Below are 576,716 nucleotides of genomic sequence, written 5' to 3' on the forward strand. Positions count from 1 at the left end.
GACCTTTGGAGGTATCTGTGTTTGCTGAGGGTGTCTGCATTCTTAGAAGAGGTGCAGGTGACTGGTGGTCTCCATGCTCATTACTCCACATTGGTTTTTGGGAATCTTGGGTGTGTTTAGAAGAGTCTCAGCTGCTGTTGCTGGCACTGTGTGCGGTCCTCCCCTTTGCTCAGTGTATGCCACTTTTCCTGCTCAATCTAATGCGTGATTCTCTCCAACCAACCAAGCCACTCTTCCGTCTCCACTGTGGCAGTTTGAATGAAAATGTCCCTCATAGGCTCAAGTATTTGAGCACTCAGCCTTCAGCTGGTAGAACTGTTTGGGGGAGGTTGTGGAACCTTTAGGGAAGGGCAACCTTGTTGGAGAAAGTATGTCACTGGGGGAAACGCTTTGAGAGGTTAAAGGCCTGTCCGTCTGCTAGTTCACTCTCTCTGCTTTGTGACTGGGGATGTGATCTCTGAGCTTTCTGCTCCCGTCACCTGCTGCCATCCTTCCCTGACATGACTCTTCTTCTGGAACATCACCCAAAATAACCTCTTCTTCCATAAGTCAGTTTTGTTCACCATGTTTATCACAGCCACCAACAGGGACTAATGCCTAGACTCACAGGCTGTGGCGATTTCTGTATGGAGACAGTGTAGCCCTTTCTGCCGATCTGAAAAGGCTCCCGTTTGTCAAGTCCAGCCCCAGTTCCATGTCTTCTTTGGAATTTTTATCAAGCCCCAAAGCTATGAGCCACAGCTCTGCCTCTGATGATGTCCTACATGTCTCTGGCTCACTACCCAGCAAGTGCGACACCTGCTATGTAACAAACAGCTTACAGATGTGTGGCCTTCTGCAAGGCAGGGTATCCTTGCATTGCTTGGGGTTTCCTGGAAAAGCACTCGAGTGTTCCAATTTTGTGCTTGAATGAAACTCCCTTTAGAGAAGAGGCTGAGGGACCAACCCAGCCTGGGGCAGGCCTCATGGCATACCACCCATGGTACTGTCTGACATGTTACCCATGAAGTTGTCTGCCAACCTATGAATTAATTGATATCTTACTATCAATATTAGGGTCAGGATTGGAGGTTGTAATTTTATTCCATTAAAATTTTTGTTTTTATTTAACAGTTGTTCAAAAACGTGCTATATATACCTGCACATATGCACATCAGGAAACAACCATTTAGCATCTTTAAGTAGACTCAGTGACTGTAAGTACATTCACACTGTTGTGCAGCTCTTCGGACCAACCATCTCCAGAACTGTTCTCACCTTTCCTAATGGAAACTCTTTTTTTTTTCCTTTCCACTTTCTTTCTTTATAGATCTTAATATTTTGAGAACTTGTCTGAGCAGGATTATGTAGTAATTTTCTTTCTTGTGACTGGTTTATTCTGCTTAACTTAATGTCTTCAAAGTTTGTTCAGTGTTGCAGTCCTAGTCCAAATTTCTTTACTCTTTAAGACTAAATGATTTTCCAGTGTGTGTGTGTGTGTGTGTGTGTGTGTGTGTGTGTGTGTGACATTTAGTTCATTGAGTTACTGAAATTTGGGTGTTCCTGCTCCTTGGCCACCATGAATAACACTGCTATGAGCATAGGTGCACAAGTATCCTTCTCAAGTCCAGCTCTTTTCTTCTGGAGAAATTGCTGGATCACATGCTAATTTATGTGTAATTTGATAATTCCAACATTGTTCATTAATCTGAGTCCAAAGTTCTCTGGGAGTCAGGCAAATTCCTAGCTGAGAGGATATAAAATATTACACACACACACACACACACACACACACACACACACACACACACACAGAGCAATGTGCACTTATACACACTTGCACATGCACAGTGTGGATGCATTCTTACTGTTTTCCACAATGTCTGCACTGTTTTACATTTCTGGTAAGAACATAAGGACTCTGATTCCTCCAGATCTTTGCAAAGTTGCTGATTTTCTTTTTCTTCTTTAGTGTCTGTCCTGATAGGTGTGAACTGGGATCTTTGGTTTGGGGAGGTGTTTCCCTGATTGTACATGGTGCTGAGCCCCCTCCACGGGGTCACAGGTCACAGTTTGTCCAGGGAGTCATCCTTCAGGTGCCACAGGTGCTTTTCCCCGACTCACTTCACTTCCCCCCAGCCACAGTCTGTAACACGGGCTTTAACTATGTTTTCATTATGTGTGGGATGTAAATGGAGCTCTCCGGGGTCAGGTGACTTGTCCAGATTCAAGCACCTAGTCAGTAACCAAGGACACTGTGGTTGGATTTTTCTTTGGGCCACCAGCTGACAAATAATGACATGGAGACTTATTATTAATTATGAAAGCTCAGCCTTAGCTTAGGTTGTCCCACCAGCTCTTATAACATAAATTAACCCGTTGATATTAATCTACATTCTGTTGTTAGACTCATTACCTCTTCTCTCCACACTGCCCACGCTGCTTCCTCTGCATTTGTCTGGCAACTCTGCTTTCTTCTTCCCAGAGTTCTCTCTCTGTCCGGAAGTCCCACCTATACCTCCTGTCTAGTTATTGGCCATTCAGCTTTTTATTACACCAATCACAGCAATACATTTTCACACAGTATACAAATATCCCACAACAAGGCACTAACCTGAGTGTGTCTGGTTCAAAGGCCACACACTTAATCCTCCCCTAGGATATGTATTTCAGCACTGTTTGGCTTCAGGAAATTCAGCAAAAGCTTCATTTTGTGGTTTAAACACCCAGGGATGGCTTTCATTACTTAATAAGTCACCTGAAGGCATTAGCTGCTGTTAGCTGCTTACTGGCTCAATAGCATTAGGGTTAGCATCCTCAGTTCTCAGAAATTTTTGTTAATGCCTTTGCCCTGGCTTCTTGTCTGCAAGATGGTTGTCCTAGCTCCAGACATAACGTGTCTGGTTAAGATAGGGAGGAAGAATAAGGGTCAAGCCCTGTAGGTTTTCTCTTCTTAAAGTTGAAGTAAAGGCTCTCATGGAAGTCTCAGAGAGGTTCCCTACAGATGTCCCAGTGGTTGGAAGTGGATTGAATTATGACTCAACTTGGTTTCTGACTTCTCGAGCTCTGGAGTGAGAGGCTTCAGGGAGAGTGGACTTGCAAAGGCTTGAGGGTGGCCACACAGGAGTCTGCCATGGCGTGTGTTTCTAGAGGAATCCATGATATGTACTTCTCGTCTACATTCTAACCAAAACGGGGCAAAACAAGATCTTTCTCTAATTCTAACCAGGTGCCACTTTTATGTGACACCCTTCTTAGACCTGGGGAGGTGTAGACAGTAATAATTAAGATAGCCTAAAAATATGCTTAAAGAGTCTAGAGAAAATCACTTGCTAGATTGCAAAGGGCTGTACAGCTGTAGTTTGACTGACTGGAAGCCTCCTGGGGCACATGCTGTCTGATCATTGCTGAAATCATACAATCCAGCACTGGGCCTGAAATGTCACAGACAAGATGGTAAGTGATTACAGAATTGGCTGAAGCATTATTTTAATATTCCAGTGGGGGAAATGGTTCTAGAATATCCGGCCTTCTTGGATCAGGCAGGAATAAATTTCCTGTGAATTGATAGGATATGGGTTGGAGTGATGGATTGATTATCTTTTTGCCCACATGTGAATGGAGCCTTTGGTATGTTCAATAATAATTCTAAAGGTACATTTAAATCAAATTTTAATCCCAGTAAATACACTGCTGGCAGAAATCAGTTAGCCGGCAATGCATCTCTTTAAGATGGATCACCTGCCACTTGGCTCTGTGTGCTGGGGTGTTGGACACAGCTCTGTGTGGTAAGACGAGTATCATGTGTTTATTATCCTTATCAAACACTGTCTTCTGGAAGCCTGGTGGACTTCCCACTATGAAAGGCTTTCTCGCCTTCCTAACGACTTGGCTACTCTAGTGTGGTTGGAAGAAGACGCACAGACATTAAACAGAGATGAAGGGCCCAGAGGAGTGGAGAGAGGAAGTGAGGAATGAACAACTCAGGGAAGTTAGGGCCCTGCTGTGTTTCAGGAGTGAAACAGACCGATCTGGGGGAACTGAACGAGAGAAAAGCAGAGTGTGACAGAAAGGTCAGGCCTTGCCATTACAGCACTGTAAAAACCATGGGGCTGTGTGGGAAGGGGGTACAGAGGGGAGGGGAAAGGATGTAATAACACTGTAATAAAAACTATGGAGACTGGAGCAGTGATCCTGAGACCAAAGGAAGGCCACTCACAGTAGGCTGGAGTCCCCTGCCTAGATGTGGAGTTGTAGAAAAGATACAGTAAGGAAGACGCTTCAGGAGACATCAAGGGAAGGCTGTCTGGGAAAGGCTGTGTAAGGACCCATGTGATGACTGGTGTGGAGGATGGAGGCAGCTGTGGACATGAGGATGGGGAGAAGTGGAAGGGCTTGGCAGAGATTCTGGAGGGAGGGTTGGTAAGATATGGTGGGAATCAGGCAGAGGAACCACTAGTGGAAACTCATCATTTTTGTTTTTGTCTTTGGGAGTTGGTATGCCAGAGGCCAGTGAGGAGATTACCAAGGGGATCCGAGTTTGGCAGCAGAGCATCGGCATATGGCCTTAATATCCATGTTAATTACTTCTGTAAGGCTTTGGCCGCTTACAGGGAGGAGCTGCTTTTGTGCTTGTCTTTGGAGGGTTCAGTCTTGGCTCTGAGGGTTAGGCTCATGGTGAGGCAGAGCATCATGCAGTGGACATGTGTAGGGGGGGAAGCTGTTCACCTCATGGTCAACAGAGAGCAGAGAGGAAGACAGGAACTGGGGTAGCTGTAACCCTAGTCTACTTCCTCCAGCTATGTGCTACCTCCTGAAGGTTCCACGACCTCCCAAGACATGCTACTAGCCAAGTGTTTGCCACACAAACCTGTGAGACACGTTTTATATTCAGGCTGTAATGCTTGGCACCTGGTCTCCAAAGGCTCATGGCCACCTCATAATGTAAAATTCATTTAGTTCAGCTTCAAGAGTACTCAGAATCTTAACAGTTCCCACATTGTTCAATAATCCAAGTTCCAAGTCCTCTGAGAGTCAAAGAAAACTTCTAGCTGTGAGTCCCTTAAAATCCTACACATACAAATTCAGCTGGGCGGTGGTGGCGCACGCCTTTAATCCCAGCACTCGGGAGGCAGAGGCAGGTGGATCTCTGTGAGTTCAAGGCCAGCCTGGGCTACCAAGGGAGTTCCAGGAAAGGCGCAAAGCGACACAGAGAAACCCTGTCTCAAAAAACCAAAAAAAAAAAAAAAAAAATCCTACACATGCAAATTCATGTGCACCCCTGCATACACACATGCACTCATGTTCATACATGCATGTGCACACACACAAGCACACATACACATGTGTACACACAAATAGATAGGCATGCTCTTCCAATATACAATTTACAGAGGTATCATTAACATTTTAAAAGGAAATAATAGAAAACTAACAAGGAAGCATCAGATAGAAGCAGGGTAGAAATCCAGGAAGGTAAATATTAAACCCTAGAGGTCTAGTCTTTGACTCTGAGGAATGTCCTGTCTTGATGTGAGTTCTGGTGGGTTCAGGCATCCCTGACCTTATTGCTATGCCATCCGCAGCCCGCACTGTCTCTCTCTCAGGCTGCCATCTGCAGCCCACACCATCTCTCTCTCTCAGGCTGACTCCACTTGTCACTGCAGCTTTTCTTGGTAGAATCTCCAACATCCTTGGCTCTCTACTGCATCTTAGGATTCACTCTCGTAGATGCATACCTTGCTCTCTTAGAGGTGACTTGTAGTGATCCTTACTCTACACACATTGTCTTACCTGGTCTGCTGGGCTCTCCTTTAAAATCTAGATGGATATTGCCATGAAACTGTGACTCTGTCATTCTGCATGTCAGCAAAACCAGCATCATGGGGATGGCTCCCAGGTCTGCCAAGAGCTTGAACCATGGATGGCTTCAGCAGCCTCAGAATGCTCAGTTCCCTAGGCATCTGTGTGGATGCATGTGGTACCCTGGAGCCCTCTTCTCAAAGAAAGGACTTCCACATGAATTAAAAACCTTTACACCGCTGGGTGATATCAGTACATGTCTTTAATTCCCAGCACTCAGGAGGCAGAGACAGGCAGATCTCTGTGAGCTTGAGGCCAGCCTGGTCTACAGAGTTCCAGGACAGCCAGGACTGTTTCACAGAGAAATTCTGTCTCGAAAAACCAAAAACCAAACAAACAAAAACAAAAACTTTTACACCCTTGATTCTGAGATAGGCATGGGGCCAGCCAAATTCTGATCCTCTCAGAGTATTGTTCCTGTTGCCCTGGTGGAGAGTCATTGCCTTCTGTTTAGCAGAGCTAATACTGAAACAGCCATCTACTCCTTGTCTGCAACTTTAAAGGGGCTTCATTTCACGTTCACGGCCAAACTGTTCATGTTCAACTCTCAGCGTTTTGTTCCTAATCCTCACTGCCAGCCTGCTAAAAGCACCCAGCAACACTGATGTCATACCTCCAACACTTGGCTGTCCTTGGTTTTCTTTCACAGAATTAATTAGCACATTGCTTTAAAACTCAGTCCCATGCAACATCTCAGGGCAGGGACAGAATGAAGGGAAAGGCTTTGTCAGAGTTGAACATGAACAGTTCTTAGTCCAGCCCCCTCTCCCGAGTTCTCGACTCTAACTGAAATCTGTGCACTCTAGCTATTCTTCTGATGTCTATCAGCATTAAGGTCTTCTGGGAGTTCACCAGGATCACCATGAAACTGTTTGCAGCATATCAAGATTTTTCTTCACTCTTCATACTTTTCATATTCCTCCTACAAACCCCTTTCAAAGACTCAATGGCCACATTGTCATGTAGTCACAGAGTGACTATTTTTTTTTTTTTTACTAATTTTCTCTGTTAGTCACTTCTGTGCTGCTGTGACAAATACCAGAGGAAACCATTAGAGGAGAGGAATTATTTACATTAGCTCATGGCTCATGGTTTCAGAGGGTCTAACCCTGGGTCTAGCTTCCTGGGCTCCAGCTGTCAAGCTGTGCAGTCTGGCAGAACATCCTGATATGGAAATGTGTGGGAGAGGTGGCTGCTTACGTCATGGAGGAGGAAAGTAGGAAGGCAGACAAGGATGGAAGGCTAGATGTAACCTTCCAAGGCACAGCCCCAGTGACTGGACTACCTCCAGCCAAGTCCCACCTACCAACCTTTAGACAACCATCAATCACTTAGCACATAAACACATTTCCTATTCAAACCCTAACACTTTAATTGGGCAGAGAGAGTCCTTAGTAAAAATCATTTGAGGGAGAATACAAAAATTCTGTCCAGTTAATAGGTAGAGCCTACGGATTTTTGTAGGAAAGACGTAGGATGGAGAAGAGGGATTCGAACAGTAGAGGGAATTTATGTTCTGTGGAACCCTGAACTCCATTAGTAAATCTAGGAAGCAATGAGGGAGCAACTCATTGAAGGCCAGGTGGGGCTGATTCTCTTGGGCCATCTCTGAGGATTCCTCTGCTGGGAGGGTCTCCTGCTGGGCTCCTTGTGGTTCAGTGTCCCCTACAGGACTCTGCCAGTGATGCTTCAGTGTACCAAGCAGCCCAAGCTGCCCTGTAGTCATTCTTCTGTTGCCAACACTCTTGAGGCTTTTCCTTCATGTAAACTCACATATCGGTAAGCTGAGCCCTGAAGATTGATACATACACACTGTAGTTTAATTGTGAAATGTCCCCATAAGTTCAGCTGTTTGAACACTTGGTCCCCATATGGTGGTGTCATTTGAGAAGCTTCTGGAGGTGAAAACTCACTGGAAGAAGTAGGTCACTGGAGGCAGGCCTTGGAGTCTTATAACCAGGTCCCCCTTCCTGTTAGCTCTCTGCTTCCTGACTGCAGATACAGTGTCTTTAGCACCCTCTCCTGATGCCATGCCTTTACCTCCATGATAGACTGTGTCACCTGGAGCTGTAAGTCAAAATATGCTCTTCCCTGAGTTGCTTCCATCACAGTAATGAGAGAATTAACCAATATAATATCTAAGCAGACTTCTGTGTTAGTAGATATCCCTGGGGTGGCTTGTGCTAAATGTCTTGGCTTATCTCTTGCTCAGAAGTGGACACTAATGGAAAATTTCTAGACCCTACTGTGCAGATATAGATAAGGTGGGTCTGATTCTGAGACAGCAGGCATGGACATCGTGGAGCCTGGATAGATTGCCTTATCTGAGGGCTGAGTTATTTCTGGGTTATGACAGAAGAGGTTGGAATCATGTGGGAGCCCATTTTCGGGTTCCTCGTGCCTTTACCCAGCATGTCCGCATAGAGGATGATTAGGACCATGGGCCTGAGTGCAGGTGTCTGAGATGGTCTGCACTTGGCTGTGCTGGGGGGAGGTCTTTTGCTCCACCCCTTGGTGTCTCTATGAATACCCTGGGGTAGAGACAGTTGGGGCCTGTTAGAATAGGTTCCAGGCCCTCTTGAGGCTATCCTTTACTTTCTATCTGTTTATCTCCACAAGATTCTCCGCAATAAATCCTTCTATCTAATATTTCCTGCTGCTCACACTCAAGAAAACTCTGGGGAGCTGTGGGGTTGGTGGGTAAATGCCCTACAGAATCAGATCACATCTGCCATCCTTTCTGTTGGCAGGAATCATTCTGAGGGATTTCATGACCACCAGGTTCTGAATACACTTTTGTGATGAAACACACCCTCACCTGGATCCTTGGCTTCTTACTAATTGTGGCAAGACTTAACTGTACCGCCCCCCATAACCCCAAGAAACTCAGTCTTGCTTCTGTGGGACATTGGGGATATATGTGTGCATAGCCCACACTGCCTTGGGACCCAAATATCAAAGCATCAGATGGTGTTGGACTAGGACCGACCATCTCTAACGTGCATCCCTGGCAGATTGCGAAGAGATAGCATGGAGAAGACACATCCACTGCTTGCCCATTTGATCTGAAAGTGACACACATTTTTCTTAATCACTCTGCTAGTGAGAATGAGTCCCACTTACATGCAAAGGGGGCTAGAAACGAAGGTCTGGGCTGGATGGCTGCTTCTCAGCAGCCCTCGTGCACCGTGTACAGGGAACCTGAGTCTTTGATGAGCCATTCGCTCTTTTCTGCACACAGCAGCATTGTAGCTGCCTTCTGGGAGCTCTGTGGAGACTGTACCCTTGGCAAAGATGTCAGCATGCTCCTGGTGTTGCCTGGGCAGAATATAGCTGTCAAGGGTCGTCATACTTGGAGGATTTTTTGTCAGCTCATGCATTTCCTTTCCAGGGACTTCTAGAAGTATCAGAAAGAGATTTCTGGAAGCAGGAGGTTGTACATAAACTTAGGCTCCATTTAGTAAGCATTTCTCAGTGTTTTTAGTGTGTGTGTGTGTGTGTGTGTGTGTGTGTGTGTGTGTGTAAAACAATTCTTCCAAATTCTTCTAATACAAGGAGCCTTGAAATATGCCTGAGAGCAGCTCACCAGGTTGCCATGGTTAGTTAGAAGTGTCTTTGGGGAACATGACTTGACTCTTGTTTTGGACTCGTAGACACACCTCCGAGCCCAGACAAAGATGCTTGGCTTGAGTGACTTCTGGCTCTTGCTCATAGCTTCTCCCTTTGTATATCAAGAAGGAGAGGCCTTCTGGATTATACACGGGTCTTGTATTTGTTTGATAGGAATGAGTTTGCTCTTCAGCCCACCCTCATTGCAAAGCTGAACAGCTTGCTTCAGGTTACTTTTGAAGCTCAGCCACAAAGAACTCTTATTTATTTCATGCATGTCAGTTGACAGCCAACAAGTTTAGTATGTTGAAGAGTTCCAGAGAAACTGCGTTTGCTTTGGGTTTCCAGAGTCCTCAGTGCTTGCCTTAACGTTTGAGAACTGGCAGTCAATCTGATGGCTGAATGGATGGAAATTGGTGTCCTTAAAGCTCAAGGAACAGTTCCCATAGACTAGAAACAGTCAGGGGCAGTGACAACATCATGTTTGGGCAGTCTTTGGGTAGCATGTGCTTTATAACCCAACAACTGTTGGCATCTCTGTTCTGTGGATGCAGAAGGTTCTTCCAGCTTCTGAGGTGCTGCAGAAATATGGCTAAGACATATTTGGAGTGCTGGGCCAGATATGTTGGTGGGAGGCTAGGAATATGCCCTAGTGGATGTTTTAGCCTTATCAGTTCAGGGGATTTTGTCTAACTTTGGTTCAACTCAGCCCTCTTCTCTTCTTCACCTGTCCCCTCTCTCCCCTTCCCCTCCCATCCTCTTCCCTCCCCTCCTTGGAATAACCCTTAAATGATATGCAGAGGGAACATTTATCCCAAAGTTTGAGGGCATTTTAGGGTCTTAAAAGTGAAGCATCTGTTGAAGGTAGGAGCTGTCCACAGTACCTTTTAAAATGTTAACAGATTCTGTGAGTTTTGCTTTCTAGTCTGTGACACAGAAATGCTAGATCATAGAACCCTCTCTTCCTTTCTAATTTTCCATGTAAGACTCATGCTCCAGAGAGACATGGCAGTGCTTTGTGATTGGCTCTGCTCTTGGATACAGAGTCAGGGTGCTCTTGGAGGAGAGCAGATGCGGGTTTGTTGCTCCAGAGGATTTAGGTGTGTCCCAGTATCCCCCAAAACAGGATGGCAATGCGGTGTGAGTGTGCCTCGGCTCTCCCTGGGGCCGCACGGGTTTGTTCTGTGCTGGCATTGCTGGAGTTGCTCAACAATTACTCACATACATTCTTTTGTTGGAGGTGAATTTGGCGGCAGCATTGCAGGCCATGCTCATTTGGAGGGAGGTTGAGGACATGGTGGCACAGATGGAAAGATCCACGAGTGAGCAGGGGCATGTGCCAGGTGGAACTGGTTTCACAGTCTGCTGTTGCTAGCTCCATAGGCTTTTATCACACCAGTGACCTGATGGGAGTCAAGAAAACAACCAGCCAGGAGAGACAGATCAATAAGCACGTTAGTAACAAATGTGCACACAAGGTACCCCATCCATTGCATTAGACCCAATCTGAAGTGCTAGTTTAAAATATTAGCTTTGTGAAAACATTTTAGAAATAGTCAATAGAGACAAGGAGCAGTGTGACATTTTTATGTACAAAATGTGTTTTCTCATACTTATGAATGTGGACAGAACTTCTGGTAGATTTTTAAAATAACAAGACCTAACTGAAAACAGGGAACATTTATTTTTTTAACCCAGTTTCATTGAGAAATAATTTATATGCAATAAAACCCACCCATTTAAAGTGTACAGTTTGAGATTCAGCAAATGTATGCAGCTTGTAACTCCCACAATCAAGACTTGAGAACATCTCCTTCACCATCAAGCTCCCTCGTGTCCCTTTGCAATCAGTCCCTCAGCCCCGGGAGACCCTCCGCTCATCACCTCTTTGACAGAGCAAGTTATACATATAAATAAGAGCATATGTGTATGATCGTCAGTGTCTGGCTTCTTTTTTTTCTCATGATCATTTTTAGATTTGTCTGTTTTTCTGTGTCTACATTTTTTAAAAAATATTGACTGCTTTCAACAAAATCTGTTTTCTATTCATCTTTTGATGGACATTTGGGTTGGTTCTAGCTTGAGACCACTAGAAGTAGGATTGCCATCAGTGTCCAGTTGCAAAGCATTTCTATTGGGCAAATAACTAGGAATGGAATTCCTGGATCACATCTGTAGATCCATTGAACAAAGGGGAGTTTCTAAAGAGTTCCATACATTTGTGATCAGTCAAATTCTTTTTAACAAAGATGTCAATATAACTCCTTAGGGAAAGGTTGCTCTTCCACAGTCAGTACTATAGCAACCATGTATATCTGTCCAAGTATGATATACTGGTATATATTGATATATTGACAAATATCAATATACATATGCTGTATGTGGGTATATGTGCATGCATAGATATAATAAAGAAACATTATATGAAGAAATATGTATATGAAGAAATAATGTAACTTACATTAAGATGATTAAATAAGGAAATGAACAAGATATTTGAACAAACACATGGCAAAAGAAAATGGATGACTCCTCAACTCATGTAATGATATTCGAAATCATTAGTCTTCAGGGAAATGTGAATTTCAACTATTATGAGATACTGTTACACCTCTCTGAAAGTGTGCAACATTAAAAAAAACCTGACAGTGTGGGTGCAAATATGGATCGCTTGAAACTCTGGTTGATATACCCACAGCAAAGAAGTCGTGGGCAGGATTTTTTTCCCAGCACTGGAGACAAAACTCAAGGCAATGCACGTGTTAGGCAAGCACTCTTCCCCTAAGCTATGCCCTAGTCGTGTGCTTTCTTAATCATAGTAATTCTGATGGGCTTCTGATTTTTTCTGTGATAAAACACCACAACCAAAGCAACTGACCAAGGAAGGCTTGTTTGGGCTTATGGTTCCTGAGGGATGAGGGTCCTTTACCACCACAGTTGCCATGCCTGATAGGCAGTTGGAACCAGAAGTTGAGAGCTCATATCCCATAAGCACAAGGCAGAGAGAACATTCTGGAAATGGTGTGGTGTCTCAAAGCTTGCTACCAGTTGTGATTCTTACAACAAGGATACACCTCCCAACTCTCCTCCAAACAGCACCACCAACTGGGGACTAAATGTTCAAGCATCTGTGTCTATGGGGGAACATTCTCATTCAAGCTACCACAGTGAGGACCTTTTTGATTTCTCTAGTGTATCTTTTATTTTCCCCAATGTTAAACCTCTTTAGGAAGAGTAACATTTTCTCAGGTTCTGTTATCTTTGAGCAGATTAGATAAAACTATCACTTATCTCTGTTTTTAATTCAGATAATATTAAAGAAAACTATAAGTATAATTTGACAAGACAATTAGTATGAGGAAATCTGTCTACATATCTATTTATCTGTCTGTCCTATCTATCTATCTATCTATCTATCTATCTATCTATCTATCTATCTATCTATCTATCTATCATCTATCTATCTATCTATCTATCTATCTATCTATCTATCTATCTATCTATCTATCATCTATTTATCTATAACTGATGTTGACTCTGAGAGCCTGTGTAGCTAACTCCTTTCCAGAGCTTTCCATATCTTTGTAAGATCCAAGTCTGCCTGACACATTTCTTTTGTCTGAAGGTTTAACTCTTCTAATTCATGTCTGCTCATGGTCACTTACGTTTCTGTAAGCCTGAGAAGGTCTTCCTACAAACTTCATTTTCAGAAGACATTTTTGCTAGGTATAAAATTTTAGGTCAACATCTTCTTTTTCATACTTTAAAGATGTTGCTCTTCCATCTTCTTGTTTGTATTGTTCTGCCAAAAAAGCTGTTCTTTCTGTTTTGGTTCTCTCCCTGTCTGTGACAAGTCCATGTTTCCTACAGCTGCTGTTCAGAGTTTTCTATTTACCACTGGCTTTAGCAATTTGATTGTGATATGCCCAGTTTTGTTCATGTTTCTTATACTTGAGGTTCATTGCAATTCTTGGATCTGTGGGTTTCAAGTTTTTGTGTTTAGACTTCCGAGAATTAGGAAGGTAGCATGAGATTTGGGGATATTTAGGCTTATGTGAGAATGCTAGCTGATGTATTCTTGTGTAGTTGAGGTACTGGGGTAGAAGTGAATGTTGTTTAGCAAGGGCTTTTCTCTTCCAGAAGCTGTAAGTGGTTTGCTGCAAGACTCTAGATTAGGAACATGAAGCCTTCCACGTTAATTTTGATTAATCTGGGCAATTGACTGGTTTGCGGTTTATCAGTGGTCTTTCTCAGTGTCCACTAGGGCTAAGTTTCTGCTGTGGGTGAAGGAATAGTTTGGAACAAGGAATCCAAAGAATCTGGTCTGTTGATACATTATGAGATCAGGGCAGCTTCCATCATTGTTTATATCAGCAGTTCCGTGGGCTTCAACCCCTTGGGGGGATCAAATATCCCTTTCACAAGGCTTACCTAGGACAACTGGAAAACACAGATACTTACATTATGACTCATAACAGTGGCAAAATTACAGTTATGAAGTATCAACAAAATAATTTTATGGTTGGGGGCCACCACAACATGAAGAACTCTGTATCAAAGGGTTACAGCAATAGGAAGATTGAGAATTACTGGTTTACATGAAGGGAGGAGGTAGGTAGGTCCTGGATTTCATCTTGAACCTACATGTGTCCTTCACAGATGCCCCTTAGCTAAGGACTTAGACAGCTTTGAAGTGCTTGGTTTGGATTTATCCTCCATCTACTTAAAGGTCCTACTTAAAGGTCAGTCAGGAGGACTAGAGGTAGAATTGGTTCCACTCTGCCTTCTTGTGGGAGGTAGTGGACTGTTCCTACAACAAGGGCCTTCTCTACCCCACTTCCTTCCTCCCTAGTCCAGTAAGTATTGGCAAATCTCTATTTACATTTTATCCCAAAATAATACATTCTTTTCTCATGTACTCAATGACTTATATCCACTAAGCAGGACTCAGCTGTCTTCTGTCTTCCATCCTGATTTGCTTATAATTGCTCAAGTCTGCAGAATTTGAATGCTTCCCTGGTTCTAAGTGAGTTCTCATTTGTTGATTCAGGCCGAATTCAGAATCAAGGTCATCTGTGATTGCTGTCTTTGGTAAGCTGGGGGAGAGCACGTTAAGACCAGCACGAGCTCTCCTTGCTAGTGTGGAAAAGCGAGGGTGCATTGAGGATTGCCGACAGTCCACTTAACACCAGAAAACACAGCATTTTCAACTGAGCATTATGGGTGAACTAGCAGGTGTTGGGAAATGTATTTTTAATACTCATGAACACAGAACATGCAGGAAATACTGAAAATGTAAATCTCTGGTGTTTTCTTTTTGCAGTGATGTAATTGATAGGTGGACACATGGTCACATTCCAATTTGATACAACTTCTTTGGTAATAAATTGTAGCTAGAAGGAAGTTTCAATGTTTTGCCACCCGTTAGCGAATGTCTTCCACTTAATCTAGGGAAATGTAAGTAGAGTGAGTGCTCCCTTTTCTTCAGGCTTTAAAACCTTTAATAAAGATGTCTGTACTCTCAGAGGGAAGGGGGGCGAGCAGTCACAGCTTTATTATTCTACTGAATAAGTGAATTTATCCAGCATATAAATTAGCAAACACACTTTCTCCCTGCAGCACATGTTGACATTTTCCTGCAGATGGCTTGGCAGGAGGGGAAGCTCGGAAAGGTGGTTAAGTGACAAAGGACAGCCATGTCTGGTCACTGTCTCCCACAACCCAGAGACACTGCCTGCTGGTCCCTGTCACTCAGGCACGGCTTTGTGAATGCAGGTGCTGCTGCGGAGGACCTGGGGTTATGGGATGGAGGTTACACCTGCCCAACCCCTTAGAATCAAGGCTTGTCCTTCGAATTCACTCGTGTTCTGTCCCTCTGAGTTGGACAAGCATTTCTTGTGTTTTCTTTTCCAGTTATAATTAACAATCATTTATAAATTTGTAATTCATATTCTTTTCCTGGTCACTTTATCTACTGGTGCTCTCTCTTGAGTGGTTAGCTGTTCCACCAGCAAGTTCTAAAAGTTTGATTTTATTCAAGTAGGAGTCAGGATTTTAGAGAACAGAAGTGGATGGTGGCTGGAGTGGCTAGTCCTCTCTAAACTCAGTCAGCTTCTGTGGCCACAGACTCCTTGCTGAGGAAGCAGGCTGAGGCTTGGTGTGAGCTGTTGGATATTTCAGAATGGTGAAGAGGAAAAGACTTAACTAGACATTTGGTCTGGATGTCTATGCGCAGGCGAGGTTGGTGCTTAGATTATGTCATCAGGGAATAGGCACCTCCCAGACGAGGTCCTGGCTCCAGAGAAGCCTGGAGTGTAACTCTGGTGGGAGGGCAGTGCCTTGTGCTTGGGTGGGTGGAGCTCATTCCAGACCCCTCAAAGGAGTGAGTGCAGCAAAGAAACTCCATCTTAGGCAGGACTGGATCTAGACCCTTTCCAGGTGGGTGAATGGACACCCCCTCATCTACCCCTCCTTACCACCTTGTGAAAACCATCCCACATCAAGGACAACTTTGAAACAGAAGTGGGTGAAGTTGTAGATTATGGCATATGATTATTTAGTGTTTGCTTGCAATTCCTTTCCTTGTCACCAGCAAAGGTGTCAAGGTTCAGCTGTATATTTTAATATTTCCTTGGTTTTATATTTGGCACGCAGTGTAGTTTTCCAGAATAAGCTAATGGTGTTTGTACTGGGCTGTGAGGAGCTGAGTACAGTCACTCATTTAGCAAAGCTCAAGGAGAGACATTTGAGTTAACAGCTTCATTTGTAAAATGAGTTAAAGTTAGTGTATGTTCCACAAGATACAGATGAGATGGAGACTGTCCCTTCTCTGCATCCCATTTCTAACATTTACTAGAATTTTTATAAAGGTAGAATCAGACTCTACACATTGTTTACAAAAGTACACTCCTGCTTAACTCTAGGTTCTGGACAACGTTTAAGGTTAGAGCATGTTCATAGAGTCGGATTATAAAGATATTCTTGAACTCTAATTTATTTTCCAGATCTTCAGTTGAAGGGAATTTAGCCCCCCCCTCCGCTCTTGTATTTCATCATGTTGTGGAGAGCACCCATGCATATTTGTCTTGCTATGCCTCAAGAAATACAGCACCTTTACTGTGCATGCTTGACACCCACAAAGGGCCGTGTACATTGCCTGCCTGGATCATACATCTGGTTTGAGACTCTGTTGGAGTTTCTGGGCCTCCTCTGCTCTGGGGAATTAGACTCCACACTTCTCTCTTTCTGTCCCAAGGACTGTTCTTTCTCAGCTTCACAAATTGTAAGTCAACATTATTCCTTTCAGTGCCTAAGGATGGTTTCCAGACAAGCACCTTGTCCTTCCCAGGTCTTCCCTAAAACAAAGTAGATATAACCTGCCAATGTTTTCTCTCTCCTTCATGCTAATGTGGATTTGACTTGGGAAAAATCTATCTATCTTCAGCTGTCCTCCAGGCTCATTCTTTTCAGATGTGAGCTCAGCTATACAATGGAAGTCTAGCTAATTCTTTTAATCTTCTGTAGAGGTGTCATGCATTCAGTTTGACCCAAGGCACCCTTTCCTAACAGAACTGGTGATAGTATCAGCTCTACATGGCCCCTGGGCAGTGAGGTTCTGTATCAGGGAGGGCCTTCAGGATGTAGACCTGGTCACTGAAGATAGATGTCTTGCCTGTGTTGCGGGAGGCCCCAGAGCACAGTGGTCTGGAGAGCCAGGAGGTCAGCAAGGCCACTGTCTCACGGCTCACATGCTCCATGTTCACCTCGTGTGTAGTGGGATGGACTATTCAACTTGGGGTTCCAGAGGATCCAAGGCTCCACAGCAGAGTTCTGGGGTAACTCTCTCCTGTCCTCCATCTTTCTTCATGGCTGCTGTGGTAGCTACTCAGGTCTTTTCTTTCTTGTAGAGGTGAGGGCTGGAGAGGATAATGGGAAAAGTATGTTCAATCTTGTCTTTAGGGCCAAATAGAATTTTCTTTTCTGGAATAAGTTAAATCCATAGGAAAAAAGTGAAATTTGGGTGTTGTGGAGAGTTGTCATGATTGTAACTTGTGTGTGGACATGTGTATGAAGGCAGAGGAGAATCTTGGGTGCTGTTTTTCCTCTGGTATTGACCCACCCCACTACCCTGGGACTTGCTGACTCAGGATCTGCCTGTCTCCACCTCCCCAGCACTAGGCTTACAAGTGGACTGCCATTTCTGGCTTCTGAATGTGACTTCCCAGGGTTAAACTCAAGTTTTCATGCTTGTGAGGCAGGCACTGTGTGGACTGAGCCATTTTTTCATTCCCAAGTTGTCATTACTGCATTTATTTATTTTGTGAAACTTTGTGGCATTTCCATTTTCATGATTAGAGATGTATAATGTCCTGGTTAGATCAATAGTGTCTAGACTATATTGCCCCATATTACATATGATTAAGTGGCACTCTTCATGGGAAGTCATCTATCTAAATACATGTAGTTAGGACATGATGGAGTGGAGGAAACCCCGCTTCTCTTAGCTTTGAGTCCAGAGTACATTCTAGAATACCATGTTGGTTACTCCTAAGACTCCTCTTTAAATACCAGCCATGTCTTCCTTGTCTTTTCAGTCTTCTGTGGCTCCTGTTGCCTTCAGTATAATACAATCTAACTCTGATCTTTCACCCTCGTCTCCTCAGCCTTTTCCCTATTCTCTAGAACATGTCCAACCTTTCCTCCACTCTGAATAAGTGTCTATTCTATTTCTGCCCTTCACAACCACTCTCAAGCCTGGCTCTGGGTTCTCTTGGTCTGGACCATCTTGGCTTAGTCCTAATCCAAGTTAGATGGTTGCTCCAGTGGCTCTCATAGTGCCCTCTTCTCTGTGTTCTGACACAGGTCTGTGAGTAGCTCTGGGTGATGAGGCTAGGGACTTCATCTGTCCTGTCTCTGCTGTCTTCAGTAGGACCCAGTGCTCACCCAACTTATATAAAGTTGCTGGGATTGAGGATCTGGTGGGGACCCATGCTGCCACTGGCACCAAAGGAGTTGTGACTAGGATCAGGACTTTATCAAAAAAGAGATGTGAGGAAGCGTTCTTTCTGCAGTTCCCAAACTTCTGCTCTTCTGTGAGACATGCCCGTCTGAGGCTGGGGATCTCTGCCTCTTTGAAGGTATGTACTCTACTTTCTCTCACTCCAGTACTGCCTCCCTCTCCATTTTCATCTGAGTGGAAAACAAACAAACAAACAAACAAACCAGGTTTTTTTTTGACACAAGACATCTCTGTCTGTGTCTCTGGTGGTGCCTTTCACGGGGTTGTGGGGTCCATTCTTCTCTTCACTGGATCAGGTGCTTGGAAGTGTGAGCTCCAGTACCCATGTCCACCTTGCTTGCCTGTTCTTTGTGATGAGCCCTAGGCAGAGATGCCCAGATGTGGGTAAGGTCTCCATTTAATACTTGTTGACTCCATTAAAATGCAAAGATGTCTTCTGGGCCAATTATCTTTGGTCACAAAATAGAGCTCATTTGGAATAATGAAACTAACAACAGAATCTGATGGCGATGATCCGTGCAGCCGCCGCGATGGTTATCGCAAGACAGCCCTTCCCAGGCTGCTCAGAACATCTTTTAAAAAGCCCTGTTGTCATGCTATACCCACATGCTCATCAATTTCCAGAGGCCGCTCCCCCTCTAACATCTTGATCAGTTCTTAAAATTAATTACCTTCGGCAACAAGTGAAATGATACCTGGGAAAGGTTTTAAACACTGGCTGTGGTGGAGTTCCCAGATAAGGGGAAATACATCAGCTGGAAGATTCTGTATAAACCAGCAGAGAACTGTGATTAAGTGCCTGTGAATGCCGAGTTCTGGGAGCATGATAATGAAGGTGGAAATGGGAAGACTTGGGAAGGTAATAATATCTGTGATGATTTGGGATGTGGGGGGGAGTCAAGGGAGGAAATGAAGCTTTCAAGGCTCCAGGACCAGTGCCAGCCATGTGGTGGTACTGTGGGTACTTGCTGGGGTGTGCTGGCCATCCTTTCCTCTCACTCCAGTCCTTAGCCTTTGCCTGAACCCAGTAAATGCCAAACTGAGCTAGACTGAATTTCCACTGGACCATAAACTCCCAGAGGGGTTGATGTCTCTTTTGCTCAGCATTTAGACTGAGCCAAGCACTTAAGAGACGTCCAGTGACTGAATGAACAGTTTCTTTACAGGTATCCTAACCATAGAGGAACAAGGAATGCAAAAAGCAAGGCAAAACTGACCTCCCCAGGCAATAGGTGGGAAAGACAGGTGCAGTGATGGGCTGGTGACTCTGTGCCTCTAACTTATGCAGCGTCCACTGTGGGCTAAATACTATGGATTAAGTGTGTGTTTACATGCTGCTAATGTCAATGTCATCTAACACAAATGGACAAGCCTATAAGGTGTGTATAATCTTGCCATTTTACAGAACAAAAAAAAGGCATAGGCAGCTAGCTGGAGCTGGTTTGGATGTAAGCTGTCAGGTCGAGTATCTGCTCCAGGTTTCCTGTGGTCCAGCACTCCTTATCCGTCTGATAGGAGCCTGATGCCAGTGTGCTTGCCGCAGCCTCTTTTTCCTGCCAACTGGTTTTTCCCAAGCTATGGCTTTCATTCAAACTACCTGCTGAGGGTCATGAGGGACATAACACATAGGGCCCATATAAGTGCTTCCAACAGCACTACCTCTTTCTGACATTTAAAAGAAAGAGAATATCCACACCGCGGATGCCAGAACTCATGCCTGGCATTTCCTGCAGAGCTGAGAATAGGTTAGAGATTATGTGGGGCGTAGCTTCCCTCAGACTCACGAGTCCTTTCTCGGCGATCTGGAGGGCTGTATTCTAAGGTGTGGAGCAGAGAATGGAAGGAGATGAGAGGCGTGAACTGTGCAGCAGGCACAGTGGGTCTAGGCCGTCTTCCCACTCACTCAATGAGGAGGATGGGATTATTCAACTGTGTTTTTCAGCCAAAGAAACCAAGGGTTAGAGAGCCCAAGAAACAACGTCAGGACACGGTCAAGGCCACATCAATAGTGAGTAGCAGAGCTGTGATGCCCGAAGTCTATGTCAGCAGAGTCCATGCCCTTCCCTACATTTTTTTGTGGCTCTCCAGGGAAATCTGATTTTGGTAGAACATGCTGTATTTTGTTGTGGCACAATATTTGAAATATTTGAACTATGAGGGACCTTACAAGTTACAGAGAATACAAAATAAACCAAGCGGAGACCAGAGCTGGTGACTAGTTTATTTTCCCATTGGCCATATCCAGGAACTTAGGGCGTTTCCCCTCCCCCTTACTTTTTCTAAGGACAAGCTGTGACTAAAGCTGAAGACAAGCACTCACTCCCTCAGCAGGAAGGTGAGGAGGGTCAGGTTTCCAGGTTAAGGTTTCGGTTTCGAATTCTAGGGCCTCATGAGGTTGTGATGGTCACAGCAAAGGTGTGTGGTCTGTCTTCATCATCCACCAGCTGAGGATCTACTGTGTGTCTGTCCCCCTCCCCATCCTCATTGTCACCGCCTGGCATCTGACTTCAGTCAGTGACCCATCATTCATGACAGAGCTGGAAACCTCCGAAGTTTGCTGTGATTGCTGTGACACAGTTGGAGCCATTGTCCTGGGAGGGGGGGCACAGGATTATGAGTGCAAATCATAAAAGCAAAAATCTCTAAACAACCCAGCAAGCCTGAAAACAAAGAATGTATATTCAGACGGGAAATACTCCGCAGGATGGCAACCACAGTATAGTCAAATAACAGATCAGTGAGATGAACTATACCTGCAAAGGCTCCTGGGTGGTGCAAAGCTCAGCCTGTCACAGGAAGTCCTGCTCTGAGGAGGTCCCTGTGGCTGGCACCCAACAAGGTGGGGAGGAGCTAAGTGGACACAGACCCTGCAGGCCCTGTGGCTTTGCAGAAGGATTTTTTATTTCCTCCTGTTGGTGGGGACATATTTTGGAGGCAGGGTGATGGGACCTGATGGCGGTTTCCAGATTTTCTCACATTCCCATGTCCTCTGGTCTGGAAGGGGCACAATGGCTTGTGTTTTTGCAGAGTACTAAGATTTCTGACTTAATTTTGTGTTGGGGGAGATTGAGGTCTTTTTCATGGAGCTTTGGAAGTTGACTCTGAGGTCCAGCATTATCACTGGCATTTCCTGTTGGGGAATGGACTCAAAAAAGTTGTATTTCCCTCCAGGGCCCAGGGCCTCTCCCAGAAGATACAAAAACCCAGGGATAGGCAGGGGTGCTGTGAGGAGCCTTCTGTGCCGTGATATTACACTCATGGACCCACAGCAGCTATGGTTACTGGCACATGACCTGTATAAGGTTGAGCCAGGCAACGTTCCACTGTGGATAGAGAACAGGCTCATGAAGCTTCATCCCTAGCTGAAGAGCTATTAGTGGTTAATGGTTGTTGGGTACAGAGGGAATCATATTCCTCAGTTTTGTAGTGTGGTAAGTTGTCCTTGCTCAAGTGAATAAGTGAATAAGGAACCCATGCTTATACCAGAGAACCCTGGTTCAATGCAGTGGGTCACAAACAACCAAAAATAGACATTAAAGTAGGGGAGAGTCTTAATGAGAAGAAGAAAGGGTTTGGTGGGATAGGGAAGGAGCTAGGGTAATGGAAGGAATATAATCAGAGAGTACGTCATCTCTCCCTTCCTCTTTCCCTCCCTCCCTCCCTCCCTCCCTCCCTCCCTCCCTCCCTCCGTATCTATCTAGGAATGAGGTTGTGAAAGAATACATAAAATTAGAAACACAAACATAGTTGAATGTTTCTCTGATTATATGTGTCTTAGGGACCTTGAGTAAGGATATAGGTCCAGGAAAAATTTAGATCCCTATTTGTGCTGCCACTGTGCCAGGCACACTCTGCTAAGAGTCCCAGGGTCCTGAGTCCCAAGGCAGTGTGATCTTTTTGTGACACCCTGCCCTTTGGGTTAATCCTCGGTGCTGCCCTTTTTCTATCCCTTGTCTCTTCCCAAGTTTCTCTCCACTTGTGAAGTATAGCTCTAAGTTCTAAAAAAGGTAGTGTTTTTGCTTTCCCTAGAGGAGAAAAAGATCAATTACTCCCAAGTTGCTCATCTCCGTGGACACCAGCTGGATAAAAGTGACAGCTATGGAGTTGAAGATCTTACGTCTGTTTTTCCAGACGATAAAATTACACCCTACTTCAGTATGTATTTCACTGGTATAATTAAGCTGTTAATTCTCTCCAAATTTATTTCTACCATATTTCAGCACCATTGCAGGACGCTGTTAACGTCTCACAGTGGCCGAGGGTGAGACCCAGCTCTGCCACTTACTAGCTTTTTGGCTTTAGGCAAATTTCTTTTTTCTACAAGTGTCAAGGCCCTCCATAAAAAATTGATAAAATAGCAGACATTAATGGAAGTGAGCATTCACACTTAGAAGCGAATGGAAGTGAGCATTCATACCTAGGCTGATGGTGTGCTTGAATTACTCAATCTTCTTAGCAATCCTATGTGGCAGGCGCTTACTTCTTCCACCCTACAGATGTGAACACCAAGGCACAGTTCACATCTGCCCAAGGTTACTTACTCAGAAAGCAGAAGAGCTGGCACCTGGAGCCATGGATGTGCTCTCAGCTGCCAACTAAGCCTGTTTCTGAGGTTGGTGTGCGATTGAAGTGGACATTGTGTGCCCAGCAAGCACAAAGAGTTCTCCCTCATCAGTCTGCCATGAATTCTGAGAGTTGACCCCTAGAAGCCCTCAGGTACAAGGGCAGAAGCTTTGGGTCCAAATGCTGATGGTGACAGTCCTTGGCATCCAGTGCTGCAGGCAGCCTGCATGTGAAATGTGGGAGGCATTGATAAGCCAGACTGCTGCAGAAGGGGTGCCTGCTCTGACCCTAGGTGGTCATTGTCAAGGGTATGTGTCTGCTCTTACCAAGTCCCAGTGCTCTCGCCAAAGTCTGTGTTGTCGCCCCAGCCCCAGCATTATATACTCCTTCAGGTGACTGGGCTTCTATACAGTTTGATTCCAGGAGTGGCACTGCTTTTATGTGCCCCTAGGTGTGACTGTCTTGGTGGCAGGCTGCCTTTGTCAGGGTGGCTGGCCTTGGGTTGCCTGTGGTGAGCCTATAGCGAGCATTCTGGGCTCCTTGAGTGAGCAGGGACCACAAGGCTTCCCATTTTATCTCTTCAGAACTGAGGACATCCTCTCAGCTGGACTGTGACGGGACCTGGATGATGACAATTTCCCTGGGACAGCAGATTGTAGGGTGATGGAAGCAGGCAGTGCCTGGCCACAGACTTTTCTGTTTTCTCTTTTCACTTACACAGATGGGCCAGAGGGGCCTTGGCTACTGTGAGAAGTCCATCGTAAGCTTGGGTCTCTGGGTTCTTAGATAGGAAACGGGGTTGTACATACAACCCACAGCATGGCATTGGCTCCTTGCCTCTTTTTCTAACTACAACAAAGATATGTCCTCTCCTGATATGGCTTTCAATATTTTTCTCCAAGGAAGAGGTTTTCCAGGCTCCTCTCTTACCCTTGTTCTCTGCAGTTTAGATTTTGTTCAGATGTTTGGACATGTCTGTCCAGATCTTCATGGGGCCTGGTGGGTATCAGGGTTGCTCCAAGGCTTGTTCGTTGCTGGACAGGTGGATCTGGAGACAGTGGCTGTGCCTAGCCCTGAGACCCAGGCTGTTCCCAGAGGATCCATACTGACTGGAGGAGGACACAGGAAAAACAGCCACTGTCCTCGCCTCCAGCCGCTAGCCCTTGTCCCAGGAGGCCCACCTCAAGCTCCCTGCCTCAGCCCATGACTTAGTAACTGGCAGTTCAGCTGATTTATGGGGCTAAGATAAGCTCATTATGTGAGTTGTCAGTAATTATATAAATTGATGAGAGGATTTCCCTGTTCCTTGCTTGGGATGCTTGCAAAATCATTTCAGGTTGACTTTACTTTCTTGACCTAAACAGTGATGAATTTAGACATTAGCCTTTTCCAGTTCAGGATGACTTTTAATCTCCAAATCTGTTGCTTTATAGAAACTTGTCTTGAGTAGTATTTCCAAGGAAAAATTCTAGCCTGTGGGTAACCAGGGCTCCCTGCATCTTTGAAACAATTGCATTGTCTTTATTTCTTAATTATTAAACATTAAAACCATCTTTTGAAGGTGATTAGCCCTTGACTTGCAGCTAAACTCAAAGTGAATGTTGGAGTGTTTGTGAAGGTTCCTGAGGACACCCAGAAGCAGTGCTGATGTGGTGTAAGTCTGTGTTGGGGTTACTCTTGCCTACCTGTATCCAGACAGCTGACAGAAACAACCAGAAGAGGAAAGGATTGGCTCATGCGTTGAGTCGTGGTTTCAGAGGATCTGGTTCGTGGTTGCTCAGCTAAATGGGCTTAGGCAGAGCCCCGTGGTGGCAGAAGCATTGAAGAAAACGCTCTTCACATTGTTGTGGATGGGGAGGGCCCAGAAAGGGCCAGGAGCCTCAGTCCCCAAAGGAGGCTGGCAAGATGGCAGTTCTGAGGATCTGAGTTCAGCTCCAGAACCCACAGGAAAGCTGGCACTGTGCACCTGTGGTCCCGGCAGTGGTGACGTGGGCAGCAAAGATGGTACATCCCTGGAAATATACTGGCCGACTCGCCTAGCCTTGTTGGTGAAGCTCTAGCACCTGAGGTTGTTCTTTGACTGCCACATGGGTACTGTGAGCATACACAACTGTATCCACATGTGTACTATGAGCATACACAACTGTATCCACATGGGCACCATGAGCATACACAACTGTATCCACATGGGTACTGTGAGCATGCACAACTGTATCCACATGGGTACTGTGAGCACGCACAACTGTATCCACATGGGCACCATGAGCATACACAACTGTATCCACATGGGTACTGTGAGCACGCACAACTGTATCCACATGGGTACTGTGAGCACGCACAACTGTATCCACATGGGCACCATGAGCATACACAACTGTATCCACATGGGTACTGTGAGCATACACAACTGTATCCACATGGGCACCATGAGCATACACAACTGTATCCACATGGGCACCATGAGCATACACAACTGTATCCACATGGGTACTGTGAGCACGCACAACTGTATCCATATGGGCACCATGAGCATACACAACTGTATCCACATGGGTACTGTGAGCATACACAACTGTATCCACATGGGTACTGTGAGCATACACAACTGTATCCACATGGGTACTGTGAGCATACACAACTGTATCCACATGGGTACTGTGAGCACACACAACTGTATCCACATGGGCACCATGAGCATACACAACTGTATCCACATGTGTACTGTGAGCACGCACAACTGTATCCACATGGGTACTGTGAGCACGCACAACTGTATCCATATGGGCACCATGAGCATACACAACTGTATCCACATGGGTACTGTGAGCACGCACAACTGTATCCACATGGGCACCATGAGCATACACAACTGTATCCACATGGGTACTGTGAGCACGCACAACTGTATCCACATGGGCACCATGAGCATACACAACTGTATCCACATGGGTACTGTAAGCACGCACAACTGTATCCACATGGGCACCATGAGCATACACAACTGTATCCACATGGGTACTGTGAGCACGCACAACTGTATCCACATGGGCACCATGAGCATACACAACTGTATCCACATGGGTACTGTGAGCACGCACAACTGTATCCACATGGGCACCATGAGCATACACAACTGTATCCACATGGGTACTGTGAGCATGCACAACTGTATCCACATGGGCACCATGAGCATACACAACTGTATCCACATGGGTACTGTGAGCACGCACAACTGTATCCATATGGGCAACATGAGCATACACAACTGTATCCACATGGGTACTGTGAGCATGCACAACTGTATCCACATGGGCACCATGAGCGTGTGCAACTGTATCCACATGTGTACTATGAGCATGTGCAACTGTATCCACATGGGTACTGTAAGCACGCACAACTGTATCCACATGGGCACCATGAGCATGTGCAACTGTATCCACATGGGTACTGTGAGCATGCACAACTGTATCCACATGGGTACTGTGAGCATGCACAACTGTATCCACATGGGCACCATGAGCGTGTGCAACTGTATCCACATGGGCACCATGAACATGCACAACTGTATCCACATGTGTACCATGAGCATGCACAACTGTATGTATCCACATGGGCACCATGAGCATGCACAACTGTATGTATCCACATGGGCACCATGAGCATGCACAACTGTATCCACATGGGCACCATGAGCATGCACAACTGTATCCACATGTGTACTATGAGTGTACACAACTGTATCCACATGTGTACCATGAGCATGCACAACTGTATCCACATGTGCACCATGAGCATGCACAACTGTATCTACATGTGTACCCAACAAGAACACACACGCTCATACACACGTGCACACATATACACAGAGGTCTTCTTTCCTAAGGTTTCCAGAACCCTCCAAAACTATGCCAGCAGGTGGGCAGCAAGTGTTTAATACATGAGCTTTCACAGAAGACACTTCATGACCCAGTCAGAACCCTTAACAAATGAGCAGGTCTGGCTTTCAGTGGCTAAGCAGACTGTTAGTTAAGGAACACCAAAGGTAACATGCAGGGGCTGAAACTGTCTTGTAGGTTTTTTTCATGTGGATGTAAAAAATATTTCAACTCTCTTGTTAACATTAATAAATTAGAAAACCCCTCTAATAATTTATACATGTGAATTTCCTGCTTATCTGAGAAAATCCTCAGACACAGACACCTTGGCCACAGTTTCTCACAGATGGCTGTCACCAAGGAGCAGCTGCCCCTCCACAGTCTACCTTTCTGGTGTGCCTACTCTACTTTGCATTTTCAACTTATCAGCTAGGCTTCATGTGGCATTTGATTTTGCCATTCCAGTACCAAGCTAGTGAGTGTGGCATGCTTCTGACTCTGAAGCTCACCTACTCGGTCCCACCCACTCTGGTCTCAGCAGACCTCTCATCTGGAGCAATGCAGACACCCTCTGACACCTTTGTACACTTCTACTTGCATCCTGTGCCCCCAACTCCAGTCTTTGCTCAGCACAGAAGCCAGACTGGAGTCTGTGAACCATGTGGAATCCTGTCCCTCCTCTGCTTATATATGGCTGTGCAGCCAGAGTGCTCACACTGCCTGTAGGCAGGTGTGATGGTGCCTCCTGTTACCTCTCTGGCTCGCCTCCTTCACTTCTCTGGCCTTGGGGTCCCTTGCTTTGCTTTGAGCATGCTAGACTTCAGGGTCTTTTCCTATTCTGAACAAAATGTTCCCCCAGAAACCATTTGTCTCCTGTCTCCTTCAGATGTTACCTCCCGTCTTCCCATCTTACTTATTGCTGTACCCTACCCAGCTCCATTTCCTGTGTTTCTCATCTCAACAGAAAGCTGTACGCTTGCTTTCGTATTTCTATAGCATTTATTCACTTCTAGCACACTGGATACTTTTTTTTTTTTTAAAAAAAAACCATCACACTTGTCTCCTCCATGCTAGAATGTGAACTTGACAATGCCAGTGGACTTTGTTGTACTCACCCTCTCACCCCAGCACACTGAGCAGTGCCTGGCACACAGTAGTCATTCAGAAAGTCTGGCAGTGAATACTATTGAAATAACTGAGTGCTTTCTGAGAGCTTCATGGAAATTAATACTTGTGGAAATTAATAGTTGGTGTGATGGGAATCAGGAGATGTCCCTCCGTCTTAGTGTGCTGCCTAGCAGAGAATCCTAGGAGGGGAGGCTGAGGACCCAAGATGGGAGGACCAGAGTCCCAGCGGTTTCCCTCCAGCTTCTTTCCCATGTGGCCTCCTTGGTCCACCGCCTCTTTCTCTGTGAGGATGCAGGTGGCAGTCTGCATGTCTGAAGAGCTAAGATGGGACAGAGAAAACAGTGGGAGTGTGGTGGTTCCACCGCTGGACTCATCTTGACACTCCTACTGCCCACTCTGTTGCCGGGATGAAGCACCAAAAGCAGTGTAGAGAAGGAACCGTTTATTGGGCTATGGTTCCAGAGGGTTTCATCATGGCTCTGTCTGTATGATGTATTTCCTCCAACAAGCTCCACCTCCCCAGAGTTCCACAACTCTCTCCTCCAAACAGTACCAATAAGAGGACCAAGTGTTCAGTACTTGATCCTGGGCCCTGTAATGCTGTCGTCAGGGGTTCTACGGTCCGGATCCACATGGGCTGGATTTCTCAGGGACCCCAGGACAGTCATCTGCACCTCTCACCTGTACTGTGCAGTTTATAGCTGGTTCCTGAATCTGAATCAATGGTCTTGAAAATGTGTCCTGTTTTTACGTCTCAGGGTTCTGGTAGAAATGGCTTTTTGGGGTTGGATATTTACCTCCACTCCGTGAAATATAACACGGTTTGAAGTTTTCACATTGCAGCCTTTGCCATGGCTGGAGGAGATGGACAGGCTGAGGTTGTTCCCAGCAGCTGCTTTGGGAGACAGCACTCACACTGAGCTCTCTACCGTGGTACAGTTCCCACCTCCATTCTACTTACTAATGGAGAAGTAACTGCAGTCAACTATGAAATAATATAGGCCAAGTAGTGCCTCAGCCAAGTGGCATAACACACCTCATTCCCACTCCAGATGGTTGTCAATAAAAAGGGGCATTTAAAAATGCTGACTGAATTCAGGCCTGCAAATGCTTCCTTCCATGATTTACATTCATTTGGGGGAGATGTAAGTATGTTTTGTTTTAATGCATCTGAGCATATCAATCTCACCTGAACTAGAGTATCTACGATGGTTGTACATTTTCACAAAAGCTTTCCTGAAGGGACCTACCAGCTTCTGAAACAAATGAAAACCCTCTGGCCTAGGGAAATGGAAATAAATGGGCCAGTTTCCTCCAGCACATGCGGCTTAGAGCTGGTAGCCCACCTTCCCTGGCTTTTTGGTGCTGGCCGCAAGGTGAAATCTTGATGAACAGATGGGGTTTCTCATGGCTTCTTTGGAAGCAGATAGAAATGTCTCTGAGATAACACTAATAAATGTGCTCTTTCCTCTCTCAGAAACCCGAGGCTCCAATCTTTAGATCTCACATGGAACAGAAGCTATTCCTGAGATACTTACCTTTACTCTTCAAAAAGGAAGTTCTGAGCCTGGAGGGGGGCGAGGGAGTGGTGGATAGGGAGTCTGCATGCATAAGTATAGACATGTTACCACAGACTCTTCTTGGTGCCAGCTCTGTGACTCAGAGAACCCATATAACCTCCCCGAACCTTTATTTCCCAACTTCAGGAAGAGGATGTACTTAAGGAAGGTACTGCTTCCTTAAGGATCATTCTGAAGACCAGACAGGGTGATTTATCAAAAGCTGACACTTGCTAAACACTAGCTTCTGTTCGCTTTCATTTGCTGCCTTCCCTGCACCCTGGTACCTCTTGTTTGTTGTTGGCACGATGAAAGACAGATAGCTGCTTCCCACTGCCATCACTTCCTTCAGCTGCTGTGTTTGACCAGTGGGAACCTGGGTACCAGAGGGTACCGCCTCCTCACTCCCCAGCCTGTCCACCAGTGGGACCTGGTACCATCTCTCCTCACTCCCCAGCCTGTCCACCAGTGGGACCTGGTACCATCTCTCCTCACTCCCCAGCCTGTCCACCAGTGGGACCTGGTACCATCTCTCCTCACTCCCCAGCCTGTCCACCAGTGGGACCTGGTACCATCTCTCCTCACTCCCCAGCCTGTCCACCAGTGGGACCTGGTACCGTCTCTCCTCACTCCCCAGGCTGTCATCGCCCCACCTGGTAGGTGCAGCAGGAAGGGCCCTGGGTTGTAGGTTGGCTTTAGGAAGTGGGTGTGTAGGGCCCACAGGGGCTCCCTAGTAAGGCCTTACTCAAGGTCAGAGAATCTGAGCTTGCTTTACCCAGCAGGGCTGCAAATAGGATGATTTGTCCAGGGCCATGGTTACCAGGTGTTTTGAAGGGTCTACACTTGGCTGTATGTTGTAGTTTGATCTTGAAAGAAGGAATTCTTTCCCCTCTCCCCTTGGTAGTGTATAAAAAGCCCATTAGAATAAAACTCTGGGTGACCCAGGGCTCTCCTGAAGCTATCCTGTGTCTCTGTCTTTCTTATCATCTCTGTCTATATTTCTATCTAATACTTCCTCATTTCTCTCTCCTGCCCCCTGAACCTTTCAACAGGTCAGAGCTGGACTCTGACAGGGATGCTTTCTAGCCCCTGTTGGGAGACTAGCCTTCCCTTTGTACTGACCCAATTCATCCGCTGCCTTTGCTCCCAGCAAAGACTTGACTTAAGGGACATCTAGTAGGTGCTGTGTGGATGAATCTAGAGGTGTCTAGGGAGGGGCCTTCCTGTTAGCAGAGGAAGCCACCACCCTCGACCTCTGTGGGGATGTGACTTTCTGTCCCTCTGCAACATACTTGGCTCCCTCCCTGGCAGACTATTTTGAAACACGTGTTTGGTTGTTAACCCATGAACATTTGCTGAGTTCTGAGAGTAGTCTAGCCTCCATGGACAGGGTGTGGGGTGTGTGTGTGTCATTTTTAATGATGAAACCAAGGTCTCAAATCTTTTTTTGTTGTTGCTAATACTTGGAGATAATGTTTTAGCAGTGGTGATGGTCCCACAAGTATATTCTTCCCCCTGAGCTCATCAAGTCAAATGTATTAAATGGCTATCATTTTTGTCTGTCCATTCTTCTTTATTGTGATTGAAAGAACAAAGAGGGAAAATAGCCCAGTAGTTAGAGCTGGTTCCCCATAGTCCAGGCTGGGCTAGGAGTAGCATTAAACGGGTTCCTGCTTAGGTGAGCCTGCTGCATGTCACAGCTGGTCCTCAGTATGAGTCATCATTCATGGTTACATTCCAGCCTTTTCTTGGTGTCTCCACTCTGTATGTGTTTCAAACCTTTTCTTACATTACTTTCAGTGCCTCATATTGGCTGCTGTGATTCAGAAAGGTACAACTTTCAAGGGAAAAAAGGGTTTAAGAAAATAGAAATGCAAAGTAGGTATGTCTTAGGTAGCACACATCGTCTCTGCCTTCCATTGTGTATACTTTAGCATAGTGTTATTTGCATGCAGATGGTCCTTCCTCATCTTGTTCATTTGGCAAAGAAATTCTTGCCCTATCCAGCCCTCCCTAGCTGCTTGCATTGAGAGGTTTTTGGAAAACCCCAATGACTTGGTGCATTCTGTACCTATATGGCTGGTCTCTCTACCCCATCTGTGCACTGCAGGTCATTGCTGGCTGGTCCATGAAGTATTTCCTATGCTACTTGTTCATTTGTAGAAGTAAACAAGTGCTATAGTATTAGATTTTTATTGATCACTTAACTAGGGGAGAAATCATGGAAATATTATCCATAAACCCTTGTTAATATGCCATACTTTCAAATTAGAAAATCAATTGAATTTGTTGAGTATTTGTTTAGTGTGGTCTCATACTTCACCCTAAGATTTGTTTCTGTCTTCCTGAGAGAAGAATGTGCTCTGCATACCCTATCAGATGCAGCTTGAAGGGCTGGAGGAAGGGAGATAAATTAGGCAAATACTTCAGATTTGTTACTGTATATTTGTGAGCCATATAAGTTAATGATCCAAGGCCAGATACATTGCTTAATGCCAGAAACAATCACATTACATTCTGCTGTTCCTGGGGGACCAGGGGATGGATTACATTCAGGTTTCTCTGGCTTGTCTCCTGGGGTGATGGGAACCTCAAGCAGCTTTATTTTGGACCAAACACTTTATTTCCAGGCACCAATTATTTCCAAAGTGTGAGTTACTGTCATGGTGCTGTCTTGTTGTAACCCATCAGCTAATGAGGCTGCCTTGCTAAGGTTTGCACATGCCCAGAACTGGCATCAGGCAGGCAGGTACTCAGGTAGGCACTCCAGCAGACAGGCACTCAGGCAGGCTGGCTAGATGGCTGGCCAGCTGGCCAGCCTCACCAAAAGTCTTTGAAGCCTGAAGAATGCACAAGGTCATTGGTGTTTCAGGCTGCCACATGTATGATGTGAGCTGATGATGAAGGTTCTAGCAGTTTCTCCAGGATATGGAAGAATGATTCTACAATTGCTACTCTAGCAGTTTACCTGTTTTAGGATCTTACGGTTCTCTTTTGTTTGAAAAGCCATCATTCCATATTCATTTGGTATGTAAATATTGAGCATCCTCTGACTTCTGGGAGTAGGCTAGACTCTGTGGGCAGGGAGTGTGTAGAGCCAAGAAGTCTCCTGGAGCAAGTGAGCTCAGAGCTGAGTCTTCAAAGATGAAGAAGGCCGGATGAAAGGGGTCATAGTGACCACATGAGCCTCACAGAGCCTGGGGTAATGGGCATTAGTGTTGTTATCACTGAATTGAGGAAAAACAGACTCTCAGAGAGGGTAGCTGATGTACCCAAGGTCGGGAGCTAGTGGTGACCTTAGGGAATTTCTCTCCAGAGACATATGCTCAACTGCTGAATCTTAACAGTGAGCAGAGGTGAGGATCCACAGTCTGCCCCAATGTTGGCATGCTCAAGGGAGACATGAGGTGTGGAGGGACAGAGAACAAAGCTCCTCTCCTTCAGCTCTGGCCCTGTGACAGGAGTGGAGCTTGGAGTGGACAGAAACTGGATCATTGTCCTTAGAGAGTGAACTGCGCCATCGCAGAGCAAGGCTGGGAGAGCTTGAATGTAGCTGCCGGCAACACACAGCCATGGCTGCAGGTGCAGCCTGGGCTGCAGGTGCAGCCTGGGCTGCAGGTGCAGCCTGGACAGCGGTCCCCAGGCAAGCACAGTGAGCGGTCCATAACCGCCCCTGCTGACACACACTCCGTGTCGAGGGCTGGTCCTCACACCTGCTAGAGGGGTGGACATGGCTCCTTCAACTCTTGTAGCTTTGGGTAGAACACCACTGCTGATCTATAGAGTCGTAGGCATTTCCCACCTTAGTACCCCCTTCCAAGGGACTCCTTGGAAAAGCCGTGGCTCTTTACCTCAGAATAATCACAGAGCAGGGCTTTGAGCTTTGGGGACCAAAAATCTGGGAATCTCAGTTCTGATATTTCTTTTGTTCATTTACCTGGGTGACTTGGGCCAATTTGCTTAACTTTTCAGGGCTGTTTTCTTCTTTTTTCACATGATATTGGTGAATTGAATGTTTTGAAAGCCTAGAAGTCCAAAGCACTTTGTAATGCTGTGGTACTTTCTCAACCTGTTAGCAGAAGCAGGAACATAGCCACTGAGAAGTTCTTTTTGGGGGGAGGTGAATTGCTCTAGCTAATTCAAGGCCAAATTAGCCAGTTCATACACAGGACTCAAAATCATGGTAATTTGGTAAATGTTTTTCTATTTACCGTATTTTTTCCTGTCTGTGACATGAGAGACTGAGTTGCCTCTTGCAGGGCTGCAGTGAGAATCGAATGGGAATCCAGGTAAAAGCCCCTGTCCCAGGGTGGATGTCCAGAGCTCACCTGCTCTCCTGTTCCTCACGTCTAACCCGCTCTGCCCTGCATATATCACTGCTCTGACTCTTACCCCATGATCATCCATTTGGAGTTACTAAAAATGTTTTTTAATAAAATCAGCTCTCTTCTTTCCAGCTTAAGCTGTCATGAATATGAGCTCACAGGTGCAGTACGCATTATCATGCATAATTTAAATAAAGCATATATGTGTACTTCCTAAAATCCTCAGCAGCATAGGTATCACCTGTTGGGAATGCCTTGATAACCAAATCCCGGTGAGATACTTTCATGTTCACAGATGTGTTTTCTTTGTTACTTCTCATGAAGAAGTAGTCCAGGCATTTGGAAGGAGCAGGGCTGTGGAGAGCATGCTTTATGGCTGTGGGAAGTCAAATAGAGCAGGTTGGATCATGGTGAGAAATCCCAAATCCACTATGGCATCTGCATCCTAAATTTTGAAAACTTTGTCTCAAATTGCAGCCTGGAGAGAAGGGGTAGGTATGAAGTCCCACTCCTAGCTAAGGAGTTATTGGTCACTAATGACTTCTGGGAGTGGGAGAGTCAGATTTTTCAAGGGTGTGGCTCCTAGCAGGTTGACCATGCTTCAGCAGAAGGCCACACATCTAAGAATATATGGGCAGCTCAAACTGTACTTGATGGGTTAAAAAAAGAAAGAGGATATAAAGTTGGGTGGGTTAGGAAGAAAAAGGTAAATACAATCAAAATACATAGTAGAAAAATTTCCAAAGACTAATGAAAATGAGAAAAGTAAACAAAAGTGTTGTCTCCTCCCTCTAGGTGATGGAGTCCCAAAGTCTCAGCTGACATAGTCCTTGACTAAGCTGCCAAGATTAAGGATTCTGGTGGCTGCATGCTTATGCCAGGGAGACACAAAGAGCTTTGATGGGATGCCACTAACTTCCCATTAGTGTTGGGCAGTTGGGATCCTTCAGTGAGGAAATTTAGTGAATGACCTTGGCTGTGTATTCTACGCAGCTTTCTGAAGGAACATATGTTCACTCAAGATAGAGTCCCACCCAGGACAACAGTATGCTCAGGACTCACCCTGAGTCGATTTCCTCACTGCCAGGAATACAATTCCGGGCCCCAGAGAACCTGACTTAGATCTCTTTCTTGAATGCATTGCAGGACCATCATTTCTGCTCCACCAGCTGCTTCCCCTCCCCCATCACTGTGTGACCTGTGCACAGTGTAGCAGTCACCTGCAGCTTGGCAGGTAGATGAGTGATTGCTTTGGTTATCGAGCATAGTTATTTGAGACTGAGTCCCAGGTCTAAGTGCCAGGGTTAGGTTGCTGAGCTGTGAGGAAGATACGTGTGCCTCGGGATGTCCTCCTTGCTGATGGAGACCTCCTCACCCCAGACCGGAAAAAACGCGTCCTGCTTGTCAGGCCTCCAGCTTCACTCTCTTTGGATGAGAAATGTGCTTTTAATTCTGCAGATCAGATGAGATGACTGGTGTTCATGTGGCTGATACATCATTTTAAAGAAAATTACTTTGGCAGCCTTGACATTTTATAGATAGCTGATGAATTAAAGGAAGGGATCCAGATCACGTCAGAAATATTTCACCACCACAGAACACTGTGGTCTGCGGAAAACAAAATTCAGTAGAGCAGTAAAGCTGTCTGCCCACCCTTCCGAGCTGCAGGAACGTAGTGTTCTAGGACCATGCGGTTGGCATAAACAAAGGGAGAGAAGACTCCAGGACAGGAGCAAGGAGGTTTGGGTTCAGCCCCAGCTCCACCCATTCAGTACCATTCGCCATTGTGCCGAATCATTCATCTTGCTTGGCTTCAAGCTTTGTTTGGCTTCAGTGTTGCTGGGCCATTCATCCTACTAGTGTCTGATTAAAGCTTTTCTCTCTCCCTAGAGAGCATGTACACATCCCAAGAGCATTTTTCACGTAGGTGGACCACTCAAAGCCCATCCTCAGGCCTCAGGACTTCCAGGCCCAATGACCTTTAGCTTCTCTTTTCATTGAGACCATTTCAAGGTCACACTTTATAATACTCCTCTGTAGTAGGAAGGACAAGGACAACTGGCCTCAGAACTGTTTCCTGTTTCCTGGTTAAGTTCAATGACTATCTATTGATCACCACTGCATGTCAGTCACCTCTGGCTGGAAATGCAAAAGTGACTGAGACCCATATCCAGCTTTGGAGGGTCTGACTGGGAGGCTGTTCATCAGCATCAACATTAGAGAAGACACAGAGGTGGTCTAACACCATCAGAGAATGAATGGAGATTTGAAGTTAGATTCTAACTTTGCATTGCTACGATTCTGTTCTTTAGGATCTTAGATACTTCACTGAACCTTAACTACTGTAAATGTATAATAAAGTTACTGATCCTAGAACTTAAGGCCCTAGCAGATTGTGGGAACTGGGTTTTCTCATCTCTGAATTAAAAGGAAATTATTCTGATGGGGCAGTGAAGTGTATACAGAGGATAAAGGCAAAACTCTTGTTCCTAAGAGTGTCCCATCTATGAGTGGGGGCATGGTCTTTGCCAATTCAAAGTAAATAAAGCAGCAAACATGATTGAGCACATGAGTGTTTGGGGAAGGAAGGCCTTTCTCAGGGTTTGTCTGGTGGAGGGATTCTGCCCAAATCTAGGGTCCCCACCTTGACAGATGTAGTCTCAGCCATTGCATTATTACACAAGGAATCTTCAATAGTTGTAGAAAGGCAGGAAATGCTGGTTTTAAGACAGATCTGGAACATAGGCCACCTACAATTTAAGCATCCAGAGATAGCCATTTTTGATCATTTGACGTGCAACTTCTGGGTTTCTGGATGCATGCAGGAATGTCTCCCACTTACTCACTTGTATTTATCTAGAATGTATAAGGCTGCTGCCCTCAGCTTAGGCATGCAAGTCTGTGATGGTATAGGAAGCAGGTGTGTCTCGGATACCTACCAAGACTGGGAGACAGGCATTAGATGGATATTATTAGAATCTGTACTCATAACTAGGTCACCTATGTACAGATGCTCATACATGCGGCTGGAACCATGTTCTGTGTCACTGTGCTGTGTCATTGTCTGTTATTGTACATGGAATTTCCTCTCTATCTCCTACTGTGTTTACCAGCTATGAATGTAGAACCCACTGACACAGTGGGTTTTTGGGTCTGTAGTCAGCTGGGGCTGACTCATCAGGCTGGTCCTGACCCGTCTTGGCACCCATTGGCTCTCACTTGGTCTAAGATGCCAATAGCCAACTTGAGAGGGTTCTCATGGTGACGGCTAATGCCCAAGGGTAGAAACTGAGCTACTCAGATGCTCTCTCAAGACTTGTGGTGTGTTGTGTCTGTTAGCAAGTCACATGGCTGTGCCTAGGTGGGAGGTGACCATACCACTACAGTGTGTCATGGTCAAAGAAGTTCGTGTGGGAAGGGCGAAGATGCAGTTGGTTTGCTGCGGTATTATTTCTGGTCTGTGCCTGCAGACTTGAGACAAGGTAGTGTTGGCAAAGGTGTGGAGTGATACCGGGTATTGTCATGGGTCTGTCCAACTGCCAGAAACAGGCTGATGAGTGGAAGGCACTGTGTGTGAGGAGAAGGAGGCCAGGCTTGGTCCTGTCAGATATAAGTGAGGATGTGGGCCTTAAAAATGAAAACCTCATACAGTACTTGGGGTGCATTTAGGTAAAAGAGGCCAAAGAGAGAGAAGTAAGTCTCTGCTAGAGGGGCCCCCTGTGAGGCTGGCTGTGGAGGGGTAGAAGGGAAGGGGTGACTGAGACTGTGAGGTCTATTAGTGTAGCTTTCATGAATAGGCTTAAAATCGGATGCTGGACACTCTGCCAAATGCTTTGCATTATCGTATCCTCAGAGAATCTCAGAGCAGGAAACAGAGGCGTGGCTTTTCCAAGGGCACATGACTCCCAGGAGCAGGGCTGAGTTGTCAGCACGCACAGTCTGCACAGTCTGTCTCCAGAGACTGTTTCCCGGGACTCCAGGAGTCAGCCACGAAACAGAAGGTGTCGTTGAAGGAGTCTTCTGTGATTTTATTACAACTATGGAAGACAAGAGGGAAAGAGAAGATTTCAGACATGGCTGAACCTACTAGTCACAGGGGCGGTACTGTTACAGGGGTGGGCGCATCAGGAACATCATATTGTGGGGGCAGGTTCAAGAAGCCAAGCTCGAGATGAGTGGGATGCATGTTGGACACTTCGGTGTCTGTGGACTGACTGAAAAGAAAGACTAACATAGAATTTACCACACTAAAGAAGATAAAGATGGAGGAGGAATGGGAAAAACCATTAGAAAGATAGCCTAGGAGATACAGAACCAGCAATGGAGGACAAACTAACCATGCATGGACAGCGGTGGGGGTCAGGCAGGAAGGCTGTGCAGACCACAGGTGACTGGGAGGCCAGGACAGGAGAAAGGTCAGAGCCCTTCAGACCCAGGAGGGGAGCTGCGAAGGCCTTTAGAGACTAAACTCACTGCAGCCCCTACAAGGTAGACTGTTCTCCTCTAAGGAGGCTGCCGTCATGGCCAGTGCCTTCTGGTTCTGAAGCCTCATCCAGCTTTGTCATCCTGACTAACCTCAGCTCTGTCCATTCGGCCTGCAGAATTTGTCCTATATCCTGCACCTGCCAGATCTTTTCTGCTACCTGGCTTGCATTCAGAGCATTAAAAATCTGGCTTCTCTCCTCTGGAAAGTGCCATGGTCTCTACTGAATCCTACCCTGGTGCCATGCTGGGCACACAGTAGGGGCTCAGCACAGGGTTTGAGCACTGTCATGTGCTGGGGGGAGCCCTGCTGCTGTAGAAATTTCCAGCATGTATGTGTGCGTGCATCTCTGGAAGCTCCCTCTGCTCCTCTGTGGTGCTTCCCAGGACGACTGCTGTGTTTTCAAGCCTGGCCACCTGTCCTCTGCTCCACTGTCTCTCTTTCCCTATTTAAAAATGGAAATAGAGCAGGCAGAGCGGACCTCACAAGGACCTCTCCCTTAGACAAATAGCCAGTCTTTCTATTAAAATGGTAATTTCCTTTGTTTAAAAAAGGCAGATGTGGTCAAATTAAGCTAATCTAATTTGCAGTTTTTCATTAAAAATATATACGAGTTAGTCTGGGAGGCTGTTCTGGTCCCAGGGGCCATTCCCAGTATTCACAGGCACAGGAACAAATGTCCTTTATCTCCTTATAGATACATATGCTCTCTAGGCAGGATCACTTCCTCACACTGACTTCTTCTTGACCTTGTTTTCAACCACAGGGGACTTTTATCTGCTGACTTGTCTTGTATTATGCCCCCTTTATTAAATAGAAAAATCCCCAAGTACCTCTGAGTTTCCAAATCCCACACAGAGAGGAGAAGAGAAAGGGTCTCCTTTAATGGGGAATACAGCACAAAGACATGGGAATTTTATATGAGATCAAGGACAGTGTAAGACCTGCCCATAGCTAGGTCATGTAGAGGCCCCTCCTCCATACATGGGCTGGGTGGACAGTACGAATAGGACACTAGTGGCAGTATGGAAAGGGGCTGTAGGGTTTCTCAGTGTTGAGGGGGCTTCCTGAATAGTCTCATATCCCATCATTTGATAGCCTTGGTATCAGGTGAAACCTGTAAGTCCCCACTCAAACTTACACAAAAATTCGCATACCCTTGGCAATTCAGGCATCTGAACTAAGCTGTGGGGCACTAGAGATTATGTGGTCAACAGGCTCTCCTTCTGTGTGCCACCCACAAGGGACTTGATTCACACACTCTTCCTTAGAAGTTCGACATCTCAGAGACCTGGATTTGGGCATTGTTTTCTACCTTTTACAACGTTGTGGCTCTGAGCCTATGAATGGGTATGATGCTCTGCCGAGCATGGGTGGACCAAAGTTTGGTGCATAGCATGAGTCAGAAAATAGATGGCTTTTACCATCACCACTAGCATTTGGACTGGTGGTCACATGTTGGGAGCACATAATTCACATTTTGTTTTGGGGTCATCTCAGCAGTGGTATCTGAAACCTTTGGAAAAATGTGTTATTCACTGTGGTGTCAGATGAAGCCAGGGCAGTGTTGATAGTGGATTTAAATGTATGGGGCCCACAAAGGCAAGGAGTGCCCATTGGACAGGACACAGAAGCTATGAAGAACACACAGGACCCAGTCAAAGTATCCTTGAAATTATAGAAAGATTGGGCCCTTCTTGTAGTCATCTGTGATTGTAGACCTCATGGGATGAATTGGAGACACTCCCCACCCTCTTGAAGTGTGCTTGTTTGGATTGTCACTCAGCAGCCTGCAGTCCGCATCTCTCAGGAAGTGTGGGCACTATTCTGTGTTTGTGCTTGTCACATCCTGTCTGGTTGGATGTTGGAACAGACTCTAGATGCTTTACGGTGCTGTCCTATTTTCTTGCGTACCTAAATCATGCCAATTTCTGCTAAGTACTGCGTAAGATGACAAGTGGGTAGTCTGTGCTGAGTTCTCTTCCTCGGCCCTTTCCTCATCAGTCAAAGCAGTGAGCGTTGGCAAGTCTTCCGGATGGAGTTTCTTTATCTTTGAAATGTTTGTCTAAATTTAATTCTGACTGTTTTGAAAAGGCTGAGAGTAGAGGGAGTCTTTAAAGAGCAGAGTCTGCAGCCTCGGCAAGGTGTTGAAAGCTTCCAGTTCAGAGCGATGAATGCGAGTGCTGAACCCAGATGGAAACTGGAGTCACATCTCTGTAGCGCTGCAGCAGGAGAGTCGCCGTCTATTCTGGTGAGCAGAGCTTGCCGGGGGCTGTAAATGCCAACACACACTTCACAGACAGGGGACGGCATAGGTGCCGATAGATTCACACACCCTGGGCATTTGGCTGCACATCAGAGAAATCTTGGTTTTTATTGAAGGGTGTTGTGACCTTGATGTTGTTATACAACAGACACCTTGTGAAGTCAACAGCAGTTTGCTCCATGTCCTTTACCTCCAGAGATAGCATCAACAAGTACAGGGAGAATTTGGCTCTCCATCAGAAAGATCATTGGTGTTTGATAGTTTCTCATGTACCATGTGGTTGTGTTGTTTGTGTGCTTTCAGTTGGCATCTGATAGGGTGTTGTCACCAGAAGGGGATTCTCATCCCCCTAGGCTGTGGGCTCCATGAGGGACTGAGGCCTTTGTCCCTCCTATTACATTCTTACTGTCTGACAGAGGCCCAGAGTCCATTAGGAGCTTTATACGCACCTGATGCATGTGTAAACAGACCCTTGCTGTTGTTGGGTTTAATAGTGTAAATATTTCTGGGTCCTTCTGACAAATGCTTTTGGTGCATCAACTCTTAAGTGCACTTTTTTTCTGGTGCTGAGTAGACAGAATGGGATATAGCAGGACATGGTTCAGCCACCTGCTGTGTAAGTGCCAGGCCTGGATTCTAGTCTCAGCAGTATCTCTTCCTCTCTATGTGAGTGTTGACATCATTGGGAGAATGGGAGTCCCATTTAGGTCTCATCCTCAAAATTAGGGGCTACAAACTATTGATAGGCCACCCTCTCTCTCTCTACCCCTCTCCTATCATCTCTCCATCTATCCATCCATCTGTCTGTCCATCCATCCATCCATCCAACCATCCATCCATCTGTCCGTCCGTCCATCCATCCATCCATCCATCCATCCTTCTATCCATCCACCTTTATATCTATCTAACCACCCATCTGTCTATCTAAATGGGGGCGGGTCTCATCATATAGCTCAGGCTGGTTTTGAACTCCTGGACTCAAGAGTTCTCCTACCCTCAGCCTTCTGTGTAGGTGTTCTATAGGTGGTACCAACCTACCCAACTTAGACTATTTTTAAAATCAGTTTCAAGTTCATAGCAAAATTGAGAAGTTACAGAGATGTTTCTAGATACTAGATACTATGTATGCTCAACTTCTCTATTACCAACATTCCCTACCAGAGTGCTATATTTGTTAGGTCAAGGATCCTACACTCAAATATTTCATTATCACCCAAGGCCCATAGTTTATAATTTCTTGGGTGTTCACTTTGTGAGTCTGGGTAAATGATGATATATCTAGCCTCACATCACTGTGGCAAGTAGCTTTATTTACCCTAAAATTTTCTATACTGTGTGTGCTCATCCCTCTCTGCTTCCTAACATCTGACAGTCACTGAGCATCTTTCTGTTTCCATGGTTATTACTCCCAGAACATTAGAGACTAGAATCACACAGTGTGGTCTTTCCAGATTGGCTTCTTCCACATACTAGTATGGACTTGTGTTTTCTTTGGATCTTTTCTTTTCTAAAAAAGCTGATTTCTTTTTAGTAATAAATAACACTCCATTGCCTGGACGTTGCTTCCTCACTTTATATACATGAAAGATGTCCTGATTGCTTTCAAGTTCTGAGAATCATGAGTAATGTTATTAGTATCTGTGAGCAGTTTTACTGTGTCTCGAAGCTTTCCACCCCTTCAGAAGATCCAAGGAGGGAGGATGCTAGAAGGTATGGCAAGAGCCTACTGAGTTTTGGAGGAACTGCTGAGCTGTCTACAAAAGTGGCTTCATATGCTCTTCCACCAGTAATGGACAAGAGGAGCTATTTCCTCACCAGCGTTTGGTGACATCACTGTTCGGGACTTTGGCCATCCTTGTGCATGGGCAACACTATCTTGTTAGAGTTTTTATCCACCTACTAGCTGGTTTGGGGCATCTGATGTCTTATCAATGGGCTGTTTGCTTCAGTGTGTCTTCCTTAATATTTGTTCAGAGTCTTGGTCTATTTATTTTAACTGGGTTATTTCTTATTGTTAAGTTTTAAGAATTCTTCATGTATTTCAAATAATATTACCTTATTATATAAGACTTCTATAGATATTTTTCCTCCATTCAGTGGCTCATGTTTTCATTTTATTAGTATTGTCTTTTACAGAGAAGAAAATTTTAATTAAGTCCAGTTTCTCAGCTCTTTCCTTCATGGGCTCTACCTTTGGTGTTTTATCCGAAAAAGTTACCAGTAAAGCCAGCCCATCCATTTCCTCTTGTGGTACTGTACGAGGGTTTTACTGTTTTAGTTTCTGCCTAGTTCTGTGATCAGTTTTGAGTTAATTTATGCCAAGGATACAATGTCTTCATTTGGATTTTCCTCCTCCCTTTCTCCTTTCCTCCCATACTCTCTCTCTTCCTCTCTCCTCTCTCATTTCTGGAAAGGGCTGCATTTTCTTCCTCTGTTTCTTTTTAAATACATTTGACTCTAGTCATGTGAGTGTTTCTGGGATCCCTGTTCTCTGTTGTGTTGATGAGCATAGTTTCACAGTTGGTCTATTGCTGTGAAGAGACACCATGACCACTCTTATAAAGGAAAACAATTTAATTGGGGTGGCTTACAGGTTCAGAGGTTTAATCCATTGTCATCATGGTGGGAAGCATGGCAGCGTGCAGGCAGACATTGTCCTGGAGAAGAAGCCAAGAACTCTACATCTGGATTGGCAGGCAGCAGGAGGAGAAAGACACTGGGCCTGGCTTGAGCATCTGAAACCTTAAAGCCCACCCCCAGTGACACACTTCATCTAACAAGGCCACACTTCCTAATAGTGCTGTTCCCTGTGAGTCTATGGGGGGCATTTTCTTTTAAATCACCACAGTCTTGTAACTGGTTAGTGTCTGTCTTCTACTTTGTTTCTTCTCTTGTAATATTGTTTAAATATTAGCTCTCATGTGTATCCCCCAGTGTGAACTTTAGATGTCAATGTATATGAAAATATGCTGTGATTTTGACTGGGATTACATTGAGACTGTAGCTCAAGCCAGGACTAGCCAATCTCTTCACAGCATTTACTTCCTATCCATGAACATGGAATGTCTCTTGGTTTGCCAATTTTTATTTAAACTTTTCATCAAGGCTGTATAGTTTTCTTCCTACAAATCTTGCATATATATTTTGATTTTTGTACCTGGTATATAATTTTTAGATGCTGATATAAATACTTTTGTGTTTATAATTTCAATTTCTATATGTCCTTTGCTGGTCTATATGATTACAATTGAGTTTTATATGTTATTATCCTTATATTTTGCAACTTTTTGTAACTCCTTGTTAACTACCACCTGTTTTTCCAAATAAGGTTGTATTGGAACACAGCCACGCTCACTTGTGTTGACATGTTTTCTACGGTGGCTCTAACACTGTGACTGAAGAAATGAGTAATTTCAGCAGAGAACATATGGTTCAGAAAGCCTAAAACAGTTGTTATCTAGCCCTCGATAGAAACGTTTGCTGACCCCCATTCATGGGCATGTAGGCGGCTTAGCACATAGTAGATACCTGGCAGAATATGTATTGTGTGAATGAATGCCTGACAAATGGATGTCGGAAGTGGCTTATCAGTCTGCACACGGCATGTTCCTTTTTGTGGATTTTGGAGGAGGTGAGATGGTAAACTCGAATGCAGCCATGCCTCTGAGGGATGGAGAAGGCTCAGTGTGACCCACTCCCTCCATTGGTTTAGGAGGAGCAGTGGCTGGAGGTGCTGTTGGATTTAGTCATGAGACATTTAATGAGCAAACAGTCACTGAGTAGCACCCAGAGTCATAATTCTCTTTAGAGAGCACATGACATTTTCTCTTTGGTGCTGGATATTAATTACCTGAACTGCCCATAATATTCCATCAGAGATGGTCACAATTCTGTTCCTCACAGGCGGTGTTGAGGTCTGGGTACAGATCTGTATGCCTGAGACCCATTGTTAGAGAGTGGGAGCGCCCAACCACATGTGGCCAGATGCATATATCTGTGATCTTGCCATGGAGACTCCATTTTTCTTCAGCCTAAGCATGGTCTTTGCTGAGTATCATAAACTGATCACAATATGGAGAAATCCTGAGTTATAGAAAGTTCCTTTAGGGATGAGGTGTTCTGAAGGTCTCCTGGAGGAAGAGGAAATGGAGGAAGAGGAGGAGCAAACGTTCATGATTTGGGTAATAGAATCATATCACGTGCATTACAGCTTGTTTTTCTTTCACTCCATGTGATCCCGCACTAGGCACTGCTGGCTGGATTGTGTTCTCTATCCCGTAGACGTTACATTCAAGGCCTAACTCCCAGTAACTGTAAATGCAATCCTATACAGAAAGAGTCTTCAGATATCATTAACACTTTTGAAATGAGGTCATTCTGGGCTTAGGGTGACTGGTTTCCTTGTGGGAAAGGGAAGCAGTTTATGATACAGTGACACAGAATGGGTGGTTTATGGAGGCAGAGGTCAAGATAGGAATTATGCTGCTGTAACCGAGGAACTCCAGGTGCTCTCAGAAGCTAGCAGAATTAAGTATTAATTCTTCTCTAAGGTTTAGAGGGAGGGTGGCTCTGCTGGATACCTTGAGTTTGGACTTCTGGCCTCCAGAAAGGTTATAAAAATGAAGTGAAGCATCCTGCCTGCTGGTAATTTAGTGTATCAGCCACAAGAAGCCGACGTAGGTACAACTGTTATCCTAGTGTGGGTTGAGCCAGGACGGCACTATTGTCAGTTCTAGTGAATGTTTATGCCCCCAGAGGCATATCCTTAGCCACAAGGAGTCTCTTGTAGGTGGAACTCCTCACAGGGAGCTTGTTGGGCACATGTCCCTGCTGGGCCCCTACCCCTGTTCATTACCTCTGTGCCCCAAATGGAGCCCGTTTGGCTTATGTTAGCTGAAACCTCAGAGACTGGTCCAAGACAATGGGTGTGCTAATGCACAGTGCTGCAGAGAGAGCCTGGTCTTGGCCTCCATGGGCTTCAGTTGGCTGTGGCTTAGATTCCCATCCAGTCAGGGGCCACGCCCATTGTGTCAAGCTTGTGCTGTTACCTTCTTCATTCTTAGACTATTGTGTGCCTTCTCGGGGAGACATGGGCAAGCATCTCTTCATCCCAGGTAGGGTACCGCTGACAGCCCACAGAGATGACTCCATCTAGGCTCCGCTTAGTGAGCCAGCAGGTTCTTTGGGGGTTCCTTATAGGAGCATGGGTGACTCAGGCAGCTGCATCACTGAGAGCCTCCCCAACACGGGTGAAGACTCAGGAAAGCTGCCTCCCTCAGGTCTAGCAGAACTTGCGAGTTAGGCCATTCCATAGGTTGAGTGTCTTCTCACTGCTGCTATAACCTTGGAGGGGGTTGGGGGAGGTAGCGAGTTGGGGCAGGGGGACTCCCAGATCTTACAAGTTTCAGAAACTTCTTAAGCCTTGTAAGTTTCCTTCACTTCCCAGACTTTTGAGGAAGGCTCCCTCCTGAAGACTGTTCCGATTTAGAGGACATTGCTACAGAATAACTGTCCTGTGCCATTTAGGCTCTAGGGGCTGAGTCTTAAGGAGCCCTGGGAAAGGGGGAACCCTCCTTAACTGGGCTGGACTGCAGAACCTGCCCTTTGTCTTCATCAATGAACGTGTGCCTGCATGTGTGGGGTGAGGTGTGCTTCCAGAGAGCTATGCCAGACTGCTGTGGAGCCCGAATCCAGCCTTTCTGATGGATGAAGGATGGCTGATGGTTGATGAAGGTCAGGTTGGCTGGAAGAAAGAGGGCAGGTGGTCCAGAGAGCCTGCTCTGGAGATGATGGAAGCTGCCTCTTGTGGAGTTCTGTCATGTGCCAGGCACTGAAGGAAGATTTTTGCCTGTTTTTATTAAACATCACAATAGTTCTTCGAGATAAGTTACTGTGCCTCCACTTTACAGATGGGAAAAAGGAGTTAGGCTTATGTCAGATCCGAGGACTCACAGCAAGTAGGCAGTACTGGGATTAGAACCCAGGAACTTTCAGATTAAAACAGGATTTATTTTATGTGTGTGCGTGTTTGCCTTACTGCATGTATGTGAACCACATACATGCAGGTGCCCACAGAGCCCAGAAGAGGACTTCAGATCCCCCTGGAACTAGAGCTGTGGTGGTTATGAGCTGCCCAATGTGGGTTTTGAGGACCGAACCCAGATCCTTTGCAAGGCAGCAATTGCTCTTGACTACTAAGCCTTCTCTCCAGCTTCCCTTTCTGATATGTTGAATTGCTGCCCGGCAGAGCTGAATGCAACAAGACTGTATCTTGGTGAGTGCAAAGCCAAACCAAGGCCACGTAAGACAAAAAAGAGTGGAGGAAGCTGTTACCTCTGCAGGTAAGGAGAGCACAGGACTCCTGTCCAAAGCCGTGTTCTTCCACACAAAGGCAGCATGGGGGTTTTCCTCCAGGGCCTGTACCTGTTCATGTAAGGGTGATTCCTGAGCATGCTCCATTTAAGGTGACAATTGATTAAAAACGAAAGTAGACACATTTTTTGTAGGGGTGTGTGGGGGGGTGGGTTTAGCTCAAAGTTTCAGAGCAGTGTGGAAGAGTGAAGCGAAGGGCAGAAATGCCTTAGGGCAGCTGGGAACAAAGGAAAGGGTGTTTCGAAGGTTTCTTAAGCAGGAGGCTGCCCTGGAGGTGCCTGTTGCCAGTCACTATTAAGTCAACAGCATCTGGCATTGGCTCAGCCTACCAGACTTGAGAACCTTGCCACCTCCTGCTCTTTCCTAAGTGACTCAGGCTGCTTTCTCCCCTGGGCAGTCTGCCTGCCCATCCTTTCCAGGCTGTCTTCTCTGATGCCTTGTTTAGAAGCTCATGTAAACACATAGTAACATATTAAACACCCCCCAAGATCATTCAGTCCCCTAGTGTCTTTACGTTGGATAGAAGATGAACCTAGCTCCCATCAGTTGAGGGCATCTGTCAGGGAAGCAGCTCAGGAATGCCCAGTGATTGAGTTACAACCATTCTTATCTTTGGGTATCTCGCCCCCTCCCCAAATCTTCCCTGCCTCTGCTGTGAGTGAGTGCCTGTGGGCACAGTGTTCTTACCTGGAGCCTGAATAACTCTGTGTCATTTGCTCTGCCTGGCTATTGGTCCAGTGAGTTTATTTGGTGTGGGTCTAAGGTGTGTATTGAGAATATCTTAGAGGGAGAAAATGGGAATGATGAATGCTTGTAAAGCTCTTCCCTGACGTGCTAATCCTCCCCACTAAGTGGTAAAGTGGCAATATTTGTTCTGATGATTCAGTCTGTGGCGGGGAATTGGTGTTGGTACCATCACCACTGGTGCTTGTGAATTGATCCACCACTGATCTCTACATTACCCCAAAGACTATTTTATTAGGACTTTAGAAAAAGAAGACAATCCTAACTGTACTGACCCCATAGCTCCTGCTGTCATCTCAGTCCTGGCTAGTGACAGAAGCACCAGCATGGCTAAGCATGGCGTGGTCCTCAGGAGAAACTGCATATGCAAATGAGATGCTGATCTAATATATAACTTAAGGCCATTAAGCTGAAGAAATTAGTGACGTTTAAAAATCACTGGTGTGGCTCATTTGATTCCCCCCACCCCCATACACACCCCAGACAGGGCTTCTCTCAGTAGACCAGGCTGTCCCAGAACTCACAGAGATCCAACTGCCTCTTCCTCCTGAATGCTGGGATTAAAGGCATGTGCGGCATCTGCCTGGAGGCTCATTTGATTTTAAGTAACACTCAAATCCTCCTGGTGGGCAGGGATGCTCCTGAGAAGCAGGTGTGCTGAGGTTTTAGGGATGGTGGTGGGGTGGTGGTGGGGTATGAAGAGACCCTCTCACCGAATCAGTGGCTGTTCAACATGCAACTCCCTTTTTGTTAGTGCCACAAGATGCTTCAGGTGCATATCTGCATGTTACACAGGATATTGTTTTCGGCAGTAAAGATAAATGTGTATGTGTTTGATCTCTCTTGTGTTTGAAGGAGATTAAAATAGATTAGTTATGATGAAACTGTTCAAACACTGAATCTGTCTGCCTTGATGGAAAGCCAGAAGGAACCTCCATTCTAGTGCTTTCAAAACATCATCCTGACACTATCAGTCCTGAGGCAGGGATGAAATGAATGCTCCTGCTACCCACCACCCACACAGCATCTTTCCAGCCCTGCTTCCATGCCTCTGAGGTTGGTGCTGATGCTGGGGTCTCTTTTAGGCTCTTAGGGGCAGAGGCTTGCTTGAGCTCCTGCAGAAAATCAGTATGTACTGCAGGCCTGTGGGGGAGGAAGAGGCTTAGAAAACAGTCCCAGCTGTAGGAAGGCCATGCCTTGCCACTGGCCTAGCCAGCCTGACGAGCAGCTGTGATCATTCTGAGGCATGGCTCCATGGGCATCTCAGAGGGCAGCAGGGCTGTGGCTCCATGGGCATCTCAGAGGGCAGCAGGGCCGTGGCTCCATGGGCATCTCAGAGGGCAGCAGTTTGGCTCCCTGGTGCTTTTCTGTCTCTCTGGTACTTCTCTCTCCTTTCTCACCAACTGCTGAGTCACTCTCCTGCTCCTTTACTATCTGCTCAGTTACCACCAGGGCTCAAGTTGCTGTCTAGACTGTTGAGGACAGCTTTCACCTCAGGCCTTGAGTCCTGGCCTGGCATTATGTCTAAGAGGGACCGCCCGACACAGACATCCTGACCCGGGGTCCTGAACCCCATCAAGGTGACTTGCCCACAAGGGGCTGTCAGCATGGCTGCTTGTACCTTCAGAGGCTCCCCTTTGGCTCAGGCAGGGACTCTGACTTCAGTTTTCCTGAGGGGCTTTTGTGTTGCTGAGTGATTCCATCTCAGAGACGGAAGGTGCCATCTGCACGTGGGACAGATTGTTGCCCCTAACTCACCCTCTGAGCTCGACTCTGACTGCCACTTGTCCCCTGGGGATTTCATGGAGCTGGTGGTTTTCCAGTCCCATCTGTAGACACGGTCTATTAGGCCGTTTTCTCTGTCCTCCTTCAGCTACAAGGGCCCTGTGTGTGGCCATCACGGGCTGTGCCTCCCTCAGGCAGCCATGTTCTTATGGAGCACAAGGGTGGGGTCGTTGTGCCCCTTCCTACCCTCTCTGTTTCCCGATTCCTTATTTCTTTTCAACCCTGACTGGCTTCTTTTTAAGACTCAAACCCACTTTCTGTTCTGATTTTTGACTAAGATATTGATGTTGGAATCTGTCCACGGTGAGATGTCAGGGGTTTTGTCTGAAGACATTGTAGGAGAATCCTGAATTCTGCTCCAGCTGGTGGTCATGCAGAAGCATAAGAAGTAACCCTCCTCCCACGGCTAATCTGTCAGCTTATTTAATTGCTTATGTCTTGTCTTGTTCCAAAAACTTAATTTATTATTCCACAAGTAATACACGTTCCTTGTAGAAAATTTAGAAAAAATGTAGCAGGAACAAATTGTTCCTTGATACTTGGAAAGTAAGACATCACACATTAAAATGTTTTCCCTAAAGTCACATCAACTTTAGACATAAAGTTGGCATAGACAAGAAGCCCAGATTCGGCTATTCTTCAGGGTCCATGCTGTGGGGAGGGCCTGAAAGACTCGGGAGGACGAAGGTTCAGAGCTCCACAGGAACCAGGTCCCCTTGAGGGGCCACAGCTCACCCTTCACAACCCCGTACAAATGTGAGTGTGGCCATTTCCTGACTGCCTGTGGTCGGGATGCTTCACCTCTCCCTTTACAGGGCTGCTGCGGTTACATTTTCTTATTGGACTAAGGAATTGGAGTCGGGCTTACCCATTGTCAGCCATTTCCTCTCATTCTGCACTCCGCAAAGATGTATATTTAGACTTTCGTGGTGCAAAGAGAACCTCATCCCTAAGAAGCTCAAAGCTGGTTCCTGACCCCGACCCGTAGGAGGAGGGCAGTGGCACATTACTGTGAGTAGTCAGCGAGGCAAAAGAAAGCCGAGATAGGCTCCAGGAAGACCTCACGGCCCTCTCCGCTGCAGTTCACAGAAAGAAAGCGCAGCCTCACCACATGCTTAACTGCGGCTCTCATCCTGTTGCATCTGTACTGAGGGTGCACCAGATAGGTGGGGCAGCTCAAGGCGATTCAGGGTGCTGCAGGAGGGAGAGGAGCATCTGACACCGGTGGAGGGAGAGGGGCCTCAAGATGGGGTGGGTCTAGAATTACATCGCCTGAAGTTTTTATTTTTCTTTCCTCAGCTCTTGAAGAGAGTTTGGGAATAAGGACTCTTTCAAAAGGCATAGGAGAGTGAAACCTGTTTGCATGGTGGGTCCAATTTCCTCTTTAAAAGCCCACCTTCCAGACCCCAGGGAGCTCTTACTGGGCTGAGGACTTTGTAATTGCTCAACCAACTTTCAAACCAGAGTGTGATTTTGATCAAGCCAAGTACTCATTGCTCCTGTGCCTCGTGTATCAAAACCCTCCCAGTGGCAGTGAGCAAAGCTAAGTCCTGCCTGTGAGGCCTGGGAGGCAAGATTCACTTTTGTTAAGTGGGAAGTGCAGATGGGAGAGGCCGCCAGTGCTGGCTGCCAGGCAGGGTGACAGTGGCCCAGGGTCACATATGTTGCATTTTGTGGGACTTCTGGTTGCTCCAGGGCAGTACCTGGGTGGATCCCTGGACTGTTCTTTTTTTTTTTTTTTTCCTAAGTACAGTTTGCTTCCAAGCTTGGAAGTGGTTAGAGGCCAGGGCACACACGATGGTACACAGTGTGGTGAGAGACTGGTGAGCTGTTGGTTTCTTGTCACTTACGCCCATTTTACTTCATGCACCTGGTCGTTGAGATAGCTGACAGTATTATCTCACTCTATGCCTTTGAGATTGCTTTTTTGAGTTTCTTGTGGCATCGTCTTAAAAGGCTCAATGCTCCTAGGTGTAGAGGAAGGGGATGTTCTTCTAAGGCACTCTGAAGTGGCAGGGGTGGCCTTGCTTTGTTCTCTGTGGACATGTTTTTCTGTGAATCTCCCCAGCAGGGTGGGCTGGGCTGGCTGGAGGTCGTGTGTGGCTTATGCAGCTGATTCCATTGCTTGCATGTTGTACTGTAGTTCCTGAGTTTTCTGGTTAGATGTTTTAATAGCTACTGCCCTTTCTTTGTTAAGTACACAAATTATTTGGCAAAGAAATAAGTTTTCAATCATGAAAAATTCTTCTTATTTATATTTTTTAATATTTTATCTCTATATACAGATATAAAATATCTCTGTATAGAACACTGCTTTCTTTATTAATTGATTCTGCGGGGCCTGGAGAGATGGCTGAGTGGTTAAGAGCGCTTATTGATCCATCATGAAGACCTGAGTTCATACACCAGCAGCCATGTTGAGTGGCTCCCAAACACCTATCAACTCAGCTCCTGGGGATCCGATATCCTATTCTGGCCTCCATGGGAACCCACACTCACCTTAGGCATACAGTCCACATAGATCACACACATGGACACATGCACATGTACACTTAAGTAAAGTGAGACATATTAAGAAACCAAATCAGAATCTGGGCTTTCTTACCTAAAAGTAGGGTCCTGGATCAAATAATATATAGGGGTACTTGTTTTTAAATATTATTTTTCATTCATATTGAGGAATAATATTCATGTAGATCTTTCATGTACAGCTCAGTGAATGTTGACTTCTACATCATCCTCTGTAACCTCAGCCAGATCAACATCTCCCAGCTCCCAAGGCCACTCCCCACCCCACCCCACAGTAGTTCCTTCTTGCCAAGAACCAGTCTCCTCCTTTTTAGTATTAAGTGTTGCTAAAAAGGAACTGCCTGGACCTCTTGTATCCTTTTAGGTGGATTGATTGCCACAGTTCCTCAGTTGTACTGTTGAGAGGTATTTTGCTTCATTGTGACATTTTATTTTAAAGCTTGGCATATGAGCTGTCTTTTGCTATTGGTCATCATCCAATGATTTTTGAAAGGTTAATGGGAAATTTCATATGGAATCCATTCATGGAAATTAGATCAATTAGGAACTGCTACAGCTTAGCAAGGTTCAGGTCACATGGAGGCCCATCTCCTCCCCAGTTCTTTGCTTACCTTTCCCCAAGGGCGGACCTTGGTGAGGTGCTTCAGCTTGTGGGTTCAAGCCTGGACTCCTGGAGCTGGGATCTGCCTAGTTTCTTCTTGACGTGCATTCTTGGTCAAATTCTTTACCCTCACTTTCCTTGTCTATAAAACAGCACAGAAGAGCTTCTATTCCACTTAGGGCTGTAGGAACATGGAGGTGGGCAAGCGCTGTCTCTAGTGTTCATGTTCAGCAGATACATGGTGAACGGTGTGGCAAGTACTCAGAGCTGGGAGCACTCCTATCTCTAGAGACCTGGTACCCCTGGAGTAACACCACTGGAGGGCACTAATTCATGCTGGTGACAGGACTGCCTCCCTGCTGTTTCTCCAGTTCCTGTGAAGATGTGAGAGGACACAGTCTGTTGGGATGTCCTCAGCTTCTCCTTGCTGGCACATGAGCTCTGAAGGCAGGTAGACTACTTGGCACAGCCTGAAAACAAGCTGGCACTCCCCCAGCTGGGAGAACTGTATCGCCAGAGCTCTCTGTCCCCAGAGCTCTCTGTCCCAGGTCTACCTTTCACTGAGATCCTGGGCTAAGTGGACTGCTGAGTTTGCCAAATGAAGCCTATCTAGGGTCCATCCATATGTAGGATGCTTATGTGGCATGAATCCAGAAAATCTAGAAAGACATTAGGATATGAAGAATGGTGACCCCTTTGGGCTCTTTTTCTACCCTGGCTTCCAGCCAAATTAGACTTTTGGAACTAGGCCCAGGCTCTTGTGTAGCTGGATAGATTAGACATCAACATTGCTACTACTCCTAACAACAGCAGATAACATTGATTTAGTGCATTCTGTCCCCACTGGATGTGCCGTTTAATCTCCAGGACAGCTTTGTGGAGAGGGCACGGTTGTTATATTTGCTTGTATGTGATAACCTGTGTGCTGGCATGTCCTCCTTCCTGGCGGAACAAATCTGTTTGTTTTTCTGTTAGTGTAAGTAGCTAGATAACTATGGGCACAGTAACTACGTGTAACATGATTGGAAGACTCTAGGAAGAAAAAAATAGAGTTTCAAGTGGTTAAATGACCCATCAAGGCCATACTATGTTTGACAAGAAGAGCCAGGTCTAGTGGGTACTGAGGTCAATGTCCCACTTTACAAGAATTGGGAAATGTCCCCTTAGCTCATAATTTGCATGTACCTGCAGTAATGAGACTGGCATGTTGCAGGGAGTATACAGGACGGGTCACCTGCTACCCGGGTGAGCTCAGGTCTGAGCTCAGGTCTCAGCTGTCCTCAGGTGGCCTGCTAGCACAGAAGATGTGCCACGTCTCTTGGTTTGGACTTCCTCACAGGTCTGTTGGAACCGGGTACAGACTTCTTCCCTGGACTCTGACAAGGATGCTGCAAGGTTGTTAGCTGGGTAGGAGGAGACCCTTCCTGGTGCACAGAGCATTGGATTAATCCTGCATGGAGACCAAGGACTGCCCGTGCTCCGGGACTTTGTATTCTTTATAGTTAAACTCTAGCTGGTTTATTCCCACAGGAAACTGTGGATTGTGTTAATCTCATGACGGCTTTCCAAGCTGTCTTGATTCTTGGGTGTTCCTTTACATGTGGTGAAATTGGCAACGAGAAATCACCACCATCTCTCATGAGGCAACTATGGGTGCGACGAATCCATCCCGATCACTTTATTGCCTTTGAAGAGACAATGCAAGATGATGAAGTGAGAGCTGGGCCATTATGAGGCTGCTCCCCCCAGACCTCTGTGCTTAGTGCTTCCCAACTCATTGCTCGGTCTCTGAATGAATATGCATTTACCTGCTCCCATTAAAGAACATGTTACCCATTTCTCCCAGGGCTTCGCTTTCCATTTTCTGTATTTTATGATGGGACCCTTCTCCAATAATAACTAACTTGTGAAGCATTCACCCTCTTTCTGAAATTTTTGACGGAATTGGACTTTTGTGTGTGTGACAGTTTTGAAACTATGTTCTGACATCAGCAGGGTGCTGTTGAAAAACCACCCATTTTCTCCTCTTACCTGTTGTCACCCCGGGGTCCCTTTCAGCAGGTTTTTAGTGATGGTGTTTTGTCAGGATCGTATTTTTAAAGTTAAATAGCAGATATATCTTTGTGCCTTCTTAGTGTGTAGGATGGGGTGTGCATCCAGTTCCTGTAATGAGGGAGATGCTCCCATTGCTTGCAGAAGATGGTGGCCTGCAGGGTGTGGGGGTTAATGAACACAACAAACCAGACAGCGGAAAGGGTCGTAGAAAGGACCTTGGCTCTGCACACAGAGCCTGCTGAATCTGTGTGGGGCTAAGCCATTTTTCTTTCTTTAAATCTCAGAATCTGATTCAACAATATCCGGCCATGTATGGCTGCTAAGCCCTTGAAACGAGGCTGGTTAGGATGTGCCAAGAGCCAAATACTCCCAATTTTGAAGTCTCAATATGAATGATCATTATATTTAAAAATATTAATGGCGTGGTGAAATATACTTTGTGAGTATGCTGGGTTAAATAAAACGTTGAAATTCCCATTTGTTTTTACTTTTTAGTGTGATGGGTAGAGAATTTAGTTACATATTATAGAGCACATCATTGGTCATGATACCAATATATGAGTCATGATACAGCGACTTACATTTCTGTTGAATAGTGCTGGCTTCTGCAGAGGTTAGCAAGAGCTCCTTTAGGTTATTGTGAGGGTTCAGACACTCTCTAGGATATCATACATTGTGAAATACTTGTGTTGCATGCAGCAAATGGGTGAATGGTGTCTAATTTGGCCTTGGAAGGTTGAAGGTGGCTTTAGCTCATCCTCCTCATATTCCTGTTGAAGGTGGTAACATAAGCTAAGAGGAAGGAAACTGGAGTGGTTGTGGTTGAGTTGTAGCTTGATGGGGAGTGATGTCCTTCCTCTGAGAAGATGAATATGATTGTGTGTGTGCCGGGGTGGGAGAGGGGGAGTTCTGGTGTCACAAGTAATCCTGTCTATGTTTATAATGGGAAGTTGTCGGCATAGTTTAGGGTAGATGCTCTTGCCCAAAGGGACATTTGCTTCCAACTGCTCTGTACACTCTCCGACACTTCATCTAGTCAGCTGTTTTAACTATTGTAATGGAGTAAAAGTTCAGTTTCTTTATGAGCCAGTTATAAACAGGCTAAGTTTGTCACATTTGCCAATACACCATGCTGAGCACTTTCTATGTGTTATTTCCTGTTCATGATATCCCTCCAAGGCGGTAAGCACTGGCTTCCACAGTCCACACTGGAGTGGAACAAACGTTTGCACATGGCATGTGCCCAGTATATGAGGAAGCCTGGTCCTGCCTCCAGGGCTGTCTAATCCTGTAGTTACTACACTATTTACTGTGCTTCATTAGAACCCAAACCAAGTCTCTTATTTAGGAAACTCACGCAATACAAAGTGGGTATTTTTCAATGTATGGTGCCCTGGAGAGGGCAATGTCTGAAGGTACAAGGAACCCAGAAAGTGGCTAAGAATCCTCAGGTCCAGGCTGAGCTTTTTCTGGGCCTAGAGTGAAGAACATGGAGGGCATGTTACATGACTAGCTATGGAATGGACTAGGGTTGGTCCTAGGGTCCTCTTGGCCTCAGCCAGCAAGACCAGATAGAATTGTCCTCTTGGACCTAAGGTCTTGCCACTAGAAGGGTGTTCTACAACCCTGGTGATGTCAAGACACTTGGTAAATGCATGAACTTACCCAATGCAGCTTCTAGGAGGCATCTGAGACCAGATTTCTAAAGGCCTGGCATTTACCTGGAAACATCTCACAGCAACCAAACTAATGACAACGTGGTCGGTAAAGGACATTCTCTTCCATTCAGGCCTGATGCAAATTTGCTTGTGACTTCACCACGTTAGCTGAATGCCAGGAAAGATATACGTCACAAAGCTGGGTGTTTCTGTTGCTGCAGGACACCGCACAGCACATTCTTTAATGGGTGAGTGTCACTGATTGGAGCGGGTGCCTTTCAGGGATGCTGATGCTATTGAATAACAGATCTCTATTTAGTGTCCCAGTTATTTCCTCTTTGGCCTCCTTCAGTCAAAACATGCAAGGTGTATTCCTCACCCCTGACCTCTGGGGGCTGTCAGAGCCTTGTTACTGTTTGTTCTCACCGTGTTCGCTGCATTTCAAGTCTGGCAGGGATGTGCTTAGGAGGTGGGAAATCAACGGACTTGGTCAGCATCGGACTGCCGGATCATGGCATGATGACCAGCTCAGCATTTAATCACTTTGCTTGTGCTTTCATTTCCCTTTCATAGCCCTGGAGGGAAAAGGTTCAATCCTGAGTCACACTCCTGCTGTGCAGGGGGAGGTGGGGGAGGCCGTGAAGAGGAAGAATAGAATATTATGTCTGTTCTGAGAGGCAAGTTGGGTTCTGGGAGGCAAATTCTACCTGCCAGTTTATACCCGAGGCACCCACAAGAGTCAGCAGGATGGCAAGACATTTACATAACAAGGTACAGGACTTAGCAGTGTACCCGAGGGTGACACATGATTGCTACCTTAGTCCTAGAGATTGATGGTTGATAGGTGGCAGATTATGTCTCCGCCCTTAAATGCCTATGTAGAATTCCTAACCCACAGTGTGAGGGTATTTGGATGGGCTTTTGGGAGGTGGTTCCTGTTGGGTGAGGTGATCAGGGTGGGTCCCTCTTGATGGGATTGCTGTCCTTATAAAAAGAGATATCCAAGAGTTTGCCCCCTCTCTTTCCTGTCCATGGGATGGCATAGCAGGAAGAAGTTAGCCATATTCAGGTCATCAAGAGAGCCATCCGAATTGTCCAGCACCATGACAGCAGACTTGCAGTCTCAAGCTGTGAGGCATGCATTCCTGCTGCCTCAGCCATCTGTAACAATCTAGAATACTTTTGTTATTCTTTTATATTTGATTATTTTGTTATGATATATTCTGTTATTATCCCCAGAGTTGTCCACATCAATGGTCTACAGTTTTGAGAAGCTGACTCGTTAGAAGGTGGCCTGCCTAGCCTGTCTGGGAATGCCCATTGCTTTGTTCTCCCCGGCTCCTTCCCCAGGTGGCCTTTGCCTGCGGGTTTCTGCTTGCCTGTGTTCTCCATAGAACACTTGCCACTTGTCTATGGGTTCCTCACAAAGACATGTTTAAAGTAGACAGCAAATGGATGCTTTAGGCTGAGGGTGACAGTCTGGGATAGAAGGTAAGGACAGAGGAGGATGGCAGAGGCCACGTTTGTCCCCTATCATAGACCTTGTGACTGAGTTTGCATAAACAGGGAGTCCCAGAGAAATCTCTGCTGCAGCTGGCCATTCTGAAGGCACCCACCCACACAGGGGCATGGCTCTCATCTCATCTGGAACAGCCCACAGCAGGGAGGGGTTGTATTGTGCCGTCCCCGCCCACATGTGCCTGGGCAGCCCTTGTCTGCTACCTGGGAGCCAGGCAGGGAGAAAGAGTTAAAGCTTGGAGTGCCAGTCTTTTGTAGAGAGCAGCATCTAGGTCATTCCTCCAGCACAAAGAAACGAGGTACAGCTTGACCCACTGCCGCTTGTGCTGCTCAGACCCCTCTGCTCTGTGCAGAAGAACAGCGGGCAGGCAGCAGGCTATTTTAATAAGACACAGCAAGATGAATCAGGAAGCCGACCACACAGCCCTCTGGACCACTCAGTCCTGGGCTTGGTGGTGATGGCAACAGAAGAGACATCGGGGTCAAGGAGAAGTGGCAGGGGCAGGGCTTCGAGGGGAGGCAAGCCCAGGGAACTTGCTGGGGTGGGGGAAGAGCAGCATTATGGCAGGATCCCCAGGTCCAGGGCTTCCGAGAGTTCTTTGCAGGTATCTTGACTTTGTGTGCTGTGCAGTGTGTACTGCTTCATAGCCTAGCTGGCTCGGCTTGTGGTCATGTGGAGACTCCGTACATTCTCTTCTACCTCTCGCTTCTGTGTCGTTAGCTCCTTTCTTCCTTCAGGTCTCTTGAAATCTTCCACGACCCCCAGATGAGATAATATATGCCCATTGTTCCTTCTGAGGCCCCTCTGTGCTAATTGCTATTTGAAATTTTAGCATAAATTCATAAATTGTAGTGTGACCGCCCCCTCTCCCACCCCACTTCTTTTGCTCACCTGGATTATTCTAAACTCATTCTTACCAGACTACTACCTCTGTGACTGTTAGGTATGGGTAGGTTGCTTTCTGTTTTTAGATTTATTTATTTATATTTTTATGTGTATGGGTGTTTCGCCTGCATGTATGTCTGTGTACCATGTGCATGCAGTATCTGCCAAAGCCAGAAGAGGGCATCAATTCCCTGGAACTGGAGCTAACAGATGATTGTGCATCACATGTGGGTGCTGAGAATCAAACAAGGAGCCTCTACAAAAGCAGCCAGTGTTCATAATCTCTGAGTCATCTTTCCAGCCCTGGTTGGATGTCTGAGCAGGAATTTGGGTTATTTCCTTTAGAGCCAGGTGTTGCTCTCGATTAGAGTGTGTGTTCAGGGGAGGTCATGTGACAGTGTATCTGACTTTTAGTTAGGGAATGTTTGATAGGGTAGTAGTCTGGGCTGGCAGACCCAGAGCCAGTGTTCCCACAGCAGGGTCCTAATGAGAGGGCTTGGCATGATTGCTGGTGGTTTGTGGAGGCAGTACTGATGGTGGGAAAGAGTGTAGACTGAGAAGCCCTATTGGGATAAACCATGTGTCTGCATGAAGAACTGTTGACCTAGAATCGGAAGCAGGGAGTCAGCTGGGATGGGCCTGGTGGTGTTCCACACAGGGCTGGCACCCCACTGTGTGCTGCCAGCTCTGTGGCTTCCTGGGGCATGTGTCTCCTGTATGGTCATTTATTCTTTTCCAATTAAGCTGTAAGCCTTTTATATGAGACTGTGTCACCCATTTGTCTCATCTTGGGTCACTGTCCTCTAGGGGCTGGCTGCCCTAGAAATACCTAAAATTCCCAGTGATGCAATTTCTCCAAATTATTTTCTTCCATGCTCTTCTTGCTGACTGAGGCAGCTTCCTCTTTCTGAATGTTGACTGTTTAGGATGCTCTGGCTTTAGCGAGTTTGAGAGGCCAGGGCTCTCCATGTGGCTCATGTATCATTTTGCACCAGTTGACACCTGGTGACTGGCAGTGTTTCACTATGTGTAGCTAGGGAGGTAGAGAGCTCACTCAGTGGACAGCTGTCTGTGGTGGCTAAGCACAGATGGGACAATGGGGGTGTAATTCAGGTAATTCTAGCTCCCCTGCTTGAACTCATGTGGACAGGTGTCCAGAGAGAGACAGATGGAAGCATAGGCAGCATTGGACCCAGAGACTATGTATGCTCTCATGCTTTCCTGGATCTCTGTCTCTGCCTCTGCCCCTTCCTCCTTATGCACGGCCACCCTCCCCTTGTTCACTGAGATGAGCAGATCCTGGGTCTCTGTCTCTCTCTGTCTCTCTCCCCCTACCTCCTTATGCACCGCCACCCCTCTTTCGTGCTCAGTGAGGAAGCCAGAGTGAGGCCTGGTGTTTGACACTTGCAGCCATACTCATTAGCTAGTCGTTTGCCTGGTCTGATGTTCTCTGGTTTGGCTGACAGTTGTCACCTGCCTGGCCACAGCACCTGTCCCCTTCTCTCTCATCTTCCTTCACAGCTATGCTCTCTTCCCTCTGATTCCACTCTCACAGCAGCATCTGGGATGGACTTCCCTGCCCAACTGTTTCGAACTAATCATTTGTTTCACAGCACTCCACAGCACTCCGTTCAGAGGAGCTAAACTCCTTTGGTGAGCAATGGGTTGGCGTCTAATGGCATTAACCCCCTTTTTACCAGAACTGAATGAGACTCAGAACAAGGAATGGCAGATGGGGAGCAACTCAAGCTCTGACCTCCTAGGACAGCTGAGGGAAGGATTTCGGGTACAGGTATTGGCTATAGCAGGTCCTGCTTCCACTGGACTCTGCCCTGGTCATGGACAAGCTTTTTTGCCTTTCTATCTTACCAGACAGGAAGATGGTAGCATCTTCCTCAGGAGTATGTTGAAGATGGAATAAGACTTAAGTCTCCAGTGCTTAGCATATTGCCAGGTGGTGTGAGCGCAAGGGTTGGAGCCATCCAAGGCATTATTTTCTAGCTTACAGATTTTAAGGTTTTATTTGAAAATGTCTAATTGCCTCGTTTTCCCTGTGATACCCTGGGCATTCATAAGATTGAAAAATACTCCTTGTCCCTAGAGCCTGGAAAAGAATTCCTGAGGGGGCTTCTGGGAGGTTCCTGAGTGGTGTTCAGAGTACCCATATCTCCAGCTCTGCATGCCTGCTCACTCACTTCAGCTCAGCAGTCTTGTGAGAACCTGTCCCTGGCCTCCTGTGGCATTGGTTGGCCCAAAGCCTCATCTGTTCCCTCAGGACCAATCCCTGAGTCTGTGCCTCTTCCAATCTACCAGAAGTCTGGGGTTGTGCTTTTGTATGCCAACATGTGTAAAAGATGCTACAGAATATTTAATAAGGTCAGCTATAATACATGTTTGAAAACTGTATAAATTGAGTTAGGAAAACAGCTTTGATTGCATGAGTAATATTTAAAGTGGCTGCTTAAAATGCAGTAACTTTTCTGTCAATAATAGAAAACCTTCTGAGCTCTGGAGAGAGTCTTAAAGCCAGATACAGTGGCTCTTGCCGGTCGTGGTGAAAGTTTTCATTAAACAGATGATTCATACTACGCGAGCGGAATGTTAACATGAATCATGGGAAAGACTCTCAGACTTGGTCTGATTTATGAATGGATTAGGAGGTAGGTTTCTTAGCAATCAGTTTCCTTCATGGGAGGATTTTGATTTACTGAGACTCTCAAATGGCCACCCCCTCCTTGGTTGTTTACTCTAAGGTGACATCTCTGGGATCTTTTATTTAAGGAGGGAACTCCCTGAGAAGAGGGCCACTCACTTGTGTCAATTACTGAGTGCGTTGTAGACTTCTTCCTAAGCCTGTCTCCCTTCGAAAGGTCCATGGGATTAGAACTTTCCTTGTGTAGGTGGATATGCGGGTGTGCCTGAGACTCCTGGGCCTCAGCAAAGGGCTAGATGACACCAAAATTAACTCAAGAGGCCCAAAGCCTCCGACATGACAAAGGAGATGGCTTAACCAGCTCATCTGTCTGCTCAGCTGCATCACACTGTCCTCCGGAGGGTCCTCACAGACGCAGCCTGAGATGAGAGGGCTGCTGAGCAAAAGGAAGCTGCAAGCTGCATGAACCAGGTGCTCTCTCCATGCTTCCCTCAAGCTGCATCAACCAGGTGCTCTCTCCATGCTTCCCTCAAGCTTGGGTTGGTGTCGTCAGAGACATAGTGACATGACATCCTGCGTAGGCAGTCTTCTTCCAGTGTGGAGCATCCAGGCTGACAGGCGGTGGAGGACAGGGTTCCTGCAGCACCAGAGAGCCGTTTACATGCATCTAGCCCCCTCATCTGAACAGTTCCTTGTACCAGCCCTGTTACAGACAAAGAGACTCGAGGCTGCACAAGCAGCAGTGGGTGCTGGAGCCATGCATTGGAGCCATGCATCAGGGCCATGCACTGGGGCCATGCTTTGCCCTTTAACTTCTGTCTGCCAATAGGTGTGAAAAGGTGGCTAATGTCTTGCGCTCTAGTGTGTGCATACTAGGTATTGGACACGGCTGAATAGCAGAAGCATTGGGGAGGTTTCACATTATGTCCTGTATAATCAACTCTGTGGCCTTAGTAGAAAGAGTGGGTGGTTCACTCATTGTCTTTAGGGGTGTCACTGGGCCTGTAAGACCTGCGTGAGTGCCTGCATTTTCCTTTGGCTTTGTGAGGGCTCCTTCCAGCAGGTCAGTTGGGCAGCAAATGGCAGGTCGCCAAGATGTTACCATTAGAGTGGGATGGGCAGGGTTTGGTGAGAAGGCATCTCTCTCTCTGTCTGTCTCCATCTCCATCTCCATCTCCATCTATCTCTATCATAGGGCAGGGCAATGCTATGAGGGGAGGAGTGAGTGGTGGTTTGTAATCTTGCTCTGTGAGTTTTAATATGAGTGGTAAATTCTCCGTGTGTGAGTGTGTGTGTGTGTGTGTGTGTGTGTGTGTGTGTGTGAGAGAGAGAGAGAGAGAGAGAGAGAGAGAGAGAGAGAGAGAGAGATTGAGGCATGTGATGGATTCTGGGACTATTGGTGTTTACATGTCCTGAAATATCCAGGGAACATGGGTGGTTATTTATTTGTTCTCATTCATTCATTTATTCTTTCATTCATTCATTTTCATTCTATAGACAAAAATAGGTATCTATTTCATATCAAATCTTGTGGAAAGTACTAGGGATTGACTCATGTATAAAAGTTGTTCCTGATTTCAGGGAAGTCGTTGTCTTATCTACAGAACATCTTTGAGCTAAAGTCCTGCTTGAAAATGTAGATGGAGACACCTACCTCTCAGAATTGGCGTGAAGACAAAAGTTGTATAATTCACTGTAGCCCACGATGCCAATGCTGTAGGTGCCGGTATGGCATTTCTTTTCTCTACACCATTGTGTTAGCTTTGGAGGCACTGAAGCAGCCACCGGTGTGCAGGTGGTAGTTGGACCTTAGGGAAAACTGCCTGCAAATCCTGTTGTTTAATGACTATGTTCCTCCAATTAGCTATCTATGCCCCTGAAAGGCCTGGGGAGGGGAACAGGTGGAAGGGCGGGCTGGGTACTCATTCCTCTGCCAGAGTAAATATGATCAGAGTTTATTTACAGTCAGAAGTTGAAGGGAAGCTGCTTGGGGAAATAAATGAGCCTCTGGGGCTTGCCGCTCAAGGCTAGAGGTGGGGTTGCAGGAGCCCAGGCATCCTAGGTTGTCTGTGCTGAGAACCCCACACCTCCCCAGCTTTCTGTACGCCATCAATTCCCGCCTCTCTCAGAACAAGGCCCTCCTCTCTCTACAGACTTGTGTCTGTTCCTCTCAGCTCCCTTCTGTGCTGGCTCTACCCAGCCTGCCTCTGTCAGACAGCTATGCTGGACTTCCAGCAATTGCTGGTTGTAGTATAAGTCCCATTTTTCTGCTGTCTTGGGTAATTTCAGAACGTCTCCATCTGTGGTTACCTCTCTGCTTGTTTCTTGGTGCTCAGGCTGTCGGCTGCTTTAGATATGACAGTGAGCATAACAAATACATTCCCTGCTCTGCCCACACTGTTGTCTACCAGCTCTGGGGAAACAGTTCTTCATAACCTTAGTATAGGCATGGGTAGAGCTTGGAGAAAGTTGGTCATTTACTCAGGGCCTGGCAGAGCTGGGATTTCACCCCAGGTGTCCCTAAACTGGGACTTAGAACACCACATTTCTAGTAGGGGCTTTTCATGCCACAGTTTATCCCTTGGCTTCTGTACTCAGGACTGAGAATGTGTAAATCAATATTTACAGAGGCTTTGAATAAGCTCACTTCCCAGCAATATCCTTCTGTAGAGCACTCAATCCCTTGGTAAAGAAATCTTTGCACTTGATGTGTGTCTGGGCTGTATGCGGGCTTCCACTGAGGAGAGGTTGTTGGCTACCTTGGAGTAGATGCCTCTGTGACACTGTGAGCTCCAGAGGGCAAGGCCTGGTTGCTTTTCACTGCAGTCTGTCCTCAGCCTGATGCTGGTGCATGGACATGCTCAGTGTGTGTTCACTGGTGGAGAAGGAGTCGCTTGTCCTGTGGGGCCCCCAAAGCCAAATAAACTTATGATATAATGAGGCTGCTTTGGAGTCAAACTGACCTAGACTTGAACCTTGCAACTTTCAGACAAATGGTCCTGGGCATGTGACTGGCTTCCTGAGTCTCCATAACCAGATCAAAGAGAGATTCTGCAGATCACTGCTCATGTTAAGCTAGAGGCTGGCAAATTGTGGCAGCTGGGCCAAATCTAACCTGCCGGCTGCTTTTATATATATAGTAGTCCTTGACTACGACACGCTCACGCTTTCCTGTTGTTAGTGGTTGTGTTTGTACTCTAATGGCACACTTTAGTTATGACAGCGACCATATAGCTCACAAAGCCAAGAATATTCACTTCCTGTCCTTTTACAGCAAAAGGTTGCCACCTGCTGTGTTAAGCTCTGAACAAATAGCAAGTATAGCTGTCATCACAATTATTGTCGTTACCTATAACTTCCACCCTCCGACTTCATGAATAAGTCAGCTCCAGAGCTACGGCCTTCTGTGCTTGGAGCCCTGGGAGGGACTTTCCAAGCGTCTGGTATATGAGTTACTCTCATTGCCTTGACCAAATGCTTGAGGGAAGAAAGGCTTATTTGGGCGTCATTTCAGGCCACCATGGAAACCTTGGAGGTGGGAGTGATTTATTTAATAGCAGAGGGAGCAGGAGGTGGATGTCACATGGCAGATGGACCCGGAAGCAGATGGTACAGAAGCAAGTGTAGCCTTGAAGACCCTCCTCTAGTGACCCACTTCTGCCAGCCAGACCTCACCTCCTGAAGGCTCCACAACCTTTAAAATTGTGCCAGGAGCCAGAACTGAGTGTTTCCAACACAAACCAGGTTGGGGATGTTTCAACCATAGCACCTGCTGACCACTCCTGGGGTTCCTGGTCTTCATGGGCCTAAAGCTCTGGGTGGAATTTCTTCTTAGCCTTTTGCTTCTGATCTGATGGTGCCTCCAGGTTTGAGCTCTGCCTTTTAAGATGGGACCTGCCTCTCTTCCACATCTGAGAAGCCAGGCTGAGAGGGCCACTTGCTTTAATGTCATCTAGCTAAGGAGCAAACCCTGTGAATTTTCTTCCTGTTGTGGGGAGTGTGAGGCAGGAGCTTCTGAGTTCAGGGACTATGGGCCCCTCATAGTCCTGGCTGCTTCCTTGATTCTTTCAGCCCCGCTTTGGAAGGTTTAAAAAGGCATATTTTTCCTTACTAATTTTCTTTACAGAAAATCCTATTTTTGAATTATAAATGCAATACATGCAATTTGTGGAAACATGGAAAAGGAAGAAAACTTCAACAATTAGTCCAAATCTCAGCACCTGAGACCATCCCTGTTAGCATTCCCAGCTTCCTTCCTTCCAGATTCCTAAGCATGTGCAAATGTTTACATAATTGGGATCACATTGTTTATGTAATTTTATTCCCCACATTATTACTTATTACATCATAACCATTCCCTCCAGCATTGAATGTTCTTCAAAACCTTTGCCTGTGCCTATACACATTCACCCACCCACACATCCTCCAACCCACACATGTTTTTAGTGATTCTTGCATCCTCAACCCTGTGCTGGGTGCCAGGCATTGAGTTGTGAGCACATTGATGTCATCTGTTCCTTCACAGAGTCCACAGCCTGGCAGGGCTCTGGGGAGATGACATCATCTGTCCCGTCACAGAGTCCACAGCCTGGCAGGGCTCTGGGGAGATTGTGGGGCATTTACCCACCAACCCCACACCTCCCCAGAGTTTTCTTGAGTGCAAGCAGAAGGAAATATTAGATAGAAGGATTTGTTGCAGAGAATCTTGCAGAGATAAACAGATAGAAAATAAAGGATAGCCTCGAGAGGGCCTGGAACCTTTTCCAACGGGCCCCGACTGTCTCTGCCCCAGGGTTTTTATAGAGACGCCAAGGGGTGGAGCAAATGACCTCCTCCCCCAGCACAGCCAAGTGCAGACCATCTCAGACACCTGCACTTAGGCCCGTGGTCCTAATCATCCTCTCCATGCAGACCTGCTGGGTAAAGCCACGAGGAACCTGAAAACGGGCTCCCACAGGAGATGACATCATCTGTCCCATCACAGAGTCCACAGTCTGGCAGGGCTCCAGGGAGATGACATCATCTGTCCCGTCACAGAGTCCACAGTCTGGCAGGGCTCTAGGGGAGATCACATCATCTGTCCTGTCTCAGAGTCCACAGCTTGGCAGGGCTCCGGGGAGATGACCAGGACAACACAGTCTTCCTTGGCTCAGACTTTAATGAAGTGCCACAGACTTGGCAGCTTACACAGCAGACATTTCTGTCCTTCAGTTTAAGAAGGCAGGGAGTCAAGGTACTGGAAGATTCAGCTCTCCAGTGAGGCCCTCTTCCTGACCCACAGATGGCCACAGTCTGGCTGTATCTACAGACTAGAGAGAAGACACTGATATTTCTTCCTCTTCTTCTTTCTAAAAAATTAGTAAATACAACAGGCTCTATTCTCACGATCTCATAAGTCTGGCTGTATCCACAGACTAGAGAGAAGACACTGATATTTCTTCCTCTTCCTCTTCTAAAAAATTAGTAAATACAACAGGTTCTATTCTCACGATCTCATCTAAACCTGGTTACCTTCCAAAGAGTTTTCTTCCAAATCCCATCACACTGAGGGCCAGGTTTCTTCCACACAAGGATCTGAGGAGGAAGGGACATGGATGTTCAGTCCATAACAAGCATCATGTATACTCGCTTGAGTGTGGGGGAAAGAGGAGCCTGTGGCTGGGGCCTCATCACTGCTCCTGAAGTGGTGACACTAGGTTGGCTTTCCAGAGGCAGGTAGCTTCTCTCTGAGGTCCCCTCTTAGGAGGAAGTTTGAGGAACCCTGACTGGTTAACTCTTTTTGGAATGGCAGAACATCTCCTGAGCCATACACATGAATAAAAGATAGAATAAAAGTGTATACTTACTTTTTCGTTGCTGTGATAAAATCCCGTGACCAAAAGCAACTTTCATTTATTTTCGGTCACTGTTCCAGAGATGAGTCCATAATGGTGGGACAGGCATAGTACGCTGGCAGGAGGAGGGAGCTAGTGGTCATATTTGTTTGCACACAGGAATCAGAGAGAAAGAGAACAGGAAGTGGGGAGCATTTATAAACCTTTAAAGCACACCCCAATGACATACTCCCTCTAGCAATCTTCTAAAATTTCTGTAACCTCCCAAACAGTGCCACCTACTGGAGAGACCAAGTATTAAAACACATGTGCCTGTGGGGAACACTTCCCATTCAACCCACCACAGGAAGAGAATCAGCAGCTACAGTGGTGATGGAACCACAGACACTGTTGTGCAGTGCCATTATCACTCTTGTCTTCCCAGTATCATCACCTCTGTCCTCCTAGCATGAGGCTCCTCAGGAATAAAGCTGCAGGGATGAAAGTGGGCAGACTCGTTGGGCAATGGTGAGTGTATTTTTGAAACAGGAGGCAATTGTCTCCATGGAGAGCTCCCTCCCTAGACAAAGACTCGTCTGAGGAGAGGTGTGGCTGAGACACTCTTTTGTTCTGGAAGTTCAGCAGTGTGTTGTGAAAGCATGGCTCCTGTCTGCCTCCTGAACACTTTCCCAATGTTTTCCAGCCATGTGTAGGACAGATGTGGGAAGTGTTACACACTTGTGAGGTGGGGCAACAGGACATGTAGTGAGCGTGAACTCTCAACACCCCCCTCCCGTCTCCCAGCGTTTGAGCACACAGATGCCGCTGCCATTCTCTGTTCACCATCACCTGGCTTCTTTGATGTATCTTTCCAAGAAACAGTGTTCTGGGAGGCAGAATGTCCAACAGAGTGATCACACATTGAGTCTTGCACATTTATAGTTGACAGCAATGTGTGACTGCAGAATTCTGTGTCCAATTAACTCAGTATGTCAGTGACTGGGTTGGAAGTAGGTCCCTTTTGCTTGTTGAATGCCCACTAGACAGAATTTTGTAGGGACAGACTTGTGGGGACTCAGGAATACATGTGTCTGTGAAATTGCTGTGGGATGAATTTGTGAGTCACAGCCTCCCCCCAGCAGGGGACAGACAGCTGCAAAATTATGTGACGTAGAGAAACCCCAGTGCTATATCGTGTACACAACAGAGAAAAATATCTGATTTAGAAAATGTATGCATCTATGTGTTTCTTCTTGAATTTTTATCTTTATCTAAGTTGGGTAAGCATATAAAAGCACCATCTGCATTTGCTCCTTAGTATGGACCACAGTGCTTTATTTAAAAAAGGCAAAAATGGCTTTTCATTAGCAGAAGCCTTGTAAGCAAGGCAGCAACTAGTAAGGTTTGCATCTCCTCACCTTCGTCTGTGAGATGTGGGCATTATCACTAGCCTGTAGGGTCTGCTTTAGGATTAAATTAGAGAGCACATGTCCTTAACCTACTGCCTGCTATGTAGTAGGCACTCAATAAATGGAAGCTATTATTTTTATTGATATAATAGCTAATTTTGATTCAGGGTTCAAAGTGCTTTGCATGTATTAACTCTCTTAATTGATTTTACATGCTCTGTACTTTGGTAGTTTGGTCTTTAATCAGTGGTGGAGCTGTTGATGAGAATGCATGTTTGTGCCTTGTTCATTACCTGGGGGCGGCTGTTGTCTCCATGGTGAAGAGTGGGATGAGGGTATCATCCAAACGCAGCCTCCATTCTAATCCCTAGAGGGGCATTGCTGTACAGTGACTTAAAGTTTTATTCTTCAGAGGGTCCTTTGCCCCAGTTAGAGGGAGAGTTCTTATTTCATGTAGACACAATGCTCAAAAGATTGCGACCAATGTAGGTCTTACACCAGAGGCTCCCTAGTGGGCATGGTTTATTTAGACATCCTTTGAGGCTAACTGGCTGTGATAGACAATTTTTAGCCTTCATCCCAGAAATGATGCCTTAAGAACCCGTCCTCTGTTCCATACCGAAACCTTTGTAATGGGTTTATACTTTCTAAACTATCCAAAAGCAGCTATTAGAGTTCAGGGTACAGGATTTTTTTTATTTGATCTTGTAAGTCTTGAAAGTTTGTCCAGGAGGCATAGAAAAATGCTTCAAAGTTTCTAGTGTTTAATCTGTTTGAACAGGAGTCTCAGAAAAGGTTTAGCCAAGGAATATAAGACTCTGAGATAAACAGTTCATCAGAAAACCAACAGAGGATGTTTCTTAAACACACAACCACCCACAGCATCCATGGTTTGCAAGAAGCAGCTGAATATCCCCTGGATGGTCTCACTTCTGGTCATGGTGGGTGGAACATTAGTGTTCTCTGGGAGGGGATTATTGCGGAGAAGCCTGTCTGTCTGTCTGTCTGCCTCTGTTTGTGGCATGAAAGTGATGAGTTAAATCCGCTGTGCAGAGGAGCATGCTGCCGTGTGCCAGCTCTGTGCCACTGTCCTTCAGGTGGCAGGTGGGGAGACAATGAAGAGTTGGTTTGGGCCGTGGGAAAGGACTGGCCTTACTCAACCGTTGACCAGTGAGCTCTCTCACAAACACACAGCACACAGCTGTGCAGTTTCTGTCTCTTCCTTAACACGAGAACCCAGCTGGGTCACCTTCTGGTGTGTGTCATCTGGAGTGATCTTCCGAGAGTCTGAGGTGAAGGGTACAGTCTTTGGGAAGGAGAGAGGGTTTTGGGTGTCCTAATCAGAGGCCATTATTCTTTTCTTTTTTCAAAATTCATGTTTGCACCTCCATGTGAAGTGAATCCAGCAATAATTTCCTGGTTCCCAAGAAGATCCACAAGATTTAAATGAAGTGGTACCTCAGGGTAATGATACTATATTCTATTGGAAGGTGGATTATTAACAGAGAAAGGAGAGGATGCTGTAAGGGTTCCAATTATCCTATTATGAGAGAATAAGAAAAATTCATTTCCTCCTAGCGTCACCAAGAGTGTGTGACCTACATTAGTCACCGGTGAAGTAGAGCCACACTGACCTCCTTAAAGGGAACAGTGTGTGATCAGCCTGTCCTGTGTGTGTGTTTCACATGACTCTTGCGTGTATGTTTTACATGGCTCCTGTGTACATGTTTTATATGGTTCCAGTGTGCATGTTTTACATGGCTCCTGTGTGCATGTTTTATATGGTTCCAGTGTGCATGTTTTATGTGACTAGGCCTATGGATGTCTTTGTTCTCTTCACCCTCTTTCTCCTCAGCAGATCTTAGTCTTCCTCCATGGCTCTTGGAGCACCATTTCTCTGTGCAGCCTGTTTTGAGTTTCTTATCACACAAGTAGAGATGATTGTATTACTGCTTTCTATTGCTGTGATAAACACCATTATCAGAAGTAACTTGGAGAGGAAAGGGTTTATTTCATCTCACAGTTTAACAGTCCATCACTAAGGGAAGTCAGGTCAGGAACTCAAGAAAGGAAGCTGGAGGCAGGAGCTGAAGGAGAAGCCATGGAGGAATGCTGCCTACTTTTGCTTTTCATGGCTTGATCAGCTTGCTTTCTTATATAACCCAGGCCCTGCCCATGAGTGGCACTGCCCACAGTGGGCTGGGCCCTCCCACATCAATTATCAGTAAAGGAAAAAATGCTTTATAGACTTGCCTACAGGCCAATCTGATGGAGGCATTTTCTCAGTTGAAATTCCCTCTTTCCAGATGATCCTTCCCAATGTTGAGTTGACAAAACCAAAACCCAAACCAAAACAAAACAGTTGATCCCTTGTCAACCTGACATGTAAGGTTGTCACTATGAATAACTGTGGATTCCTTTGCATCCCCATTGGCCTAGACACAAACTGGCTCTGGTTCTTATCCCCCAAGGGGCCCTGCCCTTAACAGGGATCAGGCATCAGGGATAATTCATTCAGTAGTAGCTTGTTATGGGAGCATATTTCTGTGTCCTCAGCAAGCCAACAGGTTGATAATATAGATGTTTGGTTTTGATAAACTGAATGGATAAGTTTATCACAGCAACCTCAGGATATATTTTCTTTGGGTGCCAGAGGCAGTGAACAGTACCCTTGTTCCCACAGTGAGTTTATCCTCTGTTCAGGGGAGCTTCTGTCTGGGTGATTGAACTGGGTAAGTAGAGATCAGTTCTTTGTGTGGACTTCAGTGAAGGGAGACAGAGATAGAGAGATGATGGATGGATGGATGGATGGATGGATGGATGGATGGATGGGTAGGTAGGCAGATAGGTAGATAGATAGATGGATGGATGGATGGGTGGGTGGGTAGATAAATAGATCAGTAGATAGATAGATAGATAGATAGATAGATAGATAGATAGATAGATAGACAGACAGACAGACAGATAGATAGATAGGTAGGTAGGTAGGTAGGTAGGTAGGTAGGTAGATAGAGCGAGAACTTGGAGAAAGGGGTCTCTGCTAGTTACCAGGTAGGTCAGCGGTAGGTGAAGCCTTGTGGTCTTGGTAGACATTCTGAGCTACTGTGGTGAGTGTGTAGTATGGCTGCTGTAAAGGTGTAAATTGGCCCCAGGTAGGATCTGGAGCAGAGACAGGCAATGGGAAGATGGGTCCCCACACAACTCTAAAGTGTTTTCAGTTGAAGGTGCATGAAATCCATCTGCCGGGATTCATAGCCAAAAAGATGGCAGCAACAACAGAAGCAATGCTCTTTGCCACTGATGAGACCCTGGGCAGACATCCATCCATTCCCTTTTAAATTTCCCACCAAGTTCCATAAATGTCCAGATGGCAATTTGTGAGTGAATAATTTATCACGACATCTTATGCATTATGCAGTAGAGATTTAAATTATAAATTGACCTCACTTGGCACTTTACCTTAGTTAATAAGTGGCCTTTGTGGTGTTTGCCTTGATCTGCTAAATTGGTGTTGAGTTGGGGTTCATCAAAGAGAAATAGAATGGCTGGCCTGATGCCATCTATGGTGGAGATAGTACACATGAATTCCCAAAGCTTGGGGTGACTTGAAACCATTTTCTGAAGGTGATCCCAGGACAGGGCCAGTGCAGACACCCTGGGCACTCTCTGAGGTCCTGAGGAAGGGACAAGCGAGGTTAGGACTTCAGTAGGTCTGAGTTTTCTCTCCTGTCTGTGACTCCCACTCACAACTGGATGTGTCCTAGGTAAGTAAGTCCCTAAGACTTATGGTCCATTGTGTTCAGCAGCTACTGTCTTGGATTTCAGGGACCAGTATTGACTCAACAAGGGAAGTGGGCAGGACCCTCCTGTGTAGGCTCTGACCTGAGACAGGGAAGAAAAGGGGTGGGGGTGCTGAGGGCAGTAGAAGCTGTCAGATGAAAGTTTTGTGGGCTCTGGGGACAGCCTCCAGTGCTGATAGGTACAATGAACAGCTGGTCTTTAAAGCATTCTGGGGATGAAATAGACGAGTGTGCAGTGGGCAGTTCTAGCACTGCTCCAGAAATTGGTGCCATGTCCAGCTCCATGGAAGGCCCTCCTCCTCACTGGCTCTACATAATAGCCATTACAGGTGGTTTTGTTCTGTTCTCCCATTTTACCAAACATCTAACTAAAATTTGAGAGTAAGCTACCCACCAGAGATGATGTGTATCAACTAAGACTTAAAAGAAGGCTATTTAGTTGATATAGTATTGATTGAATGCCGTATAGAGGTCGGACGCTCTCCTAGATGCTAAGATTCAGCAGGGAGCAAGAAGACTGTCTTTTGGAATATTACATTCTTGTGGGAAAAATAAAATCAATCCCTTCACAGAAAAGAATCTCACATCTGCGCCGAAACTGAGGTATTCTCACTTAAACCTTGTGCTGTATGGATCAGCTAGATGGTCAGTTTAGCAGACACTGCTTGACCAGCCTACATATCTTAGACTGCACACAGAACCAGATAGAAATGCGCTACAATTGTAACTTCATGGAGCTTAGAGTCAGGGTTGGGGGAAGGATGTCGAGTGCAGAGTGACATGGAGCAAGATTTGGCTTCAGTAGGACCCGATGACCGATTTAGAGGGTCAGAGGAAAAGCATTCATTTCCTCCAGGGGAACAATGAAGAAACCTTAGTGGGAAGTCAGACTTGAGGTATCCTTGAGTAGTGGAGGAGTATGCCAAAAGGCCAGAAATCATTACTGGATGTTCTGGAAGGCTTAGATTGGCAAGAGTGAAAAGTGTAAGTAGAGTTAAGAAGAAGCCTAGGAGGGCAGAGATCAGGATTGGGGATTTGGACCTAGGACAGTGAGGGGCAAGGAACTAGCTATTGGTTTGACTACCATAATGGGAATTCCATGCACCTTAGAGTGATTAGGCTTACAGTGATTAGGGATGCTACTGGGCAGGGGTGGTGCTGGCTCAGAGAGCACTGTCTGAAGGGCGCTGGCAGATGAAGATGCTGGGAGGAAGGCAAGGGTAGTGAGCTTCCCTCAGGCAGCAACTCTGAGGAAGTTTTAGAGAACAATGGCAGTTTGGGGGTGCTCAGCAGCCATGTTGAGGTCAAGCTGGTGATGATGATGATCTGGGGTTGCTCAGCAGCCATGTTGAGGTCAAGCTGGTGATGGTGATGATCTGGGGTTGCTCAGCAGCCATGGGGAGGTCAAGCTGGTGATGGTGATGATCTGGGGTTGCTCAGCAGCCATGTTGAGGTCAAGCTGGTGATGGTCTGGGGGAAATACATTGTATTAGGATTGGCTCTCAGGAGGTCAGCAGGTATCTACAGAGGAAGGATGTGGGCAGGAAATGGAAGCATGGAAGGAGATGAGCCTGCTAGGCAGAGTGAAGATGACGATATTTCTACTTGGGTCTGCTGTGCTTGTACCTAGGAATTTTTGGTTGAGATTTGCACTAGCTGAGTATTCTGGAGACTCTGTTGGTCAGATTGTGAAGTTAGTTCCAGGAAGGATCTGAAAGTGGGGTTTGAAGAACTAGAAAGTCTGTCCTTGTTAAAGGGGAACTCGCTGTTACCTGATCAGAGACATAAGCTGGCTTTTAACTAGAAGGCAGCCCCTCTGCTGAGGTGTAGGGTGTCAGGTCCAGGTCCAGCACAAGGCCATCAGGTATCTGCCTGGTTTATTGGCTTCACTTCTCATGTGAGTTCTTTACATTTGTTTCTGCCAATCCCTTTTCTCTGACTTGACTTGGTAAATCCAGAACATCATAGACGTTTACTGTATAAATTCCAAAAAACTCTCAGAAAAACTTGGTACTTTTTTATTTGCAAATGCAGAAAATAACTTTGTGTAAAGAGCAAAAAGAATATGAAGGGGGTCACTGCAGTCCACACCCCCTCCAATCCCCCATACCTACCGTTTCCTGTGCATGTCTTGACATGATCTCACTAACATTTGCAAGAAGCGGCACACTTTGCTTGACGTCCAAGGGTTTCAGTGTGTGGCTCTGGCTGCCTGCCTTTTCATTTTGAGTAACTTCTGACCTTTCTCCTCTTCCTTTCCTCCCCTCTTGCTCGCTTTCTCTTCCATCTCTCTCTCTGCTATTGCCTCATGGTGAGTTCACACGTCAGCTCTGCCAGGCCCCTTAGCTCTGTAACAGAAGTGGGCTTGTCATTCCAGGCGAGAACTGCCCTGCACATAAGAACCCAATAACAACTTGGTGAGGAATTTAGGAAATTCCTGATGCACCTTAAGTCCAAGAATAGAGCACCGGAGGCAGTTACTTACATTACGACTATCTTCAGCTCATTTTTCTATCTACAAAATAGTTGGCTACATTAGGTGCTTATGAAATATTTGAATGATTAACTGACTTTTAATGATGAAATTTAGCTTTGTACCTTTGAGGATGTTTTCTGGTATAATAACAAGAGTAGCTGTTTTTGGTTGGGCCCTGTGGTGTACCAGCTAGCATTCTAGATGTTTCTCCTAAATTCTCTTGAGACATCTTGACAGCCTGCATTAGTGGATTTTACTCTTAAGGACAAGAGACAGCAGAGAGAAGTGGGGAGGCTTGCTCCAAGCCACACAGACAGAGTCACAGAAGATTCGCATCCTATCCTGTCTGACTGCAGACACCTGTCCATGTGGCCTCCATCTTTTCCTGGGCTTCAGACCAGGAAGCTTCTCATTCAGGTTCATGGCTTTGCCTTCCAGAGAAGGCTAGTTAGAGGTGTGTTATGAGGGCCTTACCTAGGCCTCTCTTTAATTGTGGTGCGCCGTTCAAAGATGAATTGGAAAGGAGAGAGCCAGCAAAGAGAGGCCACTGAGGCTGATTCCCACCTCCTACCAAGTCAGACGGGCCCCAGAGCAAGAGCTTAGAAGTGTGCCAGGCAGTGCCCTCAGCCACTCGCTCTATGCTAATAAAATGAAAGCACACCACAGCGCTGGGCAGACAACATCCTCTGTGGGAAATACTGTCATATTGTCGATTCTCATGGCTGCCTAGAAAACCTCAAGCCTTCTCAGTCGATCTCGTGATGAAGGCGGGCAGTGCCCAGTGTTGCTGCTATGAAAGAAACTTCTGCATTGCACCCCCAAGCCCTTGCCAGTTGAATTTCTTGTCTGGTGAGCTGCCTTACCAAATGGCCTGAGTTTCTGGCTCAGCAAACCTATTGCCATAATAGTTTCACATTTTGACCACACAGGGCACACATATTGCACAACAAAGGGGTAATTAGATACCTGCCCAACACTCAATAGGGGGCCATGGCATCAGGGTCCTTTAAAACACTGTATGACTTCCTTTTCTGCTGCTGTGACAAAACACCATGATCAAATGGCAACTTACAGAAGAGTTTATTTGAGTTTAGGATTCTTGAGGCTAGAGTCCACGTGGTTGGGACAGCTTGGCAGCAAGCATCACCTGCACTCAAGTGTGTCAGGGTGGAATTATGAATGAATATGCCCTCCATGTTTCATAAACTGGAAGCTCATGTCCCTTGAAAAATAACCACATTTTTGGAAATTGGTGCATGGAGACAGGCAATGACCTTAGTATAGTGGTACTTTTATACCCACTTTTATGAAGGGTATGTGTATGTATTTGTTGTACTTTAAATTTTATTTAGTATTTTATTATTACTAATTTTTAAAATTTTTTCTTTTTTCTTTTTATTAACAAATTTTCTGTTCATTTTACATACCAACCACAGATCTCCCTCTCCTCCCTCCTCCTGCTCCCCCAGCCTTCCCCCTCATTCCACCCCCCATTCCCACCTCCTCCAAGGCAAGGTCTTCCATGGGAAGTCACTGATTTATTTTTATGTGTGGGGATTTTGCCTGTGTATATGTCTATGTACCATGTAGCTTCGTCTGGAGGCCTAAGGAGGGCATTAGCTCCCCTAGGACTGGAGTTACAGACAGTTCTGAGCCACCATGTGGGTGCTGGGAATTGAACCCGGGTTCTGTGGAAGAGCAGCCAGTGCTCTTACAGCTGAGCCATCTCTCCAGACCCTTGTTGCAGGTTTCATGATGAGTGTTCCTGCTATTCTGATGAAAAATCTCACAGGTCTGTGTTGTACTGAGCTTCACAAATTCATTTTACAACTGAAAGTTGCTTCAGAAGGTCAATGGGGACTTGCAGGCCAGAGTGGGCTAGCCCTCAGCCTTGAGCCTGATGGGTCTTCCGTGTGGAGAAGCTGTCTTAGGCATTAGGTTAGACAGTTGCAGCTGAGTCCAGCCCCTAGTAATTTCTCTTGAACTCACCCAGAAGGCCAACAGGTGAGTAAAACAGGAATGGCCTTTCTATAGCAGCCCATCCTCAGGAGAGACCAGTGGGTGATCTCAGGTGCCGCCACACTGGTACAGGAACAGTGTACAGTCATGCCTGTGTCTTCCTGATACACAGAACTATGATAGGGGGACAGTTTAAAGACAATGAAGTGTGACATGGCATTGTGTATCTGGGATGCCATCACTGAAGCAGTAGTCCTTTTCTTCACGCCACACTCACCCATTGACCTTAGCCTGGGTTTGCTCCTAACCCTTCTGGCAGCTGCTCCTCTCTGTCCCTGGAGTACCAAGGTTCTGAGCTGTTTCTTTCCTGATTTCCTTTGCTCCAAAGCTCTGTGACATCTCTTGGAACAGTGTCCGCTGTGTCTGTGTCTTCACATAGGTACTCAGGGCCCTGCCCTCAGACAGTCCGTGCTGTGTAAACTGGTAAATGAAGGTACATCTCAACTCTTTGTCTCTTGCCATGTTTCCCTTCCGATCTCAGGACTCAAGAATGAACGGGTAGCTGACCTTCACCTTGCTCAGCGCCTTGCTTGGCAAAGCCTCCTCTCTTACCTCCTTGTCTGTATCTCACTAAAGCCCTGTGCTGAAAACCTAATCCCCGTATGTCACAATAAGGCCCTTTGTGAAACAAGATTCTTAGAACAATACAGTCAAGCTGAGATAATTAAGGTAGGCCTTGTAACCTAGTATTATTAGTTTGTTTTTCATGTAGAGCAATATTTGGGCTCAGAGATAGACAGGCACTGGTGGAAGACTATAAAGAGATGCAGCCAGCTGAAGATGAAGTCAGAGATGGGGTCATGTACCTGTAAGCCATGGGGTATGAAGTATTGTCAGTTGCCATGAAGAGTCTAATGCAGGGGCATGGCATGGATTCTGCCTCACGGCTCTCAGAAGAGCCCTCCTACCAGCCTTGAAGTTAGACTTGGAGCATCAGGAACTTAAAGACGATACAATTCTGTCAGCTAAGACACCCATCTTATGGCTGCTTTGATACAACAGAAACGAATATGCCCCCCTCTGCCATCTATGTTGCGAACTTCATCTGTCTCCACAGTCCTGCTCCCAGCAAGCCACTCGGCGATCTCTCCCATTGCACAAGCCTGAAGCCTGGAGAACTGGGCTGGCTTGACGTTAGGCGTGCATAACAGTGACGGTTTAATCGAGGCTCCCAGGTATTGAGGGCCTTTTGGCCATTATAGGTATTTCTTTGAGGAGGTGCAGAGCTGGAATTAAAAAGAGATGCAGACCCAGACATCTTTTATATCCATCCCATCCCTCTGTACTTGAGGCTTCCCGAGGGGCACTATTGATTTCTTCTCTCAGCCATGGGGCAGGCATATATTGAGAGTCACATGTATGTAAATAAGGACTCCGCAGCCTGCCTGCTTTTCTATTCTTCTGAGAACTATTGATTCTGACTTGGGAGCGTTACCTGCAAGTTCTCTCTTCACCGGTTTCTTCTTATTGTGAGTGAGCCGCACCAGTGTGTTGAGGTGCACAATGTAGGCTTTGTAAAGCATCTTGCAAGTTTGGCGGAACTCTTTGGAAGGCTGAAGGCGAGGAAGGCTGTTTTAGAGTTGTATTGATCTGTAGCAAGTTATTGAAGTTGTTGCAAATGCTTGCCTCCATTTTCCCATTCACTGATCACTGGTCTGCAGAATTAAGAGTCAGGTTCCAAAGGGCTGTTGGGCTGTCTTCTCTTGATGGAGATTTAAGCATGCCCCTGCACCCCATCCTTTACCCTTGTATTACCCTTGGCAACAGAGGAGCAACATCATTGTTGAAATTTTGTCTTGTATTGAAACGACTTTAACACATTTCCTATGCTTGGTCTATTCAAAATGTTTTTAAAAATAGTTTGGGGGCAGGCAAAGGAATTGTTGTTTGTAGAAATCCTAGGCAGGGTACAAAGACATCAAAGTCTGCTATACTCAGAAAAAGCACATGCAAATCTTTCACATTAATAATTCACAGTTGAGTGCTGGCACTGTGGCCCCCTGTCACAAGTGACAATTTGTTTAACTTTGGTAAAGGGCACAGAATTGCTAAGCTCACAGGTTCTGTTTTGGTCTTACACTTGCTTTACAGACTTGATTTAGGCAAATACCCGGTTTTATAAATGAGTAATTATGTATGTCAGGAAGGCTCGATTTTTAAGGGACAAAGTTGGTTCTATGGATGTTGTTATTACACACTATGGTCCTGATGAGACCTATCCGAACCTCCAGTTTCCTAGTGTTTATCTTTATCCCTTCTCCATTTCTCATTTATTCATTCTATACTGGCTGGGGACCACCATCTTCTAGGTTTAAACTTGGCTACAGACCAGAAAAGCACAGCCTTGGCTCACCAAGCTCCAATCTGTGTGCGCAGGATGTGGTCCACAGCCCAGCAGCTTCAGCTCAACCTGAGAGCTGGTTAGAGATGGAGCATCATGGTCCCCTCTGCAGATCTACCAAACCACCTGGAGTTTATCAGGTGATTCCCGCTCCTAGGCAGGAGGAAATGTATGCAGTGGGTAATCACAATATGACATGAAAATGTTCAAGTGTGGCCCCTGAGTGGAAAAGAGCAGCTCATGTCCACATACGCATGGGAAGGACTCAGAGAAGGTCTGGCAAGGTTGGGACTCTTCCAGCTGAGACCAAAAGTGTAAACAGGAGGAAGAAGGCCGACACTGGGTGGCCCCATGAAGTATGAGGTCCCAGGCAGGGATGTGTACTTCAACTCAGAGATGACAGACTATTGGAGGAACTTTAGATTGTGAGTTGAGCCCATGCTGGGCAGTAACATGGGAGTCTGAGTGATGTTTCAGGGTCATACACAGGAAGCTTGGACTTTCCCCAGAAGGTCACAGGAGCTGTTGAGGCCTTCAAACAGAATTTGGTTTGAGAACATAACTGGACTATAAACAATCCCCTGGGCTGATATGTGAGGAGGGTTAGTGCAGGGGAGAGGGGTGGGGGGCGTGTTTAGGCTTCAGTGACAGGTCTGGGTGAAGGTGGTGATACTAGGAAGGTCAGCAGTGGTATCTGAGAAGGACCTGGGAGCAGAGGATGGAAGGCCCACAGGAAGGGTCTTTGGTGGATGCCCAGCAGAGTCCTGCAATCATCTCTGACTCTTACTTCCTGGAGACTGTCCCAGCAGCCCTAGTCTGGGAAGCTTGGAAGTTTCTCAGTTCACCTCTGCACCTGATCACCTTCTTAAGGACAGATCTGTGGTTGTGTACAGAGCCAAGCAGGCAGCTGGGCACACTGTGCTAGCTGGAACCCTCCTTCTGAGCTGTGACCCCTTTTCAGGTGATGTTGACTTTCTTTGGCTGAAGAAGGTGAGCCTGGCAGAATTTGCTGGAAAATCCACGTTTCCCTGTTTCATTCTCTTTGAGTGCTAATTCTTGTTTGTGTGGCACTTTGCAGTTCGGGCAGACTTTTCATACCCAGCATCTCATTTGCACTCCTTCCAGCAGCCGAGTGTGCCACTTCAGAAAAGGCCCTGCATCCCTGGCTCAGTGTTAATCAAAGGCTGATTATCTGCGTCCTTCTCTCCTCCCACTCTTGCTTCCTGCCTTTGACTGGGACTTGGAGTTGGAAGCAGGCCAGGAGTCAGGTGATGCAGATAAGTCAAAGGCACCCTATCCCTTGGGGCGTGCCCCTCACGAGCCAGGAAGGTTCTAGTGGAAGGGGTGGGCACGCTTCCGATGGCATTGGGGCTCTGACTCTGTGTAACTGGCTCCCTAAGCTGGGAGGAGTCCGCATAGTAGCATACTTCCAGCCTCCAGGGCTCATTCTTCCCAGTCACTCCACTGTGCTCCAGGAGAGAAAGCTTAAGCATGTGGGGAGGTTGGCTCCCTTGAAATTGTCTGAGAGGTGGCCTGCAGAAAGAGAACTGGGATGTGTGAGGCATGGATGAGGGTGTGAATGCTGACTCCAATACCTCCATGTCTATATCATGAAGAGCCCAAGGGCCAGATGGTGCAGACGGAAGCTGCTTGTGAGGTGCACCCCGCCCCCCACCTAGGAGGGCCTCTGTGACAGCAGTGCAGGAGAGGCTGTGTCTGTCCCACAGCGGTCCACAGCCAGCTTGTCAGAGGTCAGGCTCCATCTGGGAGGCTGTGGCACTGTGTGGAATTTGCTCACAGAGAGCTTCTTAGCTGTCATGTGTAGCAGCTGTAACCGGGAATTTGTTTACTATTTCTGGGTTCAGCTCCCCTGCCCCAGATTTGGACTGGTCTGTAATGAGGACGAGTTGATTCTTTCAGGGTCTATCTACATTCTGAGATAGTTGGGTACAGCTAGAGTTAAAGAGCTTGGGAGTATGGGAGATTCATTATCTGTCCTAGGTGGATTATTGTAGGGACTTTCCAGACTCTGGGCCTGTATTTAAATTTTATTTTGAGAATTTATTTATTTTTTTATTTTATGTATGTAGTTGTTTTGCCGGTATGTATGTCTGTGCAACACATATATGCAGTGTCTGCAGAAGCCAGAAGAGGGTGTCAGATCCCCTGGGACTGGAGTTACAGACAGTTGTGAGCTTCCACGAAGGTATGGGAATCAAACCCTGGTCCTCTGGAAGAATAGCCAGTGCTCTTAACTGCTGAGCCATCTCTCTAGACACAGGGCCTGTGTTTTTGCCAAGCCCAGATGATCCTTGGGATAAAACAAGTTGGGTGTACTAGGCTGTAGAATCTAGGCCATGTCCCTCTCTGTGTGAGTCATGGGTACCAAGACAGGCATCAGGGACCATATACAAAGGTAGTTGCACATTCTGCCTTCAACTACAAGAGCTAGTCACAGAGGAGACTGGGAGTGGACACAGCTGTGTCCCTGGACGGTCACTTCCTTTGTTGAACTGAGGCCGTGAGACATGTGACTTTCATTCTCAGCTCTGAAGGCACTTAGCTGTAGAATATCCAGTATGAATTCAAGGAGGTGGAGGGGACTTTTTGTGAGTTAGCAATCCCCAGTGTCTGGCATTTGCATTCCTGTTAAATATTGTTTGATCCTGTGTTTATTCTGATTTTGTACTGAAACAAACCCTGTATTCATTGAATTTGTTTTTGTAGGAAAGGAAAGCATGTGTGGTTCTTCCAGACTTTGCCTGAGAACTTTCTAGAGAGCTTTTGTTACTCAAGTCAACAGTACCACTGTTGACAGCTTTTGGAATTGCAAACCAATGTTGTTTGAGGAAATAACAAACATTTTCTTTGAAGTGGCCTGAGGGAAGGGAAAAAGGGTGTGTGTGTGTGTGTGTGTGTGTGTGTGTGTGTGTGTGTGTGTGTGTGTTTCAAGGAAGCTCTAAATGCCTGGGAAACTGAAACAGAACCTCTCTGGGTAGGATGTATAACTTGTATTTTAAAGCTTTTATGCCAACCAGTGTTGTGTGAAGCCACTACCTTGAGGCAGATCCTCAGCCTTGGCGCGGTGGATGTTCTGGATCATCCCTGTGTGGGCAGCCGTCCTGTGTGGTGGCATCTGTTTAGTCACATCCCTGACCTCCCACACTGATGTCAGCACACTTCTGTCTCCTCATTTGTGACAATCAGAATACCTCCAGACATTGCCAACATCCCCTGGAAGGCAAAATCGTCCCCTTTAGAACTGCTGTGCTAGAGTGCATTGTGAACCTCCAGCCCTCTTCAGTGACAGACAGCATGTGACATAAGGTCACTGAGAGCTAAGATGTGACAACTGTCTTCACAGGTTATTTAGGGCAGCAGTGGAATGACTTCTGACTTGGAAGTAGACTAAGACATTCAGGCTTTATAAACGTTTTGATTTTTCAAAAGTCTAGAGGAAGCTGTAATGGATGGACAGCTCCACACTTGGGCTGAACATCTACACAGGAGGCACCATGGACCTTCCTCAGGTAGACAAGACAGCTGTAGACTGCTGGACTGCACAAGCCTCTGAGCGTGGGTGTATGTGTGAGGGCTGAGGGGGTGTGTAATGTCTTTTCTCTTAGAAACTCTGCAGAATGGCAAATCCTATTAGTTTTTGTAGTTTGGGGAAAGGGCTGTTAATTGTGTGACATATGTTTCCATATAGAAAGTACATGTTCCAGAAAGGTTGGGATGAGATTTGCTGTGGAAGAAAGGTCTCTGGGCAGTCTTGTGTGTTTTCCAGCCTGGCTGCATGAGTATTGCTGAGCCTGTTGTGGAAAGCAGAAGAGAAATCCCCTGTGTGGCACAGGGTCAGCCACTCCCGTGGTCCCTGCCATTATCCTGCCTCATCCCCAAATCTGCTTCCCCCAGGTGCAGTTAGCTCCAGTCACCCATGGCTGGCAGACATTAAATGAAAAAAAACTTTTTAAAAAGTTTATAGTTTTTAATTGTGTGCTTTTTGAGTAGTGGTATAAAATATCTCATTGTTGTGCTTGGGATGGGAGTCATCTCTTTGTCCAGTGTTTCCATGTGTGGCCATTATATTGTCCCACATGACCACATGTGACTAGTGAAGGGTGAGTATGGTCCAGTAAGGTGCTCTCAGAGAGCTATGGAAGGAGAAAAGGAAGCAAAACAGACAGCCCACATTCCTGTGACTTTCATTGCAGTACATGGCCATAATTACTCTGCTGTACTATTAATTACACTAACAATCTCCTACTGTACATAATCTGGCAATTAAACTTTATTGTAGGTATGTATGTACAGAAAAAAAGAAATAATTAGACAGTTCATGATTTCTGCTATCTCCTGGGGGCCTTGGAGTATGTCTGGTGAGGACAAGGAACATCCTGTACTCATATTTGACTCTTCTACTAAAGGGCAATTAACTAGTTTGACCAATCAGCATTCCCCTAGCACTGTCGTGTGGTGTCTGCTTTCTAATCTTATGCTGGGACAAAGGTTCTCACTGGAAGACCCAGGAGCTGGAGAACCAGACTGAGGGTAAATGGATATTGTATCAGAGAATTGTAGCTGAAGTTTCTCAGTTTCTGCCTGGGCCCTGCAACCCTGCAGTCCCACAGCCACTCAGACCCAAGTAAACACACAGAGGCTTATATTAATTAAAACTACTTGGCCATTTAGCTCAGACCTACCACTGACTAGCTCTTACACTTAAACTCAGCCCATTTCCGTTAATGTATGTGTTGCCACGTGTTCTGTGGCTTTACCTGTAGGCCGTTACATGCTGTTCTCTAGATGGCAGACTGGCATCTCCTGTCTCAGCCTTCCACTTCCCAGAATTCTCCTCTTTGCTTATCCCACCTATACTATACTTCCTGCCTGGCTACTGGCCAATCAGCATTTTATTTATCTATCAATCAGAGCAACACATTCACAGCATACGGAAAGACATCCCCAGCAGGGAATCATTCTTTTTTAAGGTTTATTTTATTTTTCATCATATGTATGTGTTTGTGTCCATGTGTGGGTGTGTGATGTGAGTGTGGATGCCTTCAGAGGCTAGAGGTGTTGGATCTTCTGGGAGCTGGACTTACAGGAGATATGGACCACTGGACTTGGGTTCTTGGGAACTGAACTTGGGTCCTCTGCAAAGGCAGTATGTGCTCTTAACTGCTGAGCTAACTAAGTCCCCAGCTCCCCAGGGAATGACTCCTGCTTTGTAAAGTAGGAGGCTGGGGCCAACCCCAACAAAATCCTGTTTTTAGTGCATCCTGTCTGATGTGGGAGTTTACAACAATCATTGGGTGAGTTTTCTACCTCTGCTGTGGGTGAAACTTGGGCAAGGGATTGCAGAGCAGACAGACAGAGGAAATGCTTCATAATTTTGGAGCAGTTCATTCTTCCTTTTCACCAATACCTGCAGCTGAGTCATCATGGACAATAGTCAGAGTATAGACAGTCCTGTCCCCTCAGTGACCAGTTTCCCTGAAACTTCCCATGATATCCACAGGGTTGGGCAGGCATCAGGCATTAGGGTATCCTTGCATTGGTTGGAGACCTGCTCAAAGCCATCCACCAGCCTTTTGCAGAGTTCAGCTCATTTCCTGAAATTCAATTTTACCCACCCATTTAGCTATCTATCCATATATCTATATCTATATCTGTATCTGTGTCTGTGTCTGTATCTGTATCTGTATCTGTATCTGTATCTGTATCTCTATCTCTATCTCTATCTCTATATCTGTATCTATATCTATATCCTGAGAGAGGCAGGTAGGAACAAAGAGCAAAACAAAGTGTCAACAGGAGCAAAGGACACAGGACTTGGAGACTGGAGTTTATGAAATAGTCCAGTCCTACAAAGTGCCCCGTTCCCTGGCTGCCTCTTTCCAAAGCCATGGGTCACTTTCTGTGCATTACCAGCGTTTTCCACCCCCAAACTGCTCTCCTATTGGAGCCTGGAACTCTAATCACATTTCTTCACTTAAGTACTTGGTGAAGACCCTATTCCCTTCCAGAAGGCTACTGCCTCTCATTCCTATTGACCAGTGCTTCTGTCTGCCGATACTCTATTGGAAATCTACCTTATTTGGTCCTGAATGGATAAGGAGGAGGTCAGGAAATCCCCCCTTGGGGTTACAGTTACTACTTCCTTCATTGGACAGGCTAGAGATTGGCTGGGCTAACAAATGAATTTTTTATTTGTATTTTGAATTATTCATGGTGATCAATTCCACAGAGTGAGCTGAAAGAAGTGCCCAGACAAGACATGTATTTTAGTGATGTAGGTATAAAATGCCTCTTAGATTTCTTCATTTTATTTTTCCCACGCAGAGAAATACTTGTTATAAAACTATTCATTATCACACTGGGAAGAGGGCATTCCTAGGCGGAGGGGATACTGGACTGCTCTGCCTGTAGTAGGCTTACTTCGGACATTATCTCAGACTGAAGTGTTTTTGCCAAGCACTTTCTGTGGAGCCTTGCCTCTCACAGTGCCCTGTAGTTAAGTCTGCTTGGCGATGTGCATTATCACAGGGGCAGCCCCGTGTGCCTCATCCATGGGCCAGTCACTTAGGATGCTTCACAAGGCAAAGAATCAGAGAATCTTCTAGTGAAAAGTCTGGGGCACTGGTTTTAAGACCACCCACTCCCCACTAGCTTGATAAGCATTTTGTCTTCTTTCCATGGCACATCTGTGGAACTATTTGTCTCCTGGGATTGGCTGTTATTTTGTCACGGTGAACAGGGAATTTTTGCAAACTTCTGTGGGCCCTGGCAGTGGATATAGAGAGGTGGAGTCTCTGCTCTCACCAGGAGGGCCCAGACTGTGTCATTTGGCACCTTTGGGATACAGTTTCCTGTCTATTACCCTGTCTGGCTCCTAGGAGCTCAGTATAAACCAATGGCACAAGAGGGTAAGAGCAGGTGAGTTCTGTGTTTCTGATAGTTCTCTATGGTCCTTAGCATACACGTTCTCTTTGTTAGTAGGTACAACCTCAAAAGAGTTGAGACATTTCATTTTTTTCCTTTTTAAATCACATTCCCCCCTCCCAGACTTTTGACATGGTCTACCCTCCTGACACCTGGGCCATCTCCCCCAGCAGCACCTTGATACCCTCTGTTTGGGGTACACCTGCTCCCCTTCTGGATGTTCTCCATCCTTAGGATGAGTAAAAGCCCTGGAAACAGGTCTCACTGACTAGAGAAGACCCTGAATGCAGCTCCATCTATGCGTGTCTGCCAGGCACCGTGAGCAGGCATACACATTACAAGGTAGAATGTGCATCTTGTTTCTGAGACCTACCTTGCATATGTATAGAACTTAGCTTGATATTGTTCCCCCTGAAGGAGACTGTAGCCTGGGTAGTACAGGAAACATGAGCAGAGCCAGTTAAGAGCTCATGGGTGTGGTGTTGCATGTTAACTGGCAGAACTATGGAGTGTCTGATGACCAGGCATGAGTTGAGGGAAGGGTCTTCATGAGATCTGAATCTCCATCATCAGTCCAGGGATCTGGAGGGTCACAAAGCCACTGTGTACTTCTGCTCTGCAGTCTCCTCTACCTGTGAGAGCACAGTGAAGGTCTGCTGTCTGCCCAGTGGCTTTGTTTTGTGAGGGCAGTAGCTCCTGAGCATGTCTCAGGGGTGCGGGCCTTAAAGCTCACAGAAGTAAAGTGATTTGCTTTAGGATGGTCTCAGGAAGAGGCAAAGTCAGAGGTCCAGCCTGATTGTGCTGAACGGACAGGTTTTAACACAGATCACTACCCTACACAGCCTCATGGTGAAGACCTGCTTGGGTGAGCTGTGGACAAAGGCCAGGGGCACTGGGCAGATGGCAAATGCCAGGTAATGCTGACCTGAGCCTGTGCAGAGGAGAAGGGCAGTTCACCTTTCTTGTTAAAATCCAAGATCAAGATCTCTTCAGGGACCATAGCTGGAGACCCAAGGTCCCTTTACTGTCTGCCTTCTGTGTGTGTTTTAACCAAGTATTTTTTTTTCTTTAAAGAGGTCAATAAAGTAGAATTTACGAGCAGCTTCACACTGTGCCCCAGTGAATGCCCCTTGTAAATGTCATGGTCCAGCCCACCTGGAAGGATGAGACAAATAGGAAGTCAGGAGCTGTCACACACAGGGGCACACTGCGCATCAGGCCTGGGCTGGTCTCCCAGGGCAGGCCTGTGCTCTCAGGCTTGGAGTGTGGCATCTTCATATTAGGAACACACCTCCCAGGGGTTCAGGTTTACCATCTGTCAGCCAAGCCACTTCTTCAGGGCATCAGCTCCACAGACCAGTACGACGAGGCTGTGGCTTCAGATCAGAATTAGGGCTCATTCCCAGCTCAATATGAGCAAGCTTCTCTGTCACACTACCCCCTCCAACCAACCCCAAACACCTCAATCCACAGACCAGGTGAGAACTTTCCAGGACTAGGAACAAAGTAATTTTCTCAAAAGAAAGCCGGGGATGGGAGATTTTAAAATGCAACTGAGAATTCAATGTTAGCTCAGTACAGGGGGCACAGATACCATCAGGACCAGATTCTAAGCGCTGGCCTTTAACCTCAGTTTGGACCTATTTGGGGGCATGCTGTGTTCTCAGAGCTGTGCCACCCACAGCAGCTTAGTAGAAAATGTCTTTTAGTTACGGAAACATTTTAAAGTTTTCTCTTGGTTTTAATTGGATTATGTAAACCACAGTAGCCAGAACATACAGTGCTTTGGTTGGCATAGGTGTGAATCAGTGCTCTACCCTGGAGCTGGGGTGGAGTCTAGCACAAAGCCAGGGCTAAATGCAGTAGGGAATGAGACATGGATGCTGATGGCCATGTTGTAGGTCATATTGGCTTTCTCAACATGATCTGCTTTGGGCCTTGGTTGATGGAGAGTCCATATGCACGTTCATCTTTGTATTCCTGAAGCAGATAGAGATTTGTGCCCTGGCCTTGTACGTGCACTGGCATGACAGCATATACTTATTAAAGGCAATACTTATGGCTACAGCCATCATTTCAGTTTCTGCTACATGGTATTCACTGTTTGACACTTTGATGTATATTCTCAGACTTGCCTTTGAATGCCACCACCAGAGGCTGGCACTAGTCCAATTTAAAGATGGAGCAACACTCTGGAGGGGAGAGGATGCCTTGAAAAGTCACGTTCTTAGTGGAGAGGCTACATTGCTAAGAAGTCTGGTCTCCTGGCTAATACCAAATCACTACCCCCATCCTGTGGACATTTATTAATATTTCTTGACTAGAAGAAAGAATAAAGCTTATTCATATAGGAACATCATGACATAATGCTGTTACACACTGAACTGTGTGTGTGCATGCACATGTGTGCTTGTGTGTGTATATGTTGTGTAGTTTGTAGACATCCCATTCTAAGAGCATGAGACTGAAATCTCTGGTCATACCATGAATTGCTATTCAATTTTGGCCTTAGTTGGATGGTTGCCGGAGCCAGCGTTGCATGGATACTTATGATGAGACTGTACACAAGTGGAGGGTACTGCGGAATCTAATGCCAGGGGCCAAGACTTAGTGCTTCATGGTACATGGTATAAAAAGTATGATGCAAAATCTTGGTCATTAGGGAGATGCAGATGATGAGTTTACAGTTCTATAAAACTGCAGTGGCTGTGCGTTCTTGAATACAGATAAGTCAGGTATGTGACGGCCTGAGCTGCAGACAAGGCTGACTCACTAGCCCAGTCAAGGCTTGCTTTCCTGTAGTCCCATCCCACAGTTCTGCAAACAGGCATGGCTTGTCCATCAAACGGGGCTGCTTTCTGTTCCTCAGGCAGACGCTCTTCCTTTTGACCTCTACTATTGTATATTTAACAACCCAACCCTGTGCTTGGAATTAATATTTGTAAAAAGTTGATTCTCAGTGAGTACCGTCCAAGCCATCACTGAAGTCAGGCTTTGTGTGTTTAGTGCTGTTGCAGTGAGACACAGAGGTTAGCAAGGCAGGTGTCATCCCTTGCCCTGTCCTTAGGGAGCATTCCCCTGACCTGTCACCCTGGAGGCTTCACTGGCCCTTGCCTGAATGCTGTTACTCAGGTACCTGTTGTATGTGCAGCCTCTTGGCCTCTAGTCCTGCGAGGAACAGTTTTCATTATTCTGAATGTCCTTTTGTTAATGTCTCTAGGCAGAGAGCCCAGGGAAGAATTTCCTATATTCAGAATGGGAGTTTTGTAGGTTCCTTATCCAAGGGTACTCTGGATATGAATTACAAAAAATCATTCATGCTAAAAGGATAGAGAATCAGAAGACTAAAGGGGTAGTTTCTATATCCTAGGAAGTACCCTCATAGGGACTGTTGCTCAGATCCAGAGACATATTGGGGGGCCAAGACAACCACCCCAGTCTCTTTTGTGTGTGTTCTCTGCTTAGCCTGACCCCTCTCCTTAGTGTGCTTTTACAGGTGCATTGGTGGGAACTGACTATGGCGTGCTCAGGACTGTACAGATCCACATTTTAAATGACCGGTGGCGAGCTGGTCTATTATTCCACAGTCTAGTTCTGGACACTGCAGGAGAGAATAGGTAGAGCAGTGGCGTGCCCACAGCCCCGCAACAGTGGGCTGAAGGGATGGGTTTAATGGCATCAGCCAGGCCATAGGACCCATCACTCTGCTAGGCAGAGCTATGCTGCCAGGCTCAGGATACCGCCTTCTAGGTCTCCAGCTGGGAATTAGCAAGGAACATACCTTTGCCCAAGTTTAGGATGCTTTATACTAGCGAACTGTAGGACTGACCTTAGCAGACTGACCTTTGTTCTCAGGCTTAATACACCTAAGGCAGAGAAACTTCATGCTAGTATGATACAAAGTAGCTATAGTTTTAGACAATCCTTTGTCACTGTGCTACCTAAAAGACAGTGTGCCACATTAATCTCATCATTAGTTGGTGTCAATACATCCTCTCATATGCAATTATGTGTATTTCTAGAAAAGAACTTTTTTTTCACGAGTAGAAAGCATTTGTATGAATACATATGCCTCTCTGAACTGGGAATGGGCCCTCCAGACTCTTAACAATGTGGTTCTTGTAAGTCTTGTCGATGTTGAATAAACACATAGATGTATCTGTTTCAGGAGCTGGTATACGTATGTATGCAATGTGGAGCTTATCATTTGCTTTCCCTATTCTAGGCACAGCCCTCTTCTAGGAATGCATTCATCACTGAGCAGAGGGTGTGCTCACTGGAGAGAGGCCTTTACTCCTTTCTGGGCCCTGAACTGCAGGAATAGGAAGGGTGCTGGGTAGCCTGCTTGTGGCAGTGGCTGGGAGTGTTGCCTCCTGAAGCAGTTAGGTTTTCCTGTCCTGCTGTCTGTATCCATTGCTCTGCAGCGTCCTTTGCCAGTTGGTGTCAGTTCTTGGTTGTGAAAGTCCATATCCATGGAGAGGTTTGGACTGTACAGAGAGGTGAAGAAGAAATACAGACGGGTAGTCTCGCCATTAGCAAAGGCATCACAGGCCTTTTGGTGTGCTTAATTCCTGTTTCTCCTGTGCTGTGTGTGCTTTAAATGTAGACTTTAAACAGTTAGGAGCAAATGATGTGATGCTTTATGTTCTGTGTTGTTTCATAACTTGCTTCCCCCATATCATTAGCTACTCAATGAATGCATTTCTTTTACAGTTTTATGGAGGCCTAATTTAATATTACAACATTAGCCTGTTTAAAGTGTGCAATTCAGTAAGTTTCAGTCAAATTTCCAGGTTGTACAACCATCACACATCTAATTGGGGAACATTTTCATCGATCCCCAGAATTCCAAGTCCCTATTTCTCCCCTAGACAACTGCTGTGCTGTGCTGGGCCTCTCTAAATATGGCCCAGGAGACTGTATGCATGTGTCAGCCCCGGCACTGATGGGGGTTCCCTGGGGACAACACTGACATGTTGGCTTCATAGAAGTGGCTGGTTCAAATGTTACTGGAGATGCACCTCTGCAGGGCATCTGGCACTGTGTGCAGATCTCCAAGGAAAGGCAGGACAACACAAGTGTCTATGGGCAGGATCTGATCTGACCTGAGTGTTAAGACGGGAGAGATTGCAAATGTCAACACGGCTGATGGGAAAATGAGATGTCTTGTATGGGCATCTCATTGACCTCTGCAGGGACCACTTCTCAGAGTCTGGGATACTGCTTCATTCAGAACCAAAGACTATCTTCTAATGATCGATTTTTTTTATGAAGGTTATCTTTGAAACCAGAGGACCAGGAAAAACATTGTCTGATCTGCAAAGATTGTAGAACAACAGGACAAGAAGCATGGGGCCTGATTCCACGACATCCTCTCACTCTCCTTTATACCTGGCTAATTAAACTTTTCTCAAACCATTTAAATGTGTACTGGATGCTTAGAGGACCCTGCTCCCCGCCCCCCCCCCCCAAAAAAAAAAAAACAACCCTCAAACAAACTTTCCTGCATCATTCACAACTTGGCTGCCTGGGGACAGGTGGGGATGCTGCTGCTCCTGTTGGCTGGCAGGAGCATTGCTCAGACGTTTCAAAGGACACTTTGTAGAAAGTCTCCTATTTATCTCAGCAGAAAAGATCCTTGTCTGCCTGCTTCCACACTCTCTTGTTTTGAGTCCACGTTCTGGAGCTACACTGTTTTAAGGCAAGCTTGTCTCCCAGAATCCGTTCTTGGGAAGACGGTGAATTCTATGGAACTCACACCATACATGTCACATGAACAACAGAGGGAGGGGTGGACGACTCCTCTGGTGGGGACCCCAGGGAAGGGGCTGCACTGGCCCCTAGTGAGGTATCATTTAAATTCCCCTATTCAATGTGCTTAATTTTAAGAATGGTGCTTTGGACATGATGCTTCTACATCTTTGAGATTTCTCTTTCTTTTCTTTCATTGAGAAGCAGAGGCTGTTTGGATCTATCTCCCCATGTACAGACACACAGTGTTCACTGAAGGGCTTGTGTATTTGAAGATGCACTATGTGCATGCCTGTTGTTTTCAGAAGAGCTGCGTCTCAGCTCTGACCAGATCTGAGTGCCTGCCTTTGTGTTTCTAGGGGCTGGAGCATCTGATGTGTTGCATACATTACTGCCAAGTACCTTCAGAAGCATTTGCTCTGGCCTGCCTGAGAAATCCAGGCCTGGGGAGGCTGACAAAAGGAACACAGAGGGGCTCAAGGCACAAGGGAGAAATCCCTTATTCATGGCCGAGAGAGATCCATCGGAGCTCAAGTGCTCAGGCCTAGGTAGTTGGCAGGGATGCATGCATAAGTCAGACATTCCGGCCTCTGGAAACAAAGACACAGTGGCTGTAATCTGGTGCTGAGAACCTGCTTTTCTGCAGAAACCTGGTGTGTCCCTGTTACATTATGGCATTGTCAAATATCTGTATCTAGTTCTTAAATCTGACATTCCAATGTGCTGTTAGCCTCGACGTTAGCATCCAAGTTCAAATGTCTGCCTTCCCTCTTTATTCCACGCTCCCTTGTCCTCAGGCATAGCTGTGTGCACTCAGCCCCTTTGGTGGGTTTCATAGGCATCATTGGCTAGACCATGCGGTGACAGTGCAGCCTCCCCAGTCACATGCTGTCCATCAGGGTGTTGCTTAGTAAGGTGCACTCACTAGCTATTGCCACCTGCAGACCCATGCCACTTCTTAGGCCTGGCTGAAGTCCCTCTTCCTCAGCAGCAGGCCTCACTCCCTCAGGTGCTCTGCCACCTGAGTTTTGTAACATGGTTTCTGTGGAAGCCAAGGAGGACCCCTGTGCTGGAGGCAATGTTTGGGGTATGCAGTGAGTGCTACTTTCTTGATCTTGTGCCTGACATTGTATCAGGTGCTGGGAAGCAGTGGACAAACAGAGAGAAACAATAAGCCCAGATAGAAAAGTTGCCACTTTTGATACTGTTATGGGGCACAAAGTGGAGATGAACTAATGAATAAAGTGTGGGGAGAGAAGAAGGAGCAGACTCATCAAAGGAAGGGGACAGACTTGAGAGGAAGGACATGGCATATCACAGACAGGGAAGGGCTGAAGCTTAGGAGGGAAAGACTATGTGGAACTGATGAGGTTGCAGTAGTGAGCTGAAGTATGGTGTGTTACTTTAACATAGAAAAGTGATGTAATCTGAGTTACAGAGAATGCTAATCCATGCACAGATGAAGTAGGGGAGGAACAGGAGGCAGGATGAGTGCCTGTCTGGGATGTGCAGAGGCAGGGCTACTGGAGCCAGCCTGTATCTTGTGAGGCTGTCAGGGTCTGGTTGTGGTGTCTTATGCCTAGGGAATGGGCTAGGACTTGCACCAGGCAGGCCCTCCACCTGCAGAGATTCGGAAGACTCTACAGTTTTAATGTGTCTTAGGGATGCAGTTTTCAGCCTGTCCATCCTGCAGACAGCAGGGCACTCAGAGCAGGAAGTAATGGCCTTGGGTCTGCAGTCACAGGCTCTCTAGTCACCTCATTGTCCCTTTTGCTCAGTCTTTTGGACTCAGTTAAGTAGTCCGAAGGTTATTTAACAACCAAGTGAAAAGCAGGCCTCCTGGGAGCCACTGGGAATCATAGCAGATGCTGGGAGCGATTGGAGCTTTGCCATTGGACACCGGGGACTCTCAGTCCTAGCCCACTGCCATTTGATGATTATAAGACTTTGGGCAAGTCCTTGGATCTTTCTAGCTCTCATTTGTAAAATAACCCTATGAGTACCTCCCTATCTTGTGATGTCAGGGGTCTTAAATGGTATGGTAGACATAGTATCTGTCATAGAGCTGGATCAAGAAGTGGAACTCACCATAGTTAAGTGACACTTGGCATGTGACTCCTTAGATAAAAGTAATACTTACCAAGTGAATGTAGGGCTGGGTAGAGTCACATAGCTTTCCTTGACAAACTAAACTGCAGAGGCTTTGAGGGCTCCTGAAGAATAGTGAGCCCTTGTGGGCATGGCCTCATCTCTCCACTGCCTCTGACTGCTGCTCCATAGCTCCTTAGCATGTACGTATTGAAGGGTTGCATGGGGGTGGGGTGGGGTGGGAGTGTGCTTACTGATGGGACTAAAAACAGGTTCCATACCTGAGCCTTAACATGTGCCTTCCCTTGTGATTTCTGCTGTCCGTAAGATGTCAGGCTTAGATCATTGTCATGTCTTAAGATCAGAGAGAGATATGGCTTTAAAATAAACGTTGATGGGTTGAAGGGTCGAGCTGAACTGGCGTCTGGCACTAGAGATTGGTGGCTGTTTACACTGTGGCTGAAATGGTTGTAAGGAGAAGAAAGAAGATTCCAGGGCCAGGGCCCTCCCCTTAAGCTGCCATCCATTGAATGGCTTCCCCCCACAGTGTCTGGGGTTCTCTGACTTAGCCACAGGTGCTGAGCAGAGAAAGAAGGTGGGGACATGGCAGAGACATAAATAATACAAATTGGGCCCACAGGTCATCTCTTAGTTCCTATGCTGTGGGCATTTCATCATGATGAAAGAGCTAGTTTTCAGAAGCCATGCCTGGTGAAAGGTCTGGTAGAGCAGAGCTGAGGCCCTAGCTCAGCTGCCCACGCAGCATGCCATAGAGGCCGGACATGCTCTAACCACATGGTGAGGACTCTCCACTGGGTCCAGTGTGATAGCCAGGAGGATCTGTCTTGTAAATGGTGAAGGATGGGGATTGACACAGTGCACCAAATTGAGATGGACTCTAGAGCAGTGGCTTTCCCTTCAGTACTTGTTCAGGCTCTGCTGGACCTTTATTTAGGCTGGCTGAAGACGGCGCACCATGCAGATTGCTCTTTAAGACTGCAGTAGTGGTTAGCACTTGCGTGCAAAGGTTGGGGTGTGTTGGTTGGATGTCTGTGGTGATTGGCATCTGTATTCATCAGTTTTCTCCAGAGAAACAAAACTAGTCAGAGATAGGTAGATAGATTAGATAGATAGGCAGTTAGATAGGTAGGTAGGTAGATAGACTAGACCAACAGAAAACTCTGATGAGTACAGTCATGTCTCAGAATTTGCTCCCCACTCATTAGCGAAGAGCCATTCAGCAATCAGTTGGGTGTTGGGAGCAGCAAAGGCTGTGATGGGTTGTTGCTCCTTAAATGGGGTCACAGCTGGCTGTGGATAATGGATGGTTAATTCCAATGCATGACTATAAGCATCCATGAGAACAATACAGTTATGTTCTTTTTTTATTCTTGGTGAGACTTTTCCCTGTTGATCCTGTGGCTTGAGAGTCCACACGATTTTGCACATGATGAAAACCCACTATAGAAAAGGCAGCTGGAGGTGCCTTCCCTGCGCTCATTCGGGGAAGTACTCACTGTGTGTGCAGACTTGTCTACCATGTGGATTCATTTTCTTCACAGCAATGCTGCAACCTGTCTGTCTGTTATTGCCCACCTTACAGAGGAGGAAATCAAAGCCTGGCTGGCTACTTGCTTTGCCTATGTAGCTTGTGTATAAAAACTAAGACTTGTATTTAAACAGTGTACCAACTTATTGGGATAGGAAATATCCGTGAGGTGTGATTTAAATAATTGTGACAGGCTGGGAATATCTTCAGTTTCTTTTCTGGGGGTGGAGAGCAAGTGTCTTAACCAATGGTGTCCCCTTTTCCCTGACTGAGAGGGATATAGCTGTGGTGGCTTCTACCATTGTCACTGATGTGTAACACTCGTCATGTACTTTATACTAGCTGTTCATTCTCCTTTTAATCTCACTTGTTGTTTATAAGATTATGAAAGTACATCTCTGTTGTTTCCTACCATCAAATTAAAGCATCATGATGAGCTTCTATGCTATTGATAATGTCAGTTCAATGACTGGGATACAGCAAACAAAATGAATCATTACGGATTGTACTTGGTGTGGGGCTGGCAGCCCTGGAACCCTGTGAGACTGTTCTGCTTCAGTGTGGAGCTAAGGTGAAAAGCTGGTGTTTTTCTGGAGTGTGCTCAGCCATGGTGCTTGTCCCTCCCATCCACCAGACAGCACAACACTTGGGTATTAGAAAGTTCCATTTAAGTCAATGATGAATGCAAATTACTATTTTTTAGGATTTAAGTGAAGTGTATTCAGAGCGAGGCTCTTTTGGACACCATCTCATCAGAGATAATGAGTTTTAATGCAACATGTATTAAAATGCACCCCATTTGAGGACATCCCAAGAGAAATTACATGGTAGATTTTTACAATGAGCATAAACACAATGGAAGGATAGTTGAGCAAAGTCAGGTAATCTTTGGATTAAAATTCTGAGCAGAGAAATGGCATCTTTCATGAAAGGTTGAATTTCCTGATAAGCTTCAAATTGTATTCCCACCTTATTTAAGAATATGTGTTGGCAGGTTTAACAAGATCTTGGCACATTCTAATTTGAGATTTATTACAAGATGTGTGCATGTTTAATAGGGGCTTAATTATTCATATCCACATCTTCCCGACAGTAACTTACTTCAGCTTTAGATAAATTCCTGGCACATCAGGAGATATAGGCTTCTGCTGTTAAAAGATCCAGTGGAAGGAAATCAAATGCATATGCCAGACATTACCCAGGGCCACATCTCTGTTCAGGCTAGGGCCCTCGGGCATGTGATCATCCCCACAATTTTTCCACAACTCAGGATGAAGATGCAGCTTGGCCCTGCGAAGGCGCTTTGACCCTTAATTCAGGTTTCTCTGAGGTCAGCTACAGTTCTCTCTTAAGAGCTGAGGGCTCCTGTTCTGATTTCTTACTGTCTCTTGGCTTCATGGATTTTTTTTTTCCTGGCTAATGCTTCCATCAGAGTGTTGATGAAGATGAATTGGGACATCTGTCAAATGGTGTGGGGGGGGGGTGGGGAGGGGATGGTACATAGTGCATGTACATGGGAAGTGCTGAATGGGAACTGCCTGCCTTCTGTTTCCTCTCTTGCTGTCCTCATTTCCATGAAGAGGAGTTACCACCCTTGAGTGGTGATTTTTAAACAGAAAATAAAGGAAGCATGGATAATTGAGGTGGAATGGAATACGTTGAGAAACAAGCATTCCAGCTGTGGCTGGTTCAGTGTGAATTGGCACAACCCCTTTAGAGGTCAACTTGTTGAGAATCATTTAAACTGAAAGGCTGTGACCTTTGTATATACACTTTCTCCACCCCTCCTTTACCGCCCATGGGTCCATGTGATCTCCCATGCTAGGCTGGAAAGCACTTTACCATTGAGCTGTGTACTCCCAGTGTTCTCATTATTTTTAACCTTTGCCTCTAAAGTAATTTTCTCAAAGAGGCCATAGCAAATTTTCTGCATACAACATCACCATCCATCACTCTATGGTCCATTGATCTGGCTTTGTTTTCTCCACAACTTTGGTACTCTCTGGCATAGTTAAACATGGATAGATGAGTCTGTGTGCCCATGTACACTGTGAATGTGAGTTGTAAAGGGAAGGGACTTTTCCTAAACCCCTTGCTATACCCACAGCAGAGCTCTGTCTTGCATTGAAGGGTGTGGACGTAATTGCTAGATACTACATTACAAGCTGCTTGAAGTACTTCTAGTTTGGTGGACCACTCTGGAGAACTGGATTCTTGGGAACCACATATGCAGACATTACTCTGAGCATGAGCATGAGTGCTGAGAGAAATGTCTGTGTACAGACCTGGCTTCCTTGACCAGGAGTGGACAAGACATCTTACCCTGGTCTCACTGCACAAAGAACTGAGAGCACAGGGCAGGATCCATGTTCTCATCACAGAAAGATGACATCTCTCTGGTTTGAAGGGGTGTCATGGAAAGGAGGGCTTAATCCCAGCACTGGAGAGGCAGAGGCAGGTGGATCTCTGTGAGTTTGAGGCCAGTCTGGTCTACAGAGCAAGTTTCAGGACAACCAGGGCTACACAGAGAAACCCTGTCTCCCTATCTTGAAAAAAAACATACTGAGAAATAGTATCATAGTGAGTAAGTAGGGTTTTATTTAACCATTAAATGTCACCCTCTTTACTTCAAATTCCACCATTAACTCAACACATTTTTCTTTTAAAATCTTTTATCAATCAAAATACTAAATTATTTTGACAAAATCTCCCAGGAGCTGTGCTCTGTCCCCCTCATCTCTTGATCTTTTCTCCCCACAATAAGATAGTTCTGTCAGTTTGTTGTTTGTATTTACAGATATGCTGTGTTTACATACATATGTATACCAAAGTCTGACACTGGACCGATGTGCACACTCCTCATCTTGTTTTGGGAGTCAGGCTCTCAGACTTGCTTACACAGCTTAATGCTGCTGGCATTGTCCCTTTGGAAGTCAAGTTTGGGATGGAGAAACATGGCTGTGAAACAGGCTGTGCTCACATTCTTCTGAGACTCTCTGTGTATGCAGGGAGTGTAGCAGTTGTCTGCACTGAGCTGGTGAGTGTACTGTGTGGCACTGTGAGCTACGAGCATCTTCATGTGGCTGGTACTTAGGACTTTTCATCTTACATGACTAAAACTCTAATCCTCTGAATAGCAACTCCCATTCTATCCTATCCGGGCACTGGACAAATTCTCACTGGTATCATGATCTCCATTATTTCACACAAATTCTTTGTGGAAGGACCACTTGATCACACGATAGTTTGAATTGATGTTTCTAAGGATCCTGTATATGGCTTCCCATAGTGGCTGCTCTGTTTTACATTCTCACCCACAATGTACTTCTGCTCTCTCTCTACACCTTGCAAACAATGTTGTTTCAACTGACCACCCTAACCAGTGGGAGGCCATGTTTTGATTGTCTTCTCTTGGTGATTAGAGATGTTAAACACCTTTCACGTCCCTGTGTGCTGTTAGCATGTCTTCTTTGCAGAATGTCTGTTCAGTTCCTCTGTACATTTTGCATGTAGGTTGTTTGTTATTATTGCATTATAGACATTTCTACTGTGTTTCAGATAGTAGCCTTGCAAACGGTGGCTTGCAAACACATCTTTATTGACTGTACTTTTGCATGACTGTACATGTTGACTTGTTTCCTCTGTGGCTGGGAAGCCTGCAAGTTTGATGGAGACCCATGTGTCTGTCTTTGCTATTGCTGTCTGTGCCAAAGCCACTGTTGTATCATTTGCTCCCATCGTTTCTTCCAGGAAATTTTTGAGCTTGATTTCTGCACATGTCACATGATAAAGGTCCAGTTTTATCCTGTTGCCCATGAATTCTCTTTTTCCATCACCATCAGTCAAAGAGACTGTGGTTTCTACATTGTATAGTCTTGATGCCCTGGCTGAAGATCTTCATTTCTGAGCTTTGCATCCTGCTCCATTAGCACACATGTCTGTTCTACCATCCTTCCATATTGTTTTATGTACAGTTCCTTTGCAGTATGTTTTGAAGTCAGAAAACAAGATGTCTCCAGTCTTGCCCTTTCTCAAGATGATTTGGCTGTCCAGGTGGTTCTGTTTAAATGTTAGAGTTTTATTTTCTTATTTCTGTAAAAGATAACACTGTGATATTACTGTTGAGTTTAGAACTTGCACTGGATTTCTGTATTGGGGGGGCAATGTAGATGTTTTAAGTTTTAAGTCTTTTTGTCTATGACTGATTGATATCATCTCCCAATTTATTTCTGTCTTGCTTCTTTCAGCAACATCAGTGCACACATCCTTCCTCCCTTAGTTAAGCTCACGCTAAAGTATTGTTTTTGATGCTGTGCTGAACGAGATTTTCTTCCAACTGTTCATTGTAGGTGTATTCAGTACAGCCGACTTGTCCTATTGCTTTGCTTTAAATAAAGTTTTATTTTTTGTCAAGCAGTCTAGGCTAGAACAGTTTCTTGCCCAAATGGCTATTTTTGCCAAGAAGAAGATAAACTCCGTATGGAGTGTCTTCGATGCCCATCTTTCTCTCTGAAGTAAATTGGTGCTGCCAGGAGCAGACATGTCTCATTGTCCAGAAAGTCTAAGTTTTTAAAATATCTTAAATGCCATATTCTGCAGGTCTTTGAAGTATTTGAAGATTACCTACCTAATTGAATTATATCTATGTATGTCTAGAAAACTTAACATGACTGTAAGTTTGACTATCATAGAAGACTACTTATTAATCTATATTTCTTAATTATCCATTACAATTTAAATGAGCTGCACAAACATAATACCTTAAACAAGAGTATAAATATACATACAGTCTAACAAAATTAACTTCAAATTTGTATCAATAAACTAAAATCTATACCAATGTAAAACATTTGAAACAAGTTAGCTCTTTAAAAGTAGGTTCAACAATCCACCATTTTATCCTACCATATCTATATCCTATATTTCTATATCAGAGGGGAAACTGTGGTCAGGATGTATTGTATGAGAGAAGAATTTATGTCCATTAAAACATTTTGTAGGTTTTTTTACTTCCACTTTGGAGCTCACACCAGAACTAACAGTTGTTTTCCAGCAGTGTTACAGAGTTCTGGATCCGGCTGCACGTTTATTTTTACTGTGTTCTTTTATGCACTTTGTGCTGTTGGCAAGGGCCGTGTCTTTTCAACTCGAAGGATGCCCCGTTACTTCTCTTGCAGTGACCTTGCTCTCGGCTTCCGTTTATTGAGGGAAGTCTTTTTTTTTTCTCTCATTTTTGCAGTATATTTCTTGCTGGCTGTTTTCTTTCAGTTCTCAGAATCTACGGCCTTCTGGTCCACCAGGTTTGGGCTGAGAAACATGCCAATAGCCTCCCTTATATACAATGAGTCTCTCTTGCTTTTATCCTTTGACATTCCTCTCTGATTTTGATAGTTTAATTAAGTCACAATTGAAATTTTCATGAGTTTTGTAGGTTTGTGCTAGTTGAGGTTATATTGGGATTCTTCAAGCTAGAGGTAATGATTTCTTGTTTTTCTTGTCTTGGATGGCTTTGGCCATTCATTAGAATCTATTCTCTTCTTTTATAATTTTCATAAGACACACCAGGCACACTCCCTACATCCCTTATGTTTTCTTTATTCTTTTAAATGAGTTTTTCCTCCTATGACTGTAGAATAGCAGATGAGCTGTCTTTGGACATGCTTGCTGATTCTCTTGTCTAATTCAGCCATTGAACCAGCTTCAGTGACATCCACAACTCCTCTAGCATCTTCCAGAATGCTGAAGCTTTTATTCATTTAGAATTTCCGGGTTATTATTATTGTTCTTGTCTTGTTTTTCTGACCTTATTTACTATCTTCATAATGGCCCTTTAAACTCATTTCCAGGAAATTCATGTACTTCTTCCCTTTCAGGAGCAGTTCCTGAGGTTTAGTTTCTGGGTTTTTTTGTGAACCCTGTAGCTTCGGTTTTGTTCCTACACGTTTGAAAAATAGCCTTCTCTTTGGTCTCTGTGCACCTCCTCCGTGAGACCTTCTCCTGTGCCAGCCAGCTATTCTGGGGGCTGCTTAACTCTTTTTCTGGGGAGATATTTTCTATAGGTATATACTTGGCTTTCCAAAAGAGTGGGGTCTGCTGAATTAGTCTTTGAATTAGCTTGCTGTCTGAGTTCTCTGTTGTTCTCTTGCTGAATGTGTCCGTAGGGCCCTTTGCTCAGGGGGCCTCTGAGAGACTGGATGTTGTATTCATATTCCACCCTTCTCTTCCCACCCCAGCATGGGAGCCGTGTGTCCAGTGCATTTTTCCAGCTTCAGCAAACTTTGCTGGCTTCACACTGTGGTATTCCAAGCAGGCTGAAGAAGCCACAGAGAGCAAGCCTGTAAGCAGCACTCCTCCACGGCTTCTGCTTCAGCACCTGCCCTGGGTTCCTGCCCTGGCTTCCCTCAATGATGGACTGTACCCTGTAAGCCACATGGACCCTTTCATCTCCCAGGTTGCCTCTGGTCCATGTTTTATCACAGAAACAGAAAGCAAACAGGAGCATCTGATAACTCCACATCCAAGGTGTGCTAGTTTCTCTTCAGTGCCCTGAGTCGGGCAGGACAGAAGTCAGTCCCACGGTGTTAGAGAGAAGTCACTGTTGCGGTTTGCCCTCTCTCAAGGTGCTCCTGTCAGATATTTTCTCACAGCAATGAGATGTAACTAGGAGAGTTCACTCACGTTTTTCTCCTGAGGGGGGATCCACAACTTGGACTCTTCCTCTGGGTCATATGCTGCTCTGGCTTTGGGAGAGAAACTCACATGACAGAAGGGGATGCTCTTGCTACTCGTTGGGGTGAACTTGTTCTTGGTGTGGAGTTGTCTGGGCTACTGTGAATTTGTAGCTGACTCCTCGTAAAGGTGTTGTAGACCCTGTGCTTTTGCCAAGTCAGCATTTCTGTGGGTGAAGCTATGCAGGGCTTCCTACCCCAGCCTCTCAGGGCTGCCACTTAAACCTCATGATCTTTCACAGTGTTTATCCCAGCACCCCCCTGCACTCTCTCTGCTAGCTCATTATTGATATTTTTGGTGTATTAGAAGGACTAAGGAATTAATGGGAGCTTCATTCACAAGTAGAGGTGGAATGTTACTCCCCAATCAGTTAGAGGGCAAAAGAATCTCTGTCATTTGAGTTCTCTGCGTTTTTTCAATAGATATTTTCTTCCAAAACACTTTTCCTCGATTCTGTGAACTTTTTCTCCCAGGAGAGGCAGCTTAAAATTCAGCTGGGGAGTTTTGTGATGTCTCACACAGGCTCCATAACCTTCATGATATACAGGCTCGGGATGTGTCTGTGTGTGCCTCCTCCCTTTTGTGAGGCAGGAATTGGACACATTTCTGTGAGAGGGAGGAAATGGATTGTTACAGGTTTTAGCTCATAGCTGCATCAGTTGGCGAATCTTGGGGGCTAACGTGTGAGGTGTGTGCCTGGGCTAAAACGACATCCTGAAAACATTCTCTGCCACTGGGCAAGCCTGTGAATGAATGAGGTTCTATTCCACACAGAGAAGCAGGAGAATTGATCAGCAAGTCTCCATCACAGGGTACTGTTGCCCTCGGCAGCATGCTTAAGGGTTAAGAAAAAAATTTTATCAACCAGGTGAAATGTGGAAGGCCGGCCTCTGCTGTGTTCTGTCGTGCATGCTGTGGGCTTGGAGTCCTAACATTCCTTATGAATCCCCTGCTCATTAAAGAAGAGCAATTAAACAATGAGCAATGACGGACTGGACCTCAATTCCCATTTCACCAAGTGGCGAGTTCCTGCAAACCCTGGGATCTGTATGCATTTCTGCTTCAGATACAACTGGGCAGCTAAAATTTTATGTACTTCATCTTTCACCAGATACCTGCAGCAGGGAGAAGAACCTTGACATTCCTACCTTCTCTCAGACAACCGAGGCAGGTTCCTGGGGGAGCAAGCTGAGAAGACAGACCAAGCCCCTCATCATGGTCAGGTGGTCCTTCGGGCCTGCTGCCTGGAAATAAGAATTCTGCTTGCCATTCTAGACAATGGAGCCACACTTTTTTTTATTATTATTTAAAGACAGCCTTTTCTTTCCTCTCAGGTAGTCGACAGCTAGCAATTTAAATGAGCCAGGTTTATGGATGGCTGCAGAAATCCTCTCCACTCGAAACCAGTATCTATCCATCAGCCTCCGTGCACCACTTTATTGCGGAGACAGCAGGGACACAGCTCATCAGAATCGCCCCAGTGGAATGTTGTGATAGGAAAAGAGGAATAGATTACATATTTATGTAGTCTTTGAAAATGCAGTGGGACAGCAAGATGGCTTGTAACATATGCAACTACATCAAATGATTATTAACTTTCACTGGTTTGCAAATGTCTGGCGCATATATTGGTGCCCACATGTGATGTATGTTTGAAACATTAATGAGACTTTTAAAATAATCAAATTAAAAGTACTTTTTAGTCTACGTTTTGGTGAGCTTCAAAATTCGCTTCCAAATATAGAAAGAAAAGTATAAACAGAGAGGGGAATAATAGCTATACCAATTTTCAGCTGATGAAGTAAAGAGACAGTATGGCCCTGGTGACCTGGTTCCCTTGTAGGTTGTAGTTGGCAAATGACTTTTTTTTTTGGTCACAGATGTATCCATTGAGGGATGGAGGCAGCTGTGCAGTGATGTGTGATTTTCCAGATCCACTGACATGGGCTGCCTGGAGAGGTGGGCCTTTGATTCTTGAACAATAATCTTTGTGAGAAGTTTTGATGACAAGGACAGTTTGACTCTGTTTAGTTGTGTTCACATATCAAACTTGGGTTTGTCTTTGTCCAGCTTTGTCCCTCACCTTCACCAAGTCACCCTCCATCTGTTCTTGAAACACACCCATGGCTGGTCTACTAACGCCGGTGTCCCCAGTGTCTTGCACTGAACTCAAGCAGCAGGAATATAAATCAAGGACACATCTCCTAGAGGCCCTGAAGGGGGGACCGCCAGTTCTCTCTACTCTCATACTGTGGCCATGCATGAAGAGAGACAGGAGACAGGAGGTCCCAGCAACGTCACGGCTGGCAGAAGCTGGGAGCAAAGGAACTTCGTGCTTCGTGAGTCCACATGCTCTTCAAAGTCCTGGGCGTTTGTCTAGCTGCAGTTGAATGAGGGAAAGAGCCCAGAGCTGAGCTGTGCCTGTGAGCAAGGGCTTGCTTCTAGGAGACCCCTGTGAGAAATGTAGCCCTCCACAGGCCCGTTTTCTGGACCTCCCCTTTCCTTTTGTGCTGATCAGCCAAGAGTGGTAGATTATGAAACTGAACTCCCAAAATAGGATGATAAACAATTATCACTTGCATCAGGGGTAAAATCCAGAGGCCATCTTGGCTGAGTGTACTTTCTAGCCTGATTTGGGTACTGGCACATGCATTTGAAAAAATAAATTGCCTTGCAAAGTTGCTTTCACTTTGCTCTTGTATTCTTTTGAATAACAACGAGATTATTCTTTTCCCAGTACTTGCAAACAGTTCTGCCAGCAGTAAACGGAGGAGCTTTGGTGTGCCCAGAGCCCATGGAGAGATGGGCACTTTGATTTCTGTCCATGTTGCCATGTAAGGATCTTATCGGTGGGGAAAATAGTCTGAGCCTCAGAATGCCGTGTGTCGTCACCCCTTTTACAAGACATGAACCCAAATCTATAAAGCAGGTGGATTTGCTCTTCACTGGGCCCCTGGAGCCCACATTGAACTCAGAAATGGTGTTATTTTAATTGTTAAGTGAGAAAAACGACAGGTTGTAAATTAGGCTAATTGAGCTGCAGAATTCTGGTTTCCTGCAATTTAAGACTCTATCCTGGGCATAAATGAAATATTCAGAAAGCAGAGGAGCTAGAAATGAAACCTGCAGGGGAAAGTTTAGTTTAGAATAAGGTTTTAAAATTCCAGGGATTTAAAAGTACAGGCTTCTGCCCAGGCCTTGGCTGCCGGGACCAGGTTGTTAGTGTCGAGCTGTGTAAGCTGTGAGTCTGGCAGCCAGCCTGGAATGCAGCATAGAGCACTTAATCTGGAAAGTTCTTCAGGCCTAGCTCTTTGGGATGGAGGCTTTGCTCTAGATCCCCTCACTCAGATGTTATCTAGCTCCTTGTGGCAGTTATCACAGCTGAAAGAGTGACATTAGCTTACCCAGGAATGAAAGCTGCGTGTTCCTTTCCGAGGAGCAGAGGACTAGCTGCAGCCAGCCAGCCTCAGCTTGAGCCTGCTCCTAAGAGTCAATGCCTCCACATTTTCTGGAGTCTAGGGCTACTGGGAGCGTTAGAAGTGTTGGCTGCCAGGCTCCTTTTACACCAGCTAGTAACATTCTGCATTCCTGCATTCCTGCATTCCAGCAGCTGTCTGGGGATGATTCATATGTATAAGGAAGCCTGAGATGCAAAGAGGGCCAGCTAAATGGCCTGGGTAATTTCAGTAAATCTTCATGGCAGCCTGGATAGTGTTGCTTGCTCTGCAGCTGGGGTCCCACTGTCTCTGATCCCAGGGGGCAGGGTGTGAATAGACACAGAACCTAATGACACAGGCTTTGGGAGGTTGTCAGCAATCTTGTTTATTAAACAGAGGACTGAGGTATTTATGTGTGTACTTTTTGGCAGGTTCTGCTTCCAGCTACCGTGGTATTTTCTGGTTGGCTCTGGGTCATATGTCAGCAGCAGTCATCTTGAGGGTCCAGTTTCAGGGTCCTCTGGGTCAGGATACCACTGCGTATGTCAGAGCTCTTTGTTAGCTTAAGGCATAGCCCAGTACTTTAGGCCTTATCCGCCTCAGGATAGAGTATGTTTGTGTGGAGAGACAGACTCTATGCCTACTCTGGGGGAGTTCACTGTCTAGGGAAAAGATATTCATATAATCACAAATGGAGAGGGGCTCCAGCCACCAGGACACTAGTGAGCAGGAGCTAAGCAGTTTGCTTTGGGGTGCACGTCCCCCTTCTATCATCAGCAGAGCGGAGAGAAGTTGAGACTCTCAGCCTCTCCCAGCTGTGGTTTCCTCAAGAGAGAAGGCATTGGGGAGAAGGCCATCTTCCCAGGGCTGGTAGCCTGTTTGCTAAAAGCATACTGAACCCATTCTCTATACTCACCGTCACCCCTGCTGCAGAGATACAGTCAGGTCCCTGAGCTCACAGCCTCCTGGGATAAGAGAGATAAGAGGGGGAGGGAGTTACAGCCCAGTAGAATATGAATTGCAGAGTACAGCGGCTCATCTTTGATTCTGTGCGGGCTGACTCTTAGATGGCTTCTGAGTGGAAGGAGGTGGATTTTAGCTGAGATAATACATACAGCTCTTACTAGCAAAGTGCCAGCTCTAGCTGTCCGTTCCTCATTCCTGTCTGAGCAGCAGAGGCCAAAGATCAACATATGCAGCAGAGAATGGGGCTCCAGGGGTTTGGTGGGATATGCAGGGGAAGGCTTTGGTCTGAAGGATGCTATAAGATTGTGGAAGTAGTTACATCTGGTACATACAATAGTTTCAAATGTTCCCAAAGACAGCTAATCTCTGCTGGGTATTAAGACTCAGGCACTCATGGTGGTGGACAGAGAGCTTTTAAATGCTGCTGATCTCACTAGAGCCAATTAAAGGTGTAGCGCTGGCTGAGACTGCCCTGGGAGCTTAATTTATGGAGCAACTGTTTGGTGCTGAGCGCAGGGTGAGGTGCACAGGGGAGTAAAGAAACAATGGAGAATGTGGCCAGGCAGAGACCCTTCAATATGGCAGGATCTTATTTGTCCTTTTCAGCAGAGCCGGACTGTAAATCAGCCACTAGAGATTCTAGGCTGGGATAAACAATAGACCTGTGACCAGTAATACTAACTACCTTTCCTAGAGAACAGAGTGTGTTTCCGACCCCGTGCTGACTGTTTTATCTGTGACATTTCTAATTAATTTTTAAAAAAAGTCCCCAAAGCAGATTCTATTATCTGTTTTGTACAGGTGAGGAAAAGAGCCTCTGAAAGCTGGTCCCTGGCCGAGCTGGTACTCCAGTGCAGCCTGTCTTTTTTGACTGAAGCAGGTGCTACATTGAAAGCCAGGCCTGGGGAAGCTGGTCAGGCTACTCTAGAACCAAAATGTTTGCAACTTCGGAGTTTGGAGGTCTTAGCATTACCCTGGCGTTGAAGAGAAGCCACTAATACTCTGTGCTCACCCACTGATGGGCAGCAGGGAGACTAGTGATGAGCACTGGAGACTAGTGATGAGCACTAGAGACTAGGGAATGAGCACTGGAGACTAGTGATGAGCACTGGAGACTAGTGATGAGCACTGGAGACTAGTGATGAGCACTGGAGACTAGTGATGAGCACTGGAGACTAGTGATGAGCACTAGAGACTAGGAAATGAGCACTGGAGACTAGTGATGAGCACTGGAGACTAGTGATGAGCACTGGAGACTAGTGATGAGCACTAGAGACTAGGGAATGAGCACTGGAGACTAGTGATGAGCACTGGAGACTAGTGATGAGCACTGGAGACTAGTGAAGGAGCACTGGAGACTAGTGGAGGAGCATTGAAGACTAGTGATGAGCACTGGAGACTAGTGATGAGCACTGGAGACTAGTGATGAGCACTGGAGACTAGTGATGAGCACTGGAGACTCACTACCTTAAGTGAAGCAAGCCCAGCAGAGGGAATGAAGAGACACTGCTCTCTCAGGCTGTTCAGCTTTGAATAAAGTGTAAGCCCTCACAGAGAAGCCTTGGGGGATGTGCCCAGAGCTTGAATCCAGGTTTTATTGAGTTGTTTTTGAGACAAGGAACTCAGAGAGGGAAAAGGAGAAAAGGAAAAGTAAGCCTGTGTTCAAGTAAAAGCAAGTAGTTATTGGGTTCAAGATTCACCTGGGAGGACAGAGCTGCACCAGTGGGAGGCTCTACATCTCTACATTGCCCTGTGGGGAGGTGCTGTCCACTCCACCTCTGTCTTTACCGGAAGCATCTGTGGAGGCTTCTTGACTCCCCAGTATGTTGAGCTTGCAGGACACACAGTAAATAATCAGAACATCCTGGAAAACAACTCTCTTTTGTTCTGCCCCACACAAACCCACCCTATTGTACAAGCCCTGGTCCATGGAACCAAGGGAGACTTGCAGGACACGTTCACCAGGGAAGGTGGGCTCTTGGCCAAGTGGTGGATAGGGTTGAACCACTTCTCCCAGCCCCGGTGCATCCTCATTTGTACAGAGCAGCAAGGGGGTCTGGAAGATTAGAAGAATGAGGTCAGGTCATTTTAAGGGAGCTGCATGAATAAGGCAGAGACTGGGGCTCTCTTATGGGTCCCCTCTGAGGCTGTTGGGATGCATTATTGTGGGTGGTAGTCTCAAGTGTCATGCTTCCTGATAGTTTTTCAGGAAAGCACCGTCAGCAGCAGGATAGCGGACTCTGGTCTTTGTGCCCTGTACTCCCACCAAAGCCTGACTCTTTCGCATGCACATACCTCATCCCGGATGCTAAGCAGGTGGTTGGTGCACCTCACCTGCTAGTTGTATTACACTAGGGGCTAGTTTGAGTGTTGCTGTAAAGTGTAGTACTCTATACTTATGAAGACACCCTTCCTGCTGAATTCTGAGGAGAGACTTGTCATGGGAATTTCAGGAACCATTGAAAACTCTTGATAGCATAACACTTTGGTCCAGGGCATATACAGCACTCTCTGTTGTCCCCTAAAGGTAAGAGTGCCCTGCTGCACTCAGCATTCAGATGCTGTTGATCCAGGAGGCTGCAAGGCCATGACAGGGTCTTGGGCTTCTTTTGGTTAGGTTGAATGGGTTGCTACTGGGAGGAGAATAGGCCTGCCCATTCTGTTCTTCTCTGGAGGTAGCATGGAGCTGCTGGAGCTGCACAGAAGTGGACACTGCTTCCCCAGAGGTGTTTTCTCCTTAGGGAAAACCTTACATGGCAGTGTCTCCTCTTGGTGAGACATTCACTGGCTAGAAATGGTGCAAGAGATGGGGAGGAATTGGGTACAGAAAAAGCATTTATTCTCAGAATTAGAAGCCTTCAGGCCTCATTGGGCTCCTGAGCTGACCACATAAATCACTCATGGCATGCCCTAAAGATGGATAGTGGTTTTGTAAAGAACTGGGAGTCCCAAATTACCCATCATGTTTTGGGACAGTCTAGATTTTAACTCGTTTCTGAACTTAGATTAAGACAAAAGGAGACAAACTTGAAAACTCAAATCTTGCTGCTTAGTTGCAGGTAGGGTAATGAAGGCTTTGCACAAATGTGTGTGTGTGTGTGTGTGTGTGTGTGTGTGTGTGTGTGTGTGTGTGGTTTTTCTGAGGGTTTGGGGACAAGACCTCCTGAAGTGCCATGCTTAGTCACAGACTCTAGGCTCTGCATGGTGGCACCTGGATCCCGTGGGGTTTCACAACTCCAGGGCTGATTCTACTGCTAAAGATATGAGGGAGCTAAGTTTGCATATTGAGCCAGCTTGTGGGGTATTTTTGGGTGTGTTTTGAAATGGCAGGTGTCTAGGACCATTCTGTGAAGAAGTGCCCTAAAGAACTGACATTTTTGGGCAGCTATTCAGTACCTGACTGCCTGACTGTTGAAGTTTGGGGATAGAAAGAGAAGACTTTGTCAGACAGTGAAGCCTAAGTAATTCAGACAAGCTAAGTAAGTGAGGGCAGAAGACTACTAGACAGCCACTAAAATGATGCTGTGGAATATTTAATGACACGGAGAAGAGTTCATGCTTTCTTAACTATAAAAAGCAGGTTACAAAGAAGTGGGTGCAGAATTACTGTATTTGCTTATGATTTAAAGGCAAATACAGACCAAGGCTGACAAGGCAGATATGACATTTTTAACAATGGCTTCCTGGAAATTCAGCTAGTGGGTGATTTCTTTTTTTCTTCTTTTTGTATGTTCATGCTAACTTTACGCAAAAGCTATAGTTCTCAGATCAAAGGAGAAAAGTCAGTGTGTGTGTGTGTGTGTGTGTGTGTGTGTGTGTGTGTGTGTGTGTGTACACGTGCGCGCGCATGTTCATGTGAAGATCAGATTCAAGAAAAACAGGAGAAAATACTTTGGAATTGTTTAGAATTATGCCAAACAGTTTCAAGCAAAGAAACTGGGCTGAGACCAGCTTTACCTGTTTCTCAGGAGTATATGAAACAGGATCTTCTGTAAAGACTCTAAGATAGCAATATTTTTAATATATATCCAGTTCCAAACTAACCATTATACAACAAACATATACACCATGGGAACAGACATGAATCTGGAATTACCTGCTTCTCACCCCCAAATTAATGGTAGTGGCTCACACATAGTAGGTGCTCAGAAAATAGTTAGCCACCCCCCACCCTACAATACACTGTGCACACGAAGCAGCGTGCTAAGTCTCCTTACAGTAAAACCACAACCCTCCAAGGCAAACAGCAAAGAAGCCACTCTGAATTCATCCCTCTTGGATTAGCTGTGTTTGTTAAACCAACACTGGTAGCTCTGGGCTCGTGGCCTGAGAGATTAGTACCCACATTGAAGATGCTTTCAAGATGAAAACAACATAGATTTCTACACTGGCTTGGGTGACCTTTGCTCTTGAAGGAGAGGAGAGTTTCCAGAGGCAGATGGGGGTACCAGTGTTTGGGAGCAGAGTGACCCTTCCTGCTATATTGTAATAGCCGTCAAATGGATTTGAAAGCATGTCTCGCCTGCTTCTGGGGGAGGTAGTTTATTTCTCATGTTCAGCATCACAGCCTCTCATTTCCTGGGTTACTTTTGCAGTATTTCATGGACATTATTCCATAGAAAACAGCCACTAAATATTCCCTAAGTTATTAATTCATTAATAAGCCCATTAAGCTCTGGCTGCTTTGCAGTGACTAATGGCTAGGATCCCTCCTCTACCCAACTGCCATTCTCAGCTGGAAAATGCCATGAGCTGCGGGCTGAAGGGACTATAGATTTTTGTGTGCATTCTCCTTTGTTACAGAAGAAAGCTTTGCGGAAGCCAGCACATCAGATGCATGTTGTGTTGGTGATTAATGACTCTAGCGTACTGGTCTACCCTGCTTTCTTCAGAACAATTATTTTAACTGTACTCTCCCTCAGGGAATTGCTCCTTATGGTTAATAAATCATCAAATGATGTAGAATTCTTAAATGAAGATGATGGGAGTATGGTTCCACCTGGATGCCATTATGCTGTGATAGTAAAGATTACAGCGAAGCATGCCTTTTTTTTCTTTTTCCCAAAGACTTGGTCACACACAAGCCCTGAATGGAGGCAGATATTTGCAGCATCCTCTTGTCCCAGGAGCTGTGTTAAGCACTTTATGCTTTTCCCACTTAGTCCTTCTAAGAATCTCTTCAGGAAGGCCGTGTCATTTTTGTTTTACAGGACTGCCTAAGAGAGGTCTAGTAACTTGTTTGAGACAGGTAGCTAATAAATGGCACAGCCAATCTCACATAGGATCCTGGCTCCCAAATGTATGCTGTTTTTAGTTTCGTTTTGTTTGGGGGCTTATGACATAGAGAAGTGGGCATCACGTGAGAGCTTCTTGATGACTAGAGTTTTGCAACATGTGTGGGGCAGGGGCAGTCCGCGCATATCTGTTGTATGTCCTTTGGGGATGCAGGACCTGCGCATTGTGGGAAGGCCCAGTGTCTGAGGACCTTGGTGGGCATGCCACTAGATGTGTAACATCACTTTCCTAGCTTAATCTTTGTCATGTGATGTCTGTAGTCTGAACTTACCACTAGGTAAAGATAAGTCATGTGCTCAAGATCACTCGGATCTGGGGTGGCAAAACCAGGGTTTCCACTCATTTTTGAGCTTATTATAAATGAATACTAACAAGGAGTGAGAGTCAAGCCACAGCATGCTCAGCCCTGGATCAGTGTGTCTGAAGACCACTCGGCTTGCTCAAGGGGAGATGAGTGAGCACACAGGCAAGAAAGCAGTGGCCGAGGGGAAGCTCTGAGAGGTCTCCTGATTTAGGTATCAAAGTCTCCAAGGACCTGATGCTGTCGGTGTGGTCCCCAGCTGGTGGCAGCTCTGGAAAGTGATTGGCTCATGAAGGATCCACCTTCATTAGTGATGGATTGTGGGATTGATGAGTCTAGAGCTGAACTGGCTTTTGGGAGGTAGGGCCCGGTTGGAGGAGCAGGTCTGAGGGCTATGAAGGGGTGGGACTCTAGAGGGCCTGGGTGAAAGTGACAGGAATTTGCCGCCTTTCCTGCTGGACCATGGCAGGAAGTAATGTCTGAGGTCAGGTGCAGGGGCTTTTTAGCGGGGAACTAGACCCTCAGCAGGACTTCCTAGTCAGGGTTAGGAGTAAGGAGTGAGGAGTGAGGCAATGGGAAGGGCATGCTTACTGTTGAGATGCCACTCAAAACAGGCACGTGGGGCCACACCAGCTTCCCCTTCGGCTCTCTCCTTGCTTCCTCCTGGAAAAAAGAACTGCCTTGAGATAGCAAAAGTCAGAGGAGTCTGGGCATTGTCTTACTCTGACACAGAGGAAGAACAGGGCTTTGCCCTGACATCTCACATGGAATGACTGGCATGGATAGGAGCAGGCAGATAAGCAATGAGGTTTTTATATGTCTGGAACAACCTGGAAGGACACATGGAAGGGTGTGATTTCAGTATGCCTTGTGGTGCCTTGTGCTGGATTAAGTCCAGCTGGGAGTGCCTGCTGGACACGTCCTGCACTCTGTGGCAGTTCAGCAGGTATATTATTCCGACAGCCACTGTCCATCAAGCATCTACTAACTGCCAAACCTATGCTCTGCGCTTTGTGTATATCAGCATTTTAGGCTCCATGGTTCACAGCACCATCTCATCTCCCATTTCTTTGTAGCCATGGCCCTTTCTTCATTATATAAATGCAGTTCTCATTCCATGCAGCCAGTGTTCCTGGAGATGAACGTGCTTGCTGACTCAGCCCTCTGCAGGCATGACACTTGGGCCTTCACCTTCAGTCACTGGCTGCCATCTTTCCAGCACATTCCTCGAGGCTATGTGAGGCATCTATCTGTGCTTCTCCCACTCCTCATTGGTGACAGTTGTGTGTGTCTCTGCTTTTGATGCAGGGACTATTGTGGGGCCCTCCCTAAGACACTGTGCTGTCACTGTTCCCTAAAGGTGGCCTGGCCTTTGTTTCCTGTGTCCTAAAGGTTTTCTTCTGGAAAATGAACACTTCAGCCTCATTTTTTCTTTGCTGTACATGCCCCATAATCCACGGTGGGGGCACCTCAGTGGGTAAAATGTAGTGAGCAGGAGCGAACCAAATATCGAGAGAATAGGCTGTTGCTGACATTGCAGAACAGAGCCTATCAAGGGAAAGCCACAGAGCCCTGTCCCATCATAGTGGGTTCCTGATCGTGCTGGATGGGATGTGCATATACCTGGGAAGACAGGTGAATGTTTAAATTGTGAAGTTATGGTTCATTTAGTACATTCTTGGTTGCTAGGTAAAGATTTTGGCATTTCAAGCAGGTGGTCTCTCATGACCTCAGGCCTCCTTCCCCTTCTGACTTCAGGGACCCTGAGAACAGGGGCTGAGTCTTTACATCTCCTCATAACTCTCTGTAGCTCTTAGCATAGTGCTTAGAAGTGTAGTGATTCTTATTTAGGACAAGATACATGGTCATATTTCTTTTTTCATGGTTGCTGAGGATGAAGTTCCGGGGTCTCAAGTGAGCTACCGGTAGTGATCACCACAGATTTCCATATCTGACTGGGAGGGGACATAAAAATCAGCCCCGTTTTATTGCCTGGGAAACTGAGGCTCAAAGAGGCTGCATAAGCAACTGTGGAGTGATGCGGGAGAAGGGTGGGTCTGTCTGAGGATTCTCTGTGTGTACAGTGCCTCAGGAAACTACCTGCTTTTCCAAAGAGGAGAGTGAGCTCCGAGATTCATGGTCACTCACACCTTCATAGATCCTGGTTAGTGGGGCCTGAAGCTTAAGCCTCATGGAGACATTCTTCACAGAAGTTCTTCATGGCTATTTATACACTGATGTGTAAAATTATTTGTTATTTGGGCTGAGAAAATAATCACAAAATTACACCTTTGCAAAAGCACACACACATTAAAAACATGATATATTTTAGAAATTAACTGCCCAACACACCTCTGCAATAAATTTTGCCCTGTGCATTTTTGCAGCATGCTCTTTGATCGTCTTTTTATGTGACATCAATTTTGTAATATTCTCTACAGAGAGATTAGAAAGATAATTCAGCCTTCCTCTAGTGGCTGAACAAATTTGTTTTTATATTTGATAATTGGATGCACAAAGCATACAACTTCCAACGCAGATGTGCTCTGCTTGTTTGCGGTGTTCCACCCCTCAAGCACAGGGATTTGAGTTATTTCTGTGTCATGTGACGCAGAAATACAGGCTGCAGTCTGAGCATTCTCAATGGCATTTGCTGCATTATCAGGCCGCTTGCTGGCAGAGAGCTCTCCTCTTGGGCAGCTCCACATCTTCACTTCCATTTTGTTTGTTCTATTGCTGGAAGATCCCAGACATCTAGACCCTCAGTCTAGATTCTGGTGTGGCATGCTTTCAAACTTGTTTCTTTTCCATGCCGATGTACTCCCAATGCTGGGCATGTTCCTCTTGTCACGTGACTTCTAGTGATGTTCTTAGGTGTCACCATGACACCAGATGAAAAAAAGCATTTCTGAAAGACATTTCCTAACTATCATGGCCAGCAGTAACTTCAGCTAGCATGGAAACGATTGTTGACTGAGTACTCCCCATGGCTCAGTTCTGGTTATAGGCTCCCTCCATGCCTCTTTTCTGGGTTCCAGCATTTGGGGGAACAAGGTAGAATGATGCAGAGTAAATGTGGTGTGGAAGGAGACATACGCCTTAAATAACTGTGATTAAGATAAAGTCTTACCTCGAGCGGTTTGTATGAATGTGCATGTGATATCTGAGCATATTAGTAGGGCCTGTTCTGGGTCCTGGGGGAGCATGTGCAAGGCAGGGTCTTAAGCTTCTATGAAGTTCACGGACGCTTTGGATACCCCAGACTGCCTCAGCTGAAGAGGTTCTGAAGGAGACACAAATGGGGGACTTCCTTTGAGCCAGCTATGAGGATGGTGACACTGGGGTCAGGTGAACATGCTGGAGGATGTGTTTAGTGGTCAGGGGGTGGGATCCAGTAAATGGTGATAGTGGTTATGCCAAACTTGTCAGTGTTACAATGATCATAGCCCATGCTAACTGGGCACTTTCTTGTGGTGGGGTGCTGCACCGAGTATCTTTCTGATTTAGTGAGTCTCCTTGCTGGGTAATGAACATGACATCTGTGACCCCCAGAAAGACCTTTTGAAATTGTAACCCTGATATTTATGGATGGGACCTTTGTATTAGCAAGTAACCAGTCAAGATAATGCCATTAGGGGGCTGGAGAGATGGCTCAGTAGTTAGGAGCAACTACTGCTCTTATAGAGGACCTGGGTCGCATTCTCAGCACTCACATAGTGGCTCTGTAACTCTTGTTTCAAGGGATTTGATGCCCTCTTCTAGCTTCTGTGGACACTGGACATACATTGTGCACAAATCACACAACACACACAAATGCATAAAAATAAATAAATGAATAAAGCCGTAGGGTGGCCCCTGAGCTAACATGTATTAATATGAGGAAAAGAGAGAAATGCCAGCAACAAACCTGTTGATGGCCAAAATGAAATGTTGCTTTCTCTCTGAGGATCATCTGAGGCAAGGAAGGTTTCTTGCCTGCAGATTCCACAGGGAGCCTGGCCCAGCCAACACCTAGATTTTAGACCACGAGGCCGTATATATTCCTGTTGTTTGAAAGCTCCTGCTTCTGGTTCCTTGTGGTGGTGGTTTTAGTAAACCAGTTTGTTCCTTGGACAATGACATGCAGTAGATAAAGCCACAGTCCCCACTGGCTTTAAGTGGTTTGCCAAGGTCACCTAGCCATGCATGGTGGATCCTTCATACCTGAGAGAGAGAGAGAGAGAGAGAGAGAGAGAGAGAGAGAGAGAGAGAGAGAGAGAGAGAGAGAGAGAATGCTCACAGTAAAGGGATGCCGACTCCTCAGATGCCCAATTCACTGTCCTTACTCCCTGTCAGTGTGGGAGCTGCTTCCTTTACCATGCCAGCTGGTGCTGATCTCATCATGGTGCCTTATCTGGGGGTTCTTCCTACAAATGTCCTACTCCTGTTCTTCTCGGTCAGCATGTGTGTCCCCAGTCCTGTGCACCATACGTCACATCTCACAGGGCTGGGCATAGCCTTCCATCTCAGGGCTTTCTGGAAGACCCATGGAGGCCAGAGTGTGGGAGACCAGCGACGACAGGCAGCAGGCAGGGTTTGTGGGGGCCGGGCTGTGAGCAGGGCCTAGTGTGAGTCAGTCTTCTGGGCATCAAGGCTCACGTGGTGCTTGGGACTCTAGAGCTCAGCAGTCACCCCCTGCCCTGCCTTCAGTGCTCCAGACACGTTCAAGCCTCTGACCACTGAATTCTGCTTTCTCGTGGATGTAAAATCTTGGCATTTTATTTAAAATCTTTTAGGAATGTGTTGTTTTCAGTGTTTACCTTCTTCGATGTCCTTCTTTGGCTTCCTGCCCTGTTACCTGGTTTAATAATGACACAGGCCAAGCCCCTCATTTCATGCTTTAAAATCTGAAACTTTCTAGCCAACATGATGTTATAAAGGGAGAAAAATCTCCATTTAACCTCACATGACAGGTTGCAGTCAAAATGCAGGTGCCCTAAAAGTATAAAATTACTTTTAGGCTATAAGATGTATATGTATAAGATGTATATGAAATATAAATGGGTTTTACCTTAGACTGTCCCATCTCATGATATCTCATCTCATGTCCATATAACTATCCAAACTCCACAAAGAGAAAGAGGAGGGAGAACTGGAGGAGGAGGAGATGGAGGAAGAGGAAAAAGAGATGGAGCAATAGGAAAGAGAATTGCTTTTTTGGTTGATGGGAATCCAGTTGAATCAGCCTTTTATTGGAATCTGAAACTGATTTCAAGGAGCCTCAAGATTAAGTCTCTGCATGAAGGAGCCTTCTGCAGGGTAGTTTATATCTGCTAAAACTAAAAATCTAACTCGATTTTCTCTTTGCCTTTACATTTTATTTCAAAATTCCCTGTTTCTATAACTCCATAGCCCAAAATTTCCAAAAGGGTGTCTCTAGGTCCTGTGATATGCACAATAGTGAATTCAGTTGTGACAATGTTTCCTGGGAAGCTTGTTCATTTATGATGGGTGGGAAGCATATTTTTGGGTCCGGGCCTTCTGGAGTGGGCTCCTGGGTGTCTGTCTCCTTATATCTTACCATATCCAGCATTAAAATCACTCATTCAATACTGAGATGCTATCCCTTTAGGGAAACCTTGTGAATCTGTCAGCATAGAGCACTGAACTCAGCCTGGTTTCCTTTATCACTAGATCGTCTCTGCTTAGGTACCGGAAGCTGTATGAGCTGCCTAAAACTACGGGCAGAATTTGTGGGTTTGTTTGCTGGTTTATGAATGAGATAAGATATTGCTTGGTATTTGCTGAATGTTCCAGAGCAGAGCAAGGAGAACTTCTGGTTGGGCAGAAGGTTCACATGTTTTGGCAGGAGCTCTCAGCTGATGCTTCCAGAGACCTGATCCTGCTTCCCTAGCACCTGTGTGGCTACCCCAGCCCCTCTCAGTTGCTAAGTGGCTTTAAGTCACATTACCACTGGGTCAGGATCAGCCATGGGCAATGATAGGAATCTGCTTTTTGGTCGGGTTCTAAGAGAAGATCCAAGGATGTGTAGGGGGATCCCCCTTTGTTAGAGGACTGCAGCTGTCCTGGGATCCCCGGTAGGCATTCCTTAATGCAAGATGGCATGTGAATAAGACGATAAGAGGCAAAAGGCCTGAGGACCCATAGGTATGTCTCTGTTTCTTCCCTGTTTTGTTGAGGATGGTTCCTTAAATCTCACTGGGCTAGACTTTCAAGGCAGCCTCTTCTCTCTGAGGACCAAAGCCATGGTTTAGGCTTGCCACCAGAAATTGGAAGGGAATTGACCATTGAAAAGCAATCACACTCGGTACATTTGTGTTTGTGGCCTTTAGCCTGAGGGGACTCTCCACTTGGGCACAGGGAGACTAGAAGTCAAGCAGAGAGAGGTGTTGTTACTGCATTGAGGAGCTTCGAGCTCAGAGCACCGTGGAAAGGGGGGATGATAGCTATTATAAATCCTGCCCAAATCATTGGCTGTCTCCCAAACTCAGATGAGTGGGGCATGCTCCGAGCTTCTTAGCCACAAGCAGCTCTGAAAGTCTGAAGATCTGAGATATTTCAGCTGCTATTCATTGCAAGCAAAACACTTTGGAAAGAACCTAGCGACTCCAGAATGCTTGTGAACAATTTCCACTATGCAGTAAACTACCAGACACGAAGAAACAGGAGTGTGAGTCATGACCATAAACCAATCCGACCAGCTCGATCCTGACATGATACTGGTGTTGAATTAGGAGATAAGTCTTTGGAACACTCATAAATGTGTACAAGGGAAAGGGGGTGGTAATAAACAGACTGAGAAATGTGAACAGAGAAGCAAAAACTGTTTACAATGCCAATTTTAACACAGAAAATACAGCACCTGAAATGAAGTGACCGTGAACCAGGACTTGTAGCAAAATGGAACTGGAGAAGTTGCTGAATCTAGAGTTTAGATCAATGAAATTATTCAGTCTGAAACACACAACATTGAATCAGTAGAGTACATGGTCATGTGGGACATGTGACTAGCTACACATGTGATAGTGTCTTAGTTATGGTTTCTATCACTGTGATAAAATATCATGACTAAAGCAATTCCAGGAAAAAAGGGTTTATTTAGCTTATACTTCTTGGTCTTAGTCAGTCATCTAAGGAAATGAGGAACTCAAGGCAGGAACTTAAAAGCAGGAACTAAAGCTGAGGCCATTGAGGACTGTTGCTTACTGGCTTGCACAGCCCAATTTATTATATATACCAGGACTGCCTGCCCAGGGTTGGCACTCGCCGCTGTCAGTGGACTTGGCCCTCCTACATCATTATTAAGAAAATGCCCCCACAGACTTGCCTATAGGCCTCTGATGGAGGCATTTTTTTCAATTGAGGTTGTCTTCTCAGATAACTCTAGCTTGTCATGTGGACAAATAAATGCCAACCAGGACAAGGTGTTCTAGAAGGAGAGGGGGGGAAATTTGACAGAAAATTTTTGGAAAAAAAAAATCCAAAACCAAAACATTTCCTGAAACTCTTGGAAAAAGACACAGAAACACAATGCTCCAAAGCAAGCTTTATGCAAAAATAGCTCTTCCAACATACAGTGTAGTTAAAGTGCTAAAAAACAAAGAGAAATTCTGAAAGCAGATGGGGCAATGCACTACACAGTATTTATAGTGAAAATGATGATACTTTAAATCCCAACTCTTTAAGGAATAATGCAACCACACAAGAATGGAATGGCGTGTTTTAAATAGTGAAAGAACATTACGAATCTGTCAACTCCTAAATCTGTATCAAACAAAACATCCATTAAGCATGAAGATGAACTAAGTATTTCTCAGATAAGTCAATATAGTTTGTTGCCAGCAAACTATGCAGCAGTGTATGATAGAGGAAGCTTTTCAGACCCATAACTTTATATCTAAGATATAGGATGGGGCTTGGAGAGATGCGCAGCGGTTTGGAGGGCTTGCTATTCTTGCAGAGGAACTTACTTCAGTTCCTGGCCCCCATGTTGGGCCACTCACAACTACTTGTGACTCCAGCTCTAGGGGATCTGATGCTCCCTTCTGGCTTCCCCAGGCACTGTACACATCTGTACATACCCACACACACACACATTCATACACATAATTTAAAACAAGATAAAAAGATATGTGTACATTTACATATAAAGTATGTATATATCTGTATATCTATAAATTTACATGTAAGTTATGCACAAATTTCTGTATAACATGTATAAATTTTCTTTCAATTTGATTTACTTAAAAATGACTTTGGGGGCAAGAAAATTGGAAGAAGGGGATGTAAGGTTAGATATGATCATTGTATAAATGTATGAAATTACCAAAGAATACATAAAAAAGAAAAGGAAGCATACACAAAAATAATAAAAGCACTATTGGGTTTACTATATATGTAGATTATATGATGTAATGCATGCATGTTTATTCTTATATATGAACAGTGACTGGCCCAGAGGAAGAGGGTAGCAGAAGTCAGTAGAATAATTTTGCTTTTTACATTAAATGGTACAATATAAACTGAGTGGGCTGTTGTAAGTTAAGGTCACATATCCCTGTATCAATCACTCAGCAAAAATGATAGAGCAAAGATGTAGGTAGCTCAAACAGAAAATAGAAAGATGTAAAAGACATGCTGAAATTTTAGTTAACCCAGAAAATGGGAGAGAAAGAAAATTAGAGTAGAGAGCAGCTGAAACACACAGTGCTAGGTGTGATGGCACACACCTATACTTCTAGTTACTTGGAGGGCTGAGGCAGGGGCGTTGCTTGAACTAGGGAGTTTGAAGTCAGTCTGGATGACATAGAGACCCCCATCTTAAAAACAATAAATATGAACATGTTAGATTCAAATCAATTGTATCCATGGTTATATTGAACATGAATAAATCAAATGTTAAAGGAGAGACTGTCAGCTGTTGAAATAGATGACCCTGAATGTTGTCTATAGAAGGCCCACGAAATACAGAGCAGTGAAGGTTGGCAGAGAGATTCTATGCAAGACAGCAGAATAAACAAACTGGGGTATAACGGTATTAATGTTAGACAACAGACCCCAAGTCCAGGAGTGTTAACTGGGAGCCGGGGGCATTTCACAAAGATACGAATTCATCCATAAGACCATGCTAGGTATTTGGCCAACAACAGAAATACAACACAATTGATGTAAAGAAAAGGCTGGTCAAAGGAAGACACCTTCCTGGCTGTGCCTGGAGAGTCAGTACTCTTGGCTCAGCAATTGATGGTACTGTTAGGAAAATAAAGCCGACGTGACAAAGGTTTGGAATCTTACAGACTTGTCTTGGTCCACACTTGTATTTAATTAGAAATCATTATCAGTATGATAGAAACAAAAGTACAAATAACTGGAAATTAAATCACAGTGTGTTCAGAGACCCATGGGAGCTCTGGAACAGCCTCATTCTGGTGTCCAGAGCAGGTGTGTGCTTAGGGTGGTGAATGGCTGAGGATGGAAGATGCTGAGATACCCTCCCCATATACACGGTACCACTTACAGGTGCCTGGGACTCAGTGGGTCATGTAATACCCAGTTGTCTCCGTTTGGGAGCAGAGTCTGTTGAGGCTAGGCAAGCCAACATACTTGGCCCAGAGTTTCCCACCTTGGTGCAGAGATGAGGTGGGGTCAGGTCTTTTTGAGACCAGATACAAGACCTTCTCAGGACACATAAGTCACATACCTCTAATCATATTTGCATAAATGGCATTTCCTTTCTTGAAGGGATGCTGTAGCTATATCATACCCTTGATTTTATCCATTCTCTTTTCTGGTCATGCCTTTTCTATTTAGTAAAATAGTTCTATTTCTATTAAAATTAAGCATTCATAAAGTTCTTTGCTTACACCTCTACTGAAGACATCCACAGACCCACCGGAGCAGGCGGGGTGAGGTGACACCAGACCTGGCCAGCCCTGCCTGAACTGGTCTAGACCCCCAGAACCTTGTCTCCTGCCCCCTTCCTTCTCTGTGCCCTGTTCCTAAGGGCTCGAGTGCCCACTGTGTGCCACACACTCCCCATCCAGAGGGAGAGCGCCTCTCCTTTATCAACACAGTCCTTACAGAAGGAAATGGCTCTCAGCTCTGAGGTTCTTTGTTTGTTTTAAATTTGTCCCTCTGTTTTCTAATATACATCATAAATGGTCTGTTTCTTCTAACTTATAATTTCATAAAGCTTTCTCATTATCTGAGTCTCTTTTGAAGCACTTTTTAAATGGGTGTGTGATGTACCATGGAATGAACAGATCATTTTCCTCAGTTATTACAAAGGACAGAGGTTCTCAGGGATCAACCTCCATTAAAGGGGTGAGAATAGACACACATGTCTAGTCCCTCTTGTCCCCTACCCCATCCTTTTCCTCTTCTTATGTGATCTCTCTTTCTCTTCCCTGCCTTTGGAAACAATCTAGATTCCATATATGAGAGAAAATGGGATATTTGTCTGAATGGTTTGAATGAGAAATGTCCCTCATAGGCTCAGGTATCTAAACACTTGGTCTGCAGTTGGTAGTGCTATTTGGAGAGGTTAAGAATCCTTTAGGAGTTGCAGCCTTGCTGGAGGAAGTATGTCACTGGGGGTGGCCTTTGGGACACAGTCTCAGGCCACTTCCTGTTCACTCTCTGCCTTGTGCTTGAAGGTGTGCTCTCTCAGCTCCCTGCTCCGTTGCCTGCCACAGTGCCTCTCCTGCCACCGTGGACTCTCTCTGGAACCACAAGCCCAAATAAATTCTCTTTTCCATAAGTTGAGTTTGGTTCTGGTGTCTCATCACAGCAACAGAAAGTGTCTTTCTGAGTCTGGCTTATGATTAATGTGATTTCCCACTTGACTTTCCTGCAAATGACATGTTTTTTTTTTTTTAATATGGCTGAGTAATACTCAATTATGTATAGTTTCCCATTGTCTTTATCCATTCCCATGTTGATGGGCACCTTGACAGTTTTTGTAACTTGGCTATTGTGCAGAGTACCACTGTTCAACATGCATGTGTGGGCATCTCTGCATGTACTGATTCTGTTTCAGGTATGTACCAGGGAGTGGTGTATAGCTGGGTCATGTGATAGTTCCGTTTTAGTTCCTTGAGTTACCCTCATCCCGACTTCACGGTGGCTGGATTATCACACATCTCCCAACAGTGTATGAAGATTCTCCACATTCAGACAGTTGTCTTTTGTCCAAAGGCAGTTCTCTATATACCAGTTATACCATGCCCCTTCTGCTGCTGGAGAGCTTGGCTGTGCTTGCTCCAGGAAACCTGCTGTGGAGGTCTCTGTTCTTCAGTGCATGTGTTGCTTCAGATCCAGCCTCATCACAGGTGCGAGCCTGCTTCTGGAGACAGCATAATGTTTGCATGCATTTCAGCTTGTCTTCTTTGGATGATGAATTATACTGCTGGGGAGTTTTGCCACCTCCACTGACCCTTCCAGGGGACAGCTCTAAACTGATTTATCTGGGCTTGTCACAGGTGTGGGTATTTACTTGTGAGGCCTGCTCTCACAGTAGGTCAGTGGGGAGCCCTCCCCATCACTAGGAAATCTTTGTCAGCTCATAGCACCAACAGGCAGGGCCGGCAGCACCGCTCACAGCACTGTGGGTTCACTGCTCTTGGGCATGCTCTGTGGGGCCCGTTCTGGCTTTTCTCCCACTGGGTACCTTTCCTTGGGAGTTTGCTCAGCTCTACTAACTGGGTATTGGGTCTTTCAACACAGAACAGGTATAGGTTTGGAACCTGGGCTCCATCCCTGTGCTGTGTGATTTGAGGTACATGGGGAGTCATGTTGTCTCTCTATGCTTCTCAGTTTTGACTGTTATTCCCAGACTGCCATAAAACCAATGACTTATAAAGAGCAGAGGTGTATTCTCACAGCTCTGGTGGCCAAAAGCTCCAAACACAGGCCCTAGTAGATTCTGTGTCTGGCGAGGGCCGGCTTCCTCACCAATAGAGTTTCTTTTTGTGTCTATGTGTGACCACAGGCTTGGACAGTTCCCTTGGACCTCTTGTGTAAGGGACTCTGTCTGTATACACCCATATGCTGAGAACTAGGATTTGACATATGGATTGAGGTGGGGGTAGGGTGCACACACAAACAGGTCACACAGCCTATTTTTTTAAAGACATTTGTGTACCTGCTTGTCTGTATATATACCACGTGTACAAGTGCCTGTGGGGCCCAGGAGATGGTGACAGAGCCCTTGGAGCTGGAGTTACAGGCAATTGTGGGTGCTGGGAATCAAACCTGCGATCTCTGCAGGAACAGTGAGTGCTATTAACCACCGAGCACCTCTCCTGCCCCTCCACAGCAGCTTCTCAATGATAAGAAAGATGGGTCTTCCTTATTGGGTCATTTTGGAGTCAGTGAGGTGGCAGAGGAGGGACAGCGCTTTGAAGAGTGGTGACAAGCTAGACCTCACGCATCTGTGTTGACCTGTGCTCTGATTCCACTGGTTGCAGATGGCCAGGGCTCAGAGAACACACATTTGTTTTTTCACTAAATAGCACTGCTTTCCCATGCCTGCTCACCTTAGAGACCTCTCCCCTGGTTCTGCTTCCTCACCTGAGGGACTTTTGGAGGAGGCCTTGCAAAGAGCAATAGAGACTCAAACTATGCTGTCCTGCCTGTATGTACTGACAGGAGTACTGCTAACCTTGTCATGATGGAAAGAAATAGTTTAATCTAGTCTGTGAACTTCTCGTTTCTTTTTCTCCAGTGCTTCTGGCCATATCTAGCTGTATGGTTCCACAGAGAAGCCTAAATGCATAAAGCCATTTAAATAAAGTGAGTGGCAATTAAATAAAAACTAGACGCTGGATTCCTAAGTCAACTGCACAGCAGCCACATGTGGCTATGTGTGTTACTCACCTTCTTGACTGTGACAAAATGCTGGAAGGAAGCGCCTTGGGGAGGAGGGGTCAATCTGTGCTTGCCTAGCTCTACATGTACAAGCCCACATTGAGTAGACCATCATGGGAGCAGGTGTATGTGGCAGAAGATGTCGACATTGTGGCATCTGGAAAAGCAGAGAAAGGAGGGCACAGAAAGAGCCAGAGTGAGATGTAGCCCAAGGACGTTCCTCCAATGATGTACTTCCACTACTTCCCAACACACCCATTTTACCACCTGTTAGAAATGTCATCATGTTCAAATCCACCCAGAGATGAACCCATTCTTCCTCTCAAAGCCTTCAAGGCCAATTGTCTCTGGCGATGTCTTCAGAGATGCTCCCTAGAGGCATGCTGGGGTATCCACTTTCTTAGGCAGTCACATTGACATTGAAGAGAAACCAGCGCAGTGCTCTGTTGGGCAGGGAAGGAGGTAGGACATTTTGGTCACCAAGCCATGTTCCTTTGGGACATGATGTCGTTGAGCTAGTAACACACTTAATTTGTTCTAAACTCTGGTCCATGCTAGAAGAGAGTGCAACACCTTTGTTAATAATGGCATTTCATAGTATTGTCTCATCAGTAATAGGATGTCAGAGCCTGTGACACATTTCCTGATTCAGAATCTCTAGTATGAGGCTTAGGGGCCTGCCTCCCTTAACTGTTTCCTCTGGGGCTGTGGTGCAGGCTAATGTTAGAGATTTGGAGCTCCAAGGGACAATGGCAGACTACTAGGACATGTGGCTTTTTCTATGATGTTCAGCTGCTGTAGATACAAACTTGCAGGCTGCTTTGGCAGGTCGTTTCGTGACAGTCCATTCGAGATTAAACTAATTTGCTGGGCTCAGCCAACTCCCCCGCAGAGAACATTTGTGTGCTCCACTGAAAACTGCTAATGTGTTGTGTGTACCTTTAAAACAGTCTTAAAATAAATGGTATCTGTATTGGGTTATTAGGTTTAAGTGAATAAACTCAACACCCATTGGCGTACAGTAGATAATGAAAAAGAGTCAACGGACCAACCACAAGATTGGATTAAATACAGTGGCCACGGTTTTCTTGAGAGTGTGCCAGATGGGCTCTGGCCACAGGGGGGTTACTAGACCAAGAAGATAAACAAGATTAAAACAGAATTATTTCTCATTTCAAATCAGGATTTTCCGCTGTGTTTGCAGCAGGGACTCTTGGGGAAATGCGACCTGAATAGAGTTTACTGTTGCAGAGCTGTGCCTGTGTGTTCAGTGATAAATCAAAGGATTTATGTATTTAATTTCCTCTTATTGCTGACTCTTTTCCCATCTCAAAGACAGGAATTTAAAAGTTAGGGTGTGTACCTACAGGTAGTAAAGTGCCATTCTGTTCCTTCTCACCGGCTGAATCCTCTGTGGAATCAAAACAGCAGGAAAAGCTTGTTAAAGATGAGTCAATTCATTATGCAGTGAAGATTCATGTGGTGAAGATGGGTCTGACTGCAGTTAGCTGTGCTGTGGGAAGGGATTCCTCCCAACATCTGTGTGCTGGGGGACTTATGCACGATTGCCAGGTCACATTTCCATCCAGAGCAGCGCCCCTGGCATTGGGGGTCAGCCCGCCACCTCTTGTTTTGTTTGTTCATTTGTTTTGTTTTGTTTTATTTGCTACATGTTGAACATGACTGTCCTCCAAGCCAAATAACCACCATAGGACTGTTGACATCTAATCATAGAAAGAGGGTCACCTGAGTACGTAGTCACGCCATGCCACTTGTTTAAGGCAATTCTGTCCTAACTGTAAGCCGCCCCCCCCCCCCCAAAGAGAGACTAGAGTAAAAGCCTGGAGAAGCCTAGAGGAGTGGGCTCCATCGATGCAGTGGTGGAAAACCTAACATCTCTGCTCATAAAAACTTGCCAGTGCAGCATTTTGTGGAAGCATCCACGCCCCTGTAAGTAACTGCTCATCCATGCTCTGTAAGAAAGCCTAGTAATCAACTGTCTCACCCATTCAGAGGGCCTGATCCAGTTGGTGACCCCTCAGCCATTGGTTCATAGTTCATGTGTTTCCATTCGTTTGGCTATTTGTCCCTGTGCTTTATCCAACCTTGGTCTCAACAATTCTCGCTCATATAAACCCTCCTCATTCTCGCTAATTGGAGGGGCCTAGCCATGGATCTCTGCATCCAGATCCCTCAGTAGTTGGATGAGGTTTGAGACAGTTGATTGGCTTGATCTGTTTGGGAGGCATCCAGGCAGTGGGACCGGGTCCTGTGCTCATTGCATGAGTCGGCTGTTTGAAACCTGGGGCCTATGCAGGATCGCTTGGCTCAGCCTGGGAGGAGGGGACTGGACCTACCTGGACTGAGTCTACCAGGTTGATCTCAGTCCTCGGGAGAGGCTTTGCCCTGGAGGAGGTGGGAATGGGGGGGTGGGCTGGGGGGAAGGCGAGGGGGGCGGGAGGGGGAAGAACAAGGGAATCTGTGGCTGATATGTAGAACTGAATTGTATTACAAAATTAAAATTAAAATTAAAAAAAAAAGAAAGCCTAGTAAACTCACGGGTTCCCCAGAGTGAGTGTGTTTATCATTGGGACCTTAGGGGAAGTGTAGATGCTGGGATTTCAGCAACATTGTCCCAGTGAGTGGGGACAGCATGGTTTCTATGCTCTCCTGCCTAGAAGCCCAGTGAGGTTTCAGAGGCTTGCTTAATGTAGTTTCCTTTCAGAACCTTTCTTGCAGTGGTTGGGACTGTTCTACCCCATCCATCCAGCAGTCACTTATGTAGATAAATGTCCCTACGTCATCCCTTGCTCAGAGACCTCCACCATATCAGGACTAACAGCTGCAGGTTATTGACATTGAATTTTGACCATAGCTTTGACACAAAGTCACATTGATTCTCCCAGTAGCATGAAAGCGTTGCATTGGACTTCAGGCATGGCTGCACTCAGGCCTGTGGCCACTGTTCCCTTACATCTTGTCTGCAGCTGTCTGCCTCACTGGCTTAGGCTTTATTCTTAAACATGTATCTCTCCAGCGGCAGGGAGGTCTCTGGCAGTTCCACTTTAGCCCTCCCTGTTAGGGTCTATGGAGAGAAAGTAGCTTCTTCCTGTGGCGTCTGTAGACCCAGTGTGCCCCTCATTACTGTGAGGTTCCCTAGGCATTCCTGGATGAATCCTGGTACTAAGGAAGGTGAACTCCCACTGGCAAAGTCTGAGTGGCTTGTGTTGGCGGGGTTGGGGTTAATCCGCCCGACTGAACTCTAGGCAAAGATTCCCCTTAGAAAAGGGAGGGAACCTGTGGAACAGATAGGCTTTGTGTCTGTGCCACAGCAGGGGGGCGTTATCCCTAGACACCCCTCTTTTGTGTAGAGGTCTTCAGAGCTCAGGAGCTGGGCTCCTCCATGCTTGGAAGTGCTCTGTGTGTTTGCATGCTGGCTTTGGTGTGAAGAGAGCACACAGATGGGGACTCCTCTCCACACCATACACATGTGATTACAGCTTCCCTGCAGCTTCCATGGAGATTTAATCCTGTCAGAATCCAACTGTGGCTTGTGGGACCTGGGAGATACCACTGACATTTCTGGTGAAGTGGTCTGGACTTGGTCCCGCCTGGCCCCATCCATCGATGGCTGTGTGACATCCCCACAGTTCTCTACCTTATTCCTCCACCGCTAGGAATAAGAGTGGGAGTAAGTCCAGGTCTGTAAAAACCTATAAAGCCTTCATGGAGAGTAGTCCCACTGGGTGCACAGTGAGCTCATTCACAGGCCCTTCTCCTTAAGGCCTCTGCCCCAGCTTCCACTGCTGACTAGGTGCCTCTGTTAGCCTGAGGGGATGATTTCCTCAGAGAGTTCAAAGGTAGGAATGGGGCTTGTGGCTATTAATGTGACTTCTGGAGCAAGACCACAGAGGCTGTATCAAGGCTCCACCTCTTTTTAGTGTGTGACCTCATCAGTGCCTGGTCATCTGCTGGAGCAGGGAGAAGGGACTTAAATGGATCACATTATGCCAGCCTATACCAGCACTTAGGAAGCCATTGTGCCTCAGTCACAGTGTGTGGCAGTACTGGGTTTCCCATTTGCCTTTCTGGTTTCACAGCCTTCCATGCTGACATTAGGCAATGGCTCTGTCCCTAGCTGGCTCTGGGTGTGCCTCTCCAGGGATTCACCTGGCACTGGGCAAGTGTGTCCATTTTACTATGTGACAATTTCCCTGGCTCAGTGTCATCCTTTATTTCCCAGTAAGCAATGGCCGAGCTTGATCACATAGATCAAAGGAAACACTATTTCTCATATTCACCCCTTTCTGCATTTTACACACACACACACACACACACACACACACACACGTCAGTGCCCCCATTTTATTCCTCTGCTTCTTTCTGGAGGTTCCTACTGTTGTACCATTGTCAGACCTTTCAGTGGAACACCAGGGTTTATACTGACGCTCTTTTGTATCTAGCCTTCCCCCAGTGCTCTGGGAGTGATGTTACCCACTGCGATGTGTGGCTGCTGTTCATTTCTTCATGTTGTCTGTTCCTTTCACGCTGAGGACCTCTGGACTGTTTCAAGTGAGGGCTATGTGAGCATTTCTGTAGCTGGTCCTTCCTGAGTCCTTTTGTATTCCTGTCTCATTTCTGAAAGGTGTCATCATGCTGGTCTGCAGTTGTGCTCTTGGGTGTGAGTGTCTTTGCATTGTCACAAATACAAGTGGTGACAAGCTTCCAGAAGATCAGTTTTTCTTCTGTTTGTTAGGGTCAGGGTTCAGATTTCAGCCATTCTGGTATAGTATAGCTTGTGAGCATCTACTTTGTGAAATACAACTATTCATACCTTCTTTCCCATTCTTTTAAAACATTCTTATTTTAATTATGTATATGTGCATGTGAATGCAGTGCCTTCAGAAGCCAGAAGAGGGTACCAGATGCCCTGGAGCTAGTTATAGACAGTTGTGAGTCACCTAATGTGGGAGCTGGGAACAGCACTTGGCTCCTCTGGAAGAGCAGCAAGAGCCCTTAACTGCTGAGCCATGTCTCTACCTCCCATGTGCCTCATTCTTAACTGAATTGTCTGTCTTTATCCTATGAGTTTGTGTATCTGATACCTTCCATCTGTAAGCCACCTCTGTGTTGGTTTTAACTGATGAAAAGTGTCTTCTCACAGTGCTCTTCCACAAGGGAGAGGATGCTTGCTTTGTCCTTTACCTGTTTTAACAAGCATCTGGGAGAGTGAGGTATTACTCCTTTGTTGAGTATGGTCAACAGCTCTTTCTGGCTTCAGCCGGTGACACATTTCCTGTGGGGAAACTTGTGGTCTTCTGCCCTAAATTTCTGCTTCTTTGTGAAAGAGCCTTTCTTCACCTTTGCTCCTGGCTTGTTTAGGGTTGTCTCTTTTTAAGAGAAGCTTATTTGGGCCCAGACCATGCTTCAGACCACAGAGAGTATGGTCTGTGTTTTGAAGGAAAGGGACAGGTCAGCCAAACATCCCCTTCATCCTTTCTCCTCTGAAGTGGTAATGAAATGGGAGGGTCTTGTTAAGGAGAAAAGTGACAGGTCAAAACGGACATGGACAAGAGCCAGCTACTAAATAGCATTCCCACTTGAGACTGGTTACTCTCTTTGTTAGCACCTGGCATGGATTAAATCTGGTGGACTTTGCAGACTCTAGGCAGCTGAGTTGGAAAGGGATGGTCTCTTACACTCTGGATCACACAGTCAAGAAACTGTAGAGCCCAGACTTTAGGGAGTTTTGTTGGATGCTCCCGGTTAGAACTCTGTAGCCCTTCTGTTCCGGGGAAGATGAGCCCCTATGCTTTCCAGTGTGGCTCCAGCTGGTCAAACCACACTTTGAGCCTCAGTGCTCTGAGACACTGGGAAGTTTCTTGTTCTTCAGTTCTCCATCACAGAAGTATGTCAGTGACATTGACTATGTCCCTGGCCCTTTTAATGTTGTCTTGTTGTCCAGAAAGGCATTCCATCTTATCTTCCTGGGGTAGAGGAGGAGCTGGAAGTTTTGGTAAAACATGGTTGACTTCAACAGTTAGTAACAAGCTGGACTAGAATTGTACATGTAAGGTCATCACATATCCCGTTTATTTTGAAAGACTGCTTGGTGTCTGGGCTTGGCAGCAAATGGCTGAGGTCTCTGGAATGTTAGAGAAGCCAGTAGTTAGTGTCTGTGGCTTCCAGGCTCTTTCTCAGGGAAGAAGCAACTGAGTAGAAACTAGACTCTGCTGGCTTACGTTGTGGGCTATTTGTTATCAAGCTTCAAGGGCAGAGTCGGGATTATTTCTTTCCAAGGTTTCTGAGTCCTGTGGCTTCTTGGCTTGTGGCTGTAAGGGAGTGACAGGTGCCTGCTCTTCAAGTTAGTTCAGCGTTGTGCTGGTTAGCTTTGTCAGCCTGACACAAACGAGAGTCTCTCAAGAAGAGCAAACCTCCATTGAGAAATTGGCCTGTGGGTATCAGCCTTGGACATTTTCTTGATTAGTGATCCATGTGGGAAGTCTCAGTCCACTGTGAGCAGTGCCACCCTACACAGGTGGTCCTGCATTGCATAAAAAAGCTGAGCAAGCCAGGAGGTAGCCTCACTCCATGTTCTGCTTCAGTTCCTGCCTCCAGCTTCCTGTTTCTGTCCTGACTTCCTTCAGTGATGGACTGTTGGCTAGAAGTGTAACCCAAATAAACGCTTTTCTCTCCAACTTGGTTTTGGTCATTGTTTTATCACAGCAACAGTGAAGCAGACTAGTGAGGTACCGTGTGGTGAGCCACACCTTACCTGAGTTCATCTGGGTGGAGTTATGACCATGGGAGCAGAGAATCAGGAGGAGCTGCGGGGGTTACCGCGAGTCCCTCTTGGACTGTTACAGTTCAGTTCTTGTCATTTGTTGGTGACTTGTTGGGAGCTGTCTTTCTTTCTGTCGCCAGGGTGTTCTATCTTTCCATGCTCCATTCTGAGTATTGATTACCTTTTCAATGAGATGTCACTTCTCTTTTAGCTTGAAAACAGTATTTTCTCAATTTTATGCCTTGTGGCTTCCACCCACCTACTGCTTTTTTCCCTGTGTAGGTACCGCCTAAAGCATAAACAGCTGTTTTTTGGGTAATTTTCCGCACTGCTGTTTGAGCATTTTGCAGTAGTGAAGGGCTCTGGGAATGATTGCCCCGCCTGAACCAGCCATCCGTAGACAGACACAGTGGCAGTGTGAAGATGCTGTCTGAGAGTTCAGAGCGTAGTAATTGCAGAGTGCAATTTGCTCTCTCCTCACTAGTGTCTGTCTGGGGACAATCACAGGAACTTTCAGGGGCTTCTGAGAAAAAAAATCTCATCTCATCTTTGGAGTTGGAGATGAGAACAAGAAAATGAATATCGTTTCTTTCGTTTGTGAGCTAAGTCCTGACAGTTTAACTCAGTCGTCCCTGCCGTGGTCTGTGGAGCTGATGTTCTCTGGCGGATGGGAGAAGGACAGCCTCCTTGAGGCCTCAGGCCTTTCCCTGGCACTGTCACAGAACTGAGGCCCGCTATGACAGTTGCCTCAGTTTATCTTTTATAGGTTAAGAACAGAAAATCCGAGCTACAGAGAGGTCTAGAGACATGGAATCCATCAGCAGATTATTCTGCCTGGAAGCTTTGGGGGCAGAAACTATTTATGTGTGGGAGAGTTCAGACTGTAGAGGAGCCCACAAGAAACCCACTGTCACACTGGGGCTCCTTCCTGGTTCAAGGACAGCACCCATAGAATAGAATTCAGGATATTGGAGGGATATTTCTTACCTCTTGGCTGCCTTTTATGGTCAGGGCTTAGTCAGCCGACCAGAGTGGAATGTGTATAACAATACTTGGCAGTGTCTGCTCCCTCTCTTCACGTCAAGGTTTAACAATGTCTGTTTGTTCACATCTATGTGAGGCAGCCTGCAGTCTGTATGCTCAAGGCAAACTTCTGCTCCATGACAGACTGAAGCTGGACTCCTGTCTCTGGTTCCTGCCCACCCTCCCATTCTGTCATTACATACATTTGGACTCTGTCCCGGCTCCCATCAGAGCACTAGGCTCCTGGTGAGGCTGCTTCCTCTTGCCCTGCTTTCCTGGGAGGTCCCCTGCTACCGCCACCATGGGTCCTTAGTGAGAAACAAAAGGAGGAACCATCCAGGAAGATGAAGGCTTGTTCCTTATCTTGTGAGAGCAGATGATACTCCAGTCCTCACTATTTTCCTAGCCTGGATCTTTTAGACAGTGAACAGTCTGCCTAACTCCATGGAGGACCCAAGGCCCAAAGTGCAAAGTCTATGACCAAGGCAATATATGATCTTTAGCCTGAGTCTGCCGTACAGCCCATATATCATAATCTAAATGTGCTTTTAGTTGAATGCCATGTTTAGAATGCTCAGGTATGTTTTGTAGGCCAAATCCAGCTGAGACTGTGGGTTAAATGTTTTCATGTTATTAAGGTGGATGGGTGGGGGAAGTTAAAAGAAGAGTGTGAGACAGGTGGTACACAACACACAAACTTAAAACAGGTGCTCCCTGGCCCTCACAGAGAAATTTTAACATCCCCACCTAGCAAGGGCAGAACCTGATTTCTGTGGTGATCAGCTGGACATGGGGCACTGATACCTGACATATAACTTTGCCCGGGATCTTATTTGCCTGGCCATCTGTGGCAAGGGCTTCTATCACTGAGATCAGCCACCAAGACCCGTGTGAGCCTAACATAGGGATCAGTCCCCAGTCCCAAAGGGAAATCCATGGAAGGCCCTGGATCTCGTGCCATTTTCCACTTCTCAGTACAAAGCTCACAGAGGGCCACTTGAGCTTAAACCATGTTCCCCATCCCACAGGTGTGAGTGCCTCTTGATATCCCTAATAAATAATCACGTTTATGTAGAGTACTGGTGGAACATTTTTCTGAAGGTCTTTAAACTGGCTATTTATTTTCTTGGAGAAATATAACCCAAAATGGCTTGGTAATGAATTGCCGCTGTTGTCATGGGACTGGTTCACATGGTAAGGAAGATTTATGCTTCCAGGTAGATGGTAGAGAGTTAAAGAAAGGCAACCCTGATGAGCGCAGAAGGTCTGCACGGCTGTGGTCCTGTGTGCTGTTCATTGCTCACTTACTATGTTATCTAGTTGTGGCATCCAGGCACGATTGTTATATGAGAATATGGGGACATCCACAAGGCAAGCCACACTACATTTATATATGCCCTGACATTGGTGCATCCCCGGGCCTTTAATAGCATGTGTTCATTCATGTTACCAGTGGCCTGATTGGGTGTTGACCAGGGCAGAGCTGGGGAAGCTGCTGGGGGAGGCACACTCTCAGGACAAGGGAAGATCAGGCTGCAGACTGATGCACCTTCATCAGACACCCTTCACATGCTGGCCCTCTATGGGGCCTATCTGATCAGGGATGCTCCTCTGTGCCCCTGTCCCTCCGTGTCGCTCTGCTCTAGGGCCACACAGAAGTCTTGTGTGACAATGAGACGCGGTAAGTCCATGTTCTCAGCCATTGGCTCCCTCCCTTCCCAAGTCACAGAGTTGGCTGCATCTTTGAATCTGCACCCCTTCCCCACAGAGAAGACGGTGTTCATTGTCCTAGTCAGATGCCATACTGCATGCATGTGGAGCCCTGAGGACACGTGTCCCCTGAAGCACTCCTCAGCAAACAGCCTCAAAATTGCTAACAGCATGCATGTTTTCTCCCTTCTGAGGGCACCATCCCGAGGGCTTCCCTTGTGCTGGCTTCTCCCGATGTCACTCTGGTGCAGAGCCAACTCCAGTATCCTGTTTCCTTCCTTCCTTCCCAGATGTCGTCTCAGACAGTTTTCCACTCACACTCTCTGCTCCCCTACCTCAGTCCTGAAGGCTCAGATACCCTGCTTTGTAGAAGTTCTCTCTTTCCTTCCACACTGCTGCTCCCTCTGCAACACGACCAACTGGGATTCCACCAATAGCTGTTCTGAGTCGCTGCTGCCTGCTTGAGTCAGAGTTGGATCCAGAACAATTCGCCCATCAGAAGTTGACAGTCTAGAGTTTGGGGAGGCTCCAAGGACCTTGATCTGTTACCCAGAACTTAGCCCTTAAGTCGGTGGTTCTCAACCTTCCTATTGCTGCGACCCTTTGACATAATTCCTCACGTTGTGATGACCCTCAGCTATGAAGTTATTTCGTTGCTCCTTCATAACTGTAATTTTGCTACTGTTGTGAATTGTAGATATCTGACATGCAGGATATCTGATATGTGAGCCCCCCCCCCCCTCCACGGGTCACAACTCACAGGTTGAGAACCACTGCCTTAAGTCCTTCCTTGGAGTTTTCTAGCCTCTTTTAAATACACACACATCTGCAGACTGTAGGTAGGTTCTGGAACCTTCTAGAAGGCCCACAGCTATCCAAGCACAAATATACAGAAATATACAAGTGACTCTGGTCAAATGGAGCTCCTGGGATCAGGGATCCTTCTTAGAAGGAGCCAGGTTTGAGTGTGGTTATGCTTGCTTTGTTCCTTTGGTCTTGATCTAGTGGTCCATACTGCTAAGCCAAAGCAGGCAGTACCTTGACATCCAAGTGGAATGCTCTATCCCTTCTGTGCAGGAGCAAGAGAAGACTGAGCTTGCAGCCTACACTGTTCTGCGAGCCCCTGAAGACTGAGAAAGGCCCTATAATGAATACTTAGAACCTGGCAGCTCTTCCCCAAGCAAAGTATGCTGTTTGTATTATCTCCTTATTACAAAGGCATTGCCTCCTTCCTCCTGAGACTGGCCCCGATAGGAGGAGCTCAGGGCCATCAGGAGCTAAGCTAATGTAGATATTCCCAGCCGGAATGCCTGGAGACAGTTGAATGGACTGCAGTGGCAGCCAACAGATAATCCACAATCCGTCATCCGCACGTGCAGCTCTGATCACACACGTTAAGCTGAGTAATGTGATTACTAAAGTGGCACCTTATTTACACTTTCTCACAGAGCATCGGCAGCTGCTTTTCTGAAGCAGCCATCACCCGGATTTGATTTCTCAAAAATCTCCATAACCTCATGAAAGCATCCATCCAAAGGAAGTCTGCAGTATGTTTATAAAACTCCATTATCAGCGCGGAGCAGAGGATAAGCAGGGATCAATTAAACATGCCCACCTCTATGCTGGGCACCTGGCAATAGCCATCTCTGGTCATGCTTCCAGGCACCCTGGATGGTGTCGGCACCACTGCCCTCATTACTCGGATGAGGAAGCTGAGCATGGACAGGTGAAGTCACTCACACCGCGGGCGGCGGTGGAAATGACAGAAGACGTTGCCACTTTAAAAGCTGCCCGTGGTACTTATGTATTTCAGGTTTCTGGCTGGGAAGCAGAACCATTGATTTCAACCCCAAACTGGGGTAGGAGCTGAGTTTTGTAAAAAGAGAGGCATGGGAAACGGCCTTCTGAGGCTTTGCTGGGCAGTAGGAAGTTATGCTGTGTATTGCCGCCATATAATTCCAGCAGGCAACCCTGCTGAGGCGCCTCTGCTTCTGACTGAGACTGGTGTGTCCTACTGCTAGACTGCATGAGGTGTCAGGCCTCGACTGCTTTGTTAACCAGAACCACAATCCAGGTTTGCTGTGGATTTATCACCATGTCCTAAGCAAATGTGTGATTTCTGATGCAAGCTCTGAACCTTTCTCTCGTGTTTTTGGAAGGGGTCATGGGATCTGTGCTGGTAGGAGAGCTGAGGGTCAAGCCCTGATTCTTCCATACCCTTCATTTCTTAATGAGGTGGCAGAAATATCTGGTAAAAAAGATTAAGTGGATGGATGGAACTTTTTGCCACCCTGGAAAAAAGCTCATAAGAAAAGGCCAATGGCTTCCTGGGTTGCCTTTGAATGTTTCTGGGCTTTTCTTTGGCTTGGTCCAGGGGCCCTCCTCTTTCTTGCTCCCAAGGCATGGTGCATGGTGTGCTTGTTACAGTCTCAGCTATGAGTCTACAGGGGTCTTAGATGCAGCTTTGAGTGAAATGTGGATTTTGGCAAAAATAACTTCACTCTCTGAGTCTAGAAGTTCCTTTGAGTGTAATGTGAGGGATGTGCTGCTTCTCCTCTGTTCATCCCAAACACTTTAAATTAGTGAAATGAGCAGATAACACCTATCTTGTTTGTTTGCATGTTTGTTTGGTTGTTTTTTGTTGTTGTTGTTTTCTGAGACAGGGTTTCTCTGTGTAATAGTCCTGGCTGTCCTAGAACTTGCTTTTGTAGCCCCAGCTGGCCTTGAACTCACAGAGATCCGCCTGCTTCTGCCTCCTAAGTGCTGGGATTAAAGGCATGAGCCACCATCACCCAGCTAGATAACAACCATCTTAATTTTGTAAAAATTTAAAAAATTATCTTTAAAAGCATAATCAGGAAGGAAACTCAGCTCTCCCAAACACTGGTAGTCACTGTCGCCATTTTGAGTTTTCCTTGTGTGTATTTACTTTTCTTCTCACATGGCCTGTGGACATATCTTCAGAATGGTTGAGAGCCTAGAGCTTGTAAGTGTGAACCTGACTGAACAAGACTGTGATCCATAGGTTCTGGCATGATCTAGCAGAGCCATGTTGTCCTGGTGTAAGACGAATTGCTAAATGGTCTTATTAATAAAAAACCCAGAGCCAGATATTGGGGTGAAAACCAAAAGATCAGAGGAACAGGACAAGCCACAGCCAACCGCACCTTACTGACTCCTCAGCCTCCAAAGCGAGCTACTTCCTGTCTACCCACACCTATATGCTTTTCTGTTCTGTTCTCTCATTTGCTCTCTCAGCCCAGCTACATCACTTCCTCTTCCTGCCCAGCTTTGTCATTTCCTGTCTGTCTGTACAGACCTCCAGACCTCTATGGTTAGTGCTGGGACTAAAGGTGTGTATCACCACGCCTGGCTCTGTTCCCAGTGTGGCCTTGAACTCACAGAGATCCAGACAGATCCCTGCCTCCCAAGTGATAGGGTTAAAGATGTGTACTACCATTGCCTGACTTCTATGTTTACTTATAGTGACTGGCTTTTTCCTCTGATCCTCAGATAGATTTTATTGGGGGACACAATACATCACCACAATAGTAGCTGGCTTTTCCCGCTGATCCTCAGATAAGCTTTATTGGGGTGCATGAATAAAACATCACCACACCCTGGCCTCCAGCATGTTAGTGGACCTGGCTGCCCTGTCCCTTTGCATGCTGAGGGCTGTGAGCACTGGGGATGGGGAGTACATTTAAGGTGGAGAGGAAGTAGTTGGCTACTGTTACAGCCTTGGCTCTCTCTCTTGAGTCTTAGTTTCGGCCTCTTTTCTCCATTGTTCTACTTGCAGGAGAGGGCAGCGTGGTGAGTGATTTGCTCTTGGGAGTTTGTCTGTAGTTTGTGTCTTCATAGTTCTGGCCATCAGGGACAAAGCAGCTGAGTTAGTTCTTAAGGTTCATGAGTTATTTATTAAGAAAGGGACTTGAGGGATCCCAGATACAGTAAGTCCTTGTATTCACACTAGTGCCTTAAAATGTGGGTGCAAAAGTAAAGATCCAAGCATGAACAGCTATTGCTCTGGTTCAGCGTAAGTTCTTACGCATACTGCAGCCCTTGGCAGGCTGTGAAGAAATGCTCCCATTTTATGCACACAGAGCTTTGGGGCATATTTGGTTTCTTATTTGACAAATTTAGACCCTGAGACAGCAGAGACTTGGATTGTCAGTTTTCCAATAATAAATAAATAAAAAAGCGTGAAATCATCCCATGGCTTTGATGGCTGAGTGCCCCTCCACAAGAAACCATGTCCTTACTGGTGTGTCTGTGTTAGCACATAAATGTTCTCACTGGAGGGTTTGAATTGAAAAGATGGGGGTCTCAGAAGCCAGGCTGTACACCCTTCCTTTGCTCTGTCCTCTGCAGGCACAGTCTGAGTGACGACACCAGGCCATTCATTGCTGTTCTGGTCTGAGGCTTGGAGGCAGGACCCCCAGGGTTTTGATTCCAGAGCATGGTCATATGGTATGTCACTCACTCTTGGGGCGCTGCCCTTTGGAGGGGTAGATGCTTCTTTACTTAATGCAGAGAAGGTGCAGCTGGCTGGCAGTGTGCCTCTTGAGGGGAGCAGTGGCATATAGTTGGCTCCTATCATGGCTCATAATGACTCACATGTGTTCTTAACAGGTGGCATGGGGACTCTTGCTATTGGACCAGAAAGGTTGAGGATTGGCTAGCTCGCCCTGGGGTGGCAGGTGGTGGGTCTGTGTGCTTCCTAGGCACCAAGTCTGTGGTCTGCCTTGCCACTGAAGCCCTGATGGTAGTGTTCATCCTGTGTATTGTTCCTCCCCGGTGTCTGCAGCCGCTGCAGAGCTTCCTGGTCCTTTGGCAGGAGCAGGATGCAGGTGCAGAGGACACTGAGTAGACCTGGCCAGTGCTTCTGCTGTCACTGCCTCCAGGTTCTGGAGCCATTGGCTTTTTCCTGATTCTCCTGAGCTGAGGACATCCACAGCAAAGACTATGCACATAGACTTGGGCTAGCTCCACACTATGTGCAAGCCCCGCCCCCATACTCTGCATCCAGAATCTTCCTTAACCTTCAAGATCCAGTGGTTGCATCTTTCTCAGTAGAAGCTGCCTTGCTTCTCTGGGGTGTGCATGTGTGTACATGTGCATGTGCATGTGTGGATGTGCATGTGTGATAATAATCAGTGGCCTCATCTTCGTAGTTGTTATAGCTATTTTTCTTTAATGGCTACATTTGTCAGGTACATTACATTTGTAAGGCATCCTTACATTTCTGGCTCTCTCTCCTCTTGGTGCACCACAGGCTTCATAAAGCTATGGGTTAGCTGTTCCTCACATCTATTTTCTGGCCCAGTGTCAGGGCAGACAAACAGCATGATACTTGTGCATTTAGAATAAACTTTTTCACTGGCCCCTGGGCTCTCATTGGGCTCCCTAGACTCCATAACACACAGAGCTGAGCGTGTTTGGGAGACAGCAGTTGCTTGGGCTGCTGCCCTGGTGGCTCTTCAGTGCTGTCTGCTAAATCCAGCATGGCCAGCATAGCAGTCCGGCTGGGGAAAATGGGATTGCTAGACAGTGATGGACTAGCCTAGTATGTAGATACTGGGGCTGCGTTCCTACCAGGGAACTCGTGTGCATTGTTTTATGGTATGAGAAAGATTCTCTTGTCCTCATGACAGAAATCCTTCTGCTCTCTGTAGTGGGCCAGATGAGAATATTCTCAGCTGTGGCGTCTGGGTGATATGCCTCTGATCATGTCCCTAAGCTTTCTGAGTCTATCAGCATCTTTTCTCTGGAAGTTCTGCTGCACCCCTGGTGGGCAGTACTGATGCTTTTGGGTGACAGGTTTTTGTGACTCAGGTTTTCTTGGCAGTTCTGTGGATTCTGAAAACAATGTTTAATCATCCTCAGCAGATTCTTACCCTCACTTGGTGAACCCTGGTTTAGTGGTGGGTGTATTCTCTCCCTCATGGAAACTTGTTGGTAGTTGTGGAGGTAAATTTTGGCTTAGGAATGTGAGGCCATTTTTTGGCAGGCTTGTTTACCCTGACCACCTCATGATAGAAATCATATCACTGCAGACATTGCATATTTCACAGAGGAAATGGCTGATCCTGGCTACGACACTGACTTGGAATGGACAAAAGACTTTGATGGGATCTATTTGGGGGCTTTGTTGACTTTACTGCTCCAGTGCTCCTCAGGACAGTGTCATTGGCAGGTGACATAGAAAGTGGACACTTTAGGGACCCGCTGAAGAGCATCTTTAATGCTACCACTCCTAGACTATCTGTGGAAGAGACAAGGCCAGCAGAGGGCTGGAGGGAGCTGTAGCCGAATGAGCTGGGTGGCAGGTAGACATTTCAGAGACACTGTGGCTGTGGCTTTCCAGAGGGGAGAGTTGAGTCAAAGTGCCACAGCTTTTGGTCAGCATTTCGATGTCTGGGCTGCACCATTTTGATTGGGGCTCCTGGGAAGGCTGATGGCAGGCAGGTGTCAGTGGCAGTACAGGGCTCGCAGGTACAGGACACTTCTGTGACCTCATCCTTGCTGGCTCTTGTAGCTGCTCTTCTTGGACCCAGAGGCCATCATTGTGCCCAGGAAGGCTAAACTTGGGTAGGTAAGGTTCAGGAAGGTGGGCTTGCTGCCCACCTTACTGGGGCTGGATTAACAGGTTGTGTTGCTGTCTGGTTCCTCAAAGACCTAGTGAGGCATAGATTTCTGTTTTCCCACTTTACTGGCAGGAAGCTTCTGGTCTGTGTGCTCATCTTCCATCCCTTCCTGTCTCCTGTCTTCACAGAGCATGCATGCCCATGGTCCTCTCCAGGGTCTCCAGTCCCTACATTCCTTACATGGTGCCACTGAAGGAGGCTGTATTGTGGTGAGAACATGGTCAAGTCAAGTGAACACTGAGTTCAAGTCATATTTCTCCGTCTCACTAGCTATGTGACCTTAGATAGTAATAGCTCCTTCCAAACTGCCATGTCTGTACCTGAGATACAGGCCTGTTTAATGTACCTGCCTCAGACAGTTATTGTAAGGGCCAGATAAAACAGCATCTGGCCAGGTCATCACTGGACCACTCACACATGGTGGCCATTGCTGGTGTCATCATTATCACTATTAGCTTCTGTTTTAAATTTTTATTTAAACTTTTTGATGTACACTTCATTTTGGTCCAAGTCTTGACTCTAAAACCACTCATTAGATCTTTCTGTTGCTATGATAAAAATAACCACAACCAAAGCAATGTAAAGAAAAAGGATTTGTTTATTTTGGCTTATGGTTCCACAAGGATAGAATCCATCCTGGTGGGGAAGCTCAATAACAACATTTCATCCACTCGCAGGGGAGATAGTGAGAGATAGTTAGTTAGTTAGTTAGTTAGATGGATAAATAGAAAGACGGATGGATGGATAGATAGATAGACAGACAGACAGATAGATAGATAGATAGACAGATAGATAGAATAAAGAGAGATGATGAGATAGAAATAGAGAAATGATAGAGACAAGATACAGAGATAGAATAAAGAGAGATAGAGATAGATGATAGAGATGATGTAGAGATGATAGAGATAGAGATAGAGATATATAGAGCTAGAGAAAGCTAGAGCTAGAGATGATAGAGATAAAGAGATATAAAGGTAGATATAAAGAGGTAGAAAGAAACAGGAGGTGGGAAGTGGGCCCAGTCTGTAAACACTCAAACTCCCATACCGGCCACCCCAGTGACATACTTCCTCTATCAAGTCTCCAGTCCCTAAAAGTCCCATGCTCTTCCTGAGTGGAACCATCAACTTAAGATCAAGTGTTCAAATATATGGGGAACGTGTCTCATTCGACATACACCAGATTTCAGCTTACACAGGTTGTAAAGTCTGCTTGTTCTGAGATGATATGGGGATACTAGCTGTGAGGTAAGGATGCTACTGAGCACCCCAGTGCTGCACACCTTGACCCATCCTCCCAAGCTCCCCTTGTGTCATTGTTCTGCTTCCCGGGTCCCCATGTCTGCCCCAGCTGGTGTCACCAAAGGGAGATGCCCATTTCATTTTTCTCTACTCCAGTCCTTCATCTCATGGCCTTGAATCCAAGCAGAAAAGTATGTGTGTGTGGGGGGGAAGGGGGATGTTGCAGCATCCAGGAAATCAGGCAGAGGTGGGATCATCGTCTACTCATTCTGGCTCTGCTGATCCATATGTGTGTTAAACACAAGCGCCATGTTGGCACTAAGGTCCCACGGTGAAGCCACCCAGCCCACCCCCGGGGACTAACTTCTGTGGCAGAACTACAGAAGAGAAGCCAGCTGCTGCAGTGTGGCCTGCAAACCAGTCAGGTACCACAGGGCTAGGAAGAGCATGGGCTCCCAGGACAAGCAGCATGCAGGCCAATATGATGGAGTGAGGGCCTGGTAGCCTAAGGAGGATGGGGAAGTGTATTTCAAGTATTGAGTGGATAGCATGGGCAGCATTTCAGAAGTCAAGCAGATTTTGTACTGTTTCAATAAAGGATAAAACCAAAATCATTCATTCCTGGCTGGAAGGGGGCTGGAGTGTGACTGGAGTGAGCTAGTGAAAGCGTGCAGGGGCCGGGCCCTAGGAGCCCGGTTAGTGGACTAGCCACTCTGGACGTGATCTTTAGAAGGCCACTGTTGGAGCAGTGTGGAGAAGAGCTGGCAGCGCTTGTGGGAGGCAGGGAGGCTGGGAGGGGCATGTGGTGATGCAGGGAAAACTGTCCTGGATGGAGGAAGTGGTGGTGTGGATGCAGAGAACTGATGCAGAAGACGGAGTCTGAAGCATGGGATTGCTACCACCAAGGAAAGGCAGTGAAGCCAGATAACACGGGTTTTTTCTTCTCAGTATTGGGCTTTAACCCATGGCCTCATACATCCTAGGCAAGCGCTCTTCCACCGAAGCCCCTCAGCTTCAGCTGGATTCTTGCCTGAGTGAGTGGGTGGTCAGAGGTTCTGTATACCCAGCTGAGAGTACCCCAGGGACCATGCTGTGCATGTGGGAGGCCCTAGAGCTGGACAGAGGACCTCTAGTGTTCTGTGACTGGTATGCATGCTATATAGAGTGGCTCTGACATTCCCTCGGTCATCTGTCGCTTGGTCTGAGTTAGTGTATGATCTACTTCTTTTGCCCCATTGAAGGCTAAATTACAGTCACCTAGGATGCTCTTTAAAAATCCCATGCTGGATGCCATCATGATGAACACCACCACGCTCCAAGCCCCTTAGTCAGCATCTCCAGAGTAGGATAGGAATCAGTGATTAGAGAGTCCTTTGGCTGCTCCAGTACTTAGCCAGGGACAGCGACTTTCTCCTGGAATCAATATAATCCAGAGAAGACTAGTGGGGAGGAGGAAATATGTGATGGCGTAAAGATAGTACCCCTTTCCTTTTTTTAATTTATTTTTATTTTATATGTGTGAGCATTGGCCTGAACGAATGTGTATGCATCATGTGCATGTAGTATTAGCGGTGGCCAGAAGAGGGCTGCACCTGGAGTTGCAGACTAAGACCTGTCATGTGGGAGCTGGGAAACAATTCTGCAAAGACAACAAGTGCTCCTCCGAAGTGCCAAGCCGTCCTTCAGTGCACGGTGTCCTGTTGTTAAACGGAAGCATGCTCATGGAGGCCTAGTAGTCAGGTGTGGGGGGACTATCAGAAACAGAGTGGGACATAATTAATTTGGAATCTATAATACCTGGACAAACCTGGGTCTCAGGCCAGTTATCATTTGTGCTTTCTGGGGAATGACATTTTAATATTTTGAGACAGCAAGGGCTTTGTTTGGTGTGCCAGCAGCACAGACACGTTCAGGGATCCCTCATCTGCTTTCTTTATGCAAATGACTGATTACATAGAAATTTTGCCTATTGAAGCCCAGTCTCTGTGTTAGGATACAGTTAGTCATAATTGAAACATTTACGTGTGGATTCAGGGACTCACCTTAGCGTTTGTATACTGTGAAGCAGGGAGCAGTCCAGTGTCATAAGATTGCCTCCTTCTGCTAGACAGGCTGTGTTGTCTGGATGAGGGTCACTGAACCGCAGAGTAGGCGTGTGGTCTTTAGAAGCAGACCTGCAACGCAAATTTCCAAGTCACATTGAATTTGTTTCTTCATACCAGAGACTAGTAAAATAGCCAAGATTGAAAATATTTTGTAATTGTTTCCTGTTACAGCTGGGTCACCTTTCATGTGTGTCTCATTGGTAAAACTCAAATGTACAGAAATCACATCATAGAAATTTTAAATATACCACTTCCACAGAGCCTATTGATCCCCTCTGTGTTCCTGGGGAACCTCACTGATGTAAAGCTCTAGAAATGGGCACAAGAGCACTTGCCTGTCACTTATTTCTGAAAGCCAGCCATGCTGGGCATTGGGATCATTGTCAGGCTCTAAGAGCATCTTTAAGGTAGGTACCAGTGGATAAGGAACATGGCTCAGAGAAGCCAGTGTGTTCTACAAGGCCACTCAGCTAAGAAGCAGGATCTCAAACCCACACCCACTTCAAAGCCTGCCCTAGCTCCTGCTGCCTTTGAGTCCATGGTACTGATTTCTCTCCTTCCTAGATATTGATAAGACTGCCTTTCATTAGCTCAGACAAGCTGGCGGCTTTGCTGGTGAGGACAAGGGCATGGGTGGCGTTGGTCTTGCCCCACGGTTCAGTATGAATGTATACGTAGTGTCCTTTCATCATTTGTGTCAGCAGAAGAATACAAGAACAGATACAGAACACATTTCAGAGAAGGAACCACAGACTTTCCTTTTCTGTTTGGGTCAATAACACCTTACCACCCCAATTTGGATGGCTCAATAGAGACAGTAAGTCCCAGGGAAAGGAGAGCTCATCACAGCAGTTACAACTCTAACTGGCAGGGAAGCAGGGGTGGGGAGAGAGTGGGGGGGGGAGGAAGATGAGTCAGTCCTACTCATCTTACATATTTCCATGGCTGTCCAATGTTTGAAGTTCCCGCCAGCTATTTTGGAGCTTCAGGGCAAATGATGCTTTTGCAGAAATACAGAAGCTCTATTATTCTTGGCCTTTGTTGTTGTCTTGGAACATTTATTGATTGGGCTGATGTTGCGATGAGTCATTTGACATTCTTGCAGATGGGAACAGTGGATGAGTGTCTGAGTTTCATCAGAGTTTTGCTAGCTCTCCTGCAGCATGCACAGATAGCTAAGACATGCCCCCCTTCAGTCATTACCTTTTTACCTAAGTCCTTTCTTGTGGGCTCTGTGGGTGATGGACCTTAGCAAAGGAATGATGGTAGGTGGCTCAAAATAACTATGACCTTTATAATGTTTTGAAATTTTGATGCATTTATCAAAAATGTGTACATTCCTTCTTGTTTGATGTGATTCTTTTATTTTTTCCCATTCATTATGCTTTCGGACTCAGGAAGTTGAGGTAGGTTTTGCTTTCAAACCCTATGTAGACATAGTATCAAAATAGTTGCAAAATAAAATGTAAATTGTATCTCAGATCTTTAATCTCCATGGTAAATATTTGTTTGCATTCAGCCGACCAGGAATATACATGCTTGTTTCTCATGGGTATATGTGAGGGATGTAATTTATCAAATGTATATAAGCAGTCCATTGACTGTGTTATTTTTTCTCATTAGTTACACTACAAGTACGATTGTCAGTTATTATCTGTATTTTACTGGTGGGTTATTTATTGAAAGAGCGGAGAAACCCACATTGTTATTTTCTAAATCATTCTGTCTAAAGCCTGCAGGACTTTGCACCAAATGTCAGACCAATTTATCAAAGAATAGCTCTATTCAGGGTGAAAGTGATTTAGAGTGTGTGTACAAACATCCACCCACCTGTGCTTACACACACCGGTAATAGTTATGGGGATTTCTCAGGGGCTGCTGTGCTCTTAAAGCTAGATCAGCTCTCTCATATTTGAAGCAATTCATCAAGAATTTATCATGCACTGTGGAGTGATACCTAAGGGAATATGCAGCTCAAACATCACCTAGGCTCAGGCATGTGTGTATTTGTGTGTGTGTGTGTGTGTGTGTGTGTGTGTGTGTGTGTGCAGGGGGGGGAGGACAGGATCATACATACACATTGAAATGCACTACAGCACACAGCTCCTGTCCCTGGTCAACCAAAGTCCCATGAGTGATGTTTAGGGGCTTCAAATCACTGCCCAGTCTGGACTTGGTGGTCAGTTGGACCATTTTATTCAGAGTTCCTCACCAGGGCTATTCCTTGGTGATGGATGGGGCAGGCTTGACAGAACAGATTCACAGAGAGAGAGAGCATGTTACTAGTTTAGAGATGTGAAGGGACACAGCTCAGGGGTGAGGTGGCTGGATAGGAGGCCATGTCATTTCGCAACAGATGAACTGCTTTGCATCACATAGTAGGTTGACTAGCAAGCATTTCCACTGTTTAAGAATTGAAGTCACAGGAAAATGTCCTATTGTACAGGAGATGGCCTTACGAGAGCCTGGTCTGGAACTTCTATTAGCCAGTTTAGGGAAACTTCCTACCCAGCAATCTACCTCCCTACTACTCCACCCTGGAAAATGTCATGAAAGGGAGGTGAACTAGTGTGTGTTGAGTCACCTTCAGAAAGTTTGACTCCTGTCTTCAATGGGTCTTTTCACGGGTTTGTGCTTGGCGGAGTTAGCCTCCATCTGGGATGCTACTGATACAGAAACACTGCTTCCCTACAACAGAGAGACACACTTCTCTCTGTTGATTGACAGTGGCCCCACAGATGACCTCACAGTGACTGTTGTGACCTCTCTGTAGCTTGCTTCCTCTTCTCACGGCTTTCTTGTTCACCCCTGGTCAGGATAAATGAGGCTCTCATTTATTTTCCAGGCTGGCAATTTGTATTGTCTCAGGTAATCTTCAGATGGATCTGCACGGTTCAAACAGTTTAGCTAAAATATGTATGAGGGAGAAATTATCTGTTTCATGTGCACTCAGTGTCTTTGATCTGTGGCATCTGAAGCTGTTGTATGTAATAAATTACCCCTCATCTTCATATTCAGAGCTACAGCACTTGGGTGCCTTTGCTTGGCTCTGCCCCCAGCTTTTCCCTGGAGTTGGCTTAAACAGTCTCTGTAGCTGAAGTAGGAGCCTCCTGAAAGGGAAACCCCTGGAGAATATTGGGGCTAAATTGTGTCAGCCGTTTGGGGGCTGTGGTACAAGGGAAGAGAGATCATGTTCGATTGTGCTATAGGACAAGCCTGTCCACGGTGAGGGGACTTGATCACCCAGAGTCCGCAGAGGTTTGGCCTCATTTCGTGTTAGGCAGACTCCAAGCTTCCTTTAGCAGACTGCAGTAGAATACGATGATCTTGTCACATGTAGTCACTTGTGCAGGACCTGCTTCAGGACCCCAAGAACCCAAATGTTCACATCTCTGAAATCAATTGCACAGTGTTTGCATAGAACCTGCTCATGTCCTCCATGTAGTTTACATCACCCCTGGATCACACATGATAATTAATATTAATATAGTGTAAATGCTATGCAATCATTAGACCACATGGTTTGGCGAATCATTATAAGGAAATCCAGGTGTTTTTCAAAGGCTTCTGATACCAGTTGAATCTGTACAAGTGGCATGTAAGGTATGGAGAGATGACTGTGTTTATGTGTCTCATCATACACAAAATGACTTGTGAGAATACACACATTTGTTACTATATGCTATAATATGTACCATGTGATATAAAAATACACACATGCATGTGTTTACAACTTTACATATATTTGTGTGTGTGTGTGTATATGTGTGTATGCATATGTATGTATGCACATGGGTGTGTGTGTATGCATATGTACAGATTTTCTTTTCACAGGTGCTGATCAGAACAGAATATCTCTAATACAGTTAAAAATAATTCCTTTGGACCAGCTATCAGCAGCTATTCATTTTATAGTGTCCAGTGCTGTGTTTCTGGGGATATTAAGCAAATGAGATGAATGTTGAGATATGCTCAGTTGACATGATAACATGGTGCTACAGTGCTAGCCAGTCTCTGGTTCTTTGCTTGAGCACCAGCCATTCTTCCCTTCCTCTGTCTTAGACATACAACCATCCTTTCTGACTGTCAAGCTGACTCTTTAGAGTACTTACTGTCCTGAAATGCTTCGTGATTTCAGTTACCAGCCCGTAAACTCATGCTTGAGCCTCTGTTTAGACTGGTAGAGTCTTGGAGAGTCTCATCTAAGGAGAGTTGGGCAGGTCACTTACGGACTAGCATAGTAAAATAGAATTTGCCTTTCTTCCTAAGAATTGGCTGGACTCCAGAGCAAGGCTGTGTGCCTCCCTGTCCAGAAGCTGACACTCTTAGGCCCTGCAGGGTAGACCATTAAATGCAGATAGGGAGCGACTCTACCATCCATGCTGTTCAGTCTGGGCAATACATTAATGAGAGTTATTGAATTTAATAAATGACTATATTTAGATGTTTACTCTTCCAGTTAGGTTATGTCTGAAAATTAACTGTTTTTGGGTCCTTGCAAGTCTTTTTTAAAGAATTCCATCATTAGATGACCACATTTCTCGTCAAGAGGCCAAACCAGACAGACTCACCCAGCAAGCTCCCATCTATCCAATAGCCTCCAACCCTATCTGAATTTGAATAGGTATCAACTTACTTGGGCTAGGAAAATGGTCAGAGGTAAGGGCTCTCAGGTCCAGGTCTCTGCTGCCCTTGCAGCTGGCCTCTGAGGTCCTGCCAGCAGGAATGCATTGTTACACACCTCAGCATTGAGCTGGTGTTGGACCAGGCACCCTGCTGCTGGATGAGAACACTACAAAGGACAGCAGCACCTGTGTTTTCATTTAGACAGAAAATAAAAGCCTTGCTTCTACAAGCTGTGTCTTGAGCCTTAGAGAAGAGAGCAGCCCTGGTATTGGTGGAGTGACAGTTTGAGCCCATAGATAGCTGTCCTTAAATCTCTCTTAAGGACATCATCTTAAGGATGCCAGTGGTTAGTTAGGTGGGACTTGAGGAGGAGCAGATTCGCAGATGAAGTCTCTAGATGGCGTTCTTCATCCCTGGCTTTTTGTGCCTTGCTGATTCTACCTTATCAAAATCTCTCCAAGACTGAATCAGCTGAAGCAGCTGAGTGGGTGTGGGCTTCTCTGGGGCCACTTGTACATGTTAGAATAGTGATCCCTCATGCCCTGATGCCTCATACTCTGACCCTGGCAGTAGATGTGACAGCTAGAAATCCTCTCCCTGCTGCCCCTTGCCCATTTCCCAAATGACCTCTGTTGCATCGAATACTTCCCAGTGCTCACGATCTTGGCCTCTGGTGGAGGGTTTTCCACTAGCTACAGTAAAATTCATAATACTCAAAGCTTTGTGAGCTGCCAGCACCTTGGCCTGTGTTTTGGTGATCTACTTTCCTCTAGTGGGAGAGAAAACGATCAGATGCAGGGCATGATTCCTCATCCCACTCAGCCTCCCTGGGCAAGGGGCTGTTTGAAGGACTTACTTTGCATAATGAGTTTTCGTTCGAGGTGTGCTTTCACATTTGCAGTAATTAGGAAGTATTATTACATTTACAGTGGGTTTTAAATATTCTAAGGCAGATATCAGCTTTTAGAGGCTTTATATTTAAAACCGTGCTTTCCTCCCAAAAGAAAAATGTAAAAATAGCAATTAGAGTTAACCTGCAAAGAGACAAGGTCCGGAAGAATGCTTCAAATTCCATCCAGGTTCTCAAGTGTTCTGAATCATTAGGGAATATGCTGTTCTTGGGACCTGTTCAAACCTTTCTTGGATATCAAAGAGAATGTAACATGTGAAATTAAAGTAGAGGAACTTATCTTAGGCTCCGGCCCTTCCCTCGGACGCACATCCTCACCTTCTAGAGCTCCCCTGGACTAGAACAGCATGTTCAAGTGAGAAGATTTCAGAAGCTCCACACTGCCCTTGGACTTGCTGCCATCCACTTTGCATGAGAAGAGTGCATTGGTTGGCAGCCTGAAAAGTTTGTTATCTTTGTCCTATGGTGATGAGACCAACCCCTTGGGGTTATCTCTTGCCTTGCTCTCATGAACAATAGACTCTTCTGGTAACAGGATTGTCTAAGGCTAAGAGGATATTGAGCATCAGACAAAAACATTGAGTGCTAAATATTCCACCAACTCCCACCCTTTACTTAAGACCACTTAGCACTGGCTATCAGTTTTTAGTTAGCACAGTGCCCCAAATTTGGATTGTATTTAAAATATTAAGTGAAAGGGGGGATGTTGCAGATAGATTATTCTAGACTTTCTTAGTGATGGCTCATGGGATAGATCTCAATGCAATTCAGGTGAGCATAACAGTTGTGCCATAAAATTAAAGCTGGAGCAAAGCAGACCAGTTCCTTGGAGTTAAAAATAGCTTAGTGCTGAGTCTTTGGGATCCAGGGGAGGCTGTTCATGTTTATTCACACTCTGCAAAATGGAATCACTGGCCATGAAGTAATATGTTCTGATTTAACTCTAAATCCAGTTTCCTAAGATCTATCTGAGGGCTTGGGTGACCTCAACAAGAGTCTAATAAAGTCAGGTGATTGAACGAGGGGGAGGCTGATGAAATCCACAGGAGAATGTGTGGGAGATAAACTGCAGCATGGGACAGTGGGGATGGTAATTTAGACTAATTGTATACTTTGATGTAAATTAACTTCTCCAGAAGGGAAATCGGGGGCTTGTTTCAGACAGCCTTTTGAAGGTGTCTGTGATGTGTGGAGTACCTGCCCCAAATCACAAAGCTAACAAACTGGCCATCGGCTGAAAAGGGCCAAATGCCCCAGAGGTGGTGTGGTATGATGCAGAACAGTACAGTCTTTCCTGCTGGCAAGCTGTGGGTATTCTGGGGAGGGTGAGGCCAGTGATGTTTGTTTAGAAGGGAGAGGGTTGCTAGCAGTAAGGAGAGGTTAATAGAACCCTGAAGAACTGAGTAATGAAGGACCCACCTTGGCACATGCTTGGTACAGACTACATGCAAGAATCACATGGCTGTGATGGGAGCAGAAAAGACTTGGCTTCCCATCCCCCTCCATCCCTAAAACAAAAGACATTAAGCTAAACATACAGCCCAGGGGTGTTCTACCGTTTGAATGGCCCTCTGGTTTTAGGCTCCTCAAGTGTTGGGAAACTGCAAATGTGCACCACAAGATCTATGTCTCCATGTAAAAGAAATGCTGACAGTTAAATTATCAGCTGTTACAAACACAGGGGCTTAATCATAAGTGAGAGCGCCCAGGCATCACCTGCAGTATAATTGATAGCAGATACACCTCACACTTAGGAGACGACTGGGCTTACATGTCAAACTAAGATGAGCAGAGCTGTTTCCATATCAGGCTGAGATGTTTTTATAACTCCCAGTGTTTAGTACATACAATTTGAAAGGCAAGGATTGCAGAAGTAAATTGAGGGTTTTTTTTTTTTGTTGTTGTTGTTGTTGTTTTTATTGCATTCTAATGCTTGTTTGGGGGAAGATTTGTAAGCTGTGAGGGTTCTCCTTTGTGTTTTGGGAAACGGGACAAAGCAGCTTTTATGCAGGGAGAGGCCTCTGACATCTGACCTTTGTTTCTACTTTTCTTTCCTAGGATGACTATTTCAGAAACTGGAATCCCAACAAGCCCTTCGACCAAGGTAAAAGGATACATCATTTCTAGCCGTACACACCATGGGAAATGCCCACTCACTTTACCTTCCTTGCACGCAGTTGATTCTCTCTCTCTCTCTCTCTCTCTCTCTCTCTCTCTCTCTCTCTCTCTCTCTCTCAAGCTACCTAGCATTCTTATTTTATTGACTTTGGGCCCTCAACTGAGCGGGGTGGTAGAAATTATTTTATCAAATTGGGTATTTTTCTGAGGTTATTTCTAGACAGATTTAAACAATTTTTAAAACTCGAATCAGCTGGTGAAATTATTGATTACTTTTGTTTTTAAAAAAAGTAAAATGATTATCAAGCTTGTGAATTGTGGGGCTGGTTGTACCCTGAAGTTTTATTCATAGAATATAATATGCTGAAAGAAGTCCTTCCATTCAATGAGGAAAAAAAGAATAATTTTGGGAGATTTTCAAGGATACTTGAAATCATTTGTTAAATGTATCCCTTTATAATTTTTATTTTAAAGAACAATTTTCTTATTTTGTGTGTGTGTGTTCCTGTGTATGCACATATATACATGTGTGAAGGTCAGGGACAGTCTTCAGGAGTTGGATCCTTCCTTCCCCCATGTGGGATTCAGTATCACACTCAGTGGGAAGTGAATTAGCCCCTGAGCCATCTGGCCAAACACTGGTTTCTAAGCAGAAGCTGTTGCAGTGTCCACTCATGGATTGGTGGTTGTCCCCTCGAGTCCTTCCCACTGGTCCTGGGAGACACGGAACTGTTACTATGGGGCAGATGTAAGTCATTATGTCCTTGTGTGAGTTACTAGCACACAGTGAGGGCCTAATTTGAATTACTGTCCTGTTCCTGCTGTCCCATGAGTGGCAGCTCTTGACACAGACATCACTGCTGTAATGACACTAAATTACGTTGTGGATATGCGTGTGCTGTTAAGCCTGAAACTCAGAGGAGACACCATCTACCATACATGTTTTCCATGGCTCGCAATTCTGACTATTGGCTTCAGTTCAATCTCTTCCTCTGGACTCTTCCTCATCAGGAAAACTGATGTTCAAATTTTCACGTGTGTTTATCCCAAACCTTAAAGTAGTACATCTTCTTTGTTCATTCCCACATGCCTTTATCCATCCATCCATTCATCTACTTACCTTGAAAATTTACTGAGCTCTCACTGTTTGCACAAACACCAAGCCGGAAAGAAACCTATTAGAGAGCAAATGGACCATGGTTAGTGTCCACTGGAGTCGCTCAGAGTGAGGATCGAGGAGAAGGAGTGGCCATGACTTCAGTGGGCTATGTCAATGGCCACAGCGCAGGTGTGTGCAGCGTAGGGTGTGTAGCTGTGTAGAGGACTGTGGCAAGGGGTTTGTGGGTCTGTGTGTACCAAGGAAGGAGGAAGGGTGTATGCAGAAAGCTTTCCTTTGGAGGCTTTTCCTGGGATGCGCATATGTTAGCCTGCCAGGGCCTTGTTCCTTTACAATTCTCACAATCATCAAATCACCCCAGCATGCCGGGCGGTGGTGGCGCACGCCTTTAATCCCAGCACTCGGAAGGCAGAGGCAGGCGGATCTCTGTGAGTTCAAGGCCAGCCTGGTCTACAGAGCGAGATCCAGGAAAGGCGCAAAGCTACACAGAGAAACCCTGTCTCGAAAAAAAAAAAAAATCACCCCAGCAGTTGACAGCAGCGTATATGAAGGTGTTAGTCATGTATGTTAAGCATTTCCTTAACCAAGTGTTCTTAGAAGGCTAAACCTTCATTTATGAAGGATACTCATGATACAGAGTGATACATCCCCTGTTTGTGTGTGATGGGCGAGTTTGTCTGAAGACATCTGCTTCAGGCTCTCAATTGTGATACCAGCCTGCTGTGAGGTACCCTGAGCTGCTGCTTTGGGCTAAGATGCATACACAGACTCTTGTCCTCCAAGGAGCTAGATTTGCTCCCTCCCAGGGCGTTCAGACAAATGAAAGTTCCATGAGGGGAAGACACATTTGCTTTTATTAATGCACATGAGAGAAGAGAATGTATGAAGGCAAGTACTGTTTGCCATCTGGATAGATAAATAATTACTCCTCTTGTTTGGATGGTCACACAGGGATTTTGAGTCCCAAGGGAAACATGGCATTTAAACCTACTTAGGAAAAGACTCTTGAGGAGCATTTTACCACTGTTCTGCGTGGGGAGCTCTGGCCTGCTCTGTGTGCTTGAAAAATTAGGTCTGCTGAAATGAACCCTCTACCCAAACCTCATGATGCTTAAGGGTACAGCTGAGTGTCCTACTTGGTACCTCTGTGTGGCTGCTGTGGTCATTTATATACACAGCCATGGGAGAGCGGTAAGTAGAGAACAGCCTTCACTTACAATATTAGCTCCAGCAGATGCCATCAATTACACTGTACACTGCTTAATAGAAATGGATAGTCACTGATGGTACTGACACCACATGGTGAAATAAAAGGCACAGGCACAGTTGACATCGGGCATCCTTTGGAACACAGGGAATTACTGAACTCCACAGAAATGGTCAGAAACATGGAGCCCTTTCTATTCTGTCCTGCTGCCTTTCTATTGCTGTAATAAACACCGTGACCAAAAGCAGCATGGGGAGGAAAGGATTTATTTGGCTTACACTTCCACATCGCAGTCCATCATCGAAGGATGCCAGGACAGGAGCTCAAGCAGGAACCTGGAGGCAGGAACTGAAACAGAGACCATGGAGGAGTTCTGCTTACTGGCTGGATGCCCCTGGCTTGCTCAGTCTGCTTTTTATACAGCCCGGGACCACCAGTCCAGTAACAGTACCACCCACAGTGGGCAGGGCCTCCCATGGGAATCATTAATCAAGAAAATGCCCCACAGACATGCCCAAAGGCCAATCTGATGGAGGCAATTCCTCAGTGAGAATTCATCTTCCCAGGCAACTTTAGTTTGTGCTGAATTGATAAAATTAACCAGACACTTTCCTGATCTAAGGAATGATCAAATACAAGGCTGGGGAGGTGGTCTAGTGGGTATAGTGCTTGCTGTATGAAAGTGGGGGCCTGAGTCTGGATCCTCAGAATCCAGAGGTGCAGTAGCAAACCTACAGTCCCTGCGCTCCTGAAGCAAGATGGAAAGTGGGGGCAGGAGAGTTCTCAGAGACTGATGGGCCAGCTAGCCTGTGCACACAGGGAGAAGAAGAAATGGCCTCAAGGAAAGAGGACTGCAAGAACCAACATGGAGGTTGTCCTTTGACCTCACATGCCCACTGTGGCACATACATACCAGTGCATGCGTATGGATGCACACACACACACACACACACACACACACACACACACACACACACACACACGGGGGAGGGTTGTAGGGGGAGAAAGAGGGAGGGAGGGATATCAAAAGAAGGTTTGTATCAGGGAGACATTTACTTGACACAGAAAGAACTTTTTGAAAACCACACTCAGAGTTCATAAAAGCTGTCAAATGTTTAATATTGATCATAGGGACAGAACTAAGGAGGGCCTTTCTTGTGGGACATGCCCAGTCACACGGGTATGGAGTGTGTGAGCACTGATTGATGGGGACATGCCACAGGTAGGAGCAGGGTGACGTCTGGCTCATCAGGACACTCATAAGCTGGTACATGTTTACACAAATGGCATGGCTCTATCATCATGTTGTGACTTTCTTCAGCCTCAGCTTGGCCCCACACAGTCTGTGGCTCAGGCTCCCTGTTGCTGCACAATTGATCTTGCTGATATCGGTCACCTCCAGAGCGGTGTCAAGAGTGTCCCCTTCTCTTTTCTACCTGATGAAATGAGCTTGATGAAGACAGTTGTCCACAGAGTCCAGAGGAGAAAGAAAGAGACAATTCATGGAACTACAACAGTGTCATTAAGAAAGTAAAAGTGTGGCTTTGGATTCCACAGAATTTGGGGTGAAAAAGCTGTGAAGTAAATTCTAATGAGTTATTTCAAAGGTTCCCAACTGTCCTATTGGAAAAAGAACGCTGAAGTTTGTTTACAATATTGTTTATGGAATAGCTGGTGTGTTGTTGTTGCATGGGGGTGAGGAAGGTTTTGTGTGTGTGTGTGTGTGTGTGTGTGTGTGTGTGTGTGTGTCCTGCTCACAATGGAATGTTTAGGATGTAATTCTGATGACTTGAAGATGTCTCCAAGTGATGGAGCACAGATAGATTTAGATCTCTACTGTAGTTGTGGGTCCCAGGAATGAGCCTGGCAGTTTATGTGGGTATGAAGTCCCAAGTGATGAAACAAACTGTGTTAGGAGGAATGGCTGAGAGATTCATCAGGGGACCAGTCAGAGGCAAGTGACTCCTTTATAGAGAAAGAGGTGGGTGTTTCAGGGACAGCACACAGTCACTGGCTTTGAGGATGATGTTCCTTTGGCAGTGAAGTTCTTATCTAGCAGCCCCGCAGGGGCTCACCCTCAGCAGGTGATTTCAGAGCACAGTAGGAACATGCAGGAATAGATCTCCAGATTTAACAGAAGCCAGGGAGTCAGGAGCCCCATCCACATGCTGTTAACTCAAATGGAGGAGAGAAGAAAGCCCTGAGACTTTGACTTCACCCCTTATCCCAACATCCCAACAAGCTCAAATCCTGACACATCACAGAACCATTTGAGGAGAAATTTTACAACTAAGAGGAGAGGTTCTTCCCATGCTTCAGCTGCCTTTAGGGTCCCAGGGCCCTGTGGAGTGCCACGGCATGCTGTATCACTGGGCTGAAAGAGGCATGGGGACAAGATGGTTCGCTGATAAAGTTGTTGGAACTTTCCCACTTAGATGAGTCTGGAAGTTTTTACACTCTGAACCAGCTAGAGATGCCAAGTCTCTGGGGCTCTCTTCTTGGTGTGGAATTTAACACCCACCTCCACAGAACCTCTGATTTGCATTCATTGGGCCTTGAAAAACAAGTTTTAAAGCTTCACTCACCTCTGAGCCTGGGAACTGCTATAGCTCAGAGGCAGCTGGCCTGCTTTGTGGGAGGCAACAGAATAGTTTCCCCCTGGCGGCTTCACATTAAGAAGAACGGGCTTCACTTCTCCATCACCACACAACTTCAGGAAGATGTTCTCTCTAACTCAACACTTCTGATTCCCCCACACCCTACCGCACTGTACTCCTCACTCCAGATCAATTCATTCTTTTCTTCTATGTCTTGACTCTGACAATGAAATAACTATTTTTTTTTTAATTGGAGTATTGATTTCTAAATGTTGCAACTCAATCCTGGCAGGGAAGAGAACATTATTAATTCAAATATTGGTGTTCTTGGGTTTAATTCCATCTCTCGGCTTTGAAGGTTAAAAGTTTGGTCTTTCCTCCTTGTATGACTTTGCCTGTTTGCTTGCCTCAGAGAAACAGACCATCAGATTAACAATATTTGCATCCAGGGGAACCTTTCTTGGTCCTGTCTCCCATTTTCATTTCCCTAGAGGTGACGGGACTGTTACTTCTCTTTTCTTTCCATGTCATCTGAACATGTGCACAAGGTGTTACATTAAATCATATATTTCACAGTGGAAATCAGTCTCTCTTTCTCTAGGCTGCTTACAGCACTCAGCATACTGTTTGACGTTTTGTTTTCATAGCTGTAGATTTAGCGATTCCTTTACAATGTAATGTTCCTGCAGGTGCCACATTTTACTCCAGTTCTCTCCTGTTGATGGATGGCGACATTGTCTCTCTTTGTTTTGGCGTTAGGGTACTTTTTCTTAACAACTTCAACAGGCACACAATGACTTTCCTGTCAAGACTTTAGCCCTGCAGAGAGTGGTGTCTCCCAGAGGGGAGCCAGGATGGGATGTTGTACTGGCTAGTTTTATGTCAACTTGACACAAGCTGGGTCATTTTGGAAAAAGGAACCTCAATTGAGAAAATGTTCCCACCAGACTGGCCTGTGGGCAAGCCTGTGGTACATTTTCTTAATTAGTGATTGATGAGGGAGGGCCCAGCCCATTGTGGGTGGGTGCCATCCCTGGGCTGGTGGTCCTGGGTTCTATAAGAGAGTAAGCCAAGTAAGCCATAAGGAGCAAGCCAGTAAACAGCAACCCTTCCATGACCTCTGCATCAGCTCCTGCCTCCCGGTTCCTGCCATATTAGAGTTTCTGCCCTGATGTCTCTGGCTGATGGACCATAATGGAACTGAAGGCTGAAATGAACCCTTTCCTCCCCAAGTTCTTTGTGGTCATGTGCCTTATCACAGCAATAGTAACCATAACTAAGACAAATGCAGCTATGCCAGTATCAAAATGGCCAACTCTGGCAAACACCATGGCCTTTCTTAACTTAAGGTTGCCTATCATGGATAGAAAGTTTCCCCTTTGCATTTCTGGGTGTTAAGTTCTGAGAGCATGCCTCTGTGTATGTTTTCTCCTAGAGGAAGGGAAAATGAAACATTCAAAACATAATGCTCTTATTTTAAAATTACAGGTTAACCAATGAGGTATGAATATAACTTCAATAAAACCAGTAGAATTAAATGGGCCTTTTAACCACCAGGGTAGGGAGAAACATTTACTGTAAGCAGGAAGAAAGGCCCAAGCTGGGGCTGGTTTCTTGCCTCAGAGTCCTATGAGACCTTGCAGAGGTGTGGAGGAAAGGGAAAGGGTGAAGGGCTCCTGGTTAGATCTTGGCTGTGCCATTATTTCATGGTCCCAGTCACACCCTTCACTTTCTCATCTGTAGGAAAGCACTTATGTGTGATTCCATCTGGATGGACATTTGTGAAGTGGCTTTTATGCTCACAAGGGCCAAGGGGATGGCCCAGATATAGAATGTTCCTAATGAACCCATGCACTTTCTAATCTATTCAGTTAGGTGTATCTGTGCGGGCTCCCTGTCCACACGCAATGCTGGGACAAATGTGCATAGAATGTTCCTAATGAACCCATGCACTTTCTAGTCTGTTCGGTTAGGTGTATCTGTGCGGGCTCCCTGTCCACATGCAATGCTGGGACAAATGTGCATAGATTGTTCTGGAACAGCTTCTCAGGACCTGTGTCCCCGGGACCCAGGAGTAAAAACCATTCAAGGTTGTGTTTCCCCCATTTGGGTGGGATAATGGAGTCATGAGGGCAGTAAAACTCACTTTGCAGTCATGGGCACTATGGCTTCCTGTTATCATATAAGAGCCTCCTCAGAAGGTCCAGTCCATTCTAAAGTCATGCTGATCAAAACTTATACAATTTGATGTAGTTTTTAATCCAAGGGAGGGGAATCTACTACAATTCCACCTTCTGGGTAGGACAACAGCCCCTGGATATGTTGATTTTGTTGAACTGTAATGAACCAGCTTTGGCTTAGATGAATTCTCAACAGAGTAAAATATGTCAGCAGAATTAAAAAAAAAAAAACATCAGTATGGCTGGTTCAGCTCTCTGCTTGGAGAGTGTAGAATGGATTCATTTTTTTCTCCATTTGCACAGAAGGGAGATGGGTACTTCAAAAAATGCTGGACCCCACTCCATGTCCCAAATCAAAGTGTTTTGCTTGTTAATACCCTCATCTTATTATGTAGCATGTGATTGATGGAGACCTGTGCAGTGTTCTTTTTACATAGTCACCGTGCACACAGGAGGCAATGGCATCTGTTGGGAAGGCCCTGGTTCTGCGGATTTGGAGCTTGGCCTCCATTCCTAACATCCATTCTTCTGAAACCTTGTGCAATAGGACAGGCTTCTGCCTTCCTGGGCCTGGAGATCCTTGTCTGTATGCTAGAGCTTATGGGGTTTATTATACCTATGATGTGATCCACAAAATCGACCCAGCCTTCCTATAAAGAACATGACAAGTGTGGAAAGCTTTGTCACAAGATGCACAATTACCGATTCGTTCTTGAGCCTCAGATGTGGAAGAATCTGAGCACTTGAGTATGAGCTGTCTGACTAGGTCTGCCAATCACCTAGTCAAGTACTTACTTCACTCATTACAGTTTGTTATCCAGCCTGGCACCCAGTAAATATGATCAGCGTGGGTGCCCCAAAGAAGCTTTTAGGATTAGAGGAGCTCAGGTCAGGGGTCATCAGTCTGGGTGATGTCTGGCAGAAGACCCCAGAGGAAGTGCCTGGTGCCCTCCTAAAGATGGCCATGCATTTGGAGGAGGGCTGCAGTGGAAGCACAGGGTAGGGAGAAGTAGATTCTGACCAGATCAGTCAGGGTCACCTGAGCAGAGTCCACCAGTGTGGGGGACCTGGCTGCTATGAACAAGCACAGCAGAGTGAGCCACTCACAAGCAACTGACATCATCAGAGTAAGCCACTCACAAGCAACTGACATCATCAGAGTAAGCCACTCACAAGCAACTGACATCATCAGAGTAAGCCACTCACAAGTAACTGACATCATCAGAGTGAGACACTCACAAGCAACTGACATCATCAGAGTAAGCCACTCACAAGCAACTGACATCATCAGAGTAAGCCACTCACAAGTAACTGACATCATCAGAGTGAGACACTCACAAGCAACTGACATCATCAGAGTGAGCCACTCACAAGCAACTGACATCATCAGAGTAAGCCACTCACAAGTAACTGACATCATCAGAGTGAGACACTCACAAGCAACTGACATCATCAGAGTAAGCCACTCACAAGTAACTGACATCATCAAAGTGAGACACTCATAAACAACTGACATCATCAGAGTGAGACACTCACAAGTAACTGACATCATCAGAGTGAGACACTCATAAACAACTGACATCATCAGAGTGAGCCACTCACAAGCAACTGACATCATCAGAGTGAGACACTCATAAACAACTGACATCATCAGAGTGAGCCACTCACAAGTAACTGACATTATTAGAGTGAGCCACTCACAAGCAGCTGACATCATCAGAGTGAGCTACTCACAAGCAGCTGACATTTATTCCTTACGCTTTTAGAAGCCACAGCCTGAGCTCAAGGTGGCTGTATGGTGGAGTTGTGGTGAGGGTCTCTGTTCAGTTAACAATGGCTAACTTTTCTCCAGTCTTCACAGGGAGGACAGAGCCAGGGCATCTTCTGGGAACCCACAAGGGCACCAATGCCATTGGTAACCATAAGAACCTGACAGCTTCCAAGAATCCCTGCTATCCAAACTCTCATACTAGAGTTTAGGACATCAATATAAGAACTTTCAGGGGACACAAATTCAGCCCCCCACCTCTGCCTCAGGCAGGATGCTTCTCTTGAAAACACTCCTCTTAGGAGATGTGAGAAAAATAGGATCCACTGCTGGCCCTGCTGTTTCACTCTTCGCCTCTCCCCCTTATCTCTGATCTCTTAGAAGCCTTAAGCAGGTGAATAAACAGTCAGGTAGAGCTGGTGCCTATGGGAAGCTGGGCCTCTGGTGCCTGTCACAAGGGCTGCCAGGCTGCACTTCAGCTTTATCAGGAGTAGCTAGGAAGGAAGGTGGCTGTATGTGAAGCTTCCTTCCCCACCACTGGCAAGACAGTTGCTTAAGGTAGTGCTGGGGAGCCGGGTGGGCTGACTTCACAACACTTGGAGAGGAGAATTTTCACAAATTTGAGGCCAGCCTGGGATATATAGTGAGTTCGAGGCCAGTCTGGATTATGATATAAACCTCTGCATCAAAATAAGCAAAACGGCATCAAGGGCAAACAGTGCTGGGTGAGGGTAGTTGCATCTTGGGGTTGTTTGTAGGTACTGTCCTACTGGGAACCAGTGGCCTTGGCTAGACTTTGTCTTTTGGGGTGCGTGCGTGTGTGTAGTATGGAGGCCATTAGATATGTTGGGATCCTCTCTAACCTGGAGTTTCTGGGTATCCAAGAGGTGGATGTAATACCTGGCTGAGCTAGAGACTCACTGTCCAAGTGAAATCACCTCCGCTGGACTGTGCTCAGTGTGTACAGTGAGCACAAAGGAGCTTGAAACAACCATGAGGGGCTGAAGCCTGGGAAGTCCTGGGGGCTGGGACTGCTATGTCCATGTGGTCCCTTGTAGCTCCTAAAGGTGGTTTGTTTAACACACACACACACATACACACACACACACACACACACACACACACACACACACACACACGAACATAGTGCTATTGGGACTGAGAAAACCTTACTGGTCCCAAGCCTCCCAGCAGAGCCTGCTTGAGCTGGTGAACGCTGGTGGAGGAACTGACTTTCTCAGCTCTCTGGACACCAGTGGGCTGAGCAGTGTCCCTCCAGGGTAGCCATTTGATGTTCACCATGGGCTGAGAGCCTTGTGGATTGCCCCAGCAGCTCCTGCTCTTCACTTCAGAGCAGGCAGGAAATGTCAGAAGAAGCCTTTGCCGAGGCAGGAAGACTCCCACCAGATGGAAAAGGCTGCATTTCTGTTGCTGTTATAGAATACACTGTTGGATGAATCCTAAATGGTCATAATAAAAAACCTGGAGCCAGATATTGGGGTAAGTGCTGAAAGATCAGAGAGACAAAGAACAAGCCAGCTCACCTCGCCAGCTCTACGAATCCTTTGACTGAATGCCCCGGAGTCCTCAGCTGAAAGGGGCCTGAGTTCCTGTCTCCTCACACCTTATGTGCTTTTCTTCACCCAGCCATATCACTTCCTGTCTCAGCCTTCCCAGTGCTGGGATTAATGGCGTGTGTGCTTCTCAAGTACTGAGAGCAAAGGCATAAGATCTCAAGTGCTGGGATTAAAGGTGTGTGCTACCACTGCCTGGCTCTGTTTCTTTCGACTGGATTCATCTTGTATAGTCTAGGGTTGGGCTTGATCTCACAGAGACCCAGACGGAGCTCTGCCTCCTGAGTGCTAGGATTAAAGGTGTATACCACCACTGCCAGGCTCTGTTTCTTTTAGACTGGATTAATCTTGTGTAGTCTAGAGTTGGCCTTGATCTCACACTGATCCAGCTCTGCCTCCCGAGTGCTAGGATTAAAGGTGTGTGCCACCACTGCCTGACTGTCCATGGCTAATTCTGTGGCTACTTCTGTCCTCTGATCTTCAGGGAAGCTTTATTAGAATACAATAAATTATCATCACATTTACACTGACAAAAAGCAATTTTAGCTTACAGTTTCAGGTTACATAGACCATCATTTTGGGGAAGTCAAGGCAGGAACTTGAAACAGCTGGTCACATCACATCCCCACTCAAGAGCATACAGAAATGCATGAATTCATGCTTAGTGCTAGGCTAGATTTCCCTAATGCAGTCTAGGGCCCTGAACCAGGGTGTGGTGCTGCCCCCTGCCAGGCTGTCTTCCTACATCAGGTAAGGCGATGAAGGCAATCTCTCACACATACACCCACAGGTAAATCGGATCTGGTCACTCCCCTGTCAGACCCCTTTCCGGTGATTCTGGATGGCACCCAACTGCCCATTTAAAGGAACCTCCTACTTTTCTATGCTTGCTCTGGAGACAACCCAACGCTGAGTTTGTGTCCCCTACTGGTTCTCAGGTCGTTCTGCTCCAGCCATGTCCACCCCCAGCCTCCCTAACTCTAAGACCTGGTGACTAATGTGCTTGCTGTCTTCTCTTGCAAGGAATGTTCCGTTTTCCTGCAGACACCTACTTAAAGCATTCTTTTTAGCTATGTAACCAAATTCATGAAGGCCTGATGTATCTTTATTATTATTATTATTATTATTATTATTATTATTATTATTTAATCAACTTTATCTGCATCATTCACCAAAGGGTAATATATGTGCAGCCATATATAAGTATCTATTAAAAAATATGGCCCCCCCATGGGATCTTGGAAGTGGGCTTAGGAGGGAGAGCCTTGTTCATGCTAGTATCTGACAGCAACAGGATGTTCCTTCAGGATCTGTCTGTGTGACAATGCTTACAGGTCTATAATTAATCCAGTAATACTGAGTACACAGTGTTCTAAAGGTCTGGATTGACGCACAGTCAAACTTGTTGAGACGGAGAATAGAAGGCCTGTGCCTCCATCAGGGACTGCTCTCGGGTTGTTTCTGGTAAGTGTTTAGCATCGGGAACAAAGAGCTCTGGGCTCTTCCTGGCAGGAGAGAGGCATCTGAATGATCTGTGTTGCCAATTAATGGAAGCAGATGGATCTTCTAACTCTAGCCAAGTGGCAGCTGAGCCAGACTCCTTTATTGAGATGTTCAGACATCCAGAATTCAATTCCTCAGTGCACAGTCACCTTCCTCCATGCTGAGGTAGGAGGTTGGCCACATGTAACTCAAATGTTAAAAGGTCTTTTAATAAAAAACCCAGAGCCAGATATTGGGGTAAGTACTGAAAGATCAGAGAGACAAAGGAACAAGCAACAGCCACCTCTTACCTCTAGGACTCCTCAGCCTGGAAAAGCCTTTTAGTTCCTGTCTCCTCATACCTTATATACCTTTCTCTGCCCAACCATCACGTCCTGTGATTAAAGGTGTGTGCCACCACTGCCTGGCTCTGTTTCTCTCCTAGACTGAGTCAATCTCATGTAGCCCAGGGTGCCTTTGAACTCACAGAGATCCAGATGGATCTCTGCCTCCTGATTGTTAGGATTAAAGATGTGGGCCACCACTGCCTGGCATCTATATTTAATCTAGTGGCTTGTTCTGTTCTCTGATCTTTAGGCAAATTTTATTAGGGTACACAGTATATCACCACAGTCACACCCATAGGTGCGGCCAATGAAGAGACTTGCCTTTCATAGACTCCAGAGGCCCAGGCAGCTACACAGTGTCACCTGGATTAGCAAAGTGAGGTGTGTATTTTGTATGGACAGGAATGCTTCCCTTGCACATGTGTATGTACACACATGTGCACATGTACTTGTGCACACATGCCCACACACATGCATGAACATAAGCAAACATGTATGCTCACACCCTACACACATGCACACATATACACATACATTCATGCACATACACACATGTATGCCCACACACAGGTACATACATATACATACACACATGTGTACACATGCACACAAGTACACACGCATGCACACACACAAACAGATACACACATTCATATTTCTCATTTTAAAAATAGGTGCATATTTGGTACCCATACAGATGCCAAGATCTTGATAAAATCTGTGTTCTATTTAAGGACATCACCAAATTCCTACTTGGTCATGCAATGAAGTTCTCAGCAAACCGTGGGACTTTTATTTATTTATTTATTTATTTATTTATTTATTTATTTATTTATTCAAGAAAATTTTTTATTCATTTTACATACCAACCACAGATCCCCTTCACATCCCTCCTTCTGCTTCCTACCCCAGCCTTTCCCCTGACTCACTCCCATCCCCTCCTCCAAAAGGGTAGGGACTCCCAAAACCATGGGACTTTTAGCAGGAAGGTGCAGTTCACAAAAAAATTCTTTTTAACCATTAAAAGAATTCCTTGTGAGAAATGTGGGCATGTTGAGATAGTACATAAATATAGGAATATTATTTTGATTTTTTTCAAGTCAAAGCAAGCACAAAAACCCCACTATAACCTCTTAATTTTAAGTTATACCTCTTCTTGGTGATCCAGTTAAGACAAATTATTTATGCAAAAAATACCCATGGGGAAAATAGACTATTTTGATACAAGTCATACAAGTGTTGGTGGGCATATGCTAATAATTATGATTTTTACCTTTAGTGAAGTTGATCCTGACTCATTTCTTTCTGTCCTATGATTAGACAGGAGAAGAAATTCACACTTGGGGATGATAAAATTATATTGTCACATTATGGGCAAATCTTGGTCGTTCTGTTCTCATAGCAGAGCCCAGATTCCTCCACACTTAAATTGTTTCATTTTATGTACATTTGTGAAGCAGGGGTGACTGCAGGAACACATATGGGTGGGTGAGTCTCAGCTCCAGCCCTGTAGTGCATGTGGCATGGTGTCTATTCTGCAGACACAACAGCTGGACTTGGGCATATGCAAGGTCACTCGGGTGGTTAGTTTTAACTGTCATGTTGACACAACCTAGAACTACCTGGGAAGAGAGGCTTGATGAGGAATTATTTATATCAGGTTGGCTTATGGGTATGCCTATGGGGTATTGCCTTGATTGTTAACCTAACCCATTGTAGGCAGCAACATTCCCTAGGTAAGGCGTTGCAAACTTGATAAGAGTTAAGAAATTGAGCTGAGCAGAAGCAAGCAAGGATGGGAGGATGTGATGTAATCAACTACTTGAGTTCCTGCCTTGACTTCCTCATAATGATGGAACATAATTTGGAATTATAAACCAAATAACCTCTTTCTCCCCCAAGTTACTTCTTGTCAGGGTATTTTATCATAGCAACAGAAATGACCAGCTTTCAAGGGTAACTGGATATGGTAGTCAGGAGCTGTAAAACAATAGATTTGAGCTTAGTCCAAGCAGGTAGCTGTGTGGTATTGAGCACTGGGTGGGGCGGGGCTACCACTGGCATTGTTTCTGGCCTTGAGTCTGTGTGGTTCTGTGAGAGGAAGGCTGGTGAGAGGGAGGCTGTATTTGATGAAGTGTTTCTTTCTAGGGCTCCCCAAGTGCCTGCCTTGTTGCTGCATCTGAGGTGCATTTGGTTTTACCAAATCTTCCCTGAATAGCTTTGAAGACTGACAGGCCAGTGGGTCAGAATGGCACAATCAAAATGGTGTTCACTGTGGACACAAAGGGCTGGTGAAGAAAAATAGCTGAATTACTCCAACGTGAGGAAGAGTCACACACCTCATCAGCTCATGGCTCCAGTCTCTCAAAGGCAGAGCCAACCTGTGCTTGCTCCATCAGATGAGTCTGTTGTCCTCAGCAAGGATGGCAGGCGAGTGAGCCACCCCAAAGCCATGTGGTCTTTCTAGAGTCGTCTAAATATCCACGGATTTGCAAATGCTGCTTGATTTTTTTTTTCTTTTGTAGAATTCATGTGAGAGCATTGAGGTGTTCTGTCCAGAACATGTGTTTGCCTTCATATGTTTTGGATAAAAGGTGTGACTAGAAAAGGGACTTGGGGAGCCATTATCATCAGAATACCCTCTGAGGTGTCACAGGGACAGATTAGCCTGGTCCCCGACCACAAGGAAAACCCAGGCCCTTCAGCGGGCTCTTGTCCTACTCTGAAGGGTCGAGTCACTTTCATGGATCCCAGGCTGCAGCCCCAACAGGAACCGCACTTACAGACTTCTGTGTCAGTTGTATTAGCTATCTCTCAGTGACAGAAAAATCTGAAGTGCACAATGGCTTAAATGTGATTTACATCTTGCTATCTCAGGCACCGAAGGAAATGCACTCTGTCAGACAGGGAGAACCACCATGTGTTTGGACAGTTGTTTTAGTGTGTTTCTGGTCAACATTGAACTGAGATGTTCTAGAAAGGACCGAGGGACTACTTGTGCCTCCAGGGACATTCAGGCTCTCTTGGGTGAAGGGCAGTCAGAAGAAGACGCCAGCTGTCTGGTTAATGGTTCTTCAGGAACTTATCTGTAGAATTTTCTCACTTGACTGGCAAGGTGCTTGTCAGTTAAGAACACTTACAGCTCTTGCAGAGGACCCAGGTTCAGTTTTAGCACCCAAGATGGGAGGCTCACAACCACCTCTAAGTCCAATAACTCTGATGGTCTCTGCAAGCACCTGTATGTGTATGGCACATGCAAACCAATGCAGGCACACACACACACACACACACACACACACACACACACACACACACACACATTAATATCCTTAAAAGCAGTTACTAAGACAAGAGCACTCATCCTGGCTGCTGTGTGTTCATGACTGAATCATCTACTTTTCCCTTTGGTTTTATTTTTCTTGATTCTGTAGCTTCTTACATGTATTTAATTCATCAAATGGAGAAAATTACCATGTGTCTGAGGGTTCCCATTGCTGTGGAGAGACGCCATGACCATAGCAACTCTTATAAAGGAAGACATTTAATGGGGGCTGGCCTACAGTTCAGAAGTTTAGTCCATTATTGCCATGGTGGGACATGGTGTCATGCAGGCAGACATAGTGCTGGAGCTGAGAGTCCTACATCTTGATCCAAAGGCACCAGGAAGTGAAATGAGACACTAGGCATGGCTTGAGCATATGTAAGTCCTCAAGCCTGCCTCCACAGTGGCACACTTCCTCCAACAAGGCCATACCTACTCCAATAAAGCCACACCTCCTAATAGTGCCACTCCCTATGAGCTTACAGAGGCCAATTACATCCAAACTATCACATGCTGATGTCATAACTGTCTAGTAGTAGAGGTGGAACCCGGAAAGTTGTGATTAAGCAGGTAGATTGATTGATTGTAGGTCTCCCATCTCTTAGCTCTTGTGCTCTTCCTTTAAGATCTCAGTATAATATTATAATTCATGTACCCTAGTATATGAATTAAATTTACCCTAGTACGCACACAATCTGTTACCACAGCTTAGAAACCTCCTGGCCTTGTCTCATATCCTGTCCACTTCATCTGTGAGGTCTCGATTTATGTGCCATTTACCAGAGGAAGCCATTCTAATGCCCTAGACTAAGCCAGGCTAATCTCCTACAATACTCCATTATACCATATTTGTACCAAGTATAATTTTTTGTCATAAATATTGTGAACCTGCTGTGTCACATTTTAAAGACCTTTACTATTTGTTTCATCAACTGTTTCCGTGTCCTGTGGACACAGTGAAAATTAAGTTAAGCATGACTTTATTCCTAACCAAAGATTAGAGGCAGATTTGAGACAGATTTTGATGTTTAGAGACATGATAACCAGGAGAGAGAAGGGATCCTCGAGAGATGTGGGTGGAAGGGGGCCTCCATCTGTCTCAGTGCAGCGGGAGCTAAGTCTCTTTTGAAAGTGATGGTATGGTCGGGACTTGTTCCCAATATCTTCTCTTTAATGATTTGCTAGTTTACTTACTACCTGAAGTTCTGTGTCATACAAACATCTAAAAACCCACTGGGGACACCATTCCACTGTTGTCTGCTTAATTAAGTCTCAACCAGGAAGTTCATTCATTATGAGAGGACGCTTCTAGCAGCTGCCTGGATCTGCAGTAAGCACCCAGGGAAGGGAGAGGGTGTTCGGGACATTGGCACATTAGTGGTGGTGGTCTGCAGGGGAACCTTTTAAAAATATTATTTGGCCTTTTCACTGATGGACACAAGGCCAAACAGGAGAAGTGACTTGCTCCCAAACTTCCAGCTAGTTATTAGCCAATCAGGACTAGGCTGTAGAAATCTGGCTCTTAATCCTGTGATGAGCTCTATTAAGACAACAATGGAGTTTTCTCTCCTTTCAAATACAAAATGCCCTGTTGTATAGATGAGGTTGTGTGATGTGAGTGGGGAGTAGGAAGTTTAAAAGGTAACGGCTGGGGGAGGGCTTTCTCTGTCCAGTACCTCAGGGGTGTGATCTCTGATTTACAAAGTGCCCTGGACAGGAGCATTAGCGTCTCTGGAGAATTTTCTGGAAGCTTGTCCTCTGGCTTCCTTCAGAATTGCTGGGCAGAGGCCATAGGAGAGTGGGGAGCAGCCTGTGCGAACAGGTCCCTGGGCCTTCTGATGCTCACTTACATTTGAGAACCGCTGATAACACGGAAGAAATAACTCCTGCTATGAGCTGATGCTGTGCTGACAGCTGGGACCTGAGCTGTGGCGGCTTTCCTGGGCCTGTATGATAGGGATGCACCACCTCAAGGAGAAGCTACTGTAAGTGAATGACTCACACACTTAGCCAAGCAGTCAGCCTGGGGACTTGTGTCTCTGCTCCTTAAGGATGGGTCAGTGTCGCTCCTGATCTCTCCTATCCTCCGTAGACTATACGCTGTTTCTCCTGTTGTCTCTTAATGCAGCCCCTTCCTGAAGGTCACAGGTGTTCCTCATGTTCTCCTGAGGACCTCTTAGAAAGATCCCCACCTGACATACTGCAATCAGAGTGAGCTGGCCTTGCTAGAATAGCTTCCATGGCTGGGGCCTGAAGACGACAGGAGGACTGATCGTGTGCGGGAGGGCAGTCCTTATGAACAGACACTGGTTATGATATGAGTGGGATTGGCAAATGAAGGTTAATGAGAATCATAACTATAGGTAAAAGCATTACATAACCAACGAGGGGAAGCTCGGTGAGCTTCCTCTGTCTTACACACCTTGACTGGTAGATACAGCAAGTCTTACAAACTATTCTTAAAAAGCAAATCAAACTGACATTCTATCAGCTGTTTTAAAAAGTACAATTTCAGTGTTAGAATATGAAAACTGGGAAAATGGAGTGTCAAGCATGTCATATATTATTAGATTCTGTCTTCACGACGTCTCTGTGGACTAGGCTTTTCCCACGCCTGCCCTACAGAAAAGGGAGCTGAGACCCAACCAAGTCAGACAACATATATATTTTCTCCTTGAAAGGTCAAATAGTAAATATTTTAGACTTTGAGGTCCATATATTCTGTTGCAATAACTGACTTCTGCCTTAGAGGCAAATGCAGACCTGGTCATATGCACATGAAGGGCATGGCTGCTTTCTAGGCAACTTCAGGTGTGCAGACTGAGCGTGAGCTTTGTACGTTTTTTAGGTTATGAAATAATTTAATTTTTTTTCAAATATTTTTAAATGTAAATCATATACTTAGCTAATGGGTTACATGAAACAAGTAGGAGGCCAGATCTGGCCCTGGGACACAGGTTGTTGACCCTGGTTTAGGGCGGCCTGGAGGCCAGGGTCTCTCCAACCTGTGTTGTTTTGAAGATCATCAGGAGGGGGTTGGGGGGAGACAAGGATGGCTAGTTTGCTCATCTCTAACACATCCTGCTGAAAGCATTGCCTGCCTTAATGGAAAAGCTTGTCAAGTTTTTCGGAAAAGCCCAGCTTTTTTCTCTTTAGCTTGATGTTAATTATAATTTGGTTGGTACATTTAAACTGAGAGCTAGGAAATGCAAGGTCTTTGATTGTTTTTAAGTAAAAAAAGAAAAAAAAAAAAACTCCGAAAAACAAAAAAGCATGTACAAGGTAGAAAGAAATCAGGACAGGTCCTTTACTTTCTTACTTCTGTTATTCTGTGGTCATTCTTCTCAGGGGCCGGACCTATAGGCTCTCATGCACTCTGGGAGTCCCCGTGAGAGGGTGGTAGTTACATTCATTATAGGCTCTCATGCACTCTGGGAGTTGATGGGAGAGGGTGGTAGTTACATTCATTTTAATTCATACTTGCTTTTTCAAGTCATACATCTTAGAGAACCCTCCACATATGTTATTTCAATATATAATATTCTGTGAGATTTGTGCCTGAAATACACTTATTTATTTATCCATTTCCCGTTGTTGCATCTGAGTTCTTTTCTGATTTTAGTTATTATTAAAATACAGTTGCTAGAATATTCTGAGATTAAGTCTGTCATACTTCTGTACATACTTCTGTAGGCTACATTCCTAGAAGTGTAGCCACGACATCAAAGGGAATGTGCAGTTGAGCTCATTCTAATCTTTTTCTCATTATTTAAATATTTTTTCTTACCTGTCTTACATTAACTTCTAAGCAAGTTATTTGCCTGAATGGAGAAGGTCTACAAAAAACAGCATGCTGGTGGGGAGATGGACGCCTTCCTGTCTTCTGTACTATTTCCCTTGGCCTATTGTTTCTTGTCCGACGAGTTACAGGTCATGTTCATCTTTAAAGGAGCTTCTGTACAGTTGTCACCAGGCAACACTGTGGTCTGAGGCTCCAGATTTCATCGTGATCTTTGACATCTATTTAAAGAACAACCACCTTTTCTAAAGGCAAAAAAGAAAAAAAAAAGTGTGATAGGCTTGCCTGTCCAGGATGCTCTGTTCCAGGAGCAACAGTGGCTTTTGAAAATTGTAGTTACTCCCTCTGAGTGTTCCTCAAAGCCTGCAAGAGGATTGCTAGTGGCTTAGGCATGAAATGGCATCTGCTACCAGTGTAGGCACTAAGCCCTTTGTGTGAGTCATCTTTGAATTTACAAAATGATCATATAAGACTAGAACTATTCTCATCCCACAATGGAAGGGTCAGAGGGGCCCAGGTCACACAGCAGAGAAACAACAGAGCCAAGCTCTGAACTCAGAGCTGAATGTGAAATGCCCATTCTTGATCACCAAGGAGCTTGTCATTTATTACTGGTCATCTCAAAATTGTACAAGTATTATTTAGTTCATGACACAGGCTGGCCAATCACAGTGAGGGAACCTGCAGTGGTGAGAGTTGCCCCAACCTTATTTCTCAAGTAGTTTTAGAAAGACTTTTCTTCCAGACTGTGAGTTTGAAGGGTAAGAGAGTGATCACTCACACTTTCGAGCCTCCCACAGAAAGGCACTCAGTGAATAGGGATGAGCTGAATCAATGAATGAATTTGACAAATACACATAGAGTAATTGGAGGAGACATCGAGGAATAAATAAAGATTAAGATGTGACAGATCTTGAAAGGTGAAGAAGGAACACAGTGTAAACTGTTTAGTTATGAGATCAGAAGAACAGTAAATTTTATTTTTAATACATTAGAACTGCATGGCAATTAATCTTTGACCTCCTAATTATAGGTGTAAAACTGGGTAAAAACAACTCTGACAAGGTCTCTTTGGCCTAGTGAAGTAGCTACTGTTTTTTTTAAGTGTTCTGAAACTTGGTCTCTGGTGTGACTGTTAGGTCTCTGGACTGGGAGAAGTCTGCATGTATGCTTCTGTTTTCTGCTTGCTTGAGCATGAGTGAGGCAAAGAGCAATTGCCAAGAGAGCTCCAGTTCTCATCAGTTCTACTGTCAGCTTGTGATCATTTCTGCATACATGGTGGCCTCTTAACCAAAGGGGAGTCTGAATTCCTGTTTCTGCCACCAATCTGCACAGGGCCTGAACCCTTAGGGGGCTCCTCCGGGTCTTAGGGTGAGAAGTGAGTGTATTCATGCTGGGTCCTGATATGCCATCCCCTTTATGTCCACTTCGTTACCATGTCCTCACAGATCCTGTCTTATTATTGGCCTGTGCCTCCTCTTTAACTTGGTTGACACTCTTTAGATTAGTCAGGGTTCTTTAGAGGAACAGAACTAATAGAATGAAAAGATACACACACACACACACACACACACACACACACACACACACGTATAGACATATGCTAAAAGAGCATTTATTAGACTGCCTTAGAGGATATGGTACAGGTACTCCAACAATGACTATCTGAGGATGGAAAGACAGAGAATCTGGTAGCTGTTCAGTCCATCAGGCTGGATGTCTCAGGATTCCTACTCTGGCCCTGGAGTACTGGAAGATTCCCAGAGAGCTGCTGGTCTTCAGTCTACAGTGGAATCCTGAAGAAGTTGGTTTTAACACTGGCCATAGTAATAGGACAGATGGCCAGCAAGAGTGAGCACAGATAGACAAAAAGCAGAGTGTCTTTCTTCATATTCTTTTATGTGAGTTACCTTTAGAGGATGTGGCCCAGAGTTAGGGTGGATCTTTCTGCTTCAATAATCTGATTGAGAAAATCCCTCCCAGAGGTGCCCAGCGGGTTGGGCTGTAGTCAATTCTAGATATAGCCAAGTTGACGACTAAGATTAGCTATAATATGCCTTAATTGATGAGTTATGGGTTATCTGTTGAGTGGGCTTAACTTTAGATGCCCTCCTAAACACAGGGTCATGGTCCTCCAACTTTAGAGGCATGCTTAAGACAAAGACGAGAACTTGATATGATGCTGACCATCAACTCCATTCACAAGGATTGGGTGCTGTGGGCTTCTGAGATCCGTGATCCAAAGACGCATCTCATATAGCATGATTTCCATAAATATGGCTGATGTCAGAAATCCATTTGGCCACTTTAGGCTTCTCCTTGGGTTATTCCTTTTGTATTTGTTCCTTCATATGCCCCATGTAATGCCAGAGAAGGCTGCGTGGACAATTTCAGACAGACTGTGTTGTCAGAATACGGTCTAGAATGATGGGTGGGAATGGTTGTGATAGCAGACTATAAGTGTGAGGATCTCCTTAAGGCCCACTATCCTCACAGAGCTTGTAAGGACTGACAGAGTTTAGAGTTTGGTTACCACAAAATAAATGACAAAGTTGGAGATAAGTGAAGGTGTAGTGGGTAGCCATTCCAGCTTTGTTCTGGAAGTTCCAACCCCCATTGAGACTTCGGCAACTGTATCTGCGCTTTCTCACAGTACCCAACAGAGATAACATCACCCCCTAAACAGCAGGAAGCAATTCTAAGAAAACGACGCCCCTTCTCCCTTAGGTTTCATAATTCTCAGGGTTATGGATGATGGTTATAGGGTTGGGGGTGGAAGGAAATATTAAACTCAGTACTCCTAAAAAAAAAAAAAAGGAAAAGAAGAAATGGAATGGATAGGTATAAGACATTATGGTAGATTATTGTGTATACTAGTAAACAAATTTAGTAAAATAGCAGCCTTAAATAATTTGCACTGTAATTTGCACTGTTATGGATTCTTATATGTTGATACAAATGTAAACTATTTTTATATTCCTGTTTAAGATAATTTGTATATTGATACAAATACAGAACTATACTTGGTATAATGTACATATATTTCTACTCTTATTTGAAATATTTGTATATTGATACAAATGTAAATTTATATCTGTCATACTTTATGTATGTTCTACTTCTGTTTAGGATATTTGGTATATTGATATATATTTAAGATTATTGTCATATTGCATATCACACTATACACTCCTACCTCTGTTATAACATCTTGTGTATTGTCACAATTTTGAAGTCATCATTCTTTACCATACACTTGCTTATAGACTGTCTACCTTGTTTACGTGAAGCCTTAGTCCTTAGGTTATTTCGGTAGATAAGACTTATAGATTTATAGTCACCTATGCTTGTCATCTCTATAGTTACGTTAGTTAGGTTATACAGATTTACAGATACATAGGTCAGATGGACAGGTAATCTTCAAACACTTCATAGACCTAGAGAATATGGCATTTAAATAACTTAGAATTCTGTCGATGTGAGACACAATTGCTCCTGGCTGCACCAATTTGATCCCGAGAGAATGTTGGGCTTCTAGACATTTCCATTTGGAAGTTTGTCTTCTTGGCACAAAATGGCCTACTGGGCAAAGAACTGCCCTTGCCTCGACGGCTGACAGTACAAATGCAATGCTATCCTTTCTGGACAAGCGGGACACAAGGAAAGCGACCACTGTACTCTGCCAAGACAGGGTAAGATGGTCTTTCAGAATTCCTGCTTCTGAAAATGGTCTGTCAGATACTCTAGGCCTGTAGCCAATTTGAATGCACCAACAACGCTGAGAAACATTAGGTGACTGTCCAGGCTGCCAGCTGTCTCGGTCTACTCTCGCAAGATTCCCGAAAGTTGCTTGCATCCATATACCATTTCTCAGGTACCATTATATTCCTTCTCAGGTCTTTGATGGGATTGAAGACTAGCAGTTATAGTTACAACTTAGTAGATAGAACATATTAAGTATTAGATTCAGGTTCTTTAGGATAGGACACCTTTTGGAATGATCTGTGTAACATGCCATTTACCTATGCTCTATACTTCTCTGGATTTTAATATGTGTTTCTTGCTTGATATTGTTTGCATTGGTTGTAGTTCCATCTTATCTAGGTCATTATTCCTCATTATTCCTGGACAATATTTGATAACCATTCCTTTGTATATAGTCTTGTATTAGGTTAGAACTTTCTTATTTAGACAAAAAGGGGGAGATGTAGTGGGTAGCCATTCCAGCTTTGTTCTGGAAGTTCCAAAGCCCATTGAGACTTCGGCAACTGTCACACCTACAAGGCGGGGCCAAGGGAGGCGCCTGGGGACCCGAGATCTGGATCGGCGAACACTGTCTTGGGTCCAGGACCCTGGATGGTGGAGGTGGACAAAGCAGAGCTCCAGAGAACACTGCTGGACTGTGATACACCTTCCCCAGACCCCGCGACCTACCTATCCCTTAATTTGTAAGTTATGCCATTAAATAAATCTCCTTTTAACTACGTGGAGTGGCCTAAATAATTTCACCAATATGAAGGTGACAGTCGAGGACTTGGAAGCATAAGAGAACTGGAACTCCACACAGCATGGTGGGTGGAGCAGGAGTCACACTGATTCTCGAATGTGGAGCTAGTCTCTGGGGCATGAGTTGTAGAGACCTTCACTCAACATGAGGAGAGTCACAATAAGGCTAGCAGTAGCAGACATCAGGCAGTTTCCTGGTCTCAGTGTATCTAAGGTTTTCAGCATCTCTGTAATAATCCTGTGAGCCCCACTTTGTAGATGATGTAATGAAAGCTACAGGTAAATAGAAGGTCGCTAAGGTTACATGGTGATTATATGGACAGTGCAAACTCTAATATCGATCAGTTTCACATTAAGACCTGAATTGTGGCCATTCCTGCTCTTTCAATAATTAGAATTCTCTACGGTGGTGGACCACTTCCTTTGAGGGTGGTAGAGGTGCCCCGTGGCTAATTGTTCAAATAGAACACTGAAACTAGGAAAGTCACTCTTGGTTCGGCTTCATAGGTGTTAGTAGTTACAAGTGCCAATGCTGCTAAGAGAAGTGGGACATGCATGCGTTTAATGTTGATTCGGCATGTTATGTTTATCCTTTGGCTTCTGTGAGCCTTTAATATGCTAATGTTGTTGTGGCTCTTCAAGGGCAGCCTATGTGTGATTCCCTATACTTATTTGAGCTTAGACCTCATTCCTAAAGAACATCTCAAGGCAGTCAGGCTCCTTAGCTGCATATGTAAGCAATGTCTTCTGTGAGATAATTCAGAAACTCAGGGTTGGGCTGTGTCGTATTCTGCTTTCTGCTGCTTTATAGCTAGGTAATTGGTGAGAAAAAAGAGAATGGCTTTGACTGGTCATTCTGGAGACCCAGGATGGGCAGCCACAACTAGCAAGGGTCTTAAGCTGCCTCATGATGGAAAGCACAGTGGCAGGCAGGCACTGGGAGGAGGACAGGGAGCACCGTGGACAGGTCAACCATTCCCACAAAGTAACCAGAACTCCATTTCTGAGGAATCCACCTTCATGACCCAAATGCCTCCACCTCATGTTTACACCAACACTGCCAAGTGGAAAAATTCAGTCTATGCGTGAGTTTGGATGTGGACAGACCATGTTCTAATCCTGGCCCATTGTCTGACCACAGTTCCCGTGAGGTTGTTAATGTCACTGTAGTTCTGATTCCAGAAGCACCTGGGTTCCTTGGCAAAGTGGAAATCACTGTCCCATATTCTGGGACCCCATCACCTGGCACCCCATCACCCGGGACTCCATTACCTGGGACCCCATCACCTGGGACTCGACAGTTTCTCATTCCTGCAAAGTCCCAATGCGTATATCGCCTTCAGTTTTCCTCTCATTTATAAGGAGCAATATTAAATGCTTAATTATTTCCCTCGTCTGTGTCTGTCCTTTACTATTGATTAGAACAAACAATTGGTATAATAATCATTAGATGTATAATTATTTCTTATAAATGTTATACAAGGCCTGGGAATGGCCTTGTAAAGCTACAGATGGTAATAGAAGGACACTCATGTCTGAACACTTTCCATTTCTGAAACCAATTATTTTTTTAAAATTGCTTTCCAGATTGGCTATTAAGTTGAAAAGATCATTGATTTTTTTTTTAATGCTGATATTGAGGAGAATTCTCAGTGAACTAGGATGTGTTTATTATTAATTGTGTTAGTTTTTAACCTGGAGGCTGAGCACTAGCCATGTTTATTTCTGCTCCTAGTGGGGCCAGGGGTCATGTTCACTAATTCCTCCTCAACTCTATGGGAAGCCAGGGTGTGATGGGGAGACGGATTGTCTCTTTATTGGAATCTGTAGAGGATGGTTTGAGTTCCTAAGCCGAGAACGGTACCTTCAAGCATTTTAACCACCTCCCTGGGCATGGTGGTGCACACCTTTAACCTCAACACTCAAATACAAGTATGCAAAAAATATTTTTTATCCATTTCTATGAACTGTTTCCACTTTTAAGTAGAAATAACTGCACCACGAACACTGGTGAGTTATAAAACAAACCAACCCCAAACCAAAACAGAAGATCTCCTACTTAAAACAACAGTGACAGTCTGTTGGAAAAGTCTCCCTTGCTCACTCTGGTGTGTGGGGTTGATCGTTAGTGTCCAAATGGAGGCCACTATGGCGCTGAGGTGAGGTGGACTGCCATGGCAGGGAACCACGGGGTAGGGGTGGTGGCGAGGTGTTGAGATGACAGCGGCATCTAGAGCCTTCCCCAAAGAGATGTGCAGTTGCAGGTGGAGGTCTCACAGCTCAGGTCTTTCCCCTAGATGAGAACACTTTTCCAGAGGGTAGAGCTAAGCCTCGGTTGCTGCAGCCAGGTGTGATTCTGTCCTCAGGCAGGATGTCCCCTAACTGAACCCACAGACTCAGCATCCACCCCTTCTCACTCCTGTGTGTTTTATTGTCTCATGAGAAGAATTTCCATTTCCATGCTAGGGCTTTAGAAAAGAACACTTAGGATCTCCTCTCCTTCACATTCATCGTAACTATAAGCCAGGTTTTCAGACACCCTGGAAATTTGTATTCAAATTTGGGCTTCGTTTTTCCTCTTGAAATCTTTGATTTTCAAACCACACAGTGGGAGGTGCAGGCTTTCAGGGACCCGAAGGACAGTGTGTTTCCCAGAACCACCTCTCCAGGCCCCAGCTCACATCAGAATGTTGTACATGTCCAAGTGTAAGGGTTTGTTTTTGTGGATGTCTCTGCTGCCAGCAGACTCTCGGTTCCTTGCTCTATGCTTCTGCGTACCAATATCAGGCGCAACAGTCTCTTTATAGGCAACATGTTATTTTTATGTGTCTGACTTTATTACACATGAAATGAAACCATCTCTGACATTTTCTATACTTGCTGAATTTTTATTAGAGTTCTATCTTCCATCAATAATAACATAAGCTGCAACACTCTTCTCTGGGATGTTTACCAAGATCGCTGCCACCATCAGGACAGAGAGCTGTAACCACCTTATTAGAAATAGTTTTGCCCTGGCTGCTTTTATCTCGTTAGATAATCCTTTAATCCCTGTTCATTGCCCATAAATTCTGCCTCTGCTTGCCAAGGCTGTTAACACCAGCCCGCAGAATGGCGTGGTGGGTGAGGCCAGTCTACGAGTCTATCAGTTGTGAGTTATTACAGGATCATTAGTTCTGGTGGCTGCGGTGATGAGAGCGGGAGGTCTCTTACCTGAGGCCAGTCGTGCTCGTTCATAATAAGGGATTTAGCAGGCATTTATGCAAGCAGAAAATTGAATCAGCAGTGCCATCAGCGCATTGAATTATGACTTTTTTTCCTGCAGAATTCCTATAAAAATGTGATCATAGATTTGGGCAGAACTATTATTTCTTCCGTGGGCTAGTTGAGGGTCTTCTGGTAATGCAGGCAGACAGGAAGCTTTTCACATGAGTAAGTCTTCCATTATCCTAGAGACGTCAAGACGGCTGGTTCTGGTTGGCACCCACATGCGACTGTGTCTGTCCACATCCAGATGTGAGATTTACTTGTAGTGACATTGGAAAATCACCTCCATGGTATCTTTGGTCTTTGAAAAATGAGACTGAAAACACACCCAAGCCAAAGGCTCTCAGGTTGTATTTAAAGCGCCTGCCTTTGCCGTCAATGCTTTGGGGTCATTTTAAGAAGTTTCAAAAACAGTTGCCAAATGTGGGGCATCTTGAACGCCCAGTGTGCTCCCTCCCAAGCTCTAGCTGTTCCGCAAAAGCAAATGTGGGGCTCTGAGGGGAGCAGGGCTCAGTTGCACCAGATGAGGCACTTCCCAGGGCATATTTGACTAACAGTTTCCACATAGTCCAGCCACAACAGATGCTTGCATTGCTCTTGATGTCTTTAAAATACAGTTTTTAACTAGGCAATGAATACATTGTTAGTTTAGAAATGAAAATAAATAGGAAGGCGTCTAGTAAAAAGTCTCTTGAGCCTACTTTTCTCGCTCTGTAACCATTGTTATTAGCTTCTTGCATTTCCTTCCAGAGGTGATTTAATAATGCCTGCTAATGTATGTGCCTGCCTGTTCCTTCTCCGGCTAAAGACATGAATGATGGCATGTTATGTGCAGTGTTCCCTGTCCTACTTTTTTGGTAAGGAATAATAGATGTTTGAGATACTTCCATATTTATTTATTGAGCTCATCACTGGTTGCTTTTCCTGTACAGGAGTTTGGTGTTTCAGCCCGCAAAGATAGCTGGGTTTACTTCATGTGGTCTCTATTGATGGTCATTTGTGTGCTTTCCAGTATTGTGACATGGTCACCAAGACTGCAGTGAATGACCTTGTATAAATGTCCTCTCACAAATTGTCAATTCCACAATATGCCAGGCTCCCAGAAGAGGAGTTCCTGGATCAGAAGATGCATATATTTATAATTTTGATGGGCACTATCAGATTTCTATCATTTTATTTAAAAAAGTCAGTATTCAGAAATAAATTTCTAAGCAGCCTTGCTAACACACACACACACACACACACACACACACACACACACACACAGAGAGACGCACAGACGCACAAGCACACACACATATGATCTTTCATCCATTTTTTTTATGGGTCTTTAACCCTTGTTAACTTATAGGGTTAAAAAACTTTCTATATAGAGAGATTAGCCTTTGAAATATAATTTGAATGAAAAAAAATAAAAAGAAAAGAATAAGAAAATTCTCACTGGTAGCATTTGCCTTTTGATTTCACAAGGCATATTGCCAGGTAAAATTTCACGTTTATGAGTTCATATGTATTGACTTTTATGGCTTCTGGATATATTTGGCATGACTTTAAAAGCTGATTCCCACCTCTGAGTTACTAGGAAATGTTTCCATTCCCACTGTGGTCTTTGACACAACTGGAGTCTACCTTGCTGGATGTTGAAGACTGTGGGGCAGGTTTCTTGAGATGCCATCTGTCTGTCCTTCTGTGTGTGTGAATGTGAGTGCACATTCCTGCCCACTGAGCCTAGAGACGCCGCTTCCAGTCCACACTGACTCCTCATTTGTATGTGGGTTGATTGTTGTATTTTACATTCTTATCCATTTCTTTGTCTTACAACCATATTGTAGCAGCACCAGTACTATGTTATTTTAAGTGTTGCTCCATAATATATGATGTTATCAGACAGGGCTATGCAGCCTCACGATTTTTCAGATTTTTCCCATTATTCATAGTTGTACATGTGTATTTGTCTACATGCACTAAGAGTAAAATTTCCTAATCCCTAAACTGAAAACATTGTTTTCATGAGGACCACATTGCCTTTAGAAAGTCCCTCAAGAACTGCTGTCTGGGTGATGTCATCATGAATGTTACATCTTTTTGAACCCACACTATGCCCACTACTAGTCTTTGCACAGGTTTACTTGGTGGTGGTGGTTGGTATTCCTTAGAAAGGTTTGTGAATTTTCTTCTGACAGGTCGTACAGATTCCTTAGTTACTTCCTTCCTATTTAACTCTCTGTGTGCTATGTCAAGTGGAATTATTTCCTTCCTTAAGCCCGTGAATTGTTCCCAGTGCACGTCAGGAAGCCAGGAATATCTACAAATTGCATCTGTATTTTGCCTGTTTCCTGACATAACTTTTAGTTTTATTTATTAATTGACTTGATGCTTTGAAACTTGGATATCTAATCAACTGGGTTTTTTTTTTTTTACCAGTCTTAGTGAAATTTATTTCTTTAAGTGTTTATACTTTTAAGGATTTTCTTTAATTTATTTTCCTTAATTAATTTCTTTAATTCTCTTTAGATAATATGAAATATGAGCAGTTATAATGAAAAAGAGAAACACTTTTTTTCTATACAGAAGACATTTCAGATATCAATTCTGTTTTTTTTTTCTCCCTACACCAAAACATTCTCTGCTCTCACTCACTGGGTACACCCCAGTGAGTTAGCTCTAACACTGGCTGGGGTTCAGGTCAGGCCCCACAAGTTAATGGACTTAGTTCCACACGGCTGCTTCCATTTCAGATGCCAGTATGAAGCGCCAGCTTATCACCTGTACTTCTAAAGACTGGGCTGTCCATTCAAAGACTTCTTCACTCCCTGCTTGCATTCAGTAGTTTACCATAAAGGCTTACAATATCTGGGGAAATGTCTTATGTACTTTACACATATGTTATAAAAGGCCAGGAACAAAGCCACGAGCAGCCTTGAGTGTAGAAGTTCCTGGAGTTGAGGAGCACTGGCTCTGGCACATAGATGCATTAACCTAGTCAGAAACTCTCTTCGGAGACTCACAGAAGCTCCATTACATGGGCACAGTGAATAAAGTCATTGGCCGTTGGTGATTATGTCAATCTATAGCTCCAGACCCATCCCTGAAAGTAAGGGCTGGGGCTGAAATTCTAGCTTCTATCATGTAATTGGTTCCTCCAGCAACCAGGCCATTCTCCCACAGTCACCTCATCAGCATAAAATCAGGAGTGACTCAAAGTGACTCAGTGTGAAGACCAGTAGATGCTTCTTTCACTCTGACCCTTAGGAGAGTCCAAGTGTTTTGTTACCTCTGCTCCAGGAACCAGAAATTAAGACCAAATGCATGTTCCTTATTATAGTGACTACTGAGTTTATTTGAGTGTTACAGTAGGTATACTAGCTTTGAGGTTGAGATAAATACATTTTTATCACTTCGAGGAAGATATATTCTTTCTGTTTCACTGAGTAGCTTTTGTTAATGTCATCAGGAATGCCAGAGAACTTTATTCAATACTCCTTCAGTGATTCTGGGATGGTTATATGATTTTACAACCATAAAAATATGATCTAGTTTGTAGAATTACTAGTGTAGGGAAATCTTTGTATTATTGTGGAAACTCTACTTGGTAATAATGTTTTATTGCACCCTGGATTCTATGTGCTCATGCTTTTGCTGTGATAGTCACTAATTAGATTCATCTTGAGATTTCCTTTGCATCTAATAGTTTTGAGGTTTTGCTTTTCCTGTGGAGGGCAGTTTTCTAAATAACTCAGACCGAATAAGATTATGCGGAGCATGTTTGCCATGATAAGTGGTTTTGTGGGCTGTTGTGTATTCGTTGTGAGTACAAACTTAAATTAATAATGAAGATAGGGTTTACCTCTCTTGGGAGTCAACATATGGAAAATAATTTGACATTACTACTAGTAGGAAAAATTATTAGGTGAGTGAATGAGTTGATTTAATCTATAGTAGGTTACCTTTACATATATTAGCTCATTCTAATCCTCTGCACAACCCTGTGAGGAGTTTTTTCAATTATAGAAGATAAGAATAGACTTGAAGAGGGAAGCAGGTACCAAGACCACACAGATAGCAAGGGTTGGGATCACACTTGAAACTTAGATCTGTTCAATCCCACCTTTAATATTTCTGTCACCCTGACACCCTTATTAAGTAAATGTGAGTTTTTATGGGAGGTCAGAAATATGAAAACTATTTACTGAAGCAATGGCCTCCAAGTGCAGCCCTCAGACCAGCTGCTGAGACATCAATCACCTCAGCTCCTGTTCTCAAGCTCCGCCCACATCTACTGCCCTAGGAAATGCAGTGGAGACCCACAGCATGAGCTCCGAGGAGTCTTCCAGGTGGTCTTTGTGTGCCCAGGAGTCCGGGAATAACATCTTTTTCTTCCCAGCCACAATCTGAATTAGAGTTATTAACTTGTTGACTCTGAATAAGGGCAAAATAGGACTTGTTTTCTCTGCCTGGTCTCCTGATCAGCAAAGGCTGATCGTTCTGTTTAGACCCCTGACTGTAAAGGCTGAGCATTCAGTTGACACTGGTTTGTTCAAGAGAGTTTTGTTAAGCCTGCCTCCCTGGGCGGCTTGAAGCTTGTGAGATTTAAAGAGCCTGTGAAATGTCAATAGAGCATCATTTGCTCAGAGCTTCAGTCAGGGCAGAGGTCTTAAACAAACTAATGAGACTTTATTATAGGAGTGAAAGTGGTTCACAGATGTGCTCAGCGTCTGTGTCTGGCCTCTTTGCATGATGCACAAGCTCTTCCTTGGATGAAGTGGGGGAAGGAGTGAGAGGGACTCTGGAGCAAGCTGGTGCTCTCAGGCCTCTGATGAGTGACTACTAGGAAGAGGGTGATGTCATGGTGGGATACCCACTCGACTTCATCTCCGCACGATGCCACCCAAATGAGAAATAGATAATTGGCTTAACCTAAGGCCTTTGCCCAATTAATGATTTCTCTGCATTTGCCAGGTGCCTGCCCTTCCCTCCTGGACACTGAATTCATTTAGCTGGCCTCACAGATTTACAAAAGCCAAGCTGCTTACATATAATTGGGTCAAGTCATTACATAGGGCAGCATGGCCATGAGCTGGAGTGCTCACTGCTCAAGTGGCTTTCAGTAATGTCCCTGTCATCTCTTCCTTGGTTGTCTTACCCAGAGTAGTCAGATCGGAATGCCACCAAGTTGAGGCTGTGATGATTTTGTGACTTTGCCAGTGACCAAAGGTATAATTTGCTAAAACTAGTTCTGAGTTACATTCAGATATCTCATCTAATTCTGGAAACTCCCAGGCCTAATGTGTTTTGTGCTCAGTGCAGGATTCTCTTGGGTGTGAGAGTGTGTGTGTGGCTCTGGGGACGATATGATGAGTGAGCCCATTGCCAGAGAGTACAGAGTGTGAATTGGTGTGAGGCACTCAAGAAATCATGTGTCTGTCCCCCAGTACAGGGTACCCATCACCATGTGCCATAATCCTCTGCACACTAGAGAACTCAGAGAAGTTCAGGGGACCTGCAAACAAGGATGTGTGCACAGCCCAACGCAGGCATATGTGGGGCCTGCAGTATGATTCACACACCGACAGCCGAGTCAAAAAACAAACCAAGCCACTTTTTCCATAAGTCCCATCTTCTTACCTTGGCAGATCACCCTCTGGGATGAAGTGGGATGTGGTCGTAGAAGACTCTGTCCTCTTTTTATCTTTGGCTTCATTTTAATCTCTCCAAGGACCTGGCATGTGCCCCTGTGCAACAACCAGTTTTCTTGTACAGGTTCTGATGATAGCCTCCTCTTCATACCAAACCATTGTCTTAGGACCTCTCCTCAGGCCTAGCAGGCTCTTGTTGGCCACTTAGGCCACCTTCAGAGGATGGACTAGATCAGTGGTTCTCAACCTTCCTTATGCTGTGACCCTTTAATACAGTTCCTCATGTTGTATTGACCCCCCCAGCCATAAAATTATTTTTGTTGCTACTTCATAACTGTAATTTTTCTACTGTTTTGAATCATAATGTAAACATCTGTATTTTCCAATGGTCTTAGACAACTCCTGTGCAAAGGTCGTTCAACCCTCAAAGGGGTCAGCAACCCACAGTTTGAGAACCTCTGGACTAGACTAAGGGCCCAGTTGGCCTGGAAGTTGGCTCAGGACCATCTGGGCAGAAATTCTGAGGTTCAGGGACAAAGGGCATATGATAAGATGTGTTCTAAGCCTGCAGAAGTCCCACTGCATTTGGAGGGGTCCATAAGGTGACATTCAGAACAGGACTCTCCCTGCCTGTCTGAAGACAGTGCCTAGATGGTGACAGGTTTCATTTATTCAGGTCTCTGTCAAAGAAGAAACTGTAACTACCTTGTGCATGCATGTATATATCCTACACAGATGCTCGTCATTCGTGGTGCTCAGAGCTGAGCCTTGCAGTGAGCTCCCCTTGATGTGCACAAGCCCCACTCTTCACACTCACATGCACATATTCCACACTTTGGGCAGCTGTATCCTCCTTGCTCTGTTAAATAAATACACAGACCTGGAATTTTCATCTATTTGCCTTACTATGGCACAAATATTGATATTGTATGTATGGTTTTCTTTTTAATCTTTATGTATATGAGAGGATGTGTGTGTGTGTGTGTGTGTGTGTGTGTGTGTGTGTGTGTGTGTAACACCCACGCTGGGCATTAACATGCAGTCATGTACAGTTACAACAGATGTGTATTTACCTATATTTTGCCCCTCTATGTATCTTCAAACCTTGGCATCACTCGGCCACACACATCTCTCTGATACACACCCAAACCTGCTGTATTGGGCATGTCTTTCTTTCATTAGCATCCACTGATGTTACTAGGAAAGGAGTTGAAAATCATAGCTAGAATGAGGCTTTAGGGCTTTAGGGTCTATCTTGCATTTTAAAATGAATGTGTGTGTGTGTGTGTGTGTGTGTGTGTGTGTGTGTATGATACTATAATGTTTTGATATACATTATGATTAAGTCAGTATAATTATCATATCCATCACCTCATACAATTAACATTTTTCTGTGGTGAGAATGAAAATCTCCACTGTCAGCTGTTTTGACACATCCAGTACATGATCTACAGTCACCTTTCTTGGCAGTCAGTCACCAGAAGCCAGTCCCTCTGTGTAACTGTGTCCTGTTGACCACCATCTCCCCATTGTCCCTATTGTCATTATTTTCCTTGAGTTCTGCTCATTGACCATTAGTAGATAATAGAAACTTGTTGACACATATTTCCTGACAACCACAGTGCAGTCTGTGTTTAAATGTCCAGACACGTGTTATGTCTTTATGAGTGCCATGCTCCCTCTAAAGGCTGGAACTTCATCAAGCAGGGAGAGCAGCTGGCCATGGTTTCCTTTGTGTAGGTGTTTTAGGAACAGCACTCAGAATCACTTAGAGCAGCAGCTCTCAACCTCCCTGACGCTATGACCCTTTAGTACAGTTCCTCATGTCATGGTGACCCCCAACTATAAAATTATCTCGTTGCTACTTCATAACTGTAATTTTGCTATGTTAAGGAATCATAATATAAATACTTTTGGAGATGGAGGTTTGCCAAAGAGGCCGAGACCCACTGGTTGAGAGCTGCTGACTTGAACCATATTCCCAGGGGGAACCCACACAGAGAAAGTGCTTCTGGGTCCTTCTGTGAGCCTATCTCCTCCTCTGATAGTAACACAGCCCCAGCGTCTGACCTCAGGGCAGACCAGCTAGAAGGAAGACAGGTACTGGTAACCCACTCTTCTCGGTGAACATGCTGTTTGGCATGGAACACTGTGTGCTTGGTGAGACGGACTTCAGCCTTCGGAAAGTCCGTTTGATATCAGTCTTCCCTGCTTTGAATCTAAAGATACCCCACTCCGTAAAGAGCACGGGCGAGGGGCGTTTGGCATTTACTGACTACTTGATGACAAGAAACTGACGTTACCATGTTAGTACTTATCTGGACTCCTCTCATTCTTCTTTGGCTGGAGTGGGGTTTTCTAGGTTTCTCTTTGAAATAGTCAGTTTTCCCCTTTGCTATCGAAGGAAGCTGCCAAGAATGGTGCATAAGCAATTTGGAATTCTACTGAGAGAATTTGCTCACTCTAACACTTATGCAGGTATTTGGTGATTTCTGGTTTAGACAAGATGGAGGAGGTGCTCCCTCCTCCTGGCTGAGTGTGACCATGCTCCCAATTGCTCTCACAGGAGGCAGAGGTGGAGATCTGGAGGTGGGAAGAGGAGGCAGGAGGAAGAACTTGGGATTGAGGCAGCCACATCTTCCCCTCATCCACCAGGCCTGGCTTTCTCTGACCCATGACTTAGCAACAGACAGGAGCCCAGGCATTGGTACTTTGGTACCTTTGGGATCACTGGGTGAATCTACCCAGATCTACTAATCCTAGCATCTGAGGAAAGTGTTGTGCTTGCCCCTGGGCCACAGGGTCTTCCTCCTCTGAATAAGCCCATGGTGGCCAAAGATACCCATTCCACATGTGGCCCAGCCTCTTTCTCCCTGTGATCTGGGAATTTCTTGCCCTACCCACAACAACCCTCTAGGAGGTTACTGGCAGAGGGCATCCCACTCCAACAAGCACTCAGAATGCCTTCTCATCCCCATGATCACAGACTTTCCTTCCTATCCAAGTGATACTAGATGACTTGGTCTAGAGAAACTGTCTGTCTTGAGGGACATGACAGAGATGTCCACTGTTGCCCTTCTTACTTGATGTAGTCTTGGAAGTTCTGACCACACAATAAAGCAAGAAGAAGCAATAGAAGGTGGCAGGAAGGGAGAAGTCAGACTGCATTTACTTTCAGATGATATGATTGTCTATGAAGAACATCCCAAGGAAAACTGCCTTAAAGTAAAAAGAGAGGTATCCCCTAAGACGGGCCAATAAATATGTTCAACAAGGTCATGGGATATAAGATCAACACACAACATGAGCCATGTATCTCCAAACTAACAAGGGATAGATGGGAAGCAAAATTAACAAAGAAAATGGAATATTTAGATACACATTTATGTATGAAATATCTATACACTAAATATTATAAAGATTATTGAAAAAAATCAAACAAAATATAAACAAATAAAAAAACACATGCTGTTCATATATTGGAAAGCTGAACAAAGATGTCAGCTCTCCCTAAGTTGATTTAAAGAAATTCGTCCTGGTCTAAATCCCAGCAAGGCATAAGTAAGGCTATTCTATAACTTATATGGGAAGGCACAGGCTCTAGTCTAGACAAGCTGATAAGACACAGTAGGAGACTTTGCCATGGGGCTGCACACGGCTACACAGCAAAGCAAGTGTATCCAGCACAAGGATCAGAAGGAAAGAGTGGCAACCCAAACAGAACCCTGTAAATAAACTGATTTGGGCAAAGTTGCAACCGAAGGCCTGTGTGCATTACATATTAGAATGGAAGGGAGGAAGGAGGGAGGGAGGGGTGTAGCTAAAGTTTTCCTGCCTGGCCCACAGTCAGGACAAATCTCTCTCACCTGCCAGTCCCACAGTCGCTCAAACCCGACCAAGCAAACACAGAGACTTATATTGGTTACAAACTGTATGGCCGTGGCAGGCTTCTTGCTAACTGTCCTTACAGTTTAAATTAATCCATTTCCATTAATCTATACCTTGCCACATGGCTCGTGGCTTACTGGCATCTTCACATGCTGTTTGTCATCGTGGCGGCTGGCAGTGTCTCTCTGACTCAGCCTTCCACTTCCCAGCTTTATTCTCCTCCTTGTCCCACCTACACTTCCTGCCTAGCCAATGGCCAATCAGTGTTTTATTTATTGACTAATCAGCAACACATTTGCCATACAGAACATCCCACAGCAGAGGGGGGAAGAAGAAAGGAAGGAGGGGAGAGGAGAGGGATACGGGTGGTATTTAAACATCGTATTTTATTTACAAATTCCTTCAGAGTGGATCATAAGTAAGGCCATTTTTAACATTTCAAAATTATTCTTTTTTATTTTATGTGTATGAGTGTTTTGCCTGATTTTATGTCTGTATACCATGCATGTGCTTGGTGCCTGCAGAAGCCAGAAGAGGGCATCGAATTCTCTAGAGCTGGAGCTACAGAGGGTTGTGATCTGCCCTATTGGTGCTGGGAATAGAACCTGAGTCCTCCAGAAGAACAGCAGGTGTCTTAATCATTGGTCCATCTCTCCAGCCTTTAAAATGAGCCGAAGACACAAGGAACCTCACCAGTGAGGATACACAGATAACTAAGGAGTGCGGACTGATAGTCAGCATCATTAGCCATTGAGGAAGTGAAAGTGAAAACTTAGCAGACTTCTCACCCCATACCTGACAGAGCGGCTGAAATACTAGCAATGTTAATACCGAAGCTAGCAAAGGTCGTGGTGAAGCCGGGCCACCTATGTATTGTTGGTGGAATTGCTGGAATGAGAATCCGGTACAACCCAGTGATTCCACTCTAGGACATTTATCCCAGAGAAACAGAAACCTGTGCTTGTACAAGACCATGCACGCCAATGTTTGCACCTGGTTTATTTGCAAGAGCTAAACCCTGCAATCAGGTCCCTCCCTGGGGGAGTGGTTAGAGAATGTGCGGCAGCACTCACACCCTGGAAATGGTACTTGGCGATAAAAAAAGAATGCACTATCGATTAATGCACTAACCGGAGGGAATTTCCAGGGAATTTTGCTGAGTAAAAAAGACTTTAAAAGGTTACGTACTATAGTTCCATTTATATAACATTTCCAGATGTTATATAAAATTTGAACACTTAAAAATTTAAAAATAGGAAGGAGGTTAGTTGTCAGGGATTCTGGATGGCAGGAACCAAGGAGCAGGCTCAGCAGAGAGGTAGGTGTGCGTAGAAAAGGGCAAGTGCTCTGCATGTTACTGTGGTGGATACAGAAATCGAAACTTGTACTAAAATGAGAAGGAACTGGACACATGCACATACACATACACACTGTAACTAAAGTTGCATTAAAAGATTGGTGGGCTGTCCCAGCATCCGTATCTGAATTATAATATTGTACTACGAGGCGAGGTGTTATCTTTGAAGATTGGGTAAAAGGTCACAAAATGCCTAGATTGTTCTTTTGTTTTTGAGTAGTTCTTATAATCACAAATAAATAGTTTGTGTTCCCAGTACAATTTTCAATGAATGAAATCATATTATGAAGCAGGACCAGATTTAGCATATTTTGAAAGTGTTATAAAGGGACAAGTTGGGGAGTCAGGCAACTATGCAGAGCACTTGCTGCTCTTAGAGAGGACCTGAGCTCAGTTCCCAGCACTCATGTGACAGTTTGTAACCATCTCTAATTCCAGTTCCAGAGGATCTGACTCTCTCTACTAGCTCCACAGGCACTAGACACACAAGCGGTGCAAATGAGTATGTGCAGACAATGCACATAAACATTTTAAATGGTGAGTCTGGGTGTGGGAGCATGTACCTGAAATCCTAGAACTGGGCTTCCTTGGTTTTCTCCTCCTGTCACTCATTTTGCAGTGGGCTGCTGGGGTGACCTTTGCCCCCAAGCCTCTGGGTAAGATGCTCTTCCTATAACTTAACTGAGCTTTCATATTTATGGATGGGTTTGAGATAAGCCTCTTGTACAGAATTTCAGAAGTTAGATGCTCAAGAGATATGAGCCAAAAGAGCTTCCTGTGTGCCCTCATTGTCTATTAGTATTGGGAGGCGACCTGAAGGGTTGTTAGAGATCACACTATCCAATCCTGTCTTAGATGAGACCCCTTTGCTTAAGGTAGAATACTAGGGAGGACCATCTTTCTACAGAGGCCAGGGCAGGCCTTCAGTTCCTGCTACTCTACAGTATAGGGACAAAGATGCTGTCAGTCATATACACCTGTGCTTGAAGGTCCCTGTCACAGACATCTGTGCTGTCTGTCATACTCTGAGATGTGCCTCTCCTCTGTAGCCTTGTGATTGAAGTATTGTGTCATTTTTCAAAAGAATCTGCCCCACTGTTCCTGGAGAGTAAAACTAGGGAGCCAGAGAACCACCAGAGAGTGTGTGCCTAGGACTTGGTATGGGCCAGTCTTTTGTACCTGCTGTCCCAAAGGCCAGTAGACCATTTGTTTTTATGAACTAATGAGGTGTGTTCCTGGGCTAAGTGAGTGCCCATTGAGTTTCCTTCCCATGCACTTAAGGGTCTACTCATGTTCTCCTTGAGAACAATATATGCCTCTGTTCTCTCCCCTCTGCCTTACTGTTCTTAGCTGTATGTAGAATCTAAAACAAGTATGGGATTTCTTCTTCTATTCCCTGCTGAGTCCCACAATGGGTCACTTTCACAGTCCTTGCTCCAGGACCGGCCCCATCTGAACCAAATTAGAACCCCAGAGAGGCCTCGAGGCTCCCAGGGCTTGTGTATTCGGTGTGTGTGTGAGCTCATCTTGTTGCTGGGGAGATTGATATCAGCATGAAGGCCAAATCCTAATGAGCTCATGGATCACAACCAGTCTGTGATGGCAGAGGTATATTTGGATTGCTCTTAATTTCTCAGATTGTTTCCAGGTTAATCCATTATCTTGGTTAGAGCTGCCGTGCAGTAATTACAATGAAAATATTATATTTGTGCATGTTTTCTCCCCCTCAGCAAAATACATTTAAAGTGTTCTTAGAGGTGATTTTGAAAGTCTTGGCACTTTGGTATTGCAATTTTACACCAGTGACATTAGACATCATCCCAAAGATGTTTGTCTTGCAGTAGGTAGGATCTTACACAAAGTTATTTCTGTAGCTTATTCTATCTGAGGTCTCACTTGCATGTCCCAAGCTGGCCCTATGCCTTGCATTTAGAGTCTCACTGATTTTGGTTCCAGCCGTCTCAGAAGATACGCCAACCATGTGCCATTTGTAAGTCCAAGACCTTGTTTTGTCCTTCAGGGATGCCCACATCAATCGTGCTGAAGAGGAAGAGAAGAAACGGGGCTTGATGTGCCCATCAGAGGGCTTGGTCTCAGCTTTGTCAGGAAGTGGACTCTACTTTGTCTGCACTGACTGTAGATGAGAGAACACCCAGGTTACAGATTTTATGTCATGTCTGTGGGTTTGTGAATCTCACAACAAGCTCCAAGGAGTAGGACAGAAGGATCCAGAGGAGGGGAGGGTCTGTGAGGCTGGAGCTGGTAGCCCACATCTGCTATCATTGCCTGTGCTCTGGAGGGTCGGTGTGCCAGCTGCTGCTCTGTCCCTGAGTGCCCAGAGATAAACTCTTCCTCATCTGTCCTTTAGAGCCAAAGGTCTAACCAAAACCCTTGCCTTCTCCTGAGTCTCTGGGTATAGGTTCTCATCTGGATTTCCTCACTGTCCACGTGTATGTACAGGCTTATTGCTTTTCCCAGAATGGAAGGTTGGCTGCCAGGTGCCTCTGCAGCCCTCAATCCTTACCCTGAGTTGGGTCACAAATGCCAAATTCCCAAGGATTATTAGTGTCTTTTTCTGATATTGCCAGAACCAGACCATCAGCAGGACAGGAGAGCCTGTGACACCCTCTGGCCTTCTCTGTCTCCAGGGTTTTCCCTTATGAGGCAAGGCCTTCTCTGTCTCCAGGGTTTTCCCTTATGAGGCAAGGCCAGGTGAGGGACTGAGTCGCTATGAAATACCCATGGCTTCCAACTTCCTGGTTCTCTTTCACGTGTAGCACCACCCCTTAGTGATTAGTTAAATCAGGGTTCCCAAACATCCCTGAACATCTACAGCCTGACAGTAGATTTACAGATAGTTTCTGGGAACCCTGGGGTTTGGAATAGTCTTCTGACAATCTGTGTGCTCTGAACTCACCTCTTACAGCTGCCCAGAGCATGTTGTTGTGGCCCCTGATCACCAACCTTGTTAAAACTCCTAAGTCCAGACCCCTCATCTGGTGGGTAGATGAAGGTGGGAAGCTTTGAAGAAGGACAGGAACCACCGAGGGCCCAACTGCCTGTTTATTCTTTGGAAATTGTTTGTCAAGAGCCTGCCACAGTGAATACTTGTGAAGTGCTCCACTAGATATGGTTCTTGGCCTCCCACAGTCTGGAAGCAAATAGTGACCGGCAATGAGACCTTTGAGAGGTGAGACATGAGGACATGGCTGGGACCTGCAGCAGTGAGGTGTAAAGGGACACCTGCTGTCCAGTCACAGGTAAACATCCAAATTAGCAGGAAGGTGACTCTCCAGACAGGGACACCAACCTATGCCAAGGTGCTGAGACAGTGAAGTCCTGAGTCCTGGATGGAGATGCCTAGAGAGAGAGAATGAGCTTGGAGAAGAGACAAGCAGGGGAATCTCATCATACAGAGCCCATAAGTCTTGTTAAAGCATTTGGACTTAACTCCAAGTATGGGTGAATGGGGGAGGGGCATGCAAGGGTAAAGCTCAGCTAGGAGGTGGCCCTCTGTGTTGTTCCCATGGCATTAAAGACCCAGTCTGTCTAAGTGACACTTTACTGAGCCTGAATGCGGATGCCTTGGCAGCATGACTCTTGAGCCCCCAGGGCAAGAAGATCAAGTCACAGTGTGTGTGGTTAAACAGATGAATCTGGTCAGTCGTTTAATTCTGGCAGCATCTGGACGGTATTATAAAGAAGCAATGACATTTCCTCTGGAAATGTCTGCCATCATTTTCTCTTTGACATAAGGAAACAAAGGCTTCCCAACTCCAGCAAGAATTAGCATGAGATGCACCCATCAGTCTCCCAGAAAAGAATCCTGCAAACCTGTTAACACGGAGAAGCTGATGATAATTGAGTGGGTGGCATGCAGCCCACTGAGGGCGATGGCCCTGGGTCAAACACCATATCTTCACAGGCTCCAGCTTTGTGCTGGGTATTTCTGTTAGATTGTGGCATTGGGTCAAAGTCATGCTGTAGCAAGTTCATGCTGTAGCATGTGAGCGTGTAGGAGAGCTACAGGTCGTTTTGAATGTGGGGGCACATTGCGGAGAGGAGCTGGGCAGGGATATGATTCTAGGGAACACTGTGTAATGTCCTAGCACTGCTTGGGGATTCTTAACACCTATTGATACCTAACAATGGTGTGGATGATGATGATGGACAGCTTTCTTGATGTTCTGTGTACCAGTCCTATTGTGAAACATTTTTGACTTCTCATTTGGCTCCCACAGTAAACAGTTTTTGGTGGCAACATTTTGTATCTCTGTGAAGAGCACTTAATGGATTGGCTCACCATCACCCAGCCAGGAGTGGCAGAAATGGAACACAAGCAGGGGCATGCCCATGGCTCCTGCAGCTAAGCTGCTCCTGTCCTGGCTCTTCTGGGTGTGTCTGACTCTTAGAACACCTGGGTTTCCCGTGTGGCCCTTGGGCTGGCTTATTGATGGGCTTCAGTTTTCAACAGTCACTAAGCATGAGGGGCTTCTGGGTTCTTGATATACAGTGCTTAATCTTCCCTACGAGAGCAACGTTAGAAGCACAAATATGAACCAAGGAATGAAGTGAGCCAGTAAAGGTAGCCACGTAACACTTGAAATATACTACCATGCCTGTGAAACTGGGCAGGGCCTATGCCTCAGACCAGTGATGGAGGCCACTAGCATGAGGCACTGAACCATGGAGAAAGGGGTCATAGTCTTCCTAGGTCCGTACCATAGCCTTCCTGAGGAACCAGGGTCTGACACTTCCTGCATCTCCATGGAGTTTCCTCACGTTAAAAATTAAACACATGCTAGGAGCCATGTCAGTTTATTTTAGAGATGAGGGGAACTTGGGCTGAGATTGAGAAGGCTTCCTGAGGCCATGTCTGCGAGACTCGCCTATTATCTTAGCAGAGAGCTTCTGTATTTCAACACAGTGTTTGCAGACTGATTGGTGATGCCTTTTCAAGTTTCTCATTGGTTCTGAGATCTGCAGTAGGTGAGTGTCTGGGGACTCTAGTGTGAACTGGCCTTTTGATTATGTACTAGCTCTTCCTTCTCAGCTAACATGATTCAAGGATTTCTATTTGGCTACATCCTCTTTGTAGACTCTAACTTTGCAGTCTGTACCTTGAAAGCATGATAGTTACTCCAAGAAAAATCTGCGCCCACCTGTGGGAGCTGCATGTGCCTCCCTGCCTCTGAGGGCAGCTGTTGTGTTATTTCTGATTTTCAGACTTGTATTGGAACCATAAAGTCATGGTTTACACTCCCTAAGATTTCTCTCTCCCAATTAGCTTGTAGCCAAGTTCCAATAATACATTAAGCCAAGAGATCGTCTTGTTAATTTCCCTATAGAAAAGATCTAGCAAAGCTGCAGGGAGGCTGAACTTAGCCTATGAGCAGTGCTGAGCTAGGCTGTTCTTGCTTTCAGAAAATCAGCTGCTCCCTTGGAGAATAGCTTTGTTTAGCATCTGTAACAATGCTGGGGCTTTGCAGGGAGCTGGAAATGCCATGACATTATTAGTCAGGGAAAAGCCACCCCAGGAGTCAGCTTCTGCTTCTCTTACCACCCTAGAGATGAGACCCTAAGGGGTCCCAACTTTCTCATATTCAACTTCTACATAAACCCTACATTATGAGTTAACGCCCATGATTGGGCCTCTCTACTGCTACCTTTATCTCACTGTTCAGATGTTCGAGTCTCTAAGCTCTGACCTGCCAGCTAAAGATAATCCCCATGGCTTGTACAAATCTTTTATGGCTGAGTTATTCCTCAAGTATTTGGCTCATTCTTTCTCATTTCATAAACATGTGTGATCACGTAAGAATAATGGTGTTGAACTTGGGTCTCATGAAAATGGAGACAACATTGGGAGTCATCATTATGTCTGCCCCAGATGGCAGCTCATCAGTCTCAAATGGATGGATCTTGGAATTAAATAGCCAACTGGGTATTGAATTGTGAAGAAAGGGGAAAATTAAAGGACATAGAGAAAATGCTGAAGGAATAGAAAAGATTGCATTTAATTGTTATTGTGCTTTCAATACTTGGGGAGCACATCCCTTAAAAGCACATAAATATGTTATTTGTCACACATTTTAGGCCCCCCCCCCTCCATGGACAGGGATACTATAGCTGATTATGAACAGGGCTACCCTAGGTTAGAGTATTAAACTTGTCACAAGAATCTCATTTCTCCCCTGTGGAAGTCACAGAGCCATGACTGGGGAAAGGCATTGGCGGAGTGGCCAATGAAAACATGGCTGCTCCTGTGTCTGCCCTCTCCTCTCCTAGCCTGTTTTTCTCTCCTTCTCATATGATACCCCCCACCCTCCTGCCCAGCACTGGTGCTTAATAAACTCCACAATTTACTTCTTGTTTGTGGTCTCTGTCTACCAGCAGTTACCCCCTGCTCTTTCAGAGGACCCTGGTTCAGTTCCCAGCAGCCATATCAAATGGCTCAAAACAGCTGTCACTCCAGCTCCGGGGAAGTCTATACCCTCTTCTGGCCTCCAATCACTTGCTCACGTTGGGGCATATATGCACACAGGGACATGCACATGTACATAAGTAAAACAAACAAACAAACAAGCAAAAAAACCTTAAAACATGTATATACCCTTGAGGGACAGAGTTGCCCCTGTGAGAATTTTTCCCTCTAGACCTTCTGTGCCTAGAACACTGTAGGAACTCAACAGATTTATATTGAGTGAACTTTTTTACGCCCACACATATGTGTGTTGGCAAGTGTGGGGGCACATGACTTTAACTCCAGGACTAGGGAGACAGAAGAAGGAAGAATTCTGAAACCACATAATATGTGGAAAAAAAAGTTTATATTTTACATATTTTCCATGTGCTTAGTCTTAGAATCTCAGGGTTTTTTTGTTTGTTTGTTTGTTTTGCAATGAGGGTTTAGTTGAGGTTTATTTAAACCTCTATACAGGTCTGTGTTAATCAACACACACAGAAACCTGAATATACATTTGCTGTATGTTCTTATAAGCTGCGGGTATTGTTCTTTGTGTCCACAGAGGCCATGATACTGAAACAGAGCAGTCTGGGGACAGAGCCCTAGCAGCATGTCTATACTAGCTTCACAGTGTCTGTGTCAACATCAGCAATGACCTTACCCAGTTTCCCTCTAATTTCTCTGTAGTGATACCAGGGCAAATGCACACATGTGAACATATCTCCTTAGTGTGCCCCTTGATGAAACAAGAGGACCAGTGACCTTGTACTGTTCCATTTGATAAGAATAGTAATAGTCATTACAATTCCCATCTGACCGGAGTCACCCACTGCTCAAGTTTGGTGCCTCCAGCCTGGGGCAGACACTGCTGCTTCTCTGATACCTCATGAGGAAAACTTGTTGTGGGCATTCCCAGAGATGATTACTTCTCATTCTTCATTATAGGTAGGCAATTGCCCCATAGAAATATTTCAGATGCTAATTTCTTAGAGAAAGAAGATTGACGTTCACTGTTCACTTCTATACCAACAACTAAAGAAAATATGAATATTCATACCAAGAAAATGAATTTAATTACAGCCTAAGCAAACATCATAATGAATGGTTCCGATAGTTGAGCCTCCATGGCTGTAGTGAACTTAAGTTAGAAAAACTGGTATCCACTGTTGTCTCTGTTATAGACTGAATGTGTCAAGGCTTGGAGGTTTTGTTTTTGCTTTGTTGGACAGATTCCTTGAGACAATATGGAACCATGTCACATATTCTAGTTTGTAGCAATTCTTTTAGTAGCATGAGAGAATGTCGCGTTGAGAGTTTGGCACAGCTGGAACTCTTGCAAGCGCTTGGACACTAACCTGGGCTGTAATAACACACTGTTCTGTGTTCTATCTGGTGTCTTTAGCCACTGGATATTTGCTTTAGGATGGACAGAAGTTTAAAAGGTTGGTTTTTTAACTATAATTTTTTAAGAGATACCCAAATCAGACATTTAAAGTTTGAAATTTCCAAGGCAATGAGCTATTTAGAGGAAACCTTGTGTGGCTCCTCTTCAAAAACATTGAATGCTGTCCTGTCTATATTTCCATGTGGATATTTACATTCTTGTTTTTCATTTTCTCAAAGCAAAGCCCACTTTTCTTAGCAGATGTTTTTGTTGGTTGTGTTTCCATGGCTACTGGTTACGTCATTTTAAGAGAATAATTATAAAAATGATTTAAAAATGTGAACTTTAAGGCAAGTATCTTGATAAAATAGTTGAGCTTGTTGCCTGGCATCTCTTTTATATGTAATTCTTGTCTAATCTACAGCTATCTTAGACACCAGGAGGCTGGGGATTCAGATGGACCCTGCAGCCATCGCCTCCTTGCTCATTTTCTTAGGCCCTCTTATACTGGGAGGGTGGGAACCATGTACTTCATGTCCCTGGACTCGATGAATGTGACTCAGCCCTGGCTTCCAGGATCCTCAGAGTGCAGCTCAGTAGTGACATGAGGGAGTCATGGAGTTCACAATGTTCAGAGGCTAAATTAGATGTCAGCCCTATGTGATGCTAGCCACATAACTTACATCCTCTGTCATATGACTCATCTGCAAAGTAGTATTAAAATTGTCCCAACCTCATATGGTTCCTTGAGAGTTACACCATCTAAATCCATGCCAAGCAAGGTGCATACCTCCTGGCATTACTTAGCAAATGATGGTGCTTTGAGTAGACATATGGATAGGCTCAAAACACATACATGGGACTCTGTCAGGCAGGGCAGCACTGATACATTAGTTCCAAGCATGCAGATGGAGATGGGAAGGGCATTTGTTTCTGATACAGAACTGACTAACATTGTGCTTTTGAAAAATGAGGAATTGTGGGTAGGATATTACCTTTGGATTTTGTTGCTGTAAAGAGACCCCGTGACCATGTCAACTTTTATAAAGGAAAATATTTAATTGAGGTGGCTTACTTAGAGTTCAGAGGTGCAGTCCATTACCATCATGGTGGAAAGCATGGCCACATGCAGGCAGACATGGTGCTGGTGAAGTAGCTGAGAATCCTACACTTGCAGGCAACAGGAAATGGTCTGAAAGTCACACTGATGGAAGCTTGAGCAAAAGAGACCTTAAAGCCCGCTTACACAGTGACATACTTCCTCCAACAGGGCTACACCTACTTCAGCAAGGCCACCCCTCCTTATAGTGCCATTTTCTGTGAGCTTATGGGGGCCAGTTACATTCAAACTATCACAGATAATTGGCTTTGAAGTTGATTCATTTTACTTTGAAAAGTTATGTTCCTGAACCTTTCATTTCTTCCCCAAATCATTGGTTCTTGTTGCTAGCCCTGAAGTACCATTCGCCAGAGTCTGGAGCAGCAGGTAGCCCCACTGGAAGGAGCAAGGACTATTTAGATGCTCTAGGTTCACTGTCTAGAATGTTTTGCTAAAACAGATGAGATGTTGGGTGTGTTACCTGGGACTTGGACACTAGCGCAGAAGTCTCTTGATCTATGTGATGCCAGGAAGGTTTAAAATCTGTTGTCTCTTAAAAGGCAAAGCAATGCTAAATGATAGGTCTAGGGCCTCATACACCTCTCACATCTCTTGAAATAAAACCACCCTGGATTATCTTCACTTATCTAGGCTAGAAGCTCATTAGGGACCAAGATCTGAGCTTGCTATCTAGTCATCAAGGGTCTTATTCTTTGAATGAATGAATGAATGAATGAATGAGCAAGTAGGCCAATGGATGATGATTAGGAGGGGGAATATGTCAGTTACTGTGGGTTGCAGAACGCTGGGCAAAGGCACTCTGCCAGTTACTGTGTTTGCACATCTAACTGTTTGTCTGGCAATGAGGTAAACTTTCTCAAGGAATTCGACCTGAGATTTTGTTTGGCAGTATTTTGAGCTTCTATTCATTTAGAGAAGAAAAGGCATGATTCTTAATTGGTGTAATTTTGCCTTCATGAATTCGGAAATGCAACTCCTGGAATAATGAGTTCCTCTTTTAGAAAGAAACATATTTGTACAAATTCCAACCCTTGGCTCATTAGGCCCATCCTGCAAAGAGATGCCTGGCTTTCCCTGGGGCAGGCCCTGCAAGGCTTCGGAGGTTCTTGCTTTTTCTAGTCCTGTGCCCCCAATCAGCTTCACCTCATATAACTAAGAGTTAATATGAAATAAAAGGACCTTTGAGACCCTGCTGCCAGGATTCTGCTTACTTGCTACTCTGCAAATGACTTTAGCTGAGTGGTTTTTATCATCTGACCATCGTTATTCCTGCTTACACAAAGATCCCAATGTGCTTATGTAAATAGGCCACTGGACAGGTTGGTAGCGAGGCCATTGCATTTCCTGGGCACAAATGTGTCTGTCATCACTGTGGGGGAGATTTCAGGTAAGTCCTTAGGCAGAACGCTGGGGACAGGACAGGCTGCTTACAATGCACCTGAAGTCCCAGCCAGGACATGTGAAGATGGAGTGCTCTGACAGCCCTCATCTGAGTGCAGCTGGGCACTGTCTGCTTTTGTTTTGGTCATCATAGCTCACTTTCTGTTGCTTTACCAAACTATGTGAGGTTGGGCAATTTATAAAGAATAGAGAGAGACTTGGAGCACAGATTAGGCAGCCAGAAAGAGCACGGCATTAACATTTGGTGAGGAGAACATGGTTTTTGTTGTTTGTTTTGTTTTATTTTTGAGATGGTGTTTCCTCTAAGTAGGCCAGGCTGGCTGCAAATTCAAAATCCTCCCGCCTTAACCTCCCAAACTTTGGAATTACAGGCTTGTACTGCTGCACCAGACAGAGAAGAACAAGCATGCTAAATCTTCTTTTAAAGCTGTTGATGCCATTCTGGGGACCCTGCCCTTTTGCCCTCACCTGATCCCAATTACTCTGCAAAGGTCCCACCTCTATATGTCATTAACATATAATTCTGGGGGTTATATTCCCAGTGCCCAAGCCTCATCAGGACACATACAAACTGTAAGAGTTATCACCCTAGTTCTAGGTCTGCCTTTGCCCAAATGCCTGGAGCTAGGTACACAGTCCTGCCCTTGGTGGCATCTGTCTCTCCCCATCTTCCTCCTGTGCTGGTCAGATGAGGAGTGCCTTCTCAGGAAGCCCTTGGACCACCTGACTTCATCTGCTTCACATGTAAGGGATGAGTCGGGCCCAGTTCCGAGAGTTTGCTTCTGCTGTGTCTCAGGGATGCAAGTGATAGCTTACCCTTCAGGTGCAGCTGAGACATACAACCCATCAATTCCCCTGCAAAGCTAAAAGAAACCTAGTTCCTGCAGAAGGCATTAAATGAATGGCATTATTGCTCTTTTGTTTAATGCATGAGTTTTCTGTTATTCCCAGTTCAAATATTCGTTAGCCTGACAAAAAGAAAGTTAATTTCTCAGCTCTACAAATTATTCATTTCTTTATGAAGAAAGCCGAAGAGCTGTTTTATACAGGTCCATTAATTGGGTGGCAGGTAATATCCAAGAACCATATGTCAGGGCTGGATTTGGAACAGCCTCCTCCTGGCACTTGATGCAGTCATCTTTAGTCTATTTATCAGAGTCAATTAGAAAAGGTATCGTCTTTCGCATACAGAGAGCTTGCCATGAGCCTATAAGGCCAGAAATCGAAAGAACAAGAGCCCAGGTTTCACTCTGTCACTGGCATGCTGTGTTAAAGACATCACATCTCTTCTGATGGGATAGTCTCCCCAGGCAAAAACGAATATAAAAGATCAGGTTTTATCCTGAACTCTGATTACTTAAGAAACAGATCTCTGATCACAGTGGGGACGGATTCTACGATGGATTAGCTATGTCTGCTGCAGGTATGGAAAGTGTGAGTGCATAGTTGACCCAGGTAATGCCAAAGCTGCCTCTCCTTCTGACCTACTTCTAAATAGTGGGTTTTTCCGGTGAAGTAGAATGTGACAGGGGAGACCAGTGGAGCTGGAACCTTTCATTCAGGTTGGGAGTTGAGTAAGTTATTGATTCTCCATGGGCTTTATTTCCTTATCAAGTAGGAGAACGAGATTGTTACATGATGGAGGAAGACATCTTAAGTGCTTACTATAGCAGATGATCAATAAAAATACAATTAAGCTATTGCTATTAATACAAGAAGTGCAGTTTATACTTCCTTCAGTAACAGTGGTGGACTTCACAATGTGATTTTTGGTTCCAAACCACATTGTGATTTGTTGACATTATGGGTACGAATGACAATCTCAGAACAGTACAGAGATACATTTCAGAGCATCTCTGATAAGGAAACATCTAAGCTAGAAGATACCCTCTTGTCCCTGTTTTATAGATGGGAGGCCTTGGCATTGGTGGCAGAGGCGATTGCCAGCTGGAGTAGAAACAAAGTAGGGGTTGTTGTAAGACCCTAGCATATTCTAGACTCTGTTCCTGTTATCACTTCTCTAGCTGCCCAGTACCAGTGGATGCAGGAAACTAGCAGGGATCCAGCCTGATGATACTCACTCACTGCTTCTCCAACTGCTGGCCCTGGGGAGTCATTTAGATGGAAGAAAAGTGCTGCTCTGTAGTCACTGGGAGTATATTTATTTATTCATCATGTTTGGGTAGAGCCTCTGGTACCAGAAAGAAATTCTTGAGTCAACTGAGTTTTGTTTTCTTTGTTGGTTTCTCTTGATTTTCCATGGCTTCCCATGGGCCTCCCTGACATTTTCTGTCCCCAATGTCTCATCTGAGCTCTTTTCTGCCTCCCTTCCTCCCCACAGCACATTTTCAGTAGTCTACCTCAGAGCGGTCTCTTCCAGTCACCTGCCTGTCCTCAGGCTTCTGAAGCCCTACCTGGAGCCTGTTTTGCTGGTACATCTGCTTCATACCGGGCTCCTGGCCCCAGGATAACAGCTTCCTGCCCTAGCGTTACCATTCTCCAGGCTCCTGATACCTTCTTGTCACCTTGACATGCTTTTCCCTCGATTCTTACTATTGGTATTTATATTTATCCCCAAAGACAGCTAGTGTCTTCTCTTAAAAGGCTTTCTCAGTGATGGCTTTATAACAAAACCCTGGAGGTAGAGTTGGTAGAGTTTTGATTGCCTTTAATCTCTGCTCTCATTCCCTATTTATTTATTTTAATAATATATCACATGATCCTTGGAGAAGAAGCCTTTATCAGAAGCAAATAGTTCATGTGGGAATGTCTCAGCGAAGGAGTCCCAGTTGTTGATACTCATTCCTTGCCCTATGTTCAGAACTGTTCTGGGTCATCTAAAAACACTCCAGTGGGTTATACTGAGGTCCTTGTGCAAATGATCAGTTAAGATCTGAGAGAATACACAGTGTTTGAGACCCAGATAGCAGATGATGAAGCTGGGATTTGGATACAGACTGTGAGAGTCAAGCTTTCCTTCTTGGTGTAGTAACAGTCGAAGAGAGAAAGCAGTCTTTGCCTGAGACCGTCTTTACTTGCTGAACCCACTGGCCATTCTTCTGCCTGCATCAGGGTGTTCCTGATGTTTATAGACCACCCCCGTGCCCAGTTCTTGTCCTGATGTTTATAGACTACCCCTGTGCCCAGTTCTTGTCCTGATGTTTATAGACCACCCCCGTGCCCAGTTCTTGTCCTGATGTTTATAGACCACCTCAGTGCCCAGTTCTTGTCCTGATGTTTATAGACCACCTCAGTGCCCAGTCCTTGTCCTGATGTTTATAGACCACCCCCGTGCCCAGTTCTTGTCCTGGCTTGGTTAGCGTCACATCCCCCTGAACACATCTTATTTTCATCAGGGCCATTTTTTGATGAAATAATTCTTAACATTAAATTGGAAAGCAAATATGCTTTGTCTATATGGATTAAAAGAGCTTCCTTACAGGTCTCAGATGGAAACATCTGTGAAGAGCTTGGTTCGTAGTACACAGTAAATGCTCAAAAGTGGTTTTTTTTTTTTTTTTTCCGTTAAAGTAATAGGCCCTGCTGGTCACCCTGCCCTGATCAATGCTTACCTAGTACTTCTCTGGGTAACACCTGATCTTTTATTTGCATGATCACAATGTTTAAAGCATGGCTTTCTTTTAGGTTGTGTCTAATTACAGGGTGAACATTAACTTTTCCCTTAAAATGAACACATGAAACTTAAAAAGAAATCCTTGAGGTATTATTTACTGATTAAAACATATTTTTATAAAGTTATTTTCCACAGAGGAATGATCATGGTTGAATTTTCTGTGACTTCTGCCTCACGTTGTCTAACATTCTCCAGAATCTAGTTCTTCATGAAAACCTGACACCCTCCAGCATTTCCTCAGACCCCATGATCCCTGGTTATTTGTACCCTGGCATTGGAACGTCATCGGTGAGCTGTTTGCTGTTCCCATTTCTCCTTGTGCTTCGCTACTGTGTTTTGTCTGATTATCTTAATTGGTTTGAGGGGTAGACCACATTAGCAAAGACTCAGTCTGTCAGTCATCTGACATGCATTGTTGTCTCTGATGAGCGGTTACGCTGTCCGTGTGTGCTAGGATGCAGAGAAGTGATGGTGAGCAGATAAACAGTATTGCCTCTTTCTGAATGGAAAGTGAAGCCGCATGCATCTTTGAGGACACATTGGAGCTACGACAGTGACAGAACTTTCTGGTGTCTGGGTGGCTTTGATATATGGGGACACAGTGCTGTAAGGGCTCTCAGTCTGGTTTGGACAGACTAGAGGTTCAGTTCTGGCTCTACCACTCAGCTCTGTGACCTTAGCCATCTCATCTTCCTTCTTGGAACCTTCGTCTTCATTTGTAAAAAAAAAAAAAAAAAAAGGATGAAAATAACAACTTTTGATAGATTTAAGAGATAAACAGATAGTATAGTGCCAGGTTATACTAGTACATGCTAGCAATTTATTAACTATTTACTAGTATTTAGTAATATTTCTGTTCCAATTGTGTGATTAATGGTCAATTAAGTATTTTGTTAAGATTTGGGGAATATAATGTTGGCAAAGGCCGTTACCTTAAAAGCATTCCAGTAGTGGTTGTCTTTGGCCCCAAGCCCCTTGGTGCTGGTATGATTGAATGCAGACATGAACAGGTGCACATTGAATGTGGGGCTATCTTCATGGTTGTTGTGTGGCAGTAATTCTGTTTGCACTGTCGTTGTATTAATGATAGAACAAACTGATATAGTATTGTCATGGCAAGATTTGGGTCTGTGCTGATATATCCAATATCAACCATAGTACTGTGAATTACTGCTACAGTAATGATTATACCTGTGTGTGGTTGTTGCTGAAATTCCTTGTCAGGGAGAGATGCAAGCCATCTTCTCCTAATAATAAACTGAGCACAGTTCTGCCAAAGTTCACCCCACAGAAGCAAAGAGTTTATTGTGCTTTCTTACAGAGCATAGGTAAGGGGTTGTTTACATGGATTTCAGTGCTTCTCCCTCCAACAAGCTGTAACTGGAAAGTGTTTACCTAGCAAGGATGCTGGCTTCCCCATAGCCACATAGCTGGAGCCCCACTCCCCACCTGGTCTTCCCTGGCCCCTCCCCCTACATGCAATTAAGGCAGAGTCACACACAGCAGGTGACAGGGAACAGCTAGATACTCATGTTAGGGTCTCATGACCAATTCACTCCTCCATAAGGGGATGTAAACAGTAACAAGTGTAGGCAGCGTTTCCTGTCCCAGAAGCCACTTCCAGATTACCACACAGAGAGTTGTAAATGCTCAGCCAATAGCTCAGGCTTATTACTAACTAGCTCTTACATTTTAAGTTAACCCATATTCCTTACCTACTCTCTGCCGTGGGGCTGCACCTTTATTAGAATGGCACATTCATCTCTTGCCCTCTCTGCATCTGACTGGTGACTCCTCACTCTGCCCTTCCTCATCCCATCATTCTCAGTTTGGCTTTTCCACCTAACTTTAATCTGTTCAGGTTTTGGCCAGTCAGCTTGTTTATTAACCCAATCATAGTGACATATATTCACACAGTGTATGGAAGGATTATTCCATAGCAAACAAGCCCAGCTGGGATGATGTCTTGCAAGGGGGCATGGATGAACTCCCAAAGATGGTGGTTGCTTGGCTTTGAGGACAGTTGTGCACCATAGTGACACTGTCCATTGAAGCCTCACTCAACTTCTACCAAGGAGGCACTGTTTGTCACCTCACAGGAAGGCAAACAGGATACAATCACCATTCACTGTTCTGAGGATCTGTGTCAAGTGATGGTGAAGACAAAATCCAAGCCAGGTCTCCAGACTCCTCACCTCATATTCCCAGGAATGTGGAGATTAGGGGAAGATGCCGGCCTTGTCACCCACATGGCAGCCTTGTCACCTGTGTGGCAGGATTGCCTTGATTTCCTCTTCTGTAAACCAGTAGTAACAGTTCTTCCTCTTGAGGTTTGGTGGAGGGAAATCAGGAGAATGTGATTTCTCTGGACAGAGCTTTAATCATACCTGCAGATAGGAGTCATTGTGGGAGTGTGATCAGCATGGGAACTGCCTCCGTATGAGGGCTGTTTGGACACATACTACATGGCAGGGTGTGTGTTACGACTCACCCTCCCCAAGCCCCAGTTTACTCCTGAGTCAATGGAAACAGTCACAGTGAACACACACTGTTGAATGGCACAGCTCAGTCCGGGCCAGGGGCACTATGGGGGGGGCGGTTGTGGAGAGAGGGGATGTTTTGCTGCTCTGCGTCTCCCTCCCTCCATCAAGAACAGCTTTCTGTTCTTTCACAGGATCTGAGTTTGATTCCCAGTGCCAGGTAGATCATAGCTACCTGTAACTCCAGCACCAGGGGAGGGTCCGGCACCCTCTTTTGGCCTCCACAGGCTCTTGTACATGCGTATGTGCATACTCACATGTGTGTTCACACAGACACACAGACACAGACACAGACACAGACACAGACACACACACACACACACACACACACACTCCTAACTTTTTTTTAAAGAGGGGACCAGTGAGCAGTAGCCTTTGGCTTTCCCTTCTGTGCTCTCTGGCTGCTGTCTTAGTTGCCTTTCTCTTCCTTCCTGGAAGGACCCCTTGCTCTTCAGAGACTCTTGTAGACCACCCAATCCAGGCCTCATTGTGTGGACTCCGAGGCTCAGGACACGCTTCCTGGTTGTACAAGCTTGAGTGCAAGCTTGAGTGTAGGAGGCTGGGCAGAGCTTGGGGCTGCGGATGCTCTCGCTCTGTTGTCTTTCCACTTCAGCAGCAGTACAACAGCATACATGGATGCTTGAGCTGTCGTCCGTGTGCAAGAAGGCTGGTTTTGACCTTGTCTTCTGCAAGGAAGCTCAGCTGCAGGGAACGAGTCCAACCCACAGACTACCAGCTGACACACTGTAGAAGTACAGTGGAAAGGGCTCAGCTTCCGTGCCCTGGCCCAGGGCTTCTCAGTCAGCCACGGACTAAACACAGGGTGCTCACCTAACAAGATGACATTGTCAACCAGACATTATGCAAGCAACTCTGGATCTGTTACATGATTCTGCCACAGCCAAATCCACAGTGCCTGATATGAAGTGTATGTTTGTTGAGTGAATAAAATTCATCTTGGAAGGACTGTGATGTGAGTGGATGCTAAACATCCATACTGTAATCAGTACTGCATACTTATCATAAGCCAGACACCATGTGAAGTACTTTCTATGAATTATATTCCTAGTCTGGGAATGAATGCTGCTTTACTCTCACACTGGGTATACTCAGTACACTGTACTTCACCTTTGGTTACTGTGGTAGTTTTAATGAGAATGGCCCCCATGGGCTCATATATTTAAATACTTTGTCTCCAGTTGACAGAACTATTTGGGAAGGATTAGGAGGGGTGGCCTTGTTGGAGGAGGTGTGTCACTGGGGGGGCAGTTTTGAAGTTTCAGAAGCCCATACTATTCTATTAGCTCTCTCTGCCTCATTATATGTTTCAAAATGTAAACTCTCAACTATTATTCCAGCACTATGCCTGCCTGCCTGCTGCCATGCTCCTCAACATGATGATCAAGGACTCAGCCTCTGAAACTATGAGCACCAAATAAACATTCTTCTCTAAGGTGCCTTGGTCATGATGTCTTATCATGGTGATAGAATAGTGACTAACACAGTCATCAGACTGTGGACATCTCTTCTCACCAAATGCTTTCCCAGCAGACACTGATTGCATTTTTGATAATTTTGGGCACTATCTACATAGAACTACAGTCACATTGACAGGCTCAGGAACCAATTCCTTACTTCTGATGCCATGCGTAAGCCCCAGGTTATGATGTGTGGTTTTTACCAGTCAGCTATAAATTGAGGGTCCCCCAACTCCCCTCCTCAGATTTCATTAATTTGCTATAGATGCTTACAAGACTCAGGTAGCTTCTTCTCTTTAACTTAACCACATCTTATAGAGTATATTAAATTTACAAATGAAATAGAAGAGGTGTAAAAGGCAAGATATGTTTGAAGGGGCCTGGAGCCTCAGTGAACTTCCATGCATTCAACAGGCTGAAAGTGTGTCCTTGGCTGTTATGATGCTTCATTATGTAGCCACAATTGGTCGTAGCTTTGGCCATTGGTAAGGCCATATAGTAAAGATATAACTAAAAGTTCTGACCCTCTAACTGTGCGTGGGTCCTTCTGGTTGAACAACTCCTATCCTAAATCACTCCTTGGGCTCAGACCCAGGTCATCTCAGTAGCCTATTAGACACTGAGCCCTTAGAGGTTCCCAAGGACCTCTAAGAACTATGTTCCAAGAACCAGGTTTAAAAATCAAATAGAAAGAAAGATCTTCCCCTTAGCCCTGTCTATGATGTTTATAGGAACCCTGTCTCAGAAACCTTGCAACATCATAGTCAGCAACACTCCCCTCCCTTGAGGTAGGTGCCATGTTCCTCTCAGTTTCCACTGAGGACCAGAACCTCAGAAGTGCTTACAGACCTGGGAGTCACACAGTGAATGGGCAGTAGAGGAACCCCTCAAAGGTGAGTTTGACGCTGAAGATGGAACTCTTAACTCATGCTTTAAAAGGCTAGCATAAGGGATAATGTCCTTACTTCTCTGAGTTTTCATTTCTTTCTCTTCAAGGACATGGTATTGTAAGGACTTGGAGAAACTTTCTGTAGCTGCCCCATGCAGTTCTTTCTCTGTGGGTACCAGGGATGTGCAGGATTATCCGATGCCCTGTGTCTGTCTGCCAGCTATGATGTGTTGGCCACTGAGAAGGGGAAGAATGAGTCTCCATGTTGTTTTGTCTCATAGAGAGAAGACACAGTTATCTGGCTTTTAGATAGTGTACTGGGGGAAGGGAAAACCTTAGAATTAAAGCCTACGGCCTCCAATCATATCATGCCAACTAATATCATTGGTAGTTTGGAGTCCAAATACTTCTTTTCTGTAACCAGCAAAAAAAAAAAAGGACTAGGGGAATCCAAGCAGCAAATTAGAAGATGAACACTGTAACACAGGATGTTAGGTGAGCCTCCCCTCCTCAGCCTCCCCTGCCTACCTTGCCTGGAGACTGGGTTATCTGTGGGATGAAGACTCAGGTTGCCAAAGCTGACTCATTGGTGAAGTCTCTTCTGGACCTCTCCAGGAGCCTCCCTTTCCTGACTGGGTAATTGATCTGACTGTAAATGGGCCTTTTGTTTTATATTCTTCCCAACACCTTCATGAGTTAGAGGAAGGACCATTGGGAGGCTCTAACGAATCGAAACAAACAACTTCTAGACAAAAAAAAAAACTTTCTAGAAAATTAAAAACAAACAAACAAACAAAAAAACCCAAACAGTACACATAGTTTATTGTTAATTTCCCAGCAACTAGGGCAGTGTTGCTATAGGTGTGCCCTGCATAAACAGTTTACCAGGTTCTCGATGGGGGTTAAGACAGCAAGTGAGTTCTCTGCTTGATGCTTTATATTATCCCATTTTCAGAGTTTCTTTGAGATGAAGTCATAAAACCTTGGCCTGAGTCTTGGTCCCGTGTGTGAGAATGAAGGCGTTTGTCCAAACCCATCTGTGAAAGAAAAGAGGCTGATACTAACTGTCTGCCTACCTCATTGCTCAATTATCCTATATATAATGGGGTGAAAGTGTCACCCTAAAACTCTATAGAATTGGAAATACAAGGAGAGAATAATGGCCGCTCTGGATCATACATTTGCTCCCAAGTCTCTCAGCTCCCGGCTTTGTAACAAAAAATCAATATCAAATCTAGTTGTGTGGGCAAATACACAAGTTTGAAAAGACTATATTGGCACATTGAGAGCCCTAGAAGTGCTAGAGTCTTAATGCCAAGGAATATAAATATGGAGGTCTCACATTTAGAGTTAAGAGAAAGTTAGTTTTCCCCTGGATTTTCTGTGGCTTTGTGTTCGTGTACTGAGTTCTTCACATGCATCTTTTAAAACCTGTTCTTAGGAGCTGTACACTAATTGACCTCGTGGGTCAGTGTTTTCACTTACCCATACGGGTGACCTTCCTGGCCGCTTTGGGCTGAAAGGTTGGCTTCTTGTGTTGTATCTCATTTGACTGACATGGAGACTGAAGTCTCAGGGGGCCCATAATGGAGGCAAAATGCAGTCAAGCAGTATGTGCTGAGTCTGATTCCATCAAGCCCGGTGCCTTCTCATCTGTCACACAAGCCACTCTCAGTTCTTGGCTCAAGAAATGATTATGAAAATGGTCTGGCATTTGCTGCCAATGGTAATGGCAGCAGCCTCCTAGTTTAGGAAGGATATTTACAGTGTTTCAATCAGTTTGAGCTATATCAGAGCAAAATCAAACTACCTCCACATCTAAATGGCGCTTAGAAGCAATTCATTTTCAGCATGCCGATCGTGCAGGGCTGGCTACGACGCGGTCTGGTTATTTGGGGCTTTGGCAGCCTTAATAGCTTTGAATTACATGATGGAAAATACATTTTGGAAATAGGAAATAGTAAACACTCTACAAGTAATTCCTACTATGGTGCTGGATTTGATACTGAAAGGGGGAAATGTCATGGCTGCCACATTTGGGGAAATATAGAGGAGGTTTTGTTGTTGTTATTATTATTTTTTTTAAAGATGGTTCATCTGGTGGAAGGGAGAAAATAACATTTGTTGAGAGTGCCTTCTCTCAAGAATTTTGTGAAACCAACATTATTCTCTCAGTTTTACAAATGAGGAAATGGAGGTCAAAGGGAGATTTGCTGGCTGGTTGCATTAGGAAGGAGCTAGCCTGGGCTTCACTGTTGGCCAGAGCACACTGCTCCTGCCTCCGTGCCATAGGCTAGACTTCTGCTTCCTTCTGTTTCAGATGCAAAAGGGCATTTGTGATGAGTCAGTCTCTTGGGGAGTCAGAGGAGGTCTGGCCATCTTTCTTAACCTCTCTTGGGTTTCATCTGCCCATCTGTAAAAACACAGACAGGACACCAGGTCGAAGTTCACAAGGCCACCAGTACTGGCCCTGCTGGCAGAGAGAGGGGGAAGTTCTCCACTCAGCGTGTCTGCAGAGGTTCCTGCTCACCAGCCACTGTAGCAGGAACCCTGCAAATGCTGACCCCTCCTTCCTTATCAATAGTGGGGTGTATGTTTTGGTTTTGGTTTCCTGGTTGACAGAAAGGCTAAACCAGTCAAAACAGTTATGGGTAAAGGGGGAAAATAACCTTTAGATTGGCAAAATAACCTTTAGATTGGCAAAATAACCTTTAGATTTCTTGGGAAGTACATATAAGAAGGTTGGCCATGCTATGGATTTCAGGAGAATGAATGAACCAGTGGGGTTTGGAATCCACGTTGCTGAGTGATACTCATTTAAATGCTTCTAGAATACTTTAGGAGGAGAGGGAACAACCTCCTCTGTTTAGTTATTTATTAAATTTTAAGGAAGATCTCTCTCTCTCTCTCTGTAGCACAGGCACTTATATAACATCACACTGAATTCTGTGCTCTGAGTTCAAATCACATTGACTTTGGGATCTCAGGATGTGATACTATTCAAAACTAGTAACTGTGGCTACATCAAGTCCCCAAAGCCACAGTGAGCATTTGTGGAGGATGCCCCGAGCACAGGCCCATTGCAGCTCATGTGCTCAATCAATGCTGGCTTTGGCCCCTCCACCTTCCTGGAGCTGTAGTACAGAATACCCCCCTCCCTGCTTCCTCTGCCTTTGGTCCTGCTCCAGGGCCATGGGGCCAGTGGTGGCTGAGCAGGTGGTTTGCTGTGATCTAGAGGTAAAACAAGCCAAACCCTGCTCCAGGCCTGCATGAAGTACTGTGGGAGGCAGCACCTATGGCTGGCAGTTAAAGAGGACTGAAGGAATTGTGAAAGGCACATGAGCATGCAATCCTTTATTTACTATCCTTTATACGTGGCACAAGAGCAGGAGTCGGTGCTGGTATGTTGGCTTCAACCTACAATGTCCCCCATCAGGAGGTCTCTCTTGGAGCAGAGCCAGCAGGTCTAATCTTGGGCATCTGTCATTGCCAATGGTCCAGAGAGAGAAACACAGAAGTGCTGGCTGGTGGCAGGCATGGAAGAGCCTTTTCAGACAGACAACTCAGGGTCCCTAAATAACCCAGACCAGAGGAGACTCCTGAAATGTAAGGCTGTGTGGAGGTTTGTGTTAGTGAAGAAAAGGGGCAAACATGCCATGCTCCTATTCCTGATGGACTCCTGGAGTCTGGTTCAGCACGTGGCCTACAGAATGACCTAGCACCGTTTACCTCTGGGTTTTCTCACAAGTTACAATGAGTCTTCTGCAAGTTTCTTACTTCTTCTGGTTCTCAGTTTCCTTGATTGTAAAGGGGGCTAATAATTGTCCTGTCTTTATGGGGCAGCCAAGGATTCAATAAAGCAAACCAACTATATTGCATAAGACATTGCTAGGCATGCCATTAGTGCTTAATGTCAGCTCTGATGATATTTATCTGATGTTTCTCCAGCTTGTGTTAATTATGCTGGTTGTAACATATTAAAACAACTTTAACTTGTAGGATTATATTAGCATTTCCTTAATACATCTATTACCTTATGTCTCCTAACATTTGGAAGAGGCAGATGGGGACACAGACCCAGCAAGTCAAGTCACTTACTTCATGTTACCCAGACAGTGTAGACCAGGGATCCAGCTGAGTCACAGCCAGGCGTGAGTGGGAAGGGGTGGTGGTGGGGTGTGGGGTGACTCCCTTCCTCTGTTGCACACCTCTCTGAAATAATCTCTATTACTGTTTCTCTGTATGGCAAGAAGGTTTTTCTCTGTGTGGTTGGAGGTGTGACGCCTATTAAAGCCCATGCAGGTTAATCTGGCAGTGGTAGCTTGGGAGCCACGGCCTGGGGACCAGCAGCTCCAGAGTACCGTCTTTGCCCTTGTGGGGAAGGTAAGATGAGGACGGATTGGACAAGAGCCTGTTCCTTTCACTGGCCTCTAAATGCACTCTGATTTAGAGGTTGTTATTGATTTGGGAGGAATCTGGCCCAGCCTGGCAGCCTTCACAAGGACATTACGTTTTTGAACATGACCCGCCCGCCGTTCTGAAGAAAAATCAAAGGGAGTGCTGCCTTCAGAATCTCCCCTCTGAGGTCCCTCTGTGTGACAGTGTGTGTGTGTGTGTGTGTGTGTGTGTGTGTGTGTGTGTGTGTGTGTGTGTGTGTGATACCTGTGTGTTTCCTGGATGTTTGACCCTGAGCACGGTGCCCCTTGACCTCTCAGTGTTCTCATCCATGCAATGGTGACCAGGCAGGGTTCTGCCCTCCCTCACAGGGCTGTGGTAGAGACTGGAGAAGACAGTGCCTACAAACTACTCAGGACTGGACCAAGCACTTTTGACTGCATTGTACAATATAGTTATCTTGATGACAAGGATGATGCCAGCTCAGCAAGGAGTAGAGGAAGTGATCTTCTGTTCCGTACCTGGCCTTCATGTGGAAACAAGCCGAGTGTGCGTGAGGAGTAGAGTGGGTACTCGTGAGTGTGGGGAGAGAGATGGGATGAAAGACTGCAGGCATCAGCTGAGGTGTGCTGGGATTTAGGCTTTACCCTAAACTTAGTAGGGAGTTATTAAGTGGTTTTAAACAAATAAATCTTGCTGTCAGATGATGGGGGGGGGTCACTGGGTAAGAGAATGTCACAGATGAGGGTTTAGAAGTACAGGAGAGGAAAAGATAATTAAAACTTGTTCTGAGGGTAGACCTTTTGATACGGGGTGATTAGTTAAACAAGGGGGTGAAATGGTGATGGCTTGTCCACTTCTAAGATGAGAGTTGGCGTCGTTTACGTACTTCCTTCCCGCTGGTCCACACTGAGCCATTTTAATCAGGATAGCAACCGAGGCACACAAAAGGCGGGGTGCAATTCTTGAGGTTTTGTTTATCACTCTGTAAAGCTGTGTTTGTTTATAAGCTGCTGTGATACTGACCAGACATCAGTGGTGATGTTAAGAATAAAATTAAAAACAATATTAGCCTCTAATGTTTAGCAAACCGATAGGACTTGATAGGCATGATCTTTTGTGTATGTATGAATATCTGCTTGTGTGTGCATGTGAAAGCCAGAGGTTGAACTCAAATGTCTTCCTCACTTTCTACCTTACTGTTTTGAGACAGGGTCTCTCACTGAACCTAGTACCTGGAGCTCACTGATTCAGCTGGATTGTCCATCCAGAGAGTGTCCATTCACCTCAGCACAAGGATTATAGATGCTCACTGAACATTGGGCTTTAAAAGCTATGGGTGCTGGAGATTAAACTCAGGTCCTTACACTTGCGCGGCAAGCGCTTTACTGACTGAACCATCCTGTAAGCCCCATATGACTTACCAATGTGTCATAATGAACTACTCGTAAGGCGCTGCTATTTCTGTTTCACAGAGGAAGAAACCCCACAAGACCTGAGTGGTTAAGTAACCCATCCAGAGTACCTAACAAATGCATAGCAGGATTTAAGTGCAAATCATTCAGAATCTAGACCAGACTTTCTTTTCTTCTAGCCACACCTCATCTACATCTCACCAGTTTCTAGGCTTTTGAAGAATTGTTATTTCCCTTCCCTCTTCAAGGCAGACATCCTCAGTCTGCATCATTTAAGAGAGATTTTGTAGAGTTCCTGCAGCCAGTCTGATTACTCGCTGGCAGAGAGGCGGTTCTGCAGGAGTGACGTTGCTTTTGATCTGAGCAGATTCTGGCTTATGGGAGCAGAGTCCAAAAGCACCTTATAAATCATAAAGGTGTAAGCCAGGCAGAGTAAACAACAGCTGCAGATGATGTGCTGGGATACCTTTAACTCACCTATACTGCATTCTGCGTGAAGTTCTCAGGATTTAGAAGGGAAAGGATTCTTTCATTCAACTTTAGCATGCAGGTGAACACAGTAATGCACTCCTAAGGGGAAAAGGTCTGTACACTGTGATAATGTAAGAAAGCCACATGGTGACTATCAGTAGTTAGCTGTGGCTTTCTGATACTTCCCTGAGTGTTGGCAGCAAGATGTGCAGGCCTGGATGACATCCTTGCCCTTGTCCCTTCCTCAGAGTGAGTGTCATGCCTTTGGCCCAGCCCCTCTGTCTTTGGGAAATGTTCTCATCACATCTGGGTGGTGACTATAGCGCTTACCTCTGCCATCACTGAACACCACTTTTCTCCAACGAGAGGTGGGCCTATCCCGTTCAGGATCACCCCATGACTGCCACAGGCCATACCTTAGAAGTGATGAAAGTTGGTCTACCACGTCTGTGGTATCAGTTGTCCTATCTGGGACTTTAACAGACCGTCATCAGTTGGTTATTTGTTAAATCAGGGTAATTGTTAGCCTAAATGAAGTTGCTTGAAGAGTAATGTACTCATTAAGCAGAAAATGGTTAGAAGAAACTTAACCATCATCATTTCTTAGAATAACTCAAACCTTGGCTAGAGGGTTGACTTTCACCTTTGTGCAACAAGCAATCAACATTTAATGAGTCGAGCACTTTGATTTGTGATTAGAGTACATCAAGGCCGTGAATATGCATGACGTTCTTAAAGCTCTACCATCAGCTCTGCCTCGGTTTTGCGGAAGCCGCCTGTCCAGTGTGTCTAGAGGCTCACAATGAATATGGATGCGGCTGATTATTTATAGAACCACTTCTGTTCCCATCCTTAGTCTTCACAAAGTTATTTTTGAATTTACTGTGACCTGATTTTTAATTCTGGGGAAGAATGCTTTGCTGTTCTGTTCCCTTTTGAAATCTGAGCTCCTTAAGTGAAGGAGCCATTTCAGCCTGTGAACATCTCAATCACTCACTTGCTGGCTGAGGAAATGAGTTTTGAACTCCGTTGGCGCCTCTAAGCATTGTTCCATGCAATTTTTGCTCATCAGTTCTCCTGGCAGCATTTATGCATGCTGAGAACACCAAGAAATTGATGAAGACTGCATTGGTGGGTGTGAGTTGCTGCACTCGCCTGTCTCAGAATGCATACAGTCTGCTCTCAAATGGAGTTGAACGTCAGCTTGTCCTAGGCATTAGCTTGGCTTCTCTGGTTTGTCATGTTGCATGAAGCCCTCTGGGATTCCCTTTATTTCCACTATTAGAGCATTTTTAAAAATCAAATTTGTGTCACCGATGGACTCACGATTGACAAGTGTTTTGCTCAGATTGTGAGAACCTCGAGCAGCCATGCATGCCTTCCCCTCCTGCTCCATTATTTCTCCCTGGATTTTCACCTTCTCTCACCAGCTGGTGTTGGAAGTCGAGAGGGTTTGTGCAGTGCCTAGAGTCTTGGATGTCAAGAAAGGCTGAATCATAAGACTAGGATCGGTATATCTTAAAAATGATTGCATCCAGGGGCTCCTAGCCCATGCTCTGCCCAGGTGATTGGCAATGGATTGTTCTTCATCACCCTGGCATGTCCCTGTACAGTGGTGAGTTCAGCTGCAGATGTGAAGGGCTGGAGTGTCAGTCCAGACAGCTGCCTCTGTGGTACTGATGCCTGTGTGCACTGCTGTGATGTACTTTCTATGTGCATTTTAGTCACGGCTCTTCTCTTTCTGTTGCCCCTTTGTGGAATGGAGCTGGTTGTGTTTTCAGGGAGGTCATTTAGTTCTGAGGGAGAGTGATGCTGTTCAAATGGCTGGGAAGGGACCACACATCCCATCCGGTACATCTTGTCCAAGTTGGGATTAAGCGGCCTTTCTCAATAGGTACCGATAATCATTTGGCTTCTCTTTCCATTTTTCTAGAGAAAATGTCCATGCCTTACTGGTCACATGAACTGTGCCTGTGAGGCATGTTTAAGAGTTAACACTGCATTTGGCACCAGGGTCTGGATTACATCCCAAATGTGGTCTCTCTGGGACTTAATTAATAAGGTTATATTTATATTATCAGAGAGAATATTAAAATTTCCCCCAAAACAGCTTGGAATGTTACAGTAGCTTTGTTCCCAAGGCCTAGCAGGAATGAAGCACATTATTAATTTAGAAACAGCTAGGTAGAACGGGCCTTCCTCCCCTTTAGGATTTAATGATGAGAATGGGCATTTGTGAAATTGACTGAGTACTCTTTGGGGAATGCTTATTAAAACCCTAACATCATCGCAGAGTTCTGTAGCAGATTCATTATCAGCTGTAATCTTATTAGGACTGTTTTGTTTTGTAATCTCCACTCCATCCAGGGGGCCCCCAGACACGCACCATGCCTCTGTGCTGGAGCGGCCCTTCTGCTTGCCTTTGTTCTGATGAAATAATTCTTCCCCTTTTCTGTCAGTCAGGTCCTAGCTCATGTCACTCAGTGTTGGCCATTGTCTTGCTGGTGGCTTTTTCCCTTCCTGGGCCAACTCAATTGGACAGCTGCTTTGATAGTTATCTTGTTTTTCTCTCCACACAAAACTACACCCTAAAGACACCAGTGGGGAATTTAGCATTGTGAAATAGAGCTGGGTTTGCAAAGTACATCCAGTTTCTAAGGCGATGCTCCCATCTCGGTGCCTCTGTTCAGTGTTATGTATAAAGGCACAGGTATAGAACCATTTCTGGGTACATAGTCAAACCTTGGGGAGGTTTTCCAACCACTCTAAGCCCTACTTCCTCGTTTGCAAAGGAGTGGTTTGTCCATCTATCCACTCATGTACTCAGTGACTACTGTTAGGTGAAAGGCCCAGCTCTTGTTCCAAAGGGAACAAGTGTTTATTCTGAGCCAACTGTGAACCACCATGGCCTGGGCACTTGAGTTCAGGCTGCTCTGAATGATCTGCTCCACTGTGACAGTGATTACATGGGCTTTTATTGGCCAGAGAACAAAAGGAACTCATACATCAGCACATTTATCAAACACATTGATAAGGACATGGGGCCAGGTTGCCGAAAAGGGGCGACCTCTGCTGTGGGTTTCACGTGCTATCTGATGATGCTCTCAGTTGTTGAGTTGGAGGAAGCTATAATAGTGATTTGTTAAGTTATTACATTTCAGAAGGATTTACCGATAGTTGCAAGGCTATTAGACACGGAGGTGGACACTAAGTAGCTACTAAGGGGTTAACAGTAACCCAAGACAGTTTGTCTCTGGGTCTGCAGCAACTCAACAATATCAGGTACTGGGATACTCTACAGATATGACAGTAAGCAGAGAGAGTAGCTGCCCTGGTAGAATTTGGATCTGATGAGAGGAAGTTAGAAGTCAAGGTTAAAACAAAAGAGTAAAATGTAGAGGTGTCAGGTTCAGTGCCTAGGAGAAAATACAAGCTTGGGAGGTGAGAAAAGAGGGAAAAGCAGGGATGTAAAGTTCTGTTTTGTTTTTATTTGGAGGTGGCACATTAGATTGGGCCAGGGAAGATCTCACTGAGAAGATGACTCTGTGCAAAGACCAACACAGACAAAAGGAGCCTGTCTTAGCTGCGTTACTATGGCTGTGATGAAACACCATGACCAAAAGAAACTTGGGGAGAAAAGGGTTTATTTGGCTCACACTTCCATGTCACTGTTCAGCACTGAGGGAAGTCAGGACAGGAACTCAAGCAGGGCAGGAACCTGGAGGCAGGAGCTGAAGCAGAGGCCATGGAGGATGCTGCTTACTGGCTTGCTCCTCATGGCTTACTCAACCTGCTTTCTTATAGAACCCAGGGCCACCAGCCCAAGGATGGCCCCACCCACAATGTGCTGGGCCCTCCCCCATCAATCAGTAATTAAGAAAATACCATACGGGCTTGCCTACAGCTGGATGTTATGGAGGCATTCTCTCAATTCGGGCTCTCTGCTCTCAGATAACTCTAGCTTGTGTCAAGTTGACATAAACTAGCCAGCACAAAGCCTGTGTGGTAGAGAGAGTATCTGTGTCTGGTGTGTATGAGGAACTTCTGGAGCATCTAGAAGAAATGGAATGGGGAGGAGGGTGCCCAGTTGTGAAAACAGAGGCCACAGGTCTGACACACCAGGTGAGAATTTCTGACTCTGAGAGAGATGTGGGATCCTCCCACCTGCTGTTAGGAACAGTCTAACAGGAAACGAAAGGAAGAAGCTGAGTGACCCTTCGGATCTTAAAAGACTTAAAGTAGCAGAGGCCAGTGACTCCATGGCAGACCCAGGGGGTGACAATGAGGGCCAGGAGATGCATTTGAATGGCAGCTTGGTTGGTGTGTCCCTGAGGAACTCTGATGGGGTTGGGCACAGAAGCAGGCAGTGAGGGAATGTTTTGTGGTTCATTTTAGGATGTAAAAGGTTCAAACCTGATGGGGAGCTATGCTGGCTTGCAAAGCAGAGCAGTCTCCGGTGAGCCTCAGTCCTAGTTAGCCTCTGCTTAACTTGCTGTCTGAGGAAGTCTTCTGAGGGAGTCCCAGCTGAAGGGTTGTCCAGATCAGACTAGCCTGAGGTCATGTCTGTGAGAGATTGTCCTGACTGATGATTGATGTGGGAGGGCACTACCTAATTTAGGCCATATCATCTCTAGACAAGTGGGCCTGGCTATATAAGAAAGCTAGCATGCGTATGCACACACACACACACACACACACACACACACACTCACACACACACACTTACAAACACACATACCATACACACACACTCTCTCACACACATATACCACACTTATACATACATACAGAGAGAGAGAGAGAGAGAGAGAGAGAGAGAGAGAGAGAGAGAGCGCACCAGGTGACAAGCTGGCACTCAGCATGGTTTCCGGTCCACACACAACATTCCTTCATGGTTTCTGCTTCAGATTCCTGCCTTGAGTTCCTTGTGTTCCCACCCTGTTTTCCTTCAATGATGAACTGTAACCTATAAGGGGAAACAAACCTTTTCTTCCTTTAATTTGCTTTTGGTCAGTGTTGTATTATAGTAACAGAATGAGACTTGACACACCAGGGTCATTAGCCTGGAGTTGGGCCTTAGAACCAGGAGCCTAGATACAATGGCCTTGGGAGTGAGTACGGCTAGAGAAGCAAGGACCTGATGATTGACAGCTGGGTGCTCTGACTTCAGACACTGGGAAACTGAGGCAGCAACAGACACGACTGAGAGCAAACTAGAAATGAGGAGGGAAGTCAAGATGACATGGAACCCCAGAACACAGAGAGCACAGTGGGAGGACAGAAGTCACCCCACCTGGCACTCAAAGACCAGGTGGAGCAGAGCCTGGGAGTGTGAGGGTTCACTAGTGGCCACCATAGCAAGAGCTGTGCACTTGTTACTGTCATTGTTCAACAAACTGGCTCTGTGGCTGCTCGTGTGGATGAAGAGGCTCCTTCTAATCGATGTGGGCAGCAGGGACTTATATATGCAGAGACCGAAAGCCGTGTCAAAAAGAAAGTCCACAGGGGAGGGTGGGAGTCACTGGCCTGAGGGCCATGAATGGCACCATATGGGCTGCCGAGGCTGTTTGCACTAATGTGCATGCTGGTTGTGTGGCAGGCCTCTGTCATCTGCAGGAAGGGGGACAGTCTCTGGCTCTTCCTGCCAGGGCATCAGGATCTGCTGATTGAAGCAGGGAGGAAAATGTGCACTTCTTAGAGGCTCCGGATGAATGATGAGGCACCACCAGAGAGCAATGGCTAGATCCCCACATTAGAAATAAGCCGTGCAGTCACTGGTAGGTCTTGGGCACATCCCTACGGTGGCATCTGAGAAAGAAGGCTTTATAGAGGGTGCTGGGAGGCTGCTAAGTGCATCAAGGTAGATAGCAACCCATGTCAACCACCCAAATGCATGCATTCAGTCACTGAATATTCAGAAGAATTACCCATAAACATTGAACATGCAACAAAGAACATGGTTTGAGTTTTCCTCTACCCCAAAGAACCCCACCAGAAAACCACATAATCTGAATACACAAAAAGTAAAGACAGTTAGGAAAAATAACAGCACAAGTAATTCATCACAAAATTATGTCACAAGTAAGTCAAAGTGATGGCAGCCATATGCAGAGGAAAGTATTTACAATCACTAAAACTAAAGATAGCGAAAAAGCGTTAGAATAGAATATAGGAAAAGCTGTTCTGCTTTACTGGATTTTAGAGAAACATCAAATGAGTCACAATGAGCATTTTCTATTCCTAGTCAGCATTTTTAATACAACAGTGTGGACAGCAAGGAAATCACCACCTTGATGCCTCTGACGTCACAATATCATTCTCTCAGTGTGCCAAGTGTGGTGCCAGCTACCAGGGGCACGTGGATTCTGGAAAATACTCCCTGCACATTGGAAAGTCAATAATAAGAATCTCTGTTAAATGTAACTTATTCTTCAGGGGTCTTTTCTAAACAAATAATTTGAAATTAGGGCAAGGACATACATAGAAACACACACTTGTCAACATAATTTATAAAACAACATTTAATAAAAATTTAGTCAATGAACTATTATGATAGATTAACCTTGGTATTACAAGATAATGGGATATTATGGAACATTTTACATTGGGTTTCTTTTTAATGTTGTAAGAAACTAAAGAAGTCAGAATATGATGGTTTGTATTGTATGAACCCTAGTTTGTAAATGAGAAATATCAGCGTGGATGTGAGAGCATGCTTAAGTGTTTACAGTGTGGGTTTATGTGGCTTTGTCTGGCTTGCATTGTACTTTCCTTTGTGTTTTCAGTGGGATGCTTGTGGCCATATTTGCCGCCGCCTCCTCCATTTCAGGCCTTGTGAAGACCTTCATTTAGACGATCTCACTGAAATTCCTCAACCAGGCTGGCCATTATTGTCTCCTAGTTTTATGGATATGCTGGGTAGAGACAGACCTTTGGGGACTGAGTGATTACCTGAGATACAGAAATGTGAGGAAGTGAAGCTGGATGGAACCCAGTTAATGGGCTTTTATCTCCTGCTCCATATTACCTTTCAATAGAGATGTGATAATCAGAGGAAAAGAAACTTTAGAGTTCTTTCTTTTCTTTTTCTATGATGCTGGGAATTAAACCAGTGTCTGACATATGCTGGGCATGGGCTAAGCTATAATCTGAGATCCAAGATGTCCTTTAAGATATAATACTATTGAAAAAAAATAATACTATTGAAAAACCAGTCCTCCAAAGTGACCTCTTCCCCCGTGTCTGTTGAGAGCCTGGTAAATCACCTAGCACCTGTATCAAAGCAATTGTACAGGCGTTCCCAAGTGGGAGCTGGCCCTGGCTTCTAAATGGGCTGGTGACCCTGAAAAGTGGAAGAAGTACAGAGAAAACTGAGAGGACGTATTGAAGCCTGTGTGGGCTGGTGCCTGTGCTGCCACTGAAGGGGCACACGAGGACAGGCTGTAGCAGCTTATTTAGTTTGGCTCAACAGGGTCATTTTACATGGTTCGATTGAGAAGTAAACAATAGAGCTGATAGATGGCCCCTTGACTTTGTGGCTCAGTTGTTCTGATTCATTCACATGTTAGATATGGAGCAAGTCCAAATGGAGTTGGGGTTTGTGTAGCTTCTAGTGATCCTGTCCTTTGTTGAATGGGTCTGTCTGAGAACAGGGGCGGGTGGGGGTGCAGGCCCAGGGGATGCTGTGTGCGGAAGGATCCCATGAGATCTTTTGCAAAGTGCTGGTTATGTCATGGGACTGGAGGGATAGTAGGAAAGGGAGGAGGTGTGGAGTGAGAGCTGCCATCTTAGAGCAGTGTCACATGGGCCTGGAGCAGAGAGGTGGGAGCATTACATGGGTCGGGGGGAGCTGGGAGGAGATTCTGAAAGGGAGAGAGAGGACTTGGCTCTGCTCTGTCACTTCCTAAAAAGCAGATGCATCTTATGTCTGTGTGCCAAGCATAAGGCAGTTCAGGCTGAGTTCAGAGAAAGCCATCAACACCCTACCCTCAGCTCTCCACACTTACACCAGCTGCCGCTCGGATTGCTGCTGGGCCACTGACGTGCCACACATTCTCTGTCTCCTGCCCCTTGTGCAAGAGACACTTTCATTCCTCTTGTCTAGCTGATGCCCTGGCACAGTTGGCTGGTAGAATACATCATTAACAAATGGCACTGATTGAGGTCTCCTTGATGAGGGCAGGAGAGGACGCTGCGTCTGCGCCTGACTCTTCCCCATCTGTGCTCATGCTCTGTGGAATGGCTGTCCCAGATACTTTACCTACTTCCTGGGAATGCTCGGTCTAAAGCAGGCCGGTTGGCATATCAGGTACATGAAAAGCCAAAACCCCAACATTCCAAGAATTAAAGGAGCAATTAAACACACTCCCTTCAGCCCAAGAGTGAGCTGTGCGCTTTTATTTTGACGGGGGAGATTGTATGGGGGCTCTTGGCGCTGTCTTCAGGGGAGGAGAGTGGATATAGGGCTGGAGGCTGGAGCCTGTTTGAGGGCTAGAGGAGCCTGATGGGTTATTGACAGGTTGTGATGCTCAGTCGGTAGAGCATGAGACTCTTAATCTCAGGGTCATGGGTTCGTGCCCCATGTTGGGTGCCAGATATTGGTGAAATTATTAAGGCCACTCCACGTAGTTAAAAGGAGATTTATTTAATGGCATAACTTACAAATTAAGGGATAGGTAGATCGCGGGGGTCTGGGGAAGGTGTATCGCAGTCCAGCAGTGTTCTCTGGAGCTCTGCTTGGCCCACCCCCACCGTCCAGGGTCCCGGAACCGAGAGAGAGCCCTGGCCCATCCAGATCTCGGGTCTCCAGGCACCTCCCATGGCCTCGCCTTGTAGGTGTGACAGTTGCCAAAGTCTCAATGGGGGTTGGAACTTCCAGATCAAAGCTGGAATGGTTACTCACTACACTCTGTCTAATTTCCACACTATTAAGCCTCCCTTTCCTAACATATCCTTAAAGGGGACATAAATTACCTGCATCCTGTACCTATGGCCCTCTGTATTATTGTCACTAATGTAACTTCTCGGGGGCAGCCAGGCACTGTTCATATTTCACAGTCTTTTGTACCCCCAAAGCTATATTGAGCCATCAAGTATTCATGGGTACGATTCAGATCTCACTTTTCCCCCTCTGCTGGCTGTACCCAAAGGTTTGAGGGCAATATTAAACATGGGCTGCATGGCTACTCAGGGCTTCATCTCTACCCTGTCCCTTCCCCTTCTTTAATTGGGTCATTTCATCAAAGAAAGGCACCAGGCGTGACTTACAAAAGAATTCTCAGGATATTCTACAGTGATAGCCCATTATGGGTCTGGGGGGATGCCTGGGCCTCGCTTCATTTGTTATAGAATGGTGCTTGGATCTGGATTCTTCCCTGGAGTGGCTGGATGCTTCTCCTCTACTGCTTTCTGCCTCCTCAAGGGCTCTACCACCTAGTGACTGAAGCTGGAAAACTTGATGCCAAACTTCTACCTCTTCCAGTTCTTATAGTCCAGCAATACTCACATCTAGGATCGCTTACAAGGCCTGAACTGAGTCGGCTCCTTGAATTGTCTCCACTGCTGCTCTTTTCTACATCCTAATTGGTCCATCTGAGTTTCCATCATTGCTCCCTTCTCCCCAGTTCATTTGCTTCCAACTGCTTAAGGGATATTTTACTCTTTACCACATCTCTGTAGCAAGATACTAGTTTTAATGCAACTAAACATCATAGATCTATTACTAAAGAGCCCATGTACCCTTCCCAAATCTTCCCATGTCTTTCCTCCTCAGAGGCAGTGACCATCCTGAATTTGGTATTTGATGTGTACACATATGAATGTGTGCATGTATCTGCAAGTGAACATATACACCACTATGGGGCATGTCTTAGACCTCACAGGAATGGCTTTACATAGTGTTTTGGTCCTCAACATGTATTTGAGGGTGATCATGGTGTTTCATGTATCACTAGCTCATTTGTTTTAAGTGTGGGTACTACTCTATGAAGTACACAGTTAATTTGATCATCCTTCTGATGGTGGCTATTGGCCAATCCTTTTGAAGTATAAAACAGATCTGTTTGCCCCTTTACAGCCTTTGGTGGCCTGACCTTAATCACAAGGTACTGTGATATTGAAATGTCCTCGGAGATCTTCCAGACACACTCCCCTTTAACTTCATTACAAGGTACCAGTCCAGTTTCACCTTGGTGGTGTAGCTCTTGGCCATTATTATGGCTCCATTCTTGACTGTTGACTCAGAGACATGAGGAGCTGAAAGTGCTGAGGAAGAAGTCTAGTTTGCAGAGCCCTGGAATAGTTGTGCCTCCTGGTAGAAGCATCCCTACTTTTAGAACTAAGAACTCTGGGCCATCAGAGAAGCAGGTTGTAGGACTAGGAAGCACAAGGTTTGCTTATATGTCACTAGGGATGATGGAGTGTGGAATCACCTGCTTTTACCCCTCGATATCTGGACTATGAGTCCTGATTGTTCAAGAAACAACCACCTCGTGTACATCAATCAGGACCTCCACGGCCTACTGAGGGATCCTAGCAGAGCCTTGCAAGGTACTGTTGTCATGTAGTTGGTCCTTGTGGTGGTTTGAATGAAAATGGCCCCCATAGGCTCATAGTAAGTGACACTATTAGGAGGTGTGGCTTTGTTGGAGTGGGCCTTATTGGAGGAAGTGTGCCACTGGAGGTGGGCTTTGAGGTTTCAGATGCTCAAGCCAGGCCCAGTGTCTCTCTTCCTGCTGCCTGCTGACCCAGATGTAGAACTATCGGCTCCTTCTCTAGCACTATGCCTGCTTGCCGCCCTGCTTCCTGCCACGACAATAATGGACTAAACCTCTGAACCTGTAAGCCAGCCCCAATTAATTGTTTTCCTTTTTAAGAGTTGCTGTGGTCATGGTGTCTCTTCACAGCAATAGCACACTGTCTAAGACAGTCCTGTAACTGCATCTTCAAAAGACCATTCCACGATTTTGTCAAGCCAGCTGCTTGAGGAGAGTAAAGAATAGGGTGCAGCCAGTGACTCCCGAGAGCATAGCCCATGGCATCTGTGAAGGTAGCTCCTCAATAAGAAGCAATACTGTGCAGAATAATCATGATGATGGATGAGGCACCCTGTAAGTCCACCAATAGCTTCAGAAAACACATCACATGCAGAGAGGCCTAATGTATTTCCAGAGCAAATGTCTCACCTAGTAAGGAAGGAGTAATGTCGTCAATTGGCCAGTGTAGCTGATGGGATTTCACAGTCATACATCTGTTGAACCTATATCTGTTCTTCTGTCCTTGTCTTGTGAAGCTGGAGGGCTGCTACCAGTGTGACCTGGTCCAGTTTGGTCCAGTGTTTTGAAGATAATTTCTCGAATCATTCCAAGATGGTGCTTTTGGCAGCAGGTGCATCCCAAAACAGACACTTGGAGCAACAGCAGCGCTAGCCACGGGGTTGCTGTCCAGCCATGGAGTCACTATTCAGCATGGGATCAGTTCCCCTAAACATCCTAGAGGATGCGCCCATGATAAGAGTGTTCTGCGACTGTGTGTGGGCCTCAGTGAGAAGGTTGGTGTTGGGGGAGAGAAGAAGTTAGATAAAATGAGGGTGAGGAGAGACCCACAGGTGTCTCACTGAAGATGAGGTGGTCCCTCCCTGTCAGCTGTGTGCAGATCTGGACTGAGGATGGGTCTGTACGTGTGAGGACAGTAGATTCCCAGTAATTCCCAGTAATGGCCTTCATTCTGTGGTACAGATAAATCAGGCTGCCAGTGGGTTTTCTTCCACATGCTGCCATCCCCACATGTGACTCTAGGAGACTCTGTCCCTTGTGACTTATCAGGTTGGAGCACTGTATATTTTCACTGCCTATCTTGTCATGATACCACATTCGTTTTGTTTTCAATTACTGGGACGCACATGGAAAGGCCTTATCTAGCAAAGACACAGCTTGCACCTCCCCTGTGAAGTATTGCTCTGCCTTCTTGCAGGGACTCCCTCAGGTGCTGGCCTAGCACATCCATTTCCTGCCCCTCAGTGCAACAGCCTCCTCTGGTCAGCCCAGTTTCATTATATCCCATCACCTAATCACACACTGACCCCCACTGTGGTCAGATTACAGCTCTGGAAGACTTCCTTTATTTCTGTATTTTATTAAGACATAGGAACCTCAGAGGCCTCTAGACAGAGCAATGATTGCCACAGAGCGGAGAAGGTACTAAAGCCATGCAAGCCTATCTGTCTGCTCTGTTTCCTGACTTAAAAAGGGAAACTTGACAATTAAAATCATCACCGAGACTCCTTGTCTACCAGAGTCAAAGCCATCTATGAGGAGGAATTCCAGGTCCTGCCTTGGTGTACTGGCCCAAGGGTCCCCCTGTGGCAGGGGGACTGAGGAGCTGCTGTGGCTGTCACTCAGAAGCATGGCCCCTGATAAGGCAGCCCCTACCCCTGAGTGAGCCAAGTTGAAAGGGACAGAGTCATGGTTTCATAGGCCAAAGAAACCACGAAATAAAAACATCCCTGGCCACTCAGGACACAAGGACAGATGCTCTTGTTTTGCCATCTGTCCTTGCTCCCTCTCCCAGCCGAGTTCATCCATTCCTCCCTCCTCCTGTTCGAGTCTTTCCACGGCGCCTCCTCTGTCTGTCCTCTCCTTCATTCTTTTCCATCACAAATGTGATGTCCACAAGACAGAAGATAAAGACACAGGCCACATGGTTATACTCTAGGAGGGAGTAAGCCGGTCCCCATGAGAGAGGGGCAAGGTGGCTCTGGAAGTGGTGACTTGGGGAGGGAGGCATATAAGGTGAACCCTGAGGTATGAGAAGAGCCAGACAGAGGTTAACTGGAGGCAGAGCTCAGAAGGTCCCCAGTTCCAAGCCTCCTAAGACCTTGGAGTCTCGAGGTAGCACAGGAAGCATTGAGAATGGAGATGGGGGGCTGTAAAAAAAAGCAGGTACACAGGCTAGGGATTTTTTGATTTTCAAGATCAGGCAGGTTGGAGATGGAGAGATGGCTCAGTGCTGAAGACTGCTGCTCTCACCGAGGACCTGGGTTCAATCCCCACCATCCACACAGAAGTTCACAGTTATCTGTAACTCCAGTCTCAGGGGATCAATCCAGTGCTCTCTTCTGGTCTCCATGGGCAGCAGGCACCTGCACGATATACAGACATACATGCAGGTAAAACACCCATACATGTTTTTAGAGAGAGAAAGAAGACAAGCACAAACAGCTTGTGTTATGGGTTTGTACCTTCAATGCACCTTCCAGAACTGGATTTTAGCCTGGCTGCCCCACTGGTCTTAGCACTGACTTGGGAAGAGAGACTCCTAATTCGGTGTCATCCACTCAGGGACCAAGGTGTTGATTTTATTGGAAGCCCCGGCCCCCAGTGAGAACCTTTATGGTTTGCCCAGCAGCTTGTAGAGAGAGTTCTTCACTTTCTCTCCTATTGATGAGCGTGGCCAATACCAGGTAGTATGTGCCAGGGGTGATAGAAGAAGGGTCAGCCTAGCTGGCCTTGTGTGAAACTGGGGCAAAGAAGGGTTTCTGTGCCACTTGGGTAGTATGTGAGGGCCACTGAAACCCTCCTGCACCAGGCTGTGCTGCCTGCCTGGCTTCCTCAGACCAGGCAGTGAGACGCCTATCCACCATGTGCTTATTTGGCTTGTGTCCTAAACACAGCTGTGTGCCCTTGGGAGCAAGCCAAAGCCCGGACGCTCGGTGGAGATTGCCTACTTTATGTAATAATTAAGGAAAACAAAACCGTGTTTTACAATTGGCAGCATCTGTTCTTGTCCTGGGGCTCGTTCCTACTGGTAGTCACCGAGGCCAAGCCACTAGCCAATGGCAATCTGCATCAATCATGGTAGAAGTTAAGCATCATCAGGCATCAGCCACCTTCTCATTGTGTCAGTCAGGCTGACTCTTAGGAGGTAAGCAATGCTCAGGGCTCCTTGCTTTACACAAGGAAAGCTGAGGTACAGCTGGGGCGGGTGACATGGTCCAGCTGGGAATAAAGGGACTGAACCAGTCTAGTCATCTGACTCAGCTGCATAGGAACCTTAGTACCTCAGTGCTTAATTGTCCCCACCCCCAGCACTCAGTGAGGACAGACTGCTTTGAATCTTTCTGTTCATAGTCTCTGGCACATACTGACTCTGTAGCAAAGACCCCTGAGAACAATGTCTAAGATGATCTAGGTGACAAAGTGTCAATGTGTTTATATAGGGAGTTATCTGCTTTTTTTCTGGGGGAGCCTAAAGGAGATTTTAATGGCACCCTATACCTGACTTATAGCCACTGATAATAAAGAACAAAATGCAAGTACCTTTTTCCTTATTCCATACGTTAAGAGTTGTTCTTCAAACCATGAGTGGCTCTCCACTAATCCACACACATCCTTCACCAGGTCCCCATGGTTGTTAGTGGTGGTTAATGATGGTTGAGGGTGTTCCAGTGAGGAAGATGTATTGAATTTATCAGCTTATCCTACTGGGGCCACGGTCACCTCTACTGACCAAGGGCCTTTTGGCTGAGACCCTGAAGTAGGCCGACATCCCACATTGGTCAGAGAGTTGGGTTCAACCTTCTAGGACATCAGAATCTAGATGAATGGACAAAGCAGAAGCAGTAGTGTTGACCCAGAGCTGGGGTGTGGAAAGAGCTCATTGAGACAAGGGTTCAGAAATCCAGATGGCAAGCAGAATAGGTCTTGCCATGCAGATGCAGTCTTCATCAAGTAGAGCTATCGGGGCTCTTTCATCAGGGATAGCAATGACACCAGTCGTGTCCTGACTCAAGGGAAGTATTGAGGACTGGAAACACTGACCAAGCTTGGTTGAATAACTGATAGCTGAGACTTTGTCCAGGAGAAGCTTCCCAGAGAAGGAGGCATCTGCTTTTGTTTGTAAGAGCAAATAGGATTTAGTTGGAAGAGGGCATTTCAGATGGAATGGCAAGAGCAGAGTCCTGGGGAGTGTGGTGTATGAGCAGAGATACTGTGACTCATTCATTGTAGGGGCACGAAGTGTTAGGTGATGGGGAGCCACAAGTGGTGAGGATGGGAGAGCTGCACTTTAAATACCACGGTTGATGGTGTCCTTTGAAGGATGTTAAACACAGACGAGGCAGCAGCGAGTATTGTATGTATTCCTTATACACAGAGAGGCTTTGGCCTTGCTGGGTGTGCATTGATGAAGCCAAGATCTGTTTGCCTGAGTCCAGTGCTGAAACATTATTTGAAGATTATTGTACTCACCAGTGGAGGACCCAGTACCAACTATGGTTCAGCAGATGAGTGCCTTGGGGCCTGGACCACTTAGGGGGCATGTCAACTTCATGGCCAGGTCCTGTCTGCCATACCCTGAGGTCTCCTGGGGGATAAAGGGAACCACCAAGCAAATCCTAATCAGATTTCCCAGGCAGGCATCTGCCCAGCCCGATTTAGATTATCATACATTATCCTCAGCTCAGAGAACTTGTGATAGCGGCAAGATTAGCTCGCACTTTGCATTTGCCCTGGGAGTTTACACAGCAGCAGCCTGTTTGTCAGCTAATGCTCCAAAGTTTCTGGCTCCCATGGGGACCATGCTTCAAACTCTGCTGAATGTTTTATTCAAATGCAGTGAAATGGGGGTGTAAGGCTGATGGCAAGCTGGAAGCTTTGAGGATGGAGAAGATGCCATTGGGACCCTTCCCAGTTTTCCCATCACTCTCTGAATAGACCCCCACATTTTAAATCCTAAGGTGGGGATCAAGGGAGCCCTGTTTAGTGGACATATGAGCTTTTCATTGCTCTGACAAAACCCCTTAAGAAAGGAAAGGTTTCTGTGGACTCATGACTTGAGAGGATACACATGTTGTGAGGCAGCTGGTCACAGTGTGTTCACAGTCAGGATGCAGAAAGCAGAAAGGAAATGGGGCCAGCTATAAAACCTCAAGTCCCACCCCCAGGGCCTCATTTCCTCCAGTGAAGGTCTTCCTCCTAGAGATTTCAGTTTTCCAAATTAGCATTCCCAACTTGAGGCCAAGGGTACAAGCATATGAGTCAGTAGGGCAGTGGTTCTCAACCTGTGGGTCATGACCCTTTAGGGGTCAAAGGATCCTTTCACAGGGGTCATATATCAGATATCCTATATATCATCTATTTATATCATGATCCATAATGTAGCAAAATTACAGTTATGAAGTAGCAACAAAAATAACTTCGTAGTTGGGGTCACCACAACATGAGGAATGGTATTGAAGGGCTATAGCATTAGGAAGGTTGAGAACTACTGTTATAGGGAATGTTTTATATTGTAACCATACCCTGCCTCTGACCTCCATAGGCTCATGTCCATCCATCATGCAAAATAGATTCATTCCACCTTCCAAAGTCTCCATAGTCTTTAACAGTCCCAACACTGTCTAAAAGTTCACAGTCTCATGAGACTCAAAATAGTTTCATACTATGACCCCGTATAAGTAAAAAATAAGTTACATCCTTCCAATATACAGTAGCACAAAATGTACATCCATTTGAATGTTCAAAGAGTGGGACAAAGTAAGGAAAAACTAGACCCAGGTAAGATCAAAATTCCTCAGAGAAAATTCCAAACCTACAGTTCTATGTCTATCATTTAGGGCCACTGATAGAATCATCTGATATCCACCTCCAGCTCTGTTGCCTACAGCACATTCAGCATTACCTCCTGGGTTAGTACACTACCCTTTGATGGTATCCCACAGTCCTGGCTTCCTCAACATCCTCATGTCTCTACTGCCACTGAGACTGCACTTCATAGCTTCATACAATGGCCTCTCAGGCCCTCCTTGCTGGGACTCTAGCCTTGTCACATATTGCCTGCCTTTCAGGAACCTTGGCTAAAGCTTCTAGGACCCACTTGCTCTTGGATCTTTCATGCTGCAACATCAGTACCAGGAGAATGGTACTGCTGTGTTTTTCTGACAGCTTAAGAAGTTTCCTGGCCCCTTCAGCTGCAGTTAACAAGAGGTTTGTGCATCTTTGTGGTGGAGTCTGAGAAAATATTTTACCAGCGCAATTGCTTTTGAGCAGGGGCTCCTTTCTGTGACATTCTTATGTCAGGTTCTTTCCTTTAAGATAAATCTAAATTTCCACTAGCTGATGACATTGATGGGTAGGGTCTTATCCTCAGGAATCTCTGTGCCTTCCCAGTAGAGAGTACCCTGTTTCTCTTTAGTAGTATTGCTCTCCTTAACAGTGTAGGTTCCTGACCTACACTCCCTGCATCTTTAACTTGCTCCTGTTCTTTTCATCACTAGGCTACATGTTTTCCAACTTTCCACTACACTTCTCTCTTGCTATAATCCTGGAGAAGGACAATGAGCAACAACAATGCCACAGCCTGAATGCTATCTTTCTTAAAATTTCCTCTGCCAAACAAATTTGTCCATTACTTCTGAATTCTTCCTCACTCAGATTTTCAGGACATACGTGAACAAAATGCATACAGATTCTTTGCCAGAATATAACACAAATGGCCACTAGCTCAGACCCTAATGGAATCTTTGTTCCCCTCTGAAACCTCATGAATCAGGTCTGCCTCCACTGACCACATTTCCCTTGTTAACCCATTGTTCCAAATTTCAACTAGATGACCCAGGTACTGTTTGCAACACCCCCAGGACTCTAGCTTGTAGCTCTAAGCTCTTTTACATTTCTCCTGCAAACCAGTTCCAAAGTCTATGAATCATACCGTCAGGCTTATCATAGCAAAACCCCACTCATGGTACCAATTTATATTTTAGTTACTTTTCTCATTGCTGTGACAAAATACCTGAGGGAAGTAACTTAGGGAAGAGAGGGTTTCTTGGAGCCTATCATTTAAGAAAGTAGAGAGACCATCATGGAGGGGAAAGGCATGGTAGCAGGAGCGTGAGGGAGACTTGTCACATTGTGTTTGTTGTCAGGATGCAGAAAGCAGAGAGGAAAGAGGGTTGGGCTATAAAACCTCTTGTCTACCCCCACACCCTGTGACCTTATTTCTTCCAGTGAGGCTCTCCATCCTACAGGTTCCACAACCCTTACAAACAGCACCACCAGCTAGTGACCACGTGTTCAAACATGTGAGCCGTGGGAGACTTTCCACAGTTCCCCATGGACCAGTGCGTCCAGTCTACCTGCTTGCTGCTTGATGACAGAATGAAGGAACATTAAGCAAATTCTTTGCATCACACCCATCCTCAAAAATTGACAATAGCTGTCACCGATCATGGAGTAATATGCACACTCACTAGCACAGTGCTTATCAGTCTTCTTGTTCTGTTGTAAGACAATATGTCCTTACCAGTCTCCACAGATTTCTAGCCTGTGGCACTGAACACCACAGCCTCTACTTCCCTTTTTCCATATGCATGTTCCTGTTGTCACTTCTTCCCAGAATGCTTCACTTCAACCTGATGGAGAACTTTCCCCTGTGTTTGTCCGTGGTGTGGGCCCAGCATACTCCTTGTCCTTTATTGAGTCTTCTGTCAGTTGGCATCCTGGAGTTCCCACTTTGTTTGAGACTTACTGGAGTCATGTGTGGTGGGTATGCTAACATGGAACATTAAACTTGTGACTTTTTTCAGTCACCTCTATTTCTCATCTCTGCTCTGTGCCAAGCTCGAGACCTCACATACAGTAGGTACGAGAGATTGGATTCAATTCTGAGCCAGACCTGTGGGACCATCCACCTGATCACGTGTTCTTCACTTTTGCACTGTAAGGCCAGAAAACGAACAGCTCCTTGCTGGCTCTTCTGCATTTTCCATCATCCTGGTACCTGAACCCTGGAGGTTTCTGTTTTGAGATTGTGGGGAGGGGACAGCTCAGGAGAGGGGAGGAGGCTCCTCTCCGCTCTGACCTGAATACTCGGGAACTGATGACCTACTTGGTTTTCTTTCAGCCAAGAGAAACGTGGACATCTTGGCTGTCACTAGAGGCATGGCGAGGGGACATTGTTCCAGGGAATCTCCTCGGGGCTGTGTGACTGTAAACTCTGGGAGTCGTGGTAGCAGAGTCATTGGGAAACAAAACTCAGTGTTTGAAGTTTGGAGATGTCCTTGAATTAGGTATCCTTTCTTATACAATGATGGTAATAACATGTACCTCATAGCCACTGAGGATGAGATAATTGAGGTATTGAGGTAATGAGCCTATTAGTTTAGAAGGTAAACATTCCTTTCGCCTAGCCACCCACTCATCATCACCCCCTTAGCTAAAGTGACTGAGGAAAGACACAACGTCACTATTGAAAAGAGTAACATTAACTAATAATGTCGCCTTAAGCCACATCTTTCTTTTTGTTGTATGCAGTATGCTGCATTCAGCTTGGCAGGTATTATCATGTGCTGTTTGCCCAGTGGGCCCAGCAAACAAAGCTTGTGGGAGGGTTCAGGAACAAATAACGGGCTGGCTGTGGAGCCGCGTTCTCAACCACCATCATATGCAAGCAGGTCACTGCTCAGCCACTTGACTGGATGCTTCCGAGTCCTGAGTCAGTCACTGTACAATTGGGATAGGAACAGCTGCTTTGTAGCATAATTCTGAGCATGAAAGGGATGGTTCTGTGATGATACTTTATTGCTTCAGACTAGTGAGTGCACAAGAAATATCCAGGAATGACAAGGTAGGACAAAAATGGCCCAAGGGTGAGGTAGCCCTGCCTATGATTGGTCCTCACAAAAGCCCTGTGAAATGGGTAGAGCTCCTAGAAATCCCCCCTCATTGGCAAAGTCAGGGCCCACCCCGAATCTCAGAGCTGGCAAGCTAGTGACTTGAAGTCTGTTTTAAACTCTTGCTACTGGATCTTGGGAATAAACTCAGTCAGTCTCTGCTAGGCAGGGGTGAAGCAAGGCGGTCGGCTGTGATTCTCTGCACCGTCTACACTGCATCTCGTGGGGGGTTTTTGCTGAGTGCTTAGAGAAATAATTGTCATGAGAGGGTGACGAGACTCAGGACTCCAGGATACTCTGTTGAAGTGGAGGATACCGGATGACTCCAGCAGGTCAGAGAGCCCGGATGTTGCCCTGTGGGACATCTGTGTAAGTTAACTAAATGGCACCTTCCAAGGCAGAGCAAAGTCTGTGCCTGTTCCGCAACACAATCAGAGTGCAAATCAGGTACCCTCTGAGGAATTCAGAACCATGCCTTTATTTTTAGATCAAATGGGGAAGAGAGAAATGTTTTCTGCTGCACGTGACTAGCAACTGATCCCTTCCTTTCTTCAAAGCCCACCATGGATCTGTTTCTGAGAAGACTGGGGCTGGATCCTGCCTTTTTGCATGGTCCCATTTCTATAATAAAAAAAAATCTATTTTTAATATAAGGGGAAAATAATTCTGGGGTTTAAATAGCTCAAATGGCCTCAAAAACACCTGCAGTCTCTTATTAGCTAGCTCAGAAACAGAAGTCCCTTTTCACTACCTGACTCATCATCATTTTCTGAGGAACCACTCTTTTGAGTTGGGCACTGTGCTAGTCCCTGTAGAAGCTGGGAAAAGCTGGCTAGAGCCACACTCAGCGCCCATCATGTTAGGCTCAGAGACAAGATCACCATCCTCTCTGGTGTGCTTCACACTGGGAGAAAAACAGAATTAAGAAAACATGGCAGCCAGGGCAGAGGTGGGGCAGGGCGGGGCAGTGGTGCCGACCCTGGACAGAATAAATTCTTTTTCCTTTTCACCCCTGGAATGTACAGAAGTGGCGTGAGCGGTCCCAACACTCCCATGAGCAGAGAGTCAATTTGTTGTCTGGTTTTACACTAGGCCCTGCCAATCACATTCTAACAGGAGAATGAATGGTGCACAGCCACACACTGGTCTTGGGGCAGCTTTGTGGTAAAGAAGCTGTGTGGGGGTAGAGGCCCTTCGGAGCAAACAGGCCCTTGCAGTGAGGTGAGCAGAGAAGAAGCTGTGGCAGGAAATTCTCTGGGATACTGACTCATCTCGGCCTCTGTGCCAGGCCTTGGGGGAAATTCTAGGAGGGTGCTCTCTCAGCGATTTTGACATCCTGTTTGGCCTCTCTGTGTCTCTGTGTCTCTGTGTCTCTCTCTCTGTCTCTCTGTCTGTGTGTGTGTCTCTCTCTTTCCTCTTTTTTGTTTGGTTTTTTGGAGGAACCACAGATTGTTCCCAGGGCCTTGTGGATATTGGACTACACCCACAGACTTCTTTTTACTTTTCATTGTGAGCTGGCCTTGAACTTCCTTCTTAGACCAAGTAGGCTTGAAACCTACTATTTTCCTGTAATGGTGGGACCGGATTAGCAGGGTTCTTCAAAAGGCTCTTCAGAGTCCAAGCTGGGGCCATTCTTTATCTGAGCTCTGAATCTATCATTTCTGTGCAAGATTTGTTTATTTAATGTGTTCATTTCAATGGGGGTTTATTTTCAATGTGTTAATTTCAAATACACTTTGTTGGCTATCTCCCACTCCAGGCCCCCAAGGCCCAGCCATATTTCCCCTTTCTGGCCTCCCTGAGCCGGTGCCCACCTAAACCTTCCTTGCCTGTTTTTCTCTTTCCTCAAGTCCCTCTGACTTTCAGAGTTCCTGGCTGTTCTTTCCTCCCCTACTTCTCACTCTGCTCACACCAGGCACTTGGAGTCCTTACCTCAGCTGTGGCCAGGAGCTGTTTCCAGGGAATGGGCCTCTGGCCTCCTCCCCCCCAGACCTCTTTGAAGATGTCTTTGATAGTGTGGAAAGCCCCCAGCAAACCTGGAGCACGGGATGGTCATTTGCCCACTGGCTGGAATTGCCCTGATTTCAAAGAAAACAAATGTCATCTTTAACACCACATGGTGGATTTTCTCTGGAAGAAACCTCTACAAGGTCTAAAGCACATCAGCATTCAATTACCTAAGGGCAAATGCGGCTCGAGAGGCCATGTATTCATTTCTGCTCCTGGAGCGCTCTGCATCCAACCTTCCATCAATTAATTCCATCTTCTAGTCGCTTGGGGTTTACTCTTTTGAAAGTTACTTCTTTATAAGTTCATCTCGGCTTTTGGGTGCTGGCTAAAAGTTCCTGGTAGAAAGGACATGATCTGAAATGGAAGGGAGGAAGGGAGAGATGCAAGAGATGGGAGAATTGTGACAGTGCTCTTGGGTTAACAGACATGGACACCACCACTTGACCCACCATAAATGTCCCTTTGAAGAATACTGTAAGAGGGGAGAGGTCATTAGAGTTCCTTACATTGCATCAGTTATGGTTTCAGGAACTATCGGCCACCAATTAGCTGCTCATGTAGTTTATCAGCGTCAGACTTGCTTTGTGTCTGGGTTGCTTTCACTCTTACCTCTCCTGGTAGCTGATATACATTGACAAGAGCATCATATTAGGTTATTACCCTTTCTAATTAGGAACTTATATTTCTAAAGAGGTTTAGTAGGAAGTGACTGCTTGCAGACATTATTTATTGATGAATATGTGCCTTTCTGATAAGCAAATACTTGTATATGTATATACATGCATACATATTCAGGGGACGGTGGGGTAGATTTTGCAATCACTGCAGCTTGTCGAAATTCTAAGCCTTTCAAGTTCACTTTGACAGAGTCTACACAGCCATCTTGGCACTCAGAGCTTTTCCCAGCCTCTAGGTAGGAGATATGGTAATTATGTCCCTTCCCCACTTGTCCTGGGTTCACTGCCTGGAGGAGAGCAGCTGTTCTTCTTCCTCTGGCTGTTTCAGGGTACACAAAGAGGACACCTTTCCTAGAGCCTGGCCAAGTGACCTTGATGGCAAACATTGGAGGGAATTGAGGACACAGTGGCTATTTGTGTGATCAAGTGACAGGATCTTCCAAATTGACGATACACAGGACCTGTCATGGAACTCACTGGAGGCTGTTCATTCAAAAGGCTTTTACAAGCAAGAGGGCTGGTGGAGTTAATGGCTGTTGCTTTAGATTCATTCGGCCATTAGGAAGATTTGGTAGAGGCTTTAACACAGTAGCCATTCCTCTGTGTTTGATACTCAAATCTGGACATTTCTATAGCATTAAAGAGAGCATAAACATAGTCGTTGAAAAAAAATATATATGGAAGTAGCTTAGTGGTAGAGTACTTGCCTAGTATGTGTAAGGCCCTGAATTTAATCCTAGCACCACACACACAAACCTACACACAGAGAGACACATACACACACACACAGAAACACACACATACACAGAGAGACAGACAGAAACACACATATACAGACAGACACACACACGCTTACATAGTTATACACACATACACAGAGAGACAGACAGAAACACACACATATATAGACACACACACACACAGAGACAGGCAGAAACACACACATATACAGACAGACAGACACACACACATACACATACAAACACTGATGTGGGACAGTGAAATTCTCCTGTTTTTATTATTGCTGGTAGATTTTAATTTTATTTTGAACTTTGAACAAACTATAAATTTACCCCAAATGAGTCATTGCTGAGTGATTTCTCTCTCTCTCTCTCATCTCTGTCTCTCTGTCTCTCTGTCTCTCTGTCTGTGTGTGTGTGTGTGTGTGTGTGTGTATGTTCATGTATCCACATACACATCTCTAAGCTGTGTTCATCCAAATGCGTGAGGGTGGAGGAGCCTGGGGAGCTGAGGGGCGGTCTGGGACCCTCTCTGCAAAGCACTCTATTTAGATTGCCAGCCGTGTTGTTTGACAAGCCAGGAAAACAGCTAGACTGACTTTTCCAACTCAAAGATGAAAAACAGGCTGTGGAGAGTTAAGGAGCCCTCCCAGAGTCCCACTGCTGCCAAGTGGTGACACTGGGATTAGAACCTGGAGCCCGGCCTCTTAGCTGCTCCACCAACCCTCCAAAGAGCAATGCAGCAGCTCCCAGTAGTGGAAGGTCAAACAGTAACAAACACTTACATTTTCTGACCACGCCATTCCCTGCTGTTAGGATCTAAATATGACGCGTCCCCACTGAGGCTTATGGATTCGGAGGCTTGGTTTTGAGTGGTGTTCAGAGTCAGGGATGTGGGGAGTGACCATTTGGGGAAGACTCTGCCTACATCATGATTTATCCACAGGTGGATTCATAATTAAAAGCATTATTAGGAAGAGATGAAAACGTTTGGAGTGGAGACCAGTTGGAGGAAGCGGTCACTGGGGTCATGTTCTTAGGGGCTGTATCTGTTCTGAGCTTTAGTCTATCTGCCTTTCTACTTCCTGGCTGTCATCAGCCTCTGCCACACACTCTGACTGTTATGGCGCTCTGCCTCGGCTCAGTCTTAATGCATTGGGTCCAGTGGACTCAGTAAGCTAGAAGAGTGCCCCATCCCTGAGTTCTTAGGCATTCTATCAGAGCAATGATAAGTGTAACTGATAAATTAACACAGTCACTCATTCTGTCCATAAACAGCTTACTATAGAGACAGAATATTTGCATCTATAAAGGAGAGAATCCTGTAGAGCTCTAGCCATATGATTTACTCACAATTCTTATTTTTCTCTTCCCAGTGCAATATACCAGTGCTTTCGTTATTGTCTCTGGTCACGTGATTCCCTACCTACAACTTCCACGTGCTTCTGCTGCCCATTTTGGAGGCTATTTCAGGGTTTCCACCCCCAGCTCCCACTTTCTGCCGAGGTCCCCGTGCCTGGTGCGGGTAGCAATTTCTTCTTCACAGCTCCCATTTCCGTGCTAGTTTGCCTTCTTTCTCCTGTGATAACTGACACATTCCTCTTGGGAGTTTTATAAGCTCCTTGAGGGCAAGACTAAATTGTGGAGTTGGGAAGGATGAGGAGAACGTAGAAATTAGCTCTGCAAACATCTGTGGCAGAGGTGGGCTCCACAGGTGGGCAATCTGGAAGGCTGGGCAGACTCACATGCAGGAAGGTGGCCTTGGACCTTGGAGATGGAACCCTCGCTTCCCCTTTCTTTTTCTTGCCTTTGGTTGTTGTTTAACAGAATAAAGTATTTTGTAATTTAATTTATGCATGGATGTTTTGCCTTCATGTTTGTCTGCACACCATGTGCATGCCTGTGGCCTACAGAGGCCAGAAGGGGCACTGGAACCTCTGGCATTGGAATTACAGATAGTGGTGAGCTACCACGTGGGTGCTAGGAATCATACCTGGGTCCTCTCAAAAAACAAGTGCTCTTAACCACTGATCCAGCTCTCCAGCCCCAACACAAAATACTTTTCAGACAAAGTTTGCTATGTAGCCCAGGTTGGCCTTGAACTCTCAATTCATCTGCCTTAGCCTTATGAGTACTAGAATCACAGATCATCACACCTGGCCCTTTTACTCTTTTCAGTGGTGACTCCTTAAAGGACACTGAGTTTGATGAGAGGGTGGGACACCTAAGATGCCAAATCATGATTCCTTAGCTGACCAACACCAGTTTAGAAGTGACTGCCCATGGACCAACTTTGAGAAAGAATCCCTAATCAAGAGAAATGCTTACTATATGAATCATGGCTGTGCCCCACATTCTAGAATTGGTTTTTTAACTCCTGTCCCACCCCCACTCCAAGATGCCTGAGTCAGGCATGAAAAGATGGTTGAGCCCAGGCCCAAGACTGTAGAGAACAGCTGGGACATGGCTTAAGGGAAAGCAGCAGACTTGACTGTGGAACTGGGAATTAAGGCACATATGAAAATAATTAGGAACTGTAGCCTCAGGAAAAGTAGCCCGCAGGGAGATCTTGCAATTGTCTTGAAGCATGCAAAAGCCAATTTACCACCAAGATAGGTCATCTCGTCTCCTCCCCTTGGAGAGTGGAGAAGTGCGGTCAAGCTCGGAGAGGAAGGGATCCAAGGTGTGTGTAGTTGTTCCCTTCAGGCAAGCTGGTGGGGGAATGCTTGATCAAGTAGAGGTTTCCCCTCTCTAGAAGGAATACTTGAACAGAAGCTGAGTCATCTCAGGCATGCCTTGGGTTTCTTTTTGTTCCCAGGGCATTGACAACAGGTATCCACAGAATTTTGTAACTTTTTGACACAGAGAAGATCCTAGATGTTTTGTAGTTAGATATTTAAGACAAGAAATGTCTCCTTTATTCTGAAGGAATGGGTATCCTGGCCAAAGAAATTTAATAAATGCACATTTGCTCCCTGAGCAGAGTGGGATAGAAATGTTTAAGATCCTTAAGTTCTGATCTCATGTGCAATTCAAAAGATAAACAACACTAAACTTTGAAATAAGTGCAGAAGAGACCCGTGATTCTGACCCACAGCTCGGTGTTGGTTCAGTACTGTTTTGAAATACCAGTCTTGGGAAAACATTTTTGGTACCCTAATCACATTCTCAGTTTCGGCAAAGAAATGGAGGGGCAGTTGGACCAAGCTTCATTTTGTCTTCAGCAAGCAGCTCTTGCATGATTCATCAGTCAGCTTCTTTGTCACTGGAAATGAATCCAGTGACTTCCTCAGATGACCTTCAGCACTGCCAGTGGGGCTTGGACAGAGAGCAGAACCAAGGGCCCTGCTGAAGACAGGCTGTTGCACGTGGGTCAGTCCCAGCTGCTGCCATCTTGGCAGTGTATTTGATGTTTGGATTTTCTTTGAAGCACTCTCTGAAGACTCAACAATCCTGGAAGCCTGCCCAAACCTAGGCCATGGCTTAGGAAAAGGACTGTCTGGTCTCTTCATATGTAGAACGAGAGACTAGCATCTTCAAGAACTACATTCTCATTAATACCACACACCAGATATCAGAAATTGAATGGAGATGAAAAAGGATGGACCAGTATGTTCTTTATCATCTAGGCCCAATGCATTGTTTGAGTGATTGTTAGTCACGTGTATAGCTAGCGTCTAGATTCCATTGTTTATCTGCCCGTGCATTTTCCTCTTGTCTCTGCATTCCACGGGGCAGGGATCCTGGCTTATAAGACTCGTATCCCCCAGTGTGGCACTCAGTGAATGACTGGTGATCAACTACATTACCAGTTATTGAATTCTGAAGTGAGTTTACCTCCGTCAGCACAAATAAGAGGCAGTTAGGATGTCCCTGAGGAGGGTGTGTGTATTAGAAACTGTGGGTCTGTGGTTAAGACTAGAATAGCCCAGGGCTTCAGAAACTGAGCAGCGATGTCTCCCTGATTGCTGTCTGACTTCCACTTGTGTACAGTAGGCCCAGGGTCTCCAGTGGAAAGGTTGAAAAAGAAAATAAACTCGTCCTCTCAATTGCTTTATTAAATAATGCACAAATGACAATGCATGAAATATTGATGGGCAGAGAGCTTGCCCTCCTGCAGGGGAGAGGGGTTCTGTATAATTGGTTTTTCTACGTGGCAGTGGAGATAGCTTGGAAATGCTGTTACCATTTCCCATCACCACTTCAAGCCCTGTCTATGCACAGAGGGATGAGCCCAAGTGTTCTTTGTTTTTCTAACCCTTATTACCCTGCCACCACTGAAGCATCACATTGAACGGAAGCGTGTAGCGAGGTATAGGTATGTTCATACAAATCAGCTTACAAAATCAGGTACTTCACATGGGGTGAGGATGAGGGCCACTCTGAGCATCTTCATCTTTTTAACAGGAGTATTTGCTTCTTTACCTTCCTGGAAGATTTAGGAATGTTGTGATTTGCATGTTGAAGGCCAGGGCGGTGTTCTTTATTGGTGGTGCTTGTCGAATTCCTTGAGAATGTGAGTTTACTATGTAAGTGAAATATGGAAACCTGCAGGCCAAATACCAGAGGCTCAGGCCATTTGCTGACCACCAAGGCAAATCATTCATGGCTTTTTACTCCGTAAGACAGGCAGGATACGAGCAACTGATCTGGTACTCTTAATGGCATTTTAAGTCCTGGTAACCTTTCTAATTGGAGGCTCATGGATAGCATATGTTTATCAGAAAGGCACAGTGGGAGCCATGCTGCCCTCTCGGATGTGAATGGTGATTCAAACTCCAGTGCAAGCTCCGCTCTGGGCACTTGTTAGCTGGTGACTTCAGAGGTCAGGGAACACTAATTGAATGCCCACTGTGTGTCCCCATGAGGTTTTCCTCTCCTGTCTCCATTTTCCTTAGATTTTGTCATTTGTAGTATTTTTCTAACAAATGCTTTGGGCTGAGAATAAGTTGAAGCTGTCTGGGTATAAATACAACTAGCTCTTTATTGCTTAGAACCCATGAGTGGATTTCTCTTCATTCCGCCACCATTTATGGAACACCTGTTATGCACTGGATCCTGACCCTTCACATTGACAGCGTGTTCACTGTTTCACATAGGGGCGTCTAGAAGGAGCTTTCATGTTCAGCAAATGTTGGCTGATGTGTCTGGATTCAGGCACATGTCAGTCTGTGTAAGGATAAATAAGATCTATTCTGTTCCCTTGAGTAGCTCACAAGTAGGAAGGACATTAAGCAAAAATGGAAATGCTCCATCCATGGCTTACTCTTAGTGAGACCTAAGACTTATTTCAGAAGCGTGCGTATCTGTACTAGACCACAGCCAGGTAATGGCCACTCTGAGGTGGGTGGTAGTTGCTTGCTGCTTGCTCTCTACAAAAGTCTCCTGAAATGAGTCTCTTTGAGGCTTCACAGGACCTGCCCTAGAATGCATACATTTACATCCTGGCTGTGGTGACTGGTTATGTCACAAGGATGTGGTAAACAATGATAAAATAAGGAGTTGACAGTCATTCATGTGAGGCTCTGGGTCACAGTTTGTGACTATGCACTTCGGTGAGGTACTTAGGGTCTCTGAACTTTACTTTTCTTATTGTCAGAGTGATAGTATTTTTCTTACAGATTGAGCTACAGTACCAAAATGTGATCCTGGTGGCTTAACCACCAGGAGCATGGACAGTCATGACGAGGGCCATCCCCTGGCCTGCAAATGTCCTCCTTCCTACTGTGCAGATTCAGGACCTTTCCTCTGTGAAGAGAGGGAAGGAGAGGTGTGGGAGCGAAGGGAATATGAGTGCACATGCTCTCTGGCCTCTCTTTGTGGGGACAATCTGGTCATGAGGCTCTGCTCTCGTTACTTCATCTAACAGGAATTGGTTCCCAAAGGCATGGTCTTCAAACACCGTCATGTTGTATCAGGGATTCAACACACAACTCCAGGTGGGGTCCGATTCTGCCCATGAGGCACCCATGCCATCTGGTTCTCTTAGGCAGCCTGCCCATTGCCTGGTACAGAGCAGCATGCTGTGAATGTCCACTTCTGTCCCTCCTGGTTCATCTCTCTCCTCTAGACAGCTGTGTACACCTCTGGCCAGGGCCCCCTCTCTGAAACTGTTGGTGTAATAGGAATGCTAGGTAAAAACGATAAAAGAACAGAGAATGTGGATTTAGAATGGGAGATTTGACTCTTGGCTTGGCTGTGTGTCCCAGGATGATGACCAAGCCTCTCTGAGCCCCACCTTCTCCTGACTGGAGGAATGGGAATAGTCACTCTTCCTTCTCAGGTCTCTGAGATGAGCCTTGTGAAGATACCGTGTTTCCTCAGTCCAAGTGACTATCCTATGAATATTAGCCTGATGAGACCTTTATGCTTTGATCTGTGGAGTGTGGGTTAATTGGCAGAGTGGACTCATCTGCCCTAGCCCTGTCCATGCCCACCTTCATGTGGACTTCCAGAGTCCCAGTGAGTGAGGGCCAGGACGAGATAGTCACTACATGACATTCTTGATGAGAACTGAAAAATAAAAAAGAGAAACTCAATTTGGTAGAGGAGTAATGACTTAGATCAAATGTTCACATAGAAAAAAATGGCTTATTTTGAATATTGTTGGTCCCATTAACAGAATTTAATCTAGTGGTTAGGATTTATGGGGCTGCAACAATCTGTCTCGCCTGGTGTTCAGAAGCAAACACGAGGACTTCATAGAACCTCCCAGCTTTTCAGCCTTCAACAGCATATGATCATTTACATTTCAAACAATGGGGCCCTTTGTGTATGTCTTTTTGTGCTCAGTGTAGTCTGCACATGTTTTTAAATATATCACCTGCAAACCACCTGAATTTTCTTAGAAGACACTTAGAACTGCAACGTATCATTTGGTGTGAGAAAGGCCATGCATTAGCACAGTAAGAAAACAACTGTGTTCAGCCGTGCCTGGCATACAGACTGGGCTATGGCAGAAGAGCAGCCACCATGCTGATAGACTGAGTACTGAGAGACTTCATGCCATTCAGCCTACTGGCTAAAACACAGTCCTGAGGATGTGTTCCTCCAGTTAGGTGATGTTGGATTAGTTATTTTCTGTGATGGAACCCAAGTCTGTGCACCTAATGGTTAGTGCAATGCTGTCTGAAGCACAGGGTTGTTGCAGAGGTTTTGTGAATTGGTGTGTGTCAGGTGTGCAGCACAGTACCCACATGTACCTTTCCATGCCCAGGGATGTTGGACAATATCAAGGGGGCTACTGTTACTGTCCCTTGCTCATTGATACAGTAGTGACTTATTGATTTAGAACCTGAAACATCCTAGAATACCCTTTGTAAAGGATACCCATGGATGCTTTTATATGACAGGGGCTTCTGGTAGTGCTGGAAGATAATTCAGGTTGCCAGTCATATCGCTGACTGCTGTGTACTGTGCTGCTTTTCCATGGTGGCTATTGCCACACAGCCACCCTTGAATGTGTCACTAGACTAGACAGCAAGTTCCAGGACAGCAGAGTATTTTCCTCCCCATCCATAGCTGCATTTCTAGCTGATAAACTTGGACTTGGCATATAGTAGGTGCTAAATCTGTTGTTTAATATCTCCACTGGCTTCACATCGTGAGTACAGCTTCTGTTGTAGCCAGGGCTATCTCTTCCATCCTCCCATCTCTGGGTGACTCTAAAGGCCGATGGTCACTTTGGAGTGGCTCACTGGAGTCAGTGTGATGGAGTAGACAGGTGGAATACCAGGCTGGGGTTTCATGACCTTGGACAGACCAGGCATCTCAGCTTCTCAACAGTCTGTCCACAGGAGGAAACATGAAAGACCCTTCCCAAACTCAGTGGATCACGGATGGTCTCTGGATGGGACATTCTGCTCTTGGCCCTCCTTTCTGTATCTTCAGCTCCATCAGGACCATGTGTCGTTATCTGCCTTCCCCCTGAGGTGTCTGACCCCACAAGATGTCAGCAGTACCTCATTCACAGGATCCCTGAACTTGACACTGTTGACTGTTGGCTGGAGAGTTCTTTGCTACAGAGCATTATACACTGTTGGAGTTTTACACACCCTCCCTTGCCCCTTCCTACTAAATTCCGATAGCCTTACCCCAACCCAAGCACACACCATGGTGTGTGAGAGGTGATTAGAGAGGTCTCCAGATGTTGCCATACATCTTCTGAAGCCACAGCATCACTGATGGACACACAGCTCCCTCCATAGTCTTTTGGCAGCTAACATCACAGGAGGTGTGCTCAGGTGCCCAGAGCAGATGGGACATTGATCAGAGGCTTCTTCCCCATAGGGATGGGGGGATAAAAAAGAAAACAACTTGCCAGCTTGAAAGTAAAAATATAAAACTATTTCCATGTATTTTGCTGGGGACCTGAATTCACACTGAGATAATCCCACCTCTAGTACATCACCAAAGAAAGAAGAGGGGTGACAGCTCTCAGATCTTACCCGGAATATGACAGCTATTTGGATTTTACTCTTATATTGTGGAAATTGGGAGGCTGTGGTTCTGAATAATTGATAAAAAAGAGATAGGTTTAAGAAAGCCTCTATCACACCACATCTTAGATGTGGGCAAATCTTGTAGATGCATTTTCATTGGTGTCAGGATATCACAAACAAGGCATTTATTACAAACTTGTTGATCATATTTTGTCAACAAAAGTATGTAGCTGGCTGGCTTCTTTGAAAGAAGTAAAAAACACAAGACAGGAGCTCATAATTTGGTGGGTGACAGACACAAACTAGCAAAGTCATGAATCAAAATATGAATCATGACTAACACTGTAGATTAAAACAATGCTGATTTTGTGACATGCACACAGTAATTGCCATTGGAGCCCAAAGAAACAGAAATAAAGCTCATGTGGACAGGAAGGACTTACCTGGGAATGGGGTAGAGGCCTGGCAGCACACTTAGGGCTAAGGTATCAGGCTGATCATTGTTCTAAACACTTTAATCTGGAGCCCTTGAGACAACATGCATTTGACATTAATTGCTAACTTATTGGCTTAAATTATTCCAAGTAGAGGTGATTCTAAGTTAGGAGAGCTTTGTTTTTGTGTCTTCAACTCCTCTGGAAGTTGATAGGCTTTGAAGTATTTTTCCCAACCCCACACTGCTGGCTCCTTAGAATATTGCCTGTCCATCAAAGAAGAGAAGAGGAAAGATCTGAATGGCAATATGACCCAGATGGGATTGATCCCCTAAGCTTAGGTTCGTGTGTTAAAAGCTTGGTTGGTGCTCAGACTGGCAATGTAGAGTTAGTGTGGAACCTTTAGGAGGTGGAGCGTAGCAGGAGGTCTGTAGGTGATCGGGAGGCATGGACTCAGAATGTGGACTGTCAGTATCCCTGTGCTTTCCTGTTTAGTGATGCGATCTCTTCTCTCTCACATGTTCCTGTCACTTGTGGAGCCCTCACCAGAGTTCATACAGTTGAGTCTCCAACCTGTGAAACTCTGAGCTAAAGAAACCTATTTTCTTCATTAAATTAGCCTGCTTCAGACATTTTGTTATAGAATGAAAACCAAACTCATACAGATGGAGTCCTGGTTGCCATGTTTGCCTTCTTGATGCCAGCCAACCTCTTGGTTCCAGGTTATCACTGATTGGGTCAAAGTAAACACCTGATTCCAGCTGACCAATCAAGTATACTGAGTAATTTACATTAGAATTTTTATTTAGGACCAAGAACATGTTAGTCTCCTCAAGTGACCAGGGCTGTCCATACAACTCTAGGAGCCATGGCAGCCACCCCACCCCCATGAGGCCTGGAGAAACTGCATGTTATATTAGTAGGTAGCCATCTCTGAGGAGATTTGGTGCCCCCATCGAGTATTAGATCACCACAGGGCCACCCTTTGATGTTACTGTGATGTGCCTGGGCTCTTCTTCCACCCTACTCTCTGTCCTCAGTTCCCCTCTCGTCATAATGCCTCTTGGACTCCTTCCCATCTGTGGCACAGCCTCTACCTGTCCCTGGCTGACAGGTGCAGGAGTGTTCTACAGAAAGTTCACTCACTCACCGTAGTGATTGAGAGAGTGTTTTTCTGGGCAGCATTCTGTAAACTGTGATATTGGGAAGATCTACTGATCCCATCATTCTAAGCCTTCTTAGCAAGTAAGATTCATCACAGTGACTAGCTCAGGTTTGGCTATGCTTCATGGAAGGCTTCATGACCTAAAACTGTGATTTCTTTCCACAGATGTGTTAGATATTTCCTGAGTAGAACAACCTTACTTCATTGAGGAAGTCTCTGAATGTTAACAATAGACCATGACACAGGCATCATAGCTTGCAGAGGCAGAAGAGGCTGGAAAACTCAGTGTTGGGTAAGGGATGGAGGCAGGCCAAAGGGCCACTCAGCAAGACTCACATTCTCAGCATGCCCTCTACTCTGGGGCTCCTTCTTCACAAAGCAGAGATGGTGGTTGCTTGACTCAGTGAACCAGGAAAGAGAAGAGTCAGGTGGCACTCCTATCTCCTTGGTGGCATGTTGACATTTGAAATAGCCTTCTCTGTGGTGGTTTGAATGAGAATGTCCCACATAGGTTCAGATATTTGAATGCTTGGTTCCCAGCTGGTAGAGCTGTTTGGGAAGGATTAGGAGGTGTGGCCTTGTTGCAGGAGTTGTGTCACTGGGGTGGGCTTTGAGGTTTCAAAAGCCCATGTCATTCCCAGTCAGCTCTCTCTTCCTAGTCCTTGTGGATCAGGAAGTGAACTCTCATACCTTCTCCAGTGCCGTTCCTGCCTGCCTGCTGCCATGTTCCCCACCATGGTGGTGATGGACTCATTCTTTTAAACTGTAAGTCCCAAATAAACTCTCTATTTTACAAGTTGCCTTGGTCATCCTTGGTCATCATGTCTTAAGGCAGCAATAGAAAAGTAACCAGGACAGTCCCTCACCACCTCCACAAGGGGAGGTGGAGGGTTCAAAGGTGTGCCCAGCCTTTTGACCTTGAAATATAGTGTCATCATCTACAAAGTTCATGTTTGAGAACTGTGATTGAGTTACAAAAGAGGAAACCATAAGAAATTCTTATGTTTTAAGTAAGATTACAATCTTACATTGGCCAGCATTTGTAGGTATCCCGGGGCCACATCTGCCCAGTGGGCTATGGGTGGGACAATCTTGAGCCTCAAACTCAGCATCTACTTTGGGTCTCTTGCATCACAAAAGTGCCCATGAATTTTTATGTGTAGATTTTAGATCTGCCAGAGTCGGTCCTTGACTAAACTGCCTTCTATGCAGAGGGCTTTCCATGCATTCATTTAGAGGTTAGTGCCAAGGGAATGGGTTGAGATCTAGGAATTAGCAGAAAAATCCACAGGAAAGACCCACAGAGATGATGTCCTTATTTCTGCTTGGGGATACGTGGTGACAAGAGCCCAGCCCAGGGCCAGCATCAGAAACAGGAGGTCCTTGGGTTCCTCCTCTGCTGTAGAGTCACCTCCGGGATCTGACAGTTAAGACCACACAAAAGAGGAAGGGAGAGGAAAGCGGTGTGAAGCGTGTCAGGAGAAAGCACTCCTAGGTGGAGGATTACTGACCCGATTACTCAGAATTTAACAGAATTCAAAGCAGACTAGTTGGATAAATAGATAAAGCTAAGAAAGAAGTGATTATGTTGCTGAACGACTCTTAAACTGCAAGGACTAATCCTGCCAGAACAGGCCGGCCCAGCCAGCCCAGGAGTTCCCCCGGGGAAGAGCAGTGTGCTTGTTTATTTCGTGAAGAGCAGATATGTTCTTATGGAGTCTCAGTGTACACACACCATTGCCTTTGGGACCAGACAGGCAATTAATGACCCAAGGAAGGAAGGAAGGAAGGAAGGAGGCTGGCCGGTGAGCAGCAGCAACTGCAGCAGTGGGAAGGAGAGGGGAGAGGAAGGGAAAAGGAAGCCACCTTGTGGGGCTGCAGGAGGGCAAACCCAGGTATCCAGATATTTCAGTTAAAAGTCACACCACAGCCTGTAAAGAACCATGTTTCACTGTTGATGACTTACTTGAAATGCACCATGTAAGTTGGCCAGAGCATTCCCATGTGGTCTGCCCTCTATGGCCTCTGATGTAGATAGTCACTGTACCCACTTGGGGTTGAATTCTTCCTTGGACCCTTCAAGCTCAGCACACACTTGAATATTTTCTATATCTCTGCTAGCTTATCTGTGACATGGGGATGGGGGTGAACCCTGTTGCAGAGGGTTCTTGGCAAGATTCTATAAAGTCAAATGTGCTGGTACCCTTAACTTTCTTGGGCTGGTATATGCCACAAGCACAGAGATCAGCCTCCCTCAGCACCTGAAATAGAAGCTGCATAAAGTAGGTGTTCACTGAACATCTGTGCTTAAGTGATAATAACAACTGGGTATCACACTACTTCAGAGTGAACCCAGTTCTTTGTTGATGCCCCTATCGAAGTCAAAGGGATGGGTTGCCATGGGAACTATGCTCCAGGCTGAATCTGAAAACCCTGCAAGCTAAGCTGCACAGGGCTAGTTTTGTGTAGAGGATAGTCACATAAAAAACCAGAGTTTTAGGGCAAAAGCCCAGGTTCCAGCAGCCCCAACAGGCAAAGCTGTGCTTACCCTGGTATTCCAGTTAAAGAGATGAGCAGTGGTCAAAAGCAGAGAGAAGAGGTTTAATCAGTCTACACTGGGAAGAGGAATAGAGAAAGGGGTCCTAACCCAAGTATGAACTTCAGGTTTACACAGAGAAAGAGTTCAGGTCAGGAAGCAAGAGGTATCTATACATAATTGGACAGTCCTGGTCAATGTGTGCTCTGGTCCCTCTTTTATCTCAGTTCTAATCCTACCCAGTGAAGAAGTCTCTGTTGCCTGAGAAGACAAGGCCTCCTGGGAGGTCATTACTCTTGCTCCAGGGTGTAGCCTCATCAGGGATAGAGAGCTGCCTTCCTCTTGGGGGTCTTTTGCTCCTCCTGGCTTTGCTGTTCTTAGAATCCAAAGTGACTGCAGGTTTAGGACAACTGGAAAGCACAAGCTCTAGAAGAGGACAGTGTATGAAGTTGACAGTGAGATACCCCAGTTACTTTGAGCTTTGTGCCAGTTTCTATGTGTACTGCTTGAGTGATTGACATGTCCCTGAACAGAGATAAGCAGAGGACCTAAGGTAAAGGAGACAAAATACAGACAGGGACACCAGGCTTTCAAGTTGCTTTTGGTTATTGTTTGACCCAAGTGAGGAGTCAGTGCTTTTAAGCCCAGGAATTTTAAGTGCTTCTGTAAGGTACATCCGAGGGCTCCCTTCCTGTTGTCTACCACAACCAGGGGAGATTCTGCCACAGGCCCACCTCTCAGTACACAAAGGTTCTTCTGCTCTGCTAGTGCCCAAGGATCCAGGAATATATTCCAGAGGCCACTTACTTTGTGGTGCCTGGAATTTCTTCCCTATTTAATAATGTGATGAGGCCTTGTTATACTGTATCTATGAATGCAACTCTCTGAGACAGTGAACTTCATTTGAGAAGTCATCAACATGTTCTTCAGGAACTAGTTAAAAACCAGTGGTGTATGTACATCATCGGTCCGTTTTCACAATTCTAGCTTTGGGCATGACTTCCAATGTGGGAGTCTTGTTAGGTTGGAGCCTGAGGGCCCAGAGGCTCAGCTATTGTGATGAGGACTTTGAATTAGCATCCTTGGAGCCTCTTGCTCTTGTTGATTGGACAGAGCCCACAAAGAGCCCAGACAGAGCTTTTGTTTGTCAGAGAAAGGAACACGCCAGGGAGATTTGTTGCCCATTTAAAAAACGATTGGGCACGAAACAGATACTGTTTGGATTACACAGAAACACATACCCTCATTAGCTTGTTCAGGATCACAAAAGGCCTGACGGCTGGGTTAGTCCCAGCCAGTGAGATCTGGTGCCAGGAGTGTCTGTTAACATTTGCAAGGGGAAGGAGTGTTTGGGGGAAAAGCATCTCCATTATTCCACTTGTTTTTCCCCTTTAATCTTTTTCTTCGTGTTCTTGAGTGCCAGGTATCGGTTTAGAAGTTGGACCCCACTGAAAGGAAGCACAGATCCACCAGTTCACCTTTCTCCCACTGGACACCTGAACAGTGGTGAAAGTAGTATGTAATCAGTTTCTAATGCGGGGCCTGGGGTGGAGCCAGGCCCCTTCAAGGGGACTCACTCCATATCAAGGTTCTCACTGATGTGGAGGCAGTTCATGGGTCTCCTGGGAAGCAGATGTGAGAAGCAAGGTGATCCCAGGGCAGTGCTTTAACCTGAACGTAACCTAGAGAAGAAAGGGCCCCGTTTGGGCTGCTGAAGGGAGGATTCAGAGGCATCATGTGGGAAAGAGGTGAACTGCCATTTATTGAGAACTTGCTAAGGCCAGAGCTGAGCTGAACACAGAGCTCTCGATGGCTGACTCTTGGCCAGACAACTCAAATCTTACACTTCCTTTACCATGAGTCTGCCGTCATGGATCATGAAGATGAGCCCAGAGCTGGAGCAGGGCCAAGGTGCTTTTACCAGTGCTCCTCAATTAGACACCAACGTGCTAATCAGCTGTCTGGAGCCTCCCTACTCCAAGGATGCACACCTGTGAACAGGTCGGCCTAACATAAGTCTTTATTGTCAATGATGGGGGAGGGGCAGGGGCACAGCCCCACACCTTTACCTCCAGCAGCCTGGGGGAAGCAGATCCCCTAATCTTTTAGGGGTCTTGACTCAGGCCAAACCAAGAAACAGGACTTCAATGCAGAAAAGGATTCAGGGCTAAGCAGTGTGACACAGAAGTGGGGATTTTATTAAAGAGACTTTAAGGTAAAGAAAGGCACGAGAAAAGATAATAAAAGCACAGCTGAGGGCAGAGATGTGGGCTTCTCTAAAAGAGACTTGCAGAAGATAAAATATGCCTGCATGTGTGAGCCCAGGGGGAGAGTCCAGTGTCCTAGCATTAGTCATATATATCATTTGGGCCCTCAAGTTATAGCTCAAAAGTTTGCTGGGAAACCTCCCCTCTTTTTGTCTCTTTTGATAAATTCTATCCTAAGGTGTCTCTGAGGATGCCTTTGATGGAATTACAAACTGAGAAGGTAAACTGGAAGCCACTAGCATCACACAGGGAGTTTCACACATGCTCTTTCAATGAAAATGGAGTTTCTGAGCAGAGTCCTGGAGAATTGCAGTTTACAACTGAGAAAGAAGAAATGTGCCAGAATTCTTGCTTCTCCTGTGTCAAGAGTGTCTTCACCTGGATCCCTGGGTGAGAGGCTCTTTTCTCACATCATCCCACCAAGATGTTCGTGTCTTCCTCTCTAGCCATATTTATGGAGACCTAGTGTTTCTTCCTCGCCTCTTTCCAGGCTTCATTTTCCCTGCCCCCTCCTTCTTCCCTTTCCTCTCTGATCATCTCTGCTGGTCTATGACCTCCGGAGAGCAGAGGCTTTGTCTTAGCCACCTCTCAGTGCCTAGTCCTGTAGCAGCTTGGATTTCATAATTGCATGGTGAAGTTGAGGCTTGAAACCTTCCCTGCGATGTCAATGAAGACATTGGTGTGGGGGTGCCTGGGAGACTCTCACAGCACTGGGGCTTTGTGACCTTTAGATAGTAGGTTATTCAATGCCAGATGCCACTTGCACACTTGAGCTAGCATTGACTCAGCGCATCCTTTGAAACAGGCACGTCAGATCACCTGGAGTTCAGAAATGGTACATGAGTTTGATCCCTGACCTTGTCAAAGCAGATTAGAGGATTAGAAAAGCCCTGGTACCTGGGTGTAAGCACCTTATTGAACCTCTGTGATACTGTAGACAGTGGGGACAGGGACAGGCACTAGTTAAAAGGCAAAGTGCTGTCCCTGGTCCTAGAATTCGTCTACTACAGACTTCTGCAGGCTCCTAGACAGAGTTGAAGTTATGTGATGGAGTGATCGTTTAGTTAGGTGATTTCGGGCAAGCTCTAGCTTTATTTCTTTGGTTGCCAAGTAGAAATGATAGTGTTATTTATTTTTGTGTGTCTTCCATGCACAGTAAGACCTGACACGTGTTTTTTGTAACATTGACCTCTCCTAGAGCCCTGTGAGGGAAGCAGCAAGGAGCACATTGGTAGAGGGGCAGGCAGGGCAGAGAGTTGGTTGTGGGCTGCTTTGGAACTGATAGATTTACCAGATGTGTGGTGACACATGTTAGCAGCGATTGAATGGTGCAGGGCACAAAGAACAATGGAAGGAGCAGGAACACGTAAGAGTGAAATGATACAGCACTTGTCAAACCCGGCAGTGGGAGAGGCTGAGCTCCCTCAGCTGGGGATGGTTTCTAAGCACTTAGAAGCTGCCCCCAAGAACCCAGCCCCACTCAGCACTAACTTTGCAATGATTACTTCAACACTCTTGGTTCAGGAATGAAATTTAATGACCTTGGGAACCTTCCCAAAGAAGAAGAAATGAATCTGCCCTAATTGGGGAAAGAAAGAGCTTGGAAATGAATAGTCTCTGATTGCCCATTTATAAATCCACGGCCGAGTGTATCTGGAAAATTAACATTGGGAGGGACAAAAGCAATAACAGCTTTAATTAGGATATTAAATTTGATACCTAGGGAGCCACAAATGCTTATGTACCTCACACAATGTTTGGCACGTGGAAAAAGTTGCCCTCCAAATGTTTTAAACAGTCTGCTCTCCGAAAAGTCCTGGGTTCTTTCACTAATGGAACTGAGGTTTCTAGAAGGAGGTGGCCTGGAAGTTTGCTAGAGGGATATTATTGATTAATAACCTTTAATGGAAGTTGCTTTCTAATCAGACAGAATGAACAGTTTGCTACTGAGGGTTCTCTGTATGTTCTTTTCCCGATATCGATTTTCCATCTTCCACAGCAGACCCTGGAGAGCTCTCTGCCTCTTTCCAGAACCCTCTAAACTCGGTAAACACTTTCAGCACTTTTCAAACTTTCCTCGCAAAGAGTCTCTCAGGGCCAGCAAGAGCAAACATCTACTCTGAGGTTCATTGCCGAGAACACACTGTCCGCACATTCTTGGAGTCTCTTCTCTGCCAGTTTACATGAATTCTGGTTGATTTACACAGTAGACCAGTGATTTCTGTAAAGTAAGTTTGAGGTTACCCACTGCAGGGAGATTGCCACAGGTTTGCATTCTCCATGGCCTGCCATGCCATCTGAGAAACCGGCTTAGACTGGGTTGTAGGAAACAAGAAATGAAGTTGTAAGGCAGGCGGTACCAGGGGCACAAAGCGTGGGGCTCCGATTCCTCTTTCTTTAGCTGGTTTTGATGTTTCCTCAGGAAGGTGGCCAGAGAGTGGGTTTTATGTGTCCAAGCAGAGCTCTGCACTGATGTTCTGCTTCCTAAGGTGTCACATGTCATCCGAGGAGCTCTAGGTTGTCATTTGGAGTCCCCAACCTCCATTCTGAAGCAGGCTTACCCTAGCCTGTACTTTCCTGGTGCCATTTAATCCCTGCCCTGCTGAGTTCTTCAGAGCAGGACAGATGCATCACGATGGCAGGCAGGTGGTTCTTACTGCAGACCCAAGGACATCAACATCCTCCTCCAGCTTTCAGCTTGTGTTGCTGGGTTCTGCCTACCTCAGTGTCCCCAACCTGCCCCACTTATCACCACTTTAGGTCCAGCCTTTGTCTTCTTATGTTAATAGTGTTACCTAATTCTGCTTTCCTTGACCAGGATTTTTTTCTTCTTAGCCTTTTCCCAGCAGTGTTTGAATACAAGCTTTGAGGATATCTCAACTCTCCAACTCCCCATCTCTCCAGCACAAACATTTCAAAGCTCACAAAACTTCTCTCAAGCCCAAACACAATATGCACACAACTATGAGTTGTGGCAATTCAGTTTCTTGTATATGGCTTTGTTGTATGATCCTAGTGCACAGAACTTAGAGAAATGATTCTTTTTTTCTTAATTCTCAGCCTCTTTGGGGAGGAGTCACTTTTATTCCTGAGATGTGGGAACCATGTGTTTCACAAGCTGACATCAGCAATATGTGGTTCTGGTTACTCAGTATGAGGTTTCTGGACAAGGTTTTTGAACACTTGAACTTAGTGCTCAAAAAGGAATTTTTATGTTTCTCTATGTAGAAATGAGTATAGCGCAGAGTCTAGGAAGGGCGAATAGGATCTCGCCCCAGGGCTTTGGGCATCTGAAGTGTCCAGGCTCCCTGCCCTGCTGCTGCTCTCTGGGCCTTGGGAAAGGAACTGGCGAGAGAGACAAGGATGGGAGCTGAATCTGTGTCACCCTGTGTCAGGTATCTTCCCTGTATTCTCCCAACACCCCACCCCCCAACCTCAGAGAAGAGGACCTGCTTCTCTGCACCTGCTCTTAAGAGCCAAGGAGTCACCAAGACCCCAGATTCCACACAGGTGGGTGGCACAGCAGCCCCACCCCCTCAAACCTCTCTACTCCAAAACCCATAGCTCATGCCTTCTTGGTGCACAGAAAAGGTGGGGGTAGACTCTTAATGTGGTCAGTAGCCATGGATGTTGCTAATGGTGGGATAAGCAGCTTCAGAATAATTAGCTCTGTGCATGTCTTTGCTCTGAGGAAGGCTCCATGTTTTATGGGGTTTCTGACTGCATTAAAATGATGCACAGATACAAAAGATAGACTTTCTGAGCAACAGTGATCTTTTAGGCATACCTTTTTTTTCTGCAAATATTTGATTTTTCTTGTGCTTATTATCTCTCTGATCCTCTAGGTTATGAATTGGTTCTTTTGTATTTTAAGTAATTCTCTCTCCTTTTTCCATTCATGTCTTATGAATAATTTATGTTAACTATAGTGAAAAGCGCCCAAGCATTTTTACTAGTAAAACATTTTAATTAAATGCTGGCCATTTTGAGGGATGAGAGGTTGTGGCTTTTCTGTGGATGGAGTCCTGTTCCTCTCCTTAGAGGTATAGCCTTTCCCAGGTCCTCTTGGTCATGTTACCCTCTCTCTATGGCTGCCAGGCTTGGTGTAGCTCTCCATCTGTGCTGTGGGTTGAACAGTGCCTAGGAGCAGCAGCGTGTGAATGAGGCTTCCCCAGTTCATTCACTGGGCAGCAGGACCACTTTTGAAAGACCCCTCAATTTAAAAAACAAATTATTGTAACAGCAACACAAGATTGTTCAAACATCCTGAAAACTTGGCTTGTTTTGTTGTTTGTTTGTTGTGACAAGGACTCATATAGCCCAGGCTGGCCTTGAACTCACTATGTAGCCAAGGATCACCTCAACTCCTGGACCTTCCCCCAAGTGCTGACAGTATAGGTAGGTAATATCACAAGCACGATCAGGTTTGGTGTGTAGCTGCTCGGCATTCTGTTTACCTCATTTGTCCCCATCATGGGACACTTCACTTGTGTTCCAATGGCTCTGTGAGTCACCTTTGTGTGACCCTCACCAGGCCTGAAGCCCAGTCTTACTGACTGTATGACCATAGGCTGCTCCATGTCTCTGTGTCAGTCACCAGCCAGCCAGTTAAGAATAAACTAACTTCTGCATGGGTTTCCTCATTGCTAAGTTAGAATATGTGATAGTATGTTATCCTATAGATCCATCCCTGCTGCTGCTGCTGACACCACCAGCCTCCTGACTAGCTGAGATCTTATAACAATAAGATTCTCCTCCCCTTTCTTTTCACTTAGACCCAACCGCACAGCTGCCTCATTCTGTTTTGACCCCCTCTGCCTGCTGTGACCCCACTTAAAGGGAAATCAGTTTTTTGTCGGAATCACTGAGGGATGGTGCTCCCTTCCCCTTTCTGGAGCATGTAGGAAGAAACAGGAGGTTGGCGTGAGAGCCTTGGAAAGGAGACTACCTGGCCAGGCTGAAACAATTCTGTACCCACTGACACACATTTCCACAGGCCCTCACGCACATGTCTCTCAACGCTTTGTCTTCTAATGACCAGGGTGTGTAAACGACCGTGCTGGACTCAGCAGTGGTTGCGCATAATGTCTTGCTCTGTGTGTGAGCTGAGGGCCCATTCTCTTGCTAGTATCTGTCATTAGTTCCAGCCAATCATGGCTTGTCCTTAACCCTGCCATCTCAGAGGCAAACAGCAAAATCTCCCAGGAATGGACAAGAACCCATTCCAGCCCTTGGCTGTGATCCTAACTTCTATTGTCTCCCTGCTACAAATAAGAGTCTTCGGGAAGCAGAAGGAACTAGATCTGCTGAGAGTATTCCTGGAGCAGGCGGTCACAGGCAGCAGCCATGTTAGCCTTCAGTCTGTGAGCATCTGCATTTGTTCCTGAGTGTTCCAGAGTACCACAAGATATAAAACAACCACCCAGGAGAAGCTGAATGGAGAGGAGGCTGGAGCTAGTGTGGGAGGGAGGTAAGGCTTCAAGAGAAGCCAGATATGGAAGGGAGAAGGTGCATCTTTAGAAACAGATAAATCTAGTATATAGTCTTAGCCATTAGGGCTTTCCAATGCCAAGAAGCTACTTTTCTCCTGATAATCTTCTTACTTTCAAATTGTTTTATCTAATTCATCACAGATATCCACTTATGCGAGTAACTATAGACCTGTACTTTCTTTAACATAGCTGCATGCTATTGTACGCAGATGGTATGTAATTAGTTAAATCATTTACCAGTAGATGACATTAAGGGCTGAATGTTACATCATCTCTTCCAAATTAGCATGTTAGAGTCTCAACACACAGATTGGCCATGCTTGGAGATGAGGCTCCTAGGAAGCCATTAAGTTTAAAGTAGGTTCATAAACTTTATAGGGTGGGACACTAATCCAATAGAATTGTTGTCCTTATCAGAACATACTAGGGTACTTACTATGTATCTCTCTAAGTTCATGTAGCCAAAAGAAGGCCGCAGAAGGACAGAGTAAAAAACTGGCTATCTGTAAGCTAGGGAGAAGCTCTCATAGAATCCCACCATGCTGTAAATCAAGGTTCCATCCTCTAGGACTGTGAGAAAATAAACTTATTGCTTAGGCACACAGTCTGGTATTTTGGTATAGCAGCTTGCTCTAGTCTGGTTTCTGTTGCCATGATAAACACCACGACCAAAACCAACTTCGGGAGGAAAGGGCCTACTTCATCTTACAGGTCACAGTTCATCAGTGAGGAAGACATTGCAGGAATCTGGAGGTGGGAACTGAAATAGGAACCATGGAGGAATGGTGTTTCTGGTTTGTTCCCAGGCTCATGTTCAGCTCCCTTTCTTATACAGGCCAGGCCTGCCCACTTAGAGATGGTCCCACACACAGAGGCCTGGATCTTCCTACATCAATTAGCAATCAAGAAAATGCCCTCACAGACATGCCCACAGGCCAGTCTGATGGAGACAATTCTTGAATTGAGGTTTCCTTTTCCCAGGTGTGTCAAGTTGACAACCAAGATTAGCCACCACACAACCCAGACAGACTAATGCCTATGAACATTTAAATTGTTTATAATTTTCCCTTGTTATAAACCACTGGGGTGATCATTTTTTCTTTTTGCATAATTTTGACTTGCTGAATCATAAGCTATTTCTTTTTCCACCCTTTAAATTAAAATGGCTTCTATTGTTAAATTTATGTATACCATAAAGTCAAGAGGAATGAATGCCCTAAATCCATCCAACTATCTTTCAGCAATTGTCATGAGTCCCGTTTCCACACTCTTAGTAACTAGGAAGGTGCTTTCTGCTTTGATGCAGAGAACTGGGACTCTTCAGACCCTGGTCTAGGGGGAAGGAAGGAGCAGGGCTAGCTTTGGTCAGTGGCGTCTTTTTGTCCCCCGCCTCTGTGTCATATCTGTCCTGTGCCCTCCTCTGTGGCCACTTCCCAGTCCTTGGGTACACAGGTTCAGTCTGTCTCCCTGAAAGTAACCATGTTAGCCACCTAACCACGTGGCCAGTAAGTCCCTTTGTTCAGCCTCAGAGAACTCGGGAAGCCCTTGAATGTGAAAGCCAAGAGTAATGAAGGCAGCTTCCAAGCTGCTGTCCTTCCCTGCTTCCAGCAAGATCCAATGAGCACAATTTGTATTCTACGGAGGCTCACCAGCTAGTAAACAAGCGCCTCTGGAGAGGGGGAGGTGCGAAGCACACACGAGTTACCATGGGGACAGACAAGCTATAATAAATGTCCAGGATCCTAGCTTGAGGAGGTTTTCACAGTTTGGAGTAATTTCTTTGTCAATCATCTGTGAAGTCACTCCTAATGAATCACTGGGCATGCCTGCTCTTCAGATGACTGTTGGCCATGGGCCTCCCAGGCAGAGGCCAATCTTAAAAGCAAGGACAAGAACATGGGCCATGGTTAATCTGTACATATTTTGTAAACTGAGTGACCCCTGCATGAGTGAGCTTCTGGGGGTCAGCAGAGGGGGCCACAGTTCATACAGCTTCTAGATAATACATTGGCTTCCTGGTCTCAGAGGGTAGCCTTTGTTTCCCAGAATCCTGTACAGCTTGGGAGAGGAAGTAAGGAGGTTCCGTGAAGGAAGAAAGGGTTTTCTGAGAGCCACAACCACTCTTCTGTCTTAAAGGAATAGGGCTTTTGTGAAGCCTGTGTGCTTGCTCAGTACCACCCCCACACAGTGATTGCACAAGGTTCCTCTTCCTGCTCCTGTACCCACTTAAACATAGATGGGCATTTCAGGGGTCACCAGGACCTACCGTGTTTACAATTGTTCTGGGACTTGGAGGTTGTGGCTCCCCATGGCTTTCAAGGCCCTCCATGACTGTGTCTACTCACCCTCTCTGGGGGATGAGGGAGCACTTGTCACCCCTACTCAGCCTGCTGTAAGCCTGATTCGGAACCAGGTCCCAAACGGGCCAGCCCTTCCTGTCCCTGGAACGAGTTCCCTTTGGTCTGCAGCTTTCTCCCTGTCCTCTTATCTCACTCAACTCCATTTTCCATGTCTGCCAGTCTCTCCAAGGAAGTTCACCAGGCCTCTGCAAGGTGCTCAGATGCCCCATCTGACTTCCAGTCAGCTATGAGTTCCTAGGGAGGAGATGCTGCCCTCTGGCCTGCCAAAAGATGCTTCATGTGGAATAAAACTCTGCTAATGTTGGCTGAATAAACACTGACAGGCATGTGTGCTCGCCCAGTGACCAGTGGATCTTCTGTGTCAAATTTCAAAATAACCACCCCCCTCTCCTCTCAGCCTCTAGAAAGTAACAGCAGCTTTTCTGTCACAGGTATTATGACCCTGACCCTTTGTCAATTAAGCCAGTAGGATATGGCCAAGGACAGTGACAAGGCTTGATCTTGAATTTTAAAATCAATGTAGCTAATTAAAAAATAAACTCATTGAACTCAAAAACAAGTTCAGAAACAATTACGATAATTAAAAAATCACCACCTTAATTGAGACCAAGCAATGAGCTTAAAAAATAACATTAATTAAAAAAAAAAAAACCTATGTGAAGCTTGTAATTAACTGGCTTTTGAATTCAATGTGCTACAGCTCAACAAATCTCTCCATAAATTAATTCATTCTTTTTTTTTTCTTGAAGAAAGATTTGTGAAAGTTATTTTGAAAAATGAATTGGACGTGTATCCTATGCCAGTTGACTCTGGCCTAGTTTCTGCTGGAAGGTGGGCAGGAGAGATAACATTACCCTCACAGTCCCTGCTGAGCCCTTGATGGCCACATTTTCTGGTCAGCACCTGGTGAGTCCTACAGGTGTTGTGACACTGTAGCGAGGACACTGGGTTTTGTTGTCCCTGGAGGATTGCTGCTGCATTCTGTCACCAGCCATTTACAGAGAAAGAGTACGCCTTGGAGAGGGCCACCAGGAAATCCTCAGTGCCCTGACACCAAGGCTCCACACCTGCACAGGGCTGTCCCCGACACCTGGCCTTCCTTCTTCCCTCCCCATGCAGGCAGGTCCCCCACCTAGTGGAAGGGTTTCTCAAATGCTACTTTTTTTAAAAAAAAATATTTATATTAGTTATTTGTTTTTAAGCATCATTATTTTCTAAAAGATTTATTTATTTTTATTTTATGTGTATGGGTGTTTTACCTGCATGTATGTCTATTCATCATGTGTATAAAGTGCTCATAGAGACGAGAGAGGCATCAGATCTCTTGGAACTGGAGTTACAGATGGTTGAGAGCCGCCATGTTGATGCTGGAAATCAAATCCAGGTTCTCTAGAAGAGCAACCAATGCTTTTAACTGCTGAGCCATCTCTCCATTCCCCGATTATTGTATTTGAGGATTTCATACATGAGTATGCTATATATGCATTTTTTCCTCTCCCCTTTCTCTGTCTCAACTCTTCCCACGTTTTCCAACTATTATCTCTCAAATTTATTACCTCTTGTATATTTAACACACACACACACACACACACACACACACACACACACACACACACACACTACTGAGTCCAATTAGCGTTGTCCTTATTTACATGTGTTTAGGTCTAACCCCTTACAATTGAGATCCTGTCTCTCAAGTCAAAACTGTTCCTCCCCTTCTCAGCAGTTATGATGCCATAGTGGCATTTGTAGGTTGAGGGTAATCAACAACTGTCTAGTTGGACCTAAAGGCCATTCAACAGGAGGGAAGTCAGGCCTGGTACTATAAATCCAACCAAGAACCCATGGCTGGAGATGTCATAGGCCTTAGAGGGCCACCTAGCATTAGCACAAAGATTCATCCTTTTGCCTACAGACATGTACAGCCCTGACAACTCATCAAAGAAATTTCTTTCTTTGGAGAAAACTCTCCAACTGATCAAAGTGCAGAGAATAAATGACTGTTGGGTACCCAGTCCCAAATGGGACAGTACGACACACCCCAGACAGAAGGCTCAGGGAACATTGAGGAAGCAGGGGCAGAAAGATGGCAAAGACCCGAGGACCAGGACAACTGCTGTGAGACAGTTTCTTCTGGACAGGAAGAACTCTCAACAATATGGCTGCCTGCATGAGACCTGCAAAGACCACACCAGTCAGCATGCCAGCGGGGATGGAGGAAGCTCTCACAAGGCCCCACCCCTAGATGAAATGCCACTTCTATGTTGACCTCCTACCAGTCATTCCCTTTCAAAAGAGGAGGCAGGCAGTCCTGTTCTGTGCCAGTGCTGGGAGCCTTGTGACTGCTGCTCACAACAGACCCAGACTCCTTCCCCGTTTCATCCCCCTTCAAGCCAAGCATGCCTGTATTTCAAAGTCAGGTGTGTGCTGTTGATGAAGTGAAGGCTGACAGTTTGATTTGTGACTCTTCTGTCATGCTGTGAAGTTCATTTACTCTAAACAATTCATAGATGTGTTTGAAGTACTCAGATGCTCATAATTACTGTTTAGCAGATTGGATGTCTCTGTGCAGATCATTAAACATGTGTACGGAGTTAAGTAGAGGGTGGGTGATGGTTGGATGGCTCGTTCGTGTGGTGCTGAGGTTTCAGCCTAGGGCCCCATGAGTGTTAGGCAAGGCTCTACCCCAAGCCCTTTTCCCCTTTTTATTTTGAAACAGGGTTATAGTTAGTTATCCAGGCAGGCCTTGAACTTACGTTTCCCTGAAGTAGCTGGAGTTATAGGCTTGCACCAACAGATCTGCTTAAACTGACATTTTTAAAGTATTTGCATTTGAGGTGGATATTTTACTTACTAAGAATGTCTGGCTTTTCAGATGGTAAGGATTATCTATCATAGTTATGCTAATCATGGCAGATAGTGAGAATACAGAGAATTGAATGGGCATGGGCCAAGTGCCTCTGCTGGGAGATGGGGATGGGTGTTGCCATGTCTAGAGCTAGTAGACAGAGAGTGCAGCGTAGGGCCCACCTGATGGAGTTTTGGGGCTGGTGACCCTGTGACTTAGTCCTGAGGGACACTGGCAGGGTGTGTTGTGGCCTCACAGCACCAGCCCCATGGACTCACTTTTTTACTTCTTACACCCCAGAAGGCATCTGGAAAATGGTGTGATGGGCTGTCCACATTGATGAGTTTGGGCTGTCAACCAACTTTCTAGATGAAAGAAGCCCCCAGATGATTCCTATACCATGGCATGTAATAGGATGGAGTTTGGGTTTATAGACCAGTGTGCAAATTTCTACTGCACCTCTGAGCTGCCATTTTCTTTAAGACCAATTTAAATGCGATGTGCATTTTGGCCAGGGCCCTGTCTTTGGATGCTATGAGGACTAAATAAGTGAGCTAACCAGCTAGCACTAACTAACTAGAGTCACTTGGGAAAAGAGACCCTCAACTGAGAAGTCACCTCCATCAGACTGACTTGTGGGTCTGTCTGGGCAGCATTTTCTTGTTCTCTAATCCATATAGGAGGGACTAGCCCGCTGTGGGCAGTGCCACCCCAGGCAGATGCTCCTAAATTGTGTAAGAAAGGTGGTTGAACATGAACTTGTTGGAAGCAAGCCAGTAAATGTCTCTCCTCTTTGGTTCCTGCCTCTGCTCCTGCTTGAGTTCCTGCCCCGACTTCCCTCAGCGGTGGCTGCGGTGGGGGAATTGAAGCCAAATAAGCCCTCTTCCCCCTGAGTTGTCTTTAGTCATGTTTATTACAGTGACAGGAGATAAACTAGGATAATGAGCTAGTCCAATCTGAGGGCTTAGTTCACTGCCTGCATGTCAGACACACTCGATCGAGTGCCAGCTATTCTTGTAATTATGAAGCCTTGTTACCCACTTTGAGAACGAAATACAAACCTTCAAACTCAACAAATGCATGGCACATGCTCACCATCCTAGGTCATATGCACACCTACACCTACCTATTAACCAGTGGCAGCCAATGAACCATAACAATCCATAAAGGAGCTGCCACTAACCCAAATTTGCAGAAGAAATGGGAGTATAGACAGGTTAGAAACTGTCCAGAACTATTAGAAGTCAGTCTCAGAAGCCCTTGAGCTGAGGTTTGTGCCCTTTCCTGCCTTGTACTTGACATGCTGTCCTTGTGACATTTGCATTGTTCTGTCCCCCTGGGTGGCAGTGTGGACATTAAATGTTTGTGAGAAGTCAACCGCAGAAGCAAAAAGAGTCCGAATTCTGTCCCAAAGCCTGTCACATACATCACATAGTGTTGCAGATTTCAGCACCCATCAAGGAGGCCAGTCTGGGATTCTCCATCTCTGAAAGCTAGTGGGGCAGAAATCCCAAGGCTCAGTAGCATTGGCACCTAAGAAAGTGCCTTAACTGGCCACTGTGGTGAGGATGCCAGTGGTCTAGTCTCCAGGTTTGCTGAGATCATGAGTGGTAAGTGGAAGCAAGAGAAGAGACAAGGAAGGATTGACATAGTCCTCCTGGGTGGTCACATGCTAATCTTTACTGGTTGCCTTAGCTTTGAAGGCATCTTAGAGAGCAGTTGAAGTTGGCTGCACTACACCCTAAGGTATGATGCACAGAGACCACATCAACCTCCTAACTTCCACACAGTCATTTCCGCAAGCGATTTCTACATGGGATCAGGAAGCTCTGCCTGCAAATTCCTAGGAGGCTTGGCTGCAGAGGACTCAGGCAGGGCAGGCTTAGCCTTTTCTGCTCCTTGCCTCCTGGAGGCTGTGCTCAGCTTAAGAGCCAGGTGCAAGCCTTGTCTCTGGGGCTCAAACCAGCAGCTCTCTTATTGGAGCCTGTTTCTCTGTTTCTCCAGGCATCGGAGCATATCCCTTGGGAAGTAGACTCTACCAGGTGACTCCACTGGGATGGGAATCAGGGCCTTGTTGCTGCTGTGACTGATAAAAGAATGTACCCTGGTTGCTCACAGCTGCTACCCATGCCACAGGGCAGAGCCATCCTGAGATATTCAGCAGTAGGGCCTTCCAGTGTTGTGGGTTCAGGACCCTTGAGAAATTCCCAGCAGCAAACTAAAGAAAATGATGTGCAGTTTCCAGGCCTGGGTAGGAGGGAAGAATTGTGACTTTCTGTGTGATAGCTGGAACCTCATTGGTGGGGTAGACAGTTCTGCAGTCCCTGCTTGGAATGTCAATCTGTTTAGCCAAATGTTTGTGTCGGGATGATGTGGGGAGCATCCCTCTCCTGGCTGCGAGAGCAGTTATGAAAGATTTACTGCCTAATAGGCTTTCAGCCAGGAAACTGGGAGATGGCACAATTGCTTTTGTTTTGCAGAGAATCCCCCGGGGCCTCCTCTGTACCCATGATGAGCACGTGTACCTCAGCATGCAGAGTGCTGATTAGCCAGGGGCCTGCTGCTCAGCTTGGTCTAGGAAATGCTGCTGTGTGTGACCTTGTGCCCTTGGGACTCCTTCCTGGAGTTATGTGTTTGGAACAACTTTTCCCCTCTCTCATTATTCAGACCCACAACCGCAGTGAAGAGATTGACTCTCTTGTGATTGCCCAAACATGCTGTCCCCCCTGCCCCCCGCCCCCGTTTGCTCAAGCTGCTCTTCCTGCCTGGCTTGTCTTTTCTATCTTTGCTTTGCAAAAATCCTGCCCATCCTTCAAGATTCAATTCAAATATTAATGCTTCACTAATCCTTGCCCTAGAAATTGATCTCTATTTTTCTCTCAAGCTCTGTTATCATTTTCTATGCCCATCACGGCCCTTATCTAATTCTGCCTTGCACAATAAATATTTATGTGTAGACTTTTTCCCACTCCCACTTACGTTTTAACTTTGTGTTGTACAAATGTTTTGCCTGTCCTGAATGAAGTTTTCCAAAAACTTAAACTGTTCATGTATGAAGTCTATATTTATTGAACAGGAGCAAACAAGTCAGTGAAGATTTGGGGTGTATATAAGAGGAAATAATTAAAATGAAGCTTGGAAGAAGTCACATAAACCAACATCAGACAGTAACCAAAGCGGGACAGTTTTGGTATCTCTTGATCCTTGGATTATGTACAATTGTGAAGTGTAGCCTGAAGGTTTCTCCAGTCCTGCCCGGCCCTGCAGTCAGGATGAATCTCTCCCTCCCAAGTCCAACAGCTGCTTGGTCCCAAGTAAACACACAGAGGCTTACATTATTTACAGACTATATGGCCTATGGGTCAGGCTTCTTGCTAGATAGCTCTTATATCTTAAATAAACCCATTCTATTAATCTATGCATTGCCACATGGCTTCGTGGCTTACCAGTACTTTTACATGTTGCTTCTCCTGGTGGTGGCTTCCAGCTTCTCCCCAGACTCCGCCTTTTTCCTTCCTGTCTCTCTCGGATTTCCCTCTTGCCTCTAAGCTGCCTTGCTATAAGCCAAATCAGCTTATTTATTAACCAATGGGAACAACATATACTCACAGTGTACAGAAAGACATCCCCCAGCCGTAAAGGATTTTTCTAAAAGAGTAATTCCCGCTTGAAATCATGGTGGTGAAATGCTCAGTACAGGAATGAGTTGCTCTCAGGATGCTTGAGAGATCTGGGTGACAGATGCAGAGCTCCACCTGGCTTGGGTTTTCTTTCAGTCCCCACCAGCCTCGGGAAATAGCGTGCAGCACAAACACACACAGCTGTTTTATTTCCCACTTGTTTATTTGAATGGTGATAGAAATTAAATTTCCCTGAAGGTGCTAACCCTGCTCTCTTTATTTATTTATTTTTATTTATTTTTTATCTCAGCCCTGGACCCATCCAAGGACCCTTGCCTGAAGGTGAAATGCAGCCCTCACAAAGTGTGTGTGACCCAGGACTACCAGACAGCCCTGTGTGTCAGTCGCAAGCACCTGCTGCCCAGGTAAGGTGGGGAAGAGGTGTCTAGAAGTTAGGGGTGCTCTGCAGCTAGTGGATCTAAAACATCCAGGCTCTGACTGGAAGCAGGTTGGACCAAAGGAGAGCAGTGTGTTTGCCACCATTTTAAACGGTGTCAGGTGCCTATTCTTAGATTCAGATTGCAAGCACAGGTTTACAAAAAACCAGTAATCTTCTTTTTAATTATTATTATTACTTTAGTGTATGTGGGGGTGTGTTGTCTGCATATATGTCTGTGTATCTTGTGTGTGCCTGGTGCCCACAGAGGTCAGAAGAAAGCATTGTATCCCTTGGAACTGGAATTATAGATGTAGGTGCTAAGAATTGAACCCAGGTCCTCTAGAGGAGCAGCCAGTGCTCTTAACTGGTGGGCCATCTCACCAGCTCTAAGAACAGAATTCTTAAGTTTAAAATAAAATCTTAGTTTTGACTCCGAGCCCTCTGCACAGAAAAGCCCCTTTCGTCACCACGGGAACCCTTCCTCTTCTTTAAGTGACCCTGGTGCCCAGGAAGGCTGCAGCCAAGAAAGCAGGAAGTTGTGGTGGTATTGGGTTCCCAATATATTGTGCGACTTAATAAACTTATCTGGGGTCAGAGGACAGAACAGCCACTAGACAGACACAGAGGCCAGAAAATGGTGGCACACACCCCTTTAATCCTAGCATTCCGAAGGCAGAGATCCATTTGGATCTCTGAGTTCAAAGCCACACTGGAAACAGCCAGGCATGGTGACTCACGCCTTTAATCTCAGAAAGTGATGGCAGAAAGCAGAAAGGTATTTAAGGCATGAGGACCAGGAACTAGAGCTGGTTAAGATTTTAGGCTTTTGAGCAGCAGTTCAGCTGAGATCCATTTGGATGAGGACTCAGAGGCTTCCAGTCTGAGGAAACAGGATCAGCTGAGGAACTGTTGAGGCGAGGAAGCTGTGGCTTGTTCTGCTTCTCTGATCTTCCAGCATTCACCCCGATATCTGGCCCCAAGTTTTTTTTATTAATAAGACCTTTTAAGATTCATGCCACAGGAAGTGACCCTTCATTCCTAGAGTTGCCACTGACAGTCTGAACATGATGAAGCAGCCTTTGAGAAACTGGAACCTCCTACAGCATTGGTTTTATTTGCCCCAGCATGACACCCTGGGACCCTGCAGAATGGGTGCTTTCCCTCTCCAGTTCTTGATGTTAGCCATTGGCATTGGCCCTTTGGCTCATCTTCCAGGGATGTGTTGTGATTGTCTCCTCCCTTCTAAGTGGCTTCCTCTGAATGTTGCTGGGGTAATGCCTCTCCCCTGAAATCAGTGCTGGCAGCAAAACAGAGTTGCTCATCGGAGTGACGCTCTGCCTCTGTCTTCCCTAAGTCTGATGCCGCAGACCTGGCCACCGGGATCCTTTGCTGGGGATTGCTTTTAGTGTTGTTTTAAGTGCAAAGTACTGAGATGTGCGGGGCTGTTTTCTAGGCCAGTGCTTCTTCCTGGGAGTTAGATGGGTCCGGCCCTGCTACCCAGGAGTGGTGCTCAGCAGTTGCCTTCAGTTCCTCCAGGCAGTTTTCAAAACGAATGATTTTTTTTTTTTTTTTGTCTCTATTCTGCAAGGGAAAGAGTTGAAGCAGAAAGAGGCATCGATGATTTGCATACAAATATTTAAAATTCTTTCAACTAATGTAATATTTATATTTTTATTTTTAGAATTTCATACACCATATTTTGATCATATTTTCCCCTACCCCAAATCCTCCCAGATCCTCTCTCACCTCCTTATCCACCAAACTTCATACTCTTTAAAAATAAATAAATAAATAAATAAGACAAAAAATAAAGAAAGCACAGACAAAAAATTCTGGAGTCTGTTTTGTGTTGGCTAACTACTCCTGAGTGTGGAGCCTGCCCTGGAGTGTGGTTGATATACCTTTATGGTCACTCCATTGAAGAAAACTGATTTCCCCCTCCCAGCAGCCATCAAAGACAAATAGCTTCTTGGCTTGGGGCATGGCTTGTGTCCACCTCCTCTTCTCTGTGTTGGGATTTTGTGTGCTGTAAATGTATGCAGGTCATTACTGAGTGGGATGTAAAAATAATTTTGTTGTTATCATTTGAAGCTCCTTTTCAGGTATCTATACTCCAAGAAAACCATTCCAGTCCTCCTACCATGTGATTTCTGCCTTTTAGGATAGAAGAAACGAGCCCTCTTTAGTGGCAAGGAACAGAATGCCCTTAGGGATAATGTCCAAGGTGGTTCAACCATTTGGTCTCCTGTATATGTGTACGCACATATGTGTGTGTACACACATGGATGTGTGTTTTGGAGCATCCTTCACATGCTTTTCCCTAAAACTCGAAGAAATATCAAATGAGAGGTTTTTAGTTTAAAATTCAAATGTGTTTGAGACCAAAGCAGTCACCTCCTTGGTGCTCATACATATCCAGGCATACATGGTATTGTATTGGACATGCCACACTTCTGAGCCTCATTCTCCGCTTATGTGGACAGTATAGACCCTAACTCCTCCATCCATAAAATGATAACAGCTTTGGGTTTAGGAATGAGACTAAAGTGGGTTCAATTTCTTGGTGGATCCTCTGTGCCTGTGTAAACTTGATAAATACATTTGTGTGTCTAAATTTGTATTTCTTCATCTGTTAAATGGATTTAATGTGAAGACGCAGCATATTTAGTGTGAATGTTCAATGTAGGGGATGGTGTATAATGATGGCTTAATGTCAGACTATACCAGCTATTCTGACAATTAGCAAAACAACCATTGTAATAGTTATTTTCTGAGTAATTCTGGAAGATCAGCCAGAACTCTCCCTCCCAACTGCATATGTTCCTAAGAAAGAAGCAACTCCCATTTCCTAGGCCGAGCGTGCTGCCTCTGAGCCTTTGAGCTGGATCTCAAGGACTTTGGTGACATTTCTGCTGCCCCTTTGTGATTTCAACAGGGAAGACAAAGGAAATACCTGCATTTCTGATAATGGGGTCTGTTTATTACGAGAATAGGTCAAGAATGTACTTTGGCTATGATGGTATCCCCTCTTCCTTAGCAGGAAGTGGGGGGTGACCCAGCCCAAGGGGGCCTGTGGTGTGGTCATTGGTTGTATTCACAAATCTCTTTATCAGAAGTGGGATTTCTCAGCCCTCGCTAGTAGCCACGTGTGTAACTCCTTGGAGGGTCTTGGATGCCTTCCCAGAGGAAGCATCTGTCCTTCCACATTAAACGTCAGGGGTCCCCTAGAGTAGGGACAGCATACTGACAGCTCTATTTATTCATTTATCAGAGAAGTGCTTCTTCATTCTGCAAAACATCTGTGGAGAATCCTGCTAGCCAAGCTGGCCTCTTGCAGCTCAAAGGGAAAATCTTGCCTCTAGACGTTGAGAAGCTGCTGACAGATCAGGAGGCTGCTGGGAGGCCTCAGCTGATGAGGAGGCCCTGATGCAGGCTGACTTGCAAGTGGATTAGGGAGCAAGGCTGGGGAGTGCCCAGCAAGGGGATGCTGTGGGCCCTGATGGCCCATGGAGCTCAAGGGGGTGGAGAAGCTCCTGGGAGCACAGGTCTGTGGCCACAGTGTTTCAGGGCTGACCAAACAATTCAGAGGGGTGGTGGAAAGGGAGGCAGACAATCGGGCCTTCCTCCCCTGGAGTCTTCCTCAACCCTTTGAGGAGGAGATGTGTAGGGTTTCATCTGGAGGCTCCTGTTACATTCACGTCCTTCTTAGAGAATTCTTGTGGAAATTCTTTCACATCTTCCTTCTGTTAAGCAATGTTCGCGGGTGTGGGAGGAGGTACATTCTCGGCCATATGCTCCTTCTTCACAGTCTCCGTGGCATCACTTTTGTGTGCCACAGAGTAGTGGATGTGGTCAGAATGGCTTCTCTTTGCTGACTTAAAAATTCTTAGTTTACTTTTGGTATGATAGTTGATGCTTATTATAGAAAATATTTTTAAATTATAAAAATAAATAGGAAGGAGGTAGTGGCCACATTATTTAAATTTAAATATTTAAAGTATTTCAGCAAGTTCTGTCTAGCTTTCTAGTTTTTCTTTGCTTGTTTTTTGTTAAGACTTATTTATTTTATGCATACTAGTATTTTGCCTGCATGTATGTGTGTGTGCCCCACATGTGCCCCACATGTGCCCCACATGTGCCTGATGTCCTCAGAGATCAGCAGAGGGCACTGGATCCCTGGAGCTGGAGTATTTATATAGGGATTTATGAGCTGTCATGGGGGTCCTGTGGAAGAGCAGCCAGTGCTGTGAGCAGCTGAGCACCTCTTCAGCCTCTGTTTTGTTTATTGACTTGTTCTTGATAAAACTTATTTAGCAAATGGCCTATATAATATATAAAATTTTGTGTTGATCCTTATACATGAATATGTTATGGTACTATAAACTATGCTTAAAATTTTAATGATTACATAATATGCTATATGAAAATTTCCCTTGAGAGATGGGTCACATTTGTAAACACACACCCTAAGTCTATAAGACTTCCAGAAGAAAAGAATATGGCATTTCTGTCCTTGGGTTTGATTAAGACTCCCTAATTGTGACATAGCAAATGAGATTTTACCCAAATTGAAGATGTCTGATGTTCTGGAGATACTCTTTCAACTTTTTTTAAATGTCCAGCCATGCTGGGAGAAAATAGTTCAAAGGATTTGCTTGGTATATATGTGTAAAAGTACTCTCATTTGTGTTTATATCAGCTTCATTTAGAATCTCACAAACACATACACAACACACACACACACACACACACACACACACACACACACACACACCCCACACACACAGGAGAACTCAAGGTGAACTGATCAACCAACTGTGGCCTAACCGTTATAGTTGATACTACACAGCAACAAACACAAATATAAGCTATTAGTATACCAAATAATAAAAAACTAACCAAATAACAAAAAGGATCAGACTCAAATAAGTATGGAGTGTGTCATCTCCATTTCCTCCCTTCTGGGGCCAAGCTTATTATAAGGGGCACAGACTCCATGTCTGGGGTGACAGAAAGCATACAGTTGCCTGGGGAAGAAGAGACTATGAGAGTGTGAGCGTCCTATAACTCATGGCCACAAGGTAGATCCCTTGGGAAACAGAGGAGTCAGACTCCATCCTGGGATGCCAGAGGCCCCATTCACAACCGAGTCTGCTAGCAATGGAGGATGGTTAGAACAATGTCTTATTGTTCATAGTTTTTTGTATAATCCTCTCTGTGGTATTCTTAAGGAGAATGTTGTCAAGGGGATGGAGCCTGCAGAGGGCTCTGCTGCTAAGGTCTCTGTTGTTGGGGATCATTGGTTCTGATTGGCTGCTTGTGGAGATGAAGGAGGTGGGGTCTCCTCACAGAGGACTGAACACTGATTTTTCTTTTCTAACAGATCTTGCCTCAAGTTTATTTGTAAAAACAGCATAGGGTCCTGATCATCTGCAAATAGTGTGTACATGTGTCACACCAGTCCATCTGTCTTCACATTGGCAGACAGAAACCTTTTCTACAGGGCCTTCACAGGACCCTGGGTCCCTTTGGGAGCCTGAGCTGGAGCTGAGGCCTCTGCCTTGGTTTGAACCTTGGGCTTTGGTTGGCAGAGCCTATGACCCTTGGCCACGTAGCTTCTAATGCACTTCCCAAGCTTGGGGTGAGCAATGAAAGCAAGACGGCTGAGCTTGTGGCTGGGCCCTTTGGCATCTTGGGCTTAACCACCCTGGGCTGCACGAGGGCCTTGACGGCCTCTGCAGGTGCAGTCATCTTTGCATCCTTTGCATTGTTGGCCTGCATCTTCTTCAGGCCTTTCTTGTGCTTCTTGGCAAAGCGCAGTTCCTCAGGAACTTGGGGTCCACCCCTTGGGAGATTCGTATCTTTGTGACCGGGTTTCTTGATGCCACTGCTGTGCCATTTTCAGGGTTGGCTGTGTGGGGTTTGGTTCCTGGACTTGGCCAGGTCTGAATGTGACCAGCAGCTCCTGAAGTGCCTGGGACCGGAAGAGCCTGAGCATTGATTTTTACCTCTCCCTCGCCATTGATTTTCATTTGGAGAATAGAAAATTGAAGCATTTGTTTGGGGCCTTCTAGACAAACCACGTTCTCTGATTCTGCCAGAGTGTTGTGAATGGGGAGACCATGTCAGAATGGGACTTGCAATGTCTAAGTGAACCCTTCAAAGCCTTGGGGAGCTGTGGGAACTCATTTATTTTTAAGTAAGGAGCGAGACGGCCCAACTTCCCAGAGGGCTGGGCCTCTCTAATGTAATGGCCCTTCATCTCCACTTCCTCCCTATCTGGAATAACAACTAATTCTCTGTGCCAGCAAAGAATTTAGATGCTGTCGAGGCTTTTGGTACAGTAGACCAATCTCAGGGCTTTCTCTCTTTTATGTGAACTTGAAAAAAGAATCAAAGTGTTTGAGGTCAGAGAGAAGCACATCACAGGATGTGCCTCAAATACCAAACTCTCAGAGGATATTTGAAAGGATGGGGTTATTTCATCTCAGTTTTGTTTTACAACAAAGCACTGCCTCCTGCTACAGGAGCTTTGAACCGCTTGATTATACATACACATAGCTGTGGAGGCTTGGAAGGCACATGGCCATGTGGAAGGCACCAGGCTCCTGGGTGCCTGCCTGACTTTCTGATGCTTCGCCATCAAGGCCTTGAGAGTTATCATCGAGTCATGGAGACTACCTTCATTACTAGGAAACTGCACTGATGTGGCTTGTGTCCCTTCTGTGAGGGACCACGTGCTGCCTTGGGCTTCATTTTAAGCTCAGAGATCTTCATGGGCCGAGCTTGGGCCCAAGAACTTGGTGGTGTTCCTCTGCTGGCAATGGAACCATCACGGCTAAGTTTGGGTTCACCCTCTTCTACGTCAAACACCTTGATAAACGGAAAAGACTCCACTGTGGCCTAGTTTCGGCAAAGGCATGCAGTTTGTGTTTTTGGAGCTCATGCCAAATACATACCACTGAAGAAGAGGAGAGTGAATGTTCCAAAGCAGCACTGACTGGCTGTACTGTGTGTCAGAAGAACTTTACATGGATGATCTTGGGACCTTCTCATGGCTGTCTGCATTATATCCCCCAGGTGACTACTCAGGTTCCATAAATGATTGTCCCAAATGGACATGGCCAGCAAGAGGCAGATTTCCATCTGTCTGTAGGTTCCTCACCTTCTATTTACTTCACACAGCAGCCTCTGGGGATGTGAGGCTACCCAGGGATGATTTCCAAGGGGGAGTCATTGTTCTCCTGGTCCCTGAGGTCCCATCACGAGGAACCCTGGACCCCTTTCTCCTAGTACCTATCCTTTATCAGGCAATTGGTCTGGTCTCTGGTATTAAACTGATTTCCTCCTTTCTGTGCCCACACCAATCTTTCCAGGTGCCTTCTCCTTTGTGGTTTTTCCAAAAGTATTCCTTTAAAGAACCTGTCACTTAAACATAGAGATACTGAATTAATTTAAACCCTTGAGGTCTTACTACAGAAACACTGTCTATCTGTGCCCAGGATGCAGACATGCTTGCTCTTGGGGTCTTCCCTGGATACAGTTTTACAGCTCAAGCCCACATCCTCCTTCCTCTGTTTTCCTTTATGAAACTGAAGGCATTGGTTGTCTGACCTGGATGACAGGAGCAGTAGAGAGTAGAAAGCAATTCATATTAGAAATGTGAATGATTGCATGGAATCTTCAATCTCTTGAAGCAGGAGACAGCATGTAAGGCAGACACTGCCTTGTGAGGTAACTATTACATTGTAAGGTAGACTCACAAAGATATATTTGTTTTTATTTAAATTCTTTGTTTCTTGAGAATCTCATACAGGAGTACTGTATTTACATCATTTATCCTCCTTTCCTCTCTCCTTCAATTCCTCCCATGCCTCCTCCTCAAATTCATGACTTCTTCAGTTATTATTTACACACACACACACACACACACACACACACACACACGCACACACACACACACACACACCCCACTGAGTTAAATTTAATATTCCATGTATGTATTTGTGTTTAGGGATGGCCACTTTGGTTTGAGTAACCTATCAGGGGGCTCACTTCTAGAGAAAACAGATTCTCCCTTTCTTGGCAGTCAAGGGATGGGGTATTGTAAATTTCCCACATTGTGTCAACTGGTATTGTCATTATGCAGGTCTTGTTTAGGTGACCACAAGGTTGAGCTTTCATGGTTCAGCTTCCTTGCCATACACAGAAGATTCTTGTAGCACGAATCTTAAATGGTCTTATTAACAAAATCAAACCTGAGGCCAGTTATTGGGGTGAATGCTGGAAGATCAGAGAAGCGGAACAAATCACAACTAACCTCACCTGGCCAACTTCTCAGCTGATCTTGTTTCTCCAGACTGGAAGCCTCTGTGTCCTCATCCGAATGAATCTCAGCTGAGCTGCTTCTCGAAAGCCTGAAAGCTTACCCAGCCTAGTTCCTGGTTTTCACTCCTTATATACCTTTCTGCTTTTTGCCTTCACTTCCTGGGATTAAAGGCTCACTTCTTGGGATTAAAGGTGTGTGTCACCATGCCTGACTGTTTCCAATGTGGCCTTGAACTCACAGAGATCCAGACGGATTTCTGCCTCTGGAATGCTAGGATTAAAGGCATGAGTGCTACCATTTTCTAGCCTCTGTATCTAGTGGCTGTTCTGTTCTCTGACTCTGGATAAGTTTATTAGGGTGCACAATATTTTGGAGAACACAATACCACCACAGATTCTCTCTCCCAGGACCCATCCTGGTCCTCACTCTGATCATCTCTCCTCTCTTCCTCCTTGGTTTGTGCTGAGCCTTAGGACTAAGAGTTGTATTGTAGATGTATCAGTTGGAGTTAGACACCCTGCATTCACTTGTTTTTTGCATTTTGACTAGTTGTTTACCTTCGCAATACTCACCATCTGCTGTAGAAGAGATGTCCAGATCTACAAAGATATTTTTAATTACCAAATACAAATTTTCTAGTACAGTATGGCATCCATGCATTGTCCTGCCTTCTTTCCCTTTTTCTTTCTTTCTTTTTTTTTTTTTTTGGTTTTTCGAGACAGGGTTTCTCTGTGTAGCTTTGCGCCTTTCCTGGAACTCACTTGGTAGCCCAGGCTGGCCTTGAACTCACGGAGATCCACCTGGCTCTGCCTCCCGAGTGCTGGGATTAAAGGTGTGCGCCACCACCGCCCGGCCAAAGTGCTTTTTTTTTTTTGGTTCCCTTTTTCTTAAAAGCCATACTTTCAAGGCCACCTGAAACTGGCTGGGAAGGATAGGCTTAGCTGTCACAGGCTCCTAGTAAGTCTCAGAGCTTGGTGAGGCATTTTCTGGGTATGGCCCTCAGGGGCCAGAATGATACCCCATTGTGACCACCTTCTACTTCTAGGCTCCCAGGTCATATTGCCTGCAAAGGTAGGTTTATGTATCCCATTGACTCTGCAGCACTGGTTCCTTGTCATTCTTTTTTTTTTTTTTTTTTTTTTTTTTGAGCTGATTCCTGTCTACGGGACATGAAGAATGTCTTACAGTTGACTTCCTAGGTTGTGCATGTGCCCAGGTGTTAATAGGACCTGCATCTGTGGAGCTGAGATGACTGGTATTTTACAGGACACAGGGTTGTTCAAGGACACCTTCCCAATTCCTGCCTCCATGTCTGATGAAGGCATTCCGTGCATTGCTGCCTCCAATGTAGGGACTCCAGGTGGTGTTTCTGTGTGTCTGTTTACTAAGCCGTGTACCCAGTGGCAAAGCTTTAGAATTGTGTGAGAAAAAACTAGCTGAGGTGGGTGTGCCATTTTGAATAGATAATCACTGGGTATGATTTCCTTGCGGGATCGTGTCTTGCTGATGGCACACAGGTGTGGATCATGCTAACACATCTGTCTCTGCTCATTGTGAAATAAACAAGCTTGCACCCCTGCAGCACACTGAAGTTGTAAAATGCTCATCACCCATCCTGAGGACACAGGTCTTGAGGGCAGATTAGCAATCAGGTAGGCCTGACACATGTGGCCCTCGAAAGTCATGAACAAGAGTTATAAGATTTAAGTTTCCCATTTTTCCGCCTTTCTATTTTAGTTTCCGGAAATGCTTTCATTTTCCTGTATTATCATAAATCTGCTTTGCCTGCTGTTGTTTTGCTGAACTCATCAGGATCCCACTCATAGGCTTTCAGTTTCGACATCTCACACCAGCTGAATTCAAACCGTGAACCATGGGAGACATTCTTTATAGGCATCCAACACTGTAGAGCCCATTCTGGGCACTGACCTTACAGATCCTTGGGCCAGAAAATGGGATGATTTAGACAGACTTTCAAGACTATCTTTAGAAGGACTTGTGTTTTAAATAGAATGTTCTCAAGCTAATGTTCTATCTTCAATGTTCTTCATGGAGAGGGTAGGTGGAGGGAAGGCTCTCTGTGCACAGAGGGACAAGAGAGATGGTGTTAATTAGCTTGCGGACCTTGGTTCCTTTCCAGTGCTCTCTCTTGAGAGATGCTTCTCATAGGTCCACCTTGAACCTGTGTACCTCCGTTATCAGGTGGTAAGAGGACTTCCGGCAGCCTGCCTTGCCTCTGATGCTTTCACATCCATGACCCTTTGCAGTGAGCCATGGGGCTAACTCCAGTGCGTGATGCTGGCCCAATGGGGGTGGGGGGGCTACGGCTTAGTATCCCATGGCCATGAGAAACCCTAAAGTGGAGACAAGGTGGTGGGGCTGCCCTGCCCTCTGGATCTTGATCCCTTTTGTTGGCAGGTACCATGAGTGTGTATGGGGATGGTAAAAGTTAGGGCTTAAAGTCAGGGACCACTTCAGAACACTTTTTATGTGCACTGGTGATGGCAAGGTCAAGGGTATTCATCCATATGCTACTACACTGGAGTTGGCAATGAGGCCTTTCTTCAGCAAACATATGTGGGTCCCTTTCTCTAGATACAATGTGGTATGTCTAGAACTCTGTGGTAAGGGGATATAGTCTACTCTTGTAGATATTAAAGTCTATTAGAACAGACAGTTAGAATGCAACTGAGAATCTAATCATTGGTGATAAGTGTCATGTAGCTTAAGACCCAGGGCTCCGTGCAAGTCGCTTCCACTTGGCTGAACATGGAAAGCCCCTTGACACGGGCAAGAATAGGGGAAAGTGTCCTTGGTAGAGGGAATACAGAGGCAAAGGCCTCTGGGTGAGGAGGGAGGGGACGGGTCCTGCTGTTCTGAAGGAAGTGAGAGTCAGGCAGCCCGTGCTGGTATAAAAGGCAAGGGAAGGTAGAAGCCTGAGGGAAGGCAGAGTCTTCCATGCAGTGCCCTGAAGGCCACAGCCATCAGGCTTGGTTCTTGGCCAAGAACAGTGAGATGGGACAACAGTAACTGTCATCCCTGGAGATGCTCAGGACTACTAAGTTCAATGTGCAGTGTTCTGGATGACATCACTGTTGTCTTCATCTCTGGCTGCTATAACAGAATGCCAGAGACCAAGTGGCTTCTGAACAAAAGATTTTTATTTCTCAGACTCCTAGAGTTGGAGAGATCATGGCAGGTATCATGCATGCCTGGTGTATCTATTTTTCTGGCTTTTAGAGGTTCTCCTTTTGCCGGGCCCTTGTGTGGCAGGAGAAACCACTGATACCTCCCTGGGCTCATTTGTGAAGTCACAAATCTGGAGCTGGAGAGAAGGTTCAGTGGTTAGGAGCACTTGCTCCTCTTACAGGGGACTTGGGTTTAGTTCCCAGTATTCACGTCAGTTAGCTCACAGCCACCTGTTACTCCAGTTTCCTGAGGATCATCTGTGAGCATGGGGAATGCACAGCAAAACACTCATACATATAAAGTATATATATATTAAAAACGATAAGGCCACTAGTCCCAGTCTGGCTCTCTAGACCCAATCACCTCCCAGATACCCACTTTCAAATATCTTAGAATCTGGAATTTGGTTTCAATATACAAATTTTAGTGTCAAGGAATGAAAGCATTCTCTCTCTGTATTCCATTCTAACCCGGGCTCTCCCCAGTTCACGGCCTTACTCATTTCATAACTGTATTCTTTACCTCATATCACTGTCAGCTTTGAAGTCTACTTCCACAGTCTCAGGAAAATGCACCTGGATACAGGTGAGACGCGGGTCCATCCTCGGGTGACTGTTCACTGCTTGCGAGTCTATGAACCAACATAGGCACTTCCTGAAGAAAATGCTGGGACAGACCTAAGGTGTGCAATAAGCATTCTGTTCTAAACAGAAGATATCATATAAAGGGGACAACAGAGCCGGTGCCCACATAACCAACTGGATGTCGAGCACATACCTATAACCCCAGGTCTGGGTTGGGTGGAAACAGGAGAATCTCTGAGGCTTGCTGGCTCCTAGCCTAGCAAAGGAAACATCAACTCCAGATTCAGGGAAAGACCCTGCCCAAAAGGACTAGAGAGAGAATTATAGAGAAGACCCTGATGGCCTCTTGTGGCCTTGACATGCATACCACACACATCTGTATGCATGTATGTATACACACACACAGACATATTAAATAATAAATACTTTTTTAAAAAATCACCATTTTGAACTTGTTGTTCTGCCTTTAAGGCCTACTTGGGCAGAGGCCCTATCTCCCAGGTCCCCAGGGGCAGACACTTCACCTCCTGGAGTCATTTGAGTAAGGTATTGCCACCTCCCAGCTTTGCTGAGGAATGGTTGGGCCCCTGAGGAACCAGGCACCCCTTCCCAGAGTGGCTCTGTCTATAAGGCTCTTGCCTTTGGCTCCCTCAGTACATACCTGTGGCTCTGCTGGTGTAGACTCCTGGGATCTGGGTCAAGGAACACTGATCTAATAGGAATTCTCTGTGGTGGTTCCATGGGGCCTGCAGGGGCTCCTGCACCCCCAGCTAGAATGGGAAGGCATCTCTAATGCCTTCTTAGAGGTCATTTTTCCTTTGTTTTGGATACTAACTCCTGGCTTCTGTTTTCATAGCTGATTCTCCGCATTTCCTTCATGATAGTGCTTGGCTTCTGTTAAAATGTTAATCTATATTATCTTCTTAACCAGGGGTTGCTTGGCCACACTCTTAGCTTTTTCTCTTGATATAAGCAGAGAATGTTCCAGATCTTCAAGTTCAGCTGCCTTAGCAGTTATCATTTCAGACTTTAAATCATGCTGTATAGAGGAGCTAGAAGGAAGCAGACCACTCCCCCAATGCTTGGCTTTCACATTTCGCCAGCCAAATATCCATCATCAATGTTTTCAAGTTCTACCTCCAAGAGGATTAAGACAGAAACACTGGTCAGTCAAGCTCTTTGCCACTTTAGAAGTATGACCTTTCCTCCAGTTTCCAGTAGCTGCTTCTCATTTCTACCTGAACCCTCATCAGAGCAGCCTTTATATCTGAATCCCATGGAAGTTTTGTTCAGGGAGGTTGAGGTTTTGTCTGAGAAGACCTACACTTTCTGCAAAGCTGTCTTCTTTTCTTTTGGCCTCATCAGAATTTCCTCTAATAGTCCATGCCTGGTGATGTGGGCCTTTCCTGGCTCCCAGAACTCTTCTAGCTTCCACCTGTTGTTATGTGGATATTCGGGAGTCTGGTGAGAACCTGTTAAGGTTCTCATGTGGTGGAAATGCTCTCTGTGATCACTTTTACAAAGTTATAATCCCATTCATGAAGATGTGACATCATGATCTAATCACTCCCCTCAAAGGTGTTAGTGGGAGTTAGAGCTGTAATAGATGGTTTAAGGGAGTGCACACATTTACTCTGTAGAGTGTCACTCATACTAAGTTCTACATTGAGTGCATAGTTTCTTCCTTGCTATGTGTGGTGGTTTGAATGAGAATGGCACCCAGAAGCTCATATGTTTGAATGTTTGGCTCCCAGTTAGTAGAACTGTTTGAGAAGGATTAAGAGGTATGGCCTTGTTGGAGGAGGTGTATCACTGGGTGTAGCCTTTGAGGTTTCAAAAGCCCATGCTAAGCTCTGTGTCTCTTTCTCTGCCTGCTGCCTGTGGATTGGAATGTAAAGTTTTCAGCTTCTGCTGTAGTACAATGGCTGCCTGCCATTACATTCCCTGCCATGGTGATAATGGACTAACACTCTGAAGCTGTAAGCAAGCTTAGTTAATGTTTTCTTCTATGAGTTGCCTTGGTCATGGTGTCTCTTCACAGCAATGGAATGGTAGCTAAGTCATTATGCGCCTCTCAATGGCAGAGCCCAAATCCCCTCTGAGTACCAGCTCCATGAGGACACAAGCCACTCACCTCATGTCTCCTGTGCCTGCTTCAGACTTGACACAGGATAGGTGTTTGCCAAATATTTTGTAGGTAAATAGGTCAGTTAAGGGAGAAGCTAGAGATGTAGGGCCAGGATAATTTGCTTAGTTATTGGGATTGGGATTGGGATTGTCGCTGAGTTACAAAATGGTGCTTGAAATGAGGATTACTATGAGGTGGGGACAGGACCACCCCCTTGTGTTTTCTGCGCAGAACTTACCACACTCATGGGCACTCAGAAACAACTCAGAAAATGTTCATGAAAGCCCCCAGGGATCCTGTTGTAGCTATAGTTTTCCTGCCTGGCCCACAGTCAGGACAAATCTCTCTCACCTGCCAGTCCCACAGCTGCTCAGACCCGACCAAATAAACACAGAGACTTATATTGCTTACAAACTGTATGGCCGTGGCAGGCTTCTTGCTAACTGTTTTTACAGCTTAAATTAATCCATTTCCATTAATCTATACCTTGCCACATGGCTCGTGGCTTACCGGCATCTTCACAAGCTGTTTCTCATCGTGGCGGCTGGCAGTGTCTCTCTGACTCAGCCTTCCACTTCCCAGCTTTATTCTCCTCCTTGTCTCGCCTACACTTCCTGCATAGCCAATGGCCAATCAGTGTTTTATTTATTGACTAATCAGCAACACATTTGCCATACAGAACATCCCACAGCATCCTGTCTGTCATATATCAGTCTCATTTTGTTCTCTAGGAAGAGCTTGATTCCAGGGCTCTGCCCTGTCTGACCTGTGACCTACTTCTCTGGGTTCTTGCCTCATTGCTCACTCTATCCCTGTGCGAAGTGATTAGACAAACATAAAGGTCAACTCCCCTCTAGAGCTGTGGGGTGTCATTTATCTCTCAGAGCAGCTGGGTTGTGTTCCTCCTGGTGCTGCAGAATGATCTTTGTACCTGCCTTAAGAAAGGAGGTGTGGAAAGGGACTAACATCGAATGCCCTCCCTTCCAGCTGCCTGTGCCACGCCCTATATGGTTCTGCCTGCTCCTGAGCCCTAGTGAATGCCCAACTTTCCTTCTTAAGGACTGCTCCAACCAGGAGGCTTGTAGACTGCAGACTCTCTTCTTTTTAAGGTTAGGCTCTTCATTCCTTGGCCTATGGAATTCAATTCGCCTTTCTCGCTTTTAAGAACAGGAGTGAATGGAGTTATCTGAGGCCATGTCACCCCGCCCCTATCCCCCACCAGCAGGAATCCTCAGACTGGAGTCAGCAGCATTTTCGTCATTTTCTCTGTTTGGAAAAAAAACCTAGAACAGAGGGCTGGCACATGTGATACTCACCTCTCCAAGGGGCCTTGGGATTGTGGTTCCACTACCCATGTGAACTCAATCTATACCTGCAAACCAAGTAGAATAAGCCTTGGTGAGGGAGTGTTTGCTGTCTTTGCACCTGCTCTCCACTTGAATTGATTTCTTCAGGAACCAATCCCCACCCCCTCAGGTTATGACGGAAAGTGGATTTGCTGCTGGAGTGGCCTTGGTGATGGTCAGTGACCTTTGGAGGTCACTTTGCTTCAGTTAGTTCTCAGAGTGGTAGGTAGTGAAAACTGATCTAGCAGAGGGTAGGGTAATGGAGTAGGGCTCCACGCTGTATACTGTGGCAGTTATCCCGATAAGATCACAATGCCTGTGGGTTGGTAAAATTCGCCAAGAAGAACCACCGTGGAGCAGGTTTCAGGGAACAGCATCTGCTTTATTGCACTAAGCAACCACTTATATAGTGGAAGCCTATCTACTATGATTGCTTAGCACATTGCCTCAGATTAGACTGTGAGCACCCACACCACCGTGGTCTCTATGCAGAAGAAGAACATAAAGGAGACATAGAGAGGGTGGACTCCTGAGCAGGCCAGCTACCAGCTGCTCACACAACTTCAGAATTCAATGTTCTGACTTCTGGGAATACTCAGGAGTATGGTGTGCATGCCTCTTAGAAGCACTGTGCCACATAGACTGACCACCAGATCATGCCTGCATTTTCTCCTACACCAATGCCCTGCTATTGGAGTATAGATTGGTACATTGCTGACCAGCATTTCAGCCTGACTGACCTTTTTGATTCCATCTTGTCAAATCCCTTTCATGGAAGAAAAATCAACTTAAAGATTTGTATGTAAGAATGCTCAGTGTGCTTGATTACAGCATTGAAGAAATAAAAATATTCCCTCTTCAAGTGACCTCTGAATTTTGTAGAATTAGGAGCCTGCCTACTCAACCTCTTTAAGGCAGCACTAATGCCTTTGGCTGACTTTCCAGGAGCAGAGCTAACAGGTTATTGTTTACTTGGTAACTTGTCTGTATTAGTCTGGGTTCTACTCAGAAAAAGCATCCTGACATACAGGTGCAGCATGCTGGCATATGCCTGAGCATCCTGTCTCTCCTTGTGAAACAACTGGGAAAGGGCTGTGTGTGTGTGTGTGTCTGTGTGTGTGTGTGTCTGTGTGTGTGTGTGTGTGTGATGTGTGTGTGTGTGCATGCGTCTGTGAGTGTTCACATACAAGCAGCCAAGAACACCAAGCAAACATGTAGTTGGGGGTTTTTACTCTTCTGGGGGGCCTGCCACCCAGCTCCCAAATAAATCACATAGGGAGGCTTATTCTTAATTATGAATGCCCAGCCTTAGCTTGGATTATTTCTTGCCAGCTTTCCTTAACTTAAATTATCCCATCTACCTTTTGCCTCTGGGTTTTTCCCATTTTCTTAGTTCTGTAAATCTTACTCTTGCTCCATGGCTTGCTGTGTGGCTGGGTGGCTGGCCCCTGGAGTCCTTCTCCTCTGGCTACTTCTTTCTTTTTTTCCTCCCAGTTTTCTCCTTCTATATATTCTTTCTGCCTGCTAGCCCCACCTATCCTTTCTCCATTGGCCATTCAGCTCTTTAAATCAGGTGTTTTAGACAGGCACAGTAACACAGCTTCACAGAGTTAAACAAATGCAACATAAAAAGTAACACACCTTAAAATAATAGTCTACGACACAAACAGCCTTGGTGATGCAGAGGTACCTGAGAAATTCTGTGAGAAGAGTGACATGTGAGCTCCCCCCTAGGAAGGGATGGGGAGTTCCAAAAGAAGGTTAAGTATAAACCAAGGGAGCTAGGTTTAGTTTCAGAAAACTTTAACCAGAAAATTAACTACCAGTGAGGACCACAGAGATAAGAAAACACCCCTGTGAGTCTATATCTTGTTCTTTCCAGCACCAGCTGTGAAGAAAGCTTTGAGAACCAGGGACTCATGGCACAGATGATTGGAGACACTTCCTTCCTGCCCCTCACTTTTGGAGAATGATCCAGTATTGATGGTTTGTGGGTAATAGTGTGCAGCTGCCTGAGCTACTCAAACACCATGTTACAACAAGACTAGATTGTTCTTAAACACGTTGTGTGAGTTCTGCCTTGTGGAATGGGCTTTAAATACAATTAGAAAGTGGTTGGTTATTCACATAACATTTATACCACGATATATCCTGTCATTTCAGTCAGTGTTAAATCTCACAGTTCACAGCTGGGTATGATTGATGATGATGCTTCTTCCTTGGTAGCATGCATAGGACCTTTCATCACTATGAGCCTCCAGATTAGGACCAGCTTGATTTCTCCACATTCTTTCATCCAAGTGTTCAGTTAAGCAGCCCAGGAGTCCAGCTCCCAGAACTGCTCCAGGGTTATAAATAGAATGCCTTCAGAGTAGCATGGTTTATGAAACTTCTTTATCTGAGGATCTTTAGGAAAAAGTTTCTATCTATTTAAGGGAAAAAGACTCACACACACACTGAGGGTCATTCTCTTTTATTCTTCTTCAGCTCTAATTTTCTTCATTCTCTTTATTCCATTCTGCTCCAATTCTCCACAGCTTATATACACATTCAACAGCAAACTTTTTGCATAAAAAAGTTGCAAAGGCTGTATCTGAGGGGAGTGAGTAACCATGGCAACACCCAGCTTCGAGGTCCTTGGTTATGGGCTGTGACCTGAGGCCGAGGGCATAGTGCCTGGTGAGACAAGCTGCTGAGGGATTTTTGTAGGGAGTAGATCTTTATCAGCCAGACTTGGCAAAAGAGGCTGGCATAGTAGTTTAAGTTGCTTTGTGTTACTAACCTTGGTTAGACATCTGTAACTTTCCTTGTGCATATCTGTAAAGTTTTTAACTTATGATCCATTTACAGAGACATTTGGTCTAGTTTGAAATTTCACTGAGGTTTCAAATCAGCTAAATGTATGTAGCTTGTCTTAGACTGGGGAGAAATTGTTTTCTTATGTTAGTCTGAATTCAAGAAACAAAACAGGCTTTAAGTCTTACAGTCCACGTGGAGCAATAGGTCTAGTTATGAAGCATATCCTAGTATATTCTCCATATATCAAAATTATACAGCTTAATGAGAAGTCATCTTTCTGACCATCCACAGATACATGTGCCCACGAGATTGAGATGTAATCATGAGATTAAATATGAACATCACATGAGATTGCACATGACAGTGCAGGTGTTGGGGAGATACCACATCTGTCTCTGCACATGTGAAATCACGGACAGAAGCATCAGTGTTTAGAGTCTGTGGTCCATCAGCCTTGCTTGAATGGAGTTCTCCTCCATCAGAGAATTATTCACCTGATGGGTTGACATCTGAATTGTCACTTGCCATCTGCTGTAATTATGTCATGGCCCAGGACATGCAGTGGTTTCAGCAATAGTATGGTAAACTTTCCATCAAGTTCTAGGGGGTTACCAAGAACAGTGGAAACAGCCTGTAGTGTTTTTCAGGAGTCTGTGGAACCCTACTGGCTAAGAACTTGAAAAGAGGTAGCCCATGCCTGGTATTAGTCTTTTTATGGGGTAGCCCATTATGTCTAGGTGAGGGGTTGTCCCCCTCTTATAGGATAATACCATTTAAACCTCTTTAGCTACATATTTAGGAAGATTCTACAGTGTTAATTTTCCATATAGTATTTCCCAAGGTCTTTGGAGTTGGTGCTCTTCCCCACTTCCCTCCTCTACTCTACCTTTCTACTTCAACCCATTTAAGCATCACCGGGACCCCAAATCCAGGACTGGCTAGGTTCTAGACCCTACAGGAGAACCTAGTGTTAATATTCTCCAAATGGACATGGTAACTGTGCTGGCTGGTTTTATGTCAACTTGACATAAGCTAGAGTCATCAGAGAAGAGGGAGCCTCACTTGAGAAAATGCCTCAATAAGATTGAGCCTATCGGGCATTTTCTTAATTAGTGATTGATGAGGGAGAAGCCAGCCCATGGTGGGTGGTGCCATCTCTGGCTGGTGGTCCTGGGTTCTATAAGAGAGCAAGTCATGTGAGCAGCCAGTAAGCAGCACCCTCCATGGCCTCTGCATCAGCTCCCGCCTCCAGGTTCCTGCCCTGTTTGAGTTCCTGTCCTGACTTCCTTTAGTGATGTACTGTCACCTGGAAATGTGAGATAAACTCTTTCCTCCCCAAATTTGGTCACGGTATTTCATCACAACAATGGTAACCCTAGTGTAAACTATACCCTAAGTACATATCCTTACTATACCCCTAGATCAGGCCATCTCTCAACCTCACCAGAGAGGCTTCTTTTTGTAGTAAGTAGTGATTAATGCAGAGACCCCCCCCAACTGGTCAACATGCAGAGAAGGAGAGACTGTGGCCTGCTCAACCCTGAATGGGACATTCATATCATACTCCTTCCCCCCACAACTTGGGGATCATCATGGAAGAGTTGTAAGAAAGATTGTAAGAGCCTGAGGGAGTAGATATCTGTAATGAAACGTATCAGCCAAACATGGCAGTACAATTGCACACATGAACTCTTAGTGGCTAGGGCTGCATGCATAGGACCAAGACAAGATGAAGCCAGATAAAATTCCAGCATGTGTGGGGGAGACACTCATAAAGTCCCACCCTATCTGAGGAGCTATTTGCAATTGGTAGCTGCTGAGGAGAGACAGTTTTCTTCAGGAATGCAGGCCCTAACCAGTTATCTAGGTTCCAGTAGATGGTCCCACACTCATTCATGCACAGGTAACATTAAATGGACTCAGTGGGTATTAAATTAAAAAAAAAAAAAGAGCACATGAGGTTAGGAGGGAAAAATAAGAATGAGGGATGATGCCGGGCTGTGGTGGCGCACACCTTTAATCCCAGCACTCGGGGGGGGGCAGAGGCAGGTGGATCTCTGTGAGTTCAAGGCCAGCTTGGGCTACAGAGTGATTTCCAGGAAAGGCTCAAAACTACACAGAGAAACCCTGTCTTGAAAAACAAACAAACAAACAAACAAACAAAAAGAACGAGGGATGGGAGAAGGGTAGATTTGATCAAAGCCTATTATAGGTATGTATGAATAGTAAATAAAACATTTAATAATCCTGTCATGTCTCCAATGCCACCTCTCCCTTTGGGTGACTGACTTTCTCCTTGCTAAGGCAGAGTGCATGTAGCCCTACTAGGACAGAGATCATTGTTGCTGGTGACTAGGAAACACACAGGGGCATTCGTTTTTTGTACAGGCTCATCTCATGATAATTAATTGGCCCCAGGAAATGCAAGCCAGTGTTTTCTAAAATTGCAACAGCCAAGCCTAGGGTGGAAATGTGCATGCTTCCACGATCCTGGTGCACACGCCTTTGCTTGGAAACACTTAGCTGGGAGTTGTGTCAGCAGAACCCCTCCCTGATCTCCCTCTCCTGGAGAAGGCAGGTGATGCAAGCATGTGAAGGGAACTCAGTAAAACTGCAAGTCCTGGCCTTGCTCCTTACATTTGCCTCTTAACCTGTTAGTAGATTGCCAAGCGTTCCCTAGGCTTAAAGATGGATGCTATTGGGCCAGTGAGCAATGGAGAGCAAGAAACAGTGGGTAACAGTAACCGTTTCTTTTCTTTCCACAGTTGGGAAGAAATGGATTTTAAAAACACCTTTTCTCTAAGGGAGTAAAGGAAAGGTCAACTCTACATTTTTCTAGTGGCCTTGGTCTTTTTAGATTTTACTTTTTAATTTTTGTTTTATGTGTATGGATGTTTTGCTGCATGTATGTCTGTGAATCATGTGTGTATAGTACCTGTGGAGGCCAGAAGAAGGTATCAGATTTCCTGGAACTGGAGTTACAAATGGTTGTGAGTCACCATGTGACTAAGAATTGAACCCAGGTCCTCTAGAAGAGCAGCCAGTGCTCTTAGCCACTGAGCCATCTCTCCAGCCTTATCTAATATCTTGTTATGCTGTTGACTTCGTAGTTTTTCTTGACCAAGCACAATTTTAGTTGGAGCCTGTAGTGTGTGTGTTGGGGTGGGGGGGTTGGTGATGGGCAGGTAGAGAATGAACATACATGTAATTTTTACATGTTGGCCCTAGTACCCAAGCTTGCGAACCAGTTGATTTTTATGTGACAACTGTGCTATTCTCTGCTTCACAGAGCCCTGTGACCACTGGCCATGATCTGTCACTCTCTTAAAGGCAGATGACTCCAACTGGTTGTTTACAGAAGACTGGTGGCATTTATATGATTTGTCAATCTGCTAATCTTCTTTACCCAGTTGGGAAATACTGAGAATGTGTCAGGCTAGAGGTTGCTGCTCTGACCACGGTCCCAGGACAAATAGATTTGATTTGCAAGTCTAAAAAGCCATGATTCAAATAATGTCCCAATGAACCACCAGAGGTTATAGTCAGGCATCCTTTTGTTCCTGCCATTTGTGCCCCCAAACAGTACAGCTTACACTGTCATAGTACTTACTACATAGCCTAGGAAAGTCTCTAACTCACAATCCTCCTGCCTCGGCACCCTGAGTATTAGGAATACAAACATCAGCCACTGTGCCTAGCTAGACTAATAGTCCTTTTCTTAACACGCACACAAATTGTTTTAAAGCTCGTGGTCTATGTGCCTCTAGTGTTTTGAAATATATATAAAACAAAATCAGAAAGGTAGCACCTCTTCTGGGCTAATCCTGTTCATAGTAACTAAGTTGCACTAACAATTGTTCTGAGCAGAGGTGGTAGAGACTGCAAATCTGCCTTTATCTTACAGTTTCTTGCTCAGTGTCTGGCACACTCTTATGCATGTTGAAAAAGTAGACTGTCTCTGGATTCCTGTGCTGAAGGCTTGTGCCTTCAGTTTTGAGAGCTTATCTTTAAAAGAGTCAAAATACTAAGGTGAAGGCTCAATCCGATAGGGTGGTCCACCTCATGGTTTCCCCTTATGCCCAGGCAATGGGCACCCCACCATCCTTCCTACTCTGGGAGATTTTCTTTCTATTTTGACAACTTGGGATTTTAAAAACATTTCCAGAAATAAGAACAAGCCAGGTAAGGGTGAGCACAGTTTAAGAGTTCTCTAAATGCATTTCTCTTTTAGGCTTTAGGTCAATTAGGCTAGCACTATGTGATTGGTAGTAAGAGAAGAAACAATGGAAAGATACAGAGAGCTGCAAAGCATGACTTCTACTTCAGTGTCCTCTGCCCGGCCTCTTCTGCCTTGTTGAGTATGTACTATGGGTTTGATTTGTCTTCTTGTTCATCTTCAGTTTGCTTGAGGAAGCACAGTTTGACTGCTGTTTTCAGAACTTCTAGTCCAAGCTGTTGACTCCTCTCATCTACAAAGAATGGCTGCATCCTCAGCTGCCTTGGCCGTCCTGAAGCCCAGGTGAAGGGCAGGTCTTTCAAAAACACCCACATTGAAATGAGTCAGTTTGTAAACAGGCCATGAACTTTAAGAACTTTAAGTTTTTGCTTTTGGAATAGTAGATTCCCAGGCACATAGCTTTTGGCTGGACCTGATTCTACTCTATGATTTTTAAAGTAAGTGTACTTATGTATTTGAAAGCACTTGGCTCTCCGACTTGGGGCTGGCTTGGAGTGTGGTTCTTTGCTTGATCTGGACCCTGCTCACCCTTCTGTCATGCCCAATCTTGATCTGAGATGCTTTGTGAACCTCACCCTTCTCATCTAGACCAGGGTGGGATGGAGCCACACAAGACCTTCCAGATAAACCAGAGGCTACCTCCCACCTCAATGCTGGGTGGGCTCAGGGGGATGGTCTGGGTCCTTCCCATCGCTCATTTCTGCTTTGCCTACAGAGTCTCCCTGGCTCCTTCTCCCTAGCAGATTCCCTATATTCTACCACAGTTTTCTCCCTCTAGGAGCTTTTGTGAGGAGTAAATGGGAAAGTTCACAAAAAGTGCCTAAAGCAATGACTATAGCCTGACCGGAGCTCATCACAGGCTAGGCTACTTACTACCAACAGAGGGTCCTATCCATATCAGTAGTGGTGTGTTGTTGTAAGCCCTCCACAAATATTTAGCAGCCATTCTCATTATCACATTCCTGTCCTTTTATATTTTCAGCTTTCATAAACAGTTTGTATTTATGCCATTGAATACCTTGTATCACTGGGTACTGCCTTGCCCAGAGACGTACTATTTTCTGTAGCCCTGTTGCCTCATTAATAAAACTGTACTTGTTTGCACAGGATCCTGTATCTGGAACCTTCTTCACTTGTAAACAGGGCCTTGTAAGCCCATGCATGCTGGGATGGAGAACCCTCACGTGGGAACCTGTCTCTTTCACTGGGACAGCTTTCATAAATGACACAAGCCATTATGCTGTTCCTGTGTAATTTTATGACACAGGATAATGACTGAAATAACCTTAACAAGCGAGAAATCACAGCATCATTGTACACGACAGATTATTCCAATGGTTAACATGTTTTCATTTCAATTAACATTCATTATTTTGTCTCTGGTTCAAAATAGCCACCATGTCAACGATCTGGGGATCTCCCATCCCTGCTTTAGAACCAATTAGTTTTGATTTTGAAAACAAATTCAATTTTATTCTTGAATGGGCAGTTTGATATTAACATGAGAATAGAATGCATGCAGTCCTTTGAAGACAGCAAACCAATACTGTTATTACTGGGGAAAGATTGTCCATTGATGGATTCTCACACCTCCAGGCTGACAGGCCCATCTTAGACAGGCAACCAGAGAACAAAGACAAGCCAGGAAATAAGGTCTGTTGATGGGGACAGATTATGTAAGCCTTGTTTTTTCCGCCTGTGAATGGGTCCTAATGGTGGCTACCCCCAGAGAGTTGCTGTGAGAAGAAGCAGGGAGATACATTTGCACCTCTAGACTGGTCTATGGTAGTTACTCAAAGCAAATGGATTGGCCTGGCTGTCATTTATTCTTTGGAGTTGCTTTACCCCTTCACCAGCTGTTCACATACAGAGGGAAGCAGTTCTACCCACAGACACTCAAATGCGGTAGGATAGAGTAACAGGAAAGCCCCTCCTTGGTGGCTGAAAGAAAAGAAGTCAACATTTCTACTGTGTGTACTTATATCAGCCACCCATTCCCAGGCCTCCCTCCCTCTTGCCTTTAAAATATTTTGACAGAAATTGCTGAATTTCAAACAGCAGGATTATGTTGGTAAATTTATTCTTACAGATATGTTTCTTGTTGAGAAAATGATTGTCCTGCCAGGTTGTGCTGTGGGCCCTGACCATGGCACCACTCTGCAACAGCAAATGAATTGCTAGGTCACAGCTGATGTCATCAGACTCCCTCGGCATCACCTTGCTGCAGGTGTGTGATGGGGGAGGCAGGTGGCTGAGCCAAAAGCAGGAGGAGCGGGAAGCACCAGTGTCGGCAGCCAAAAGTTAAAGGTGACATTTCTTGGAACCTGGACAGGATCAACCTGTTGTTGCCTTGTAAGTGTGTGATTGTATCCATGGCCACTGAATTGTTCTTATACATATAATGAGTATGGATAGGCAATTTGCTAGTGCATTTTATAGAAGTCTTCTGATTGGTGTTCCAAAGAACATTTCAGAGCAAAATAAATTTAACACGATGGCCACATGTGGTGCAGTGTCACCCTCAGAATCTGTTAGAAGATGTGGCTGTTGTTTGAAGGCAGCCCATTAGCATCTTCTGATGGAGTACACTCTTTATATTTCTGCTCTGGTCTACATTTCTTTATCAATTAATTAAAAGACTGTGTATAACATATGATGAAAGAAAAACTGGCCAGCCTTCCTCTCAGAGGCAGGTGGAGGAAGAAGAATTGATAAGGGTTGTTTTCTTTAAAAAAAAAAAAAAAGACAGATAAAATAAGTCACTGTCCTTCTGGAGTATCCTAAGGAAGACAGACACAGAAGAGCCACTTTGTGCTGTGGTTAATGTCACCACTGGGTCTGATCAAGATGCGGTGTTGGAAAAAACACTGCTATGATCAACAACTTGGTATGCTAGTCACGGGGTTGGGAAAGGCTCATAAGGGGCAATGGATTGAAAGCTTGAGCCAGAATAGGCATCTGTTGTGAAGATAGGAAGCCATTGCCAAACTCAAATTTGAATGGTACATAGAATAGACATGGATACGACCAGTAGCTGGCTGGACATAGACTCAGTAGGCCCCAGTGGGGAAGGTGGTATGGGTAGGAAAGAAGGAATGTGCATGGTGACTCTCGAGCTTCCACCCTGGTATGCATGTGCTCTTTTGGAATAAATGGAGACTTCACTATTTGGTCAGGTAGAGTCAAGGAGCTTGTTTGGGAACTCTGACATGGAAGTGATTACAAGCCAATGGAAGGCATGTACAGTGCCGCTGTCTGCAAAGGGGCCCCAGGAGGCTTCCTGGTGGGTTAATATATGAGCTAGCCTTTGAAGTGGGGGATTGGTGTGGGGGAGACATACAGGCAGGTGTGAAGATATGTTAGAGAGGAGAGTGATGCATGATGACACAGAGGCCATCATTGAGGGCTCTAGGAAGCAGCTGAGTGTGGGTAGAACAAAAACTGGTGCACACATGTACACATGTACACATATGGGTTGGCGACTGGATCAAGATAATAGTGAGACTATTAAGACAGGCTGTAGTAATTTGTCACCAAACTCAGAGTCTGTAGTGTGGCCAGAGAGACAGGAAAGTGAGGGTCTCATGCATGAGACTCACATGATCAGATATGTAGTTAAGAACCATTCCTGTACTTCAGAAACATAAATGCTGGGAAATTCGGTAGACTTACAGCAGAAAACTTGAGGAAAGCGGTTTAATAGACAGAGCAGGAGCTCTGGTGACAGTTGCTCTGCCTGGCTGTCTACAGGGGCTTAGAGGCTGGGGTCTTCTTTGCCATGTCGTCAACAGCGGGAGCTGAGGCTACCCTGTCAGTCTTACCAGGCAGAGATGAGTCAGCTCTGTGGCCAAGGAAAGGCTGACTGGACCTACCTCCGGACCAAATTGCTGTGTCACCGTGTTGATGAATGTCTGTGACACTGGGCACAGCATTTCCATCAAGACTGCTTCATCGGTTTCACTCTTCATTGACTTAGAAATTGAAATATTGGAGTTAGAATTCTTAGTCACTTGCTTTGACTGAGCTGGTTATTATTTTATGATTTGTACTGGATTGGAGGAATCAAATACATCCACAGGCATCAGGGAAGTTAAGTCCCATTGGCTTACATCTGGTGGCACAGAGCTTTCCAGGCTCGGCTTCTTGATAGATGTCCCAGGTTGAGTGCCATTTCTGTCGAGCTCCTACCTGGGATGGAATAAGGAAAACCCAGGACTGCTCTCCTGTAACAGGTGTTCCAGAGTCTTTGGAACCAGCAGCAAAATGGAACGGTGAAGGCTTTGTACTAAAAATCTCCCCAACATCTGAGGCAAGGCCTAGGGTGCTTCTACCTAGACGTGATCCATGACCACCCACCCCTGGGCATGGCAAGCATTCTCTTCTACAGGTAGAGAGCCAGGACAAGTCTTCAGAGAAGCTGTTCTTATGTAACTGAGCCCTTCCAATGACAGTGCAGATCCCCGGTGGGAGATTCATTGGATCATTGCCAAGGTTTCCCGGGAAAATAGCTATGATGCAAATGCCATATGCCTGTGTGACATTACAAATTGCTTTCCGGCTACATTTCTAATTCTTCGTTTATATGGCAAAGTTACTTATTGAATTAGATTTTAAAAGTATTTTTCTTTTACTTTGGAGATTGTAATATAGTTATATCATTTCCCCCTTCTCTTTCTTCCCTCCAAATCCTTCCATATACTCCTCCTTGCTCTCTTTCAAATTAATGGCCTCTCTTTTTATTGATGGCCATATTTACATATGTTGTTACACACACAATATATATTTATATATATTATATATATATATATATATATATATATATTCCTAAATATAACCTGCTTAGTCTGTATAATAGAAAACTGCAACCAACCAAAATGTAGAGTTGTGGAGTCCATTATCAATGAATGCACTCACAAAACACTCCTGCACCTAAGGCTTGGGAGCATTGCAGAACAGGGGTGGAAAGATTATAATGGCCAAAGGATCAGTGAGTTTCCCGTGAGTCTGTGTCTTTCACCAACCAGTGTAAAAAATGACACCCATACAGCCTCACCAACATGGCCGCCTAAACCAACTAAACAGGGTAACAGTAAACATGCCAAAGTGGACGTGAGAAAGATCACAAGGCATCAACCCTGCACTGAGAACTATGGGCAACTAAAGAATATGGAGAGTGAGACACAATCTTCCCCAGGGAAGAGCACACCAAGGGGTTATGCGTTGCCGAACAGTAAGCCCTGAGTGCATGCATACAAGTGACACTATCTAGACCGGGTGGAAGGTACTTGCTGCTCTAACATTCTGTGACCCTATGGTTAACTGCAGAGTGACAACTCTGGCAGGCATGGGCAAAACCTCCACCCAACAGGGACACCTTAAACATCCATGAGGTGCCGTAACTCCGGTAGGCACCAGCCAGCCTCACCTCCTTGCCTCCCTTAAAGAATGTAATTTACTAGCAAAGTTCAGAGAGCACTTGTGGGCTGGTGATTGATGGCTGGCTCCATCAGTGCTCACTTCTCTCTCTCCTGCCTTTGGCTAAACTCCCCAAGGCTTCTTTCTCCTAAAGCACCACTACACATGGGCATGCTCCCTCCAGGGAAACCTGTGGGCTTTATTGCCCCTTCTGGAAGCTCAGAACAGGAATTGCTTCAGCCTTTTGGGGCCTAACACATGAGAAGAGCTACCAGATGTAAGCATATCTCCTTGCTCTTCCTGACTCACTGTCAGTGACAGACAATGTGCTGTGTGAATGATGATAAATGTGAAGTGTTCTGCTGAAGAAATTATGGGCTCTAAGATCAACCATGTACTGACAGTCCGTTCCTCTGCCCTGGTGAGTCTCACATGGCTATGTGTGCTGGTTGACTTAAACAGACCTTGAGAAAGTCATGTCTGCTGAAGAATAATAGCAGCCCTCAAGTCCATGTGATTCATAAACTCAAATGATGAAAAATTTCCATCTCAGATAGAGGATAATGACAATGTGAGTAGCTTTTGAGAAACAGGCAGACCCCCAACAGCACAGACAAGGGTACCTTCCTCAAATAATTTTAAAGCTGCTATTCGAAGTTGGACTGAGGTGGGAAGTGGTAGTTTGAATAAGAATGTCCTCCATAAGTTCATATATTTAAATGTTTGGTCAGCAGTTGGTGGAACTGTTTGGAAAGGAATGGAGGTGTAGCCTTGTTGAGGAGGTGTGTCACTGAGGGCAGGCTTTTAGGTTTCAAAAGACTGACACCATTCCCATTGTGTTCTCTGACTCCTGCTTGAGGATCAAGATGTGAGCTCTCAACTCTAACCCTCTGAAACTTCTGCCTTAGTTAGGGGTACTACTGCTGTGAAGAGACACCATGACCAAGACAATTTATAAAAGCATGCATTGAATTTGAGGGCCCACAGTTTCCAGATGTTTGTGTCCAATGGTCACCATAGCATGGCAACAGGAAGGCAGGCAGGCAGGTGTAATGCTGGTGTAGCAGCTAAGAGCTTACATCCTGATCTGCAAGTTGAAGGCACACACACACACACACACACACACACACACACACACACACACACACGCAGAGAGAGAGAGAGAGAGAGAGAGAGAGAGAGAGAGAGAGAGAGAGAATACTAACTGAGAAACATGGGCTTTAGAAACCTCAAAGTCCATTCTCCAATGTCATACTTCTTCCTACACCTCCTAATCCTTCCCAAACAGTTTCACCAACTAGGGACCAAGTATTCAAACCTATGAGTCTATGGCGATGGTGGGGGTGGGGCGTACATTCTCATGCAAACCACCACAGACTCTAAGCCCAATCAAATGCTTTCTTTTGTAAGTTGCCTTGGTCATGATGTCTTGTGATGGTAGCAATAGAAAAGTAACTAAGACATGGAACAAGGCAGAGCTTCACCCTTGGACACTCTCTGAAGGCCTTAAGCCTCACCAACCAATCGGACTCATGGATCAGACAGGACTCCACCTCTCTCGGTGTGGTGTTTTCAGTAAAACAAGGTCAATCTCGGGTGGTCTCCGCCCTCCTAGAACTGTGTTCTCTGTTTGTCAGACAGGCTCAGAAATGTTTTCTCTCCAGCCTGGATCCCGGATGGCCCAGGGGCTATGCTACGGGTATGAAGTGATTCCCTTTGATGTTGTTCTCCAGGAATTCTCCAAACATACTCTCCTCACCCACGGCCTCCTTTAAATTCCTAATGAAAGTGTGAGGTGTGGCATAAGAACCGAATTAGTGTTTCCTGTGTTCACCTCTTTCTCTTGTTCACTTCCTCTTCTTTGGAAGAGTGTGACTCCCCACAGACTCCACAGCTGAATTCCTGAGGGACAGGGGTGTAGTTCCTCATCTGGCAGAGCAGATTTCCTTCTAGCTTCATGGGTTCTTTGTGGTTAAAGGCTCTCTGGATCTAGGCCCCAAGGACTTATCACATTTCCATGCAATGGGGACTTCCTTCTTTATAGTCTCATCTGTTGGGAAAACAGTTGTAATATCTGCCATTTTTATTGCTTTTATTGAAGGCTATACTAGTTATAGTCATTACTATAAAAATAAATACCTAAGTAAAGCCACATGAAGGCAGGAATTATGTGTTTTGGTCTCAGGGGTTAAGAGGTTTTAGTTCACAGTCTTGCTAGGTCTGTGCCAGGGCAGAGCATCATGGTGGTGGAAGCAGGAAGTATGTGACAGAGGCGCCTCAGCTCATGACAGAAGCAACTGAGGAAACAACACAGGAAGAGATCAGACCACATAGTTCTCAAGGACATGCCTCTTCCCCAGAGATCTTCCCCCAAATAAGTATTGCCTGCAGTTTGTAATTCCATTATATTTCAATCCCTTAAGGGCTTAATCTGTTTGTTGTATCAGAGCCCCCAGGATCCAATAATTTCCTAAAAGCACATCAACTAGCAAACAAGCTCCCAGCACATCAGCCCTTTGGGGCATTTCCCACAAACAGGCCCCCAGCATATCATTCAGTTTGGGATATTTCCCACAAACACACCCCCAGTACATCAGCCTGTTGGGGCATTTTGAATTCAAACCATAACATATTGTGATCTTTATAATGGCCACCAGAAGTAGTTTCTATTTTCTTCATTTATAGATGAGAAACTGGGATTTCTGACATTAAATGTTTTGTCAAGGTCACACTGTAAGTGGTAGAGCTGAGTGTGAACTGTGTTTTCCGACTGCAGAGTCCACATGCTAATCACTGTACAGGACTGATTGCCAGAGCAAAGGACCACAAGGGAATCAGAACTATCTGATGGATGAGCAGTGCAGAGTGCCGGGATGATGGGCAGTGCAGAGGTGTTTGCCCTGGGCCCACGGGATTCACCCAGGGGAACTGCATGGAGATCAGCTTCAGCTAAGGGAGAACGGGTGGCAGGAACTGCAGGCCCGTCTTTCAGTGGTCTGTGATACAGAGATGGGGTCCTTTCTGTGGACACAGCCATTACAGTTACTGCCACTTACTACAACAAAGGTGAGATGTGGAAACCAGAGCTGGAAATGGCATCACCCTAGCCTTCACCAAGTGGCCAGTTGGTAGCTATAGTGAAATACCCAGAAATGGTGTTCTACAGCTGTGCAAAAGTCTCCTGGTGGTGTTTGGAGTATTTCTGTAGAAAGTGCTCACACAGTGGCATGTGGTACCCATATGGAAGCTGCCCAGCAGCCCCAGGAGAGTGTAAGGCTGTGGGAGGCTCTTCCAGACACTTGTGATGTGTTGAATGGGGCACTGGAGCAGACTGTACTGCTCTCTCTCACTGTCTCTGAAATGTCTCTGATGTTCTTTCCATGTGGGTATGTGATTTGCAGTGTTTTAATAGCTACCATTTTGCTTGGTTCAGCTATTGGGTGGAATGTGTGCTCTGGAGAGAAAACCCCCTGATACCTTTTAATGACTTGGAACAAATGGGAGTTCTGGCTAGCAGCCCTTGGGCCTCTTATCTGTTTTAGGGATGCTTTAGTGTATGTATTTAGCTGTGTTTTTTGGGAACCTAGGGAAACATCGATGGGGGCTGGGCAGAGTTTTGACTAACTTATCCCCCTTTTTTCTTCCTTAGGCAAAAGAAGGGGAATGTGGCTCACAAACACTGGGTTGGACCTTCAAATTTGGTTAAGTGCAAGCCCTGCCCTGTGGCACAGTCAGCGATGGTCTGCGGATCTGATGGCCACACATACACGTCCAAGGTTGGTTCTTATTGTTGTGCGTATCATAAACACCCCTGCAGGTCTGTTTGCCAGGTCGCCATTCTCTGAGCAGCCTGGTTGTTCTGGGGAAGGCAGACTCAGAGATAGATAACGTCTGGCCAAGGAGGAAAAACAAAGTGAAACGTGATTGCAGTGGCTGGAGGCCAAAGCGGGGAGACAGATGCACTCTGTCCAAAAGACACATGCCACATAGCTTGACCCATGGAGAAACAGCCTGGGAGTTGGTGCTTCCAGTGGAGAAGTGGGGGTGGGGGAGTGGGGGGGCCTCTAGTACTTCTCACTTCCCGCTGCACAGCTGTGTGCCTTCATCTGCCTTCCTGAGTTCCAGGGCAGTTTCCTAGGGTGGAGCCTATGGCTAGTGAGCTCTTATGGAGAATACCTTGGTCACTCTGGGTCACACTGCTGTGTGGATCTCAAGCATTTCTGCCCTCCCCCTTGTCCCTCTCCAGCTGCACACACAGTCTCTTTTCTGTGCTCCCCAGGCTGTTCCTCACACCACGGACTCCTGGGAAGAACCCTCATGGCCTGCTATCTTCAGTCTTATTGGAGTTATCAAGAGATCACAGCCTCCCCAGCTTACATGCTAGGAAGACTGTCTTTTTGCTAGAACTTAGCTAAGGTTCTTGCCACTAGCTGAGTTCTCCAGAGTCAGACTCCTTCCTACTCCAAAATCCTAGGAGGGAACACCCATCCATCACCTCAGCATCTACTCCCCTAACACTAACAGGTGTGCCAGATACCAAGCCAAACATGTATCTGGGGAGGGGCGGGGCAAGGGCCACCTTCATCCCTGAGAGGTCATAGTCTTGTAGAAGAAGCGAAAACAAATAATCGGCAAATGAATGTGTCATTTCAAATTTTAGCAAGTGCTGCAACACTGAGAGAGAGAAAAGCGGAGTGGACAAGAAGGGGAGGAGGAGGAAGAGGAAAGGAGGAGGAAGACATAAAAGAGAAGAGGGGGGAGGCAGAGAGGTGGGAAGAGACCTGATTTTGTAGGGATGACACTGCTGGTCCCTCTGTGAGAGATGTCCTCTGAGCTAAGAGTAGGATAAGATGTTCCCACCTGGGAAGCATCATGTGTTTGCAGAGCTGATTAGATAACCATGTGGCTGCCATGGTGAGGGGTGGGGTATGCAATATGAGGAGGAGGGTGTCAAAGATAGTCAGGGAGGGGACACTGACCAAACCAGAGGATGGAAACTTAAGGGCAGTTTCAGGCTTGCAAGATGCTGAGTGTTACATTTGCCTTAAGAATGTGAAATCCTCAGACCTAGAGAGGCTAAGTAACAAGGATGGCTGAAGAGGGGATGCATGGATCTCCCTGGGAAGGGTTAATAAAGAGATTTTTGTGGGTGGAGTGGGGTGGGGTGGGAATGGGAACAGGTGGGATCAGGGGTGGGAGGGATGACTGGAATTGGGGACATTTGGTGGATAACATAGAAACCTAGTGCAGTAGAGACTCCCTGGAATCTACGAGAGTCACCCTGTTGAAGTCTCCTAACAATGGAGGATACGACGTCTGAACCAGCCATCTTCTGTAACCAGGCAAGGCTCCCAGCGGTGGGACTAGGACATCAACCCAGCCACAAAACCTTCAACCTGTAATCTGTCCTGCCTGCAAGATGTGCTAGGGTAATAGTGATGCAGAACCTGTGGGAGTGGCCAACCAATGACTGGTCCAATGGCAGGAGAGGGAGCCCACACCTGATGCTGCTTGAATGACCAGGAACCAGAGGCAGGACAGCCCAGAGACCCAGGATAGAACCAAACATGACTGGGAAAAAAATCAATAGAATGATTCCTGATGATATTCTGCTATATTCATAGATCGGTGCCTAGCCAATTGCCATCAGAGGGGTCATCCAGCAACTGATGGGAGCAGATGCAGAGACCCACAGCCAAACACTAGGTGGAGCCAGGGGAACCCCACAGAAGAGGGGAAGGAAGGATTGTAAGAGGAGAGGAGCAGAGGACACCATGAGAACATAGCCCACAGAATCAACTAAGCAGGGCTCCTAGGGGCTCACAGAGCCTGAAGTGACAAATATGGACCCCGTATGGGCCTAAGCTAGGTCCTCTGCATGTATGTTATGTTGTATAGTTTGGTGTTCTTGGGGACTCATAATAGTGGGAGTGGGGTGTCAGACTCTTTTGCTTGCTCCTGGAACCCTTTTCCTCTTATTGGATTGCCTCATCCAGCCTTGATGTGACAGTTTGTGCCTAGTCTTACTGTAACTTGTTAGGTCATGTTTTATGTTGGGAGGCCTGCTTTGTGTCATTGTTGAATGAAAACAGGAGTGGATCTAGGGGAGAAGGGAGGTTGGGAGAGTAACTGGATGGAGGGAAACTGCAGTCAGGATGTAATGTATGAGAGAAGAATACAAGAAAAAAAGAATGTCAAATCCTGAAGACACAAATGTAAATTTTTAGCCTTGCCAAGCATGGGGCACAGTGTATGGTGAATGTTCAGTATCACTGGCCACAGAGAGACAATTAAGACTTTAGCTGAGAGGAACTACAGAAGTCCAATGTGCATAACCTACCCTGGATGTGACCAAGTTGGATGGATAGAGACATTTAAGTTACCAGTCATCCCCATCCTGGACCAAGTTGCTCAGTTACATACCTAGCCTGGGGTTATGGCAGAAAGCTAGATGTTGGTGATTCTTTATTTTATGGAAATATAACCTTGTGCCTGTGGATATGAGTAAGCCATCTTCTCCTCTAGCCTCAGATAGGATAGCCATGAGCCACCAGGGAGAGACTAGAACTTCTTGGTTATCAGTTCCTGGTCAAAACCTTTCCTCTGACCTCTGCATTTCACTCACAGAAGGAAATTAAAATGCAGCTCTCAAGACCCCTGAACTGCAAGGCAGCAGTGACCTGTCTAATGCACTGCTGTTGTTCAAGACCTGTCTGGGAAACTTGCCAATCAAGGCCCTCCTGTTGTCCCGGAGGTTGGCTTGTGTATGGAGCAGGTGCTGCTTTCTGGTGCAGGTGGATAACTTGGTTAGAAGGCAGGATTTGTTTTGGGAAGATCCCATTACAATGGCTCCTTACTTTTCAGAGAACTGGTCTCTACACAGAATTGAGTGAAGAAGCACTCAGTGGCCTTCCCCATCCCCAGCACCATTCCCAGGGCAGGCAGTACCCTTCAATTCACGAATAAGTGGGATGAGTCTGTCTCCCAGCATTGCTCAAGTATTGTCCTGGTGCAAAATAGAAGACGGAAGATAGCTCATCAGAAATTGTTGTTAGTATATGGTATGTTAATCATCTGTTGCTGTCATAAAATGCCTGAGACGATTACTTTTCAGAGAAGTTTGTCTTGGCTGGTGGCCTCAGAAGTCTCAATCTATCATCATTTGGCTTCATTGCTTTGGGCTTGTACAGGCACAGTACAACATTGAGGAGACATGCCATGGGACAGAAGAGGCCTGTCCACCTTATGATAGCCATGAAAAAAAAGAAAAAAGTAGAAGGGAACTGAGACCCCAATATGAGACACCCCACTATGAGCATACTCTGAGTCATCTAACTTCCTCCATCTGGGCTCTACTTCCCAAAGGTCCTACTTCCCCCAGCACTGTCACAGACTGGGGGTCAAGCCTTCAACACTTAGGCTGTTGGGTATTCCAGATCTACACTACAGAATGTTACACTAAGATTCCTTGGGACAAGACTTGTGGGAGGCTCTGATGCCCTTGGCCTTCTGCCTGGGTGTATGTGGATCTACCCACTTCAGTGACATCAAAACAAGGAGGCAGAGTGGTAGGAGTGACAGCATCCCAGGAAAGGAGGTGTTGGGTCTTCTGGAGTTGTTTGGTTTTTTACTCTTTTATTCTTTGGCTCTCTGCAGGCCCACCACCCAGCTCCCAAATAATCACACACAGAGATGTATTCTTACTTATAAATGCCTGGCCTTTGCTTGGAACATTTCTAGCTAGCTTTTCTTAAGTTATCCTGTCTACCTTTAGCCTCTGGGCTTTCACCTTTCTCTATTCCATAGACTTGTCTTTCCTACTTATTACATGGTAGCTGGGTGGCTGGCCCCTTGAGTCCTCTCTCCTTTTCTTGCTCCTTCCCTCTAACGTTCTTCTCCTTCTATTTATTCTCTCTGCCTGCCAACCCGCCTGTTTCTCTCTCCTTCCTCGCTATTGGCCATTCAACTCTTTATTAGATCATCAGGTGTTTTAGACAGACAAAGTAACACAGCTTCACAGAGTTAAACAAATGCAACATAAAAGAATGCAACACATCTTTGCATCATTAAAACAAATGTTCCACAGCATAAACAAATGTAACATATCTTAAATTAATATTCAACAACAGTCCTCATCTTCTGCTGTTCCCTCTGAATGTAATATGTCAAATATGGTTAAGTCACGGCTTTTTACTGACTACTTAAGGCCTCTGAGATGGAGACCACAATGGAACTCAGTGGGACTTTCTTCCAGAAGGCATATTTTCATCTGGTAGGGTTTACTACTAGGTATTTTATTTACTGCCCCTAAAGACATGGCTGCTTGTTTATTGAGGTTCAAAAAGATGTTTGGGTCTTGCAGACAAACCTTTGAAGAACATTAATAGAGGCTCAGCTATTGTGAATGAATGGGTTAACTATTAATAAACAATGGCTCCCTCTCCCATGGAGCTATGGCCTTTTGAAGTCCTCGATATTGGAAAACAGAGACCAGATGAGACCATGGTGCACTTGTAAGCAGAAAGTGCTTTCATATCATGAAGTCAAACTTATAAAAATGTCCTTGCCAGGAAAACCCACACCCTCAATGAGCATTCACCACTTTCCAATTGGATTGTTTATCTCTTCATGATGGGTCTGACAGTTGTGGAGGGTCAGCAAAGGCAGAGCCCACTTTTCAGGCTGGCCATGAGACAGGTGTCTTTCTTGGGGACACATCAACCAAGCTTTGCTTCTGTGTCTGCCTAGGATAGGTGGAGCCTTCTAGAACTGACAGAGGAGGAGATACTCAAGAATACCACTCTACAGCAGGTACTTCCCAATATTTCAACCCCAGAGGTACCAATTATAGTTCTGACTCCCCAGAACCTAAGATCAATGCGTGAGGCTGCAGTCTTGAGATAATATATGATGTTACATGGCAAGACAAAGCCAATACTGTGGCTCAATGCAGAGTGTGAAGTTGGCTTTGTCCCTGAACTTAGCTTCTGGGTAGTAAGTATCAGGCTACTTCCTTTACTGTCTTTTCTACCAGTCTTCTGTCCAGAAAAACTGATGTATTGCAGAAGTTCAACAGTTCTTGAATTCTTTATTTCTCAGTGTTACACATGGTTAGACAAGTGTAGAGTCACTTGCAAAGGCCAAAAGAGATAATGCTCTATTTGCGTGGAACTTGTAAGGAAGACAGACACAGTGAAAAGCATTCTTAGATTATAGCAGGTAATTTGTCCCATAGGAGTTTATGTACTGGAGATTCATCTCTAGTGTGGCAGTACTGAAGTTATTGGTACCTTTAAGAGACCAGGCCTCATAAAAGGTAATTAAGTTATTGGATACGCTGATCTTGGGTGGGATTAATGGTAACCTTGTAGATAACTTCTCCTAAGAATGAGTTGTTTTATAAAGAGTAAGACTGGACCCCATCCTGGGCCATGGGCTCCTGTGCTGTAATGTTTTATCATCTTATATATGTCCCCACTGTGATGCCATCACCATGACCATTATGGTGCATATGGTAGTGAAGGGATCCAGTGAGCTGAATGAACTTTCTTCATACATTACCCAACCTTGGACATTTGTCATAGCAAGAGTTGGGTTAAGACAGTCATTGTTTAGATGAGGGGCATTGAAGGTACTATGTGAGCACTGAGCTTGGTCACCCCCACCAGTTTGGAGGACTAGACAGTCATCTTAGAGAAAGTGGTGGCTGTTATTTATTAAGTGGCACAATGTATTTATTAAGTGGCACTGTTTACCATGGGAGAGAAGCCTCGAGGCACAATGAAACCCACTATAAGAGTTTATTAAGGGAAGGGAATAGAAGGGGTGTGCATAGATCTATGGAATTACTGTGCAGGAAGCAGGGGTGGGGAATAGGTGGAACCTGCTTTTATAGGTCCCCCACCCCCACCCTGCACATGCACATATGGGCTTACATAGCTACGCCATACATGCGCATAGATTACATGATCACACTGCACACAAATTACGTGATCACACAGTGCTCGGATTACGTAGGATGTAAGGCCCTGGGATGACTAAGCATCTTGCCTGGTTACTGGACAGCGCACGTGCAGTCATGTAGTTAGGAGAGTGGCTAGAAATTCTAACAGTGGTACTAGCAAGATCTTATGGCTGAAAAGAAACAGACACTGAAAGGAACAGGATCTGGATCCTTCATTCAGCAAAAAGGAGGAAGGTACTAAGGATGAAAGAAAGCAAGGTACACGGAGGGGCTCATCCAGTATCAGTGTGGCTGGGTCACCTTCCAGGGAGTGGGGTGGGTGCAGAAACTCCAGGCCTATAAAGCACGCTCCTGCCTTGCTGTCCCATGTGCAATTTCTAAAGAGGTGAGGGAGTATCTTTTTTCTACAGCAACTCTTAAGGCCACATCTTTCTCTTGCATCTAGATGTAAGTGAGCCAATAGCTGATTAGAGAAATAATCAACCACATTTAGTAATTTGAAGACCACAAGAAGGACTTTGGACTTTGCCCTGTAAGATTTGGGGGATCCCATTAAAGAGTCACGGTTTTGCATTCACCTGACTTCATATAGAATAGGAATGTATGGGATGGGATGGACAGACCTACTGACATTGTTCAAGACTGGGGCAGTGGTTTTTGGCATGTGTAGAACACAATCTGAAGTGGCACCAAGGAGGTTAGCCTGGTCCTTGTGACTGATAGATTTGAAACATGTAAGGTCATCTCCGCTATGAGCTCAGCACAAGGACACCTGCATATTCATCCTAGCTGAGCTTGTAGATATCCTGTCTACAGTGTCTTGGCTGTGACTGGAACTTTGGAGCCTGTCATTTGCAAATCCCTTTCCTTTCCTGCTGCTCCCAGCAGAGCTGGGTGGCAGCTTATCTGATGGGATGGAGTCCAGGCTGCTGGATTGGCTCTGTTCACAGGGAAGTCTGTGATCATCTTCCATTCAGGTGGGCCAGCTATTCTACTTCTAGAAGGGAAAGCTAATTTAGAAATGGCAGCAGATCCAGTGTGGTGCTCAGGTCTTGGAAGCTCAGAGAGGGCCCACAGGAGGGCTCGGCTGGGACTGTTTCTCATACAGGAAAATGATAATCAATATGGCTTCCCATGCGGGCACGTGATATTCACGACTTTTCCCCATACAGGTACATGATTTTCAGGACTGCAGCCCATGATAGTACATAGAATGCAGGTCTCCTCACACAGGTACATGGTATACAGTACTTCTTCCAATTTGGATACCTGGGCCAATTTGGCCCTGTCTCTGGAGGGAGTTCCATTGGCAGGATCTTTCCAGGGGACTTCACTGGCTACACTGGCAGATGCTCTGATGTCCACAAGTGCTCCTTTCCCAGCCAGGACCTGGGTGGCCTCTGAGAAGAGGGGTCTCTTAGTGGCACAGGTTTCTGAAGTGTTAGCGCTGTTCTCTGGCACCTGCTAGCTGATAATTGGAAAACAAGCAGGGAAACACCCATCTGCTCTCACCCCTCCCCCACACCTTCCTTAAAAGCTGTTAAACAATTAGCAAATGGCTCATTTATGTCTAGACGCCCAAGAGAGATGCAGAGTTGAGAACTGCTGTGGATGAAAATGTGGTCTTTTGGTTCTGAAAGTGTGCAAGTGAGGGCGGAGTGGGAGCACGTGGTTTATAGAGCTGGCATTTCTTCCATCACTTTGTCGCCACAGATTAGATTATCTTTGCCCAGGCATCTTAATAGTTTCTAACAACCGCTACCAAGTAAAGGTCGTGTTTGAAGTTCTTGGTAAGTATAGTCTCTGTTGGCCAGATTTTCCAAGAACAGGTAATTCAGAGGATTGAAGCTGATTCGGGGTGTAAGCTTTTGAGGCTCCTCCGGCTGGCTGTAGGCACTGTTTTCAGCTTCTAGGATGTCTGACCTGTGGGCATTCTTGCCATGAAAGGCTCCTTACTCTGCTTGGCTTGTCTCTAGTTGAGACTGGCAATTGAGATAGGCCTGTTCCCTGCAGGCCTGTGGCCTGTGAATGGTCTTCACTTGCAAATGGCTCCCGAGAGAGAGCCTTGCTGTTGATGAAGAAGAAAATGAAACAACTGGAAACTGCAGGGAGGATGCATGCCTTTGCGCACACTGTGCCTCAGGAGCCTGGTGAAGGCAGGAGAAGAGAAGGGCAGCTGCCTCCAGAGGCTCCCCTTGAATAGCACTGTGAGGACAAGTGACCCTGTCCTACTCTGTCCATGCTCTTTGGTAGCAGGAGAAAGAGAGCAGAGAGACCCCAGAGAGGAACAGCCTGATAAATGGTCTGGAGTCCAATTCATGGCTTTGACTTTCTGTTGCGTAGAAAAGGCCAACAGTAGAGGCTTTGTGACTCCGGAGAGTTACTTGGTGGCTTCTAGCCAACAACTAAGTGATTTTGCTTCATACTTTAGAAAGTTTGAGGTTTCAGGATAAATCCTGTATGGACGGCAGATGCCCCAATTTGCCTTTCCCCTCAGGCCGTATTCATTTACAACTTCCTGTCTTAGTCTGGGGGAGTAAGATATCATTTGGTAATGAGAGCTCATTTCTGTGGTTACCTTCAGCTATTTTAAATAGGCTTTTTACTCTAGTTTTATTGCCCCCCCAAAGGCCTTCCACAAAGGCCTTCTAAATATCTAAACAATATTTAGAATATTAACTACATATTCAGGAGGCTATGGATTCTAGGTGCCTTGACAAAATCTTAGATGAAACAGAGGCTTAAGCATATCAGCACTGGCTTCTGGTCCACACAGAAGTGACACAGAACTGAGGCGCTGCCTCCAGACTGGGGTTTCCCAGGACCCATTTGGCTTGGTATTCTGTCATCCACAATAATTGGAATAGTGAAGCTTTGCCTATGGGTGTAACATGGCTTCTGTGTCCAGCCAGTACAGTCAAAACAGACAAGGAAAATGGGGACCATCCGGAAGTCATCAGCCTCACCCATTCATGGCCCATTAGCCAGAATTATGCCACAGGCCCCAGCAAAGGAGGTTAGGGATGTAGCTTTAATACTAGGCGGCCATGTGCCCATCTGAAATTTGAGAGCTATCTGAAGGACAGATAAACATGTTATCTCACAGCGGCTACCATAGTGACGTCTCAGCAGTACTAAGAGGACAGGAATACTTGCTGAGGCTGTGTTGAATATTATGTGTTGAGCTTCTTCGCCAAATGGTGTTTTGATTCTCTGTTATTTCAACAAGTTTCCAAAACACCATGAGTTGGTTAGTCTTTGACACCTTGATACAAGCTCCGGTTGTCTGGGAAGAGGGAACCTTAAAAATGAGAAGATGCCCCCATCAGTTTGGCCTTTGGGCAAGTTTTTAGGGCATTTACTTGATTAATGATTGATGTTGGAGGCCCCAGCCCACTGTGGGTAGTACCACCTCTGAGTAGGTGGTCCTGGGGTGTATGTGTTTGTGTGTGTGTGTGTGTGTGTGTGTGTGTGTGTGTGTGTGTGTGTGTGTATGCAAGGTAAAATGCTATGGGGAGCAAGCCAGTAAGCAGAATTTGTCCATGGTCTCTGCCTCAGTTCCTGCCTCCAGGTTCCTGCCTTGAGTTCCTGCCCTGACCTCCCTGAAGGCTGGACTATAAGTTAAGATGAAATAAGCCCTCTCCTATCCAAGTCACTTTTGGTCATCATCCTTATCACAGCAATAGAAAGCAAAGTAAGACCCACACTCAGGAGTAAATACCACTGTTGATCCCAAAGTGAAAGTTGAGGGAGGGAGAGAAATAGCTAGAAGATCTACATCGTTGGGAAGCATCAGAGTCATATTTGAACCCCAGTCTGACTGGGGTCATGGCTTTTACTTTGCAAATAAAATTCCACCAAAAAGCTTTAGAATACCAGCTCTATTGGCATAACACTTCTGACTTGAAATGACAGGAATACATACCTCAAATTTAGGCTAAATGACAGAGGACAGCCAGGCCTTGGCAGGAGGTGGGGAAACTCACTGGGTAGCCTGGGTTTTTTCCCATCCTGGCTCTGCCTGCCTTCACACTACAAATGGTCTCTCTCTCTCTCTGCAAAGAATGTGGGTTTTGAAACCCTCAAATTACCTTGTTTTCACATTAGAAACTTGAAGGAAATTTACCCTAGTCTATGCTAGGGTCTCAGGGAAGGTCTCTAATTGGCTCATTTTGAATCAAATGCCTTCTCTTAATCAAGTCCTTGTCCTGCCTAATGAGGCTATGTGTGTGGCCTGCTCTGGCCTCGTGAGCCCCACTTCTCTATGATCAAGCGAAAGATTTCTTTAATAGAAGAAAGGCAGGAGACCACATTTTAGACTGGGCACATTTAAAAGCACCTGTCTGGTATCAGATGTGGTAGCTTCTTTGGGGTCATCAGCTAAGTAGCATTAGTTTGAGCCAGTGTGAGAATGTTTAAGGCCGTGTGTGTGTGTGTGTGTGTGTGTGTGTGTGTGTGTGTGTGTGTACATGCCATGTGCATGCATCCATGCTACATGCTTGAAGGCCAGATGAGGATGTCTGCTCTCCTCCTCTGGACTGTGTCTCTCACTGAGCTTGAGGCTTGCTAGGCAAACTGGCTGGTGAGCTCCTGGGATCTGTCCATCTCCACCTCTTAATGTTGGATACAGGCCCAGGAGACAGTGCCTGGCTTTTATGTATATGTTGAGAGTTCAAATTCCAGTCTTCTTCTTGCATGGCAAGCATTCTTATCCACTCAGCCATCTCCCCAGGCCCAGCAGGAATAATACCTTTAGAAAGACAGTGATAAAAGGAGACTTTTATGCCCAGAATGTTTTCTAATTAAAGGGGGAAATCCCTAAAATGTAGAGTGAGTGCTGGTTGAATGCAGAATTCTTGGAAGCCATTCAGCCTAGTTCTTAAGACTTTCTGCAGAACTTGGGGCTCATTTATCTTCAGTTCTCTTCATCCTGTTTTCTTTTCAGACATGCCAAGATAACACTGTCTTTTTGGCTCCCGAGGATGAACTTTTGGGGAAAATGGTTATTGTAACATTTTCAGGAAGCACAGATGTTCAGATGCCATCCATACAAAAAGACATCCATGGATTTACCTAGATTTCTTCAACATGGGATTCGTCATAATGTTACAGTAGAAGGAAGTGATTCAGTTAACTATTTCATGACTTATTTCTAGGTTCTTTATGCAAACACATGCTTAACTGAGATTTGAAAAATAGATTTTTATTTCTTCTTAGATACTCCAAGTAAAGCATCATGTAATTAGTTAATCCCTTTGTTAAAAATACATTAAGGAGAGGGGGCCTCTTGCTGTCAATTCTGCTAAACACACAGTTCACCTATCTGATGAAGCACTTATTTGAACACAGTGAGGCTTGGTGCCCTTCATCAGAAGATGAATGAGATAAAACTGCAAAGTACGTGGGACTCTACCTTCCTACTGTTAAAAAGATGGAAAGGTCCCTGGCCAGAATGCTATGCTCAGTGCTATAAATCTAATTAAGTCATTACAAATAACTTAATTAAGTTATCATGTAGCTATTTTCTTTAAAGGGAACAAACAAAACATTCCCTTTGGAAATATTGCTCACATGAGTAAAGCCATGGGTCTTTCTCAGTGTTTTCCAAGAGAATGGTTCAGCCTCAGATTCGGCAGTACCTAAGGAATTCTGCTCATTTCTCAGGCCTTGGACTAGGATCCATATATCATGTGAGGGAATTAAGGAACTCCTCATTCTTTATTAGAATTTGGTTAGAACTTACCCAAACTGTTCCATATTTGAATGTTATGACTGTAAGGATGCTCTTACTTCTACAAAAGCATTTTTCCCCTTTTCTGGAATCAGTGAAAATTAGGGGATTTTTGTTTCCTTCAGTTCAGATGACTGTGCTCAGAACCTCCTGCATGCGTTAGAAGTGTAAAGGTGCTTTCCAGGAGTGGGCAGCTTTCCTGGACTGCTAGGTCCAGGCCTGTGAGATGCTCAGAGAGCACACTCCAGCCACTAGGGAAGTTCTGAAGCCCAAAGAACGATGTTCTCCCACGTTCTCCAAAGTCATAAGAACTGCTTTGGCACTGAAGTCTGTAGGCGGAGTTTTTGTCAGGTCTGACAGCTCCAAAATAAACTCACAGAAACTTATTATTAATTATAAATGCTCAACTGACAGCTCAAGCTTATTACTAACTGGCTCTTAAAACTTAAATTAACCCATTTCTATTAATCTATGTGCTCCCCCAAGGCGCATGGCTTTTACCTCTCCTGCACGTCCCCCTTCCTTTCTGTCTGACTGGTGACTCCTCTGACTCCACCCTTCCTCATCCCATCATTCTCAGTTTGTTTTTCCCACCTAACCTTAGTCTACTCATCTGTAGGCCAGTCAGCTTCTTTATTAAATTAGTCACAGTGACATATACTCACACAGTGTAAAGGAATATTCCACAGAAGTCTATTGGCTTTTTCTCTAATGTCATCCTAACCCCAACCTCTCTCTAGCAGAGTAAATGGCAGATAATGGTGGTGCCAGTCAAGGTGGGATGTGCCAAAGGTGTCCCTGTGCAGGATTAGGACAGTATCTCCCCTGCTGTGTTTAACCTTTTCTTGCTGAAAGCTGTCTGGGTCAGTCACTTGGGCCCCCTTTAGAAAGAACCAATGGATACCCCCAAATGATGCTATGCAAAAGAGAGGTAAAGGTAGAATAGAGAGCATGTGCCTTTTTATTATAATATTTTAACATTTGTTTGTTTGTGGCAGACTTTGAACCCATGGCCATGCGGACACTAAGCACAAATACTGTTTGACAGCATTCCTAGGATTTTGCACTTAATTCAAAATGATGGGAGAGAATAGATTGAGCCTCCTTTGCCCTTCTCTACCCTACCAGTAAAAGGAGAAACCATGTTTCTGAGATTTTAGCTATAAGGCTCAACCTAAGCGTGTCTCCTCGGTAAACTCTCCTGTTCCCCTCATGCCAGATAATACTGTGTCTTTCTTCTGAATGTCAATCCCACCATGTGTTTTCTTCTTGGAGTATGTTGATTGCCTTGTAGAAGCTGTACGTGTGCCTGTATTAACCCAAGTGTATGATAGTCTAGAGATACCTCAGCCCTCTAATATAAAGTCCTAGATATAATGCTTAAATCATTTTGAGTGATTAATCTTGGAAAATTTAAGACAAATCTTGGTTCAAGAGAGAAGGGCACTAAAAGCCAGATAGGATGCTGATCCCTGCCTTGCTAAACTAGCTAAAAAATACTGGGAAGAGCAGCATGCAGACTGAAGAGAATTCTTTAAGTCCTAGGTGGGATTAAAGACAAAAGCCCATAAATAAATCTAGTATCATCTGGGTATTCACCTTGAGTTTGAGGTGGTTTAGGGTTTAGGTTTTGTTTTGTTGTCTGCTTGTTTTTTATCTGCCTGGTAGTGAATCAGGATTACAGGAGCACTTGTGAGCCTCAGCTTAGACTCTGGATAGAGAATAAGGGTAAATCGGTAATACTCTAACGAAGAGCCCACACGCACTCAGGGATGGCAAGCATGGCTCAGACAACATCTAAAGACATATGTAGGACAGAGGGATGAAGTAGTGAGAAGGGCTAGTGGTTGGCAATCTGTCCAGTGGTTCACATACACCAGGGATTTCAGCTTGGGTGGGCAGTTCATATTTATATTCTTGGCATACTACAGGAGATAAATACCTCTGATGGTCCTGAGTGGGAAGGCATGAGGGGGGCCTGGAAGAACTAGCATGAATCCCTCTGCAGTACTGAGTCCACACCTGGAGGCTTCACAGCACTCCCTCCAAACCGTGCCAGACAGACTGATTCTTCAGAAGGAAGTAAGCTGCTGTGAGGGATGATATAAGCAATAAAGAGCAGAATTAGACCCCCAAGAAATTGAGTGACAGACTTTCAGATCCAGTCTGTAAAGTTCAAATGCTCAACATGTTTAAATACAAAAGGCAATTTAAGACTTAGACAATGAATTACACATTTATCAAAGGCTGTCAGACTAATTTGAAATGTCTAGTATTGAAAGATGAAATCATGAAAAGCATCTCTTGATAAAGAAAACACTCATCTACACTATTACACCAGTGCTCCAGCCCCTTATCCTAAATTGTCATAGCTTAGGTAGTCCCTCAGGAAAGACATTGGTCAGTTCATGAAGGGTTATCCTCCATAACCCGAGTTCCTCCCACTGGTCTGGGTGGAATGTCTCCCAAAGGGTGCTGTGTTGAAGGCCTGATCCTCAGCTGGTGCTGTCAAGAGGCCATGGAACCTTCCAGGAGTGGAACCTAAGGAAGCCAGTTAAGTCATGGAGGCCACGCTCTTGAAGGCTCCCAGTTCCGTCCTCTGTCCTTTTGCTTTCTGGTCACTCTGAGTTGAGAAACTGCACTCGAACACTTGCCACACCCCATGATGTCATACCTCTCTGTGGTTCCAAGACAGTGGCTCCAGCTGCCATGGACATGCACCCACATCGTCTTTCCTTTTCCTTTCATTTCCTGGGCACTTATGACAGCATAGAAAGCTGGCCTAACGTGAGACCTACTTCCCACTGCTACTACACTGAACAATCACATTCTTGACATCTGAACTTCTCAGGGACACATTCAAACCAGAATGCCATATCATTTAAAATGTACCCAGAAACAAAAAGGCATCAATTATTGATACATATAACAACATAATACATACCAAAATAATTATGCCTAGGAAAACCATATCCAAAATAGTATCTATTGATTGCATTAATAAAATATTCATAAACTATAAGCTAATCTTTACTGATAGGATAAATCAATGGTTATCCATAGTAGGGAGGCAGTTGGAGAAGAATAAAAAGGGGGAATTTCAAAGGGTATGAAGAAAGCTTAAAGGACAATGGTGTGTTAGTTATCTAGATCATGGTCATTATTTTAAATGTGAATATGCATATTTGTACTTACCAAACCTTCTTGAAGTATATACTTAAAATATGTAGACTTTTATATATTGATTATACATCAGTGCGACTGATTGTTTAAATAAATTTTTTAAGAATTCAAGTCAAGAAGGCCGAAGAGATGGCTCAGAGGTTAAGAGCACTGGCTGTTCTTTCAGAGGACCATGGGTTCACTTTCCAGCACCCACATGGAAGCTCACACCTGTCTTTAACTCCACCTCCAGGAGGCTGACTTCTCACACAGACATACCTACAGGGAAAATACCAGTGCACATAAAATAAAAAAAAAAGGATTAATGTCGAGCCTGTGGGATATGTTCAAGAAGCAGCACGTTCTTGCAGTTGCCCACCTTTGACTTCGTATTTCTCAGTTGGTGGTTGGCATCCCCCATTAGTTAGAAAGACTTCACTGTTCTTCCATTTGTCTGGTAACAGAAGAATGGAATTGATGCTTTCCAAATGTTTTTCTTCCCTCCATGCACCTCTGAAAGTTACAAAAGCTGTGGTTTCCCACGAGAACACTCCATCACTCCAGTCTCCTTTCATGGAAAAGCTGCTCTTAAAGCACGTCTTAGATTTTAGCATCCTTCTAGGTAGGACACCTGCTTTCCATGTGGCGAGTTTGCTGTTTCCTCCATCTTTTGGAGGAAGAGGTTTGGGGGATGGAACATCAGCCACAAGAGCCAACTGGGGAGTGGCAGGTACTGCAGAGGAAGACTCTTGGTAACTTATACTTCTGGTGGCCCTTCAGAGAATGCTCACTTAGGTGGTGGTGGGGGATTGTAAAGTTCTGGCCAGGTAAATGTCTGAGATAAGAACCAGTGGCTGGTAAGGATAAGGCTAGGCTCCCTGATCAGTGTGAGAATGTCATTCATCCTGTAGACAGAGGGGCAAGGGAGATAGCCTCTTAGAAGACCACATGATTGACAGAGGTTGCTTTGTCTTCTCACTCTATGGGGCTGTAGCTCCATTCACTCAGGCCTGCAAGTCTCCACATCTAGAGAAGGCCATAGACTTTTCTGGAGCCTGCCTTGGGCCCCTCTCCTGAGGTGGCCCTCTGGAGTCACAAGCACATTGGCTATGCACTGGGATCCTGCTGGTTACTGGTTCTAGTCCCAGATTGCTCTCTATGTCTAGAGAAGGCAGACATGGAAACAGATTGTGATTTGGATATAAAACAGTAGACAAACAGGCAGGAGGAAGCTGGTGCATCAGTCATGGCTCAGGCCTTGTCCAGAGGTCTACTTCTCTGTGTTCCAGTTTCCTTCTCTGCAAGTGAGGCTGAAGGGTCTTTGTGAGAAACTGAATTAATACAGACTAAGTTATCAGAACCTTGTAAGTCCTGTAGATATGCCTGTAGTATTTTAATAGTTTCTCCCCAGTCTCCCCTCTGGCCCTAGAGGCTCAGGTTTCCTTCTGTTCCCACATCCATGAAGTTGGGCAGCAGGGACCTCTTGTTGAGGATATAATCTGTAGCAGTCCTTGGCTGTGGCAAGAATGCTTTTCTCCTTGGTGACTTCATCTTGCCACTCCATCTCTCCAACATGATAGATGCTCAAGCTTTTCTCTGTAATGAGTCTCAGGATCATTGTCATTCATTTGGCCAGTATGTAGCAAGCAAGGTCCGGTATGGGAGTTCCTGGGTGAAGTCAAGGTGGGCCTGCGTTTAGAACTGCCTTGCCTAGTTTTGTGAAGGGATGGCAGGAAGTGGATAAACCCCACCCAACTCTGCAGGTGTGAATGTCTGCCTACCTGCAGGCTCAGTGTGGCATCACTTCATCCCCGTCTGCCATTTACTCATGTGCTTGCTGAGTCCCTCTGATGTGCTCAGCATGCGTGCAGGTGTGTGGACTGAGGCAGTTGTACTTTGCAGAGTCTGCAAATCAGGAGGAGCTGTTTGGGCTTTGCTGGGGTCTTTGAGCCAATGTTCACTGTTCTGTTGCTGTGTTAGCCATTCTTGTGCTGATTCATGTCTGCCAGTGCAGGGGAAACCACTCAATGGAGAGCTCTTCTTGGGAAGCTTCCTCAGGAGTTGAACAAGGACAACTCTCTACCCACAGCATCATTGACCAGGGTCTACTCCAGAGCCACCTCCAGGTTGCGACTTTACCGCCCTTGATCTGACCATGCCACCTTACATCCTCCCTTTTGACCAAGTAGCCTTGGCCCGTGAATACCAGGAGTCAAGCTCTACTGTGTCTACCGTGTGCCACTGCTTTGCTTTGCTGCTACTGTTATGGCACCAGTCCACCAGGAAGGGCACTGTCATCAAGTCCCTTCTTCAGATAGTGCAGAGGAAGAGAGAAGGCTGAACGACAACAAAGAGAAAGGGTGGGAGGAAGAGACTCAGTGACACTTCCAGAGTCCCTTAGTCCACGACAGAAGAGCCAGCTTCCATGACAGCGTCATTCTGACTCCCAAAGACTGCACAGAAACAATCTCAATTCAGAGTCATCTATGAGGCCAGTTAGTAATAGGAAGTGTGTATGTGTGTGTGTGTGTGTGTGTGTGTGTGTGTGTGTGTGTGTAGATATATGTAAATACACACATATCTTACAAGAAAATTCTGTTAGCCTTGTCTTGGCAAAGAGGTACAAATGACAACATGGGACAGTTAGCAGTACTTAGATTCAGTTACACTCCCCAATTTGTTTTCCAGGGCCACCTATGGACTGTGTTTGAGTGATAAGGGCTTCTGCTAAAGCTGTGTCTGTTAACCCCGCCCCCTTTCCTTTACCAACATCTGATTGGACCTGCCCAGTCCTGAGCCCATAGTGGAGCTATGGGGAAATAAAAAAATGAAGTGCTCCATCTCTGAAGACAGTAACTCTTCCAGTTGCCTGAGCCTCTGTGTGGTACCACCTCCCATGTACCTGACTCAGAAGTGGTTGTCATGGAAACGTGCTTTTGTTTTTATTTTGGTCTTGGGCCATGGTCATTGTCTTATTATAGCTGCCTGGAAAGAGAAGGCCGTGTGCATGGAAAATGAGGACAGTGGATCACCTAGCAATCTCAGGGGGCACTGCAGACAGAGAGAGGTTGACGACCAGTGGGCTGCAGCAACCCTCAGGGAGGGTCCCAAAGTATCCCACCCCCACCACCCTATCATAAGCAGAGGACTTCTGTCACATATCCTCAGTTGTCAGTCTCCCAGACTCTAGTCCCAGAATGATCCCACCCCCACTCCCACTTCCACTCCCCCTCCCTGCTAGGCAGGCTGCCCCTTGCTCCTGCCTGCCTGCCCACTGCCCACACAGATTCTTCTGCTCTGTTGATACTGAAGAGTTCAGCTGTGGGAGGGAATAAGGGTCCCCGAGGTCGCTTGGTTTTCACAGCTCATAGCCTTCCTTGATTGCACGTCTTGTAGATCCACATTTTTATCACTGTATCTGTCATTTTTCCTGGCTTGCCATTTCAGTCACTCAAAACAGTGTTGCTGTATTGCTTTGGAATCTCTTGGGCTTTTTTCTTTCATGAGGTTTGCATCAACCCAAGGGTAATAATAGCTAATGGCACGAATGGAGAGCGGCATGTGACTGCAGTATGCTCCCCGCCATCAGGGCCTGTCTCTCAAGGGAGCAGTATGGGGAGCAGGGAGGTGGCCATGGGTCCCAGTTCACCCTGTGCCTGGAGCTGCCCATCAGCAAATTCCATCCTCACAACCACTGTGTTTTGCATGAGTCTATCTGCATATTAGCAGGTAAAGTCACTAACATCCATATAGAGGGTTTTCCTTGCCTAAGCATGAGTAAATAGTGTGGATCTGGAATTGAAATCTAACTGAACCGAAAAAGTTTGGCTTTCTGTAACCTGCAGTTTGTAAAGAGTTACCTTTCCTGGTTTAATCAGTGAGTCAGAGTATCCTGGTGCTTGTTTAGAAGGGTGCTGAATGCCCTATTAGAGTAATTTGCTTAGATATTGATTGGTACCTCATGCTTAATGTGGCTAAACAGAGCTCTTGATTTTCCTTGTCATCAGTACCCTCACGAGCTTGCTGATGACCCCATGCCCCAGTCCCCCTTGCACTGTGACTCAGGTCAAGCACCTTGGTGTCATCTTGACTCTGTTTTCCCTTTGTTCCCTGTAGCCAGTCCTAGTCAACCTTGCCATCTTTGCCCATGGACTATACCACGTGTTTGAGTGCTAATCATTGTTGCCTCTATCCCCATTAGTGGTGCAAGCCATCGCCTGGCATCCTTACTGGTCTCTGTTTCCATCAATATTTGATTGCAGGCTGTTCTTCACAAGAAGTTGGAGAAGAATGTCCTTATTCTGCTTCCCCAGGTTCTGCCCCCTGCCTAGTAGCTTACTGTGTCTCTCTCCGTGACTCTGCTCGACTACTGTGCATGCATTCATGCTTCTTTCCCATGTGCTGAACTTGTCTCACATGAGGGATCCACACACACTGTTCCCTCTGCATCAACACTGTCCCCTGGAGCGTCCCATATCTGGCTTCTCCATCCCACCCTGGTCTTAGCTGGGAGTTTGTCTCTCCTGGGAGACCCTCCTTTAGTTCTCCCAGTATAACCAGCTTCCCCCAGCCTCATTTTCCCCCTCAGCCGAGAAGGGCATAGTGGGAGGAAACATGATCTCACCTGGGCAGTCCTAGAAGCTCCCTTAAGGACTTGATGACTGACTTGCATAAAGGAAGGGCTTCCAGTAAATCTAGATCATGCAGAAGCATGGAGGAAGAGCAAGCCCTGGGTACCACGCCCTTCCCCTTGCACAACTGCAACCCAGCTTAGCACCGTTTAGCAGGATCCTTTGTATCTCAAGCACCCACTATAGTGCCTAGCAGCTAATGGGGTTCACTGAATGTTAGTGGGAGGATGGGATGGAACAGAAGAGAGTCTTTGGGAAGATGAAAGAAATGACCTGCAAGCTGTCGAGTTTGAACGTCGAGTCCTCAGACTCATAAAAGCTGAATCATGTATTACATGTATCTGTGTATCTCATGTTATCTCTTTTGGCCAGCTCACCTGTGTCCCTTATCCCTGCTTGAGTCTTGACCATAGAGTGCAGGACCCCCAGAGGACCTGAGGCCCCATTGCGTGCCTTCTGCCTTTTTCCTGGTCCTGGCTCAGTTCCATAGCTGGATTAGTATGTAGAGAGGTGGGCAGGGAGAGAGTTAGACTGGAATCTGAAACAGAGCCAGAGAGTAGGATAAGAAAGAGAAAGTGTTTCATGAGCACAGGTGCCTGACAGGCTCAGGAGACTCGCCTTGCATCTTGTCAAAGCTCTTTGCTTAAAAGCCCAAGGGAACAAAGACATTTCCCTTTAAAGAAATCTGCCTATTCAATGTATGCCATGGCCCCTTTCCTCTCTCAGCTTGGAGACTATGGAACGTTTGAGAGGTGTCTCATACTTTCGAGATGAAACCCTACACAGCATCTGGACTTGACTGGTTTCTACTATTCACTACTGCTGCCAGCAGAAAACCTGCCCACCATGATCTCACTGAGTGCTTTGGGAAGGGCTCAGACTTGGTACCTGTGCTGGAGAGGGAGCTTCAGCTTAGCTTCCATGTTGCTTTTGTTGGCAGGACACTGAGCACCACTACAGCAGAAGGTCAAGTGCCCCCTGAGCAGTCTGTGCTTACGTGCTAGATGTGATCTGATCTGCAGAGAAAGGGAGGGTAAGGGATGGCCACTGGCACAGCCCAGGGTGCCATTTTCTCTCACACAGACATTAAAGGGAGGCGCTCTGGGCCTCAGAGATGTATCTGCTAGCTAATTACATCCCTGCAAGAAGTTTAGAAATTGCACAGCAATTTTGATGACAAAAGAATGAACTTGAAATTGCCATTTCACAATTTGCTCCTGAGGCAAGCTCAACCCTCTTTCATTGAAATACAACCTTAAACTAGCAACCTGTCTTGAGTGGGATTACGATGTTTTGGTAGAGAAAGTATCACTTCAGTTTGTGTTGTTTTAAGTGACAGATCATCTCTGGGTTGGTTCTGCATCTTCACTGGATCATGACCAAGCCAGAGAGAAAACCTGCTCCAGGTGTGAGATTCCAATGTCCCACTCCAGTATCTCCAGTGAGCACTGATTGGCACAGGTGTTTAAATCCACCCAGTGCTAGAAATGTCTGTCTTCTCCTATAGGCTAAAGATTGCATCCCTCCCAAACTGCCTATCTCATTTGCCTAGAACACAAAGTCTCACCCAGAGAACAGTTTAGGGTTTGAGGATACCCTCTTCTTCAGTCAGTAGAACTTTTCTGACTCTAGAAGTCCTGAATCAAACACGTGTCAATCACCAGGGAGGGGAGGGAGGGGCCTCCACCCTTAGAATCCAGTAACTATAAGGACACTCACAGTGAAAATGGACAGCAGGGGTTTAGTTTTTACAAAGTCAACATGTGAAACTGTGTTAGAACCATAAAACTTCTTAACCCAAGGCTTCACAGAGTGCATGTAGAAACTTTTGCTTCAAAAGGACTATCCTCAATTTCTATACCGATGTCATTATCATTAAAAATAGTGTATGCCTGGTAGTCTTTTTCAATATCATGACCATATCCCTACAGAGGGTGTGGAGGGGTCCCTCAAAGCTCTCAGGCTGGCAGTTGTAAGGACTGCTAAAGGCAATTGGCTGATAAGGACACAGTCTTCAGAAAGGCTTGATGCTGGCCACACACACAGGATCCTTACAGTTCCATCCACTTGGCTGACCCTTTCTCTCCATGGCCCTTTTCCCTTTCTGGTCCACCATAAACCAAACCAATGGGGCTACTGATCTTAGACTTCGTCCTCCCAAACTATGAGCTACATATACCTTTTTTTGTTATGAAGTACCAAGCCTGAGGTATTTTTTTAAGAACAACAGAAAATGAACAAATACAAAAATTGGTACTGAGAGAGGAAGGCAGTTGCTGATATAACCCCCCGCCCCCCATATTTGTAAGTATTGGATTTGGGTAAGGGCAGGGTTTGGATGAGCTGAAAATGCCTAGAAGGCTGCAAATGGAGCATTGTGGGTAATTCTGCTGGGGCTCAGAAGAGACTCAGAAGAAGATGAAATGTCTTACAGACGGGGTGAGTAGCTGTGACCAGAATGCTAATGAGTCTTGGATGGAAAGGGAGGATGCACTTCTGGAAACTGGAGCAAAGGCCATCCTTATTACACCATTGCAGAGAACTTGGGTGAATGGCGTCTGTGCCCTAGGCCTAGGGATTTATGGAAAGTGGGACTTGCCAAGTCAAAGACCTTGGGTATCTTGCAGAAGAATCTTTTAAGGAGAATACTGGAGGAAGTCCTTGATGTTTTTAACTGGATACAGTAGGATTCAGAACAGTGGTATAATCTAAAAATGGGATTTATAATTAAAAAGAGTGTGAGATTTGGTCACTTCACAGCCTGACCTGGGAAGGAACATAGGAAGACAGAACAAAAATGCAAAACTAAGGGAGACATGGAAGAGTCCAACACAAATCAATGCAGATACGGAGAAGCTGGTTGTTCTTTATATGAACAGTAGAGGAAAGGCCTCAGAAGCATCTCAGAAATCTGTTCAGGCCAGAGATGGGGGCACAGTGGTCCAGGGAACAGGCCCAGGGCATCCTTATAGCCTCCCTAAGTGTCTCTGCCTCAGGAATCTGCTTTACTCTCTGCCTGCCACAGCCATGGCTCAAGAAAGCCCAGCCATGGCTTATGTCCCTGTTCCTAAGGCAACAGGCAGCAGATCCTGAGATCTACATGGTGCTAATTCTATAAGCATTCCAAATGCAAGAGCAATGGGTTTATGGCAGCTTCCACTCAGACTTCAAAGGAAGCCTGGGACACCAGGTAGAGAGAGAGGCAGGAGACAGCTGCTGCAAAGATCATCCATCATCATGCTTACTGAAGTCCAGGGAGTGGGGCCACCACTGCTTAAGCCCCACGAAGGCAACATGTAATGCTGGGTTGGTGACATTACAGGCATTACCGCGCAAAGCAAGTCCCAAAGAGTAGCCATGTGGGCTGTGACTTGACAAAGTCATGTAGGTTAGGTTTGACTGAAGCTCTTGGGGACCCACTGATGTCATATTGTGCATAGGACGCTGGACTCGGAGCTTTAGGATTTCACGACTGTCCTGATGGGCATCCATCTTGCCAAGAGCCTCGATTCTGTCTTATTTGCTCTCATCTTCCCTCGGGATGAGGATGTTTGCCTTGTGGATCCTGTTTGTTCTCTGTGTCACTGGAGCTTGGAGATATGTGCACGTGGCTTCTGTTTGATTTTACAGGCTCGCGGCTGGAAAGAGTTTTCCTGGAGACTCAGATGAGACTTTGAACTTGTTTTAAGCAATGCTAGAACAAAGTAAAGACTTTGGACTTTGGGGGATGGAAGGATTATGTTTCATATTATAAGGATACTGTGTGAGGAGGTTTTAATATCTGTGACAAAATTATCTGCTACGGCCAACTGAAGAGTGAAAAGGCTTGGGCTCATGGTTCTGGAAGTTTCCATCCGTCATCACTTGCCTCTGTTGTTTGGGCCAGTGGCAAAGGCAAAATGTCATGGTGACAGGAGCAGGTAGCAGAGAAAGCTGCTGAATTCATGATGTCTGGGAAGCAGAGAGGGCTAGAGAAAAAGGCCAGAGACAAGAGAGGCAGGCTCCCCATGGCCGACTTCCTCTGATTAGAGGAAGTTTCCACAATTCTACCACCTTTCAATAGTCTGTTTGGTAATGAAGCCATCATTTATCTGCCCATTGGTTAGTGGAAGAATTAGTTCAGGAGCCAAATGACTCAGTCATTTCTCCAAAGTTCTGCTTCTGAACATGGCATTAGGGCAAAGCTTCAGCACGTGGGGACATTTCATCTCCAGACTGCAACAGACAAACTTTTAAGTCCGTGGTGAAATGTTACAGACCCGTTAAATGTGTTTACTATAGACTCATGGGGAAGCAGCCTATCCCCAGTGTGGTAGATTTGAACTCATGGAACCATGAAGAAGTGGAAGTAAAGGCCTTGATACGTGCCCTCCTGCCCCTGTGCCCTCGTATGTAAGCCTCTTCTTTGGGATCTAAGTCCCCTCAGAAGAATGGGTTCTTATTGATGGCTGCTGGGTCTTCACAGCTCCTGGAAGCCTTTGTGACCAGAGCAGTTCATTTCCCAAGCAGGACACCACTGCTGGACTTCTTAATGTCTAGCCCCCACCTCAGTGAGCAGCAGCCAGGCATGATAATTCCTTACCTCTTATAACTTTCGTGGAGGCTGGCTTACCTGTAGGAGAAACCAGGTGATCAGGCAGACTGAGGGATGCTGGGAGTATGAAGGAAGGATCCAGAAAGTTCTAAGAGAAGTTGTTGATCTCCTTAGGGGAATTCAGCTATCCTCCGGCATCAGGTGTTAGATTAGCCCAGGAGGTAGCATAGGAAGACACAGGGTCTTTTGGTAAGAAAGATGAGGAGGGTTACCTAGGGAGTCCCTGTGCTAAATACTTTACGAGCATTTTTATTTCATTGGCCTTCAATTTAATAGCGCTTAAATTAGGCCCTGATACTTTTAGTCTGCAGAAGGGAGAACCAGGCTCAACTAGCATGGGCCCGGTTGGCATCAAGCCGAGGTCTGTCCTGCTACAGAGTCCGTCTGTCCAGCCTAGAATGGCATGCCTCATGGAACAAGAAGTCGTTTTCAGAAGGCGGGGAGGTAAACTGAGGCATCTGCAGAACACAGCTTTCCACTGATCAGTTTGACTGAACACTTAAGGAGTGAGGGACATTATAAGGGTCACATGAACTAATTTGTGAAAACTGTCACCCATTGTGTTTGGTGTACCCCTTACAACTGAGTGCTTACTGGTGGGTGACAGGAGAAAGGGAGCCTTGTCAGGTCTCACACCCAGGACAAATGGCTGAGGTACCTATTTGACATATCAAAGTGGATGCTATCCCCCAGCTTCACCCTGCATCCCCTAGTCTCTACCTGTTACAGGGCTCTTCTGGCTGCCATACCCCACCCCTACCCTAAACTTCTCCAGCCCAGGCCTGGGCTGCTCTCCCCCAGCTGCCCTTCCCTATATAAACCAGCCACTTTGCTATGCCAGCCCTTTTGGCTCTCTCCCTTTACCGCCCTGGCCTCTTGGTCTGGCTCTCCCTTGTCCCCTCCCCCATCTCCTCACCTGGCTCAAGGTCATGTCCACTCTGGACTCTCCCAGATGTCCCTGCCTCTGGCTGTGCTCTCCCTTTTGTTGACAATGAACTTTCTCCTCCATACCGAGGAGCAGTCATGTCCTTCCTTTTTAATTTCTCATTTTCATTCACTCCTTTCTTGAGCGTGGATGCAAGTGTTCTTCGTTCTCCACCAGGAGCCCCAACTGTTCTCTCGGAAACACCAGTCCCCTTCTCTTCAGTCAGGTCCCCAAGTCTCTCACAGATGGTGGACAGGGACATCCTGCTGTGACTAAGCTGCAAGGGGGTGGAATATCAGCAGCTGCTCTTGCCTTGGAGCCTTGCAGGATAATATCTCCAAACTTAAACTTTGCTTTGTTTCTTCCTAACGACTTACAGGTTCTTCCTTACAATTGCCCTTAGAGCTGCCTCTCTGCTGCTGTCCTGTGCCCGGTCCCGCGGGCCAGGTTATTTGATGAGACCCGAGGAGGCACCTCCTGAAAGATCAATGGGGGCGAGAGAGAAAGGAGACCAGGCGCGTAAAGGAAGAGAGAGACATTCTGAGTTGCGTCGAGGTCTCCGTTTATTGACTGGGTGTTGAGGCTTATAAACAGGGCTTCAGGCAGGGAGGGGGAACAGGGGAAGCACAGAGAGAAGGATGGAAAATTCCTAAGGGAGGGTGAGGTCACTTTGGTCCCAGGCCCCTGCAGCTGGCTGATTAGCAGGTACTCCAGGAAGTTGTACAGCCCGAGGTTAGGCCAGGAACTTCCTGCCTTTGTAAGGTTTGATAAAGTAAGGACACCACTGTCCGGAATCGGTCCCCAACAGTTCCCCCTCTTTTCTCAAAAATGGACCAAGTCCATGTGATCGGGGTGGTCCGAGAGAGTCCCTGTCTTAGGCTACACAGGGGGCTTCCCACGCTTGGCAGCATGCCATGTTGAGCCGGTCTCGGGCGACCTCTGTATGCTGTTGTCTCCGGCATGGGCCCTGTACTATTCCCGTCATTGGGTACCCTCTAGCAGGACTGTGGAGACGTTAGGGCCTTAGGACACTGAATCTGAGTCCTTGATGGGGCTCCTGGCCGGCCTCCTTGGAATCTACTCTGATAATGAATCGAGACGTGTCGTGGTAAGGCCGAATCAATCTGATTTTTGATAAACCGAGTCAACCGCTGAAAGGCCCAGGAACCAAAGGTCAAACCACCCATGCTGATTTTCAAACTCCCTTTTTCTTTGAGCCAGCCTTTCCCTTAATTTTTCCATCGATTCCCTGACAATACCAGTATGGTCGGCATAAAAGCAGCATTCTCCCTTCAAGGCTGCACTTAATCCTCCCTCCTTTAAAAATAGTAAATCCAGACCTCTTATGTTTTGTAACACAACCTCAGAGAGCGAGGTTAAAGATTTCTCCAGAGCAGAAATGGATCTTTCTATGGTCTCTAGGTCAGTAGTCATAGCCATTTGTAACTGCATAAGGTGGTTGCTCTGCACGAGGGCAGTAGTTCCTGTACCAATTCCTGCAGTGATGCCCCAATACCTAACAAGAGGGCAATAGTCATAGACACAGGTTCTCGAGTGTATCTGCCTCTCTGCTCAAAGAATTCCATATCGGAGACTAATTGGACCAGAACATAGGAGTTTTCCCATTATCAATGGCAAAGTGAGCTTCCCCTTATTTAGTTTTTGCCATCTGCAAGTGTGTCATGGGTTCAGAGGTGGATATTGGAATTCTAGCATCCTCAGTTTAGTGGTACCCAGACATGAATCATCATTTAGTTAAGACATCAGTGATATAAGAGCCAACAGTAATTAGCAGAAGCACAAGGCCAAAAGCCTTATGATGGCTGACAGAGTTCCTTATCCTCAAGGAACTTGGAACTTTATCTCAGGTTCCCTATGACAAGAAATTCCCTTTAGAGCTAACATTCCAGGGTGGGGGGGGGAAACAGGGTCGATGTTTTCTCTCTTCTATAATTACTTCCTGCTGACATTGGGACGTTGTTATCAAGGCCCTGGAAATCCAGAATGTTAGTCAAAGACAAGAGGGAATGTTCTATTGACCAGCTGAAGAGATGGTATGCGTATTGGCTGAATTGGTCCACATCAGCTTTCAGCAAGTTCAGGGCTCATAGTCATTTGCAGTAGGTTGTCACCAGCAAATGATGCTTGGATGTATCTGTCAGCCAAGTGGAAACCTGTTGAGATAGATATAAACTAGGAACAGGAGTTAAAACTTATGAACTTATTTGGAACTTTTAGACCCATAGTCTTAGTAATTGTATTATCAATTTGCCCTGAAATCCATAGTGTCTTTTCTATCTAGAGAACCAAATATAGATTGGACTGAAATTTCCTTGGCCCAATGAAAAGCATCTGTAAGTCTATATTTAGAATCTGTTTATCTTTTTTAAAGAGACTTATTAGCTTTAATTAATTAATTCATTGATCAATCAATTACTAAGCTGAGAAAGCTATAGCTAGTCCAGTCATAAATGTCATCAAAGATCTGAGAAGGATAAACTTTACCTGAGTGCAGACTTTTAAGTCTATTTAAAAAACAACATAGACTATCCATTACCCAGACTGCCATCATCCCAGGCTCCTATAGTCTTCATAGTGTTGGCAGGACAGGTGTCAGGACAGCATTGTCCACAATTCAGGTGGCATCTTCTTGTCATTGTTCCATATCTTTTTTGGAGACCTTGGGAGTCATTGCTAGGAGCTGGGGAGCTCAGAGTCTCTGTTTGCTATAGTAAGCTTTTTATCAAATAATGTAAATGCCATATTCATCAGATCTTTCACAGGTTTGAGGACCATTATCTATTAAATGTATCTGAGCCAAACAAATCTAGGCCTAATCTTGAAAATGTCTCTAAGTTTGGTAACAATAACCAGGGCAATTTGTTCTCCTATAGATATATTAGTCAAATATACCTCTCAGTTTTTTTTATATTAAAATAAAACAGTTTATGCTTTAAACTAGTATCTGAATAGCCAGATGACTAGTATTAACTTGCATTTCTTAACACAAAGGACATGCAAACTCAGACATTCAAAACCAAACATACATGTGGCCACATTTTTCATTCATACCTGTAGAGTAGACAGACATTTTACAACTATGACCCTTTGGAGTCTCAATGTAACAGCAGAATAGCAAGACAAAGAAATCTGAAACATGTTTTTTTATATATATATATATCTCAAGTCATTTTTTATAAAAACATTATATTTTATCTTAACCAGCAATAATTTGAAACCAAGTCTCTTAAATGATGGCAAGTATTTGTAACCCACTGAACTCAAATGACCAAAACCCATTGTAAATTTTTATTTTTCCTGTGGAAACAAAAGCATAATTTTCCCAGTATCTTGAACTGGTAATTTAACATTTCTTTTTAAGCAATATCAGGACAGAGAAGGGTTAACAAGAAAAGCTGCTGGCCGGCAGAAGAGACCTTGATGTTATCATAGTAAAGGAAGGGAGGGTCAGATTCTCTCTTTAGTGTTCACACAGTTTTTGTCAATTGCAGGCAGTCCCCATTGCCCTGTCCAAAGCTCCCATCTTTGCCTGCCTGTATGGAGAGCACACACCCCACCCTCCTGAGAGCAGCTGGCTGGCTGCAGTCCTGATAGCAAGAGAGCTAGGGAGGGACGGAGATGGCCTTTGTTATGCCTCTCTTTCCTCCTCCTCCTCTAGGAAAATAAGGGAGGTTAGCAGACAGAAACAAATAACATCTACACAGACAATCCAAGAACCGGAACATCAGCACTGAGAGGATGGCCTCATTCACAGCCAGCAAGCCCCTCCTGCAGTATGCAAGCCCCACCTGGCAGGAGCTACCTGTTTATCTCAGTTCAATCGGGGAGTGGGGGTGGGGAACTCAGTTCCCTCTATTGTGGCTCACACATCCTTCCAGTGGGCTAGGCAAAGGTCTAGTAGAGAAGAAGGGAACTGTCCCATAGCGTCCGTCACAGTCAAGTCAACAAAGCGAACAATTAATACATTACACACAAGACCAAGGGCACACGAAAAAACTTTGCCCCAACAAAACAACCAACAAAGCTCTAAGAACAATGACAGCCTGATGTGCTCTGGGGGGGGGGGGAGGTAACCCTCCAGGCTCAATCACATAAAAAACAATCCAGACTCGAGGATCTCTGTCCTTGATCAAACAGACATCAGGGGCTTCCACATCCCTGTCAGTCAGACATGCACCTTTTTTTTTGTTTTGTTTTGTTTTGTTCATACACTTTATTATTCTGTGACAGTTCTCTCTCTACATAGCTTCTATTCTGCTCTCATGTCTAGCTCCTTTCTTGACTGATTTCTCTATATTTATCTACCTCTAGGTTCTATCTTAATTCCTTCATATAGTTCTGACCCTTCTAGGTTCTCATCTATCTAGTTCTTTCCCCTATCAGCTCCTCTCCCATCTCCTTCTCTCTCATCTGGCTCTTTCTCATCTTCCATCTCGTTCCTCTAGTCCTCTCTTTTAGCCCTTCGATCTAGTTCTTCCCCATCTCAGTTTGTTCCTCTCAAGTTCTTACCCATCTAGTTCTTCCATTCTCTTTTTTCTTTTCCTTTCTGTGCCCTGGAAGTCCCGGTATATAAAAGGGAGGGTCCGAGCTAAACTGTGTAAAGCTATTACTTAACATCCACCTCTCCTAGGCGGTGTCTCCTTGTGGAATTTACCTTAAGTCAGGAGACTTGTATGTGGATGGTTATCACTGTTAGTCCTCGGAAATTGGGTGACCACCTGGGCGGTGTCTCCTTGTGGAATTTACCTTAAGTCAGGAGACTTGCCTGTGGGTGGTTATCACTGTTAGTCCTCGGAAGTTGGGTGACCACCTGGGTGGTGTCTCCTTTAGTCCTTGAAAATGGCTAGGGGAGATATCTGATTCCAGAGAAAGCCTTTCCTGGGGCTGTTCTCCAAATGCCTGGAATGTGTATGTCTAGAGAGTGATCAGTGCACATTGTTAGCCCTTCTTAGGGAAAAATCAATTGGGAAAACTATGAAGGCGCACATGATTTTTATAACAGAATACAGCTGATATATAACAAGCCAAGTAACACCAAAAACTCCTTGGGATTTGGCTTCCTCTGGAGGAAATCCCTGATTCCTCCAGGTAGTGACTTTGCCATAACCAGCTGAGTTTTTATGATATATTCCTGTGGCCTGCAGCAGTTCCCCTTTTTTCATTTAGTTAAAAAAAATTTTTTTTCTTGGAAGAGAAGGAGAGACAGTAAAGTAACAATGATCACAACAAAACATACAAAAAAACCCACAAAATGGCTCTGACAAATTCCCGGGACAAAATACAAGGTGGCACTTCCTCCCATCATGGGGGAAGATACCCAAAGATGCTCCTAAACCAAATCGTCACCTCTGAGGTGGCCTTAGGGCTCTGGGACGTCTCCCTTCGCCGCCAGGTTCACTGTCCGGACACGTCTGCCCCAGTGAGAGCCTGCAAAGTACAAATCGATCGACCGGTACAAAACAAAAGTAACATGACAGAGACACAGACAGGACAGAGAGCGCTCTTACTGGTAGATGTCAATAAACCTCTGGACCCTTGGGTGTCAGGCAGGGGGAGTTTGAGAGAAAATCCTCTGCAAGGGCTAGTAAATGTGAAACACGCCCATCTCCCTCTGCTTCCTTTAGAACATCTCTAATCACACCATAAAAACTAAAAAAGGCGTCGGGGACATTTTCCCCATCTCTGATTAATTTGTTAATATCTTTTCCAACCTTGTTCCAAATCAGAGGGTGAATTCCTGGTCCATTAATCACTAACCAGGGACATTTCTCCTCCGCATATTAGAAGAATTTTATCAAATCCTTTTTCTTAACTCTTATTCCTCTCTCCCTAAGATTACCTTTTCATCTCCTTTAGAAAAACAGCCTCTTTAGATATATTTTTGCCCATGATCGATGGGACGACATACTTACCTCAAGACTCTCCCGCGTTGCACGAGTGATGCAGTCCGGGCGTCTCTACCCTGATCCTCTCCGGGGCCCCTTCCGTTGTCCGTCGTCCGGCAGGTCACCGTGCCTCGAGCCCCACGTTCGGGCGCCACTTGCCCGGTCCCGCGGGCCAGGTTATTTGATGAGACCCGAGGAGGCACCTCCTGAAAGATCAATGGGGGCGAGAGAGAAAGGAGACCAGGCGCGTAAAGGAAGAGAGAGACATTCTGAGTTGCGTCGAGGTCTCCGTTTATTGACTGGGTGTTGAGGCTTATAAACAGGGCTTCAGGCAGGGAGGGGGAACAGGGGAAGCACAGAGAGAAGGATGGAAAATTCCTAAGGGAGGGTGAGGTCACTTTGGTCCCAGGCCCCTGCAGCTGGCTGATTAGCAGGTACTCCAGGAAGTTGTACAGCCCGAGGTTAGGCCAGGAACTTCCTGCCTTTGTAAGGTTTGATAAAGTAAGGACACCACTGTCCGGAATCGGTCCCCAACAGTCCTGCCTTGATAGCAGTGAGGGGGCTATGTGGGGGTCTGAGGTGGCCACTGAGGGAATGCTCACATCCCAAGTCTCTCATAGCCTCTCTCATTACCTGTCCTTCTATATTCTGTCAGTCACTTCCGGTAGAATGACGTGCTTGGTAATACTCTATGCAAATGATTTTCTTCCTTTTGACTTTAAGTGTTCTTGCTTTGTTCTGGCTGTAAGTGCAAAACTTGGGAGATGAAGGGAAGAAGTCTGCTTTGTGTACAGCCCTTGCCTACTGTAGATGACAGGCCCCCCTGGAGAGGCCTTTCCTTCCTTAGGGATTATGTGAATGACAGCTTAGTGAAAAGCAATACTTTCCCTCTAGAACTTCCTACAGAAGACTTCTTCGGGAAGTCCACGGGTTATTCGGTGCAGCTGTGCCTATCAGGGCCTTCTCTGTGTCCTCACTTCTTGTGCCCTTTCTGGTGTATCCTGTGCCCTGCCAGCACACCTCTTACTGGTGCCAAGGGAGCGATGAGGAGCCTCTGCTTTCTAGAAGTCAGCAGTCTCCAGGGCAGGAAAGAGGCTAGCTGCACTGTGGCCCCAGGTTGAGCGGGAAGTTCTGGGTGGTGCTGCGCTGCCCCTTGAAGTCCTGCATCATGCTGCCGCCTCTTAGCTTCACCCTGGCTGCTCCATGCCACCGTTGTCAAGCAGAGGAGACAAAGCATCTCATGGGGATGGAACTATGGTGTCTTTGTGAGTGATCGATCTAGGTGCCCTGGGTACCATCTTAGAAGTGGAAGAGACACCCCGACAGCTGTGGCTTCCCGGGTCTTTGTGGGGATAAAAGCGGAGCTGGATAGAAGAGGGATGAGCACATGAGCCAAGCCAGGCACTGAGCTGAACCTGATCACTATCCTAGGTAATTCTCCCCACTCCAAGCAGGACTCTGTTGTAGCTGTGGAAGCTGAGCATCAGGGTTAGTGGGCTCACAGCAGACACACAGTGAGGGCTGAGTGTTGGCCTGAGAGCCTTGTGCACAGTTTCATCACTATTAATACTTTTCTAATATCTCACTTTCCTGCACATAGTAGGTGCTCATAAAATATTAGCTGAATTAGTGAATTATGGCATCCACCAAAGCAGTTATTTTTATTTCCCTTGGGTACAAGATTAAATTTCCTGGGAAGATCTGAACTTAAGTTGCTATATTCTAGAGTTTGGGCTGGAGGCTTTACCCCTCTGCCGTTCTAAGAAGCAGGAGGTACAAGGACTGCAGGGGCTGACATATTGCTTCCCTGGGAGGCCCACAGTGACATTCTTCTCAGGCAACACAGGGACAAAAGTAATTGATGAGCTTAATTATCTGTGTAAAGAACATGATGGGGGTGCCATGCTGTCTGCAATACAGAATTCCCCGAACCAGAAGCACATATGTTACAGCACGGTCTCCACAAGGCAGATTGTCTCCACGCCATGCACAAGCTTCCCCTCTCCCAAACTGTGATGTTATAGTGTTTGAAAAATCACTCTATATGAAACACAAATTACATGAGCTGGAGAGCAGCTAGCTTCCCGCAGATCACAATGGCCCGTCCTTAGTGAATTTTGGCCTGATTAACCAGGTTCCGGACTGATACCAAAATATGCAAGTGGAGACTGAGTAGGGATAGGGTGTGTGTGGAGGGGACTAGTTTGAGCTTTCTAGCTTTGAACTTGGGGAAGTCCACTGAGAAGCGTGGAGCCGAGGGTGAAATGTATGATGAGCGTCTGGGGCTTTGAAGCTTCTCCCTTTGCCCAGACCTTGGTAGGCTGAGGCCTGGTCCAGGCTCTGAGGCCTCCCTGTTCATTCTACACCATGGCACACAGATGGGAGAGAAAGCTCGGACTGATGGGACTCAAATGCTGTCACAGTTCCTTAGCACCTGTATGCCTGTCATTGTCCTCAGCTAAATATTTCCAGTGTTCTCCACCACTTCTGGTGGCTTCTTCTCACCAAAGCCTCTTCCCTTGTCGCTGGTTCCTACTTCTGCCCCTCTTGGACCAATTGCTTACTCAATGGAAAGATCGACATAAGTTTTTAGCATCTTATCCCAAGACTGAGCTTTCTGCAAGTAGTGACTCCTCCTCTCTTAGTCCCCAGTGGGTAGATTTCATATCGCTTTTTTATGTACATCCCAAGACGTTGCTCAGATCGTATATCGCGCCATCAGAGGCCTTGACATCCCCGACCCCCATGACCACTGCAGGGTCTCTGGGCTGTAGCTATGGCCTCAAAAGAAAATATAGTAACAAAGGGGAAGGAAGGCTCTACATGAAGATGTTTCTGTTCTTATAATGAGTTGTGAGACCATTAGTCTCTGGCTTTCATCATAGGGAAGTGTTTAACAGGGTCAACTCCTGGGCCACCTGGTCTGGCTGGCTCATCTCTCATCAGGTTCTGATAAGGATGGGATCAGACCCTTTGGGGGAAAACTGTCTGCCCTCACCAGGTTCATACCTCGGCTCCATCATCAGAAAATGGACTCTTGCAAGGACATTTTACTGCTTAAATGTATTTTCACAGAGATGATGCCAAGCAAAGCAAATCCTCTTTGAGTTATACGCCTTTGTCGTTCAGCACCAAGGGGTCTTTCATCTCTAAGCAGTAAAATCAGGCAGTAATTCAAAGTTTAAGCTACTGTTTCATTTTAAAAATATAATCTCAACCTTGCTGCATTTGGTCAAAAGTCTGCTTTGGCATTTTTTGGTCACCTCTAGCTCTGGTTTTATTTCTGCTGGCTCTGATGAACATATATTCAGCAAGACATCTGGGGTGTGTTTTCTCCAGTTAAGGAGGGCTGGGGTAAAGAAATTACACTGAAGGGCAGCTGTAAAAAGCAAGGTTGAATAGTGGCTGATAGTTATCTTGCAAAGGCCCAAGGTGAGATTTTAATGGCTGTTTTGACCTTGGTGGATGTTAGCTTGGGCCAAGAGTTGGTGGAAATGCTTGGTGGGCATTTGTTTTCTCCTTCTTCAGAGCACGTTGAGGGCAACTGGGAAGGAAGCAATCCAGACTATCATGTACAAAGACCTTTGCCATCCGCACTTCTTCTTTCTTGCCTGTGAAGGCTCTATAAGTAAGAGAAGGCAGAGTTTTTAATCCAGAGACTCAGAGTCAAGGTTCTAGTCCTGAGATGAGGAGCTTTCGCCCTGTATTGCTCCTGATAACATGCTGCAGAGGCGATGGGAACAGACAGATCCTGGGGCTACTGTTGCTCCGCAGGTGCCCTGGGCTGGAGTACAAGCTGCCCTGCTGAGCATGTCAGCCAGACACAGGAGCTCCAGTCACTGTGACTTGCTCCCCATGACAAAGTGTCCCTGTCACCAGCCTTCCCCAATTCAGACCCAGGAAACAATGCACTCGGAGTCACAAAAAAGCCTACCTGTCACAGTTGTGGGTGCAATGACTCTGCCCTTCCTTGTCGTTACTGAGGTTGTCATCCCACCCTTGCCTTTGATGGCTGTAGCACTTAGAATGTTCTCGTCTTCTATCATTTCTTCAGTGTGCTCACAGTTTCTTTGGTGGTAGATGTGGCAGGTCTTTGGTGGATTATCTTCCTTTATTCACTCTTTCTTCAACTCAAATAATAATTAAAGGGCCCGTGCCATGGCCACACAGTGTTCCAAGTACCTGGGATGCTTATGGGATTGAACAGAGCAAGGACCATGATCCTGAGCAGCCTAGGAACAGGGGTTATCACAGGGGCCCCTTCAGAAACACCCAGGAGAGAGCACATCTCTGCACCTTCCAGATGCAAAAATGGCAACCCCAGGCAGATGCATGTCCCCTTGGCTACATTTGACAGAGATGTGCCGACAACCTGTGACTTGGCTTGGTACCTAAGACAGTCCTTTCTTCTGGCACTGCGGGGTGTGAGGATGGAGAACTCAACAATAAAACATCTTGACCTGGGAGCACAATTTAGCATGTTAGCACAGACATCCACATAATGGAGCATGCCTTCCCTCTCTCCTCCTCGGAGCGGCCTCCCCTCAGAAGCAGAAGTTCTGAACCCCAGTTTCTTTGTGTGTTAGATGGATATTGCAGTTCTTCCTGTGGTGGGCAGGGTGAAAATTAAAGGAGAAAGTAGAGGTAGAGTTTTAGCACAAATATCGGGTTCATAATTAGCTGTTCTGCACTTTCTGTGATTCATGAAGACTTTATAAGCCATTCCTCCTAGTGCCGTGAAGGATGGAAGTGTACAGGGATCTGCATGATGAAGGAAGCATAGACACTACAGAAAATCCCTGAAATCCCAGAGCTGTGTTCTCACAGGGAAGAAAATACTAGAGCAGGGATGGGACTGTGCAGCTGAGTGAGGGGCCTGCACGAGATGAGTGGTAGGAGAGCATCTCAAAGCAGGAGGACTTGGGGTGGGAGAGCACAAGTAAGGACAGAGCAGGGGCTGTGTTGACACAGGGGGCCATGCTGTTAGAGAGAGTCAGGATCAGATAGGGACTGAATGAAAATGAGGATGTGAGCACTCCCAGGGAGGGCTGAGGAGGAGAGTACAGCCAGAGGCATCAGAAGAGTCTACAGCAAGGAGAGAAAGTAGCAGAAGAATCATGGTCAGTAGACGGACCTGGGCCATGAGAGGAGAGCGGGGAGTGAGAGAGGAAGACAAAAGACCAAGAGAGATCCAGGAACAGAGCCAAGAGAACCAAGAGAGCTTGTGGTCAAAATGGCAGGGTTGTATAGGAAAGAGAAACCAGGGGAAGGGAAGCCAAGTCCCTGGACTGAAGAGGTTTAGGGTAGTGGGCAGGGTGAGAAGAGCTGAGAGGAGCCAGCACATGCTTGGGTATGCTCTTTGTATACTAATAGGCACCTCACTCAGCCATTTGTCTGAGTTCTTCTGGACCTGACAGTGACTGGCCTTAAAAGGGAAGGTTTGGATTTGACTATGGCTTGTATGGAAGAGCTTACAGTTTGGGACCTGCTTCAGGTAGGGTAGGGTGGTGCAGTGAGTGTCCCAGCCTTGAGATTGTTTTTGATCTGGGCCAAGGTGTACCCAAACCTGGAGTCTAGAGATGAAGAATAACTTAATTCAGGCAGTTTACCTGGTGGGGATAACAGCAAACCTGTGTAGGACTGCTTAACTGGCAGTTAGATGCAGGATAGGAGCATCCATCTGTCCATCTACCTGTGCAAAAATTTACCCATCACATCTTTGTTTAGCACCATGTGTGAATTGAAAGGTGATTTCACTAAATTTGTAAGGATACGGGTAAGAAAGTAGCAACTAGCATCAAAATGCAGAGCACAGAAAACTCAGAGGTGGACACAGGTTCTGGAGCGTGGGGCTCCCTCCCATAGACTTCGTGGAGATTATACAGCAGAGCATCAGAGGGGGGGGGGGGGGTATGGCTGAGAGGTCTTAGGTGGACTGTGAGAAGCCTGAATGGGGACTGATGGGGAGATGCGGGACGTGGGCATCACAAACGCCCTTTCTATTAGGCTAAAGTGTTGTACATCTGAAGAGGATGGGGAGCAGGGAATGGCGTGAGCAAATACGCATTTAAACAAAGACCACTCGGGTGTGAAGCTGTTGAAGGAGAGAAAGAATGAAGGCGGGGCTGATGGAAGACCCGGGAAGGAAATAAGTTCTATTGTCTGCCCATGCCAGGAACGCCGCCAGGCTCTAGACATCTGCTAGCTGTCCATTCTGCCTTCTTGCTGGCTGCAGACAGGCAGCAGGGTGATCTTTATTTAGTGATAAGGAAGGAGGCTCAGAAGGGTTATGCAAATCACTCTGATTCTCACCTCTGGTGGCTCCCTGCAGCTTGAGGTGTCAGATTCCCTTCTAAGCTCCCTGTAAGAGGTGCAGACAGAGTCCTGGCAGATATCACCCCCTCGCTCCCCCCTCCCAGCATGGCAGCTGCACCTCAGCTTGCCCTCCACCTCCCTTTGCTGTGGAGGACACTGCCCTGCAACCCACTGGCAACCCACGAGGGCACAGCCAGCTGGGAGAAGAGGGTCACAGAGCTTCCCCCACAACCAGAAAATTAGGGCGGGTGGGCAGGGAAGGGATGGAATCCCCAGGGCATTTCTAGGTTCAGAGAGTTTATTTTAAGCACCGTGGGTACCCCAGAACACTGTCTTCCTTTTCTCCTGGAGCTGCCAAGCCCTTACACCCCCAGAGGTGAGAGACATGTTCCTCTCTGCCTCCTGCAACTTTAGGGTGTTCCCTGCTTCCCTTATGCAGCATCTTCTGTCTTGTGTTTTTTCTCGCTTTTCTTCCTGCCTTCCTTCGGGAGGGAGGCTCCAATGTGACTTCTCTTCCTGTTCCTTCCCTCTTTCTCCTATTTGTGTCCCCTTTTTTGCCTTTGTTCCTCTCATTTGTGACATGGAAGTGTTAGTCTTAACCTTCTGCTGTTTCTGGGACGATGACTAATTAATGAACTTCCAGCAAGCCCACTTTATCCAGGCACAGACATATATCAATCACCAGCGTTTATCCACAAGCACAGCTTTCTTAGGAACATGCTGCCAGGCTCCAGTCAACTTTACAGACCTTGTCCTATGAACCCAGCTGTGTTCTGAGGCCCTGCCTGGGCTTCTCTGGATTGCAGACTCCTGAAAATGCTCTTCACAGAGAGCTCCCTGGGAATATCAAAGGTTATCTGTTGCCCCAGAATAGCTGTGAGACCTTCTGCCTCAGAACCAGACTGGGTTCCAGTGTCAGCAGCTCCTGGAAAGCAAGGGCGGGCACTCTCCTCATCTGATCCGGGCCTCTGGCACACCAGCTTTATTCCTGTTCCTCATAAGCAACCATGGTCCATGTCTTTGTCACCAGTGAGAAGCAGGGACTTCACGTGGCGTGCAGGCAAGCACAAGGACAGCTGCCAGCTGTTCCCTCCTTGCGGCTCCGCATCTTAGCCTTTAGCAGGGACCCTGAGCCCTCCCTCCCTTTCATCACTGTGATGATGCCATTTCTCCATGGTCTCCTCTTTCTCTGCCTCCTCCTCACTGAGCCTTTCTAGATGCTCTGAGAGACTGCCGAAGCTCTGACCATCATAGCAGTCATAGAATACCATGCACCATTGTGCCAGGGCTTCTTACTCTATACCATGACCATAGTGACATATGGGTCATGTGATACATATCCTGCACATAAACGTACTAAGCACCTGCTGTATGCCAGGCTCCCGAAGGAGATGCCTGTTTCCTCCCAGAAGCCGACAGATAATACGGTATGTCAGGATGGTGTGGGAGTGAAAGGAATTCAGCCTGGGCACAGAGGCAGGGGCCTGGAAAAAGGAAACTGGAGCAGGTGGGGAATGTTAAAGCAGCTCTGGCTCTGGTCTCACACTGGCTACCCCTGGGCCTCCATCCTTCTCTATTTCTGTGGCAGTTAAGTTTCTTCTCAGAGCCCCAGAACTTGACCAGTCTGTGCGCTTGCCCCTGCTGTGGGGTCCCATCCTGGTCTGAACTGATGGTTGAAGCAGGCATGTGTCCCCAGCCAGCTCTGCACGTGGGCTCTCCTTGCTCCTTCACCGGACATTTTCATCACTGTCGTCAAGCGCTTGCTATGCCTATGTGCTATTCTTGGTACCAAGAGGAAGCAGGCCTGGGAACTTCAAGCCCTTCCTCACCTGCTCTGTCCCCCAAATTCTAGATGGAGGAGACATGCCGTATAAATTTAGGACTATGAATTATCTGCAGTCCGCAGAGGTTTCCAGGCAGAGCAGACAGCAAGGAAGGAACTGTCAGTGAGCATCAAAAGGAAGCCCCACAAACGGGGAAGCCAAACACAGAGGCCAGAACTGAGGTTGAGGCTGACGGGGCACTGGAGAGCATGCTGGCAGGAAGACATCTGGGGGAGCAGCTCTCTTCCCCCAAGGACATCACACAGAGGGGGTTCCACACAGACGCTGTGGGAGTCGATCAGAGCTGCAACCTGTTACAGTGTCTCTGGCTTCCCCTAGGTGGGTTGGCAAAGCGTCATTTTTTTCTCAAGCCTTCTTCTTGTGGAGTCTAGTGTCTGTCTTTGGCATTTCACTGTGAGGCTGCGCTGGTTTTGTTACCTATATTTTATAATAACTTAAGTTTCTCGTCTGGAAGCAAACAATGTGTGTGTGAATTGGCTGAAATTTCCCCCTCTCGTATTGAAAGGGTTTGCCGACTCATTGACAGGATTCCCAAGAGGGAGAAGTGAGGCCATTTCTGAAGAGAGCAACCACATACAGCCGTCTGTTTTCTAGCCTCAGTTTACTGATTTGTTATGGGAAAGAGTACCCCTGCAAGGTCTAAAATATGCAAGACCATGCACACGCATTTAACCTTCGACTGAGTCCTGCTTGCTTCCATCCATTAAAGATTTTATGTCTAGGGAAAGCCTCAATCGTTGCCTCTTTAACAACTTATTGAAGGCTGGTTCTTTCCTCAGGGTTAGTCAGGTCCTTGAAGCCTCAGCCAGCAGGATTCTGTCACTGCCCATAAAGAGCCCGCCCCCTTCTGGGGAACAGGAGCAAGGAAAGCGATTGCTGGCTACAGTAGCCTGTGCTTGGGGCAGACAGGCAGACAGGCAGACAGGCAGGCAGGCAGGCAGGCAGGCAGGCAGACAGGCAGGCAGACAGGCAGGCAGGCAGGCAGACAGGCAGGCAGGCAGGCAGGCAGGCAGGCAGGCAGACAGGCAGGCAGGCAGGCAGGCAGGCAGGCAGGCAGACAGGCAGACAGGCAGGCAGGCAGGCAGACAGGCAGACAGGCAGGCAGGCAGGCAGTCAGGCAGCAGGCAGGCAGGCAGGCAGGCAGACAGGCAGGCAGGCAGGCAGGCATGGATTCTGGGAAGAGTCTCCAGGAACTACTAGGCAAAGCAAGTTAAAATTCCTTCCCAAGCTATTGATTTTATAATTGCCGAGTAAATGAAGAGCCTAAGACAGATGAGGAAAACTCTGTCCACTATCACCAAGATACGGAAGATGATAACATCCTCACCTTTATGTGTTATACATACACCTGTATCTGTTCCCTTGAAGCATTTGGAAGCAGATTACAGACATTCTGGTGGGCAACCCTTGTTAAAGAAAGGGATGTTCTTCTGTGTAATTGCCTTAGAAGAATTTACTATTGCACTTATGGGAAAATAATTTCAAAACATTACCTAATAATGTGATTCACATTAAAATCATGATGCTTCCCCCCAAAAAGAAGTCTTTTATAGCTTTGTGTAATTATTATTACTTAAGCACTAAGGAGACACTATCATGCTTGTTTCTACTTGGTTCAAGTTTAGCAATTGTGGCTGCAGTATTTCAATAGTTTTAGATTTATTTATTTTATGTGTATGAGCATATTTTGCCTACACGTATGTAAGTATGTACCATTTGTGTACCTGGTGCAGGCAGAGATCAGAAGAACATGTCAGTCAGATCCCCTGGAATTGGAATTATAGATGGTTAGGAACTGCCATGTGGGTATTGGAAACTAAACTTGGGACCTTTGTCAAGAGCAACAAGTGCTCTTAACCACTAGGCTGTCTTGTCAGCCCCACTGGGCTGCATTTTATAGAGCCACTGGATTTTTCCTTTGGTGGCATATGAGCAGGTGCATGCCAGGCTATTCCATTGTGGTGCTGACTTGGCATCTTGGTCCCTCTGTTAAGAGGTGACAGCTACATATTTTGTTGGAAATGTACGCTGTCTTCTCTGTTGCAACTAAACACTCTTTGGGGTATACCTGAGACCAACCACCTCGTGTATGTCTTACTCCCACTTATTTTTTCCCCAAACTTTTTGCATTGCAAAAATGGTGACTTTCTAATTATATCTTCCCTTTAAACTTGACAGGTATTGTTTCATGAAGAAGGTCTCTTTCTTAACAGCTTAGTTTCAAGTTTGAAGTTCTGCCTCCTTTTGAAATTCTTAAATCTTATATGAGAAACAGGTAGGCAGAAGTATACATATAAGACCCATACCTGGTCACAAACAGGTCAACTGTCAGTTAGATTGAGACTAACCCTGGCTGATAGAAAGATGGCCAGCCTCCTGTCAGTACCCAGGGCTTGAATGGATGGGGGCTCTCTGGAAGGAGTAAGGTAGAAAAACAAGGGAGGGACCTTTGGATCCATGCAGAACCTTTCCAAACATGTATGCAGGTATGTATTCTCTTCTTGCAGTTAAAAAAAAAAAAAAAGCCACTAATGGGACATCTGCTCTAGGCTCTAAGCCAGTAGGACAAAGAATTGTCCCCATGGTGTTTATATGGCAGGGGAGGGGGAAGCAGAGAATATTGTGTGGATGATCAGGAACTGAGTAGAGAAAAAAAGTGAATGGGGAAATCAAGTGAGTTGGGGAGAGAGCTCCAGACAAAGGAAAGTACATAGGCCTTGAGGTAGAGGGACCCCACTCCACTTGAGAAGTGGGGCTGGCACAGCTAGAGAGGAGAGCTGAGGGGACCATCTGACTATAGCAGACAGCAGCCGCTCACTTCACGCCCAGGTATTAAAGCCAGCACAGCCTGGGGATTATTTCCCTCCCTCTACTGTGACATGATTTTGGGCGAATGAAAACAAATCAGAATTCATCAACTGTGAACAAAATTGTCAACTGTGAACCGTCAACAGTCTGGTTTAAAAATAGATGATAGGTTGATGAAATACAGTGGAGAAAGCAATTTAAATAAAATGTTAAAAATAATACCCCAAGCATGCAAGGCCCAGTGAAGAGTGTGGAGACCTGCGTGAGCAATGAACCAGAGAGAAGTTATTAGCTTTGCTTTACAAATCATAGGAGAGAAAGATTTACTGGCCATTTGCAGGAAACGTTCACTCACGCTGACGTGTTATGCAAAACGGAAGCAAGGATTGGCTGGGAAATCTGCTAGCACACTTATTTTTAAGTAGGTCAGTGTTTTGAGCACCTCAACACAGTCATACAGTGTTTCCTTTCTCTGTTCCTTAGATGGTTGGGAGGGCACTTATGTTCCAGCAGGTCCAGGGCCTAGAAGCTCCAGGGAGTTGGATTTATATTTATTTGTGTGAATACAGAGGCTAGTCCATGCTTAAATGACCTTACCTGATTTCCTAGTTTCTCAATTCATTTCCTGTATAGAGTTAAAGCTAATTATTCATATAACCACTTTATTATAAAATCAATATAAGATGTGAAATTTTCATATGTCCACCCACTACCACCCCTGGGCGTGAGTCACAAGTGACATAACATGGCTGACTTTTTCAGATCCAATTCCCTTACATCTTAAGACTGCTGTTCTGTGATTTTGTTTTGTTTCTTTCCAGTAGACCTATGCCATCTTGGCACAAAGATTTATGTTTTTAATCCCACACTAGAGCATCTCCTTGTCTTAGAATCTGTGCCTTCTTAAAACACTAGATGCAACATGTATCAGTTAGCTTGGCTGTCACAGCAAAGAACTGGAAACTGAGCCGTGTAAATGACCCAGTTCCCTTGCGTAGCCCTGGAGGCTGGGTGCTTGAGATCAAACAACTAACAGTGGCTACCTCATTCTGAAGCAGAGGAGCTGTTTTCCTGGTCTGTGGTGCCTCTGGGGGTCTGAGGAGGCTTAGAGATATCTTTCTCCTGTGTCCGTCCCATTACTTCATCCCTCCCTGGGTACTGTGCCCACGTGTTCCTCCCTTATGAGGGCACCAGTGACACTGGCTGCAGGCCTACCCCAGCTGCTTCTGTGAGACCCCCACTCTTTAAAAAGGCCAGGTCTGAGACTCCTTTGGACACAGCTTGCATGTGGGTTGGAGTTGGACCCTAGTGGGAGGTGTATGGCTTCCAGAGTAACTAGGAGCTCACTGCAGACAGCTGCGGAGGGTCTTCTCCGCTATATCCCCTTCTGGAGTGGGCGAGGCTAAAGGAAGGGTTCTCTCATAGGAAGTACCCACTCAGTGTTTATCCCAATGGGTGTCTTCCTTCCCTCTCATGGAGGACTCCAGGTGTGCCTCTGGCTTTGGCTCTTGTGAGCTGTAAGGGGCCAAGAGGCTCTTCAGTCCAGAGGGTTTGCTTACACCCGTTTCCTCTGTTTTACACTCAAAACCAATTGCTTTTTCTAAAGTGACAGGCAAGTTATGCTATACCCTTACTAGCCCCCAAGAAGGTCACATTTTCATTTGGGTTGGTTCTTAACTGCCATGCTGTGAAAGTTGAAGGTGACTCACCATATTCTGCCTGCCCAGATCCTCCCTCCCTGCGGGCTGGGTGTAGAGGCAGCTTGACCAGTCAGTTCCTCATGACACAGCAATCCGCATCCATAGTTTTTAGCTCCTGCTTTGCACACACTATACAAAAGGTTCCCAGCCCCTGTCATTTTGTCCTACAGTCAGGAGGAAGCTGCTGGTACCCGTGATGCTGGGAGGATGCTTAGGACTCCCTGTCTCCCTTTCCCACATCTCCCTTGCAGACTCCTTCATTCTCTTGTGCTCCATTCTCTACTGCCTCTCTCCCAAGCAGAAAAGTATGTCTTGTTATTACAACTAAGTTGGGAGCTGGATAAGTCAAGGCTGCATCTGCTCAATTGGAGGAAGCCCAGCATCTCGGGCTATGTACCTGTTTCTAGTGGGAGGCAGTGGAAAGGCTTGCAGCACCCCCTTTCCCCTTGGGTCCCGTTTTCTTAGCAGGCCTGAACTGAGGGCACAGCATACCTGCCTTGTGATTATTCCTAAACCAGTACATGTGTTTGCACTGTCCAGCCAGCTCTGTGCAGTCAGCCAGCTCCACCTGGGGGCTGTAACCTAACTCTTGGCAGAGGGAAATGAACACCTGCCCGGTGTGGGGGCTCCACTGGCGTTATAGAGCTCCTCCAGCAGGAAGTCCTTCTCTCTGAGAGTCACCAGGCCCCCTGGTAAGGTGGCATGGAGAGCTGCTTTTTAGTCTCACTATTGCCTCTGACTTGGCAATAGCCTGGTGCAGGAGAAGGATGGCATTGCATCTGGGAGGCTTACTTACTTACTGGGAGATAGATTAGAGAAAAGCTCCAGAAGGGAACATTTATGAGAAGTTCTAGTCTCGAGAGCCTCGGGGCCGTGGGAACACCTCTGCCCAGGTACAGTTCAGCACTCCAATTCAGAGCTTCCAGAGGCAGCCTCCACCGCATGGTATGGGGGCTCCCCACAACTGTGGTTCAGGACTCCAATTCAGAGCTTCTGGGCACAGCCTCCACCATGTGGTACCAGTGGCTCCCCACAGATGAGCAGCTTTTCAGTGGAGCAGTGTGGTTCTGGCTCTTGGTTACTACCTCCAGAGAACCCTGTATATTTTGTTCCCATTTCATTATAAAATGTATGATGCCTAATATCTGAATCATTTATACAAGTTGTTAAGTCCAGGAGTTAAAAAAGTTAAAAATAAAGCTGAATTAAAATATGAAGCAAACATCACCCATTTTTGCGATGGTTCTGTGTGTCCTGCCTTGCCCTGTCCCATCCCCTAGGGAGGTAACCATAGGTTGATGGCACTTGCCACACACCTATTATGAGTTTTTACTATCTGTCTGTCTGTCTATCTGTATAGCCTGTTTTGAATTTCTAAATTCAAACAGAATTTTAAAAATTCAAATAAAATGATGAGATTATAGTCATTTAACATTTCTTAAATTTATTTTTATTTTATGTGTATATTTTGCCTACATGAATTGTTTTCCCTACATGTATGTATATGTAGCATGAGACTACCTTGTGCCCATGGAAGCCAAAAGAAGGCACCTAATTCTGAGGAACTAGTGTTACAGAAGGTTGTAAACTACTATGAGAAGCCAGTGCTCTTACCTGCTGAGCCATCTCTCCAGCCCTGGAATTACAGCCTTTTGAGCTCCACTTGCATGTCACATATTGTCCTAGAAGATAAAGTACCCTTGAACCTTGAGTTTGACTGGTACAGGTGAATGCTGCTTTCTCAGGGGCTCCTGTCTCGACTATAGAGAGGTCGACGGTCTCTGCAGACAGTTGCCGGGGAACAGGAGAGGGGATGCTGCTACCCTGCCAAGCAGGCTTGGTTGCAAGAGGTCATACCTGGGGCTCCTGGTCAGGCAGGGCTACACAAGACATAGGTGTCTGGCTGCTGGGAAGCAAGTGGACTAGGCTGACTCTGCCAGTAGCCTGGGGCAAGCATGAGACTGAGAGACATGTGCTGAATGTGGGGCTTTAGGACAGACAGACAGGCCTCATAGTGGACACGAGTAGAATGTAGGGTGGGATAAACAGCTGAGATGGAGTGCCAGCATGCTAACTCCTGGGACGCTCAAGGACCGAACAGGGGCTTGGGATTTGCAGAGTGCACATTACTACCCCTTTCCTTATTGTTCTATTTCTTGAATACCTACTATGTGCCAGGCTCACTGTGGGTCACATCATGTCAGAGATAAGACAGGAAGTGGGGCTTTCCTTGCCCCTTGCCCTGCTCTGTGGTCTAGAAGGAAGCCAGTCGGTTTCCTCACGCATAGTGATGTTCAATAGCTCTGGGTGCACTTCCGTTCTGTTCTTCTGCCTTCTGAGTCCCCGTCAGAAGAAGCAGCTCTCTGGGGCATGTGGCCTTTGCAAAGCTTGAGAAGTGCAGACGAGGTAATGAAACCGGTGGTTCCTGAAGTGTCTGCTGGAACCTGCTCCTTCACTGTTGCTGCTGATCCATCTGCCTGTCAGCCGGTCACGTGGCAGCGCTGAGACCATGGGGCAGGGAAGGCAGGTGTGGGTCATGCAACAAAGAGCCACTGGCATGAGCAACATGTAGCTTCTCCACTCAAGGAGGGTAGAGTTTGGTGAGGGAAAATATTTGAGTCTACAACAGACATAAGCAGGAAATTACAAAACTAGTATGAAATGGCCTTATGATGAATTCAGGCAAAATGTAAACTTTATAAAATAAATTTACACATAAAAGAATATTTTTGCCCAGATAAGATTTAGAGTCTCTTTAAAAACTAGTTTGTAAACTTCCAATGTGAAACTGAGGGTCATTATAGAGAACCAGCCCAGAGGAAGAAGAGGAGCTGGAGGAAGAGGAAGAGATGGAGGGAGAGGAGGAGGAGGAAGAGGAAGAGATGGAGGAAGAAGAGGAGGAAAAGGAAGAGATGGAGGAAGAAGAGGAGGAAGAGGAGGAGGAAGAGGAAGAGATGGAGAGAGAGGAGGAGGAGGAAGAGGAAGAGATGGAGGAAGAGATGGAGGAAGAAGAGGAGAAGGAAGATAGAGGAAGAGGAGGAGGAAGAGGAAAAGGTGGAGGGAGACAGAGCCACTGGCCACAGTGATCTCCACTCCAGCTGCACACATGCTGTGTATGTGGCTTAGTTTTTGTCAAGTTGACAAAGCTAGGGTCGCCTGAGAAGAGAGACTCTCAATGAGGAGTTGCTTCCATCAGATTGACCTGGGGGCAAGTTTGTGCAGCATTTTTTTTGATTAATTTTTTGTTGTTGTTGTTGATGTAGGAGTGCCCAGTCTACTTTGAGTGGTACCACCCCTGGGCAGGTGGTCCTGGGTTGTATAAGAAAGAGAACTGAGCAAGCCATGGGGAGCAAGGCAATAAGCAGCATTCCTCCATGGCCTCTGCTTCAGTTCCTGCCTTGGCTTCTCTGCACTGTGGATTGTAACCTGAAACCCGGTAACCCTTTCCTCCTTAGGTTGCCTGTTGTCAGTGTTTATCACAGCCACAGAAATCAAACTAGAGCACAGTGCTGTTTAAAGAGAACACTGATACTGGCAGCCTTTGGCTTTCCTTCAGTCCATCCTGCGGCCTGCAAGCACACCCATACCCAGAGGTCCTTTTGCTCTGGCTGTATATACTCATGAAGTTAGCCTCACTATATAGTCCTGTCCACTCGGCTTTGGATGAATCTGCTCTCATTTACTCCAAAGTCAGGTCAAGTGATGCCTGGGCCTGGCTTCATTTCACAAAGCGCCCCTGTCCTGTGACCACACTGGTCACATGCTAGGTGTTTCAGGATCATGTATAGAAGGGAGCACTGCACTGAGATGGAGCTTGCTCTCTGTATGCTTGCTCTGCCATTGCCCGTTGGATGGGTAACAGCTGGAGTTATACCCAGTGATTTCAGAACCTTTAGAGCCGGCCATAAAACACTGCCTGGGTTTGTAGTTCGTCTGGGGACTGATCATCTCATCCTCTCGCAGTGAGCCCATGTCCACCTGTACTCCAGCGAGTTGCCTTGCAAATGCTGGTGGCTTCTTACAGGATGATTTGTGTTTTCTAAGGGCAAGGACTGTATCCGCTCTTCCTTTTCTTTTAAACGATTCCCCATGGCACCTGATAAGAGATGCATGCTGAGTGGGTTCTTAAGTTCCATCTATCTCTCCTTTCTTTGAACCTCCGCCAGGTTCCCAGGCCCTGGGCCTTTGTAGGAGACTGATTATATGCAAGCCTTGATCCTGAGAAATTGACAGGTAGAAAGGGAGGAAACTCAGATAGCATACCTGGGCCAAAGGCAAAGGTGCGGAATGAACCGCAGTCGGTACAGTGTAGTGCTCTGAACCCCAGCCACGTGACAGAAGCTATCTCAGGACCCTTCGGGGCTCGGCTCTGAAGCCAGGCATGTGTTGGGCTGAGTGCTGAGGTCTTTTATGAGTTGTTTAACCTCGAAGAGCCTCAATTTCTTTTTTCATAATATACAAGTAAGAAGAATGTGTTATCCACTGTGGTCTAGGACACCTGTAAATACCTTCCCTCTCTCCCACTTAGGTTTTGAGTCTGCTGAGACTTAAATGTAAAGAGATAAAGAAAGGGACCCAAAAGCTACCATTGTTGCTGATAAAAGATGACAGCTTATGGACTTCTAACACTGAATCCTAGAATTAGGTAGACATTTCCACTGTATCCCAAGCTAGTTATAGGAGGGCTCCAGCCCACAGAAGACCAGTATAGACTTCAGTTCCAGACAGGGGACGCACAAGCTTGCACATTGCTCTGAGAGGAAGGGGCAGAGCACCTCAGATGCACCATCCAGACTTGGAAAGGAGGTGACTGTGCTTTGCTATGATTTGAATATGGAACATCCCTCATAGGCTTAGGTGTTGAACGTTTGGTCTCCAACTGATGATGCTATTTTCAGAGTGTCTAGAAACCTTAAGTAATGGAAGCTATTTGGATGAAGTGAGCCACTTGAAAAATGTCCTTGTACCCTGTGTCTTGTGTCCTGTCCTGGGCTCCCTTCTTTCCTGCTCTGCTTCCTGTCCACCATGATGCCAGTATTTCCATCATAGCCTCTCACCATGATGGGCTGAAGCAACGAGCCGAACCAATCTTTGTTTATGACCAGTATCTGTCACAGTAATGGGAGAGCCAGTTACTAAGAATGTTCTCAAGCACTTCCTCTGTGTGGGAGGGTTTGTTGGGAAGCTTTCAGAGCCCAAGTGGGAGGGCTTCATGGGTCATATAGAACTCCACATGCATTAAATTTCAGATAATCATCATGTTTTATAAATGATGACAGATGAGCCTACTGTTAATTAAAATTAGCTTTCCAATGCTTCCGCTGTGTTTTAGAAGTTATCTGGTACATTTTGAAAAAAAAAAAAAATGAAAGGCCAATCCCAAGTTAGTGTTCAGAAAGCCAGACGGGGTCGGCCTCTCCCTTCTCCACCTTTGTTCTCTAAAAGCCAGGAGAGCAGCTGCTTCCCAGAAAGCCGAGCCAAGGCTGTGCCAGCTGTGTTCTGACAGTCTGTCCTGTCTCTCTCTTGCAGTGCAAGTTGGAATTCCATGCTTGTTCTACAGGCAAGAGCCTCAGCTCCCTCTGCGATGGGCCCTGTCCGTGTCTGCCTGAGCCCGAGCCACCGAAACCCAAGGCAGAAAAGAGTGGTGAGTGGACAAGGGTTCAGGGGGTCAGGGCAGGCTTGCATGGGTAAGCGTGTCTCGGTTGCCAGGAGCTGGGCTTGAGACAGAGCTGTTCAGGCCCATGGAGGGAACATGAGCTGACTTGACAAGTAAGATCTCCAGCTTCTACCATTAAAGAGAGAAAGAAGAACAGAGAGGCTCTTAACACAAATCTGTTAGACCAAGGTGTATGCTGGCTTCTTTTAAATGGTAGTTTAACTCTAGCATGGGAGGGGAGGGTTTTCAGCATCTAAGACCAAGGCCTGCCCTTGGGTTTATCCTTCTCCAACTGCAGACTCTAGAATCCTTTGAACCTCTCCAAAGCAAACATCACAGAAACTGCAGAGATATCCTGGCAGAGGAGAGCTTTCTCCCCAAGCGTTTCTTCATCAACACATCCTCCTGGGGCCCGGCATAATACCAAGGGACAGATGAAAGAGAACAGCCCCCTGGGGACCACTGTTTCTGCTCCAGGATTGAGAGGGCTGGGATGCTAGGACTTCTTGGGATGTTTTCTAATGGAGAAATAATATGGCCCATTGACAGTTGTCCCTTTCTTAAATCCAAGTTTGAATTTTCCTTTGGTAACACTGGTTGTTCTTAGCTATGACTGGCTTGTTCGTAGGAAACACTGCATGTGCATGTATGCCAATGTATGTGTATGTATGCCAACACGTCTTCCAAAGCTAGAAGCTTCTTATGATTAAGGAAATGAAAAAGATGAGAGGCAATATAATTTTTATTCACCGTGTGGTCTCTGCTAAGGCAAGTAGATAGAGACTTCAAGTCCTATTCTGGACAGCTCCACTTCAGAAACATTACAGGCTCTTTGAGAAGTTTATCTCAGAAGAGCAATATAGATCATGAATATTGTAATTATAAGTAATCAGCAAAGGTTACTATTGATTTCCTACTAGCCAATCTCATTTATATATATTTGCATTTGAGGCCAATTTATATAACTGCATTAAGAAAACTTAGATATAATATATAATACCTCATTGTATTTTGGTGAGAAAACCCAAGGCCGTGGTGTTAAAGTTGTCGGTAAAGAGGTTGGTGGGGGAAGTCAGACCCTTTTAGTTCAGGTCCTTGACCTCATCAATAAAAGAACTTAGAGGATGTGTACAAAAGCCCAGCGAGAAAAGTTAATTTAGGAGGTGAGAGTGTGTAAAAGAGCGAAAGTGTGCTCCAGGGAGTAGCATGAGTGGCTTCGTGAGCAAGGCCCACATTGGGACAGTCAGAGTGTTCCTTGTATGGGTTAGAGGATGCTCTGAGCAGAGGATTGTCTCTAGGGTGGTGTGGCTTTATTGTTTCTTCTTTTGATGGGGGTCAGATCCTAAGATTCCAGTCAGGTTATATCAGCGAAAAGCATCTACAACTGATGCCTGAAGTCAGGCATAGCACACAGGTGGGGACAAGGGGGATAGGAGGGAATTTCCCTTCGGTTTACCCTTACTGATGGAGCATCACTTGCTGGGCATTACATACTGGTCATGGGGAAACTGTCTGCTCTGGGTTTTTGTGCCTGGTGGAGATATTTTAAGATCTGGAGAACATCCCAACAAACTAAGTCCCGCCGGTCTCTGTACCTTGGAGTCCTTTCTTCATTAACTACATAGTCAAGAAAATTCTGCCTGAAGTTATCTGGGGTCTTGTTAGGAAGTTGTGGTGGTCCTCGCTATTCTAGATTCTACACTATTCTAGATTCCATCCTATTCTGCATTCCATGCTATTCTAGATTTGCTGTTTATTGCTTTTCTTTGCTCCTCTGTTCTGAGGGAGGGGAACTAAACCAAGAAGTCCTCTTGCTTTGCCTCTGATATCCATAGATGAGGTGAAAACATCACTTCTCAGAGGCCACCAGATGTGCTAAGGGTTCCATTCTCCTCGCATTGAAGTAACACAGCCCCATTTTCTGGGAGACCTTTTCATTTCTCCAATGAGGAAAACCTGTGCTGTTCTAACGATCTTCACCTCTGATGATGGGAGGCTTTCTTAAGCATGACCCTCCAGGTATGGCTTTGGCCCTGTCATCAACCTAGGCAGATATTCACGAGTGAAAGGTAAAACCAATTCCTCACGAGTCTATGCAAGTGTGTTGCCATTTAACGTAAAAGAACTTGGGGATAAAAAGTGCCATGCCTGCATTCTGAAAGGTCGGTGAGGATGAGATTGTTGTTTACAGAGATTTCAAGGCATTTGCGCAAGCTTGTTAATGGTGAGAGACAGTTCAGAAAAGCAGGAAGTTCATCTTAGCACAGCAGACAAGGGAACATTATGAAATAATATCAACAATACCCCAAACCATATTGATGCTTTTCAGATGGCATGCCTGTTTTTCCTTCAGAACTTTGCCCCTGGGCTGAAATGGCTCCTGAAACATATTTATTCAGTCCCTGAGGCCATCTGGATGTTGTCTAAGAAATATCACTTTGGAAGCCCCACATGTTCCTTGAACTATCAGTTCACCCTTGGGAGCAAGCTCTTTCTCTGGGATTCTGAGACTGGCCTTCTGTGCTAACAATCCCGTTTCTAAGCTCTGAGTTAATGTAGAAATTTTCACTTAAGTATGAGGTGAAGCAGCAACCAGCTGCCAGTAGCAAGACTGAAGACTATGGCGTGATTTATTGCTGCATCCAAGGTTTTCCTAATGGAGGAGAGTATAACCCCTTCTAAGACAGAATGTTCAAAGACTTAATATGGATTTAATTGGTGTTTCCTCAACAGACAGTAACACGTATGGTGACAAGAGCTTTGACAATTCCTTAGGGTCATCACATTACATTTACACTAATAATGCTTGACCTGAACAAATTTGATCAAGGGAGGCTGACCTTTTCCTTGGAGTGCTAATGGTGCTTTCCATGAAGCTCTCAGAGTGACTTGTAACAGGCCACAAGAGCTGGACTGAAGTTTGGCAGCTGGAATGAGGAGGAAGGATGATTATCAGGGAGAGGTCAGAAGTGAAGTGAAGGGCAGTTCCCAGGTGACAACTGAGCTGCAGGGAAGGGGGGACAGGGGAGGAAGGCTGAGCATGAGCCTCCTGCTACCTGTCAGGGTGCCTGACTGAGAATAGACAGTAGGCATGGCCAGCAGTAGGTGTGGTCACCAATAGGCATGGCTGTCAGTAGGTGTGGTCACCAATAGGCATGGCTGTCAGTAGGTGTGGTCACCAATAGGCATGGCCAGCAGTAGGCATGGCCAGCAGTAGGTATAGTCACCAATAGGCATGGCTGGCAATAGGTATGGTCAGCAGTAGGCATGGCCGGCAGTAGGTGTGGTCACCAATAGGCATGGCTGGCAGTGGGTATGGCCAGCAGTAGGCATGGCATCTATAGGAAGTCTTTGCCTCTAAAACGCTTTGTGGCTCTGGCCTGGGGAAGCAGCACTCTCGATTCCTGCAGAAATCACATTTTATGGTCTCACAAATACTAGAGTGTCCCAGATCTGGCAATGCTATTAAGGGGCATTGTCAGTGGTCTAATTCAACACTACTTCTCTTTTGAGGATCCATGACTTCTGAGAAAGAACATACTGGGGTCACCGTCAGGGATATTCTGTTAACTCAGCCTTGTCTCTAAACTGTAGGAAGTATGGATCGGAGCTACAGTATTGTGGGAGGCAGTTTCTCATATGCCAGTCTTCAGCAAACCCACCCAACCATGTGGAGTTCTTGCCATTTCAGTTAGCTGGTGACCAATGTTTATTCCTACCAGGCTCAAGAGCTATCTGAGGTTGCTTCCATGACCCCTATGCACCATATCGATGAATGACATATGGAATTCTCTCTCCTCCTCCAGATGTGTCTAGTTCCATTGCCCTATTCAAGGGTACAGATAAGATGAGGCAGCCCTTCAGGGGTGTTCTGACATCAAGAAGGCCATGGAGCCTCAGGTCTCTCTGTGGGTCTTCTCCCAGTCTTTTCTATTCTGTGCAGAGAACATTTGCATGATTTTTGCTTCAAACTGGCTTTTATATTAGCAACAAACTTTTGTTTGGGGGGGGGGCTCTCCCACTATCTTGGTTTTCAGGATTGCCTCTTCCCAATCCAGGACAAGATCTGGATCTGAGGTGTAAGGTGGGGAGTACAGGATGGGAAACATGGGGTGGACCCAAAGGGATGGGGAGCATGGGGTAGGGGACATGGGGTGGGGGCATGGGGTGGGGACATGGGGTGGGGACATGGGGTGGGGACATGGGATGGGGACATGGGGTGTGGGGCATGGGGTGGGGACATGGGGAGGGGACATGGGGTGGGAGGCATGGGATGGGGACATGGGGTGTGGGGCATGGGATGGGGACATGGGGTGTGGGGCATGGGGTGGGGACATGGGGTGGGGGGCATGGGATGGGGACATGGGGTGTGGGGCATGGGGTGGGGACATGGGATGGGGGGCATGGGGTGGGGACATGGGGTGGGGGGCATGGGGTAGGGGGCATGGGGTGGGGGCATGGGGTGGGGACATGGGGTGGGGGCACAGGGTGGGGGCATGGGGTGGGAGACACGGGGTGGGAGGCATCTCTCTTGGATACTCAGGCAACTTTTCCTCTCTTCCTTCCCTGAGCCCCACTGCCTGGGGCTCAGTATTGATCAGTATTGGGTTCAGGGGTGGGAGGACCTGACTACTTACCCCCTCTTAATTTAAGAGCCCAATTCTCTCCTGGGTTTGGTGTTTTAAGATCAGATGTGTCTAACTTGTAAATTGGAAGTGTCTTGTGTCTCTTTCAGCCTTTTTTTTTTTTTGAAGTCAGAACCAAGCGGTTGCGTTTTCACTCTTTTCACTGATCTGGCATCTTTCCTTTGATGTGACCCCTGAATTGCTGGTGGAGGATAAAATCATCCTCTAATAGCTCTGAATGCTTCTTATTACGTTTCCCAATCATCTTATGACCATGGTTACCTCTCTGATCTCATAAAGCCAGGCCAGCCTCAGAATCATAAACTCACAGTTGTTCAAAAAACAGCAACAGAAACCAAAGGAAAGAAAAATGTCTAAAAGAGACAGTTGAGAAGCAGGGCATACAGCACAGTAGTGAAGCTCCTGCTTGATGTATGTATGTAAGCCTAGAGGTGAATCTCAAGCAAAAAGATAGAAAGGGGGGGAAGGTTCTGGAACTCTTCTCAGCCTAAGTTTAGTGTTTGGTATTTGCCAGGACTAATATCCAGGACAGTCGGAAAGCCACTTCTTAGACTGTCACTGGTCAGCTGCAGGGTATTGCAGCTGTCCTTCCTTCCGTTCTCAGCAAAGATGTGAGGGAAGTCCTTAGTGCTGGGCGCATGATTCTTCACAGTGGAGAAAACTAAAAAGAAAGTAGAAGCCTCTTAAAGACGGCTCTAAGGCACCCTCTCTGGGTTAGCCAGTGGGTCTCCTTCCTTCTAACCCTGGGCCCCCCCAGCCTGCCTCACCACTCTCCATAGAGCCAGACCCTCCCTCTCTGAGCTTGGCAGCCCTGCCGTGGGCATCCTACACCCAGAGAGGCGTGGTGCTTTCCTGGGTGGAGGGAGGACTCTGCGTGACTGTGGGGTTCCAGGTCAGGAAGGGTCTCACCTATTGCTCTCATACCTGCAGCATCCATGTTTTGTGAAGAAGAGGCCATGTGCATGACTCCATCTCCACTTCAGCATCTATGGTAGATTATATTTGTACAGAACTTACAACCAGTGACCTATGCATGTGATTATGAATGTGTGTGAGCACACGGGCACACATGCACTTGAATGTACACATATGTGGAGGTCAGAGGTCAACATGAGGTATCTTCCCCAATTGCTCCTCCATCTTATTTTTTTGAGACAGGGTCTCTCACTGACTCTGAAGCTCACTGAGTTGGCTACATTGGCCAGCAAGCCATTCGGATCCACCTGTCTCTACCCCATTCTCCAATGTTGAGGTTACAAATGGACACTGCAGGAATCCAAACTCAGCAAGCTTTGCACAGTAAGCTTTACCCAGTGAGCCATCTCCCTAGTCCCCAGTGATCTTTATTCAGTTCCCATTTACCAGAGGAAAACCCTGGAGCGCCCCTGGGAGAGACTTGTCTAGACTCAGACAAGTAGGTCACTGGACTCCAGGTCTCTGTTTACAGCCTTGGGTCACATTCAGCTCTCCTCAGCCTGGATTAGGCTAGTCTCTGAGTGCTGGGAGTTTCCCTTGGGTCTGAAATCATTGACTGAATCTTACAGTGTCAACCACAAGGCAGACAGACAGCGTCATCGTATTCTTGTAACCAGAAGGGTTTGAATGGCACTTTACTACAGTATCCTCCTCTGCCTTCTCTGAAGGAGGAGGTGGAGGGAACGGGCGGCTCTCTAAGAGCAACTCCACCTCCTTCCGGAGGCTCAGCTTAGCTTTTGGAGAAGGGGTATGAGTTCAGATCCCCTGAAAAATGCTAGGAAAGGCTAGAAAGGACTCACTGCAGGCCTGGCATACTGCAGAAGGGAGCAAGACCAGGGCATGCTGGGCTCAGGGAGGCAGGAGAGCTGCAGCTTTTGGCAGCAGGGCTTGCTAAGAGGGAAATAACAGCTTCCCTGCAGCCAAGCTATTTCCAACAGTAGAAAGATTGTAGACAGCGATTTTCCTTCTCAAAAGGTGTTTTCCACCTGAGAGAGAGATTCTGTGGGGGGAGAGAGTCTCGGGTTGACAGACGGTTGTCTAATTCTATTACTTATCACAAGTGGATCTGGGGAAATGTGTTTAAATGGGAACACGAGACAGTGCAAAGGAGACAGAGTACAGTTCCTCCTAGCTGTAACATCTCAATGGAAAACTCCGTAAAGAAAATCCTGCCGCCCAGGCTCCTAGAGCAGTGGTTCTCAACCTGTAGGTCACAACCCCTTTAGGGGTCGAAAGACCTTTATGCAGGGGTCACCTATGACCATCGGAAAACACACATATTTATATTATGATTCATAATAGTAGCTAATTACAGTTATGAAATAACAATGAAAATAAGTGTATGGTGGGGGGTCACCACAACATGAGGAACTGTAGTAAAGGGCCACAGCATTAGGAAGGTTGAGACCCATTGTGTTAGAAGCTTGGAGGATGTCTTTGCATCATGGAGAGAATGATGTACTTAATGCCTACGGTGTAACAGGGTGAAGGCCTCCGGCTTGCAAACCATGATTTAAAAGCAGTTTACAGCAACCTTTCCCTACCCATTCTCTCACATTGCTTATTATTCTGTTCCACACTGTAGTCAGAAATTAAATGTACGAGGGAGTATTTAAGTTTTAGGGACCAGTTATTCCAAATGTCAGGATTTAAAAGAAAGAAAGAAAAAACCTTGGAAATTAAATTGGCAACTGACTAAAGAATTTAAATTCCCTGATCAGGACTCTGAAGTAAATGTTGGATTTGGCTTTGGTCTCTGCTTTTGTTTTGTGGGACCAACTCTAGGAAGGGAGACCACAGATTTCCCTGGTCCCCCTAATGCCTATTTGATATTAACTGATCAGAGAGAGCTGGGAGTGAAAAGAAAAAGAGGGGTAAACTGAGGCATGGCTGGAGTTCAGCGGATAGAATGGAAGCATAATCTAGAAATTAGGGGCTTTGGTGATTTGCTTAAACTACTCTTAAGTTCTTTACACATTACACATCCAGACTGGAGAGACGCCTCTGCTTATAGGGCGCTTCCTGCTCTTCCAAAAGGCCTGGTTGCTGTCCCCAGCACTCATGTTGAGTGGCTCACACTGCCTGGAACTCCAGCTCCAGCTCCAGTGCCCTCCTCTGGCCTCCATGGGAACCCACACTCGAATGTATGTGCTCCACACACAGACATAAAAACACACATAGCTAAAAATAAAATAATATTTAAAAAATTATGTAGTAATGCACAATCTTATGTAAAATCTAAATGCTATGAAGAACATGCTTATTACTCTCGTATCTAACCTGCTTTCTGAAAATGCCTCCAATTTTACACACACATGCACACACACACACACACACACACACACGAACGTATGGACACACATATATACACTCTATTTTTGCTGTGGTTGTTTGTTTTTCAAGACAGGGTTTCTCTGTATAACCCTGACTGTCCTAGAACTCACTCTGTAGACCAGACCTTGAACACAGAGATCCACCTGCCTCTGCCTCCTGAGTGCTGGGATTAAAGGCGTGCATTAGCACCAACTGTCTACACTCTATTTTTTAAACTTTAGTCAAATTGGGATGTTTTGTATCCTGACTTTTGTGTATTATGAATGTTTCTTATATAACAGATCTTTCCATATGTCTATATGTGGATATACGTTTCTCTCTATGTTCCTGTTAATGATCACAGCCACCTGCCTCGCTCTTACCTGAAACAACAGACTGTATACACACTGGCCACTCAGCGTCTGCATGTGGATTTCCACAGGCATAGCAAGCGTGACATGTCCCAAGGCAAACCCCTTCCTCCTGTAGGAGGTGCCACCTTAATCCATTAGCTCTGCTTTTCCACTGGTGACAATAAGAACCTCTCTCCTTGCACGTCACATGAAACTGACCAGCAAATCACACTGGTACAATCTCCACATACATTTTCAAATGTACTGCTTCCCACCACCGCTACTGTGACTCAGAGAGGGTTTTATTTTCATCACTTCAGATTGGTCTCTGGGGCCAGTGACGTCTCTAAACATAGTAGCCTGGCTGACCTATGACATGTGAGTGATTACATGCCACTGCTATCCAGGGGAAAGCAACAACTGATTTCCCACCTTATTCAGATTAACTGAAAAACTAGAGACATCTTGGTGATGTGCGAAGCCCTGCACGGGCTGATTTATGTCCCTGTCGTCCTGACCACCTGCTTACTCAGCTTCAAGTTCACGGCCTTCATTAGGGCTCCAGATGTGCAGTTCACGTCACTCTGGCCGCAACCCTGTCTTCCTCAGATAGCGCTCTTTACACCTTTAATGGATGTCACTTCCTTAGCAAACTTTCTCCAGTTCTTTCTGCTCCTTCTCTATTGTTCTCCACAGCATTTATGACCCTCTAATAGATCCATTTACTGCCTGTCCTGCTCACTGTCTTGCCTAACCAGAATGGAAGCTCCACGAAGGTATGTTGTCTAGAGTCTCAGTAACTGTCAAATGTTCGATGAGCCTGCTTCTTGTGCTTTAATGTTATCTGCTGTATGTATGTGTGTATGTGTGTGTATATGTGTGTATGTATGCATGTGTGTATATGTGTATGTTTGCATGTGTGTGTATATGTGTGTATGTGTATGTATGCATATGTGTGTATATGTGTGTGTATGTGTGCTTGTGTGTGTATGTATATGTCTGTATGTATGTGTGTGTTTCTGTTCCATTAATTTCAATGTTTAAAACAGTTCTTAAAAGAGACTTTGTTGTAGCACAAGATAGCCTGTAGTAGGCGCTCAACATGTGAACCATGTTTAATCACTCAATTCTTCCAATGAATGATGTCATTTCTATTGCTGGTTAGGAAATTTAAGATTTGAATAGATAACAATGCTGAAGGTTGTCTTTTCTGGAGCTTTCATTCTCACCCTCTCATTAGACTGTGTTCTTAACCTATTTCAAATATCCATGAGTGCTAAGCTTCCTTTGGAAAGTGAAAAAGGTCCACATGTTACAATATATATGTCCAAACACATGCATGCCTATACATGCCCATGTCTATATATGTCCATGCCTATACATACCCACACACATGCATACTCCTACATATGTCCATTCACATGCTGCCCCTACATGCTCATTCATGTGCATCATACCCATGTACATTCATGTTCATTCACATGTATGTATATGCCCATACATGCCCTCACACAAGCATGTCCTCCACATGCATGCCCATGCATGCCCTCACACAAGCATGTCCTCCACATGCATGCCCATGCATGCCCTCATACAAGTGTATCCTCCACATGCATGCCCATGCATGCCCTCACACAAGTATGCCCTCCACATTCATGCACATGTCCATGCATGCCCTTATACAAGCATGCCTTCACACAAGCATGCCCTCCACATACATGCACATGCCTAAGCATGCCCTCACACAAGCATGCCCTCCACATGCATGCACATGCATGCCCACATATGTGAAAAACATACACATCTATGCTTGTTAAACACATTTTACTGTGTTTTTGGTACTGAGAGGATATGGCCCTTTTCTGATATGACATTCCTCACTGATGGGATTTTTCCAAGGTGAGAGACATACTATCCTCCCTCATTTTCTCCTCTGTCTTTCAGCATGTGTGCGTAGCTCTCTGAAGTTTATCAAAACACTGCCATGAGCTCGTTGTCCTCACCACATTGTGCTTTTCTGATAGTCTCAAGTTTCCGACCTAGCTCCTTGAAGATAAAAATTCATTTGTAATCTGTCCTGAAGTCAACTGTTCTTCCATGGCTCGGCTATCTGCTGCTGGGAAAAAGATAGCGCTGCACAATATGAAATAAATTGAAATTAGAGTCACAGGGAAGCATGTGGCAGCCGCACCACCAAGGGGCTGCTTGGTGAAATATTGCCTGTTTCCTGGGCTCCATGAGCAGGACTAGGAGCTGGGCCTTTGACAGGGTGGGGAACTGAGGACAGTGCAGGCCCCACTCTTAGCAAGTGAGATTAAGTAAGCTGTATTTTACCTATAAATGTCACAAAATACAACGGCTCTGCAGACAGCAGCCACAGCATGGTATCAGTCTCCTCATCCTGTACCACCATTGTCATTAGATGACAACAGCATCTTCTGCCTGAATGTCAAGCATCAGAATGATGTCATTGTCTGTTACCTGTATATTATCATTATCATCAGTATGATATCACTGTCCTCTGCCTGAGTGTCATCATCAGTATGACATCATCAGTATGATGTCATTGTTCTTTGCTCCTATACTATCATCACCATCAGTCTACTCTTAGCATCCTCTGCCTGTGTGTTACCATCAGTCTGACATCACTGTCCTCTGTTCTCTGCCTGTGTCTTGTCAACAGTACAAACATAGTAATGATCATAATGGTTCTCTGTTGCAAAACCCAATGTGGCAATTTGACATGAAGTGGGCAGGGATGCCACTTTGATTGGATGTGAAGGAGGCAAGGATGCCACTTTAGTTGGATATGAAGGGGGCAGGAATGCCACTTTGATTGGATGTGAAAAGGACAGGGATGCCACTTTGGCTGTTCCACTTAGAGAACATATGTCAAGGACAGATAAAGTCAAGGCTCACAATTTTCTTAAATATACAGTGAGAGATACCCAGATCCATTGGGACTACAGACAAAATCAACACCAAGAGCCACACCCTAACTGGCATGGTGTGGTTCTTCTCCTAGTCCCCATGGGTAGCTCCAAGTGGCCCTTCTGTTTGAAGAGAGTCTTACAGCAAGAAAAGGTGGATGTACTACTTATTATCATCATGATGAAAGACCTAGAAAGACCTAGAGGTAGAAGTGGCTTCAGAACAGGTCAGGGAGCTGTGTGAGGAAGACTCCAGGCAGTTAGGAGACAGGGGGTCTGCAGAAAGTTCAAACCCTGCTTCTCAGATACCCACAGAGCGATCATAGACATGGTGAAGAAGAGTCCTTTCTTCAGTGATAACTGCCTTTTACCTTGTGGAAGATCATATGAAGAGCTATCTAGCTCGCCCGTGGGGCATCAGCCTAGGCAGCAGGGAGCCTGTTTCTTCTCCTCCCTAGTCTGGAGAGCACCAAGTGTTAGTGCCTCCATGGCCCAGCTGTAATCTGTCTGCTTGAGTCTCCTAAAGTCCCTTGCCACCAGATCATATGTGGAAGCAAAGTGAGGCTGGCAACTAAGCCCCCGAGCCCATCTTGGAATGCGGTGTGAGTACAGCCCTAGCCTCAGTGGCCACACAGGCAGGGAGTATTGACTCTGTGAAAACAGATTTAAAAGTTGAATGTCAAAAACCAGAAAATTAGTGTTGCAGGGAGTTTGATTAGAACACCAATCATGTCCAGAGCACAGGGCCAGTGCAACAAACGTGTCTTAAAATTGATTTAAGATAAGTTTAAAGGGAGATAAAAAGTCATTTGTATGGGGCCATGAAACTATTAATTTAAAGGGATTCCTGATGCTGAACAGGGTTGGATCCATGTCTCTGTATCTCCTCAAATCCAGGCATGTATTTGTCCTAGGCTAGGCTTATGGAGGGAGTTTTCAGAGCTCCAGGGCAGAAGCATAGGGGAGCTAGCTTCCTACCCTAGCTTTCTTGGCAGGCTTGGCATCTGGACCCCAGCCTCCAGGAAGGATCTGTCATTGTCCTTCCCATAGGCCTGACCCTCAGCCTCCTTATCAGTGGCGGCTCCTATAGGTCCCCTTGCCTGCCATGTACTGCTGTGGGTCACACCTGCCAGTCTATCCTCTCTACTTAGACCCACAACCCCAGCTCTACCCACACACCATCCTTGTCTTTGTACACATGCCTTGCACAGTGGATTAAATTAGGTCGCCTCTAGTCACGTGTGGGATGAGTTCACTAATCGAATACATAGGCTCATGTTGTTTTCTTTTACTTAATAAAACTTTCCTTTCTTGAGAATTTGATACATGTATGTGATGAATGTGATCAAACCAGCCCCTATTTCCCTCTCTGACTCCTGAGAAATAGCCCTCAACAAACCCCATAACAATATCTATGTCCTCTTTTGAGTGCCTGCAGCTGGGACTCCTGTGGGGGAATGGGTCCCTTCAAGAACATGCTCTCTGAAGTCCCTGAGCAAATGGCTCTGAGCTTGATCTTGGTCTGGCAGTCACTGCAGTGTACGTTTTAGTGGCTCCTCTAGTTGGAACCAGATGCCTCTTGACTTCCATGGTGGAGGTGGACCTGTCTATATTCTGCTCACCCAAGACATCTGGGGAAACATGTATTATTGCTTTGGATCTTGCCTTGGTAGCAGACACAGAGTATTCTTTGGGATGCCACATGGTGATCAGGGTTCTGTTGGGCTCTTGTGAGAACATGGCCCATTTCTAGGCAAAGGAGGGAGCACCTGGTGGTTGCAAGATTTTTTTTCACTTGAGCCGGGCATTTCTAGCTCAAGAATTATGCACAGTTCTATGTTGTAACATGGTTGTGTTCAAATCCGATTAACACTGTGTCCACTTGGAAACCTGCCTATACAGGAAAAATACAGTGAACTAATGCCAAAGCGATCTGTTACTTCATAAATCTCACTTCTAAAGACCTCTGAGCTCTATTTAAAATGTAAAATTTAAGGCAAAATTCCGAACACTGTTTTCTTTTTGTTTCTCAAAATTGAGGTCAGTGGTCAAGTCTGCTGGTAGGAGTAATATGTTTTCATCCTTCCATCCATCCATCATCCAGCTATCCAGCCTCAATCAAGTGCTAATTCTGTGCCCAGACCCAGTACCTGGTCTCCTCTCAGAGGGACCACAGGCACTCTCTACAGTGGATAATCAGTAATGCCTCCTGCACACAGCACTCACTTGTGTCCCAAGGTTACAGCTATCTGGAGCTGAGCGCAACATCTCTTTATGGAGTTGGGTTTATGAGTCCCGGACTCCACAGGGTTTTTATTGCTTTCTGCAGACTCTGCTGGAATTTTGACCTACTTCCACTGTGGCCTCTCTGGTCTTACTTCCTTGCAAGTTGTGGAGACATGGACACTGACTTTAAGATGTAGGCAGTCCACATGCCGCTTGGTGTTCAATGGACGCTTGGTTCTGTCATGGGTACTGGTAGGCTCTGCCTCTGAAACTGGGGCCTACTTTATCCTTGTGTTCCAACACAGGGGCTGTTCTTTATATAGGTGCAACCAAATGTGAGTGTTAACTGGTAATGTATCTGGCATGTATTTAATGTGGGTAATATGTTGATATGTAGATATCCAGGTTAAAGGTAGCATCTTCGTAATTCCCATGTTTGTCTGTTCTGTGCTCACCAGACACTGTCTGCTGTTTGGTTGTTCTGAGCCATCTGATTCATGGTGCCATCTTAAGTCTGGGTTGCTCTCCTCAGTTGCTCATGGTAGCAGCTATAACTGAGAACGTGACTCTCCAATCTCCACAGAGTCAGAAAGTTTCTCTTCACCTGACTTCCTCTGAGTCTTTGCACATCTTCAGGGTTCAGAAAAACTCATGTACACTTCTTTCTCATCATCTGCCCCTCAGTTGCTCACAGTCGGACCTGGTAAGATGCCGCATTATCGTCTGGAAATGGTGTGGGCTGTGGAATCAGGCACTTGTGGAATTGAAGTATGCTCTAGGATAATAGCTGTGTGGTTTGAAGCAAGTTGCTTGACCTCTCTGAGACTCTGCTCCTTGTTAGTAAAACAAAGTGACTTGGCTTATCTGGAGACAGCAGTATAAAAGTGAAATTAATTCAGGGAGGTAATTATGAAAATATCTAATTCTGAAACTCAGTGATTTTTATTGTTGCTGTTGTTTATAATATAGGCACATACGCATGCCTCTGATTTGGGTCTATTTTATGTGCATTTTGGCAACACAGTGCCTTATAGATGTTTGAATTCCAAAATCAACCTTGATGACCTATACAGATACAGTCAGCTCCCTAACTTGTCATCCATTCAACCCTGGGTTTTATCATTATTATTTTTTTAAATGATCTACTAAACTGTTATTTATTCTCCCAAGTTCTTCCAGTTGAGGCTGGCCCATAAAATTTAAATGTTCTAGAACTTTCTGAGAAGGCTTTTGCCTTGACAGAAATCTGGTTAGGCATGGAATTGGGGTCCTCTTCACTCCTAAGGTGTGCATGGAACACTGAAACATTTGTAACCACAAGATGCCAAGCCCCAGAAAATCAGCCCACACATGGAGGAAGACACAGTCTAGAGAAAACCCGGGTACCTGATGCTAGTGTGGGGTAGTTGGACCCATGCTATTACTCTATCTCCCTTAGTTTATGCCATAGAGTAATTCAGCAAGACTGTATGCCACTGCATGTCCAGATAGCTGCAAACTCTAGTGGAAATGGAGTATGTCCACTAGTGACCATGTTTGTAGAGACACGTAGCATTGGTGTGAGGCCAGGAGCTCCAAGAGAGTCAGGATCAGTGACATCTTGGCATTTAGGGATGGAGGACACCTAAGATGGCTGCAGTGCCATCTTCCAGGGATACTCTGTAGATGTTGGGCAAAGAGAACTCAGTGAATGGGCTTTTCAGGATGGCCTGGAGCAGGAGCTGGTGACCTGTGGGTGTACCATGCAAGCCGCTGTTCCTCACCTTTACGAAGATAAAGGAGCAGCATGGTGCACACCAACCGGGCATACTGACCTTTACTGTGGGCAGGCAGGAGTGCAGACTAACTGCCCATCTGGAAAAAACAACGTGTGGTACAAGACTGCAAACATGGGCAGCATTAGGATTAAAAAGAGGTGTTAATTATGTTTGTTACAGAACACTATTAAAATACTGCAAATGATAACGAATAAATTTTAAAAATGACTCAGTCTCCCAAACTGAATGTAATCACACACTATTTAAAAATCCTTACAATTAACTTAATGGTGCTTAATAATACTCCCATACCATCAATTATTCTTTTAAAACTTTGCTTTTAATGTCTTCATGGAATTTGATTACATAAGTGTAATGTAATTTTTCTAACTAGTCCTGTATTATTGAACATTTAGCTTCTTCCTAATTCACTATTATATACTTTGCTCTTATGAACATCAAGTATTAATTGTGCAGACATCTTAATCATTTGCATGAGGTTAGTTTTGAGAGGGAGATCTTGTGTGTATGAGAGTATACACAATCTAAGGCTGCTGTTACACCCTGGCAGGGTTTCTTTCAGTGAAGAGAGACCACACAGGCCTATTCAGAGACTCTCATCCACCTCAGATTTCACAAGTTTTTCAGACTTTTTTTTTTTTTAAGAAAGAATGGAGTTCAACTTGCTAAGATATGTTTCGGTGTTAATATGTCTGAGATTCCAGTTCCTAAGTAATAGGGCTTTAAACAAAAGAGGGTTTCTTTTATTTCCATGTTACCAAATTGTCCTGGTTTACTTTCTATGGCTGTGATAATCACTATGACCAGAAGCAACTTGGGAGAAAAAGGTTTATTTCATCTTACAGCTTACCATCCATTATTAAGGAAATTTAGGGCAGGAACCTGGACTAGAAATTGAAGCAAAGGCCACGGAGGAATGCTACTTCCTGCTTCTCATAGCCTCAAGTTCAGCTACCTTCTGATACAGCCCAGGGTGTCTAGGTTTGGTACTGCCCACTGTTGTGGAATAATCCTTCTGTGCACTGTGTGACTATATGTCTCTATGACTGGTTTAATAAACAAGCCAATAGCTGATCAGGATAAAGTTAGGCAGAAAAGCCAAACTGAGAATGATGGGATGAGGAAGGGTGGACTCAGGGTTTGACATCAGCCAGCTACTGAGGAAGCAGGACATGTAGAAAATGACATAAAGAGCCATGAGCCTCATGGCAAAGCATAGATATTAACTATGTGTTAATTTAAGTGTAAGAGTTAGTTAGTAACAAGCCTGAGCTATTGGCCAATCATTTATAATTTATATTAAGCTTCTAGGTGATTATTTGAGAGTGGTTGCAGGACAGGAAAACTCCACCTACAGCCCACAGCGGGCTGAGCCTGTTTACATCAATGAGCAATCAACAAAATGCCCCACAGATATGCCCACAGGTCAGTCTGGAAGGGGTGATCTCTCTTCCTAGGTGACTCTAGTTTGTGTCAAGCTGACAATAAATTTAACCAAGATGCAAGTCAATGGTAGGAAGCTGGGGACTCATACAGGCAACCTCCATCGTTGGGGACCCAGGCCCCTTCCTGTTGCTTCTCTAAAAAGTCCACTCCATGGCAGCCCACGAGGTCTGCTAGAGTGGCCATTCCACCTGAAGTCCACTCCACAGGAGAAATCAAAGAGCAGAGGAAGCCACACTGCTTTCTTTCATGTGTACAACTGTGAATTTGGATGTAATTCCACTTACATTCAAAGGCCAACTCAGTCTGAGTTTAGTCTGGGTCTAGTCAGAAGGTCCCACTTAGATACTGGGAAATGGAGAGTTTTAAGTTTGAGAACAAGAACAGAGCTGGGAATACAAGTTCTCATTGTCAAGAGAAGCAAAACAGCACATCTTAGGAGGCAATTTGCCTGCTCTTCCTGGTTTTGATTTTTCTGTTTTTGATCATGCTACAGTTTTGACATGTGTTTGTGTGGGGGTGCACTTGTATGTATGCTGTTTGTAATTCCTCTTCGGATTGCCCACATGCCCTAGGAGTTCATACTTATGGCACCAATATTATCAATACTTCACAGTAAGGTATGGATCCTTCATATGTGCTTCACTTTTCTCCAACATGACATTTATTTTAAAGTGTCTTTGTTGTTGTTTATTTGTTTGCTTGTGATTTGTTTTGGTTTTGAGGTAAAGCCTCCTTTTGTAGTCCAGACTGGCTTCAAATCCTTGATCTTCCTGCCTCAGCCTCCCAAGTGCTAGGTTTCAGTTATTTTCTGAGGTTCATATCCATCAGTTCTATCATCCATCCTTCTCTTTCAGAGTTTCTGGCCTTGATTGAAACCTAGCCCTCTACGCCCCATGCTGAGGCTAGGGCTCACTTTCGGCCAGCATTTCCATTCTGTACTGAGTGTTGAACGATTGGCCCAGTGTTGTTCAAGCAGGATGCTCCAGTGAGACTGGGTGATCTCATCCTGCGGCCCCCTTCTCTGCTGTAAGGAGTGCTGGTTCCATTGCCACCGTGATGCTTCCTGCTACAGATGGTGTCTGAGACCCACCAGGGATTGAAACCTGTACTTGGAAAAACTTTAATCAATCTAATGCTTCTCAGGATATGATATGAGAAATGCATCAATGGGATGTTTTCTGTTTGCTTTGAAGAGGCAGTTTTAAGAATTATTTTTACCCAGTAATTTATCTTTTCATCTACCAGCTTTCAAATTTTTCATGGTTATTCTTACCTATTCATTTGCCTAGATGATATTCAAAATAACTTCTGAAAACTTGAAAAATGAGATTTAGATTGGGTTCTGACAGGATCTGATAGTACTGGGCTTCACTGTGCCGTCTGGAAATGTGGCGTCTGTCTTTCCCCACATCTCCTTGAGAAAGTCCGTGGCTTTCCCTCAGGCTGGCTACATGTCCTCACTAAGTGAGAGCTGGCATTGATGACAGCTTTTTGTGACGGAAATATGTTATTCATGATCGTTAAAAATGATTCTTTCAGATAGTCTATCATGATTCTGGTAGGTTTTTGGATTATAATTTGGGGTTTTATGTAGAAAATTCTATCATCTGAAAGTAATGGCCATTTTTGTCCTTCTGTCCAATGAAAGCTTTAAGAAATGGCTGTCATTTACTTATGACCACCATCGTTAGACACTGGGTGCCTTATCTATCCAGTTAGTCATCCCAAGTGCCCAGTAGGGGAGGTGCCATTATCTCTATTTTAAAGATGAGAAAGTAGAAAGTGAGCCTTTTTAAATTTGAACTGTGCAAGTCACACACACGTCCAGCAAATGGCAGAGCTGAGTTTGAACCTAGATCATTTTGACCCCTGAATCTGGAGCTGTAGGTGATTTCTTTGACTCTCTGAGCAGGCTCTGTTTCTTTGTTATGTCTTGTGGCTTTGGTTGAAACTTCTAGAATGAAGTAAATAATTGTCTACTTTGCAAAGAAGCCATGGTATGGGGTATTTTCATGAGGGGTGTGATTTGGGACTCAGGGCCACTGCCCAGTCTGTCCCTCTGTGAATGGACTGATGAAGTTCCCGTGCATCACTCGTGTGTGAACTGGCTGGTGAGGTCCCTGTCCACTGCCTGTAGTGGCCCTTCTCACCCTGGGGTTGGTCATCTCTCTGTCCTTCTCTCCCTGCTCAGCACTTGGTTTCCCAGGAAGCCGGGCTGTTTCCTGAAGTCATTCCTTCTTTACTTGTCGTTCTCTTAAGGCTTCTGTTTCAGAAGAGTTTGGCTTCTTTAGAAACACCTGAATATACCAGAGAGCTCCCAAATAGAAACCTGCACCATTTCTCTCTGTTGTTAATAAATTAAATGTGTAAGATGCATTTCCACAGTTATTAAACCAATAACAACATATGTTAATCTAATTTCATACTTAAAGAAAAAGTTACATTTATTAGTTTATTTTGTGTATGGCAGGACAGGAGGTGCATGTACATGCCTCAACATGAACATGGAATTCAGAGGACAGTTTGAAGGAGTTGATTATCTCCTTATACTATGTGGGTCCTGGGGATCGAAACTTGGTCCTTAGGCTGGCAGCAGGTGTCTTACCTGCTGAGCCATCTTGCCAGCCTACAGTCTGTATTTTAACTCACATTTCTCTAGAGTTTCCTTTCCCTGTTTCAGGAGCTTGTGTCTTCTTAGGGTAAAATGCTATTAGCATCACAGGTCAAGAGTATGTGGTGTGGACATGACTATGACAGCTACATGACCCTTGGGAACCTGGTGGAGGTAACATCTGTTGGGTTTCCCTATTTTTCTCCCTCTCCATGCTGTATTATTTTTTTTAAAGAAGAAAGTAATTGGTTATCGCACATGCCCACATTGGAAACAAGGATGATGCTTCATCTTCTCAAGTGGACCCTGAAGGGCAGAGTGCTGTGGAAATCTTTGGGAAGTCTTCCACACAGGTGATGGCACTTCTCCTTTTATTTATTTTTAATCATGTATTTAGATAAATACTGATTCATGAACATTTATTTTATACTTGAGGCCTATTAATCCAATATTGAGATTTTGTTCAAATTGTAGCCAAGCTCTCTTTCTTGGTCCTGTGGCCCTTCAGCATAGCTCTCATTGTGGTTTATTTACATATTTTTGGCACTTTTTAAATTGTTGGCACTGCAGGATGTTCCAAACTCATCTAGAGAGTTAGGCCCTTTGGTTTGTTTGTTTATTCATTTTTATTTTTATGTATATGAATGTTTTGCTTTGATGTCTATATGTGTACCATATATGCACCTTGTGCCATGAAGGACAGAAGAACTGGAGTTACAGGAAGTTGTGAGCCACCATGTGGGTGCTGGGTGCAAACTCTGTCATCTGCAAGAGCATTCAGTGTTCTTAACCACTGACCGTTTCTCCAGCCCCAGAGTCAGGGTTTTCCTTGGCTAAGTCACTCTGGGTCCTTCTACTGGAGAGTGCTATTATGACCCAAGACCTGGACATCAGATGTCAATGCAAAGCAAGGAAATACATGGATATACCAATGGGCCTTTGCCTATCATCTATCTGTCCACCTATCCATCCATCCACCCATCCATCCATCCATCCACCTGTCCATCCATCCATCCATCCATCCACCCATCCATCCATCTAATCACTATCTTTTCCTTCATCTTCATATAGTTATCTATAGATATCGATCCATTAATGTCCCATTTTGCCATATGTTTTGAAGTCAGTTGAATATACAGCCAGAAGGGTTTTTGCTCTGTTGTGTATGAGTTGTTTAGCTTTGCCAGAACCTGCAGAAGTTGTTGTATTCTTTTGCATTCCTACCTTAATAATCATTCACATGTGTGTGTATGTGCCTGGTGTGTGGTTCAAGGGGTATGCATATAGAGAGTGAGAGATAAATTTTACATATCCACATATTCTCCAGCATGGATCCATTTACATCTATATAAGCTAAATTTTGGATCTTCACTAGGTCTCCAATACTGGCCCACTATTTCATGATCATTCTGGTGTCCATATGGCCAGCCCCACTCTATAGTGAGGAATTTGGCTCTGACTACCCTCTATCCATTTACTTGATTCTTCCATTCTGGTATGAGTGTATGTGAGAGCAAAGTGTTAAGTGTCACGTCCCTGGGCAGGGTTTTCTCAGCTAGAGTTCTGTACTTTTGTATAGACCTTTTGTCTTCAGCCTTAAAGTCCAAAGTTTCCAAAGCTGTTCCCACTCGGGCCAACATCTGCAACTCATTGAGATTGGTTTGTCAAACTCTACATTTCATCCTAGCATCATTTGGCATCCTAAACGGTTTTTAAATTTTTGCCTACTCCGATGTTCATGCACTGAACTATGAAGTTGCATGAGCTTCGAAGAATACATAGTGTCATGTGCCTGTCCTTACAGTGTTATAAGGAATCATTTCTTTAAAGCAGTCTCTCCATTCCACCTTTTCAACTACTCTTCCTTTCCCACTTCAACGCCCCTCCCTGCCACCTCTGCCCCCGGGGACCAGTGGTCTGTTTACATTCTCTAGCACTTTTCTTTTTCTAGAAGAAAGTCCAATGGTGCACCCACACCTTCTGTGTAGTACATCTATAATGGCTTCCTTCACTTAGCAATTCTCATTTACGATTCACTAATGTCTCTTTGCAGTTTGATGGCTCACCTCTTTCTATCACTTAGGAGCATGCCATTGTGGACTTGTTTTATAGTTTATCACTCTATCGAAGGATATCTGGGAAATGTCTAGTTTGAGTGATCATTGACAAAACTGATATAAACACTTGGGATTTGACTCTTAGTGCTGCCTTAGTTTTTAAATCAGTTGGATAATCACTTCATCATGCTATGGTTGAGCTATATGCTATATTGTTTAGCTTAGGACCCACAGTAGGCTCACCCTTTTATACTTCCATGAACATAGGAGAGCTTCTGTTGCTTTGCGTGCTGAGAATCAGCTAGAAATGTGAAGATATCCCACTCCAGGATTTTAGGGGTGTGTGTGTGTGTGTGTGTGTGTGTGTGTGTGTGTCTGTCTGTCTGTCTGTGTGTCTGTGTTTGCATGCATGTATGTCCATGACATCTTATGTTCTTTTACATTTTCCTAATAACAAATCATACTGATGATCCTTTCACATGATATGTCTACTCGGGTCATTTAACAATTTTATCAGGCTATTTCTTGTCCTGTTGTTGAATTTGAAGATGGTGTTTAAAATATAAATCTGTTACCAGGTATGTATTTTGCAACTATTTTCTGCCAACATTTGCAGTATTTTCTTGTTTTCATTTTTAACATCACCCACAGAGCATAAGGTTTTGCTTTTAATAAGCTCCAACTCACTCATTTTTTTCTCTCATGGATTGTGCTATGATCTTATATTTAAGAATTCATCACCAACCTCAAGGTCACACAGGTTTTTCTCATTTTTTATAGATATTTTATAATGTTGCAGTTTGCATTGAGGGGATGTTGCATTTTGAAAAACTTTTGGTATAAGGTCTCTAACTAGGTTATTTTTTTCCACTTGTATGTCTGACCATTTATTGAAAAGAGTTGATTCTTTCTCTGGGTATGTCAGTCTTTTTTTCCTGCCTCATAAATTTACTTTTTTGGTGCTGCCTCCCTGTCATACTCATAGAATAATTATATTGTCCTTAGAATATGATAATATAAACTTACTTTTTCTTCTTCAGTATAATAATACTCATAATATAATGGGTTTTTTAAAGGAAAAATGTTTGAGTCATGGCCTTTTTGTGTAAAGCATGTATTTTAGGTGAACCACTGCTGACCCAGCACACAGTAGACCCTGATTTATCACTTGTTGACTTATAGTAAGAGCAGTGAGGGAGAACTTTCATGACCCCAGAGTGGATCAGCAGGTGTCTAGGTATGGCCATACCAGGAGGGCCACTATGCCTCACATAGCTTTCACCTGTGGTTCTCAGATAAAACCCAGAACTGTTAATTAATCTCCATAGATATAAAAATGGATGGCTTTTAACAACAAAAAGAGGACAGATATTTGGGACAGAACTCAAAGATTATGGTTTAATGAAAGTGAGATCAAAATTATTTCTTACTTTACAAAGGCATGAAATAAGCTTCCCCAAGACACCAGCCATGTTAGAACATGGTCTGCAAAATCGAGGACTGAGGAGCGTCTCAGAGGTATTGAGCCCCACCACATTTGGGGCATTGCTATTTGTGGAATGTTCTCTGCTTGCCTGCCCTTGTCCCCAGGTTTTCTAGGAGATTCTCTACAGCATTTGTCTCCTCTCTGCAAGGCATGTACATGCTTTGTAATGAGCTTTCCAGTCATAACGGGGTACTGAGGTGAGGAGCCATGCCCAGGGTGGATTGGCAGCAGATGGAGTGCATCAGGATATATTAGAACCGTAGTCCAAGTGCTTTTGAAGTTAGGAGCCCACTGTTAGTTGTCCTGCCTCCCTCTGTAGATCACTGGGTGGGCCCATGGCAACAGGATGCCAATCAGCACTGAAGGTTCTTTCAGCTCTAGGCTCAAAGCCCAGTCTCTGTTGGCTTCACCATCCAACAGGCACTGGACAGCTGATGGACAGTGCCAGAGCAGGCAGTGGGGTGTGGGGAGAATGACAGAGACCCCAGCGAGCATCTGACTGTGCATGGCAGCTCCACAGTGACCTTTAGCAAATTCCCCATGGAAGACAGTCTTGGCAGGCCCATGCCTGCAGCTGCTTTTACTACTGGGGACAACAAATGGGCTGCTTGTGGGATATTTGGTAGCTTCCTGGCTCATCCAGAGAAGGCTGGCATGCTGGGGAAGCTTTGGTCCAGGTGGAGTGCAGCCATCTGTACTGTTGTGGGTATACCCAGCTTTGTTCTTTAACTAGGCTACATCATCCTTTCCCTGCTGAGGTAGTCCAGCAGACGCTACCAGCAACAGAGAGTTTATAGGTAGGCTAAAGCATGCTTAGGATCTTGATGCTAGGGGCCACTCCTCCCTGTGGGCTCTGACCCAGGCTAGAGGACCTGGTTCTTAGAGCCTCTGGTTTTGTTTGGTGGTGAGCAGAGTGGTAGCCTAAGAGTCTTCCAGTTTTGGCCTTTTGCAAAGGCAAGCAAACACGGTACAATCATAATAAGGAGAAGCAGTAAACAATGTGAAAGTACCCAGTGGACCATTGGTAAAAATATGACCACTAATGTCCTCAGGAAACCATACTCCTCATTTGCACACTTCTGGAGTTTACCCCCTTTTTTTCTAGGTTCCCAGTGTAGGCGGAATGTCCATTTTTCATAAAAACAATATATGGCATGACTGGCACATGACTCAGTCGGTAATGTACTTGCTGCGCTACAGTGAGTCAGAGTTCGGATCCCTAACACCCACATAAATGTGGGGCAGGTGTGGTGGCCCACTGATAATACCAATGCTCAGGAGGCAAAGACAGGGGACCCCAGAACATGCTGGCCAGCTAGGTTAGCTGAACCTGTGAACTCTGGATCCAAGTGAGAGGAGACCCTGCCTCAATATATATAAGAGAGTGATCAAGGAAGACATGTATTAACTCCTGGCCTCTGTATGCATAAACATGTACATGTACCCGTGTCACATATACACATGTATATATGCACACCACACACACATGCAAATTTTTTAAAAAAGGAATGGGATTGACAGGAAAAACAGTAGGGTGGTGAGAAGTTCTACTTCTAGATTCAGGCAGATCTGTGTTCAGTTCTGAAGCCTCCTAGGTGGAGGATTTCTATAAGAAACTGCGTGTTTGAATTCATGCCTTCACTGGTTAGCAGGGAAATTAGTAGTAACACCTCAAAATATAACAAGCAAAGGAAAACTGTGGGAATGTGTGTTGCTGCATAGCCTCATACCCACCACTACCTTCTCTTGCACCCGCCACTTCCTTCTTTTAGATCCTTAAGGATAGGAAGACCCGTGTATCAACCTCCCCTCTGATATCTGTCATCAGTCCCTGTATTAACTCAAACCCAGAATGTCATTCTTGATTCCTACAACATGCAGAGCATATTTAAGATACAGAACTAGCCACTCCGTGCTTGTCCCCATAGAACTTGTACCTTTAAAAGATGAAAAAAACACACAGTTATTAAATTCTGATAACACATCAAAAAGCAAAGCAATGTCCAGTTATTAATTGTGAGGGAAAACAAAGTAATTCAGCTGAGGAGTGAGAGGAACCAGAGAAGACAGGGAGACTGCCAGGTCCACATGGAAGCCCTTCCTCCCCCTCCCACCCCCACCACGCCTCTGTTCCACCACTGGTAGATGCTCCTGCCTTCTTCCTTCTCTGTTACCTGGTCACCACCCCCATCTGTTCCTTCCTCGCATTTGAACAGGAGACTGTCCTGTGCAGGTGAGACGCTGGCCCTCAGACCGTTTCTGAAGGGTGAGATGGAAGTGGGTAGACTCCCTCTCTTGTGGTCTTCACCCGACGGGCCTGGTTCTGGCTTTGCTCCCTCCCTGTTTTGTTGCTAGGTACTGGCGGTCTGTATCCAGGCTTACGATGGATTTCCCCCTAGCCTGAGTAGCTTGGCAGCTTCATGAATCCCAGAGTGTAATGACCTGGAGTGTGGATCTCTGGTACTGTCGTACACTGCCTCTTCATGCCAAGATGGGAGAGAGGTCAGTTGATTCCATCTGCAGCCCCACCTTGAGGGGTTTCGCATAATGTTCCTCCACAGCAACCCACAGAAGAGATGGCTCAATGCAAGGTGTGAGGCAGTGTGTAAGTGTCTTGCACTTCAATAGAGAAGTCTGCTTTTACTTAGTTTCCCTGAGCATCTTCTATTCTGACAAGTCTGGCGTGGCCTCTTCCACCAATCCCCACTTATATGATCATTAAAATATGTAAATGTGGGCACCGACCTAGAGGGATGTGATGCACGCCTCTGGGTCACCTTTGCTGCTCACCTTGCCTCACTCTTGACATCAGGTATTGGAGTTTCTGAGGCTTCACTTCTCTGTCTGTCATTTCTAATGCACATTTATAGCCAGAGACATGTTTTAGACAGAAATCACAGCCCACTGCAGGGGAAACACATCTGTAGTTGAGGCCCAGGCAGAGTATGTGTGCTGATCTCACACTTATCTGTTTTATGGGACAGGCCGATGGGACATTACACACTTTCTTATACTTGAGCACTGAGGCATTAAGAAGTGGCTGCCAGGATCCTAAAATATTAAAGCAAAGAATGTTCCCTGCACATCTGATACAGGACAGCTGCCGTGCTGTGTGCTAGGACAGTGAGGACAGCGGAAGCAGAGGGAAACTGGGTTCTGGGCTGGCCCTCACCCACCTAGTGTGCGCTTTACATGTGTTCTGCACACAGCGGCTACCAGAGCGGACAAAGCCCATCTTTATATCTGCCTCTTTGTTTCTGGTATCTAGTCCCATGTTCAGCAGCTGGAAGGGACTCGGGCACCATTATGGATGGTGCCCTGATGTGGGTTACTCCTCATCCTGGCTCCTGGAGATTTGGGCTCCTGTCTTTTTCCCTACACAGGGGAAAGACACCTTGCAAGCCAGCATACCTTTGGAAATCGGATTTATTTTACATTGTCTTCCTGAAAAGGGAGTTTAAGCCTCTAATTGCTAGTATCTGAGCCAGAGCGCCTGCTGGTTCTAGTGCCTGCCTCCATTAGTGAGCTGCCTCTCTCCAGGGCCGTGTGGCTGGTAATCTGAAAGGGAAATTGTGTCTTCCAGTTGGTGGTGGATGCAACTCATTGTTGCTAACTGCTCGTCATGTCTATCACTGCCTCACTTCCTCTCTCGAGGAGAGAAATCAATAGCATTTTAAATGTTTTGCTAAGTAAGTGTTTAAGAAGCACATCCTCCCCTGGAGCGGGGGTGTTAGCTCAGGGCCAGCCCCCAAAAGCCTGGAATAGGGAATGTCTGTGAGGTAGCAGGTTTCTTCTCACTCCGTTCTCCTCCTGTCCTCCAGAGCAGTTGCCTCTGTGCTTGGGCTCTTGGAGCTGGCATGCACACGGGGGAGGGGTGTGGGGTGACTGTCATAATGTCATAATGACGCCTTCATTCACCTGTTTATCCCATCATGTGCTTTCTGAGCACCCAGAGATGATGGACTTGCCATGCCTGCCCTCAAAGAGCTCTTGTCTGCACGCAAGATAGACTAACAGGCCACATGAGCTAGGAAATACAACATGGTGGAGGGAAGTGAAGAGGGCTCAGGGAGGGCAGAGGAGGCAGAGGGGAGAGTCACAGAAAACTTCCGATGGGAGAGAAGATGTCTTCTGATTTCTTGGCCTGGACTCCGACTGGCCCATGAACTGGCCATGAGCTGCAAGCTGTGTGTGGGGAGAGCAATGGTCAAGGCACCAGCAAGCCTGAAGTCTTGCTCAGGGGAACTTAGTGGGGAATATGGATGTGAGATGTTCGTTGCCCTCCTGTGTCAAAAGTAGGCTTACTGCTCTCTGGTGTGGCTCAACCCGTTCTGCTGCTGGGGCCCACGCTTTCTTAGAGTCCATCTCCGACCTTCCTTGCCAGTTCTCCAAGACCTCTCACCTCCTTCTGGCTCCTCGGTCTCACCCTTCCCAGAGGCTCGGGAGAGCTGCTCCCATGCTTTAGTTCGCAGCTCAGTGTCTAGAAGGCATCCAGGCAACAAGACAGTGCAGCCTCACTGCCGTCCCAGGCTTGGCCTCTCCTCTCGCTCGCTGAGCCTAGAGGGAAGGGGAGTTTGGGGGTTCCCCTGGGCACTGTGAGGTGAAGAGCCTCAGCTTGGGCTAGACACTGTGCCAGACACACTTGGTTGAGGGTTATTCATGTGTGAGGGGAGGAATGTGCACATGATGACATTCTCTGGAATGCCACCATGCTTTCTTCCTGTGGCCATGGCCACCAGAAGCCTGATGCTAAGAGAATGCTGAACCACACAGGACAGACCCAAGGACATCTACCACCCACCCCAGGCTGGTGTTCCTTTTTGTCATGGTTAATGTCCCCTCAGCTCTCCCTGCACACACCCTCTTCTGAGTGTTCACCCAACCTGCCTTGCTTCTGCAGAAGCAGTTCTGCCTTGGGACAGTGTCTGCAGGGATACGGTTTCTTAGAAGCGGTGAGATTCTATACCTTTCCCATGTTCTCTGTGGTGAACTGACAGTCTCCCTGGCTGGGAGCAGCACAAGCTGACAGGCTGTGACTGTTCCCCCTGTGGCATGCTTTCCCCATTTCTTTCAGGAGGAGAGGAGAAGTCACAGCATAGACACCTGCAGAAATAGCACTAATGTGGCCTGATTTACATTCAGGTGCTAACTTGCAGCAGTTCTGTGTATGCCAGACTCCAGGCCAGAGGAGATGCTTGTGGCTTCGGTGATGGGAATCAGTGTGAGTGGGGAGGGTGGGGGGAGACGTGCAGCTCAGGCGGTGTCAATCCCAGGCACAGAGTGAGTCCACTTGCAGGCAGCTGTCCTTCCCGCCCTGCCAAGGCTTTGCAGACCCGCACCTGGGGCCCTCTGGACCTCAGGCACATGTCCTTTTTGCTCTCTGCCTTTTCTCCCAGGCAGGCTTTGCCGACTAGAGAGGACAGCTGCTGTCGTCCACGGCCTTGCCCGTGCCAGCCCTGGCCTCGATACCAGCTCTCCAGTGCCCGTTCTCAGCTATCACCGTGTGGGTCTGTGTGGATTGATTATTTCCCCTAACCACAGCCTAATCCTTCTCTGAAGCACCACGAACCTGCCTTTAATTTCTAACTGTCACCTACCTGGTTTTGTGACTGGATGAATCATTCAACTTCCCTGACCCAGCCTCAGTTCTCTCAGGTGGGAAGTGGCTATAATGCCAATGCTTAGCCTACAAGGTGTGACAACAGGCGATGCCTGGGAGATATTCCATATAGAACTTGGAGTTGAGCAGCTGTGCAACCATTTTACCTGCTGTGGTGACTGCCACCATTACCATGAATCTTGTCTACTAGGCCAGCTCTGGGTCAGAATGCTTGCCTGAGTTAAGAGAAGATGAAGGTGTACAACACACACACACATGCATGCACGCACACACACACACATACACAGTTTAAAATACATATGAATGTATTTACAGTTTGGCAAAAGCTAGAGAGAGAAATTCCCAGTGTGCCTTTGTCTTGCCCATCGCAGCATTTCCAGCTACAGAAAGAAGTGAAACAAAATCCATGAAACCGACATCCCATTTCCCAGATGCAGACACCCCTTCTCCTGGGTGATAAGCCAAGGCTCTCAGGGTGAGCCAGTTGCACTCCAGCATGGTATTTCCTGCTATGCTCTAGTCCCTAGCATGCCAGCCACGTGGGTACAATGGGTCCTTATCCATAGCTGTTCACGGGGATCTGCAACCCTGCCACAGTGAAGGCTGATTCTTGGGTGGCTTTAAGAGTATTATTGGTATCCCTTGAGGCCATTTTGTTAAACTGTCCATCTGAGTTTGGCCCTGCTAGGGACTCACCAATGATCAGTAGTGGTAGAGGTTGCTCCTCAGGTTGCCCATGGCACCACCCTCACCATAGTCTTCGCCCAGTTTTAAAAATTCTTTGTTGTTGGACATCTCTCCTGCCTGCCAGTTCCTGAATAACACTAAGAGGCTTAATATTACTTATAAATGCTTAGCTGATAGCTCAGGCTTGGTACTAGCTAATTCTTACACCTTAAATTAACCCATATTTTTTATTTATGCTTTGCCATGTGGCTCATGGCTTGTTACTTCATTTTCTATACATCATGTTTCCTCAGCGGCTGGCTGGCTTCTCCTGACTCCACCCTTCCTCCTCCTAGAGTCCTCTGTGTCTGACTGTCCCACCTATACTTCCTGCCTGGCTACCAGCCTGTCAGCTTTTTATTAACCAATGAGAGTAATACACATTCACAGTGTACAGAAGGATTATTCCACAGCAATCCTTATGTCCTTACATGTCCCTCCTAGACAAAGCACTCCTTGGTGGCAGGGACCTACTATGTGCTAGCCTTGAGCATGGTATGAGACAGTCTCCTTCTGGAAGCCTGTTTCCAGTGCACTATGGGGCACAACACATAAGCAGTTACAGCCAATGCATTTACCTGCTGTGCATTTGTCAAGGCCAGTCATTGTGCTTACACAGGACTGGCCACTGTGCTCAAAGAGAGGAGTCAGGTAAAAAATTAAATACCTCTGTCCCTGTGGCACTTACACCATAGTGACAGACATGGGTGGTCCTCTAAGGTTCCCAATGAGACAGGAGAATGAAGTGATTTGTAATATGCATCCTGCAGGCTGGGTCAACCTTCCCTCATTCCTGATACCCGGGCTACCTCATCCCTCATATGTATGATGGTGTGTCCCTACCAGTAGCCCGAGTCTTGCTTTTCCCTTGGCTTCTTACTCATACACATACTTGCAACCTCAGATCGGATGTCACTTCCCACTGGAAGCCCTCCCTCCTCGACAAGGTCCAAGTCAATTGCTCTTCTCTCTAGGTGCCGTGTATTTATTCTATGTGTTTGTTTTTCCCCTCTATTGAAATAGATTCTTTCCTCATACAATATATCCTGATTATAGTTCCCCCTCTCTCTCTACTCCCAGTTCCTCCCTCTCCCCTCCCATCCAGATTTACCCCCTTTCTGTCTCCCATTAGAAAAGAACAGGCTCCTAAGAGACAACAACAAAATATAACAAAATATGATACAGCAAGATAAAACAAAAACTATCATGTCCAAGTTGGACAAGACAAGCCACGAGAAGGAAAAGAGCCCAAGAGAAGGCCCTAGAACCAGAGACCCACTTGCTCACACACTCAGGAGTTACCTGAAAACACTAAACTGGAAGCCATAATATGCATGCAGAGGACTGGCGCAGACAGGTGGAACTCTGAGTTGCTGCTTCAGTCTGAGTTTATGAGAGTTTTGCTTAGATAAGTTAGAGGGTCTTGTTTCCTTGGCCTCCTCCATCCCTTTTGGCTCTTACACTCTTTCAGCCTCCTCTTCCATGGGGTTCTTTGAGCTCTGAGGGGAGGGATTTAATGGGGCTACCCCATTCAAAGCTGAATGTTCTGAGGTTTCTCTCTCTTCGTCGTGTCTGGATGTGGGTCTCTGTATTTGTTCCCATCTGCTGCAGTAGGAAGCTTCTCTAACAGTGGCCTTGCACTTTTTCTTAACATGCTTAACATGCACTTTTTCTTAACATGTTCAGAAAAAGGAACTCTCTCACACACCATTATCTGGGATGTTTGCTTTTAATGGTGGTGGGGGTAGAGCTTTCTTGTCCATTTGTTCATATCAACTCAGCAAATGTTTGTCAGCTTTAACCATGGGCCTGCCCTATAGTTCCAGAGTCCTCAGTGTGTCTGAAGGGGTGAAAGATGAAAATGATAGTCTTCTTTGCTGGAGAATAGAATGCTGAGTCCTGATAAATTCTGAACTTTCCTCCCACAGTTCACAAGAGCCACTCTACCCCTCTGTGTTTCTTACTCCATTTCTCTCCTGTCATTGCCACAACCCCTTAACTTTCAATATCATAAAAGAGGGCTTGGGGGTTTTTTGCAATAAAACTTAGGTTTTGTGAACTTGATTCTAGCTTCCAAAGTGCTGTCTTCTCTTTAAAAATAAATAAGGTCTGAAATCCCTAAGCGACCACAGTGGGGCTGCCAGTTGCATACTCACCAAAAGAAATACTTTAAAATGGAATCACGCTGAAAAAGGAGGCTGAGCCCGGCCCTTCCTGCCATAACTGTGCCACGTGGGATTTACAAGGAAGAATGGGCTTGCACGGTTCTTAGGGAAAACGCTTACAAAACAAAACTCTTCATGACTGTGGCATATTATAATTTTTTGAGAAACTCTTCAGGAAGAATTAGAATTAAAAACCCAATAAGTAGCCACTGTGCTTTCCCACTGGGGTGGATTTGCATCCAGAGCAATGACTTAATTACATTTGCTGAATTCTATGTCAGCCGTGGTCCCCCCGAGAAGTTCACAGGATGTCTAGTTTATTTAGAAGCTAAAAGATCGACACTGACTATGAGCAAGTCCAGTTATAGCAGAATAGGAGAATTCTGGACTTGAAGTATAGAATTCTGGACTTGGGCTTCTGTAGAGCCCTGGAAATCTTGCTCCTCTGTCCATGTCAGGGTGACTGTGTGGAGTGGTACAGCATCCTGAACGGGTTCAAGAAGTTACTGTCTGTTTAGTTAGTATGACTGGTGCTATTTTCAAGATAAAATATAAAATGTTAATTATCAAGCATTTGGAAAGTATAAATTATTTGAGCACAGAGAATAGAAAATAGAGAGGATATGGATATTTTAGTTTCTTGAGATATGGTAATGTTTTTATTATTCCAATAGATTCAGTAGATATTTACTGAATGCCCGTTGTGTGCCAGGTGGGGCCTGGACTCTGATACAGAGGCTAATACACACCAGCCATGCAGTAAGCATCTGTGAAATGAAAGAACAGTTAGTCCACAGGCTGGTATGTTCAGTCATTCCCCTTTGCTCCCCATGCTCTCTGGGGGCTGCACAGAGCACCAGGAGGCAGCTATGGATGGACTACTATCTGCAGGATGTCCTGTAGGCTCAGGGCCATTTAAGGCTGGCTTCATAGTTCAGTATCAGAGTGCAGTCCTACTTCTGAGGCCTCCCAGGAGAGCCAGGACTACTGGGGAAAGGGAAGGAGGGGATGAAGGAAATGGCTGTGGAGATTGTGGGGGCTGATTCTGGACACACCTGTGTCACTGCCTTCCTCACGGAAGTCAGTTGCCCAGAACCTCATTCACAAAAGGTGTTAGACTAATTACATCAGACCTACATACATGAGGTAATCACCTTTATTTAGGCTATTGATTCAGATGTTAATCTCATTAAAACCTTTACAGAAACATCCAGAATAACATTTGACCAGTGCTATGGCCTTAGCCATATTGACAAGTAGAACTAAGCAGGCTCTTACATCCTTCATGTGACTTAGCCATTGAGTTCAGTTTCCTTGGCCATGTTGTCCCAGGTAGAGGACCCCTTCCCCACCTACCTGCCCTAGCTCCCCTTCTACAGTTAGGACACCAGTGAAGGGATGGAAATATTACAGATTTGAAGTTAGACATGGAGATTACAAGCAGCCCTTGTCCTTTCCCTAGCCAACTCTACCCTCTCTACAACTCAGGTTCTTCCTCAGTCAGATGGGACCAGCACTGTCCCCCGGTGCCCTCTGTAGTACCTGCCACTCAGTTTGGGCATTTCCCCTTCATCCCTTGTTCCCTTTTGTCTTTAAAGACAGATTCTGATGTTTTATTTCCCACTCTGTAAATTTAACAGTCCTAAATATATAACAGATGGCCATGGAATAGCTGTTGATTAAATATTGAATGAATTAATTCAGAGGGAAAGATGTAAGCAGGGGTGGCCGTGTGTAGCAGGTGTTTTAAGAACATGCTTCCTTCCCATAGTTGTCAAGTTTGCTGTTCTCTTCGCACAGAGAGAGAGAGAGAGAGAGAGAGAGAGAGAGAGAGAGAGAGAGAGAGAGAGACTATGCCCTAATATAAAGATTTATTGATTGATTGTATAAATGTGGACCTGCATGAGTTTATATGTACCACACGTGTGCAGGATCACATGGAGGCAAGAAGAGGGCATGTGATCCCCTGGAACTGGAGTTACAGATAGTTGTGAGCTGCCATGTAGGTGCTAGGAACTGAACCTGGGTCCTCTGCAAAAGCAACAAGTGCTCTTAACCACTGAGCCCTCTCTCTAGCCCCTTGCCCTACTATAAGTTTATATTACAGTTTTTCTTCCTTCCCCCAGCACCTGGAAGCCACTGCTCTGCCCTTTGATCATTTAAATGTTTTTAGATACTTCCTAGAAGTGGGATCATATTTCTATTTCTATGTTTGGCTTATTTCATATAGCATGTCACCAAGGTTTGCCCATGTTGCCACATTGCAGAAGGCTCCATTTTTCAAAGCTGAATAATATTCTGCTATACATAGACCACACTTTTTGCATCCATCCATCAGTAGACGACTTAGGATACTACCACATCATGTTTGAATAGCACCAATCACGAGAGTGCTATCATCTGTTTTGATTACAATTTCACATATTTGGGATTATTGCCCACAAGTAGAATTGCTGAGGCCAGTGGGAGTTGCCTCCAGTCTTCTCTCAATGGCCAATAGAGCATTTGGACACATCATGAACTCAGTGTCCAGCCAGTTGCCTTGTGTCTTGCCTGCTTTCTGGATCTCCTGTTTTTCTTCTGTATTAGGTAGCTTTTGGCTTGGGATTATACTGCACAGTGGAAAAGACTTTTACCATCAAGTGTCTGAACTTCTGGACAGTAGTAATATAGAGAGTGAGCAGGGTGTTTTGTCCCATGCTCTGCATGGGTCCTTGAAAACTGTGATGATCCAAAGGTTGATGTCCCTTTTATTCTAAAAGCCAGGAAGCCTTCACTAATCACAGTGAAGTTCTAGGATCCTAGTTTTAAAATCAATGTTGTATTTAACCAGAAATGAGCAGTCACTTGTGACTTTTTTTCAGCAAAATGATGCAATTGAGAGCGTGTGGAATTTATCTGTCTAGCAGATCAGCCGCTGAACATAATTTTAATTACACCTGTCACCCTCGACCGCCCTCTCTCATTCTGAGCTAACCTTATCAGGGTAGTGGTGCCTACACTGCCCAATTTTGCTATTCAAAAGCCACAGTTTCCTTCCTTGTCATTTGGGGAGCTGGCTGGCATTTTAATTTCAGGGAGAAGCAACTGTATTCATGTAAAGTGACTTCATAGGATGTGCCAGGATGCCAGGTTGCACGCCTGACTTAAAAACAAAAAAACCACAAAATTTCTGTAGATTTTCTGAAATAGCAAAAGAAGGTAAAGTTAGAAAGCAATGCTATATTGATCATTGCTAATTAGATACAGTCTCACCGCACAGCCTGCAGTGTTCATGTGAATTTGCTACCTTTAGCTCCATTGTGCCATTGATTCATTGATTGCTAAAGATGCTCGGTATATTTAGGGTCATAAACAGAGCTCAATGGACTCCATTTTCGTTCATCCCCTTGAGAATAGAAAGGTTAAGGGGCAGGATCTTTATATCACATAGGGTGACAGAACATTGGTAGATCTCCCCCCGCCCCCATGACAAGGGGGATATTGAGTGTGTCTGGAGGCTGCATTGCTGCTGAAAGGATGCTTGTCACATGGTGCATTTTCCCCATCAGTGGCGTGATTTCATTCTATCTTATAGATGGATCTTCTAGTTGCTGTCTGGTTTTAAGTCACACTTGCATCCCAATCATTTTGAAACATGGCTTTTTGATTGCACGCTTCTAAAACTACAGCAAGATTTAGTCTTTCACACCCTTCCTTCAAATCTGTTCCTGGTAGAAGTCCACAACCACTTGGACTGTTTTACCGACTGTCACGATAGAGGCACAAGGTTCTCTGAACCAAACCTAGTTCCTATTTTATTGAGGGCTAGACTGCCAAATGTGAAGCTGGCCCTTCTGTTTTTATTGATGTCTTCTTTTTCCATCACCCAAAAGAGTCCCTGCCCTCCATCTAACCTATTGACCCTTTTCCATGATTATGAAGGCTTTCTGGGTCCATTGAGGTTCTAAGAATGAAGTGTGTCAACATATTAATTCAGTGTACATAGCAGCTCTGGGAATTAGATAAACTAATTTCACTCTTAAGGGAGGAGCTGAGGCATATGGGACAGTCTGTTGCCCCAGGTCTTATGCTGGTAAGAGGCAAGACCTGGATTGGGGATTAGCACTAGGTTCCAAGCTCCATTCTCAGCCCAGCCTGTGTGCTTGCCTCCCAGCTAGTCAGGTCTAACTGCTATGGACCAGAAATAGTTTCAAAGGTTGAGGAAAAGAGAAAAGTCTGAGAGAAAAGTTAAAGCAGATGGTCCCTTCTGTAAGAGAGCTTAGCCACAGCAAACTGCTCGCAGCCAACATGTCCCTGGGAGTTCTACCCATGTCTCATAGAAGAATAGAGGACAGGGCCAGTCAGATGTTGACCTAGTAGCGGGGACTACAACATTTCCCCGATGCTGTGTGTCACTTCCAGCAGACAATGAGCAATAGCGTTTTCAGGTGACCTACCGCATGTCTGAGAGAGCCGGTGACAGGGACCCACAATCTTTCCCTTAGAGAACTTTAAGTTCACAGCAGTTAACAAGAGATAACTAGCTAGTGCCAGGGCTTCACTTACTGTACACTATCTTTGCTTTGGTTGCTGTAAGTGACAACAAAGTCATGGTACCATGTATCTACCACAGTGTAACAGACTACCCCAGTGACGTCTTATGTTGTTACTTCCTTCAGTGGGGCTGCCTGGGATTTGCTGGGCAGTTTGCTCCTGGGATCGCATGGGTGGGTACAGTCAGATGGTAGCTGAAGTGATATTGAAATCCTTCTTAGGCATGGGTTTGCCATTGATTCTGGCCATCAGCTAGTATGACAGCTAGGACTGTTGGCTGGAGCACCTAATTATGATTCCTCTAGAGATTTCTCACAGCTTCACAACTGGAATCTAAGAGCAAGTGTCCAAAGAGAGATAGAGAGCTGGTGAATGGATGAGGGACAGAGGAGAGGACAGTGGTAGATGCCTTCAAAGATCCAGACCCCAAATCCCAGAGCTTCACATGTATCACAGAGCTCTATCCAAGTTGATGTAAAGGAAACAGACTCACAACTCTATTTAAGGTGCACTAAGGTCAGACTACAGGGAAGCGGGTGAGTGCTTAGGTCTGAAACAGGTGTTCTGCTGCCTCGGTTTTTCCTAGAATGATTTTGTTTCTGGAGCTCACACATCTGCACAAAGCATTTCTACCATTGCCTAGATCAGCTGTTCCCTTCTTAGGACATCTGGCATCCCACAAAAACCAGTTCTGCATCTTGAACAGTGTCAATCAACAGAAGACATTTCTCTTCTTTGTCCCATGTAAACCATGAATAATTTAGAGTAATTCCAGGGATGCTGAGCAAAACCACAACAGTTTATAGCTTGCTTGCATTCCACTTTAAGACTTTTATAGTTCATAGTCTGATGTTCCCTCCTCCCAATCACAGTACTGTGAGTTGAGTTACACCCAGACCTACCTTAATGAATAAACATTTCTGACTAGAATATTTATTATTTTTAAATTGTTAGGATTGTTTAACATAGAATTGCTACCTTTATTTTATTACATTTTAATTAAGTGTGTGTGTGTGTGTGTGTGTGTGTGTGTGTGTGTGTGTGTGTGTGTGGTGGGCGTGCATTTGACAGGACAAGGGTGGAGGACTCCTTCAGGAGTCTGCTCTTTTCTTCTACCATGTGGGTCCCAGAAATAGAACCCTGGTTGCCAGGCTTGACGGCAAGCACCTTCACCTGCTGAGCCGTGGAACCAGCCCCTACCTTTTTTAACTTATGAAACTTGTATACGGATTGGATAGTAACAACATAGAGAACTCCAGCAATATAAAAGGATGTGGCCATGAACTTTGAGGCTGATGTGCCTCTTCCTGACCACATTCACTTTTCCCTACTTTATGGTAACCATTATCCTGACTCGCGTGTTTATTGATGCATTAATTTTCTTTATAGTGTGGTATTGCTTTCATCCCTCTGGGATACACATTTAGTTTTACGTGCTTTAGAACATTTTCATAGTTGGAGCCATACTGTATTTATTCTCTTTCAGTGCTGCTGTCCCAAGACTTACCCACATTACTGCATGCAGATGGATTTCAGTCACCTTCATTATTAGAACATAGTCAAGATTGAAACCACAGTGTAGACCATTGCTGATGAACATTTCCCTTTCCTATTGTAAAGAGTTTCTATGTCGAAATTCTTACATCTCTGCTAACTGTTGACAAATGCCAACTTCCAGCTTTGTTGGAATGGTGAATCATGGTCCACTGTGACTTCTTCAGGGTACATGCTAACATACGTAAAAGGTTTGGTCATTTCTCATGTTCCTCTAACTTAGTTCCTGGTTGTTTGTCTTTGAACACTTGTTGACATCCTCACGTTAGTTAGGAAATGAAACTTGTCACCTCATTTTGGTTGCTGTGAGCATCTTCTCTTATATTTTCTGGGGTTTTTTGTTTGTTTCGTTTTGTTTTACTAAATTCTTGTCCAAGACTCTGGTTGGTTTGTGTACTGAGCTATCTTTTTCTCGGTCATCTATAGGAGAATCCTTTTTCTACCAAGTCCCCAACTTCCCAGCACTGTCCCTCTCCCTGGTGGTGCCTCATGTTCTCTTTGAGTTTACAGCACAGAAACGGTTAAGTTTGCCCTGTCAAACCTCAGTCTTTGTAGGTTGAGAATCCTTTCCTAACTTGAGGTTATATATCATCCTCCATTTTATTCTCTTCTACAGGCTCTATGACATTTTGCTTAGTGTGTAGAATAGCTGGGTTGACCTTTCTTCGTGCATGATGTTGAGAAATGTTTTGCGGTGTTGTGAACCTCTTATTTTCCTCTTTATTTGCATTTTGCTTGTGATTTTAATTATTATGAATTCTGACATTGAAAGTGTGGTATTCTCATCAGGTGTCCATAGTAACTCTTTTAGTATGTGCATAGTGTTTTGATTTTTATACCTTTGCTTTTTCTAGTTGATCTGTTAGTAGCAAATAACTAGAAATATATTTTCTGCTTTTTATTTGCTTTGCTTTTTCCCATGAATCCTTTTTTTTCCTTTTTACTCATGTTGGATTATCGTATTCTAATTCCTGTTCATCTAATTTGAAGTTATTCATCCTGTTATTACTTGGACAGTAACTAGTGTGGCAGTGAGGGCATGAGCCTGCGGACTGCCTTTCTAAACCTCAAGGCTGCTTCCTTGGTGGTATTTTCACTTGTTTGCTGTTATTGTTTTTAACCTTGTGTTAAACTGCTGTTAACTGTCTTTGTGTTACACTGTTAACTCTCTGTGGGTCCCTTGCCTTCTGTCTGGAAGTGTGTCCTATGGGAATTCCTGTAATGAGAGCCTGTCATGCACAGTATCTGGTTTTGTTTCTGTAACCATGTCCTCTTTCCCCTGTCACTCTAACTATAGTCACGGTCATTAGAGTTGCAGAAAAGATTGAAACATGATGACAGTATTGTTTGTGGCAGGCAAGAGACCAAAACCAGAGGAGTAGAAATGTATGTGGGCAGTAGTGAGGTTGCAGCTGTACAAATGCATCCACGCAGCAGTACATAACCATGATTGTCATGATTTCAGAAATGACAGAGGCTGGGAGCAAGGCTCCACTCTTCATGTGCACTATAATGTGTGTGCTTATATACATGCCTCAAGAAGTGTGAGAAGGCACAATAAGAAATTCATCAACCTAGGCCCTCTGTATGTATGTGACAGTTGTGTAGCTTGGGCTATATGTGGGACTCCTGGCAATGGGAGCGGGACTGCCCCTGACCCTTTGATTGGCTCTTAGGAACCTATTCCTTATGTTGGATTGCCTTGCACAGCCTGAATACAGGGGGAGGTACTTGGTCTTATGGCAGTTTGATATGCCAGTGCTTTGCTAAGCCCATGGGAGGCCTGCCCCTTTCTGAGTGATTATGGAGGAGGGGTGGATGGGGGCGGGACAGAGGGGACAATTGGGGAGAGGGGAGGACAGGAGGGAGGGGAGGCTGTGGTCAGGATGTAAAATAAATTAATTATTTAATTAAAAAAAGAAATTCAAATTCCTTCCCAGATATTGAAGGAATCATAGGTTAAAGTGCTTCTTTCTGTATTTGGAGTATGACTTTTCTACATTAGCAAGTGCATTGATTATAATTAGAAACCAACTTTGGCTTCATAGATGATGTAAAGTAGAATTTGATTTTCAAGAAGGTTGTGTCATTTGCACTCATATCCAACTCCTGTAGTAAGTGAATGGTCGTTATATTTTACTGTCTGTTAACTTTGTAAGTGTACTGAATTATTTTATTATTATATCCACTCCCATTTGTAATTACTACTGAAGTCAATCACTTTTTTATGTCCATGTTTACTAGTCATTTATAATTCTCGCTTTAGAGCATTTGGCCATATCTATTGTCGATTTTTCAATTATAATCTTAATTGTTTTCTCATTGATTTGAAATAGCTCTTTATATATTAAGAATATTGACCCTGCCTTGTTTTCAAATTGTTTTCCTACTTGTCTTGGACTATCATTCATAATAACTTAATGTTTAATTTTTTCTATTAAAAATTGATTCCTTATGCATTTTGAAAAAGGGCATGAATAGATATAAACAAGGAAAGACATTACTCTGAAAAGACTCTGTTGTAAGTCTTGGTGACAAGGAGGAAGAGAGGAAATAGAATATACTTCAAAACTAAGTTCTACACAATCATGAGATGAAGGAGAAGAGGCTGGGTACTCCAGAGTTTTCACTTTTTAGGGGATTTTTGTTTTTCTGTTTGTTTTGTTTTTTGTCTTGTCTGCCACCCCTGTGTAGGACACAGATGGACATCTTGTCATCTGTATATCTGATGGCTAACATGTCTGTTTGTGAGGTTATTTTTTATTGCTCTTTTCTGACATGCTTGGGAAAGGGGGGAAAGTGAGAGGAAAGGAGATCAGCTCAGCCCACCTACCCACAGGCACAGGTGTGTGTGTGTGTGTGTGTGTGTGTGTGTGTGTGTGTGTGTGTGAACAGCTCAGCCCACCTACCCGCAGGCACAGGTGTGTGTGTGAAGAGCTCAGCCCACCTACCTGCAGGCACAGGTGTGTGTGTGAAGAGCTCAGCCCACCTACCCACAGGCACAGGTGTGTGTGTGAACAGCTCAGCCCACCTACCCACAGGCACAGGTGTGTGTGTAAACAGCTCAGCCCACCTACCCACAGGCACAGGTGTGTGTGTGAACAGCTCAGCCCACCTACCCACAGGCACAGGTGTGTGTGTGTGTGTGTGTGTGTGTGAACAGCTCAGTCCACCTACCCACAGGCACAGGTGTGTGTGTGAACAGCTCAGCCCACCTACCCACAGGCACAGGTGTGTGTGTGAACAGCTCAGCCCACCTACCCACAGGCATAGGTGTGTGTGTAAACAGCTCAGCCCACCTACCCGCAGGCACAGGTGTGTGTGTAAACAGCTCAGCCCACCTACCCGCAGGCACAGGTGTGTGTGTGTGAACAGCTCAGCCCACCTACCCGCAGGCACAGGTGTGTGTGTGTGAACAGCTCAGCCCACCTACCCACAGGCATAGGTGTGTGTGTGAACAGCTCAGCCCACCTACCCACAGGCATAGGTGTGTGTGTGAACAGCTCAGCCCACCTACCCACAGGCATAGGTGTGTGTGTGAACAGCTCAGCCCACCTACTCACAGGCACAGGTGTGTGTGTGAACAGCTCAGCCCACCTACCCGCAGGCACAGGTGTGTGTGTGTGAACAGCTCAGCCCACCTACCCGCAGGCATAGGTGTGTGTGTGAACAGCTCAGCCCACCTACCCACAGGCATAGGTGTGTGTGTGAACAGCTCAGCCCACCTACCCACAGGCATAGGTGTGTGAACAGCTCAGCCCACCTACCCACAGGCACAGGTGTGTGTGTGAACAGCTCAGCCCACCTACCCACAGGCATAGGTGTGTGAACAGCTCAGCCCACCTACCCGCAGGCACAGGTGTGTGTGTGAACAGCTCAGCCCACCTACCCACAGGCATAGGTGTGTGTGTGAACAGCTCAGCCCACCTACCCACAGGCATAGGTGTGTGAACAGCTCAGCCCACCTACCCACAGGCACAGGTGTGTGTGTGAACAGCTCAGCCCACCTACCCACAGGCATAGGTGTGTGAACAGCTCAGCCCACCTACCCACAGGCATGGGTTTGCAGAGCTCTGCTGTCTTTTGAGACAGCACAGAGCTGGTTCACTTTCCCTCGCAGTTGAGTCCATACGCTGGTCTGTCCTTCCTGTCACCTTAGTGACCTCCCTCAGTCATGAGTGACAAAGAATGAAGGTCTTTTCTCTGAGTCTGGGAGTTGCCAGCTTGGACATTGCTGGCACACTGGGCTAAACTGTTTTTGTCTCATGGTTCCCTGCACTGTGAGAGGCTTTAGCAATATCCCAGGCCTCCACTGGCCAGAGGCCAATATGATTATTTCATTGCGACAGTCAAAAGTCTCTCCAGGTGTTACCCAGTGTCCCCTCAGGGACAGTGTTGGCCTTGGCTGGCACAGGGCAGCAGGAACAAGAGGCTGCCATTGGGCTTTGGAAATACTGCCATTTGAATAAATTTCAGACTCGGTTAGTTTTGACAGGATTGCAGCTGATCACCACAGTTTCTCAGTGAGAGATTCTATCACAAGGCTTTCTGTGAACATATACTTTTAGTTTTAGAGTTCAATTTCTTAATATTATTTCCTTTTATAACATTATTCTTTGGTAATTTCATTCATGTACACAATGTGTCTTAGTCATGTTAACTCCTAATTATCCCCCCAACATTCACCACAAGCCTCAACATTCACTATGAGCCCCCCAATATGTCCTCTTCCCAACTTCATGTTCTCTTTTTACATTTTTATTACATTATTAGGTTTTTTAACCCACCAAGTCTAATTTTGTGCTGCCTGTGTGTACATTGGTGTGGGGTCACCCATTCTAAAACGGGCATACCACCAGTGGCCAATCCCCAAAGAAAATTGACTGTCCATCCCCCAATACCCACTGTGTGCCCGTAACTCCTCAGCAGAGGTGAGCCTCAGTAGCCCTTCCCATACCACACTGGCAGTTTTAACTGACTTGACCTTGCACGGATCTTGTATAGGTAACCAACTCTGCTTTGACTTTGTATGTGCAATAATGATATTATGTTCAGACCATTTGTTTTTTGAGACAAAGTCTCACTCAAGCTAGCTTAGGCTGATCTCCAACCCATGGCAATCCTTCCGCCATAGCCTCCAAAGTGTCAAGATCGCAGGCTTGGGCCGCCCTTCCTGCCTTGTAACTCCTTGTCTTGCTTTGAGATACAGAGTTTCTATTTCCTCATTTTCAACTCCTGAGTTCTGTTAACTATTTTTGCCCTAAGTCTTTAATTCCTGTAAAAAGTGACACTGTGTGGTGACACTTAACCTTTTTGCAATTTTCCTTTGAATATAACAAATGTAATGATGTAATTTGCTAGATGATTCCATTATGATGTTTCTTGATGCATTCATTACATTCTTCTAGGGAATCATATTTTCTGTTTCTGACTTCTCTCTGGAGACTCATACACCATCTTATATTCTTTACATTCTGAGAACCAAGGTGCTCCAAACACATTTGTTCACATGTGCATATAGGAAGGTGTTGGGGCTCATGTATCTCAAAACACACCAACACACCAGGAGCAAAGCTGTTTGCCTCTTGGCATTTGGGGTGTAACAAAACCCTGCCCTTAAATGCATTAGGTGATAATGTGTCAATGGATTAACCCAAAAAGGACAGAGCTCAGACGGGTGGTAGTGGTGCACACCTTTAATCCCAGCATCCAGGAGATAGAGGCAGGCAGATCTCTGTGAGTTTGATGCCAGCCTGGTCTATAGAGTGAGGTTCAGGACAGCCAGGGATACACAGAGAAACCTTGTCTTGAAAACCAAAAGAAAAGTCAGAGTTCAGTTTCTAAACACCACACATCAGGAGTCCAGCCTTTACTATATGAGCTGCTGGGGACAGTTCATATCAAACCATGACACCAGAAAGAAGAAGAGAGAGAAGGGCTGGGGTGTTGACTCACTGGAAACGTGTCTGCCAGGAAGCATAAGGAGGACCCAAGTCCAAGTCCCTGACTCTCTTGTAAAAGCAGAGTAGTGTGGCATACATCTGCAGTCCTGGCACTGATGTTTATAGTAGAAACAATGGATCCTTGGGTCTTGCTAGCAAGGTGGTGTGGCTGAAATGGTGAACTCTGGGTTCAGTGCAAGACCATGTCTCAAAGGACAAGGTGAAGAGGTAGAGAGATGGCTCAGCAGTTAAGAGAACTGGCTGTTCTTCCAGAGGACCCAGATTCAATTCTCAGTACTTACATGGCAGCTCACAACCACCTGTAACTCCAGTTCCAAGGGATCTGATACCCTATTTGACCCAAGGGGTGACCAGACATACATGCAGGCAAAATACCCATACATATAAAATAGAATTAAAATTAAAAAAAATAAGGGCGGAGGAAGGGATAGAGGAAGCCACCTGGCATTAACCTCTGACCTCCACATGTGTGTGCAGTGCATGCGTTACCAGCCCCTGGGCCCCACTGTGTGAGGACTAGATGAAGCCTTCGTGTTTTTAGCTGGTGGACACAGTTGACACATAGCTGAGTGTCTGATTTTCCAAAGCTGTATAATCTGATTTCTACTTTGAGTATGAAATATTTTCGTATTTCTGGTCTGCTTATTTTGAGGCTACTGTTTGGATTTGAACTCACAAATGTGTTTGTCCTTCGCTTACTTAGCAAGGAGTTCCAAGCAGTGTTCAAGCAGAGGATAGTGTCCAGTGGCCTCTGGCTTCCTGCTGGAAGGGTTGCCAGACCGTCAGGATTCTGCCTGGTGGTGTGGGACATGAGGAGGTTACTTTGGCTGTATCTGCACAAGCTCCAAGAAGAGACCAGCAGGTTGGGAGTAATAGTCATATTCACAAACGTCCAGGGATAGGAAAGCATGGAGTTGCTGCTGCTCTGGTTTAGCAGTGAAGGTAGCTTTGTTCCAGAAAAGCATGTGTGTCCCCCTTTGTCAGCTTGTCAGCCCAGGGGCCTCTTCCTTTCAGCAGCAAAACTGAGCCACCAGGCCTGAGCCATTTAGACTCTGAACTATGTATCCAAAACATGGAATGTTGTCTTTCTCTCTGTAGTCCTTGGGGCTGGTGGCATTTCCTTCAAAGCTATCTGTCACTGTCCAGCACTTAACTGTCCAGGCCTTTGGAAACGGTGGCCTGAAAAGTGTGGTGCCACAAACCATCCTGGGCCCTTCTTCCCCGCTCTGCTCCCTGCCTCCAGGGGGTCAGACGACACCTATGGTCCAGAACAAATCTGTCATCTCCTGAGGATCTGAGTGTCCCCAGGGGTGGTCAAGAATCCCCTCTGTAGAATATTTCATTGTATGTGCAGCACAGTGGACCCCATTTTCTTCCTTGCAGAGCTCCAGCAAGGGGTTATATCATCAGGTGCAGGCTTTGGGTGGGCAGGGGGGGGGGAGGGGGAGGGGGAGGGGACTGGGGAGCCTCTGCCTATGCCTCTTCACATGCTTGGAATGCCGAGCCAGCTATTTGGGACAGGGGAGGTGTGTGGGAAATGGGTCCTTGGTGTGAATGTGAATGTTGGCATGCGAGTGTCTGTATCCTGGCTCTGTTCTGTCACAGCAGGCCTGTTTTCCTTTCACAAGCCTAATGCAATAGTCTGTGCTATAAATTCTTCTCTGTGGCTGTTTCAGCCGCCTCTTGGTGAAAGTAGAAAAATTAGGCTTTTAGAAGCCATTTTTACCCAGAGAAGTCTTGAATTTGCTCCAGCCTCATTCCACAGGAGCAAATCTGTCACCTGCTGATGAACTTAGCCTTTTCATCTACCAGCCCTTCTCACAAGACCCTTGCTGCACGTACAGTGGTAACCGTCAGTACTCAGTAATTTCTGCTGGAATCATTGGGGTGTTCATATCCATTACACAGGATTACAAACACAAAATAAACTAAATAAAAGATGATGTATTCTGACCCTCTCAGGAATGTGTGCCTGCCAGGATTCTAATACCCCTTGAGATATAAAATTGGATTACTAAGTCTTAGCTATGTACACATCCCATTACAGGTGATAAGCTCGGACGTATTGACACAGACAGTCTCTGTTCCTCACAGACTATAGGGATGGGAAGCCTTCCTCTCAGGTTTTGAACACTTACAATTAGGACAGAGCAGTCTTAGGGAGTTCTTTGGGTATCTATATCTCAGGCCATGTTTCCAGGAAGATTCCAAATTGTGATGTACCAAGACCTTCTTGTTCATGACTTGGCAAGGATGGGTTTATGAATCTGAATGTCTTTAGGTTACATTCTTGATTGGGATATGGCTGGGGATAAAGAAAGGGTCAGCAGGAATTAATGTAATAGCACTTGCTGACTTATCAGTTGTGTGCTGGTCCCAGGCCATGGCTGTCTCAGCCACCTAAATGGTATTCGGTCTTGATATGGCTGCTGAGAAAACTCTCAAGGAAAAATACAGGCCTAAGAAATAACACTCAACGTAATACTGGCAGCAGTCACAATGAAAAGAACTGTGTTTCATATGTAACAAACATTTTAACTATGAGCTAGTGATCCTGAGTCCAGAGGATTAAGAAGAGTATGTCATTGACTTATAGTATGGAAGAATTTACAGGAGATACAGAGAGGGGAAAAAAATCCTTTGTTTTGTTGGCACTTGAGAGAGCTAAATCCTGGATAGAGAGGTCAGTATCTGGATGACACATAGATTGTAGGATGAATATCTTCTAGGATCCTATTTCTTAGCTTGTTCCTCAGGACAGCAGGAGATCATCCATGCCTTTACCTGAAGACTGCTGCTCTGGTTATATAAATCAGAAAAGCTTCAGTTAAAGCAAAATTAAACATAGTCTCTGTGGTGCTGGGTTGAGTGAGAATGGCCCTGGTGGGTGCATGTGTTTGAAAACATGGCCCTCAGTTGGTGGAACTGTTTAGGAAGGATTAGGAGATGTGGCCTTGTTGAAGGAAGAGTGTCAAGGGTTGAGCTTTGAGGTTTCAAAAGTGTAATTCCCAGAGCTTGCTCTCCACCTCATGGTTCATGGTTGTGGAACTGGATGATGCTCCTAGCTGTTCCCTCTCTCTGCCCTCATGGACTCTAACCCTCTGGAAACATACGGCTAATGTAATACTGTTTCTCTAAGTTTCCCTGGTAAAGGTGTTTTATCATATTAACAGATGAGCAACTAAGACAACCCACTAACAAGAGTTTGCAATGTGCATTACCAAAACAAGGTAGAAAATTCGCCAATTGACATTCACCATGAAATGCTTTTCTTGAAATGTCCACACACGCCAGACTCTGAGATTCCACACTGATCTCCAGCCATCATGTCTTGCTCTTTTAGCCGTTTGCTTTCTCCCTCCAAGCTGTTAAAGCTAAAAATGGAATTTTCCTGTTGTCTTCCCACTTTGCTTCAGGTCCTGCCTCTCTCACACACACCCCACTGTCCATTTCATGTTACATGTGGGTCAAACCACAGATACTTCTCTAAATTATTTCCCCACAGTCTAATTTATTATGAACACTCCCCATGCCATAGCCCCTTTCTTTACCATACTTTTTATTGCTGCTATTCCTTTTCAATGTCTCTGCAAACTCCATTTAATACCCAGTGTTGACATTTGTTTCTGAGAGGTGTTTGTTCCTGTGGTATGCAGTGTAATCGTTTGTAAGAGTTCTGCTAACTCTCCTCATCCATCTATGCCTCTTGGCCATAAGTTCTGGGTGAAATCCAGTAAATGGTTTGCCTGGACTTGATATTTCCTGGGCTAACTGGTGCGTAACCTGATGTCTGCCTCACAGAATCAGGTGGCCTTGATGCCAATCTTACTCTGATACTTAATATTTTGGAACCCCCCACTGTCAATCTGCATAGCCTTAAAATGGGGCTGAAAACAACGGTAGCTTCATTGTATTATGGTAAAGATGAGTGAAAATCACAGACATGTACATGTGTACGTGTGAGATCTTGGGAGGAGGAAGTGGAGAGAAAGACCACATCATCTCAAGGTCAGCATGGCTTCTGGCTGCTCAAATAGTTTCTTTCTGGTGTTCTCTCATTTGCTGCCTCAGAAAACTGTACTGACTAGTTTATGTCAACTTGACACAAGCCAGAGTCATTTAGAAAGAAGCACTCTCAACTTGGAAATATCTCCATCAGATTGGCCTATCGGCAAGTCTATGGGAGCATTTGTTTGATTTATGATTGATGTGGGAGGGCCCAGCCCATTGTGGGCAGTTCCATCCCCTAGGCATATAGCAAAGCTGTATAAAAAAAGCAGGCTGAGCAAGCCACAGGGAGCCAGTAAGCATCAATCCTCCATGGCTTCTGCTTTAATTCCTGCCTTGAGTTCTTGAGTTCTAATTTCTGTATGACCTGAGAGTTATAGGCTTTAATAAACCACTTTCTCCCCAAGTTGCTTTTGGGTGTGGTGTTTTATCACAGCAACAGAAACCCTAGCTGACAGAAACCCCTTTCTAAATGGGGCAATGCAGGATGTAGCAGAACAGACATGTCTGTGTTCTAGCCTTGAGTGTGATGCCCAGCTCTCCTGACATTAACCCCTTGACTTCATGTGTCATGTGACTCCCTTGGGTTCACTGCCTGGAGCAGATATATTGAAGTTCATTCCTTGTGCAGAGCTGCTCTGATGATTCAGTGAGGTTGTGTCAGTGTGTTTAGTGCCCGTCATTAAATAAGCACTTGGTAGCAGCAGAAACAACTCACTTAACCTCCTTCAGCCTAGTGTCCACATCCGTAAAATAGAAGTAATAATTAACAAGAGTGCTGAGGGGTTGTCACTAGCTCTAAGTACTAGCATGGGTACTGGTGGCAGTAGATGTTCCATATGTATCGACTCTTGGGGCATCGGGGTATTTGGGGCATCAGTTCTAGAAAACAAGACAAGCCATGCTGCCTTGATACTATCCAGACCCCTAAAGTCAGCAGCTAGCATTGATCACTGCCCTTTAGATGTGACGCTGCAAACATAAACTGCCACTCCTACGACCAGCCCTTTAGATGCAGGGCTGCAAACTTAAGCTGTCTCTCCTGCAGCCTGAAGATGTGCAACCAGTCCAGCAGGCATCCCCTCCTACCTGACCTGTCTATGGTGTTGGCTACTAGCAGTTACTTTTACCAGAGTAAAGCTTTTAATTACATCTTCAGGTGTAATTTGTCGACGATGAGGTAGAAGAAGGGACTGAGGCAACAGGTCCTGGTGGAGACTGGAAACGAAGTCCAGTAGATTGCAGGGCTGCTTCTCCTATCAAAATGCTTTTTAGCTTAGGGCAGACATAGAATTTTCTCTCTAGGCCCAAGGAGAAAAACATGCATTGGGAAATTGTGTGAAGCGCAAGGAGTCACAGTGGAATTGAGTCTGAAGTGTACAACCTCTTCCTACTGTGAATTCAATCTCAAAACACGTACGATCCATAATTCCTCCGAGTCCTTAGAGTTGCCATAAAACCACTTAAAATTAGACCTGTTCCAATTCTTGTTTCTGCCCATGCTTCACACTATAAACTGTTATTTTCCATTCCTGTCTGAGCTCCATTCTTCTCACAAGCCAATAATTCTGCATCCTTTTCAGAATGGCTCTACTGCACTAAAGTTGTCCTGGAAGACACCTTTGTTTTCTTCAATGCTCTGAAGTGTGAAGTCTGCGTAATTTGCTAAATGCATCATGTTTACATATGCAAAAGCCAGTTATCTCCAAATCGTCATCCCCTGCCTGCACCATTGGCTGGATGCTCAAGAAAATGAAGCTTAATTTTCTGTAAGCAGTCTTCCATGGTTTTCAAATAAGCTGCGGAGACACCGACAAACTAAATTACACAGTGGTAACTACCCAGACAGCAGTGAGAAGCCAGGGCTAAAAGAAGCCAGGTGTGAGGGAGCTCTAGTACCCTGCAATCACAGCAGACAAAGCAGAGCTTGTCGGGGTCTCCCAGGCGGCTGCGGAGGAGGGCTGAGGTCTGAAGTGTTAGCAGTCGGGGTAACCCCAGCTGGTAAAACAGTAGATCCAGTTTCAGCATGGAAGACCCTGAACTCACTGAGAACTGACAGGTGTCCTGGTCTTTCCTTTGTCTCAGCCTAGGGAGTTGGTGTGACAGAGTCCGTAGTCAAATGGTCAGAACATCTTTTTTCCTTTGTGGGTTTCAGGCATGTTGGTATGAATCCTTCAGTCCTGTGGGCTTAAATGGGCAAGATGGAAGGTTTGCTATTCTCAGATATGCAGTGGAGACCAAAGGCTACCCTGAGGCATTCTGAAGCTTGGCTAAGACAAAGAATCTTCATCCGTGTGTGTATCTCTCTCTGCTTTCCTGTCCCCTTCAGGTCCGTTCACTCTTTGGCAGGAGGAGTGTCCCCCTGACTTTAGCTTCCGTTTTGATCTTGAAGGGACCTGCTGCTCAGCTAAGCTTCAGCCAGTTCACCATGTTTGCTCTTAGTGTTTTTGCAGTAGTGGGAACTGTTCACCAAAACTGTTCAGGTTTTTTTCCTATTATGCTTCTGTAAACCTACTGATGTCCACTTTTGACAAGGCAGTCTACCAGCCCAGAAAAGTGGCACAGTGTGATATACCTCAGAGAGGTGGGACTCTGTGTCCTGGACTGCAGGATGCATCCAGCTTCCTCCAGGGTGGGATGAGATTCTCTAGTAAGCATTTAACTCCATCTGAGCCCTGCATCCCCATTAAGGAGCAGTCTGAGAAAGCACTTCTGACCCCTCATTAAAACTCCACGAACTTGGTGTGAGGAAAGTGCCTGCCCCTCTTTTACACACCAGGAGAGGAGAGAGTGAATACCAGGCACCAAGCGAGGGCTGTGTCTTAATCATCTCTGTATTCCCCAGAGTGGCTTAGGGAGTGCTGAAATTGATTTAGACTTGCCCCCAGGGACCCCGGGAACAATGGAGAACAGCACACAGATTGTTTGGATTAAAAATTCCTGCATTTAGGGATTATTTCTCCTCTGGGTTCAAAAACAAATTATCAGCATGTAAGCATGAAAACTGATGGATGGGTGCAAACTGTCTTGAGCTGCAGGTAAGAAGTCCCTTGTTATCCTAACCAAAGCTTCATCCTTCCTATCATTCTATACTGCTTTTGTTCATCCATTTATTTACTCTTAATGAAGTCCAAGCAGCCACAATTGTTATTTTAGATCTAGAGCCCAGCTTTGAAGAGATGACTGAGTGTGACATGCAGTCCCTTGATTCAGGGAGCAGGTGGCTTAGTAAGGGAGACAGACAAGGATGGTGTCATGGTTTTGATTCTGTGTGGATATTTACACCACACACAAAAGTCATTTAAAGGAACACAGGCATTCTCCCAGTGATCTAGCTCCTGGCTCCTGCCCCGAAAGAAACTATCATTACTAATTTTCATGTGTCTTTGAATAGTTTCTTTTTTCTAAAGATTTATTTTTTAATTTAAAAAAGTGAAATTAAAATATAGCTACATCATTTCTCTCTTACTATTCATCCCTCCTTTACCCCTTCTCTCAAATTCATGGCCTTTTTCTTCTTATATGTATGTGTATATGAATGTATATGCACATAAATATATATAAATATAATCTTCCTTAATCTAGTTAGTGTTGCTTGTATATGATTACAGGGTGGACCAATTGGTACCAGAAAGTCAGTTAGGGGGTAATGTGAGGATGTAACAAGGCAACTCCACGTAGTTAAAAAGGAGGTTTATTTTGAGGTAACTTACAGCCAGTAAAGGGGTTGGTTACAGGATCTGGGAGAGGTGAGGTGCAGTCCAGAGGGGTTCTCTGGAGAACTCTGACATGGTCTGCCATCCAGCATCCAGGATCGTGAGGAACCAAGAGAGCCTGCACGTTTAAATCTTGGGTCTTAAGGGCTCCCATCTCTGTTCCATCCCAGGGGCAGGTCATAGGTAGGTGTGGCAGCTACCAGAAGCTTCACTAGAGGTAGTACTTCCAGGTCAAAGCTGGAACAGCTACCCTCTGCAAGGGCTCTCATCCCTGGAAGGACTAATGTTCCATCTTACAGTTGTCATTAGTTGCCTATAGTTCAATTTACAGATGAGGCCCTCTGAGATTTTCCCCCTTCCCCTTTAGAGTGTCTGTTGGTGATGCCTTTTATTTGGGTCTTGTGTAGATAGCCATGTCTTTGGGTATCATGGGAAGCTTCCTTGTCGTTTCTAGGAGGCACACCCACACACAGCAGTTTGCTTGGTCCTTTCATTCCTAGTCTTTCTGCCCCCTGTTCTGTGATGTTTCTTGAGGTGTATTGTAGATGTATCCACCAGCCTGGACATCCTATAACAGGTTCTCCTCATTTGTATCAGTTGTGTTTTCTTTATGATGTCTATCTATTGCAAAGAGGAGCTTCTTTGATGAGGAGTGGGAACTATATTTGTCTGTGGGTATAAGGACATGTATTTAGAATGCCGTTAGAAATAATGCGGTTTGGTTAAAGTGGTCATAGTGGGTCCTCCTCTGATATCCATGGCCTCACTAGGCCCAGGTAGTTGGCTCAGTTTCCTATACCAGGCATGATTTCTCTCCTGTTGAATGGGCCTTTAGTCTAGTTAGACGTCTTTGTTTACTGCCAAGATCTGAGTGCTACTACTGCATCCTTAGGGGCTTCCTGCCATGCTGGTTATTGTTGTGGTTCCCAGGCATCAGCTGGACAGGACTATTGGTTGGTTGCTTCCCTCCCTTGGAAGCTTACATAGAAGCTCCTGGTACTATGAAAGCTAGTCCTCTGGGAGGGGGTTTTTCAGGTCTGATATAGCTCAGGTCCTTTGAGTCCTGTGTCTGAAGTGCATGGTGTCTTCAGTAATAGGGACTTACCTCAGCCTCTGGGAGATAGTCAAGCACAACAGCAATAGCCCATACTACTTAAGGGGTCTCTTGGACTCCTGTGACTGACAGCTTAAAAGGACGTTCCTCATGTCCTGGCCCAGAGGTTTTTCTTAAGTGATCTATGGCTCTTGGGGAGGGGGGCATTGTCAGCCCAAGTGATATAACTTCATTTAAACTCTATCTATCTGTCTGTCTATCTATCTATCTATCTATCTATCTATCTATCTATCAATATATACTTATTTGTATTATATGTAATTGTAGGTTAAAAATACCTTTTCTGCTTTTCCAAACATCCTTAGTGTTGTTTTTCCTCCTCCTCCCTTTCCTTCTTTGCTGCCTTTCATATACTCCTGAATTAAAGCTCCCCACCCTGTTTTTTTTAACTATTCCTTCCTTCATCACTTATATCTTGCTGTTGCCAAATTTTTATTTTTCATTTTGTGTATATGAATGTTTTGTGCTGTGGGATATTTGTACACTATGTGAAGGTGTATTGCTGTGATTGATGCAGCAAAAAGCTGAAAGGCAAATAGCTAGGCAGGAGGTATAGGTGGGACTTCATGGCAGATAGAGCAACTAGGAGGAATCTAGGTGTATGAGAGAGACACGTGAAGAGACATGGAGGATGAGTGGTACATGACAGAATGTAGATTAATAGAAATGGGTTAATTTAAATTATAAGAGCTAGTTAGTAACAAGTCTAAGCTATAGGCTGAGCTTTCATAATTACTAAGAAGTCTCCAGTCATTATTTGGGACCTGGCTGGTGGGACAGAGAAAGACTCATTACAGTTTTACCTGCATGTATGTTTGTATATATATCATGTGCATGCAATGCCCACAAAGCCAGAAGAGGACATTGGATTCTTTGGAGTTACAGACTGTTGTGAGCCACTGTATGGGTGCTGGGAACTGAACCCAGGTCCTCTGCAAGAGCGGCCAGTTCTCTTAACTGGTGTGCCATCTCTCCAGCCCTTAATAGATTCTTTTTTTTTTTTTTTTTTTTTTTTTTTTTTTTTTTTTTTTTTTGGTTTTTCGAGACAAGGTTTCTCTGTGTAGCTTTGCGCCTTTCCTGGAACTCACTTGGTAGCCCAGGCTGGCCTCGAACTCACAGAGATCCGCCTGGCTCTGCCTCCCGAGTGCTGGGATTAAAGGCGTGCGCCACCACCGCCTGGCCTTCTTAATAGATTCTTGATGCATTGTAGAAACAAACACAGACAAGGATCCTATATGAGACATATAGAATGTTGTTTTTTTAAAGCTTTATGTCTCAAAGAGTCTTGTGTACAATACAATTAACTGTATTGATTACAGTGGGTGGGTGTGTTAGAACTGACTTACAAAGGGTATTGGAATTGTTTCCTGATTTTTGCTATCTCAGACAGTACTGTGGGCTAGAGCCTTGTAATCTTGACCACAAATGAGCTATGAGTTCCACAGTGGAGTTTTATAATGAAAACATTGGTAACCTTTCTGCATCCCTTAAATTCTGTTAAATCTTTTGTAGTCAACATCTAGTTAAATTTTCTTTGTGACATGGTTAGATATAATATTTTATCCTTTTGAGATCAATTTAGCTCATTTATACTTATTGCTATAGAAGTTAAGTTTGATAAAGTTGGTTGTTGGTGCTGTTGTTTGATTGCTTGTTTTTGTTGTTGTTTTCAAGACAGGGTTTTTTTGTGTAGTCTTAGCTTCTCTGAAACTCACTCTGTAGACCAGTTTGGCCTCAAACTCAAAGAGACCCACCTGCTTCTGCCTCCTGAGTGTTGGGATTGAAGGTGTGCACCACCACCACCCAGCTGCTTGTTTTCTTAAGGTACCCAAGCTGCTCTTACAATTCCTATTTAGCCTTGGTGGGCCTTAAACTTGTGATTCTCCCGACTAACTAAAAATTTGGGCGTTTACTAACATTCCCCGCATCGAAGTTAGCACTTCAGACAGTGACAAAACCCAGATGATTTTCTTACTCTCTCCTCTACCCTCCATTTTTTTTTTTTTTTTTTTTTTTTTTTTTTTTTTTTTTGGTTTTTCGAGACAGGGTTTCTCTGTGTAGCTTTGTGCCTTTCCTGGAACTCACTTGGTAGCCCAGGCTGGCCTCGAACTCACAGAGATCCGCCTGGCTCTGCCTCCCAAGTGCTGGGATTAAAGGCGTGCGCCACCACCGCCCGGCCCCTCCATTTTTTTTTAAAGCTCCTCTTCTTTTGGTCTTCTACTTGGCAATACACTGCTCCTCCTAGGGCTTGCTGCCTTTGCTGTATAAAACCTTATGTAACTTGATTTGCTAGCTCTCCGTGGTTTAACCTGTGCCTCAGCTATACTCACAGGCTTTGCTTTCCCTCCTTGAATGTTGCTCAAGTCTGGGGGCAGCTTTGTACTTTTCTCTCTCAGAAGTCCCTACGATGTATCTTCTGATGCCATATTGACTTTCTTTACTTCGAAAATCCAGTGATTTGATTAAGATGAATCTTCGTATTGACCATCCGGAGGCCGTTTCCTTGTCCCACATTGTGCTTTCAGCCTGTTGGTTCAGCAGAAATGGGATTTACGTAGAGAACTGGATTTGCAGCCCACTCTGCTTCATGTTTCCATGGTATCCTCAGGGCTGTCGGTCACCACATGAGGAGCATCCTTTGCTTCCAGGGCTATCACTTATGTGCAGTGGTTCCTCCCCCTTGTGCTGGTCCCTGTGCTCACTCTAGCATCCTCCTGCTTCCTGTAGTGTCTGTCCATTCTTCTTCCTCCAGTGTTGACTCCATCCCTACTGTCTCCTCCCTTCTCTGAGCTTTGATGTGCTGCGTTCTTTTTATTTTACTGTTTTTATTTTCTCCAAAGGCGAGTGTTTCATTTGAGTTTATATTGTTTCCTTGGTCCTCATTTTCATGTTTTCTGCTCAGTGTTCTCTGGTAGTTTTATCTGCTCCCCCACCCCCAATCTCTATGAAGTCTTTAAACCAACAGGGTCTGATTCTTTAAAACACTAAAAACAGTGGGGTCTTCAGGGGAAGGGAACCAAACTGTCCTCCATGGATTCACAATTCCAAAAGTATCCAACTTCCCAGTACAGACAGATTGTTCCCTTTAAAAATGGCCCCTCTGTGTGGGCCTATCTTCCCTGTTTCTGGGAGACAATCGGCCCAAGAGGGCTTTCTCTGTTACTCTGTTCAGTCATCCTCCAGTGTCCTTGTTCCACTCCAGCTGTGCTTTGCAGTGAGCCTCTGGTCTGCACAGGACACACAGAACTACCTTGTGTGTCTCTGAGCTCTGCTGCCTCCAGGATGCGCCTCCCCTTTTCTTCACGCTTTCTCCTCCTGTGTGGTTTCCACTTAGTCTGTTCCCCGCCCTTCCCTCCACATCCCTTAGCTCTGTTCCCTGCCCTTCCCTCCACATCCCTTAGCTCTGTTCCCTGCCCTTCCCTCCGCATCCCTTAGTTCTTGCTGAGCAGAACATTTGAGTCACTTTAGGGAGGAACTTTTGCCTCTGAGAGACAGATTTGTGCCATTTTATTGTGTGTGTAACCATTTTATAGACCCTCGTGGAAATTCTACTTTTCTCTTCCATCTGAGAGGTTTCTGGCTTTTCAGTCCAGAGAGAGTCAGTCTCTCTCTCTCTCTCTCTCTCTCTCTCTCTCTCTCTCTCTCTCTCTCTCTCTCCTCTAGTTTTAATGAAAGTAAAGGATTCCACCCTTTTCTCTATACCTCATTTATTATCTATGGAGAAGACGGTAGAAGTTGCTTACTGTCTTCTCATGTAGCTACTAGCTCTCCAGACTGGCAATTGTGATCACAATAGAAGAATGGTGGTTCATATGTCACCCTTGTGTCAGTTACAGTCTAGAAGAGGTCTAGGGGGGCTTAGATGCCAGCTACTTCTCATGCCAAGTCACCGTCCACAGTCACACCTCAGGGAGGGGACAGCCTGAGAGTGAGAGAGGATCGGTGAGCCCGGCACTCAGTTTGGGGTACCTTCAGTCTCAGGCAGGTCCTCCTTGGATCCTGCTTTATTTATCCCGATGACTCTGACTCCTGGTTTGTCATTTAGTGAAAATGAAGATGACGGCCTCGGGCATTTCAATGACCCTTTTCTGGGTTCTCAGTGCAGTTCTGGCCTCCATCCTCTTACCCTAGACTCAGAACCTAGAGATACTGCTACTGGACCTTTGTCACCAGAGGGTAGTGTGGCCTCCCTTCCACACAGCTTGTTGAAAGGTAACTAACTGCTGTAAACCAGGGGTGAGGGTAAGAGGGACTCTACACTTGTCTCATTTCTTTTGCCACCACAGAAGATGCATGTGACAGTATTTAGTGTCCTCTTCCTAAGGAAGCTGTTCATAGGTTCCAGGCACCTCCTAGACTTCCTGCTAGTGTAAGATCTCAGATCAAAGGTTGTCATTAGCTCTCTGCTGTGCTAACTAGCAATGTAGTATTCTCTTGCTTAAGGGTAGAAATGTCTGTGCATGTTATTGCTCTAGGCATTAAAAACACAGAATAAAAATCTACACTTTGTAATAGCTAGATTTGAATGTTGAATCTGAGCAGGTTAAAGTGTTTTGTTTTGTTTTTTTAAGATTCTTCATCAATTATCTCTCCCTCAAAATCAGAGTTCTGTCACTAAAGCTGCTTACAAATCTAGGGTTATCACATGATGATCAGTTTATATCATGTTACCTCATAGACTGGATATGTACTGCTTATGTAGTATATAATACAGCAGAGTGTGTTATACCCCAGCATCCTGAGTAATCCAGGTTGGACCCATTCACAGCCTGTCTGAGAGCACCTCCTTGCTTGTTTTAGTGGGAATGGCAGTTGTAATTTCTTCAACAAAGGTCTCCATCTCTGGGGACACCTGACACCTCTGCATGACCATGCAACCCTCATTGAAACTGTCAGTTGTACGTTGCTTTATGTAGTCGCAGGCAGTCCATGCCCCGTCTCCTCTACAGGCCAATGCTGGCTCACCTGCTGGAAATACAATTGAACCAGAGCTGGCATGTATAGCCAACATTTTGCATATTCAATAGTACATGTGTACCCCAGAGTATAAGAAAGGCTGTGGATTTTATCTGAGGTTTTCAAAGCTTATTTCATTTGGCTCACTTGCCCTGCTAGATGATTCAAGGGAGAAGTGTGGCTCCGCTAATGCACATTTACAAGTGATGGGCAAATTCTAAACATATTTCCTTTTCCAAATGAAGGGTTATCATTGGAATAAAGGGAACAGAGAGCCTCCTCAAATCAAGTTACCAAGAATAGTCTTAATGACTTTAATAGGAAATGTATCCATCCCCGATTGTGAGTTGTACCATTAATTAGTTAAACTCATCTCCTTCCAAGTTTAATGTCAGTACTTTAAGCTCTTCCAAAAACTGCTTTTTAAGGAGGATTTTATTAGCTAGCTCCTGAGTAACAGAGCCTTAATTCCTTCCTTGTTCCTGTTTTTCCATAAATGATACCTTCTCTAAGGATAAGAGAACATGCATATATATATATTGATGTTTTGGGCACTGAAAAGTAAAAGCTAGAATCATGTGTAACATGGTTTAATTTAAGCACAGCCTGGTCTGTCAAGTGAGCTCCAGTTAGAATGGGATTCACAGTGTGGGCTTTCCAAAGGTCTTCGTGGAGCCCCCTTTATAATCGCATGTGGCTCGAAGTGTCAATATTAGCCTCTCAAGAGTGGGCAGTGTTAGCTCCCAAAGTCCCCCAGCTCAGAAGGTAGTGGCAGCTTCCTGTTGGTTTTGAGACAATTCTCCCAGCACTCTGCATCACATCTTCAGCTGAGATTAAGACTGTAGCACGAATCTTAAAGAGTCTTATTAATAAAAACAAACCTGGAGCCAAGTACTGGGGTCAACGCTGGAAGATCAGAGAAGCAGAACAAGCCGCAGCTTCCTCACCTCGACAGTTTCTCAGCTGATCCTGTTTCCTCAGACTGGATATCTTTGAGTCCTCATCCAGAATGAATCTCAGCTGAACTGCTGCTCAAAAGCCTGAAAGCTTAACCAGGCTCTAGTTCCTCATCCTCATGCCTTAAATACCTTTCTGTTTTCTGCCATCACTTTCTGGAATTAAAGGCTCTTGTTACCAGGCCTGGCTGTTTCCAGTGTGGCTTTGAACTCACAGAGATCCAGATGGATCTCTGCCTCTGGAATGCTAGGATTAAAGGCGTGTGTGCCACTATTTTCTGGCCTCTATATCTAGTGGCTGTTCTGTTCTCTGACCCCAGATAAGTTTATTAGGGTGCACAATATTTTGGGGAACACAATATCACCACATAAGACCCAGGCTGTCATTGTCCCCATTTACAGAAAAGGAAGCAGGGGTTCATGAAGAGTTGCCAGTTTGAGAAAAACTGGTCTCCTGGGGGCTGGTATCCAGAAGTCTAAAGGGAGCATAGTCCCAAGCCTGCAACTCATGCCCAAGATCATTATGGTGTGACAGAGGGACTGTGTGGAAGAGCAGAGCAGGTGCCCTGGGGATCGTGGGTTGTAACACAGGAGCAGATGAACTCTGAGTTTGAAGACCAGAGTGTTAGTCTCAGGGTTTCCACTCGCTATCTGTAGGACCTTGGAGGGATTGTGGAACTTCTCTGAAAGACAACAGAATCAGGTCTTGCTGGATAGCCTTATGGGATAATTTGTGTGCAAGTACCATGTGTAGGGTCTGGCCTACAATTTTTCCATGTGGTCAGCCACAGCATTGCGCTATGCCCACAAACACAACAGGGACTGCTGCTGGCTGTGGTGGTGTGGGTGTCAAGCCTGTGGTTGAGGGCTTACGTCCACTCTGCTTTCCTTCCTCCTGCAATCCTGCTGGCCGGTTCTGTTTCACCTCCATTACACTGGCGAGGAGACTGGAGACTGGAAGAGTCCACAGTCTCATCTGACATCCGTACTCAGTTCCTTGTGTTTCCAAAACCGCTTCCTCTCTCCTGCCTTCCTGTTGCCCTTGAAGGCAGAATGGTTTTGGTTATTGCTGCAGAAACTAAGGAAGCAGCATCAGTCCACTATTTGCATATCAGTTATCGGAGTCATGTTCGAAGGGACCTAGAGCCACTGTGCCTTCCTCTTTGAAGTTCCCTGGTCTTGCAGCTTTTCCTCATCAGCCACCCAGTTTATGGCTCAAGCATTGTCACTCCTGCTCAATGCCAGAAATGCAACCACTGGAAGGATCCCGTTCCCGGGGAGGAAGAGGAGTCTAGAGTCCCTTGGGTACCAGCAGCATGAGGTTGCAATGGTTCAAGGGAAAAGCTAGCCTAGACAGGCCAGGTTAAGAAGGAACCTTGCCTTTGCTCAGGTCCTGACTCTGGGAAGTCTTATCCCAGCGTTTAATCATCACCAGAAAGAAGGCTCAGCTGGACCTTCTGCAGAAGCTGCTAATTGCAAACACTCTGAGCTCATTGATCCAGAGCCATTCTGATTAAGTAATTATTCACAATAGCACCTAGGAGGGCTGAGGGGGATTAGTGGGAAAGGACCATCACACCAGGTCTCCATTGCAGAGAGGCCTCTCGGCTGGCTCCCAGAAAGAACTTGAGTCTGGCCCAACTCTTTAATTACCTTCGGAGGCACTAAAGTTTAAATTAAATCCGGATTGTTTTCGTATTAGCCTCTGCAGAGCCCTGAGCTAAGCATCCGCGAGGCTGGTGTGGGGGGAGGTAGGTCTGTGGCAGGTGGAGTAGTTTTTAACTTGGGCTCTTGAGCTGGAGAAGTTCATGCAATGAAGAGCAGACCAAGAGAATCAGGTCCCTGGCAGAGGTGTACAGGTATCCTGGGATGCTTGTGTAGTTCAGATTTTTGCTGTTTTCAGACATCCCCAGTGGGCGCTCAAATGCAGCTTCAGCTAGGGCTGCTAACACAGGGACACAGTCACAGGTGCCTATGTCCGTCCCTCTGGTAGGTGTTAGCACTAGATTTGAATAAGAATGTGTATCCAGTCACCACCTGCATTTTTTATGTCACTTCCCCAGTGTTTTCTGTACCTTTGCATATGTCCTCTCTGAAGTCTAGCCTTCTGGAATAGTCTTATCATTCAGCTGCCACACTCGTTAGTAACTGGAGACTAAGTTAGGATCTAGGCTAAGCTGTTGGGTGCAGTTTTTAATTTCATAGCTCCTTCTTTGTCAAAACTGCAGCATACTTTAAAGCTTCCTCCTCTGCTCTTCACCAGGCCTTAGTGTTGTCTGTGGGAGGGTAGAGGGGCTGGGAAGGACTAGCCCTAGGGGCCCAGGGCTGGAGACAGGGACCAGGCATCATGGCTGCCTCTTCCTAGTAGCTGCTCTCCAGGCAATCTAACTTCCCCACAAGATAATACTGATGGTTCAGCCATCTCTCTTCCTCCTCATTGCCCCAAGCTGCAGTGATACAGAAGAGGGGCCCTGTCTCTAGCTTTGGCCACAGCACCCCCATCTCCCTCTGCCATCTGAATCACCTGAACTGCACTTCCTGTAGGGGGCCTTCAGATCCAGCACACTCCATACCCATCAGAGCTGCATGCCTCTGGGGTGGGGAGGTGAGAAGGTTGGAGGAGAAAGTCACCACATTGGCTTTCTGGACTGCTTAGCTCCCGGGGAGCCGCCACTGCTTATTGCAGTCTGCTCATACTTTGCAAAGAGACAGAAGTCCACTGGGAGAGTGTCCTATTACCTGGGCCCTTCCCTGCCTGAGTGCTGTGGTTTCCTGGGGGAGTGAGCTGTCTTTCTGGACGTCGTAGAATAATGTGCAATGGTACTGTTTTCCCTAATGAAGCCCCAGTGACTGTACATATGCCACAGGGCAGGCTGTTCTGCAGTCCTCCCGAATGGCCATTGTTCTCACCCCAAAGCTAATGAAGGCGAGAGCCTCACTCGCTGCCCCCTCCACCCTGAAGTGCTGGGCCGGCTGCTGTCTGTGTCACTGGAGGAGCTTCCCTTACAGGGGAAGGCCTGACCAGGTTTATTAATTGCATTCATTAGTGCTGGCTACCCACAAGCCCAGTCAGTCTATCCAAGGAGGCTGCTTCCCCCGACCCTGCCAGCATAGAACTGGCTCTGCAAGATCGCAGCCTAGCTTCAAACCCCAATCCTACCACTTAGTGTAACATTTGACTTGGGACTTTGCAACCAATATGCTCAATCAATCATTCATGTTTTGTTCCCATAAATATATTTTGAACAATTACTACATACCACCTACAATAAGGCTGGGAATGTGGGTGTGGGGAAGTCACATCAATCACCCATCACACAGCTTATCCAACTAGAAGGCAGACAGAAATTGAAACCCCAGTCTCTTGGTCTTCTATTGGCACAGCTATAAACTAAATGAGGGGAGATGTTATTCTTTATAGCATCAGTATCTCCTCAGGCTTAAAAATAAAGTATAACAATAAAATCCCAACATATCATGCAGATAGTTGGGATATGAGTCCCTGCTACATGCCAGTAGCTGTGAGCTATGCTTTGCTGATATCTTATTCCATGCAATGATGCCAGGAGCTAAGCTTCATTTTGCCATTTCACAGATGGAAAAACTACAGTTTACAAAAGGCAGTGAGAGGGTTATGAAAGTCCATCAATAGCTACATAATGAGAGCATCCTTCAAACAGGTAACGGGCTGCCTTCCATGCTGAGGGCTAACGGTACTAGTTTATGCTCTTATGATCAAGGGGGAGATGGCACTGGGCTGGAAGACCTTGGAAAAGAAAGAACCTTAAAGCTGAGATGTAAGGGAGACATGGGCAAGGCAACAGGGTTAGGGATGTTGAGGTAAAGAATGTGTGGGGGAGCCAGCAAGGCCAACGCATGGAAGACCATGGGTTGACCCCACGGGCCACTTAAATCGTGGACTTAGGCTCAGCCAACAGAGCAACCAGGAGCCTCAGAAATAGCCAGACAAGAAAGTAACTTGACCCAGTGTCCAACTCAGAATGGTCACTCACTGTAGCTGCCGGATTGGGAGGTTGTAGAGAGTAAGCCTGGAAGAGGAGTTAGGAGCCTGCTGTGGCTAACCCGGGGGGAAGAGTTGTGAGTTGTGGTGGACAGACGGGAGTAGGCAGTGGAGACAGTGAGAGAAACAAGCATTTGGTGGCCAACTGATTGGGAAGGTGAGGAACATGAGGAAATCCAGGGCAACTTCCAAGTGTCTGCTCTGAGGGCAAATATCTGAAGGACCACCTCCTGCCTCCTGGCCGTGGCACTGCTGGAGGGGTCATCATTGGTCCTGTTGGAGCAGACTGAGTCATGTAAGAAAGATGCAGTGACCAGGCAGGAAAACAGGATTTCAGTGGAGGACTCTGAGCAGAGACTTCTTGGAGGAAGAGAGCAACAGAAACCCAGATAGAGACAGGGAGGGAGCAGAACCGAATACAGTTGACCTCAGTGATGCCCACATGCTGGGAGATAATGTAGCAAAACAGACCAGGGTCCAGGTTGTCCTGGTTTAACCAGATTTCCCCAGGAGAGCATCATTTGCTCTGCAGACTGATTCTCCCACCAGGAGACGTAGGGGTTTGGTTGGGACAGAACTCCTCTGTGACAAGATTTGTCCCACTTCCTGGCAGAGTACAGGAATGGCAGGTGGGTGTGGTTCACAGTTTCTTTCTGGAAAAACATTACTTTTCCTTGGGAAATATTCTCTGGCTTCCCAGTTCCTGAATTGTGATTTCCAGTTAGTCCCACCATCTGGAGGAGTGATGGACATCTTAAGAGGCAGCCAGCCTGTGCTGTGGCTGGAGTGCCAAATCGGAACAAATGGCTCTCTGCAGGCCGTCACCCTTTACTATTTCCTCGGGAATATATCATGCTCCAGGCAGACTGTGCTTGGCTTTCTCCTCACAAAGACCACTCCGTTGAAGATACCGAGTGAACTGGGCCCAGTAATTGAGTGTCTTCTATCTCTGTTTCTGTCCTCTGATCTCACTCCAGCCATGCCATGGCTCCCTGCTCCCGGACTTGCTGTTGAGTGACACATTCACTCTTTCAAGATTGCGCTGCCCATTTCCTTCAGCCATGCCTGGCCTCCGTGCTCTGTGAAGCCTGGGGGAAATCCAGCAGGCTTATGAATATACAGGTTACCTGCATGTCTCAGGATTTAGTCAAACATGGCTGACTAATTTATCTTTCAGTGTGTGAGTGATTTCATTGCGAGTTGACTTGGCAATTTTCTCTGCTCAGAGAACATTTCTAAATAGATGGTGCACTAGCGATAGACAGAAAATGAGTGCTATTAATTTTCAATTTCCAAATGTGAGATTGGCTGGAGAGTTCATATCCTGGTTTTGGATCATCATACTACTGTTTAGAGCTGAGCAGGTCAGAAAGGCACAGGCTTGGTCCTCAGAGGCTCTGAGTTGGAGTAGATAAGTGAACGGCCTTCGGCAGCAACGGCTTCTCTTCCTGTTTATGAGCACAGGTTAGCAGAGGTATTGGGAGGTGGCTTGTGGGAGCTTACAATCTTCTCAACCTGGCTCAAAAGGCCAAAGGGAAGGGGGAAAGACACACATTTGGGTAGCTAGTTATCATGGGGAGCCCCTGTGAAGTTAGAAATCAGAGAATAAAAGCCACCTTCACCCAGTTCCAACCAGTGCAGCAGCCTGCTCTGGTGGCAAGATCTGCATCTGTGCTACCCAGTGCAAGGTCTCTGCCAGGTGGGCAATGAGCCAACTTGGGATGGGACATGTACCCGAGGAGTTAGTTTGTACTTTTATTTAATATTAACTCACTTATATAGGATTACACAAGTATCTACTTGCACGAATTTGTGGGTAGCCAAAGCCAGTTTTGATTATTTGCATTTGGTTTACAGTTTTTCCTTCTGAGATGTACAGTACTTGCTTGCACTAAGCCTACCTTTAAACATTCCATTTAAAATAATAATTACAGAAAAGAGCTAAAGCTCTATCTCGCACATTCTGCAAATGATCGTGTCATTTGTTAAGAGCTTGGACCATACTGTCAGGTTTGTTGTGACCTTATTACCCCAGGTTTACAGATAAGGAAACTGAGGTCCCAGGGGATTTAGGGATAGGTCTGTGATGGATGATAAAACTGAGAATCACTCTAGTCAGCGTGACCCCATGGTGTGACATTCTACTACTAACAAGATAGTCTGTTCCACTTCCGACCTGTGTCTCACACTATAGTCAGGTCTGTGTGTTAAAGGCAAAGCAGGACCTCCGGGTCGTTAGCAGCTTGGCATCTATAGCTGGACACATCCACTGGACGCCATGCAGAGACTCAAGCTTGCATCTTATGTGAAGTGAAGGGAGGGATGAAATATGGCAGTTGTGTGGAGGCAGCTTGGGCCTGTACTTTCACACCCATTTGATCTTGAAGAAAGACCTTTATTGGGTGAGGTCTGCAAAGCTGGCTTCACCAACCCACGGTTCAGTAGACATGCGCTGTAAAATGAGGACAGCGCCTGCCGAGGATCACTTTCTTCTGCATTCTCCCCAACAACAAGGCTGTCTGCTGGGGCCTGGCACTGGGATTCAGTCAAGCATTGTGCTTTCTGGAGGCTGGAGTGGGGTTGGGATGACACTTTGTATCTCCATCATTGCCCTCTGAGGCTTCAGGGGAAAGCTTGGAGCATCAGCATGTTCTGAGGCACCAGCTGTGTCCTCTCAACACGGGGAGAGGACCAGATTAGCTCCCCATTAGAGCAGTGGTGTGCTCAACGTCTTAGCTCACTTGCTCTACTCCAGCTTTAGAGTTTGGAAAAGCTAACAGTCATGAAGGTCTGTTCCTGGTTCCCTTTTGGTCTCATGGCTTTTAAACTTTTCTCTAATTGCAGAAGGACACAAAACAAGTGCTTCCTTTCCAGGGTCCTGAGAGCATCCCACTGCTGCACCCCTAGCTAAGATTCTCTCACTCAGAATGAAGGTGGGCCCTGAAGAAATGGCAGAGAGCTTTACAGAGTCCGCTCCAGTCTCTCCATCATCCCCTCCTTTGGAATTTCCCCTCTCAAGTCACACCCTACTACATACCCTCAAATAGTTTGCACCCACTTATCTGCTGCCACCCATCAAATTGGCTTTCTTCTTGTCCTTATCAGTATCAGCCACCAGGGCTGAGGCAGAAAGAGCTTTTCCATGGTGAGGACATTTACCCGTCAGTAGTGGAGAGTTGCGATGAGTACATGGAAGGCAAAAAACAAAAACAACAACAACAAAAACAAAAAACAAAAACAAAAAAAAAAATGAGGCCAAATTCACAAGTCCACCTTGTCCTAATCTAAAATGGGCAATCTGCTGTTCATGGGCTCCTGTGGTACCATAGACATTTTCTTCCTAGGAGCATGAGCTGGTTAATCTCTTAGTGTGAGCATACTGGAAGGTGTCATGTTCTCTGGCAAAATTGCAATAACAAGTTTTATGTCCTTAGCAAAGGGATGTCAGTCAGACTTGGAGGATGCTGCACAAGTGTGAAGTGCCAGCAGCTTGCTTTATCTGAGACAGTTCAAGTCTGAACAGCCCGTCTGTCCTGGGAATCAAGGACAATCTTTCTTTGTCCCACGTTTGACTTATGACAGTAGCATCCCTTGGGGGGGGGGGTGTTTTCAGAGTGTCTGGGCAAGGAAGATTGTCTTGAATGCAGCTTGGCCAATGACCTCGTACACTGAGGGTGCAAAGCCCGGGTGCTCACCATCTGCTCTGTGTGTTTCCCTGCAGCCTGCACAGACAAGGAGCTGAGGAACCTCGCTTCCCGCCTGAAGGACTGGTTCGGGGCTCTTCATGAGGATGCCAACAGAGTCATCAAGCCTACCAGCTCTGATACAGCCCAAGGCAGTAAGACCACTCTGTTCTTGCTATTTCACACTAAGTATCCCTCTTCTCAATGATCAGACACATGGGTTTATCACCAGCACATTTTGGTTAAAGAGATTTAAAACAAGTCCCGATTTTAGAAACATTAAATTATTAAAGAGGGGTGATGCTTTAGAATCAAGAGAGATATATCTTTTATTTTGGAAAAATGTGATTTCAAAGAGATCATGCTTTATAGAGATATTTTAGTAAATATACTATATAGAAAAAGTTGTGTGTATATGTGTGTGTAAATATATACATACATATACAGTACTACCTACCCATTTAACAACTTAAGCATGCTATGGTATTACATTGAAGTACTTTTCTTTGCTGTATATGGAAATTCATGTGTTTTGGAAAGTTTACACACTTTATAGGCTGGTATACCGTTTGGAAGTTTAAATACCTAGAAATATCATTATGCTTTCATGTTATTGAGTAGTTTCTTGCAGAAGCCAAATAGGATCCTAATCATGGATATAACAACTTAAGGAGCCTTTAATTGGGACATTTGGGTTTTTGCTAATATAAGCAACAGTGTAGCAAGCAGCTTGAATAATGTGCTTTTTGTGTATACTGGGCAGCTGGGCTTAACTTTCACCAGGAACCAAGACGGGTGCCCTTCCCCTTTTCCCTATTAACACTCAAGCTCCTGAAGGAGCCCCCAGAACCCACACATACTTATACTCCACCTCTCCATGCTTTGAATTCCAAGGTAGTTGTGCTAACTGCTACACTAGAGATCACTGATCCACCTGATCCTTTAAACACAGGTACTTTGGCTGGGTGCATTTGAGATGACATGGTCAAGGTATTACCCAGGTACTTTGGCTGGGTGCATTTGAGATGACCTGGTCAAGGTATTACACAGGTACTTTGGCTGGGTGCATTTGAGATGACCTGGTCAAGGTATTACCCAGGTACTTTGGCTGGGTGCATTTGAGATGACCTGGTCAAGGTATTACCCAGGTACTTTGGCTGGGTGCATTTGAGATGACCTGGTCAAGGTATTACCCAGGTACTTTGGCTGGGTGCATTTGAGATGACCTGGACAAGGTATTACCCAGCCTCCTTCCCTCCGGCTGTTTGGATGGAACTGTGAAAGTAATGTTCCTCGCTTGAAGGCAGGAGGTGAGAAGTGTCCACTCTGCTCTCCAGCCCAGTGTGGCAGTCCGCATGCTTTCCCAGATATTAGGGAAGCTGAAACAAGAGGATCCTTTAAAGACAGGACCCAAACTAGCCTGAGCCACATGGAAAGATGCTGTCTCAAGAACAAAAACAGTGATCTGAACGTTCAGTAATCCTTTCACACCCACAGCTTCCTGGAGAGGTGAAGGAGGAGTCCTGAGGGAAGGGATGCTTAGTGTAGCCACTTGACTCTTTCGCCTTAATGGTGACGTAACACGTGCTTCTCAGAATGTGCTGTACGGAGGTAGTTCGTGGTAGCCGTGTCTATAGGATGGTGAGGTGAGAGAGGTGTTTTGTTTTGTTTTGTTGGTGTTTGGGTTTTTTTTTTCTTTTTTCCCATTCTTCCCAGAAGTTCCTTGGGAGTTTGTGAACACTAATTTCCATCTAGAAAAGCTTGTCTGTAAGTCGCCCAACAGCAGCCCAGCCCCAGGCTTTCAGAATAACTTCTCCACAGAAAGCAGGCTATTGGGAAGAAACGTCCTCGAAGCCTCCAATCAGTCCTCAGAGCCTTTCTGTAGACAGGTGGGAGCCTGGGAAATACCAGTATACCTAGGAGTCAACTCAGTTCCCAAAGCCACTGTAGGCTTGATGATCTGAAGCCACCAGGGCCGTGGGGGGGGGGGGAGGGGAGGTGTAGAGGAAGGACAGTTTGGTCCTAGGAAGCCAGAGAAAAGAGAAACACATCTGTCAGCAGTAAGTCCTGAGGGGCAGCTCCCAAGCCTCGCTCCAAGCTCTGTCCTCTGTCTCTGACAGCTGCATATGCCAGGTGCAGGTGCCCTTTTCTGAAACTGGAAATGGGGTAGAGCAGGCTTGACCTTTTGACTAAGCCACACAGCTTGGCATTTCTTCTGGTTGATAATCATGATAGTCACTAAAAAAGAGGCCATGTCACATCCATAGTCCTCATCTGGAAAAAAAATTTAAAGGATGTTGTCCTTTGGTAGCAAAATGAATAAATTTAAATATGTGAAGATTTATTTAAAAGGGTAAATTTAAAACTGGCTAGAAAACTCCTATCTGGCTGGAAAACAAATATTTTTACTGATAAGACGTGCCCAAAGTGCCAAGGATATTAAAGAGAAAATGGAGGTCTCCCCTCAGAGATCTTCTAACCTGATTAGTGAGCATCAGCAGTGGGGGGGAAAGCCTGGCCTCCTCTGAGAGCTCACAGGAGGTAGCTGCTGTCTTTGTGTAGATTTTTGTGCAGATTTGCCGTGAAGATGTTGCTTCATCTTCTGAGTCCCACTAAACCAAGGCTCCCCATGGTGCAGAACAGAAGAGGACAGTCTGTCTCATCAGGACCCTGTGCTGCAGACACTGTATCCCAGGCATGGCATTCTAACCCAGATGGATGCTTTCAGGACAGATGTATCAAAGAAGGCACGGGGAGCTGGGAGACATGGTGTGGGGACTCTAGATCTGGACTGGGCTGCCTGGGTTTCAATCCTAATTCTGAAATCATATGATCTTGCTATTTCTTCGTCTATATGGTAGCAATGATGACATTTCATATGACTGCTACTTGGATTTCGTGAGATAATGAAGCATATAGCACTTAGAAACATTTTATCTGTAGTGTCCTAGGAAAATAAAGCCATTCCTCAAGACTCAGTGCCTAAAATAAGCCTGGCTTTTTACCATCCCTTGACTCAGAGAGAAAGATGAGCTTGGTGTCTGTCCATCATGCTAGGGCTTCCAGAGTGTGTAGCTGAGTGTAAGCAAGCAAGCATTCCTGGTTTACAGTCTCCATATAGAAACAGAAATTTTTAAGGAAAAACGACTTCCCCTTCCCTGGGGAAATAAGAAAGAAATGGTTGTCTGAGTTTATCTGGATTCTATCTCCTGTGTCTCCTTGGGGGATTGCAGAAAAGAAGAAAGGGAAGAGAGGCAGGTCCTGGGTGCTCTGCCCTCCAGCCTCAGACTGGGCCGAAGGGTCCTATGGGATAGATGGAGCCGCTGAGTCTCATTCACCTGCTGTTGTCTCCCCACCCCCAACTCCTTTCTCCAGTATTTTGTTCTGAGTCTCCCTTTTTTCCCTAAATAGGTAAGCTCAGGTTTCAGTATTATACATCTCATGTTTCAGTGTGCTTGTGGTTCTCCTTTCAGATGCATCTTGCAAGCAGGTTTATAGACAGTGGAACTCATATTTATACCACAGATATAGTATCATAGGGAACGATTTCATTTTTGAAGATATTTTCCCCAAAGTTGGCTGTGTTTTGGACAACTATATGTCTCATATATAAAGGAAATAGCCCGAAGAGAGGACACTGTAGCTGCACCCTGGCCACCCTGGGGCAGCAGAGTGTGCTCCCTGCCTGGTAGGCTGAGTTGCCCCTTTCTCTCACAGGATTTGACACCAGCATCCTGCCCATTTGCAAGGACTCCCTGGGCTGGATGTTCAACAAGTTGGACATGAACTATGACCTCTTGCTGGACCACTCGGAAATCAACGCCATCTACCTAGACAAGTATGAGCCCTGCATCAAGCCTCTCTTCAACTCCTGTGACTCCTTCAAGGACGGCAAACTCTCTAACAATGAGTGGTGCTACTGCTTCCAGAAGCCAGGAGGTGAGGTGGGACCCAAAGGCCCGCAGCTGCGCTGGGCAGGAGGGCACAGAGATCTGTGCCCAGAAAGACACAGCTGTCAATCGCCCTACGGACAGCAAGCCCAAGGGCACCTGTCTACTTTTAACATGACATTTCAGGAAACTAAGAGTGAAATGGTGGTGGCTCCTCACTGAGTAATTCTTCCCTTTGGGAAAGAAAGCATCCTTACCATGCTTAGCATTTTCATCTATAAAATGGGTGTGTAGAAACCTTCGATACTTCATTCTCAAGGCCACCATGAGATTCTCAGTGTGAAAAATATTATACAAATGTAAGAAGATCTTATTTCCCATTGTCACATGAATTCTCCTTAATTATAATATTTTGCTTATAACAAACCACAGCTAACAAAAGACACTGGATGTAAGGAATATAGAGAAGGATATCAGGAGTCTCCTGTCACTCAAAGTCAGGCAAGGGAGGCAGCCTGCTGCAGCATTCCATCCGGTGGCTGTGCTCTGCCTTCCCCTGGGTCGCCTTTCCTGTCTGGCTTTACTTCTTTCTCTGCCTCCTGGGGTGTACCCAGTGGGCCAGAAGTCTGCCTGGCTGTCTACTAATAGTATTTAAATTTTGCAATATTTATGCATGTGCACAAAGATGCTGGGACACACATCAAAAATGTAGACACTCCAAAGAGCTTTCAGTGAAGAATAATTCCATGTGCACATTCATAGAGTTCTCAGGTATATCCCCAGTGGCAGAGCATGAGTCTTTACGTTTCAGCACAGTTGCCAATTTGCCTTCCAAAGAAGTTGTATTAGATACTTTTGGTGAGAGAAAAAAATTCAGAATGCTGTTTCTTCATGACAGTATCAGACCTAGTCACTATTGCCAAAGTGGGACAAAAGCAATGCCACACCCCCCACTGGCTTCATTCTGTTTATCATGAATGAATCTGAGTAACTTGGCTCATCTCTGGGACACTCAGGTTTCTATTTCCTCAAAATAATTTTATGTTCTTTGTACATTTTTTTCCTATTTAAATTGTGTAGGAAAATCTATGGACTTAGAGACTTGCTTGTGATGAATATTGCAATTGTTTTCCAACTTTGACATTGTGCATTTTTCTTCTTAGTGAGAAAATTTTAAATTTTGACACAGTTGCATGTCTTCCTTTTCTTATTCTATGCCTTTTTAAGTCATGAAGCTTGCATTAGGCTTTGAAGGGTATTCTCCACTTGAATCTAGTAAAGCAGCTTTCTCACGCTTTTGCTAACTTTGGTGGTTTTGTGTTGGATCACCTTTTGCATTACTCCCTATGTGTGCACACAGTCCAGGAGGCCTCAGCTGCTGCTCCAAACCTGAAGATAACCACCTAGCTGCCTTTCTGTCATTTATTGACTAATCTTTCTCCTGTGAATAGCATGTCTGATATATGTGCATGTGTCTTAGATTTATTCCTGAATACTAAGTCCCACTTTCCTAAATATCCATAAATCAATTCTATCCCATTTAGCTCACAGTTTAGTAAAACAGTTTAAATCACAGTTGACCGAGCTTGCGTCTGAGTATATTCTAGGTCTCTCCTCTCTTGCCATCAATTTTTATACCAGAATGGTCTGGATAGTCATGTTTTCCTTCCCTCCTAAACTTTAGGATGCATTTGTCCAATTTATTAAAAACCGCTCTCAGCCATATGATACTGAGTCCTTTAGCTTAGAGGCGTGTCCTAGCTGGTGGCATTCGTTTTTAGCTTCATTGTTATCATGGTTTCCCGTCTTGGCACGACTGTAAACGAATCCTCTTTCCCTCTCCTCCCTCACCAAATTCTCACTCTGTCTCAGTTGTTCTGGTCGGCTCTCTTGGTGTTTTCTGGTGTAAACTGCATTGTGTGCAAACAGTGATACATTTTTCTTTGACTATTAAATTATAGTTGCATTGTTTCCCCTTCCCGTTGTGCCTCGTTTCTTTCTGCTCTCTATGTTAGCTAACACAAATTGGAGCTAAATGACAGCAGTTGGTTCACGTTGGTCTACAATGCTATGGCACAGTCTGACCAGCCCTCTGGCTGAGTTTATGCACTGCCATACCCAGGGTACTGAGCTAGGTGCTTGGCCACAGGGCTATCTCTGGACAAGCTCCCCTTTGGCATGTGCGAGAAGAAGTCAGGACTCCCACTTGTGGTATGCCTTGGAACGATGCAGCATCCAGGATTAGTTTTGAGAGAAAATATTTTTTGTTTTGTATGCTTCTCTCACTTCCGTTTTACCTCCATGTTCTTCCTTATTGCTTGATTTGCTTCATAATTTCATAAAGAAGCTTAAAGATGATGAGGGTGTCACACTTAGAATTTATAGGTCAATGTTAAATACATTCAAGACTCCGGGCTTTTCTCCAGAGCAGAGCTGGAGCTAGAGATGTTACACATGTTGACATCTGGTAACTTTATGGTTAAGGCTCCAATGACCTCTGTGACCCATGACCCAAGGAAAACCTGAGATCTTGTGGTGTTCTCTAGTTGTATGGATGTTTTAGTTTTCTGAGATTTTTCTCAAAATTTTCTTGGAAGTTATCTTTCTAGAAGACAATTAGTAGAAATATTTGAAAATAGTCCTGCTTTATTCTTGAGAACATGAAGCCATGGTAGTTTTTTCTCTTTTACGGGTGATGTAACCATTGTGCTTGGAAGCTAGAGGGATTTGTTCTGCGTTGAATGAGAATGTCCCCCATAGACTGGAGTATTTGAACACTTGGTCCCGGCTGGTGATGCTGCTGAGGGAGGGTGAGGAGCCTTTACAAGGTAGAGCCTCTCCCCACTGCCTGTTGCCTCCCTCGGCTTCCTGTGTGTAGAGGAAATGTCACCAACCACCTTCTTGCTCCTATCTGCATGGTATGCCTTCCAAAGCCCAGTGGACTCTCGCCTCCTGACGTGTGGGTCAGACTAAGCCCCTTGCTTTCTAAGCCACCCCATTGAAGCACCATGGCCAAAAGCAACAAAAAAGAACTATGCAGGATTCTTCTTCCACTCAAGGCCCTTCATTTCCTAAAATCTGCCTTATCTCAGTGTGTCGCATCGATGAGATGTGATGCCGTATGCCTCTCAACTCTAGAATTCGATTCTTTCTCATTTGCAGGAAGCCTTTCTTCACTTAAGTTTGTGTTGAGAACTTTTCTCTCTCTGGATCATCTTTCTCAGCCTCCACAGAGATGTTTCATTTAAATCTCCTGGCTTTGGAAGTGAACTTCATCTTTTTGTTGTCTGTTTCTTTCTTCCTATGTCTCGGTCATCTTTGAGCCTGCATACCTCTGTCCTGAGCTCTGCTCTTCCACAGTTCCCTCTGTCATTTGAATCACCGACTTAGTGAACCCTCCACTAAGGGTTGTCATCTGCTCAGCAGCAAATAACTTCCAGCATGAATTTTTCATTTTAAAAATGAAAAAAAAAAATTGTGTGTTTGTCTTGTTCTTGTCTGTGTTTAAGTAGGTTTCCATCCGTTTAATTTTTCTTTCTTTAAACCAGTTGTTTTTAAAACTACTGCAGGAAAATTTGAAGAACTTGTGGTTAACTAGAACAGTGCTCTGTTCCAATCAGTCTGATCATCCTTCTACCCATCAGCTGTCTCTGCTCTGTGGATGGGAATTTCATAATATCGGTGCCTGTCTTGTATGGTGGTTATAAAGATTTTAAGAAGCTCTAGACCATTCTAACATTTCAGTAAATGGTAGTGTTAGTCACAGTAAGTACTCCTTTCGTACTCACAGTGGGATTTGCTTCACTCCTTACCCTGATTGAAGTCAGAAACATGTGTCTTGCAGTTCCGTCTTCCTCACCTGGCAGCAGTAATGTCCAGGTGGTGCTGTAAAGCCCGTACAGTGACACACAGAAGTGGCGCTGTAGAGAGAGATGGTTGTGGGTACAGAGGTGCAGAATTCCTTCCATGCCACAAGGACGCTGAGCCCATGGCAGGACCCACCAAACACATAAGACTGACAAAGGCAAGTCTTTGTCACTTTGCCTACTGGTAAATTCTTCTCCAGGGAGACCACACAGGTCCATGCCTTCCCTGTCATCCGCGCTTAGCCATATGGCTCCCTGTCTGTCCTTCACAGCACTTTCCTGGGTGGTTGTTCACACGACATATGTTTCACAAGTGAGAACTCAGCAGCTGAAAGTAGTGAAGAGATGTTGGGGGCCTGAGTATTCAGGAGGCAGAGAGAACCGTGATGGAGTCTGGCTCTGAATGGCTTCGCTAGCTCACTGCCTTTCCACATGGCTACCGTGTCCATGCAGGCATGCCTAAGTGCTTCTAACCTCTCTCCCACGAGACAGGAGCTGCAGTGGTCAAGCATTGACATCCCTGGCTAGTTGGTCTGTATATTCAGAGTTCTTGCCCTCTTGTAAGGCTTAGCATCAGTTTTTTAGCTCTGAGAGGCCTTTTTTGGATGCTTCCTTTGCTGAGAAAATGAAAACATCCTTGGGCCACACTTGGTATTGCTTGGTTTGGTGTAGGTAGGAGGTGCCCTATATTATATAAGTAGCCTCCACATGCTATTTTAAGTGCCATATGATATGCAGCTTTTCTTAAAATTAGTAACACTAATGGCTTGAATTTGTTTTATTACACAGTCAACAACATATGGAACAGTTCCACACCCAGGTGTGTCGTTGCCTACATTTCACTTCAAGAGTGGAGTCAATCATTAGAGATTATATTCTGTACCATCTGGAAACTGACTTCCATAAATTATTTTCTAGGTCTCCCTTGCCAGAATGAAATGAACAGAATTCAGAAGCTGAGCAAGGGGAAAAGCCTGTTGGGTAAGTACACTTCCTTGCCACTCATTAGAACAACTAATTAAACCATCCACATCTCTTGTAACATTCGGCGCTGCAGTGTTTATTCAATTAGGGACAGTGTCTTGTGGAAGAAGTGCCTCGTTCTCCCCCAGCCTGAGCTCCTGCAGGCAGCTGGCACACACAGGATGGCCTCTGCCAGCAAGAGAAGCCAGAGGTCAGGCCAGGGTTGAAGGCAGCTCGGCCATGCTCAGAGTCTTCTGTTCTCTGAGGGAGCTCTGATTCTGGCTACACTAACTTTTGGGTTTCTCCCTGTCACAGAAAGCCATTGAATAGAGCCCACGAGTGTTTTTCCAGCTCTCAAAATGAAAGGCTTTTCAGTTAGGCTATTTCTTCTCTTCGCCAGGGCTAGTTGTCCATTTAAGGAACAAGACCATCTGTGGCCCTACCAGAATGTATCAGATAGTGTTGAAGGGCATGTGCCTCTCGGGATGGAAGTCTCCCACCTATTTAGACACTGCATTGGGTTTAAGGAGGAAGTAGGTCATTTGCAGGAGTACAGGCTCCCTATTGGTCCTCTTAGCTCCAGGACGGGGAGGGAGTGTGGTGGCCATCACTGGCACACTGGTAAATCACATTTGGTGAAAAGGGAACCTGCTTTCTCTCCCTGTTAAAAAGAGCAGACAGCTGCAACATAGTAATTCCGAATTATTCTCATTAAGCATTCAGAGGCACATGCATCCCCTAAGCAGCCCACCATTTCAGAAGTTAATCTATTTCCTTTAAGGGGATGGGCACATTTTCCCTAAAGATTGCCAAAGGCAAGCATTCTACAAACGCTGGCCCCACACCCTCTGAAGTTTTGGGTCACCTCACAGTGCACCCCTCTTCCTTCTTCTTTTGAGACCTATTTCCATGGCTTGCCTTGTACTTTTCAGTTTTGCTAGAACATTTAGCTTGTGCCTTTGAACCCTGGCAGTCTTGGTTTGTCAGTGTAAACGACGTCATTCTGGCTGAAGGTATGATGTCTGGATATCTCCTACATAGGTTTTATCCAACTCACGGACTTCTGATGGCTAATTGTATTCCTCTACATAGGGTGATGTTTTAGGTTTGAGGATATACCCATGGTCTATATGCAGTTTAAGCAACTGTAATATTTTTTAAAGCTCCATAGCAATGGTGATTTTATCATTAATTAATGACTTGTATATAAGGTATGCCACCTGACATGTCTCATTTTCATGTTCTCAATGCATATGATCCAATAACTGCCCGCCTTTCTCCTACCATAATCCCACTTGTGTCTTATCTCAACCCTCCCACATGCTGAGTTCACCCAGACTGATTCACACAAATGCCATCTATATTGCTTATAAATTATTTTCTGCATGAAGAAAATCTCCTAATATAACAACTGTGTGTTCAGGGATATTCAGATTCAAATAAATAAACGAAACAAGCAACAACAAATTATAATCAGTTATAATTACTACCTACTTAGAAAAAGCAGTAATCTTATTAAATTATAGATTTAGTACAACACCTGCTTCTCACCAACCTGAAGGCTCGGCCCAATTTTAATTTATTTGTGGTCTGTTAGGCGCTGTGGTTTCCAACTACTGCTGAGGTTATGGGGGCAGCATTTCCCGTTCTATGTGTTCTCTTCCTGGATTGAAAAACACATCCAATTCTAGAAAAATTTCTCTCTCTCTCTCTCTCTCTCTCTCTCTCTCTCTCTCTCTCTCTCTCTCTCTCTCACACACACACACACACACACACACACACTCACACACATACACATATATACACAGAGAACCATATATGCAAATAGTTAACATCTTTAAAACAAAAATCACCAATAACATTCTACCAGATCCAAACACCAGGTTCATAACAGTAAAAGCTGCCCTGATTAGTACAACTCGGTTTGTGTGCCTCTTAGGACTTTTAATGGGTGTAATATTGTTATCAATCCTTTAAACTTTTGGTCAAACTGTGGCTATAATAATTTTTTAAACAAACATTTATAATCATTACTTTATGCAGATATAGAAATGTAAATACATCAAGTTCAGTAGTCCTTTAGCATTTTCCACTTAAATGTTTTTTTAATATTAAAAAAAGGATATAATTCCAAAGTCCAGAGTTATTTGAAACAAAAGAGTCCACAATCACAATCAGTGCACATGGGACGGACTGACATATTGTGAGACAGGAAGTATTGACTGTAACTTGAAAGTATCTTCAAAGTTACACCTAAAACATATGTACAAAAAATTGAAATTAGAAGATGGAAAATGCTCCTTTTTATATCATGAGAACATTTGGGAAGGCAAACATTTCACCTTCTAAGAAGTAAGACGTGTCATAGCCTGCCGGTGTCCTCATTACTTTAAGACTAAGTATAAGAGACTTTCACAAATAACGCAGCTCAAGTAGACACAAATTGGATATAGAATAATTGAACAGTGTGACTCACAATCATACTTGCATATGCAGTCATACAGATTTGCATGAAATACCTGTCATGGGCAGTCCCATAGATAAAACACATTTTTAATAAGCGCATCTCAAACTCACTGGCCCAGACAGTGAGGAAAAGAGATGTCAAGGAAGTAAAACAAATCCAGAGCTGAAAATTTTGGCTGAATGAAAATATAAAAGGGCTACACACCAACTCCACAGAAACAACGTGAAGCCCACAAAAGCACACGTAACTTCAAACACATTATCAAAAACAATGAACAGAACTAGATTTCAACTCAAAACCCCAAGAACACAATAACCAGAAATGATTAGAGAATAAACAAGTGAAAGAAGGGACACCATGACCGCACATTAGAAACGGCTGGTCCTTTCACAAACTAACAGAACAGAGGAAGCCTGACAGCAAGAGGCAAAAAGGTCCCGACTTAAAAGTGAACAATCCAAACCCAGTACAGAGGGAAGGCATTTACTGCCCTCAAAATTGACTCTGGGGGTGCAGGGAGCTGAAGAGATGACTCCAGGGTTAAGAGCACTTGCTGTGCAGAGAATCCTAGTTCAGTTCCCAGGACCCACATGGCAGGTCACAACTGTCTGTCACTCCAGTTCCTGGGTACCTGATGCCTCCTTCTGGTCTCCATGAGACTTACATGCACACAGTTCATAAACATGCATGCAAGCAGGCAAGGACACACACACACACACACACACACACACACACACACACACACACTAAACTCAAATAAGTTCTTTTTAAAAAGAAAATCAAAATGGACTTTTGACTTAGAATCAGATTATGTTGCTGATCCATGAACCAAATTGTGAAATAGAGCTGTAAATAATTTAAAGAAACAGTGCATTTAAGATCTCATCACTGACAGAATACCTGAGCGAGCTGCTTAAAGGCTAAAACGTACGTTCCAGCTTACTGTTTTCGGGGTGTCAGCCATCATGGCAGGGCAGTTCACATCAAGAAAATACAGGAAGCTTACATGCCCCCAGTGACATACTTCCTCTAACTAGACCCTGCCTCCTACCTTTCATCTGCTCCAGTCAGCAGAAGCACACAACAGATGCAGCCCAGTACAGCGGCTAGCACCCTAAGGCATTCCTTCTTCCTTTAGGGGCTTCCACTCAGGTAATGCCAGACCCCTGATCTCACCACAGAAAGGATTCTTGGGGCCAGCCAGTATGAAGCAAAACTGAAGTTCATTACAAAGTGATTTTAAACACAGATGGTCCATTGAAAGAGAGGCACTTGGGGAAAGAAAAAGACACACTATTACAGATGTGGGATTCCCCAAGGAGGGTGGCACTTAACTGTCTTTACAGCAGCCAAAGTTACAAGTTTAGTGGGTTCTGAAGTTACACCTTCAAAGGGTTGCTAGGAATCTAAATGAGATCCCAGGGTGGCTCTTGAGGAATGCCAGGAGGATTCCAGCTGATAAGGTAAAACGTGACACCACAAAAAGCACATGAGAGACTGAGAGCCTTGTCTAGTGAGCATCTCAGGAAATATCTGAAAGAGGCGTCACATGGGCTCAGGCCTTCAGCTTGGTTTGCTTTTATTTTAAAATCCATATTTGAAAATTTCAATATAGAAGGAGTATTGTTGCTCCGTGGGCAATCTTTATAGGAAATATTAATTGTGGTGGAATTCTTTACTCTCAACTGTCATGGGGCTTCAGTCAGACCCTGGAGAGGGGGGCTGCTTTGCCATCACATGCCCCTTAACTGTCTATGTCTTTCTACACTGCTGTACTTCCAATAATGCCAGCCTGTTATGAATCCATACAGGGATTAACCCATTGATTAGGTCATGCCCTCAAAGATACCTCTCAGTGATGGGCTTTACTAATGTGAATCCAATCAAGTTGGTAATTAAGATTAATGATCAGACTCTCCAAATTTTTATCACAAGCATACTTGAGCAAAAACATGAAACTCATCAAAATGCCTAGCTGTATATGTATTCAAAGGAAATAAATTATGTGAATATGTTTAATATATAACGTACATGGTTTAGACTAGTGCCCAGAATATGTATAACTATTCAGTACTTTTGGCTATTACCAAGCCTAATTGGAGAATGAGCTTCCTGGAGTCCAACGTATACTTCCTCTTCAAGGCTGAGGTCCCTATAATGTTTACAAAATAGTAACCAACCAACCCCCATTCTTTCCTGCTAGCCCTGCAGCAGATCTTCTGCTTACATGTGAGCCCTCCTCCCTGTCTTAAACGGCACTAACCCCAAGCCTCCATGCTTGTTTCTCTGACTTAAACTGGCCATTTTGTTCCCACAGGGGCATTCATACCTCGGTGTAACGAGGAGGGCTACTACAAAGCCACACAGTGTCATGGCAGCACGGGGCAGTGCTGGTGTGTGGATAAATATGGGAACGAGCTTGCTGGCTCCAGGAAACAGGGCACTGTGAGCTGCGGTGAGTAAGGCCTCCTGCACCAGCCCCAGCTGACCCAGGGGACCTCACTGTGTAAGGATCACAGCAGAATTCCAAGAGCCAACTCTGGCTGTCATGAGTCTGCAATGGAGACAGAAATACTGGAACTCCATGACCTCATGCAAAGCTGGTTTTGCTAGCAGCAGATACTCACCAATAGCACTGAGTAGACAAGTTTAAGAGTCAGGGGACTGTCACTGGTACAGAACTTAAGACTGCGACCTTCCTGACAAGGCTGAGGCACCTGGGGTACTCAAGGGCCCTGTTCTAGTTGGCTTTCTATTGCTGTGATAAAGACTGTATTCAAAAGGAACTTGGAGAGGAAAGAGCTTATTGGGAAGTCAGGGGCAGGAACAAGGCAGGAACCTGGAGGCAGTGACTGAAACAGAAGCCAAGGAGGAGTGCTGCTTTCTGACTTACTCCCCATGCCTTGCTCAGCCTGCTTTCTTATACAGCCTAGGACCACCAGCCCAGGGATGGCACCACCCACAATGTGCTGGGCCCTCCCCCATCAATCATTGATCTAGGAAATGTCCCACAGGCTTGACTATAGGGAACCTGATAGAGGCATTTTCTTAATTGAGGTTCCTCTTCCCAAATGTGTCAAGTTGATAAGAAATTAACCAGGACAGCTTTTCTGTTCACAGGGCCAAGCCCTAGAGACTGTTTCAAGCTGAGCTCCGACATTGCAGAAGTAAATGCCCTGGCTTTATCCTATAACTCAAGTCATAAGCATAGGGAGCCCGCATGGGCCTTTAGGAACAGTGGGCACTAACCTGAGGTCTTTCCTTCCTGTGCTAGAAGAGGAGCAGGAAACCTCGGGAGACTTTGGCAGCGGTGGCTCCGTGGTCCTGCTGGATGATCTGGAAGACGAGCGGGAGCTGGCACCAAATGACCAAGAGGGGAAGCTGAGGGTGCATACTCGGGCTGTGAGGGAAGATGATGAGGACGAAGACGATGACAAAGAAGATGAGGTTGGGTACATATGGTAGTGCCCACGAGGAAGAGGACACACTTTTGGCACAGATTTGCAAGTCGCTTCCTTTGCCTGCATTTGTATCTAAGACTCTGAGGCCAGCAGGCCTCTTCTCCGCTGTTGCTCTCTGTACCAGGGCTAAGGTTTGGAAGACCCCTTCCCAGAGCGTTCTGAATTTGCAAACAGTTGTGTGGGAGAAAGGATGTTGTTTTTGTTTCTTGTTTTTGTTTTCATCGGATGAGAGAATGGCTGGCTTAAGAAAAGCCTCCTTCCCTCCTGTAAGGTTTTTGCAACTAGCATGTGATTTATGTGGAATCCAACAGTGCGGGGAGCCCCACCCTCTCAAACGTCAACGACCCTCTGATCACCCACACCAGTGGTTATTACAGCATGGTTCCCAGCCTTATGGTGTCTAAGTGCTTTTCTTGTGTCCTGTAGATGTTGTGGAAAACACGCCACGCTGTTCCTTTTCCTCCTGTTCCCACCACCTCTGGTGTTTAGTAAAATTTAATTTTCACGTCACTGTATCTGGCTTCCTACAATGACAGCCTTAATCAGTCAAAGTCCCTTTGGAGAATTCATTCCCTTTTTAAAACTAAGATCTCGATGCTCCCCCTTGCACATCCACAAATGGGTGTCCGTGCTAACATGACTTGCACACACACCTCAGCTGAGTGTCTGATTGTTCACCATACACTGAAAACACTTTAGAAAAACTATGGCTTATAGTCAACATCTCCAGATGCAGAACACAAACTGGTATATGAAATTCTTCTTGGAGTCCTGTTTGCACTGACACTTGGCATGTGTAGCCTACAGCCTGTGGAGGCTCCTCCATGCAGTCACAGAGTGACTAGAAGCCTTTTTGATTTGGATAAACCTCTGTTTGCCTAAATTGGTCCCCTCCCCAACAGAAGCCATGCAACTCCCCCTTGGGCAGCTCCACAAGCCATTTCTTCATTTTAGCTCAAAGCTCCCCTGAGGATGCAGCATTTCTGCCTGTGGCAGCTTCCTTCCTTACCCGCAAGGGCTCTTTCTAAGGCATTCCTACCAATCTCCTGCTCTCCAAGAAGACAGCATCATGATAATAGTCCATAGGAGAAAAGTTAGGATTCTTCATGTTTTCTTTCCCCCCCTTTCTATTCACAAATTATGACCAGGGTATAAAGGCTCTAAGAGTTCCTCTTTCTCACCTATTGTTTAATAGAAAGCCCCAGTGGAGGCCTAGGAAGAGATTCATCATAGCACAAGAAGCTAGCCAGGGAGTCGGCAGCCTCCCCTCCGACACGCGTCAATGCATGTGGAGACACCACGGAAGCCATTTTATCATGATCTGTTCCCTAAGCTCATTGTTGGCATCTAGTTTCAGTAATGACATCGTCTCTATATTCTTCCAGATTTCTTTCACACAAGTACCAAAGAGTGGACCTCAGTGCAGCCCCGTTCAGGGCAGGGCCTGTTTGCCCAGCTCTGCCTACTTGCTTCCTGCCTAGCCAGTTGCCCTAACCAGCCATGACTTGTCAGGAACCATTTCTACTTTGCCCTAACTGGCCACAGGCTGCCAGCATTATCTTTTTGTTGCCCTTGCCTTCCCCAGTGAGTTTTAGCCAGTCCACAAGACAGATCTATTAACTCAGGCAAAAAGTGAGTTTGATCAAATCAGTCTCCCACCCTAAATTGGCCTTCTGTATGTAGTAAGCCTCCTTTAATTAGTATTTCCCTCCTTGCACAGGATGGACAATGTTACTTTGGCCCAAGTATTCTTTTCATGTGGGAAATGAACACATGGTGCCGTTTGCCCCCTTGGCCTGGTAGACACAAGGACGCTGAGGTTCTGTGTGCTTCCTCTCTGTGGAGGCGCAGACTTGCTCAGTTTGGGGATCTCAACAACATCCTCCCCAGTCCCATAGTTTGTTTTTGTTTTTTCCAACTCTCAAAATTGATCATAATTTAGATCATAATTTAGAAAACAGGTGCTCAATTGCAGCTAAATTGTGATAGAATACATTAAAAAGACATATTAGAAATCTCAGTTTAGGCCATCAACATAAGCCATTGTTATTATTTCCTTTGAGCTTGGAAAAAATGCACAAGAGAACAAATTAACAATCAGCAAATTGATTTCTCTTTGAGAAACTTCTAGGAACCCAATGAACCACTTATTTTGTCTAATTATCTTCTGACAAGTGTCACATTAAGATGGCACTTGGAGCTCCTTAACATTATCTTGATGGTGGAGAAGAGTGCTCAATGGGCAATTCCCAGGAAGGTAATGAGATGTCGTTTTCTGAGACATTCCAAGAAGATACTTTGATTCATTAAAATATTAAATCAAAAGCCCTTGGAGGTCTGGAGCCCATATCAAGAAAGCAGCACCAGTACCACTTCTCACACCCCACCTTGGGTTTTAAAGACAGCTCTTTATAATAGTACTTAAAATTAGACTTTGTGTCGCCTTCTCCTGAGATGGAGAACTTCCGTTGCCCTGTTTGGAAGGAGCCTTTAATTACAATAATTTAATCCCAATAATTCTAAGCACCACATGATTCTTTTAAAGCATATCTACTGTGATGACTATCCCCTTGTTTAATCAGGTACTGAGTTGAATCCTTACTGACTTATTCTTACACATCCTTCAGTTGATACTGTTACTCTAATTCTACAGTTATTTAATACCATTGCTGAGGCATCCAATTTAAACCTCAGAATTCTCTTCCACCATGGTTCACTGTCTGCCATATTAATGTGTTTAGTTTCTACAGATATTCTCAGCATGGGGATGCCTTCATATGGCTTTCTCTCAGTTTCTCCTTGATGCCTACATACCGGAAATGAGGATTTGTCTGTCCAGGTCTGCCCTCTGCTCATCCCACAATGCCATTGGTGTCGGGTTTGCTTTTTTTTGCCTTGACCACACTGTACAGTAACATCCAAGAGCCCTTTCTACAATGGGTGGTTTTGGTCTTTTTACACCTTTTCTCAGTCACTGATGTTTGTCCCTGTTCAATGTGTAGCCTTGTAACAAAAGCCCATCAAATCCAGAGTGTCCGTTTGTTGTCCCTATTGTAGGTGAAATAGTGATGTAGAAAATCTAGTACTCTGAATGCTTTTCCATGTAGACTTTTCTGGAATGTGAACACAACTCTTTGGTTAATAGCAAACGCTTACCTGTAGTCCTGAGTAGGCGCAGTTCTGTCTGTCTCAATAAATTTTACTTTGTCTGCAACATGTGAATGCTTGTGTTTTGTTAGCATGGGTATGAACTTGACTCACCAAGTCCCCAAACAATTACAGTCTGGGGTGCCAAGTAATTGCCACTGGGGCTTGTAGCACAAATGTTAGAAGGTCTTGTTAATAAAATCAAACCTGAAACCAGGTATTGGGGTGAATGCTGGAAGATCAGAGAAGCAGAACAAGCCACAGCTACCTCACCTTGCCAATTCCTCAGCTGATTCTGTTTCCTTAGACTGGAAGCCTCTGAGTCCTCATCCAGAATGAATCTCATCTGAACTGCTGCTAGAAGCCTAAAAGCTTAACCAGCCAAATGCTTCTTGTTTCTGATCTTCACACCTTATATATCTTTCCTTTCTACCATCACTCCCTGGGATTAAAGGCTTACTTTCTGGGATTAAAGGCATGTGTCACATGCCTGGCTGTTTCCAATGTGGCCTTGAACTCACAGAGATCCAGAGGGATTTCTGCCTCTGGAATGCTAGGATTAAAGGCATGAGTGCCACCATTTTCTAGCCTAAGTATCTAGTGGCTGTCCTGTTCTCTGACCCCAGATAAGTTTATTAGGGTACATGATATTTTGGGGAACACAATACCACCACAGGGGCTGTCAGTCAAGGCTGCCATTACTTAGAAATGACCTGCTGGACACCTGGTCTCTCGCAGATGTCCCAATCAGCTTATTGTGCCTGTTCAGAGGCACGTCACTCCAACCCTCCCATCTAACTACTTTTGATTCTCTCTGGCCCCAGCTTTTTCCTTGGCCATGCTGGATTTCACTCTTGTCATCCCTACTCACACTTAACAGTTTTCAGTTTCTGTAAAGACCAGGTGTAAGGCTTTCTCCTTTTCTTCAAGAACCCCACCTCTCCTCCATGAATTAACATACCAGATGCTTGTCAAGCCGATGAGCATCCAAACTGGGACAGAGCATCCATATTTGTCCCAGTGTGCTTGTGACTAACTCATACATCCGTGTCAATTGCTGCTGTTCAGTGGAGTCCCATTGGCATTACACACTCACTCTCTGGGTGTTCTGAGACCTCTGCTTGCAACACCCCCTCCACTCTGAGAGTCCCAGTCTGTATCCCCAGTGAAGGATTTGAATTCTTTTCCATTCTGAAATACCCATCTGCTGTTGAGCTCACATTGCATGAATTTCCTGCTGACACTTCAACCTCAACCTTTACAAATTACAAATGACAGGACATCCAGTCATTGTGCCTGGGGAAAGCAGAACCAAGAAGGCTTTTCTGAAACCCTTACAAACATCATCCATTAAGGGGAAGATTGACAAATTGACAAATGTGAAACCATAAAAGACAATAACACACCATAAAGAAAGGACAAACGAGGCTGAAGAAGATATCGGTGGTATAAAGCACAGGGATGATTAGGGTATAAAGGATGTTTTAACTTCTACAAATTCAGAAGAAAAACAGAGCACTACAGACTGGCAGATGAAAGGTTAAAAGCAGTTCACAGGAACACAAAAGGCAATGAAATTGTGCAGTCCCACCTGGTATTAGACAACGGTAATTAAATACCATAATATCATGCTTATAAATAAGAACATAATCTTGATCCAAGCCAGTGTTGATGAGAGCGTGGGCCAAGGGGACTCCCGTAATGTAGAGAACTACAATAGCCGAGGAGAGGGACCGAAAGAGCTACTGACACAGGATCATATCCAGGGAGCAGAGAGTCCTCTTCCCAGCAACCACCCTTAGCCAGAAAAGAGAGAACGCATTTCTTTGCAGCCTTGTTTACTAGAAAAGAGAAATTGGGGAAACAAAACTAAATATCCGTCAAAGGAGATACAGAAGGAGGCTATACTTTGGAAGGGTATGTAGCAGTCAAAAGAATGAAGTCACCTGCTATGCACTAACTCAGGAAAACCTCTAAGATATTGGTTATATTAGAAAAATTCAGGTAAAGAGTATCAAGTATATAAATTATATATCTAAAACTTGATACTAATGGTTGCTCAGAGAACACACAGAAAGAAAAAGACCCAAAAGGATACATTTCAAAACAGTAGCAGTGGTTCCTGCCAAGGGAAAAACCCTGGGGTTGGGGCAGGTGGCAGATAGAGGCATGGGCTTGGTTTCTACGTTTCACTATTTGCATCACATAGCAATCCATGCCACTGTCTTGTGTAATCTAAGAAATAAGTAAAATAACTAAGTGTGGTAGCTCACAGTACTGTTGGTACTCAGGGAGGCAGAGGCAAGAGGTCACCCAGGCTACTTAGTGAGCTGAGGCTAACCTTGCATAAGGGAGAGAAGAGGGAAAAGATGGAGGGAAACAGGGAAACAAAATGCCCTTGATGTAAGCAACAACTCCGTCACCTTAGTAAAGTTCCCCCTAATCTCAGTCTTGTCTCGGTTTCTTCTCCATCCTGCCATCACTGTCCTGTTCTAACCACCATCCCTCAACTATCTCAGGAGCAAGTTTGTTTCCTGGCTTCATTCATGCACTCTTTCGGTGTTGGGCATCAAAACCAGGACTTCACACAGCTAGGCAAGCCCCCCACCACTGAGGTACAAATCAAGCTCCTGGGTTCTTGGATGGAGTCTCTGGCCTTGAAATTACACTCTTCCTCAGCCTCCCAAATGCTCGCAGTAAGGGTTGGCTCTCCCGAAGCCAGCTTCAGGAGCCTCCTTTACTCTTGTCTGGCACTTATGGTCTGTTCTAAACGTTGTTACCACAGTAATTGATTCTAAAACACTAAGCTGATCAGGTCACTGCCCCTATTTAATTGCAAGCTTTTTATCAATTATAAATCATAGTGCCCCTTCTTTATATTCGGAGGATACATCTCAAGTCCTTCACTGGATGCCTTAAACTCATACTAGCCCCTAGTTGAACTATGTTTTTCTACAACTAACACACTTAGGATGAAGTTTATGTTAAGCACAGTGCAATATTAGCTATAGCTGATGAAAGAATACAACATATGACCAAGTTTGTGTGGATATTACCCCCTCCCTCCTTAAGTATCTAATACTTCTTAGACAATTACCCCATAGTGATGAGGTGGTTTGATACAATGTAACCAGATGACCTGAAGTGAATAGTATATGCTGTTATTCCACAAAAGGTCATAACCTGAAGGTATATGAGAAGGAAATCTTTCTTTGGTGGTTCTGTGATTAAGCTGAGACAATGTTGGTGGCTAGATATCCAGAACGGACAACATTAATGATCCAAGGCCCTAATTCATAGGTGTCTATCAAAAGCCTTTTGGAAACATCAGACTGGAAGCTGTTTTCACTCTTTAGTTCATCAGATGTTTTGAGGGTTGTAACCCTTCAGCCTTTGTCTGAGTTAAGTTTGGATTTGTAGTCTAGAGAGAATCACACTCCATTTTGTCCTACTTTGTCTATGCAATGGGAAATGCTTTGGAAAATGAGACCATGTCCACATCAATTTCTTCTTCCTCTGTGCATGAGTCCGTGGGTTCTTCCCATCCATCTTCATTAAGAACTGACTCTTAGTGGCCTTCAATACGCCCCTCCACATCTTTATCAGGTACATCTGCAAGTCCTTCACCAACTCTACTGGCTAAGTGAATGATTTTTCTCATTTGCCCATCAACCCCCAGGAAAACCATAAATTCATTCATGACTTAACTCCTTTTGTTCCTAAGGCATTTATAGTTTCTTGCTTTACTTCACCCTTTGCAGCTTTGATGGATATCACTGCATCAGTAGTAGTGAGTGACTTCTACCCCTGCATCACATCCAGATTAGGGTCTGCATCAATGGCCAGCCAGATGTGATGAAATATTGGGTAAGAGGAGCAGCATTCACAAGCCAAGTATTTCCTTGGCCAAGTGGCTCCAAGTTGATCATGGTGGTAAAAATACAACCTTAACATTTTCATTTTCATAGCAAACTGGTTCCGGATAGCTGGAAGGGCATTTTATTATTAACAGGACTTTAAATTATGAAGCTTTCCTCTTTGAAGTATTATCCCATTTTTATGGTAAAGCATATGTACAACCTTTGCATAAACAAGATGGCTGACTCTTATGCTTCTGAGCTTATTAGAGCAAGGGCAGATGACTTTTAGTTTTGTTCTTTAGAATCTCAGGGTTCTTTGCTCTGGTAACTACAATTGCATTTTTATATACTCTGTGGTATTGCCACACTGTGGCAGAGTTAACCTGTCCTTCATGTTTTATACCATGGTAACTCCTTTGTACTTAAAAAAAAAAGAATTTATTTTATGTGTATGACCTGTTTTACCTGTATGTATAGCTGCGTATCATGTGCATGTCTTGTGTCCATGGAGGAGAGAAAAGACCATCAGATGCCATGGGCCTAGAGTTATAAATGGTTGTGAGCCACCATGTCAGTGCTGGAACTCAAACTCAGGTCCTCTGCAAGAACAGTTAGCATGCTTAACTGCTGGGCCATCTCTCCAGCCCCAATGCCTCTATACTTTTTGGGATGCAGTTTCTGATAGTTGTCTTCTTCAGAAAGTGTCCAGTTTCAACACAATTGGGATTTGCTTCAGTCTGTGTTCTTTTTCCTTATCCAACTTGTTAACTCTGCTGGGAAATGGGCAGCATCTCTTTTAGCAAGCACAGCCTCTCTCCAAATTTTTATACCTTTTGGTTCCAAACTTGTTTCTGAACCTATCTGTTACCTAAAAGTCATAGTATCACTCACTTCAGGGAACCCTTCAAGGAAGACTGACTAGGCTCTGGACTTCCCGAAGACACAGTGGAATCATAGTGAGCCTGTTTCAGCTCACATCTTCCACCTATAAATTTAATACCTCCTACAGAACTATCACACACTATGTCCACAAATTTTTCAATTTGAGATGATAGCAGAGCTAGCTTGATTTTACTTCTTCATGATTTCATGCATAAACAATTGCTACACTGGTTGAACAATGCTCACATATATTCCATCTGTCCTTATTGAGAGGATCCACTTTTTCAATTATAGGAAGCCCCATATGTTAGTGTTCTGCATGCAGTTGAAGTTATTATTTTAAAATGGATTCTGATAACTTTAGGACAAAACATGAATTTCATAATAGTTCAGACTCCACGAACATTGACAGAGGAGATGGAAACACAGTCCAAACATTTTGTTACAAGAAATCAAGTAAATGGAAAAGGAAATGACAATGGAGGACATGAGAGGCAAAGAGAGCATTTGTAAGACATACTGAGAACAATCCCGTGGCCAAAGTATTTTTTTTGTTAGTTACTAATTTAAATAGAATGCCCCAGTCAAAGGCACAGTGGAAGAACAGATTAAACTATCTACTGTCTTCTATATGACCCAACCATTTACTGCCTACAAGAGACACTTGAAGTCTAAGAACACAAATAGGTAGAATGTGAAAGATTTGGGGGAAAGTCTGTAAAAATAGCAACCAAAACAGAGTAGAGATTGCTGTTAAGATATTAGACAAATAGGCTTAAAGTCAAATGGTTACAAGGCCCTACAAGAGACATATGCGATGCCCAAAGTGCTAACTTTGAAGAAGGCACAGCCAGTAAAAATGTATATGTGAAAAACTCATACCTGAAAAAATATATGAAGCAAACGTTGGCACACTCAAAATGAGAAATAGTCAGCTCCCCAATACTAATTGCAGACTTTAATCCTCTAGTCTCAATAATGGATAGAACAACCAGACAGAAAATCAATAAGGAAGTTGAGGACTTGAACAACAATATAAACCAATTAGACTCACAGACATTTATGGAACCCCCTACACAACAGCAGAATATATTGATTTTTTTCCCTCTAGTATATATGGAACAGTCTCCAAGAGAGACCATATGTTAGACCTCAAGTAATTCTTTCTTGTTTTAAGACTTTCAATTGTGTAAGTTTTTTTTAAAAAGTAAATTTATATAAAATATCTTCCTGGACACAGTAGAAACTGAAAATCAGTAAAGACAGCTAAATAAATAGTTAAAATTTCCAAAGATGTGAATATTAAGCAAGTCACATCTAAACAATCATTGTACCAAAGAAGAAACTGAACTGGGAAGCATCTTTATTTAAATGAAATGACACAACAATGCAGCACACAAAAAGGTATAAAGTGAAGCACAACTAAGGTTAAGACAGAATTCTGTGACTCTTATGCCTCATCATAAAAAAAATCTCAAATCAATAACTTAATATTTCACTTTTAGGAAGGAGAACAATAACAAACCTGAAGCCAGCAGAAGGGTATAAATAACAAATATTAAAACAGAAAAAAAATCAAACGAACCAAAAATTAGGTTTTAGAAAATAATTAACAACATTTACAAATGTTTAGATTGACAAAGATAAATCAAATTACGAAAATATAGGAATGATGACATTTGTGAAACTGAAAGAGACAATGTCATGCTGTCAACAACTATTGGCCAACAAATTAGGAAGCCTATGTGAAACGGACAAAGTCCTGGAAACACACATCTATCGACCAAGATGAAGCACAAACAGGGAGAAAGTCTGCACAGGTCTATAACCAGCTATGATAGTGAATCAGGAACCGCAGCCTACTAACAGAGAAAAGCTGGGGACCAAAGACATCACCAGTGATCTTTACCAAACATTAAAGAAGAACTAAGTGGCTGGAACAAAGGCTCAGAGATAAGAACACCGACCATCAAGGACCTGGGTTCGGTTCCCAGCACCCCCATGGAAGCTCACAGCCATCTATGACGCCAGAGGATCTGGCACCCTCTTCTGGCCTCCACAGGCACAGGCACCAGGCACATATGTGTATGGTACATACACTCCCACAGAGAAAATAAAAATAAATTATTTTTTTAAAGAAGAATTAACCCAGTTCTTCTGAATTTTTTCCTCAAAATGTTGAAGAATGAATACTTTCTAACTCTAGTCAATTAGGTTAACACTACCTTCAAACTAGGCAGTACAAGGAAACTACAGCATGTATTAAAACATTATAAACCATGCTGAAGTGTGGAGTCTATTCCTGAAATGGAAGGTGGTTCAACAAACAACACAAAATCAATGTGGCATATGCTACATCAGCAGAATGAACGGGAAACAAACAAACATACCATCATCTGAACTGTTGCAGAAAATTACTTGACAGACTTCAACAGTTCTTCAAGGATAGACATACTCAAAAGGAATAGAAGGGGAATCAATCTTCACTATAGAAGGAGCCGAATATAAACATCCCACAGTCATATTGTACTTAATGGTAAAGACCGCAAGCTTTCTCTACCATGAAGAAGACAATGATGTCCACGTGGCCCACACTCATTCAACACGGTATTGGAAGTGTCTGTTTGCAATGGCACAGTTCTGGAGAAAATCCTAATGGCATGACGAAGAAAATACCTTACACTAGTAAATCATTTGATAAAGTTGAAAAGTGTGAAAATGATCAGTGCTATTTCTGTACATTCACAAGGAAATGATAAAAAATGAATTACATCAACAATCCAATGTATAATAGTTTCCCAAATTGAGATGCCCAGGATGAAACTACTGACAAGATAAAGGACCTGTGTGTTGTATACTGAAATTCCAAAACATACCGAAATAAATCAAAGAATATACATATGGGCAGGCTTCATAGTCATAGAAGGCTTAGTATTAATAAAATATAAGTCTTAACCTAATGAAAACCCCAATTATAGTTCTACTAATTTCAAATCAATGTTCCAAAAATATTTTTTTTTCAGAAATAGAAAACCCACTAGAAAATTATAAGGAATCTTAAAATCTCAAGAGACCCTGAATATCCAAAACCATCTGGGACTGAAGCAAGTGGGAGGAGATGTCACTTCGTCATTTCAAAGCTGACTCTACCACTGTGGCAATAGCTCAGTGTGGGGCTGTCACACAGAAAGACAGAAGGGACCCCAGAAATCAACTCACAGATATGGTCAAATGATTATCAGTCAGGGAGCCAACAAAATTCAACAAGGAAAGAAGTCTGCAGTGAACCACGCTGAGAAAAGTGGAGGAACCCCACAAAATAATGATGGTGAAGTCTTCCCTCACAGCATTTGTAAAATATCCACTCAAAATAGCTCAGAGATCTAAATGCAAAGGCTAAAACTATAAAATTCTTTAAAGAAAAGTGTGTCATAACCCTAGACTTTTCACAAGTGACAAAAAGGAAAAGTAAAGTTAAAATTAAAACTTTTGTGCATCCCAAGGCATAATTACAGAATGAAAAGACAATCTAGGGAACAGAAAAATAGTTAAGAATCGTTTATCTGGTAGGAAATTAATATCCATAATATGTAAGAAATTTCACAACTCAATAAAACAGATGCTTAAAAATAGGCAAAATATTTGACTAGAACATCTGTTAGATTCATACAAATGTTCCAAAACACATAAAGGGAAATGCAAACTCAAACCACACTGAGGTCTCACTTCCCACCATTTATAATGTTTTTTTTTCTCAAAACAGTAAATAATGTAACCAATGTTGCACATTAAGTCTATGGGCAGATCACTGCCCTGAGTACTAGTGGAAGGAGGTGAAATGCTGTGCTCATGCCCAAGGCAGCATGGAGGTTCTTCCCATCTTACACAGAAATTTTATTCCTCCATCTCTACACAAAAAGCCTGGAAGCAGGAACTTAAACTTACATGTCAATATTTATGGTGGCATCACTAGCAGAACCACAAGATGATAGTAAGGTGAATGGCCATTAACAGATTGGATGAGAAGCAAAATGTCATCTCATGGCTAAACAGGCTATTCTTCAACCATAAAAAGGAAGGAATTGATGTCATGTGCTAAAACATGGATTAATATTGAAAACAACATGCTTAACGAAGTGAGTCAATCCAATAGGACATATTATGTGATTCCTCTTATATGAGCTAGCAAGAATCCCCAAGCTCAGGGGCAGAAACATGAATTGTACTTTCTAGAGGATAGAAGCATGAGAAATGGAGATTTCCCATATAAAGTTTCAGTTTGGTATGGTGAAATTCTGATGGATAACAAAGATAATTTTACACACACGCATGCACGCATGCACACACACACACACACACACACACAATTTGCCCTATTCTTCCTCACTTTTGAGTGCTGTGCCAATACGTGGTAGAACAGCAATTAATCTGTCAATTACATATCAACAGGCAAATGATAACAGGAACAAGGAGGCTGGCCAATTGAGTCTGCTTAGAAGAATATTGAGGAGGAGGAAGAGGGGGACCAGGATGAAGAAGAGGTACAGGAGGGGGGAGAAGGGACGACCGATGAGGAGGAGGAATCAGGATGAGGAGAGACAGGTAGGGTAGACAAGAGGAGGTAGTGGATGTATTGGCCTCATAGAAAGGATATTTGATCAATACCTTTACACAGATGGAACTTTGATTTCAATTTTTAAAGTTTTATCTATGAGTGTTTGCCTGCATTTATGTCTGTACACTGTGTTTGTACAGTTCCCATGGGGGGGCCAGAAGGGGGCATCAGAATCCCTGGAACTGGAGTTAGAGATAGTTGGGAGCCACCACGTAGGTGCTGGGAAACAGACTCAGTTCCTTTGCAAGAGCAGCCAGTGCTCTTAACCTCCAAGCCATCTAGCCACCCTTGAACTTTAAATATACACACGAATATCTTTCTGCTCCTCTTCCACATAATGGTCCCTGAGCTGCGAGGGGATTGGGGCAGGGGAGAAAGTCGGGAGACATTGGACAATGAACACATCACACCTTGACATCCGAGAATTTCTTATTTCCATGCTGGAGAGGGCAGAGGACAGAGCTATGCAGCAAGCATTCTGCTGTGAGGATAGGCTAAGGGGAGTGCACACATCTTAGGTAATAATTGATTTGGCCCTCTGTGGCTCGTGTGTATGTGTGTGTGTGTGTGTGTGTGTGTGTGTGTGTGTGTGTGTGTGTGTACTTAATTCATTCTTTAAGAATCCCATTTAATGCATTTTGATTCATATTCACCCACTTCCTATCCCCTTGACTCCTCCTGAATCTACCCCTCTTCCCCCAATCCTCACTCCAAACTTTATTCCTACTGATATGTTTGTTTTAAAAAATAAGCCACCAAGTCCAATTTATACTGCTACTATTCTCATGAGTGTGTGGCCACCCACTGGAACATGGTGGACCTACTAGAGACCACATCCTTAACAAAAATTGGCTCCCCCTTCCTCAGAAGCCACCAACCTCAATTGCCCCTTGGGTGGGGACCCCTTCTTTCTACATGTTAGAATTTTATCTGTCTTGATCCTGTGCAGGCAAGCAAAGGTGTTGCAAGTTCATGAGGACAGCACTCCTGTTGTGTCCAGAAGACACGATTTCACTCCAGGCCTCTCCTACCTCTCACCCTTACAATCTTTCTGCTCCTCTTCCACAATGGTCCCTGAGGGGTGGGGGGCATTGGACAATGAACACATCAAACTTTGACGTTTGAAAATGTCTTATTTCCATGCTGGAGGGGGCAGAGAACAGAGCTATGCAGCGGGCACTGCTATGTGGCTAGGCTCGTGGGAGTGCATGCATCTTAGCTAATAATTGCTCCAGCCCTCTGTGGCTCTTCAGACAGAGGCTTCCACTCTCTGCCTCTCCCCCGTTCTGAAATGACCTGGCTGGCAGGCAGGTCTCTGAAGTCCTATGATTCTGACCTCACTGTCATCAGCAGTCTTCCTAGGTGATACACTCTTGCTCATCAAGATGTCTCCCCTGGGCCTCCATCATTTTCACAGCTTCCAGGATGACAAAGCCCCTCATATGTCTTCAACACTGAGCTACACAAAGGGGCAGAGATTTCTCTTACAAATGGGGCTGAATGAAGATGAATATTGTTAAAGAAATGCTTTATTCTTTCGCCACACACTGCCCTCCCCTTTCGCTCTTGATCTTAGCCTGCCTGAGGTCTCTCGAAGTCCAGGTCACCACTTCCCAGCACCCGGTGCCGAATTTCCCACAAACTGCTGTATTTCACTTGCGGCTGAGTGGAGAATTCATTTCACTTCACTGTTCAGTCTCAATAGCGCAAACATATATTCAGGGCTGACATATTTTCATTATGGAAAAGCAAAGCCCTCAGACAGACGCTGCCCATGGGGATTAATGAGGGGAATGGTTATTTATTCTGCCACTTGACATTTTGTGTGGAATAATTCCCAAGTCATTTTCTACTTTAACAAATAGTTCATGAGTAGAGGAACTTAACGCTTTGGATGAACGCACAAGACCAGATTCAGGCAGCAGGCTAAAGTTAACCAATAAATGGTGCCACTTTCCTGGGTTACTGTGAATGGAAGGTGAAGGTGCCTGATAATGCTAACTCTAACCAGCAGCCATTCATACCAGTTGCTTCTGGACAACACTAAGGTCACTCTGAAGTCCCACATCATGAACATTTCCATCTTTCTATGGGTTTTGTCAATCACCTTTGTTACATGACATCGCATTAGGTTATTTTTGGTCTAATGCTCACAGCTCCCCTAATACATAAATGCGTAAACCCCTGTCCTACTTCTCATTGGCTACGACCATTCCCTTTTTAATCTTTTTTTTTTCAAACTTCTTTACTTTTATCCACTTGCTAGGCACTAAGGTCAATATAACCAATAGGTACAGGATGCTCAGCAAGGAGTCTGGGTAGTGATAGGAAGTTCATGCTCAGGGGGTTAGATAATTCAAGTAATCTCAATTGTGGGTATTTGGATGACAAGATACTCAGCAAACCCCAATATAGTATTTCAAAAAATCTTGAATGAAATTAATGTATTTTCATGATAGCTCAACCATCAAGATGTAGGTATATTTAATTCTTCAATTAGTGTGAAAAGGCCAAAGTCCACATGGTTCTGTCAATATTTGACCTGGTTGGACTAATTTTTCCCCAGAGAACCTGATAATTGTTTTCTGGTCTCTAGCTATGTGCTAATCTTCTGTGATCTTGGGAAATAGTCAAATGCCTGGACCTCAGCAAGATGGAAGTAGGTGGCAAAACTCTAGGGAAGGCAATAGCCCCAAAGAATGAGTGTGTTGATAAATAAAATAGAGGTAAAGTGTGGCTGTGGAGATGGCTTTGTAGATAAAAGTGCTTGGCACCCATGCACAGTGGCCTGGCTTCAAACTCCAGAACCCAGGCACAACCCATGCTCATAGTGCAAGCATCTGCAATTTTAGAACTCCAGAGCTCATGTAAAATGCATTCATTCACACAGTGCAAACATCTGCAGTTCTAGAACTCCAGAACCTAGCACGATCCATGCTCATAGTACAAGCATCTGCAACTCCAGAATCCCAGAACCCAGGCACAATCCATGCTCACAGTGCAAGCATCTGCAGTTCTAGAACTCCAGAACCCAGATAAAAGCCATTCACACAGTGCAAGCATCTGCAGTTCTAAAACTCTAGAACCCAAGTAAAACCCATTCATACAGTTCAAGAATCTGTAATTCTAGAACTCCAGAACTCAGGTAAAATCTATTCACACAGTGAACTGCAATTCCAGAACTTTTGTGAGATGGGAGACACAGACAGGAAAATCTCCAGAACCTCACAGGCCGGTGTACACCAAAGTAAAACAACAAAGAGGCCCTGTCTCACACAAGGTAGAAAGCAAGGGCCGACATCTAAGTTGTTCTCTGACCTCCATACGGACCATGGCACATTCATGTACACACACACACACACACACACACACACACACACACACACACGTGCACCAGACATAGGGAAATGGGCGAGCTAGAGGCTGAATTCATATTACCTGTGTGGTCTGGGAACCCAAGAAGAAAATCTAATTTAATGTGTTGCTATCAGAAGCAAATGCAAATGTTCCTACTTACCATTAATAACTGCATAGAAGTGATGGTGCCATAGACATGGAAAATGTGAAGAAATGACTTAAAATACACAATGCATAATGAGGAGGTCCAACACAAATCTAAAGGACATTCAGAAACATAGTGTAAATAGAGGTGGAAATCAATGCTTGAAATGGTAACAGGTTCCACTTGTCCAATTAACAGAAGCCATCAATTGTTAAATTCAGAGAGTCAAAGAAAAAACTTCATTTAAAGTTAAAAAAAACTTAATCAATTCCTAGAGTTATCTTAGTCTACAGATGCCAGAGACTAGATAAGTCTTAAACACACCACAATAAAAGATGGCTCACCTTTTCTTTCCACATCATGCTTCTAAAGACAGATGCTCAGACCACTGGCCATCAAACTTCATTGGGTGGTAGACAACCCTGCCTGTCCCCAACTGTAGAGTGGGGTCAGGAATTGTGGAATAAGGTTTAAAAAAGCTACACTGAGCTACAAGGTGATTCTGATGCCATTGATCTGGGGCCACCCTGTAAAAACACTGGCTAGATTGGTAACTGCATCATGAAGAGCTGTGGTGGGTAGGGAATGTGCTCAGCAAAACACCAATGGAGCACAGCTGGCCTGGCATTGCTGGCCAGCAAATGAGCTTCCAAGAACAAATGCAAAGTCAAGTTGCTCTGGACAGAACTTGAGTTAGTGACAGACTCCCGCTGTAGTAACTTCTAGCATATGTAATTCAGGAAGAGGAAAAGTATTTGAGAAGAAGGTCTGAGATGTGAGAAGGACTGAGAGAACAAAGAAAACATCTAATGTGGGTAAATTTAAGTCAATGTTGTGTGAAAAATGCAAACACAATTCTCACCTGTAGAGCTTTAAAATTAATCCAGAATTAAGATTGTAGTATATAAAAGCATAGAGTAAAATCAGAATAACCAGATTTAAAATAGTATGTGGTCCTGATTTTGTAGGTGGGTAATAAAGCATGTTTATTAAATTTATAGCTAAAATTGACATATATAGACATACACATGCATATAAATATACATGTATAAATGGTTAATATATTCACTATAAGAAGAGCAACCAATATACAATACCAAAGTAGTAGAAGGGAAAACAAAAAATTAGAGAATATGAAAATTGTTCAAAAGAAATTTAGACTATATTGTAAAGGACTCAGTAATCTCAGTCAATACATACTGGCTAAATTCTCCAGTTAAAATGAAGAATATCCAATTTGTTTTTTTTTTTTTTTTGTAGTCTAGTAAATGACACAGCTAAGATATAAGGATAGATATAGGTTGGAAGAAAAAATGTTACACAAATATAATCAAATACTGTATTATGCTTGGTTTCAGTGTCAACTGCCACAACCTAAGAGTCACTTGAGCAGGAAGCTTCCCCCTGAGGAACTGTCCTGATTGCCGTAATTGATACAGGAAGGTCCACCACGCCACGGCAGCACCTTCAGGTGGCAGCACAGATAAGAAGGGTGTGTCAGAAGGATGCTCAGCTTCCTTTTGCTTGCTTGCCCTTCCCTCTGGCCACAAAGGTGATTTGCCGTGACACTGTTGCTGCTGCTACGGGTTCCTTCACTGACAGCAGAACTAATGTTTCCAGACTTTCACCGTGGAATAGAGAGCAGCAGCTCTCCCAAGCCTTCCTGGCTCCAGCTGGGGAGGGACCATGAGGCATCCCACCTTGTGGACAGAATTATTGATTACTACCCTCCGCCCCGCCCCCAGTGAACAGCAGGTATCTATTCTGGGACAGCTCAGACTGTTGAGCTCAGCCTCAAAGACCAAGTACCAGGTTCCCGGAGGCTCAGAGGTGACGTGGCTATCATTACTTTAAAGCTCCCTTAGGAGACTTTGGTATAATATATTCATCCTTTTGGTTCTGTTCCCCAGAGACACTGATGGAAACAGATGGCCTCAGAGTGCTTATTTGCAGGACATTGTTCGTGAAGATGAAATGACTTAGGTAGAGTCCCTATACATACAAAAATTGTACTTCACTCAATTATTTTCAAGAGTCTACTGTGTAGTAATTACGGTTTTACACACTAGCAATATATTGGAGAACAAAACAGAAACATTCAAAACTTAGGAATTGAAATTGTGTCTACCTAATAATGCATTTCAAGTCCTAACAAGCAAAATTTGAATGAGCTATAATGATTTAAAAAGACTTCTCAATGACGGATCAAATAGGGAAAAAAGACTAAGGTTGCAAAAGAACCAAGTGCTGTTTTTAACAGCTGAGTATCATAGGCAAGTACAGAATAAAATGTCCTATCATTAACAGGCGTCCACCAGCCCATAAACCTGAGTTCAAGTAAAAAGATCACATAGGTTTCATTCTCTGATCTCAAAGTTAGGAACCAATAACTGAAATGTAAATTAAAAAATAGTGTTTAAAATGTGGGTATAATTAATGAAATAGAAAGAGAAGAAAAATGTAAAAGAAGAGATGAGTGAAAATTGACCAACAGTGATTATTTTAAATATATAAATGTTACAGGATATGACAAAGTCAAGTTTTCCCTATTTGCAGACTGCATAGTGGTAAAAGGCAAACACCACCAGGAAACTCTTGGGTCCGACAAAACCTGCAACAACCTCTTTTAAAGTTGCAGGATACAGAATCAATACACAAATTCAGTAGCTAGTGTCTTTATATGCTGAAAACAAATGTGCTAAGAAAAAAAATAAGGAGAAATACCTTATTCAATAGCACACCCCAAATACTTAAACCTAGCCAGAGAGATGAATGACTTCCGCAGTGCAGACTTGAATGCAATGCCACTGAGTAAAGAAATTTAAGAAGATACTGGGTGTTGGAAATAGTTTTTAATGCACCTGATTTGGCAGAATTAACATTTAAAAAGTGGTTATATTACCAAAGAGATGTATACATTCAATGCAATCCCCATCAATATCACAATAATACTATTCATAGAAGTAAAAAACAATCCTAAAATCTATATGGAAACACAAAAGACAGCAGCCAAAGCAATCCTAAGCAGAAAGAAACTGCCGGTGGCATCACAATACCTAACTCTGAATTATACTACAGAGCCATAGTGACAAAGTCAGCATGTTTTTGGTACAAAAACTGTGTAGACTAATGGAACAGAACAGAGGACCCATAGAGCTGTGGCCATGGAATATATTTTGACAAAAGGTGTCAGAAACATATACTGGAAAAAAGATAGCCTCTTAGATAAATTGTGCTGCTAAAATGGGATATCCATGTGCAGAAGAAACAAGGTTCCTATATCTCATCCTGCATGGAAATCAACCCAAAATGTATCAAAAACTTTCATTAGAAACCCAAATTGTTGAAACTTCTGGAGGAAAATATTCTAAAATATATACATAAGAACTCTCAGCTGGGCAGTGGTAGCACAAGCCTTTAATCCCAGCACTTGGGAGTTAGAGGCAGGAAGATCTCTCAAGTTCAAGGCCAGCCTGGTCTACAGAGTGAGTTCCAGAACAGGCTCCAAAGCTACACAGAGAAACCTTGTCTTGGGAAAAAAAAAATAAGAACTCTCTGACTAGGACTCCAATAAGATGGAAATGACCCCAAGAACTGACAAATAGCATCACGTCAAATTTACAAAGCTTCTGCATAGCGAAGGAAGTTATCAGTATTGTAAACAGACTGCCTATAGTATGGGAGAAATGATTTCCTAGCAGTAATCCAGAAAGTGGCAGAGTATCTATCATATATAAAGAACTGTACAAACTGAACACAAAACTAACTCCCAACCCTGCCAATCAATCAACAGGCTAATGAACACAAATAGCTAATAAATACTTTAAAAGCTTAGACACTAAGGAAATGCAAATTATAAAGACTTTAGAATCCATCTCATTCCAATCAGAACAATTGTAATCAAGAAAAAAAAATGTGGCCAGTATGTGGGAAAAGAGGAATTCTTTTTTTTTTCTCTCTCTCTCTAAGTGAGAGTGTAAGCTAGTGCTACCACTATGGACATCAGTATGGTAGTTTCTCAAAAAACTAAAAATTAGCAGTACCATATTACTCAGCTATGCCGCTCCTGGGCACGCACTCAAAGGCCTCTGGATCCTTCTACAAGGATGCCTGCTCACTCTGTATTTATTGCTGCTCTATTCATAATAGCAAGGTGAACACTGAAAAATGGATACTAGAAGCAGATACATTTACACAGTGAAAGTGTTTTCAGACTTTCCAGGAAATGGCTGGAACTTGGAGATGATGGTGTTAAATAAGCTGGAATCAGAGAGACAAACACTACATGCTCTCTTTCACGTGCAGATCCTGGTTTTGAATATTTATGTTGTAGGTATAGGTCATGAACCTAATAGGGGGTCATGGGAGGGGAACCCTTTAAGGAAGCTGGAGAGGTGGTCATGGGAGGCACACAAAGGGGGAGAGGACTACTGAGGCAGAAGGAGACAAGTGAGGGAGCAAGGAGATGGAGGAGAGATGGGAGAATAGGATTCAACCAAAGTAAAGTATATATGAAAATATCTTAATGAAACCCATTACTATGTATGCTAATTAAAAACAAATATGGAAATTAAAAGTTAAATGTGTAAAATCAGATTGTTCAGCAAGAACAAAGAGAAAAAATGCAAACATACAAGACCACAAATGAAGGTGGTATAATTAGAAACCAAGCTGAAGTTCAGCCTGCAATAAGATGATTAACAACTTCATGCCGATTAAGTTCAGAACCTTGATGAAATGGAAGACTTCAGAATTATAAACTATTATAGTTGCCATAAAAAGGAAACTACTTAAAAATTAAATTAATTTGGAAACTAAATACCAACCTATTCCACACACACTCAGGTGATTTGCAGAGACATTTTGTGAAACAAGGTACAAACAGGTTTTAATCTTACATAATGTTTCCTTACTTTGTAAATCCTTCAATGAAGTTGGAGTGACCCTAATACCAAACCCAGGAACACATTTCAGAGGCAACAAAACTCCCACATCTGTCTTACTCCCTGGGAACCCAAATATAGTAACATAAGATGAGAAAGATCAGGGCCAACTCAGGTCTATCCCAGGAATACATTAGCTGAATGTTAGCATGCCAGTGTTAGTGTGCAGTTTCTGAACCAGAAATGCTTCAATGGGGAAAGGTACACAATTATTGTCAAGTCTGATGACCTGAGCTTTGTCCCTGGAACCCATATGGTAGAAGGAGAGGATGAACAATCACAAGTTGTCCTCTGACCTCTTCAGGTGACATCACATGCAGCAAATCCCCTATCCCCACAATTAATAATCCAATCAGTTCATCGACTTTAGAAGACAGAGTACTTCTATTTAAAGATGGAAAGGTAGATGGCTTTCCTAACACACAGGCCACATCAAATAGCTTGCCATGCAGTATTATTAAAACAGCAAACTGGGAGTATAAGGAAGTTTCTGAATTTACACAGGATGCTCCCTAAAATATTTTTAATGAGATTATTGAGAGTTTACCCAGCTGGGAGAGATGGCTCAGATGACTGGCCTCTTCCAGAGGCCCTGGGTTCAGTTTCCTAACACCCATATCATGTGGTCCTCAACTGCTGGTAACTCCAGCTCCCAGGCATCTGGTACTTTCTTCTAGCTTCTGCGGGTACTCACACACATGTGGCATACACATGCAGGGATGTGCACATACATACATATGTAAAACAAATCTTAAAAACAAAGAGTTCATCCATTCATTCAATAAATATTTACTGAACACCTATGATAAATGAAGTGCTGTTCTGGGTGTTGAAGATATAATAGTAAACAGAACAAATTTAAACCCCACGTGTAGCAAATTTTCCTGCCAGAGTACCTTTTGTGGGACTGCCAGCTCCCCAATAATGACACAGAGACTTAACATTAATTATGAAAGCTTGGCCTTAGCTTAGGCTTTTTTCCAGCTAGCTCTTATAACTTAAATTAACCTGTCTCTTTTAATCTACCTCCTGCCACACGACTCGGTTACCTCTGTTCTGTACCGTGTGCCTGACTTCTTCAGAGTCTCTGGTGAAATCTGAGCACCTAGATTCCTCTTCTTCTTCCTCTCTCTCCTCAGAAATCCCACCTATTCTCTCCTGCCTATTGGTCATTTGGCTCTTTATTAAACCAATCAGAAGGCAACTTAGGCAGAGACATACCTTTACCATGTACACAAATATTCTGCAACACCCATGCACATTACTTATATTCTAGGGAAGAAGGACATATTGGAAAGAAAATGATGAGAGAACCATGTTAGAAAGTGCTGGATGCAGACTTAATAAAGAAGATGGGTGCTGGGTCCAACATAGACAGGGAATGATGAGAAACCTACCTGATTTTCTATATACTTCCAAACTCTTAAAAATATAATTATTACATCATTTATTATTTGCCCAAATGAATTGCATCTGTCAATAATAACTAAAACTGTACACTACTGGGAGACACGTATAGAAAAACATGATTATTGGGGGAATATTTCTCAATAGACCATTATGAAACATCAGATAAACACCTAAAGAGAAAGAATTCATGAGCGGAAAGATATAATCAAAGAATTGTTCCAGAATAAAGACAAAGAGGTTATGAGATTAAAGGGGGAAAGATAATAAACACGAGGATGTTGGGGCTGGATGTGGCTCGGTTTAGAACTCCTGCTGCTCTTGCAGAGGACTCAGGTTTGTTTCCCAGCACACGCACAGCATCATTACAGGGAACTTGATGTCCTGTTTTTACCTCCTTGCCCAGGAAATTAATTTTACCTGTTGCTATTTTGGGCATGTGTTCCTGTTTTGTGTTGTCTAAACACATTGCTTGGCATAGGAAGGAGAATCAGGGTGGAACACAGGCCCTGGGAGCCTGTTGTCTGAGTTGGCATCAAAACCCAGCGAATTTTAAGTTCTCGCTAGATGAGCATCATTAGGCAAATGCCTCTGTGGGTCACCAATAAAACCAATCAAGCCTCTCTTTCCAACCTCATGCTGCATCCAGAGAGCTTAGCTGCGGTAAACTGAGTCCTTCCTAGCTTTCTATCTGGCAGAAGTACAGTCTCTTGGTGTATTCAACCAAATGTGCAGCTGGGAGCCTCAGGAAGAAAAGGCATCCCGTGCTGCCCACCACCAGCTCTGCGGTAAATGCTCTGCTAAATGAAAACCCTCTTCTGTGCCTGGAAAACCCAGCTCTTTGCAAACATTCTCATCATAATCCTATTTCTCATGCCTACCTTCTTAAACAGCATGCTACATCAGGAATTATTTAAGCCTTCGGTGCCATTCTTAGGGATGTTAGACTTGAATAAAGTTGTTCATTTGAGGAAAGAAGGAGAACACGATTTCATAAGCAAAGCGGGTAGGATTTTTGATTAGTATACAGAGGCTTCTGAGAAAAATTCTGAGTCATAAACTGCACCACTGAAATATCATTTGTCTAAATCTGAAGATCAGTATGAGAAGCAAAAAACAAGCACATTCCACTAACAAATGTCCTTCCTCGTCCTCAGGTTACCTCTGTAGCTAGTGTCCTGTTTACCTTCTGATCTATCTTCTTTTGCCCTCTGCCTCTCTCTTCCCTTTGCTCATATGCCCATTTAACATCCCAATAGCTTTAACTCCCCCCCCCCCAAATACCAGTGCCCACAGGGAGCCCATCCCTCCCATGGGTGAGGTGCATGGGTTACTGTAGAACCCTGGAAATGACCAGAAGTAAATGCTATTTTTCAAATATTTTTAAACATCCCTACACCAAAGCAAGGTGCACAAATATTCATGAAGGAATTTAGAATTCCTTCAGCCACACATGGCCAATTTGCCCATGAGTCATTCTGAACTTCAGATGTTAAAAGCCAATTGGACTGACCGGGAAGGCGCCGTGGGACATTTTTACTGCAACAAGCGTAGTAGCCAAAAATGAGCTCCAAATATGTCAAATGCACGGCCTCCTAAAAGCTACGACCTTGGAATCATGGAAGCCTCACTCACCCACTCTTTCATTCATTCATCCATTTATTCATGCAAACACTACACACACAAAAAAAAACCACATACACACACACACACACACACACACACACACATTTTGCCCATTACTCTAGAGAGAAGGAACTCATATAACAGTAACTAACCCTTTTGTCTGATTTTTCAGTGGTGTTACACTTGAAATTGGAGAGCAAATTCAAAAGTGGGGAGGGATAAAAGGGCGCTTTACTTAAATTACCACCCCCTCTACAGCATCTGGATGGAACTTTAAAAAAAAAAAATGAGTCGTAACCTATAGTCATGCAGTTGCCTACAGATCATAGCTAGTGATCCACTCTCCAGTCAGCTGTGCTCTGATAAGGGCACTCCTACACAGCTAAACAGAAGGGGTAAGGAAGTTATTCCGCCTTACAGAGGGGGGAAGGCAAGGTTTCCCTCAGTTTAGACCAAGTGGGAAACTCTAGGGAAGGAAAACCTACTTAAAATCCTGCCATCCCTTAAATACTCAAGATGAATTAGACAAACACAGCATTCAGTGCTAGCGTCCCATGCTCTCTGTAGCAAGCCCTGACATTTTCACTTTGCCTCTACTTCAGAGTAAACTAGCCACACAGGCTACAGGTACTGTAAATGTCCTGTGTGATTCTTATCTCCCAGGCATTATTACCTCAAACCTCAGGTTGACTGAACAGCATTTTATTGTGCTGTTATCCCACCAACTGCAGCAAACTGAGCTGGGAGTAATGCATTTTGCACATGGTACTGAGCCATCAAATGCACAACAGAGGGACCACTCGATTCAGATCCAGGGAACTTCTGTGCTCACAGTAAGCCAGGACCTGCTGGGCAGATTTCACTGGTGTACACAAAAACCTGCATTGATCCTATAAGCCACTATGAATTGCCCCCTAGTATTCCTTAAAGCCAAATGTGAAAGAAGCATTCAATCCTATAGCTAAAAACCCCATCCCAGGGTCTTCTCACTCTCTCTTATCCCGTGTAACACTCTGGCCCCTGAGAGTAAAATCCTGAAGGAATGAGGGTGTGGGTGTGCTCAGGACCTGAGGGCCATCAACAAAATCATTACACTTTGCTTCAGTACTGCTTAACCCACATACCATCTTGTGATCAGTTCCTTCTCAAGGCGCTGGCTTTATGTAGTGGCTCTTTCTCTGTCTTTTTCCTCTAGACCAGCCAGTACTTCCAGCCTTCTCCTGGGAGGACAACAGACCTCTCGGCAGGTGTGCCCCGGCATTTACTGAGTCCTCTGCTTTTCACAGGTCCTCAACAGGACGTACAAGATCTAAATTTCCCTGGTGCTTCAGTTTGAATACTGTATGTGCATGACCTTCATTAGGAGAACAAGGAAGCCTTTAAAATGGATGTCAGATACTTGGTCCTTGTCTTGGTACAATGGGGACATAAACTTTTCAGAGATAAATTACTAAAGTTAGTAATTCAGCACATGGCCTATCTGGTGATAGACAGCTACTAGAATATTCCATATCTCTCTCAAAGGACAATTGAGGGGATTTCTAATTACCTGGATGTTGTAAGTAAGGTTGCTAGTTATTTTATTTTTTGTGAATTAAACATTTAACTTTTTACTTTAATATATTTTTTCATTTAAATAGGATTACATCACTTTCCATCTCCTTTTCTTACCTCTAGCTCCTCCAAGCTATTTTTTCCTCTAACTCACATCCCCTCCACTCTCAAGTCAATAGCCTCCTTGTCTTTATTGTTGTTACATAACTGTGTGTGTGTGTATGTATATGTATGCCAAATACATAAATAGAACATGCAGAATCTGTCTTTGTTGTTTGTGTGGAAATGGTTTCAGGGCCCACCACTCTACGTTGGATAACCAATAAGGGAGCTGGCTCATTCCTGAAGAGGCTAATTCTCCTCTCTGACAGTCAACAGTTACCTGTAATTCTTTGTCTAAGGGTGGGGACCTCCTTGTGATTTCCCCCTTCCACCTTAACATGTCTGTTGATATCACCATTGTTCCTGTCTTCTTTTTTTTTTTTTTTTTTTTTTTCTCTTTTTTTTTTTTTTTTTTTTTTAATTTTTTTTTTTTTATTATGTATACAGCAGTATGACTGCAGGCCAGAAGAGGGCACCAGATCTCATTTCAGATGGTTTTGAGCCACCATGTGGTTGCTGGGAATTGAACTCAGGACCTCTGGAAGAACAGTCAGTGCTCTTAACCTCTGAGCCATCTCTCCAGCCCCCTGTCTTCTTTATATAGTCATTTCTAGGAAAGACCATTTCACAGCTGATATCCTGGATCTTAAAATCTTTCCTCCTTCTCTGCCTCAGTATCCACTGAGCCACAGATGCAGGAGCTCTGAGTAAGATGTATCCATTGGGGCTGGACTCCCCATGAGCTACTGACCTCTGCATTGTGTCCAGTTGTAGTTTTCTGTGATGCTCTCCATTAACTGTAAAGAGAGGCTTCTCTGATTAGGGGCAGTATATACACTGTGTGGTGGTTTTAATGGGAATGTTCCCCATAGACTCATGTGTTTGACTTCGTGGCCCACAGAAAGTGGCACTATTAAGAGGTGTGGCCTTGTTGAAGGAAGTGTGTCACTTATGGAGGCAGGCTTTGATGTCTCATATGTTCAAGCTATGACCAGTGTGACTCACAGTCTCTTTCTGTTGCCTGCAGATCAAGATGTAGAACTCTGAAACCTCAAAGCCCACCCCCAGTGACACACTTCCTCCAACAAGCCACACCTCCTAATAGTGCCACTCCCTATGAGCCTGTGGGGGCCGTTTTTACTCATGCCACCAGTTTTCTTGTTTTTAATTCTTAACTGCGTCATTGTTACTTATTTGTAATTGGTCTGATTTTTTAGTGCAGACACTCTAGGCTATGAATGTCTCCCTTAGAACTGCTTTTAATGTGTCCCAGAGGTTCTGTTGTGTTGTGTTTTCATTTTATTTCCAGGAATATTTTTATTTCCTTCTTGATCTTTTTTTTTGGCCCATTTATTATTCAATAATGAGCTGTTTCATCTCTATGAGTTTATACTCTTACTAGAATTTTGCTTGCTGTCAGTTTTAATGCTAATGATCAGATAAGATCATAGGATTATTTCAATTTTTCTATATTTGTTTAGGTTTGCTTTGTGTCCCAGAGTATAGTCTTCAGAGAAGCTTCCATACACTGCTGAGGAAAAGCTCTTTGGCGTTTGGGTGGGATATTCTACAGACAAAACCCAAAGGTTTGACACCAATTAAATAAAAACAATTCAGAACCTACCCATCGGAATACAAATGGATTTACTGAAGGGCTCGTCTCGGCCCCTCTGCTGCTGGGCAGAGCCCCTCTGTTCTGGGCCCTGCTTCCCAGCGAAACTGCTCCTCTGCCTGTAGTCCACTGCTGCTTTTTTCTTGCTAGCATCCTCTGGTCCTCTGATTGAGGACAGTCGTGGGCAGTCATGTGCACCTAACCGTGGGTGCCCTCTCACAGGGGCTTCACTAGCACCAGGAGCTAGAGAGGGGGTTTTACATCCTTCCACCTCCTTTCCTGGAATGGCATTCTTACTTTCAACAGAAAACAGTCTCTGTGAAGTCTCAGCAGGGGATGATCCCTTGGGCTCCTCCTGGGGGGACTACACCTGTGAGAGTGTGAAGAGCACCTGACATCAGGGACAACCCATCACTCCCCAGACTGCAATGTTCTTCCACCTGCTTCTCGGGGGGAGGAGGGGGGGCTTCTGTTGTATCCAGTGGTCTATTCCAGGTGACTATGGCTTCAATTCTTTTTTCTTATACATTCCCGAGTCGCTTTAATGGCACTATTCAGCTCCACCTAAGCTTTATGCATCTAGGAAACAGTGACCCGTAAGAAATCCCCACACAATTTTGTGTTCCAGGAAGGTTCTCAGCACAGAGCCTGCTTTCTCCACACCATTTAATAAACCCGCCGTCCATTCTTCCATGTCGCTGTGTGACTCCTGTGCTTGCCAGTGAGGAGGCTGAATGCAGATCTTTCCTCTCTTGTCTGTATATGCCAATAAAGCCAGAGACATGACCCTTTCACCTTGCAGATCCTCACCTCATTAGTGCATGCCTCAGGTCAGAACTGCTTGTCCTCTGAGGCAGAGGAGATAAGCATTTCTAACGCAGTTGTTTAGATTTCCCGGCCAGCAAAATGGGCCCATTTGTAAGCCCCTCCCACATGAAACAGGTGAGGTTCTCTAGAAACATCCAAGGTAAGACCATTACTCCAAGAGACACCGTTTTTTCAAACCTCAGGTGTTCTTCTTTGTGCAAGAGGCTAACTATCTGCTTACCTGATGCATTCCGTTGGCAGCAGATCGTACATCATTTGCTTTGTGACCTCAGCTCTTTACATATTTGTGAAAAACATTTGTTTCTCTCTTTTCTGTTTGTTCAATTTTTTTTTCTTGCAATAGATATGGGCATGGTGTTAATGAGGAAATTCCATGGAGTCTATCTGATAATCAAAGGAATTTATTCTGGGTTAACTCACAGCAAGCATAAAGGAGTGGGATCCAGGACAGGTGGGGCGCGGTCCAACGCAGTTCTCTGGAGAACTCTGCGTTGATCAGCAGCACCAGCATCCAAGACCAAAAGGTAGCCAAGAGAGAGTGAGCACATACTCATCCCAGGTCTTAAGGGGTCCCCATCTTGGCACTCGGGGGGGGGGGGGGGCGGGGGCGGGGGCGAAGCAGGTACCTAGCAGTTACCTGCTGCCTACTAGGGGTGGTGCTTCAGGGTACAGACAACCATCCCTACATGGTGTTGCTTCCTGTAATCTATATTTTTAGATCTTTGACATCTTCATACATATCTATATAATCATTTTTGTCATTTTTACCCATTATACCTTCCCATCCACTCCTCTTTCTTTATTCCCAAAAGTACCCCTCTTCTTTTCACAGTGTGTGTGTGTGTGTGTGTGTGTGTGTGTGTGTGTGTGTGTTGTTTAATTAATGTTGCTGCTGCATAAGCACAGATAGAGGTTATTTACTGGATCACAGGCAATTTACCAGTGGCTATACTGTTGAGGAAAATTACAGCCCACCCCAGCAGCCATGAATTGCCAGTATACCATCAAAGAGGGGTGGAGCTTCAAGAGCCCTTCCTCCATCCATGATGAAATGTTGATGGACCTGATTTGGTACAATTCTTACATACACAGACATAGTGAGACCATGAACACAAAAGCCATGTCCTGTCCAGAAGGTGTCTTCTTGTAATAGAGCTCTGCTGATTTTGGCTCTCCCGTAATTTTTCTGCACCGTCTTCCATGATGTTCCATGAGTCTTCATATGGGTGATATAGATGACCCATTGAGGGCCAAACCATCGGTTGTCCTTTTTTTTTTGGCTCTTTGGCCAGGTCTGAGTCCTCACTAACCGTTTCAATAGAAGCTGCTCTGATGCCAAGAGCCGCACTAGTCCATGGGTACAGACTCCAGTATTTAGAAGGCCGCTTGATCAGAGTTTCATTTAGGAAAGCAATAATCGTGGGCTCCCACTATGATCTCCCCAGCCACCAGCTCTTGACCAGGTATGAGTTCCCTAATGTGGAGTGGCCTCAACTACAACCAAAAGGTGATAGGTTACACTCATAACAGCCATGCCACCCTCGTACCACTGGGCACATCTTGCCAGTGGGATTGTCACTGTAGCTGGCAGAAGTCACAGCTCTGTAGTACTGCTGATGACTTTTCTCCTCCGGCAACGCTATACTTTTCCACTAAAACTAGGAATCTTGATGTGTTTAACACTCTCAGAATTAAAAGGTTGTTAAAAGGGACTAACTCAGCATTTTAAAGCATTAATATGAATGGCTGGATTGCAGCATTTAAGGATTTTTAATCTATTGTGGTTATTCTTTTTATAATTACATTGCCTCATCTCTGGCCAGGGGAGCCTCTTTGAGTTGGCCGCAGACCTTACTCATATCTTTAAAGCTTCATTGCCCCCTACTCAATAGGATGTACTAGTCTCATTTTGTGTGTTCTCCATCCCAGGTCTGGGATCTTCTCTCTTCTCACTTTTCTTCTTTCCTCTCCTCCTCCCTCCCTCCCGTTTCCTTCCCTCCATCCCTCCTTCTTTCCCTCACCCCACACTTCTATCCTCCTGCCTCTGCATGTTGTTATAATTGTGAAATCTGCCATTTCTCTAGAAAGCCCCCTTTTTTAAAAAAAAAATAACTTAATTAAAAATGATATTTACAGACCATAATCTGTGCCTGGGTAGTGTTTTAACTCCTAATACAAAAACTTCACTCCTTTATTTTCTTAGCTAAAATGTGGGAATAATAAATAGTATTGTTTATAGTTATACCAATTACAGGAGATAAAGGTCACGACCAAGAATTTTTCAAACTTTTAACTTTGTCTAAAAATATTTTATTTAGTGATGCTTTGAGTGAGGAATGTTCTAGACTATGAGAATGATAGCAGCAAGAAACAAGAAGATAAAATGGGGTTAGGGATACGGGTACAGCTCAGTTAGTAAAGTACTTGTCTTGTAAGTATTAGAACCTGAATTCTCAGAACCCATGAAACAACAAAAGGCAGGTGTATGCTTGCAACTCCAGTGCTAGTGAGATGGAGACAGGCAGATCCCGGAGCTTGCTGGCTAGCCAGGCCAGCCTACTGTGCAAGTTCCCAGCTTGCCCTGGACCACTGTCCTCCCACCTCAGCCTCCCACATGCTGGGGTCATTGGTGTGCACTCCAATGCCTGGCTTGGTCACTGGTGTGCACTCCAGTGCCTGGCTTGGTCACTGGTGTGCACTCCAATGCCTGGCTTGGTCACTGGTGTGCACTCCAGTGCCTGGCTTGGTCACTGGTGTGCACTCCAGTGCCTGGCTTGGTCACTGGTGTGCACTCCAGTGCCTGGCTTGGTCACTGGTGTGCACTCCAGTGCCTGGCTTGGTCACTGGTGTGCACTCCAATGTCTGACTCTAGTATCAGGTCTGTAGTTGACAAGGTGGCATTCTCTCAAGGGGATTGTGGGACCCCAGCCAGTTTCCCCTTTTGCTTCTTGGATAATGAGGTGAGCAGCTTTGCTGAGCCACTCCCTCCCTCTAAGACTTATTGCACCACATAATAGGCCAATCAGCCACTAACCAGGATCTTCAACGTCATGAGCCAAAATCAGTCTTCTTTGTTTGCAATTTATTTCCCACATTTTGTTGTAATTACAGATATCTGACCAATACTCTCCTCATTAAGCCTGGCTGTGTGTGATGATTACAGAATATAGGTGATGTGTTTCCTTAGTGTCTACACATCCTCCTCCCACCAGCTATACACGGCAGGTGAAGATATCACAGACTAAATTGGTTTAAAACAAAGGACACTTGCATAGTGTTGGTGTTTTGAGATGAAGAAATGTGTTTGGTTGGTTCCTCTCTGCTGACACACTTGCAAGACACACCAGTATGACTGTCCTCCTCTGAACATGCCAGGATGTGTCTTAGAAATTCCGTTATTCACCCTCCTTCCCAGTAAAGGTGAAGTGGCCAATATAGAGCACCATCCCTTCAAGAGGCAATCATCCCTGCTCTGCCGCCACCCTTGCTGATGGGTCTCCAGAGAACCTCCAGCTCCCCTTGCAAACGTTTTGAAGTGGGCAATAGCACCTACGTACAAGGAAGTTTTTATTTTAATGTCTATTGACATATCATCAAAGAACCAAATAAAACGAGTTTATTTGGCGATACTTTCTTAAGGCAGCTACTATTTGTGAGAAACACTTAAGTGTCAAGAATGAGTGACAACCCCAACCACATCTCCAATGTACCCGCATAAGAAATAGGCACACTGCTGCCTGAGCACTATAAAGTATTTTTATGGAGCTCTAAATTTGGTTGGTGTATAGTAAACCGGGCACTGGAGACAAATTTCTGAGATTGTGTATATATCAATATAATAGACAGTCCAATCTATTTCCAGGGTAATCGTTGTGTATATCTTAAAGATACATTTTTATTAAAAATGAGGTTTATTCTAGATGAGCGGCTTTCTAAAGTTGCTGCCTGATGGTATGGCGTCAACTTTTGGGGAGTATCATTTATAGTCACTACTACAGACTAGTGTCTTCAGCTTGCTATTGCTTGGGGTACAAGCTCACCCTAAATGCCCCCCCCAAATCTTATATTGTTACTTCTCTTTTTAAGATATACTTAGGTTCCCCTTTAAAATGACAACACATGGAGAGGGCTCTAACGATGCATTGGGTTTAATCCCTTGCCATCCTTGTTCATCACGGACAAATGTGGTTCACATACTGTGAAGCCAGAGTCCCCAGTGCTGTTTTAAACTCTAAAGTGAGTGGAGGGCATATTTATTGTTTCCAACATGTATTCCTGTGTCCATTGGATGAGACTCCCTGAGATTTTGCTACATGGAATTTACCTGTCCACCCCTGGGACCTGACACCAGTGGGGTGCCCGGATCCTCTTGTAACACCCTGGGGATAAAAAGGAAATTAGCTAAATTAAAGGCTGTTGTATTCGTTTGTCATTTTGGTAAACCTTTTTTCCTACACATTCTCTCAAATTCCAAAGCATTTCTCCTCTATTTGGACAAATTACCGGAATCTCCCCATTTCCAGCACCAAGTATTGCTGGTATTGGACATCTCACCTGGGCATGCCACATAGCGCACCGTGCCCTACTCTCTTGACTGGGAACGGAGACCCTGGCTTCAGCCTCTTGCTGAGAGCACCTTCAGAAAGGTCTAAAAAGAGACTGCCACCCCTCCAACCTGGGTTCTGATTCTCCTTGGAGCCCCCGGCACACTGTTGTCTGTCTATCCATGGCACCAAAACTCTTCTAATGAACTACTTATTCTCTAGTAATCCATCCCAGTGTTCTCAGGGGCCACCCTCCCCATTCCAAAACCTAACACAAACCTTTGTTCATGCACTGGAATGCCCTTTCCATTCGCTTCCAGAAAGGTTTCTCCGCCAGGATATACCTTTCAGAACAACTGTTGAGAGGTTGGATTTAGATAAAATATAAACACATTTACCAGTGTTCTGCGTATGAACTTGGGATTCTGTCCCTACTACAGAGCCCACTCACCGTCTGCCCTCGTGAACAATGCATCTTGGGAATTCACCGCTACTATAAACACTGTTTTATTCTGCTCAGGAACAGCCTCCTCTAGATATCTCTGCTGGAAGCTGAATTTAAAAGTTGGCCAGTCAGCAGTCTCCTCCCCTGTGCAGCCTCCTCTTGGTTTCCTCTGACAAAGGGTTTTTGGAGCAAGGTACTTCTGGGTGCTGAGTCACTGCCTTGCCTATTTTGGGAACTTCTCTCCCTGGACCCATGCACTCTAAACCAAGGGTGGAAAACTCATATGGCTCCTCAGCGAACAGATGAGAGAGGAACTTAGAACCCTGCCCCACTGGGAAAGTCTTATTCTACCCTGTGGCAAAGAGCCAAAGCAAGCATGAGAGGATGGGGAGGAGGAAGCTATTCAATCATATGTTCAGAACCCAGTGTCCAGAACTCAGCGGAAGTCTGCTCGCCCACTGGGTGGGTGCTAAAAGCAAGATGGGACTCCTGGAAGGTGGAAGCTGGGGGATGTCTGCCTGCACTCCCAGCTGCCCCTTTCTCTCCTGCCCGGGTGGGTTAGGCTGCAATAAGGAAATGCTGGAGTGAATGACTTAAACAGCAGAAATTGGTTTTCTGAGGGTTCCAGAACCCAGACATCTGAGATAAGAGCCCCATTGTGGCTAATCCTGATGGAGGTCTCTTTCTGGCTTGGAGATGGCTGATTTTGATAGTGTTTACAGGCCCTTTCCTTAGGGTCTTGGCAAGGAGGAGATGGAAAGGGAGGAGAGAAGGGCAGCAAGGGAGAGCAGGGACAATCCCCTCACCGGGCCACCACTCCTGGAGGATCAGGACCCTACTCTTTTTTTTTTAATATTTTTATTTTATAATTAATTTAATTTTACATATCAGCCACGGATTCCCCTGTCCTCCCTCCTCCTACCCTCCAGTCTCCCCCCACCCCCCCACCCCCCTGCAACCCACCCCTAATCCCCACCTCCTCCAAGGCAAGGTCTCCTGTGGGGATTCAGCCCAGCCTGGTAGATTCAGTTGAGGCAGATCCCATCCCCTCCTCCCTGCATCAAGGCTGAGCAAAGTGTCTCAGCATAGGCCCTAGGTTCCAAAAGCCAGCTCATGCACCAAGGTCAGGTCCCAGTCCACTGCCTGGCGGCCTCCTACACAGTTCAAGTTCATCAGCTGTCTCACTTAACCAGAGGGCCCTACTCTTACAGCTTTATTTGTCCTTCATTACTTCCAAAGCCCTGTTTCCAAACATGCACACGCTGAGTGCAGGGACTTCAACAAGAATTGGAGAGGAACAACTTTCAGTCCAAACCACTGGGGTTTGGGAACTCTGCAGGGGCAGCAGGCAAAAGAAGTGCGCGCCTCTCCCCCCACCTCATACTTGGCCATAAATAAACATTAGAAGGGAGATAGATGTAAATGCAGGCACAGGCACAATTGCAACACTATCCCGGGAGGGAAGAAGTGGTTATATTTCAAATTATTAAGGAGTAAACCACATGCACAGAATAAATGTATCTCATTTAGTGCTAGAAGTTTTGTGCCCTTTATTTTTACTTAATTAGAGCATTTTCTATGTAAAGGGCTCATGGTTTTTTTGTGAGATGCATCAACAGCAAATTTAACTTCAGAGGAAAAGCAATTAATTTTGGAAATGGAGATTGTCTGTCAGTTATACGATGGCATCAAACCATCTCCACAGTGAGCAGCAGCCTTCGGTGTGTTGATGGTGTTTGGGGGGCTGACAGGCTGAGCACGTGGCAGGGACTGGATGAAATGGTGCTCATGTTGGACTGAGTCTGGTGTATGGTAATGGATCCTGATGTAACTCAGTAGAAATGGCCAGGGTATGAACTCCATAGATGCACTGTTTCGTTTTTTTGTTTTTTTAAAAAAACTTAACCCTCAGTATTTGATTATTTTAACTAGCACATTTGATAGTCAAAAGCCCCACAGCTTCAGGCAAAATAACCACAGCAAAGAGTCATAAGAAAAAGCTGTATTCAGAATCTGAATAAAATACAATGATTTTGCTACTTGTGGGGTATAAGGATTCAGCTTTTGTCCTCTGACCTCCTGATAGGATAAATCACATTGGCAAATCTATTTATGTAAACCCAATTTGGGAGTCTGGGAATAAACCCAATGGGTGGAAGAAGATAGTTTCTTTCAAATGCTGCTGAATTTTGTCTGCTAGTATTTTATCAAAGAATTTCTTTTTCAGCCTCACATTTTTGTGAGTAGAGAGCATCTATCAGGCCAGCTCTGCAGGACCTAGCAGGAAATTGGAAAGAACCATGGGGGTCAGCAGCAGCCTTTGGCAAAGGCTCGCATGACGCTGGGTTGCCAGCTGGGAACCACATCCTGTAGCCATGTACTTCTCTGTCACTTCTCCGATGGCCTCCTTGACACAGCTCTCCCCAAAATTTCTTCTCCAGAGGGGCTTCTGCTCTGCAGCACACCCCACATCTCACAACTACATATAACTGATTTTCTTACTCATTCTTCTGCCTCCCTGCACACTCCATGAAGGCAAAAACAGTGTCTACTCTATTCCCTAAGATACCATGTGTTCCCTAGCGTATTTCCTGAAGCAGAGGAGGAACTCAATGAATAGTTACTGACTGAATAGACAATGAACGTTAATCAAGACTGAGTTTGTACCATGGTCAAGCACCACCACTAAGCTAGAATATAAGAAATTCATAATAGAAATCAATAGAATATACAGTACACAAATGCCATTTTGAATCTTGACTTATACTATAAATATGAAAACCTATAATTATATGAAATATATTCCAGGTTAAACATCTCCAATCTGAAAATCCAAAATCTGAAATGTGCCAAATTCCAAAACTTTTTGAGTGCTCATAGGATGTAACTGGAAAATTCTGCACTTGACTTCATGTGATGGGTTTCTGTTACACACTATGATTCTTGTTAAATTCCTATTAACACTCAAAGACACCAAAAATATAATAAGTGGTTACTTTCAGGCTATGTGTATACAAAATATAAATAAATTTTGTGGTTAGATTTAGAACTGACAATATTCAAAGGTCCCCAAAGTTTGACGTCTAAAGCAGCTCTGGTCTGAACGATTTTGAGTATGGAATATCTAACCTATATATAATAAATCATCATGTACTGAGTTGTTCTACATTTGCTCAAGAGCCCTATAAAGGGTGGATGCAGTGGAAGATGCCTGTAATCCCATGAGTCAATATGCTGGAGCGTGAGGATGTGGATTTGAGGCCAGCCTGGGCTACATAGTGAAACCTTGTCTTACCAATAAAACCAAAAGCCTTACTTAGTAGGCTGGTGTTAGTAAATGACTTCCTGAAAGTCATCCAATTAGTAAGCTAGGGTTTGAACTCAGCTTTTTCTGACTTCAGTCCATGTTCTTAACAGCTACAAACAACAACAAACAAAACCTTCCCCAAAACAAATTGCAGCTGAGGACTGGACTCAATAGATTTTTGCTAACGAGAAGCCACATCTTGGCTTATTCCTTGGGCCAATGTGACATTAACATTTAGAAGGATTTTCACTATATATAATGAAACTGCTGTTGCATGTAGAATAAATATGATTGTTTAAACGCCTAAGGAGCTTCATTGAAAATGCAGCATTCGGTTCAAGAAAACAATGTTCCTCTCCCTCTTTTGTCCATGCTAATGTGCTTGGAGAGGCAGAGAACAGGATGGAGGCTTCCTCCTAGCCCCAGGCCGAGATCTGAAGCCTGAGAGCACACACAGTGCGAGGGTCCAGGGTGGAGCCACAGAACCTTGTTCCAATCATAATACTCAAAGCTTTTTCATCCAGGAAGAGCTGAGCACTGGACTGGGTTTTTGTTGTTGTTGTTGTTGTTGTTATTCCCAGTATGATAGTGATGAAGGGCCACTTCTAAATCCTCCCCTCTTAAGGTGACCCTCCCAGTCTTGTATATAAATAGTTAACTTGCTCCAAATTAAAAGAGAGAGTCTGTGGATGAGCGTTTTGCTCATACTTACGGAAATATACCACATGCATACCTGGTGCCCATCGAGCCCAGAAGAGGGCTTTGGACTCCCTGGAATTTGGGTCATGGATAAACTTGTGAGCCTGTGATGTGGGTGCTGGGAACAAGAGCATCCCATGCTCTTAACCACTTAGGCATCCCTCCTGCCCCTAAACCTAGGAGCCTGATAGTCTGCTGTGTACTCAGCCTGTTTGTTTAACCTGCTTTTAAGAGAACAATGTAACAACTAACATACTTTCTTGGATTTCCCATGAAGTCAGCTTTTACTACCTAAACTAACCTATGGCTATAATCTTAAATTGTATGCTCTTCCATGTCTATGACCTAAAGAGCAATGCATGTGTGTATGTATGTGTGTATGTTATGGTAGTCATTTGTTGAAAACAACAAACAGGTCAAAAGCAATCTTATACAACAAACATCCACTACAAATTTTTGGAACAACATAATAATTACTTGTAATTGTGTATTTGCAGGAGTAAGTGTTTTGGGATCAGCTAGAGTCAGTAACATAACCCTGTGTCAAACACTCATGATTTCTTGTCCCATGCGATGCTTTCTGTGTTGACTGATAAGAGCAAAGTCCTTTGTTAGGGCAGCATCAAGACACAGGTAATGAGGACAGGACACACACACACAAGAGACAGGTTACGTGCAAACCAGAAATCCCCAGTTACAGACAGATGGAAGACACAGAGGGAGAAGTGAGCTTCCAAACTCAGGCTTCCTCATGGTCAGATTAACCCAAAGGGAAGCACTGAGCTTTCCTTCCTAAATGTGACACGGGTACACTTCGGTGCCTCTGGGGCTACCTTTAATTCATACAACTACACAGAGCTAAGATGGAAAACTCAGGTGCTCTGAGGAGGTTAGCAGAGGGATCTGCAACACTTGGGTGGGACGCATGTTTCTGGAAGATCAGCAAGTAGCTAATAATAAAAGACATGGTAATAGCATCCTTGACAGTGATCGCTGTGGGCAAATTTTCTGAGGGAAGAAAGAGATGGGACAAAAATAAAGAGCCGTGATGGAGTTGATGTTGGGAGAGTGGGGAGAAAACCAGTGTGAGTAGCAGGTTAAGAAGATTAGCTGGGTCCTGAAGAGCCTTCCAGATCTTCTTTAGAACTGCCACTGCCAAGCATGGTGGGATGTCAACAAAAGGGTCCATACAATGGGATGATATTGCTTGACATGTTACTTGCAGGGAAGAGAAGGCACCAAATGAGCCGACTGTGGATGGTGCTATTTCAGATGGCAGAGGGACATGGTGAAGCCTGGTGGCCGGCCACACTAAAGATGGAGAGAAAAGAGAGTTTTTGTCATTTATTTTGCAGATTCGATTACTGATTGGATATAAGAGGTGAGAGTGAGGTGTTATGAATGTTGATGTTCAACATTCCTACCTGAACAATAAATGGAGAAAAGAAAGGTACCATTATTGGGCTGGGGAAATCCTATAGAAGAGGAAAAATACAGAGAAATATCAAGGCCTCATTTTGATTGTATCACAATTAAAAATTTTAAGAAATCATATGGACAGTTGAATATATTTGTGTAGTGCTTAAAAGTAAGGTCTGGGCTGCAAAGCTAAATCCAATTTACTATAATAAATTCTGAACACTCAATCAGAGCCAAACATCAGGCTAGGAACAGGGGAAATTCCTTGTCCTCCTGGAGAACATCAATTCCAAGCTGAAGACCACGTCCTGGGAACTGCAGGAGTGAGATATGAACATATCCGAACAGGCAGCTTTAATGTTCCCAGCTTAATGTTATGACTGTGCCAGACAGGGGGGACAGGTGAAGATGTGGAATGGACTCAGGAAATTTCTACAGAAAGCATCAAAGTGAGCCTCATTCTTGATGGTTGAAGGGAGTTACAACAGGCAAAGAAGGAACCAAGAAAGGAAGTCTTGAACATGACATGGGGTGAATGGTGAGTGCAGGGAGTTCTCGAAAGGGTGAGATGTCCCAGGTGAGGATGGGAGCAAGTAAGTCTGGAGAAGCATGCTGGAGCCAGATCCCCAAGATTCAAATGAAGCTAGAGATATATTTCACTTCCATCAATGACATAGAATTAAGTTCCACCCTGAACTTAAGTCATTGCTATTTGGATTATATAATCTTAGGGGAAAAGACAGAGACCCAGAGGGTTATGAGAAACCTAGAGACAGATGGTCAGGTAGAAAGTACTGATGTTTACTGTGACAGCCAGAAGTCCCCAACGCAGCTCTTAGTAGTTCATAGAGGAGACACTATGCTGCCTATCTTTTCATTCAGGCCCCTGACACAGCCTTACTGTCCTCCAGGCTCAAACATGTAACATGTACCAGATTTTTTTCCTTTTTTAAAGGGTAAATACCTGCACGAATATCTTTTCACTCACTTGGGAGTGCTTTCTTATTGTAAATAATGCCTCCCTGAGCATAGCTGTACCACCCCGGGAATTAAACAGCCCAGTGGTTAAGCTGTACTCTAGGTCATGCAAATCCAATGGGGTTCAAGAATTAGTGGTTGGTTTTTATTTTTATTTATTTTTTTAGTTTCCAATGTACAGGTAGAGTGGCCATCAAAGTGAATGAAGGTCTCTGCAGGTACCTGCAAGGTGGGGGAATGCAAAGTGACTCTGTCTTGCTTCCTTGTCTCTTTCCTCTCAAGCCCTGACTGACAGCCTTCTACTCTGTACTGAGGGAACCCTGAGGAAAGTGCTCAGAAGCTGAGTGGCAGGGCATGGGTGACCGTTTCTTCTCCACCTCTCCACAGAGCTGTTTGTCTGGCACATGAGCTTTTCCGTGGCAATTTCCCAGTGATTTGAGTTGCCTGGGTGATTCTGATGAGATGCAGTCTTGACTCAGTTCTTAGTTTCCAGGATATCTCTAACTCTGGACTGAGAAGCTTGGGTGGGCTTATTCAGGTTTCCTGGGCATGGGGCCTTGCATCCCCACAGCTTACCATGCTACATCAGCTGTGCAGAAACTCCAGGAGAATGGAGGTGGCCAGCCAGGCGAGGCCAAAGCAGGCTGTGAACTAGAGAGATTCTGATTATGGAAGGAAGGGGCAAATGGCCAGATGCAAGCATAAGTCTGAAGGAAGCTGGCCAGGTTTGTATGTAGTAGAGAGTCACAAGTACATACCACTTTACAGCAATGTAGAGGCTTCTTAGACAGGCAGCTGTTGTTATCAGGCTCCCAATCTGTTCCAACAGGGTGAGCACAGTCCATGGAAGACTGGCGACTCTGTGTAGGTACAGACACAGCTGCTCTGTATCCAGAACATTCTCTCTGAGATGCTCCATTCTTTTCTGTAGTATACTTCTATTTGGGGAAATAGTCTTTCGCAGGTAATTTTGAAAAGGTCTAGGTACATTTAATAAGTCATTAAAATGAACAATTTTAAAACTGATTAATGTCATGAACATTCCATGTCAGAAATAGACAAACGTGTATTCTTACAATGGCAGAATTTACTGGAGAACAATAAATTCATAAACTATGTCAGTTCCCTTGGGAGCAGTTTGCTAACTATTCCTTTGACAGATGACCATGGGCCAATACAGGGTCTTTAATTGACATCTTAACCACAAAAATCATCAGATCACACATTATATATTACACAGAAACAGTGAATGGGAATGGCCCCATAGATTCATATGTTTGAATGCTTGGTTCTCAGTTGGTGGAACTGTTTAGTAAGCACTGGAAGGTGTGGCCTTGTTGGTGGAGATGTGTCACTGGGCATGGGTTTTGAGGTTTCAGAAGCCCATACTATTCCAGTTAGTTCTATTTCTGCCTCTAACTTGTAAATAAGATGTAAGCTCTCAGCTACTGCTCCATCACAATGCCTGCCTGCCTACTTGCCTGCTGCCATGCTCCCCACCATAATGGTAGAGGACTCACCTTCTGAAACTCTAAATAATCCCCAATTAAATGCTCTCTTTTATAAGTTGCCTTAGTCATGGTGTCTCTTCACAGCAATATAAAAGTAATTAAGACAGTTACCAAAAGGTTAAAGAGGCCTCAGAGTTCAAAGGGACCTTACTGGAGGCAGAGGCAGAGGGCTGATAGAGAAGCAAGGAGTCTGAGGTAGTGCTGTCGTTGTTGGGGTAGATAATGAACTCTGTTGAGAGATGGTCCTGGAGACATGCTGTAGATCCAAGCCAAAGGATCAGGGTAGAGCTGAACCCCAGTTTATGAGTCTCTATCTCCTGAGTGATGCCAGGCTGGAGGTGGTGTCTCTGTGCATAAGAACAGTCAGCCATGGGGCTGGAGAGATGGCTCAGAGGTTAAGAGCACCAACTGCTCTTCCAGAGGTCCTGAGTTCAATTCCCAGCACCCACGTGGTGGCTCATAACCATCTGTAATGAGATCTGGCACTCTCTTCTGTGTACATAATAAATAAATAAATCTTTAAAAAAAAAAAAAAAAAAGAAAAAAAAAAAAAAAAAAAAAAGAACAGTCAGCCAGCACTCGAAATGGAGCCAAAGCTTGTGAGATGGAGGGACCCAAGTCAAGATACAGCCCAAAACTAGTTTGCACAAAATGCAAATATTTATCTTTCTACAATTATGTTGAGTTAATCCTTCACGTATAATCAATGAAATAATAAACTTCCCCTCCAAGTTGCTTTATTTACTAGTGTTATGAAGTCCATTGCTCCAATGTTCATATTGATACGAAGGTGAGAGAAAAAACAGATCGATATTTATAATCTGCTGCAAACATGGTGGTTTTTAAAACAAGGAACCAGCGGAAAAGGGAGACAGCCTGAGAGTAATCTGCTCATCTCACATGTCTACAGGGAAAAGCAACGAGCCACAGCCACATTAAATAAAAATATGTCTTTCAGAACCAGGCACAGAGCTGGATACAGCTAAGCCACAGGAAAGACCATCAATCAACTGGGAAAAGAATAGCACACAAATGACCCGACTCCAGCTCTCCACATAAATACAGACTCCTGATGGAGCCTGAGTGCTGGCTGCAACCCTGGTGTCCTGATATGAGCTCTGGTGTCTGCTCTGTCCTTCACCAGATCCTGGGAGAGTGCTCCTGCTCTACCTCTGCTTCCTGCTCTGTCCTTCACCAGATCCTGGGAGAGTGCTCCTGCTCTACCTCAGCTTCCTGCTCTGTCCTTCACCAGATCCTGGGAGAGTGCTCCCGCTCTACCTCAGCTTCCTCTCTGGCAGATATAGCAATGCCTGCCATTCAGGAGTGTCGACATTGGAGTGAACTAACCCAGGTGAAGACCTTGAATTTGGGGAGAGTCTGGTCCCAACTGTCTCTCAGGGAGCTAGGCCCTCCTCCTCGAAGTGCTTGTCATTAAAATAAATGCAAATTAAAGCACACTAAAAGAACATTTTTACCCATCAGATTGGCTCGATCCGAAGCCTGGTAACACACTGCTGCTGTAGAGGCTGTGTGGAATCAAGCAGTGGCACACCAGACCTGAATATGAATCGGTACAACCACGAGGAGGGCAATTGACAATCCGTCAGGATGACACATGCAAAGCCCCGAGGTATGGACAATGCTAGTCATAAAAGGATGTTCCCCCAACAACAAAAGCTTAGAAATAACCCAAATGCCTATCAATACGGGGCCATTTAATTAAATTACAATGCACAATGCAAGGTTACTTTGTAGCTAAGTGAAGGTATTGGCTTTGGCGTGAGAGTTCTCCAAGATAAATTTTAAGTTGAAAAGGAAAAAGAGCAGAGCAAGATGTAGATTATTATTGCAATATGCTAATTTTGTGTAATTTAAAGGAAGAAAATAAGAATATGTATTCATATTGCGCTTGTACAACCATCAGGAAATGAGAGCGGGTATAATTAAGACACTAAGATGGATGTAGACCTATGTGCAGGTACTAACTTAACCAGTCTGGGGGGGTGGGGGGCACTTCTCTCTGTGCCTACTTATTTATACCCTTTCAGTCTTTCAGTGTTTCAAATTGCATGACTGTATTACTTGCCAATAATTCAATCAAATAATTATTTTACATTTTTAACTTTCTAAACATAACCAGTATGCCTTGTGGTCAACCTTGTGAGCTTGATCCTGGCCTCCTTGTTAGAATCGTCATGGCCTGCTTTTCTTTTCATTACTAGGTGTTTCCACAACCTTCTTGACACTGGGAAAAGGAAACAGCTCCTGGCCTTGCTGGATGGAAGCTGCTCTCCAGGTAAGGATAGGGCCGTGGACATGATGCACTTCGTTTCTGGCCCTATCTCTGCTCCTGTCCCTGACCTTGGTTAAATAAATTGCTTCCTCTGCTTGCGTTCCTTAATTTACCATTCTGTAAATTAAATATGTTGCTCTAGAATTTGTTCCTTACAGTTATTAAATTTGAAGTTGCATATTTGATATTTTTAAGCAGAAAAAAGGGCAAAGTACAGATTAGTCTATGTAATATGCTAATGTGTGTAACAAACCAGAAAAAGGTGAATTCCGACATAAACATGGAGTCTCTCAGAGGCTAACCCCCGTGGCATGCTTGCGTTGAAGGGTAGCCTCATTGTCTCTGGCCCTCTCAGGCAGTTCCACATGTGAGGGTTCATGTAAAACCAGTGGAAAAACTTGGATGCCACCCAACTTGTTGATTTTTGTTCCTGTTGTTTTGAGAGCATCTCTCACTGGCCTGGGACTTGCCAATTAGGCCAGACTAGCTGGCCAGCCAGCCAAGGCTTCCCGTGACCCCTTTGCCAGTGCTGGCTTAACAAGTGCTGTGGCTGCACCATGATGGGTTTTTAACTAAAATATAGGTACATTACTGTGGTGATGTTTTGTTTGTGCTTTAACAAATAAATCTTGCCTGGAGATCAGAGTATGGAGCTAGCCACTAGAGGCCAGGTGGCGGCACACATCTTTAATCCCAGCACTTGGGAGGAGGAAACAGGAAGAGATATGGCCTGAGAGATAAGTGAGAAGGTGGGGTGGAGACAGGAGCTTGGCACTTTCAGGCTGAGGAGTCTTGGAGGTAAGAACTCTCTGGGGCTGGCTGTTCTGCTTCTCTACTCTTTCAGCTTTCACCCTGATATCTGACTCGAGATTTTTATTAAGACCAATTAGAATTCGAGCCAAATATTACTTCCTCTCCTCCCTCAATTCCTCCCATAATCCCTTTCCCCATTCACAGCCTCATTTTTAAATTAATATTGTTGCATATATGCATGTGTGTGTGTATATATATATATATATATATATATATATATATATATATATGTATATAAACAAATAAGTGCACACATATAAAATGATTATCTAGTACTAAGAGGTCAGCTCAGAAAAACACACACACATAAGCAACACTATAGACCCAGGATGTTTTGTTTTGTTTTGAATGTGAGTTCCAGGGATTGGAAATTCAGGTCTTCCAGTGCACATGAGAAGTACTTTACAAACTGAACTGTCTCCTTGGGCCCCTCATTCTTCATTTCTTGAACCGTTAATAAGTACCACTTGTGGATGCAAAAAAAAAAAAAAAAGATTTCATGTTAAAGGGAATTAAAGATAGTTTATTCTAGAGCCAAATCTGAGTGATCATGGCCCAAAAACAAAGATTTAGGTTACTTCTAATTCCATGTTCCAACATGGAAGTGGTTTTGCCAATGTTATAGTTTTACAGAGCAAAGAAAGTTATAAAACAAGGCAAGTTTAGACTGCATTGGTGGGCACACCAGAGAGGCGGTTACAGTAAGAAGGGGAAGCTTTTCTATAGGCCAAAGACACTGGTGACTGCATTCCTAGCTTTTGCATTGGTGGAAGCTAGTGTTCTGCTAAGTTCATAGATTCAAAGGTTTTTATCTATTAGTCACAGGATGAGTCCTGACACAGAGGTGGACGAGGACTGGCTCTTAAGGGGTCTAAAGCCACCAGAAAGAAGGTGGTTAGCTTCTGCGTCTGCACCTCTCAATGTCTCCTCATCGCGGCAGGTCCAATCAGTCTTTGCAGCATCTGATTTGGAAGTAACTGAGTAGTAGGCAGGACCGATGTCTCCAGGACAGGGGAATAATAACAAATATTAAGAAAGAAACTCTTGGATCATATCAAACTGTTATCCACCATGAGTCAGCTCTAACCCCACACCTAGTCCTCTGTACCTGATGTTTACAGACGCCATATAATAGGATTACCACACCCTAACATTAAAATAATCAACAACAGTTTGCCCTCATGGAGTGAGGGTAATAGGCAAAGAAAGCATGCATTTTAAATAACTAAAATATATGCATTGTAACTCAATTGATAGTTATTTATATTCTGTAAACTATCTGACATATTTAAATAGGTAGAAATTGGACTTTGGAAGGAGTCACTGTAGTAGTGTCCTTTTTTATTAGCAAAAAACCCTGGATATTATTTAATATTTTAAATCTCAGCTAGTTATATTAAAGGGCATCTAAGAAGTTGGTTTATTCAGGAAATATCAGTACTTAAAGTATAAAACATCATGAATGTTGTTATTAGATTGATGTCTTTTGTATCATTTAGATAAGAAAATTAACTCAAATCTTTGAGTATCTCTAGTTAATTAGACTTAAAATTCATTTTAAATATCCAATAATTATTGTTTTACCCAAATTATGTTGAATAATGAGAATATATGTGTAATGAATATTGTATGTAATAAATACAGGTAAATACATTAATAGTTTTTGGTTTTTTAGCCAAATTTAAATTATTTGTTAAATATTTAAGTTATTATAGGGTGCACCTTGAATTTTTTGTTGATTTTAGAAAAAACATCTAGGTTTGTAAGGCACCCAAAGCAGAATAAAGTTTGCCATTTATGACTTGAATATTTTTAAAAGCTAAAAACAGAGATGAATAATTCTTTCAAAGATACCACTATGAGGTAAGATTATCTCTAAGCTCTAAGATGTCTTTGTAAGCCTTAAAGCAGGTTTTAAAAATGACAATTTCTAAAAAATGTTTAAGGTTGTCACATAAGCCTGGCTTATGATAAGCTCTTGAAATAACTTGTTTACCATTTGTTTCTTTTTTAAAAAATTATTTTTATTTATTTATTTTATGTGCATTGGTATTTTGCCGGTATAGGGTCCCCGGAATTGTAGTTACAGATTGTTGTGAACCACCATGTAGGGGAATTGAACCCCAGTCCTCTGGGTAATTATCCAACAGGAAAAAAATAGCCTTGAGTAGGAGCAACCAAATCTTAAAGTTAATTTATACCTTAAGCAACAGAGACCATGTCATAGAACCAGAACTGAGACAAGGGTCATTGACCAGAATTGTATAATTATGTATACATTATCCTTTTAAAAAAGTCAATTCTTTTAAAATTTAAAAATTCCCATTAATTGACCCAAATAAAGATTTAGGACAACTAGCTATCTCTATTTGTTTTCCGTCTGTTCATACTCATTGTTGGGATTGTATTCCTATAATCCTCACTCTGAAAAGGAAGCATAGCATAAAGATCATTAGTAAACATATACATTTATTACTGTATATGTATTCCAGCCTTAATAAAATACCTTATATTCAACAGTTTTATATTAATAATATTTTGGAAAAGAAATCATAGTAAATTATGCTACTCACATAAATCAAATAAAAAATTTAATACATACATTTAGAATTTGTTTTGAAAAGAAATCCTTATTAAAATTATGTATATAACAAATTTCACAGCTTAATAAAATTTTTATTTTATGCTTCTACTGAATGTTGTTTTATATAAACAATTAGCATTTTAAGGTTCCATGAAACATTTAATTGACTTAAAAATGCCATTTTATGTCATGATATTGTGTTCCCCAAAATATTGTGCACCCTAATAAACTTATCTGGGGTCAAAGAATAGAAGAGCCACTAGATACAGAGGCCAGAAAATGGTGGCACACACACCTTTAATCCTAGCATTCTGAAGGCAGAGATCCACCCGGATCTCTGTGAGTTCAAAGCCACACTGGAAACAGCCAGGCATAGCGACTCATGCCTTTAATCCCAGGAAGTGATGGCAGAAAGCAGAAAGGTATATAAGGCATGAAAACCAGAAACTAGAGCTGGTTAAGCTTTTAGGCTTTTGAGCAGCAGTTCAGCTGAGATTCATTTGGATGAGGACTCAGAGGCTTCCAGTCTGAGGAAACAGGATCAGCTGAGGAACTGGCAAGGTGAGGAAGCTATGGCTTGTTCTGCTTCTCTGATCTTCCAGTTTTAAACCAATACCTGGCTCCAGGTTTGATTTTATTAATAAGACCTTGTAAGATTTGTGCTATAATTTTACTATGTTTTAAGATGTTTATAGTATCCAGATTTGTAAGGTAGTACATATTTTTCAGGTAATTTAACATATCATCACAATGTTCAAATTTGTAATCTGTACATGCACTTTCACTGGGCATCATTAGCCCCAGCATGCCTTTAGTGACTCAGTGCCAGCAGTGACATCATCACCAGCCATCAAATGAGACATATCCAGCCAGGCCCTCATGGCATGCTCCCTGTCTCCCAGTTTGTCTGTCTCTGTTTGTCCCTTGCTCTCTGTCTCTTTCCTCTCTACTCTTGCTCAGAGGCAGCCTCTGCATACCCCACCCTACCTCCCCAATAAATCTCCCATGTGAGATCTGTTGTGTGGTGTGATCTTTGCAGCATACCTTGGCCCTGACCCACCAGGGTACTCACACTGCATAAACCCTAACAGGCATGCCAATCACAACAACAATAATTTTAGCACAGAACAAAAAATGAATTAAAAAAACTGAATTGGCTATAGTTTCTTACAAAAAATTTTTGACACAAGCATCATATGAAAGCAACCCAAAACATATGAAAACAATTGTTGCAGACATGTATGACATAGCACATGAAATTAGGTCCACTCAATTTAGAATAAAAAAGGTAGAAAGTTTATGTCTCTCTTAAGATGTGAGAAAGGCTTAGTAACAAAAGATCAAAAGGTGAAGTTTGTTAATAGACCTAAGGCACTACCTCCTCTGTCTCTGTCTTTCTCTGTCTGCCTGTCTCTGTCTGTCTGTCTGTCTGTGGTGATATTTTATTTGTGCTCTAACAAATAAAGCTTGCCTGGGGATCAGAAGACAAAGCCAGCCACTGTATTAAACATAGAGTTCAGGCAGTGGTAATACACACCTTTAATCCTAGCATACAGGAGGCAGAGATTCGTCCAGATCCCTGTGAGTTCACGGCCACACTGGGAACAGGGAGAGGTACAGTGGCACATGTCTTCAGTCCCAGCACTAGTTAACCACAGAGGTCTGGTATGGTGGTATTTTATTTATACTGAAATGTGATTTTAATTGTATGTTAATAAATAAAGTTGCCCGGGGGTCAGAGCTATTAGAGCCATAGCAAGAGCGTGGCGGTGGTGGCACACGCCTTTAATCCCAGCACTTGGTAGACAGAGCTAGGTAGATCTCTGTGTGTTCAAGGATACAGCCAGCATTGGAGACACACGCCTTTAATCTCAATCCCAACCATAGAAGACCTAGAAGTCTCTACAGAAAGGCAGTGACGAGGCAGTCATGTGTTTGGGTTTACAACCAATGAGAAGGCAGAACAGAAAGACTATATAAAGACTTTAACACAGGAAGTAGCTCTCTTTCAGAGAGGCAGGACCACCGCAGGAGGAAGGGTAAGGTTTTAGCTCTTAGCTCTGACCTCTTGGCTTTCTTCTCTGAATCGGCTCTGTGTTTCTTATTTAATAAGACGGTTGGTTACATCTACAGTCTGGAGTTCTGTACAGACAGACAGGAAGTGATAGAGCTGAGTGGAAAGAGGAAGTGAGGAAGTAAGATGGCAGGGCACAAAAAAGTATATAAGGTGTGAGTATACAGGAAGTAGCTCTCTTGGACTGAGGATTTCCTAGCAGTAAGAACTTGTGGTTGGCTTGTTCTATTCCTCTGATCCTTCAGCTCTCACCCCAATATCTGGCTCTGGGCTTTTTATTAATAAGACCATTTAGCAAATCTTGTTACATCTGTCTCTCTGTCTCTGTCTCTGTGTCTCTGTCTCTCTCTCTCTCCCCGTGGGAAATAGTTTTCTATTGTGTCCAAGCTAGGTGGTTAAGAAACTGGCTTAGGATATGTAGGGCATCAACTTTTACAATGTTATTTCTCAGAACATCAGTGTGCTTTTACATATGATCCAGGAGCAGAGTGTGGCTGGGGCAGGAAATGTCTGTTGCTGGTGTCAGGGACTCGTAAACATTTAGTGAGTCTCTGGTTAGAAAAAAACAGAAGCAAAGGAACACAGAAGGCAAGTTTAACAGGATCTGTTGTCCAAGTGTCAAACAGGGAAGTCACCAACAGAGCTTGAAGATGGGTCTCAGCGAAAATCCCAGGGGTGCTGAGGGCACAGTCTCATTTGGTTATCTTCAACAGCCAGAGGAGCTCCCTAAGCTTTAGGGAGCTAACTCAGAACAAACTGAGCTTTCTGCCTTTAGGCTGGTGGGAATTTAGGACCGGTTTGTATACTAATGACACTTTCTGTAAGCAAGAGTCAAAAAAGGAAAAGAAGCTGCTGGAGGAAAACAGTAGGGTGGGTAGGTAGGAGACAAAGAAGCCAGGCTGAGGAAGGGGCAGCAGGGTTGTTTTAGAATTTGTCTTTATGTTGATATAAACTTAACATTTAAAAAAACCATCTTATTTAAGCATCTAATTTAACTCATGTTTTTTAGAGCCCTTTACTAGTGCGAATTACCAGTTTTATCAGTTCTACAGACAATTTTAAATTATAATTAAAGCAGGCTTCATGTTTGCGATTTTAAAGTTTTATTGCCTAGGACTTTAAGAGTGCAAGATAAACCAGTTTGGAGGTGGTAAATGTTCTCCACTGAGGGAACAGTGAAGCTAGGCAATCTTTAGTTAGATCCACCCTTTCCCCAGATACTTGCAAGTTGAAGATCAGTAATTATCACACATAAAGCTTGCTGGAGTACCAAATGGTGGTTTATCTCCAAACACTTCCTTCCTTTTGGAAATTTTGTGGTTAATATTCTGATCCGCCCCTTGAAATCCCACCCCTTAGCTCCGCCCTGCATCCTGCCATAAAAGCCTCATTCTAAGGAAAAACTGCTCTCCTTCCCCTCTCTCTCTTCTGCTTTTCCTCTCCCGAGGCACACCCCCCTCTCTCTCTCTCTTGCTCTCTGTTTCTCTCTTTCCTATCTTTCTTTTCATCTTTCTATTATAATAAACTCTCCACATGGATGCAGCATCTGCGGTGTTAATTACTGGCCGCCGCCACCATACCTGCATGGATTACATCTGCCCATCCTGCCATTGTATCTGCCCAGCATATTTCCCTACACCCTCGGGGTTCTTCCCCCACCCTCCCTTTTGTTCTCCATTTTTTCCCCTTTTCTGAAAAGTTGCCTGTCAGTGCTAATGAGGGGATGTTGGTTTGGGGTCAGGTTCATGTGCTGCTTCGGGGATCCACTTTCTCAGCTGTCACCTGGAGACTGTCTTCTTCCAGTGGGTCTCAGGGGTTATCCTTCATGATCAGGAAAGCATGAGGAAGAAGAAGGTTTCCCAATGAAGCTGCTGCATGTCATGAGGTGTTCCCTGATATGGCCACACTCTGGGGTGGGAGGGAAGGAGGACCTTCTATTGTTGGTACCTTAGGAGCAGGTGCCCTGGTGGTTCACATTCAAATGGCCCCCATGGGCTCAGATATTTGCATGTTTAGTCCCCAGAAGATGAAAGGATTAGGAGGTGTGGCATTGTTGGAGAGAGTGTGACCTTAAACCAAATATTTTGAAAAGGAAGCTTTCAAGTTAAGATTTTTAATTAATCAGCTCAGAATAAACAAATGAACCATCAAACAAACCAAGGGAAATCTGAGTCCCCTGGAAAGAATTCACCAGCTATTGTGAGCCAATGACCCCAGGTGGCCTGGACTCAGTGGGCCCTGGCAGGTACCTGACCAGCTTCCATTCAGATTTTCCTCGGTGAAAAGCAGATCATACTCAGTCCAAAGTTTTGACTCCATAACTGTCAACACAAAACATAGCTCTCATCTTAAATGGAATAAAAGATAATTTATTCTAGAGCCAGTTTGAGTGACCACAGCCTAGGAACACAGATTTTGGTTGCTCCAAATTCCATATTCCAACATGGAAGCAGTTTCACAGAAAAAAGTCCTAAGTCCAGGCCATTTAAAATACATTGGTAGGTACATCAGAGAGGCAGTTATAGCAAGATGGAAGCTTTGCTATGGGCCTCAGATGTTAGCTGGTGACAGACATGCTTAGCTTTGGGCTAATAGAAGCTTTTGGTCTTCCAAGTTGATAGATTTCAACCGGTTTTATGTATTAGTCACAAGAAGTTAGTTCCCACACACAGAGGTGGGCAACACACACAATACCAACAACGGAGGCATTCGGGGGCTAAAGTTAGCCTGAAATTGAGTGATTAGCTTCTGGACCTGCAGCATACCAACCTCTCCACACCACTGTAGTTCCGATCAATCAGTCTGTATAGTCACAGCTTCTTTCCAGGAGTTATTGTTCACATTCTATGTGGCTGGCATGGCAGATGCTTTAAGAATTCTAAGATAAAAGAAAATGTTCCTGTTATCCAAGAGTTCACTGTGGGAGGAGAAAGGCAAAGACAATTAGAATGAAAAAGTTCTGTGATCACCTAAATCCTCATAAAGCCAGAAGTTAAGAGCACCCATGAGACCCAGTAGAAGCACGGACTCTCGAATACTTACAGCCTCAGTAAGTAATGCACCCTGTGCCTGATTTCCCGCAGCCCAGCTGTCTCTGTGATCTCAAAGCTCAAGCAACATTAGCTCCTCACCTTACTCTTTGGCTCCTTTCTTGGTCCCTTGCTCCCTTTTCCTTCTTGCCTCTACAGCCCTGACTCCACTGAGACCCTTCCCACTTCCAGTCGGGCCTTATCCTGCGATGGCGTAACCGACCTTCCCACCACTCACATGCTCTTAGTCTAGTCAGTTCTGTATCTACTTCCTGGGCAATGTCCTCGAGCTGTGCTATTTCATTTAGTCTCCTGAACACTCAGCCTCTGAATGCACAGATGCAAGTGTGTAAAACGAACTGTGAGCTCTGCTGCTGCAGCCGGCCAATCAGAACACTCCACTGGGTGCATTTTCATGGATGTCCTACACCCTGAGAAATGATAAACGGTGGCATCTTGCAAGCCATTCGAAGGTCCTAAGGCACCTCCTTAGCATGAAAGAAGGTTTGATGTTATTTTATTGATAGATTTTTTTTGTTTTTTAACTATATTCTCTACTTGATAGCTTTGTTAACCAGTAGATTTGATGAAGCAGAAAACCCAATTCTATATCTTTAAAAACAAAGTAATAATACCTAATTAATATTTTCATTTGAACATTTTCAAGATTGTAGGTTGTATATTTTGTCGATAGAGAACTGCTTTTGTTAATAACTGAAAGAGGTTGACAATTCATTTTTATAATTTCTGTTGAGTATCATCCAGTCCTAAAGAAGAAAAAAGAAAAGAAAACCCCTACAGATGAGTAATAACTACAAATAATCACCCGAAGTGACAGCTAAAAGCATCCTTGTAGTCACCTGTTGTCCAAGGAGGAATTTCAGGGCCTGGAGGGTTGCTCAGTAGTTAGGCCTTTGCTCTTCTAGAGGATCCAGGTTCAATTCCTAGCACCCACACGGTTTTACAACTACCTGTAACTCTGGTTCTAGAAGATCCAGGTTCAATTCCTGGCACCCAAACGGTGGTTTACAATCACCTGTAAATGTGGTTCTAGAGGACCCCAAGCCCTCTTCCGGCCTCCTCATGGTGCACAAATATGCATGCACATAAATGAAAACATAAAATATTTTTTTTTAAAAAAAAGGAAGAAAATGCAAAGAAGTTGGGGAAGTTGGTTAGCAAATTTTAAAATAGAGGTTTGGGAACTTGAAGTGTGTCTCAGGGATGTGTCTCAATGCAAGCACAGATATTTCTCTTTCCTACTCCTTAGTATAATATGCAAATGTGTCCCTCTAATGCACAAACTACATGTAGAAACACCCACTGGAATTTGATTCATTTGCAAGTGACGGGATCAAACTATTTTCTTCCTGGCTCTTTGGGCAGTATCCCAAATTACCTTCAAGTCTAGCCAGACATGAAACATACCATGGAGAGAAAAACAATGCTTTAACCAGAAAACTGGGGATCACAGCAGTTATAAAGTGAGCAGGAGTACCTGCCCCCACTTGCACTTTCCTTTGGGAATGGACAGGAAAACTCCATAACTTCCAAAAAGTTCCAGAGCCATTCTTAAGGAAATGGAAGTATTTTTAAATATCAAAATCATAAGTTTTGTTTATTCTTTGATTCCCACATGAGCCCTTTGATCCCATCTTTGAGATCAGAACCTTGCTGGTTATCTTTGGTCCATCAAAGCCAGAAATCCCGAGACAGCACGTAGTCAGGGGGCTCCACACTCTGACCAGGTAGGACCTGGGAGCTGCTGAAGGCTGCCCAAGCAGGGCATCTAAGTACAGGGAAGGTGCCTTCCTGCTTCCCCTCCTGGCTGGCAGTAGTTTGGTAAGGAGCCTGTGCTTTGTAAAGGCAGCACTCTGCTCACGATACATAGCCAACCTTTCTTGCCAAATGAGGGGATCAAAGCCATGACAAAATGTCCCTGTGAGTAATGTCTTTGGTCCCTTACTTTCTGTCCTAATGGATATAGGTGCCACCAGCTGTCACCATCCCTAGAGATCCTACTGATTTCAATGTGGGATGCCATCAGCTCACTCTCAAGATGACACAGCATTAGACAGGACAGAGCCCAGGCAAAGGCAAGTCCTGGCAAGAACCCCGACTTGTCTGCATGGAACCCATGCTGTAGACTACTCCAGCTAGCCGACTTCCATAGACAGGCTGGACCCGAGAGCCCCTTCCCAGTGCCTCCTCTGCTTCTGCTTTGGGAGGAGAAAGGTGTCTTTGCACCTGACTTCTCATGGCTCTGTTTTCTAGCCGGCCTCTTCCCTAGTTCTCTGTAGAATGTACAGTCAATAAACACATCCCTCTAATGCACAAGCTACCCATGGAATCTGCCTTCCCTTTCCTCAGGAGGTTTCTCTTCTTCATGCCACTGTTTCAGTGACCAATCCCCTGAGCTGGTCCCAGTACACAGGTAACAAGCACACTGCAGGTTTCAGCCTACTGGAGTCAGTGTGGGTTGGCAGCTCATGCTTCTTTACTGGTGAATGCAGAAAGTCTGCTCAGTTTTTAACTGTTTCCACAACACGGATAACTTCCTATTCTTTCTGGATTTTATTTTATGTATACCTCCTAAGACTAGCTGGATCTATAGAACAGAGGTCTGAATATTTGCAAAACTTTTCTTGCATGTACTCTTTGCATTTCCTCTCAACCAAGTCAGAGACTAGAAAAAGGGCCAATCCGTGTTCTCTCACTACCTGATTTCAAACGTTCTTGAAACCTCTCTGGTCATACTTGGTACTTTCTGTAAGTCCATACAGACAGAGCTAGTCTGTCCCTCCTTGCTTGAGTCATATTGAGATCCCTATAGGTGAGTGGGGGGTGGTATATATTCATGTTTGGATAATTAGGCTGATTATGTAAGAGGTCATGGAGAATGGCTAATGCCACTGCTTAGGGCAGGGTCATCTGTCCCCACACCTCTAACACTTCTCCAACCCACTCCATCCAGTGCAGCAGCTCTGCAGAATGGCTAAGGGTTTTATCATTTTCAGAGTTTCATAGACACTGTTCCGCCGGATGGCACACTTCCCTCCCATTGCCTTGCAAATGTCCCCGCATACACTACCATCTCTCAGCTGTCACCACTCGGCCACCTAAGCCATCCAACAATGAACTGAGTCCTGTAAGATTAACCACACATTGCTGATCATTCATCTTCCCACTGTGTATACATATAGGGGCCTCACATTGCACACGTCTGTACAGCTGTGTGCCCACTGCTTAGCATACTGCTCATCATGCACCAAAGCATACAATAAAGATTTGGGTAACAAATGGGTGAAGGAATAAATAAACAATCAAATCCACAAGAGCACCATGTGACTGATTTAGTCAATATCAAGACAAATCACATGCCCTAGCATTGGCGTAGATAGATATATGGAACATTCTGTCCAGTGAAAAATCGAATTCTTAAAAAACATCAGTTTAGGGCTGGAGAGACAGTTCAGTGGGAAAAGCTTGCCTGTGAGCACGGGGAGCTGAGTTTGGATCCCCAAACCCATGTCAAAACTGGGAGGGTGGTGCATGTGCAGTGGCTATGAGGAAGACAGCTCTCCCAGGAAGTCCCAGGTCACACAGTCCTGACAAACCAATGAGCTCCAGGTCCAGTGAGAAATGCAAGGCAATCAAGGAAATATGTCTGATACCAACCTCCTGCCTCCTCGTTCTTGTATGCCCATGTACGCACACACATGCACATGTAATCACATACACTTGTGTACACGCACGGATGCAAAACACACACGCACCAACTCAGCCCGTTATAAAATTTATGTCTTTATAAACAGATACTAGGGATTTACCATCTGGAAGATATTTGCTAAAATATGCATAAATATTAAGGCAGAAATTAGAAGATGTAGGTTTGATGCATTTTTTTCTTTACACATTTCCATAATGCTTGAGTATTTCATATGGAAACAAGTCATGTTTACATAAACCTCCCATTAAAAACAAGCTGTAAATTTGAGGATGATATACAGATGCAAAGATTTGCATTTTGTTCTGAAGCCTGCAGGATAGAAGCTCCTGAGGTGGGGCTGTGGAGGGGGGGGATGCAGCATCAGTCCCCGCCCCCCAGTAGGATGCCTTCCCAGGAGTACAGGGGTAGTGCTTATATGCAGTGACCAGAAGGGATGGGGTCCTCATGTGCCTAACATATTCTTCTTAATTAAGAGCTTGTTTTCCTCGTCTCTACAGGAGATTTCTGCTGCTTCCTAATGCAAAATACAAACAAACCAGAAAGAAAGTGACAGCCTTGGGTTTCCTGGGGGCCAATTGTCCTTGTATTGTTTGAAAAATATGTAAGAGAACCCAGAGGTGCTACCTCCATACACAGCAGTCCTGGCTTTAGCTCTTCTTCTACCCCAAACAGCCTCAAAATAATATGCAGATTACTTTGCCCAAGGAAATCTGGTTTTGAAACCTTGTCCATTTATCAGCCACAGCAGGCCAGTGTTCACACTTGAGTATCTCCTGTCAGTGAGGAAGCTAGGGCTCCATACTAAGAAACACACAGAAATTCTCACTTGTACCAGACAGGAAAGAAAAAAGAGACACACCTCAGCTGTGCTTTAATAGGGGTAAAACAAATAAGACCGTGCCTTGTCCTGTTTCGGAAAATTAAATAGGAGCTAAAAACAATGAGCTCAACCTCTTACCAATGTGAGCAAAATACACAAGACATTATTGAATGTGAACAGCAAGTTGTAAGAAGATCCAGGGAATTCTATTTACAGCAGACACAAGCACACACAACTGTGTTATATCTTCCACAGGATTGATATATGTAAACATGTAGAAAATTCTAGAAGGGCACAAAATACTGAAAAACTTTCATTTTTGAGTAGTGCAACAATCTTCAGTGAGGGCTGAGATTGAGATCAAATTGGGAGTCAGTGTTAAGACCTTTGAATTTTTTTTTTTTAATTTTTATTTTGCAATACAATTCAGTTCTACATATCAGCCACAGATTCCCTTGTTCTCCCCCCTCCCGCCCCCCTCAACTTCCCCCCAGCCCGCCCCCCATTCCAATCTCCTCCAGGGCAAAGCCTTCCCCACAGACTGAGATCAACCTGGTGGACTCAGTCCAGGTAGGTCCAGTCCCCTCCTCCCATGCCGAGCCAAGGGACCCTGCATAGGCCCCAGGTTTCAAACAGCCAACTCATGCAATGAGCACAGGACCCGGTCCCACTGCCTGGATGCCTCCCAAACAGATCAGGCCAATCAACTGTCTCACCCACTCAGAGGGCCTGATCCAGTTGGTGACCCCTCAGCCATTGGTTCATATTTCATGTGTTTCCGTTTGTTTGGCTATTTGTCTCTGTGCTTTATCCGACCTTGGTCTCAACAATTCTCTCTCATATAAACCCTCCTCATTCTCGCTAATTGGACTCCCAGAGATCCACCTGGGGCCTAGTCATGGATCTCTGCATCCAGATCCCTCAGTAGTTGGATGAGGTTTCTAGCACAACAATTAGGGTGTTTGGCCATCCCATCACCAGAGTGGGTCAGTTCAGACTGTCTCTCGATGGTATGTACTCACTCATAACAGGATACTAGATGTGGAACAAGGATGACTGGACTGCTACTCACATCACCAGGCAGGCTACCTGGAAAACAGGACCCCAAGAAAGACACAGGGATCGCCCAACGACAGAGAAATGGAATGAGATCTACATGAACAGCCTGGACATGAGTGGGGGTAGTGAAGGGCGAGGGTCGAGGGAAAGAGAGCTTGGGTGAGTGGGAGATCCCAGCTGGATCAACAACAGAGAGGGAGAACAAGGAATAGGAGACCATGGTAAATGAAGACCACATGAGAATAGGAAGAAACAAAGTGCTAGAGAGGCCCACAGAAATCCACAAAGATACCCCCACAACAGACTGCTGGCAAGACCTTTGAATTTTATGAGAAAAGCTAATTTCTCAAATTATGCAGCACTTTAAACACATCTCACTACTGCTTGACACAAAGGATATGACCAGCAAAGAAAAGTTGGTCTATTTTTTAATGTGCTGATTTAAAGATGTTGTCCACATGATCATACATGTCAAAGACATGCATTAGGAGAGATTGCCTTTGCCTGTTTGTACACTTTTGAGCCAGATGGGAAACTGGAAAGAGAAAGGTTAAGATTGGGCAACAATGCTGTCGTGAGGCTGTCTGCTACACAGCTTCTGCGAGGGTCAACTGCAGCCCAGCCCAAGCACTTTTCACCTTCACCAGCTCTAGTAGGACACACAGAACAAGAGTTTTAAATACTCCATTCTTTGTAGCTGGAGAATTTTTCTCCAGTTCCCACCGTCAAGTCCCGCCAGTCCCAGAGCCCACTTATAAAATAAACACACAGACTCTTACATTATTTAAACTGCTTGGCCATTAGCTCAGGCCTATCATTGTCTAGCTCTCACTCTTATATTCAGCCCATTTCTATTAATCTTTACTTTGCCACGTGGCTTGTGGCTTACCGGTACTTTACATCTTCCTTGTCTTGGCAGTGGCTCCAGCCAGTCTCCCTTTCCTTCCTCCTTCCTCAATTCTCCTCTCTCCTTGTCCCACCTATACTTCCTTGCTGTGGGATGGTCTGTATGTCAAATATGTTGTTGATTGGTCAACAAATAAATCACTGATTGGTCAATGGCCAGGCAGGAAATATAGGCGGGACTAACAGAGAGGAGAATTGAGAGAACAGGAAGCTGGGTGAAGGAGACACTGCCAGCCGCCATCAGGACAAGGAAGATGTAAAGTACCGGTAAGCCACAAGCCATGTGGCAAAGTAAAGATTAATAGAAATGGGCTAAATATAAGAGTAAGAGCTAGACAATGACAGGCCTGAGCTAATGGCCAAGCAGTTTAAATAATATAAGAGTTTGTGTGTTTATTTTATAAGTGGGCTCTGGGACTGGCGGGACTTGGTGGCGGGAGCTGGAGAAAAATTCTCCAGCTACACTTCCTGCCTGGTCACTGGCCAATCAGTGCTTTATTTATATAGACAGATATCCACAGCAATTCACTCTTCGTAGGAGCTAGTACGGCATTTTCATGGCAAAGAAACTCACATGCATTACCTCTTAGAAACATATGGGCTCCCGGCCACACAATTTGATAATTGAGAAGTCCAGTTGGCTGTCTCTGAGGTGGGAAAATGGATTTAAACAGAGATGGAGTTTGGGCAAAGACTTTCCAGCAGCCTGGTCAATAGCTCTAACAGGTCAGACTGATTACAGGCCAGGAGTGTGCTGGGGATACCAGGGGTGGATGGTGGGGTGAGAAGTTGGGGTTTGGATCTGTTGTCTCTTTGCTCTGCTGTGAAGCCCTGGAGGAACTGCTTGATTTCACTTCCCTCTTGGTGGGTCCATGTACCCAAAGCCAGGATGAGTTCAGCAGGCTGACTGTGGTCGTCACTCTTTTATTGCTGTGATGCTACACTGTGACCAAGACAACTTATAAAAGGAAGCCTTTAACTGGGGCTTGCTTATAGTTTTAAGGGTGAGCCCACAACCATCAAGACAGGAAGCATGGCAGCAGACAGGCATGCAAAGAAAGAGCAAGTCTGGGCCTGGCATGGCTTTTGAAACCTCAAAGCCTACCCCAGTGACACACCTCCTTCAACAAGGCCACACCTCCTAGTCCTTCCCAAGCAGTTCCACTAACTAGGGACTAAACATTTAAATATATGAGCCTATGAGGTCTCAGGCCCTGAGCACTTTCACTGTGGTGGCCCAGGAAAGGTTACTAAGGGAGTGGCTACTATAATTTGTTGTGGATGATGATCAGGACATGGAAATATGCAAATAGTTCCCCCTTTTCCCTCTCACTCTTGCCTTAAGTAGATCAATATTCCTGGCATTTTTTTTAATACCTGCCTTACTGTTTGTTTCAATTTGTTTTCTTGAACCGATAATAAAGATCCACTGTTGATCCAAAGGCCCAGAGAGGGCTCAGTGCCTCTTATTGGGGGAAGGCTTCCAGATCTTCTGATCAGGCTTCATTCCCAGTCCTGTACCACGACATGCACTATGGCTCCATCACCCCTACCTGTGAAACCTTGGGCAGGTGGTTAAAAAAAAAAAAAACAAAACACTGGGGTTCAGTTTCCTTCCCTTTTTCAGCCCCCAGAAGATGTGAGCTCTCAGGTGTAGTGGGTGGTTGCTAGAGCCATACCATGAAGCACGGCCCCTAGTAAAGTGGCAGGTAGCTGTTACACCTGCCTATGACCTTGAGGTACATGCCCCTGGAGCGTGGCCACCAGGACCCTTAAGACCTAGGATGCACGTACACAGCTCTCTCTTCACTACCTCTTGGTTTTGGATGCTGATACAGACCAAGACAGAGTTTGCCAGAGAACTACATTGGACCATGCCTCACCCTTCCAGGATCCTGCAAGAGATTCTTTTATTCTGTCTTGTGAGTTAACCCCCAAATAAATTCCTTTGATCACTAAATAAACTCCATTGATTAATCCCAATATTAGGGTCCTCTTGGTGTCTCCTTGCAGAATGTACACCCCAAATATACCTATTGAGCAGACTCTCCTGACTTTGTTTCCTAGATGGTTCAAAAAGTCCAAGTAAACATTAGGTGGAGCTTGGGAAACCCCGTAGAAGAGGGGGAGAAGGGATTGTAGGAGCCAGAGGGGTTGAGGACACCAGGAGAACAGAGCCCACAGAATCATCTAAGCAGGGCTCATAGAGGATCACAGAGACTGAAGGGACAATCACAGACCCTGTATGGGTCTGTGCTAGGTCCTCTGCAATTATGTTATGTTTGTTAGGCTGTAAGACTCCTAAAAGTGGGAGTAGGGATGTCTCTGACTCTTTTCCCTGCTCTTGGGATCCTTTTCCTCCTACTGGGTTGCCTTGTTGAGCCTTGATATGAGGGTTTGTGCTTAGTCTTACTTCTTTTTGTTATGCTGTCTTTGGTTGATATCCCTGGGAGGCCTGCTTTTCTCTGAAGGGAAATGGAGGAGCAGTGGATTTAGAGAAGAGGAGAGGTGGGGGGGTAGCTAGGAGGAGTGGAGGGAGGGGAAGGGGTATGGAGGGAGGAGAGGGTGTGGCCTGGAATGAACTCCAATGTGTTCTATGTTTCTGTTGCCTGGAGTAAACATCATGTTGAGCTCTTTTTGTCTTGCCAGCTCCCAGCCTCCTGATCAATCCTCCTTGAGTTCTCCAGCATGATATACACTCACTGTCCTTTTGGACAACACTGGGGGTCAGGGTCAGGGAAGACTCCTCCTCATGAGAACTAAAGCTCTAATTGGCAGAGGTGACTCACAGCCCAGTGAAATATCTGAGACCTGACACCTTTTCAAGGAAATGCAGCCAGTGTAGGCACGAGCCACTCTGAGCCACTTTGAAGCGCCTGCCTAGAAGGATGGTGTGGACACTAGATAAAAAGATAACATCTAATCTTAAGGTTCATGTCCTCCTGCCAGACACAAGGCCATTCATTAGGGAAGTTTCATGTCAGGTAAAGTAGTAGGAGCCGGTAACAGGAAGGGCAGATGACAGCCACCATGACAGCAGTGAGGGGCAGCGGTGACAGCAGAGACCGCAGGGCCAGGAGAAGCAGCAGTAACAGCAGTAGGAGTGAAGTGTCTGAAGAGTTCCAGGGAGCCATGGGGGCAGAAACTGTGAGATCAGGAACGGCTAAGACAGTGGAGGCTAGAAGAAGAAGTTCCTGAAAACCCCAGATGAGAGACTGGCAGCTCCAGTCTATGTCCCAGTGAGCTGCCAAGGGCCAAGCTCTGTAATGCTGGCCATGTCATGGGCCAGTGGTCCCAAGGGCTATAACATTGGCCATCCCTGCTGCTGCCCACACTGGCTGTTGCTTCAAGGCAGGCACCATTATCCACCGAGTGTAAGAACAAGTCTAGCCCACAGGCCTTTGGCATCCAGGAACTGTCCACATGGAGCAAGCAGCCCTTTGTTCAGTCACAGTCCCCATCTGGACAGAGCAGAAGGCTCTCTACCAGCTGACTTTTAACAAACCACCTATCTGAAGGTGCTGTCAAGTTAACACAGCACCCAGAGGCAGAGAGGGTGGCAGCTAGGGAGCTCAGAGAAAGACAAAAAGCTATATAGGTAAGGTCTCTTCAACGCTTTCATGCAGAGAGGCAAGTTGGTTTTCTAAAATCCTTGTGGTCTTTCCAGCCTGGAGACATAGGGAAATGAAGTCCATGCATTTGACTTGGTTCTGAGATGTGGAAGGGGGCCACAGAAGGAAAAATCCAGAGAGGTGTAGCTAGAGTTTCTGAGAGTTGATGATTCCCAGAGCTGGCGGAAAATGTACCACCACCATGTTGGGAAGCTGAAGTGGGCGGAGCCAGCAGCCACTGCGCCGTTTCAGTCTTGGAATGCTGCAGTTTAAAGCAATAGGCTCAAGGTAATATAAAAAATAAGCTTTGTAAAGATGGCTACCACACAGAGAATCTGGATTATGTTCTCTTTGATATTTGTAACTGAAGAAAAACATTTGATTGTAAAAGCTGTTGAGTTATGCCAAAATGTATATTTTAAAGGTACCTTGACTTCAAAATTTGGATGTAAGGATATGTTACCTTGGAAAGGAGGCTCTGCTTTTGTTTCCACAAAAAGCAAGAAGCTATAGATTTGTTCTAGATTAAGATACATCAGGTTTGACCAGCCAAGACCCCCTGAAAGGTCTCCGATGACACCATGGCCCAGATGATCCAACATCCAGAACAGTTTAAAGGCAACTGGCTCAGACAATACAGCCTCATGGACTACTCTATAATCCTAAAATTTTCTTTGTGTCACCATAAGATACAGCGCCCCCCTCCAGCAGGAAGTAGTAAGAGAAGCTACGCCCAAATTCCCAAATTATATGTAATTTTACTATGTTAAGGTTAAAACCTTCCTTTTTGAAAAAAAAGAAAAGGGAAGTGCTGTGGATATTTATTGTTCTGTATAAATAAAACACTGATTGGCCAGTGGCCAGGCAGGAAGTATAGGTGGGACAAGGAGAGAGGAGAATTCTGGGAAGTGGAAGGCTGAGAGAGACACTGTCAGCCACCGCCACGACAAGCAGCATGTGAAGATGCCAGTAACCCACGAGCCACGTGGCAAGGTATAGATTTATAGAAATGGATTAATTTAAGCTATAAGAACAGTTAGCAAGAAGCCTGCCACGGCCATACAGTTTGTAAGCAATATAAGTCTCTGTGTTTACTTGGTTGGGTCTGAGCAGCTGTGGGACTGGCGGATGACAGAGATTTGTCCTGACTGTGGGCAAGGCAGGAAAACTCTAGCTACAGAGAGGAACTTTCTAAACTCATTTACCCACATCTCTTTATAACCCTGAAACTACGAGGCATGAAGTAGATAAAAAGCTAGCAGCATTGAAAATGAAGCTGATGATTCAGAGAGAATCTGTGGCCAATATAGCCAACACAATGGCCTGCTAACAAAGGAAGCAGCATTCATTGATACAGATAAAAGACTCCAGGATCCCCCTTACTCAGCATTCATGATGTTCACATGTAATCTGAGATTGCCTGACTTTCAAAGAATTCAGGGAAAGCGCCAACTGAGTGCAAGCCTGGTATGACTCAATCGATGACATGAACCCACAAGAATTTTATAGCAGCCAAGACAGCTAACACCAGTGAAGGCAAACAAACCAGGTTTTCACTACAGGGAAACTGCAGCCAAGAGCTAAGAATGAAGAACAAGTTGAAAACAGAGAACGGAAATGGATAAATCTGGAAATTAAAGAAAAACTCAAAGAATGGACATAACAGGGAAAGTAAACGATGTGAGCTCCACAGAAATTACAGACCAACAGGTAAAGTGTGAGAGCATCAATCTATATCACGGAGAGAAATTAAAGACTTAATTAAAAGAAGAAATGGACCACATTCATGGGTCCAAACTACCCAGTACAAACAGGTGTCATTTCCTCCTAAGTTTGACGTGTAAATTAACTGAAATTTACACAGAGTCACAAACAGTCCATTTAGGGCACTCAAGTGCAACAGTGTCTGTTAGTTTTCCCTGGGTCTAAATGTCTGACAGAACAAGTGCCAGAGATTCCAGGAACAACCCTTACCCCTCTGGTTCTGATGCTGCAGAATATTGCTGTGGGGACATGTGGTGGGAGAGGCTGCTTACCTCATGGGATACAGAAGCAGGGGTCAAGGGAAGAACCAGGAACAGCCACCCCACCTTCTGAGGTTTCAAAAGCCTCCCAAAGCAGTCCCACAGCGAGGCACCAAGCCTGTGGTAGATGCATTATGGGTGTGGGGGCATTTCATAGTTAAACCATAAGATCTGACAAGTCAATTTTGAAATGAAATACGAGACCAAGAAAACTGAGATATTCTTGAAGAAAGTGAAAGGACAAGCTATATCAAGTATCAGGTTCTTAGAGCTACAGCAAGTTTTACAGTGCAGTGTTGAATCAGAGACAGGGGATCAATGGGGCAGACCAGAGTGCACAGACACACACACGCACACAGGTGTGGAGCTTGGATAGAGCAAAGCGAAGCTGTGGGGGAGCAGGGAAGGGTGGGCTTTCTGATAAGTGGCAGTGCAGCAGGAGGATCGCCTGCAGAATACTTGATATTATTTTACACAGTCGAGAATCCGTCCTTAGCTGCTAAGATGGCTCAGTTAAGAGCACATTCTGAGCCAGGTGGTGGTGGTGCATGCCTTTAATCCCAGCACTCAGGAAGCAGAGACAGGTGGATCTCTGTGAGTTCAAGGCCAGCCTGGACTACAGAGTGAGTTCCAGGACAGCCAGGGCTACACAGAAAATGACAACAACAACAACAAAAAACTGTCTTGAAAAGCAAAGCAAAACAAAAGCACATTCTGTTTAATGTGGATGCTGAGATCCAAACTTGGGTCCTCTGGAATAGCAGTGTGTACTCTTAATCTCTGAGCCATCCCTCCACTCCCAACTCATGGATACTTTAAAAAAGAAAAGAATGAGGGGCCAAACCCTCCTTTTCAGGAATAAGGCTATTGGTGCAGATGATAAAGATGGCAGAGGAAAAGTTCAGTTCAGATCATGAGAAAGCTAAGTGTTCAGCCTTGGACCACCCAAGCTCTGACCATCTACCCTGAAAAGGAACCAATTCCATTCAGGCTTGCTTAAGCCTCTGGCACATTTTGGGTTCTTATAGCCAGCTCAAACCCTAATCTCTATAACGCCAGAGTTCTACCCAACACTAGTTCACAGGTAGAACCATGAGGCCTACTGATTGGTGCTGTGTAATAATCCTTTTATATACTGTAAATATATATTACTCTCACTGGTTAATGAAGAACTGACTGGCCAGTATCCAGGCAGAAAGTATAGGTGGGACAGCCAAACTGAGAACATTGGGAGGAAGGAGGGTGGAGTCAGTGGAGTCACCAGCAGACTCAGAGAGAAGCAAGACGGACATGCCATGGTGAGAGGAGGTTCCAAGACATACGGCAAAGTGTAGATAAGAAAGAAGGGTTAATTTAAATGTAAGAGTTAGCTAGTAACAAGTCTCAGCTATTGACCAAGCATTTATAATTAATATTAAGACTCTGAATGGTTAATTGGGAACTGGTGAGTGGGACAAGAAATTTCTGCCTACAGATTGGTTCCAGGGATGGAGAGATTCTAGACAATCAAACAGAAGCATGGGGATCACTAGGGACAGGCACAGTGGGCAAGTTAATTTTCTATTTTCTGGAAGAACTTAGGTCAGCTGCCAAGAAAGTTGCTACAGCTCCAGACTTCTCTCGTCCTATGGAAGGGTAATAGTGTGGTCACTGTCAAAATAAATACGTATTTATTCAAATTGGCTGTGGCCGTTCTTTGCTGAAAGTGTCCTTTGCTGAAAGGTTCCTGAGCGCTCAGCCCAGAACCCTGGAAGGTTATTTTCCAGAACTGGGCTTTCTATGTGGGACTCAGGGTCTTAAATGAAGCAACATCAGGAAGTCAGGGTAAGTCAAACTTATTTCCAAAATCAGATTGAGCCCAGAATTATTTTTAAAGTCCGCTGAGAAGCAGATCAAAGTTGTTTTTAAATACACAAATCCAATAAGCCATTTGGACTCGGGACTAAACCTGTATCTTTTCTAGAATAACTCAACCAGAAAATCAAAAGATTCCCTAAACAGAAATGGAATTGAGTAGTATCATCACTGAATTTGGCTCACAGTCCTTGGATCTTGGGAGGAGGAGGAGAGGGGTTTGTGCATGGAAAGCTGGTGTTGGAAGTCATATGAGAGGCAGAGGTTCTGTGAGCCTGTTTCTGTTCGGAATGTAAAACAAAACCTTGACACGCAGAAGCTCTGGCTGCAGACAGCGATTTAGCCATCAAAGAAGTTGACCTATATTTGTCTGTACAGACTTTGCACGTGCCGTTTAATGGGGCCTCCGGAAATCAGCTGCGACCAGGGAAGATTGCAGAGTTTGGCCCGGCGTGTAATTCTTCCCAGAACTGGCTATGTACCTGACAGCTATGATTTGTTACAAAAAGAATACAATGTTTTCTTCTTAGAGCTCTCTCCTCAGGCATAGCGAAGAAAGCATGTACCTTTCCAAACACCCACAACAGTACGGAGTTTGATCAAGGGACGGTTTCACTAGTGCAGACACCTAGACTTGCAAGGAAAGCATTGTAATGCAAATGCTCTATCCTCCTGGAACCCAGAGCTACTCAAAGAGCTGGCGAAGAGGAACAAATGAGTGCTCAAAGCCAAAATACAGAAATAAAGCCCAGCAGTGTCACAGTGGCTTGTCTCTGGTGTCAACTCAAAACACACTCTTACCTCAAAGATCCTTTGTTCTAGGGGACTGGATGTGAGTGGCCACAGCCAGAGAACACAGCTGTGGATCACCTCAATTCCTCGTTTCAGTGTGGTAACAGATTCACGAAGCTTTCCTAGTTACAGAAAAAAACTAAGTGATAAATAAAAGGCTCTTTTCAAATACGTTGGTACAAACATCAAGTAGGCAGTTAAAGCAAACAGAGGAGCCTCTGCCGTGGGCCTCAGACGCCATCTGAGGGCGTCCATAGCTTTCTGGTTAATGGAAACCAGTCTTTTGAAACACTGCAAAAAGTTTCCTCTGGCAGTCACACGATCAGACAAAGAAGGGCCGAGGATGGTTACTAAGAAGCTAAAGATAGCCCAAGATAAACTGTAACTGGGCCCTGGGCCTGGGGCATTCCCACCTCTCCACCATCACTGAAGTGCAAACCAGTTTGTCAGCTTTGCGGGAAGATCAGTAGGAGGTACATTTCTTCCCAGGAAATTTTGTTCACACCAGTAACTCAGAATTTCCCAGAAGCAGAAGAGCTTTGTGTCATGCAGTACCAGCACCCCACACATATCCCTCCGCATCCCACTGTCCCATTCACCAGAACCCTAATATGGGCTACAAAGTGCCCTGGGTTCCATGTATGGGGCACCCAGTGATGTCAGTGTTGGTGACACACTGCATGCCAACTGTTCACGGATGGATCTGTTTTTACGGTCCCTTTCACTGTGTTGAACACTGATGGTGTGATGGGAGCAGAGAAATGAGTGTGCTCACTTTTCTGTAAAAGTGTGCAAGGCTAGTCAGGGACAGTTCAGGATCAAAGTTGCTCAGCTCCTAGCTCGAGTTTTCTGAGATGTAAACCTGGCTTGAGGCTTCTGGGATGGATTAATTAATGAAGCTGTTAGACCACTAGATCGATATTAGCAGGTTTGAAGACCATGAAGGATGCACCCTCTCCCTCCTAATCGGCAGCATGTAAAGCCAGGAACTCAAACTGCAAGACTTCAATGACTGGTCCTGGATGGAGTCATGCCACTCTGCTCTCGTGTGCTGCCTAGCCACGGCTTTCTGAGAGAGAACAAGGACTTCCACCGATCCTCCTGCAAGGATGGCTAACCAGTTAGAACTTAGTGACTGTGGAGATGAGGGAATATCTCAGGTCCAGAGCCTAACCACAGTTTACCTTGGGCTACCATCAGCCTCCCTAATAGTTGTTCTTTGCTCATCTGTGCTGACTAAGAGGTGAAACTTTAGGAAATGTTTTTGCACCAACTGAAAAGCTAAGAATGTCCTCAGGTAGCACTTGAAGCCAACAGCAGGGATTTCTCAGCTTTGCTGTCCCAGATGGACCTGCCAATCACCTGGGCAAAAACATCCTCATCAAGAGAAGCTTCCTGCTCTTGGGGCTTTAGATGTAGTGTAAAGTCTACTTAAATCATAGTTCAGAGCAACTGTAGCTTTGTCGATTGCCTCTTCTCTCCCTTTGAGAGTGTTCTACTTTATGCTAATAAACCCTACCTATCTTCCATTTCATGCTTGGTGTGTCTTATCTGAGTTCCCCAAACATAATGACTGGGGAGCTGAGGGTATAAGGAATAAATCACTATGGTCCACTTTCAATATGAGGTTCATTTAGAGCTCATCAGAAAATGAAAGATCAGCAGGAGGCACCATGTACCCTGTCTTCCCTAGATATCAGCTGGCCCCTGCTTGCCCAAGTGCCTTTGGTCTGTCTTAGGGTTGAGAAGTTACTGAGTCAACACATGAGGACAAGAGGTGGATGATCTCAAGACCCTGGATGCTGGGGATTCTTGGGTAGATGCAACGCTAGACGAGGAAGAAGGCTGTAACTCTCTGAAATACCCGACTATGTGGAAGAAATGAAAGGAATTTTGTAGTTAATACAATAAATACCACTGCTCTGTGCCAAATTTGTGGGTCAGCCGTTTCCCCTTTGGTCGAGGCTGATTCCGGTTTCTAGAATTTTGTTGCCAGAGGGAAAGTCTTGAGTCTTAAAAGGGGAGACTGAATGGTACAGTGAGGGTGAGGCATGGCAGCTCACAGTCCTGCTCTGTCACCCTGGCAGCCTGAAGAGTTTTCTTTTAATGTTCTGGGGACTTCAACTCAGGCAACATCAAGTCCTTGTTTTCAACACAGGAAAGAAGTCCAGGGTGAGCCATTGTGAAGCACAGCTAGAGCTAAAAACAGAAAGAAGGGGGAAAAATAAAACACTCAAGAGCGTGGGCGTGGACTTCCTGAAGAATGGCAATTGTCTTAGCATTCGCCATTTAAACCATTTTGATGGCTCTCAAGATACATCTCAAAAAGTTGTAAGACACTTTTCCTTTCCTCTCTGTTTGATAAGTGAGGTTACAGGGTGGCTGTGGGCATGGCTTGGATGGGATTACAATCTAGCATGTTTAAACCAGAAGCTGCAAGTTGTACCTGTCAATCACCTGGCCACTCCTCAGGAAGGCGGGTTTACACTAAACCATGCTGAAAGGATAGACGGAATAGTTATCCCTGAATGAGACAATATACTCTCCCTTCCCAGAATCTCCTTCAGCACAACTGCTCACAGAACTGCAGCTGTGCAGCTTTACGTGTGTCCATTTCTCTGAATGACTCAGAAAAGCATCATTTCTCCTTTTCTTTCTAAGGACACTTTCCCTAGTACTTTGAGCTTCGCTCTTTCTCTTAAAGTTCTCTTCCCACCATGTGGATGCTTGTCCCCCTTGTGGCTGTCCTCCACGCTTCTCAATCAACACGGCCTCTTGTCCCCTGGGTGGCTGTCCTCCATGCCCCTCAGTTGACATGGCCTTCTCTCTTGCTCTGCTGTATCCCCCTCCGCCAGGCAGCAGCTGAGATCCACAGTTTGGCTGCTTTGGAGTTTTACTTTATAACTCTAATAAAAGTTTTTAAGCTTCTGTGTGAGTCTGTTCTTAAATCCATTTATTAATGAGTCTCAGAACCCTAAAATGGGACCCCTGTTTCCTTGACAACAGGTAGGCAGTCCAGTGGGGCTCCCTCAGATTCTGGCAACAGCAGTGTCGCACAGGGACTTAGGGAATGCTGCTTTCTATAATCGGAGTCTCTGGTGAGATTCCTAGAAAATGGTTGGTTTACAGCTGGAAAAGGAGAAAGGCTGTAAGCAAACGTTAATTGTGCTGGATTCTTGATCCTCTGCTGGTGAGAAGTGTCAACCAGTCTCCAGAATGGGGGGCTCCTTTCCTTTCTCATGTTCCCTTCATTCCCCTTCTAGTCTACCTTAAGACCAGGACAAGGTCTGGGTGAGAAAGCCTGAAGGGCCTTGAACACTAGGCCACCTTCCTTTTGATGGCTGAATTGTTGTCTGCAGTGGAAGCTTCCCCATCTTGCCTCTGGGCTCCTAAGACAGAACAAAGCAGTAAAGGCATCTGCTCCCTTGAGTTTGCCTTGATGGCATCTGCCTGGTATGAAATCCTTATGTGACCTCCAAAGTCCTGGAGGACTTGGTATCTGCCTAAGCCGCCCCCTGGCCCCCACAGCACCAGACTTGCCTCTGTTTTCCTAATGTACCATGCTCTGTCCACCTGGCCTTTACACCGGCTATTAGGCATAATCTCAGATTCTACATTCTACTTATACGTTTACTTTGGAAACAGATGTTCAAGGGAACAGAGAGGTTAGTAACTTGCCTGAGATCACACATCTAATAAACATCTAGGCAACAATTAGAACCTAAATCGTGAATCTCCAGTATTTGGATCACCATGGTGGCTTTAGAAGTGTTTATTGAAGAAACCAGTTTGTAAAGGAATGAATAAAATTTGGTTGATAAAGGAGATCGGGCAGTGTGTGGGCTGTGTTTAGTTTCTACCTGTGACAGATGCTAATGTTTATTAAACATTGATTATAATCACATTCTCTCGTTTTGCAGATAAGGAATCTAAGGCTTACAAATTAGTAATGGATAAAACAGCTAACAAGTACCAGAATCCGGATTTCGAGCCCTTTTAAACACTACATTGTACTGTCTCCCACATCAAATCAGGAATAACAAATGCTGGTATAAAAATGAAGAACATGTCCCACACTTGTGGATTTGGGTCACGTGCACGCCAGCGCACAGACAAAGCCCTTTCAAATAAAAGAGCAAAGTGGATGGATTTAGATTCTTCTCTCCTTTCCTCTATAAATTCAACCCAAGTTAAGGTATAGAAAATGGTCACTGATGACGGCTGCAATCTAGCTCTGGCAGACAAAGAGTCCGTTCTTCGTGCTCAGACATAAAAGGTTCACATTTCAGAACAGGGGCCTTCAGGAGGGCGGAGAGTCCAGCTCCTTCCATGCTCAGTCAAATCCATTTCCCCAGATCTTCTCCCTCTTCCTCCAGCTGCTCCTTCTGATTGCCCTGGCCTCTATCATCAGTCCTGGCCCTGGGATGTGGAGACCAGTCAGCCCTCGTGGGGATTGGCTTTTGGAGACTACTGGGTTCCGATCTCTGGCACTGGATTGATAGTTCTTTCTCTTCATTCACCAAAACCCAAGCAGCTATGACATACCAGGTACCGTGCAGAGTGCTGGGGACAGACACTGAGTAGCACTGAGTAGCTACATAGTATTAGCTCCCATGAGATAGATTGTCTCCCTCGGCAAAACAAACAAATAAGCACTCCGCAACCAGTGCCATAATTTATTATGGAATGCTGGGACAAAGCAACAGGAAATGTCACTAGAGGACACTCTCTTTGCTCTTTCAGGTTGTCCACTGGATCCCAACCCCCATCAGTGTCCAGTTATGGAAGGCAGACCCACAGCTGATAGCCAAAGAAGTTACACCTTTCATCTCCCAGCTGAGAAGTAGTTCCTGGGACCAGGCTCTCCTGTCCTCATCAAGGAGAAAATAGAACTCTGCTAGCTCATTGGCTTTTGCCACCAAGACAGAAGGAAAAAAGGGCCTGGTAAAGAGAAGGGGACAGCAAAGGTGGGAGACCTGAACCCCAGCTGGTCCCTCCTCCTTGGGTGATCTCCAGGGCATGCTGTCCACAGCATGGGGACAACCGTGAACAGTGCACTTGAGAACAAGCCGGTCAGAGGTGAGACTCAGGTGCTTCCGACAGCAGTCTGCAGGGATGGGCTGAACGTTTAACGGATAATGAGAGGCAGATCGAGAACTTGGTTAGCCAGGCTCCTCCCCCAACAGCCAGCTGGTCCAGACTGGCATGGAGTGGGTGAGAAGACAGCATGAATGCAGGCGGGCTTGCCAGGCTATCCCCAGTGAAACAGAGGCTGAGAGTTACAGGGTGGTGGGGACCTCTGTGCTTCCAGCTCAGGGGAGAGGAGGGAGGGGAGCCCAGAGTGGACCCACAGATAGAGATCTCTCTGCCCCTTTATCCCAGACAGACCTCAAGTCATCTGGAATCAGCATGTGTGGGGCTGGAGAGCTCAAACTACAGTTCCTAAATAATGGCAGATGTAAATTAGACTCAGTATTTAGGTGAGACTTTTAATCTACATGTAACTAAAATATAGGTTGAGCTGATTATAACAGACAATGCCAAATTTAGTTGAAGCCGCTAAGGTCATGCACAAGGGCCTGGCTGGGGCAATTCTTTTATGTTCTAGAAGCCAGGGTTTGCCCCACCAGGACTATTTCCATTTTTCTCTGCTCCAGCCTAAGCATTACCCATCCAGTGCTGATCATCTTGTGAGCACCATCACTGGGAGTCAAGATGAGTCATGACTTTGGGCCTCTGCCCTTTAAACAAGCCGAGTACCCCAATATGCCAGGCCCTGAGACTACAGGAAATCGAGGGCGAGCAAAGCCCTCAGAAAGAGTTTACACATCTGAGCCCACAGATCCACAGATTCAGCTTGTGACAGGAATTATAACAGATTTTCAATGCTGCTTCTCTGGAGTGATGTAATGGCTTGCCTGTGCAGGAAAGACTCATCTTTGTGATTTTCCTGGGGACAAGGCTGCCAGGGACGGGGCAGTGGGTTTACCAAGTGGAGCACAGCCTGGTAATTCATTTCTATAGACCCTCTGCTTAGGGATCGTGAAGACCATTTACAACTATCACTTTGTCATACTAATGACTAAGGATCCCCAAAGGCCGGGCCCGATAACACACCGAAATGAAAACAGCCCTTCTCAGTTCCCTTGATTCTAGATATGCCAGGGCTGTGAGGAGAGAGAGAAAGCAAGGGGAGCGGAGGAGATGGAGGGCGAGAGAGGGAAAGGAGGGGCGGGGAAGGATAACACAGAAGACAGGAAATCTGAATTCCGATTTCCCCATCAAAACTGTGAAATTATAGGAGGTCCAGTTTTATGCTCATAATGGAATATTATTATTACTGGAAATTTTATGCCAGTGACAGGTACCTTGATTTTGCACCAATAGGGGGCTGGCATTATGTTATGTCCTTAAATTAATAAGCCATCTAGTACAAAGCCTCTCACACAGTGAATTGGGACCCAAGTGGGAACATGACCTGAACACTGTTTTCAAACAGTAAAAGGCATCTGAATGCACGGTAACTAAAACTTAATTTGAAAACCAAATGGTTAATGAGTCTAAGGTGTTCTGGCTGCTGTCCTGGTGGCAGAGTACTACCTCCCTGAAGCCTCTGCCTTGAACATGTGACATGCAGTATTTGTGCTATGCATGCCATCACACAGTGCACTGCCAACACACACTGCCTGAGACACCTCAGCTCCGAATTGGAGAGCAGCCCATGTTGGAATATCAGTGTTTCAGTGCACCAAGTTTTCTGCTCATATACAAACACGAGAGTTTAACTACAGGAAGCAGGCTTTTAATATTTCCCCACCATCATTTCTCTGCATGTATCAGATAAGTCTATCTTTGGGTTGCAACATATTAGCATGTTTGATTTTAAAGATCACAGTTTGAGTTGCTAACTTGTGTTTCATTAAAAAACAATCATTAAAGGGATGGAGAGATGTTTCAGCTGTTAAGCACTGGTACTGATCTGGCAGAGGACTCAAGTTCAGTAGCACTCACATCTGGTGGCTTACAACTGTCTGTAATTATAGTTCCATATAATCCAATGCCACCTTCTACCTCCCAGGCATTGCATACACATTCCCATGTACACACATAGGCAAAAGCTCACATACACAGAAATAAGTCTTTAAAAATAAGTTGTTTATATAGTACTTAGAGAGATGTTGACAAAGGCAGGAAGAATACATTTAAGGAAAGCATGGTCTTATTTCAATAAAACAATGACCAAACAGCACTCACAAACCTAGGGCAAACAGTCCCTGATACTTGCATCTGAGAGGAGAGAAAGGCTCAAGACATACTGTGAAATGTCTTCCTGGATGCTTCTAGAGCTGTACGGGGTGCTGGAAGAGAACAAGGAAAAGAGGGGGTTTTGCACACCTCTTTATCTTTCTATTTATCACAAAGGACACATTGTTAAGAGTGATGAAGAGATTAACTCGCAATCCAGATCGGCTAACTCGCTTGACATGTAAAGTAACGAGTATGACCAAAGGAGATCAGCCACCACCCTGTCTGCAGCCTGCTCTAGCCATATGTAATATATGGAACCATGTCTGTCACGTATGGTTTGCATGCTCTTACATTCCCATTTCACAGGCTTTCACATGCTTGGTCAAGTGGCTCGAGATTGCACTACTGGGAAGCGATGCATCTGAGATTTGAACCCAGGTCTGGTGGACGTAGGGATCTTGGAGGAGGAGTGTAGCTAGAGGGCAGCTAGATACCAAGAAGTTGAGTTGGAGGACTTTTTTGTCAGGAGGTGCTGAGTGCTTTCCTTCTGTGCCTAGTGACAGAGAAAGGGTACCAACAGATGAAAGACAGAGCAAGAGGAGACTGGCTTCCTGCACATCAGACTTTAATATCTCAATTCTTGAGGAGTGGTCACTTAGGAGTGAGCTACTGTTAGTTACATCAGCTTCTCCACAGCATTTCCTGGAACCGGATGTTTGTTACAGCCTGTCTGGAAGCATTTTATCACCATCAGCTAGCTGCTTTCCTGTGCCCATAGGCAGGCCAATTAAGGACATTCAGCTCTGCCCGTGCGCAGCATCATGCAGTCAGGTCTTATTAATTTGGAGTTTTGTGACAATTTGACATAAGCCTGGCTGGAGTCTGTCTCCTACAACATCTGTAGATAAAAGGCTTTCAGGGTTTTTTGGTGAATAAGAAAAACAGACAAGTAAAAATGGGCAGTTTAACTTCCTTGAGATATGCAACAGTTTTGGCTATATTTGTAAAGAAATTAAGTCTGGATCACCTCCAAATGCCAGCTCCTAATTGCTTTTATTAATGGCAAAGGCAGACTCAGCAAGCCTTCAGGCCATAACTTCTGAAAAATTTCCAAGTAATTCCACCTGTTTTGAGGTGATGGTCTATTCCTCACCAGTGTTTCCCCAAATGAATAGATGTTCTCCAATCATGACAGTACACCCTGACATCACAGCCAAGACTCCAACCCCAGTGCTGGGTGAGCTGATCCATACTCTCTTCATTTGATCTTTTTTGGTGCTTTTGTTTACTGGTTGAAGTTTCATTCCACCTGGGAATTTCATATTCTCTCTCTCTCTCTCTCTGTCTCTCTCTGTCTCTCTCTCTCTCTTTCTCTCTCTCTCTCTCTCTCTCTCTCTCTCTCTCTCTCTCTCTCTCTCTCTCTCTCACACACACACACACACACACACACACACACACACACACACTTTCTCTCTCTCTCTCTCTCTGAGCCAGTACAAGAAAGCTGCATCTTGTCTCAAAAAAGACAACAACAACAACAACAAACACACACACACAGCTCATCTTTCTGAAGCACACACTGGCTTCTTCCTTGCCGCTTAGTCCTGCCCGCGCTTTGAAGCAGCGTTTCCCACGTTCCCCGTCTACTTCCATACCATTCCCTCCAAGCAAAACTGCTGCATTCTTCCTCCTCTGGCACCTGCAGATGGGGAGAGCAGACTCCTGGAGTCCTCACGATCTACTCATTCTTTTTCTTTCTCTTTGTCTTCTGTTCCCACCATCAATGAAGGACACAGTGACATTGTCACAGTGAATGCAGCGCCCTTTCCTCGGCCTCATCAGGCTGACCTTTCCCAGAGTCTCACACAGGCTGGGCCGGCGCTCTCTCACCTTTGTGGAAAATTCGCGATAACTCCATCATCCCTTTCCTGCACCTCTAATTGTGGTCTTGTTTTCTTCTTTTTCGTCCCCTTTCCCTCCTCCTCCCTGTTGTCTCTTGGCATGTGTCCCTCCAAAAGACTCCATGTGGAAGCCTCGGCCCCAGCTGGTTGCACTGTTAAGAGATGTTGGGGTCATGAAGACAATGATGTTTTTGGGCACACCTCTTCCTAGCAGCAGAAGCAGCCTGTCTGTTCTTTCCACTTGACTGTAAATTCATCTTTGTGGGTGGCCTCCAAAGCTATACCTTAAGTCAAGTTTTGCCTTTTTACCTAAAATCCAACTGACTAAGGACTGTGTACATTTTTCTCATAAACTGTTCTTAGTCGAACTGCCGCCTTCTTGGTCTACTGGGCTCCTATGAGCCCTGAATTACAATATCTCACCAATTCTACTGTATTACATGCTACTCCTAAAACACACTGTATACGGTAGGATTTATGGAGTCCTTGACATTGGACTGATAGAAACAGGATTATTAGGGGACTGAAGAAAACTCACCTAATTCATATGTTTTCCTGGTAGGATACACCTCAGCCTTTGACATTTTAGGTTTCTTTAAAACTCTCATTGCTGTGCTCTAGCAGGAAATGAGCCTGCTGGTTCTGGCTGGGAAATGCCTACTGTGCATTTTCTCCAGAGTAACCTCGGGTTAGGTCAGCAGTTCTAAGGCTCAGCTTCCTGCTCTGTGCCCCATGGATCGGGAAAACAGGCTTGCCATTGAAGCACAGAGGGAGAATCCTTGTGGCTGATTCTTCCCTGTTCTAGGAAGTACACATACAACCAAATTGCCATAGACACTGAGTTAGTGAATGACAAACCATTGTGACCATGAAAATACAGGGTTCAACTCCTATGAGCCCTGGATTACACTACCTTACCAATTCTACTATGTCATACATTGCTCCTTAAACACACTGGACACAATAGTCTTTATTGATTCATTGACATTGGACTGATAGAGTTATAAGGGGACTGAAGAAAGCTCACCTAGTGCATACATTTTCCTGAACTTATAAATTGGCGTTAAACAGTGACATCACCAATACAAGGTTCAAAACCATGTAAAACGAGACACTGTTGGACAGACTGTCAGAGAACCCTCACTCAGAGTGAGAGCATAAACAATGAGGCCGAAATCAAAGCTTTGCCTAGCTCCATCTCAGTGAGAAACGGATCGAGCAACTCGGAATTTTTGACATTTTATGCATGTCCACGAATACCACTGAAAACAACCGGAATATTGATTTTAAACTCGAGCCCAGAGGCAAAGTGGCAAGGATGGAGTTTGTAAATTGTGAGAAAGGGCAGCCTGAGCCCCTCCCATGTACATGGCAGGCTAAGCCCTGCTGTGGTACAGCTCCCATTTGCCAGTTCCCTGTGACAATTCCCCTTACCCCAAGCTCATACTTTCTATGTCTGCCACTAGGCCATTAGGCCTCCATTCTCTGTGGTGCTGACAAGGGTCCCCTCATGTGACTCCCTTCCTGCCCAGCTGCTCTCTGAATCATCCCTTACCAACTGACATGGTATAGATGTCTCCTCATGAACAAACCCATAGAAGTTCCTGATTTCTAGAAAGAGTTGATGGTATTTTCCCTACTTAATTTATAGCATTTTCATGAGGGTCATGTAGGATCATTTTCTCAAAATTTCAAGTGCTTAGAAATCGCAGGGAGAGTGGGAAAATTAGGGAAGAGATCAGAACCAGGGTCTGTGTTAGAGATCCTCACTCCAGAGTTTTCTGAGCCCCACTTGGAGACAGTTCATCATCAGTCATTGAATATGAAGGCGTTTCATAGACTAGAATGCATGCCACCTTAGAGAGCACACACTGAGTATCAGTGGCAGGTGTGGGGACCCAACAATAACAAAGCAGAAAAATTCAGAGAGAGAAAAAGTGGTTCACTGGGAACACCGAAGTAGCAAAGCTCCTACACGGAATGAACACAGGGCTGGGGAAACAGCTCAGAGATAAAGGAACATGAGGACTGAGTTCAGAGTCCCCAGAATCCACATGAGAAGCTGAATGGGCACAACAGCCTTCTCATAGCCCCAGGGAGTGGGAGGCACTTGGACTCTCTGGAAGAAGCTGGCCTAGCTGAAATGGCCAGATCTGGGTTCAGTGAGAGACTCTGCCTCAAAATACAAGGTGGAGAATGATGGAAGAAGATACATGAAGTCAACCTCAGGCCTCCATACCAACGGGCACACACATGCACTACAACCATTCAAACAAGCATGAATGTGATCTACCACACACACACATATGTGCAAATAAAATTTTCACATATTCTGTATCCAAAAAGAATGAACACAGGTGGAATTATTCCAGAAATCAGTGCACAACACACTTCCAAATGAAGTTCTCAAGCTTCCTTCTATGAGCTGCCTTCTCCTTCCTGTGGGGTAGTTCTCTAATCCTTAGAACTAGGAATAGAGACTAGGCCTAAGAGCCTGTGCCTCTGCAGACCACAGCATGGACCTTGTACCTGCCACATACTCAGCAGTTGTCTGAGTAGACAACCCAGTCACACACATGTCAGTAGGGGAGTAGCCCAAGTGAACTCAGTTAAAAGGTGGCCATTTAAAGAGCACAGTGTATTTCTTAACTGGCCTGTAGGAAGAGAGAGCAAGGCCAGGAGAGGAGAGAAAGGAAAAAAATGCTCACATTAAAGTGATGGCATGCTGCTGCTGTGCTGCGGCCTCCTAACCAGCTCTGGAACCCCAATTTTGCCTCAGGGCCCACAGCCTTCAGGACCTACAGGATAGATGTTGGTTCACTGTTCAGAATTGACAAGAGATCTTGAGCTTGGTTTAGGGATTCTGTTTGTCTTGTTTTGTTGTGGGGGTGGGGTGGGGTGGGGGGGACGACAGGACGGGATGACGACGACTCATTGTGAAGCTCAAGCTGGCCTGGGGCTTGCCACCCTCCTCACTAAGCCTCCTTGGAGCTGGATTAGCAGGTGCGTGCAGCCACATCCAACTGCCCTGCTCTGCCCTATGGATCTTTTAGCTCCCTGGAGAAGTCTAGGAACCCTTTCTTGGAATTCCATTTGCAAACACATACAATGAAACATATAGGACTCCAAACATACTTGTGTGACTGAGAAATGAAAAACAAAACCATTTATGTGGTGATATTTTATTTGTGCTGAAATGTGGTGATATTTTATTTGTGCTTTAATAAAGCTTGCCTGGAGATCAGGGGGAAAAGGCCAGCCATTTTAAGTAAACAAAAAGTCAGGCAGCACACACCCTTAATCCGATCACTTATCAGGCAGGGTCTCTGTGTGTTCAAGGCCATACTAGGGAACAGAACCAAGCATGGTGACACATTCCTTTAATCCCAGTACCAACCACAGAGACCTGGAGGTCTGTACAGACAGACAGAGACAAGGAAGTGAGGTAGCTGGGCTAAGGTAGCCAGTGAGAGGGCAGAACAGCAAGGCAATAAAGGCGTGGGTAAGACAGGAAGTGGCTCACATTTGGAAGTTGCAGAGCTTGTGAGGTAAGGTCGGCTGGTGGCTCTCCCTATTTCCCTGATCTCTCTAAGGCTTTCACCCCTACATTTGGCTCTGGTTTTTTTTTTATTTAATAAGACTTTTTAAGATTCATGTTACACATTTATTTTTAAGATGTTTTGTGTTGGGCATGGTGGTACATGCCTGCAATCCCAGAATTTGGGAAGTTGGAGCTGGAAGATTATTATGGGTTCAAGGCCAGCTTGGGGTATGTAGGAAATCTCTATCTCAAAACAAACAAAAGGATATAACTATATAGGTTCTTTGTTATTGAATTTGATAACAAGACTAGAGGGAAATCTAATACTACCATAATTCCATAGTACTGATAAATATCAATGTTAATGTTAACAGAATTTATATAAATACATGGCTTTTTACTGGTGGCAAGTTACGGGGTTACCAACGGTGGGTTGGTATTGATATTTATAACTAAAGGAAATTCTAATTTAGAGCTAGATATTTAAAAAGAAAGTTGTAGTTTTCATCTACTACCTGAGCTCACAGGCACTTTAATTCTCTTCACAGACTCAATACATCCAAATGAAAGGGTGCATGGGAAGATGCCCAAGTAGTTCAGCTACTGAGAGCCTCCTTTGTGCTGCTCGCTTACGAAGTCACACAGACCCAACAACTTACATGTGGTATGGGCCTCGTCTTCGTCAGTGTTCTAGTGCTGTGAAGAGACACTGTGGCCACAGCAGCTCTTACAAAGGAAGTATTCAGCTGGAGCTGGCTTACAGTTCCAGAGGTTTCGTCCATTGTGGTCACCATGGTGAGGAGCACACAGCATTCAGGCATGGTGCTGGAGAAGTTGAGAGTTCTGTATTATCCAGATCCACAGGCAGCAGGAAGAGAGAGACTCTGGGCCTGACTTGGGCATTTGGACCTCAAAGCCCACCTCCAGTAACACGTTTCCTCCAACAAGGCCACACCCCTGATCCCTGTCAAGTATCACCACTCCCTGACGACTAAGCATTCAAATATATGACCCTTTGGGGTGCATTCCTATGCAAACTACCATACTCCTCAGTTTTCATTTTCTGTTGGTCAAGAAAACTTTTAGGAACTATAATTGAAATATGTTTTACTTGGGCCTGCTTTGACCCTTCATTTTGTCAGTGAGACATTTTGTTGCAGGGAAACAATGCCCGTCTAACAACTTCAAAAGAAGAAAGGTGAATTTTGGCTCAGTATTTCAAAGGAATGTGAAGCAATACATCAGGGCTGTGTCAGCAAGTTGTGGTAATGTTTTGTTTGTGATCTAACAAAGTTTGACTGAAGGTCAGAGGCGGAGCTAAGCCACTAGTTAGCTATAGAGGTCAGGCAGTGCTGGCATACATTTTTAATTCCAGTACTCAGGAGGCAGAGGCAGACAGATCTTTGTGAGTTCAAAGCCACCCTGGGCTACACAAGATTGAGCCAGTCTAAAAGACAAACAGCCAGGCAGTGGAGGCACACACCTTTCATCCCAGCCCTTGGGATCTCATGCCTTTAATCCCAACATTAGGGAGGTGGAGACAGGAAGTGACATGGCTGGGTGGAGAGAGGAATATAAGGCAGGAGGAGACAGGAGCTCAGGTCCCTTTCAGGCTGAGGATTCGGTAGAGGTAAGAAATCTCTTTAGTGGTTGGTTGCTCTGCTTTTCTGATCTTTCAGCATTTACCCCAATATCTGGCTCTGGGTTTTTATTAAGACTGATTAGAATTCGTGCTACAGCAAGTGGCATCCCACGTCATCCAGGAAGCATAGAAAAGGAAGGAACCAGAGACAAGTATAGGCTCCAAGGGGCTGTCCCCAGAACTTTGTCTTCCAGGTAGGTCTCACTCCATTAAAAACAGTGTCACTATCTGGGGACCAATGTCTAGCACATGGGAACTTGGTTGTTAGACTTACTCATTTTATTTTGTGTGTTTGAGTGTTTGCATGCATGTATGCATGTGGGCCACATGTAAACAGTGACAGTGGAGGTCAAAAGATCAGGGGTCAGGTCCCCTGGAGTTGAGTTGTGATGGCTGTGCACCATCATATGGGTGCTGGGAACTAAACCATGCCCAGTAGCCAGTGGTCTTAACTGCTGAGCCATCTCTCCAGCCCCACGTAGGAAACAATTTATTTGAATCATAACACCACTGAATGTTCTGCAATTGGATTTCTATTTTCAACTTGTGATAAAAATAAACAATGATTAACTGATGCTGTTCTGTCTCCTAAGAGCCTTCAGTGGGGAACCTTACATGATAACCAAGTAAAGTGTGTCAAAAATAAGAAACACCATAGAGAAGGAAATGTATATGGTGTACAACCTTACCCCCCAGGCATAACTGCTATTCATCTTTTGATGTGTGTACTTTGAAATTTATATACACATGTAAATACATAAATACCCATATTTTTTTTGGAGCTGAAGATTGAACCCAGGGCCTTGTGCTTGCTAGGCAAGAGCTCTACCACTGAGCTAAAACCCCAACCCGTAAATACCCATTTCTAACCAAAGTAATTTTTTTGTTTACAAAATATTGTAAACATTCTCTTATAATCTACTTTATTTCTTTAAAGATTTATTTATTTTTATTTTATGTGTATCAGTGTTCTGTCTGCAGGTATGTCTGTATACCATATGCATAAAGTACCCACAGAGACCAGAAGAGGGTATCAGGTCCCCTGGGAGTGGATCTGCAAACAGTTTGAAGTCACCATGTGGGTCCTGGGAATCAAACCCTCGTCCTCTAGAAAAGCAGGCAGGGCTCTTTGCTGCTGAGCCATCTCTCTAGCCCTGTAACATATTTTCTCACAGTTAATGCACCATCGACATCTTTGTGCTTTGAAGATATTCTGTAACCTTTTTTTAATGTTAAGATAATAGAATTGTGCTGTCCAATAGTGACACATTAAACACATTCTTATCTTAGACCGTTAATTTGTTTTATATCTTTCACAGAGGAACAATATTCAGTAAAAAGCAAACATTTCATGTTCTAACTTTCTGCAGAAGTGAAGGGGGATTCATTCCTGGAACTATAAACAGTCAAACCCCACAGCCAGTGAGGTCATAGGCCCTCAGAACCTGATCTTATTTTCTTAAATAGTTGCATTGCTGGATTTCTTTCTAGATATCTGTTTACATCCATAGATTTGTGCTGCTCTCAACCATGGTCAGAGGAGATTCTTACTGTGGTGGGCAGTGATTGATGCAGAGACTCAGTCATTTGAGAACTGACTGTGAAGAACGTGTGAACTGGAGAATGAGGAGGCCTGCCATGAAATGCTCTTTTGAGTACGACACGGTGGGTAAGTGGAGTCAGTAGGTTGAAGAAAATCTCCAGGATGGAGATGTGGCATGGTTCCCAGGGGAAAGGGAAGAAGTGTAGAAGGACTACAATCAGGATATGGAGTATACATGTGTGAAAGTTTCAAAGAGCTAGTTAAAAACATTGTAGCTAGAGTTTTCCTGCCTGGCCCACAGTCAGGACAAATCTCTCTCACCTGCCAGTCCCACAGCCACTCAGACCCAACCAAATAAAGACAGAAACTTATATTGCTTACAAACTGTATGGCCGTGGCAGGCTTCTTGCTAACTGTTCTTATATCTTAAATCAACCCATTTCTATTAATCTGTACCTTGCCACATGGCTCGTGGCTTACCAGCATCTTCACATGTTGCTTGTCATAGTGGCGGCTGGCAGTGTCTCTCTGACTCAGCCTTCCACTTCCCAGAATTCTTCTCCTTCTTGTCCCGCCTATCACATTATTTAAGAAACAATGCCAGAGACTTGGGTAGAGCTCAGTAGCAAAGCATTTGCACAGCAAATGCACAGGTCTGGGTGGGTTCAAGCCTCAGCACTATAAAAACAAACAAAAATCAATCTCGTTTACCCAGAGAGTTTTTATTAGGCATGGTGTCTCAAGCCTGCAATTCTAATACTCGGGAGACTGAGGGAGGAGGATTGCAAGCTCAAGGGCAGCCTGAGCTACACAGTAAGAACCTGACTTTTAAAGGGTGTTGGAGATTCAGGTCATCGGTGGAATGTTTGTTGAGTATGAGCAAGGCTCTTGGCCCCATCCTGGGCAACACAATAATATATGTCCAAGAATGAGAGGGGAAATAGAACTCTTGGCCATCACAGCCCCTGTCTTGTGTGATTACTGGGGACACCAAATGAAATACAGAAGGTGGACTATTTGGCATAGTTACCATACGATAAATGTGTAGCAGGCTTTGGCTGTGATGTGTTACTTTTCTTGGTTGTTATTCTACAGGATAGGTCCCTGTATTAAATACTTTTCCGTGATGTCATAAAACACTATGACCAGAGTGACTTAGGGACAAAAGAGTGAGTTTTGGCCTGTGGTGGCAGAAGGACAAGAGTCTATCATGGCAGAGAGAACCAGCAATGAGCAGTGGGAGCAGGAAGTGGGGGCTCACATCTTGAACCACAAGCACAAAGCAGAGAGCAAACTGGAAGCTATTGGTGAAATTATTTAGGCCACTCCACGTAGTTAAAAGGAGATTTATTTAATGGCGTAACTTACAAATTAAGGGATAGGTAGGTCGCGGGGTCTGGGGAAGGTGTATCACAGTCCAACGGTGTTCTCTGGAGCTCTCCTCTGTCTACCTCCACCATCCAGCGTCCTGGAACCAAGAGAGCGTTCGCCGATCCGGATCTCGGGTCCCCAGGCGCCTCCCTTGGCCCCGCCTTGTAGGCGTGACAGTTGCCGAAGTCTCAATGGGGGTTGGAACTTCCAGAACAAAGCTGGAATGGCTACCCACTACATCTCCCCCTTTTTGTCTAAATAAGAAAGTTCTAACCTAATACAAGACTATATACAAAGGAATGGTTATTAAATATTGTCCAGGAATAATGAGGGATAATGACCTAGATAAGATGGAACTACAACCAATGCAAACAATATCAAGCAAGAAACACATATTAAAATCCAGAGAAGTATAGAGTATAGGTAAATGGCATGTTACAAAGATCATTCCAAAAGGTGTCCTATCCTAAAGAACCTGAATCTAATACTTAATATGTTCTATCTACTAAGTTGTAACTATAACTGCTAGTCTTCAATCCCATCAAAGACCTGAGAAGGAATATAATGGTACCTGAGAAATGGTAGATGGATGCAAGCGACTTTCGGGAATCTTGCGAGAGTAGACCGAGACAGCTGGCAGCCTGGACAGTCACCTAATGTTTCTCAGCATTGTTGGTGCATTCAAATTGGCTACAGGCCTAAAGTATCTGACAGACCATTTTCAGAAGCAGGAATTCTGAAAGACCATCTTACCCTGTCTTGGCAGAGTACAGTGGTCGCTTTCCTTGTGTCCCGCTTGTCCAGAAAGGATAGCATTGCATTTGTACTGTCAGCCGTCGAGGCAAGGGCAGTTCTTTGCCCAGTAGGCCATTTTGTGCCAAGAAGACAAACTTCCAAATGGAAATGTCTAGAAGCCCAACATTCTCTCGGGATCAAATTGGTGCAGCCAGGAGCAATTGTGTCTCACATCGACAGAATTCTAAGTTATTTAAATGCCATATTCTCTAGGTCTATGAAGTGTTTGAAGATTACCTGTCCATCTGACCTATGTATCTGTAAATCTGTATAACCTAACTAACGTAACAATAGAGATGACAAGCATAGGTGGCTATAAATCTATAAGTCTTATCTACTGAAATAATCTAAGGACTAAGGCTTCACGTAAACAAGGTAGACAGTCTATAAGCAAGTGTATGGTAAAGAACGATGACTTCAAAGTTGTGACAATACACAAGATGTTATAACAGAGGTAGGAGTGTATAGTGTGATATACAATATGACAATAATCTTAAATATATATCAATATTTATAACAGAGGTAGGAGTATGTAGTGGGATATGCAATATGACAATAATCTTAAATATATATCAATATACCGAATATCCTAAACAGAAGTAGAACATACATAAAGTATGACAGATATAAATTTACATTTGTATCAATATACAAATATTTCAAATAAGAGTAGAAATATATGTACATTATACCAACTATAGTTCTGTATTTGTATCAATATACAAATTATCTTAAACAGGAATATAAAAATAGTTTACATTTGTATCAACATATAAGAATCCATAACAGTGCAAATTACAGTGCAAATTATTTAAGGCTGCTATTTTACTAAATTTGTTTACTAGTATACACAATAATCTACCATAATGTCTTTTTTTTTTTTTTTTTTTTTGGTTTTTCGAGACAGGGTTTCTCTGTGTAGCTTTGCGCCTTTCCTGGAACTCACTTGGTAGCCCAGGCTGGCCTCGAACTCACAGAGATCCGCCTGGCTCTGCCTCCCGAGTGCTGGGATTAAAGGCGTGCGCCACCACCGCCCGGCTACCATAATGTCTTATACCTATCCATTCCATTTCTTCTTTTCCTTTTTTTTTTTTTAAGAGTACTGAGTTTAATATTTCCTTCCACCCCCAACCCTATAACCATCATCCATAACCCTGAGAATTATGAAACCTAAGGGAGAAGGGGCGTCGTTTTCTTAGAATTGCTTCCTGCTGTTTAGGGGGTGATGTTATCTCTGTTGGGTACTGTGAGAAAGCGCAGATAGTTAAATTTCAGTTAGACTAACTGTAGGTTCTGCAGCAATTCTTAGAGTAATGGGTAAGATTGTCTGAAATTCTGGTAAGAAGTGTAGTATGATGATGATTACCATGGCATCATTCTGGATAGGGTAGAGTTGTTGTTGGGGCCCCATCTTCCTTCTGGAGACTTCTGAGATTGCTATTAGAAAAACTTATTTGTTATCAAAATGGAAGATTTGGATTTAAAGAGGACATAGCATGTAAGAAAGGATTCTAAGAAATCAAGAGTAAGCATGGAGAGAATTAGAATCTAGAAGACAATGGTCCCTTTTTATTGGTTTCCTTCTGTCCCACACCAGAGGGCTCTTCTGATATGGTACTGAAGAATCTCTCAAACTTTTGTTTTAGCAATGTGCTTGGGTTTAGAGAAGGAGTGAGCCAGTTCCATCTCCAAAGCCAGCTTGGCTTATAATTGAATTGGAACCACAACTTTTCAATATTGATAGAAAGATAGATGTTAGACAGTGAGATTTTACCGTGTGTAGATTGGTACCAATAGATTCTTTCTTTCTGCTGTAAACATCTGGATATCCAAGGCCTTATGATTTTTGGAAGATGGGTATTTCCATTATCCTGAAAAGACAAAAACAGAACCCTACCCCAACCTTGATTGTTAAATTTTTCTTACAACTTGTAGAGATGTCACATTGGTGGATGATCTTTTACTTCACCTCATCAAGGGGTTTTTCCTGTTCAAATCGAATTTTTATTAATTTTGTTGGTATCCATAGCTTTTCTTCTCCTGCAGAAACAAAGGCAAAACCCCTTCCCCAACGTAGAACATATCCAGGTTTCCATTCTGAGGTCAGCACATCCTTGAAATAAACCGGTTGGTTTAGCTCGGGAGTTTTGTCTGTCGTCCAATGTCTCTCTGCAGCTGTTGTTCCTTTCTCATCAGCATTGAGAAAATTCAAGGTTAATAAAGCACTATGCAATCTATTTCTAGGAGTCATTGTTACCTGTTGCTGTTTATTTAGCATATCCTTTAAAGTTCGATTGGATCTTTCTATGACTGCTTGGCCTGTGGGATTGTGTGGTATACCTGTAACATGCTTTATATTGTAATAAGCAAAGAATTGTCTCATTTTATTGGAGACATATGCTGGAGCATTGTCTGTCTTAATTTGTACAGGTATCCCCATGATGGCCATAACTTCTAATAGGTGTGTAATCACAGAATCAGCCTTTTCAGAACTCATAGGAGTTGCCCATTGAAATCCTGAATAGGTGTCAATGGTATGATGTACATACTTTAATCTTCCAAATTCTGCAAAATGAAACACATCCATCTGCCAAATTTCATTTCTTTGTATACCTTTTGGATTGCTCCCTGCAGGTAATGGAAGTTGGTTATAGATGGAACAAGTAGGACATTTTTTCACAATATCCTTAGCCTGTTGCCAAGTGATGGAGAAATCCTTCTTCAAACCTTTGCTATTTGCATGGTATTTCTTATGAAATTCTGAAGCTTCTAGCACATTACCTATTAGTAACTGATCAATCTCATAATTACCTTGTGCTAGAGGTCCTGGCAGACCTGTATGGGATCTGATATGTGTTATATATATAGGATGTTCCCTTTTTCTGATGATTTCCTGCAATTGTATGAATAATGAAGTTAATTCTGTATTATCAGGAATAAATTCAGCAGTTTCAATATGTAAAACAACTCTCTCTGCATATTGAGAGTCAGTGACTATATTGAGGGGTTCTGTGAAGTCCATTAGTACCATAAGAATGGCATACAGTTCTGCTTTTTGTACAGAGCTGTATGGACTTTGTACCACTTTACTTAAGTCTCCTGATTTATATCCTGCTTTCCCTGATTTATTTGCATCAGTATAGAATGTGAGGACTCCAGAAATTGGCTTTTGTCGTACAATGTGAGGAAGGACCCATTCAGTTTTCTTTATAAATTCTATTCTCTTGCTTTTGGGATAGTGGTTGTTAATCTCTCCCAAAAAGTTACTGCAGGCTCTCTGCCAGTATTCATTATCTTTCCATAGTGATGAAATTTCTTCATTAGTTAAAGGTACTACAATTTCTGCTGGGTCCATTCCTGTCAACTGGCGAAGTCTTAGTTTACCTTTTTGAATCAAATCAGAGATCTTTTCTATATAAGTCTTTAATTTCTTATTTGGTTTACATGGTAGGAATATCCATTCCAATATAATATCTTCCCTCTGCATCAAAATACCTGTTGGGGAATGTCTGGAGGGGAATATGACAAGAATGCATTTAAGTTCTGGATCCACACGATCCACATGTGCTTCTCGAATTGTCTTTTCTACTAGAGCCAATTCCTTCTCAGCTTCAGCTGATAATTCTCTTGGACTATTTAATTCTTTGTCCCCTTCTAGAGTATTAGCCAAATTTTGTAGTCCATCTTTGGGTATTCCCATGATACCCAGTAAGTTGGAAATGCTTCCTAATAACTTTTGAAAATCATTAAGAGTCTTCAATCGATCTCTCCTTAGCTGTACCTTTTGGGGTCTAATTTTTTGTAGCTCTATCTTATATCCTAAGTAGTTAATAGAATCTCCTCTTTGTATTTTTTCAGGAGCAAGTTGCAGTCCCCAGTGAGGCAAAACTTTTTTTACTTCTTCAAACATGCTTTCTAATGTATCTAACTTTGGATCAGCTAATAGGATATCATCCATATAGTGATAAATTATGGATTGTGGAAACTTTACACGAATTATCTCCAATGGTTTCTGCACAAAGTATTGGCACAAAGTAGGGCTGTTTAACATTCCCTGTGGGAGGACCTTCCATTGATATCTCTTGACTGGCTGAGAATTGTTATAATTAGGTACTGTGAAGGCAAATTTTTCTCTATCATTTTCTTGTAAGGGTATGGTAAAGAAACAGTCTTTTAAGTCAATAACTATTATAGGCCATTCTTTAGGTAGCAGAGAGGGCAAGGGCATCCCAGTCTGTAGGGAGCCCATTGGCTGAATTACTTTATTAATAGCTCTCAGATCTGTCAGCATTCTCCAATTACCAGACTTTTTTTTAATAACAAATACAGGAGAATTCCAAGGGCTGGTAGATTCTTCAATGTGTTGAGCATTTAACTGCTCTTGAACCAGCTGTTCTAAAGCTTGTAGCTTCTCTTTTGTCAAAGGCCATTGTCCAACCCAGACAGGTTTATTAGTTAGCCATTTTAAAGGTAAGGCAGTTGGTACTTCTGAGAGTTCAACAGCAGTTGTGCTCTGTTTGTGAACAGCCTGAATGGTTGGTGCCTGATTTTTATAGCATGCGATGATATTATTCCTAGAAACATGCATTGGTCTGTATTCTTTTTCTGAAAGTGTAGGAATTTTAATCTGGGTATTCCACTGTTGTAACAGATCTCGGCCCCAAAGATTTACTGCTACATTTGCTACATATGGCTTCAGTCTTCCTCTCTGTCCTTCTGGCCCTATGCATTCAACCCATCTCGAACTCTGTTTTATCTGAGATAGGGTGCCAATCCCTAAAAGTTGGACATCTACCTCTTGAAGAGGCCAATTCGGATGCCATGATTTTGGTGTAATTATAGTCACATCTGCACCTGTGTCTACCAGTCCCTCCATAACCAGGCCATTAATTCGAATTCTAAGCTTTGGTCTTTGGCCATTTATGGAAGTCTGCCAAAATATTTGTTTTATAGTGTTCTTTGTACACTGTGATCCATCCATCAGAGCTGTTTTATCATCCATTGCAGTATCGGTTTTTACATTAGGCAGTGGTTTATTCAGTTGTCCTGGAGAGGAATTTCTTCCACAGTGGCTGGGAATGTTCGTACTACATTTGATTTGGGGGCCTGCAAGAGGCCCCCTGAGGCGTTTCCCGCCAGTAAAGGGTTACCTCGTATATCTATTTTTGATCTGCACTCACTGGTCCAATGTCGGCCTTTGCCACACCTTCTACATAATCCGGGAGGTGGTTGGGGTCTCCTGTTTAGGCTATTCCTAAAAGGAGTATTACTCCTAGGAGTACCCCATGTACAGTTTTTACTTATATGACCTGGTGTACCACATTTAAAACATTTGGTAACACGGGGCCTTCTTTCACCTCTGGGATTTGTCTCTCCTATCCAAGCCTCATTACTGTAGTTACGAGACTCAACACCATTAGTATACTGAATCCATTCTTCCAAAGGAGCTGATCTGATCTTTAATGGTGTAAGTATTCTTCTGCATTCTGCATTAGCATTGTCGAACGCCAAGGACTCAGTTAATACTTTTCTTAATTCTTTATCTGATACAGCTCTTGTTATAGCTGTGTTCAGTCTTTGTAAAAAATCAGTGAAGGGTTCGTGCGGTCCCTGAAATATCTTTGTGTATACCTCAGTTGGTTTTCCAGGTTCTGGAATTTTTTCCCAAGCATTTAGAGCTGCTGTACGGCATAGGGATATTGTATGTTCATCATAAATGGCTTGTACATTCCTGTCAGCAAAACATCCCTCACCAAGTATTTGATCTTGGGAGATCACAAAACCTCTGAGTTTACCTTGTTGTTCTAAATTTTTTGCCTCTTCTCTCAACCAGCTTTTCCACTGTAGCTGCTGACTATATTCTAGAACAGCTGAAATCAACTGATGCCAGTCATCTGGGATGATTCTATGTGAGGTAGACCATGAATTTAACAATTGTTTTACGTATGTGGAGTGTATCCCATACGTAACTACTGCTTCCTTTATATTTTTAAAGTCCCTTGTTGAAATTGGTTGTAATGTATATGTATTATATGGCTCGGGGTGTGTGTCATCCGCTGGCTTCTCATGGATGATAACAGGATAAGCCATTGTGTGAGAGCCATTTGGAGATGTTACAACCTCTATGGTCTTGCCCTTCTGCTTATTAGGTCCCTTGTCATGTTTACTGAGAGTTTCTTCTAAGGCCTGTAAACGAGCACCTAGGGTCTGTTCTAGGGAGTGAACCTCCTCTCTGGCAAGGGACTCCAGATTTCTCATGGAATCATAGAAGTTTTTATGTTCCTCAGAAACACATGATTCCATGGACCTTATCTTATCAATTAATGATAATCTTTCTTCCTTATATAGTGTCTGGAGAGTTAGTGTTCTGTCCATTAAGTATTCACATTTATTATCAATAAGATCAATTTTTGGTACAAGCCTGTTTTGTAAATCCTGATTAGCAGATTCCAGAGAAAGAATCTTTTTCTCTAAGGTCTCATTGCTATCCATTAAAGCAGATTCCAGAGATAGAATCTTTTTCTGTAAGCCGTCATTGTTAGTTTTGAAAGCCTGTAAATCCTGGTTAGCAGATTCCAGAGAGAGAATATTTTTCTCTAAGGTCTCATTGCTATCCATTAAAGCAGATTCCAGAGATAGAATCTTTTTCTGTAAGCCTTCATTGTTAGTTTTGAAAGCCTGTAAATCCTGGTTAGCAGATTCCAGAGAGAGAATCTTTTTCTCTAAGGTCTCATTGCTATCCATTAAAGCAGATTCCAGAGATAGAATCTTTTTCTGTAAGCCTTCATTGTTATTTTTGAAAGCCTGTAAATCCTGGTTAGCAGATTCCAGAGAGAGAATCTTTTTCTGTAAGCCGTCATTGCTCTCGCTTAAAGCCTGTATCAGTCCCAATAATGACTCATCTTTGTTCTTGTTTTTAAACCAGTGTTTGAACACTGTGTGAATTATTACGATGAATGCCAAAATGGTACAGGCCAGATATGCCTTAGGAAGGTCGTATATTTCCAGGAAGATGTCATTCATCATACAGGCAAAAAGGTTTTCAAATTCTTGTGAGGTAATGTTGTCAGCCATATTACAAGAATTACTCAAAATTTGTCAGTCAATTTTAAGGTGTAAAATTATCAGGTACTTTTAACTTACCTTTCGTGTTTTTGGGGGGTGTAGTAGCACTTTTCAGCCAGCAGGTGGCGATGGTACAGCTCCAAAGCAGGGCCTGCTGGTGATCTCGGCTGACTGCAGCTCGCTGGAGTCAAGATGGCAGAGCCGAGCCTCAGCTGGCCTGCTTGCACTCAGGCACTGGGGAGTGCCTCTTTCACTGGTCTCAGGGCTAAGCTAGGGAGCTGAGACCGGACTAGCAGCTCCCTTTTTCGGGAATGGAACCGTGTAGGTGTTCCCTGGTTATATGGAACTTTGCAGGCGGGTTTAGGTACCCGCTAGCCGGGGAGGAGGCTGAGGGCAGGAGCCACCCAGGCTTTTGGGATTTGTCCCACGTGAGCGCCAGATATTGGTGAAATTATTTAGGCCACTCCACGTAGTTAAAAGGAGATTTATTTAATGGCGTAACTTACAAATTAAGGGATAGGTAGGTCGCGGGGTCTGGGGAAGGTGTATCACAGTCCAACGGTGTTCTCTGGAGCTCTCCTCTGTCTACCTCCACCATCCAGCGTCCTGGAACCAAGAGAGCGTTCGCTGATCCGGATCTCGGGTCCCCAGGCGCCTCCCTTGGCCCCGCCTTGTAGGCGTGACAGTTGCCGAAGTCTCAATGGGGGTTGGAACTTCCAGAACAAAGCTGGAATGGCTACCCACTACAGGAAGCAGCAGTAGGATGTGAACATCCAAAGCCCATTCCAGCGATGTACTTCCTCCAGCAAGACGCCAACACCTGAGCCTCCCAAACAGCACCACCAGCTGGGGACTAAATGCTCAAATGCCTGAGCCCATGGGGGACGTTCCTAAGCATGGAATTTTGAGCGGAAACAATACACCAAGAGTGAAGTACAGATGCTGCCAAACCATATCCCAGACGCCTGATCCTAGCAGCAGGGACAGTAGCCTCCGCTCCCCAGGCTTTGTTTTGTAGGTTTGCCATTTTTCTGCATCCCTGACTTGACTAGCAAAGTAGATGTGAGCTGCACACTAAGGGGCCATTTGAATTTCTACTTAAAATCATTCTCCCCTGAACTGTCCATTACTGTGTGTTGAAAATGTTTTCCTGGTCTTGTCATTCCCCTTCGCATTCATTGCCTGTGGCTTTTGTAGGGAGATGCTGTGGTCAAAGAAAAATTGAGAAGGAGCCAGTAGATGGGCTCTCCTAAGCCCATTAGGAAATGCTAATGGACTTTGATTTGGACATTTAAAAGGTATGCTCTGTTCTGGCTTCTTCTGGTTCCTTGCTCAGGACTTGTAATACTAATACCTCTTTTCCTAGCTGCTCCCTCACATTTCTTTCCAAGCATCAGTTAAGAACTTCCTTTCCACCTTACACCTGGCTGTTATAAAAATGAAACCACAGCTACCTTTTTTTTGGGGGGGGGGGGTCTTTAAGAAAGACCAACTGGAAGGATACCCAATCCACACCTGATACCCTCAATTAGCTTGAAGAAGGCAGACCGGTCATCACCCCACTTCTAAAATGGCAGTTAAGGTTCCCTCTTGAGGAAGGCAGTGAGGAAGATGGGATGTAAAAATTGACTAAGCAGTCTAAAAGAATCCAAAGAAAGTGGCCAGTTTCTTTCTTGGATAAAAGTCAGAAATGTCCTTGGAGTTTCTTGGCAGCCTCATCCTTGCCAGAGACCAGAGATGTCAAAAATGTTTAAGCGGCTATAATCTATTCTGGGTCCCTGTGATTCTAGGGTGACCTCATTGGAGGGGAGAACGTTAGAGTAAAGTAAAGGCCTGTGAGAGAAAACTTTTGCCTTCTAATCAAGAGAATAGACTCTGTGGCCTGGGTTGAGACCTAACGTCCGGGCTGGACCTGCTCAACTGTCTGGCTAAGCAACCACATCTAGAAAGGCAGGCTCACCTTAAGTCATCAAAAGAGAAAGGTAGAAAAATTAATTCCCTACATTAGGTGCCTGGTCTCGAAGCTCACTGAGATGTGATACAAACAATCTCCGGACAGTATTGTTACTAGAACCTTCAAAGCATATCCTGGCTGAATTTGAAGAAAAAGATACAAAAATATATAATAAAGGGAGGGAATTGTGAACCCCTCCCTCCCTGCCCCATCAAAAGTGGTTGACCCATCAAGGACTAAAAATCCACACCTCTTCCACCTAGTGAAACTTTGGTTTATGCCAAGGCCTTGCGACATTGCTGGAACATGACGGCCCACGACAGTCCACCTTTTATCCCTTGGCTTCATAGTCTTTGTATTGCTGTCCAAATCAGCCAATCAAGAGTACACCATGAGGTTTACCCCAGCCAATGAGGAACAGCCGACCTCGCCTCCAGTGAGGAACAGCCAACACCCTACCCCTGGCCTCTGTGTTACAGATATATATATATAAAAAGCCATTTTGTTCTTATTTGCTGCTTGCTAGCCCAGTTTGGGTCCAGGTGCATTCTTTTTGAAAAGAAAATGTCTTGCCTGGTTAAAATTTAAAAAAGGAAGGAAGGAAGGAAGGAAGGAAGGAAGGAAGGAAGGAAGGAAGGAAAGAAGGAGGAAGGGAAGGAGGGAGGGAGGGAAGGAAGGAAGGAAGAGAAAAGAATTTCACGTGGTCAGTTTCGTGTCTTCCACCCCCCTCTTCTGTGGGCTCATTCTTCAGAGCCACACTTGGAAACACCAGCTCTAGCATCAGTTTATATCTGCTGGGCTTCTTTTAAGCACCTTTGTAATATAAGCATTAATGTGTAAACTTTTAGCTCATCTGGAAATTACTTTGATATTCTGTAGAGAATTAACTTTAAAAGTGTTTAATAGTTGTACCAAAATAATTACTAAATCCATAGATCTTTTTCAGCAAAGAGGTGATTCAAGAATTTGAACTAATCCTGTGTAAAGTACATTTCAAAGAAACTGATTTGATTATATTTTCTTCACTTACATCTTGGCTTCACAGCCCACAGTGGCCAGGAAATGTGATTATGTTAAACTGGAAAACATTAATTAATCCTTCCCACTCCCTAATTGCTAATTCCCACCCTGTCCTCACAAGCGCCTCAGTTTTATTTCCCTCTCTCTTGAAATATTTCTAGCTTTGTTCTGAGCCAACGCTGATTTCAACACCAAGAAAAAGGAAACATAGTGGCCGAGAGAAGAGAGGACAGACATGATTTGAAGTATTGATTAGCACTGTTGATTTCCTTTGCGTGGTGTCTTAGGTATAGGTAAATAGTTCATAATCTTGAGAAAGTGTTCATGAATCCACTCAAGTGAAGGAGAGGGTATTATTATTGTTGTTGTTGTTGTAATCACTTCCTTTTTGTCAGGGCTATCACTTACCAATTCTGTTTATTTTAACCAGAACTTTGCATACTATGTGATAAGTCTTAGGCCTCCTGAAGTCCTCACTGCCAACATAGCAAACTGAATCAGACTGAATTGGAAAGCCTAGGTTTAATGGGTAAAGAGCTCCCGGGCGATTCCTGGTCTGCAGAGAGAGTAGACTGGGACACTGGAAGAACCACATGTCTGTTTTCTGGGATGCGGCTTATATATCCTGTGGGAGTGGTCTTGAGCCTTTCTGGGGGAGGAGCTTTGAAGGGGCAGGTTTAGGGGAAGAGATGGGGAGGGGAGTTGAGGTGGATCTTCCACCAGACTCATTCCAAACACTGTGTGTAGAATGTGGCCACCTGAGGCAGTCCTTAAAGATGTCCCAACAGTGACTCCTAATCTCACAGAGTCAGATTACATGTAAAACTGGCCATAACACAACAGATGACCATCACCATGGGATAAAACCGTGTAGAACAGTGGCATCTCAGAAAGGTGTCTGTTGATCAAGACACATCTACGTTATCACTGGTACTAGTGGAAAATAGAAGAGTTCCCCGTATTCTCTACAGAAACCCACCCATAGCCAGGTTAGGGTCCACCCCAGAATTGGGGTGAAAGGCTGAAGCAATTTCATGCTTCCTCGAGGTCTTTTACAGGGTGTCTTTGAAGCTGTGACCATCTTCTCCCTCCCTCCCTCCCTCCCTCCCTCCCTCCCTCCCTCCCTCCCTCCCTTCCTCCCTCCTTCCCTCCCTCCCTCCCTCCCTTCCTTTCTTTCTCTCTTTCTTTTAGTTTCTCAAGACAGGGTTTCTCTGTGTAACCACCATGGCTGTCCTGGAACTCCCTCATGTAGACCAGGCTAGCCTCGAACTCATGGAGATCCGCCTGTCTCCACCTCCTGAGTACTGGGATTAAAGGCATGCACCACCACTGCCCAGTCTATGTACATGTTTCCAGTGAATGTATTTCATTTCTTTAAAGTCTGTGTATCAGTTGGTTTTTATATCATGAATATAAGTGAATATTCAGTTCATTGGTGAACACTACTAGAGACACTTCAATTGAGTCTCCACCATTACAGGTAGAGCTGAGCCCTTTATAATTAATTGTATTTAGTCATCTGCCAATGGCGTTGAGACAAATAGGCCAATTTTGGCATAAGGACAGAGGGCTGTTTTCCCTTGTCCTCATGAAAACTCGTTCGGAAGCTTACTGTCAGTAGGGCAGTGTCAGGAGGTGGGCATGGTGGGAGATGTTTATAAAATAGAACTGGACCTGTGAGGGATTGACCGACATCTTTATGAGTTCTTAGTCTCAGGATTATATGAGCTACTAAAGATTCCTATAAAGCACTGTGTTTTCTTTCTTCTGTGGGTCCCTACCAGCTCTTCCACTTTTTACCATGAGTTGTTGCAAGAACCTTCATCATAAACCCCGCAGATGCCAGTGTCATGCTCTCAGACATCACAGCTTCCTTCCAGAAAGGTGAGGAAAAACACATCTCTTTTTTCTTACAGGTATCTGCTACAGCAACAGAGTCCATACTAAGACAGTCTTCTTCAGCATGTTGACTTGTAAAGAAGGCAAACGACAAACGGGAGACCCTGCTGCTCTACTTCTCACTAGTTTATTCTCACGATTCAGTTATGATGGAGCCCAGTGAACAGAATGTACTCACAGTCTGCAATTCTCATTTTCTACCTTAAGAGCTGGCTTGCCCACCTTCTTCACTAACCCCTTTTTCAGTGTTCCATGTGCAGACAGAATGGACCTCTCTGCACACTGGAGAGTTGGCTCAGCAGTTAAGAGCATTGGTCACTCTTGAAGTGGATCTAGACTTGGCTCCCAGCAGCTACAAGGCAGCTCACAACCATTCATCACTCCAGTTCCAAGGGATCTGACACCCTCTTCTGACTTCTGTGGGCACTGCATGCCTGTGGCGCACAGACACAGTGCAGGCAAAACATTAATATACAGAAAATGAACTAAAGGATCTTTACGAAAAGAATGGTGATTCTGACATTGAGGGTGTTTACTGGTAGGTTCATCTAGTAATGTAAGTGATGCATTCAGCCTTTAATGCAGGAGGAAATAGAGGCAGGCAGAGAATAAATGGTATATTCTACCTTTCTCTACACCCTTCCTTTACCATCCTAAAGTGAGAGTCATAAGACTGGTGTATTCTCTAGATTTCATCAGGGTTGTGACCATGTGCCTGAGAGACAGTTAGAAAAGGATGTATTTCTTTGGGCTCCTAGCTTTAGAGTTCAGCCACAGTCTCTTAGCTCTCATCTGAGGGCCTGCTGTGAGGTACAACATTGTAAAGGCAGAAGCATCGTGAAAGATGCTCTCCAGTCTAGAGAAGACAGTAAGCAGGGAGATACAGGAAGAGCTCTGACAACATCTCCAAGAACCTCTCCCAACAACCTACTTCTTCCAATAGGTCCTACCTCCTGCTGTTTCCAGAATGTTCCAAATAAGCACCACCAGCTGAGGAGTAAACATTTGCTACCAGGGCCTATAAGAGGCATTTCATGTTCAAATAGTGATGACAGGTATCTTAGGTACATGTTCTAATTGAAAGTTGGTGTATGGGGAGGAGAGTTAAAACAGCATTCATCAAAATTAAGAATGTGTCTGCTGTGTTCGTCCGTGGTGAGGGCAGCAAGTGGACACTGAGCTGCTTAGTCCTTCCTTCTTTACCACCAATGCCTTTTTTAAAATGTCATTTGATTTTTTTTCAGATTTTATTTATTTATTTATTTGTGTGTGTGTGTGTGTGTGTGTGTGTGTGTGTGTGTGTGTGTGTGTTTCTATCTCTCTGTCTTTCTGTGTCTATGTGTATGAGTATATGGGTGCAGGTAGCCAAGGTGACCAGAAGAGAGTCTCAGATCCTTAAAGTTACAGGCAGTTATAAGCCTCCCAATGTGGATACTTAGAGCTAAATTCAGGTCCCCTGCAAGAATAGTACACTATCTTACCTTCTGAGCCATTTCTCCAGCCTACATCAACTGCTTCTAAAAATCACATCTCCCCAGTTCCCACATACAGGTCACCATCACTGACAACCTCAGAGGGCTCTCTCTCTGTTTCCACACCTCAAGCTAGACCTTGGTACAGACAGACTCTGCTCATTCTCTGGGAAGAAGGAAGCATTCAATGGGTACGGAATTGGTTTCATCCCACACCTTCATCCCCTTACCTTCCTGTGGCTTCCATCTTCCCCTGGCTCATGCCCCATCATCCAAGGCACATGCCCACTCCTGGAACTTTCCTGAGTGTGCTGTCATCTTTATCCAGACACACCTCATTGTCTGAACTGTTCATCCTCATGTCACATCACTGTCTAGCCTCCTCAGCTCTGCATTCCTACTTGAAGAATACACATGGGGTTCTCAAAGTTAAAGGCACATGTGATGAGGCTCCTGGATTTGGTAAAGTTTCAAAACCCGAAAAGCCCTCATGATCATTGTTTTCTCCAGAAAGCTCAACTCCAGGAAGCTAGAGCAGAATGGAGGGCTGTGATATGATCACCCTGCCCCAGAGCAGTAAGCCATTGAGATGTCTTGGTTTCCTTAGCTAAAAAAATGAGTGATGACTGTCCCATCTCCATGAAATCTGCTCCTCGGGTAAGACATGTAGACAGTAACACAATGCCTGTCCAGTGAAGCATTAACTGACATTCTCTTCTTCTTCTTCTTCTTCTTCTTCTTCTTCTTCTTCTTCTTCTTCTTCTTCTTCTTCTTCTTCTTCTCCTTCTCCTTCTCCTCCTCCTCCTCCTCCTCCTCCTCCTCCTCCTCCTCCTCCTCCTCCTCCTTCTTCTTCTTCTTCTTCTTCTCCTTCTTCTTCTCCTTCTTCTTCTCTAGTTTCCTTTCACTTTTACTGGGACACAGTCTCTTCATTGTTCCCACCTTCTGTGATGCTGGGGATTGAAGTCAGAACCCCAAGCACACTAGGCACAGACTCCACCCACTGAACCACATGCCCAGATCCAATTCTCCTACTTTTCTCTTTGTTTTTTCCATGCCATAGAATTCCCACCAGACCACAGCCCAGCTCACCGTGGGCCCGACCTGCACCATTTTATCCTGGCACTGAGTTTTGACCCCCTCCACACTGCATGTTGTGTATGTTCTTTCTTGACTAGATGAATGCACAAAAGCAAACAAGTGAACAGATAACAACTTTCTCTTAAGAGCACTCCCGCCTTACCACAAGCTTGCGCCCGAATTGCCTCTTGCTCGGTCTGCCCACATCAGTGGCCTCCATGTCAGCAGTGTGAGGATGCCGGCGTAATTGATTTTACACTTCAGAGCATGCAAAAGCGGCTTAATTGATGATAACGTTTCAGTAGTCTACAACTTCTAATGTCAGAAAGGATTTTTTTTTTTTTTTTTTTTTTTTTTTAGCATCATCTTTAGGTTTAATGAAACACTCAATCCTCAGGCTCAGGAGTTTTATTTTCTCATTTTCCCAAACTACATTTCTAGTTTGTACATGTTGCTTGTCTTGCAGTGACAGTTTTAGGCTTTTCCCCAAATGCTAATGATACGAAGGATGAATGATGGTGCTGGTAAATTGCCATGGAGCAACCCTTCTGAAAAGATAAAAGGAACAAGAAATGGGGCTTCTCTGTTTTCTGTTCCATTTCAGTGACACATTTCTTATTAGCTGTCTTTGTTTTTACTTGTGGGTATTTAAATTTTAGCAGACTGAGTGGTTTCTCCCGGAGAACTACCAATTGAGCACATTTTAACTATGGCAAACAGCATTTTCCTCATCTGAAGTAGATCACGTTTTTACTCAAAATAACTGAAAATACCCTTGAATTGTTAACTTGGATCCCAAAGCAGTTTTTTTGTTTGCAGGAAACAAGAAAACGTAGCTGTGATTGGAGTGTGTTTCATTCTTAATCCTCAATTATATTTTTGGCATATTTATGGGTTTGCCTCTGACCTCCTTCACTCCAGAGTGCACACTGCTGTGAAAGCATGCTTTTAAAATACACATCCAATAACAGTGTTGCCTTTCTCACACCCTGCAGTGGCTCTCCTCTACCTTCTGCATAGACTGCAAACTCACTCTCTTTATAGGCTTAGCAACTACTGTTCTGGAGGTGTGCCATACACTTGTGCCTACATGCATGAGCTCTCTCGACAGACCTTCTGTGAGCCTCTGAGATCAAACACTCCCATGTCTCTCCTTATAATCATCTCAAAACTCGGTATTCCCATTCCCTATTCACTATCCCTCGGTAGACTGCTCATAGGCAGTAGATGTCTATTCACAACTATACTGCAGAGTTTAGCATAATGAATGCCTCCATCTTTGCTGGATGCTGTGACCAGGCTCGGAGTAAAGAGTAAGCCCTAAGCAGTATTAAATCCCAAGCTCTTTTTGCAGAAGGTTGATCCAGACATGTATCTTATAACCTATTTGAACATGGTACTTCATTACTTCTAGGTACTTCTCCAACCATACCTTAAGAGGATGCTAAGGAAGGAACTGTGGCTGCCATGGTTGTTGTATGCTTTGGTGTAGGAAGGAAAAAGTTGATAAGGATGGAGAAGAGGTTGCTCATAGTATATACAGTAACCAAAGTGAGGACACGACTATTCCAGCAGAAAACCTAAGAGTTGGAGTTCTATTTGTTTGAGACTGTCTTCTGTTGGGCATCTCTGGCTGGCCCAGAACTCTTTGTATAAACCAGACTAACCTTGAACTCACAGAAATCTGCCTGCCTCTGCCTTCCTGTGCTGTGCTGGGATTAAAGGCATGGGCCAGCACACCCAACTATAAAGAGCCTCTTAGAAGATGCATCTTACATAAGAACCAGCATGATCACAGCATCTTCCACAATAGAGCAAGCCAAGTCTCCAAAGTCAAACTTGTGAGAATCTTTAAACAGTTTTCTATGTAAACCTGAGAACTCACATAATAGGTTCCAATGTAGTCTTAATAGCTACAAGATGCAATACTGATGCTCAGAGATCTAAGGCAGCTGGAAGATGAGGAGCAGGAGGGAGAGGAGGAGGAGAAGGGAGAGGAGGAGGAGTCTACTAAATGGTGTGGTGCTTTGAAAGAAAATAGTCCCCAAAGGGAGTGGCACTATTAGGAGGTATGGCCTATTGGTGTAGGTGTGACCTTTTTGGAGGAAGTGTGTCACTATGGAGGTGGGCTTCAAGGTCTCATATATACTCAAGTCACACCCAGTGTCTCAGACCACTTCCGGTTGCCTTCAAAGTCAAAATGTAGGACACTTGGCTGCTTCTCCAGCACCATGTCTGCCTGTATGCTACCATGTTGCACCATGACGATAACGGACTAAACCTCTGAAAATGTAAACCACTCCCAGTGAAATGTTTTTCCTTTATAAGAGTTGCCGTGGCCATGGTGTCTCTTCACAGCAAGAAACCCTAAGACAAAGGGTCAGATCACAGCAATGAACCACTTAATGTGGCATATAGCTCAAAGACTAACTAGTATAATGTCATTTAGACTAACCACCATTAGTTTATGAATAATTGCCTGAAAGTACCAATAATCATAAAGATAATAATTAATTGCAAACATAATCAGTTCAAGAAATAAAATTAGCAGGAACAATTATTTTAAGGAAACTATTATTTGTCCATAAAACATATGTCCAGATCGGTTCCTTGCTCTCTTTAGAAAACATGAGTGGCACATGATTTGTATGATTTGCCTCTTGCCTACGTTGATAAGTAAAATAATTATGAGCCAGCATTATGAATCTTTTTGTGAAGAACAAAAGAATTAATTGAGAGCTTCATTATCAGAGATGATTGAGGTTTTAGAGGATAATGACATTTTATTTCAAAAGTTCATCAAACACGATTTTAATTGTGAGCCTTGACTAATCATGGCCACTTTGACTCTTGCTAATTGTGTACAAAGATGGAAGTTTTTAATGAGTCTTCTTGAAATTAAGGGTACATTCTGCCATTGTGAATTTGGTAAGGAAAGAGATGTTCTAAGCCTAATATTTGAAAATGTCAAAAATCTGCTTCTGAACACACTTGTTCTAAAAATACATTCATTCCGAGAGTTTAGATCAGAAATGGATGAGCTGAGGGCGAGCATTGTTGGGGTGCTTTTCAAAGGCTAAGAGGAGCAGTCATGAGCTGACTTAAAAAGGGAACAAAAGAAGGCAACGGCCCCTCTGTAGAAGGGACAGCCTTGCAACCCAACATGCAGGGCCAGAACGCATTAGAGAGGACTCCTAAGGGCCGCTGTGAGGTATACTGTCTAGGTCAGACACCTTGAAAGAGCATGCTCGCTCCCACATCACAGCATTTGATAGACCACGCTGATGGCTCCACAGCCAAGATCTAACATCTGTGATGTCGTTAAAGCCAGAGAAGAATTTCAGGACTAGACAAATGATGTAAACGTAGTGAATTTAACAAACACTTGACAAACGACATAAAGGAAAAGGGTAGCACACACCACAAATTTGAGTAGGGGATTTTCGAAGCAGCACATTTCGGCTTACAATGGCTGTTTATGACTTTGTGAACTTCTAAGTTACTTTGCTCAAAGGATACATTTCCAGCAGGGTTTAAAGATCAAGCAAAGCTTTAAAATTAAGTGAAAATAGAGGAGTTGGTTTGTTTATTTCTCTTCCCTTAATTTCCTTTTGTAAATGAAATTGTGTGATGGTTTGTTGAGGTGCTTCTTTGTTAGGGTGTAGGCATGAGAGTGAAGGGCCCTGACTCATTGAAATAGAGGCGAGGACCATTCCTGCTGCAGGGAAGCACCACTGTTCTAACATCCCTGTCTGAGGCCACTGGGAGACAACAACTCACTGTAGGAAACGCCTCTCTTTTTTGTTTTGTTATTTTTTTATCTTTTTTGAGAGAAAGCCCCATGTGACTCAGGCTCTCTCAAAGTCAGCCAAGATGACTTTGAACTCCTGATTCTCCTGCCTCACCTCCTGAGTGCTGGGATTACAGGACTATAGCAGCAGGTAAAGTGGCAATTCCACGTAGTTTAGCTGATAGTCAAAAGGGGTTGCTTTTGAGCTAACTTACAGCAAGCAAAGGGAGTTACAGGATCCAGGAGAGGTGAGGCCCGGTCCAACGTGGTTCTCTGGAGAACTCTGACTTGGGCTGTAGTACCAACATCCAGCATCCAGGATCACGAGACAGCCAAGAGAGAGTGAGCACGTATGCATTTCAGGTCTTAAGGGGTCCCTGTCTTGGCCACGCCCCAGGTGGGGGGCAGGTACCTAGCAGTTACCTGCTGCCTTCTAGAGATGGTGCTTCAGGGGTGAAGCACAGACAACCACCCCCACACAGGACTACTGTGGTAGACAATTTCTACTTTATCAATTGCATTGAAGTCACTGATACCCAACCAGGTTCTAGAGAGGGGGATTCTTTCCCCTCTTACGTCCCCCATATTTCACCTGTCTTTTCTATCCTGCCTCAGTGTGTGTGCATAGATGAGTCTCCCTGGCTGACAGACTCTCAGAGGATGGTATGACTCTCAGAGGTAAAGCCAGAGGAGGAATCATTCAGGGTCCCCTTGCCCGTCACTTTGGTTTATGTGCAAACCTGACTAGTTGGGGAAATGATCTACTCTGTTCTACGGATGACATTTCTAAAACGGTGTTGAAGAGGTAGAATTACCCTTTTTTCCCCATTAGGAAACAGAAACTCAGAGAGAGAGTGAGAAGTGAGAGAGCTCCAGGCCGTCCCCACACCATAAGTTCCCACCAGCTCCCAGTGTGCGTTCAGCATTTCGCTTCACAATACCATTTCTGATCTTCCCGACTGACTGTCCCCACATCAGTTGTTAAACACTGAGGTGCATTCAGAAACCAGCTTGCTGGATAGTATTTTGATTTTTCCCATGGTACTTTTGGGGATTTCCAAAAACCAAGAGCTTTTCTGGAGCCTGGCTTTCCAGAACCGAAGAGAGAGGGAGCTTGGTGTCCCACAGCACACAGCAGACACCCGAGACAGAACTGCACTTCAAAGGAGGCAGGTGAGAGAGACCGTCAGCTGACAGTGTTGTGGTTTAGGGACACGTGCTTAGGCTTCGAGTTGACAAGGCTAGAATGCGACAGTTGACCTTGATTGTCAGCTGGCTTGGGTTGAGAGAGGTCTAGAACATGAGTGAAGCACACCCATGGCGGTGTCCATGAGAGTGCCAGCACCATGCACAGACTGGGGGTGTCAGTGGATAAAGTGGGGGAAAGGACATATATTTTCATTCTCTCTCTCTTCTCTCTCTCTCTCTCTCTCTCTCTCTCTCTCTCTCTCTCTCTCTCTCTCTCTCTCTCTCTCATATCCACTGTGATACAGGCACTCCTCCCTGCCTCAGTGGACTGAGGGCTCTGAAAACACTTTCCAAAATCAATCATTTCCCTATACAATCCCTTCTCTCAGCTGTTTGATCACAGAGACAGAAATCTAAGGTGTGGGAGGCAAATTCCATCATAGACTGAGACAGGGTAACACAAACTATCAACCAAGAAGTGGAAAACACATGTGGCAGATCACATCTGGTCTGAGTATCTCCCTTCCTGCTCCATTTCCGGCCTCTGTCAGGGGGTGATGACCTCTATATACCTTGGTTTAGCCCAATACTTCCTGGCCCACTTGCTGTGTCTTCTGGTCCCAATTTGGCTTCTCTGTCCACGCCTTAACTTAAACTTCAAGCTCCAGCTCAAACCCCAGAGCAGTCAAACCTCTCAACAGTTTTTTCCTGGTGACCACTGCTGACTTGGTACTCACTTAATATCCAGTGTCAACAAAGAACACACTTCCAGCCCCGCCATGCACAAAGTAGGTGTGTAAGTGTTTGTTACAATAGTAGACACACTTGGCAACTGAGTTTTGCCACTGGCATTTCAGGACTGTTGGTTGGCCTTCCAGACTTCTGAATTTATCTCATTTATTTAGCCTCAATTAGGGCTTTGTTAATCAATCTGTCTCAAAACCATATTAGCTGCATGGTTAAGTCTATGATGAAGACAATTTATCCATTGGCAAATGAGAGCTGATTCAATTAGCTAAAGATGGCAGCACTAAATTAGCTAGGAAATAGTTTCAGTCATTCCAAGTTTGTTTGTCGTTCCTTGAACAATTAGCTGGGTCTTCTGAACCAAGCTGTTGGAGAGGCACCAATGTGATCAAAGAGCGCTGTTCCCAAGCAGGCAGGGTGCGACAGGTGTGTTGCTGGAGAAACGCGCGCTGGAGGACAGGTCTTCCTTTGCTCATTGTGCAGATAGAAGGCAATGAGATGAGCTGGCTTGCCCAAGGTAAATAAGCTGGCCGATATCAGAGCTTAATTCAAACCTGGGTCTGGGTAATTCCAAAGGCCTTCTTTATATCCCCATGGAGTTTCCCCATTACAGAGCTGGTACAGGGTAGGAGTCTAGAATTCAAAATCTATAAGGCCAGAACTTTAGATTCTAAGGGATTCCTAGCTTGCTAGAGAAGAATGTCACAGACATGAACTATGAGGTAGTTGACTACAGAAGAAAACCTAGAGGCAGTCCTTATACACACAGAGGCCAGCCAGCTCCTTTGAAGACACCAGCCAGAAGTATGCTTTGATAGTACCTATCTTTCTCTAGCCCTATCCTAGCTTTGCCAGAAAAAGGCTAACGTTTCTTTCAGGATGGTTGACCGAGGCCATCATGTTGGCTATGCTCCCCCTGCCCAGTCATAGATGTTGGTGAGATCCATTGTAGTCATTGAGTTCTTGGCTTCCTGCCAGCCTCCTAACCCTCAAGCAACACATAGCAACAGAACCCAGACAAGCCACACCTCAAACCTAGGCTTGCTTCCTTGGTAGCAGCACAGGAAGACACCCCATGTCTCAATTTTGGTTCATTGCCATTTTATCTAAGTACAATAGTAACAGAGCATTTCAAATGTCTCCATTGGGAGCCTGGGCCTGGGAGATGAGCAGTACCAACTCAACCATTAACAAGGTAGTGAATGTCCAGCATGGTAGCATGGGGTGCAGGTCTGTAGGTCAATGGGGGCCGTCTGTTACCATGCAAGCAAGTAGTGGGGGTGGGGGGTTGCAGAAATTTCAAAGTTAGCTAAGTCCTTAGCCCCAAGGCTGAAGGGGGGAAGCGCAGAATAAATAAAGGAGAATGCAGGCAGACCAGAACTAAACGCTGGGGTGACCAGATGTGCCAGATGATGGTAATGATTACTGCCAGGTCACTGACTGCATGCCAGCCATTAGATGAGCTCACCTCCTCACAGTGTCACTGCTAAACGCTTTGTTCCCGTTTCATTAATGAATAAACAGAGTCTGGGAGATTAACAAGCCCACAGAACAAAGCTCACACATCAAAGCCAGTTTGCTAACATAGGTCCTCCTGAATCCTGTTGACTTTGGTGCATTGTGCTCATACTGCAAGAAAGGCAGAAGCTGCAGCTGGACCTGCATGATTGGTGGGATTCTATAAAGAGAAACAGAGGAGATGCATGGAACTAGAATGCACAGTTGTCTGGGAAGGTGGTGTTGAGGGCAGTCAGAACTCAGGGGCTCTAAAAGGGAAGGAGGGAGGACTACAGTCTAGGGTCTAGGGTAGAGTCCCTATCCCAAAGGCTCCACTCCCCTCTCCCCACACAAAGGACCAGAGGGCCTCAGCAGCAATGCTCTAGTAGGTGCAGCACCTGCTGCAACTCATGCAGAGGCCCAGAAATGTGAACTCTTTGGACCTGGCCGCAAAGAGTACAATCCGGCTCCATTCCATCTCTGAAACCCGGACCTAATCAGACACTCACACAGTTTTAAAGAGAATGTTAGTTACAATCCAGAGCTAATTAAAACTTTCCATAAAATGACTCTTTAAAATTTAAGTGGCCTTGAATGCTAACAGCACAGGCTTGTGTCTAACTGCAGAATTATTATTAACACATTAGCACAGCAATACCAGCCACTGAATTTGCTTGGCAATTTTCAAGTAATGGTGTTTTGAGTGTCTCCAGCTGAAATGGTGTGTCCCTTTCAATTGTAACCCAGCGGGCAGTCAGCCTCCTCCCTCCACCGCCTCCCTCATCCCGGCGCCCCTCCCTCTGGGTTCATGCATTGCCACTTGCTTGTAATGCCCAAGGCTCCTGGGTTTGTCTCTTGGTGACATGGCCTGCTTAGTGTGGCCCTTTCATCTTCATCTCCCCTGGGAAGCAGACCGTGATTGCTGGGCGTGTGGGCTCAGCTCACCCAGGCTTGTTGGGCTCTGGGCCTTTAGAACAATTTGTTAGAGTATTGTTGTCACTAATGACGGTAATTGTGAATATTTGCTGAGCAGTTATGGTGGGGCCAAGAATGATTTACATACATCATCTAAAATCCCCCAACAACTTAATTCTGTTTGACAAACAGCCGTGAAGCACTCACTACGGTGCTCACTGTGTGCCAGGTCCGGTTGTGTTCTGTGTAGAGGGATAACTTAGTTTTTACGGCGATGTCAAAGAGTGACAAAGGCAGCCAATGGGTGAGTGAACCCAGGTTCAGACAGAGCAGGGAACCAAAGGTGAGGGGACAAGGGGACCCAAGAGCTCAGGAGCCAAGCAGGAGGTCTCTCTGCTCATACACACTGTACTGTCGCCACTCTGGCTTAGAGTCACCTGGAGAGCTGCTGGACCCTCACACCCACGTCTCCCCGTCAGGTTCTAAGTCTGAGACCAGGCCCCGCAAAATGGATTCCTGAAAAGTTTCCGAGGCTGGGGGACAGGTCGGTCAGCAAAGTGCTTGCTGCACAAGTGTGAAGACCCAAGCCCAGTTCCCAGCCGCCATGTAAAAAGCACACTTATAATAGATGTGCCAGATGTGGAAAGAGCTCTGTGGCTTTTTGGCACTCAGTCTAGATGAATTGGTGAGCCCTGGGTTCAAGGAGAGACCTTGTCTCAAAGAATAAAGTGAAAAGTGATTGAGAAGACACTTCTGGCCTTCACATGTAAGTGTGTACACCACAGAGAGAAAGAGACACGTGCATGTGTACAGAACGAATGGGCAGGGCAAAGGGGAGAGAGGTAGAGAGAGAATAATAACAACAATAATATAATAATAATAGGTTTCCTACCCCATGGGAGGCTATGCCACCTGTCTGAAGTGGCCCTGGCTTCCGCCGCCAGTGTTCCCTGCACCACACTTACCATAGCTTGCTTCTTTTCTCACCATGTGGTTTTTCTGCACCATCCTCTGCCCTTCCACTTTTTTGCCATGAGTTTATGCAACCCAAAATTCACCAGGAGCCGAGCAGATGCCAGCACACTCCCACCCAGAACCATGAGCCAAAGGAACAGATTTTCTATAAAAAGCGTAGAATCTCACCGTTTCATAACCACAGGAAGTATATTTAAAAAGAAGCAGATCTGTAAAGGCATCACCCAGCATCGTATCAGCAATATGAAACCTGGAAAAGTGAAAAGTATGAAGACACTAAGAAGATCAGTGATGGCCAAGAGTTAGGGGCTGGGGTGAGTAAGCAGAACATAGCAGCTCTCCAGGGCAACGAGAAACACTCCGTATGGCATTGTTATAAGGAATGTGTGCCATTAAACAGTTGTCCAAACCCAAAGAACGTAAAACACTGCAGGCCAGCCCTATGTAAGCTACAGCTTCGGATGACAGTGATGTGTCCACAGAAGCATCAGCAACGTTGGGAGATGGTGATAATGAAGGAGGTGATGTTCGTGCCCAGGCAGGGTGCCCTGAGAAGAGCCATGGCCTCCTCTCAGCTTTTCCCTGGACCCAAAACTGGTCTACAAGTATTAAAGACTTTTATTTAACACACACACACACACACACACACACACACACACACACTCACAGAGAGAGAGAGAGAGAGAGAGAGAGAGAGAGAGAGAGAGAGAGAGAGAGAGGAGAGATTTGTTGAAGAAGCAGAAGGCAAAAGGGGAAGGACAGAGAAGAGGAGGGGAATGGAAGGGGAGGAGACGTGGCTGTGGCAGAACAGGAGGAGAGAGAGACGTAGCTGTGGCAGAACAGGAGGAGAGAGAGACGTAGCTATGGCAGAACAGGAGGAGAGAGAGACGTAGCTATGGCAGAACAGGAGGAGAGAGAGACGTAGCTATGGCAGAACAGGAGGAGAGAGAGACGTAGCTATGGCAGAACAGGAGGAGAGCACACTAAACACTAATTAGCTACTGACTGAGAACCTGTAAGGATAGCTAGAAATAGAGTACAGGGTTAGAAAGGGAGCCAGGTATTCCTCAGAATACCCTTTTATAGTTTTACCTTTGATTTCAAGTTAATGGCTTACATACTTAATCAAAATAAAAACCCAAGGTGAAAGAACATTGACTTAAATTTAAACACAGTCAAATAATGCCTTTTTTATTGTTTAAGATAGGGTCTTGCTATGTAGACTTGGCTGACCTAGAACCTGCTGTCAAGACCAGGATGGTCCTGGAATCACACAGATTTGCCTCAATAAACAAAGTGGAGAGCAGTAAAGGAGACATGTGACGGCAACTTTGGGCCCCCACATGTACATGTACATGTCTATACGTGTATTGTTCCTGCTCACACACATGTGACCACATGCATATGAACACATATACATAAGCACAGAGATATGGTATGACCATTACAGAATTCCTCCTGAAATATTTGACTTGCTGTGGGTGGTGGAAAACTATCATGCTAACTCAGGTTTAGAGCACTCTGGAAAGATAAAGATCTGCATTCTTGAACAGCGTCAATGTCATCAAAGTCACTCCACAGACAAAATCAAACACAAACTAACACTCGGACAAGAGTCCACATTGAGAGAAAACAAAGACATATGCCAAGTCAATGAAATTCACAGTCTTTGATTGGGTAATGAATGAATGGCATATTGGCTAAGCCTAATGCATCTACATTGTGTTTTCTGAAGGCAAGAGTTATAGTTATGAAAGAATGTCTCCTTTGAATTTTTAGATGTCTGCAACTAACTCTCAGAAGGTTGGAGGAAAAAAATGCATCTATGTGTAGAGAAAGATAAAGTGAAGCTACTAACATTGACAACCATGACTGAATAGTTTTGGCTTAAAAAATAAGAAAAAAAAAAGAGAGCCGGGTGTGATGGTGCACACCGTTAGTCCCAGCACTCTAGAAGCAGAGGCAGCAAAACCTTTGTGAGCTCGAGGCCAGTCTGCTCCATATATTGGATTCCAGGACAGCTAGGGCTGCACAGTGAAACTTTGTCTCAAAAAATTAAATTAAAATTAAATTTAAAAAAAATTTTAAAATAAGAAAGAAGAACAATGTCAGAAGATAGGAACAATATGTTTCCCAGTTTAGGGTTGTTGCACTAATCCTAAATAGTCTTATAATAAAAACCTGGAGCCAGATATTGGGGTAAATGCTGAAAGATCAGAGAGACAAAGGAACAAGCCACGGCCACCACTTCTCACCTCACCTACTCCACGAATACTCTGACTGAATGTTTCTAAGTCCTCAGCCGAAAGGCTCTAGGGCCTGTCTCCTCATGCCTTATATGCCTTTCTCCACCCAGCCATTTCACTTCCTATCTCAACCTTCCTAGTACTGGGATTAATGGCATGTGTGCTTCCCAAATACTGGGTTAAAGGTTTGTGCCACCACTGTCTGGCTCTGTTTCTCTCCTAGATTAGATCAATCTCATGTAGCCCAGTGTGGCCTTGAACTCACAGAGATCCAGATGGATCAATGCTTCCGAGTGCTAGGATTAAAGGTGTGTGCCACCACTGCCTGACCTCTATGTTTAACTCCGGCTGGCTCTGTCCTCTGCTCTTCAGGCAAGTTTTATTAGAGTACAACAAAATGCCACCATATAGGGTCCTCTGTGCCATGTCTGAGGAAAGGTCTGGCACAATTTACGTTCTCCAACTGTTACTTCAGTTGAGTAAATGGCTGTCTAACCATCTCCATGACTCAGAGTTGGCATCTCAAGCTGTGCACCTAGAACTTCCTGAACTTGATGAGAGAAGTGTAGGGAGAGGCAGAGACTCGTGTGAGGCTGAAAAGCAAAGCTAAATCCAGATCTCATTTGTAATATGTCTCCTTGTCTCACTTCCCCCAAGGTCTTCCGGCTTGGGCTCTGACCCACAAACAGTCTGGAAGCTTCCCCTATCATCCTTACAACAGAAAGCTGAGCAAGCCAAAATCAGCAAGTGTTCTCTGGTCATTCAAAGAATTAATGTCACAGCGTGAGTCACAACCTCCACAATCTGAAGAGACAGGTGAACACGGAAAACCCAGCCAGGAAGCCCCAGATGCTAGAGCTGAGAAGGAATGTATAAATACAAATTATGATGGATGGCTAGAGGCTGAATGTGTCTCTCTTGAAGCTGAGACACTCCTGGGCTGTGGTCGTGGGTGGGCTACACTATGGGTACACAGGACATTATCAGCTGAGTATGTGAGACAATTCTAAGTTCCAAGAAGGGGGAAAGCCATTTTGAGATACACCTGCTTCCCAACAAAAAAAAAGACTTCAAAGCCCCCATCTTACCTAGGCAGGAGGGACAGAATCATGTAACCTACTGTGGTCCTTTAACCTCTCTGTCATAACGAAGAGCTGGGAAAGGGGGCGCTAAGAAGCTTTGCAAAGAATTGTGAAATTAACATGTGGTGCCTTTTTGAGTAGCATAAATATAAAATGTGTGGGTATTCATCCAACAAGATGCATACAAGATGTCGGTAACATAAAGACAAAAATGGCTGTAGGATGATCAAAAATGAGTGAACATTTTTCTGAGCCTTGGAGACTTACTAACAGGAATAAACGGCCACACAGACATCATGCTAATAGCAGAATCTGCCAGAGAGAACAATTTTCTAGAATCGAACAATACATTGCAAGGACTGAGAAAAAGCTGAGTGAGTGGTTTAACCCCTTGACCCAAACATTCCAATATACTTATGGAGTTCAACACTGTTCGGGCTTGTATCAATTTCCAATTGCTGACTAGCCTCCATTCTGGTTATCTTCCTTCAAAGAATGCTAAGATGTATTTGCATCTGCTTTGAAAAGCCTCAGCCCACCACTGTCCCCCTGCAGCTCATATGTGCTGTCTAACTGAACCTGCATTTTCAATTGGCAAATCAACTCTGCACCAGATACATCTCCCTTTGATTTTAATTTAATCTCAATTGTCTCTGTTGACAATCTATACATAGGAAACCGTGGACCTTTTCATAGGACAAATAGCAGAGTCAGATGATTGGAGAAAGCTCCATATTCAAAAGTCCTCAGTTCTTTCCAACCTGTTCTAAAAATGAAGCACACTGCCAATCAAAATCACAGCAGGCTACCGTGTTGGTATTGGTGAGAAGATTCCAAGGTTTCTATAGAAATGCAAAATGCCCAGGAAAACCAAAAGTATATGCACTGAAGGAGACCAAGGTCAGAAGACTAAGTGTATGACTTCAAGATTTACAGTGAACCTACAGCAATCAAGACAGCATGGTATTGGAGAAGAAAAGATACATAAATCATTAGCCTGCAATAGCAAGTCCAGAATGGACCCATGCACATGTAGTCAATTGGTCTTTGATGAATGACTTGAAGGCAATTCAGTGGAGAAATATAAGCTTTCCAAGGAATGAAGCTGGAAAAGTTACACCTCAAAATGAAAAAAGAAACCAATACAAACTCCAAAGCATGTAAACATGAGTTTAGACCATTCACAAAGTTAATCAATGCAGTATGGTATCTGAATGTAAGACACAAAACTGAACAGCTTCTAGGAGAAAGCAGAAGAGGAAATCTACGTGACTGCCCTAACTTTGTTCCTGTTGTTGTGGTAAAACATCCCAACAAAAAGCAAAGCAGGGGAGAAAGGATTTATTTTACCTCACAATCCCAGGTTCCGATCAGCACTGTAGAGATGTCAAGGCCACAAGAACCTGAAGCAGCCGGTCCCATGACATCCCCCGCCAACAGCAGAGAGACAAAAACATGCTGTTTAGAACTCAGCCTCTTCTCTCTCCTACACACTCTAGGACCTAACCCATGAAATGGTGCTGTGTAAATTCACAAGGGTCTTTCCATCTCAATAAACACAATTAGAAAATCACTCCCAGGCCTACCCAAAGCCCAACCTGATCCAGGCAGTCCCTTGCCGTGACTCTCTTGCTAGGAGTTTCTACACAGTCAGGTTGGCAATTGAAGTCAGCCATCACAGTAACTTTGAGTTTGGTAATGAATTTTATACACAATCCATTAAAACATGATCCATAGAGAAAAAGGTTGGTAAGTTATACTCCACCGAAACTAAAATCTTTGCTGTGAGAAACACTAATAAAGAGATGAGAAGAAAACCAGAGACTGGGGGAAATGTTTGCCAAGCACCTGTCTGATAAAGAAATTGTATCCAAAATGCAAACGCCCTTAAGATGTAATAACAGAAAACAACCCAACATAACTTTAGAAATGCACAGATCTCAACAGGCACAGCATCAAGAAAGATGTACAGAGGGAAAATAGCCATAGAAAGGACATTCATTGCTTGTGGCAGGAAACTCAAGTTAATCTAACAATGAGATACGTTACATACTGATCAAGGTGGCTAATGCATCCCCCTCAAGTGACAATACTGAATATTGGTGAAGAAGCAAAAGGAATCATTCACTGCTACCAGAGTCAAGAGCATCATGCTGGAAGACAGTTTAGTCACTTCTTTGGGTTAAGCTATGCATAGTCATATCAGCGGTCATACTCTTATATATTTACCAAAGTTATTTAAAAAATTATGTCCAGAGAAAAAGTTGTAAGGGAATGTTTATAGCTACTTTGCTCATAATTGACAAGAACTTGGAGCCACTAAGATATCACTCAATTGGTGAAGGTGAGATGCATAGGTTAATTAATTCAGTGACAAAATCTATGGTCTAGTGAACCATAGAAAGATACACACAAGCCTTTTGTGCCAGTTGCTAAGTAAAAGAGTCAGACTGACCAGGCTGTAGGCTGAATGTTCCCAGTTATAGGAATTTCTGAAAAACAGTTACTCTACTGTGGTGGTAAACATTGTTTTCCTGTTTCAGTTAGAGGGAGGTAAATAAATATGCACAGCCCAGAAGGTCCCTAGGAGGCTGCGATTGCAGATGCACGGTATTATTTTTTCAATTCATTGAATTTACTTACAGCACAAAGAGCAAGCCCTAATGAAAGCAATGTTTTAAAAATAGCAGGAGGTCGGGGGTGGGGGGTTCCGAAAGGAATCAGATCATAGCAAGAGACAGTTCCACAAACACAAAACTGTCCCTGCAGAGAGAATGGGAGCTGCTGGGCTGACCTGAGACTTGAGCCCAGCACTGCAGTCTCTAAGACTAAATGCAGAGGGAGTGCGCAGGGATGTTATATGGCACACCCGAGGTGATAACGTTGTTTTCCATGATGTACAGATCGGTCACTGATACTTCTCTAGGTGTATAAGGAATTGAATAATTAGACAAATTAACAATAGTGGAAGAGCAAGGTTTGTAACTGCTTGGGTAGGAATTCACAAGTAAACAAGGTTGTAGTCCTGGGTTATTGTTGGAGATATTAACACAACCTCATATTTAGCCCATATAGACATTTTTACAGATAAATGTATGCACACATGTCTCCTGGCTCTATCCATGGAAAGGGGCTTGAAATGACAATTCCCCAGGAGCAACAAGCAAGCCTAGCTCCCTGGTCTTCATCCTCATTCTTATTCCTCTCTGTAGACTGGAGATGTGGGTCAGGTCTCAATGCCTTTCTCCATTCTTCTCCTTCTTCAGCTGAAGAATCCTTTCTTCTTTTCCCCTTTGTTCTCTCTTCTCTGTCTCTGCCACCCCAGATTTAATCACCTTGGAGGAGTTGAGACTCCTGGCCTCTGCACATACCCTTCTGGCTACCCCTCCAAGAATGACATGGGATGAATTCACTCCTGCAGACTTACCCTGGAGTCATTTCAAGGCACTTTCCTAAAGACTTTTCCCAGTAGTAAAATGATGTAAATCTTCTCTGTCACCCCCCACGTGTTGAGTTGTCTAAACACTTTACCCTGTACGCTCATTCCTGTGGCTGTATTTCTTGAAATGAGGAATCTAGATTTAAATTTATGTTTTCCTATTGTATCTTGCTCAGAACTGAGAATTTCATTTTTAGACTGAATTTGCCCTTATCTGCTACTCAAAGACAATGCTGTTCTGATTTCAGATAGCTACTTCAAAGAAGTGAGATAAATATAATTAAGGTTTTCTTATATATCATCACATTCGTTAAAGCCACCCCATTGGTGAAATTTCAAATAGTGCATTCACATTCCACATTTTATCCAGATTTTCTCACCATTCCTAAGTAATAACCTGGTCAGCTCTCTGAGTGAGTTATCACTTTTGGTACCACATACTGTGCCGAGATGCATAATAAAGGCACTTGAGTACATGCCTTTTGTTTGCCAGTGGACCTTTATATAAAACAGAAGGTTCTAATCTCTAACAAGAACACACCCTAGCAGTACTTTTCTCAGGGGTGTTAGCAGAAGCATAAGGAGTATTGAATCAGCATCATAGAATTTGGTGGCACAGAGTGTAAGGTTTTCATGGCACACATAAAACCAAGCATGACAATAAAATAAAAAGTGGGGTGGACTAGCTTCCAGGAGAACATAGATATTATTGTACTCAGATATGAAGACTGGAATTAGGTGCTACCTTCGTGCACAGCAGAGTAAATATTTTTAACATTTCACAGGAATGACTTAGGACATCCAATGATTAGAATGGAGATGACTTCACCTACCTGAATGGAAGCGCCTCTCTTCAGGACCTTCCTGCCTGGCTTTCTTGGCTTCTCGTCATGGGAACATTATTTTAGATGTAAGAGCCTCAGCCAAGACTTTCACACACACACACACACACACACACACACACACACACACACACACACACACACACACTCACACCCCACACACTCTGACTTGGTCAACAGTTCCACTCTCCCATCCTTTAACTCTGAGCTTCTTCATCCTCCACGAGCCTTCTTTCTCTGAACCTGCACTTGAACAGTTAGTGGTGAATCCAATTTGCTGGGCACCCTACACATGTTTTGGGAAGAGGAATATTTGTTTGTCCTTTTTTAAAAAGGTCTGAGGGCAAAGAAAGGCTGGCTGGCTGTCACTGATGATGAGAGCCTTGCTTGGTTCTGAGACTTAGGATTAGTTATGTGGGGTTTGACAGCTTATCCATCTGTCTAAGCTTGTGGTAGCTAGAGGTTCCTGGTGGGAGGAAGCCCAAGTCATTTTTCAGAACAGTTTCCAGTTAACCTCTTTTGCAGACCCAGAGACAACCCCAGCGGTTCAAAAAGAACCTGCTAGGGAACAATAACTGCCTTTTTTAAAGCACATTGGCACTCCTGTGTGCACTTTGGAGAGAACAGGGGATTTCTGTCCCCGTAGTCACTGAGTGACCCACAGAAGATGCTGCTGTCACACCATGAGCCTCCAGTACCTCTGCAAGCAGCAAGCGCTCAAGCTGTCTGCATCTATTCCTCCTCTTCTGGCTGGGAGGCCTGCTGTGTGGCCATCACCCACTCTACAGCTACTCTAAGCTGTGTGATTCTGTTTCCTCCTGGAAGAAATATTCCCAGAAATTGGGCTGTCAACCAGAGGAATGAATCTGAGCACATGAATCTGAAGATTCAGAAATCCCTATTGTTGCTGAGGTTGGCTTCTATGCCTTGCCCAAGGAAACTGGGGATGGGCAATCAATTAGACCATATGTGTTGATTTTGATCAAGTGGTAAACACTAGAGAATTGTGTGAAGTTCAAGCCGTACCTGAACTCTGGGTTTTAACTTTAAAAGGAACCTGCCTAGTTAAAGATGTCTTCCAGGGACAGAAGCTGGTCCCACTGAGACACTCAACTTGAGTGCTTCAGGTCTTCTATGGTTACTAAAGACTTATTTGTGATTAAGCAGCATACTAAATATGTTCATTACAGTATCGACTTTGTTTAGGGGCTCTAGTGTGGCAGAAAATGTGCTGTTTCAAGGTGTCTGCAAGGGGTACATATTTCCTCACTCTGCTCCCATTCCTTTCTTTTGGAATGGCAATATATGTTCTGTGCCATTACATGTTGGAAATAGGTAATTTGCTTTTTTGAGTTTGTAGGGGGTTACAATTAAGAGATTGCCTTGAGTCTTAGAACAGACTATAGACTTTGGAATTTTAAACAGTGTGTTGGGGTTGTAAAAGATCATAGGAACTTTTGATGTTGGACTAAAACTGTTATGCCCAGATCACCCCCAGAGAGACCACCAAAGACCAAGGATATCCAGAATGCAACAGCAAGGTTTATTGCAGGCAGCATGCAGTACGAGCTGGGCGGGGAAGTCATCCCCAAACACTCGTCGCAGCGAGGCAGGGAGGAGTTGCTCTTTCTTTGTGAGGCTAGCTTTTTAAAGGCAAAAACCACAAGCCCTTCTAGGTTGTGGGGGAGTTAGTATGGGTACAATTCTAATTGGCTCAATCTTCCCAGGCCTCCATGTTATCTTATTTTAGTTTGTCCATTTGCTTTGTCAGAACTTTTACAGCCCGTCTCTGGAGATGAGGCATGTTATCTCCGGGGCTGAGACATCTCGTGGTTAATCAGTCACCACCAGATAGCCAGACATCCTGACTTTGTACTTTGACCATCTCTGGCATTTGGGGCATTCTATGGTTAATCAATTGCTTCCAGATGGCTCTTCAAACATCCTGACTTTGTCCTGGGACTTATGTCAGCAGCTCTGAGAATTTTGAAACTCAGGCCTGTTTCAAGCTGGGGTGAGGGGCTTACTTGAAATGGGGGTGCTTTGGATCTTCAAAAGTATTTTGCATTATGATATGGGCACAAAACTATGGTAACCAGAGAGTGGTCTGTGATGGTTTGATTGATAGATGTGCCCCTAGCCTCAGGAATTTGAATGCTTCATCTCCAGTTGGCAGCACTGTTTGGAGATGCTTAGGAAGTATGGCTTTGTTGGAAGAAGTATGTCACTGGGGGTGGACGCTGAGGTTTCAAAGCCTCATGCCATTCCATGTTTGCTTTCTACTTTCTGCTTGTGGTTTAAGATATGACCAACCCCCCCTCCCCCATCACTGCTCCAGCCACCATGACTGTCTGCTTCCGTACATTTCCCACTGACAGTGATGAACTCTTATCCCTTTGGAACCATAAGCCCAAATAAACCCAAAGTTGCCTTTGTCACAGTTTCTTATCATAGCAATAGAAATATAACTAATTCATAGGCAGTTGAGAGCTCTGGGAACCAAACCCTGGTCTTCCACAAGAGCAGTACAGCTCTCCAGCCCCTGCACCAGCCTCTTTAGCAACATCTAGTTTTCCAAGGTTTCAAGCCCTACCAGTGAGGAGAGTGCTCACCCTACAAAGCGCTTGTCACTTGCGAGGCTGGAGCAATGCTATCTTCCAACTGCTTGTTTGATGTTAACATTATTCTGAGAATTACATCCTGGCCAGCATGGTATTTTAATAAGCCTCTGTCTGTTTTAGTTAAGTCAGATGGAGCTGAGCTAATAAAACAGTGGAATGGGGAGAAATGGTCCTCATGGCCCTGCTGTGTCTGCTATTCCATGGCCTGGACAGAAATCATCTAATGCCCTGTTCTATTCAGCAGTGGAAAGTGCACATCCTGAGGGTTTCTAGGAACATCATTTTCTAGTAGTGATCTTGCTTCTCTCTTTTTTTTTTTTTTTTTTTTTTGTCATGGCAAGGGGAGTGTTGAGTGTGTGAGTGTGTTCACAAAGGCTCCAGGGCTTAAATCAGTAAGTCACCTCTGGGACAAAAGAAGCTGAGATTCATCAGGTCACCCTGGTGAGAAATTCAGTAAGAGTCTGAGTCAGATAGGAAGTGGAAGGAAAGAGACAGGCCAGTTTCCAGCTGAGCATAGAAACCAGAGTTGGAAGAAGGAAGAGCCCTGCTTAGAGACAGGAAGAAAGGCAGCACACTAACCAGCCACACCCCCCATGCACACATTCCCCTCCCACGTCCCCCACAGAAGCACTGTCTTGCCTTTGGCCCATTGATGCTCTCTCCAAAATTCCTTTCTTTGGGGTCTTGATATTTTATGTTCTGATTCTTTCCATGGCTTATGACCCCTGGGTAATGTTTCTTTAGTGTAGATACTTGCCTCCTCCATTGTGAGTGTCACCAGCCATTTACACTTCCCTATAAACATTAGATACTTGAAAGCAAGTTTTGATTTAAAAAAAAAAAAGGGAATTACTGAAGGAACAGAGAGGGAGGGTCTTTAACACCAAACAGAAAATGTTTGACACAGTGAACCAAACAAATACTGGTGTCTATAGCACTGTGAAGTGAAGAGCTTAATTTTCCCAGGGTATCCTAAAGATGCCAGCACCCCCAGACAACAGGAAGGGAAGCAGTCTACAGAACATGACACCCACATTCCCAAGAGGTAGGGTGTATAGTTTTTGGTCATTCAATGGGTTATATGTGTTTGTTATCATTTAGAGTGGTAGGTTACAGTTGTTATTGGTCATGGTCAGGAAAAAAGCTAAACAAAGGAGTTAGATTCAAGGATCTCTTTCTGAAGAAAAAAAAGGGGGATATAGTATAAAAATGAAGAGATAAAAGAGTGGATTGTTGAGTTTACTTTTAAATAATGGCCAGTCTTAAATATTTTACATTGGCATGGATTTTAGTACAATGATACAAATTTAAGGTTATTTTTGTTATACTGTATATATGTTTCTATTCTTATTTAAGGTATTGTACCTATGCAGCTCATTTAAAAAGGTTATGTAAAGTTTTAGTGTTTAAAATCTATTTAGGATAATAAATACAGTTTATTAATAGTTAATTAATTAATAGTCATCTATAACAATAAAACTTATAGTTATATTTGGTATATTTTCAAGGTTAACCAGATATATTTTAAATAGATAGATGGTCTTCAAACACTTCAAAGACCTATAGAATATGGCATTTAAAATGTTTTAATGACATAAGACTTTTCATAACAGTGAGATACATCTGCTCCTGGAAGCATTAATTTACTTCAAAAAAGAATGATGGGCATCAAAGAACCTCCATATTGAGTTTGCTTTCAATGTGGCAAAGCTAGACATTTGGGCAAGAAATTGCCATTGCCTCGACTGCTGACAATATGCTGTCTAAACTGGACCAGCAAGACATAAAGAAAAGTGACTGCCAACCTTTGCCAAGACAGGGTAGGATAGTCCTTCAAAAATTCCTGTTTCCCTGGCAAGTCTGTCAGATATTCTAGGCCTGTAGGCAGATGATGGATGTCCAAATGTTACAGAGGAGCCTTGGGTGACTATCCAGACAGTCAGCTGTTTCTGTCATTTCTTTGAGTTTTGAAAGTTGCTTGCTCTGTACTTCCTATTTACTAAGGTAATATTATAACCTTCTGAGATCTTTGATGGAGTTAAATACTAGATAGTCATACTTATAGTTTTCCTTAGTTATGATAGAAGGTAAATTAGGTACAGAGCTTTGGACTCATCAAGATAGAATAAATAATGGAGTATTTTCTCCAAATAAGCCAAATACAAATGGACTGAACATTGTAAATGTAATTCTTACCTGATAATTGTTTTTCTTGTTTATAGTTTAGAATTAAAACCTTTCCTTTTTATTTAGACAAAAAGGGAGAAATGCTGTGAAATAGTCTTTTTGTACACTGGAAGATGTGTCTTTGCCAAGGTGCCTTCTCATTTGTTTAATAAAAAGCTAAACAGCCATTAGCTAAGCAGGAGGTATTGGCGGGACAGCCAGACACAGTGGGCCCTGGGAAGAAAAAAGGCTGATACCCAGAGAGTCATCAGCAAGAGACAGAGGAAGCAGGAAGGAGTGGGTAGTACAGAGTAAAGTTAATAAAGCCATGAGGCAGAAAGTAAATTAATAGAAATGTGTTAGTTATAAGAACTCATTAAAAACAAGCCTAAGCTTTTGGCTAAGCCTTCATAATTAATAAGGAGTCTCTGTGTTGTGATTTGGGAACTGGCAGGAGGGACAGGAAAATCCACATACACAATGGTCCAAAACTTGGGCTTACGGCTGCCGCTTTGGCTTCTCAAATGGTTGGTTGACTTATGCCTGTGTTTCTGAAGCTTTGCCTCTCTCTTCAAGAGATTTGCAAGGGCTTTCTGCTCCTTCCTCTTGGCCTTTTCAGTCTGCATGGATTCAGATGGAGACCACCTGGCTGGGCACTGGGGTCGGAAATGAGGCTGGTGACCCAGTCTTCCTGCACCTTTGCATTTCCTGCTAGGTGTCTCTATGGACTACCATTGCAGTCCCTCTCCCTAACCCGCTGTTTTCTCGCTCCTGTCTGACAGTAGATTTTTGCCTCCATACAGCCTTCCTTCTCAAACACAAAGTGCCGCAGGATGGGATTTGAGATGACAAGCCAGGGGAGCCTGAGTGGGTTGTCTGTTCAAACTAATTTTGTACTTGTGGCTGGAGATTCAGGGGCAGACAAAGCATTGGTTTGAAAAGTGTCAGCCTTTCTCTTTTACCAAAATGACTTGCATTTCTTAAGCCAGGCCTCAGAGGACCTGGGAGCATCCTTCTCCACAGATCCCACCAGTGATCCCCCAGAACAAGTGTCCCAGATTCACTAGGCTTTGAGCTGAGAGATAAGGTGGCAAAAACCTGACTTTGGAACACTTGGAGGGTTTACCCTCTGACCCCAGCAGTTCCTTGTCCAGCCTGGAATCAGTGGGCTGCATAAAAGGTGGTATAAAAAGAGAACCTTCACTGAAGAAGAAATAAAGTATGCCTGAGTTTGATTCAAACGGGCAAGGGAGGCCTGCTACAGTGAACTGAGTCTGGGAAAGATGAGAAGCTAAGCAAGGGAATGGTGGTGCATGGCACATGGTGCTCAGGGCGCCAGAATTCCAGTGTAACTTTATTCTATTCCTGAGCATGTTGAGATATCTGGGCAGGTGGCTACTTCTTACATCTCCTCTGTCAAGAAGACAACACTCTACAGTCTAGGGCTCTCCTTAGAAAGGAGTTCTAGAAGATGAAGGATATTGTGGATACTGCCAGAGAAGGAAGGATGGGAATAGAGTCATTTTGTGAAAAAACTATTCCTTAAATTCAAAATTGTTATTTAATAGAGGAATCTGGTGATAGATGTACTTTCTACATCCGTCAACACAGAGAAGACAGAATCTTAGGGGTAGCATGGGCACGTGTATACACACTAACATATACACCATACACACAACACACACATATACACCACATCACATACACATACATAGACCACACACACACACACACACACACACACACACACACACACATATATATATACACCACACACACGTATACACTACATACACATATACATCATACACCACACATATACACCACATACATATAACACATATCACATGCATACATACCGCACACATTCACACACACACTGCACACATACACACACACATCACCCCACACACACACATACACACACACACACACACACACAAACATGTATTAAAGGTGGGATAGTTTCCTTGGGTTTACAAGTGCCTCAGAGACTAGTAACAATGAGAAATAGATGTCCCCAACAGCAGCACCATGCCAGGGTATTTCTTGTAAGGAAGAGATCTCATAGCTACTTACGGTCAAGTCCCTCACTGCGTGTAGCTGTGGGGACATGTATTTAAGTTCCAGTGTCTTTGTTTTTGTCTCTGTCCCTTCCATGGACTCTCACCCAGCTACTAGTGTGAGCTCCCCTACCCCAGCAGCTAGCTAGCTGCCCTGCTCACCTCAGTTAGTGTGTGGTTTGGATTTTCCTGGCATGGTGCCCCTTGATTTTCTACAGGGCCTCTGACTGTGGGCACTAAAGGAAGGCTCTGGCTCTGGGGGAGGTGAAATTCTCGGGGAAGAATCAGATTTGCTCCTGCTGCGGCAGTGATGAGCTACAGCGTAGCACTCCCGTGGCTGCCCAGCTTTGCCCTTTCAATGCACTGTGTCCAGATGGATTCCCAGAGGATGGGCAGAGCACTTCCCACACAAGAGAGCTCATGAGGAAAAGACACAACAGCAAAGCCTGGGTTTCTCACGCTTTCCTGCCCTCTGGCCTCCCCAACTTTCCTCAAAAGACACAGAGTGAAAGTGTGGACGCAGAATGATGGCCTCCTAAGAATGAAGGGTCATGAACCTAGGTGGTTTTCTATGAGCTACATCTCCAATATCATTTATCAAACAGGTCAAAATTTACACACTCCACCAAACCCATGGCAAAACTCGCATGTCAATAAAAGATAAAGACTTTCAAGTCCTCCCACCCCTTCTCTCCTAAAGCCACTGGTCCTTTTCAAGCAAAAGACACTATCCTGATTTCCATGTTAAAACAAACCAAACTAAACAAAAATCAGCATGTAAAAAGGCTGCTTTCCAAAGTACTGTGCATTGCCTGTTCCACCCCTGGGATGCTGGCACTGGAGAGCTAGGCTATTGACATTTCTCCACGGCTCCTTGGGATCAATGCCAGGAATACTAATTCAGCCAGCGACACTGAGCAAGACCTGCTCGCCACACTTCTCCCACAAAACTGTCCAAAGCTTACTGACAGCAAGCCCCATTTGAAGTATATTCTGATGGCCAGAGGCAGCCTTGAAGGTTAACATAACTCTGTTTTCCCCACAAACTCGACCCAGCCTCACCACATGAGGGTCCTCCTCCAGACACTCACGTCCAGCTATCTCTCTCTCTGGAAATTCACCCACAGAGATAATGCAGCTGTTGCAGACTTACAGACAAGAGAACAAACAACCTCACGGGGACAGATAACTCCTCTGATATCCCCACCCCGGGACAATGGGAGACGTCACATTATCTGTGTTTATGGAAGTACAGATTCCTTCTATTGCTTATCTTTCCTGTGGAACCCAAATTCTGCATTATCTATAGTAGTGCGGATGTTTTGCTGTTAAAATAAAAACCAGGTGACAGTGTGTACTGTGATGAACTATTTCACCCCGCCACTACCATTGTCTTTCTTCTGTTAGGGTTTCACACATCAGTGGTACAGAAAGGATACTTGGTGAGGCTTGTGCTCATGTCTTTAAACACAAGGACAAGCAGCTGGTCCTTCTCACTGAAAAGGAAAAGTAGACACACATGTATTACCTGTGGGGAAGGTGTGTACATGAAGAAGCCCGCATGTCACTGTGAACTCCTTCTCCAACTAGTAATTTGATATGGGGAATGTTAATTTATTTGTTCACTAGCAATTACTAATTTATTTCAATAGTGTCTTTATTTTTGAAACATGGACAAATAACATGTCATTTTTGTACACTGTAGAGTAGTTAAATCCATCCAGTTATCAATCAGCACTGCCTTTTATAAAGGAATTATGCTTTCAACAAATATATGCATTTGTTACATATGTATTTATGTGTATGTGTGTGTCTGTATGTATGTAAATGTGTGGGCGTGTGTGTGCATGTGTGTATATCTGTACATGTGTCTGTGTGTGAGTGCATATATATGTGTGTTTCTGTGTGTATGTGTCTCTGTGTGTATTTGTGTGTATATGTGTATGTCTATGTATGCATTTATGTGTCTGTTTATGTGTATGTGTGTGTCTATATATATGCACGTATATGTAAGTATCTGTGTGTATCTATGTGTGTGTCTGCCTGTCTGTGTAAGTATATAAGTCTATCTTGTATGTGTATTTGTATGTGAGTCTCTGTGTGTATATGTGCATTCACGAGATGTGTGTGTGTGTGTGTGTGTGTGTGTGTGTGTGTGTGTGTGTAAAGAGGTCAGGTAAAATTCTTCCTTGGTCTCATCTGTTTTGGGAACAGAGGCAGGTGGATGTCTGTGAGTTCAAGACAAGGCTTTACTTTTCTGCTCTCAGCTCCATTGGCTAAAACTTAGTTTCAGGGACACAAAGGCTGCAAAGTGAGCTGAAGCATGTAGTCTTTGATACAGCAGGACAGTTCTACAATTAAATTCAGGGGATTCGATGCCAGAGAAGAAATAACAGGGACTATGAAAGAGGCAGTGCTTAGCCACACCCCCACCGAAGACTTTGGTGAGTAAGAAACAACTCCAGCATGCTACAGAGAACCTTTGTTGATATTTTAATACCCATAATATTCCTCACTGAGAGAATCACCTGCATGTTCTTTCCTGTTCTTTTCTTTTCTCAACTCTTCTCCATTTGTCCAACACTGTTCTTGCTTGCCCATGACGTGATGGCTAATCCACACTTCAGAACCCTTGGTGTGGTGCTCAGAAAAACCCTTTTAAATTATTCCTTTTCATCCTCTTTGATGTAGCTCGTGCTTACTTATTAATTAAATTTGTTCTCTGACTGTTCAAGGTCCTGAGAAAAAGTGAGAGCTGAGTGTTCATCCCCGAACAGGACAGTTATTAACCACCCATGACATCCCAACAGGGTTCAAGGAACGCCGAGGAAGATGGAGTGGAAAGGGTGTAAGAATCAGAAGATAAGGAGGAGAGCCGTGTCTTCCAGGCATGTCGTGACTTTTTGCAATCATGAACTCACAGAGGCTTCTGTAACTGGCTGCTGAGTGGCCCCATCAGTCATCAGTCATGGATGGGAGCAGCCAGGGCCCTACCTCACCCTGCTAAAACAGGAATCGTGACTGGAGAGATGGCTCAGTGAAGAGCACCTGCTGCTCTTCCAAAGGGTCCAAGTTCAGTTTCCAGCATGCATGTTGGGCAGATCAGCTCTCTGTAACTCCAGACCCAAGGGGATGCAACACCCCTGGCCCCGAGGGCACCTGTGTTCATGTGCACACACCCACAGGACATGAGAAAACACAGTGGAGAAAAACATAAATCTTTAAAATGAGAATCGTTTTCTGTAAGCTGATTTCTCAATGGCTTTTCTCACTGGCAAAAGAAAATGCCCTTGAAATACTGTTACACACACACACACACACACACACACAGTATTCTTGCTAATCATCACAGTTTATATCAATAATTTATTTAATGGTTTGTCTAGTGAGAGAGGTATTAATCTTGATAAAAATAAGTTTTCTTTGGAATAAATTCTAAAACTCAGAGTGTTTGGACTAATGTGAGCACTTAGAATGCTCAAGGAGCTGCCAGCTGCCTTCCCAGAGGCTTTGCAGTGGACACCCCGACGGAAGCGTGGGGGCGCTGTCCCCTCACCAGTGCTGGACTATGATCAATGTGGTTACTTCCCATCCAGTGGACATCAGATGTGAACTAATTGTTGATTTCATCTTCATTTCCCTGGTTACTAGTCAAAATGAACCACGTTTTAACATTTATAGTCTGTTGGCATTTGTTTTTATGCTAATTGCTAATCTGTATTCCTTCCCTATTTTTCATGTTTTAGAATTTATAAAAGCTTTTTATGTATTTTGAATATTAATCCTGCTATAATTTGTACCATAAACATTTTCTCTTAGACTGTTGCTTATTTTTCTCAGAAATTTATTATGAAAATTTTCAAATGCTCAGCAGTTTGAAAAAATTTTTAGCTTTCTTTGTATACAATTTAATTACATGTTACACATCTGTAAACAGTGTTTTTTTTAACTCCTAACATTTTGCACCCTATCTACCTGAGGGCTTAATTTATTCCAGGGTCATCAAAATATTCCCATCCACTTTAGCGTAATATTACTGTCTTAAATGTAGAGTTATTTAGTGCATCTCATTTGTGTGTGGGCCAGAGGGCTGTGAGTATCTAATTTTCTCAAATCAATGACATTGGGAGAGCAAGCTCTCCTGCTGAGGCAAAAGTATCCATTGTTCTTTCTAGTTATATGAACTCCATCTGTCCATGGGCTTTCGTATACATGGACCATGTCTGAATCTGTTCTATTCTAACATCTATTTGCTGACATCCCAGTCCCACGGTTTTCATTATTCTCTTCACTTTACAATTTGATAGGTTAGCTATACCACTCACTATTTTCTTTCACCATTTTTCCTTTTAAAATTTTTCTACCTTATGAACTTAAAGAAAAATTTATCATTGTACGTGTGTCCGAGCGTATGCCTATGTATCACAAGCATGCAGTGCATACTGATGCCAGAGGGCATCAGATCCCCTGGAATTGGACTTACAGATAGTTATGGCCGTGAGATATGCTTATCCATCACTTGACTTTGTTCTACTCACAACTTACTATTCTTTGCTCACTCCTAGCAATGGTTGGCCTTGAGCAAAGAAGAGAGAGGGTGGTGGGCATTTGACCCCGTCATCATCCATCCCTCCCCACTTCTCCACTTCTGTCCTATAAGCACCCAGCTTGTAAGCGGATAGTGGGCTTTGACTCTTACAAAGACCCTCTCTGCTGTGGAATGGTCTGTATGTCAAGTGTGTTGCTGATTGGTCAGTAAATAAATCACTGATTGGCCATTGGCTAGGCAGGAAGTGTAGGCGGGACAAGAAAAAGAATGCTGGGAAGTGGAAGGCTGAGGGGGAGACACTGCCAGCCGCCATCAGGACAAGGAAGATGTAAGGTACCAGTAAGCCATGAGCCATGTGGCAAAGTAAAGATTAATAGAAATGGGCTAAATATAAGAGTAAGAGCTAGACAATAACAGGCCTGAGCTAATGGCCAAGCAGTTTAAATAATATAAGAGTCTGTGTGTTTATTTTATAAGTGGGCTCTGAGACTGGCGGGACTTGGTGGTGGGAGCTGGAGAGAAATTCTCCAGCAACAAATGGCGTCCAACGTGGTGGCAAGAGTTTCCACCTAAAAACTTAGAAAAAAAATTCTAAAACGGACCTAAAAACAGCTTCCTAATTGTCTCTCTCAAATAAGCGGCAGCTGCCGGTTTGAGCTACTGGCGGGTTCCTAGCGTGCGCTCTCGACCTGCAGTATGGTGGGAATGAGGCCTCTGCAAGTAGCACATTAAACTGTGTGGTGAATTTAGCCTTTGCTAGTACAAAACCAAAAAAAGAAGTTTCTGGGCTACACGCTGCTTGGATAAAAGCATAGACCCACGATAGCTCCCAGAGCTGGCGGTAAACGTAGCCATGTTGGGAAGCTGAGGTGGGCGGAGCCAGCAGCCACAGCTGCTGCAGTTTAAGGCAAGAGATTCACAATAAGACAGATTCAGATGTAATAGTTTACAATGTATGTAAAAGATACGTAGGCTTGAAAGAGACAAAAAAATGATATATAGAGTTATAGAAACAAATACATAGTTTTAAAAAATAAAGTCTTTAAAGAGACAGTAAAGGTAATATAAAAAATAAGCCACGTAAAGATGACTACCACACAGAGAATCTGGATTATGTTCTCTTTGATATTCGTAACTGCAGAAAAACATTTGATTGTAAAAGCTGTTGAGTTATGCCAAAATGTATATTTTAAAGATACCTTGACTTCAAAACTTGGATATAAGGATATGTTGCTTTGGAAAAGAGTCTCTGCTCTTGTTTCCACAGAAAGCCAGAGACTATGGATTTGTTCCAGATTAAGATACATCAGGTTTGACCAGCCAAGACCCCCTGAAAGGTCTCCAATGACACCATGGCCCAGATGACTCAACATCCAGAATGGTTCCAAGGCAACTGGCTCAGACGATACAGTCTCATGGACTACTCCATGATCCTAAAATTTTCTTCGTGTCCCCATAAGATACAGCGCCCCCCTCCAGCAGGAAGTAGTAAGAGAAGCTACGCCCAAATTCCCAAATATACCAAGCTGGCTTTAGAGATGGAATTGGCTCACTCCCCCTCTAAACCCAGACATATTGCTCAAAAAAAAAAAAAATGGTTAAGAGATTCTTATGTCCCAAATCAGAAGAGCCCTCTGGTGTGGGACAGAGAAAAAACAATATTTTTATTTAAATCAGGTTGATTATAAATACAATCTCTTTCTAAAACAAAAAGGGGGATAGTTTAGATATGATAGGATGAAAGGGTAGATTAATGAACCTACTTTTAAAGAATAACAACTTGTTTAAAATGTTTTACATTGCTATAGATTTTAGTTTATTGATACAAATTTAAACTTAATTTTGTTATACTGTATATATATTTCTATTCTTGTTTGAGGTATTATGTTTATGTAACTCATTTAAAATTGTAATGGATAATTAAAAAATATATTAATAGTTAGTCATCTATGATAATATTTGTAGCCATGTTAGTTAAGTCTTCTAGGTATACATAGATATATTTCAGATAGATAGGTAGTCTTCAAACACTTCAAAGACCTACAGAATATGGCATTTAAAATGTTTTAAAAGTTTAGACTTTCTGGACATTGAGACATGTCTGGTCCTGACAGCACCGATTTACTTCAGAGAGGAGGATGGGCATCGAAGACACTCCATACGGAGTTTATCTTCACCTTGACAAAAATAGCCATTTGGGCAAGAAACTGTTCTTGCCTGGACTGCTTGATCAACTGGACATGCAGGACCCATAGAAAGGTGACCACTGAACTTTGCTTGACAAAATGGTCCTTCAGGTTCCTGCTTTGCAGAGAAAACTGCCAGACATTCTACAGGACACAGAGAAAAGTGAATAAGAGACTCTAGGCCTGTGGGCTAAAGACAGATGCCTCAACTTTACAAGAAAACTTTGGATGACTGTCCAGGCTCAGCTGTCTCTGTCTACCCTACAAGACTCCTAAAAGTTGCTTATATCCTTCTCCATTTCTCAGGTAGTAGCATATCCTTCTGAGGTCTTTGATGTGGTTAAAGACTGGATACTTACAATTTTCCTTAGTTATAATAAAAGATAAGTTAGATATAAAACCTTAAACTTACAAATATAAGATAGATAGGATCTCTTCTTTAATACTGTAACTGTAATTCTTGCTTGATAACTGTTTTGTTATATGTAATTTTACTATGTTAAAGTTAAAACCTTCCTTTTTAAGAAAAGAAAAGGGGAAGTGCTGTGGAATGGTCTGTATGTCAAGTGTGTTGCTGATTGGTCAGTAAATAAATCACTGATTGGCCATTGGCTAGGCAGGAAGTGTAGGCGGGACAAGAAAAAGAATGCTGGGAAGTGGAAGGCTGAGGGGGAGACACTGCCAGCCGCCATCAGGACAAGGAAGATGTAAGGTACCAGTAGGCCATGAGCCATGTGGCAAAGTAAAGATTAATAGAAATGGGCTAAATATAAGAGTAAGAGCTAGACAATAACAGGCCTGAGCTAATGGCCAAGCAGTTTAAATAATATAAGAGTCTGTGTGTTTATTTTATAAGTGGGCTCTGAGACTGGCGGGACTTGGTGGTGGGAGCTGGAGAGAAATTCTCCAGCAACACCTCTCTGCAGGTTTTCCCTTGAAATAGAGGCTGTCCTGACTTCATTTGCCCATTCCATTGTCTGTCTGTCCTTCCAGGACTTAACATTAGAACAAAGCTCTACATAGCATGCTAACTTCCTAAATACTTTTCTATAACTTGCTTTGGACAAGATGGCTAAGTTCACAGGGTCTCAGTAACATTACCTGCTGTTTTAGTTAGGGGTTCTATTGCTGTGATAAAACACCCTGCCCAAAAACAACTCAGGAGAAAAGGGTTTATTTCAGCTCACAACTCTTGGGTCACACTCCAGGGAGGGAAGTCAGGGCAGGAAGTCAATACAGGAACCTGGAGGCAGAAGCTGAGGAAAAAACCACAGAGGAGCGCTGCTTACTGGCTTGCTCCTCATGGCTTTTTCAGCCTGATTTTTTATACAACCTGCCCAGGAATGGCTCTGTCCACAGTATGCTGGACCCTCCCACACCAACCATTACTGAAGAAAATGCTCCACAGGTGTGTCTTCAGGCCAATCTGATGGAGGCATTTTCTTCACTGAAGTTTTCTTTTCCCAGGTGCGTCTCGGTTTGTGTCAACTTAAAAAACACCAATCAGAATAGCAATAGGAAAGAATTAATAACTTCATCTACCTTACAGAGGGCTTGTGATGATTAAATAACAATCAGAATACCTGTAGGAAAGAATTAATAACTTCATCTACCTTACAGAGGGCTTGTGAAGATAAAATAATAGTATATGTAGGATGTTTACACTTAATTCATAGCAGTAGCTTGCACTAGTGATCATTATTTTATAACTTGTATTAATAATTTGTATCCATAATTATCAGGCCAAGATGGGTTCCACAGCTTGCCCTGTAGATCTTGCTCCACCATAAACAGCCAGTGCCTGGCTCACTGGATGCAATGGTTCTGATGCTCACTTGCCATCTCCCTGAGTGCTATATTGTATAATCCACTAGGTATTGGGATATTGTTAAATGTTCCTGCACAGTGAATTCTCTAAATGACTCACACACAGACCACAGGTGGTAACTAGTTAAGGACACATGGAGAACTGATTAAGCTGGAAACAAATGGATATTCTCCTCAGATAAGTCTGGGAAAATATTCCATCCACACTGTCTGGCTCAGCACCACAGGGGCTCTGAGATGAGAGCGCAAGGATGTGACCCAATTTCCTGAGACCGTGGGGGCCTTCAGTTCAGTTGAATTAGGAAATGGTTTATTACAGTGTTGCTAGAATTTTCCACAGGATGACTGTCTTAGTCAGGGCATCCATGGCTCTTAAAGATCCCTTGTTACATTTTCCATCACAGTAACCCAATTGCTGATTTCTACATTCTGTCAGGCTGACATCCCGAGTTGCTTCATCATCCTCCATGTGTTCTTCCCACCCCATCCAGAAGAATAATTATGAGATTGCACCTGGGCTGTGAGAACTCAAGGGCATCAGGGCCTTTCAGATTTCTCCCCAGTTCAGCCTAATTCTGCCCCTGTTTCCCAGGGTCACTCAAAAGCACACTCATGTTCATAGCAGAATTCTCTGGCCTCAAACAGAGGACTTCCAAGATAAGAAGTCATCCAGTCCTTTTCCACTGGGTGGGACTGACCAGGCATAGTCAGTCAGAGTGAGATGGAGAGAGCCTACCTGAGGGTCACTCAAAGGCCACTGTGTCCTGTCATCCTAGGCTTGCTTATATTGCTGGCTTTGCTGGAATGCCTTGTCCTCTTCCTTTCTTCTTCCTGGGTCAGTCTTCATTTCTTTCCCAAATGCCATTTTAGGAACACTAAATTTTGTTCACTTTTGAAGGTCTCACACTAAACTCAGTAGTGGAGGTAGAGTAGGCTGCTGAGTTCAAGCAAGACTTTTGATTGATTTTATTTACTGACATATCTTGTACCTAAAAATTGGACTGGCAACTCTGTCAGAAATGAGCACATATCTCTGGATTGTGGATGAATGAAATAATGATGCTAAGCAGTTTTGATGATAAACATTAACTGTCAGTTTGATAGGACCTAGAATCACTCAGAAGACAGGCCTCTGAACATGTCTGTGGGTGATTATCTTTACTGCTTTGATCCAGTGGGACAATCCACCCACGGTGGCTGGTACTGTTCTCTGGCTGAGATTCTAGGCTGTGTGAGTGGAGAAAAGGAGCTGAGCAGTAGAATTCAGCCATCCCTCTCTGTTCCTAGTTGTAGATGTCATAAGCCAGTTGCTTCAAGTTCCTGCTGCCTTGAGCTCCTAGCCATGATAGACTTCACCCTTGACCTGTTCTTCCAAAGCCTGTACTCTCGGCCATGATGGACTGCACCTTTGACCTGTTCTTCCGAAGCCTGTACCCTCAGCCATGATGGACTGCACCCTCAAACTGTTCTTCTGAAGCCTGTACCCTCAGCCATGATGGACTGCACCCTGGAACTGTTCTTCCGAAGCCTGTACCCTCAGCCATGATGGACTGCACCCTTGAACTGTGAGGCAGAATAAACCCTTCCCTTATGAGTTGCTTTTGCTGGGCAAAAGGAACACCAGGACAACAACCTAAGACCGTACTTTACACGGATTGTTTTACTAAGACTCTTACAGGGCAACAACACAATCTCCATTGATTATGAAGAAACTGAGGCTTAACCAAACTAACCCAGCCCTAACCACAGTGAGCAAGCTGGTGCCAACAGCCCCAAACTGCAGCTATCTGGCCCCAAACCACACTCCTTGCTCTTAACCACACACTGCCGCTGCATTTGTGGTTTCACCATACCTGAGCTGACCTGGAGAACAGCCTTCATCAGAACCAATTTCCTGCCTGCTTGCTTCAGTGGCATATTCCAACACTTCCTCTGTCAGCAAACAGTCCTTCTAGCTGTCCCCAGATGATGCTGCCAGTCATCCTTGGCGAACTTTTTTCCACTTCCCACACCTGTAGTAAGTAGGGTAAGGATCACACTGTACCTTTGAAATTTCACCACAGTTTCAAATGCTGACAAAGGACTGACATAGAGTTAGGGCAGCATCTGTAGGTAGACCAGCCTTAGGAGTCTCTTCCTACAGTTTCTGCTTCTTGGGAATGAGTGGCTTTCCTGTGTGTGGCCAGATATTTAGTTCACCTCTACCTCTAAACCAGCACCCTTCCCTGTTCTTCAGAATTAGAGTCAGAATGACCCTGGGAGAGAGCAATAGTCTTTTCACAACCAGGGTCCACCTTCCAAAGCACTTATTGGCCAGGATGACAGACAGTGTGTGTCACTCTGTCCTCCACTAGGAGTCTTATCACCGTAGAGCTAAGCTGAAAATCATGCACAGACCCAATGACAAGAAGAATCTCCAAGGCTCATCCCCCAAATGGGACAGACTGATCCAGGCTGGGTTACTCTGCTAACTGACCCCAGGCTAACTCTGCTCAGCCTTCTCCACTCCTCACAGCTGATAAGTAGCTGGGAGTTCTTTGAGAGCAGAACACTGTCACTCACCCGTCTGTCCCACTTGGACCAGCCCACTATCTATCCTGCAAGGCTGTTTTCATAGCTTCTATTTTAGTAAGGCATGCCCATGGTTTCCATCCTGCCTGCTTCTGACTCAGGCTCACCACTGAGCCCCACAGCAATGTCGGCTTTAGGCAGCAGCGCATCTAACATTCAGAAGCCTGGAGCCAATCTGAGTTAGTCCTGGAGATAAAAGGCCTTTTTCATATCACCCTAAGGGAAGATACTAGGCATGCCCTGGGATTCCAGACACAAAGTATAGGGAAAGATGGAGAAAAAACACAGTTTATAAAACTCAGATTTAATGTTCTATTCTTGGTCTGTGTTGACAGCACAAATAATGACTCTCAGACAGTATTGGCCAAGGATGTGACAGAGACAGATGTAGGACAGCTCAAACTGAAACTCTGAGTTCTCTTTCTATTAGTTTATTCAGAGCTCTGCAAAGGGAAGAGTGTGTATGTAGTCAAAAACCCTCTATTGTGTGCAAATTTTTCCCTTTATTTGGTATATGTGCTGGCTAGTTTTGTCAACTTGACACAGATTAGAGTCTTGACACAGAAGAGAGGGAGGATCAGCTGAGAAAAATGCCTCCATAAGATCTGGATCTAGGCCATTTTTAAAAAATTAGCCAATTGTGGGTGATTCCATCTCTAGGCTGGTGGTCCTGGGTTCTATAAGAAAGCAGGCTGAGTGTTGCTGGAGATCTTCTCTCCAGGTCCCACCAAGCCCCACAGTCCCACAACCCATGTATAAAATAATCACTCAGATGCTTATATTACTTATAAACTGTATGGCCGTGGCAACCTTCTTGTTATCTACTTATTCTATCTTGAATTAACCCATTTCTATTAATCTATAAGTTGCTACATGGCTTGTGGCTTACCGGTACCTTACATCTTGCTTGTCATGGCGGTGGCTGGCAGGTCTCTCCCTCAGCCTTCCACTTCCCAGCCTTCTCCTCTCTCCTTGTCCCACCTATACTTTCTGCCTGGCCACTGGCCAATCAGTGTTTTATTTATATAGAGCAATATCCACAACAGTTGAGCAAGTCATGGGGAGCAAGCCAATTAGCAGCACCCCTCTGTGGCCTCTGCATTAGCTCCTGGTTCCAAGTTTCTGCCCTTGTGTGAGTTCCTGCACTGATTTCCTTCAATGGCAGACATGATGTGGAAGTGTGAGCCAAATAAACCCTTGTCTCCCCAGCTTGCTTTTGGTCACGGTGTTTCATCACAGCAATAGAAACCCTATCTGAGACAGCATACATGGATACTAACCAAGACAAAAACAAAAACAAACAAACAAAAAAAAACTTTCAAGAGAAGATGGGAAAGGAGGTTGTCTTTAGCAAGAATTCTTAGTTAGAAAGTTAGTTATGGCATACCAGCCAGTGAAGCAGGCAGGCTAAGTGCAGATCTTCACTCTCATCCAAATTCAATCCCCAGTGTCACCCAGCTCTCTTCCATCTCTTCTATTCTGTTGTTGAGTCTTGCCTCTGAGGTTCCTGTTTGGGTTCTGTTTAAAGATTTCCCTCAATTTGGGTTTTCTTTATTGACCCTATTTCCACTTTCAGGTCTTGGGTAGTTTTATTCATTTCCTTCCACTGTTTGTTTGTGTTTTCATAGATTTCTTTAAGGGATTTCTTTATTTCCTCTTTGAGAACCTCTATCACATTCATAAAGGCTGTTCTAAGGTCTTTGTCTTGTGCTTCAGTTATGTTGTGGTCCTTGGGGCCTTCAGTTGAAGGGTTGTTGGGCTCTAGAGGAGACATATTGTCTTGGTTGCTATTAATTGTGTTTTTACACTGGCATCTAGGCATCTGGATTTGCGAAGGTTCTAGTTCTAAGTGCTGATATCTAGTCTTGTTTTTGTTGGATGAGAGTTGTGTTCCTTGGTTTCTGTTGCCCTCTATGGTTCTTAGGAAGGTGTGTGGACTGTGTGTTGTAGCTGGAGAATTTTTCTCCAGCTCCCACCGCCAAGTCCCGCCAGTCCCAGAGCCCACTTATAAAATAAACACACAGACTCTTACATTATTTAAACTGCTTGGCCATTAGCTCAGGCCTATCGTTGTCTAGCTCTCACTCTTATATTCAGCCCATTTCTATTAATCTTTACTTTGCCACATGGCTTGTCGCTTACCGGTACTTTACATCTTCCTTGTCTTGGCAGTGGCTCCAGCAGGTCTCCCTTTCCTTCCTCTTTCCTCAATTCTCCTCTCTCCTTGTCCCGCCTATACTTCCTGCCTGGTCACTGGCCAATCAGTGCTTTATTTATATAGATCGATATCCACAGCAGTGTGTTGCCTGATAGAGAATTCTTATGGGATCCCGTTAGGAATGGTCATTAGTGGTTCTGGGTAAATGTGTTTCTAGGTATTGGGACTGACACTTAAGAATGGAGGTGTGTGGGGGGGGGTCCTGAGGGGGTCCAAAGGAGGGAGGAAAGTAGAGTATTCAATCAGGATCTGCTTAGTCCCCTGGGAATGGGGGACAGAAAGTGAGGAGAGGCCACAGAATTAGTCTGCTACAGAGCTGGAGATGAGACCGGGGGATTGGATTTGAAGGAGAGGAGGGAAAGTGAAGCACTGCAGCTTGTCCACTTGCTCCTCTGGTGGTCTTGGCTGGTGGGTTTCCAGGGAGTGCCTGCTGGAGCTGGGGTTACAGATTGGTGTGATCCCTGGAGATGGGGTCAGAGAGGAGGAGGAGGCCACAGTAAGTAGTCTGATACCAAGATGGGGGTGAGATTGCAGGACTGGATTTAGAGAAGGGGACTGTTGAAGATCCAGTTAGGCTACCTACTTCCCTAGCCCACGTGGTTTGTGGGTTTCCCAGGGAATGTCTGCTGGAGCTGGGGACTGGGATAAGGCAATGAGAGGAGAAAAGGAAGGTTGAAAGAGAAGATATGTGTGAGCCACTGGAGATGGGGGCAGGGAAGGAGGGGAGTCTCAGCAGGTAGTCTGCTAGAGAGCTGAAGATGAGACTGGGGGATTGGATGAGAGAATCTCAGGTACTGAAGGTGCAATAGAAGAAATAGACACCTCAGTCAAAGAAAACCTTAAATCAAAAAAAAACAAACAAACAAAAACTGGAAGAAAACATGCAGCAATCTTGGACACTATGAAAAAAAAAACCTAAGAATAATAGGAATAGAGGAATAAAAAGAAACCCAGGTCAAAGGCACAGAAAATATTTTCAACAAAATCATAGAAAACAATGATTAAGGTACTAGAGGCACATAGAACACCAAATAGACTGGGCCAGAGAAGAAATCCCCCTCCCATTTGCCACATGTAAAAATTAAAACACTGAACACACAGAACAAAGAAAGAATATTAAAAGCTACAAGGGAAAAAGGCCAAGTAACATATAAAGGCAGACCTATTAGAATAACATCTGAATTCTCAGTGGAGACCTTAAAAACATGGACAGATGTTCTACAGATTCTAAGATACCACAGATGCCAGGCCTGACAATTTTTTATACCCAGCAAAAATTTCAATTATGATAGATAGATAGATAGATAAAATAAGACACTCAAAATAAAATCAAGCTTAAGTAATATGCATCCACAAACCTGGCCCTACAGAAGGCACTATGAGGGAAACTCTTAACTAAAGAGGTTAACCATACCCAAGAAAACACAAAGAATAAACAATCCCAGACCAGCAAATCACACACACATACACATACACATACACACACACACACACACACACACACACACACATACACACACACACGCAACAGGAGTAAACAAACACTGCTCATTGATATCTCTCAACATCAGTGGTCTCAATTCACCAATAAAAAGGCAGACTGACAAAACAGATCCTTCTGCAAAAACAGGATTCATCCTTCTGCTGCATCCTAGAAATGCACCGTAACATCAAGGAAAGATAGTATCTCATGATAAAAGGCTGGAAAAAAATATACAAGAAAATGGACCTAAGAAGCAATCTGGTGTAGCCATGCTATTATCTGACAAAATAGACTTCAACCTAAAACTAATCAGAAGAGATAGGGAAGGATACCACATACTCAACAACAACAACAAAAATCTGCCACGGGGACATTTCAATACTTAACATCTATGCACCAAACACAAACATGCCAGTTCAAAACAGAAAACTACACAGCTTAACTCACATATTGACCCTCACACAGTGATAGTGGAAGACTTCGATACCCCACTCTACCAATAGATCAGTCATCCAGACAAAACCTAAACAGAGAAATGCTGGAGCTAACTGATGTTATAAACTAAATGAATCTAACAGATATTTATAGAACATCTTACCCAAATACAAAAGAATATATCTTCTTCTCAGCACCTCACAGAACTTTCTACAGAATTGACCACATACTCAGACACAAAGCAGTTCTCAACAGATAAAGGAAAATTGATATAACTCTCTCTGTCTTACCAGACCACCATGAAATAAAGCTGGATTTCAACAACCACAGAAACAACAGGAAGCCTACAAACCCATGGAAACGAAGCAACTCTCTACTCCATGAAAAATGGATCAAGACATAAATAAAGAAATTAAACACTTTCTAGAATTCAATGAAAATTAATATACAGCACACCCAACCTTAAGGGACACAATGAAGGCTGTTCTAAGAGGCAAGTTCATAGCACTAGATGCCTATATAAAAAAATTGGAGAGATACCATACTAGTAACTTAACAGCATATCTGAAAGCTCTAGAACAAAAAGAAGAAACCATAAACAAATGGCACAAACAGCAAGAAATCATCAAACTCGGGGTTGAAACCAATAAACTAGAAATGAAAGACAAACAAATAATAAAACAGAGTTGGTTTTGAAAAATCAATAAGATTGACAAACACTTATAAAAAAAACTACAAGGCAGAGAGAAAATACCCAAATTAACAAAATTAGAAATGAAATGGGAGATATAACAGTCATGGAGGAAATCAAGATAATCATGAGGACATATTGAAAAACCTGTACTCCACTGAATTGGAAAATCTAAAAGAAATGAGTAATTTCCTCAATACCACCAATTGCCAAAGTTAAATCAAGACCAGATAAGCAATTTAAACAGACTTATAACCCCTAGTCAAAGAAGCAGTAATTAAAAATCTACCAACCAAAAATAAAAACCTCAGAGCTAGATGGTGTGAGGGCAGAATTCCATAAGGTTTTCAAAAAAAAATTAATGTCAAAACTCCTCAAATCAGTCCACAAAATAGAAACAGAAGGAACATTGCCCAATTCATTTATAAGGCCACAGTTACCCTGTTACCCAAACCACATAAAAATTCAGCAAAGAAAGAGAACTACAGACTAATTTCCCTCATGAACATAGCTGCAAAAATCCTCAATGAAATACTTATAAACTGAATCCAAGAACACATTAAAAAAGTCACTCACAATTGTCAAGTAGGTTTTATCCCAGAGATGTGAGGATGCTTCAACATATAAGAAAAAAATCAATAAATGTAACCCACTATATAAACAAACAGAAAGAAATAAAACATATCATCATCTCATTAGATGCAGAAAAGGCCTTTCATAAAATCCAATACCCTTTCATGATAAAAGTCCTGGAGAAATTAGGGATACAATAATTAGAGATATTAGAGATTAGGGATAATAAAAGCAGTTTACACCAAGTCTGTATCCAACATCAACTTAAATGGAGAGAAAGACAAAGCAATTTCACTAAAGTCAGGAACTATATTGTCCATTCTTTCCATGTTTATCTAATATAGTACTTGAAGTCTTATCGAGAGCAATAAAACAACTGAAAGAAATCAAGAGATACAACTGGAAAGGAAGAAGTCAAGGTATCATTTGCAGATGATATGACTATATACACATGTCACCCTAAAAATTCCACCAGGGAATTCTACAGTTGATAAACACTTTCCTCAAAGAAGCTGGATACAAAATTAACAAAAATCAGTAGCCCTCTTATATACAAATGATAAACAGACTGAGAAAGAAGTCAGGGAAATACTTTTTACAACAGTATCAAATAATGTAAAATATCTTGGAGTATCTCCAACCAAGCAAGTGAAAAACTTGTATAACAAAAATTTCAAGGATTTGAAGAAAGAAATTGAAGTTATCTGACGATGGAGAGATCTCCCATGCTCATGGATTGATAGGATTAGCAGTAAAAATGGCCATCCCATCAAAAGCAATCTACAGAGTCAATGGAATCCCTATCAAAATTCCAACACAATTCTTTACAGAATTTGAAAAAAAATCTCAGCTTCATATGGAATTATGAAAAATCCAGGATAGTAAAGCAATCCTGAACAATAAAAGAACTCCTGGAGGTCCTGTCATTCCTGCTTCCAAGTTGTACTCTGTAGAACTATAGTAATAAAAACAGCATGATATTGGCACAAAAACAGACATGTCGATCAATGGAATGGAATTGAAGACCCAGACATAAATCCACATATCTATGGACATCTGATTTTTGTTAAAGAAGCCAGAAATGTGCACTGAAAAAAAGACAGCATCTTCAACAAATGGTACTGGTCAAACAAGATGGCTGCATGTAGAAGAATCCAAATAGATCCATAGTTATCACCCTGCACAAACTCAACTCCAAATAGATCAAAGACCTCAATGTAAAACTAGGTACACTGAACCTGATATAAGAGAAAATAGGGAATAGCCTAGAACTCATTGGCACAGGAAAAGACTTTTTGGACAGAATATCAATAGCACAGGCACTCAGATCAACAATTAATAAATGGGACCTCATGGAGCTGAGAAGCTTCTGCATGGTAAAGGACACCATCATTCAGACAAAGCAGCAGCCTACAGAATGGCAAAGATCTTCACTCACTACACATCTGATATAAAAGAAAGGACAGACAGCAAGAAAACATATAACCTAATTAAGACATGGGGTACAGATCCAAACAGGGAATTCTCAAAAAAGGAAACTTAAATGGCTGAAAATCACTTAAAGAAATGTTCAATATTTTAGTCATCAAGGAAACACAAATCAAAACTACTTTAAGATTTCTTCTTATACCTGTCAGAATGACTAAGATCAATAACATAAGTGACAGCTCATGCTGGTGAGGATATGAAGCAAGGGGAACACTTCTCCATTGCTGGTGGGAGCACAAACTTGTACAGTCACTATGGAAATCAGTTCCTCAGGAAAATGGGAATTGATCTACCTCAAGATCCAACACACCACTCTTGTGAATATACCCAAAGGATGATCAATCCTACCACAAAGACACTTGATAAATCATGTTACTGCCTCTCTATTCATAATAGCCAGAAATTGGAAACAACTTAGCTATCCCTTGACAGAAAATGGATAAAGAAATTGTGGTACATTTATAGAACGGAGTATTACTTAGCTGTTAAAAACAAAACTAGCAGGTAAATAGATGGAATTAGAAAAATCATCATGAGTGACGCAACACAGACCTAGAAAGAGAAATATGGCATGTACTCACTCATATGTGGGTATTGGCTGTTAAGTCAATGATAATCAAGCTACAATCCATAGAACTGCAGAGGTTAGGTATAAAGTAAGGGGCTGGGGGCTGGGGGGGCACATAGACCTCCCTAGGACAGGGAAATAAAATAAATTGTTATGGATGGATTGGGGAACTGAAATAGGATTATCAGTGGTGAGGGGGAGGGAAGACAGGACAGAGGGGGTAATATGGGGAGTGACGGCTAAAATTGAAGAGCTTTTAAGGGGTAGTATGTAAACTTTATATATTTTAGGAAGTAGAAATTTCCTAAAATACATACCTAAATGAAGGCAATCTAAATATAGTACCAAATAATGTGAGAGACAGCCCTAAGGGGCCATCTCTTGTCACCAAATGAAGCTTCCACTACTGAGACTGGATTACATCTAATTCAGTTGTTGGCCAAAAGGGTCCCCAAAATAATCCAGAATGTTGCCAAGACTATTGTTTGCTCTCCACAAACTGATGGCAAGTGTGAGGAGTTTTGTTGTGTCCCCTCAAAATGTCAGTGTTGAAGTCCTAATTCCTAGTGCCTGAATACGTGGTCTTTTATAGGAGGAGGTAGAAAGTTTTAGGAGCAATCAATTTAAAGGAGCCACTGGGATGGGCTCTAAGCTAGGAAGGCTAGAGATCTCACAAGACAGAGAAGTGTGACCTTAGAGATGGCAGAGAGAGAAGACTCTGTGAAGAGACATGAAGGAAGGGAGCTATCCACAGGGAGCTATCTGACTGACTCAGAACAGACCCTACACCTGGACTTCAGAGTTCTGACTCCACAGCTATGAAACAATGGTTTCCTTTAAGCCATTTAGTCCCTGACAGTTTGCTGTGACAGTCCTAATAAACTACTCCGAGGAACCTGTGTGTACCGAGCACGTTACAGACCTGCTGCCTATTCTGATGAGAGGGAGACAGCTACCAAAGGGCCATGACCTCAGCACATCATCAATAAAGAGCATCTCTCAGCTCCTGTGGCTTGTGGATTGTTCACTCAGAATACCACGTGTCATGGTTTGAATGAGAGCAATGTCCCACAGAGGCTTAGGTATCTGAACACTTGGTCCCTGGTTGGTGGTGGTGTTTGGAGATTGTGGAGCCTTAGGAGGCAGAGCCTGTGGGGAGGAAGCAGGCTTTAAAGGTTAGAATCCTCACCTCACTTCTGCTTCATGTTCTGGTTATGGACGGGAGCTCTTATATTCCTGCTCCAGCTCTTGGCTGCCATGCCTCCCCTGCCTTTATGGACTCTCCCTCTGGAATCATAAGCCTGAACAAACTGTATCTTCTGTAAGCTTCTCTTAGTTGTGGTGTTTACCACAGCAGCAAAAAGTAACTAATGCACCAGGGCAAGGGGCCAATGAACCACACAACTTCGTGCTGCATAGTTAATCATTCCCAAGGCCAGGCAGTATTTCCCAGACTTATCTCTGTCCCTTTCTTACAGAGGACTTAATACAACCAGACATGGCTAGAGTGGGTGCCCCATTTGGGTGCTATATGGCTCACACACATCACCTTCCTCTGGCCCCTGCCATCTGACCCAAGCAAAGGGCTAAAGTAATTAGTCGCTTATGTCCCCTCAAAACCAGCTTGCTTCTGGTTTAAGGCTGCATCCTACCCCAGGGTCTGGTCCCCTAAGAAGAGAGAGAAGCAGTATCAAATGCCAATAGCCACGATTATTTTTATGAACTGAATTGAGGCAGAATTGGGAAAAAGGTTGTTCAGACATGTTGGCTGAGAAAAGGAAGCCATTCCTCTGAGAGAATGAAACCGTAAAACCGAGAGGGAATAGATATGATTAAGGACACAAGAAGAAAGATGGGCCCCAGCAAAGACGTTTGTCATTTGCACAGGTCTCTTGTGTGCTAAACTACATGCTATGGGCTTTATTCCTGTCCTAACAGTTACCTAAAATCCCGATCCTGTGCGGTGTATGTCATTACCACCAGTTTGCAAAGGTGGACACTGAGGTGCACACAGATTAAGTAGTTTGCTCAAGATCACAGGGCAGGTTAAGTAAGACTGAAGTGGAAAACCCATCCATATACAGACTTTGCTTGGAATAAACATACTCTTTCTTTCCCCTGTTCAGAAGGATGGCTTGATGGTGGTGGCCTGGGTTACCTCAGCTCTGCTTCTTGAGATTCGTCTTCACCTGTGACCCTGTCCTGTGCCCCAGTGTTGGACTCTGAGCTTTCTTATGCACCACCCTCAGTTGAGTCAAGCCTAGCAGAATTCCCCTGCAGAACAGACACAGGATGAGAGTTCAGGTTTTCGTCCCCTCTCTCATAAGCTGCTACAAAATGCCTGTGATTTCTGAGTGTGGGTCACAGTTCCTACAGAATGGCTTTTCCATAGAGCCCTCTGTATGGGTTCTAGGAAAAGACTTCTGCTCCCAGGTGGAGGACTGTCCCTCCCTTTTCTTTAAGTCCTGGTCACACTTTTGTGAAATTCCCCTTTAGTCAGGGAACTTGTGTGTGCCACTTTCTCCTGATGGACCCATTGCTGTTGCAGGGAGGCAGGTCTGTGATCATCCCCTGAGAAAAAGGAGATGAATTGGCAGGAGCAGAGTCCTCAGCAGGTAGACAAAGGTTAGTGTCTTGGTCACTGTTCTATTGCTGTAAAGAGACACCATGACCACAGCAACTCTTGTAAGAAAGTATTTCAATGGGGCTTGCTTACAGTTTCAGAAATTCAGTCTACTATCCTCATGGCAGGAAACATGGTGGCCCACAGGCAGACATGGTAGCTGAGAGTTCTACATCTGGATCTGAAGGCAGCAGGAAGAGAGAGAGCCACTGGGCCTGGCTTGGGCCCTTGAAACCTCAAAAGTCCACCCCCAGTGACACACTTCCTCCAACAAGGCCACACCTCCTAATAGTACCACTCCCTGGTGAGCAAACATTCAAATCCATTAGTCTATGGGGGCCATTCTTATTCAGACCACTACAGTTAGGATAGTGGTGTCCTGAGAATGGAGGCAGGAAGGCTTACTTAGAATTTGAATAGGGGGCATGCTGATTGGCTGATAGGGGTCAAAGGTCATCCCTTTGACCAATAATTTTAAATGAAATCAACATCCCTTATCTCTTGACTGCTACACCAGAGAAGAGAAACAGAGTGAAGATCACCAAAGCCTTTCACAGGTGAAAGGAGAAGTAGTGATCCTGGGAGCCAAGGAGCTCCTGCTTAGCAGGGGAGCCACAGGCAAAAAGAGAGAGCCACAGCATGGTATACCGAGCATTGCAAGCAAGAAATGCCCACTGTCACATTCAGTGCCCGCTGTCACATGCAATGCACGCTGTCACATTCAGTGCCTGCTGTCTGGAAGGGGCCCAGAACTGGAGACTCCTTAATCCTGCCATGCCAATCAACTCTCCTCCCTTTGAGGTTCAAGAGAGTGTCAGGCAAAATAAAAGATAATAAATATAACAATATATCATTACACTATTACCTAGAATTCTATGTTGGTGAATGTCTTTTCCTTAGGCTAGTTCTGCCTAAGGAAATACAGACCAAAGGCTGCACCAATGTAACTGGGTGATGAGAGACATAAAGCCAGGAAGGGAAAAGCAGATGAGTTTCAGGCCCCACAACCAGCTCAGCACCATCCTGGGGCTCAGGTGAAGCAGATAAGCTGGACCTGCTGTTGAGAAAGAAGCACAAGACAGAAGCATGTCAAACAAGGCAGCATAGGGCACTCACTTATGATTGCTTCCTTCTTGAAATACAGGACAGGAAGTCAAAAGAATTGTGCCCATGTGCCAACTGCTTAACTCATTGTAGTGACTTCCATGGGGTCATAGACTCTACATTAGTGTTCTTCCATTCCTTGGTGGAAGGCTAAAGGAAGAAGAGGTTTGTGCATGTCAACACCCAAGGTTCATTCCATGACCCTTCCACTCCCTTGTGTCAGAGTTGGTCAGTCCCAACCACCCAACCCATGCCAATCTGAAGAAAACAGTGGACTGGATCTAGTGAAACCACAGCTTCGGGAGAATAATAAGGGGAGCCTAGAAAGGAGAGAACCAGATAAGGCCACCAGATCCCATGTATAAGTTCTGCCTGAATCTACAGATGACCCCCAAGCTTCAGCCCCAAAGACAGAGCTCATGATGTGACTCCAACCAATTCTTTTGTCTTCTAAGAAGGAAAGAAAATAATGCACTCTCTAAATATAACATAATCCAGTCTCTCCATGCACCATTCACAGGACTCAAGACATAACTCAAAACCACTGTACATGCATGACTAGCAATATTTGACCTAAGGACCACGGCTTCCTGCTTTAGGAGACCTGGTAAAGGTGACAGTTTCAAAGTGAAGTCCCTGGGCCCTGTTCAGGGTCCATTCTGTCACACTATTTTTATAACACTAAGATGTTATTTGGATTTTTCATTTTTATTCTCTTACAAGTATACAATAAAGTTTTCCACAAACTATATGACAAGTGAGGTTAGAATGGGATGAATATAAAAATAACATAAGAAGCCAACTGCCATGCATTAGGCTAGGCATTGAGGAGGTTAGCCAAATGTGAAACAATTCCATTTTGTCATTTGTTTTACTAATTTGAAGAATCAGTCTCAGCCTCTACCACCTGATGCCCACATCATCAAGAAGCAGGCATACAGGTATTACAACTCACTCCAAAGACCACAGCCTGATCACCAGAGGACCACATAGAGTCACACACCTCCCACAAGCCTCCCAACCTCACATCCAGATTCCCAACATCTTCTGGGTTGACCAGCATTTACCCGAGGTAGATTTACTAGACCTGAAGCAGAATACTGGCAAGCTTTGGGACATTATTAAAAGAACTAACCTTCAAATTATGGACATAGAAGAAAGAAGAAGAGGAGGGGGAAGAAGAGGAGAGAGAGAAAGAAGGAGAAGAAGAAAAAGGAGAAAGAGAAGGAGGAGGAGAAGGAGGAGAAGGAAAAGAAGGAGGATGAGGATGAGGAGGAGCAACAGCATAGTGAAGGCATAGAGAAGAGAATATTTTCAATAAAGTCACAGAAGAAAATTTCCAACCCATCTAGGTACAAGAGTCATATAGAATACCAAATAAACAGGACCAAAAAAGAAACTTTCCATGACATTATATTTAAGACATTAAAAACACAGAATAAAGAAATGGTAAGAAAAGATTCAAGAAAAGTAAGTCACTTATAAAGACACTTATAAAATCATTCAGAATGACCCAGAAGCTTTTAACGCCAGAAGAACCTGAAAGATAAACTACAAGTTCTAAAAAACCTCACTGTCAACCCAGAATATAATACCCAACAAAACTATCCATTAAAATTAAAAGATAA

General features: G+C 44.8%; 1 protein-coding gene, 1 long non-coding RNA gene and 1 pseudogene across 2 annotated transcripts; 2 read left to right on the forward strand and 1 right to left on the reverse strand.

Annotated features, from left to right (window-relative positions):
* Nucleotides 1-77,654: 77,654 nt before the first annotated feature.
* LOC131910897 (uncharacterized) lies at nucleotides 77,655-91,690 on the forward strand. Its single transcript, XR_009379239.1, has 2 exons — nucleotides 77,655-78,161; nucleotides 91,547-91,690. It is a non-coding gene; the product is annotated as an uncharacterized LOC131910897 (long non-coding RNA).
* Nucleotides 91,691-151,039: 59,349 nt separating this feature from the next.
* On the forward strand, nucleotides 151,040-430,497 carry Spock1 (SPARC (osteonectin), cwcv and kazal like domains proteoglycan 1). The gene is made up of 10 exons (XM_059262399.1): nucleotides 151,040-151,072; nucleotides 152,360-152,405; nucleotides 268,226-268,340; nucleotides 300,031-300,157; nucleotides 349,491-349,605; nucleotides 415,495-415,611; nucleotides 419,174-419,395; nucleotides 424,131-424,193; nucleotides 428,960-429,097; nucleotides 429,917-430,497. Exons 1-10 carry the CDS (start codon nucleotides 151,040-151,042, stop codon nucleotides 430,105-430,107), a joined length of 1,167 nt encoding a protein of 388 aa, XP_059118382.1. The 3' UTR covers nucleotides 430,108-430,497.
* LOC131910324 (large ribosomal subunit protein eL29-like) lies at nucleotides 273,852-280,474 on the reverse strand (annotated as a pseudogene).
* Nucleotides 430,498-576,716: the final 146,219 nt, after the last annotated feature.

This window comes from Peromyscus eremicus, chromosome 5 (assembly GCF_949786415.1).
Source record: "Peromyscus eremicus chromosome 5, PerEre_H2_v1, whole genome shotgun sequence".
Taxonomy (NCBI): Eukaryota; Metazoa; Chordata; class Mammalia; order Rodentia; family Cricetidae; genus Peromyscus; species Peromyscus eremicus.

Excerpts from the sequence above, each read along its gene's own strand:
- Spock1 (XM_059262399.1), top strand. The coding sequence starts at position 151,040 with ATGGCTCATGGGATAGATCTCAATGCAATTCAG. Across the intron at positions 152,406-268,225 it reads CAACAAGCCCTTCGACCAAG|CCCTGGACCCATCCAAGGAC; the intron begins GTAAAAGGATAC and ends TTTTTATCTCAG. Across the intron at positions 300,158-349,490 it reads GCCACACATACACGTCCAAG|TGCAAGTTGGAATTCCATGC; the intron begins GTTGGTTCTTAT and ends TCTCTCTTGCAG.